The following is a 478,903-nucleotide window of genomic DNA, read 5'->3' on the forward strand; positions in this document are numbered from 1 at the left end:
GCAAAAGAATAACATTAATTGCCATCAATGGAGGCTACTATGAGGCCTGGGATTGCTACCGTGGAGGGGCGAGGGAGGTATGGCGGTGGGGGCAGATGTTATAGGCGAAGGGGATCGAGATATGGATATGCTCGTACCCCTTCCAATCTGCGCCCCATCCCGAGGGACGAGGGTAGGGTGAGCAAGGATTACTCACCTCCGTCACTGGTGTTGTGCAATGCCAGGTCTATAGGCAATAAAACCGCCACCCTGCGAGATTTCTTTATCTCGCAGGGGGTCGACCTGGCTTGTGTGACGGAGACCTGGGTGCGCGAAGGGGCAACAGTTACCTTACGAGAGATGGCGCCCCCAGACTTCTCCGTCCTCCACCAGTCGCGGACTGTGGGCCGGGGGGGAGGGGTGGCATGATTAATCTGGGAAGATTGTTCTTTCAGGGCTCTACCATCGCCATCGATCTCTGGCATTGAATGTGTTGGCCTAGTGTGGGGCTCCGAGGTGAGCTCGGCTGTCTGTCTGGCGTACCAGCCACCTAGCGCACCAGCAGCCACCCTGTCAGGCCTGCTGGAGGCGGTGGCCGGCTGGGCCTTGGAGTTCCCTAACCTATTGGTATTGGGGGACTTTAACATCCATGCTGATGCCACTCCCTCCTCACAGGCTCTGGACCTGGTGTCTTCCATGGCGACACTAGGGCTCTCCCAGTTTGTTTCGGGCCCCACACATCAAGCAGGCCACACGCTGGATTTGATCTTTGGCGTAGGTATAGATGTGATCCTGTCTCCTTCGATGAAGGTGCCATGGTCTGATCACTACGCTCTGAAAGCCAGGATTGACTTTCCACCCCCACCCTGCTTAGGTGGCGAGCCGATTTGGGCTCGCCCGCAGAGGCTGATGGACCCTGATAGATTCCGCCAAGCCTTGCGGGACCTTGCTCCCCCTGGCGACTCATTGACTGAGCTTGTTGAGGGCTGGAATACCCAGCTCCTGGCAGCCATCGATGAGATCGCACCTAAGCGCCCTCTGCGACCCCGCAGAAACCGGGCTCCCTGGTTTACCGAGGAGCTCCGGAAAATGAAACGGGGCCTCAGACGGCTAGAGCGAGTATGGCGGGGTGCCCGTGATGGAGCTTCAAGAACATCTTATAGGGCTTTTATGAAAACCTACGAGATGGCGGTGAAGGCTGCTAAGAAGTCATACTTCTCGGCCTCCATTGCATCCGCTAGCTCTCGCCCAGCGCAATTATTTAGTATAATCAGGTTTTTAACATCCCTTGAGGGACAGACAAATTTAAATAACAATTTGACACTTAGCTGTGAGGCATTTGCGAGCTTTTTTGCGGAGAAGGTCTTGTTGCTCCGCCATGACCTCCCTGCCAATTTGGATACAATAAAGGAACTGGAGGCCCCTCAACTGTCCTCGGGTCCAGTATTGGACCACTTCGACTGGATATCCCCAGCTGATGTGGACAGACTCCTCCGAGCTGGAAAGCCCACCACCTGTCCTCTCGACCCGTGCCCGTCTTGGCTGATTAGAGCGTGTCCAGACGAGGTGCGGGCCCTCCTGGGGGATATCATCAATTTGCCCCTTGGCACGGGGACATTCCCAGGGGAACTGAAGGAGGCAGTGGTGCGCCCGCTCTTAAAGAAAACATCATTAGATCCTTTAGATCTATCCAATTACCGCCCGGTTTCGAATCTTCCGTTCCTGGGTAAGGTGATTGAGAGAGCGGTTGCTGAACAGCTTGGTGGGTTTCTGGATGAAACATCGGCTCTGGATCCATTCCAGTCTGGCTTCCGCGCTGGTCATGGGACCGAGACGGCTCTGGTCGCCCTAACAGATGATCTTCGTAGACAGCTGGATCAAGGCGGGTCGGGGCTGCTGATTCTTCTAGATCTGTCAGCAGCTTTCGACATGGTCGATCACAAACTTCTGGACCACCGCCTTGCCGACGGGATCCAGGGCACAGTCCTTCAATGGCTGCGCTCGTTTCTCTCTGGTCGGGGACAGAGGGTGGCGCTTGGGGGGGAATTGTCATCGCGCCACTCCTTGGTGTGTGGAGTACCTCAGGGTGCGATACTCTCCCCGATGCTTTTCAACATCTTTATGCGCCCCCTCGCCCAGCTTGTTCGGAGTTTTGGGCTGGGTTGCCATCAGTATGCCGATGACACCCAACTCTATCTGTTGATGGATGGCCATCCTGACTCGGCCCCAGACACACTGACCAGATGTTTGGAAGCTGTGGCTGGATGGTTACGTGGGAGCCGGTTGAAGCTAAATCCTTCGAAGACAGAGGTCTTGTGGCTGGGACGGGGCGATATGGGATTGGGGGGGCAACTCCCATCTCTTGCGGGGGCGCAATTAGTGCCAGCTCCGTCCGTTAAGAGTCTGGGTGTAATCTTCGACACCTCCCTTTCCATGGAGGCGCAGATTGCAGCTATAACAAAGGCGGCATTTTTCCATCTCCGCCAAGCTAAGCAGTTGGCTCCTTACCTCTCTCGCCCGGACCTAGCCACTGTGATCCACGCGACGGTCACCTCCAGACTGGATTATTGTAACTCGCTCTACGTGGGGCTGCCCTTGAGACTGACCCAGAAACTCCAGCGGGTGCAGAATGCTGCAGCGAGACTCCTTACGGGGTCTTCGCTGGGAGATCACATTCACCCGGTGCTACACCAGCTGTACTGGCTCCCGGTGGAGTACAGGATCAGGTTTAAGGTGCTGCTTTTAACCTATAAAGCCCTATACGGCCATGGACCCTCGTACCTACGGGACCGCCTCTCCTGGTATGCCCCACAGAGAAACTTACGGTCTTCAAATAAAAACACCCTGAAGGTCCCAGGCCATAGAGAGGTTAGGCTGGCCTCAACCAGAGCCAGGGCTTTTTCGGCTGTGGCTCTGATCTGGTGGAACACTCTGTCACAAGAGACCAGGGCCCTGCGGGACTTGACATCTTTCCGCAGGGCCTGCAAGACAGAGCTGTTCCACCAGGCCTTTGGCCAGGGCACAGCCTGACTCCCTCCCTCGGCAATCTTCGCGGAGCTCTGGCCCAATGGTTGCCAGTGGCCTGAATTAATTAATTTTATAATGAATGATTTTAGAATGTTGTTTATGCTATACTTTTATACTGTTTTATTGTTGTTAGCCACCCTGAGCCCGGCTTCGGCTGGGGAGGGCGGGATATAAATAAAATTTATTATTATTATTATTATTATTATTATTATTATTATTATTATTATTATTATTATTATGTTTCCCCTACCAGATGTTCTACCCTAACACCCCAATATATAAATGTAATGAATAAAGAAACACATGCTTGGATATGTAATGAATATGCAATAAGCAGTCCTAGTATGGGAAGGCTCCTCCTCTCTCACTGGTAGTTAGAGCTCATTTTTTAGTCCTTTTTGGGGAAGGGCCATCCTGCCCTCTGGGGGGGGGGCTCCTGACTCGCAGCTGCCCTCCTCCCAGCGGGAGCCCTGCTTGCGCTTCCTCATGTAGCTGGAAAAGCACCAGGTACAGGAGAGGCCCCAGGATGAAGGAGATAAAGGCTTCCTTGCCCTTTGCCCACCAAGGCTCTCCCCACCCCCCACTGAAATCTCCACTCCTGTCAATCTTCCTGCACCCCTTGCAGGCAGATGAACATCAGCTCAGCCCGGCCTGTCACTTCCCATCAAGGTCAGCTTCACAGAGCAACTTCTGAACTGTGGGCAGGAGCCCAAAAGGGAGCTGGGCCTCACCACCTTCCTGGGCTGGCAGCTCAATAACATGCTCCATGTCGTTTCTCTCCGTGTCCCACGCCTCTTTTCCAGGGAAGAAGAAGCTGAGAGCAGCACCAAATGCTGCTTCTGAGGTGGCCAGCTTTCATGCTAAACCCTGCTCCTATGCCTCTCACCAGTAGCTTGATCTACACACATCATCTGGGGGCTTCTAGTGCTCACCTGCCTGCAGCGAAAAGCTTTGCCTGCATATTGAGCTGGTCTTAAAGGCAGAGGAGCAGCCCAGGCAAGGGTCCTCCTGACCATGGCCACAACTTCGACCCCTCCCGGGGGTCAACTTCTTCCAAAGCTTTACATAAGTCAGCCTTTTGGTTCCTTCTCCTTCACAGTCTCCCAACAAGGGCAGAAGGTCAAAGGTTCAGTCCTTGACATTTCCCATTGAAGAGGCCAGAGGGCAGACCTGGGACTCTGGAGAGCTACTGCCACTACAAAGAGGCATGACTGGCCTAGATGGATAGACATAGCTGTCTCCAAGATTTAAATCCCAACCAAGGGCTTCTTAATTCAGGCTCTATCAATGGGACCTGCAGGCCAAGACATCCAGAGAGTACCAGATTGGCAAAAGCTGCATTCATTTCATATCTGACGCTCACTAGAGCTCAGCCTGTTTAATCGGCATAGAATTCCAGGGCTCATCAAAGAGACATATAAAGTTCTAAGATGAAAGTGGCTCTGAATATACACATCTCAGCACAACTAGACACACTCCCGAGATTCTAGGATCCAAACACTTTTGTTTACAGAGGAAAGCTAAGGGAGTTTAAAATTCTACCTCAACTTGAATGGCGTGCAAAATGGAGAATCCTTTGCAGTCTCACTGACATTTTCCACAAAGCCCCACTTTGCCATGGTCTGCCACTGCCACCCAATACTCACCAGGTGAAGGCGCAACACTGAAACACACACGCTCTCCCTCTTGAAGGGTCGGCACTATACTGAAAAAAGGAGAATTTGGTGGCATGTTGAAATTCTTGACATGGAAATGCCAATGGGAAGAGATGGGGACAGCTTCACCCTTCCAAATTGCAACTCTCCAGCAGTTTCCAAATAATTTCCATTCAAATGGAGGTGATGCAGGGATTCCTGACTTGGAAGGGAACAGCCTGGGAAGCAGCCTTGAGCCTGAGCACATACTGTCTTAGGACGTGGCCCCTGCTTGGGTGGCCCATGACAACTGTTTGACAGCGATGTAAAACCTCCATGTCCAGTGACCAGGGGTGTTGCTATGTGACAAAAAGAACTAGCGTGCAGGCCCCTTGGCAAATATGCTCAGATTGCATGTGTGCATATGCAAATTTAGAATCTGAATATCACAGAAGGCAATTTAATCATTGACTGCCTATTGATTTCCCAATGGATCCTGCTCCAAATTGATGGATTTTTTTTTAATAACTCTGATTCACTAGATCATTTCTAGATAAATGGATTTTAAATTAATTTATTTACCTCTGCGTTTCAGAAGCCGGGGGAGCAGGCAAGAGCAGCAGGTAGGTGTCACTATCTTTTGCAACAGCCTGCTGACTGCATTCATAGGAAAGTTTATTCATAGAATCATAGAATCATAGAATCATAGAGTTGGAAGAGACCACAAGGGCCATCGAGTCCAACCCCCTGCCAAGCAGGAAACACCATCAGAGCACTCCTGACATATGGTTGTCAAGCCTCTGCTTAAAGACCTCCAAAGTAGGAGACTCCACCACACTCCTTGGCAGCAAATTCCACTGTCGAACAGCTCTTACTGTCAGGAAGTTCTTCCTAATGTTTAGGTGGAATCTTCTTTCTTGTAGTTTGGATCCATTGCTCCGTGTCCGCTTCTCTGGAGCAGCAGAAAACAACCTTTCTCCCTCCTCTATGTGACATCCTTTTATATATTTGAACATGGCTATCATATCACCCCTTAACCTCCTCTTCTCCAGGCTAAACATGCCCAGCTCCCTTAGCCGTTCCTCATAAGGCATCGTTTCCAGGCCTTTGACCATTTTGGTTGCCCTCCTCTGGACACGTTCCAGTTTGTCAGTGTCCTTCTTGAATTGTGGTGCCCAGAACTGGACACAGTACTCCAGGTGTGGTCTGACCAGAGCAGAATACAGTGGCACTATTACTTCCCTTGATCTAGATGCTATACTCCTATTGATGCAGCCCAGAATTGCATTGGCTTTTTTAGCTGCCGCGTCACACTGTTGGCTCATGTCAAGTTTGTGGTCAACCAAGACTCCTAGATCCTTTTCACATGTACTGCTCTCAAGCCAGGTGTCACCCATCTTGTATTTGTGCCTCTCATTTTTTTTGCCCAAGTGCAATACTTTACATTTCTCCCTGTTAAAATTCATCTTGTTTGTTTTGGCCCAGTTCTCTAATCTGTCAAGGTCGTTTTGAAGTGTGATCCTGTCCTCTGGGGTGTTAGCCACCCCTCCCAGTTTGGTGTCATCTGCAAATTTGATCAGGATGCCCTTGAGTCCATCATCCAAGTCGTTGATAAAGATGTTAAATAAGACCGGGCCCAAGACAGAACCCTGTGGCACCCCACTAGTCACTCTTCTCCAGGATGAAGAGGAACCATTGATGAGCACCCTTTGGGTTCGGTCAGTCAGCCAGTTACAAATCCACTGAGTGGTAGCAGAGTCAAGACCGCATTTTATCAGCTTCTTTACAAGAATATCATGGGGCACCTTGTCAAATGCCTTACTGAAATCAAGGTAGGCTATATCCACTGAGTTCCCTTCATCTACCAGGCTTGTAATTCTGTCAAAAAATGAGATCAGGTTAGTCTGACATGACTTATTTTTCAGAAATCCATGCTGACTATTGGTGATCACAGCATTCCTTTCTAGGTGCTCACAGACTGTTTGCTTAATGATCTGCTCCAGAATCTTCCCTGCTATTGATGTCAGACTGACTGGGCGGTAATTATTTGGGTCCTCTCTTTTCCCCTTTTTGAAAATAGGGACAACATTTGCCCTCCTCCAGTCTGCCGGGACTTCGCCTGTTCTCCAGGATTTCTCGAAGATGACTGCCAGTGGTTCTGAGATCACATCTGCCAGTTCTTTTAATACTCTTGGATGCAGTTCATCTGGCCCTGGAGACTTGAATACATCTAAACTAGCCAAATATTCTTGTACTGTCTCCTTAGTTATTCTGGGCTGTGTTTCCTTTGCTGAATCATTTGCTCCAAATTCTTCAGGTCGGGCATTGTTTTCTTTATCGGAGAAGACTGAGGCAAAGAAGGCATTGAGGAGTTCAGCCCTTTCTGTGTCCCCTGTTTGCATTTCACCATCTTCTCCTCTGAGTGACCCCACTGTTTCTTTGTTCTTCCTTTTGCTACGAACATACCCATAAAAGCCTTTTTTGTTGCTTTTAACCTCTCTAGCAAGCCTGAGTTCATTCTGTGCTTTAGCTTTTCTGACTTTGTGTCTACACGTGCTGGCTATTTGTTTGAATTCCTCTTTGGTGGTTTCCCCCCTTTTCCATTTTTTGTACACATCCTTTTTTAATCTTAATTCAGTTAAAAGTTCTTTAGATAGCCACCCTGGCTTCTTTAGGCACCTTCCATGTTTCCGTCTCATTGGTATTGCCTGACGTTGTGCTTTTACTATCTCCCTCTTAACAAACTCCCAGCCATCATGAACTCCCTTTCCTTTTAGTATTGCTGTCCATGGGATCTCACCCAGCACTTCCCTAAGTTTTATGAAGTCGGCTTTCTTAAAGTCAAGAAATTGAGTCCTAGTATGCTTGGCTGCTCCTTTCCGCTGTATAGTAAACTTCAGAAGAGCATGATCACTCGCGCCTAATGATCCTTCCGCTTCTACCCCACTAACCAGGTCATCAACATTGGTTAGGACCAGATCTAAAATGGCTGTTCCTCTTGTTGCTTCTCCCACTTTCTGGACAATGAAGTTGTCTGCAAGGCCAGTGAGGAATCTGTTTGACCTTATGCTCTTGGCTGAGTTTGACGCCCAACAAATATCTGGGTAATTGAAGTCCCCCATTACTACTATCTCCCTTCCTTTTGCATGCTTGGCCATCTGTTCCAGGAAGGCATCATCTATGTCCTCCATTTGGCTTGGGGATCTATAGTAAACTCCCACAATGAGGTCTCTGTTATTCTTCTCTCCCTTAATTTTGACCCAAATGCTCTCACATTGGCTTTGAGGTTCTAAATCTTGGATCTCTTCACAGGTATACACATCCCTGACATATAACGCCACTCCTCCTCCTTTCTTGTCTGGTCTGTTTCTCTGAAATAGATTGTATCCCCTCATTATTACATTCCAATCGTGGGACTCATCCCACCAGGTTTCAGTGATGCCTATTATGTCATATTTAGTTTGCTGTACCAAGAGCTCAAGCTCATCTTGTTTATTTCCCATGCTTTGCGCATTAGTGTACAGACATTGAAGTCCATTAATCATTCCCCCGTGTCTCTTATTTAAGGATTTTTTCCTCCCACCAGTAGGTCCGCATGCTGTTTGCCCCATTTGGTCTATGACATTTGGATGATCATCTTCATTAATTGATAGACTCCTACCTTCAGGAGCACTGTCTCCCTCCCCCACATTAGTCAGTTTAAAGCCCTCCTGATGAGGTTTCTGAGATTTTTGGCAAAAACATTCCTCCCAACCGTTGTGAGGTGCAGCCCATCACTTGCCAGAAGTCCATCTTCAAGAAACTGCAGTCCGTGATCTAAGAATCCAAACCGTTCCTGTTTACACCATTTGCGAAGCCAGCTGTTCACTTCCACTATTTTCCCCTCTCTCCCTGGGCCACGTCGTTCAACTGGGAGGACAGACGAGATGACAATTTGTGCATTTAGTTGCTTCAATTTCCTGCCGAGAGCCTCGTAGTCTCTTTTGATCTTCTGGAGGCTATTGCTTGCAGTGTCATTGGTTCCCACATGAACCAAGAGGAAGGGGTATTTGTCAGTGGGTTTTATGATTCCTTGCAGTCGTTCAGTTACATCTTGGATCTTAGCCCCGGGGAGACAGCACACTTCCCGAGACATCTTGTCAGGCCCACAGATCACTGCTTCTGTTCCCCTCAGTAGGGAATCCCCTATCACCACTACACGCCTCCTCTTGGGTTTGGTCGGGGTTCTTCCATGAGCTGTCCGTTCCAAGGTCGCCTGCACATTCCCTGAGGACTGACTTTGCTGCTCGTCTTCATATACCTGATCGACTGTAATGAGGGAGAGATCCTCAAATGGAGTCTGCTCTTCGTCTTCCATGCTAGGGGAGAGGACCTCAAAGCGATTGTGTATTTCTAAACAATCAGAGTGAACCCTGGGCCTCCTACTTCTTTGAGTCACGTTTCTCCATATATCTGGCTCCTGTGTTGATGAACTAGCCTCCTTCTCAGGGGAGTCCCCTGTCTCCTCCTTGGTGGGGACGGTGTGCTCTGTTGCTTCCAAGAAGAGCTCCAGCTCTCTAATTCTTTGGAGCGTAGCTACACGTTCCTCCAGTTGCTGGACTTTGTCTTTTAAAAGGGCAATCAACATGCAATTGCTGCAGGTGAAGCTGCCTGCAACCTTTGGCAAGATGGCAAACATTGCGCAGGAATCGCAGGCGACTGCAGCTGTTCCCTCCCCTTCCATCTTGAGATCGTGTTGTTGGGGGTGGCTACAGAGGTCCTCCATCATAAAAAGCTTGAAGACAGGACAAATAACTTCGCCCACAAAAAAAACCCTAGGTCTCCCCCAACAAACGTTTGAGACTAGCTCCCCTAAATCTAAAAGATGGATATAACTGCCCTACAAACTCTGATAAGCTCCTCCCACAGCTAATCCCCTGCCTCAACAGAAACCCTGCCCCCTCTGACCTTTACACAGGGAAAACAGCTAATCAGCCACAAGAAACACACACACACAAGAAAACCCTTTTTGCTCCTTCTTCAACTGCTGCCCTACAAACTCTATTCCATGTTCACAATGTTTCTCTAACTGTTAATTTCTGTGCTTTAATTGAGCTTTCACATGACATAAAAGCCACTGCTAGAAATGTTGTGGAATATAGTGCAATCTTAGCAAATGTGTTGTTTGCAAATGGATTTTTTCCTGGAAGCAAATAACACAGAAGCAAGCACTAAACTTATATTTCACTACATCTTTGGAAGAGACTTTTATGTGGAATGAAAACTCAGATTATAATACAGACCTGCAAAGCCCTAAATGGCCTCAGCTCTGTATACCTAAAGGAGTGTCTCCACCCCCATTGTTCAACCTGGGCACTGAGGTCCAGCGCCGAGGGCCTTCTGGTGGTTCCCTCATTGCGAGAAGTGAGGCTACAGGGAACCAGGCAGAGGACCTTCTCGGTAGTGGCACCCGCCCTGTGGAATGCCCTCCCACCAGATGTCAAAGAAATAAACAACTATCTGACTTTTAGAAGACATCTGAAGGCAGCCCTGTTCAGGGAAGTTTTTAATTGATGAATTATTGTATTTTAATATTTTGTTGGAAGCCACCCAGAGTGGCTGGGTAAACCCAGCCAGATGGGTGGGGTATGAAAAACAAACAAACAAATAAACAGTTCAGGAAATGCCCTGAAAATGTGATAGGTGCTGTGTAAAGGCAGACCTAGACAAACATTTTGTCTGATCTGGCAAAGCATTTGCTTATGTTCTTAGAACAAATGTTGAGCTATGAAGCCTCCATGTTCAGAGGCAGGTCTACCTCCAGAGACCAGATGCTGGAAATTAAGGAACTGGAGAAGACACACTGCCTGGATGGCTGCTCAAGGGCTCCGAAGAGGCATCTCTCTGGCGCCTGTTGGGAAAAGAATACTGATTTGGCTGGGGCAGGACCTGTGGCCCAACAGATCTTGTTGAACCCAAACTTCCATCTGCCCAAGCCACCAAGGGTTTGAGATTGCAGGTGTTGGGGTTCCACCAACATCTGAAGGGCCACCTCCTGGTCTCGGCTTCAAAAATACTATCCAAATTCTGCAGCCTGAAGACGTTCTGCAAGTTCTTTTAAGAACATAATAAAATATGACGTGCCTGCTGGATCAGGCCCATGGCCCGTCTAGTCCCGCATCTTCTTCTCCTGGTGGCCAAGCAGATGCCTCTGGGAGACCCACAAGCAGGATACAAGCAAGCAGGAGAGCAACTCTCTCCTCTGGCATTCAGAAGTACCTGCTGTCTCCAGCTGTGGAGGCAGAGCAGAGCCATTGTGGCTAGTAGTAACCGATAGCCCTCTTCTCTCTAATCCTCTTTTTAAGCCATCCAAGCTGGTGGGAAAGACCCTGATGTTGGGAAAGATTGAGGGCACAAGGAGAAGGGGACGACAGAGGATGAGATGGTGGGACAGTGTTCTCGAAGCTACCAGCATGAGTTTGACCAAACTGCGGGAGGCAGTGGAAGACAGGAGGGCCTGGCGTGCTCTGGTCCAGGGGGTCACGAAGGGTCGGACACGACTAAACAACAACAAGCTGGGGGTGATCACTGCCTCCTGTGGGAGTGAGTTCCAGAGTTCAACTGTGCTTGTCCCCAGAGGCCCACTGGGAAGCTGCACCTCAGTGCAACAACATTCTCTGCACTTGTGATTCCCAGCAACTGGCATTCAGGAGCCTACCCACCATGGCTGGTGGTAGCCACTGGTAGTCTTATCTTCCTGTTTCCAAGCATTGCCAGTGGGCTTCTGCAGGAGAAGCTCTCAATGGATCAGACTATTTGTCTATACCTCTCTGCAGCTTGTGCCACTTACTCAGCACTGCCATTCAGCCTGATCCTCTTTGCCATGATTTTAAATTTCCAGTGTTGACCTTTCGCTAACCTGATCTTGGGGGGGGGGGGGAGGGGACCTGAGGCCAATATGCCTGGAGGCAGAAGATGCTTTAGCCCAGCCTGCGGGTGGCCCACAATAGCATGCCTGACTGGTTCAGTGCTCATGAGGGCCTGGTCTCTCGCTCCGAGTTCTCCACCTCCACCTTGCAAATTATTTTGCTCCTTTGATTGACAACCTAGAGCCAAAGATGACAGGAGATGTGAACATCACACTGACAGAACATATAGGGAACTAAAGAGACTACGCTTCCCTGGCTGAGTTTCTGAGACCAGCACCACTGAGCAGAAGAGAATGCTGTGCGCATGCCAGTCTCCGATTGGCAAGACTGTGGTGCCTTTAGGAGATGTTGAGTTATTTGCACATAGATGCAACCTGAGCACAGGATACAGGGCTCACAGCATGGACCCCCGAGCACAACAAGAACCAGTCCTTGTAGGGACTGGGCCTGAGCTGGTCTCCATCCCACCAGGGCTCCTTGTGGACTTGCCCTGGTTGGCCCTCATTATGCCTCCTGTGTTCCTTACTTCCAGGCTCAGGTGCCTTCCCACATATGCCAGAAGTACATCTGTGCTGCTGTCCCTCAGATATCAGTCTCTTGGAGTATCGCTGACGGCAGAGTTGCCATACTTCAGGAATTTCCTGGACATATATGGAATACTGCAATCAGCAACCCAGTGTCGGCAGTGTCATTTCCCCCCTGATTTTCCATAAAAGTAGATTAAAAACAGCATTTTTGAAATTTTGCAAAAAAACAACTTTTCTGCCAGGATTTTCATTGTTTGAAATATGACAACCCCAGCTTCCAGTGTAACAACCCACTTTCGGTCTTGACTATGCTACCGCTCAGTGGATTTGTAACTGGCTGACTGACCGAACCCAAAGGGTGCTCATCAACGGTTCCTCTTCATCCTGGAGAAGAGTGACTAGTGGGGTGCCACAGGGTTCTGTCTTGGGCCCGGTCTTATTCAACATCTTTAGCAACGACTTGGATGATGGACTCAAGGGCATCCTGATCAAATTTGCAGATGACACCAAACTGGGAGGGGTGGCTAACACCCCAGAGGACAGGATCACACTTCAAAACGACCTTGACAGATTAGAGAACTGGGCAAAAACAAACAAGATGAACTTTAACAGGGAGAAATGTAAAGTATTGCACTTGGGCAAAAAAAAAATGAGAGGCACAAATACAAGATGGGTGACACCTGGCTTGAGAGCAGTACATGTGAAAAGGATCTAGGAGTCTTGGTTGACCACAAACTTGACATGAGCCAACAGTGTGACGCGGCAGCTAAAAAAGCCAATGCAATTCTGGGCTGCATCAATAGGAGTATAGCATCTAGATCAAGGGAAGTAATAGTGCCACTGTATTCTGCTCTGGTCAGACCACACCTGGAGTACTGTGTCCAGTTCTGGGCACCACAGTTCAAGAAGGACACTGACAAACTGGAACGTGTCCAGAGGAGGGCAACCAAAATGGTCAAAGGCCTGGAAACGATGCCTTATGAGGAACGGCTAAGGGAGCTGGGCATGTTTAGCCTGGAGAAGAGGAGGTTAAGGGGTGATATGATAGCCATGTTCAAATATATAAAAGGATGTCACATAGAGGAGGGAGAAAGGTTGTTTTCTGCTGCTCCAGAGAAGCGGACACGGAGCAATGGATCCAAACTACAAGAAAGAAGATTCCACCTAAACATTAGGAAGAACTTCCTGACAGTAAGAGCTGTTCGACAGTGGAATTTGCTGCCAAGGAGTGTGGTGGAGTCCCCTACTTTGGAGGTCTTTAAGCAGAGGCTTGACAACCATATGTCAGGAATGCTCTGATGGTGTTTCCTGCTTGGCAGGGGGTTGGACTCGATGGCCCTTGTGGTCTCTTCCAACTCTATGATTCTATGATTCTGTGGGAGCAAAGAGCCCCTCAGAATCAGGGGGCTGGTCTGCGCTAAAGAGGCAGACCACAGCAAATGAAGGAAGGAAAGCACATCACAAAAGGAAAAGGATTTGGGAGGAAGGAGGAAAAAGGAAAACCTCAGTCACTCTTTCTTATTTGCAGGGTTATTGCAATTACTGATGGAATGGAAATATTTCAAGGAGAGAAGGTGTCCTGAGTCGCTGGTCTCTCAGTAGGGTGGACGGAGGGGCCCCACAATCCAGTCCCTGTGCAAGAAGAACCTCACAAAGTTCAACAGGACTTCATCCCAGGTTGAAGGAGTGTGGAAGATTCCAGGGTATGTCCCTGGTTGCAACTCACAGCAGCCATTCGCTGGGACCATCCTCCCACGTCACAGATTGCGACTCCCTGGTAGGCCAGAGGCCCAGAACCTTTGCGTTAAGGTCTGCCTGGAAGAAAGGGAGGCGGGAGAGCAGAGCGCCCTGCTTCTGCCACCAGGACACTTGCAATGCCAATTTCCTCTCATTCTCCGGTAATCACTAAAATTCTTAGCTGGGTCAGAAACTTTGCACACACAGCAATTCCTGCACAACATCCAGCAATTCCTTCCCTGCAGATAAAGGTTGAGGCTATGGGGCTGGGTTTGGATTGGAGAGGCAGTGCCATCTCTCAGCCTGACCTACCTCACAGGAATGTTGTGAGGGCAAGATGGGGAGGAGGAGAATTGTGAATGCTGCCTTGAGCTCCTTGTAGAGAAGGGAGGAGGGGATATAAATGCAATAATAATAAGGAGAAATGGTGTGGCAGCGGCACCTAGGGCCTCAGAGGGAGTCTGCGGTGCAGGCACAGTTTGGGCTGGGGCTTCCTCTTTGCCACTGAAGCCACACCAGCTCTTGTGGCCACGGACGTGCCTCCTTTGATAGGCGGCTCCTGCCTTCCTTTGATCCACCGCATCTCTTCCCAGTGGCTGCTCTGTGGCAGGTGGGGGGGTGCCCACCCCATCTGGCCCTCCCCTTCTGGGGTCTGCCTTCCCCTTCACCAACTTCTTCAGCTGAAATCCTGCAGGGGCGTTCAGGAGACGCAGCAGGAGGATGTCTGCTCCTCCAGCTGAGTTCCTCATCACCGGGCGTGCTGCTCTGGCAAACCCTAGCCCAGCACCCCTCCTCACCCAGGCAGACTCCAGGGACAAGTGGAGGAAAAAGATGGATTTCCTTTTGTCAGTGATAGGATTTGCCGTGGATCTGGGCAACGTCTGGAGGTTCCCTTATATCTGCTACCAGAATGGAGGTGGTAAGGAGACGGGGTGTGATTTTGGGCTCTCTCCTACCCCATCCCCTTCTAAACAGTTAACTGCTTTCCACTTTAATTGAGGGAGTCTTATTAATGCCTTGCCTGGGATCCCACATTTTCTGTTTCTAACTAGGTTTCAATACTTGTCTTAACTTTGCAGAATCCTTCTTCATTCCCCATCATTTTTTTCATCCTTTCCTGCTTGACAGCTTCTTTCCCCATCAATGCAACTCCTGGCTGAATCAGAAGTTTCGGGTTTCTGAATGTGGAAGGAACCGCTCTTAAGGAGCCGGGTGCAGCATTAAAAAAACCCTCTTACAAAAAAAAGGGTATAAAATCTGCCCCAGGAGTTCTTTTCATTGCATAGTTTACATTGAAGTAGCCCCTCTAGGATTGTGTCAGTTACATGTTTCTAAGCCAACTTCCCTAATTTCAGCCACTTACCCTTTATAACTTTTTTCTTCTTTGAAAAGTGTTTGAAAAAGGTACTGTGACATTCCATGATAATAAAACTGGTTCAGGGAAGGAGATTGATGCGTCCATGTCAAAGACCATATCTGAGAGCCAGTGTGGTATGATAGATAGAGTGTCAGACTAGGACCTGGGAGAGACCAGGGTTCAAATCCCCACTTGGCCAAGCCGAGCCCACCTTACAGGGCTGTTGTGAAGATTAAATGCAGAGAAGGAGGACCATGTATGCAACCTTGAGCTCCTTGGAAAAAGGTAAGTGACCTTCAGACATGGCATACATGGCTTTGTTTGGAACATTCAGATGCACAAAGAATACACTAGTTTGGTTGACAGATAGGGATAGTTTTTGTTGAAAATGGTGTTAAAACAGAGGCACTGAAAAGCAGCCAATTTTTCTCCTTTTATTGCAAAATCTGAGGCTTTGTCTTTTGGAGGGCTCCAAATGCCACATTCTTCCTGGCTCTGCAGCTGTTCTACAGGTTAATATAATGTAGGAGATTAGTTTGTTTTTTAAAGAAATGTGTGGTTTTTTTAAAAAATCCAAGGAGATGTCCGTGGTATTGGGCATTCCTGGAATAACTAGCACACAAGAATGTAGAAAGCTGTGTTGGCTAATAAGAAAAATAATCCAAAATCTACAGTCTGGTGACACCTTTATCAGAGCCAACACAAATGTTGCAAGATAGTGAGCAAACCTGCTCATGACTCAGCGACATTTTATGCTTAATACATGGTATTCTCATGCTACAGATCTTGCAATAAAGAACATGCTCTCTCTTCTTATCCCTCTAATTTTAATATGAACTATTAATGCCTCCTAGCATGGCTTCCATTTTTTATGCAATCAAGCTATTTAAAATACAAAAAAAATAAAAATGGAACTGAGTCGGGGGGAGGGAATCAACATGATCTGGTCAGCAAACCTTGGGAAGGACCAAGACTCAGTGGCAGAGCATCCGCAATGCAGGCAGACAGTCCTGAGTTCAATCCCCAACAGCATCTCTAGGAAAGACTGGCAGAGACTCCCTCTCTGAAACCCTGGGGAGCCTCTGCCAGTCAGCGTTGACACTACTGAGCTCGATGGATGGTGGTCTGACTCAGTATGAGGTGGTATGTTTCAAGGGCTATCACATGGAAGATGGAGGAAGCTTGTTTTCTCCAGCTTACAAGGAAGGAGATTCCAATTAAACATCAGGAACAACTTTCTGACAGTAAGAGCTGCTTGACCATGGAACTGTCTCCCTTGGAAGGTGGTGGATTCTCCTTCCTTGGAGATTTCTAAGCAGAGTTGGATGGCCGTCTTTTAACATTTGGTTGAGTTCTCCAGGCACCTTTAAAGCCCTTTACCCTGGCAGAGATGTAGATAAGTGACACCCATCCCAACACATGCACAGCCGACTTGCCCATGACAGTCACACCTAATGGTGCTTCCTCTGGGTGCATCCATCAACTATCCCCAGTGTTGGGGGGTGTGCATTTCTCCCCAGCACAACAGGTATGTCTTTCTACACAAGCACTGGTGTACCAACAATGCAGTGAATGTTGCTCATTAGGACTGCAGTCTCAGAGTGATCCACCCTTTATAGGGAAGAGGAGGCTTTATCACAGGGGACCCACTGCCCACCCCGGGCCTTTTATTCAGACCATTAATTATTCATATCACTGGGAGGGGGCAAAGCATATTCATGAAACTCTCTCTCCTCTCAGCTGTCCCTCCATCCCCACTGGGCTGCAGGGATTCTTGCCTGGGGTGCTGGCTGCCTTGCACCCACTCACAAGATTTTTATAATTTCACCCAGTCCACAGCTGACTTGACTGTCTCACAGCCAAGACCTTTTTGCTTGCGGGGAGATGGAGGCCAGATCTTTCCTGGTGGCCCTGGATCCAGCAGCACAGGAGGAAAAACCTGTTACGGCCCTGCCCTGCCCAGACCCCCTCAAACAGTCTGAATGTGCAGGCAGGATAATGGAGGCCTTTCTGTTCTCTTCTCACAGGAGCTTTTCTCATCCCGTACATCTTGATGGCCGTTTTCGGAGGAGTGCCCCTCTTTTACATGGAGCTGGCTCTCGGACAATTTCATCGGGTAGGAGCTATACCCATTTGGAAGCACATCTGCCCCATCTTTAAAGGTAAAAACCAGCCAAACAAGCAAGGATGAAAATTATAAGATTCTATGAGCTATGGGCTTGCTTTTTTTCTCCTCCCTCCCTTCCCTCTTTCATTGTGTGCCGTGTCTTTTAGATTGTAATGATGAGGGTAATACTGTCACCCTTATTTACTACTAATGTTTTTGGAAGCTGCCCTGGGAGCCTTTTTGGCTAAAGAGTGGGGTAAAAAAATGCTTTAAGTTTTAAAATTAAAATCTATGTCTCAAGAAAGGAGCCATCTGTCTCCCTCAACTCACCCAATGTTTATGTCTCTAGACTTAGGACATCTTAAAAGAATCTAGCTTTCAATATTCAGAGGCTACTTTTACTCAAAACAGTAAAAAGGTTAATTTCTTAAAAACAAAAAGATGTTAAGCTTTAAGTGCTTCCCTAGAATGTCGGGCCCAACCTGCAGGAGGCACAAGAAAAGAAATTTCCATTTGCGGGATCATTAGGAATGAGATTAAAAATAAATCAGACATTATCATGTCTCCTTGCAGCTGTTCAGCATGACAGCACTTGGAATAGTGTGTTCAGTTCTGATCCACTGCTTCAGAATAGGATATTGTTGAGCTGGAAAAGGGTAACCAAAATGATCAGTGGGTTGGAGCAACTTACCTAGAAGGGACACGACAAAAGTATGTGGAATGATGCATATCCTGGAAAGAACAGAGCAAAAAGTTTTCCTTCCTCTCTCATGGCACTAGAAGTTTCAGACATCAATTGAAGCTGAATGCTGGAAGATTCAGGACAGACAAAAGAAAGCTCTTCTTTGGACAGCACATGGTTAAACTATGGAACTCGCTGCAACAGGAGGCAGTGATGTCCACCAGCTTGAATGGCTTTCAAAGAGGATTGGGCAAATCCCTGGAGGAGGAGGGGGCTATGGAAGGCTGCTAGCCAGGATGGCTCTGTTCTGGTTCCACTGTTGGGGGGGGGGCAGTAAGTGCTTTGGGATAGCAGTTGCTGGAAACTGCAGGAGGAGAGGGAGCTCTTGACCTTCGGTCCCAGAGGAAAGTGGTTAGCCACTCATCTTAGTCATAATAAATAACAAGATGAAAGATGAAAAAATCTGTTTTAATCATTCCAGTGGCACCTTAAAGATCATCTAAATATAAGCTTTCAAGGTATGAGCTTTCGTGTGTAATACGTTCACTCATCTTAGATTCACATCACACCCAATCCCCATGGGGGGGTGGATGGTGTGGGATTCAAGTCATTCAAGTTTTTTATACCCTGTCCAGCTTCCAACACATATAAAATCATAATAAAATATCAAAGGTTTAAAACCTCCTGATACAGGGCTGCCTTCAGATGTCTTCTAAAAGTTCTATAGCTATTTATCTCCTTAACATCTGATGGGCACCACCACCAGAAGACCCTTGGAGCTGGACCTCAGTGTCCAAGCTGAATGACAATGTCATTTAGGACTTTAAAGCACCAACATTGTCATAGTAGAGCTCAGTGGAGGGAAAAACCAGCCAACCAGCCATATCTCAGGGGAGTACTTGCCTGGAGGCAGAGTCCATATGCGAGGTTCAGTTCAGCCCTAAGGTCAGGAATATCTCAGTTTACATAGTCAGACAATCCGGGGGTCAAGAAAGTCGAGGGTCCAAGGTCTTGAGAAGCAAGAAGCAGCAAGATATGGCCAAGAAGTCAAATGTTGTTTCCAGCAAATGACTGAGACTAGAAACCATGCTTAAGAAAGCTGGAGCGAGCTAGTTCTCATCAGGAGCAAGAGGGATGATCAGCAGCAGGTGGAGTCACTTTGCCTTCTGCTCCTTTAGGCTGCTACTTAGCAGGTGAAGCCGACTGGCCCATGACACACATTTTGAATTGTACTTGGAAATGTACTGGGAGCCAGTGAAGATCTTTTAGGACCAGTGTTATATGGTCTCAGTGGCTGCTCCCAGTCACCAGTCTAGCTGCCACATTCTGCATTAGTTGTAGTTTCCAGGTCACCTTCAAAGGTAGCCCCACGTAGAGTGTATTGCAGTAGTCCAAGCGGGAGATAACCAGAGCATGCACCACTCTGGCCAGACAGTCTGCGGGCAGGTAGGGTCTCATCTTGAATACCAGATGGAGCTGGTAGACAGCTGCCCTGGACACAGAATAGACTTGCGCCTCCATGGACAGCTGTGAGTCCAGAATGACCCCCAGGCTGCACACTTGGTCCTTCAGGGGCACAGTTACCCCGTTCAGAACCAGGGAGTCCCCCCAATCCCTGCCCTCCAAGGTGCTGTTTTGCTCTCCACGCAGGTATCGGTTTTGCCATCTGCATCATTGGCCTTTATGTCTCATTCTACTACAACACCATCATTGCCTGGGCCCTGTATTACTTCTATTCATCATTCACCCACACCTTGCCCTGGACCAGCTGTGACAACCCCTGGAATACGCCCAACTGCACCAGCTATTTTGGGAAGAGCAACGTCACCTGGACCAACCACTCCAAGTCGCCAGCCGAGGAGTTTTACGTGTAAGTTTGTGTCATCTCCTGCATTTATGTGGTTTTGTCAACATTTGCAAATTCTGCCTGAACCCTCTCCCTCCCTCACTTCCTATCTCTCGTTCACTAGTTTTTCCTGCTTTTATTAACTGTTATTTTGTCTTTTCAGTGGTTAGAAATGTTGCAAAGGTACAATAATAGTAGCACGCTTCTCTTGTTTCCTCTCCATGACCCTTCAAAATATCCTCTGCAGGGCTATTAAAGGCACCGTAGGCACAGTAGCCTGCCCTCTCTTGCATCTCTCAAGCTTGTGGCCTTGCAGGTATCAATGGACCACAGTTCCTATCATCCCTGACCATCTTAGACTGGCGCAAGGGACTGATGGGAGCTGGAATCTAACAACACAGAACCATAGCATTGTCGAGTCAAAGAGGACCCTAAGGGTCATCTGTTCCAATGCCCTGCAGTGCAAGAATCAGAGTTACATGGAACCCACGGGGTGGAAAGCCACCGGTGGGGAGAGGACTCTTGGGCTCAGGTCCTGCTTGTCCATTTCCCTTGAAGGCATCTGACTGGCCACCCTGAGAACAGGATGCTGGGCTAGGTGGGCCATTGGCCTGATCCAACAGGCTCCTCTGATGCTCTTAAGATCTGGAGGGCCACCCACCAGGGTTCCCAGTTCCTCCTTCAGAGCCTCTGCAACCATGTTTGCTCTGAGCTAAGTCCCATTGTTTTCAGTGGCGCTTACAATTGCACCCTTGACCATTTGTGTGTACAAAGAGAGCCTGCTCTGGTGACAAGTGAGGTGCTCAGGGTGACGGCACTCTGGTTTTTCCACTTGTTTCTATCTTTCACTGACCCAAGGGTTTCTGTCTGCCTCAGGAGGAAGGTTCTGGAGCTCCAGAACTCGCAGGGCCTGTCCAACGTGGGAGGCATCCGTTGGCAGCTGCTCCTCTGCCTCTTCCTCATCTTCACCATTGTCTACTTCAGCCTTTGGAAAGGGGTAAAGACCTCTGGGAAGGTAACAGATGCTTTGACTCCCTTCTGTCCAGGCTCTGCCCAGGAGGTGGGCAGATCAAGGAGGGGAAAATGTCTCAGCTATACATTCTGCACTGGCCCCTCAAGGGACATTGTCCTACCTGCAAGTAGCACCCCCCCCATGGCAGCAAATATTTGACCCCCCCCCAGCTGAGCTGCACCACTTCTGAGGTGTTTCTCCAGCCCCCTGTGGCTGACAGCAGTGGTGGGAGAGGTGAGGATTAGAGAGGGGTAATGTGTCAAGTGGGAACAGGAGCAGCTAGCAGCAAAGCCTTCATGGTGCTCACGGCTCCCAAACTCTGGGACCTTCCACTTCCTGAGGTGACAAGACCTCACCATCAGCTGAGATTTAGGAGTTAGTGCAAACTTTTCCTCCTCTTCTACCCCAACCATCAAGCTTTTGAATCAATTTTGCTTTGTTCTCTGGCTAGTTTCCTTTCTTAGAATCATAGAATCATAGAGTTGGAAGAGACCACAAGGGCCATCGAGTCCAACCCCCTGCCAAGCAGGAAACACCATCAGAGCACTCCTGACATATGGTTGTCAAGCCTCTGCTTAAAGACCTCCAAAGTAGGAGACTCCACCACACTCCTTGGCAGCAAATTCCACTGTCGAACAGCTCTTACTGTCAGGAAGTTCTTCCTAATGTTTAGGTGGAATCTTCTTTCTTGTAGTTTGGATCCATTGCTCCGTGTCCGCTTCTCTGGAGCAGCAGAAAACAACCTTTCTCCCTCCTCTATGTGACATCCTTTTATATATTTGAACATGGCTATCATATCACCCCTTAACCTCCTCTTCTCCAGGCTAAACATGCCCAGCTCCCTTAGCCGTTCCTCATAAGGCATCGTTTCCAGGCCTTTGACCATTTTGGTTGCCCTCCTCTGGACACGTTCCAGTTTGTCAGTGTCCTTCTTGAACTGTGGTGCCCAGAACTGGACACAATACTCCAGGTGAGGTCTGACCAGAGCAGAATACAGTGGCACTATTACTTCCCTTGATCTAGATGCTATACTCCTATTGATGCAGCCCAGAATTGCATTGGCTTTTTTAGCTGCCGCGTCACACTGTTGGCTCATGTCAAGTTTGTGGTCAACCAAGACTCCTAGATCCTTTTCACATGTACTGCTCTCAAGCCAGGTGTCACCCATCTTGTATTTGTGCCTCTCATTTTTTTTTTGCCCAAGTGCAATACTTTACATTTCTCCCTGTTAAAATTCATCTTGTTTGTTTTGGCCCAGTTCTCTAATCTGTCAAGGTCGTTTTGAAGTGTGATCCTGTCCTCTGGGGTGTTAGCCACCCCTCCCAGTTTGGTGTCATCTGCAAATCTGATCAGGATGCCCTTGAGTCCATCATCCAAGTCGTTGATAAAGATGTTGAATAAGACCGGGCCCAAGACAGAACCCTGTGGCACCCCACTAGTCACTCTTCTCCAGGATGAAGAGGAACCATTGATGAGCACCCTTTGGGTTCGGTCAGTCAGCCAGTCACAAATCCACTGAGTGGTAGCATAGTCAAGACCGCATTTTACCAGCTTCTTTACAAGAATATCATGGGGCACCTTGTCAAATGCCTTGCTGAAATCAAGGTAGGCTACATCCACTGCGTTCCCTTCATCTACCAGGCTTGTAATTCTGTCAAAAAACGAGATCAGGTTAGTCTGACATGACTTATTTTTCAGAAATCCATGCTGACTATTGGTGATCACAGCATTCCTTTCTAGGTGCTCACAGACTGTTTGCTTAATGATCTGCTCCAGAATCTTCCCTGGTATTCATGTCAGACTGACTGGGCGATAATTATTTGGGCCCTCTCTTTTCCCCTTTTTGAAAATAGAGACAACATTTGCCCTCCTCCAGTCTGCCGGGACTTCGCCTGTTCTCCAGGAATTCTCAAAGATGACTGCCAGTGGTTCTGAGATCACATCTGCCAGTTCTTTTAATACTCTTGGATGCAGTTCGTCTGGCCCTGGAGACTTGAATACATCTAAACTAGCCAAGTATTCTTGTACTATCTCCTTAGTTATTCTGGGCTGTGTTTCCTCTGCTGAATCATTTGCTCCAAATTCTTCAGGTTGGGCATTGTTTTCTTTATCGGAGAAGACTGAGGCAAAGAAGGCATTGAGGAGTTCAGCCCTTTCTGTGTCCCCTGTTTGCATTTCACCATCTTCTCCTCTGAGTGACCCCACTGTTTCTTTGTTCTTCCTTTTGCTATGGACATACCCATAAAAACCTTTTTTGTTGCTTTTAACCTCTCTAGCAAGCCTGAGTTCATTCTGTGCTTTAGCTTTTCTGACTTTGTGTCTACACGTGCTGGCTATTTGTTTGAATTCCTCTTTGGTGGTTTCCCCCCTTTTCCATTTTTTGTACACATCCTTTTTTAATCTTAACTCAGTTAAAAGTTCTTTAGATAGCCACCCTGGCTTCTTTAGGTACCTTCCATGTTTCCATCTCATTGGTATTGCCTGACGTTGTGCTTTTACTATCTCCCTCTTAACAAACTCCCAGCCATCATGAACTCCCTTTCCTTTTAGTATTACTGACCATGGGATCTCACCCAGCACTTCCCTAAGTTTTATGAAGTCAGCTTTCTTAAAGTCAAGAAATTGAGTCCTAGTATGCTTGGCTGCTCCTTTCCGCTGTATAGTAAACTTCAGAAGAGCATGATCACTCACGCCTAATGATCATTCCACTTCTACCCCACTAACCAGATCATCAACATTGGTTAGGACCAGATCTAAAATGGCTGTTCCTCTTGTTGCTTCTCCCACTTTCTGGACAATGAAGTTGTCTGCAAGGCCAGTGAGGAATCTGTTTGACCTTATGCTCTTGGCTGAGTTTGACATCCAACAAATATCCGGGTAATTGAAGTCCCCCATTACTACTATCTCCCTTCCTTTTGCATTCTTGGCCATCTGTTCCAGGAAGGCATCATCTACGTCCTCCGTTTGGCTTGGGGATCTATAGTAAACTTCCACAGTGAGGTCACTGTTATTCTTCTCTCCCTTAATTTTGACCCAAATGCTCTCACTTTGGCTTTGAGGTTCTAAATCTTGGATCTCTTCACAGGTATACACATCCCTGACATATAACGCCACTCCTCCTCCTTTCTTGTCTGGTCTGTTTCTCTGAAATTGATTGTATCCCTCCATTATTACATTCCAATCGTGGGTCTTATCCCACCAGGTTTCAGTGATGCCTATTATGTCATATTTAGTTTGCTGTACCAAGAGCTCAAGCTCATCTTGTTTATTTCCCATGCTTTGCGCATTAGTGTACAGACATTGAAGTCCATTAATCATTCCCCCGTGTCTCTTATTTAAGGATTTTTTCCTCCCACCACTAGGTCTGCATGCTGTTTGCTCCATTTGGTCTATGACATTTGGTCTATGACTCCATTTGGTCTATGACATCTTGTTTTATGAGGAACTGTTTTGCTTTAAAAAAATTATAATAATCTTTTGTTTTATTTTTAATGATTTGCTCACTGCTCCAAGGATAATTACATGGGGCATGCAAAGAGAGGAGATTGGCTGGACAGATTTCAATAGATCTGCCTGAATCTGTGTGTTTCCTGCAATTCCACAGTGGGCGTGTGGGTACCAAAGTCTGCACTGTTAAGCATCTTCATTTTTGTTTTGAAAGCAAACAAATAGCTTCCTAGCCCTTAAGTTTGAGACATTTACAATAACCCCCGATGAAAGAGTCCAGAGCCCAAAGGAGAAGGGGCTGAGCAGGATCCCCAGGGAAGAGGGAGGGAGGCACTCAGGGCAGCCCTGCCTGTCTCCTGGATTGGCAGGAGGGATCCAAATAAATGATGCAAAACAAGCCAATTGGAATAATTTGACCAATTACAGCATTCAGTTGTGCTTGATCCAGGATGCCAAAAACCCCTTTTCAAAATAAAAACAATAGTTGCAATGATGATTATGATGATAAACATCCTACTGGGGAGATATGTAGGAATTACTCCAAGGGAGAGCTATGGTAATTTGACCACTCTGATGGATTGGCCATAAACCACAAGTGAGGGGGGGGAGCAGGAGATTCACTTAGAAAATCTGGGAACTTGACGTTTTGGGGGAACAAGGAAGGGATGCACAGCCCACCCAGGAGGGGAAGTGGATGGGGAGCTGTTGATCACAATGGCCCTGCCCACTGCAGCCCCTTTGCTGCCTTCCAGGTGGTGTGGGTGACAGCCACCCTGCCCTACGCTGTCTTGCTCATCCTGCTGATTCGTGGTGCGACTCTGCCAGGAGCCTGGAGAGGGATCGTCTTCTACCTGCGACCCAACTGGGAGAAGCTCACCAGCACAGCCGTAAGCCAGCATGATGGCTGCCTCATAAGGCCATGATACAAATTGATGGTGCAGCCACATTTGGAATACTGTGTCCAGTTCTGGTCACCTCACCTCCAAAGGGATGTTGTAGAGCTAGAAAAGGTTCAGAAAAGGGCAACTGACAGAGGTTTATAAAATTAGGCAAAACATGGAGAAAAGGTTTTCTCCCAATCTCAGAGCACTAGAACCAGGGTCCTCCAATGAAGCTGAATGCTGGAAGATTGGGGAGAGATAAAAGGCAATGGATGGCACTGTGGTCTAAACCACTGAGCCTAGGGCTTGCCGATTGGAAGGTCAGTTGTTCGAATCCCCATGACGATGGGGTGAGCTCCTGTTGCTCGGTCCCTGCTCCTGCCAACCTAGCAGTTCGAAAGCACATCAAAGTGCAAGTAGATAAATAGGTACCACTCCAGAGGGAAGGTAAACGCTGTTTCCGTGTGCTGCTCTGGTTTTGCCAGAAGCGGCTTAGTCATGCTAGCCACACGACCCGGAAAAACTGTCTTTGGACAAATGTTGGCTCTCTCGGCCAGTAAAGCAAGATGAGCGCCGCAACCCCAGAGTCGTTCATGACTGGACTTAACTGTCAGGGGTCCTTTACTACCTTTTTTTACTTCATGTAGTGCAGAGTTAAACTATGGAACTCCCTGCCACAGAAGACCATGATGGCCACCAACCTGCTTGACTTAAAAGAGGATTAGACAAATTCATGGAGGAGGAGAGGGCTATTGATGGCTACTAGCCAGAATGACTGTGCTCTGTCCTCATGGTTTGTGGCAGCAATGCTTCTGAATCCCAGTTGCTAGAAGCCACAGGAGGGGAGAAGGCTCTTGTGCTCCCACTTGCTGGTTTCCCACAGGCACTTGAGAACTGGATGCTTGACTAGATGCGCCCCTTTGCGCCTGATCCAGCCGGCTCTTCTTATGGTCTTATGCCTCCTGCACAACATAGCAAAGGCTGCCACTTTTGTTCGCTGGCTGGGCTCCTGTGCCTTGACCAGATGTGCGTCAGGTCGGCCATCAGCAAGAAGCAGCAAAGTGCCTTCGTATGCAGAGGTGGCCCCTGGCAGTCCACCTGATGCAGCGCTGAAGCTCCTTGGGGCCTTAAGGCAGCTTTCCAAGATGTGTTCCTCCCACCCCAGACCAAGCACCAGGAAAATGGCATAGAGGTTTCTCTCAGCCTGTTCTAGGCATGATTGGGCCTGAGACCTTTCCTTTAAATAACCAGAAGCAAGTTGCAAATGAGCTACTATGGCAGCCCCAAGGGGCACCTTGCACTACCAGGCCAGCTGCCCTGCCCGAGCCTCTGAGCAAGCTGGCTGCAGGCGTACCATCTGCCATTTCAAAGCCAGCCTTAAGTATTCCATACTGATATGAGAGCATTGCATAATGCAGTGTTATGTTAATGATTACCAGAATGTGACAACACCAAGGCTGGTCCCTTTCCCAGGTTGCATCTGATGCTCTAGCAGCACACCTACCCAAGTGGGCAGAGACACTCCCACCCCATGGAGCAACAGGGAGGAGAGGCTTGTAGTGGACAGAATCAGGGGAGAGGTTGGGGGAGCACAGTGGCAGGCTCTCTTTAAAGCCTAGCTGTGGGGTTTCTGACCATCCCTCCACCTGGCTTTGCGCTCCAGAGAAGATCAGAGGATGGATTGTCAGGAGGGAGAGTATTAGGTTGATTATTGTTTCAGAAAGCAATAATCAAAAGCAGCCCTTGGAAATGTAAATCACTAATTGAATCACTCATCTCATTTGCATCTGCTGGGGATTTAGTTGACCAGCTTCCCTCTCACTGTCTTTGCAAAGCAGGACTGACAATACACTTCCTGCCTGTAATTACCGCTGAGTTGCCCTGGCGAATTTTGATTAAAGCTAATCAGGTGGAGAGGAGAAAAAGCAAAGGAATCAGAACCAAGAAGTGGTGCTGCCTTTATAGTCTCTCCCCCCCCCACACCTTTATAGTCACACACATTCCCCTTGTGGGAATCCAGGTGGGCGTGGGGGGGGGGTTGGCCCCTACAGACAGGTGGGCCAAGACTTCCGTTCTCCTGATCTGAGGAACTAATAAGGACCAGGATCTGGCCAAAGACTCCCCCAGCCCAACAATCTGTTTGCCAAACGCTTCACCTGTGGTCACTGCCCCCATCACCACCTGCCAGCCACGAGGGCAACCACCTAGGGGCACTGCAGGGAGCAAGGAGAGAGGGAGAGCCTCAAGCCCTTTCCTGGGTGCCCCCAAGTGCTTCTAGCTGGGTAATAAATTATGGGGGGAACTGAAGACAGAGGTGATCTTGGCTTCTGGGCACAATATTAATGTCAGGAAAGAAGGAAAGGCCCAACAATTTCACCTAGTGGTGTGTCAGGAGTAATGAATGGGGATAATTGAAGAGAAATTGAATTGATATGGAGCAAGATCTGTTGGGAAGGTAACTGAGGGCAAATTAATTGGAAAGAAAATTATTTGGGGGGACTTAAGGTGGGGCACACATTCATTGAAGGACTTATTTGGGGTGATTTGGAGTGGGAGATGAGTTGGCTTCCTTTCTGTGACATTGAAGTCCAAACATACATCTCCACATATAAAATTTCATTTGCAAATTTGTCTCTACGGCCCCACATGCCGTCTTTTCAGTCCCTCACCATGTATCCTGGCAACAGCTCTTCCCAAACATTAGACAGCTTGACTACCCCCACAACTGGAGTCTTTGCTCCTTCCTGAGGAGCAACATGGTGTGACTCAACTGAACAAGAGGACTTGGGATTCCTTCCTGTGGTGGAGGGGATGATTCTGGATGTTTCGCCTCTGTCTGGGTTCTGTTTTGTTCCTCTGAACCAGAGGCCTGTTGTATTTGGGTCTGTGCAGGTTTGGGTCGATGCTGCCGCCCAGATCTTCTTCTCCCTGGGGCCAGGATTTGGCGTCCTCCTCGCTCTGTCCAGTTACAATCCATTCCACAACAATTGCTACCGGTAAGGGCCTGAGGCCAAATCCAAATTCTCCCTTTGCCCCCTCCCCCCAGGCCTCCACTGCAGATGAGTGAGACAGGGCTAACAACCTTCTCTCTGCAGCACCATGATTTGAATGGCTTTCCCTGCACCATGTCCTTGAGTGAGGACTGGCCAAGCTTGGCTGACGCCTTGCTGGTGTGCCAGTAAGCTGTAACTGCCATTCCTCCTGTGGGAAGGAGTGAGTATGCCTTTGGTAACCCTACAGTCTTCCCTCATTTCAAGGCTTAATGTGGGCTGACCATATAGACTTGGTTTTTGTTTGGTGGAACAGGTCACAGGGTTGGCCTCTCCAGAAGGCCTTGTGCACATGCAGGCATTGCTCTCCTTTGATGGCGCATGCTGGTGCCACCACTGGTGCACTGCAGCATTTATTTGAGCTTGCAGGGAGGATGCCATCCCCAGGCAGAGCAGCGAGCAGAGAGGGTGAGTGCGGGAGGCCCTACCAGGATGGCTACCCTGAGGAGAGGAGAGGCACACCATCACATTGTCATGGTAGAATTAAGATTCAGCTGCCAGCCCAGTGGGCTTCTGGAGGTTGTCCTTTTGCTGCAGGGAGCAAAATGTCTTCCTCTAGCCCTGAGTTGGTGCTGCAGAACCAGGCTGTTGCTGCATCCTCTCAATGACAGTCAAGGTCACCTTGTTGTGAGGCCTGTGGCCTGTCCAGAGACTCATTTATTTTGCCTTCCAGGGATGCCATCATCACCAGCGTGGTCAACTGCCTCACCAGCTTCCTGTCAGGATTCGTCATTTTCACCGTCTTGGGATACATGGCAGAAATGAGGGATGTGGAAGTCGAGGATGTGGCAAGAGATAAAGGTTTGTGTTCTGCGTGTCATGTGCGTCAAAACTGCAGTGCTAAAAATTCTTCCACGTGGTGCATCTGATTGTGGCCTCATGCTCCACACTCCATAACACAGAACCCTAGCATTGTAGAGTTGGAAGGGACCCCCAAGGGTCCAATCACCTGCAATGCAGGAATCACAACTGAAGAATCCCTAACGGGTGGCCCTCCAACCTCTGCTTAAAAACCCCTAAGGAAGGAGAGTCTGCCATGGAGTTCACCCAGTCCTTAAACTCCCTCCGTTAGTCTGTGACACCTGAGATGTGGACAACCCTCCATACCCTGCTTGGTGCTTATGTCCCTGCCACATCCAGTTAGAGGAGGTTTCTGCCCATGCGATATTGAACACAAGGGCAAGCTGTAGCCATGCAGGCGTAGAAAGTACACTTGATTTACACACTCTTTGAATGTGGCATTTTGGCCTTTACAAAGCTCAGGGGTTCCATATAGTGAAACTCTGAGATAACATCTTCATGTATATTTAGGCAAGAGTCCCCAAGATGTTTAAAATGCTGTGAGTTGCTCTTAGGCTTATAATCCCAAATCTGCAGACCCACAAGAGAGGAATAATAATAATAATAATAATAATAATAATAATAATAATAATAATAATAATAATAATTTATTATTTATACCCCGCCCATCTGGCTAAGTTTCCCCAGCCAATCTGGGCAGCTCCCAGTCGAGTGTTAAAAACATACAGCATTAAATATTAAAAACTTCCCTGAACAGGGCTGCCTTCAGATGTCTTCTAAATGTCAGCTAGTTGCCAGTTGACATCTGGTGGGAGGGCATTCCACAGGGCGGGCGCCACTACCAAGAAGGCCCTCCGTCTGGTTCCCTGTAACTTTGCTTCTCGCAATGAGGGAACCGCCAGAAGGCCCTCGGCGCTGGATCTCAGTGTCCAGGCAGAACGATGGGAGTGGAGACGCTCCTTCAGGTATACTGGGCCAAGGCCGTTTAGTGCTTTCAAGGTCAGCACCAACACTTTGAATTGTGCTCGGAAACGTCCTGGGAGCCAATGTAGGTCTTTCAAGACTGGTGTTATATGGTCTCGGCGGCCGCTCCCAGTCACCAGTCTAGCTGCCGCATTCTGGATTAGTTGCAGTTTCTGGGTCACCTTCAAAGGTAGCCCCACGTAGAGCGCATTGCAGTAGTCCAGGCGGGAGATAATCAGAGCATGCACCACTCTGGCGAGACAGTCTGCGGGCAGGGAGGGTCTCAGCCTGCATACCAGATGGAGCTGGTGGACAGCTGCCTGGGACACAGAGTTTACCTGCGCCTTCATGGACAGTTGTGAGTCCAAAATGACTCCCAGGCTGCACACCTGGTCCTTCAGGGGCACAGTTACTCCATTCAGGACCAGGGAGTCCCCCACACCTGCCCGCCCCGTCCCCCAAAAACAGTACTTCAGTCTTGTCAGAATTCAACCTCAATCTGTTAGCCGCCAGCCATCCTCCAATCTTTGCAGCAGTCCCATCCCAAGGCCTTGCCCTTCCATTTGCCCTTGGCCTTTGGAAATGCTTGGCCATTCATGGTATGCTAGGAAGCTGCCTTATTCTGAGCCCGGCTATTGGTCCATCTGGCTCAGTATTGCCTACGCTGACTGCCAGCAATGGCTCTCTGAGGTTTCAGACAAGAGTCTCTCCCAGCCCCACCTGGTGATGCTGCAGGGATGGAACCTGGGACAGGTGCTCTCCCCACAGAGCCACAGCTCTTTGGCATATTCTCTTCTTTAGGGCCCAGCCTCCTCTTCATCACTTACCCTGAAGCCATCGCCAACATGGTCGGCTCCACTTTCTTTGCCATAATCTTCTTCCTCATGATGATAACACTGGGACTGGACAGCACGGTAGGGAGAACTCTGCCTTATACCCCAAATCATGCATTGCTAGATTTTAAAAGCCTCAGGGCATAGCTCTCCACCAACCTGGGCAAACTTTGTCTGTGCTAACATAGATGCAGGGTGAGGCAGGGAAACTGCTATGGAAATGTACATATAACTGGAGCAGGGGATCCAGGGCCCTGGGGCTCAGGCCCCCTAAGCCACCCCTAACAGTGACCCTGCTTTGTGGTCAGGCAATAGGGAAGATTATGGGATTCTTTTCACCATGTTTTTAGTTTGATTTCACCCGCAAGAGGACGCTCCTCCAATATAGCACATCATTCCTTTTTTATTTGTTTCTTTGATAAAAAGGCTACTGCGAATTGAAATATTTCCAAATTCTGAAAGTGTGCACCTTCAGAGAAGAGCCTGGCTGGATCAGGCCAAAGGGGCTCCTCTAGTCCACACTTCCAGGCCCACTGGCTTGGCCCCAGGACTGTGGGTGCCCAAGGCCGCACACAGCATGGGCACACGTGTGTCTGATGTCACACGCACAAGTCAGTGGGTGTGCTGACATTGCACGCACATGCTGATGTACCTGCTGACATTGGGCACACATGCCCCTGGTGCAAAATCTGTGGGCGCCTTCATGGGGAATGTTGTGGGGGCTGGAGTATCCCAGGCAGCCGGCACTTAACCTGCGCTTCTGAGGCATCAGTCCGAGTGGTTTGCCCCCTGCCCTGCTCCTTTCCCAGGGAAAACCTTAGCTCTAAATCAGAGCAAACATCAACCCAAATTGCTGTTTGCTCCGACGGAGTGCCAAAGAGTGGTTTTCCTCAGGGAAAAGCAGTGGACAAGAACAAATGAGGATACGCTGCAGTGGCCCCCAGATGCCCCCAAGGGAAGCCCTCCAAGCAGGATTTCAGCACAGGAGCAACACTCTCTGCTCCTGTGGCTTCCAGCAACTGGCATTCAGAAGCATTGCTGCACCACCATAGTGCCATGTGGAAGAATTATCCCATATTTTGACTGAGCCTTCCACATAACTCTCTCTGTCTGTCTCTGTCTCTGTCTCTGTCTCTGTCTCTGTCACACACACACACACACACACACACACACACACACACACACGTGTCCTTTTGCTGACTCAGGCTGACAACTCTTTTGGGGGGGTGTATTTGCAGTTTGGGGGCCTGGAGGCTATGATCACAGCAATAATGGACGAGTACCCCCACCTCCTGGCCAAGCAACGGGAGCTGTTTGTCCTGGGGCTCATCACAACCTGCTTCCTGGGCTCTGTAGCCACTCTGACCAGTGTGAGTTGCCAAAAAGTGGAGCCATATGCGGGGGGGGGGGAGGGGGTTTGGTTGTCTCTTGCTTGTTGACAGCCTTCAGACTTAGAATAACAGAATCCTAGAACAGTAGAGTTGGAAGGGATCCCAAGGGTCATCTTGTCCAACAGCCTACAACAAGCGGACTTTTCAGGATCCACTTCATTTTCTGCTAGAATCTTGAGGTAGGTGCAAAATATAGGTGTCTAGAATCAAAATGTTGAGAAAAGGGGCAGAGCCTGTTGCCCCCAAGGGCATCAGCTGGAAGGGTTTTCGTATACAACAACAAATCTACATCAGAGCCCCAACAAACTGGCCAACAGAGCTCAGTAAAGACCTGGTCAAAGGGATCTTGTTAATACCCTGGTTTACAAGTGTGGAGACACAAGACTGAGAGAGAAGCAAGTAACAGAAGAATAGCCAGGACAAAGAGTTGTGGTTTGGGGTTTTTTTAACCAGCATTTTTAATAGAATCATAGATGCAGGAGGCCAACTAGTCCACCCCCTGATCAGAACACAGGACCTTGCAACTACTTCATCTGTGAATGAAGCCCATTCAGACTTGGCTTAAATATCTCCAGAAGGGGGTGCCTGCTGTCCTCTGAGGCAGAGTGCCAAGCCACCCTTCCCATTGGGACATCTCTCCTCCTGTTTAGCCAGAAACTGCTTCCCAGCCATTTCCCCCCATTGGTGGGACTGGCACATAAGAACATAAGAAGAGCTTGCTGGATCAGGCCCAAAGGGACCCATCTAGTCCAGCATCCTGTGCTCGCAGTGGCCAACTAGATGGGAAGCCAGTAAGCAGGACCTGGTATGGAGAAGCCTTGCTGCCTCTGATTGGGAAGTCATGACTAGCCCTCTCCTCCTCTATGGATTTGTCTAATTGCCTTTCAAAGCCATCCAGGTTGGTGGGCAACTCTGCCTCCTTTGAGAGTGGGTTCCATGAATCTTCCAACATCCAGCTTTGTTGGATATTCTCAAATTTGAGGGTTATGAGAGAGGGAGAAAAACTTCTCTCTCCGCTTCTCTCTCCATGCCATGCATAATTTAATCAGCTTCTGTCATGTCTCCTCTTACTCACCTTTTATCTAAAACCAAAAAGCCTTTCCTGATAGGAAATAGTCACTCCATCCCAGTGAGCATTTTGCTTGCCCTTTCCTGAACAAACCTGCCCTGACTTCTGTGTGATGGTCCTTTCGATTTTTTGAAGACGGCTATCATGTCTCCTCTTCTTCTTCTCTTTCCCCAGCAAAACATACTCAATTCTTTCAACTGTTCCCACAGACATTGTTAAACCACTGGCATGGTTTAACATATGGCTGGCATAGTTACAGGTAGGTAGCCATGTTGGTCTGCCATAGTCGAAACAAAATTTAAAAAATCCTTCCAGTAGCACCTTAGAGACCAGCTATGGCTGGCATGTTAAACCAGTCATAGTAGCAATAATGGTAACATGACCAAGATCTCAACAGAGAAGCATTGGCCATATCTGTCACCCCAGCTGAAAAGCTACTAAGCTTGGGTCTTCCCATTTTAGGGCGGGTCATACATCGTGAAACTCTTGGAAGAGTTTGGTGCCGGCTGCTCCATCTTAGCAGTGGTGTTCCTGGAGTCCATTGCAGTCTCCTGGTTTTACGGTAAGGAGAGAAACACCATGTCCCAGTTACTAGGTTTACTATGAGCCCCGGAGAGATTCTCAGCCTTCCCTGCCTTCTGAAACAACCCCCTGTACATGCTATTGCCTAGAAGTCGGGGGGGGGTTGTGTCCAGTGGGTTTCCATAGGGAAAGGACTCTATAGAGGTGGGGCCACACCTCAGAAGGCCTTGCTTCCAACAGCCATTGCACCACAGCTGCTCTGGATGTTTCATCATTATCCTTATGTGCCAAATGTTCCTGTGCCATTCATCCATTGTTGTGGGGGCTGTGGGGAGTTTTTTTTTTTAATTAGACTATTTATTTTAAAATATTTATATGCCACTTGTCATGCAAGCATCTCCAGGCAATGTACAACAGCAATACAAAATATGATATGAAATGTTATAATGCAAATACAATATGCAATACAATTATAATCCAAATGAATTAGTAGTTTAAACAAAGTCAAACTCATAAGAATTGACATCAGGAAAGATCAAAGTGAATACAAAGGTCTTGAGCTGCAGCAACACTGTGACACAAATGGCACTTCTGCACCTGCTGAGAGGGATCACACACTTACTGTGGCTGAAATTTTTGTGGTGCAGATCCCACAACTGCCACAGCCGCATGAACAGGAGCTCCACCCTCCTTGGCCCCCTTCTTTTCTTTCCAGGGATCCAGCAGTTTTGCAATGATGTGAAGGCAATGCTGGGGTTTGCTCCAGGAATCTATTGGCAGGTTTGCTGGGCTGCTGTCAGTCCAGCCTTTCTAGCAGTAAGTACTAATCTTCATCATCCTCATTCACCCCCAATGTCCAGCTCAGGAAAAGAGACACTTCCCTGCTTCCAGGAATGCCGACCATGTGCTTGAGACCACAGAGGAAGCAGAAGGGAAAGAGAGGCCAAGCTAATAAGGGATGGATGTGGTTGTTGCAGCATATAGAGCCCACCGTTCCTCTAAGTGGCTCCAGGTGGCTTACATAGTTCTCCTCCTCTCCATCTGATCTTCACAACAACCCTGTGAGATTGGGCTGCGATACTGCTACTGGCCCAAGGTCACCCAGTGAGCTTTGTGGCTGAGTGGGGCTTTGCACTCTGGTCTCCCAGATTCTAGTCCAACACTCTAACCACTACACCTGCTGGCTCTCAAAATGCTGGCCACTGGGGAATTGAGATGAGGCTGAGGGGCTTTCTCAGGCCCCTTCCCTTGAGAGCAAGGGTTGCCACTTGGTGCAAGCATGTATGCTTTGCTGGCAAAAGGTTCTCAGTTCCATCCTGGGCATCTCCAGTTAAAAACACCTCTGGTGAGTGACCAAAGAACATGGCATGCCAGAGATGGAGGAGGAGGAGGCGTTGATTGGCAAGACATCTTCTTCTGCTCCAGGACCATCCAGGCAGGGGACATGGCTTTCCTTGTCTCCTCAGACTCAGAGGAAAAGCTCTCTCCTCTGGTCCAGCAAGTCTGCACCCATCAGCCTCCAGAAGGCCCCTGTGTGCTGCTGTGACCCCTTTCTCCTTGGGGGAGCTCCAGATTGGGCTACCTGCTGCAGGGATTTGTCTGTGGTCCTGAAGAGACTGGCCTTCCTGCTGTGATTCTGCACAGCCTTCTTTGGCTTGGCCCTCCCAGATGTGATTCTCCAACCCTCTCAGCCAAGGCAATTGCTTCAATCCCCCCTCCCCATGGATCCTCAAATAAAACTAGGACAGGGCAAGCAGGGGGTTGAACTAGATGACCCTTGGGGTTCCTTCCAACTCTTCAGTTCTATAATTCTCAGTAGCAAGTTACATGGAAGCCCTTTCTTTGCCCGAGACTGGAGGTCTGATACCACTTAGTGTAGAACAGCCTCTGCCAACCTAGCACCCTGCAGATGTTTTGGACTATGGCTCCCAGCGTCATATGGCTGTCCCAGACATCTGGAAGCTGAGTTTGAGGCGGGTGGTGGGGCAGCATGCTTGCCTTCCATCTTGCACAGATGCATGTGTGCAGGCATGTGCTGCGTATGTGTGCTTGTGTGTACACAGCAACCTCATTTCTGGTACCTGTCACTCAATGGCTGCCCCTGGCAGTGTTGTGTGAGGAGACAAGGTGGGGCTGGAACCCCCTGCCCTCCTGCCTGCCCTTGCTGCTCTGCCAGCTGATCTCCAAGCTGCTTCTCCCACCTGGGAAGCACCCAGCTGGCTGGAGCACGTGGCACTCCTTGCCTGTGCCAATCAGGGCACACAGGTTGCCTTGGCCCAATTGCTGGTCACACACACTAAGCCACTGGTGATGGGTGTCCCAGCTAGCTCAGGGCAGGGCTCTCCATGCTGGTTCTTGGCACCCAGACTTTGCCCGTCTCCTCTTGTCAGTTCATCATTGCCAGCTCCCTCCTGGACCAGCCTCCCCTCACTCTCTTCGACTACCAGTACCCAGACTGGAGCATCTTGGTGGGTTACCTCATCGGAGCCTCATCCTTCATTTGCATCCCAGTCTACATGGTATACAAGCTGGTCTGGACCCCGGGATCTCTTAAGCAGGTCAGGGAGCTAGACTCCTCTCTACTCTGTGGTTGTCTGGATGCCTGTGTCTGGGCGGGGGTTCAAGAAAGGGAGTTTCTCTCAGCAGTGGTGGAATTCTAGGTCTTCTCAGGGGCACTAAGGCTGCCATTCTGAGCTTACCTGACTCCATGGAACCTGTGAACCTGCTGTGCAACTCAGGGAGTCTGATGGCGAAGAGGCTAAGCTATGAACCAGTCACACGCATTGTTGGGAACCACTCCCCCCAAAATATACTTTTTCTTAGTGTTTCTTTGTGAGTAATATATTCAAAGGAAATTGAACTGGGGGTGATGACGTCATGATGTATATACAGTGTTTGCTTGTGATGGTACTCAGCAATAGAAGAGCTTCTTATGGCCTGCTGGATGAGAGAGGCAGTGAGCTTCACGGCTGAGGGGGAGGATTCGAACCCTGGTCTCTCCCAGGTCCTAGCCCAGCACTCTAACCACTACAGCGCCACTGGCATCAGCTCCCCCTCTCTCCTTTGCAAGATATATTCCCCAGGCAGCTGTAACTGGGACCCATGTTTTGTACGTTAACCTGGTTTTTATTTTATGCATTGTTTTTATGGCAAATTGCTTAGACAAGTCAGTTTAAACTGGTAAAAGAACCATATAAAATAAAGATGGAATAGGAAATGTCTGTAATCAAGTAAAATCCATCACTTGAGTGGTGTTTTCCAGGCTTGTCCCTCTCACTGTCTGTCTCTCTGCCTTGGTCATCCAGCGCCTGGCAGTCTGCCTTCGGCCAGAGAGGAGAGCTCAAGAGCAGCCCATGGAGCCTGGGCTCACGCTACCGGCCCCCTAATCCACGGCACGGACAGCCCCCCGAAGGGAGAGGCCAGCAGGACAGAGGGGACCAACTCCAGAGCAACCGGGAGCCCCAAGCTGCCCTTGGCTGCTCAGGCAGCTGCACCACTTGCTTCACCTCCCCAGGAGAGCGAGAGGCCCCCTGCTTGTCCAGCACCAGCTGCAGGGGCACCAAAGTGCATTTCCATCAACACTGGACAACTCCCAAGTCACACCTTTCTTGCTCCTCCTCTCCACTCCTCTATCTGCTGTATTCATACAATAATAGAGTTGGAATGGGCCCCAAGGGTCCAACCCCCTGCGGTGCAGGAATCACAGCTAGTGAATCAATTTCTACTTAAAAACCTCTGGCGAAGGAGAGTCCACCTCCTTCTGAGGGAGTCCGCTCCGCTGTTGAACAGCTGCTACTGGCAATAAGTTATTCCTGATGTTTAGCTGGGATCTCCTGTCTTGCAATTTGAATGCATTGGTTTGAATGCTGGCCTCTGGAGCAGGAAAAACAAGCTTCCTCCCTTGAGGTACCGTATTTTTTGCTCTATAAGACTCACTTTTTCCCTCCTAAAAAGTAAGGGGGAATGTGTGTGCGTCTTATGGAGCGAATGCAGGCTGTGCAGCTAGCCCAGAAGCCAGAACAGCAAGAGGGATTGCTGCTTTCACTGTGCAGCGATCCCTCTTGCTGTTCTGGCTTCTGAGATTCAGAATATTTTTTTTCTTGTTTTCCTCCTCCAAAAACTAGGTGCGTCTTGTGGTCTGGTGCGTCTTATAGAGCAAAAAATACAGTATTTGAAGTGGCTGTCCTCTCAGCTCTCCACCTTTTCTTCTCCAGGCTAAACATATCCAGGTCCTTCAACCATTCCTCATATGTCTTGGTTCCCAGGGTCTTTACCATTTTGGATGCCCTGCTTTTCCCACACTTAATTGTTCCAGGTGTGTCTGGCCAGACGATGTGGCTAGAAGAGTTTAAGAGAAGCTGCCAAGAGAGATTTTGGAAGTGTGCATGTCTGCAACCAGCATAGTTCCCCCTGCAATCCTTTTCATAGAAGAAGGCAAAGAGGAGGAGGAGGGGGCTCTTCCTCTTCCACAGGATGTCAAAGCCCTCAGCACAGCCCTGCAGTGCAGCTCTCTCTGCCCACGTGTGGCTCCAATACCTACCTAGCTGCTGATCCATATAGTTCAGCATCTTGTTCCCACGGAGACCAACCAGACATCCCCATGGGAAGCCCCTGAGCACCATGTGAGTGCAACACCAGCCACTCTCCTCACTTGTGCAGTAAAGGGTGGGCATTGAGTACAATAGGCTCGCCCTTTGGGGAAAGAGGGGCTCTACCCTACCATCTCCCCTCTGTCTGCCCCACCTGTCTGTCTCTCCACTTACAACTAGTCCAGGTGGGAGGGAGAACACCTCCATAGAACCAGGAGGAGGGGGACAAATGCAGGGTGAGCTGGCTCTGGCGCCACCTACTGGTGGGCTCCCTGCCCAATGAGTAACCATTGGTGGGAGAGGAGACAGACACTCAGTGTGTGTGTGTGTGTGTGTGTGTATGAGAGAGAGAGAGAGAGAGAGAGAGAGAGAGAGAGAGAGAGAGAGAGAGAGATCATGTTAGGTATTAGACAAGACTTGCTTTTAGTCCGTAATCAGGCAGATTGGGACAGGGGCAGGGAGAGGCAGCGAGAACTAATCTGCACAAAATGTACTGAGTCCAGAAACTCCAGTTGGTACCCTGACATCCTGTTGTGAAGAGGAAGCGCTAACTGTAAGTTTGTTTTCTGTCCTCTGAAATTTGTCTTGAATTTATATGGAAATTAGCATATGCAAGTTTGTGTCATTGGCCTGTGAGAAGAGTCTTGTCAATACCTGCCCATGGTACAAAGAGAAAAGCTACCTGTTCAGTTTGGCTAATGGGAGTTGCTGTCGCTCTACAGTTGCAGCCCTCAACACCTTTCATCTTCACAGCATCTTCACAACATCTTCACACAGCTTGGCTAGGCTGTCTTTTTTAAAAAAAATAATATTTATTGAGAATTTTAAGATTACAAAGAAACAAAGTGAGAGAAAAAGAAGGAAAAAACAAGTAACATTTAAAAAAATACGAATCAATAAAAAAGGTCAAAAAGAGAAAAACAAAACAAAACACATAATACATCAAAAGCAAAAAGCAAAAATAGACAAAAAATTTAAAAACAAATCCAATATTCCCAAATCATTAACTGTCATTACCTTGTTTCATCGACCTCCTCACACCTCCCTTTTTTGTATTCTAGTTGTTAATTATCTCAGCAAATCCTTTCCATCTTTCATAATATTCTGTCATTAAATTACCTTAATCTAAAAGGGGAAAAGAGAGGACCCAAATAATTATCGCCCAGTCAGTCTGACATCAATACCAGGGAAGATTCTGGAGCAGATCATTAAGCAAACAGTCTGTGAGCACCTAGAAAGGAATGCTGTGATCACCAATAGTCAGCATGGATTTCTGAAAAATAAGTCATGTCAGACTAACCTGATCTCATTTTTTGACAGAATTACAAGCCTGGTAGATGAAGGGAACTCAGTGGATATAGCCTACCTTGATTTCAGTAAGGCATTTGACAAGGTGCCCCATGATATTCTTGTAAAGAAGCTGGTAAAATGCGGTCTTGACTCTGCTACCACTCAGTGGATTTGTAACTGGCTGACTGACCGAACCCAAAGGGTGCTCATCAATGGTTCCTCTTCATCCTGGAGAAGAGTGACTAGTGGGGTGCCACAGGGTTCTGTCTTGGGCCCGGTCTTATTTAACATCTTTATCAACGACTTGGATGATGGACTCAAGGGCATCCTGATCAAATTTGCAGATGACACCAAACTGGGAGGGGTGGCTAACACCCCAGAGGACAGGATCACACTTCAAAACGACCTTGACAGATTAGAGGACTGGGCAAAAACAAACAAAATGAATTTTAACAGGGAGAAATGTAAAGTATTGCACTTGGGCAAAAAAAATGAGAGGCACAAATACAAGATGGGTGACACCTGGCTTGAGAGCAGTACATGTGAAAAGGATCTAGGAGTCTTGGTTGACCACAAACTTGACATGAGCCAACAGTGTGACGCGGCAGCTAAAAAAGCCAATGCAATTCTGGGCTGCATCAATAGGAGTATAGCATCTAGATCAAGGGAAGTAATAGTGCCACTGTATTCTGCTCTGGTCAGACCACACCTGGAGTACTGTGTCCAGTTCTGGGCACCACAATTCAAGAAGGACACTGACAAACTGGAACGTGTCCAGAGGAGGGCAACCAAAATGGTCAAAGGCCTGGAAACGATGCCTTATGAGGAACGGCTAAGGGAGCTGGGCATGTTTAGCCTGGAGAAGAGGAGGTTAAGGGGTGATATGATAGCCATGTTCAAATATATAAAAGGATGTCACATAGAGGAGGGAGAAAGGTTGTTTTCTGCTGCTCCAGAGAAGCGGACACGGAGCAATGGATCCAAACTACAAGAAAGAAGATTCCACCTAAACATTAGGAAGAACTTCCTGACAGTAAGAGCTGTTCGACAGTGGAATTTGCTGCCAAGGAGTGTGGTGGAGTCTCCTACTTTGGAGGTCTTTAAGCAGAGGCTTGACAACCATATGTCAGGAGTGCTCTGATGGTGTTTCCTGCTTGGCAGGGGGTTGGACTTGATGGCCCTTGTGGTCTCTTCCAACTCTATGATTCTATGATTCTATGATTCTATGATTCTATGATTTTAACCTTATCTTACCATAAAAGGCCCTAAAACTTAAAATTTAAATCTTATTTATACCAAATTCTCTTAACCATGACATATTCTTACATAATTCTTTTTAACATTTCTGCTAAAGCTAAATAATTTCATTCCAACATTTTTCTAATACTCTTTACTTTTACAAGATTTTCCTAAATAAATTATTTAAAACTTTCTTCCAATCTTCATCCAACGTCTCTTTCTCCTGGTCTCGGGTTTTGTCAGTCCTTTCTATCCCATCCATCTAGTCCATCAACCTGGTAACCTTATATCCGAGGCCCTTGGATCTCTTCCATGTCCCATCCGCAGATCTTCTTCATATTTATACCTGTGCTTTACTTTGTCTTCTGTTCCTTTCACTCAGGGAGACTCCAGCTTGACAATGTTTTTGTCCCTTCTCGACAGATCAGCCCCTTTTCCAAAGTCAACACTGAACTCCATGTGGTATTTAAAAGCATGTTTCAAAGTCCCTCCCAAGTTAAGGGCCCGCACAACTCCGAACGCCTCCCGGCCCAAAGCCAGACTTGAAAGGTCAAAACATCCCTGCATAGGGGGGTCTATCCAGCCCCCCATCTCCAAACCAAACAGAACTGTCTCTCCAAATCTGGCTTTCTCCAGGTTCATTCGTCAAGTCCAACAACTCATGTTCCTGCTGGGCCACAGTTCCCTCCATCTCTGCCTCACTAGGTCCAGCAACAACCTCCTCCCTCATCTGATCTGTCAAAGCACACTCCTGAGTTAATTCCTGAGTGGGTTCTATATAAGTGCCCACTGCCTGTCCAAACTTTTCGATCCCAACAGTCATCAAATCCATCTTCTCATGTAACTGTTCCAATAAAGCACTTGTCTTACAAAAGGCCAACACCAGAGCCTCCGAGTACATTGTTGTTGAAGGTCAGAGTCTGTTCCCACGATCTTAATCTATTGCAGCTGCAAAGCTCCCCAGTTCAAATTTAATAACAGTTTCACAAGCTCCCTCTAGGGGGAAAAGCTTCTATTTGTATCCATCTCTCTCTCTCTCTTTTTAAAACAAATCTAACAACAAAGTTTCCTTTTTCAGATATTTTGTCAATATTTTCTTCCTTTTAGATGCGATGGGGAACAATGGAATCAATATGTTTCTCTTCTTTTAACTATCTGTCAAAGACGTTTGTCTGTAGTCAATGAACTTCCCGAAGACGTCTGTCCTGACACCCTGCTCCCAGGTTCAGGACGGTGGAGAATTGCTTTTCTTTGCTTGTCTTCTGCAAGTTTAATCAGTCCAGAAAAAGTTCCCCCCTCTTCTCCTGCTTCCAAGGGGGGTTCAGTAATTTTAAATGATGAAAATTGATCCTTTACGAACGATTTTCTAAGCTCTAGCTTGCCGTGTCTTTGCTTCAATCTATTTACAAAAAGCGGAAGGCAGACTTCCTGTTTAGACCTTCCCGCTTCAGTGCCAAATTAAAAGAAATTTCTTATTCTAATTTTCCGTTCTACTCACGGACTAGGCTGTCTTACCCGGAGGGCAGTGCCAGATTTACGTATAAGCTAAACAAACTTTGACTTAGGGCCCCACTCTCTCCCAAAAAAATTTAAAGGAAAAAACAACTGGATGTACATTTTCAAAATATAAGATTAAAAACAAATAAAATAAAACTTACATACAGCAACAGTTTTTGTGTTGTGTAGGCTCCTATGACGTAAGTAATGGGCCCTGCCTGCTATATATAGGGCCCCATTACCTACAGTAACTTAGGGCCTCATCAAACCTAAATCCAGCCCTGCCGGAGGGCCACATTTGTCCTTGGCTAACCCTCTGGGGGGGACGCGGGTGGCGCTGTGGGTTAAACCACTTGCTGATCAGAAGGTCGGCAGTTCGAATCCCCGCGACAGGGTGAGCTCCCGTTGTTCGGTCCCTGCTCCTGCCAACCTCGCAGTTCGAAAGCACGTCAATTGCAAGTAGATAAATAGGTACCGCTCCAGCGGGAAGGTAAACGGCGTTTCCGTGCGCTGCTCTGGTTCACCAGAAGCGGCTTAGTCATGCTGGCCACATGACCCAGCAGCTGTACGCCAGCTCCCTTGGCCAATAAAGCGAGATGAGCGCCGCAGCCCCAGAGTCGGTCACGACTGGACCTAATGGTCAGGGGTCCCTTTACCTTAACCCTCTGGGGGCCACACTCCAGCAGTGGGTGTGGCCAAAACTGGGTGCAGCCAACACACCCCTCTCATATGCACACCAACACAGACCTCCTCTCCGCTCATGATCTCCACTCATCCAGTGATTGATCTGCTGACTGGGGAGAGGGTGGTGTGCCTCACAACCAGGATGCACGGCTCCCGCACCCTAGTCCTAGGGCTAAGTATTTTCTTGTTGCAGACAATACCAGAATCCGTGGAGTGGGGAGTGGCAGAAAAATGTGTTTAGGAAGTTTGCAGCCCTGTTTTAAAGGAACAGGAGCCTCTGTTGTGTAATTTTCCACGAGGCTATCTCCTCTAGACCCAATTCTAGGCTGTCAAATCATTTCCACCACATATTCCTGACTTGGATCATCTTCAAAGGCTCTTGCTGCTTTCTCCCTGATAAAGAGCTCTGCCTTACTTTCTTTTGACTTGGGGAAAATAAGCTGTTCTTAGAGTGGAGAGAATCACCCTTAATTAGATCTCTGTCTACAGGTTCAGGTATCAGAAAATACAGTACTGTAATCAAAAGTTGGCAACCCTACATTTGTTCTATGATAAATGTATTTCAAATATCTGGATGTCACCAGTGTCCTTTGACTTGGAGACCATCTTATTTTATTGTACGCAGCTGGAAGCACTGTGGATTTTAATTCTCTTGTATTTAATACCCTCTTGTATCCCCCAATTTACCAATTTATTTGTTTTGGGGAGGTGACGTGAGGAAGGGGTTACTCTGAGAATGTATTTGCACTGTGGTTCCTTTCAGAGAGATGCTGGGTCACAACTGTGTCCTGTGAAGTCCACAAAACATTTATGCCGTGGTAATAAATTTGTTAGCCTTTGAGGTGCCACAAGACTGTCGTTTTTGCTGTAAGGGACTGGTGTGGCTACTAGCCCTCTGGAAATGGAAATGGCTGGGTGCCAACTCCATTCAGAAAGTGCTGTCGGAAAAGAAAGGAAACTTTTGCAAAATGCACAGACTTGTAGACTATCTGGTTATAAACAAAAACAGCTAGGAAATGAGTGAGATTTAAACCTATGAAAATCAGAATTCTTCAAAGCTGGGGACTGTTTCGTTCTCGTTTTATTTCTAGGAAAGATCTGTAGCTTGCTGCCTTTTCCAAGGCAAGGAGGTAACGGGTGAAACGAGATAACATTGATTAAAATGCAATAAAAAGAGCAGGAGATTAAAAGCCGCATTGACTGACCCATGGTTTTGAAGCCTGCTTAGGTTATTTGCATTTAGGCTACAGTCCTATGCACACTTGGGAGTAACTCCCATTGAATTCAGTGGGTTTCCTTCCGAGCAGGGACGCCGGGAATCGCGCGGTCCAGTTTCCACTTTCCTCCCTCCTTGTGCCCGGACGCCTCTCCAGCGGCATCCGAGAATGGAGACTACCACTCCCAGCATGCAATGCTAGGGAGGGGAGCTGGAGGGGACCCCGGGGGCCTAAAGACCACGTGTCCACGCGCAACCTTTCGTTGGGCCGCTTGGCAGCCCCCTCCCTGCGCTGGGCAGAGCAGAGCGTGGCATTGCGGGGCCCGCCGGCCAGGCTGCCGTTCGAAGCACCTTGGGCTAAGACGTGCTGGCAACTTGGCCGCATCCACACGTGCAGAAGACACGTGCAGGAGCTCCGGGGATTTGGCGGGCGGGGCTGCTCTGCGGCTTGGCCCCGAGGAGGGCGAAGGAAGGGCCGGGCGAGGATGGGCTGGCGGGCGGCGGGGCTGCTGCTGCTGCTGCGGGACCAGGCCGAGGCGGCCCCGCCAGGGAACAGCCGGCCCTACGCCGTGCTCCAGACGCAGAACCTGGGTGAGGAGGCCGGACGCCTGGGTCCCCGAGGGAGAGAGGGCACCCTCCTCGGACGCCTGGGTCCCACGGCCCTGCACCCGCCTTCCACCCCCCAGTCCTCCGCCTCCCTCGCCTGTCCCAAGCCCATCACTCCGCGCCCGCCGCTTGCAGGTTCGCCCCCCCCCCCGGAAAGGGAGCCCCGGAACTTGGGGGGGGGGCTTTGGCTCCCTCCCCACTTCCACCCCTGTGATTCCTGGCTCAGTTCTCCTTGCAGGGCCAAAGACCTTCTCTAGCCAAGGGCTGGCAGGATGAACTGGTTTGCCCCTAGCAGCCGGGGCCAGGGAAGGAGGAGGTAGCCCCTGCCTGGGGTAGACTAGATGGCCTCTGGGACACCCTGCCTGTGCTGCGGGGGGGGGTGTGTGTGTGAAAAGCCATGGACAGACTCTGTGGACCCTGCATGTCTTTTTTTTAATACCAGAGGAGCCTGCTGGATCAGGCCAGTGACCCATCCAGTCCAGCGTCCTGTTCTCACAGGGGGAAAGTGGCAAGAGCCCTTTTCTCTCCTCCTGGCAACTGGCATTCAGAGGCCTTGGTGCCTCCTGGGCTGGCTCTCAGCATTGAGCTTCCTTTCTTGAATTGTTTTGCCTCCCAGGCCAATTGTGTGACTTAAATGTGCTGAGATTTACACCTCACTGTCAGAAAGTTGCATCAGTAATAAGTTGTACTATTCCTCCTATCCTGTGAAGAAGACTTCCAAATGTGTTCCTCGTTATGCTTCTGAGAATCCCCACAATCAGGTTGCTGGTCATTTGGCTGTTTCTTTTCCCAGCCAAGCTGGGGCTCCCAGCACTTTCTCCTCACCCTGCCAGGCAGTTCCTGGCCCAGCTGCATTTGCTTGCAGCCAGGATGGGGCCAGCAAGGATTGCAGACTGGAATTTCCCCATTGACAGCCCCTGGCAGAGTCCAACAGAATCTGGAGGGCTACAGGTTTCCTGTTTCTGCTCTAGCAGATGCTCAGTAGGAGCTCTGGTTCTTGTTGTGCCCAAGGATGAGAGCAAGAGGCCAAGGAATTCTGAAAATGGGAGGAATTGGTAGCGAGGGTTGGAAGGCACTGTGAGTGATTGGCCTTTGAGGGCTCCTAGGTGCTGTGGTCTACTCTAAACCACAGAGCCTAGGGCTTGCCGATCAGAAGGTTGACGGTTTGAATCCCCACGACGGGGTGAGCTCCCGTTGCTCGGTCCCTGCTCCTGCCAACCTAGCAGTTCGAAAGCACATCAAAGTGCAAGTAGATAAATAGGTACAGTGGTGCCTCGCAAGACGAAAAGAATCCGTTCTGTGATTCTCTTGGTCTAGCGGTTTTTTCATCTTGCGAAGCAAGCCCGTTGACGGATTAGCGCTATTAGCGGCTTTTAGCGGCTTATCTGCTGATCGGATCAGCTGATAAGCGGCTTAGCAGCTTAGAAAAAGGGGGGGAGGATAAAAAAATCAGCAGGAACTCGCAAGACATTGTCGTCTTGCGAAGCAAGCCCATAGGAAATTCGTTTTGCGAAGCACCTCCAAAACGGAAAACTCTTTTGTCTAGCGAGTTTTCCGTCTTGCGAGGGCACCACTGTACCGCTCCGGCGGGAAGGTAAACAGCGTTTCAATGCGCTGCTCTGGTTCGCCAGAAGCAGCTTAGTCATGCTGGCCACATGACCCGGAAGCTGTACGCTGGCTCCCTTGGCCAATAAAGCGAGATGAGCGCCGCAACCCCAGAGTCATCTGCGACTGGACTTAACGGTCAGGGGTCCCTTTACCTTTAGGGAGCTTCACGGTCGAGTGGAGATTTGAACCCTGGTTTCTCCCAAGTCCTATTCCCAGCCTGTAACTGCACCCTGTGTCTCCCAGCTCCTGCTCTTGAAGAGAGAGCAGCGTGCCCTGTAGACAGAATCAGTCCCTGGCTGCCCTCCTCCATGCCTTATCAGCCAGGCTCTCGCTCTTCCTTTCTCTTGTAGTTCTGATGGGAAGTGTCTTTGGCATCCTGCTCGTCGCCATGATCCTGCTGTCTGTGTGTGTGTACAAGCCCATTCGCCGGCGGTAGCCCAGGAGCAGCATCTTCAGGAGGGCTGGAGGCTGGTAGCTGGTAGCTGGAGGGGAGACCCAGCTCCCAACACCAACGTGGGCCATGTGCTCTGATATACACTTCATCTTCATGCCCGACCAGCTTCTGGGCACGCTGAAGGGGGCTGTGCTTCCTTCCATCTTCCATGTAAAAGTTGTTTTGCTCTTGGTCTGATTGCTCCAGTTGCTGTTCCGTGTGTGTGTGTGTGTGTTTGCATGCATTTGTGCCACAGGGATTTGTGACTTAACAGAGCATTAAAAAAACCACCCTGGTTGTTTTCAGTTGGGCACTCCTGGACTTTCAAAAATGCAGAGCATATTTTGAACTGGGAAAGAAAGGCAGCATTTTATGAAAATTGTTTCTTTGTGTGTATGAACCAGAGGCTCCCACCACCCCAAACTGTTGTCTGTAATATTCTTGCTGACAAAACATTGTGAACTCCTCCCCACTATTTCTATTTTCCATCACTATTTGCACTTCTTCAGGTGTGTGGGAAGACTGCATCTCTCAGATGCACTTGAAACATGTTAGTTGCACTGTGGGGCATTGAAGTCACTCTCTACTTTGTTGAGGGAGCTTCTCAAACAGGGATGGGGAACCTAGCCCAGCCAGCAGGACCAATGATTGGGGAGGCTAGGAATTGTAGCCCAATAACATCTGGAGAAGGACTGATTCCCCACCCCAGTCCCTTTCTGGTTGGCCAGCACAGAGGGCTCGTCTTGTATCATTTTGCAGAAAGGTTCTACTTACCAATAACACAACTTAATCCATTCTAGTTTGAGTGATCCATTAGTCATTACAGGGGTCTTCAGAAGCTGTCACTGTCCTAAGCCTCTGGGAAGAGGTCTAGCTTAGTCACATGGTATTTGCTTATGCATGCAAAAGGTCCCAGCCAGGTGCAAACCCCACCTCCTCAGGTAGGGCTGGGAATTGCCCCCTGCCAGAAACCCTGGGAGCCTCTGCCAGTCAGTGCAGACAGTCCAGAACTAGATGGACCGTTGGGCCATGGCATAAAGGCAGCTTCCTGGGCTTCCAGGTTTCAATCTGTTAGCATCACTTCTCTGCATCAGAAAACACAGAGCTTAAATCTGTAAAGCTTAAGCTTAAACTGGTAAATCACCCATCTCCTACAACCCTTCTGAGAAAACCTCCACCCCACCCTCCCACTATATAGAAGGGTCTGGTGACTTCTGTTTCAGTGTATCTGAAGAAGTGTGCATGCACACGAAAGCTTATACCAAGAACAAACTTAGTTGTTCTCTAAGGTGCTACTGGACAATTTTTTAATTTTTTTATATATTTTGACTGCATCAAACCAACACAGCTACCTACCTGAACTAAGCTAGTAGCAAATTAAACTTCAGCAAGACCCATTTAAGTTGTTTTGGAGTACAAATAAGGAGCAGCAAACAGGCTAGGTCCCAAAATTATCTGGCCTGTTTTTAGGAAACAGGCTCTATAGGGTAGCAAGCAAAGGCTTCAGTTTTCATGGAGTTGTAGTGCTGGAAGTCTAATTTCCTGAAATGCAGGAATCACAGTTAAAGAAGCACTGGCAGTTGGCCATCCAACCTCTGCTTAAAATCATCTAAAGAAGGAGAGTCTACCACCTTCCGGGAGTCTGTTCCACTGCCAAACATCTTTTACCACCAGAAAGTTCTTCCTGTTTTCTTCTGCCACATGATGGGACTGGTGTGACTTAAAAGAAAGAGAATTGTGAAATCTTAAGAGTAGTGATGTGAGGTGAGAATATTCTCCACAAACTGTAAACTAATGTAAGAACCAGTTTTACAACCCACATTAAAATTTGTAAATAAATAGTAAGTCAAGCTGTGATGTTGCCAGTGTACATAATGAATAATGATTTTTTTTGATCCAGTTACATTGTGTCATTCACCATTGGCAGTTCTGAAATGTGAGCTACAGAAACATTAAATTTTTTTAGTTTAAAAATAACTAATTTAATTGGATGAACATAGGGGCGTGATTGTATGTCCCTCTCCAGTCATGCCTGTGTACATAAGTGTGTGTGTCTTTTTGGTAGTACAAATCTTGTTGCAAAAGGGAGGTCATGGTGCTAAGATCCCTGTATTTCAGTGGGTTGGACTGGATGACCCCAGGGTCCCTTCCAACCATACAAATCGATGGCTATGTGGAAGAGTAGTTCAGTGGTGGATTGTATGTTGTGTGTAATGTGAAGGTGCTAGAGGTAATTAGAAGGAAGGATAAGGAATGTGTCTGCAAGCATTGGAGAGTGAAGTTAGGGTTGGGTGGGGTGATGGGCTAAAATTCAGCTGAGCTTTGCTCTTTGGTATAGAAAGATGGAGGGATTGGTTTTCAGAGTTTGGAATAGTTTTAAGAAGTGGGAGGTGAAAGTGGTGATGTTTTGAAGCAGAGCTGGTGATACCAAGCATTTGAGTGCGTATCTAGGGGTTTTCACCATTTTAACTGTTATTTAAATCAGACTTCAAATATGCTAGAGTCCAGCCAAAGTTTAAAGCACGTAAGGTAAAGGTAAAGGGATCCCTGACCATTAGGTCCAGTCATGACCGACTCTGGGGTTGCGGCGCTCATCTTGCTTTATTGGTCGAGGGAGCCGGCGTACAGCTTCCGGGTCATGTGGCCAGCATGACTAAGCCAGAGAAGAGGAGGTTAAGGGGTGATATGATAGCCATGTTCAAATATATAAAAGGATGTCATATAGAGGAGGGAGAAATGTTGTTTTCTGCTGCTCCAGAGAAGTGGACACGGAGCAATGGATCCAAACTACAAGAAAGAAGATTCCACCTAAACATTAGGAAGAACTTCCTGACAGTAAGAGCTGTTCGACAGTGGAATTTGCTGCCAAGGAGTGTGGTGGAGTCTCCTACTTTGGAGGTCTTTAAGCAGAGGCTTGACAACCATATGTCAGGAGTGCTCTGATGGTGTTTCCTGCTTGGCAGGGGGTTGGACTCGATGGCCCTTGTGGTCTCTTCCAACTCTATGATTCTATGATCATTTATAGGCTGCCCATCTGACTAGGTTGCCCCAGCCACTCTGAGTAGCTTTTTCATTCATGGTGTAAAATGCTGGCACATGCATCTGTGCATGATAACTCACAGTAGAAGTTATCCTACTGTCTGGAGAAAATGGAGCAAGCAAAGTAGCCTTTCATTCAGTGCATAATGTGTAGTAAGAGAGGCTTGTATCTCACTGGGATCCCGTTGGGGAGCAAGAGCACTTTCCTGAGGAATTTGTTTTGCACTATTTCTAAGGCTTTGTTAGCCTTTGGGTCCATGCCCCATATCGCTATTCCATAGAGCATCTGGGAAACCACTTCGCTGGCAAAGATTTTCAACACAGGTTCTAGTAACTGGCCACCCACCGTAAAATAGAATTTCATTAATGCCCCCACAAGCTTTCTGCGCTTTGAGTTTCGTAGCCTCAACGTGCCCCTTCCATGACAGCATCTCAGTGAAGAGAACTCCCAGATATCTGAAGGAGCATGTTTGCTCCAGATTCTGCTGATCCATTTTCCATTTGGATCTGGGACTACGCTTCCCAAAGACCATAATTTTGGTCTTGGAGTAATCATTATCATTATATGATAATATATTTCAGTATGTCAATCTCTGGTAAATGGCACCTTGTACCTTTGAATAGCACTGCAAAAACCAGTTACTGGCACTAAATAAAAATATAGAAGCGTCAACTGTTTAAATCAAGGCCACCTCACATGCTGTTAAACATAATTGTATAGACCTAGGTACTTTAAGTGTAAAGTATTAAAGCTACTTTCTGTAAAAATAAATAAATCACTGTGTGGCCATGGGTATAGAATTGCTAAGAATAAGGTCACACCAAAATAGAAAAAAAGGCTATTACATATAGTTGAAATACATACGAAAATTTGCAGGTTAGATTAAAATCTGGGAACCTTTTTTCTATTGTTGATAGCTGTTAATGGTTCTGTACTTAACTATTGTTAAGTTTCTTCGTAAGTAGCCCCTGGGGCAAAGATTTAGGGCAACTTACATTTTTACACAAAGCCCACAAAGGGGTAGTTCTCACTGCAGTTTCCTCAATGGCTCCCAATTTTACCTAAAGAAATTTGAATAAAGTTCCATGTGCAGGGCATAGCTTTGTCACCTCTTGGTTTAAACCTCCTTTTTCTTTTCTTTTCAGCTAACATAGCCTCTGTACATGCACAGGGTTCATGATTCATGACAACCATATGTCAGGAGTGCTCTGATGGTGTTTCCTGCTTGGCAGGGGGTTGGACTCGATGGCCCTTGTGGTCTCTTCCAACTCTATGATTCTATGATTCAGCAATCTATTATACCATTTAAAGTGTTACATCCCCTGGCTAAATTACCATTGGAATAAAGCCATGATTGGCTTTTCTTACTAGGGACTCAAGGAAGGGGTAGATGTAAGAGACCAAATTCCCAAGGGCCGAAAACTTGTTTAGTCAGTTTAAAATCCATTTTCCCAGTTTGATGTCCTAAGACATTTCTGATACATATGCTTTCCTGTTTCTTGCTGCTTAGGAAGCAGGCTTATAAATCTTAAACTTTACACAGATCAGAATTTCACCATTCAGACAACCCAACAACTCAACTTTTCCACCGAAAGCCAGTAATAAAAGTTAGAATCAAGTAGTCAAGCCTCTGCTTAAAGACCTCCAAAGAAGGAGACTCCACCACACTCCTTGGCAGCAAATTCCACTGTCGGACATCATGATGATGATGATGATGATGATGTGAAGAGTAGGGAACACCTGTTGATGTACTGGCTTCTCCATACATCACAAGGGAGTAGATTGAACTGTGCACACAGTTGTGTATGTGGGCAAGGTCCCTTTAACCAGAGAAACTGGTAAGGCTGCAAGTGCGAACTCCCCCTGTCTGTCCTAGCAAATGCACAAAACAGCATTAACGGAGAACAGCAGTCATGATCCAGCTTCCATGCTGAGCATGCAGAGTCACACACTCTGCCATGGAGACACATCCAAACCTTTGGACTTTCCTTTGCAAGCAAAGTGCAGATCTGCCTTAGCACAACCATTTCTTCAAGGAGTCAAGAGGTTGGAAGATGCAATGGAATAAGCTAGTTGAGGGTGTTCACACTGAAAAAAAATGCACACTTAAGTTTTTGTTGGTGCAGATGTGGTTTCGTTTTTTGTTTTACATACAAACTTGATTTTTCTGGTGTATATATTTTATACTTAACAAAGGGTTAATTTTGCCACTGTATTTATTTTTGTTTAACTGATTTGAACCTAAATGTCACTTTCAAAATGAGAATTCTGCCTCCGTCTCTTTCCCTTCATTGTGACTATGAGCCTGCAGCTGTAGTTCAGGTACTTCTGAGCTGGAAATGTAACTTCAATTGCTTCACTGTGCAGTAAAAAAAATTGTGGCTTCACACAACAAATTCCTGACTATTGTGGTTCACATATTTTCTAGACTGATTGTGATGTAAAGGGCTTGGCCTTTTGCAATCCTTGCATCTTTCAAGGCAGTCACTGCTGTTTCTATTAATTGGGCAGCACAGGATCATAGCTGAGAGATAATGAGGTTCTGTCAGCCATGATATTGCCCAAATATTTTCAAGCATCCCTGCATGATCCCCAAAATGGAACATATTATGTAGCTAATAAGATGCTATTCAGATTATGCTGTATTAAAGCAGCCTGCTCAAGACATTTCTTTATGAAAGCTGCTTTGCAAGGGCTTATTAATGCATTATATTACAAGCACATGCAAACAAAGTGCTGAATGTGAAAGTGGCTTGTCTCTCTAGACCCAACTAAGTGCCACACTGCATCAAAAGAGCGAAGGATCCACTGACTTGCTAAATGTCACAGAATGTCTACACCGCTTAAGGTGCCTCTGTTCTGGAGGGCCAGCTGACATTGTAGGTTTAGCAGCGTGAAGCTACTCAAATGTCAGGCTTATTCCTGCAGACTTTTATCTGTCTTTGATAAGCACAGAGTGACTGAAGGGTGTCTTGTGCCCCTTCCTTTGGGGTTGCAAGAAGATGCAAGGATCAAACAAGGAATTAGGAGCATTGATTTTGGTTTAAACTTCGGGATAGACAAGAAAACTATTCTAAAGGTGGAGGTCTGTTATACTTACAGGTGCCTGCTGAGCAAGATAAGTTGCTTTTAAGCCTGCAGTGGTATTAAGAAGCAATACTCTATGAACAAAGGTTTAAATAAAGACCATCTTTTTCTAGGAAGCCTCTCATGTATTGCAGTCTCCTGCCTTTGAAGCTCTATAAAAGGGCAAGATCTGAATTACTAAAAGGGGTAAGCTAACATTCCTGCCAATTGGTGTGTTTTTACTTTGGCCATCAGCTCAACAACAGCAAGCTAACTTTCTGAGAGCTGCAAGAAGGGCTCTGGCGAGGAGATAATTTACATTATCCTGGACTCAATGGGCCACTGGCACAATGACACAGAGAGGACAGTCCGCTTGCCACAAATGTCCCAGAGCAAAAACAAGAAAAGGCTTCCTTGTAGCAAGAGGGCTGATTCCCAGTTACCTCCTTGCAAGCACTGAAAGAATCCACAATACCCAACAAGGCCCTCTTCAAAAGGATTCCTTTTATTTTCATGTGAAACTTAGCTGCATATTTCTGGCCTGGTTACAACGACAATCCCAGAGTTGTCAACCCACCCCCCGGCTTGCCCCGTCATAGCACACCCAGAAATTGCAACTACCTTTCTTCTGGAGTGCTTTATAGAGATTCCCTTCCCTTCGGGGCCTTGAGACAGATTCAGTTAAGAGTGAAGATTAAATAAAGTCAGGCAAAACTTGCAACTGGTACATTTGGAGAGGCTGCCCCCCCCCCCCAGGGGAGGTGAGCAAAGATTAGCCCTGCAGCTGGTCTGAGGCACCTGAAAGTCCAGGGACGTGTCTGCCAACCAACACAAGGCAGCCTTCCCCAGCCTGTGCCCTCCAATGTTTTGGATGACCCCCCCATTAGCCAAAGCATCCCACAGCTCTGCTGGCTAGCCCCCCACTCCCCACCCAGAAGTGGTACTACCAAATAGTTGGACGGCACCGCCTTGGCAAAGGCTGCTGCTCTGAGGGACTTCCTGTGGTGTGGCTTCACATTTGCTTCCCTCCTGCCAGTTTCCGAAACAACGTTTGAAGGAGGTGGAGCCAGCTCACCTCTTTGCTTGCTACCCAGCCCCTGTGCCTCTGGAGAGGGAGGAGGTGGTGGCACTGCTGCCTCGCCCTGACCCCCAGCCCCCTCCCCTGTGTTTATTGCTAGCTAAGGCAACATGGTCTGCAGGCAACAGAAAAACAGGCAAAATTTACTCCTATGCTGCTCCTATTCCCCATGGCACCTGCTTTAAGAACTGTACTAATCTTAAAACAGACAAAAAATGCACTTTCTAGAGGAAAGGGAGATAATATGCACTATAAGAAGGCAACATGAGTTTCCCTTTTGGTCTAGAGAACCTGCTTTACAGCAGTCCCTTTCTCCCTTTTAATATGGGGAATTGGGTACTGAGTTAAGTTTCCCTCAATTCCCTTTTTTTCTTTTTTTAAAAAACCCAAACACTCCTATACACACAAAAACCCTTATAAAGCACTTGTATGGGACAGAAGGTCTTGTGCCCACTGGAGTAGCAAACAGCTGGGGTTGAGATAGTGTCAAAGGCTGGAAGGAAACAGGGCATTATGCCTAGAGCATGCTTCCCCATACCTGGAGGGTGCCAGGTTAAGGTAAGGATGCTCATGGCACTGTCCCCAACAGACAGTGGCTGCTGTTCGCTGGATTCAAAGACAACCTGGAGGACTTGCTGCGTCTTTGACCGGCAATGAAATGATGCTCACACAAACCTTCCTCAAACAGGGCAAGTTCCCTGCAGTGCTGGACACTAGCCAAAGTGCCCCCCCTTTCAGAAAAAAGTTGAAGGCAGCCCAAGGAGTTCGTCTTTTAAGTCCAAAGTTCAGAGCACACAAAAGAAGAATGAAGCTTGAGAGGTGGGGACAGCTCCTGTAGATCTGCCGCAAATTGTCCCCACAAAGGACATTTGTAGCCTGGCGCAAGGTGCAGCCAGCCCTGCGCAGCTGAGCCCATGTGCTTCTCAAGCACTGAGAAAGGATTAGGCTCTTCCTTTTGCTTTGAGAGACAGAGAGAGAGGGTTGCGGGAGCTCTGCCTGCCTGCCTATTTGTCAAGGAGGGAGCGCTGGAGAGCTCGCTGCAGCTCTGCCTCCTCCTCCTCCTGCCGCTGCCGCTCCAGGTCCTGCTGCTCACGAACGGAAAGCTCCATAGCCAGGCGCAGGTCCCGATCGAAACTGGAAGATTCCTGCAGAGAGGTGGAGGCTGGAGTAGCCAAGAAGCTTTCCTGCAAAGCCCTGGGGGAGAGGAAGAGAGATGGATTGAAACACTTTTAACCAGCTGCCCAACACAGAGCCTACTTCCCTAACACCCTCTGGCTTTCTGGGGCAAAGCCCCCCACCCCCCCAATGCATGGAGAGCAACGCTCCCGAGCAGAGGCATCAAGGACCTGCTGGAACAGCTGTGAGAGCTAGAGCCACAACAAGGAAATCATAGAAACATAGAATAGAATCATAGAATCATAGAGTTGGAAGAGACCACAAGGGCCATCGAGTCCAACCCCCTGCCAAGCAGGAAACACCATCAGAGCACTCCTGACATATGGTTGTCAAGCCTCTGCTTAAAGACCTCCAAAGTAGGAGACTCCACCACACTCCTTGGCAGCAAATTCCACTGTCAAACAGCTCTTACTGTCAGGAAGTTCTTCCTAATGTTTAGGTGGAATCTTCTTTCTTGTAGTTTGGATCCATTGCTCCGTGTCCGCTTCTCTGGAGCAGCAGAAAACAACCTTTCTCCCTCCTCTATGTGACATCCTTTTATATATTTGAACATGGCTATCATATCACCCCTTAACCTCCTCTTCTCCAGGCTAAACATGCCCAGCTCCCTTAGCCGTTCCTCATAAGGCATCGTTTCCAGGCCTTTGACCATTTTGGTTGCCCTCCTCTGGACACGTTCCAGTTTGTCAGTGTCCTTCTTGAACTGTGGTGCCCAGAACTGGACACAGTACTCCAGGTGAGGTCTGACCAGAGCAGAATACAGTGGCACTATTACTTCCCTTGATCTAGATGCTATACTCCTATTGATGCAGCCCAGAATTGCATTGGCTTTTTTAGCTGCCGCGTCACACTGTTGGCTCATGTCAAGTTTGTGGTCAACCAAGACTCCTAGATCCTTTTCACATGTACTGCTCTCAAGCCAGGTGTCACCCATCTTGTATTTGTGCCTCTCATTTTTTTTGCCCAAGTGCAATACTTTACATTTCTCCCTGTTAAAATTCATCTTGTTTGTTTTGGCCCAGTTTTCTAATCTGTCAAGGTCGTTTTGAAGTGTGATCCTGTACTCTGGGGTGTTAGCCACCCCTCCCAGTTTGGTGTCATCTGCAAATTTGATCAGGATGCCCTTGAGTCCATCATCCAAGTCGTTGATAAAGATGTTGAATAAGACCGGGCCCAAGACAGAACCCTGTGGCACCCCACTAGTCACTCTTCTCCAGGATGAAGAGGAACCATTGATGAGCACCCTTTGGGTTCGGTCAGTCAGCCATGCCTGGGTCTTGCCAGGAAGCCGCTATGCCTCCACACCCCCTCCCAGGTCAATGTTTGCAGGGAACTTAACTGGACCAGCCGAATGATGCGCAGGTGCTTAGGATGTATATTCATCCTCCCTACCGCCCTTTGTGGGCGACTTTTGTGTTTCTCACTCTCACATACTCAATTTTCATGGAAGGAAAGGAGGCTGGAATGGCTTTAAACAAGGGTTAGAAGGCTATCGGCCGCCACTGGCCAGGATGGCTCTGCTCTGCCACCACGGCTGGAGGTGAGGCAGCTACACTTCTGAACACCAGTTGCTGGAAGCCACAAGAGGGAGAGGTGCCCTGCTCTTTGGTTCAGGTCCTGCTGGCTGGTTTCCCGCAGGCACCTGGTTGGCCACCCTGAGGACAGGGCGCTGGGCTAGATGGGTCCCCCTTGGCTTGATCCAGCAGGCGCTTCGGGTGGTCATAAAAGTCTCCCATCCACAACCAGAAAAGGCAGAAGATGCTGCAGAAGCTACACAGAAAAGGAGTGATGACAGGCTCAGCCTGAACGAAGACCCCTCCTCTACGTGGTCCCTCCGAGGCCTGGAAAGGGGGGGGGGGAATCAACTAATGATGGGCAGGTGGTGAATGAGAGAGAGAGAGAATGGGTGGATGCTTTGGGTCCACTCAGGGTTGTTGATATGTGGCCTCTGATCACCTTCCCACAAGGGAATGTGGTCCCCAACTTCGAAAGGGCCACCCACCCCTGCTATGAGCAGCTGCAGCAGAGTTGGTGAAAAGCACTTAGCAGCCCTGCTCTACTCCTGCACTTTCCACGTATTCCATCCCTCTCCCACCAGAAACCCCTGGGAGATGGGAGCTCCTGCATGGGAAGGCCAGGCAAGGGAGCATGAGATACTGTCACTAGCAACAGATGCTCCAAGCCAGGGCTGGGGAACACCTGGAGCTCTCCAGCTGTTGCTGGGAATCCAACTCCTATCAGATCCAGTCAGGACGACGTGGTCAGGGATGATGGGAGCTGGAGTTTAATAACAGATTCCTCTGGTTCCTCCTCCCTGCTCTACAGTAAACCCTGGATGGGGCTCAGCTTCCTAGCACCTGGTGGTGAGTAACTCCTCATGTTTAGCAAGAAGGAACATTACCTTTGATACTGAAGGTTGAGGTCCTGTGAGTAAGAGACAGCCCCATTCAAGTCTGGTCCCAAAGCCTCCTGAGAAAGACACCAGAGCAGTTAATACCAGTGACAATTTGAGACACACACTCACACATCATGCAGAAGTGGCTGGTGCTGGGGGTTTAATACCATTGATATCTTTTCTAACCCACTTTTCTATTGGATGCATTAAAGTGACTTACAAAAACTCAGAACAAACCAATCTAAAAAACTAAACACTAGCATTAAACTAGCATGTTAATTCAGAAGCCAAACAATCCTTAAAAGTAGCAACATTAAACACGAAAGCCTCAGTGGTTTTGCTGTGGGTTTTTTAAAGTCTCCAGTGGTTGCCAAAAAGCAAACACATGAAGGAGCTTGGTGAATCTCTCCTAAAATGGAGATCTAATACTGCCCTCAGCTCAGTGGCAGAGCTCATATTTGACATGCAGAGGGTTCTGGGTTTTATCCCTGACATCGCAGACAGGGCTGGGGAAGGAGACCTGACTGAAACCAGAGCGGCTGCCAGTCAGTGTAGGCCAATGATGAGGAACCTGTGGCCCACCAGAAACTGTTGAATGCCAGGTCCCATCATCCACCGCTAGCAGTGGTCCTGCAACATCCAGAGGGCCACAGGTTCTCCATCTCCAGGAGAGACCAGTGGTCACAGAATAAAGCAGCTTCTTGAGTTCTTTTTGACATGCATTGTTGCATTCCCAGGATGCAACAGACTCCCTCAGAAAGTGGGGGACTCTCCTTCCTTGGAGGTTGGGGAACATGGTTCACATGCATCGTCTGAAGACCCCATTTGCCAGATCCCCTGGCCTTTCCTGTGCTCTGATTATTTCACACAAGAATTCTCCCCTTATGCTGCTGTCCCAACTCTGCCTCCTCAGGTGGCCCCTTCTGCAGCGTGAGAAAAGAGCAGGGGCAAAGCTCAGCAAGGCCGTCCAAGCTCATGAGAAGTTGGCCAGGGGTGTGAGGTAAGGGAATGGGAAAAGATCCCTGAGCAAGAGGGGCTCACTCTGTTCTGGCCAGACTCCATCAGGCTCTGCTGGATAGCAAACTGCATGATCTCGTTGTCTTCATCCTGCACCTGGACATTCCTGCCATCGTCCTGAATGTGATAGGATTTAGGGATCTCAAAGACGGACTGGTCGACCACAAAGGCAGAGGCTGGAGTAGCCATGTGGGGGGGGAAAAGGACACCAAGCATTAACCCCAGGGATTGGCAGAGAGCCCATAAAGCAGAAAGCAGAGGTGTAGCAGTATTATTTCATTTGGCTTGCTGGCTTAAGGATGTAATTCTCTCTTAGGGTGAAAAATGGTTTAGCCCAAGGGTGAAGATGCTGACGATGGGCCCACAGCTCAGGCGGAGCACCTGCTTGGCACAAAGGATGCCCCAGGGTCACTCCTGGGTGTCCCCCATTAAAAGGGTACGGACTAACATGCCACAGTCTTTGCTCCTCCTCCAACCCTGGATGGAATCAGCCTTGGTTGCCCTGGTGGATGGCCCATGTCAGGAGAGGGACCGTTCCTTGATCTCTCAGCGACCTTCAATACCGCTGACTGCGGCATCTTCCTAGATAGCTTCTGTGGCATGGATATCAAGGGGAGTGGACGACTGCAGAAGGTGCAGAAACGCTGGAGGAGTGCTCTTCAACTCCACAGGGCACTATTTGGTATCCACTGCTATCCAGTATCTATATGAAGCTCCTGGGAATGGCCATTAGGAGTTTGGGAGCACGGCACCATCAGTATGCAAAGCTCCAGGGCTCTGGACATATCTTGAACGAAAAATAGGGAAAGCAGGGAACACCTTTTCACCTCTATCATGGCAACCAGGTGAGCATACAATGTCCACTGCTCTATTTAACAGTAGTGCAGAATCAAATAATAGGGCCACTGAACTGGTCTATCCAGTGGTACACCCCATGAGAAATCAGAAAATAGGGGGACTTCTGGGGTGGCGCCATCGGCAATGGCAGACTCCCTCTGAACCAGAGGGACCAGCTCAGCGCGAAACGGGTCTTTTCCGCTGCAGCGAAGCGGGGACCCTTTCAGAAATCACAGGCGGATGAAGCCTGTGACCGTGGGACTCGGCGGGCACCTTTAGCGCCCCCCCAACCAGCAAAGGAACCCACTAACGGGCTCCGAAGCGAAGAGGGGGAAGTGGTGCGGTGCTGTGAGTCAACTGCTATTTCCATGGAGCGAAGCCGCACAGCCGTTGCCGGAGAGCGCTGCCTTTTTCCTGGGACAATTTGGCATCTAAAGTAATCACCCGTGAGTACTCAAACATTGAACAATTGGACTTCAAATAAGAACTGGCGACTGGGTATGTCCCACAGAGAAATCTACAGTCTGCAAATAAAAACACCCTAAAGATCCCAGGCCACAGAGAGGTTAGGTTGGCCTCAACTAGAGCCAGGGCTTTCTCGGCCGCGGCGCCAATCTGGTGGAACGCTCTGTCACAAGAGACTAGGGCCCTGCAGGACCTGACATCCTTCCGCAGGGCCTGCAAGACAGAGCTGTTCCACCAGGCCTTTTGTCAGGGCGCAGCCTGGCCCCCTCCTCTGGCAATCTGCACAAAATTTTGCTTGATGGTTGCCTTTAATTTGATTTTAATTTGGTTGCCATTAATTTGATTTTAATTTGATTTAATTAATTTTATAATGAATGTTTTAGAATGTTGGACTATTTTGATTGTTGTTAGCCGCCCTGAGCCCAGCTTTGGCTGGGGAGGGCGGGATATAACTAAAATTTATTATTATTATTATTATTATTATTATTATTATTATTATTAGAAAGGAATTGGACTTAAAAAATTATCTTAATTTGGCACTGAAACGGGAAGGTCTAAACAGGAAGTCAGCCTTCCGTTTCCTTGTAGTTAGAAGAAAGCAAAGACAACGTAAACTAGAGCCTAGAAAATTACTTTTAAAGGATTGGTTTTCACCATTTAAAACCGTTGAACCCCCCCTTCGGTAGCAGGAGAAGAAGGGGGATCCTTTTTGGACTGTTTAAACCTGCAGAAGTGAGTTTAAAGTAAAGTAACTTTCCACCGTCCTGACCCTGGAGCGGGGTGTCAGAATTGACGTTTTGAAGCTCATTGACCAGAGACAAATGCTTTTGACAGATAGTTAAAAAGAAGAGTAACATTGTGATTCCATTGTTTCCTTTCACATTTTAAAGGAACTAATATTGACAAAATATCTTTAAAAAAAGAAACTTTGTTGCTATTGTCCTTAAAAGAAAGAACAACCAGAAGTTCCCCCCTAGAGGGGGACTGTGAAATTGTAACCAATTCTAGGGAGCTTGCAGCTGCCACAGATTACAACCGTGGGAAAGGACTTGTGACCTTGCAGGACAATGTTATCAGAAGAACTGTTGGGTGCTTTCTGTAAAATAAATGCCCTATTGGATCAGTTAAGTCAGAAGACAGATTTGATGACTAATGCGGCCAGAACATTTGAACAGGTAGTGGGAAATTATATGGAGCCCACCCAGGAACATAAAACAGGAGTGTGTCCTGACAGAGCAGATGATAGAAGAGGATGTTGCAGAATCTTGGGCGCCAGAGATGGAGGGACCTTTGGCCCAGCAGGAAAATGAGCCTTTGGATTTGATAAATGAACTTGGAAAAAACCAGATTTGGAAAGACAAAGTTTGGATTGATTTGGAAATGGGGGTTGGACTGACCCCCCCTATGCAGGGATGTTTGGACTTTCCGAGTCTGGCAATGGGCCGTCAAAGTTTGGAGGTGTTGGGACTTTCAATCTTGGAGAGAATTTGAAACATGTCTTAAAATACCACATGGAGTCTAGTCTGGACTATGGGAAAGGGGCTGATTTGTTGAAAAGGGTCAAAAACACTACCAAGCTGGAGTTCCCACGAGTGAAAGGAAAATATGAAGAAGAGCTGCGGAAGGGACATGGAAGAGATTTGAAGGCCTCGGATATAAGATCACCAGGTTAATGTGCCAGATTAATGGGATAAAAAGGACTGACAATCCCGGGACTGGGGGGAGGGGACGCTGGAAGAAGATTGGATTGTTTTTATTCTCTCTTTTTTATCATCAGAAATGTTTTATGAACGTTGGAAAAATGTTGAAATGAAATTACTTGGCTCTTGTAAAAATGTTTAAAGAATTAGGTAAAAAGGTAATGGTTATGAGAAGCTGGTAAAAATAAGATTTAAGTCTTAAGTTTAAAGGTTTTTTATAAGATAAGATGAAAATAGAGTAAGGTAATGTAATGACAGAATATTATGAATTATGGAAAGGATTTGCTGTGACAATTATCAATCAAGATACAAGAGATGGGAGGAGGAGGAGGTCATGGAAAGAAGGTAAAGAAAGTGGAGAATTTGAAAGTGATGGTTTTGTTTTTTCTTTTTTTTCTGTTTTTGTCTTTTTTCTTTGTAATTTTGTCTTTTTTCTTTGTAATTTTAAAAAATTCTTTTTTCAATAAATATCATTATAAAAAAAAAAGAAATCAGAAAATAGGAGAGACGTCCGCAACATGGTGGCTCTCCAGATGTTGCTGGACTCTTGCCATCTCTGACTGCTGGCCATATTGGCTGGGGCTGATGGAAGGTGGAGTTTGCAACCAGTTTGTGAAGGATGCGTTATTGCGTTGAGCATTTTAATTTGTTGTGCAGTGAACATAATAAGGGATCCATAAACACCTAGAGGACCACACATTGGGGAAGATGGCACTATCTATCCCTCTGCTGCACAATGCTTTGGGAGATGATCTCGGGTGAAAAGTGGATTTTAAATATATAAAAATGAAGGAGATATCTTGCATAATTCAGCCTGTGTGAAGGCGCAACCAGGAGCAAAGAGGTCCACACAGAATAGGTCAAAGAGGTTCAGCCCTGTTCAGGGAAGTTTTTAATATGTAATGCTGTACTGTTTTTAACACTGATTGGGAGCCGCCCAGAGTGGCAGGGGAAACTCAGCCAGATGGGCGGGGTATAAATAATAAATTATTATTATTATTATTATTATTATTATTATTATTATTATTATCATCATCATCATCATCACATTTTGTCCACTTAAATCTGACTGCCACAGAGTCTCCCAGAGGAATATCCCAATCTGGAAACCAAAGGGTTCCTCTTACTTGAGTTCCTCCCTCAAACCCTGGAGCAGCTCTCTCACCAGATGGCTGCTGTGCCCCATCTGAAGCCTGGGGAGACGCCTCTTCTGCTGTGCTGCAGCCGTTCACATTCCCAAAAGTAATGCGAGCATTGAGGATGTGGAACAATGGGATCTCTGCAGTTTGGGGGAAGGGAAGAGGGACAGGAGAGGTTGAGTAAGGTCACCAGTTATCCACCAGTTTGCTTTGAAGGTGCCCCAAGACAAGAAGCACCATTCAAGGGGGGAGGGGGTTGATGTCTTGAACATGGTGGCAGGTGGGGGGCAGGAAGAGGGAACCACCAGCACAAAAAGGGTCATACCGATTTTAACTGGAAATCCAGGAGGAAAGTCCAAGGTGATGAAGTCTTTGAGTTGAGCAAAATGTGCACTGGTTCTGGCCATCAAGTCCACAATGGGGGTGACCTGCTCCACAAGGGAGAGGGGAAACTGTTCGGACATCCACAAGTTGGCTTTAAACCTACCAGAGATGAAAGTGTCATAAACACATCTGCCCCAAGTAGAGAAATACAGCATGAGTCAGTAAGCAGTCCTCCTCCCCCTCTCTCTGACACAGAATGCAATGTTGATAAGGAGCTAGCAGAGAGTGGGAGGGTGAGAAGTCAGCTCGCTCAAGATGCGCAGGCTGTGTCGTACTACAGCTCCCAGATGGGCGCAGAGAATCAGTGCACACCCTCATAGATTCGGGAGCATCCACAGACTTAGACTCGGTGGAGAGGTTGGGGTTGGCCACGCAGAGTTTGGAGCTCCCTCTAGAAGTGCAGACCATCGATGGGCGCCCCTTATTGTCGGGGAGCATCTCAGACACCACGATGCCAATAGGCCTCGAGTTGCCGGGCCACCAAGAGACAATATCGTTCTTAAGCTCATCTCAAAGAGGGGGGGAATGCCAAGCCAGTAACTTAAAACATGGACCAAGTGAATGTTGTCTCTTGACTCAAGCCTTGACAAAAGCAAGCATCGTTAATGCTTCTGCACCGGGGGAAATGACATCCTTACACAAAGCAAGCAAGATTTTGGGGAGATGTTGGGCTTCTAATGGAGGCCCCCAGCTGCAGTTGGTGGAGCATTTCTAAAATAAAAGGTGATGTGGCTTGAGTTATCCTGGAAGACTTCTCTGACTCCTAGGTTCCTGGGGACCATGCTGTGAAGGGCTCTCTCACTGAATGGGTGCTGGGTCTCAGCGCAGGCTCAAATCAAGTGCTGTGAGGCTGCTCCAGCAACAACTCATGGTCCAGCAGGGAGTGGGCCTGACTTCTGCAGGGAGCATCTGTTCCTCCAGAGAGAAACAGAGTGCAGGATTTGCAAGCTGGGGCGCAAGAGAAAGGGAGGGGAAACTGAACCAAAGATAACAGGACGTTCAACAGAGTAGTAGCTTTACTTCTGAGTCCGGATGGTCACTTCTTTGGGTCTCCCGATATCTCTGTCTTTCAGGTCAAACTGAGGGTTGAAATATTCCTCAGGAGTGATGGCTGTAGGGTTGTTGGTTGTGGCATATTCTGTCGTGAGGTCCTGGGGGAAAGAGAAGAGCACAAGGTGGGTGACCAGCAAGGCTTGGCAGAAACTCTTGGCTATCTGTCCAGGTTGCCTCAAAAGCCAATGGTGTCCCCAAAACAGAAGCCCAGGAGATCAGTCGCAGTGGGCCAAGGCTTCCCAACTCAGCAGGTCAGCTGCTCAGAGGGAGAGAGGGGGATTTGGCCTCAAAGTGAGTTGGCTCATCAGGCAAAAACAGAGGGCAGGATCGGCACAGGGAAACATGAAGGTATCTGAAGGAAGACAGTCAGTGGGGGTGCAGTAGACCGTGTTAGACTAGGACCTGGGAGACCAGGGTTCAAATCCTCAGACCGGTCACTCACCCTCAGCTTCACCTACCTCACGGGGTTGTTGTGAGGAGAAAATGAGGAGAACTATGTGCATCACCTTTAGCACCATGGGAGAAAGGTGGAATATAAATGAAATAAAGTGCTGGCCTTTCACCAGAGGACTTCCAACATTTATTTGCTTTACATTTACACAAATTTATATTTTGAGGAGTTGAAGGCAGAACATCTTGGTCGGTCCCCTTGCTTGCTCCGATTACTCCGATTAGTAAGGCGTGGGGCACCTCCAGCCCTGAGGCCAAATGAGGCCTGTCAGGCTTCTGCCTTCCGCCCTACATGGCTGGGCCAAAAGGGGTCTTCCAATGCAAAGCCCCCAGCTTCCAAGTGCAGGCCTCTCAGCTGATCAGCATTACAGGGAGCCCATCTTCAAATGAGGCTTCTCCTTTGAAGTTTGGCAGGCATTAACCACCTAACGTAATTACATAATGATGTCATTATGACATCAGCTGATTGACATACAGGTGGTCCTGCCCACCTATCAAAGTTGCTCAGATCCCTTTCTCCACCCCTGGCCTAACCGTGAGAAAATAACACAAGCTGCTGGGAAGGAGCTCAGGCCAACTCCTGCTTTTAAGTCCATGTTTATTACCGTATTTTTCGCTCTATAAGACGCACCAGACCACAAGGCGCACCTAGTTTTTGGAGGAGGAAAATAAGAAAAAAAAAATATTCTGAATCTCAGATGCCAGAACAGCAAGAGGGATCGCTGCACAGTGAAAGCAGTAATCCCTCTTGCTGTTCTGGCTTCTGGGATAGCTGTGCAGCCTGCATTCGCTCCATAAGACGCACACATTTCCCCTTACTTTTTAGGAGGGAAAAAGTGAGTCTTATAGAGCAAAAAATACGGTATTTATTTTTAAATCAGCAACATACTGTGCTGTTTTATTCTTGCATTTTTTAATGCTAGCCAGTTGAGGAACCAGGAGGTTGAAATGTGGGACAGTGAGTAAATAATAGAGGAGGGGTCCTCTTTTGCTGAAGAGATCAGCCTCAAAATACATTTTGCTCCTATCTCTGTGGTATAAAAACAGGAGTTCCTTGGCTGTTGCAGAAAAAAATAACACTTCATGGTTCCAGAGGGGTAGAGGATCCAGAACACTTCTAGGCTGCCTAGAGGGACTTCCCCTCATGTTTCAAACCCAGATGCACAAACCTCTTCTCTTGGACGACATCATGAAATATAAAATTCTCTCATAAGAAATTTGTTTTGTATTAAATTTGCAGCATGAACCCTACTTTGCTCCCTTACTTTTATTCATTTTCCTTTGTCTTTCTTTATGTATTTTCAATTGTACTGTTAGCAGTTTTCCAGTAAAAGACTTAAAACCATAAAAAAGGAAAAAAAGACAATGCATTTTGCTCACCTGTTGTGCCCCGTACTCATGCTCGATGGTTCCCAAAAAGGATTCAAGGGGGTTTCTGTCAGCTGGAGGAAAGGGCGGGGGAGGAAGCACAACTGCAGTGTTATCTCTGTCAGCCCCCCATGTCATGCTAAAACCTTCCCACTGGGAAGCATGAACAAGGCTGGCCTTTCAAAAGGCACTCTCCCCACAGCCCCAATGCAAGAGCTGAGGACGCCCCCATTGGATCTCCTGGATCTACTCCTGGAGGGCAGGACTGGAAAATGGAGAGGAATCTCACATCCTTTCCAGTGTGCAAGGATCATGAGAAAATGACTCTCCCTCTACCTTAAATATGCACAGTAAACTGGTTTGTGATGGAATCTAACATACATGGAAGCTGTAACAAATGATTCTGTCACTTTAACACATGACTTGAGCTGAAGAGCCACTTCTTGTGGCAGCTCAGAAATCTTGGGTGCAAAGTGGGTCTTAACGCAGTCGTTGTCAACCTGGTGCCCTCCACGCTTTTTGGATTATTATTGACAGCCATGCCGACTGGGGTTGGTGGAAGCTGTAGCCCCAAACAACTGGAGGGCTCTAGGTTGGCAAAGCCTGCCTTAAAGGATCCAAAATAAAATGTCAGGAAGCAAGGGGCAAAATTGGCAGTTGCAATTCTGCAAAACAGCCAGCAACAGATTGCCTCCACCACTTGTGCCAGGCTGGTAAGAGCATAAGGAAATACAAAGCGCCTGCTGGATCTGGCCAGTGGCTCCCCAGGCAGAGAGGCGTCCTCTTCTCACAGGGGCCAGCCAGATGCCCAACATGGGAAGCCAGCCACTAGGATTCGAGCAGAAGAGCCGCCTTCTCCCCTCTTGCGATTTCCAGCAACTGCTATGGAGAAGCACTGTGGCCTCCGACGGTGGAGGTGAGACAGCCATCGTGGCTGGTAGCCCTCACTGGCCCTCTCCTCCTCCATGAATTTGCCTAATCCTCTTTTACAGCTATCCAAGGTGACCATCGCTGCCTCCTGTGGGAGCGAGTTCCACAGTTTAACTATGCACTGTGGGAAGGAGGACTTTCTTTTCTCTGTCCTGAATCATTGACATCCCGGAGTTCTAGTGTTAGGAGACAGGTAGAAATAAATTTCTCTATCCACTTTCTGCATGCCATGCATACTTTTATAAACTCTTGACTCGCCTTTTCTCTAAGCTAAGAAGTCCCAAATACTGCAGTCTTTCCTCACAGGGGAATTGCGCCATCCTCTTGACCATTTGGGTGGCCCTTTTCTAAACCGTTTACAACTCAAGATATCCTTAGAGGATACACACACTGTTCTGACTTCCAGCTCACCCCAAAGTCGCATGAAACAGCAGCAGGCCCTGCTTAAAACAGAGCCCCAAAACAGACCAGCTGCTCTTCCCACAGCCCTCCCAGCCTCCTGAATTATAGAGCAGCAGCAGCATGCCTGTGAACACATTTCATTTTGCAGGGGACTGAATTTTGGCCAAGCCGTCACCAAGGAATTGGGTTGTAATGTCTGGGCTCAGAATCAAATATGCCTTGCCTGCAGGAGGGTGATCAACCTCGGCCCTCTCCTCCCACAGGACCAAGTTACCTCTGTATCTCCTCTTCTCTTCTTCTGTCAAGTGCTCTGTTCTGATCTTGGTCACAACATTCACGTTGTTGGCCGTATAGACCTTGAGGGAAACAAGGAGGAGGAGGGAGAGATGTAGAGAGCCCAGCTAGTTCTGGAAGCCCCCATAGAAGTGGCTATGGGGTAACTGACAAGGAGGGTCCCACCCATCCTCATCCTACCCCAATTCCCAACACAAAGGTGCCAAAGCACCATCTGTTGGCCAGCTAAAGCATCTCATTAGGGCTCCTCTTGTGGAAGGGTCATAGAATCATAGAGTTGGAAGAGACCACAAGGGCCATTGAGTCGAGGCTCACCTGGTGCCTTCCTCACATAAAGCCTTCCTCTTCCCTATCGCCTTTGGCTTATTAAACTATCTGTGGCCGTTTAAACTCTGAGGGGGAGGACTGTTTTTGTTTGCTACCATGGGATGCATTTTTGTAAACTGCCCTGTTATCCACAGTATAGAAATTTTAATAATAACAACAACATCTCAATATATAATATGCACAGTAAGCTCTTTGGAGGGTACAGCTAGCCTGTGTCATTTGGAGTGTCTGTAATTCTGGTAGGGAAAAAAGGAAAATTGCATAAGAACCTCCACAGCCGTACCAAAGGCCCCCTGCGTCCTTTGAAAGCAGCAGGCCAAAACACCTCTCATTAAGTTCTCAAGCAGAACTTCATAGTGAAAGAGGAACACTTGATGCCTCTCAGAGACATCCCATCACCAAAACCACCTAAGAGCATAACAGCCCTGCTGGGTCAGGCCAACCGGGGCCCACCCAGGGCAGCCTCCTGTTCTCACAGTGGTCAGCCAGGCGCCTCGAGGGGAAGCCCACAGCGCAGGACGCAAGCCATGAGCCCCCTCCCCTCCTGTGGCTTCCAGCAACTGGCATTCAGAAGCATTTACTGCCTCCAAATGAACGTCATTGATAGCCTTCTCCTTTGTGAACTTGCCCAATCTATTTAGAGCCTCTTGACATGGAGGCTGCATTTCTCTGGAATGTTGCCTAAAGCTGCCAATGGACATTTCTTCTTAAAGCCACTGAAACTGGTCCCAGAGAGTTCCAGAGGCTCATTTCACCCTGTCTTTTGCTTGTCATGAGTACACTGCCAATCCATGTTTTTGTCAGATAGCTGTACATGCTTACACTGTGAGACAATGAAGCCCATTATTTGGTGTTTGCTTTTCCCAGACCATCTGAGGCCTTGTGAACCTCATTCATGCCACTCTTCCGAATCAGAAGCAAAGGTTTTCAGGCTGCATGCACTTTTCATCAGGTGTCAAGTCCTCATGGCTGCAAATTAAAGCTCTGTGGAAGGGGGAGATTTGTGGGCAACGCCTGGAGAAATCTTAAAATGCTGAGCAAGGCTCCTAGCTGTCAGGGAAAAGGGACATCAGTACAAGAGCAACAACTGACCTTTGCATCATAATCGCTCACCAATTCACTCTTCTCAGTTCTCCAGACCCAGAAGCCGGACGTATTTCTGCAAGAGACAGGAAGCTATCAAAGAATCTGTGCTTCTGCCTTTACAAACTGGCTGTTGGAAGTGCAACAGCAAGGACCATTGGGTTTGTAACTCAAGAACTGACTCTGTTAGTGTTAACTAGCCAAGAGGGTGCCAAGTGGAGGTGTTGCATGATGTACATGGAGGTAGCATGTACATGGAGGAGAACCATGGACTTGAGCACCTTGGGAGAAAAAGCAGCATATAAATGTGAAAGATAGTTAGCTAGCTAGCTAGCTAGCTAGATAGATAGATAGATGATAGATAGATAAATACATACATACATTCACTACCCACCTCTTTAAGGAAAGAACCAGGAAGGGAATCAAACTCCCACCAGCCCCCCGTGCACCTAGGGGAGCCCATTACCACTCCATGGTGGCCTTGGCATAGTTTCTTAGCAGGATGAGGGAGAGAGAGAGAGAGAGAGAGAAGAGAAGAGGGGAAGGCTTCCTCCACCTCCTCAGAGGCTTTGGATATGGGGACAGACAGGGGTTGGGGAGCTCTGGATGCCTCCTCTCCCTGTGCCAGACTCTGAAACTGGGGCTATGTGAGATCTAGGGCAGGGGTAGCCAACCAGGCAGCCTTACTTATGGGGGTGCCATTGCAGTTCAAAATGTCTGGAGGGCACCAGCCTGGGCAAGGCTGCTTGGGGAAGGCTGCTTGGGGAACAGCTGCTGGAGACCCAAACTTGAGCCTTGTCCCTCCCTCTTAAAGGCAAAGGAGAGCCTGAGAGCTCTGGCCTCCTCCTCCTCCTCACCTTTCAAAGGCAATGTTCCTCGTGTCCAGGGAAGTGCTGATGATGGGAGAGGTGAGCCGCCTCTCCACCTCCTTGGTCTTCGGGGTCATGGAGTCCAAGGTCAGGCGCTTGATTTGCTGGGTGATCTCAAAGCGCTCTGTGGCAACCACCTTCTCATCGTGGTTCACCTCGATCAGCTCTGCCCAGTTCCCAGTATCTGGAGAGAGGAGGAAGATGCCTTTCTGGGCTCCTGGCCAGCACATGCACACAAAGGCCCTTACTTGGGAGTAAGAGAGTGATCTTTATTTGGGCAAGTAACATGACAGGCTCAGCAACAGACAGAGGGCTCAGGAGTCACAACTGAGGAGTTCAGGTGCAGAGCAAAAAGTTGAAAACTGGACGAAAGAGACAGAGAAGTTCCTGTGAGTTCCCTCGCCCACCTGACGAGCTTTTAGGGACAAGGCATGGCCTGCTCACTCACTCACCTTGTGGGGACATCAGGATTGATATCCACTGGGGGAAGAGCAGCTACTCCCAAGTGTGAAGGCAGCACCTGGTTTTTAAACTGATTGCTGGGTTTAAAATGGTATAAGGTTGATGTTTTCCTTTATACTTTTGGATTATTATTTTTTCAACAAAATAATATTACTGTGCATCACTTTGAGTGTGTCTTTTTTTTGGCAGAGAGCCAGTGTGGAATGGAGGTTAGAGTGTCTGACTAGGCCCTGGGACAAGCCAGGGTTCAAATTCCCACTCAGCCATGAAGCTCTCTACATTAACTTGGGCCATTCCTTGCCTCTCAGACTAATCTACCTTACAGGGTTGTTGTGAGGACTAAATGAGGAAGGGGAGAACCATGTACACCACCTGGAGCTCCTTGGAGGAAAAGGTGGCATATAAATGCAACAAATAAATGAATACATAAAAAACATTATGAACTGTTTAACCCAACAGCTTGGGGAAGCTGAAGCATTGCAAGGCACATTCTGCTTACTCCTCTGTAGACCAATAACAATAACCAAGGACAGTGATAGCCAACAATGGGTGCCCAAAGGATAGTAAAGGCCTAATGTGGTCAGGTGACATTAATGGAGCCAACTCAGGTAGGTGAAGGGCTCTGCAAGTTTCTGAATTTTGCAGAGCCCTTCTTCAAGTGGAATGAAAACACCATTTCCTGGGCTTTGTAAACAAACAAAGGCAAAGGTTTTCAGTTAGGCCTTTTTGCTTTACTGAGCAAGAGGCATCACCTGGGTGTCAATCCAGAAATGCATGTTGCACTCTTAGCCTTTGGGGGGAAAACCCAAACATTATCAAGGAGGCCATGTACTCCACCTCTACCTGCCCCACTGCAGAGAGACTGTCTTCCTGCACAACTCACAGCACAATCCTAACTATGTTTACTCAGGAGTAAGCCCTATTGAACTCAGTGGGGTTATTAGGATTGCAGCCTTACTTTCTGCCTCCAACAGACTGCTGGGTTCACTGTTGGTCATGCCTCTGACTGATGGAAATGCCCCACCTCTTGCCCTCCAGGGCCCTGCAACCCCAGCCTGCAAGCCCTGTCGCCCTCTCTGCCTACCTTCTTCCCCCCTGAAGATCAGACTGCGCTTCCCTCGTTCCCAGCTCATGTTCTCAAATCCCAACAGTGTGATGTCAACTCGCAGCTTTGCACCGCTCTTCCAGATGCGGCAAACATCGCTGGGGCAAACTCTGGAAACCAGCGGAACTGTTGGTTGTTGGAGAAAGGGAGAGAAAAGAAAAGGACCTTTTGCAAAAGAAGACACCAATGCCCAAGGTCCCCTGTGAGGTCAAACCCGTGGCCCACAGAGTCTGGCCTTCTGCTTCCAGGACTGGCCTCCTGGAGAGTTCCAGGAATCCCACCTGCAGCACGGCACTGGGAGAGCAAGGCTTCAGGAACATCATGACAAGCTGCTGCATGTCAAAATTTACCACTATACGCGTAACCCAGTAGCTAGCTGTCTTACAGCATCCAATTCCAAACAATAAATCTGCATTTTGCAGACTTTTCTCTCACCTGTCCAGAATCTCCTCCCTATCAGTTTCATTGGAGGACCCCACCCCAAGTTCTAATATTACAAGGGAGGAAAATCTCTCAGCACCGCCCATGAACTCACAAACATCTGGCAGGCCCCTTTCCAATCATGCTTTTTCCTAAACTGGGTGGCGGCAGGTGAGGACCCTGCAGTCCCTCCAGATGCTGCTGGACTCCCAACTCCCACCACCAGCAGCCAGCCTTGGCAAGGGCCAGGTGAACAGGAGATGTAGCCCAACAGGGTGTGCAGAGCAGCATGTTCCTCATCCCTGATATAGCATTTCCTTGTAGGGAAGATGCTCTCACCTCTTGTGGTTCACTATCTAGCATGTGGTTTGTATATGTGCACTCAGGTTAAACACAGACCCTTTGGGGGCTCTTAGGGAGTTTTGGCAGGACAGACACATAGACATAGTGCAACATAACTGAAAACAAGCAAGTCCCAGTAAGAGTGAGCTGAACAGAAAAGGAAATACACAGCCTCAAAGAAAAGAGAAGGAAATTTAATTCGAACGTACCCCAACTGGTGAATTCCCATTTCATTTCCACATAAAAATCTGGTGTCTGTTGGAGGAGAGAAAAGAGCACAGTTGTGATGTGTGATTCAGACTGGGGTAGGGCCTATAAAATCCAATGTGTTACTTTAAAATGAAATGAATGCAATATTGCACAAATGGCATGGAACTTGAAGCCTGCAGGCCTCATGATGATGAAGTGGCCACATCATTAAGTGGTTTCATAAAGAGAACTTGATCAACACACAGATGAACAGCAGGCGGCTGGCTGTTCTGGGTGCTCTTTAAGCTCTTACCACCCGCTGATCTTTGAGGCTTGCAAAAAGCCCTGTGATTTGAAGCTTCAACAATCAGCCAATAGCTGAGGCGTCAAAGCGCTTTCTCCAGCCATGACTTTATAAGACCCACAACTGATCTCATATATGGCAGCAGGTGGGTATGGCTTGGCCAAGTGGAGAGGTCAGGAGGGCCCAGTAAGGCCAGTGACCGAAGGTTCCCTGCTGCTGTTGCATTAAGACATTAGACAGAAGTATTAGGCATCTGCTGTTCTTTTCACTGTGTTCCTCCAATGACCACAACACCCCACTTCATATCCTTCAGCACAATTTTATGTACATCTACTCAGAAGTCCCCTTCATGGATCACTGCCTTGCCGTGGCGAAGGGGCTTGAATAACTCAGAGAAGCTATAAACTATGCCGTGCAGGGCACCCAAGATGGACAGGTCATAGTGGAGAGTTTTGACCAAACGTGATCCACCTGGAGCAGGAACCGGCAAGGCACTCCAGTATCCCTGCCAAGAAAACTCCATGGACAAAGACAACAGGCATATAAAAGTTATGACACTGGAAGATGAGCCCCTCAGGTCGGAAGGCGTCCCACATGTTACTGAGGAAGAGCGGAGGACAAGTACAAGTAGATTCAGAGCTGATGAAGCGGCTGGGCCAAAGCCGAAAGGATGCTCAGTTGTGGTTATGCCTGGAAGCGAAAGGAAAGTCCAATGCTGTAAAGAAAAATATTGCATAGGAAACTGGAATGTAAGAACCATGAACCAAGGTAAGTTGGATGTGGTTAAAAATGAGATGGCAAGAATAAATATTGACATCCTGGGCATCAGTGAACTAAAATGGATGGGAATGGGCAAATTCAGTTCGGATGACCATCATATCTACTACTGTGGGCAAGAAACCCGTAAAAGAAATGGAGTGGCCCTCATAGTCAACAAAAGAGTGGAGAAAGCTGTACTGGGATGCAATCTCAAAAATGACAGAATCCAAGGCAGACCGTTTAACATCACAGTAATCCAAGTTTATGCACCAACTACTGCTGCTGAAGAAACTGAAATTGACCAATTCTATGAAGCCTTACAACACCTTCTAGAAATGACACCAAAGTGAGAAATTTTTGATAGTAGGAATATATGCACCAAATGAGGGGAAATCAGAATTTTATAAGAAATTGCATGAGACAATGTTGGACTTTATGGACTTAAACATTATTATGCTTGGAGATATGAATGGAGTGGTGTCGACAAATATGGATAAGTCAGAAAGACAAGTGGTGACAAAAGATGGATGACTACCGAAAACTTTTTTTGAACTGACGGACAATATGGACTTAATTGACATTTGGAGAACTAAGAACCCCCTAGATAAAGAAGGGACATTCTTTTCTGAAGCCCAAAAGACATGGACAAGGATTGACCAAATCTGGATAACCAGAGGAATGGCTCCCAAGATTCGAAAAGTAGAAATCTGCCCAAAAACTTGCTCCGACCACAACCCTGTGAAGATGGAAATGAAACAAATATCGACCGGATCCTTCAGATGGAGGATGAATGACGCCTTGTTTAGAGATCCAGAAATTATTAAGAAGGCCCAAAAAACAATAAAAGACTACTTCGAGATAAATTTGAAGACTACAGTGGAAAAAAGAACAATTTGGGACGCAAGCAAAGCTGTAATGAGAGGGTTTTTGATACAACAAAATTCAATAAAAAGGAAAATCCAAAATGAGAAAAAAGAGAAGATTTTGGAGAAAATAAGAGAAGGAGAGAAAAAATTGAGAGTTAAACCAAAATCTCAAGAGATCCTGAGAGAAATCAAGTTATACCAAGTTCAATATATGAAAATGATAAATCAGGATATTGAATGGAAAGTCAAACAGATGAAACAAAAGACCTTCGAATCAGCTAATAAATGTGGAAAGTTGCTAGCATGGCAGTTGAAGAAGAGACAAAAACTTAATACAGTCACTAATCTTGAAGTGGATGGAAAAAACATCCAGAAGCCACAGGAGATTACAGTGTTTTCGGAGATTTTTTAAAGAACTTTATACACAAGGGCCGCAGATGCGAGTCGAAAATTGACCAATTTTTGAATACCAATGGATTACAAAAAATTTCTCAAGAAAACAAAGACTTATTGAATCATAAAATATCTGAACAAGAAGTGGAAGGCGCAATTCAAGACATGCAATTGGGTAAATCTCCAGGACCTGATGGACTAACCTCCAAGTATTATAGAACTCTGAAAGATTGTCTAATTCAACCCTTGATGGAGGTTTGTAATGAAATTATGGAAGGGAAAAAGGCACCGGAGACGTGGAAAGAAGCATACATCACACTTATACCGAAAACTGAGTCTGAAAAGACACAACTAAAGAACTACCGCCCTATATCCCTACTTAATGTGGATTACAAAATATTTGCAGACATTTTGGCCAAAAGATTGAAAAAAGTTTTGGCAGAAGTGATACATAAAGACCAGGCTGGCTTTCTTCCAGGAAGACACTTATGGGACAATACGAGGAATGTAATTGACATTCTAGAAAAACTGCAGGTGAACATTAACACAAAAGCAGTCTTGATTTTTGTAGATGCGGAGAAAGCCTTTGACAATATATCCTGGAGTTTTATGAAGAAAAATCTTCAAGGGATGGGGGTTGGTCAGAACTTTGAAAATGGTATAGGTGCGATATACTCAGAACAGAAAGCCAAACTGATAGTGAACAATATGGTTACAGAAGAGTTTAAAATAGAGAAAGGGACACGACAAGGTTGCCCAATTTTCCCATTGCTTTTTATTTCAGTCCTGGAGGTTCTCTTAAACATGATCAGAAGGGACCAACTGATTCAGGGTATCCAGGTCGGAGTTAAACAATATAAACTTAAAGTTTTTGCAGATGACCTCGTTATGACATTACAGGAGCCGATATCCAGTACTAAGAGGGCCTTAGAAGTAATCCAGGATTTTGGTCAAGTGGCAGGTTTTAAATTGAACAAACTGAAAACCAAGGTTTTGGAGAAAAATTTGACACCGATAGAGAAAGAGAGGTTTCAGAAAGAGACAGACTTAACATTAGTGAAGAAGGTAAAATACCTGGGGGTGAATATGACATCTAAGAATGCGAACTTATTTAAAGATAACTATGAGAAATGCTGGTCAGAGGTGAAAAAAGATCTAGAAATTTGGACGAATCTGAAGCTTTCCTTGCTGGGTCGAATTGCTGTCATTAAGATGAATGTATTGCCAAGAATGTTATTTTTATTCCAATCACTGCAAATTATTGACAAGATGGATTGTTTCAAGAAGTGGCAAAGAGATATATCTAGATTTGTCTGGCAGGGCAAAAAGCCCAGAATAAAATTTAAAATTCTTACAGATGCTAAAGACGGGGGGGGGGGGGTTGCCCTGCCAGACCTAAAACTTTATTACGAGTCAGCAGCCTTCTGCTGGCTGAAGGAATGGCTGCTTCTTGAGAACACAGATGTGTTGGATCTTGAAGGGTATGATAATGTATTTGGGTGGCATGCATATCTTTGGTATGGCAAGGTTAAAGCTCATAAGGCATTTAGAAACCATATTGTCAGGAAATCACTGTTTAATGTCTGGATAAGGTATAAAGACTTTTTGGAGACCAAAACTCCAAGGTGGCTATCACCTATGGAGGCGAAAGCCTTGAAAAAACTTAATATGGAAGCCAAATGGCCAAAATACTGGGAAATTCTAGAACAGGAAGGTGACAAATTGAAACTGCAGAGTTATGACAAACTTAAGGAAAAGGTGCGAGACTGGTTACACTATTTTCAAATAAGAGAGGTTTACAACTTGGATAAAAAAATTGGTTTCCAGGTGGAAAAATCAAAGTTAGAAACAGAATTGTTAGAACCCAATGTAAAGACACTTTCGAGAATGTATAATCTGCTGTTGAAATGGAATACTGAGGAAGAAACTGTAAAATCGTCAATGATAAAATGGGCACAAGACATAGGCCATAACATTATGTTCGCTGACTGGCAGAAGTTGTGGACCACCGGAATTAAATTTACGGCATGTAATGCCTTAAGAGAGAATATTATGAAAATGATGTATAGGTGGTACATGACCCCAGTTAAGCTTGGAAAAATCTATCATTTGCCCGATAATAAATGTTGGAAGTGCAAAGAAATTGAAGGTACATTCTTTCACCTTTGGTGGACGTGCCCAAGGATCAAGGTTTTCTGGGAAATGATATATAATGAACTAAAAAAGGTATTTAAATATACTTTCCCGAAGAAACCAGAGGCCTTCCTCCTGGGCATAGTGGACCAAATGGTGTTAAAGAGGGACAGAACTTTCTTTATGTATGCTACAGCAGCAGCAAGAATTCTTATTGCAAAGCATTGGAAGACACAAGACCTACCCACCTTGGAAGACTGGCAGATGCAACTAATAGACTATATGGAGATGGCGGAATTGACTGGCAGAATCCGAGACCAGGGGGAAGAGTCAGTGGAAGAAGATTGGAGAAAATTTAAAATTTATTTGCAGAAACACTGTAAAATTTATGAATGTTAAAGACATTGAAATGATTTCAGGGGCTTTAGCAACAAAGTAAAATGTAAGATTGAAATAATAATAGACAAATTGTTAGAATATTAAATTGCTGAATAAATTTCTAAAAAGGGATACAAGAACGGGAGACGTGAGGAAGTCGGGAAAATAAGTTAATAGAAGATGAAAATTAAGAAAGAGGGAATTTTTGTTCTTTTATCTTTTATCTTTTATCTTTTTTCTTCTTTTGCTGTGTTTAATGTTTGTATTTTTGTATTGTATTTTGTGACTTTGTATTTTTCTTGTTTTTGTATTTTTCTTGAAATTTCTTTTATTGTTAAAACTTAATAAAATATTTATATATATAAAAAAAAATAGAAATGACACCAAAGAAGGATGTTCTTCTCATTATAGGGGATTGTAGGGAGTCAAGAGATAAAAGGAACAACTGGCAAGTTTGGCCTTGGAGTTCAAAACAAAGCAGGGCAAAGGCTAATAGAGTTCTGCCAAGAGAACAAGCTGGTCATCACAAACAGTCTTTTCCAACAACACAAGAGACGACTCTACACATGGACATCACCAGATGGGCAGCATCGAAATCAGATTGATTATATTCTCTGCAGCCAAAGATGGAGAAGCTCTATACAGTCAGCAAAAACAAGACCTGGAGCTGACTGTTGCTCAGATCATCAGCTTCTTTAAATATTTAATATTTTATTAAGGATTTTCTTGTTTTACAGAAGTAAGTGTAATGCCTCGTATTTATTTCCCCCCCCCCCCATGTAACATTTTTACAAATCCGTTTCATTTGTTGAGGCATTAGGGGGAGAAGAAAAAAAGAGAAAAAGAAAGGGGGGTGGAGAGAGGGAAGATGGATGGGGGTGGGGTCGGGTGGCAGTGTTTCTATTATGTTTAATGTATGTAGAGTTTGGTGTCAGCGTTGCTTGTGTTGTTCACTTGTGTTCCTTTGGTGGTGAGAGAGGTTGGGGTTGGCCTAGGGTGTGATTGTTTGCTTGTGATTGGCTGTGGTGATCTTTGTTTTTGTGAAGGGTTTCAGAACTTACAGGGTTAACAGTTCTGAGTGACGTTCTGAATGACGTCTCACATCATGAGGTGTGGCTAAGTTCACATACGGGAATCTTACCGTGTGTTAGTTCTCTTTCTGTTCTGTTCGGAGGAGGAGGAAAGATGTGTGCGTTGTCACCGGGTGTTTGAAGCGGAATTTACGATGTTATGCTACACGATTAAAGACTGTTGGAGATAAGAGCACAGTCTGCGTGTGTCTTGATTTATTACCCACACTCTGCAATTGCTTCTGACCGCTGTGTTCACTCTGCTAAACCGGCCAAAGAGGCAGGAGGACGTTTTCGATCGGCACAGGCAGCCTGCAGACGCAGCGAAAGTGTGCCGGGCTCCATTTTGGCCCTCTTGGCCGCCATAGGTTATGGGCAGCTAGCCAAAGCTTTGAAGCCGTTAATGCAGAGACGTCCCTGCGTGTGGGGGAAGCCAGCTGAGAAGACACTGGAGCCAGCTGGAGCTTTGCTTTCTTTTGAGGCTGAAGGAGCTCGCTGGGAGGAGCGGTCTGCTAGAGCCGGGAGCCGGAAGGAGCTGCTGTTCCGTGAGTACGCTTAGCACCGGGGGAGGAGATGGCAGACAGCCATGAATCATATAGCGTCCCGTTCGAAAAGTTAAACGGACAAAACTGACAGGAATGGAGCCGGAAGCTGAAGGCCTGGCTGGTAGCCAAGAGGCTGTGGGAGGCGACCCAGGGGCCCCCGTTGCAGGCTGCAGCAGGCGCAGCGGCAGCAGAAGTAGCAGCTGCTCAAGCCTCGCAAAGGCGCAATGAGAAAGCCTTGGGAGCTATAGTGCTCAGTTTGGAGGGTTCACAGCTACCTTTGGTCGAAGGTCTTGACACTGCTCAGGAAGCTTATGCAGCGTTAGAGAGAGTGCACCACAGAACCACGGCTGGTGCAAAGATCCACACCACTAGACGCTTGTTTGAGATGAAGTTGCGTCCAGGTGGCAACATCAGACAGCATGTTACTGAGATGCTCTCTGTTTTCAACGAGTTGAGGCTGTTGCAAGTCAATTTTTCAGAGGAGCTGAAAGTTTATATTTTGCTCAGCTCTTTGGAGAAAAGTTATGACAATTTGTGTCTAACTTTGGAATCGATGAGACCCGCAGAACTTACTCTGGAGTATGTGACAGGACGTTTGGCTGACGAACAGGAACGCCGTGTCAAAGAGGGCCGAGCTGGCACAGGGAGCCCATCCGGTTGCAGGGGGGCCAAGCCAGATGAAAGCTCTGTTCAGGCTTTTTCCACTCGTCAATGTTATGTCTGTGGTTCCAACAGCCATTTGAAAAGATCCTGTCCGCAGAGGCACAGAGGCCGGGCAGGATGTCTCCAAGGTCGTTTCCCATGGGAGCCAGTCCAGGAGAGGAGGCCAGCGTGGGAACGCGAAGGGAGGACGTGCCTCAGAAAGTGGAGACAGTCCTTATCATCTTACTGCTTCTATGGCAACGCTAAGGAACAACTCCAGTGAGGGCAGGGTGATGCAATGGGTAGTTGACTCAGGAGCGAGTCATCACCTGATAACGGCGCCACCTGCTGGCGGGCTGCGGAACTGCAGGGCTGTTTCAGCTGGGACAATTGTTGAATTTGCTGATGGGTCACAAAGGCCATTGTCTAACGTGACTAATGTTTATGTTCCCTTTTTACAGGCGGAGCTGGAAGTCTACGTTGTGCCAGAGATGCATTGTTGTCTGTTATCTGTACCTGCTCTTGTAAAGGAAGGGTACAAGGTTTGCTTTGAAAATGATGTCTGTTCCATTTCCAGGGGTGGGAGACAACTTGTCAACGTGGAATGCAAGAACAATCTCTTTGTTCTAGAGACACCTCTGGAGGGTGGGGGGAATGCCAAGATGGCACAGGCGCAGTGTGCTAGTGTTCCCAGTCATGAGTCTTGTGTTCATTTGTGGCACAAGAGAATGTCGTTCCACAGCAGTTTGGAAGATGTTCAGAAGTTGCCCAGGTGCACGAAGGGTTGCAAACTCAAAGCATGTGGGAAGTCCCTAGAGTGCAAGGCATGCAGAAGGGCAAAGGTAAAAGGGTGCAGTTATCCCAGGGTGGAGAGGGTAACCACAAAACCTTTTGAGCTTGTGCACACAGACCTTGCAGGACCCATGGAGTGTTCGAGTCTGGGTGGGGCCAGGTTTGTGCTGACGCTGACAGATGATTTTAGTCAGAACGGCTGGTCTTTCTCGCTGAAGACGCAGAGCGAGGCAGCGCAACTGCTTAAAGATTGGGTTGCGGAGGTGGAACTGAGGTTCTCCACCAAGGTGCAAGGGTTCAAGAGCGACCGTGGGTCAAAGTTCACTGGGTCTGCTCTGAAGGAGTTTTTCAAGCAGAAGGGAATATGTCACCAGGTGACGGGTGCTGAGTCTCCTCAGGAGAGAGGCGTGGCAGAGCACAAGAGTAAAACACTGGCTGAAGCTGTCAGGGTTCTACTGTGTGACTCTGGGTTGCCTCAGAGCTTTTGGAGTGAAGCTTGGAAAATTGCCAGCTTTACGATTAATAGGTCCTATAACCCAGTTATAGGTGACGCACCGTTTTTCCTGTTGCAACGGAAAAAGCCACAGGTGCATTTCTTCCGTGTGTTTGGTTCCAGAGCTTGGGTGCCTATACCAACGGCTCAACGGAAGGAAGGTGGTCCGAGGTACCAGAAAATGATCTTCTGTGGGTATGAACCTGCGACAAAGGGGTGGAAGTTTGCATATCCAGAAGGTGATCAGACCAAGCTTCTGATCAGTAAACATGCTGAGTTCTGTGAGCAGGATGGTTGGTCAAGATTCAATGAGGGTCCTGACGTTCTCTCAGAGTGTCTGTCTGATTCTGAGGAAGGGGAGGCAGAGGCGGAGCCTGTTGCTGAGGACCAAGTCTCTGATGAGGGTCAAGAACAGGGTTGGGTTTCTCCACAGGTGGTTAAAAGAGAGCCCAAGAGTGAGCCTTCGTCTCCTGTTAGCAAAGTGCAGAAGGCCCAAAGACGCAGCAAGTCAGAGGGGGAGTCTTCTGATGTAGAGGACACGCTTGCTGACCCCAGTGGGTCAGGAGGAGCACCTGAGTTTGTGCTCAGACGGTCAACACACGCCACAAAGGGGGTTCCACCTGAGAGGTTTCAGGTGACCAGTGCGTGGGTTGGTTTCGCACAGTGCGATTCTGGGAGGTCTGAAGGGGTTCAACAGTTGCCTGGGACAGATGCCAGAGGGAGGCAAAAGGCAATGGGAGGTGAGTTGAACTCAAAGAGGTTTGTAAATGGGTGTTCACAGTCTCCCTCAGGATGCGAGACGAGAGGGGGTGTGAAGGGTTTCAGAACTTACAGGGTTAACAGTTCTGAGTGACGTTCTGAATGACATCTCACATCATGAGGTGTGGCTAAGTTCACATACGGGAATCTTACCGTGTGTTAGTTCTCTTTCTGTTCTGTTCGGAGGAGGAGGAAAGATGTGTGCGTTGTCACCGGGTGTTTGAAGCGGAATTTACGATGTTATGCTACACGATTAAAGACTGTTGGAGATAAGAGCACAGTCTGCGTGTGTCTTGATTTATTACCCACACTCTGCAATTGCTTCTGACCGCTGTGTTCACTCTGCTAAACCGGCCAAAGAGGCAGGAGGACGTTTTCGATCGGCACAGGCAGCCTGCAGATGCAGCGAAAGTGTGCCGGGCTCCATTTTGGCCCTCTTGGCCGCCATAGTTTTCGTGTGTGAGTCAGGTGGGTGGGTGTTTTGGATCAGGTTAGCCATATTGATTTGTATGCTGTTGGCGGATTATTGTCATTGCCCTGTTGGGCTGTGTATGTGATAAAGGGGAGCCATACCGGCGTCTTCTTCTGTTTGTCCCCGTGTCAGTTTCAGTTTATTAGTTAATTTTTCTAGTAGGGCTGTTTCCCATACTATTTGGTACCATTGGTCCATGTTTACTCCTGACAGGTCTCTCCAGTGTCTGGTTATGGTGTTTCTGGCTGCTGAAAGTAGGTGGGTTATGAGTTCTTTGTGGTGTAAATGGGCATTGTTGTCTTGGAAGATGTTTAGTAGGGCCAATTCTGGGGTGGTGTCTATTACTTGCTTAGTTATTTTACATATTTCTTGTATGGCTGTTGTCCAGAATAGTTGGATTTTGGGACACTCCCACCACATGTGGAGGTATGTGCCTGTGGAGGTGCATCCTCTCCAGCATTTTGGTGAGGTTCCTGGGTGTATTAGCGCTCGTTTCCTTGGTGTTAGGTACCACCTGTAGGTGAGTTTCAGAGTGAGTTCTTTTCTTTTCGTTGATATGGATTTAAAGGGGGGTTTAGACCACATTCTGGTCCATTGAGTGGGGTTAATTTCATAGCCTATGTCATTGTTTTTTGATTGCGTCTAGGGGGTTTGCGGGATTTTGGAGTAGTATTTTGTATATTGCGGATACCGTCCCTTTACCGTTTCCCTTTGTTGTTAGGAGGAGGTTTTCGAAGGTTGTCAGGGGCCTAGTTGCTGCTGCTTTTACTGTTGGGTTGTTTAAGAGGGCATGTAGTTGGTGTTGTGTTAACCAGAGCATTTGGGTGTCTTCTAGTTTGTCTTGTATTTCTTGTGTTGACAAGGGTTTGTTATTTTTATAAAAGTCTGTTAGGCGATATAAGCCTTTGGTTTGCCAGGTTTTTATATGGAGGTTTTTGTGCTGCATCTTCTAGTATATATGGGATTATATGGCGTATTTGGTTGGTATTGTAATATGCTTCTATGTTGGGGATTCCCCTTCTGAGGTGGGGAGGTGCAGGTATTTGAGGCTTATTCTTGGTTTTTTATGTGAGAAGATGAAAGAGTGTAGTTTTCTCTGCCAACTGCGAAGTTGGGTTGAGGGGATCCAGATTGGGAGGGTTTGGAATAGGTAGGTTAGTTTTGGGGGTGTGATCATTTTGATCATGGCTATTTTGTCTGAGAGAGTGAAATTCATGTTATTCCATCTCTTTAGGTCTTTGTTAATTTGTCGCCACAGGGGCTTGTAGTTGTGGAGGTACAATTTATTGAGGTTTTTGGTTATTTGTACCCCTAGGTATCTGAACTTGGTATGGCAAAGTTTTATTTTGGTGACCTTCGTGAGTTCTTTTTGGGTGTGAGGAGGGGTGTTGAAGCACATAGCTTCTGACTTTGTAAAATTTACCTGTAGGCCCGCCACCATTGCAAATGTGTTGAGTTCTCTGATTAGGGAGGTTGCTGTGCTTATGGGGTCTGGTGTTGTGACCATTAAGTCATCTGCAAAGAGCCCTAATTTATAGGTTCTGCCTTTTATTTCCACTCCCTTGATGTCTGTGGCTGCTCGGATGCGGATTGCTAAGGGTTCCAGGGCCAGGATAAACAAGAAGGGAGACAGTGGGCATCCTGGTTTCGTGCCTTTTTGGATAGCTATAGTGTTAGAATCCATATTGTTAGTTCTGCATTTTGCTGAGGCTTGGGAGTATATTTGTTTGAGGATTTGTAGGAAGTTGGGGCCAAATTTCATGTTAGTTAGTACTGCTAATATGTATTTCCACTCTAAGCAATCAAAGGCTTTGAGGATGTCTAGGGACATAATTGTCAATGGGAGTTTGGTTGCCTTGCTGTGTTCGATCAGGTTCAGTAGTTTCCTGATGGGGTCTGTTATATTGCGGCCAGGGACAAAGCCAGTCTGGTCTGGGGCTATTAACTTGTGTAGGAAGATTTTTAGGTGGTTGGCAAAGATTGATGTGAATATTTTGTAGTCTTGGTTTATTAATGAGATTGGGCGGTATGATTCTACTTTGAGGCTGTCTTTTAGTGGTTTTGGGATGGAGACTATTTTGGAGTGGGTCCAGGTTTTGGGGATGGGGCCCCCTTTTATGATGTTGTTGAATAGGCGGGTCATGTAGGGCATCAAGGGTTCTTTGAATTTCCTATAGAATTCTGCTGTGAAGCCGTCTGGGCCTGGGGCTTTGTGTGGTTTCAGGTTTTTGAGGACCGCATCTATTTCCTCTGGGGTGATAGGGCTGTCCATGAATTCCTGTTCCTCATCAGTTAGGGTAGGCATGGACAGTCCTGCTAGAAATTTTCTGATTTCCTTCTCTGGTGGGTTATGGGAGGTGTATAGGTTGGAGTAGAATTCTGCAAATTCTGAGGTTATTTCTTTGGGGGAGAATGTTATGTTGCTGTCTTTTTTGGTGATGCAGTGTATTCTTGTTTTGAGTGCTTTTTTCCTACATCTATTTGCTAGTAATCTGGAGTTTTTCCCTCCATATTCGTAGAAACGTTGTTTAGAGTATAGAATGTTGATCATTGTTTTGTTAATTTCTAGGGAGTCTAGTTCTCTCCTTTTTTGTTCTATAAGTTTGAGGAGTTTTTTAGATCCTGTTTGTTTGTAGCGTGCTGAGAGGGCTGTGATGTCTTGTTCTGTTTTGCTAATTTTTTGAGGAGGTTTGTTTTTTAAGGAATGTTTTCTCTTTTATGCAAGCTCCTCTGGTGACCGCTTTCATTGCGTCCCGTAGGAGGGGGGTTGTTATATTGTTTACATCGTTTTCCTTGAAGTAGTTTTGGAGGGTTTTTGTGAGACGCTCTCTAATTTGTTTGTTTGTAGTTAGGATGGGACTGAAGGACCATGATGGGGTGGTTTGTGTTCCTTCTCCTATTATAACAATGACTTCTACTGGGGTGTGATCTGTGATTTTAATGTTACCTATGTTTGTTGATTCCACTGAGGGGATCAGACCCTGTGTGAGCAGAATGCTGTCCAGTCTGGACACTGTATCATGGCGTCCCGATTGGAATGTATGGCTGATGTCTCCCGGGTTTTGCTCACCCCAAATGTCGTAGAGACCCGTTTTTTAGCATTTTTAGTAACTTGTAAGGGTTCCTAGTTGTTGGGGGTTTCCTTCGGAGGAAGGTTGCCCATGGGGTTGTAGGGTGGATATCTTTCAGGGATATACCTTTCATATTTAGATTGAGGTCCCCTCCTAGGATTGCTTCCCCTTCAGAGAAGAAGAGGAATTTGTTTAGTGTCTTCTGGAAGAATTCTAATTGTTTCGTGTTTGGGGCATATATGGAGCCGATTGTCAGTTTGATTTTGCCATCTAGTGTCCCTTTAGCGAAAATGAATCTGCCTTTTTTGCCCTTGAGGACTGTTGTGGCAGTGAAGTTCAGGTCTCTACTGAGTATTATGGCTACACCACGAGCTTTCCCTGAGCCTCATGCGACCCACTGTTGACTGAAGCGGGGGTCGCTCAGGAGTTTGCTGCCTTTGGGTGGGTTGTGTATTTCTTGTAGGAAGGTGATATGTGGTTTCATGGTGTTTATGTATGAGGTGATGCGTTTCCTTTTGATGGGGTTTCCCAGCCCCCTCACATTTAATGCAATTGCTTTTAGGTTAGCCATCTTGCTTATCTATTATGTGGGGCGATTCCCTGCCAACCCGTTTGGGTTGTCTTGTATCTCTCTCTTCGTGTTGTTTAAAGTACCAGTGGGAAAAAAGCTTTGAAATAATTTATCTTTTCTTCTTTTCTTTTCTTGTTGTTCTTGTTTCTATGTATATCTGACTGTGTAATTCTATCTGGAAAAAATGCAATAAAAAATATTATAAAAAAATAAAGTACCAGCGGGGTTGTGCTGACCTAGGGTGTGGTGGGTGGGGGCTAGTGGGATTAGAGTGAGATTTGGGTTAAAGAGTAGGGGGTAAGTTGTAGGGAGTTTCCTATATGTAGTCATATAGGTGTTTGGGGTATTTTGGGCCATCTGGCATTTAGCCAGTTGGTCCTAGGTTTCAGCTGGTGTGGAAGGCCATGTTCAAGGACAGGCCATCCCCCCTGTTGTTTGCGATAGGGGGTGATCAGCGAGACAGTGTGAAGTGACTTTGTAACATCGCTGTCAGGTATAAGGTTCATAAGCAATGTTGCCAATCTTATGAGCAACATTGTTGGTGTGTTGGTGTGAGGATGTGGGTGCTGGTACGCTCTGGTGCCACCATAGTGCTGGTTGGGTATCAGATTTTAGCCTGATTGTGGGTTGTGTTATTAAGGTTGGAGGAGTTGTTTTTTCTTAGTATGGAGTATGGGGATGGTTGAGGTCGTCTGGACTGGTGTTGGGGTTGGGATTTCTGTGGGGGTGCGGGGCTGGGGGGGGATGTTGATGGTGTTAACTAAATCTATGTTAAACATTAGGAAGAACTTCCCGACAGTAAGAGCTGCTCGACAGTGGAATTTGCTGCCAAGGAGTGTGGTGGAGTCTCCTTCTTTGGAGGTCTTTAAGCAGAGGCTTGACAACCATATGTCAGGAGTGCTCTGATGGTGTTTCCTGCTTGGCAGGGGGTTGGACTCGATGGCCCTTGTGGTCTATTCCAACTCTATGATTCTGATTCTATGATTCTAGTATGTGGACCGAGAACTCCCAGAAGTGCAAGCTGGATTTTGAAGGGGCAGGCAGAAGAACCAGAGACCAAATTGCAAACATGCGCTGGATTATGGAGAAAGCTAGAGAGTTCCAGAAAGACATCTACTTCTGCTTCATTGACTATGCAAAAGCCTTTGACTGTGTCGACCACAGCAAACTATGGCAAGTTCTTAATGAAATTGGAGTGCCTGATCACCTCATCTGTCTCCTGAGAAATCTCTATGTGGGACAAGAAGCTATAGTTAGAACTGGATATGGAACAACTGATTGGTTCAAAATTGGGAAAGTAGTACGACAAGGCTGTATACTGTCTCCCTGCTTATTTAACTTATATGCAGAATTCATCATGCGAAAGGCTGGGCTGGATGAATCCCAAACCGGAATTAAGATTGCCAGAAGAAATATCAACAACCTCAGATATGCAGATGACACAACCTTGATGGCAGAAAGTGAGGAGGAATTAAAGAACCTTTTAATGAGGGTAAAAGAGGAGAGCGCAAAATATGGGTTGAAGCTCAACATCAAAAAAACAAAGATCATGGCCACTAGGCCGATCACCTCCTGGCAAATAGAAGGGGAAGAAATGGAGGCAGTGAGAGATTTTACTTTCTTGGGATCCATGATCACTGCAGATGGTGACAGCAGTCACGAAATTAAAAGATGCCTGTTTCTTGGGAGAAAAGCGATGATAAACCTAGACAGCATCTTAAAAAGCACAGATATCACCTTGCCAACAAAGGCTCGTATAGTAAAAGCTATGGTTTCCCCCGTAGTGATGTATGGAAGTGAGAGCTGTACCATAAAAAAGGCTGATCGCCAAATAATTGATGCTTTTGAATTCTGGTGCTGGAGGAGACTCTTGAGAGTCCCATGGACTGCAAGAAGATCAAACCTATCCATTCTTAAAGAAATCAGCTCTGAGTGCTCACTGGATGGACAGATCGTGAAGCTGAGGCTCCAATACTTTGGCCACCTCACGAGAAGCGAAGACTCCCTGGAAAAGACCCTGATGTTGGGAAAGATGGAGGGCACAAGGAGAAGGGGACGACAGAGGACGAGATGGTTGGACAGTGTTCTTGAGTCTGACCAAGCTGAGGGAGGCAGTGGAAGACAGGAGTGCCTGGCGTAGTCTGGTCCATGGGGTCACGAAGAGTCGGACACGACTAAATGACTAAACAACAACAACTCAGAAGTCAATCTCCCAGTCATCTGTATTAAGTAGCAATCTAAAACACTCATACCATCGAGGTTGCAACCCTGCATGCACTTATTGCGAGCATCCTCAACTAAAGAATGGGTAGCTTCCCCCCAGAGTTTTCTCAGAAATTTTACATTTCTCGTCTATAACTGAGCTGAGGCCTATCTATGGCTTTTAAAATGAAGGTTATGGAATTAAAAAGAACTGGCAAGCTAAATAGGCATCATTCATGCCTCTCTATTTACCTCATTAATTTTTTGGAGCAATTCTGGGACCCCACCAAGAGTGGTGGACGCCTGGTGGTAATCCCTATGTTGCAGGATCATGTGGACCATCTCGGGATCCCCTGTGCTGACAGCTTCATGCAAGACTGGAAAAAAGACAAACAGAGGGAGGCTAAGAGAGAGGGAAAGGGATTCACGTCATGCTGGATACTTGGCAACTAGTGAGCCAGTTTAAACAAGAACATGAACTTTCACATCTGCTTTTCTGGAACTTTCTTAGCTCCCTGGACAGCCATCCTCAGAAGCTCCAGGGCCTGCCTACACCTTCTGCTGAAAGCATAGAAACATCTAGGCTTAGAATAGACATGCTTTAGCCTGGTCAGATCTACTTTTCCTTTTGTTACTGGAGTCCCCAAATTTATCAAACAGAGTCACGTGCAAAAGACGTAACACTAGAATGAAAGAGCAGAGTGCCTCTGAGCTGTTTTCAGTACCAGAACTGAACTGGAGCTCATAAACCTGTCCTACAAAAGTTCACGCCTGCTTAACCCAAGCTTTCTTTGTTTCAAAAGTCTAATTTAAAGGGTGGTGGGAACTGTGTTGTTGGTGACCTATTTAAACAAGTGGGAATTGGAATTCCTTGCCCAGGAATCCAAGTCGGTGGTTCCTTGAAGCACCAAATCAATGAGCGATTGACTAACTTTACCTTCTGCCCAACACTGGTCTAGGCCCTGCCTGAAGTTCTTCCTCTGTTCTCCTCCCTTTTGCTGCAAACATGCCTTGCTGCAACCCCTTACCTGTCCATCCCTGTGCATTTTCTTTGGTGACATCTGCTTTATGCCGCAGGAGGACTCTGACAGACTCGATGTATCCCAAAGAAACAGCAAGATGCAATGAGGTCCGGCCACGAGGATCCCGCTGGTCCACATCCTGCTAAAAAGCCAATAGGCAGACCTCTTCTAAGGCCTCTGCTATAGTCAACACAAGTCATCAAGGATGTACAGAGCTAAATATGAAAGCTGACAATGCTTCATGGAGTCTATGCTGACAGCTTCAATGCTGTTGGTGTTGCTTATAAGGACACATAGGCAGGCAAGCTTAAAATGAGACAGCAATCCCAAGAGAAATCAAACTGATCATCCTTTATATAGAGATAAGTAAAACACCCTATGCAATGAAATTATGAAGAGACAAGGAAGAATTTCTGGTCTCAAACTGCAGCTCATGTGGGGCACCCCACCAGCGGTCTGTGAAACAGACAGATTTTGCTTCCTTCAATGTTTTGCAATTAAGCATAAAACATTTTTCTCTTGGTAGGTTCCACCAGCATCCAACTCAAGCAGCAATCTTATACTGAGTCAGATCATTGGTCCCTTTAACACAATATTGTTTACTTTCCCCAAACTTGTGCTCTCCAGATATTCTGGATACAACTCCCCTCTGCCTTAGGGCCATTTTGGACTGCAATTCCCATCAGCCACAGCAAGAATGGCAGGAGGCATCTGGGTAGTGACAGGCTGGGGAAGGCTGGTCTACCCAAGAGTGGTGGCAGCTCTCCCAGATGGCAACTGGCCTTCCTATGTGAGATCATTTGGCTAGAGATGCTGAGCACTGAACCTGGGGCATTTGGTGGGCAGAGTTCAACCCCTGAGCTAGGATCTCCCCTGCAATAATCACGAAAGCACTTGTGGGAAGAGGTTCCTCCTTTCTTTTTCAAACTGGAGCTCCACAAGAACTGTGTCAGCAAGTTCCTCCAGGCTCTTACAATTTCCCAGCTCTTTGTGAGTGGGCTTTGGGAGCCAACGGGGAAGCCTAGTCTGCTGGGACTTTATCTCACCGTCGTGCCTCCCCTCTTCACCAGCCCAGATTTCTCCTACAGGAGGGGTGAGGAATCTGTTGCTGGGCTCCAACTCCTATCATCCCTGACCATGGATTGGCTATGCCAGCTGGGAGGTGGGAATCCAACAACCCACAGGTAAGCAGCGTTCTTCAACCTTGGGTCCCCATATGCTGTTGAATGACAAAACCCACCATCCGCAGCCAGCTTAGCCTATGGTCAGGGATGGTAGGAGTTGCGGTCCAACAACATCTGGGGACCCAAGGCTGAAGAACACTGCAGGATCCTCTCCCACTGAGTATCCTGCAGGATGAGGCCTTCCTGCACAAGTGTTGGCCCAATAGGGTGAAGCCATCTTCTCTCCAGCACTTGCAAATGGAGACACTCACATTCTTCTGTGAATGTCCTAAGAGGCCTGGGACTGAGAGGGACTTCTGTGTACAAAGTCTATGTCCTCCCACTGTGTTATTCCCCCTCTTGTCCCCCCCCCGAAAGCTGAAAAGAAGCTTTTGCCCCCCCCTAAAAGAAGAATCTGGCCTCTGATTTTCTGTACCAGGAATTGCTGTCATCCTATTCAGCTACGAGAGGATGCTATGGCAAAATGCCTGCTGATGCATATACCAGGCAATAACCTTTACAAAGCAAACTTTGTAAAATGACTGGTGATGTTATGGAAACAGATGGTCACTGGGATTGGACCCCCACTTGGGGGACGGACACGGTCACACACACACACACGACAATGAGCGCTCTTGACAGACCACTACAAAATGCAAACCACACAAGGCAGAGAAAGAGCCACTAGCATGCAAACAGCGACACACACTTGCGCCTTACCTAGGTCTTTCACTACTAGCTTTAGAAATCTGAAACAGAAGAGCATCTATAACTAAGGGGGAAAAGTAAAAATCAACAGTGAGCCAAAGAGGAAAGGTCATGATCATTTTCAGTACTGCTGGTGGGAGTTCTATTGTGCAATCAGTGCTGTACACAGCACTGCTTAGGGCAGCTTTCCCCAACCTGATGCCCTCCAGAGCGGTCCCAGCCAGCCATATTCCCAACACACCACACATCAGTTTGTGCTGGTTGAGGCTGATGGGAGCCGTAGTCTGAATTTTCTGGAGACACTAGGTTGGCAATAGTGAGTTTAGGGCCACGTGGGCCAACATACACAAACACACAAGTTACACTGAAGTTGTAAAGTTAGGCCCAACAACAGATAACCAGGTTTTTCACTGGCCAATGTCCCGCATTTCGGATGATTTAGCAATTAAGATCCAACCTATCTGCAGATTACCAAAACCTCACCAGCAATAAAATTGTATGTCTGCTGACTGCAGATGGGCTAACTTCTGTGTGAAGATGCATAAGGCTGCAGGGAAGATATCAAAGGATCCTGAGTTCGGTTCTGGCCATATGTAGATTATTTAAGCTTAACTGATAAACAAATCTTCTTTAAATCACAGGTTCAGGCACAATCCCTATGCACACTTTCATGGGATTAATTTAGTGAAATTTAGTTCCACAGTAAAAGAACTGCTAGTCCTTGTAAGAAGGAAAGACCGTATGTGATATTTTCCTTACCATTCAGAATTTCAGCTATACACCAGGACCTCTAAGTGACAATTGGCACCTGCTGCCAATTGCAAGTTGCAAGTTCCTTGGGGAAGGGGCCTGAGGTTTTGGGTGTATGTGTGTGTACGGAGACACTTAATAACCACAACTGCGATAACAGATACATTTAAAACCAAGTTTAGCATTATGGGCCTAAGGGGTTATGGGGCAGGTTGGTCTATCTGAACACAGCAGTCCGCAAATTCCCAACTCAGCTCTAAGCCTGCGGGAAGCTCCCCCTGCCTTCAGAACTTGCCTAACACTGCACACAAATCACTCCTTCTGACTGGGCAGAGAAGGAAGTGAACAAGTTGACCAACTTCTCCAAAAAGAAATCAGATTTTTGGAGGGGTGGAGAAGAGCAATTCTCTGCTTTACCAACAACAGTAAAGAGTGGTTCAGCTTAGCAAAGTCCCAGGTTTCCTTGTGGTCTTCTTCCATCTAGGCTAGCAAGCATGCTCATCCTCCTAGTGGCCTTGCTTCTTGGCCCCACTTGGACAGTTTCCAACATTTCCCAGACACCAACAACACTGTTTGTGGACCACTGTAAGCTTCAGTTCGAAGCCAGCTGGTCTTAAGAAAACCAGGCTGTTGTACAGTTGCTTTGGAGAACAGCCAGCATAGCAAGAAAAGAACGGGTGGCAAAGATGGAGCAGGGGGAACATAACCAGAGAGCTCTGGGTTCAAATCCCCCCATCATGATGCTCACCAGGTGACCTTGGAACAGTCACTCAGCCCAGCCTCTCTCATAGGGGATGGATGCTCCTTAGAGGAAATGCAGAAAAACACACTTCCTGCTGTGATGCCCAAGTGAAAGAGAAAAACAAGGAAGATGCTCCCTTTAGAAAACCCCTTTTGCCTCAATGTATCAGCTACAGAGCCCTAGACATCAAACGCATCATTGCACTGCAGAAAAATTCATAACAGGTTCTGAAGCACAAGCTCAGTTGACCAGGACACTGACCTGGCGTGTAGATCACCTGAGCAAGCCGAGATGGTGCCTTAGAGCTTCCTAGAAGGGTTGCAACTGCCATTTCCACTCTCTCATTTTGAAACCATTTGCTAGAGTGGGCAGGATTCTACCAGTGGCATGGTGGGCTGCAAGCTCAAATATTGGCCATTTCTGTGTTCTTTTGTGTCTGCCAAATGAAGGGACCCCTACTACTTCCTTTGCCCCTTCTCATAACTCATTCTTTCCTATGAAGCTTTAGCTGCTGATGGCTTCTCTCATCCCTTTTCCTTTTATATATCTACCTATAGGCCTGAACAGAGGCAGAGATTCCATATGGCCTCTCTGCTCTTATTTTGCATATCACAGGGATTAACTCTTCCAAATCAGATTCATTCCCCCTCCCACTCATTTAGGGAGCCCTCAGCAGCACAGCCTGAGAATAAAGCATACTTTGTGCAGGTTTTTAATTGCTCCTGCTTTTTCACAGATCTCAGGTTGGCCTGACAAATCTGGTTTCTCTTTCCCGTAACTCCACATTTTTTTTAAAAAAGGAAACAGCCAGCAGTACCTAAAAATAGTATGTAATTGCTTTAAGGCTTTTAGAAAACCTGCAAGCCCAGAAATAACCAGGACAGCCTTCACCAACCTGGTGCCCACCAGATGTTTTGGACAACTCCCATCATCCCCAACCGGCAAGTGGTAGTCCAAAAGGGATGGAGGGCACCAGGTTAGAGAAGAATGAATTAGGATATGGAGGAGTCCACTGTAGGACCCCCGTTCTCCACCACCCTAAAAGCTTTGCTCTACTGAAAACATGGGTACACCCCCTGCCATGATGAATGTGTCCATCAACCCCTCTTGAGCCCCTCCAGCCCTGAGCCAACAGAGCGAGCCCTGGCTCCAGAGAAGACAGCGGCAGGAGCACTTGAGAATGGGGGCCACTGGCCCTCTCTCAGCCTAGCCTCCCTCACAGGGTTGTCATGAGGATGTTCTCATGCACATCCTACTGAAGCTCTTGGGAAGAAAGGAAAGACACGAAGGTGATCCACAGGTGCAACTGCTCAGAATCCACACAAACACCTGTGGAAGTCTTAAGAGCCCAGGTGTCCCCTCCAACGCCACATGCCCGCCTTCCTCTTTCTTACCTTGTTCTTCAGCGCTTCTTCCAGCTTCTGGAAGTCATTATTCCAGACTAAGCCGTGCAAAGGGAACTTGCTGTCGGCGTCCCTCGAAGAGCTCATCCTGGGCCGACGGGCCCCTTCTCCCCCCGCGTCAGGGCCCGGAGGGGGCACAACGCCTTGACACAGGCAGCCCACTCCTCTCAGGTCATGCCCTCCGCTGCCCCCAATGCAGGCTGGGGAGCACCTCTCCGCCCCCCACGGTCGGGGCTGCCTCCCCCACCCCTCTTTGGGTGCCCAGCGAAGCCCCTCACCCCTCTCGGAATCTGTGGGAGGTCCTCGTCAGCCCCCCGCTTATGGGCTCCCCCTAACCTTTCCCCTTTCCCCCCCCACCCCACCGCTCCTACGCTGCTCCTCCTTCCTCGCCCCCCGCTCGGCCCCGCGCCCGCTTGTGGGGACCAGGAAGGAGGCCCCGGGAGGAGGGAGGAGGAGGAGGAAGAAGAACCGCGGCCCCCTCCCCTCGCGGGCGGGACGGCCTTCGGAGGCGGTGCCGGGAGGGGGGATCGCTCAGGGCAACCGCCCGCCTTCCCTCGTCCGCTCCCTTGAAGCCGCGGGCGCCATGCTGCGTGCGGGCAAAAGCGTCAGCCCCGCCCCCCGACACACCCACGCTTCCTGCGCTGCCCGCCATGATGTCTGAGGGCGGCCAACAGTCTCCTGCTACTCCGGCGGCCATCTTGGAAGAAGGCAACTGGTATTGTCTCTCTCTGCTTCGCTCGCGCTTCCCTCCGACCACCATGGTGACTAAGGGCGCCGTTGCCGCCGACGTAGATCAGGCGGCCATGTTTGGAGAGGGCGACGTATCATAGAACCATGGAACTGTGGAATTGGAAGGGACCCCTGAGGGCCATCTAGTCCAGCCCCCTGCCATGCAGGAATCAAAGCTACGGCATCCTTGACAGATGGGCACCTGACTTCTGTTTAAATACTTCCAGTGAAGGAGAGTCCACCACCTTCCCAGGGCGTCCATTCCACTGCCAAACGGTTCTTGCCATCAGAAAGCTTTTTGTGAGGTTTGATCAGAATTTCCTTTCTTAAGAATCCCTTGGGAAGAGAGGGAACTTTCTTTTCTGAAGCCAAGATGACATGCACTAGAATCGACCAAATATGGGTAACTAGAGGAATGGCACCAAAGACAAGAAAAGTGGAAATCTGCCCAAAAACCTGCTCCGACCATAATGCTGTTAAGATGGAAATGAAACCAACACCAACTGGCTCCTTTAGATGGAGGATGAATGACACCTTATTTAGAGATGAAGAAGTGCTTAAGAAGGCCCAAAAAACCTTGAGAGATTATTTTGAGATAAATATGAGCACCAATGTGGAAAAAAGAGTAATCTGGGACGCAAGCAAAGCGGGGTTCTTGATACAACAGAATGCAATAAAGAAGAGAAGCCAAAATGAGAAGTAAGATAAAATTTTGGGGAAAATAAAAGAAAGTGAGAAGAAATTGAGAGTAAAACCAAAGTCGCAGGAGATTTTGAGAGAAATAAAGTTATACCAAGTACAATATATGGAAATGATGAATCAGGAAATAGAATGGAAAATTAAACAAATAAGACAAAAAACATTTGAATCAGCTAATAAATGTGGGAAATTGCTGGCCTGGCAAATGAAGAAAAAGACAAAAATTAAATACTATCACAAATTTAGAAGTGGAAGGAAAGAACATACACAACCCAACTGAGATTAGAAACTGTTTCCAGAGGTATTTTAAACAACTATACACACAAGGGCCACAGAAAGAAATGGACATAGACCGATTTCTGAAGACAAATGGATTACAAAAAATCTCTCAAGAAAGTAAACTAATGTTGAATTATAAAATAACTGAACAGGAAGTAGAAGGTGCCATCCAAAACATGCAATTGGGCAAATTTCCAGGACCGGATAGGCTGACTTCTAGATATTATAGATCCTTGAAAGAGTGGTTAATACAGCCTTTAAAGGAAGTTTGCAATGAAATATTGGAAGGGAAAAGGGCACCAGAGTCCTGGAAAGAGGCGTACATTACACTTATACTGAAAACAGAGACTGAAAAGACTCAGCTTAAGAACTACCGCCCCATATCATTACTTAATGTTGATTACAAAATTTTTGCAGACATTTTGGCCAAGAGATTGAAAAAAGTGTTGATGGAGGAGATTCATAAAGACCGAGCGGGCTTTCTCCCGGGAAGACACTTGTCTGACAATTTGAGGAATATAATTGATATTCTGGAAAAACTAGAAGTGAACATAAATACTAAAGCAGTTTTGATATTTATGGATGCGGAGAAAGCTGTTGATAATATCTCTTGGAGTTTTATGAAGAAGAATCCACAGGGGATGGGGGTAGGCCAAGGTTTTGAAAACGGTATAAGTGCAATTTATTCGGAACAAAAGGCTAAACTAATTGTAAATAATGTGGTGACGGAAGAATTTAAGATAGAAAAAGGGACAAGACAAGGTTGCCCAATTTCCCCATTGCTTTTTATATCGGTCCTGGAGGTTTTGCTGAACATGATTAGAAGGGACCAGCGGGTTAAAGGTATACAGGTCGGAACTAAACAGTACAAATTAAGAGCATTCACAGATGACTTAGTATTGATGCTACAGGAGCCAGAATCTAGTACTAAAAGGGTTTTATAATTAATTCAAGAATTTGGTCAGGTGGCAGGATTTAAATTGAATAAGTTAAAAACCAAGGTTTTAGAGAAAAATTTAACACCGATTGAGAGAGAGAGGTTTCAGAATGAGACAGGCTTGACAGTGGTTAAGAAAGTGAAATACCTGGGGGGTTAATATGACAGCTAAAAATGGGAACTTATTTATTTGTTCAGTTTAAAACCTGCCACTTGACCAAATTCCTGGATTACTTCTAAGGCCCTCTTAGTACTAGGCATCGGCTCCTGTAATGTCATAACAAGATCATCTGCAAAGGCTTTAAGTTTGTATTATTTAACTCCGACCTGAATACACTTAATCAGCTGGTCCCTTCTGATCATGTTTAAGAGAACCTCCAGGACTGAAATAAAAAGCAATGGGAAAATTGGGCAACCTTGTCGTGTCCCTTTCTCTATTTTAAACTCTTCAGTAACCATATTGTTAACTATCAATTTGGCTTTTTGTTCAGAGTATATTGCACCTATACCATTTCCAAAATTCTGTCCAACCCCCATCCCCTGAAGATTTTTCTTCATAAAACTCCAAGAAATGTTGTCAAAGGCTTTCTCCGCATCTACAAAAATCAAAACTGCTTTAGTATTGATGTTCAGCTGCAACTTTTCTAGAATATTAATAATATTCCTCGTGTTGTCCAATAAGTGCCTTCCAGGGAGAAAGCCAGCCTGGTCTTTATGTGTTATCTCGGCCAAAACTTTTTTTCAATCTTCTGGCCAAAATATCAGCAAAAATTTTGTAATCCACATTGAGCAGGGATATGGGGCGGTAGTTCTTAAGTTGTGTCTTCTCAGACTCAATTTTCGGTATAAGTGTGATATAAGCTTCTTTCCACGTCTCAGGTGCCTTTTTCTCTTCCATAATTTCATTACAAACCTCCTTCAAAGGTTGAATTAGCCAGTCTTTCAAAGTTCTATAGTATTTGGAGGTAAGTCCATCAGGTCCTGGAGATTTACCCAGTTGCATATTTTGAATTGCGCCTTCCACCTCTTGTTCAGATATTTTATGATTCAGAAAGTCTTTATTTTCTTGAAAACCAAGGTTTTGGAGAAAAACTTAACACAGATAGAAAGAGAAAGGTTTCAGAATGAGACAGATTTAACAATAGTAAAGAAGGTAAAATACTTGGGGGTGAACATGACATCTAAGAATGTAAATCTTTTTAAAGATAATTATGAAAAATGCTGGTCAGAGGTGAAAAAAGACTTGGAAATTTGGACGAACTTGAAGCTTTCCTTGCTGGGTCGAATTGCTGTTATTAAGATGAATGTATTGCCTAGAATGTTATTTTTATTCCAATCATTGCAAATCATTGATAAGATGGACTGTTTCAAGAGGTGGCAAAGAGACATATCTAGATTTCTCTGGCAGGGCAAAAAGCCCAGAATAAAATTTAAAATTCTTACTGATGCTAAAGACAGAGGGGGGTTTGCCCTGCCAGACTTAAAACTTTATTATGAGGCCGCAGCTTTCTGCTGGCTGAATGAATGGCTACTTCTGGAAAATACAGATGTTTTGGATCTTGAAGGAAGTGATAATGTATTTGGGTGGCATGCATATCTTTGGTACGGCAAGGTAAAAGCGCATAAGGCATTTAAAAACCATATTGTCAGGAAAGCACTGTTTAATGTCTGGATAAGGTATAAAGACTTTTTGGAGAATAAAACTCCAAGGTGGCTATCACCTATGGAGGCGAAAGCCTTGAAAAAACTTAACATGGAAGACAAATGGCCAAAATATTGGGAAATTTTAGAACAGGAGGGTGACAAACTGAAATTGCAGAGTTATGACAAGCTTAAGGAGAAGGTGCGGGACTGGCTACATTATTTTCAAATAAGAGAGGTCTATAACTTGGATAAAAAAATTGGTTTCCAGGTGGAAAAATCAAAGTTGGAAACAGAACTGCTAGAACCCAATGTAAAGATACTTTCGAGAATGTATAATCTGCTGCTGAAATGGAATACTGAGGAAGAAACTGTAAAATCGGCAATGATAAAATGGGCACAAGACATAGGTCATAACATCATGTTTGCTGACTGGGAGAAGTTGTGGACCACCGGGATTAAATTTACGGCATGTAATGCCTTAAGAGAGAATATAATGAAAATGATGTATAGGTGGTACATGACCCCAGTCATTGCAAAAATATATCATTTGCCCGATAACAAATGTTGGAAATGTAAAGAGAAGGTACATTCTTTCACCTTTGGTGGACGTGCCCAAGGATCAAGGCCTTCTGGGAAATGATATATAATGAACTGAAAAAGGTATTTAAATATACTTTCCCGAAGAAACCAGAGGCCTTCCTCCTGGGCATAGTGGACCAATCGGTGTTAAAGAAGGATAGAACTTTTTTAATGTATGCTACAGCAGCAGCAAGAATTCTCATCGCAAAGCATTGGAAGACACAAGATCTACCCACCTTGGAAGATTGGCAGATGCAACTAATGGACTATATGGAGATGGCGGAAATGACTGGCAGAATCCGAGACCAGGGAGAGGAGACGGTGGAGGAAGATTGGAAGAAATTTAAAATTTATTTGCAGAAATACTGTAAAATTTATGAATGTTAAGGACATTGAAATGAATCGCAGGGGCTTTAGCAACAAAGTAAAATGGAAGATTGGACTAACAACAGATAAATTAATAGGATATGAATTTGCTGAATTAATTTTTTAAAAAAGGGATACAAGAACGGGAGACGTGAGGAAGTCGGGAAAATAAGCTAATTGAAGATGAGAAATTAAGAAAGAGGGGATTTTTGTTTTTTGTTACTATATGTGTTTTTATTTTATTTTTATTTTTCCTTTGATGTGTTTAATGTTTGTATTTTTGTATTGTATTGTTTTTTGTGATTTTGTATTTTCTTTGTCTACGTATGCTTTTTATTGTGAAAACTTAATAAAATATTTATAAAAAAATGGGAACTTATTTAAAGACAAATATGAAAAATGTTGGACGGAAGTGAAAAAAGACTTAGAAATTTGGTCAAATTTGAAGCTTTCACTGCTAGGCCGTATTGCTGCAATAAAAATGAATGTATTGCCTAGAATGTTGTTTTTGTTTCAAACATTGCAAATTGTGGACAAGATGGACTGTTTCAAGAAGTGGCAGAGAGATATTTCTAGATTTGTCTGGCAGGGCAAGAAGCCCAGAATAAAATTTAAGATATTAACTGATGCAAAGGAAAGGGGTGGATTTGCCCTGCCAGACTTTAAACTTTACTATGAATCAGCAGCTTTCTGCTGGTTGAAAGAATGGCTACTTCTTGAAAATACAGACATTTTGGATTTAGAAGGTTTTAACAACGTATTTGGATGGCATGCATATCTGTGGTATGATAAGGTCAAAGCACATAAAGCATTTAAAAATCATATTGTCAGGAAAGCACTGTTTAATGTTTGGATAAGATACAAGGACTTATTGGAAAATAAAACCCCAAGGTGGCTGTCACCGATGGAAGCAAAAGCTCAAAAAAAGCTCAATATGGAGGTCAAACGGCCGAAATATTAGGAAATTTTGGAACAAGATGGAGATAGACTGAAATTGCAGAGTTTTGAGAAACTAAAAAACAAAGTGCGAGACTGGCTTCATTATTATCAGATAATGGAGGCATACAAGTTGGACAAGAAAATTGGCTTTCAGGTGGAAAAATCAAAATTGGAAACAGAACTGTTAGAACCCAAAACTAAGAATTTGTCAAGAATGTATAACTTGCTGTTGAAATGGAATACTCAGGATGAAACGGTGAAATCTGCTATGATTAAATGGGCACAGGATGTTGGACATAACATAATGATGGCTGACTGGGAACAGTTATGGACCACAGGTATGAAGTTTACGGCATGCAATGCCTTAAGAGAGAATATTATGAAAATGGTATACAGGTAGTACATGACCCCAGTCAAGCTTGCAAAAATCTATCACTTGCCCGATGATAAATGTTGGAAATGTAAAGAAACTGAAGGTACATTCTTTCACCTTTGGTGGACGTGCCCAAGGATTAAGGCTTTCTGGGAGATGATATATAATGAAATGAAAAAGGTATTTAAATATACCTTCTTGAAGAAACCAGAGGCCTTTCTCCTGGGCATAGTTGGCCAATTGGTGCCAAAGAAGGACAGAACTTTTTTATGTATGCCACAACAGCAACAAGAAGACACAAGAGCTACCCACTCTGGAAGAATGGCAGATGAAGGTGATGGACTATATGGAACTGGCGGAAATGACTGGCAGAATCCGAGACTAGGGAGAAGAGTCGGTGGAAGAAGATTGGAAGAAATTTAAAGACTATCTACAGAAATATTGTAAAATTGATGAATGTTAGAATGATGTTGGATAGAAATTAAGCGGTTTTCAGCTGTAATATAAGGGAATATGAAAAATGGATTATTTAGATAAAAACTTAATGTCATAATATTTTAAAATTAAAGACTAGGATAAACAAAGAGGGTAGGGATTTGCTGAACCAACAAACTGAATTGGAATACAAAAAAGGGAGGCGTGAGGAGGTCCGGGAAATAAGCTAATGAAAAATAAGTAATGGAAAGATGGAGTTGATTTTAACCTTTTTTATTTTGTATTTTTTTTCTTTTTTCCTTTTTTTGTAATACTTTGAAAATCTTAATAAATATCTATAAAAAAAAGAATTTCCTTTCTTAGCAAATCTACTGGTTTGGGTCCTACCCTCCGAAGCAGGAGAAACAAAAGCTCACTCCACCCTCTGGATGACAGCTCTCATACCCTGTACGTCTGGCCATCCTGTCCCCTCGCAGTCTCCTCTTTGCAGGCTCAACATCCCTGACTCCACCAACTAGACCTTGGAACATCTTGGCTGCCCTCCTCTGCACACCTTCCAGCTTGTCAATATCCGGTCTTAAACTGTGGCGCCCAGAACTGGACATCCCAGGTGGGATCTGACCAAGTCAGAACGAGCAAAGCCCAACCCAGATGCCTGACCAAAGGCTGGTTGTTTTGGGTTCCCCGCTTCCCTCAGGGAAAGCCCAAGCCGGTGCCTCAGCCATGAGACCTGGAACAGACGCAGGACCCCAGAGCGAGCCTAGCTGCGTTGAGGTGCCACTTCTGGTGGGCTCAGCCATGGCTTAATTTCTACCCGAGAGAGGTGCCATGGCCTCCCATGCTTCCTGGGAGGCTCCAAATCCCACCTAAATTGGGGGGGGGGGTACTTTTATTCAGGCAAATGGGAAGTGTACTGGTCCAAGGCAGAACCATGGCAGTTTGCCACTTTGTTTTTCAAAATTAACCTCCAAGGGAGAAGCAGTTCATCTCTTCTATCCCAACGGTTCATAGAAGAACTGTGACTTTAAGAACACCTGCCTGAGCTTGTTGTTTTCCTCCTCCCTCCCAATCTCTTTTTCCTTGTGGGTTGTGTATTTTAAATTGCAGAGCTAAGGGAAAAACCGTCTACTAGTTTTTGTAAGCTGCTTCGCCGCAGGGCTGTGTGTGGCTGAATAGTGAGACAGAAATGTTTTAGAATGATAGATGAAGGGGGAAGGCATGCCCGGGCACAGCAGGGGAAACTTGGAAAGGGGGGGGGGGCTTTTACATACAAATCTGAAAAGCAGCTGCCTGGTCTCCCCAGTTCCTCCTCAGACGGGGGACTCATTGGCATTCAAGATACATCCGCTTGTCTGTCTGGGAGCAGGAAACAGCAAATTTTCTTGGCACATCATTCATCACAGCCAGTGACATGCCAGGGGGCTTCAGCTTAAATAGCCACCCAAGGTGCCTCTTGGACAGGCTGTGGCTGTGCCAGCAAAGAGGACAGAGGGGAACTTGGCCTCTCCTTCGCTGGTTTGGAGGCTGCAGGGCTACAGAGCAGGGAGGGGCTCAAAAGAGGATCACCAGATTGAGGAAGTGCTCTCATTGGGCAAGTAATATTTGCATGGGGTGCAGATGGAACCCTGGTTAACTCTGCTATCAGCACATGACTGGGGTGGGATGGTGGCTTAGGCCTGCCTAGAGCTGTACAATCCCAAATAGATAGATATCTAGTTGGCCACTGAGAATAGAAGGATGGACAAGATGGGTCCCCTTTGGTCATCCATTAGCCTCCACTTACCGTATGTCCTATTCTGATTTCACTGATTTCACAATGGGGCAAGGTCAGTAATTGCAGCACTGTGGAGAGCTCCAGGTGAGCTTTTATGAGGGCTTTATAGATGATCACCTTCCAGGCTCTGCCCCTTCCTTGGATCAAAGGGTTTGAAGAGGCAGGTCTCTGGCTTGGGATTGAATCACAGAATCATAGAATCGTAGAGTTGGAAGGGAATCCAAGGCTCATCTACTCCAACGTCCTAAAATGCAGGAAACTCAACTAAAGCATCCATGACAGAGGGCCATCCAACCTCAGCTTAAAAACCTCCAAGGAAGGAGAGTCCACAACCTCTGGAGGGAGACCTTCCACTGTTGAATGGCTCTTCCTGTCAGAAAGTTTTTTCTGATGTTTAGTCGGAATCTCCTTTCTTGTAACTTGAAGCCATGGGTTTGAGTCCTACTCTCCAGAGCAGGAGAAAACAAGCTTGCTTCATCTTCCATGGGACAGCCCTTCAGATTTTTTAAGAGGTCTATCATATTAATTTTCTTCCCTAATTTTTCCTGGAGTGTCAATTTTATAAAAACAGTAGCACTAATAATGGACCACCTTTACCCGCAACAAATATGGTCGCCGCATGCCTCGCCTTCCCGGCGGCAAGATGGCCGCCCGAGGCCCCGCCCCAGCTTCTCTCGTCACGGACCCTCCGCGCGGCGATGGTGAGGTGCGCACTTGGCGCAAGCGGCTTGGCGAATGCCTCGGCTCGCGCGAAGAGGTGCGCTGGTGGCGCGCGCACGCGCAGGACGCCTTCCCCGTGACTGGCGGGGCTGAGAGGGACCCGTTAGCGGGAGCGGCGGCCCCCCGAGCGGCTCCACCCGGCCCGGCTAGGCCATGTCCAAGCGGCTGCGGAGCAGCGACGTGTGCGCCGATTGCAGCGCTCCCGGTAAGCGCCGCGGGAGACCAGGGGCGGACGACGGACGGGCGGGGGGGGGCACCGCGGAGCTCGAAGGACCCAGGCGTCCGAGGGACCCAGGCACCCCAAGGCTGGTCTCTCGTCACGGGGCTGCCGCGGGAGAGGCCGCCGGGGAAAGGGAGGGCTGCGATCCTGCTGAGGGGAGGCCCGTCTGGGGGTGTGCAGGGGGCCTCTGGGCATGTGCAGAGGGCCTCCCCTCGCAAGCGGGTGGGGGAAGGAGCAGGTGCCGAGGGGGGAGCTGTCGGGGGAGCCCGGCACCTCTCTGCTCTGGGCTTGGGGTGTCTGTGAAAGAGGGAGGGAGGGGTTTAAAGAGGGGCCCCCCATCTCCCCTTTGCACATGGGTTTCCCTTGCCCGCCCGGGAACAAGAGGCTTTGCTGGATGGGCCCCACTAGCCTCCTGCAGGCTCTGCTCGGGTCCTTGCAAGGCGGGCTTCCCAAAGGCTTCCCCCGGCCCCGTGGGATGCAGGATGCTAGGCTAGAAAGGCCTTGGGCCTGATCCATCCACAGGTGGTTATGTTTTCCAAAATCACCAGCACCCAGCTTGGGGGCAGTTTGTGGGACACACCCTCTTCCCCCAGGGCCTTTGATGGAGATGACATTCTGGGCCCCAAACAGGAAACCAGCTGCGGAAATTGCGCGTCCTGCCTTGAGTTAATTGCAGGTGGCAAGAGAAAGCAGCAGCCAGTTCTCAGAAACCCAGCCGGCTCTGCTTGTGGTGGCACAAGGGGCCCGAGCCTTTCCCCTGTACCTTGGATGAACGAGCCAGAATTGCCCCTGACATCAGAGCCTCGTGTGGCTACCAATGGTTGCCCCGTGGGCTGTTGTTGTGGATCTTCCTGCCACAGCGAATCTCAGGTCTGCCTCGTGGTCTGGGCACAATTCAAGGTACCAGCTCTGGACGATTTCTTCCTCCCCATTGCACCATCACGAAAGTACTACTTCAGCTCTGCCATTTGTGGGCTGAGTTCACACAGCCGAGGGCACTTGGGCATACACCACAACTGTGGCAGTCACTTCCCCCAGATCAGACAGAGGCAACTTTGGTAATCTGTGCTCCCAACTCAAAAACCCATGAGTTGTCCTTCTGTAAGTAAGTTGCCAACTTGTACTAGTTGGGGAGCCTGCCTAGCATCAAGTACAAAATATGTATACTGGCATACTGCACATAAATCCCAAATGAGAGCTCTGAGGTTAAGCGTAGATGCTCTTCTTTCTTGCAGCTTGCAATTCCACTTTGCTGCATTGTAAGTAAGTAGTTTTTAGGGTGGAGGCTGAGTTGCCGGGCTCTTGAAATGCACAGGGGACCCTAATAATTTATGTGGAAATGGGAATGGCTGGCTGTTTCAGCAGTCTTGCCCCATATCTTCCCCCACACTTAAACAAGTATGCAAGCATTTCTTCATTGTGTGCGTTTTTCAGCTCTTTCAGGGAGAACTGACAATTTCCCTCTGCTGTTCTTACAACTTCTCTAATAATGATGCACCTTTGCAGTAAAGAGAGTAGTGCAACAGATCTTCTATTCAGCTTCAGTTCAAGAGATCTCATGCTTTGCCAGGCACCTTCCCGTTCTGCTCCGTTTCACCAGACAGCTTGGCTTGTGACTCAAAGCCAAATCTGGCTTGATGCTTGTCATGCTTCCTGTTTTGCATGACCCTGGCATGTTCTTTGCAGCTTGTTTTAGCTCATAGAATCATAGAGTTGGAAGAGACCACAAGGGCCATCGAGTCCAACCCCCTGCCAAGCAGGAAACACCATCAGAGCACTCCTGACATATGGTTGTCAAGCCTCTGCTTAAAGACCTCCAAAGTAGGAGACTCCACCACACTCCTTGGCAGCAAATTCCACTGTCAAACAGCTCTTACTGTCAGGAAGTTCTTCCTAATGTTTAGGTGGAATCTTCTTTCTTGTAGTTTGGATCCATTGCTCCGTGTCCGCTTCTCTGGAGCAGCAGAAAACAACCTTTCTCCCTCCTCTATGTGACATCCTTTTATATATTTGAACATGGCTATCATATCACCCCTTAACCTCCTCTTCTCCAGGCTAAACATGCCCAGCTCCCTTAGCCGTTCCTCATAAGGCATCGTTTCCAGGCCTTTGACCATTTTGGTTGCCCTCCTCTGGACACGTTCCAGTTTGTCAGTGTCCTTCTTGAACTGTGGTGCCCAGAACTGGACACAGTACTCCAGGTGAGGTCTGACAAGAGCAGAATACAGTGGCACTATTACTTCCCTTGATCTAGATGCTATACTCCTATTGATGCAGCCCAGAATTGCATTGGCTTTTTTAGCTGCCGCGTCACACTGTTGGCTCATGTCAAGTTTGTGGTCAACCAAGACTCCTAGATCCTTTTCACATGTACTGCTCCCAAGCCAGGTGTCACCCATCTTGTATTTGTGCCTCTCATTGTTTTTGCCCAAGTGCAATACTTTACATTTCTCCCTGTTAAAATTCATCTTGTTTGTTTTTGCCCAGTTCTCTAATCTGTCAAGGTCGTTTTGAAGTGTGATCCTGTCCTCTGGGGTGTTAGCCACCCCTCCCAGTTTGGTGTCATCTGCAAATTTGATCAGGATGCCCTTGAGTCCATCATCCAAGTCGTTGATAAAGATGTTGAATAAGACCGGGCCCAAGACAGAACCCTGTGGCACCCCACTAGTCACTCTTCTCCAGGATGAAGAGGAACCATTGATGAGCACCCTTTGGGTTCGGTCAGTCAGCCAGTCATCCCTGGGTGCCTTCTCTGAGCTCAGTACAAATCCAGATTTCCTTCCTTGTTTGGTGATGCACAAAGTAGAGTAGTTTTTAAAATATAAAAACTGGACCTGAGAAACCCAAGCACTACCTGTGGCTGAAGTGGACAGTAGTGGAATTTCTTTGCAACCAAACTCTTGCCTCTCTCTCTTCCTATGCTAAATGTGCCACTGTTTTTCTTTCAGACCCATGTTGGGCATCAGTTAACAGAGGAGTTCTGATTTGTGATGAATGCTGCAGTGTTCATAGGAGCCTGGGCCGGCACATCTCCCAAGTCAGGCACCTGAAACACACACCGTGGCCCACAACGCTGCTTCAGGTAACACACACTGGGCTCATCATGCCATTGAGCCTCGCTGCTGCCCATGCAAATGACCACCCCTCCTGCCTAACAGCTTCCCATAGTAGTCGTGTGTGGCCCAAAGGTGGACGGGGCAGAGGAAGAGCTCGCTTGTGAAGAGCTTGAAGAGAAGAGAAGAGAAGAGCTTGCAGGGCAGCAGCTGAAGAAGGAGCAAAAAGGGTTTTCTTGTGTGTGTGTTTCTTTGTGGCTGATTAGCTGCTCTCCCTGTGCAAAGGTCAGAGGGGGCAGGGTTTCTGTTGAGGCAGGTGCTTAGCTGTGGGAGGAGCTTATCAGAGCTAGCAGGGCAGCGGCGCGCGCCTGGCGGCGCTCGCAGTTTGATCCATCTTTTAGATTTAGGGGGGCTAGTCTCAAACGTTTGTTGGGGGAGACCTAGGTTTTTTTGGGGGGAGTTATTTGTCCTGTCTTCGCGCTTTTTATGATGGAGGACTGCTGTAGCCACCCCCAACGACACGTTCTCAAGATGGAGAGGGAGGGAACAGCTGCAGTCACCTGCGGTTCCTGCACAGTGTTTGCCATCTTGCCAAAGGTTGCAGGCAGCTTTACCTGCAGCCATTGCATGTTGATTGCCCTCTTAGAAGACAAAGTCCAGCAACTGGAGGAACGTGTAGCTACGCTCCAAAGAATTAGAGAGCTGGAGCTCTTCTTGGAAGCAACAGAGAACACCGTCTCCACCAAGGAGGAGACAGGGGACTCCCCTGAGAAGGAGGCTAGTTCACCAACACAGGAGCCAGATATATGGAGAAACGTGACTCAAAGAAGTAGGAGGCCCAGGGTTCGCTCTGATTGTTTAGAAATACACAATCGCTTTGAGGTCCTCTCCCCTAGCATGGAAGACAAAGAGCAGACTCCATTTGAGGATCTCTCCCTCATTACAGTCAATCAGGTATATGAAGACGAGCAGCAAAGTCAGTCCTCAGGGAATGTGCAGGTGACCTTGGAACGGACAGCTCACAGAAGAACCCCGACCAAACCTAAGAGGAGGCGTGTAGTGGTGATAGGGGATTCCCTACTGAGGGGAACAGAAGCAGTGATCTGTGGGCCTGACAAGATGTCTCAGGAAGTGTGCTGTCTCCCCGGGGCTAAGATCCAAGATGTAACTGAACGACTGCAAGGAATCATAAAACCCACTGACAAATACTCCTTCCTCTTGGTTCATGTGGGAACCAATGACACTGCAAGCAATAGCCTCCAGAAGATCAAAAGAGACTACGAGGCTCTCGGCAGGAAATTGAAGCAACTAAATGCACAAATTGTCATCTCATCTGTCCTCCCAGTTGAACGACGTGGCCCAGGGAGAGAGGGAAAAATAGTGGAAGTGAACAGCTGGCTTCGCAAATGGTGTAAACAGGAACGGTTTGGATTCTTAGATCACGGACTGCAGTTTCTTGAAGATGGACTTCTGTCAAGCGATGGGCTGCACCTCACAACGGTTGGGAGGAATGTTTTTGCCAAAAATCTCAGAAACCTCATCAGGAGGGCTTTAAACTGACTAATGTGGGGGAGGGAGACAGTGCTCCTGAAGGTAGGAGTCTATCAATTGATGAAGATGATCATCCAAATGTCATAGACCAAATGGAGCAAGCAGCACGCAGACCTAGTGGTGGGAGGAAAAAATCCTTAAATAAGAGACACGGGGGAATGATTAATGGACTTCAATGTCTGTACACTAATGCGCAAAGCATGGGAAATAAACAAGATGAGCTTGAGCTCTTGGTACAGCAAACTAAATATGACATAATAGGCATCACTGAAACCTGGTGGGATAAGACCCACGATTGGAATGTAATAATGGGGGGATACAATCTATTTCAGAGAAACAGACGAGACAAGAAAGGAGGAGGAGTGGCGTTATATGTCAGGGATGTGTATACCTGTGAAGAGATCCAAGATTTAGAACCTCAAAGCCAAAGTGAGAGCATTTGGGTCAAAATTAAGGGAGAGAAGAATAACAGAGATCTCATTGTGGGAGTTTACTATAGATCCCCAAGCCAAACGGAGGACATAGATGATGCCTTCCTGGAACAGATGTCCAAGCATGCAAAAGGAAGGGAGATAGTAGTAATGGGGGACTTCAATTACCCGGATATTTGTTGGATGTCAAACTCAGCCAAGAGCATAAGGTCAAACAGATTCCTCACTGGCCTTGCAGACAACTTCATTGTCCAGAAAGTGGGAGAAGCAACAAGAGGAACAGCCATTTTAGATCTGGTCCTAACCAATGTTGATGACCTGGTTAGTGGGGTAGAAGTGGAAGGATCATTAGGCGCGAGTGATCATGCTCTTCTGAAGTTTACTATACAGCGGAAAGGAGCAGCCAAGCATACTAGGACTCAATTTCTTGACTTTAAGAAAGCCGACTTCATAAAACTTAGGGAATTGCTGGGTGAGATCCCATGGACAGTAAATCTAAAAGGAAAGGGAGTTCATGATGGCTGAGAGTTTGTTAAGAGGGAGATAGTAAAAGCACAACTTCAGGCAATACCAATGAGACGGAAACATGGAAGGTGCCTAAAGAAGCCAGGGTGGCTATCTAAAGAACTTTTAACTGAGTTAAGATTAAAAAAGGATGTGTACAAAAAATGGAAAAGGGGGGAAACCACCAAAGAGGAATTCAAACAAATAGCCAGCACGTGTAGACACAAAGTCAGAAAAGCTAAAGCACAGAATGAACTCAGGCTTGCTAGAGAGGTTAAAAGCAACAAAAAAGGCTTTTATGGGTATGTCTGTAGCAAAAGGAAGAACAAAGAAACAGTGGGGTCACTCAGAGGAGAAGATGGTGAAATGCAAACAGGGGACACAGAAAGGGCTGAACTCCTCAATGCCTTCTTTGCCTCAGTCTTCTCCGATAAAGAAAACAATGCCCGACCTGAAGAATTTGGAGCAAATGATTCAGCAGAGGAAACACAGCCCAGAATAACTAAGGAGATAGTACAAGAATACTTGGCTAGTTTAGATGTATTCAAGTCTCCAGGGCCAGACGAACTGCATCCAAGAGTATTAAAAGAACTGGCAGATGTGATCTCAGAACCACTGGCAGTCATCTTTGAGAATTCCTGGAGAACAGGCGAAGTCCCGGCAGACTGGAAGAGGGCAAATGTTGTCCCTATTTTCAAAAAGGGGGAAAGAGAGGACCCAAATAATTATCGCCCAGTCAGTCTGACATCAATACCAGGGAAGATTCTGGAGCAGATCATTAAGCAAACAGTCTGTGAGCACCTAGAAAGGAATGCTGTGATCACCAATAGTCAGCATGGATTTCTGAAAAATAAGTCATGTCAGACTAACCTGATCTCGTTTTTTGACAGAATTACAAGCCTGGTAGATGAAGGGAACGCAGTGGATGTAGCCTGCCTTGATTTCAGCAAGGCATTCGACAAGGTGCCCCATGATATTCTTGTAAAGAAGCTGGTAAAATGCGGTCTTGACTATGCTACCACTGAGTGGATTTGTAACTGGCTGACTGACCGAACCCAAAGGGTGCTCATCAATGGTTCCTCTTCATCCTGGAGAAGAGTGACTAGTGGGGTGCCACAGGGTTCTGTCTTGGGCCCGGTCTTATTCAACATTTTTATCAACGACTTGGATGATGGACCCAAGGGCATCCTGATCAAATTTGCAGATGACACTAAACTGGGAGGGGTGGCTAACACCCCAGAGGACAGGATCACACTTCAAAACGACCTTGACAGATTAGAGAACTGGGCCAAAACAAACAAGATGAATTTTAACAGGGAGAAATGCAAAGTATTGCACTTGGGCAAAAAAAATGAGAGGCACAAATACAAGATGGTTGACACCTGGCTTGAGAGCAGTGCATGTGAAAAGGATCTAGGAGTCTTGGTTGACCACAAACTTGACATGAGCCAACAGTGTGACGCTGCAGCTAAAAAAGCCAATGCAATTCTGGGCTGCATCAATAGGAGTATAGCATCTAGATCAAGGGAAGTAATAGTGCCACTGTATTCTGCTCTAGTCTACCTCACCTGGAGTACTGTGTCCAGTTCTGGGCACCACAGTTCAAGAAGGACACTGACAAACTGGAACGTGTCCAGAGGAGGGCAACCAAAATGGTCAAAGGCCTGGAAACGATGCCTTAAGAGGAACGGCTAAGGGAGCTGGGCATGTTTAGCCTGGAGAAGAGGAGGTTAAGGGGTGATATGATAGCCATGTTCAAATATATAAAAGGATGTCACATAGAGGAGGGAGAAAGGTTGTTTTCTGCTGCTCCAGAGAAGCGGACATGGAGCAATGGATCCAAACTACAAGAAAGAAGATTCCACCTAAACATTAGGAAGAACTTCCTGACAGTAAGAGCTGTTCGACAGTGGAATTTGCTGCCAAGGAGTGTGGTGGAGTCTCCTACTTTGGAGGTCTTTAAGCAGAGGCTTGACAACCATATGTCAGGAGTGCTCTGATGGTGTTTCCTGCTTGGCAGGGGGTTGGACTCGATGGCCCTTGTGGTCTCTTCCAACTCTATGAGTCTATGATTCTATGTTTGTCAACATTCCCTAACCTTTTGCTTTTGGTGCTTTTTAATGTTTTATATTGTAACTGCAGTTGTATGGGGGGAGTGGGGGGATGCCTGCAAGAAAGGCTGTTTTCCCCCTTATACAGCTGGCAATATAAAATCAGAAGGCTTCTGGTTGTTTCTTTAAAAAGTATCCTGCCAAGTGTTTTGGGGCCACATAAAACAGTAGCTAATTAGACATAGGTTCCTTTACTGAAAATAGTTTAGCAGGCAAAGAAGGAAAAAAACTCCAGGAAACATCTTGAGCTTATCGGTTATTTCATTTATGGTTTGATTGATTCTGGTGTTGTGTGTTAAAACAGCTCTGGGTTTAGTTTTTTTTAACAATCAAGCATTATGTAAATTTTAATAAATAAAATAAATTTTTGAAGAAGTAATTAAATGAGACACAAATGGCAAAAAGACAGAATATTGTGGATCAGTGCACATTGCTGAATGTGTCCAGAGATTGACTATGCAGCAGACTTCAAAACTGGTCTGGGGCATTTTGAAATGCTGAAGTGGATGTTTTTTGCGCATTAAACCCAATACTCTAACCCTTAACTTTATTCTAAAGGTCAACAAAACTTTGAGCAGAGCGTTGAGAAGGGCTGTTTCTGTTATAAAATTTTTGCAGACATTTTGGCTAAAAGACTAAAAAAAGTGTTAATGGAAGAGATTCATAAAGACCAAGCAGGCTTTCTCCCGGGTAGACATTTGTCTGATAATGTGAGAAACATAATCAATATTTTGGAAAAATTACAAGTGAACATAAATACTAAAGCAGTTTTGATATTTGTGGACGTGGAGAAAGCTTTTGACAACATTTCTTGGAGTTTTATGAAGAAGAACCTACAGGGGATGGGGGTAGGCCAAGGCTTTGAAAACAGTATAAGTGCAATTTATTCAGAACAAAAGGCTAAATTAATTGTAAATCACATGGTGACGGAGGAATTTAAGATAGAAAAAGGGACAAGACAAGGTTGCCCAATCTCCCCATTGCTTTTTATATCGGTCCTGGAGGTTCTGCTGAATATGATTAGAAGGGACCAATTGGTTAAAGGTGTACAAGTCGGAGCTAAACAGTACAAATTGAGAGCATTTGCAGATGACTTAGTATTGACATTACAGGAGCCAGAGTCTAGTACTAAAAGGGTTTTGGAACTGATTCAAGAATTTGGTCAGGTTGCAGGATTTAAACTGAATAAATTAAAAACAAAGGTCTTAGAGAAAAACTTAACAGTGACTGAGAGAGAGAAGTTTCAGAATGAGACAGGTTTAACAGTGGTTAAGAAAGTGAAATACCTGGGGATTAACATGACAGCTAAAAATGGGAATCTATTTAAAGACAATTATGAAAAATGCTGGGCTGAAGTGAAAAAAGATTTAGAAATTTGGTCAAATTTGAAGCTTTCACTGCTAGGCCGTATTGCTGCAATAAAAATGAATGTATTGCCTAGAATGTTGTTTCTGTTTCAAACATTGCAAATTTTGGACAAAATGGATTGCTTCAAGAAGTGGCAGAGAGATATCTCTAGATTTGTCTGGCAGGGCAAGAAGCCTAGAATAAAATTTAAAATACTAACGGACGCAAAGGAAAGAGGTGGATTTGCCCTGCCAGACCTTAAACTTTACTATGAATCAGCAGCTTTTTGCTGGCTGAAAGAATGGCTGCTTCTTGAAAACACAGACATTTTGCATTTAGAAGGTTTTAATAATATATTTGGATGGCATGCATATTTGTGGTATGATAAGGTCAAAGCACACAAAGCATTTAAAAATCACATTGTCAGGAAAGCATTGTTTAATGTCTGGATAAGATATAAGGATTTATTGGAAAACAAAACCCCAAGGTGGCTGTCACCGATGGAAGCGAAAGCTCAGAAAAAGCTCAATATGGAGGCCAAATGGCCGAAATATTGGGAAATTCTGGAACAAGAGGGAGATAGAATGAAACTGCAGAGTTTTGAGAAACTAAAAAATAAAGTGCGAGACTGGCTTCATTATTATCAGATAATGGAGGCATACAATTTGGACAAGAAAATTGGCTTCCAGGTGGAAAAATCAAAATTAGAAACAGAACTGTTAGAACCTAAAACTAAGATTTTGTCAAAGATGTATAACTTGCTGTTGAAATGGAATACTCAGGATGAAACGGTCAAATCTGTTATGATTAAATGGGCACAAGATGTTGGACATAACATAATGATGGCTGACTGGGAACAGTTATGGACCACAGGTATGAAATTTACGGCATGTAATGCCTTAAGAGAGAATATTATGAAAATGATATACAGGTGGTACATGACACCAGTCAAGCTTGCAAAAATCTATCATTTGCCTGATAATAAATGTTGGAAATGTAAAGAAACTGAAGGTACATTCTTTCACCTTTGGTGGACATGCCCAAGGATTAAGGCTTTCTGGGAGATGATCTATAATGAAATGAAAAAAGTATATAAATATACCTTCCTGAAGAAACCAGAGTCCTTTCTCCTGGGCATGGTCGGCCAATTGGTGCCAAAGAAGGACAGAACTTTTTTATGTATGCCACAACAGCAGCAAGAATACTTATTGCAAAGTATTGGAAGACACAAGATTTACCCACTCTGGAAGAATGGCAGATGAAGGTGATGGACTATATGGAATTGGCGGAAATGACTGGCAGAATCCGAGACCAGGGAGAAGAGTCGGTGGAAGAAGATTGGAAGAAATTTAAAGACTATTTACAGAAATATTGCAAAATTAATGAAAGTTAGATTGATGTCTGAATGAAGTTAAAGTGGTTTTAGCAGCAATGTTATTAAGGTGTATGTAAAAGTGGATTGTTAACAGATGAAAATTCAAAGTTATAATTTATTAAGTTAAAGGATTAAGATAAAAACAAAGAGGGAAAGGAATTGCTGAATTAATTAATAGAACTGGAATACAAAAAAGGGAGGTGTGAGGAGGTCAGGGAAGTAAGGAAATGAAATGTAAGGTACGGAAAGATTGATGTGTTTTTTTTAAAAAAAATGTTTATTATCTTTTTTCTGTATTTTGTGTTTTTTTTATTTCTTTTCTCTTTTTCTCTTTTTGTTTATGTAATCTTTTCTTTGAAACATTAATAAATATATTAAAAAAAAGAGAGAGAAGGGCTTTTTCTGTAATAAATGCTGGTGCATTATAGAACGTTTGCAGAGTACAGTGGTGCCTCGCAAGACGAAAATAATCCGTTCCGCGAGTCTCTTCGTCTAGCGGTTTTTTCGTCTTGCGAAGCAACCCTATTAGCGGATTAGCGCTATTAGCAGTTTAGCGGCTATTAGCGGCTTAGCGGCTTAGAAAAAGGGGGGGAGCGGGGAAAAATCGGAACACTCGCAAGACGTTTTCGTCTTGCAAAGCAAGCCCATAGGGAAATTCGTCTTGCGAAGCAGCTCAAAAACGGAAGACCCTTTCGTCTAGCGGGTTTTCCGTCTTGCGAGGCATTCGTCTTGCGGGGCACCACTGTACATCTGCAGAGCTCCATGCCAGCAACAGGACAACTGTCACCTAGCGTCTAAGTTGCTCTGGACAAGAGGAAGACACCAACTCCATGCTTTGTATTCTGCTTTGTTTTTTGCAGATGTTGGAAACCTTGTACAGTAATGGGGCTAACTCCATCTGGGAACATTCATTGCTGGATCCTGCATCTGTCATGAGCGGAAGGCGCAAAGCAAACCCCCAGGACAAAGTTCAGTAAGTTGGATCGGGGCAGGGGTGGGGAGCAACGCCTCTATCTTCCCTAGAGGGCCAAAGGGGCAAACCTACGGCAGCCTCCAGCAAACCATGGCCAGGGCTGGAGCCGATGTGAGCCAATCCTGATCCTGCCTCCCACATTGCCCAAGCAGAGGAAAACACTCTTGGTGGCAGATGTGACTAAAATGGAGAAAGCCTCTTTATTCAGAGAGCTATTTGGGGGTGGGCGTTGGAGGAGCACACCGGATCAAAATGTCAGAAGTGTGGCTGAGTCCATGGCCTCCTGCTGCTGGAGGAGCACGATTGGGATGCTTGTTTCAAATCAGCATGTGAAATTCAGACCACCTCTGTGGTCTCCTGGGCCATGGCATCTCTTGCATGGCATGCTTCCTCTCCCCATCAAATGGAATTTTTTCTCGCCATCCTTCGCCAATGGGGACATTGAGTATTTTTATAGAAAGTGAATTATTATTATTTAAATATTATTGCATTGTTGTTGTATCTCACCCATCTGACGGGTTTCCCCAGCCACTCTGGGCAGCTTCCAGCATATATAAAAACATAATAAAACATTACACATTAAAAGGCTTCCCTATTCAGGGCTGCCTTCAGATGTCTTCTAAAGGTTATATAGTTACTCATCTTCTTGACATCTGATGGGAGGGTGCTACTACTGAGAAGGCTCTCTGCAAGTGTTCATCTTACCCACAGGATTACGGCCTTAGTTTCAAGCTAAAGGTGCTTAATTAGGGATCACAGGCGCAACTACTGAGTAAAAAGGCATTGGGAGCAAGACTTTGTCAAAAGCCCTACTGAAATAAAAATACATTACATCCACAACCTTCCCCTGTTCCACCAAGCTTGTAACTATCCAAAAGTAGATCTCACTCATGAGACGTTTTAATGCTCTTCGGTGGTGTAGTTCCTTTTCCTTTTGACTCACTTGTAGCCCCAATAAAGCGGAATTCATCAGAGCAAAGTATCAGATGCTGGCCTTTGTTCATCGCTTACCATGTCGGGATGATGACAGTGTGACTGCCAAAGACCTTAGTAAGGTAAGATTCCCTCTCATGAAGACCTCTGAGTTTGGATCAGGCTGAAGGCCCATCTAGTCCAACATGCTGTACTCACTAGATGCCCACTTTATGGGTAGGTAGCTGATCAGGATGTGTTCCATCCACAATATTTAGCTGCCACCCTGACACTTTGGGGGGAAAAGGTATGATTGAGTCCTAAATGCTTCAGAGGCCACTCTGTGTCAAAATCCAAATTCTGATTCAGAAAAAAGAAACTTAATATTTCCTTTTTTTACTAATGAGGAATTGAAAAAATAACTTCATTTTTTACAGAATTGGATGAAATTTACAGGCACAGTAGCCCCTCCTGATTGGATAAAGGACTACCAAATTAGACACAAAAAGGTTTAGGATTCCTCCCTCCGCCACTGGGCTCATCTGTAAAATTCATCCCTTCTACCCACAAAAAGGGAACCATCAATACTTAAAAAAAGAAAAAAGAAAATGTTTCTGCAGAAATGGACTAACTTTTCAGGCAGGGTAGCCCCTTTTGTGTGTTTACAGTTTGGGGGTAGTTAAAAATGATTCATTTAATTGTTTTATAAACAACTTGTATTAAAAATGGGTACATCAAAGGTGAGAAATTTGCCAAATAACAGACAAATCAGCCCAGGGATTTTAGTGCTTGGTGTCTTTGAAGTTGATTTTGAGCAGGTGGAGAACTAGAAAGGATTTGCTTCCTTCCCTGTGATATATTGTGGGCAACAGTTCCATTATGAAATCTTAGAGGTGTCCCTCAGAACATAACCTGCAAAATTTTGGAAGGTAAGATGTAGGGGCCAGAGGGTTACAATGAATGAAAACTAAGAAACACAGCTTCAGGCTTGTATTCTGCTCAGTGACATCAGTTAAATCTTAAGTGTGAAGCTGATCTGAGTGGATGTTTTTATGAGAGACAGAGAAACATCTGTTACTCCCTCCACACCAGCCTTCCCCAGCAGAGAGCCCTCCAGGTGTTTTGGGCTGCAGCTGGGATGGGCGGGTGTTGGGGGCCCCAGGTCACCTGGAGAGCTGCAGGTCAGGGGAGGTTGCTCCACTCCGTCTGCCATTTGATAAACCTTTTTCATGTCTCCACACCTTATTTGTCGGTTGTAGTTGGCAGGTGGCTAGAGGCCAGCCTCGGCATCCCCCAAAGCAAGCCCCTTTGGGAATCCCTGGAAGGAGTTTCTGGGACTGTCAGCACAGGTTTCTCAGCTGCGGTGAGGCAAGAGAAAATTCTCTGCTGACCTCTCTCTCTCCCTTTCAGCAACTCCACTCGAGCGTCAGGACGGGGAACCTGGAGACCTGTTTGCGGCTTCTCTCTCTGGGCGCCCAGGCCAACTTCTTCCATCCAGTAAGAGAAGGCCTTTCCATGAGCTTGGCCATCATTGCTTTGGGCTGGTCTGCAGCAGCTTCTCAGCAAATGCCTGTTAACTCCCCTTTGCAGGAGAAAGGGAACACCCCGCTGCACGTAGCTGCCAAGACGGGTCAGATTTTACAAGCGGAGCTGTTGGCGGTGTATGGGGCTGATCCTGGCACACAGGACTCCAGTGGGAAGACGCCTATTGACTATGCAAAGTGAGCCATTTCAAGCTTGGGGTGGGGGTATTGTTGGCAGGAAAAAAACTAAGAGCAAGTTCCCAAATCCCTTTTGGAGTGGGTGGGAGATGGACCAAACCTCCTTACTATTGAATTTTGCTGTTTAGTGACATGAAAAACTTTCTCACCATATCCCTTCCTCTGTTTCTGAGGCAACGGAGGATCTCTGCAGCTAGGTTAGAAGGAGGAGCTCTATGTGCTGTGGGATTCTTTCACCCAGTTAAAATAAGGCATGGTGGCTTTCAGTGCCTTATTTTAGACAGCAAACCTGTGCAGTACAGTGGTACCTTGGGTTAAGAACTTAATTCATTCCGGAGGTCCGTTCTTAACCTGAAACTGTTCTTAACCTGAAGCACCACTTTAGCTAATGGGCCTCCTGCTGCTGCTGCGCTGCCGTCATGCGATTTCTGTTCTTAACCCGAGGTACTATTTCTGGGTTAGCAGAGTCTGTAACCTGAAGTGTCTGTAACCCGAGGTACTACTGCAGTATATTTCACTCACTCTGTGAGTAGGATTGCAGCCTCAGAAGTCACCTGCAACAGATTTTTATTTTTGTTCTTACTGATGTTTTCAACTCAACAGTAGTGATTTCTGAATGAATCTCCCACCCACCTTTTGCCCAATAGGCAAGGAGGGCACCATGAGCTGGCAGAACGCCTTGCGGAAATCCAGTACGAGCTCACGGACAGGCTGGCATTCTATCTTTGTGGCAGAAAACCTGGTAAGGGTCTGACTAGGTTTATTTCATGTTATTGTGGTTATTTCATTTCCCCCCATAAAATTTGTATATCGGTTGATTGCTAAAAATAAACAAACTTCAGAGTAGTGTCTCATACCCTCCAACATTTCTCTGATGAAAATAGGGATGTCCCATTCCATAATGATAATTTTACTCTTTATATCCCAGCACATCTGACTAAGTTGCTGCAGCCACTCTGGGCAGCTTCCAACATCTATAAAAACATAATAAAACATTAAACATTATAAGAAAAAACCCTTCCCTATAAGGATTGCCTTCAGACGGCTCCGGGGTCGGATAACTTCATACTCACCACCATTTCCCCAATGAAAATAGGGACGTCCTTAGGAAATGTGGGGCATTCTGGGATCAAATCAGAAACCAGAAGAACTTCTCTAAATCAGGGACACCCCTGGAAAATAGGGACACTTGGAGGGTGTTTGTAGAATAAGAGTAAGAGTAAAAAAGAAAAAGACAATAAAATGATCAGTAAAAACAGTTCAAAAAAGCTGTTAAAACATCCAAAAACTTAAAAGTCAGCGATAAGCTAAAAATGGATTAAAACCCATGTCAACATTCTCCATATCTGAGAAGGCTTGTCAAAGCCAAAATGTTTTTAGCAGGTGCCAAAAAGAGTGCAGTGGAGGTGCCTGCCCGATGTCAACAGGCAGGGAGTTCCAAAGTGTAGGTGCTGCCACACTAAAAGATTTCTTGCTAAGGCAGAACAATAATTAGGTGGCCCCTGTAACTGTGCTGGTTTTGTCAATGGAATCAGTTGTGGGGCAGATCTGGGGTCACTTTATGTACTGTTAGTAACACCTTGAAGATGGCTCACTAGCAAGTGGGCAGCTTCTATAAGTCCCTCAGCAGAGGTAGTCTTATTTCTATCCTGCTTTGCTTCTAGAGAGCTCAGAGTGGAGTCCATGGCTCATGCATCCCCCTGCATCTACTTGTTTGAGAAGTGGTCCAGCAGGAATGGGGGGGGCACATATGTTCATCCTGGGTCGCCATTATCTTTTAACCCCACATGGACTGACATGACTGCTGTAGCTCAAGGGAGGAGAGACTTTAGACTTGCAGGAACTACTTGACTTTTTCCTAGAACTGCAGTCTGGTATAAAATACCGTATTTTTCGCTCTATTGGACGCACCGGACCATAGGACGCATAGGAGGGGGAGAACAGGGAAATTTTTTTTTCTTGTTCTCCCCCTCTAAAACAAGGTGCGTTCAAGGTACATTCACCAGAGCTTGTGGGGCTGGCGGTGGGGGGAAGCGCTGCTTTCCCCCACCGCCAGCCTCAAAGATCCCTGAAGCCTTTGGAGCGCAGAGCCCCGCTGCCCTGCAGAGGTTTGCGCACAGCCGTCCCCAAGCTAGAGCAGCGAGACGGAGCCCTCCGTCTCGCTGTCCTGGCTTGGGAACAGCCTTGCTAGCTTCTGCAGGACAGCGGGGTGAAGGCATCGTCCCCAAGCTAGAGCAGCGAGACGGAGCGCTCTGCAGTGCTCCGTCTTCCTGTTCTGGCTTTGGGCTTAGCGGCGCAGCCTGCATTCGCTCTATAGGACGCACACACATTTCCCTTTAATTTTTGGAGAGGGAAATGTGCGTCCTATAGAACGAAAAATACGGTATGTATTCTGATCCCAGGAATTTGTTTGGAGTACCAGAACTGAGGTGAGCTCACATTCCTTTCACACAGAAATCCACACCTGGTGACACCCAAGCTTCATTCACTTCTGCAGTCTAGTTTGGGTGTGGGAGGGGTCATTCTGTTGCTGCTATAAACAGATGGGAGTCAGAAACCCTTACCAATCTACTGCAGGAGATCCAGATCTGCTTCTGCCTGTCCTAGCCCTGCCAGAATGCAGCCCTCAGACCTCTCCAGTTTATGCAGGCACTGAAAAGGCTGCTCAGCTGAATCAAGTTGTGGCTTGTGGAGAACTGTGGGTTGAGATGATGACATGATCCTTTCTCGCACCTAATGCTCTTTTGAAACTTCATTTTCAGATCACAAAAGTGGACAACATTTTATTATACCTCAAATGGCAGACAGGTAAGAATGCAGACTAAGCACTAATAATATGTGGTAATAGTATTGTTGGCCAAATCAAATGACAGTCGTAGATTCGTTTGATTGTCAAGAGTGATGTGCGCTCAAGCTTTGCTTTTTGTCTTCCTTCTTGCAACCTCTCCTTGTCTTCTGTTAATTGATTGAGGTGCCTAAAGTCTTTTCTGATTGGTGGGGCAGATGTTGATAAATAAGGCAATAACATTAATAAATTTAATTGATATTTTTTCTCCTGCTGCGGTCCCTTGGGGATTAAGACGGCTGTAAGTAGTTCAGTAGTTTAATTTACCAATTAACTCTGCTATGTGAGGGTTGAAAAGTAGGTACTTATCACAAAGCACACTGATAACTCAGCTGTGCACTAGAAAGTGTGGACAATAAGTGTGGGTTGGTTGTTTCATTTCTGCGTATTATGTGACCTATTTTTGCAGAAGTTGTTAAACTGAGGGTCTGTGTTCTGGCCAGCGCACCCTGAGCCTTTCATCTCAGAAAGATTTATCTCAAAAGATTACTCAGGACAGGGCTTTGAGTGTGGCTGCCCCTGTTCTGTGGAATAACATCCTGCCCACTATCTGGACCCTCCAGAAAGAGTTGAAGACATTTTTGTTCCAACATACCTTCCTAGCTGGACAATTGGGTCTTTGCCATGAATGTCTAGTCTGTATGGTTTTAGGTTTGTTTTAAGTGTATCTGGGTGTTTTTGGGTTGGGGAGGTTGTGTGTGTGTGTTTAATTGTTTTTTCCTGCTCCCCTCCCTCTGTTTTTTTATTGTACATCACCTTGAGATGATTCTGTTGAAGGTGATCAATACATTTAGATGGTGACTGATAATATATCCAGTGCTTTGGGGGGGCGCAGGGGTACACATACCCCTAAACCTTTTGTGAATCTTTGTACTTTTGTCCATTTACTGTATTTATTTTCCCTGATTTGAACTATAAAATGGTGATTTTCTTGAGTTAAAATGAGAGTACCCCTAAACATTTTTTTAGGGGGGAAAGCCCTGAATATACCTTTAGGTTATCTCTCAGGGCGTGTGTAATTAAGTTTATATCAGTCTATAGGCTGACATTCTAGCAGAAACTGTCCACAAACCTGCCTGCTATGAGAAGCAGATAGATAGATAGATGATAGATAGATAGATGATAGATAGATAGATAGATAGATAGATAGATAGATAGATAGATAGATAGATGATCGATAGATGATATAAAAGCATCAAGCAGCACTTCACACAAGCTTTCTCTGGATCCCTTTTAGAATTCGGTTAATCACTTAAATAACATACGTGTTACTGTGATTAACAAAACAGGTTTTATATTTATGTGGCAAACCATTTCCCCTTCCTTCTTCATTAGCTGCTGTGATAAAAAATGAAATGATGCAGTAAAAAGCAAGAGGACTAAACTACAACTGTGTCTGCATTCTTGGTCAAGGAATGACAGGCGCGTAACTTTAATTTTCACCCCTCTTTGTTTATTCCTTGCCTAGTGGTGCTTCCAAGGTTCAGGTGTCAATAAATACAGTGATGACTTCTTTCTTTCATAGCAGTTTAGATTTGTCAGAACTGGCCAAAGCAGCCAAGAGGAAGCTTCAGTCGGTGAGTAACATTTTCTCTCTGCTTCCCCGCTCTCAGCTTTGGCTTTTCAGGGAGGAGGATTGGACCCTGGGTGGGACTGGGGAGGGTGCAGAGGGTGGGTTGGATACAGAGGGAGTACAGCTTACCAGGAGTCTTGAGTGTGGAAAGCAACAGGGACAAAGGAACAAGCCTTAGGGGCTTTTTAAGATTTTTATATCCTTCACTTTAAAGAGTGCGTTGCTGGTGTTAAACTCCTGGGAGTAGCCAGCAGCAACTCGAGGAGCATTTGGCCCTTGCTGAGGTGCCAATGGATTGACTGCTGGAAGTCGGCAGCCCTTGCTGGCTGAGTGGAGATGGTGCCACACTGAGTTTGTACCACATTGTCCCTCATCTGCCCCACTGCCCGTTTGCATGCTCTAAAGAGCCGCCATCCTGCCACGGACTTGATGTCAATAGAATTGCCCCAGGCACCCATTGGCTTCCCCTTGTTTGAGTGGGGCAGGGCCTCCCCATTCCACCCCAGAGCCCACCAAGCCCAGCTTTGAAGGGGCTGGTGCCAGAAGAGCAGAATGTGTGTTTCAGTGCTGGGGGCGGCGGCAATGGTGGGGAAATGCTGGGGGCTTCATGAGGAGGGTTTCCTGGTGGGGCATCTGGTGGCTGCTGTGAGAGGCCTGGCTAGATAGATGGAATTTAAGCTGATCCACCGGCCGGCAGGCAAGCAGGGGCCCTTTAGGTTCTGAATGTTGGGAAAATAAAAAGCACACCTTTGCCACTCACTCCCAGGAGGGGGCTTTCCCATAGAGAGTCGTGCTTAACTTTCCCTCCCCTCCTCTCCAGCTGAGCAATCACTTGTTTGAAGAGCTCGCCATGGATGTCTATGACGAGGTGGACAGGCGGGAGACGGACGCAGGTGACCTTCTGTTGCGGGACTTTGGGGTGCTGGAGGGCGGCTGGGTGGGTGGGTGCCATGCCGCAGCACAGGGGCCCCGCGTGAGGCCAGAATGAGCCTCCTCAGCAAAGCGCTGCATTGCAGCAAAGGGCTCCTGCCCCTGGAAGGTGCCAAGTCCTCTCTACTCTTCTTGCCCCGTACTGCAATTTCCCCTCCTGAGTAGCTCTACGTCACAGGGATGTGGTGGCCTGGGGTGTCAGCCTTGGCAGCTGCTGTGGGCCTTCCCTAGTCTGGGGCCCTGCAGGTGCTTGGGGAGTTGTAGTCCAAGGGCTGGACAAGGCTGATTATAGCCCACAACCCCCAAGCCTTGGTTTTTGCTTTAGAGTGAAATTGTGTTTGACCCAGAAACTACAACTAATCCAGAATGCGGCAGCCAGACTGGGGACTGGGAGCGGCCGCCGAGACCATATAACACCAGTCTTGCAAGACCTACACTGGCTCTCAGTACGTTTCCGAGCACAATTCAAAGTGTTGGTGCTGACCTTTAAAGCCCTTGGTCCAGTATACCTGAAGGAGCGTCTCCACCTCCATCGTTCTGCCCAGACACTGAGGTCCAGCGCCGAGGGCCTTCTGGTGGTTCCCTCGCTACGAGAAGCCAAGTTACAGGGAACCAGGCAGAGGGCATTCTTGGTAGTGGCGCCTGCCCTGTGGAATGCCCTCCCACCAGATGTCAAAGAGAAAAATGACTACCAAACTTTTAAATGACATCTGAAGGCAGCCCTGTTTAGGGAAGCTTTTAATGTTTAACAGGTTATTGTATTTTAGTGTTTTGTTGGAAGCCACCCAGAGTGGCTGGGGAAACCCAGCCAGATGGGTGGGGTATAAATAATAAATATTATTATTATTATTGAAATTTGTGTGTCTTAGTATGGGGGGAAAGCTCATTTGCCCAGAGGGCTTCATTTGGGACAAGGACTGGGCTCTAGGACATGTGTCCAATGCTTTGACTTCAGGTGTGGGAGGTTTATGAGGGAGGGAGCCCCCATTGTCTGCCACTGATTCCCAGCCAATGCCCAAGCATGGAGAGACTGTGGGCCTCCAGGTGTTGTTGGGCTTCAACTCTCAGCAATCTGCATGGCTGACGGTCCGGGATTATGGGTCTGGAGGCCAGCAATACCTGGAGAGCCACAACAAGTCACTCATCTTTTATGTAGAAACCTAAGCAAAGCTAACCCTGGCTTTCCTCTCTCTGTCCCTTGAAATAGTGTGGCTTGCCACTCAGAACCACAGCACGCTGGTCACCGAGACAACGGTGGTCCCTTTTCTCCCCGTCAATCCCGAGTATTCCTCAACAAGGAACCAGGTATGTTACTCATGCCATTTCTCTGTCATCTGAGGAGGAAACTTATTCCCAAGCCCTAAACACAGGCAGAGGATTTTCCATCTACAGTGGTGCCTCGCAAGACGAAATTAATTCGTTCCGCAAGTCTCTTCGTCTTGCGAGTTTTTCGTCTTGCGATGCACGGTTTCCCATAGGAATGCATTGAAAATCAATTAATGCGTTCCTAGGGAAACCGACTTCAGACCAGGTCCGGGGACAGTCTGTCCCCGGACCTCTTCTGAAGGCTGGGGGGGGGGGGACAAGGGCTTTTCTTCCCACCCCCAGCATTTTAAAAAACCCTGGGACAGCGGAGGACTTCTCCGCTGTGCGGGGCTATCTTAAAATGCTGGCGGGCGGCATTTTAAAATCGCTCCGGACAGCGGAGGACTTCTCCGCTGTCCGGGGCGATTTAAAAGCCCCTGGGAAGGCAGGCAGGGGGGACAAAGACTTTCGCCCCCTGCCCGCCTTCAGAAGGTGTTCCCGCCCCCCGCCCCACTTCGGAACAGCTTTCCGAAGTGGGGCGGATGGGGCAGGTGTCCCCGCCCCGCCCCCCCGCCCCACTTCGGAACAGCTTTCCGAAGTGGGGCAGCGGGGCCAGGTGTTCCCGCCCCCCCTCCCCACTTCGGAAGAGCTTTCCGAAGTGGGGCGGCGGGGCCAGGTGTTCCCGCCCCCCCTCCCCACTTCGGAAGAGCTTTCCGAAGTGGGGCGGCGGAGCCAGGTGTTCCCGCCCCCCCTCCCCACTTCGGAAGAGCTTTCCGAAGTGGGGCGGCGGGGCCAGGTGTCCCAGCCCCCCCGCCCCACTTCGGAACAGCTTTCCGAAGTGGGGCGGCGGGGCCAGGTGTTCCCGCCCCCCCTCCCCACTTCGGAAGAGCTTTCCGAAGTGGGGCGGCGGGGCCAGGTGTCCCCGCCCCCCCTCCCCACTTCGGAAGAGCTTTCCGAAGTGGGGCGGCGGGGCCAGGTGTCCCCGCCCCCCCGCCCCACTTCGGAACAGCTTTCCGAAGTGGGGCGGCGGGGCCAGGTGTTCCCGCCCCCCCTCCCCACTTCGGAACAGCTTTCCGAAGTGGGGCGGCGGGGCCAGGTGTCCCCGCCCCCCCGCCCCACTTCGGAACAGCTTTCCGAAGTGGGGCGGCGGGGCCAGGTGTCCCCGCCCCACTTCGGAACAGCTTTCCGAAGTGGGGCGGCGGGGCCAGGTGTCCCCGCCCCCCCTCCCCACTTCGGAAGAGCTTTCCGAAGTGGGGCGGCGGGGCCAGGTGTTCCCGCCCCCCCCTCCCCACTTCGGAAGAGCTTTCCGAAGTCGGGCGGCGGGGGCAGGTGTCCCCGCCCCCACTCCCCACTTCGGAACAGCGTTTTAAAATGCTGGGGGTCGGGAGCGAAGCGCTGCCGACCCCCAGCATTTTAAAATCTCCCTGTGTCCCGGGGAGGTTTTAAAATGCTGGGGGTCGGCAGCGCTTCGCTCCCGACCCCCAGCATTTTAAAATCTTCCCAGGACACGGGGAGATTTTAAAATGCTGGGGGTCTGCAGCGCTTCGCTCCCGACCCCCAGCATTTTAAAATCTTCCCAGGACACGGGGAGATTTTAAAATGCTGGGGGTCTGCAGCGCTTCGCTCCCGACCCCCAGCATTTTAAAATCTTCCCAGGACACGGGGAGATTTTAAAATGCTGGGGGTCTGCAGCGCTTCGCTCCCGACCCCCAGCATTTTAAAATCTTCCCAGGACACGGGGAGATTTTAAAATGCTGGGGGTCGGCAGCGAACGCTTCGCTCCCGCCCGCCAGCATTTTAAGATCGCCCGGGGCAGGCGGGGGGGGAGGCAGGCGGGGGGGGGGACAAAGACTTTTGCCCCCCGCCGGCCTTCAGAAGAGGTCCTCTTCTGAAGGCCGGCTGTGGGCGAAAGTCTTTGCTCCTGACCGCCAGCATTTCCCTATGGGCTTTCGTCTTGCAATGCAAGCCCATAGGGAAATTCGTCTTGCGAAGCGCCTCCAAAACAGAAAACCCTTTCGTCTTGCGGGTTTTCCGTCTTGCGAGGCATTCGTCTTGCGGGGTACCACTGTATCAGATTCCTACCTTTGTGGACAAATTCAGAAATGGATTGCTGGAATTCACCGTATGTGGAATCTCCTGCTGGTGCAGAATGCGATTGGCAAACTACTGAGCAGGGAGCTTCCGGTCAAGAACATGGAGCACCAGGGTTAAAGCAGCTTCACTGGCAGCCCATCTGCTTCCGAGCCAGGTTCAAGGTTCTGGCCCTGATTTGCAAAGCCCCATATAACTTTGGCCCAGGAAACCTCAGGGATGGCCTGAACCCTTGTATCCCAGCTTAGTCGCTGAAATCCTCTGCAGCAGCAAATGTTGATTGTTCCCTGAGTTGGTGAGGCTCATTTGACAACAGTGAGAAAATGAGCCTGAGGAACCCTCTGCCACTAGAGATTCACCAGGTGCCTTCTGTGCCAACTTTTAAATGCCTGCTGAAAATTGTTCTGTTCTGCCAGGACTATGCAGGCAGTTAACTATACATCCTTCCACAATGGTTAACTGTTGTCTGGTTTGGGGTTTTTTGTACATAATTATTATTCATTTTCCAATTAAAAAACATTCATATTAGTAACAAACCAAATCTTTCCACATTCAAAAACAAAAAACAATATAGCCAATTATATAATCTAAATTAATTAATTTCAATGGGACTTCCCGTGTTCTGGATTTCAAAAGTCAAATATCCATCCTTTATCTTTCAGCTATCTTCTCTATTACTTCACAGTTTTCCAATCCTGATATTAACAATCTCCTCTCTCTCTCAGTCAGTTGCTGGTATAACTCACTGTCTTGTTTTATTTGACCACTCATTATTTCTGTAATCACGCAGGGGGCTTTTTCCACATTGTTCTTAGTTTTAATATTTTGAAGCACAGTCCACTTTGATGGGCCCTTCTTTTTCTGCTGATTGTTGTTCTAATAGGCTCTGGGCTTCCATCCAAGGTTGAAATTAATTAGCGACTTCTCACTGTCTTTGATCTTTGATGTTTCAAATGTACTGTAGAGGTGTACTTGGCAATCAGTAAGTCACACAAAGATTGTTTCGGTTTCCTCATAAAAACACACACCAGCTCTCTGGGGCCCTTGGACAGCTGGCAGGCATCCAGAGTTCACCGCCACTCTTTTCTCAAACTGTAATGTTCCATGTAAGCAAATGTGTCCTCTGTAAAGTACACCCCTTTTGCAATTCCAATAAAAAAAATCTCCAATCTCCCGCCATTGAAGGAGGTTTTTTCTGATCATATCCTTTTTCTTACTGCATCAGAGCTTTTACCATTGCCATCTTCCTCCTTAGCCCAAGCTGTTCTGATCATATCTGATCTTGCTCTGCCAATTTCGATCAGGGCTCTCTTCCAAGGACTGCGATGAGTCAATAAGTCCAATTATTTTACTACTCCTGCGTTTCCTTTGGGTGATTAATTATTTCTTGGTGGGGTTTGCCAAATCATGAAATAGTAAATATAACAAATACAAAAGTACGGCAGCCGCTCACCTCATTCATCAAAACGACAAGAAAGGAGTCTTTTTGAAGTCCGAAACTTGACCTCCAATGACTGTGCAGTTTAGCAGATTTTTCTTTTAACTCTTTCCATCTAGAACATGCCTGTTTTTTGCCAAATCTTTTAATTGTTAGGAAACAGGGACTCCCAGCTGACAAGACTGACTTTGGAGAGTTGCCAAATTCGTGCCTTGGACATCACCCAGGGTCCCTGCCTCCGCATCTTGTTGTGGGGCGCAGATAACGGACTATCTGCAGGTGGCACAGCTCCCCCCTTACCTGGGGGGGGGTGGCCAGGGTTAATTACCCTCATTTAACCCCGAATTACTGACATGACTGGCTGTCCGATCTCTTGGGAGGCCACCATATCTGTTTTTAGCCTTTTAAAGGTTTTTCTTACATGATTTTATTGCTGTAAGCCATGTATGTGTTGTGTGTGTGTGTGTGTGTGTGTGTGTGTGTGTGTGTGCGCGCCCATGCCCACACATATCTGTGATACAGCTGTATACAAATATCTGTATGAATAAATAAACAAACTGTGCATCTTGGCTCTGAATACTGAACCTGTTGCTGATCTTATCTTGGGAACAAGGAGATGCCAAGAGCTCTGAGCTTTCCTTCTGCTGGAAATGGATTTTTCCAGAAAGCCTGGGAAGGCATGAATCTGTAAAGGAGGCGAAGGATCTGCTTTCTCTTCCTGCTTCTCTGGCTGCTTTCTTCTATTGCCTTGGAAGCTCCTCCAGCTCCTCTGAGGCCTTGTCTTGCCTCTTGTCTTTCAGGGAAGGCAAAAGCTGGCTCGCTTTAACGCCCATGAATTTGCAACACTTGTCATAGACATTCTTGGGGATGCCAAGCGAAGGCAGCAAGGGAACCCTGTCCCAAGTTCCAGAGGTGAGTCCCTGCTTGGACGACTGGCTGACTTGAGTTTTCAGGACAGATAAAGGGACATCCTTCTTCATGCAGCACATAGTTAAACTATGGGACTCACTTCCACAGGAGGCAGTGATGGCCTCCAGCTTGGATGGCTTTTAGAAAGGGTTGGACAAACTCCTGGAGGAGATCAGGGCTATTGATGGCTACTAACCCTAATGCCTCTGCTCTGCCGCCACAGTCAGAGGCAGCAGTGCTTCTGAATACCAGCTGATGAAGCCACAGGAGGGAGGAGGGCTCTTGCGCTCAGATGCCACTCACTTGTGGGTTTGACCCAACAGGATGCTGGACTAGATGGGCCAAGGGCCTGATTCAGCAGGTTCTGCTCGTGTGCTTAGGACCGCAGTGCAGGCAAAAGTACAAAGGGATCCTGGTGAAGGCTTCAGCTGACTCCTTCCTGCTGCCTGTTTCCCTTTCGTTCTGGTTCATGGAGCTGCATTCTCTAGGCTGGTCATTTTGAGGAATGCCACATTCTGCACACATTCCCTAAACATCAGGCATTTGGTTGCTGCTTTTGCAGAAAATGTAGAGCTGATCCTGAAGTCTGTCAACAGCCAGCACAGTACAGAGTGTCAGGATAATGACCAGCCTGACTACGACAGCGTTGCCTCTGACGAAGAAGTGGATCTGGAAACAAGCTCAGTCAAGGCACCCCGGCAGAAGGTGAGCCTGTGCAGAGATATCTAGAGGGCGGCAGCATGTTGGAAGGGGCTGTGCAAAAAGGCTGCTCCTCACGAAGCGCTCGCCTCAGGCCCATCACTGCTGCTAAAAGGTGAACAGTCCTTTGCAGAGTGAGCCTTGTCCCTGCTTATTTGAGCAGCTGGGCCTCCATCCCCAGCACTCTTGGTTCATTTGAAAAGAGATTTGTAAGGCTGCTTGGTTCCCCTTCCAGGTCTGGAAGGAGACTTACGGCCTCTCCTGACTTTAAAGGAGAGAGAGAGAGATGGTACTTCAAAATCCTTGAGGTGTTTGGGGACACCTGCCTTTGGACCAGCATAAACCCTTTGATGCTAATTTTGAGAGCCTATCTCACTTTTGACTTCTGAGTTGAAAACTTCTAGTTATATTGATTCATTTGCGAATTGCCTTTGGAGTTGTTTGTTTGATGTTTGTTTCTGATGTGCAGTATATAAGTGGCACTGAATTCTGCATCATGCCATAGTATTCTCAGAAGCTTCATTGTTTATTATTTAACATGTCTCTTTTGACTTTGGTCCTTAAAGTGAGAGGAAACAGCTGTGTCTAAATGAGCAACACATCATTGTGTGTTGCGTTTTGCAGAGCCTAGATTCAGACTTGTCGGATGGACCCATCACAACCCAGGAATATCTGCAGGTTAAAAACGCCCTGGTGGCTTCGGAGATGAAAATCCAGCAGTTAATGAAGGTGAACGTCAACTTGAGCGATGAGCTGAGGATCATGCAGAAGAAGGTAGCATGAGAGTGAACGAGAGAGGGTTTAGTTTAGTGCGCCTTGAGTAAAAACCCCACATGCATGAAAAGGGCAGAATGTTGAAAGCTCAAAAAAAAAAAAAAAGGACTGCAGAGCCTTCTGCAACCTGAGACCCTCCCACTGGCTGTTGGGTTCCAACTCCCATCATCCCTTACCACTCTGGTCAGTGGCCAGGGATCATGGGAGCTGGAGTCCTGCAGGGTAGCAGGTTGGTGAAGCATGGTCTAGCATCAACTTCCTGATTGATGGTGCTCAACCGTACTCAGCCGGGGCTCAAAGGGAGGGGAGCCACTTGGCTCCCCACTCCCATGAGCTGCAGGGTGTCCAATCCTGCACAAAGTTGTCCCTCACTGTTCACTGTGAAAGAAAAGGAAATGGAAGCCTTCTGTTCCTGTTAATTCCTCTTGGGATGGCTCAGGCTTGGACCCCCATAGATCAAATATTCATCACTTGCATCCCTAGACCACAGCCCTGGTCACCTTAATTCATAGTTTTCCCCTCCCCCCACCCGCTGATCTCAGTCGCCCCATTAAGGAATGGCATGACTGCAAATGGTTTACGGTGGGTCTGTACAGCCATTTATGGATTCTCCCGTGTGGTGAGATTTTAAATCCATGAATTTCTTGAGTGGTCAAGGGCAATGCTTTGTCTACGCTGTGTCAATAAAGTGAAAGAGTTTGCCTTTATTTTATATTTTTCTGTGCTGTCTTCTGCATAGCATGAAAAAGGAGAATGATAAACAAAATTATCCTGTTCTTTCTTTGAGAAGCTCAGGATGGGATACACTGTGTGGGCCTCTTGTCTTCACTGCAGCCCTGTGGGGTAGGCTAAGCCGGGGGAGACCGAGGAGTCCAAAGCCCTCCCAGTGAGCTTCATGGCAAATCAGGGATGTAAGCCCCGGTCTCCCTCATCATAGTCCAGTGCTCAAACCACAGCACTACCTGTTCTCAGCTCACAGTTTCCACCATGGCCGTGATCTACTGTGTGAGAGCAAACCCAGTGATCATAGCAAAATGTTTTGCAAAATATGAGCAATGGGGATCATAGAATCCCAGAATTGTAGAGTTGGAAGGGGCCGCAGGAGTCATCTAGTCCAACCTCTGACAACGCAGGAATCTTTTGCTCAACTTGGGGCTTGAACCCACAAACCTGAGATGAAGCGTCTCCTGCTCCACCAACTGAGCCCTTTCAGTTCTCAGTTCTATGTCACTAGACTTGTGAGCCTTGCTAAAATTATAATGGGCTTCTGGGAATGTGTGTAGGACTTTGAGTGCAAACTGTAGCTCCCCCCACCTACTTCTTCATCTCCCCCAAAGATTTTCAGCAAGGAGCAGCAGCTGACCACAAAGCCCCTCTTGCTACTGCAGGCAGTGGGGAGGTAGTGTGAGAAATATGTTGCAGCTTAGAGTAAGAAGGAAGAGGAGGGGCTGAGGAAGGGTATCCACAGGCCTTCAGGGGTGGGAGAGAGAACTAACTTCCAAAGGCAGCGAAAGGGTTTTTTCTTTCTCTTTTCAAGATCTCTCTGACCCAATACTGCAATTGCATGGCTTAGCGTCTCAGTGCTATGTAAAGTTCCTGCCCCTCCCCTTTATGATGGATGTAGCAATTCATGAGCCGCCGGGGTGTGTGGGCAACTTCCTCCTTTTATATCTATTTGCGGGGGGGGGGGGAGAAAGCAGGAGCGCCAGCTGCTTTAAACTGCGCAGAAAACTGCAGAAGGGCCACCAGATGTTTTGTGGCTCTTCCTCCTGATTAATTGTGCCCTTAGCTGACTTGAGGACATTGTTGGGAATCTCTTGTGATGGGGCTCCTGTTCTGATCCCCCTTGTTGTGTTTCCATTCCAGTGGCCTTGCCCCTCTCTCTTGTGCAAATAGGTTTGAGTCTCGTTTCGTCTTCCACTTCCTGCGGTGACATTGCCATTTCCCCAGTTCCCTCTTTTCTCTGATTTGACTGTTGGGCGCTTGGCCTGAGTCAGCCACTTTTAAAGAATGTTGCTAAAGCCGCTGTCTGCGTTGCTCAGAAACTTGGCCTAGCTTGGGTTCACGTTGCTAGATGTTGGAGCTCCTCTTGACACACACAACCCCACCTGAAATTTGGGGGCTCCCAAAGCTTTGAGAATGTAACTGATTTGGCAGACGTTTCCTATAAAAGGAAAAGACTGCCTTTAAAAACAGAAAGACAAGCAAAACCTGGCTAGCTGGTGACAGTTTTCAAGCATGAGGATGCACCGACCGTGCTGCCCCCCTCCCCCAATTCTTGCTTTGCTGTGCTGTGGGGACATCCAAGCCCCCACTCTGAAATGTTTTATTCCAGCTTCAGACGCTACAGAGTGAGAACACGAGTCTCCGGCGGCAGGCCACAACAAACGCCTCCCTGACTCCCGCTGGCTCTGAGTACCCAGACGCCAGCAGCCACTCTTCCTTGATCTGGCGGCCCTCTGTGCGCAGCAGCCGGCCCATGTCCATGTACGAGACAGGATCAGCCCAGAAGCCCTACTTGCCATTGGCCGAGGTCTCCTACCCAGAGGAGCACATCACGTCGCGGCTGCAGCCGTTCCCTCCCCACGTAAGTAAGACCACCAACCTGCTGCCTCTTTGGGGGGGGGGGCTGCTTGGGCTTGCCTCACTCAGCCTGCCTCCAATCTGGGGTTCCCCAGGTGTTGCGCAAGGCAGGCCATGTCCCTGGGAGAAGTGCCCCTCTCTGCGGACAGAGCATCTCTGCCTAGCTGTCTGGGGCTGTAGCATTTCTGCTGTGCAGACTGGAGCTTTGGCCTTCCGCTTGCCCTCTTCATTTCACCTTTCGCCAACCTGGTGCCCGTCATATGAGGACGGACTGCTATTGCTCAGTGGGGAGAGAAAGCTGCTCTATGCATGCTCAAGGAACCTTAAGCATACACTACGACTGCTTGTCAGTTTCTCTGATGAAGAGGGGCGATCAAATATGAAAGAGGGGTGGTGGTCAGTTAGCACCTTGAAAGATGTGGGACCCCAGCAGGGGGGGCAGGGGGATCCATAGGGGGCTTCTTCCCATGGGCTTCTCCATTACTTCAAAGCCAGAGTTTGCTCACGCCAACGTCCAAGCACCCTGAGCTCCTTGCAGTGGTGTGTCTTTGTCTTTCCTCACTCAGTTCTTTTGCACCTTTGACTTGCTGATGCTGATGCTTGCCTCTTTGTGTCTTGCTGGATTTCAGAGATGTTGCTCTTGCACCCATTACCCACTCTTGGGACATTCTATTGTGCGTTTATTGATCTAAATCAAATCCCTTATGAATACACAGTGGAAGTGAGGAACAGGTTTAAGGATTTAGATTGGCTGGACAGAGTGCCTGAAGAACTATGGATGGAGGCTCGCAACATTATACAGGAGGCAGCTGGATGATATTCCAGCTGAACTATTCAAAATTTTAAAAGATGGTGCTGTTAAGGTGCTACACTCAATATGCCAGCAAATTTGGAAAACTCAGCAGTGGCCAGAGGATTGCAGAAGATCAGTCTACATCCCAATCCCAAAGAAGGGCAGTGTCAAAGAATGCTCCAACTACCGCACAGTTGCACTCATTTCACACGCTAGCAAGGTTATGCTTAAAATTCTACAAGGCAGGCTCAAGCAGTATGTGGACCGAGAACTCCCAGAAGTGCAAGCTGGATTTCGAAGGGGCATAAGAACCAGAGGCCAAATTGCAAACATGCACTGGATTATGGAGAAAGCTAGAGAGTTCCAGAAAGACATCTACTTCTGCTTCATTGACTATGCAAAAGCCTTTGACTGTGTCGACCACAGCAAACTATGGCAAGTTCTTAAAGAAATGGGAGTGCCTGATCACCTCATCTGTCTCCTGAGAAATCTCTGTGGGACAAGAAGCTACAGTTAGAACTGGATATGGAACAACTGACTGGTTCAAAATTGGGAAAGGAGTACGACAAGGCTGTATATTGTCTCCCTGCTTATTTAACTTATATGCAGAATTCATCATGCGAAAGGCTGGGCTAGATGAATCCCTAGCCGGAATTAAGATTGCCAGAAGACCCCTGGCAGACATTAAACTTTACTATGAATCAGCAGCATTTTGCTGGTTGAAAGAATGGCTGCTTCTTGAGAACACAGACATTTTGGATTTGGAAGGATTTAACAATGTTTTTGGGTGGCATGCATACTTGTGGTATGACAAGGTTAAAGCACATAAAGCATTTAAAAACCATATTGTCAGAAGAGCATTGTTTAATGTTTGGACAAGATATAAAGACTTACTTGAAAACAAAACCCCAAGGTGGCTATCACCAATGGAGGGGAAGGCTCAGAAAAAACTCAATATGGAGGCTAAATGGCCAAAATATTGGGAAATTTTGGAACAAGAAGGAGACAAATTGAAATTGCAGAGTTTTGAGAAATTAAAAGATAAAGTGCGAGACTGGCTTCATTACTATCAGATAATGGAGGCATATAATTTGGACAAGAAAATTGGCTTCCAGGTGGAAAAATCAAAACTAGAAACAGAACTGTTAGAACCTAAAACTAAGATTTTGTCAAAGATGTATAACTTGCTGTTGAAATGGAATACTCAGGATGAAACGGTCAAATCTGCTATGATTAAATGGGCACAAGATGTTGGACATAACATTATGTTTGCTGACTGGGAACAGTTGTGGACCACAGGTATGAAATTTATGGCATGTAATGCCCTAAGAGAGAATATTATGAAAATGATATACAGGTGGTACATGACACCAGTCAAGCTTGCAAAAATCTATCATTTGCCCGATAATAAATGTTGGAAATGTAAAAAAACTGAAGGTACACTCTTTCACCTTTGGTGGACATGCCCAAGGATTAAGGCTTTCTGGGAGATGATATATAATGAAATGAAAAAGGTATTTAAATATACCTTCCTGAAGAAACCAGAGGTCTTTCTCCTGGGCATTGTCAGCCAATTGGTGCCAAAGAAGGATAGAACTTTCTTTATGTACGCTACAACAGCAGCAAGAATACTTATTGCAAAGTATTGGAAGACACAAGATCTACCCACTTTGGAAGAATGGCAGATGGAGGTGATGGACTATATGGAATTGGCAGAAATGACTGGCAGAATCCGAGACCAGGGAGAAGAGTCGGTGGAAGCAGATTGGAAGAAATTTAAAGATTATCTACAGAAATATTGTAAAATTAATGAATGTTAGTATGATGTTGGATAGAAAATAAGTGGTCTTTAGCTGTAATGTTACAAGGGAATAAGTGATAATGGTTATTAATAGGTAAAAATTTAATGTCACAATATTTTAAAATTGAAGTCTAAGATGAATAAAGAGGGGAGGGATTTGTTGAACTAACAATTTGAACTGGAATACAGAAAAGGGAGGCGTGAGGAGGTCCGGGAAATAAGCAAATGAAAAATATGTGACGGAAAGATTGAATTGTTTTTAACCATTTTTATTTTGTATTTTTCTTTTTTCTTTTTTTGTAATTTTTTGAAAATTTTAATAAATATTTTATTTTTAAAAAAAAGATTGCCAGAAGAAATATCAACAACCTCAGATATGCAGATGACACAACCTTGATGGCAGAAAGTGAGGAGGAATTAAATAACCTTTTATTGAGGGTGAAAGAGGAGAGCACAAAATATGGTTTGAAGCTCAACATCAAAAAAACAAAGATCATAGCCACTGGTCCCCTCACCTCCTGGCAAATAGAAGGGAAAGAAATGGAGGCAGTGAGAGATTTTACTTTTTTGGGCTCCATGATCACTGCAGATGGTGACAGCAGTCATGAAATTAAAAGACGCCTGCTTCTTGGGAGAAAGGCGATGACAAACCTAGACAGCATCTTAAAAAGCATAAAGCCATGGTTTTCCCAGTAGTGATGTATGGAAGTGAGAGCTGGACCATAAAGAAGGCTGATCGCTGAAGAATTGATGCTTTTGAATTCTGGTGCTGGAGGAGACTCTTGAGAGTCCCATGGACTGCAAGAAGATCCAACCTCTCCATTCTGAAGGAAATCAGCCCTGAGTGCTCACTGGAAGGACAGATCCTGAAGCTGAGGCTCCAGTACTTTGGCCACCTCATGAGAAGAGAAGACCCTGATGTTGGGGAAAATGAAGGGCACAAGGAGAAGGGGATGACAGAGAATGAGATGGTTGGACAGTGTTCTCGAAGCTACCAGCATGAGTCTGACCAAACTGCGGGAGGCAGTGGAAGACAGGAGTGCCTGGCATGCTCTGGTCCATGGGGTCACGAAGAGTCGGACACGAGTCGGGACATGACTAAACGACTAAACAACAACATTGTGGGTTTCTTTCTTTTTTTATAAGAACCTGCTTTTATACTGTGCACATGTGCCTGCGCGTGCATGTGTGTATCTTTCTTTCCCTTATTTTTAGGCAGGGAGGAATGGGCTGGTGACCAGCTATTCTTCTTCCTCCATGCCTTTTTTCTCCATTCTCTCCTGGTTGGCATACAGAAACACACAAAGGGTTGTGTACAGTACATCTTCCCTGGAAAAGCCCCCACTTCTGCTAGCAGAGCTGTTCCTTCTCCTTCTTCTGCAGGAGGGTCACTTCTTATCCACCCCTCAGATTTTACCATGCCTGAGCTTCTGGCACTGTGGATCCACCATGCCTGTGCCTCCCCCCGCCTCCCCTTATTTCTATCTCAGCTGCTTGAACTGCGAAGCTGCCTGGCAGATCAAGCTGGAGCGCTGGCTGAGACTGAGAGGTGGCCACAGCCGCCTGAGAAGGTTTAACTGTTCTGCGTTGGGGGAGGGGCTGCTGTGCCAGCTGGACCAGAAATTGGGGGAGGCTGTAATGCTTGCAAGGCAGTCCCCAGAATCTCTTGCTCAATCTGCTGGTGGTTTTGCTGGCCACCTGGGCAAAGAAGCCCTGGAGGGCTTGGCAATCCGAGAGGGAGAAAGGCAGCTGGGCAGGGGCCTGTGGTGACAGCTGGGAGGTGGGCGCAGCTGAGAAGTCACAGCAGGGAATAAAGCTCTTGGGGGGTGTCGGGGGCTGTTCCACTTAAGGAGCAACGTAGTAAAGCCAGGGGGAGGGGAGTCCAGAAGAGGAGCCAAGCAGGATGGGGGGGGGGGCAGACCACAGATGGATTTGCACAGGATGCAGTCGACAAGAATCACAGGATCATCAAGTTGGAAGGGACCCTGAGGGTCACCTAGTCCAACCCCCCTGCAATGTAGAAATCACAACTAAAGCATCCAAGACAGATGGCCATCCACCTCTGTTTAGGGTGTGAGCAGAGATACGGCAAGTTTTAAGAGTGAGGACTCCTGGCTTCCAGCAGACGTGCCCCTTCAGTGATATCAGAGCAGCTCAGCCAATGGCAGCCAGAGAATCACCTGTCATTAAAGTGGCACCGCAGGGTCAGAATTTAGCTTGTGCCACCAAGAGGGATGAAGCAAGAAGGAAAAGGAAAAGGGGGGAGGCAGTTGGAGGGCGGAGAAGGCAATGGGGGAGATCCGTCCTCTTCCTAGGGGTTCTTTCTCCTGGTGGTGCAGAACCATGGAAAAGCAAGATGACAAAAGTGTGCTTTTGATACCATCTGTGCAAGGAGATGCCTGTTCCTTATATTTCTGTCCTTTAGCCTTCCAGAATTTAATTTCTGAATCTGATAATCTATTTATTCTGGTCTCCCTGGATTTTGCTCTGCTCTTAAATTGCCCTCAAAGTGTTCTGTAGGTATTGGAGAAACGGGTGTTGGGTCTTCCCATCCACCCACATGTAAACCCCTCCCTTAATGAGCTGATACCCAGATCACTTTTACTCCATGGTGTGCTGTCCACTTCATAGGTAATTAGTTCAAAAATCCTTCAGGCAGAGGGCAAAACAGGGAAGAGGGTAATTGCAGCTTTGTAGGGGTGGAGCTCCCCAAACAAGAAATTTCCCAGCACTTTAAAGCATCAGCAGTGGCCAAAATCTAGCAGGGTTTTCAGTTACCATGATTATCTTAAACAGAGCACAACAACAAACATAAGACAAGCGCTGCAGGATCAGGCCAAAGACCATCACGTCCAATTTCCTGTTCTCACAGCAGCCAACCAGACACCTCAATGGGAAACTTGCAATCTGGACCCAAACGCAAGAGTGACACTCTCCCCATTTGCGATTCCTGGCAACGGTTATTTGTAGGAGCAGCTGCTTCTGACGGAGGTGGAACATAGCCTGGGGGGCTAGTTGCCATCCATAGCCCTCTCCTCCAGGAATTTGTCCAATCCTCTTAGAGCCAGCTAGGTTGGCACCTCCCTGCCTCTTGTGGGAGAGAGTGCCATAGTTTTAACTGTGCAGGGTGCAAAGAAGGACTTTCTTTTGTCTGTCCATTGGCTGACCCCAGTGCATTCAAGTTGGAGGGTGAATGTATCACTTTGTCCATGCAGTACATGGAAGCCCAGAGGGCTGGCATAGCCTTATGCTGAGAAACGCTGGTGTTTTTGGAATGAGGACAGTGGTTATCCTCTCCAGTTAAAAGGTTTGGACAGCAGTAGCAGTGGGGGCAACGGACCCTCTGCTTGAGAGCAGTGAGAGTAAGTAGCCCTGGGTTAGGCAGAGCAAAGGTCTGGCTAGAAGAGCATCTTGTCTGGCTGTATCTATGAATCTGGTGGCGCTCATCTTGCTTCCTGGCCTTTCTCTTCCAGGCATCCAAACTGGAAAAGCAGAGCAGCCTGCCTGAAGGGGATTATGACAATGCCGTTCCTGCGCTGGAGCCCGACGAGACAGGGTAGGCATCAGGAGAGCATGGGCTGTGTATGAGTATTACTGTTGATTAGTATTTATTACCCACACTTCATCGTAAGGGCCCAGAGCAGGTTGCAGCATCAAAACACCATATGAAAAGCCAATTTAAGCAACTTACAAGCATAAAAGCAAGGTGGGCTCTACAAACTTTGTCTCAGGTGACAAAGGCCAGGGTCAAGAGGAGCCTTTTCAGCCTTTGCAGGCTCCAGTGTGAGGGGGGAGGTCCCTAGGTCAGAACCCAAGAAGGTCTTTCCTGGGTTTGAGGTGTATATGTGGGTTGGAGCTTTGGACACCCAATGTGCTCACCTTGAATTGGGACAGGTAAGGAGCTGGCAACCAGTGTGGCTGTTTTAAAACGGGGCTTATATGAAATCTAAATGGGTGGGAAACCCATGACGACTTCCAGAGGTTTCTGGACTCCAGCCTCCCGTCATCCCTGAGCATTGCCCATGCTGGCTGCAGGGGCTGCTGGGAGTTGGAGTCCTGTGGCCTCTGGAGGGTCCCCCACAAGCAGTGTTGTCCCTGTCCTCCTGGTTTGTAGCTGGGCTCACACACAGCCTCCTCTGCCAGCTGGAGGCCCTCCACCTCTTGCAGGACTCCAACTCCCAGCAGCCAGGGATTGTGGGACCTGAAGTCCAGCAGCGGCCAAAAGTCCACAGATAACACAGGGTCCCTTCAGTTCCTTTCAAAGCGCAACATGACAACCCTCAAGACTGGGCAGGAAGTTTTGCTGAGCACATGCCTCAGTAGGACTCCTGTAATCGAGCCAGGCTGCATTTTCACAAGTGAGTGAAGAAAAGCCCCCCCCCCCCCCCGCCTCCCCGATTCTCTCCCCAAATGGCCCTGGGTAAAGCTGTAGGCAGTGAGCCAGAGCCTCCAGGAAGCAGATCTTTTCTGGGCCTTGTTCATGACTGCCTACAAGTGGAGGATGAATCTTAGGGTGAAGGAGGTTGCCTTTTCTTTACCTGACAGCCAAGCCCAGCTGGCTAGGGACTTGGGGTGGAGAGCAAAGAGCACCGTTGGCAGCCTTGCAGATGTCCCCCCACCCCCAGTTTCTTTAGTGGCTTGTTTCATATCAGTCTTCAAAGGGAGAGGAAAACAGTTATCCTCTGGAAATTCTCTCTTGGCCACTTGGCAGAGATTCTGATTTGCCAGTCAGGCAAGTGGCCCTCTGAAACGCTTGCGCGCGCGTGTGTGTGTGTGTTGGCAGAATCAGCAGGAAGGCCAGGCAGCGAAGCACCTTCCGACAGGGAGAAGGGCCCCCCTCCGAGGCCAAGGACCCAGATGCCAGCCCCAGCCTCCCCAGCACAGAGGACGTAATTCGGAAAACAGAGCAGATCACCAAGAACATCCAGGAGCTTCTGCGGGCAGCTCAGGAGAACAAACACGACAGGTGAGGAGGCCAGGAAGTCAGAGCGGAGGTCCCTGGAAGAAGCGCTTGAGTACCCTGGTCTGCGTTGAGCAAAAGTGCTCTTCCCCCATCAGGAGGGATCCTGGAATCAATTAGATGAGGCAGCATGCAGAGCGATGATGATGCGTGTGTGTCTTGCAAGTGTGGGTTGACGTCCTTCATTCTTTAAAGAAAGAGAGGCCCAAATTATTGTGCACCTGGCTGGCTTTGCTACCTTTTCCATCCAAGGCAACTGGCAGCTTTTATTTTCATCCTTCTGGACCTCCTAACAGGCCAGGATCTGGTGCTTATAATCATGCCTTCCTCCTCTTTAGCTGGGAAAGGGTAGTGTCTACAAGAGGAGTCCTGAGCTACACAAGTATCTGATGGTATCCTGGGTTTTCCCACGCCCCTTCCTGCTCGCCCCATTTGGGGTTGGAGGGGTGTCAAGAGGCAGAAGTGACCCTGGGAGTTTGGGAGGGGAGAAGCTTGAGTCACATGTGTGTCCTCTTGAGCAAAAGTGTAGGTTATGACAGCTTTATGCGCTCCTTGGTTCTGCAAGCGCTCCGTTGGACTGTGAGGTGCTCCTGTGCTGAGTTAACTGCAGAAAAACCTCTCTCTCTCTCTCTCTCTCTCTCTCTCTCTCTCTGGTTTTCCTGCTTGGGGTGCCCAGGCCATTCAGGCACAGCAGCGCCCCCAAGCTTAGGCACAGCCTGGGCTGTTTCAGTCCCCTGGTTCCATGGGCCGAGCGAGCTTCTCTGCAGCCTCTGACCCTCCGGCAGCCTGACCCTCCCACCACCTGGTATTCTGGCCTCTGTCCCTGCCTCCCAGGCACAGTGTCCTTTTTCTTTCTTTGGGGTCCTCCCCTCCCAAGCATGGGGTCTTTAGCGGTTATGCAAGAAAGGCTGCAGAACACCCTGGCCCAGCCTCTCAGCCCCATTTGGGAGAGGAGCTGGGGTTTGATGGGAGCGCAGTTTGGGGCCAGCAAGCGGGGGGAGGGTTCCTTCATCCAGCCTGGCATTTTTTGTCTGCTCCGTCCCTGGTACCCTAATGTGCAGCAGTGAAAGGGGAAACCTTCTTTGACCATCCACAGGGGTGTCACCTGCTCAGCTGGCACCCTGTGTTTCATCACAGGTTGTACTTGCCTTGTGGGACTTTCTGAGCTCACTTGAGGGCAGAAAACAGAAGCGCAGGCAGCTGATGTCTGAAAGAGAGACCTAAATCCAGATGAAGAATCCTGTACCTCTGAGAAGCCCCACAAGAGCTAAAGGAAAAGGTTGAGGCCCTGGTATTTGGTGATGGGACACCCCCTCCTCAACCATGGAGAAAGATGGCCTGGGAACAGGATGAGTGCGAAGAGGCAGGGACTGGGAGGGTGCAAGGGAGCTTTAGGAAGGTCCTGGCTGCTCTTGGAGCACAGTAGGAGCTCTCTGCTGATCCTAGGTGGGCTGGCTGAAATGGGCTTTTCATTTTCTTGTTCAGGTGAGGGACGTGTGTCCCTCCCACACACAGTTGAACTCCAACTCCCAGCATGGTCCTATAGTCCAATGGCATCTAGAGGGCTGCACAAGTTGTCCAGCCCTCTTGTACATGTTAAACTGGAACTCACTGCCACAGGAGGCAGGGATGGCCACTGGCTTGGATGGCTTTAAAAGGGCATTGGACAAATACAGGGAGGAGAATAAGGCTCTTAGCCGTGATGACTCTGCTCCCTGGGTCCCATCACCATCCTCCTGGGGTCTGGCGGCAACTGTTTGGGCTCCACATCTGTCTCCACCTCTGGTGGGCTTTAGATGAGATCTTCCTTGCCTCAAGCAACTTTCCTGCATAATCGTCCATGACTGACCCAGCTCCCCATCTCACCTGTCTGCCTGTCTCTCTGTGGCTTGAGTTTGGGGAGGAGCATGGAGGTTGGGCATGCAGCTGGTAGCAAGGAGGTTTGTGTGTGTGTGTGTGTGTGTTGACTGGGGGACTAATGCACACATGGCTGGGCCACAATCCCTGGCTAACAGTTCTGCGTGCACCAGTTGGATCTTGTGGGCTGTGTGGGTCTTGGCACTTCAGGCACACAGGCTCCAAGCCCTGCTTGCCTGTAACTCCATCACGTCACTTTTTGGGGAGCAATTTTGGACACTATGACAAACGTTTTGCCCCTCCTCCCCGCTGCCACCACAGAGGAGAAGGCTGTTGGTGCCTCCTATCCACGATGGCTCTGCTCTGCCTCTACAGTTGGGGGAAGCAGTGCTTCTGAATCCCAGTTGCTGGAAACTGCAGGAGGGGAGAGGGCTCTGGTGCTTGGATCCTGCTTGCGGGTTTCCCACTGGGGCATCTGTTTGGCCCCTGTAAGTACAGAAAACTGGACTCGGTGGGCCCTTGGCTTGATCCAGCAGCCTCTTCTTAAGTTCTTAGGACCACTGCTCTCTGAAAGGGACAGTTTGCATCTCCTCTGCTCTCTCCCAGCACAATGAGACGCTTTTCTTTGAGACAACTTAAAGCTTTTCTTCTGGCTACTATTTTTATTTTAAAGTCTCCACATCCAGCATCTGTACGTCTTGTGTGGCCACTTGCCAAGGGGCAGGAGGTGGGCCTGGATGTGTGGACACCCTTGTTTTTAACGGCTTTGCCTCTGCAGCAACTAATGTCACCTTTTGTGGCCCTGGGGGTGGGGGAACTTGCTTCCCTTAGAATGACCTGCCCCCTCTCTCCCCTTGCAGCTACATCCCCTGCTCAGAAAGGATCCGCGTGGCAGTGACGGAGATGGCTGCCCTCTTTCCAAAAGTGAGTAGCCCTGCAGAGGTCAGAGGGGGGCTCTGAATGCGGCAGGGACTCCCTTGTGGTGGCCAGCCTGTGGAAAGGACCAGAGGACTTATTTCATTTCACCTTTATCTCCAAGGAGCTCAAGGGAGCCTACATGGTTCTTCCCACTCCTCATTTAATCCCCACAACAGCTGTGTGAGGTACCGTAGGTTAGGCTGAGAGAGGCAGTGACTAGAGACCAAGGTCACACCCAGTGAGCTTCCTGCCCAAGTGGGGATTTGAACCCTGGCCTCTCTGAGGTCTTAGCCCGGCACTCTAACCAGGCTCTCTTGGGAGAACTCTTACCAGCCACAGGAAGTGGTCTTAGGCCAGACACACCAGGGGTCCCTCTAGCTCGGCACCGGCTGTCTCCATGGATGGGTGGCAGATCTGTAGGGTTTTGGACAAAGGGTCTGCATGCAGAGTGGGCTCCTTTGCCAGCCGTGAAGCTCTCTATTCCCATCCCGTCCTTATTAGTTTCTTTAAATGCAATATTTCATTGTGAGTTTTGTAAATAATAAAATATATTATAGTTATGTAAATCATCTTAATGTCCAGAGACTGGTAACATCTAACCAGATCTAAAGAGAAAGGGAATTCTGACACAATCATTTTGTATACAGAGATGTAAAACCTTATGCCATAAATTCCGCTGCTCACACCTGAATCTCTGGCTGAGCGACACAGCGAGAAATAATCCAGGTTTGCTCACACTGAGTGAATAGTCAAAGGACAAGAAGGAGAGTCTGACTAAACAGCAGGAAAAGTTATCTGACAGTAAGGGAGTCTCTCAGAAGGTGGTGGGCTCCCTTTCACTGGAGGTTTTCAAACAAAGGTTGTATGGCTGCCTGTCAGGGATTCTTTAGCTGTGATTCCTGCGTTGTAGTGGGTTGGACCAGATGACCCCTGGGGGTCCCTTCCAGTGCTACAGTTCTGATTCTAGGACACTGGAGCCAGTCTCAGCTCCCTGGATGAAGCCTTTCTCCAGGCCTAACCGTAAATCCTCTTAGGTCAGCGCTGGTGAACCTATGGCACGCGTGCCAGAGTGGGCACGCTGAGCCCTCACTGCTGGCACACATGCCATCGACCCATCCGCGCTGTTGTTTTGTTGTTTTTTCCATTTGTGCTCCTGCTCCTCCCCGTGCTACTGCGTGCATCCACTGCTTAAACCCGGAACTTTTCTTTTTCTTTTTTGCTGGTAGCCAGCGATTGTGTTCGGCGATTGGTCTGTTTTTCAATTGGCTACAGCAGTGTTTCTGATTGGACCTAACAGTGTTTGTTATTTGACCCTCGTGATTTTTTTCCTGCACTTTTCCCTGTGCTGGGTGGTAGTTCCCAGCTCCCCCCTCCAAGCCAGGCCTCACCCATTCCCTTCTGCACCCCCCACTCCAATCCTCTGCAGGCTCCTCGTCTCCCTTGGGCTTGACCTGCCTGGGCTAGGAGAGCACCTGTGCCTGCCACCTATCTGCGTGCCTGGCCCAACCCAGCCTCACCCCTTTGCCGTTGCCGGAGGGAAGGAGGGAGGGAGGAAGATGGGGAAGACCACACAGGGATCGCGGGCAGGTAGCAGGCAGGCAGGCAGGCACGGCTGTTGGGCTGGCTGGCTGGGGTGGGGGCTCTCGCTCTCCCTCTCTTCCTGTCCGCCGCTCACCTGGCCCCAGGGGTGCTCCGTCCTCCCCATCGCATCAGCCTGAGAACGAGCCAGCCAGCTAGCCGGGGAGCGCGCCCAGCGCATCTGGTGGGAGGGGAGAAGACGGAGGGAGATGGCGAGAACCGCGGCAATTTTTCTGTTCTGTCTCTCCCCCAGAAAGCTCAAAAACTTTGGGCACTTTGCAATAAATAAGTGGGTTTTGGTTTGCAGTTTGGGCACTTGGTCTCTAAAAGGTTCACCACCACTGTCTTAGGTGCACACAACGGAAGCAACTGCTGATACATTTTTGCAGTGGAAAGAAAATATTTGGCACTTTGACCTATCTTCCTCTCTGCATGCTCCTTTAGCCCCCTGCCTCTGATGTTCATGCAGAAGTGCTGCTCTAGCCGGGTGGTGCCTGCCCCCCTGTGTCATGCTTTCCCCCCTTTTCCTCTGTCCTCCCCAGAAGCCCAAGTCTGAGCTGGTGCGCACCTCTCTGCGGCTGCTGACCTCCAGTGCCTTCCGACTGCATTCCGAGTGCACAAAGGCCCTTCCGCCAGAGTCCTGCCCCCTGGCCGACATCCAGCTGGTCACTCAGCAGGTCATTCAGTGCGCCTATGACATCGCCAAAGCTGCCAAGCAGCTGGTCACCATCACAACCAAGGAGAACACCAACTGAGGCCGCCGTGTCCTCCCACCTCCGCAGCAGGCCTCCTGCAAAGGGTCGGCTTGGAAGCGGAACATTTTCATGTTTTTTACAGGAATATTTAAGGTGGTGCATTACTTCTTTTTAAAAAAGGAATCTCAGTATTAAAGGGGTTTTGCATGTTTCCCCCCCTCAAAAGGACCCCCCCCCCCGAATTAATGTAACCCACTGCCTTATTTTATGCCAGTGTAAAGAGGGTGTCAGTGTATGGAACGTCATGAGCCAATCTTTGCATCAACCGCTCTCAAAGGGATGTGTGTGTGTATCTGGGGCAGGGAGTGGCAGGGAGGGTCGCACTCTGCACCATTTGTGAACTGAAATGCACATATCAGGATACAGGGCACATATCCCCAAGTCTTGTTATGCAGCTGTTTGACACACCTGAACCACTATGTTGCACGTACCACTAACCTCTGAAGAGCAGGGGTAGGTAAGGACACCCCCCCCAACATGATCCCTGCCCGTCAGTCCCCACCCCTTGCGAAATACCAGGCCATCAAAGGCTTGCTACAAAATGGTAAGACTAGCCTCCCGACCCCTTTTAATATTTTAGTCTCCTGGGACTCTTCTTTGCTTTCCACGGTGGAAGCAGATGGGAGTGTCTCAGATTTTTTTTGGCCCCAGTTCATATGGATCTTTGAGAAAGTGCTATTCATGACATAACTGCACCACAAAGCTTTCCTAGGGCAGAAAATGATTTTTTGCTTGTCCTGTTTCTGCTCACCCGCCCCCACTCCTCCTTTGGGGTATCTGCATTCCTGGGAGGATGGCTTGCTGGTGGTGGCTGTGCCGGGAGCGGTGCACTGCAGGGAGTGTTTAGTTGCAGGTGGGACTGAAGGTCCATCTTGGGTGGCAAAGGTACAGTGGAAACCTGCCTGGATTTGGGAAGGAGTGAGAGACTGATTGTCTTGTGTTTTTTTGGTGGGGGGGAAGAGAACTGCTGGTGTTGAGAGCTGGGCTTGGTGTCCTGTCCCATTTGAGCCCCGACAACCTTGCTTCTTGAGAGCCACTGTGCCTGTGTTCACCAAGGCAGCAGGGCAGGGTGACATTAAGAAAGGGGGCAGCTGTGCAGGGTGGCTAAGAAAGCCTCTGCTTTGCTGTTGGGTGTCCAAGTGGTCCAGTGGATGCCATGGTTTGCAGACAAGATGCCGTGAAGCAGAGTGGCCCAGAGTGGCAGGCTGAATGTGCCTGCTGGTGAAAGGATCATAGTAATTCCTGCAAGGTTGGCAATTTGGCTGGTGCTTCATGGAACGAAACCGGTACCATTGATGGGCATGCATGAGAGAGGTTCCTACACTAGAGCACATTGGTTGCATGGAAGCCCTGCTGCCATCGCTAGGCCTTGAGGGAGCGGTGACAGGTTTGTCTTGTTGGGTTTGGTGGGTCTTAAATGGCCCTCTATGGCGAGAACTAGGTCTGGGTCAGGAGCCTCTCTCCCCCCTTATGCCCAGTTGCCCAGTCTGATCCTCAGTGCTTCAGAACATCCTTTGTGCCACTTGAGGGGAGTCTTCCCTGGGGAAGGCAGTTCGGGGGGCCAGTCTGCATTGTGTGTGTCTGGGGGAGAGATTTCTGGGATGGTCCCAACAGCATGCAGCATGCTGTGTAGTGATTTCTGGCAGGGGTCCTTTAACAAACAGCTGATTTTGTCCAGCGACAGCCCCACTCCCTCCCTCCATCTTGGTGCGTCTGGGCCACCCCACTAGTAAATTCTGCTGAATTGCTGAATGGAGAAAGAGTCTTGGGCTACAGCCGGCCTGTGAGAGTTTGGTGCTCAAGGTGGAAAACCCAAAGGGCAGCCTGTGGGCACATCATGCCCAATTCTGTGCACACCTGTCTCATAACAAGCAAGAGCTGTGTGCAAGGGTGCCTTGTGGTGCTCTGGGTTCATCTCCCACTCATTCCACTGCAGCCTTCCACCCCAGCAGGACAAGACCCACTTAGCTCCTCTTCTCTTAAGAGGCTGGCCAAAATGTACGCACAAAACCGAGAGGGTCTCGGGTCTGGGGAAATAGGAAGCTTGACGCTAGCTGGGCCTGAGCAAGCAAGTCAACCTTCCTCCTGCCCTGCCTAGTGCTCCCCCCGGCAGGCTTTGCCACGGCCCGTGAAGTTGCCAGCTCACTGCAGGGTACTGCTTCTGTACAAGGCAGAGGAAGCGATCTGCCCACCTGCATGCCACTCATAGGAAATGGGCAGACAGGCTGTCTGCTCCAGGGATGCTTGGCTGGCGGTGGAGAGGTTTCTGGGTTTAGAAGCAGCAGTCCAACTTGAGGGGTGTGTGTGAGAGTGTGTGTGTGTTTTACCCTGTTGGTATTTATATATTAAAAGAAACCAAACCAAGTGCCATAATAATGTTGGATGCTGATGTTACCTTGTAATTAACTACCTTTTTAAAAAGTATTGTACTATTTTTGGGTTTAAAGAAACAAACAAACAAACAAACAAACAAACAAGGTAGAACAGGTATCTTGCTTTTTCTATTCTTGTCTCCTGGTTTTGTCTTCTTGCAAACAGTGTTGACTGGCATGAAATGTTGGCTGAGCATAGCTGTCAACTTTTCCCTTTTCTTGCGAGGAATCCTATTCGGAATAAGGGAATTTCCCTTAAAAAAGGGAAACATTGACAGCTATGTGGCTGAGACCGATTTGGGTGTCTTTGCCCTTGTTGGGCCTGTGGGCCCATTGCAGGCAGAGAAACTGTTTTGGGCAGCAAGCGCGCACTCCTCCCTGCCAGGAAGTAGGCTCAGGAAAGGGAAAGCACCTGACCGCTGGGTTGTAGGTCCTTCTCTCTCACGGACAAAGCAAAGGAGCAACACCAACTTGCATTAAGAGAGTTAAAAAGCTTTATTGAACCTTTGGACATCCCTGTCAGAGCCTGAATGGGAAGTGCTTGGAGCCTCCCACCCTCTTCTTCCTTGCACTGCTTTGCCAACAGCAATAATAGGTAGCTGCTACTTCCACATCCAAGTTTGGGGAAGGTGAAGGCTTGCAAGGACAGTGTGTGGTTGAGCTGCTGCCTGCTGGCTAAGTCTGTCCACCACCATCCCATATCTCCCCCAAGTGCCTTGAAGGATCAGCAATCTCCGCCTGCAGAGCCTCTTAGAGCCACAGCTGTGCCTGGCCTCCAGGAAGGGCCAAAGCCTTCAGCAGGAGAGGGCTGCTGTGCGGGGGGGGGGGGCGGCTGCAACCCTCCAGCCTCTCTCCTTTTTAATCTATACAAATACTCCCACAGCACCCCCAGCAGGATGCAGCCAGGAAGCTGCTCCCACATTGAGGATTTTAATCTACTGAAACTGGAAAGCAAGCCCCCTCTCGCTTCTTTAGGTCCAGGCTGCTTTGGGATAGCTGTAGCTCTGGAAAAGAACAGAGAAGGAGAAAGGCTTTCAGTTCTTGCAGGGAACACTTTGCCTTCAACCCCTGGCAGATCCCTGAATGAAACTGCTGGGATGGGAGGCAGCTGCATGTGTAAATAAGAGGTGGTGAAGGCTGCCTTGCTGTGCCCCAAATATGTTGGTCCAGGCACAAAACCCCAAACAGTTTGGAAATGCCTGACTCCCTTGTCCAGGACCCATGTGCTAGGAAGCCAGACAGACAGGCTGGCTCCTCCCCCATATAGAGGGCTTGGCTCATCCACAAGAGGCATTTCAGAAACACCCGGGGGACAGAATCACTCTTCTCTTGCCCACAGGATGGGGAAATTCCCTGTTGACTGGCATGAGGCACCAGTTCTGATAGGCTGCTGCCCCCCTCACCTTGTTGCGATAGCCGAGCTCCATCATGCGCCTGGCGGCCAGTTGCTCCAACTCTGCGTTGCGCTGCTCCTGCTGCTTGGCCTCAGCCGCTTCCTCCCACTGGCACTGCAGCTCCTCCTGCTCCTGCCGATGCCGCTCCGTGAGCTGAAAAAGCAATAGGGAAAGGAGAGGGAGAAACCCAGCAAGGTGGGTACATCGTCACAGCCCATGTGAACTATTAGAGCTCACACAGTTAGCAGTCCTCTCTGGACAGCCCACCTACCCTCCTGCTCCCCCCTGTGAGCCTGTGCCTTCCAAGTCCCTCTTCTTAAGCACAGCTTGCCTTGAACTTTGAGCATCATTTTGTCATCACCTGTTGCATGAGGTCTTGTGCCCCAGCCCTTGATCAGTCCTTCACTTCTCGCTCCCGTCTCTGCCTGACTACTTCCCTTTTGTGTGGAAAAACAGTCCCATTCCTGACTGGGGAGAGGAACCACAAAGCAGCATGATGAAGCAGACCATCTTGTAGCTGACGTGAGGATAACTGCCCTGTATTGTCTAGACTTTGGGGAAACCCACCCAGACACCAAAGGTCTGGACTTCTCCTGCTTTTGGTTTTTGATGGCAGAAAGGAGGAATTAAAGAACCTTTTAATGAGGGTGAAAGAAGAAAGTGCAAAACATGGTCTGAAGCTCAACATAAAAAAAACAAAGATCATGGCCACTGGGCCCATCACCTCCTGGCAAATAGAAGGGAAAGAAATGGAGGCAGTGATTTTACTTTTTTGGGCTCCATGATCACTGCAGATGGTGACAGCAGTCATGAAATTAAAAGACGCCTGCTTCTTGGGAGAAAGGCGATGACAAACCTAGACAGCATCTTAAAAAGCATAAAGCCATGGTTTTCCCAGTAGTGATGTATGGAAGTGAGAGCTGGACCATAAAGAAGGCTGATCGCCAAAGAATTGATGCTTTTGAATTCTGGTGCTGGAGGAGACTCTTGAGAGTCCCATGGACTGCAAGAAGATCAAACCTCTCCATTCTGAAGGAATTCAGCCCTGAGTGCTCACTGGAAGGACTGAGGCTCCAAGACTTTGGCCACCTCATGAGAAGAGAAGACTCCCTGGAAAAGACCCTGATGTTGGGAAAGATGGAGGGCGCAAGAAGAAGGGGACACCAGAGGACGAGATGGTGGGACAGTGTTCTCGAAGCTACCAGCATGAGTTTGACCAAGCTGAGGGAGGCAGTGGAAGACAGGAGGGCCTGGCGTGCTCTGGTCCAGGGGGTCACGAAGAGTCGGACACGACTAAAGGACTCAAAGTCCTACAGGGGCTGCCCAGCTGGCTCCTGAGCAAGACCTACCTGCGCTTCCAACTCTCGTCTGCGCTCAGTTTTCAGCGCAGCCTCCTTTTCCTTCTCCCGGTGCGTCAGCTGCTTGGCCACTTCAAGCTCCTGGATCAGCTGCTCCCGGGACTTCACCGATTCCTGCTGCGCCTGCCTGTTCCTCTCCATCCTCTCTTGGATCTGGCGCTCCCTCTCCGCCAGGACCTGTTTCAACCAAGAGGTGAGCGGGAGGGAGAAGCCCAGGCAACCTGCCCAGATTCTTTCTGCCCCAGGTGCAGAGAGCTCACCTCAGCCATGAGTCTGTCCCGGGCCTTGCGTTCCTTCTCCCACTCTTGTTCTCGCTTCTCCCACACTTGCTTGGCTTCCTCCCTTTGGTGGGGTGGGAGAGAAAGGAGGGAGTGACTTTGAGTGCCAGAGAGGTGTCATGGAGGACAATGGCCTTTCTCCATACAAGTAGGGGACCCCACAGCTGCTTTGAGAACAGAAGAGCACTGACCCAAAGAAATCATAGAACTACAGAGTTAGGAGGGGTCCTAAGGGTCATCTAGTCCAACCCCCTGCAATGCAGGAATCACAGTTACGAGATTCCTCCAAGCTCATCTCAGATCCCCTGCAAGATCCTAGGAGCCCTCTCCACCCACAAATGGACCACTGGCTATGCTGGCTGGAGCTGATGCAAAACCTGGAGGGCACTAGGTGGGGTGGGGCGGGGGGGGGGAGGCTGGGCTGGCGGCCGCTCTTCTCCAGCTGTCTCCCCACCATTGCAACCACAACAGCTAAGCCACTTTTGCAGGGTGAGGTTTGTCAGCTACAGGGAAGCAATTGCTCCTCTTCCCAGCAGCCTTTGCTTCAGCCACACCGTCGAAGGGAACGCTGGCAGCAGCTAGCTCCACAGCCCACCCTCCACCCCGTTCTCCCACCTCACCTGAAGACGGTCTCCAGCTCTGCCTCCCGTGCTTTTTCCAGCTGGAGCTGCTCCTCAATGACCTCCTTCATCCAGGCCACGACAGCCACCGCTTGCTCCCGCTGGGCAGACTTCAGGCGCTGGTCCTCATCCTCCTGTTCCATCAGCGCCAGGAGAATCTGCCTGTCCTTCTCCTGCAGGGCAGACCAGGAGAAGCTTCCGTGGGCCAGCAGAGCTCCAGGGCCTCAAGCCAACAAGAGCCCTTCCCAGTCCCTTGGAGTCAGAGCTGCTGGGGACAGAGCCCAGGACCGTCTGTGTGCAAAGGGCGTACTCTGGCTTCCTTAAGGCAGGGCCAAGGTGGCTGGAAGAGATGGGAGGTAGCAAAGGCCTAGCAAACCAAAGAGGATGATCAGGCTGCCAACAGTAGAACAGCCGCCAAAAAAGCAGGAATACCACAGGGAAGGCGTCTCCAGCATTGTTGGCTTTACAAAAAATGTTGAGATTTGGCAGCAGGCTGTGATGCAATCAAGGCAAGTGCCACTGACCATGGGCAGGGTGCAGCTCCTTGTACTCCAGAACTGAAGGGGTATGGGACAGCCATCTTACCAGCCTTCAGTTGTGCTCTGGGCCTGAAGCACAAAGCATTCCAGTGGCACCAACTTACCAGCTCCTCCTGGATCCACTGGGCCCGCCTCTTCAGTTGGGCTTGATACTGGTGCCTCAGAAAGCACCTGAGAAGAGAGAAGAGGAGAGCCAGACTTTGTAATTCACAGGAAGAGCCAGAGAAAACAAGCAGGGGGGCTTCAGAACTGCCCCAGCTTGTTAAGTTCTCAAGCGCAGCTAAAAGTACATTTCAGCTACACAAAAATGTAAACAGCACCCCTGAGCATGTGCAAACTGCCTCACTTTCACCACAAGTAAAGGCACCCACAGGGTCACTTTTGGCAAGGTGGAAGTTGCAGCTGCCTAATATATCTTGTTTGAGAAATTAAGTACTGGCGCTGACCCATCCCGTAGCCACGGATAGGAACCCTGCACCCCTAAGCCTAATTTCAAGCAGGTGTCCTGGGAGGAAGATACAGTGGGAATGAGGGGAAAGAAGGAATGAGATACAAGGGGGATGTCCCTACTTATGGCTCTGGCACTGCCAGGAATCCACCCAACAGATTTCTCCTCAGCCAAATAAAGGTTCCCCCATCCCTGCCCTCCTCTCTCACCACCACCACCTCCCAAATCCTTACTTAGCTAGGGAGGGAACTAAATAGCAGCTCTCGGGGCAGCCAGGTGCCCTCTGCCAACCCCCTCATGCCCTCTGCTCTCCAACAGCCGTACCCAAGTTCAATCTTCTTCCTCTCCTGCTCCTGGCACTTCCGCTTGGCCTCCAGGGCTTCCAGCTCCCAGTGCTGCCTGAGCAGGTTCTCCTCTTCCCTCTTCAGCTTTGTGGCCTGAGAAGAAGAACGACCCAGAATCCTTCATCTCCAGGCTCACCTCCCTTTCCCAGCAGGAAAGCAGGGGGGGTGGGGGACAGAAGCTGCTAGGGAAAGGAGGGGCTGGAGCTGCCCCTACAGCAGAGGCTGCGCACTCAGCATCCCAGGTGCAGATGACCAGGAGCTGCTCAGCTCTTGCACCTCCTTGCCGCTTGCCCCCACAAGAGCCAACCAATTGCGGGCATGTGCAGCTGGGCACCCAACACTCCTCCTGGCAGGGCACATCTTCCTCAGCTCCAAAAGCCCTGGAGCAGCCACGTGGAAGCGTGGGTTGCACTGACACCAAAGCTGGGTCGATTTATAACAGATGCCTTCAGTTCATAGCCCCCAAAGGCCACCCTGCCCCTAAACCCCACTTTCTGTGGTGGTCACATATGGGAAGAAGCAGAAGAGGGAGAGAGGCTTGGTTCAGGGATCTGCACCTGCACCACTACAGAGTTACTGTCTCTCTTCCCTCAGCCCCCCCCCCCCAATCTCATCTCTGACTTTTCTTCCAGGGGACTGCCACAAAGAGAAGCAAGACAAGACAGATGGCGGGTGGGGGGTGGGGACTGGCGCTTGCAATCCTCCACCAGCTCCCTTTCTAGCACCATCCCCTCAATGCCAGGCCCCAGCATGTACCTCCACCTCCCGCAGCTGCAGCTCCTTCATCTGCTGCTGCAGGAACTCTGCCTGCTTCCTTTCTTCCTGCTTCCGCCTCTCCTCCTCCTCCTTCATCCTCTCCAGGGCTTCCCTCCGGGCTGCCTCGTATTTGTTTTCTGCACGGATCTTCTCTTCCCGCTCAGTGGCTTCTCGCTGGATCGGGGTCAAATGGAAGCGTGAGCATCCTGTCCGCCTGCTGCCTTCTCGAGGCTGAAGGAGCAGGGAGAAGGGGAGACACGGGGCACCAGGCCCAGGAAGCCTGCAAAGAGGCACACTGTGGCTCCTACCTGTTGCTTCTGAGTCAGCTGATCTCCCCAGGCCTCCACCACGTGATCCCTGTGCAGTTTGGACCCAACCTGGTGGGAAGGGACAGAAAGCAGGAGCTCAGCTGTCTCAATGAACTGCTACCCGTCCCCCATCCTTTGAGCTGCAGAACTTGCTTTAGAGGGGAGCAACAGCATTGCTTCCCATTCCAAGGTCTGAGCTGGAGGAAAAGGGCAGGAGCACCCTGATACAAAGAAGCAGGGAGCCAGGGTTGGCCTTGGCACCCAGCATCCTTGGGCAGGATACAGGACACACTGCCGACACCTGCCCTGCTGCCACCTTTTTATCAGAAAGGTTTCCCAGCCAGATATTCCCACCAGCACAAAGCAGCAAGAGTCTAGTGACAATGCTCATACCCCACAATGCCCCAGAGTGACCCAACACCAGGGGGCTCACCCCAGCCATGTTGCTCAGAGTGCTGCTGGTGCCCCCCTTGCTAGGAAGCCTACCAGGGCCTGAGGAAAGGCACTCTGCCTTGGAGCTGGTCCAGCCTGGATCCTGCCCCAAGAGGAGACTGTCCTACTCTGTCCCCCTGACAGAGCTGCATTCTGTTCTAATGCACACACACCCCAGGATTCCTTGGGGCAAAATGATGCTGGATTGTGCCCTTGTCTCTCACCTCTCGGAGCTTAGCGCTGTTGTTCTTCCAGCACTCGTACAGACAATCCTCTGCAATCTGTTAAAAAAGCAGAAATCAGAATCCCTCATGCAGGCGGCACCAGAGCCTCACCCGCTTGCCAGTTTACTTCTGTTCTCAGACAGTACAGTACACAACAGTACAGGAATGTAAGCATGGATATCATGTTACATCAGCAATGGGAAATGAAATTACTGACACCGCTTGGGGATGCACCTGCAGTGGCAAAAGAATGCTGCTGGGAAAGGATGCCTTTGGCAAGACCTGGAAGCATCACTAGGCAACATGAAGGTGGCTTTGACCACCAAAGCTGTTGCAAGTCAAGCTTTGGCTCCTGCAGGTGCCTCTGGGAAGCCTGCAAACGCAGCAGCACTTATGGACAATGGGGCAGTCACAAAGTAGACTTGTAGAGGAACCAGACTTGCCAGCAGATACACAGCCTTCCCTTCCTCATCCTGGGAAATTCTTACACTCAGCTGGTGTGTGCCCCACCCCCGCACCCCCCAGATGGTTTAGAAGAGCAGACCAACATTTCCCATGGCAGAGATCACCTCCTGACAATTCTCTCAGCCCTCCCAGTGCTTCTGTGAATGCTTCTGAATGTCATCCTATGAGGAAGAGCCCTCACGACTCTCTGATTTAAGACCCTGACAAAGGATGTGTCTCTCTATTGTAACCGAAGGAAAGTTGCAGCGGGTTGGACTAGATGACCCTTGGGATCCCTTTCAACTCTGATTCTATGAGAAATAGTCTTCCTTTCAGACTGACTTGTTTTCTCCGCTCCTCTCTGGCTGACTTCAGCTCGTCATGTCTCCGCCTCTTTTCACTCAGGTCTGCATCCTTGTTCAGCTGCAGTTCCTGCAGCTCTGCTGCCAGCATCTCACGCTCCTCAAAGAGCAGCTTCTGGAGCTGCCTGCGTCTCTGCTCCAGGCTGAGACACTTCTCTTCCTTAAGCTTCTCACGGTGATAGGCGGTCATGCTAGCAAAGGTTTGAAAAAAGAAAAGTGAAGATGAAAATGGTAATATTCTGCTGGTCCCAACTTTGATCCATTTTTCAAGTTTAGCTTCTAAAAACAGCCCTGACTTCCCTAACCTTCTTTAAGGATGTCCTATTCTCTTTACTGGGACGCGGGTGGCGCTGCGGGTTAAACCACAGAGCCTAGGACTTGCCGATCAGAAGGTTGGCAGTTCGAATCACCGCGACGGCGTGAGTCGCCGTTGCTCGGTCCCTGCTCCTGCCAACCAAGCAGTTCAAAAGCACATCGAAGTACAAGTAGATAAATAGGTACCACTCCGGCGGGAAGGTAAACGGCGTTTCCGTGTGCTGCTCTGGTTCGCCAGAAGCAGTTTAGTCCTGCTAGCCACATGACCCGGAAGCTGTACGCCGGCTCCCTCGGCCAATAAAGTGAGATGAGCGCCACAACCCCAGAGTCGGCCACGACTGGACCTAATCGTCAGGGGTCCCTTTACCTTTATTCTCTTTGTTGTGGCACAACACTGATGCTGGTGCTCCCAGTTTGCTGCAAGCTTGCAGAGAGCGGTCCTTTCTTTCCTGAAGAAGTGTAAAAAGTCTGACCCTCTCTCAGATTCTAGTGCTTGTTTACACTTCAGCTATTTTACTTACATTTCAGCTGCCGAGGACAGCTAACAGGGCTGTGGAGGAGGGGCCAGGGCCTTTGCCAGTGCTGCTCTTTCCCTTTCTTGTGTTTGGACAGAGTTAACAGCAAATGCAGCCAAAAATTCTACCCAGGCATTATTCAAGTTGCTGCTTCTCCCTACCCTGCTATGGGTCCCCACTGCCCTAGCCTTGCCTTTGCTCGTAGGAGTGGCGTGAACTCCACTGGGCCTGCTTTGAGCTGTAGACCCCAGACTGTTGAAAATAGCGGCTGTTCAGCTCCCACAGTTTCCGGAAATGGGCTTCTTGCTCACGGTGGTGCACAATCTGCTGCTCAAGGGCTCTGCTGCGGTTGCTCCAAAACGAAGGGATTGTAGGCAACGCCATCTGGGCAACTCTGGAATAAACACCTCGTTCCTGAAGGACGAGAGAAGTATTAGTTTTAACAGGTGCATGAACCATCAGCCCACCAAGCTCCACTCCCCATGCAGGCCAGCCGGCCCAAGCCCCCAGGCACTCGGCATTCCATGGCTCAGAGCCTCCCCAACACACACTCTGCAGCACAGACCTGGAAGAGATGGAGAGGAGTGTGTTTTCCCAGCTGCCTAGATATATTACGGCTGCAATGTTTAGTCCATTCTGTGACTTAGATTAACTAAAAAATTGGATCAAATATAGGAAGTATCTGTTGGTTGATTGGGTAGCAGACTATTTTAAAAGTTATTCACATAAGTAAGTGGGAGCTGCAAGGAGTTTACTGCCGGCCTGCCAGGCCACTCTGCTCCAGGGGCCTGCTGCCCTGGGACTGGAGGACAGATGGGCAGCCCACTCTGGCCTTTGCCACTGGGGAGCAGCACCTGCTGCCTCTCAGGGAGGGTGGCTGGGAGATGCATGACTATTAAAAGGGGTTAGGCAAACGCATGGCAGGTAGAGCTAGCAGTAGCTACTGTAGCTGTGCGCCACCTCCACTGCCAGAGATGGCAGGCCTCTTAGCAAGAGGCGCTGGGGCCCACAAGCAGGGAGAGTGCTGGGGCACTCGCGTCCAGCTTGCAGGCATCTGACTCCGGTGAGAACTCAATTTTGCAACGGGGGGACCTTGCATCTGATCCACCTTCAGAACTCGGAAGGGGGCAGAGGAACCAACTAGTGCCGTCCATCAGCTGATGGGCTGCATTGTGCACTTTGCCCTCGGCTATATTTCGATCCTGCAGGCAGGAACTACCTTGTCTGTTCAAATCTGCACTGCAGCTAGAAGACTTAAGTGCTTTGCGCGTGTTAATTGTGTGCGTACCAAGCATCGCCCTAGGACCTGCGAGAGCCTCCCTATTGCCTCGCCCCAGCAGAAAAAAGCCCCTTCCGAAATGGCAATGCTCTGACGCGCGAGCGCACCAGGAAAGAGCAGGCCGCGGTTTTCGCAGGCTCCTCAGCGCCTGACGGGCCCGGGCAAGGCCATGAAGCCCCCGGGGTGTGAGGCGGGGGGGGGGGCGCCGCTGCTGCCTCCCGGCCCAGCCTGCCTCGCATCCGCCCCTCGAGATCCCTGGATAGAAAAGGGGGAAGGAAAGGGAGATATGATCCATTCAGTCCTCAGTCAGGGGGCCCTCGCCGCGAAAGAGCCTCCGACGTCACACAGTCGACGCCGTGACGTCAAAAGGCGAACCGTTTTCACATCGACGCGACGCGCTTCTATGCGCAACACGGCGGAAGCTGTTAAAAGAAAAGGTAAATCCTGTATTTAAATATGTAACAACCACAGGGCAACAGCCAACTACCGCCACCCACCTGGGGCCCCAGACGACCCGCCGCCGCCGCCTCCGCGACTCCTAACGGCGGAGCTCCTTCCGGTGCCGCCAGGCGGCTCCATGGCAACACTTCCGGGCCGGGCTACGGGGGCCGCCGAGGGATACGCCTCTTCCGAGCGCCGCGCGATTCCCGTCCCGCCTTTCGAGGCCGCCGCAGAGATCGAGACTCCTCCTTGCGAAGTCTGCGCTCGTTTCTTTGACCAGGTCAGCTGAGGCTGGTGGAGGTTGTAGTCCATCTACTGAAGGCATTCAAAGACCTTGAACCAGGGCTGCCCAACCTTGTGACGCCCACTGCTGGTGGACTACAACGCCCATCATCCCTAGCTGCCAGTACCAGTGGTCGGGGTGATGGGAACTGTAGTCCAAAAACAGCCGGCGAGGCGACCCAAGTTTGGGCAACCCCCTTTGAAACAGTCCTGGGCTTCGCCCAAAGAATCCTGGGAACTGTAGTTTGGGGGGGTGAGAGTTCGGAGGAGACCTTCCCTGCTCTCCTGGCAGAGCGGCAGTGCCTCTTCCCGGAGGAGGAGAAGCGGGGAATCCCCTGCTGTTGCTCCGCCCCGTAAGCCCCGGGCCTCCGAGCGCAGTCCTGGGCCGAGATGCCAAGTGTCCTGGAAAGCGGGGGGCCTGGAAGCGAGACAGCCCTTCGCATGCACTCTTTTTCTGGAGCTTTTGGCTGGAGGTACTGTCGTCTCCTGCTGCGCGTCCTGCTTTCTGCTCGGATTCTATTCCTTGTCTCTGGCTGTTGCCCTCCTCGCTTCTGTCTGCATTTCATGTCCTTAATGCACTGGACCCCCGAGGTCGCAGAGGGTGTGGGGCTTGACATTTCTTTCAGAATCTGCAAAAATAAAGGGACCCCCCTTCTCTTGCCTCTGCTCCCTTTCTGCCCCTTCATCTTTTTTCTTTTCTTTTTCTGTTGCCAAGGTGACTTTGGTAAGTGAGTAGAGGACTTGAATGGGCCCAAATGAGATTATCAGATTAGAAAAATTATGTAGAAGAAATGCTTGTGGCCAGGATGTAGAGATATGGGAATAGTTCAATATGTATGTTGAATCCTATGATCACAGAATCTGAATGTTTGAAACCCCCATTGTTCTAGGCACATTTTGCAACAGGGAATTTCATTAGCACAAGCAGTTTCTGAGCTCTGGGAGCAGGACTGCACCTAAAATTTCAGATTAAAGCTGCAGAGTGGAAGGAAAGGAGGACCCTTTTCTGCCTCCAATTTAAGAATATTAGGGGGGTGGGCAGGGAAAGGACTAGACCATGTGAAAAATGAACATAATATTTTAGCTGCAGTTCATTTTCAGCTTTGTATTTTTCTTATTAAAAAAGTGCACCTAGACATTCTGTTGTTGTGCCCATAACCAGCTCCTAGCTTCCATATCTCAGTTTCTAACACTGCAGAATCTATAAGTTTAAAAATTATATTGGTTCTGCTCCTGTGCTGTACAAGCCATAGGTTCTTACAACTAAATCTCACATACTCCATTTATATGCTACACTTTATAATCTCCAATCAGTTTACCTAATAAAACTGTAAAATAAGGTTTCAATCCCAGGAGAGTAAATTGCAAAAGCACTTTTTCTGCTGAGTTGCTTTACAAATTGACATTCCTTGTGATTTTTTTGAAAGTCACTTTCTACTCAAATGCAAAACAAGGCTTCAAAATCTTGAATTTAATTAAACATGGGGGGGAGCATTGCTATGGTTCCTGTTTTTCATCCTTTTGGGAGGCTATTTTTGCTCCTGTAAATGCTGGAGTTGAGAGAGCAACTTGAACACAACAGCAGCTGCAACATTCCCAAATTTTTCTCCCTCCTCCCCCCCAATTATTTTAACACCACCATGGAATCAGGGGTTGGGAAAACTGCAAAAGCTTGCTCCCTCTTTGGTGGCTGTTTTGGCTGGTCCTGATTGGGTGGTTTTGCCTTGTGGTGGATTTGGGAGTTCATTGCTTTGGCCTCCTGTGTTATTTGTAAAAAGCAGCTCATGGAACAAGAGTATAGTCTACAGTCAGCATGGCAGACACCTGATAGTTTGTGTGGAAGTCCTGACACCTTCGGCTTATGCAGAATATAGACTCTAGTCTTCAAACAGAATTTAAAAGTACCTTCTGAGCGTGTTTACCAGGAAGTAACCCGTTCAATGGTGTTTACTCCCAGGTAAGTGTGCATAGGGTTGAAGCCTAAACCTGCAATCCCAAACACATTTATGGGGGAGCAAGTGCAGCTGAACACAGTGGATCTTACTTCTGAGTAGGCATATACGACTGTGCTGTAAGACTGCGATCTTGGGAGTAAGTTCCTTTTAGCTCAAGCTGAATTTCTGTAGGGATTCAAGACCAAATGTTTATGGGGTTTCTGTATCACTGTAACCTGTTCCGGGAATGAAAGCAGGAGTGTCATAGATACAGAAAATCATTGTCATTATTAAAAATTAAAATTAGAATTATTATAGAGGGCAGGATTCCACACCTTCTGAGATTCATGTATTTCTACTGTGGCCACACCTAGACTTTAAAAATGTATCCAGATTAATAAAGCATTTCGGTTTACTTGTTGGGCATGAAAATATTGACAATATTAAAATTGTTTGCAGTTTGTCTTGGGAGGAGCACTAAACTTAGCCACATCATAATTCAATCTCTTTGCCAGTAGCTGATCCATCTTCACAAGGGACAAAATGTGTGGCTGGTGCAGTTTTTATGGCCATCTGGCAGCTGGTGACATTTGGGAGGTGTACATGTTGTTCGAAAACAGTTGTCAACCTTTGTCCCACTTGCATCCCAGCCGTCCCACTTGGAGAGCAGCAGATGGCTTTGGGGTGCAGCCAAGCAGAGGATTGTCCCTCCTGGCATCAGCTTCCTCGACCTTTCAGCCCCCAAAGATGTTTCCACGCAAAGTGAAAAACAGATATTCCAAGATGAACATCCAAAGGTGCAGCTTTGGAAAATCCTTGCAGTAGTATTTCAAATGGCATGAAGACATCAGTTGGTTTAAAATAGGCTTAAAATAGTTAAATTCCCTAAGAAGTGTGCACCAAATTGGGAAATCCCTGGAAAAGTTATTTGCTAGTATTTATATCATCCTTCCCCTGCCCACTTCTAAATGTGATGTCCAAAGTGGCTTAGTATAAACACAGTGCAAAGTTTAAAAGCAACATGTTGGCCATTTTTGAGATATTAAAACAATGATATTATTAAAACTATACCAAAGCACAGTGATGAAGCAGAAAAAGTAATAGCTAACAGGGAAAGCAAGTGAAGACAAAAGAACCAAAGGCTGTTATCTAATACCCTCTTAGCTGGGAGTAAACCCTTTGAATTTGATGGGGCTTACCTTTGAATAGGCACACACAACAGAAAAATCATGAGCTCGCAGTTTGACAGAAGTTCCTAATAGTGATAACCTGAACTAATGTGGCAGGGAATTCCGCATGCCAGTTCTACATATAGGCAAGGTTCTGTGTGTACCTAATTTGTGCTCCTGTACAAGTTGCCTTTGTTCATGTTTCAAGTTGGTAAAAACAGAAACTGCATTCTTTGCTAGGATGACAATTCTGTGGCAAGAGGCTAAGCATTCCATAACTCACATAAATTTAAGATTTGCTGTCCTTATTTTGCAGTATTTATTTCATTACCTTTGAGTTCTATTAGCTTGGAGCACAGAGCAGGCGTGATGACATCATCTGCAGTGATGCTAAGCTGATTGACACTCATTGTTCTGCCTAGTGCATGAGGTGATAAGGAGGCTTTCAAGTTCTACTATTGTGTGCAACAGAGTAACAAAGCAAAAGTTGGAGAAGGAAGGAAATAATCAGAGGCTTGCTCCTTCATTCCTTTTCTTTGATGAGGTTCCTACTTCATGCAAGCAACTTCAGCAATTGGCTTTAAGGGTCATCACAACGAGCTGCTGTCTTCAACATTTTACCACTACCCTCCCGCTGAGGCCTTAAAGGCTAGGAACTTACGCTCTCACTTTTAAAAGAAATAAATCAGAGACAGAGGAGCCATGGGGGAGAGGAACCTGTGCTGGGTTCTAACTCTCACTCCCCATAACCAGTTGGCAGTTCTGGCTGATGGGAAGGAGTCCAGCAACATTTGCCAGGCTGCAGATGCTTCCCATCCCTAGTTCAGTGGGTTGAAAAAGGACCTGTTTCTGTTCTGTACGTCTTCCAAACTTTATTGATGCAGGAATACAGATAGATGTTTCGGGGGACACCCCCCCCCCAGTCAGTGGTTACTTCTTGATGTATTGCCTGGTCAAAGGAGGTGGCCGATGCTATAATGAGCCACTCTTTCCCTGCCCCCCTCCCGCTGCAAACTATCATCATGTTACCTTGCAAATGAGGGGGGTTGTTTTGACTCCTTTTTTGGGCCTGGCTCAGGACCAAGCGAATCTGAAGTTTACGTTCTTCACAGCAACAGCTGCCAAGCTCCTTCTCAGACTACAGTGGCTGCGCCTGGATGGGTGCGGTGATTCTCTAGTTCTTGGGAATGAAGAAAGGAGGTTTGTAGATTGGGCCGCTTGGTGGTGAGGGGGCTCCTTGGCTCAGAGAGGCTGGTAAGTGGCAAAAACCAAAGGAAGCTCGTATTTCTGCTAATGGTTATTTGTTTGTTTATGGTGCAGAGCAACTTCTACAGTCACCATAGAAATATGTCTAGAGTTGAAATTGGCAGGGGGTGGAGAAGAAAGTGCCCTCCATGTCTCAGAGACCCCTGTGAAGAGGGGCTGGTTGTTAAGCCACTCTGGGAATTGTAGCTCTGGGAGGGGAATAGCAGTCTCCTAACAACTCTCAGCAAACTACAGCTCCCAAAATTCTCTGGGAGAACCCATGACTGTTTAAAGCACTTTAAAAGTATGAGGTGAAGGTGGCCTTACTTAGGAGTAAGTCTTATTGAATTCAGTGGGATTTTTCATATAAACATCATTTTTTCCCCTCTATGCTGTTTAACATCTACATGAAACCACTGGGTGGGGTTATCCGGAGGTTTGGAGTACGTTGTCAGCAATATGCTGATGACACTCAGCTCTATTTCTCCTTTACATCTGCAGTGGAAGTGCTGGACTGGATGAGAGCCAACAAAGTGAAGCTCAATCCAGATAAGATGGAGGCACTGTTAGTGGGTGGTTCCCTAGACCAGATGGGTGGGAGATCACTTGCTCTTGATGGGGTTACACTTACTCTGAAGGAGCAGGTTCGTAGCTTGGGGGTCCTCCTGGATCCTCGAGGCTCAGGTGGCCTCAGTGGCCCGGAGTGCCTTCCATCAGCTTCGGCTGGTGGCCCAGCTACGCCCCTATCTGGACAGGGATAGCCCAACTACTGTTCTCTATGTTCTGGTAACCTCTAGGTTAGATTACTGAAATGTGTTATGAGTGTGTTATGCCTCTGAAGACGGTTCGGAAACTTCAGCTGGTGCAGAATTTAGTGGCCAGGTTGCTCACCAGAGGAAGACGGTTTGAGCATCTTACACTGATCCTGGTCCAACTGCACTGGCTACCAATTAGTTTCCAGGTCCAATTCAAAGTGCTGGTTTTGACCTATAAATCCTTGAGCGGCTCAGGACTGCAAGACCTCAAGGACCGTCTCTCTCCATATAACCGACCTGGACCCTGAGATCTTCCTCCTCCACAAGAGGTCCGGAGGGTGGCAACATGAGAACAGGACCTTTTCTGCAGTGGCTCCCCATCTGTGGAATGCTCTCCCCAGGAAGGTTCAGCTGGTGCCTTCATTATACACCTTTAGGCGCCAGACAAAAATGTTCCTCTTCAACCAGGCCTTTGGCCAATTAATATTCTACAGCCTTTTAAATGTGCTTGTGGGAATGGTGGGGGTATCTGTTTGGTTTGTTCTTAGTGTTCTTATGTATTTTGTGTTTTTTATATTGTAATTTTATGTTGTGAACTGCCTTGAGATCTACAGATGAAGGGTAGTTTACAGATTTAATAAACAAAAATAATAAAAATAATAAATGTTAAAAGCAAATGAACCCCCAAAAAGAATCTCCACCTTGAATTGGCTACCTGTAGTAAGCTGACACCCCCATGGACCAGCGCCTAGGATTGTGCTGGACATGACATTGATCTCGTGGGAGGCAGGATTTGGGGGGGGGGGCAAGGTAGAGGAGAGGGCTAGGCCTGCGTCCTAAAGTGACACGTCGGGGTCGGTGCCCCTGAGACATTTTGTTGTCAGGGGCCAAAGTGGAGACATTATGCTCCCCTCTGCAATTCCATATACTTACGCGGGGCTTAGGTTCTGGGGCCCTGCACACATAAGTGAAATTGAGTAAAGTGGGGATTGCAAAGTAAGGACACACACAGAGAGAGAGACTCCCTCTAGAAATTGTTGGGGGCCGCTGCCCGGCCCGTTCCAAGCCTCCCCTCAGTTGGGCTAATATCCAGCGCGCCTTCCCTTGCTCACTTCCCGGCAGCAGCCCTGAGCAAGGGAAGGCCAATTTATTTCTCCATTTATTTCTCAGCAACCTGTGTAATGCACGTAAGGGGGAGGGGGTGCCTGTTCCAAAGCTGAGCAGATTGCTTCCACCCTGGCGATGGGGCGGCAGCATCTCCCGCACAGCCAAAGGGATCCGTCCTCTTGCTGCCCCTCAGAATCTGCCCCCGAGGTGGCTGCCTACCTCCACCTGACACGAAGGCTGTCCCTTTCTGTGCCTGCCAACAAGGTCACTTTCCCCAGGCTACACGCAAGTCCAGGAGTGCAGAAGCGCACAGCTGGAGCCCCAGGCTCCCAAGTGCAGCTCCCACCCAGGAGCGTGATCCATCCAATGCCCTTGAAAAGAGTGGTGGCCATGCAGTTTGCTCCGCTTTACTTGGCTGGAGGGGGACAGTTGCCTCCTGGCCTTTGCACCTGCCCCCGTCCTTCCAGGGATGACCGGTGTCTCTGTGCGGAAGCTCTTGCTCCAGGATAGCCATGTTCAAATATATAATAGGATGTCACATAGAGGAGGGAGAAAGGTTGTTTTCTGCTGCTCCAGAGAAGCGGACACGGAGCAATGGATCCAAACTACAAGAAAGAAGATTCCACCTAAACATTAGGAAGAACTTCCTGACAGTAAGAGCTGTTTGACAGTGGAATTTGCTGCCAAGGAGTGTGGTGGAGTCTCCTCCTTTGGAGGTCTTTAAGCAGAGGCTTGACAACCATATGTCAGGAGTGCTCTGATGGTGTTTCCTGCTTGGCAGGGGGTTGGACTCGATGGCCCTTGGGGTCTCTTCCAACTCTAGGATTCTATGAGGCGAGATGTTGCCTTATGCTCAGGCCATGGCACAGGAGAACAGGCAGACTTTGCCAAGGGGCTGCTTTTGGAGAATGAAAATTGTTATGTACTGAAGTTCTCACCCTGGGCCAGCAGGGGGGATACTGTAGATAGTTTTCACTCAGGTCCACATATGCAAATAAGGGATTGAAAGTGACGTTCAGTGATTGGATAGTTACAGAAAGTGTTACAGTTGCGTTCTAGTGGAGCTCTATATAAGCAGGCTGGCTGAACCCTTCAGTTCAGTTCTGTTCTGGCCTGTGAATAAACAAGTGCTGTCTGAAGAATCGCTGTGTCGTCTGATATGTTCACCCACAACTTAACAAAAATAGCTCATGTTTCAAGAGCCCCTTTGGCTCAGCCGCAGCAGCTGGCCGCAGAGAGATAGATCAGCGAAGAGATTCCATTGGCTGCAATATAAAATACTGTAAGAGGTGGATCTTTCCTGGAGCAAAGGCCTGTTGTGTGTTGTCGTGTCTCTTTTTAAGTGAAGGTCTTGGGGCAGCAGTTCTACAGTGTGGTGGATGCTGTTGTTGTCTGTGTTTGTGCATGAATCTGGCCCGTATGGTCCTTGGAATTCCTCTTAACTTGATCATGGGGTCAGAGCTGAGGAAAGCTCTTTTTCAGTTTTGAGGGGCCCAGTATCAATTTGTGTAGCTACCCAAACAATTTGTGTGTTTATAATTCTGTGGTGAGAGCTTGCATTTAATAAAAGCTTGTGGGGGAGGCAGTTGATGCAGCAGCAGCAGAACAGATTTTTTAAAATGCAAAATTATCCATTTTGCTGCTGGCTTTTCAATGCTGACGGGGGCTTTAGTTTGTCTGGAGAGCACCAGGTTGCCAAAGGTGACCTTAGGTTAACTTTCAGAACTCTGAAAGTGTGTGTGTGTGTGTGGTTTTTCCTACTACCACCCCTAAATATTCTTCTCTCTTTCCACCCCCATCCAGGATTTCTGAATGGTCCTGCTAGCTTTTTTCTCTTTGCTGACTTTGGCCTGGTTAGTTTGGACCAAAATGGCAAACTACCCAAGGAAACTGGTCGTGGAAGGGCCTGCCCCAAACCAGCCACTTCCTTCCGAAACTCTGGATCTTCCCACCAATGGATCCCCCCTCCAACTCTCCAAAGCTTGTGGGTCGCAGCCCCCGCTGATGGGGCCCAGCCAGGACTCCGAAGACGCCTCACAGCAGTGCCCTCCTCTAAGCACGCAGGCCTCTGGGGGTGCCCCTAAGCAGCCAGAACACCCCTCCTGCCCCTGCAAGCCCCCAATTCCCCAGTCTGCCTCAGGTCATTCGGCCCAGGGCTCCCCAGCCACGGAGTCGGGGAGGCCTCTCAGCCGGGTCATCGTCCCTTCCTCAGGCCAGTCGCTGAGGCAAATGGGGTCCCTCTCAGGAGAGGAACCAGAGAGCAGCCAGGCCCAAGTGAGGCGCCAAGCAATGACCAAGTTTGTGCTGGGCTCTTTCGAAGACAACTCTTCTGATGACGAGCTGGTGGCTGGATCCTTAAAAATGGCGGGCAGGAGGAGGAGCAGCTTGGCCAGCGTCGGGTCCTCGTCCTCTGTGGATTCCTCGCCGCTGATCTCCCTGTCGGAGACCAGTGGGGTGATGAGGTAAGCATCATGGCAGCCGGAGAGCCTGCTGGCAGCTGGGCCAGGCAAAAGCTTCTTTGAGCATGGCATGTGAAACGGGCACAATATGAGATCCTGCGTTCTTTGTCTTTCCTAACTTATGCCAAAGCTCCCTCTCCTTCTGATTCACAGCAGTCGATTCCTCCTTTGCAGCTGAATGCCTATGACCTTAAGCAGCTTCCCCAACCCCATACCTTCAATAAGTTTTGGCTTACAGCTCATGTCCACCCAGCCAGCATGGCCATGTTCCCCCCCAAAGGATGCTTCGTCCTTCTGGGGCTGATAAGAGCTGGAGGGCACCAGGTTGGGGAAGGCTGAGCTTTAAAGGATGGGATGAGGAGCTTGTGACCTCCGGATGTGGCTGGACTCCAACGCCCATGAGCCCCAGCCAGCGAGGCCAAGTGGCCCAGGATGATGGGAGTGGGAGTCTCAAAAACAGGACTGCCAGCCATGTTCTGCTTTGACGGGGGGTGGGGCGTCTTCTTGGTGGTGGCACATCCTGGGCTCCTTTGAGAGGAAGGGAAGGATACAAATGGAGTAAATAAACATATGAAGGAACCAAATGGCAGGGAAGAAGCTCCTGGCTCCTCCTTTGTTCAGTTCAAGATACAGGCCAAGAGATTTCTCTGTGCCTTTACCCTCTTCTTTTATTTTTTGGCAAACTGATTTTTTATTTGCTATGCTCCTTGCTTGTTACTCCAACTGTTGAAGTTGTGGCTTAAAAAAATGTCTTTCATTTTGAGATGCTGAGGTCTCTTTCATTGTATGTCAGTTTAGAAATGTTTGATTTATGCTTGACTACTGCAATGCGCTCTACATGGGGCTACCTACGTAGGGGGATACAATCTATTTCAGAGAAACAGACCAGACAAGAAAGGAGGAGGAGTGGCGTTATATGTCAGGGATGTGTATACCTGTGAAGAGATCCAAGATTTAGAACCTCAAAGCCAAAGTGAGAGCATTTGGGTCAAAATAAAGGGAGAGAAGAATAACAGAGACCTCATTGTGGGAGTTTACTATAGATCCCCAAGCCAAACGGAGGACATAGATGATGCCTTCCTGGAACAGATGGCCAAGCATGCAAAAGGAAGGGAGATAGTAGTAATGGGGGATACCCGGATATTTGTTGGATGTCAAACTCAGCCAAGAGCATAAGGTCAAACAGATTCCTCACTGGCCTTGCAGACAACTTCATTGTCCAGAAAGTGGGAGAAGCAACAAGAGGAACAGCCATTTTAGATCTGGTCCTAACCAATGTTGATGACCTGGTTAGTGGGGTAGAAGTGGAAGGATCATTAGGCGCGAGTGATCATGCTCTTCTGAAGTTTACTATACAGCGGAAAGGAGCAGCCAAGCATACTAGGACTCAATTTCTTGACTTTAAGAAAGCCGACTTCATAAAACTTAGGGAAGTGCTGGGTGAGATCCCATGGACAGAAATACTAAAAGGAAAGGGAGTTCATGATGGCTGGGAGTTTGTTAAGAGGGAGATAGTAAAAGCACAACGTCAGGCAATACCAATGAGACAGAAACATGGAAGGTGACTAAAGAAGCCAGGGTGGCTATCTAAAGAACTTTTAACTGAGTTAAGATTAAAAAAGGATGTGTACAAAAAATGGAAAAGGGGGGAAACCACCAAAGAGGAATTCAAACAAATAGCTAGCACGTGTAGACACAAAGTCAGAAAAGCTAAAGCACAGAATGAACTCAGGCTTGCTAGAGAGGTTAAAAGCAACAAAAAAGGCTTTTATGGGTATGTTTGTAGCAAAAGGAAGAACAAAGAAACAGTGGGGTCACTCAGAGGAGAAGATGGTGAAATGCAAACAGGGGACACAGAAAGGGCTGAACTCCTCAATGCCTTCTTTGCCTCAGTCTTCTCCGATAAAGAAAACAATGCCCGACCTGAAGAATTTGGAGCAAATGATTCAGCAAAGGAAACACAGCCCAGAATAACTAAGGAGATAGTACAAGAATACTTGGCTAGTTTAGATGTATTCAAGTCTCCAGGGCCAGATGAACTGCATCCAAGAGTATTAAAAGAACTGGCAGATGTGATCTCAGAACCACTGGCAGTCATCTTTGAGAATTCCTGGAGAACAGGCGAACTCCCGGCAGACTGGAGGAGGGCAAATGTTGTCCCTATTTTCAAAAAGGGGGAAAGAGAGGACCCAAATAATTATCGCCCAGTCAGTCTGACATCAATACCAGGGAAGATTCTGGAGCAGATCATTAAGCAAACAGTCTGTGAGCACCTAGAAAGGAATGCTGTGATCACCAATAGTCAGCATGGATTTCTGAAAAATAAGTCATGTCAGACTAACCTGATTTCGTTTTTTGACAGAATTACAAGCCTGGTAGATGAAGGGAACACAGTGGATGTAGCCTACCTTGATTTCAGCAAGGCATTTGACAAGGTGCCCCATGATATTCTTGTAAAGAAGCTGGTAAAATGCGGTCTTGACTATGCTACCACTCAGTGGATTTGTAACTGGCTGACTGACCGAACCCAAAGGGTGCTCATCAATGGTTCCTCTTCATCCTGGAGAAGAGTGACTAGTGGGGTGCCACAGGGTTCTGTCTTGGGCCCGGTCTTATTCAACATCTTTATCAACGACTTGGATGATGGACTCAAGGGCATCCTGATCAAATTTGCAGATGACACCAAACTGGGAGGTGTGGCTAACACCCCAGAGGACAGGATCACACTTCAAAACGACCTTGACAGATTAGAGAACTGGGCCAAAACAAACAAGATGAATTTTAACAGGGAGAAATGTATAGTATTGCACTTGGGCAAAAAAAATGAGAGGCACAAATACAAGATGGGTGACACCTGGCTTGAGAACAGTACATGTGAAAAGGATCTAGGAGTCTTGGTTGACCACAAACTTGACATGAGCCAACAGTGTGACGCGGCAGCTAAAAAAGCCAATGCAATTCTGGGCCTCATCAATAGGAGTATAGCATCTAGATCAAGGGAAGTAATAGTGCCACTGTATTCTGCTCTGGTCAGACCTCACCTGGAGTACTGTGTCCAGTTCTGGGCACCACAGTTCAAGACGGACACTGACAAACTGGAACGTGTCCAGAGGAGGGCAACCAAAATGGTCAAAGTCCTGGAAACGATGCCTTATGAGGAACGGCTAAGGGAGCTGGCCATGTTTAGCCTGGAGAAGAGGAGGTTAAGGGGTGATATGATAGCCATGCTCAAATATATAAAAGGATGTCATATAGAGGAGGGAGAAAGGTTGTTTCTTGCTGCTCCAGAGAAGCGGACACGGAGCAATGGATCCAAACTACAAGAAAGAAGATTCCACCTAAACATTAGGAAGAACTTCCTGACAGTAAGAGCTGTTCGACAGTGGAATTTGCTGCCAAGGAGTGTGGTGGAGTCTCCTACTTTGGAGGTTTTTAAGCAGAGGCTTGACAACCATATGTCAGGAGTGCTCTGATGGTGTTTCCTGCTTGGCAGGGGGTTGGACTCGATGGCCCTTGTGGTCTCTTCCAACTCTATGATTCTATGATTCTATGACCTTTGAAGGTGACCTGGAAACTATAACTAATCCAGAATGCAGCAGCTAGACTGGTGACTGGGAGCAGCCGCCGAGACCACATAACACCGGTCTTGAAAGACCTACATTGGTTCCCAGTACGTTTCTGAGCACAATTCAAAGTGTTGGTGCTAACCTTTAAAGCCCTAAACGGCCTCGGTCCAGTATTCCCAAAGGAGCGTCTCCACCCCCATTGTCCAGCCCAGACACTCAGGTCCAGCTCCAAGGGCCTTCTGGCGGTTCCCTCACTGTGAGAAGCAAAGCTACAGGGAACCAGGCAGAGGACCTTCTCGGTAGTGGCCCCTGCCCTGTGGAACGCCCTCCCACCAGATGTCAAAGAGAACAACAACTACCTGACATTTAGAAGACACCTGAAGGCTGTTCTGGGAAGTTTTTAATGTGTGACATTTTAATGTATTTTTAATCTTTGTTGGAAGCTGCCCAGAGTGGCTGGGGAAACCCCAGCCAGATGGGCGGGGTGCAAATAAATTATTATTATGGTTGTTATTATTGTTATTTTATTGATTTAAAATTTAGACGTGGTTTCTGAAAGACGAAAATAGGTGATATGAAGAGGTAGCAATCTCCAGAGTAGCTCAGCTTCATGGTAGCTCAGCATCCAGCCAAAGCCAGAACTTTTCTGTTTAAGAAATCCAGCACTACCACTAATGACCCCCTTCTTAGTTCAGCCGGGGTCTTGGCCTGCAGCCAGTGATTTTAGATTGTGGACTTAAGGTTCTTTGGGGTCCCTTCTTGGGCATTGATGATTCTAGTGGGGGGCGGCTGAAGGGCGGCAGCCCTCTCCAGATAATAATGTATGCCTCACTCACTACAAATGGCCTTATGGGGTGGGGGCATTAAAAGGCCATGTGCATTGCTCACCAACCTGCATTGAGCATACAGCATTTTTTGGCTCAAGGCTCCAAGGGCAGGGACTCATCCACATTTCTGTTTGCCCCATGATTTCCATTCACAGGTCCAAGAGGTTTTCGTTTTGTGCTGCCGCTTTTCCTGGGAAAACCTGAATGTCAATCTGCAGAAAACCCAACTGGAATTTGTTCCAATTCAGCAGTAAGCAGTGGGTTTTCCAGGAAAGTGGCAGGACAAAAGATGAACCTCTCTGACCCTTGAATAGAAATCACAGGAGTAACAGAAATGTGGAGGAGCCCTTGCCTGTACCAGCTGCATAGCGGAAAAGGCAGGCACAGCTCCCTGCTTCATGTTAGTAAAAGTGAACTGTTAAAGCACCCGACATTTCCTAACAGCAAGGAGTGGTGAGTGAAAAGAGAGAGGAGCAGTGAGTTCAGATCTTGAAGCTGATGGAACTGTGTAGATGGGGCAGAGGGAATGACCTGTTTGTTTGTTTTTCAGACGAGAAATTATCGTTGCTTATTTATTGAATTTATATCCCTCCCTTCCTCCCCAAAGAGCCCAGGGTAGCAAACAGATGGGCCATTTAAAACAAAAGCAAGTTAAACGTTTTAAAACGGGTTAAAACAGTCTAAAAAGAACTACAATTGAAAACATCTAAAATCAGTTACAGTTAAGAACATTCCAAAAGCAGTTAACCAAAAAGATAAATACATTCTTCCACCCAGTGATCTTAGGGTTGCCTGGAACAGTGAGAGCCAGTGTGGTGCCACTGTTTGGAGTGCTGCTCCAGGAGCTGGAAGACCAGGGTTCGAATCCCCACTCAGCCATGAAGCTCCCTGGCTGACCTTGGGCCTGTCACTCAGCCCACGCCACCCCACAGGGCTGTTGTGAGGGTGAAAGGGGGGAGGGGAGCATTATGTACACCCCCTTGAGCTCCTTGGAGAGAAAAAAGGTGGAATATAAAGGACATCAATTAATAATCGCAATTCTTTAGTCACCAAATGCCTGGCCAAGCAGGAAAGTTTAAAAATTGCTCCTGAAAATAAATAATGATGGACGCAGACGCACCTGACTAGGGAGGGCATCACTGAAAGGGCTCCCTCACGGGCTGGTGAGAATCGGAGGGCCTCTGGTGGAGCCACCACCAACCAGTCAACCAATTGTAGGGTCCGAGATGGTTGGTAATGTATTCCAGATACCCATAGTCTATTTATTATCTGGTGTTTCAAAGATCTATATCCTGCTTCTAATTTTTTTTATATAGAGAACCTCTTCTGAAGCAGTGTCACACAATAAGCCTTAATGTCCACAAGGGCACATTTTATTTTTAAACGCAGGCAAACACATTAGCTACAAGTTGTTCCCAAAGCCTTCCAGGGTTGCTGATAAGCGGAGGACAAAAGGCCTGATTAGGACAAAGGACTGTTTCTGGGGGGGGGGGCAGGCCCCTTGCCTCCCTCTTGCTGCTGCTCTCCTGTTGCAATGGGGGGGGGGACTATGTAGAAATGGTGAAGGGGCTTTGCAGCCCTGGGGGTCCCTTGCGCAGGGGACTTGGCAACGAGGAAAGCGACAACTTGGATTTCAGTGAGAAGCAAACCCCGCATGCCTTCCGTGAGTCTGTCAAGCCAGTGGTGGCGTCCAGCGAAAGTGTCCCATCTGTCAGGCGATGAGCTTTCTGGAGGTGCCTGGCTGGTCCCTATCAGAGAGCAGGTTTCTACCCCACGTTTTTCTCCCAGAAGCTCAAGGTGGCCCGCATGGTTCCACCTCTCCTCACCACAGCCCTGCCAGGTAGGCTCGGCCGAGGGGCCCTGACCTGCCCAAGGGAGCTTTGAACCCTGGGCTCTCCGGGGTACTAATCCGACACTCATCGGACTCTTCTAAGTCCTTTTTTCGCTGCTGCCCACAAGACCTGGGGGCTCTTTGGCTTCGCCCCCCCCTTTAAAAAAGCACCTGCCTAGGAAAGGGTTGCTTGTGTGTCTTTGGGAGAGGAGAAGCGCCCCGACTCCGGCCCGGGGCTTCCTTCTCTGCCGCCTCTCGGGGCCGCTTGGTGCTGCTCGAGAGTTTGCTGGCGCTTTGCCCAAAGGGGAGCAGCCGGCGGCAGCAATGGAGCAGCGGGAGGCGGCGGAGGACGAGGCTGCCTCGGGGGCCCCCGCCCTCCGCCCTTCTGGGGGGCTCCCGGGCGGGATGGCAGAGGAAGGCGGCGGAGCCGGTCGGAGCTGCTCCGGGGGCCTTTGGAGGTCAGTCCGGGGGGCGGGCAGGGGACTTGGTCCCCGGGAGAGGGCCGAGACTTGGCGGCTTCGGGCAGGCGGAGAGGAGGGGCTCTTGGACCCCCTTGGGCGTGGCGGAGGCGGCAGCTGCCCTGCTCGGACGGGCAAGTCCTTTCCCCCGGCTTAAGAGGGTTTCTCAGGCACCTGCATGTCAGAAGGGCGACTGGCTTTCTGCACTCGATGTTTCCCGCGTGGGGTTTCCAGAAGTGCCAGAGGTCAGGTGGGGGCTTGCAGAAGCCCTTTCGTCTGCTTTATTGCCCCCCTGGGTGTTTTGGAGCCTCCCGTGCATTTGGGGAGTGGATTCTCCAGATTCTTCCGCTTCTTCGTTTTCGTCAGCAAAGATTGTGCCCGTGTGTGTTTCGAAAACTGCTGTGGCCGGAAAAGCTCCTAGATGGAGTTTCCCATTTCCAAAACAAAATCCACGTTTCTTGTGTGACGTCACTGTGTGTCCACCCTTGACCCTTGCTTGCCTCTTCCATTTTAAATCTTTCTTGCCCTCTTCCCTCCCTGCCCGCACCGCGTTTTTCTTTTAAACATCCAGTTTAGAAAGGGGGGGGGGACTAACTTCACAGCATCTTGTCAGGTTAGTTGATCTTCCTTTCCCCCTGCTTTCCCTGCCTTGTCATCTAAAAATTGGGTTAAGTTTTTGCTAAAAGCAGAAATAAGCAAAATTGTGTGCACGCCTTGGGAGTACATGGGAGACACTGATCCCAGTATAATTTACCCCGATTTATTTTTATTAATGAAGGTTTTGATTTACTTCAATAAACATATCAATATAGTAAAAATAACATAAGTGCAACAAAGCAGCATAGTATAGAATCATAGAATTGTAGAGTTGGAAGGGATCCTGATGGTAATCTAGTCCAGCTCCCTGCAATGCAGAGATCATCTAGATCATGAATGACAGAGGGCCATCCAACCTCTGCCTAAAAACCTCCAAGGTTATTTCTGGGGGAGACTTAATATTAGGTTGGTAAAGTACTTAAGACCATTATGAAAACCAAATTTCACATGGTGCTGTGGAGAGGGAGTCCTTTGTATCAGTATTTCTGCTGTATATAAGGGAATTCAGGGTCCTCCTGAATTCTTTTTGGCACCACACCATTTATGAGTCCCCCCCCCAATTTGCATATTTTTATAGCAAAACAAAAGTTGTAAATTCTGATTTATAAGGCTTTGAGTGTGAGTTGTTTAAATGTGTCATGCATTGCATATTGCGTGAAGCAGTTGGAAAGGTGGCTTTAAAATAAATTAATTCCCTAAATATATGTTATTAAGATTATTTTCTCTTCCCTCCCCCCTCCCCCACCCCACAAAATGCACCACTCAAAATGTGGGTCCCACAGCGCAGCCGTGTTTCCCCAGCCAGAGGGTGGCATGGCCGGACGTTTGCCCAGGCCCCTGTCTCTTGATGAGAAGACCCTCTGACCAAGCAGGGCTTCCATTTCCTCTTGCACAGATTATCTGAGAAGGTCAAGTGCAGTGGAAGAGAGCTCACACTTTCCATGTCCCAACTCTGGGGAGGAGCTTTTGAGGGAGGGCCAGGCCCCAGGGCCCCAGGATCCTGCAGTCTGCATTAGAGAGGGACTAGACTGCCTGCCTCTGTGAGAAGAGATTTCAAAGGGTTTACCCTCTAGGAGTCCATGCATGCCAACAAAATTATGGCCTGACCAACTTGACTAAATGACTGAGTGGGGTGGAGATACATTTTTCATATTGCTTTGCGACTGCTTATACTTTCTTTTTGAAATGCCAGGTTCAGATTTGTATATCACCCCTTCCCCCATCCCCCAAAGGCTGAGGTCACTGCAAGATGACCATCAAGAGAAATTTGCTAAAGTTACTGGAGATCTGCCTGTTTCTTGAAGACTGAAGAGTTCTGAGAGTGTGGGGTGTTTGTGTATGGAAATATATACCCTAGTGGAGTGCTCATGTTCATGAGCCTGTCATTCTTTCCAAGAGGGGATTTCCACTCCTCCTTTTTCTCTCTCTTCCCCCTTCCATTTTTCATTCTTCTTTTCCAGCTGGCACTCAAATGTTCTGTGGCTTCTGGACTGCTCAGCATTCATGGGGGGAGCCAGCGGTGGGAGGAGTTTCCTCTTGTCTTAACTCACCACCTGTGTTTCCTATCGGAAGGAGTGATTATTAATTTTTATTTTGATGATTAGGCTAAATTCCCAGTCAAAACTGCCTCACTCACTTTTTGTCCTTTGCTCCGGAGGGTGTTTGTTGCCCCCCTCCCTGGCCTAATCTTGCCCGGCAGCTGCATTTCTGGGAGGACTGAGGCCAGCCCTGCAAGGACTTGGCGAGAGAGCAAGGAGATAGCAGCAAGGAGCAGAAGCTGAGTGGCAAGCTGCCCTCCTTTGCCTCTCCTTAGTTAGGAGGGCATACGGAAGGTGAGAATTTGGGTAAGGATTGCCTGGGTCAGGCCAAGTCTTGCTTAACCCAGCCTTCTGTTTCCAGCTCACCAGCAGCAGCAGCCCTCCTCTCCTTGTGCCCAGCATCTGGCATTATTTGGTGGTATGATGTGCTTGCACATGGAGGCTCTCTCTAAGATCTCACTTCCCTTTGTCAGCTTTTAAAGCCACCATGTAAGCTAGTCATCATCACTGCGTCCTAGGGGGGGTGAATTCTGCCACTAGGTTGCAGGTTGTGTCCTGAATAGGCCACCAATTTGTTTCACTGTGGTGACATTTCATTCACATAGAGACAGAGCGAAGGGAGTCTTCCTGGTCTCAAACCAGCAGCCTTGAGGCTGGTGACTCTTTGCTCTTGGCACTGCATTGGGAGAAGACCTGCTGGGTGTCCTTGTGGTCGGACACAGACAATTTCTTCTGCAGCTTTCAGATCACAAACACATTTCTGAGCCAGCCTACACTTGGTGAGTCATTTTGGTCTGAAAAGAGGAGAAAAACAACAAGAAGAAATGTGGAATTATTCAGTACGTGCCACCTGGAGGGCAATTCTGGTTCGCCCTTGATAACCAGAGGAGTGGTGGTTTGAAAGCTTGCTCCTCCTTGAGCTGCCCTTCTGGTTCCAAGGAGTCGCTGCCTGTGACTCCTGCTTCCTATCAGTGCTACCAGGTCAGCCTCCACTCTTAATTTCCCTCCGTCTTCTCACCCCTTCCAGACCCAGCATGTCGGGGATGCACCTGACCAAGAAGGGGCGTGAGCAAAGGAAGCTAGACTTGCACAGGGACTTCACGGTGGCCTCGCCTGCGGAGTTTGTGACTCGTTTTGGAGGAAACCGTGTCATTGAAAAGGTAGCATTCCCAGAGAAGGGTAGCACATCAGGGGGGTTGCAATCATGGCTGGGTTTCTTGTGGGCTTCTAAAAGATATCTCCGGGAGGGTATGCATAGTCGCCCTCTTTTGGCATAAGGTGCAGAGCTCAAATGCTCAAATTTTTCATAGAATCACAGAGTTGCAGAATTGGAGGGGACGCCAAGGGTCATCTAACCTAGCCCCCTGCAGTGCAGGAATCACTGCTAAAGAATCCTTGACAGATGGCCAGCCAACCTTTGTTTAAAAACCTCCACGGAAGGTTGAGTCCACCACCATATTTGTATCACTTTTCATTCATTTTTCTTTCCATTTTTAAGAAGACCAAGACACTCTTTTGCACAGAGCTTTGGGTTTGGAGGATGAGGTTAGACTATCACTCTCTCCCCCCCACCCCAATTTAATATCCGTGCATTACATGGTTTCATTGTACTAAGCTTTATGGAACCCACCCTGGAACCCCATGGTGAAGGGTGGGCTTAATAAATACTTAAGGGTATATAGTAAGTAGGTCATCATCAGGGGCACCAACTCCTAGAGCAGGGGTCAGCAAACTTTTTCAGCCGTGGGCCAGTCCACCATCCCTCAGACCATGTGGGGGACCGACTATATTTTGGAAAAAAATTAGATGAACGAATTCCTATGCCCCAGAGATGCATTTTAAATAAAAGCACACATTCTACTCATGTAAAAACACGCTGATTCCTGGACTGTCCGCAGACCGGATTTAGAAGGCGATTGGGCCGCATCTGGCCCACGGTCCTTAGGTTGCCTACCCCTGTCCTAGAGGCTGAGCTCTTTTAGGCCCCTTCCAAATTTTTTTTTTTGGGGGGGGGCGGCCCTCCACCAATCTTCAGTGCAGCCCGAGGTTGAGAACGGCTGCTTTAAAGTGTAGGGTGTGAATGTGGCCCACGCTTCTCTTGTAGTCTTTGGAGGAGGGATTGGGGTGCTCTCCATTCTCCAGCTGGAAATCTTTCCAGGATTAGCTGCTTAGATGCTTCAGTTGAGATTCTTGCATCGCAGGGGGTAGGACTAGATGACCCTCAGGGTCCCTTACAACTCTGTGATTCCATGATTCTAACAACAATCAGTAACAAACATTACCTGTGTGTGGTTTCTTCACAGGTCCTTATTGCCAACAATGGCATTGCTGCCGTGAAGTGCATGCGCTCCATCCGCCGCTGGGCCTATGAGATGTTCCGCAATGAACGGGCCATTAGATTCGTGGTCATGGTGACACCCGAAGACCTCAAAGCAAATGCAGGTAAGCAGCGAGAGTGTGGCTGCTCTGTCTCTGAATGCACATTCAGCGCTGCAAATAATTCTACCATTACGATTTTTCAGAGTATATAAAAATGGCCGACCAGTATGTGCCAGTCCCCGGAGGAACGAATAATAACAATTATGCCAACGTAGAATTAATTGTGGATATTTCAAAAAGGATTCCAGTGCAGGTAAGGTCTGAAATGCTCTATCGGCCTCTTTCCTGTTCCGGAGAACAAGACAACAGAACAGTTTTGGTTTGGCGGCTTTGAGGATCAGTTGTTTACAACAGGTTTGTAGCTCTTGAGCTTGCTTCCTTGGAGTGCTTTCCGCAGCCTTTTGTGTTTGGATCCTCCGTCTGTCTGCCATGAAACCTCCATGCAATGCAAAGGATTCCTGGGGACAGATAGAGAGACTCTGCTGGCTCAGGCAGCAGGTGCTCTGGGTGGGGAATGGCAATAAGGTGGCTCTGTGACCCTCTGCACTCTCAACCAGTTTCCCTCCTCGGAATTAAAGCCCTTGGAAAGCCCTTGGAAAGCAATTTAAGCAGTATTCTGGGAACTGTAGTTTGCTAAGGGTGCTGAGAGTTGTCAGGAGACCCCTGTTCTCCTTCCAGAGCTGCAGTTTCTAGAGTGGTTTAATAGTCAATCCCGCTTCACAGAGAACTCGGGATTTGTAGCTCCGGGAGAGAATGCACCCATAACAAACTACATCTCCCAGACTTCTTTGGGGGAAGCCAGGACTGTTTAGAGTGGTATCCCGCTGCTTTAAATGCATGGTGTGAAGGTGGCCGAAGCTCCTCTACTCCCCTTAGGGAGTTCTCTGCTATACGCCTCTCTTGTAGTCTTTGGGCTCTGTAGGGCAGATCTTGAGTCCAAGCAGCTGTTTATGGATCTGAAGTCTGTTTCTTAAATGCTTTCGTTGCAGGCTGTTTGGGCTGGTTGGGGACACGCATCGGAAAATCCAAAACTTCCAGAATTTCTTCACAAACACGGCATTGCTTTCCTAGGTAGGCATTCTTTCGTGCAGGGGTCCCTACTATTTTGACAGTGGGCACAACAGCGTCTCCTAAGATTCGTTTGGAGGAAAAATGGGGGTGGGGTGGCTTTTGAAGGTACAATCTTTTTTGCCGGGTGTATTTGGGGACAGGGTAGGTGTTTTGCTTGTTTTATGAGATGTGTTTTTGCCAATTTCTCCTCCTGTGAATTGATATTTTGTGGTGTGCATGGCAGAATATTAGATTTCCAAAACACTGACATGGGGAGCTGGCTCAGTGTCTTTGAAATGCACGCTGCTGTGTACCTGTTAATACGGCTGATTTCAAGGTTGTTTATGCACTGAGAGATTGCTCTGTGTGTGTCCACATGGATACCAAAATAGACAATTGTCTGCTGTGGTAAATTGCAAAACCGGGGCCACAAGACGAGCACCGGCTCCTCCTGTGTTATATCCTGTATAGCACTACAGACTGTAAGCTGCCTGGGGCAGGGACCTGTCCTCTTGCATGTTGGTGGCACTGTTAAATGGGCAGATGCAGGATGAGTCGTGTGCCAACCTGCCTGTTGGAACAGGAGCACTGATGGAGTTTCTGTGGTGCAGAAACTAAAAACAAGCAGCGTGCGGAGCAGGTGTAAGCAAGGGAGCTCTGCTGAGCTTCTTGTGGGGCCTCTCCTGGCTGCTTCCTTACGCTCTTCCAATCCTGCCTACAAACGGACGGGCTCTCATGCTGTTGTGCGAGGGGACCATCCGTCCCGTTGGGCCTTGCCCAAGTAAGTACAGTTCTTGGTGGTTTCTTCCTGCACTTACCCCAGGACGACTTGTTCTGTTTTGCCAGGCCCGCCCAGTGAAGCCATGTGGGCTCTGGGGGACAAAGTGGCTTCCACCATTGTGGCCCAGACGGTCCATATCCCCACATTGCCTTGGAGTGGAAGTGGTAAGAGAACGTGTGCGCTCTGACCCTGCCTAGCTCAGGCTTCTGGTTGGTGCTCCCCAACAATTGCAGGCCTCCCCTGATCCCAGCTTCACTCTACACATGCCCAGAGGGGATGGGACAGAGTGGAGGCTCAGGGCTCAAGGAGCACGGCAGAAACCAAGGCCTGTTTTTGTGAAATGGAGCCTCTCTCACATTTTGTCGCCCTCCTACCTACCTCTGCAGTGTTTGACATGAGCTGAGGAAGATTAAGTCTCCATTTGTATCTTGTCCAGCATTCTGTTCTCACACTGGCCAACCAGATACAACAACAACAACAACAACAACAACAACAACAACAACAACAACAACAACAACAACAACAACAACACCACTTCACCCATCTGGCTGGGTTTCCCCAGCCATTCTCAATGGAAAACCAACAAGCAGAACCCAAACACAAGAGCAACTCTCCTGTGGTTTCAGCAGCCATGAATTTGTCCAATTTCCTGGGCTGGTGACCATCTCACTGCCTCCTGCGGGAGTGAGTTCCATAGTTCAACTCTGCGCTGCATGAAGAGGTCATTTCTTTGGTCCTCTCCCAATCTTTCAACATTCAGCTTCGCTGGACATCCATGAGTTCCAGTGCTTGGAAAGAGGGAGAGAATACTCCTCATGATCGCTATGTGTTACTTCCAGGACTCGAAGCCTCTGAATTCCAGCGGCTGGGGAGCAACCAAGGGAGAGGGCTGCTCCTGGGCTCAGGTTCTGCTTCTGGGCTTCGCTGGGGCATCTAGTTGGCAAGGATGAGATCAGGATGCTGGGCTTGATGCCCCCCCCCCAGCCTGATCCAGCAGGGCTTTGCTTACATGCGCTGCCTGGAGGTGATGGACAGGCCCCTGTGGGATGCCGGTCCGGATAGGCCTCTGGTCGGATCCAGCCCGGCTGTTCTTACATCCCTGTGGCCATCACTCTGAGGCTTCTTGATGTGAATGTTTCCAGGTTTGGTTGCTGAGTGGATAGAGGACGAGAAGGAGCAGCCAAGAACCATCACTGTCCCCCTGGAGACCTTTTGGCAGGGCTGCGTCAGGGATCAGGATGAAGGCCTGGAGGTAACACAGGTTCAGAGGGGACTTTGGACTTCAGAGCAGGGGTGGCTGACCTGTGGCCCTGCCAGGGCCAGACTAGGACAGAAAATGCCACCCAACTCCTCCTCACTCTGCCACCACCTAAGGCAACTTGAGGCAGCCGGGGGAAGCCCTGAGGGTGGCGGGGGAGGGAGCAGGGGGGTGGCGACTGTGGAGGAAGAGGCGCAGGAGGCAGCAAGCGGCTCTGGAGGTCAGATCTGCTGCTCCTCCAGCAAGCAAGCCCTGAGCCCAGCGGATGCTGCCTGACTGGGAATCACCCCCTGAAATTGATGGACGGTGGATTCAGGAGAGTCCAAAGAAAGGCCTGAGCAAAACCCCCAGCAGAATTTCCTCCCAAGGCACATTCCAGCTGCAAAAGGGGGGTTTTCCTCAGGGCCACAACACACCTGGAAAGGGTTGCATTCTCCACACACAGCTTCCTTCTCAAAAAGAAACATTATCAGCCTTGAAGAAATCCTGTGCAATTTAACAGCCACATTGCAGGAAGAATTTGCAACCAAGGCTTTTCCCATCAGCCCTTACTAAGTGAGAGAAGCTGAGACAACCAAGTTTCTCCCTTTCCCACCAAATTTTTAAGCCTTGGGGTTCAGGGCTGAATTTTGATCTGCAGTTCAACCCTGAAACATGACACATTGAGGAGGAGTGGGGCAGCATTTGTATCGGGCAAAGGTGGTAACTCCCTGGGGGGCAGCCAGCGGCCTTGTTACTTAAGGAGCCCATAGCTCTGTGTGTGTGTAGCTGGGCACTTTTCATGGGGTGAATCAGCCACCATTTTGTACTGAGGGAAGTCTAGGCTGTCCACACTTAGCCTGAGAGAAGCACAGGCCTTGGCCTCCCAGAGAAGATGGTTCGCTCCGTAGTCCGGGGCTGCGATTAGTGGAGAATGGTCCTTTAGCTCTTTGCCATCTGACTCTTATTTTCCTTTCCTTTTTCTGAAATTTCCTTTCTCTCAGGCTTCCGAGAGAATTGGCTACCCTGTGATGATCAAGGCTTCAGAGGGAGGGGGTGGCAAAGGAATCCGGATAGTGGAAGCAGCAGAAGAGTTTCCCACCCGCTTCAGACAGGTGAAAGCTGCCGTGGTGGATTTATTATTAATTTACCCCGCCCTTTTCTCCACTTAACAATTAAATGTTTAATTGTTTGTTTACGGTTAACTCGTTATGTTAATGTGGCATTTCTGTATTAATTAATTTAATTTCATAGAATGTATACGCCACTTGATTGTAAAACAAACAAACAAACAAACCATCAAATCAGTTTGCAAAGAGAGTTAATAAAATTATAAGTAAAAACAATTCTTTGATGTTCAAAAGATAAAATCAGCAATAAACTGCAATAAATGAATAAAAAATACATCAACATTCCACATATCTAGGTAGGCTTGTCTAAACAATAATGTTTTTAGCTGGTGCCAAAAAGAGTGCCTGGTGTAAATAGGCAGGGGGTTCCAGAGTGCAGGTGCTGCCACACTAAAATTTCCATTTTATAATCTTATAATCCATGCAAGTGCCACTTCAGAACATTTGCAACTATCTGAGGTTTTGCTTCATGTATGAAAAGTTTCCATAGCCAAGGACAAAGTATATTGACTGCTAGGCTTCCTTTTGGAAGTTGAGGCCGGGGTATGTTTCAAATACACTAAAATGAAATTCAGATGCTGCTCTTTGCCGCGGGTGCAGAGAACCTCAAGTCTAGGAGCTGAATATGGCTCTACATTGAGTCCTCTCTGCCTGGCCCTCGGGACTCCCCCCAAGTCTCATTTCTCCACTCCCTCCTTGAGGGCTTTGGCTGGGTGTATCCTGGAACCATGACAGTGCCTCTTGAGGAGAGCTGTGTGGCGCTTGTGTGGCTTGCAGGTAGTCCACTGTGCAATGGGAAAAGCCCCCCCCCAAGGCTCCACCCACTCTGGCCTCCTGCCCCGCCCACAGCTGGTATGTGGCCCTCAGAAAGTTCTGTTCATGAGGGAATGCGGCCCTCAAGCTGAAAAAGGTTTTCCGGCCCTGCCTCCCAAAAGCTGCACAACAGAGAATCCTTAAACCTTTGGCTTCTTCAGAATATCTGAAAATGTGTTCACATTTATTAAAATTGGCAGATCTGTACTTTGGGCTTTCCTGTGGGGAAAAAATGGGCTTTTTCTCCCAATGCTGAATCCAGATTAAACACATGGGTTGTTTTAATGTGTTCATAACAAACAGCACAAATGTTGCTTCCAGCATTGCCGCCTGCCGTGGAGTTTGCCCTTGGAGAGGCATAAATCATTAACAGATGTGAATCAGTCTGTGACGTCTGCATTCCTTTAAGGCAGGAGTTTTCAGTAGGGTGCAACTTTGACGATTTGAAAAACCACTTTGGTTGACTAAAAAACGCCTCTGATAAACTGAGCAGCATTTATTGTGTTTGTTATTAACATGAACATGGCTTAGAAAGGACGCTCCCTGTTCACTGCTGCACAGGGCGGGTGCCGCTCCTAAGCTGCTGCAGTATATATGTTGCAACAATTTATTTCTTAGTGTTTGGGTTTTATCACATGCACATTCAACTCACTGGCCTCATACAACTACCTGGTGTATATGCAGTCCTATGCATATTTACTCAGAAGTAAATTCCATTAAATTCAGTGGAGCTTACTCCCAAGCAAGCACCCTGGAAATGGTTTGTTCAGGTGACGACTCACATTATCAGGCCAGCTCTCCAGGGTGAAATCTCTGTTGTGAAACCCCTGTGCCCAGCAGAAGCATCCTGGCATCTGTCTGTACAGTGTGCTTTTGCGCCTCTGTGTTCTTTGAGTTTTGCTCCCTCCCCTGCCCTTTCATGATCTTCCTTACCTTATGGCCCACACAATTCAGCACCAGTAAACTGTCTCCAGAAGCCTCCCCCCCCCCCCCATTGAAGCTTCGAAACACCAAACTTTGGGTGTCTCATAGGCTTGTCCTGTCCTCCGCTCACATCCTTCCCCAGTCCCAACCTTGAGTAATGCTGCTCTGGAATGTACCAGGAAGGCCATAGCCAACATGACTTGGCCGCTGTGCTCCATGCTCTGGTAACTTCCAGACTGGCTTGTTGTAATGCATGCATCACTTTCTACAATTCAGAAACTCCCAACTGGCCCCAAAGGCAATGACCAGGTTATGGACTGCTTTGGATTGCTTTGTGTTAATTGGTGGGTTTTTTGTCACCCAGACCAATCTCACCTTCCCTCCTATCCAGCTGGTGTGGATTGTGTAGCATTGATTCCTGCACTGCGGGGCCTTGGACCAGATGACCCCTGAGGGTCCCTTCCAGCTCCACAATTCTATGATTCTGTGATTCTAGGTGCAGAGTGAGGCTCCAGGCTCTCCGATCTTTGTGATGAAGTTGTTGCAGCACGCCCGTCACCTTGAGGTCCAAGTCTTAGCAGATCAGTATGGGAACGCGGTTTCGTTGTTTAGCCGGGACTGCTCCATCCAAAGGAGGCACCAAAAGATTATTGAAGAAGCTCCAGCAACTGTAGCAGCAACGTCTGTGTTTGAATACATGGAACAGGTACACACACCTGAGTTTTCCAACAGGGTCATAGCTCTGTGGTAGACCACCTGCCTTGCATGCAGAAGGTCCCATGTTCCACCCCCAAGGATTCCCAGGTAGGGCTGAGAGAGACTCCCAGTCCGTGTCGACAGCACTAAGCTGGCTTGGGCCAATGTTCTGATATGGTAAAAGGCAGCTTTCTCTATTCTTATTTAAACTAGCCCTTTATCTGGGACCACAATAACTGGATTCTTATTCTACAGTAGCAGAGAGTGTCTGGTGCTTCTCAGGATTTTTTAGAAATAAAAGATGTTTTTTATAAAATGGATGGTGTAATTCATGAGTTTGGACCCATCATGCCAAAAACCAGGCAAAGTCACAGCAAACTCACATTTTGGTCTGCCATTCTGATTCAAAATGGCACCTGGCACCCAAGCGTTGACAGAGACCCCTGTCCCCATCTCCTTGTTTGCACGCACCAAAACAATAAGCAAACTGAACTGCAGCCACCATTCGCAAATCATGTTTTTCTGAGTTTTGCAATGCAGGTATACAGGCAACCCCTCATTTACATAGGTTCAATATGTGCGTGACTGTGCACACATGGATTGGGCAGAGGCAGAACAAGGTGTTTGCAGGCTTTTTCAGTGGTGTTTCAGATATGTGCAATTTCACTGACACATGTGGTTCCTTAGAACGTAACCCCCGTGTAAATGGCCTACGTATATTGCCTATATTGGGGAAAAATGCACATAGAAAATAACAAAGAAAAAGTTGATGCATTAGGGGAACTTGCTTGGGAAATTGTGCAGAGATGACATAACAAAAATTTATATACTGGGTGGAATGTGCACTAAAATGCATATATATTTTTTGTGGTGACTTCCCTTTCCCACAGGCCCACATCCCTGTTTTTCATTTTATTATTTATTTCCCTTGATAGACTGCCTCTTCTCCAAAGACCTCCTCATGGTTCCCTTTGGCCCTCTTCCTCCTCCCCCTCCTTCCTTCACACTCACAACCACCCTGTGCTGTAGATCAGGCTGAGACCAGGGCCACCCATAGTACTTTGGGGGTGAGTGTGGATTTGAACTTGTGTCTTCCTAGTCCCTGCCCCAACACTCCAATTGCAGCACCACACTGGTCCTTGTCCCGTGTTCAAATCTCACCTTCACCGCAAACTATTTTGTTTCTTTACTTGCTGAATATATTCCTTATTCTTCAAAATTCAGTTATCCAAAGCAGCCAATATATCAGAATGCAAGAAAAATTAAAGTCAAAGTTTCAGATAATGTAGAAGCGTGCACTTCTCTGAATGAATTGTTCCTGTCACTCTCCCAAGGCATTGCGTGTTTTATGGAGGCTTATTTTGCATGGCTGCTTTTTTCCACAGTGCGCTGTACGACTTGCCAAAATAGTGGGATACGTGAGTGCGGGAACGGTGGAATACCTCTACAGTGAAGATGGCAGCTTCCACTTCCTGGAGCTGAATCCACGCCTGCAGGTGGAACACCCTTGCACCGAGATGATTGCTGATGTTAACTTGCCTGCTGCCCAGCTTCAGGTAATTCAGATACTACTAAATGGGGTTTTTGTCCCGTGGCCCTCCCCAGCCAGCATGGCCAGTGGTCAGGAATGATGGGTGTTGTAGTTCCAGCAACATCTGGAGGACCACAGGGGACCCATCCCTGTTCTCTAGGACTAGTGGGAAGCAGGCTCTTTGCAGGGACCTAGAAATTTCTACACCTGGTGTTGTTCTCATACCACCAAAAGTCAGTCTCTTTAAGGTCTTTTTCATTGTAGTAATTTATTTATTGCATTTTTATCCTATCTTTTCCTCCATGGTGCTCCAGGGTGCAATATGTTCTCCCTCTTCACGTTTATTCCCCCAAACAACCCTCCTTTACCTATCCAGTGAAGTAGGTGAGGCAGAGAGGCAGTGATTCAGTGACTGGCACAAGGTCACACCCAGTGAGCCTCATGGGCAAGGAGGGTCCAGCACGCCAGCCACACTGGCTCTCCAGTTGCAGTAAAGAATGTAGGAAGAGCCCTGCTGGATCCGGCCAAGCGCCCATCTAATCCAGCAACCTCCTTCCCACAGTGACTGGCCAGGTGCCTGCATTTAGCTCTTCTCCATAAAAATGTAGCAGAGAAAATAACCGGAGACTGAAGTGAGCTTGCAGACCCTGGTTAAGAGGGGAACCTGATTAGTGCTAAACATGATTAAGACCTGGCGCACATGTACTCTTCAACTGTGGATGAGCGCATGGGAGCCTGTAAGAGAGAGAAAAAAGGAGTATGGGATTTTTACAAGCCGCTACTAATCTCTTAGCTGCGGTTGAGACTATGGGTTCATCCACACTCCCACTTGCTTTCTAGGCACAGGTCCGAGCAGTTACCCCCTTTCCCTGCTCCTTTCCCATGGAAAACCCATTCTTTAGTGCTAAATTAGAGCAAACATCAATCTGGAGAAAACCCGAATTTCACTTTGCTCTGATTGAGCACCAAAAAGCAGTTTTCTCTGGGGGGAAGCAGAGGGAAAAGAGGAAATGTGAATAAGCCTTTAAGGGTTATCTGCATTCACTTGGCAGTTTATTTCATTTTCCTGTTGTTTCCCTAATTGTTAAGTTCTGGTTTATATTTGAGCTTTCACGTGATGTAAAAAACACTTCCTGAAATATAGTGGAATATAGCACAAGTTTAGCACTTGTTTCCATGTTATTTGCAAATAGATTTATTTTCTGGAAGCAAATATCATGGAAATGAGTGCTAAATGTACACCATATTACCAGAAGTAGTTTTATGTTATCTGAAAACTCAAATAGAATGCAGAAATTAACAGTCAGGGAAATGTCAAGAAAACAGAATAAACTGCCATGGAATGCAGCCAATATCTTGCCATGTGTTCTGATGCAAAGAAGATAACTGCATCCCATGAAATAAAATGTTTGTAAAAGCATCTGGAAAGGACCCTGAAAGGTCCAAGGAATTCTGTTTCCTTTTGCCCCTTCTTTTCTCTTCCTCCTCTCAGATTGCCATGGGTGTTCCTTTGCACAGACTGAAGGACATCCGAGCCCTCTATGGAGAACCCCCCTGGGGGGATTCTCCCATTGCCTTTGAGAGCCCCAGCAATGTGCCCGTCCCCAGGGGCCACGTGATTGCAGCACGGATCACCAGTGAAAATCCTGATGAGGTCAGTCATGGAGACTCAAACTGTCCTTACCTGTAAGGAGAGGGAGAGGGGATGCAGAGAGAGCTTGGGTCCACATTGCAAGCGTGTGGGATGTGATCAGATGCTTGGAAGCTGTGGCTGGATGGTTACGTGGGAGCTGGTTGAAGTTAAATCCTTCGAAGACAGAGGTTCTCTGGCTGGGACGGAGCGATATGGGATTGAGGGGGCAACTCCCATCTCTTGCGGGGGTGCAATTAGTGCCAGCACCGTCCGTTAAGAGTTTGGGTGTAATCTTCGATACCTCCCTCTCCATGGAGGCGCAGATTGCAGCTATAACAAAGGTGGCATTTTTTCATCTCCGCCAAGCTAAGCAGTTGGCTCCTTACCTCTCTCGCCCTGACCTAGCCACTCTGATCCATGCGACGGTCACCTCCAGACTGGATTATTGTAACTCGCTCTACGTGGGGCTGCCCTTGAGACTGACCCAGAAACTCCAGCGGGTGCAGAATGCCGCAGCGAGACTCCTTACGGGGTCTTCGCTGCGGGATCACATTCATCCGGTGCTATACCAGCTGCACTGGCTACCGGTGGAGTACAGGATCAGGTTTAAGGAGCTGGTTTTAACCTTTAAAGCCCTATACGGCCTAGGACCCTCGTACCTACGGGACCGCCTCTCCTGGTATGCCCCACAGAGAAACTTACGGTCCTCAAATAAAAACATCTTGAAGGTCCCAGGCCACAGAGAGGTTAGGCTGGCCTCAACTAGAGCCAGGGCTTTTTCGGCTGAGGCTCCAACCTGGTGGAACGCTCTGTCACAAGAGACTAGGGCCCTGCAGGACTTGACATCTTTCCGCAGGGCCTGCAAGACAGAGCTGTTCCACCAGGCCTTTGGTCAGGGCGCAGCCTGACTCCCTCCTTTGGCAATCTTTACAATACTTTAGTTTATGGTTGCCATCAATTTTGATTTTAATTAATTCTTATGATGTTTTTATAATGTTGCACTATTTTAGTGTTGTTAGCCGCCCTGAGCCTGGCTTCGGCTGGGGAGGGCGGGATATAAATAAAATTATTATTATTATTATTATTATTATTATTATTATTATTATTATTATTATCATCAAGCAGTGTCAAACTTCTGTGCAACAGGAGTTCACAAATTGCCTATTGTTTATTTATTTAATTTTTTTGGACCCCAGCTTTCCACCTAAGGTTCTGTTATGCTGCTTACAATCTAAAAATGAAATAAAAGCACAATCCAGCAACCATTAAATATGAACATATAACAATGAAGTTTATTATTACCGTAAATATTATTATTCAAGATGAAGCAGCAAGGACTAGCAGCCGCAATAAAACACAATTAAGTCCAGGATTGCTTGGAGAAGATCTTGCAGGAACTCAGATGACCCTGCAAGAGCGCCCCCCCCTTAATGAGGGCACTGCCTGGGCCTTGCCCCTTCAAGCAAGATGGGGAGCATCAAAGTGGACACAAAAAGAGCTTTTAAGCTTTCCACCTTGCTTGGATTTAACTTGTGGAATTTCAATCATGTTCTACCACATATGGTTGAAATAATTCAAGTTAAGAGTGCCTATGATACGATCACACTGTAGTAAAGACCTGGGGACATGTAGTAAAGACCTGGGGCTTTAGCCCACATCCGGTTTTTCTTAGTACCGGTCAGGTAACACCATCTATGCTTTTCAGTGACTCTGCTGTCTCATGTTTACCATTTTTGTGGCAAGCTGCCTTTTGAGACCTCACTTAAAAGTCGGCGGGGAAATAAGGCAAAAGTGTAAACGCACGTTCTCCCCCCCCCCCCACTTTCCTGCTCCCCATGTCTCTCTTTTGCACCTTGCAGGGCTTCAAGCCAAGCTCTGGCACCGTGCAGGAGCTGAATTTCCGCAGCAACAAGAATGTCTGGGGGTACTTCAGTGTGGCAGCCACTGGCGGCTTGCATGAATTTGCTGACTCTCAGTTTGGACACTGTTTCTCCTGGGGAGAGAACCGAGAGGAAGCCATCTCGTGAGTATTTCACTGTCATCAACCTTAGTGGCCTTAAGGAGTTGGGAGCAGGTTACCTGCGAGATCACCTTGCCCTGCATATGCTCACTTGACTGCTTTGAGCTTCAGAATGGGCACCCTTGGAGGTGCCACATAACATTTGTTCCACATTGTGGCCGCACCACACTTTGGAACTCCCTGCCTATAGATACCACTGTGAATCTATGCAGTGAATAGATATTCACTGTATTCTTTTTCACACCTGCGAGAACCACTTTTGTTTAGGCAAGCCTGCCCAGATACACTGAATGTTGGCATGTTGTTTTAATCTGATTTTAGCTTATCACTGAGGTTAATTATTATTTGAATGTTTTAAATAGCCAGTGGCGTAGCGTGGGGGGTGCAGGGGCGGCCGGCCGCACCAGGCGCAACATCTGGGGGTTAGGGTTAGGGGGCGCAAATCCACAGGTTAGGGGGTGCAAATCCACGGGTTAGGGGGCGCAAATTACTTGCCTTGCCCCGGGTGCTGACAACCCACGCTACGCCACTGTAAATAGCTGCTTTTAACTGTTGCTGAACTACAACTCCCATCATCCCTGGCCTTTGGCCATGCTTGCTTGGGCTGATGGGAGTTGTAGTTCAGCAACATCTGGAGGGCCAAAGCTACCCCACCCCTGCAGTAAGTTAAAACAAGAGCCATGATGTTGGGCTGTGAGCTTTCCCCCTCAAATGGCAGTCACCAAAGTGTATCTTGAGGATAAGGAATGTGATGGTAAACTTTTTAGATGATCAGACTGCAATCCTATCCACATCTGTTTGGGAGTAATCCCAACTGAGTGAATGCAAAGGGTTGCCCTGCAGATGTTATTAGGGAGAGGAGAGAAGGAGATGCAAGACTGCCTCTTTTCATACCAGCATTTCCAGTAACATCTACCGTAATTCCAAGCTGTGATTGGATGATACTTCAGAAAGGGCCTTGCTTCACCCCCTGATAAATCAAATTTCCAGCTATCTTTTTGAGAAAAGCAAATTTATTGTTGTATGCAGAGTCTAGATAAAAAATAAAAATAAAATCTCCTGAGGCAGATCTGTACCTTATTAAGAAGGGTTATCTTCTCAGAAACTTAGTAGTAGCTCTGAAGGAGCTGTCCATCCGTGGGGACTTCAGGACAACAGTCGAGTACCTGGTCAAGCTGCTGGAAACAGAGAGTTTCCAGGCCAACGAGACTGACACCAGCTGGCTAGATCACCTGATTGCAGAGAAAGTGCAGGTGAGCCGAGCTCCGGGTGCCAGTCATTTATACCATGCTTCTGAATATATACTGCATATTTTTTATTAACCTTTTGGGATTCAAAGATGTGAGCACCTTGGTCTGAATTCTTTCTTCTTATGAAGAAGTTGTCTGTCTATCAGTCTGCCTACATTATTTTCCCTTCAGGCAGAGAAGCCAGACACTATTCTGGGCGTGGTCTGTGGTGCTCTCAACGTGGCGGATGCTCTGTTCAGGACCTCTATGGATGACTTCCTGCATTCGCTTGAAAGGTAAAGCGCCACCTCAAGGAGTGTTGGGGTGTTACACCACTCAGCCGCATTTGAGAAACTCTTCCTACTCACCTGGGCTTTGGTCCTGACTTGCAGTCGCAAATTATGTTGCAGGGAGTGGCAGCATAGCTAAAGAGCAGCTGTCCGAGCATAGCAGCAAAGTATGTGTGTGTGGAATGCTTAGAGTATTCTAAAGGTGCTCTGCAGATCTGTCTTCAAAAGATTGTTCTGAAGAGTAACTGAAGGGCGGTGGAGAGGGCAGGAAGAGGATTGTAGGGCAATTTTTGTGCTAAGATGGGATTGTCTTCCAGGGGCCAAGTCCTACCAGCAGCCTCACTTTTGAACATTGTTGACGTTGAGCTTATTTACGAAGGCATGAAATACTCACTCAAGGTAATGCTTGCGAAAGGTTGATCCAAAGGGGAAGGCTCAGAGAGCCAGTTGATTGTCCCAGGCTCAGTCCGCAAAGACTACTCCAGTTAGGCTGGGGAAAGACTCCTGTCTGAAGCCCTGGAGAGCCCCTGCCAGCCAGTGCAGGCAACACTGGGCTACATGGACTTGACACAAGGCGGCTTCCCACCGGGAGTCTTGGTATGCAGGGTGCGGTTTGGGAACTTGATTGGAGAGCAGACTGTACCTGTTGCTTAGGGAGTAAGAAGATAATGAAGTTATTCATCATGGGACATACCGCATTTTTCGTCCCATAGGACGCTCCGTCCCATAGGACGCACCTAGTTTTTTTTTGGGGGGGGAAATAAAGGGGGGAAAATTTCCTTTATTTCCCCCCCAAAACCAGGTCGGGGAAACCAAACCAGGTCGGGGAACAGCAGCATGGGGGCGCTCCCCCTCCCCGCTGTCCCCCGAGCTTGTGGGGCTGGCCGATGTCTGCCCGAAGCGCAGGGCGCTCTGTTTCAGCACGCCCCGCGCTCTGTGCAGCAGGCTGCTATCCGCAGCCTAGGGAGCCCTGCGGGAACTCCCCCGGGCTCTCCAGGCTTGCTGATAGCTTCCTGAAGCCTGGAGAGCGAGAGGGGTCAGTGCGCACCGACCCCTCTCGCTCTCCAAGCTTCAGTGAAAGCCTGTATTCGTCCCATAGGATGCACACAGATTTCCCCTTCATTTTTGGAGGGGAAAAAGTGCATCCTATAGGGCAAAAAATACGGTAAATACAGGTGCCACTACCTGAACATAATCAGTCCTCAGGAAATGGTTTGTCATGAGAGTGTTTGTGTAACAAGTCAACATTTTCTATTGATTCCTAGGGGGAAATGTATAATGCTTTTCTGACCACGCAATTTTGTCCCCAAAATGACGAAAAGACCCAGGAAACCCCTCTGAAACCTTGCAAAAAGCAAACAAGGAAGGGAAAAGTGCTCTTATTTGCCCCATCTCTCCCCCTTCACCCCCACCATGGTTTCGGCAGAACAGCTGCTGCAGGCCAGCCAAACATGAACAGCAAGGCTTCCTTGAGGCAGCTGATCTACACGCAGGTCTGGCTGTTTGAATATCTGGATCTGCAGTGTGTATTGTGAGGTTGGAAGTGGGCAGGGTGATAGATGGGGTAACTTGGGGGTTTCCTTCCCACTCTGAGGGGAAGATGGGTAAAAAGGCTCCCGTTTTCTTTTTCTGGCGCTTGGGCAGGTTGCTCGCCAGTCGCTGTCTACCTACGTGATCATAATGAACAACACCCACATAGAGATCGACGTCCACAGGTTGAATGACGGGGGGCTCCTGCTCTCCTACGATGGCAACAGTTATACCACGTACATGAAGGAAGAAACAGACCGGTAAGTGGATTTCTGAGTGGCTGCTTCTTGCTCCTTTTGGAATCCAGTTCAAGGCTTAGCAAGGGAGAGAAGCTTTTCCAGGCAGCGGCTTTGTCTGGCCACACGTGCAGCAGCCGTTTGCTCACAATTAGGTCGCAGTTGCCTGTGATGGCATGGCTAGCAGCTTAGGCTGGGAGCTGCAGGCCAGGGCTGTGCATTTCACTTTGGCTGTCAGGTCCTGCAGTCAATTCCCAGACCAGATAAGACAAACCTTTAGAAGAGGGAGGAAAGATTAGCATAAAAGCAATAACAGCTCACATAGAAAAAGGGGGGAACTCTAAAGAAAAGCATAACAACTAGAGCTGCAGTGTTAAAGTTATAAGTAGCTAGATTAATCAACTAAATGGTGCCTCAATTAATTGGGCCGCAGATTTTATTTTTTTTACATGTGCAAATACTATTTTTAATACAACTATTTATTAAAACTGCTTATATGGTTGGCAGGTGGCAGTGATCTGTTTTAATCTGGTTTTTTGTCATAGCATAAATCTGAAGCAGAAAAAGCATGAGAGTTGGAAGGGACCCCCAGGGGTCATCTAGCCCAACCCCCGCAATGCAGGAATCACACCTAAAGAATCACTCACAGGTGGCCATCCAACCTCTGTTTCAAAACCTCCAAGGAAGGGAGAATCCTCCACCTTCTGAGCTTGGGAACTATTCTGTACATTCATTGGCAAATTAATCCCCCCCCCATTAAATTAGTTTAAATATTTAAAATGAATATATAACTTAAGATTTCTTGGACACAGCAACTGATGGAAAGACGCAATGGTAAAGGGACACCCTTCTCTCTGCAATGGGTAGCAGTTAACACCCTAAAAGCTAACCCCCCCCCGTCTCTTTTCGGCTCCAGATACCGCATCACCATTGGCAATAAAACCTGCAACTTTGAAAAGGAGAACGACCCAACCTTGCTCCGTTCTCCCTCTGCTGGGAAGCTCCTGCAGTACACGGTGGATGACGGGGGACACGTCTGTGTGGGCCACAGCTATGCGGAAATCGAGGTAGCCCTGGCCTTTGGCTGGCTGGGAAGCATTTCTGAGAATGCTCTGGAGCTGGCCTTCACAGCCACCGCATGGCAGGGGCAAACGGGAGCGTATTGGGCGCAATGAACTTTCAGCTGCAGAGTGGGTGGGGATGAGTGGATCATTTCTGGGGTGCCCCCTTTCCCTGGATGCCCCAAGCGCACACTTATTTTGCTTAAGGGCTAATCCAGCCCTGCGTGAATCCAGCTTTTATCCGAGGCCTGTCAGCAAGGGTGAGGAAGCCTCCTGTCACTCTCCAAACAGGTGATGAAGATGGTGGTGACCTTGGCAGTGGAGGAATCGGGCCTCATCCATTACGTGAAGCGGCCAGGTACATTGCTGGAGACGGGCTGCGTTGTGGCGAGGCTTGAGCTGGACAACCCCACCAAAGTCCACCTGGTAAGTGAGCCGAGGCTGATTGGGAAAGGAAGGTGTGTCTGGCTGGGCTCTCCTCCGCCTCTGCTCCGGCCTTCTGGATTCTAAAAGGATTTTCTCTGCTTTCTTCCTTCTTGTGCTGCCCTCCCCAATGTCTCCCCATCCCCACCTCCAGGCCCAGTTGTACACCGGGGGGCTGCCCACTCAACAGCCCCTGCCCATCCTCGGTGAGAAATTGCACCAGGTCTTCCACAACGTGCTGGAGAGCCTGATGAACGTCATGAATGGATATTGTTTGCCAGAGCCGTATTTCAGCACCAAAGTAAGGGGGTGGTGGTCTCCTTGTGTGCAAAGACCCTAGCTGGTTTTGCATGTGTGAGCTTTTGTAATATGATTTTTATTAAGATTAATCTAAAACAATACAAACAACAGATCTATCAGTCAAAGCCAAGTCCCACCCTCTCATGCCACTTGTCCTGCACAGAAAGCAAGGAGGTTGTGGGTTGCCCTAGAGGCCAACAAAGTCCCACAGGGACAGGAAGCCTTCTTCTAATCTCCTTCCTGCTGGGAGGAGCTAGGGGGTGGCAGGGCCGAGCGGAATAGGGCTCAACAGTTCCTGGCAGGAACAAGCCAGGGATCTTCCACAAGCAAAGCAAGTGGGGCCTCTTCTTTGTGCTTGGGAGATTCCCAGGCAAAGCTGGCTTTCATTGCGCCAGACAGTTTTCTCAGATGTGCAGAACTTCTCTTAATACAGTCATACCTCGGGATAAATACACTTCAGGTTGAGCGCTTTCGGGTTGTGCTCCGTGGCGACCCGGAAGTAACGGAGTGCGTTACTTCCGGGTTTCACCGCTCGTGCATGCACAGACGGTCAAAATGACGTCACTCGCAGGCGTGGAAGCGGCGAAACGCGACCCGTGCACGCGCAGACGCACTGTCGCGTCTTACGTTCTGTTCAGGATGCGAACGGGGCTCCAGAACGGATCCCGTTCACATCCCGAGGTACCACTGTACTTCCCTTGGGTTCCTTGGCAGTCCCCATACCAGTAGAGCCCCTCAGCACAAACTGCCGATGCCCCTGAACTTGCCTTTTCCCAAACTGAATCTGTGTCTTATTTGGGAGGTCCTTGTGTCCCTGATAATTTACTCCTTTTTGATGTTGTTGTTCAGCTCAAAGAATGGGTCTTCAAGCTGATGAAGACCCTCCGAGACCCCTCTCTTCCTCTCCTGGAGCTGCAGGAGATCATGACAAGCATTTCGGGCCGCATCCCGCCATCTGTGGAGAAGTCAATCCGGAAAGTGATGGCCCAGTATGCCAGCAACATCACCTCAGTGCTGTGCCAGTTCCCCAGCCAGCAAGTGAGGCCTGCAGTGGGGGGAGGGCAGGTGATGCCAGGAGGACTGGGGGTGGGCTGCCTTCAAAGAAATGCTGGGGAGGCCCAGGGGGGATCCTGAGAGAACTGGGGGTGTTCTTGAGCTTTGTGCAGAGTTTCCCCTCCCCTCCCTAGGTCTGTGTAACTGAAGTTACTGCTCTTCTCCAGTTGGCATGCAGGGGTCCTCCAGATTGTGATGTGTTAATATGCGACAGCAAAGGGGTCTAATGCAACCCTGGGCTGCATCCACAGAAGTCTAGTGTCCAGCTCAAGTCATTGTACAGCTCTATTCTGCCTTTGTCAGGCCCCACCTGGAATCTTTGTCCAGTTCTGGGTGTCACAATTTAAGACGGTTATGGACAAGCTGGAAGGTGTGCAGAGGAGGGCGACCAAGATGATCCAGGGTCTGGAAACCCAGCCTGATGAGGAACGGTTGAAGGAGCTGGGGATGTTTAGCCTGGGAAAGAGGAGACTGAGAGGGGACTTGGCCTTACTCTCAGTATAGGAGGGCGCTCATACAGAGGATAGAGTGAGCTTGATTTCTGCTGCTCTAGAGGGTAGGACATGAACCAATGGATTCAACTTTCTGATGGTAAGAGCTGTTCAGTAGTGGAGTGGACTCCCCAGAAGGCTCTCCTTCACTGGAGGTTGTTAAACAGAGGCTGGATGGCCATGTGTTGGGGGTTATTTTGCTGTGATTCCTGCATTGTTGGGAGTTGGACTGGATGACCCTTGAGGTCCCTTCCAGTCCTACAGTTCTTTGATTCTGTGAACATCCTCTGCTGCTCTGGAGAAAGAAGCATGGGCACAGAACTGAAGGTGCAGAAACAGGCAGCTCCCAAGTCATCTCCTCTAGTTTTTCTCCTTGCCCTCTCTTTCGTTCCTCTAAAAGACATGCTAGGGTCCATAAGCAGCTTCAGGGGAGAGGGCTCTTGCAGATGTCGTACAGGCATCTGCTTGGCCCCTGTGAGAACAGGAGGCTGGACTAGATGGGCCACTGGCTGGATCCAGCAGCCAGGCTCTTCGGATGTTCTTTTGCCTCCCAGATTGCCAGCATTCTGGACAGCCATGCAGCCACCCTGCAGCGGAAAGCTGACCGGGAGGTCTTCTTCCTCAACACCCAGAGCATCGTGCAGCTAGTTCAGAGGCAAGTTCAGGGGATGGGCACCCCGCCTTTCTCTTCACTTACATGCAGCATACATTCCCTACACCCAATGTGTGTGCTGGGTGTATAGTTTTTTTTCTGCTTTCCTAGCTGGGGCTGATTTGAGTTGTAGTCAAAAACATCTAGACAGCACCAGGTTGAGGAAGGCTGGTTTAATGAATATGCTGTGGCCTTGCCTAGAAGAAGGAGAGTTGCAGCAAACAGCCCATTGGGGCCTTTTCCTACATTATATATTTGAAAGTTGTTTCTTTCTTTAAGATTTCATAACTAAATTTTACATGGTGGCTCCTCAGTTCAAGAATCGGATTTTCATTTACATTGGGATACAGTCGGATACCATTTTGAATCAAGATTTGGTTTCTTAGAATTCCAGAGCAACACAGGGGACAAGGCTGTTAGTGATGGATATATATATATATAGAGAGAGAGAAAAGTTTTAAATCTCCAGTTCAACTTGCTCTAACCTGATACATAAATTATGTGCTTCCTTTTTTTAAAAAAAGTAAAACCTTCATACTTTTTCATCTACTCTATTCGAACAGCTGTGCTTCACAATTAAATTCCTCAAGCTAGTGACATGATATTTTTAGCTGAGAGCTGAAAGTACTTTACAAGAGGTGGCGTTGCTCATCCTACCAATGCCTGTTGTAAACATTAGAAACCTGCAAAGCCTATTTAACCAAAATCAGTGGGACAAAGCTATGTAGGTGCCCACCACGAGAAGCAAAGCCCCTCTGAACCCACCTTCAGCTCTCCAAAAGCTCTTGTCAACCCCAGCAAGAGAGGAATACATCTGTTCCCCTCGTTTAGGTATCGCAGTGGCATCCGAGGCCACATGAAATCAGTCGTGTTGGATCTCCTAAGGTGTTATTTGCAGGTGGAGACCCAGTTCCAGCAAGGTAGGCTCAACAACAGGTATGCCGCTCTTCGGTCATCACGGGAGTGAAAGAGGGAGACCAGATCTGACAAGCATCCCTTTTTATTTTCCCTTTTTGTCTCAGCTCACTATGACAAATGTGTGATCCACCTACGCGAGCAATACCTGCCCGACATGACCCCGGTTCTGGAATGCATTTTCTCCCATGCGCAGGTGGCAAAGAAGAATCTCCTGGTGACGATGTTGATTGTGAGTAGCAGGAGGAAGCTAAGAGCCAGGAGTCCTCTCAGAACAAGGAAGGGGCTTCCTGGGGAGCCACAGGTTTTTCTGTGTGTATCTGTGCAGCAGGTCTGTGGCCCCCAGGCCTGGTTGGACGGCAGCGTCCATCTTCCCTGGCCATCGGTCATTCTGACTGGGGCTGGTGGGAGTTGTTGATTGGCCACCTCTGGAGCAGCCCCCAGATTCACCATTCATTCAAAATTTTATTTGTATGATGCTTTTCCACAAAAATGAATCTTGCTCAAAGCAGCTTGCAACAAAGAAAACAGGAAGGCATTTAGAAATCAGCCACTGCAAGAGCAATTTCATTTCCCAATAGCATAACAGCAAATGTAACAGCATACAAAAGCGCCAACATTTCAATACCAATATAATAAGATTACACTAACAACATTGTGCCTCTTGGCAATAGCAAAAATAGCAAGGGAGCTGCTGGAAACCCCTCTTCCGAGATGTTGTTCCCCCTTCTGCTTTCAGCTTCAGAAGCCAGGCTCCCTATCCGCTGCTGGTTCCTTTCTACATTGGTTCAGGAAGAGACCATACAGTCTGGCATTTTTTACCTCCAGGATCACCTTTGTGGCCGAGACCACACCCTGACCGATGAGCTGATGGCCATTCTGAATGAGCTGACTCAGCTTAGCAAAACAGAGCACTCCAAAGTGGCCTTGAGGGCCAGGCAGGTCAGTGGGACTCCCGTGTTCTTCCTTCATTCCTGGAACTGCAGGCATTTTGTGCCAAGGCTTTGTGTTGCTGCCTAAGGGGAGAAGGTTCCAAACGGCCCCATGTCAAGCTTTGCATGCCCTGGAGGAGGGTTTGGGTTTCTCAAGGAATCTGAGGAGACCTTCCAGAGCACATGGCATGAATGGGAAGAGTGTGGCTCTCTGGATGTTGTTGGGCACCCAGCAGCCAGCATGGCCAGTTGTCTCAGGATGATGGATGTTGTAGCTCAGCGACATCTGGAGGGCTACAGATGTTCCTTCTGCTTAGCATTGACTCTGTGTTTGACAGAAAGAGGATGATCCTGATATGTCCAGGTGGTAACTCTTCAGATTCCAGCAACAATGCATTTTGTAATATGGCCAACCTGGTTCTGTTGGTTTTTTGTTCTGTTCTGTTTTGTTTTTTTACAAATTTACTCAGCATTTTAAACTGTAATGCTTCTGCTTATTGTGATGTGTTGCTGTTGTGCTTTATTTCTGATGTTTTGTTTTCCTGCTGTATTCTATATTTTGCATTTATTATTTTTATGTTTAAGGTGTTGTCTGTGAATGACAACAAGATTAACAGTTTGATTTATACTTTGGGGTTAAAACAGATGGTGCTCTAGTTTTTGTATGTGTCAGCATGGAAAGACCATTTGAGAATGTCTGGTCTTTGAAATCTCAGAAGAGATAGGGGCACTTTCAGTGTCTTTCCCCACTAACATTTACATCTCCATTCTCGCCTGATCTTTTGCTCCCACGCTTTTCAGATCGTTTGAAATCCTCTGCCTTGGAGGCAGAATAAATGGCACAAAAGTTAGCAATTGTGCACCAGTCTTGCTTTTCCCTTGTATGTTTCAAAAGGTTTGCTGGGGCCTTGAAAGGTCCCCCCCTGTGATTCCTCTCTCCTTGCTTCCCTTCAAGCCCCTTTTTGTTCTCAGGTGCTGATTGCCTCCCACCTCCCTTCCTACGAACTGAGGCACAACCAGGTGGAATCCATTTTCCTCTCGGCCATAGACATGTACGGACACCAGTTCTGCCCTGAAAACCTAAAGGTGACCTGGATTGCTTGTTGGGTCTGGCTCTTGCAACTGACAGCATCTGTTCACACTAAAGAGCCATTGTCGTGTCTTGGCAAGAGTGCTGGACTAGGACCCAGGAGAGACCAGGGTTCAAATCCCCACTTGGCCATGAAGCTCCCTGGGGGTCCTTGGGCAGTCACTCATGCTCAGCCAAACCTGCCTCACAGGGTCATTTTGAGGATAAAATGGGGAGGAAGAGAATTGTGTGTGCCACCGTGAGCTCCTAGGAGAGAAAAACAGGTCGGATACGAATACATGACATAAACGTGAGTCACGCTTTAGCCAAGAAGTACTCAGGGGTGGAGCTGGTCCTTTGCCCAGAGTCAGCCTATCAAATCCCTCATTTTTAAAAAAGTAAATAAACTTAGCTGAGACAGACCCCTGCATGCTTATCAGAGAAGACAGCATTTTCAAACTATAGTTTTTATTCATTCCTTATATGACTCTGTTCTTCCTTCTCCTTGTGAGTATTATGCCCTGTGGGCAGATCCATACTTTAGGGATGTAGATGGGTATAGAGAGAAGAACTCTAAGCAGCAGCGTCAAAATGCCACAAACCAGTAAGGATGCTGCCTCCTGATGCTTTTTGTCGAAACCTCAGCTGTGTGCACGACACAAACACAGTGATTGTTGGTGATAACTCCATCTTCTTACCTTTGCTACAGTAATATAAAGCTTGCAGTGGGGGAGAGGGCCTTGGTCTCACTTGAGGCCTGAGTGATTCTAATCAAACTTCCTCATGGAAGCATGAGAGGTGGCGGATTCCCCTTCCTTGGTGGTTTTAAGAAGAGGTTGGATGGCCCCCTGCCATGGATTGCCTAGCTGAAATCTTGCAGGGGTTGGACTGGATACCCGTGGAATCCCTTCCAACCCTAAAATCCTATTATTCTAAATTCTAAACCTGCGTGATTCTAAAAATGTATTGTGTTCTCCAACGGCAGGCCTGTTTGTTCATTCGCTGCTCCTCCCTTCCTTTCTAGAAACTGATCCTTTCTGAAACCACCATCTTTGATGTCCTGCCTACTTTCTTCTATCACTCCAACCAGGTGGTCCGCATGGCAGCCCTTGAGGTAAAAGGGAGGATGGCAAAGGCTAGAGTAGGGTAGTGCTTGAATGGACACAGTGACATTTTTCCCCCTTCCAAAAAAGGGAGGGTGCTCTTGTAGCATTGATGGCAGCTGCATAGTTTGGGGCAACTGCTGGCAGGCTGGGGGTGAATGCATGCAGCATTCATGATCTGAAGGGTGGGTTGTCATTCATAGAACAGTAGGGCTGGAAGAGAGGGACCCAAAGGGTCGCCTAGCCCAAACCCCTGCCATTCACAGATGCGTTACAGCACTCACACGACGTCATTGACATCCACTTCCAACCTGCATTTCCCCACCCCCCCTCCAGATGTGCCCTTTCTGGGGGAAATCCAAGAAGCAAAACCACCACCACCCCAACCTGTGGCCAGCACCCCCGTTTGGGGAGGAAAAGATTATAGCAGTATGCTGCTCTTCACCTGTCGTTGGAATTTCCTTCTTTCCTCCCCAGGTGTACGTGAGAAGAGCCTACATCGCCTATGAGCTGAACAGCCTCCAGCATCGCCAGCTCACGGACGGCACCTGCGTGGTGGAATTCCAGTTCATGCTGCCATCGTCCCATCCAAACAGGTGGGCTTAGCCAAAAGCCAGAGACCGACGGTCTTGCACTGGCTCCCTGGGGCTCTTCAACATGTGTGCATGGGAGGACCTTTGGTGCAGAAGGAAACTGGACAAGGAAAGGAGGTGTGGGCATGGGGGCAGAGCTCCCGGAAGGTCCCAGGTTCAGTCCCTGGCCTCTCCACCTGAGACCTTGGATAGCCGCTGCTGATTGGAGCAGGTGGCTCAGTGGCTGGGCATGAGGTGTAAGGAAGCTTTGTGTGTCTTCTTTCAGAGGCAGCAGCCCCGCCCTGAGCAGGTAGAGTGTCTGGTTCTTTACACTGTGCAGCATGAGTGGCAATGTAAAAAGAATAACCTGGCTGCAAGTGCGTGTACGACTCCTTGCCTACCTTTCCCTGGTTCTTTCATTCATTCTCGGCTTGCTAACTAATTTGCTTTTTGGTAAGCATGTGAAAGAGGTCTTTCTTCCGGGATCATGGGATTATGATTATTTTTTTATGTGTTTTTGGTCCCTGCTATGAAGCTTAGAAGTGAGTGGAAATAAGAAGCCAGCATTTGTGGCCTCAGGGCCACACTGGGAGCAAGGACTTTCAAGGGCTGAGATGAGCTGTGCGCAGCCACCTCCTGTGACCTGTCCTGGGTCAGCCTTCTGTCCATGCTGGGAGTTGTGGGATCATCATCATCATGAGCTGTGAAATCTCCAAGGCGGCAGGAGTGAGGGCTGCCCTGGGGGATCCGTGGTGCTGCTGCAGCACTCCTGAGTCACCCAAGAGTCCTGTCTCCATGACTCTGGGGCTCTGCTGTGCCTGATTCTTCCCTTCCTTTGCGTGTAGGATGTCTGTGCCCATAAGCATCTCCAACCCCGACTTAGCCCGACACAGCACTGAACTCTTCATGGACAGCGGCTTTTCTCCTCTTTGCCAGCGGATGGGGGCCATGGTGGCTTTTGACAGATTTGGAGACTTCACCAGGTAGCTGAACAGCCATGTTTTTGGAGAAATGTATTGTGACCCTGGCCTTCTGAATGTCACCAAACAGCTAGACCCCATTCACACCGTACCTATGACGTGCTTACGATGCCACTTTAAATAGTTATGATGTCTCCCAAAGTATTCTGAGAGCTGCTGTTTGTTCAGGGTGCTGAGAGCTGTTGGGAGGCCCCTGATCCCTTCCCAGCTACAATTCCCAGAACTCCTTTGGAGAAGGATTGATTGCTAAACCGCTCTGTGAATTGTAGCTCTCTTCCAAATTCTCCTGTGTGCAGCATCCTGGGGACAGCACAAAAGTCTTTATTAACCACCAGTCATTCCCAGGAAAGAATGTAGTTCTAGCCATTCTGTTCAAGAGAACTGTAATCTTCAAAGACGCTTTGGAGGGTTTCTGTTTAAGACCAGGTCTATTTGTATACCCACCATGTTGCATACAGTTTGTCTGATTCTGCCCCCATTCCTTTTATGCTCTGAGTTATTTTCTCAACGACTGTCACTTGCCAGACATTTTTATACCGTAAGTCAAGCGACAGCCCTTGTAAGGACTTCCAGGTTTAGATAGCCAAGCGGCCACTGCAAAAACAGCCAGTCAGTCCTTATTCTTCACATCGGCATTTAGGCCCTCTCATTCCTGCTTTGATTCTTCTGCTCCCTGTTTTCTCTTTTGTGCCAGAAACTTTGATGAGGTCATTTCCTGTTTTGCCGACCCCAACCCTTCCGAGAGCCCCTTGTTCACTGAGGTGAGGGCCACGCTGTACGATGAAGAAGACAGCAAGGTGAGCGACTTGTGGGCCTCCAAGGAGCTCAAGGTGGCATACAAGGTTTCTCCCTTCCTCATTTAATCCCCACAACAGCCCTGTGAGGTAGGTTAGGCTGAGAGGCAGTGACTGCCAGTCAGCTTCATGCCCAAGTGGGGATTTGAACCCAGGTCCTAGTCCAACACTCCACGCTGGCGCGCCAATAAGTGGGGAAGGCAGAATGCCCAAGACAGCCTCTGCCACCCTGTTCCTAGTCCAACTGCAACACAACAGTCCTGCAGTGCTGCCAATGGATCTTACTCTCCAGTAGTTGCTGCCACCATCCTCCTGTGAAGAAAGGGTCTGCTACAGGAGAGTAATACCCATGGGCAGCACTGCAGGGCTGTTGTGTTGCAGTTGGGCAACAAATGGGGTGGGAGAGCCTCTGTGGGGCTTCACCCCTTTGCCACCCTCCCACTTACTCTTGCAGCCCAGATGGGAGGGAACCTGGGAGGCACTAAAGCACTTACTTTTAGGAAGGCTCCAAGCCATGGCACCATGGCATTTGTTCAGCCTGCACAGACATTTCTGGGGAAAGCAGAGCTAACTTCCAGCTGCTTTATCCTAATCCAAGACCAAAGCAGCTTGCCTGTTTCCCTGGCAGACACCTCCCACCACTTCCTAAGCCCCAGCAACTTTGAGGCCAGTACACCCTGCGTCTCCCAGACAGTTACTATGGTTGTCACTGTAACTGACCGTGTGGCTTTGCCGTTTCCAGAACCTCCGAGAGGAGCCCATCCATATCCTGAATGTTGCAATTCGGTGGGCAGAGCACCATGAAGATGAGGAGCTGGTGCCCGTCTTCAGAGCCTTCGCTCAGTCCAAGGTTTTGTGCCTTCCACTTCACTCTGGGGACTGGCAGGAAAAACAGAATGGGTCTTGGGCTTCATTGGAAACACATTTGAGTCACGTGACTTCCTCCAAAGAATCCTGGGAAATGTAGTTTGTTAAAGCTGCTGTGAGGGGGTTCCTAGCAGCTCCCAGCCCCCTTAACAAACAGAGTGTGTGTGTCAGGTTCTTCATTGAGGCGAAGGAGATGCGTTGTGCCCCAACAGCCGTGCATTAGGCAGCTAGCCCCCTTGTTTTTAGCAGCTTGCTTTCCATTTTTGGGCTGCGAACTCTTGCCATGTTTGTGCAGGGAGGTGGGGGCGCAGCTGCACACATCCCATTTGTTCCCCGCAAAAAAATGCATTTGTTGAGCTGGTTTTTGGACTCAAGGGTGCACATTGAATGATGAACCCGACTACATCACCAGCTGCAGATCCTCAAGGCCAACGCTGGCTCCTGCTCAAGGCAAAGCCATGCCTACATTGATGCTGTCTGAGCCGATGGTTTGTGTTGCTGTTCCCTGAAAGATCAACTATTTTGCCCTTGGGGGGTGTCACGTCTGTGGGACGTTTCTCCTAGGCTCACTCACACCTTTGCCTCTGTTCTCTTCTTGGTCTGTTCTCCATACAGAACAACATCCTTGTTGAATGTGGGCTCCGAAGAATCACATTTTTGATAACACAGCAGGTCAGTGAAAGTGATGGAATTTCATTTTGGGGTTTTTAGGATTGGTGGGTTATTTTTTTAAAAAAGAAGACAAGGCACTAAAGGAATGTTGCTATCGGTTGTTCTTGTATCCCACTTTTCTTCCCGAAGGAGCCCAGTTCTCTGTAGTGGAGGGAGGGGGCTTCTCCTTCTCCTTGTTTATGACTTTTGCTTTCTGTTGCAGAGGGAATTTCCCAAGTTCTTCACATTCCGGGCACGAGATAAGGTGAGTTGGCCCAGGTGGTTTTGTATGTGGAAGTTAGCTTAGCTTGCGCACTGCCAAGACCAACAGGTGCTTCTCCCACTTTCCTGGCAGTTTGCCGAAGACCGCATCTACCGCCACTTGGAGCCGGCGTTGGCCTTCCAGCTGGAGCTGAACCGCATGCGCAACTTTGACCTGACAGCAGTGCCTTGCGCCAACCACAAGATGCACCTTTACCTGGGTGCTGCCAAGGTGGAGGAAGGCGCTGAAGTCACAGACTATAGGTTTTTTGTCCGTGCCATTGTCAGACACTCGGACCTGATCACCAAGGTAAGCCTCAGGGCTGAGCCAAGGGAAGCTGTCGGGGGGGGGTGTGTGTGCAAGAAGTGGGAGGGGGGCCAGGAGCGAAGCGTCTGCTGAGGTCAGCTCAGCCCAAAAGCAGGCATTTTAACCAGGCTCCCGCCCGGCTCCTTATAGCACTGTGAAGCCTCTTCTTTTCTGCTTTGAGGGTCTTTCCTTTCTCTCTCTGATGTGGCACTTCCTCTGCCTTCTCTCTCGGACAGGAAGCCTCGTTTGAATACTTGCAGAACGAGGGTGAGCGGCTGCTCCTGGAGGCCATGGATGAGCTGGAAGTGGCCTTCAGCAACACGAGTGTCCGCACCGACTGCAACCACATCTTCCTCAACTTCGTCCCCACCGTCGTCATGGACCCCTCCAAGGTCTGAGCCTTGCTTGCTTCCCTTTCTGGTAAACACCTGAGAAGGGCTCTTGCAGATGAGGCAGACCAAAGGGGGCTCATCTCATCCGGCGCCCTGCTGCTCACAGTAGCCAACCAGATGGCTCTTCCAGGAAGCCCACCACCAGCAGCAGTCTTCCGACACACCTTGGTGTTTGTGTGTTATTAGTTAAAGTACCGTGGTACCTCGGTTCTTGAAGAAAATCCATTCTGGAAGCTCATTCAGCTTCCAAAACGTTTGAAAACCGAGGCGTGACTTCCCATTGGTTGCAAGAGCTTCTTGCACTCAGCGGAAGCCGCGTCGTACGCTTGGGTTCTGAAAAATGTTCGAAAACGGAAGCGTTCACTTCTGGGTCTTTGGTGTTCAAGAATTGAACTGTACGACAATGGAGGCACTTGGGAACCGAAGTTCCACTGTATTTTCTAATCTGCAATGCTGGAAACTGCAGGAGGGGAGCGGGCTGCTCTTGTTCTTGGATCCTGCTTGCTCCTTTCCCATTGGGGCATCTGGCTGGCCCCTGTGAGAGCAGGATGCTCGACCAGATGGGCCGTGGGCCTGATCCAGCAGCCTCTCCCTGCATTCTTAACATTCTTAAAATAGTGTTATCAGTCTGATTATGTTGGTGGCACCCCCAGATTGAGGAATCGGTGCGCTCCATGGTGATGCGCTATGGGAGCCGTCTATGGAAACTCCGGGTCCTGCAAGCCGAAGTGAAGATCAACATCCGCCTGACGCCAACTGCCCAGGCCATCCCCATCCGCCTCTTTCTCACAGACGAGTCGGGCTACTACCTGGATATCAGCCTCTACAAGGAGCTCAACGACCCCAGCACGGGAAATGTAGGTTTCTTGCACGTGCCGGAGATGATGGAATGTTTGTGTGCGCTACTCCTTTGTTCCTGCATTTTTGTTCTCTGCACCAGTCATGACCACATAGTATAAAGTAGGATATCTCCCTCCATTGCTCTGTTAGCTGAGTGGCAGAGCAGCTGCTTTGCATGCCAAGGGCTCCTGGTTCAGTCCCCTGACTGAACCCCTGGAGAACTGCTGCTCTTCAGAGGAGGCCAGGGATGGAGGACATTGGTGGCTCTCCAGAGGTTGTTGGACTCAACTCCCATCTGCCTTGGGCAACCAATAGTCAGGGAGAGCGGGAGTCATTGCCCAGCACCACCTGAATGGCCACAGGTGCTCCTACTGGGCCTTATAGACACTGGCTGCCTTCGGTGATGTCTCCTGCAGCCCCCAAAGAATTTGCGCTTGCAAATGTTGGAACGGAATGTGAGAGGACAGAGGAGCCGCTGCTCCCTTGCTATCCTTGCCGGCCCCGTCTTCAGTCTCCTCCTACTCTAAGTGCCTCTCAGCATTTCACAGCCTTTTCTTTGCCTGAAGGAAATGTTGCCTTGTTAAGAAAAGTAACTTTGGCGAGGGAAGTGAATAGGTACATGGTCAGTGCTCCCTTTTCTATCCCCCAGCTGTTTCCTGTTTGAGTTGTAGGTTAGTTAAAAAATGGGAATTTCAGAAATCAGAACACAAGGGCCACCTCCGCAGCAGACCTTTAAAGTGCTATGATAAAAAGACATGGCTTCCCCCAAAGAATTCTAGGAACTGTGGGTGCTGAGAGTTGTTAGGAGACTCCTGTTCCCCTCAAAGAGCTACCATTTGCAGAGTGGTTTAACAATCCCTCTTCCCAGAGCACTCTGGGAAATTGTGGCTCCGTGGAGAGAATGGGGGATCTCCTGGCAGCCAGGGGTGTTTCAAGTGGCATCATAGCACTTTAAATGTATGGAGCGAATGTGGCCAAGTTCTGCCCCTCACAAACTCTGTTGCCAGGTTTGGAACAGCTTTGATTTCACAAGTGTAGAAGTCTGCGGGGAAGAGTGAGGAGGAGGCGGCCTGACGCTGTGCTTTGCCTCCTGGACTAGATCATGTTCCACTCCTATGGAGACAAGCAAGGGCCTCTGCACGGAATGCTCATCAACACTCCGTACGTCACCAAAGACCTGCTTCAATCCAAGCGCTTTCAGGCCCAGTCGCTTGGCACCACCTACGTCTACGACTTCCTTGAGATGTTCCGGCAGGTGAGCTGAGGACAAGGCCTCCACATCTCCTTCTGTTGGATCAGGGAAATGCTTTGTAAGTGGGAAGAGCAGACTCCAGTTCAGCCCAGAGGCTTCACAAAGCAGAAGAGGGATTGTGCACACTGCTGCACACACAGCCCCCATCCCACAGTTAGCTCTGGCCAGAAAGGTGTTTGAGGTTTACATTACTTATTTTTTAAAACCCTCTAGTCCCTGTTTCTCCAGAACTGATAGTGAGACACAACTGCGGGAGTACATGGGGGGGGGGGGAGGGAGGCAGCGCTGCTTTGGTCTAACTGCAGCCCTTAGAGCAGCAGTGGGGAGTCCGTCGCCTCCAGGCTTCCAGACGGCTTCTCCCCTCTTCCTTGGTCCTTCTGGCTGGGAAGGCGAGTCAAAGCTGGAAAGCCACTGGATTCTCACCCCACTGCAGAAGCTGGGCCAGGGATCCTTGACACACTGGATCTTCTGGAGTAAGAAAGAGTGGCACTCTATTGTTTTTCTCATGGCTCCTTGTTTTCAAAAAAGACTCTCCTGTTGGTTCCTCTTTAGGCTCTGTTCAAATTGTGGGGTTCCACGGAAGCAGACCCTGCAGATGTCCTGAGCTACACAGAATTAGTGCTGGATTCTCAGGGGCAGCTGGTACAGATGAACAGGCTGCCTGGAGGAAATGAGGTAGGGCCATGGAAAAGGCAAATCCCCCGCTAGGAAACGAAATGAAAACTGCCAACATCATAATGCCATTGGATTGATTGATTACTTTTATATTCCACCTTTTCCTCCAAGGAGCTCAAGGTGACAAACCTGGTTCTTTCCCTCATTTTATCCCCACAACAGTCCTATGAGGTAGGTTGGGTTGAGAGGCAGAGACGGGCCCAAGGTCACCCTGAGTGGAGATTTGAACCCTAGTCTCACCCTGTTACCACTACAACAATAGGTGGTGCAAGAGCATTTGGAATGTTGTGTGCAGCTCTGATCACTTCCCCTCAAAGAGAACATTGTAGAGTTAGAAAAGGTTCAGAAAAGGACAACCAATGTGATCAAGGAGTTGGAGCAATTCCCGTGTGAGGAAAGGTATAGAGAAAATGTGAGTGAGAGGCAGCGTGAGAGAAGCTATGGAACAAACTCCCACCAGAGGCAGAGATGCCACTGGGTAAATTCCTGGGGGAGGGGGCTATCAAGGCCTACTAGCCACAAGGGCTATTATCTGCCTCCAGGGTCCCAGGTGCTGGAAGCCACAGGAGGGAAGAGAGCTCTGGCGCTCAGGTCCTGCTTGCAGGGTTTCCCTTGGGGTGGTCTGGTTGGCCCCTGTGAGAACAAAAAGGCTTCTATGGGAATGTCCGTCGCAAAAGGAAGAGCAAAGAAACAGTGGGGTCACTCAGAGGAGAAGATGGTGAAATGCAAACAGGGGACACAGAAAGGGCTGAACTCTTCAATGCCTTCTTTGCCTCAGTCTTCTCCGATAAAGAAAACAATGCCCGACCTGAAGAATTTGGAGCAAATGATTCAGCAGAGGAAACACAGCCCAGAATAGCTAAGGAGATAGTACAAGAATACTTGGCTAGTTTAGATGTATTCAAGTCTCCAGGGCCAGATGAACTGCATCCAAGAGTATTAAAAGAACTGGCAGATGTGATCTCAGAACCACTGGCAGTCATCTTTGAGAATTCCTGGAGAACAGGCGAAGTCCCGGCAGACTGGAGGAGGGCAAATGTTGTCCCCATTTTCAAAAAGAGGAAAAGAGAGGACCCAAATAATTACCGCCCAGTCAGTCTGACATCAATACCAGGGAAGATTCTGGAGCAGATCATTAAGCAAACAGTCTGTGAGCACCTAGAAAGGAATGCTGTGATCACCAATAGTCAGCATGGATTTCTGAAAAATAAGTCATGTCAGACTAACCTGATTTCGTTTTTTGACAGAATTACAAGCCTGGTAGATGAAGGGAACGCAGTGGATGTAGCCTACCTTGATTTCAGCAAGGCATTTGACAAGGTGCCCCATGATATTCTTGTAAAGAAGCTGGTAAAATGCGGTCTTGACTATGCTACCACTCAGTGGATTTGTAACTGGCTGACTGACCGAACCCAAAGGGTGCTCATCAATGGTTCCTCTTCATCCTGGAGAAGAGTGACTAGTGGGGTGCCACAGGGTTCTGTCTTGGGCCCGGTCTTATTCAACATCTTTATCAACGACTTGGATGATGGACTCAAGGGCATCCTGATCAAATTTGCAGATGACACCAAACTGGGAGGGGTGGCTAACACCCCAGAGGACAGGATCACACTTCAAAACGACCTTGACAGATTAGAGAACTGGGCAAAAACAAACAAGATGAATTTTAACAGGGAGAAATGTAAAGTATTGCACTTGGGCAAAAAAAATGAGAGGCACAAATACAAGATGGGTGACACCTGGCTTGAGAGCAGTACATGTGAAAAGGATCTAGGAGTCTTGGTTGACCATAAACTTGACATGAGCCAACAGTGTGACGCGGCAGCTAAAAAAGCCAATGCAATTCTGGGCTGCATCAATAGGAGTATAGCATCTAGATCAAGGGAAGTAATAGTGCCACTGTATTCTGCTCTGGTCAGACCTCACCTGGAGTACTGTGTCCAGTTCTGGGCACCACAATTCAAGAAGGACACTGACAAACTGGAACGTGTCCAGAGGAGGGCAACCAAAATGGTCAAAGGCCTGGAAACGATGCCTTAAGAGGAACGGCTAAGGGAGCTGGGCATGTTTAGCCTGGAGAAGAGGAGGTTAAGGGGTGATATGATAGCCATGTTCCAATATATAAAAGGATGTCACATAGAGGAGGGAGAAAGGTTGTTTTCTGCTGCTCCAGAGAAGCGGACACGGAGCAATGGATCCAAACTACAAGAAAGAAGATTCCACCTAAACATTAGGAAGAACTTCCTGACAGTAAGAGCTGTTTGACAGTGGAATTTGCTGCCAAGGAGTGTGGTGGAGTCTCCTACTTTGGAGGTCTTTAAGCAGAGGCTTGACATCCATATGTCAGGAGTGCTCTGATGGTGTTTCCTGCTTGGCAGGGGGTTGGACTCGATGGCCCTTGTGGTCTATTCCAACTCTATGATTCTATGATTCTATGAACAGGAGGCTGGACTAGATGGATGGGCTGCTTTGGCCTTATCCAGCTTACTATGTTCTTATGGCAAAGGCGCAGGCAGAGAAGCTGGCTCTTGGCTCTCTAGATCTAGTATTTTCGCTGCTGAGGTGGGGCTGTTGCTAAACCCTCAAGGGCTATATATAGGAGGCCCACTGAGGAGAGATGGGGAAGCTGGATAATGCTCTCAGACAAATGACCTCATTGGCTTTTGCTGTTCACTAAACCATAACCATAACACTTGCTATTCTTTGAAAGCAATCAGTGTCAGCTTTGTGGACAAAACCTCCAGAACATACAGATGGTAATTTCTTCACCTCTCCTTCTTCCTCAATATCCTTCCAGATTGGGATGGTGGCCTTCAAGATGAAGATGAAGACCCCTGAGTACCCTCGAGGCCGTGACATTGTGGTCATTAGCAATGACATCACCTACAAGATCGGGTCGTTTGGGCCGGAGGAAGACCTCCTCTTCCTGCGCGCTTCAGAGCTGGCGCGTAGCGAAGGCATCCCCAGGATCTACATTGCAGCCAACAGTGGGGCCCGCATTGGGTTTGCCGATGAGATCAAGCACAAGTTCCAGGTGGGCTGGGTGGACCCTGCAGAGCCATACAAGGTATGTGGCTTCCTGGCAGATCCCCCCTCCCCCCCAAAAGAGAGTTTCACTAGGGTAGAATCCCGAGACATTTTGTTGGGGGGGGGGTGGATAGGTACAGTTCTCAATGAGATCCACTTGTCTCCTGGAGCTTCCCTGAGTGTGTGCAGAGCCCTGTGGGAGGGTCTCCTCCTCAAGCGACAGCAGCCTCTCCTCTGGGCTGCAATCCCATCTCCACCTTGTAGAAAGCAGCCATTGGAAGTGGAAGCTAGGACCCACAGGAAGCCACATAGTTAAAGGATGGAATTCTTTTGCATAGGAGATCATGAGGGCACCCACCTGGATGACTTTAAAGGAGGTTGGACAAATGCATGGAGGAGGAGGAGGAGGAGGAAGAAGAAGAGGAGAAGGCCATTGACCGCTTTGAGCCTCAATATGCTCTGCCTCAGGCACTGCAACAGCCTCCCCAGGATCATGCCCTTAATCCATGAGACTTCCAGAGGGGCAACCATGTTAGTCTCTTGCAAGAAAGGCACCTTAAAGCCTAACAGATTTATCATGGCATCCACTTCATTGGATGTTCAGCTGACACTGTGGGTTCGAGTCTGCCAAAAAAAAAGAGAAAAGCTTATGCCTTAATAAATTTCCTTCCTAATACATAATTTAAAATCTCATGATTTCAAATAAAAACCCTGCCAGTTTCAAGTCTAAGGTTGTGCTGAAGTGGAGTGGGGTGCAAGAGCTTCTTGGCACTTCAGTCCATTTCAAAAGCCCGCCCCCCTTTGCAAGTTTTCAGGGAGGTCTGCCAAAGCATTACGGGGCAAATAGTTATCTGCTCTCAACTGGTGCTTTGCTTTCTGTAAGGGCATCTAGCGCAGTGGCCTCATTTTTCACCTGGTTTGTGCTCCGGCTCATCTGTCGCACTGATTTCAAAGTGGTGCCCCCAGTTTCCCCAACTGATGTTGCTCCACCATCTTTTTCCAAAGGGCTTCAAGTATCTGTACCTGACCCCGCAGGATTACACCAGGATCAGCTCCACAAACTCTGTTCACTGTGAGCACGTGGAGGAAGCCGGCGAATCGAGGTGAGTCAATGGTGTCCCCCCGTCTTGGCTTGCCTGCAGAAGGTCCCGTGTTCAACCCCCAAGGGTATTTCCAGGTGAGACAGGGGGAAACAACAACCGTGTCTACAATCCCAGAGAGCCTCTACTAGTCATGGAAAGGCAGCCAAGTGCCAGGCTAGATGGACCAGTGCTTTGCCTCACTGTCAGGCAGCTTCCCTCGTTCCTGGGAGGAGGAACTCTTGGTGTCCTGCCCTGCCTGGCTCCATCTTTCAGCCGCCTTGGCCTCCTGCAGGTACATCATCACCGATATCATTGGCAAAGAAGAAGGCTTTGGTGTGGAGAACTTAAGAGCGTCGGGCACCATAGCTGGGGAGTCTTCTCTTGCCTATGATGAAATTGTCACCATCAGCATGGTATGTATGTATGTATGTATGTATGTATGTATGTATGTATGTCCTGCTTTCCCCCAGACTGGGACTCAAAGCAGCCCTGGGCTCTTTCTGTCTCCTGCAGGTGACCTGCCGTGCCATCGGAATCGGGGCTTACCTGGTGAGGCTGGGCCAGCGGGTGATCCAGGTGGAGAATTCCCACATCATTCTGACCGGAGCTGGAGCTCTGAATAAGGTAGTGAGCAGGCGGCGTTCCCTAAGCTTCCTCCATGTTCCATTGCGCAGATCCTTCTTGGCACTCCATTTCCTTTTGCTTGTTCCCATGCAGCACTAAAGAGCTCCCTGGAGCTCTCTTCATCTTCTCAGCTGGATGGCTCTCCTTTTGCCACGTCTGCCTCTCGGCCAAGGAGTCACCCGCTCCCAGACCATCTCAGCTGCATGCAGCTGCGGTGTGGGAAAGGACGGAACAATTTCTCTCTCTGCCCATGAAATATTTTGGGGATGTAAAAAGAAAGTCACTGCATCTCCCTAAGTGATTTGCATCACAGTCCTACACGTGTTGCAGCATTTGGGACCTTTTAGTTTAGAGAGATGGCGAGTGAGAGGCGACACAATGGAAGTTTACAGAAATATGCCTGGCCTGGGGAAAGTGAAGAGAGAAAAGTCCTTCTCTCCCTCTCACACTCCCCGTTGTCCTGCTGCTTCCCCTGGAGGAAGCCAGTTGCTGGCCAGTGGGGCAGGCGGGGAGGGGCAGCCCCTGGGCTCCGGTCCTGCTTGCTGGCTGGCCCCCGTGAGAGCAGGAGGCTGGGGCAAATGGGTCACCATTGGCCTGATCCGGTAGGGTTCCTCTTACGTTCTTCTTGGATTGGGGTTGTGTTTTTGGACCAGGTCTTGGGCCGTGAAGTGTACACTTCAAACAACCAGCTTGGAGGGGTGCAGATCATGCACAATAATGGCGTTTCCCACGTAACAGTTCCAGACGATTTTGAAGGCGTCTACACTATTCTGCAGTGGCTTACATTTATGCCAAAGGTAGGTTGAGGGCAACAGAGCTTTGACAATCCTCACAATTCCTCTCTAGTCATCCCGCCTCATAATTATCATTTATCCTAATAGGGGTGATAAACACCAGGGGTGCAATGTTTGTTTCATTTATTTATTTGTTTGTTTATTTATTATTGTCATGTTCTTGTTTTCTTCCTTGTGAAAACAAAACCTATCCATAAATAAATTCTTACAATAAAGTATCTTAATTGACTGAAAAAGTTTCCCCCTATCTTAACTGGGCAGCAGACGTAAAATAAAAAAATAATGATTTAATTTTTTTTAAAAAAGGGAATTACCAATAAATAAATAAAAATCCAGTACAGTCATACCTCAGAAATCAAACACCTTGTGAGTCAAACATTTTGGCTCCCGAATGCCACAAACCCGGAAATGAGGATTCTGGTTTGCGAACATTCTTTGGAACCCGAATGTCTGAGGTGGGTTCCGCAGGTTCCGATTGGCTGCAGGTTTGATTTCCGAACGTTTTGGAAGTCGAATGGACTTCCGGAACGGATTCCATTCGACTTCCGAGGTATGACTGTGGTTGATGGCCACCATCTTAGAATTCTCTGTCCTGCTTCTCTCATAAACCGGAGGGCAGATTTATGTAGGTTTAATTGATGGGTTGAGGATGCGACCCTATGATTCCAGGAAGGGCATTCACTGGGGCCATGGGATATTGCTGACCACCCTCTCCGTGGGCACAGATGGCCTGCCCCCTCCCCAAGGCCCCCTTTGCCATCCCCTTTGAGGGAGAAAGAGGGTCCCTTCCGACAATTTTATGAGGCTTTGATTATATAAGATGCTGTTCACGTTCTCAGAGCTAAGCAGCCCTAATTTCTTCCTTTCTTGATCATCTTCTCAGGGCTCTCGTTTTGTTTAAAGCTCGTTTAAGAGAAGTTTCTTCTTGTAGGACAATCGTAGCCCTTTGCCTATCACCACCACAAGTGACCCCATTGACAGAGAAATTGACTTTGCCCCTTCCAAAGCCCCTTATGATCCCCGGTGGATGCTGGCAGGGAGACCTCATCCCAGTAAGTACAGGCACTAACCCAGCTGCAAGAATTCTGCAATGCTTTTGGAGGTATGGAACTGAAAGGGGAGGGGTTGCAATGTAATAGCAGGGGAATTGTTTCTGACCTGGAATTTTCTTCATTGACATTTCCTCCTGGTCAGTGTCATCAAGGCAAATCTACAATTTGTTTGCCAGACTTCCAGGGCTGACCTGAAGTCTCTAGGTTTGTGTGGCCCTTTCCAAGTGACAGAGGGAGGTTGCCCATTGTTGTTGTTGTCATTACTAATAATAATAGGCTATGCTTGAAGCTTACGAGCTTCAGTCTGGCAGGAGCTGGTTGCAGGTTATTGCATAGACTCTCTGGAAGATCTGCCCCCCTTCCCCCCCTCCCAAATAACCTCCAAAACACAGGTCTGAGTGGTTTTCCATTTGACCTGCTGCTTACCCCAGGCAAACCTTCCCTTCGCGACTGAGTCAGAGCAAATGTCAGTCCATGGAAAACCCCACTGATAATTGCTCTGTTTCAGCTGTAAAGACTGAAGTTCTTCCCAGGGGGAAATGGCAGGACAAGCAAAAAACTGCATGAACACACTGTGTGGGGAGGAATTTCCATCCAGTGACGTATTTGTTCATTTGTAGACGTCATGTTTTTTATTTGGACGACATGCTCTTGGCGACTATGCTTAATGCTTAATGTGTCATGCCTAAGGGCACCACTGGGCTCCAGCCCCCAATGATATCGCCAGAGGCTGCCCAAGGTCTCAGGATTGGGCCCTGGGCTCTCAGGATCTGACAGCCCAAAATACAGTATAAAACCAAAAGCATTGTGAATTGCATAATTATAAGATGTGGATCAAATATGTGGAGTAAAAATGCAACGGAAAGCAAAAGATCATAAACTCCACTGTGAAAGTTTTTTAAAAAGGGGAAAAAAAGCTGAAAATGGAGGTGAGCTGCTGCTACGACATTTCCCCAGCTTTGCATATAATGAATGCAGCATATATGAAAAGGTTGTGGCTTTGGAAGGTCACAGTCAGACTTTTCTCAGTCTCCCCCCCCCCCCCGTTCCTTTATTGTGCAGCTGTGAAGGGATCCTGGCAAAGCGGTTTCTTTGACCACGGCTCTTTCATGGAGATAATGCAGCCCTGGGCCCAGACGGTGGTGGTTGGCAGAGCCAGGTATTGGCTGAATCTTCCCTCTTACTAGAGGCAGTTGGGGAGAGGAGGGGGCTGGCACATTCTTAAAGGTGCCCCCCAATGGCTGCCTGATCAGTTACTGGGGTGGGCTACACTCCTGCCCTTGTCACGGCACCCAGGCCATTTAATGCCTGGTGCAGAATTCATCAGAATGAAAATCTCTGCTTTCTGCCTTTTGCATAAATAGGATTCCTAGTCCTTATGATCATTGAAATGCTCTTGGAGTCTTTAAATAGTTTTCCATTTGTTTTGCATGGAGTCCACATGAAGCTCTTTTCCCTCCTTCGGATTCTTTGCAGGCTGGGAGGGATCCCGGTGGGTGTGATCGCAGTGGAGACCCGAACAGTGGAGTTGGCGGTGCCAGCTGATCCAGCAAACCCAGAATCAGAAGCGAAGGTTGGGAGCACTAGAGTCATTTGCATTCCTGTCCCATTGCTGATTTTATCTTTTCCATGAACCTGTATTGTTCTTCTCAAGCTGCCTTGTTGTTTTGGTGACCTCTACATTCCTTGCGTAAAAAGTCCGCAGACCACATGGCTCCTCTTCTGCTGTGACACATCCCTTGAAACATGGGCACTGTGTCGGGGGGGGGGGAGCTTTGGCCCGAATGTTCGTTTGAAAATGGCAAAACAACAACAAACTTTTGGTAACCCCCCATTAGCCCCTGGCCCCTCAACCTCCTGGCTGCTGTCACCAGGATCTGAAATTTTTACCTGCTTTCCTTTTTACTAAGTTTTTGGTTTTGAAGGGTCCCCCCCCCCCACAACCTCTTCTGTTCCCTCCTTCCTAGATAATCCAGCAAGCTGGACAGGTTTGGTTTCCGGATTCAGCCTTTAAAACAGCCCAGGCTATCAGAGACTTTGACCGTGAACGCCTTCCACTTTTGATTTTTGCCAACTGGAGAGGATTCTCTGGTGGGATGAAAGGTAACTTACGCACATCTCCTTGTATAAGCTGACCATAGGAGGACAGGAAGGCAGCAACCTGAGAACGGGGCCTTTTCAGTGGTGTCCCCCCGCTTGTGAAATGCTCTTCCCAGGGAGGCTTCCTTGGCACCTTCATTATATACCTTTAGGCACCAGGCAGAAACATTTCTTTTCTGCCAAGCCTTTGGCTGTTAATCACCCATGGCCTCGTTTAGTGGGTGGGATCTTTTAATCCTGCCTTTTAAAATAGCCACGTGTTTTAGATTTCTCTGCCTTGTTTTATGCTGGTTTTAATGTAAATGTTCTTTAATTATTGTTGTTGATCGTTTCAAGTTACTTTGCTTAAAAGAGTGGCAAATAAGTTTAATTTTAAAAAATCACCCAGTGATGTTACTTGCTCCCTCGGCCCTGGAGCTGGCCTTGACTCCTGCCCTCCTTGCAGACATGTATGATCAGGTGCTGAAGTTTGGGGCGTATATTGTGGACAGCCTTCGGCAATTCAAGCAGCCGGCCCTCGTCTACATCCCCCCCCATGCCGAGCTCCGCGGGGGCTCCTGGGTGGTGATTGATCCAACTATCAATCCTCTTCACATGGAGCTGTATGCAGACAAAGAGAGCAGGTGGGTGCTGAGGGAGGCGCTCTCCCGCTAGACAGTCTTGTCGTCAAAACATCCGAAGAGCCCTGCCGCTGGGTCAGGCCAAGGGCCCGTCCAGGCCAGCATCCTGTTCTCACAGGGGCCAGGCAGAGGCCCCAAGCACCCAAGTGAAAGAGCCCCCCTCTCCCCCAGGACGGCTTCAAGAAACTGGCATTCAGAAGCTTCTTCCAGCCATGGAGGCAAATAATAGCCACTGAGTAGCCACTGACAGTCCTCTCCTCTGTGAATTTGTCCAGCCCTCTTTTAAAGCAATCCAAGTTGGTGGCCATCATTGCCTCCTGTGGCAGGGAGTTCCATAGTCTAATCATGTGCTGTGTGAGGCAGCCATGCTTCTGAATGCCAGTTGCTGGAAACTGCAAGAGGGGAGGGTTGCTCTTGCGGGTTTCCCATCTTGGGCTTATGGTTGGCCCCTGTGAGAACAGCATGCTGGACTGAACCAGCAGACTCTTCTTGGGTTCTTATGGTCTTAACATCTGGAGCCTCCCCAAAGGGCCCAGTCTCTGATCCAAAGTGATCACGTCCATGGAGCCTGGCTGAACATCTCCACCAGCGTGTACTTAAAAGCCGCAAGGATGTCTGGCTGGAAAGAGTGCAAGAGCCCTAATTTGGGCAGCTCCTGTCAGCCTCTGGTCTCTGTTTCTGCAAGATGGCTTTGCTTTCCAGGGGGGGCATCTTAGAAGCTGAAGGCACCGTGGAAATCAAATTCCGGAGGAAGGAGCTGCTGAAGACCATGAGGAGGATTGATGCCACCTATGCCAGGATTGCTGAGCAGCTGGGTAAGAAAAGAGAGAAGGGCTGTGGGGCTGTTTCCTGCCTCCCTACCCCCCCCCCCCACCTTCCCCTTGGAAGCTTGGCCTTGGAATAAGGTTTCTACCCATTTTCAAAGGCCGTATTTGATCCAGGGTGGGGAGGTGGGGGAGAGCAAATATTCTTGATGTGCTCTTTTGGGCATGTTTTGCTAGAGCAGACTGCGCCACCCTGGCGCCCTCCATCGGCCCCATCCAGCACAGCTGCAGGATGACAGAACCATGGCCCTGATGGATGGGCTTGAAGGAAGATGCCGTCCCAAACATCTGGAGGGCACCAGGTTGGCAAAGGCTCCTCTGGTGAACCTGGAAGTCAGAAGAGAGGAAGCTGCTTTCTGCAGAGTCCGACTAGCGGTCTCTCGAGCTCAGCATTATCCACACCAGTTCTTTGGGGTTTCAGGCAGGGAGTCCTTTCCAAGACTCCTCCGGACACCCCAGGGGAGATGGCGCCTGGGACCTTCTGCTTGCAAGGCAGATGCCCTGACCACTGAACTCTATAGTCCTTCCCTGCACACCAGGGAACATTTTCCTCCCTGCCACGGATCAGCCGCTTTTTCTGGTGTCTACAGATTTTGTCTTCTCCTACAAAGACTTCTTGTATTCTGGGATTAACAGGTTCCCTGAGGCTCTCTGCAGAGGAGCACAAGGAGCTGGAGAAGCAGCTGAAGGCCCGCGAGGATTACCTCCTCCCCATCTTCCACCAGGTGGCAGTGCAGTTTGCTGACCTCCACGACACGCCAGGGAGGATGCAGGAGAAAGGAGTCGTTACAGTTAAGCCATGGGTTTTTTCTTCTCACTCCCAAATTCTCTGTTCTTCCAGCCTCTGGAGTCTGATCATCCCTCATGCCTGAGAAGGTGTAGGAACTGTTTTTCATTTCATTCAAGTTGGAAAAACAAGGGCTGGAATCCTTGTTCCACTCTAATGCTTGCCACATCTCCCTTGTGCTCCATCTCACACTAACCTCTCTCACAGGGTTGTCATGAAGATAAAAGGCAGGGAAGGGTCTTTGTCTGCTGGGCAGAGTGTCTTGGAGAAAGCGTGGAATGAAAATATAACCATACGCTTGTGGGCTCATGAACCTGCTCAGCTTCTGAGCCATACTTGCCCAACCTGCTGCCCCCCAGATGTGTTTGCCTCCCACTCTCATGGTTGGCCCCAGACTTGCTAAGACCTCCTGTCTTGTCACAGCAGAGTTGACGGAGAGCATCATTCAGGCTGCCTAAGGGGGGTTAAGTATGTCTACAACACTGGATAATGTGAATATCCTGATAAGCTTCCTCCGGCCAGTGCAATAATTTATTAATATTCCCATAAAAAAATTAACTAGCAACGACCTTATTTGCTCCCTTTTAGGACATTCTCCAGTGGAAAAATGCCCGGGCGTTCTTCTACTGGCGTTTGCGGCGCCTCCTGCTGGAGGAAGTCGTGAAGGCAGAGATCCTAGAGGCTCACAGCGAGTTAAGCAACAGCCACATCCAGTCCATGCTGCGACGATGGTTCCTGGAAACGGAGGGGGCCGTGAAGGTGCTTGGCTTGGCTCTCTTGCAAGGATGGGGTAGCCTCTGTTCCCTCCACAGAGGCTGGACTCCAGCCCAAGCCAGCATACTCGGGGGGGGGTGGGTGTTCTCCCTCTTTCCACCTCAGCTGCTGGCCGCGCAGCGCCTCCAAGGGTTTGGAGATACAGTGGTGCCTCGCAAGACGAAATTAATCCGTTCCGCGAGTCTCTTCGTCTAGCGGTTTTTTCGTCTTGCAAAGCAACCCTATTAGCGGATTAGCGCTATTAACGGTTTAGCGGCTATTAAAGGCTTAGCGGATTAGCGGCTAAAAGGCTATTAGCGGCTTAGCGGCTTAGAAAAAGGGGGGGGCAAAAAAATCGCAAGACTCGCAAGACTTTTTCGTTTTGCGAAGCAAGCCCATAGGGAAATTCGTCTTGCGAAGCGCATCGAAAAACGGAAAACCCTTTCGTCTAGCGGGTTTTCCGTCTTGCGAGGCATTCGTCTTGCGGGGCACCACTGTACACCATTTGTATGTGTACATGGAGCCCTTGCAGCCAAACCCCTGTGTGCAATCTACCTGTAGATATAAGACGCCTTAATAATACAAAGCATGGGTAAAATTGTGGCGTTTTCAGAGTGGAAGGCAAGTTTACAGAGAGAAGGGGGCTTAAAGCCTGTGCATTTCATTCCATTCTCACCTCTGGTTAAATGGGTTTGGCAAGCTTTTGTGTGATTTTCAAAAACCTTCAAGGCCTGCTTGGTTGGAAGTGAGGGTGAGGGGTGCATGCTGCGTGAAGGACCCATACCCCACTCTGACCTCTCTTCAAAGCCAGTCTGAGTTTCCACTCCTCCTCCTCTAGGGCTACCTCTGGGACAACAACCAAGTGGTGGTGGAATGGCTTGAGAAGCACCTGCAAGAGGAAGACGGGGCCAAGTCTGCCATCCAGGAGAACATCAAGTACCTGAAGAGGGATTATGCCCTCAAGCACATCCGAAAGTGAGTGTAAAGTGAGACAGCAGGGGGGCTGCTTGAGGAAGCTCAGCTTGTTTGCTGCAGGGGTGCATCTTGGCTATTTCTGGGTTGGAAAGAGTTGCATAGCAGGGATCTGGAGGGAGGACCGTCCAGTGCTTGGTGCCTGATTCACATTGCAATCGCCATTGCAAGTTGAAAGTGCAGCATGGGGCTTCTGAATGCCAGTGGCTAGAAGCCACGAGGGGAGGGGGGACCACTCTGGTGCTTGGCTCCCACTTGTGGGTTTTCCTTAATGGGCACCTGGCCAGCCGCTGTGAGAGCAGGATGCTGGGCTGGGTGGCCTCCCATGGGCCTGATCCAGCAGCCTGCATTCTTAAATGACCCCCTTCCTTCTCCCTCATAACACCCCCCTTTGCAGCTTAGTTCAAGCAAACCCCGAAGTTGCCATGGACTGCATCATTCACATGACCCAACACATCACTCGTGCTCAGAGGGCCCAGATCTCTCACCTCCTGGCAACAATGGACAACCCTTCCTCCTCGTGACTAGGGCATAGCCGCAGCAGGAACACCATCAGCCCCACCATCAGCCTCCTTCAGACCTGACAGCCTCGTGGCCAAGCGGCGCAGCGCAGAATGCATCTTCAGCGCAGGGCTCAACCAGCAGTTCCTAGAGCACAGCCACGTGGCAGGCGCAGTGGAACGGGCCTTTGGAGGACAGCTGTCTGTCGTGCACCTGAGGACAAAATTATCCCCAGCTGTTGGGCTGGCTATCAACCGAAGGTGTACAAGACAAGTCTCGCCAGGTGTTTTCACATCAAAATGTATTGTCTTTATAAAATAACAGTACCAGTTTTCAGTGACTTTTTTTTTTAAAAAAAGTCTGTGATAGAATTGTGCATTAGGGAACAATGCCAGTAACCACTTCCAAACCAGTCTCCAAGGCCTTGGGCAAAATGTTGTGTCACACAGACTGCACTGCAGCCATGCTACACCACAGAACACATTGCAGAAATTCCTACAAAAAATGTTGCTGCTTCTTGGTTGCAGATGACATTTTTAGCCCCATTTGCCTGATGTAGGAAGTTTTGTCAATTTTCCTAATGAAAGGGATTATTCCGTCTCCCTCCATCATCCTTCCCAACTGCATCCCTCGAGCGCAAGGCAATTCTGCCAGGGTCTGCCCACCTCAAAAGCAAAGCAGCATCTCCACCTTCAGTTGGAAACATTTGCCCATTTCCTGGTGGTGCCTAAGGCTGTGCCTCCATCGCCAACCTAGTGGTTCCATCAAAGGTTGGCCTAATGGGATTAAGTGGACACCATGGCCGTTGGAGGCATTGGGTAGGTTGTTGGAATAGGCTGCAACCTGGGAATTCACAGTACATTTCAAAGGTGTAAATACCTGGCAGGTGGAATGTATTGTAATCTGCATAATGTTGAACATTGTAAGTCCCCCCGCCAAGAAAACTTATATAAGTGTGTAAAGGGCAAAGGTGGCAACCGAAGGGAAGTTTATGTTGCTAATCCTATCCACTGTTGAGTGTTGCATATCCTGACAGTCGCACTAACGTTCCAGTGTCCAAACCAGGCTGCCATGGACTATTCAAGCCCAGGTGGGTGTTGAGGAACATGTTGTGTTGAGTTCAGTGACAGGTGGGAGTTTTTTCTAAAAGAAAAAGAGAGTTCTGGTTTCTTCCTTCAAGGAAGGAAGCACCAAGTTCAAAAAAGTTGCTCTTTCTCCTAGCAAATATATTAATTTATGTGCACATTGTCATTGGGGGGGTCCTCTACTGTTCAAGCGTCTAATAAAAACTGCAATGTTTACTAGAAATGATCCTCTCTGGATTTTATTTACAGATGCCACATGCATTTTGTCTGTTACCATGTCAGAGACTCACAAAACAGGTCTTTTTAATTCTCTGAGCATCTCCAACTAGATTTGTTCTTGGCCATAAAGCTATTTCCTCTTCATTGCTCTTGTTCTGAACTGCAATCTTGATTTATTTTTGGACATATGTCTCTTCCATTACTGCCTCTAGCATTAATCCTTCTTTATTGTGAATTTTTTAAAAAAAATCATAAGGCCAACAGTAGTAAATTATTGGATGGCAAGTCATGTCATGTAAGCAGAACTGACATTACATTTTCCAAGGGAGGTTTCCTTAAACAATAAAAATTCTGTTAGTGACACCTGCCTTGATCAACGTTCTCAGACTTGTGGTTGTGTAAACAAGCCCAAGAGGAAGGAACTTTCCCATTCAATATTTCCACAGTCTATAAAGAAGAGCAAATATTTTGTTCCAGATTTGAAAAAGACTTTATAAAAATTCTATCCAACCAGTGTTTAGTAAAACATTATTAAAAATATAAATATTACATCAAGGTTATACTGGCATCAGCAGACTAAACGTTAAATTGTAAGTTTTCAAATTTTAAAACCAGTTTCCAGTTTTTCCTCCTGTTGGTGGACCTATTCATTTATTTACCTTGTGACCTAATGCTGCAGCCCTGGAAACACTCACCTGGGAGCAGTAAGCCCCACTGAAGAGGGTGGGGTGCACTTCAAAGAAAAGATCCACAGGAATGAATTGCAAAAAAAGAGCCACAGTCCTTTTTCAGCTGTAGAAAAGCCCTATCGGTTAAACATAAAAAACAGTGTTGGGTCTGGCAGATGTGCCATTTTATCTCTATCCAAAGTACTCCTTTTAAAGTTCAGGTAAAAAAAGGGAAAGAACCTGACATAAAAGTTTTGCAGTATTCTGCTGTGCTTCTGAATAATTTAAGGTTTGTGTTTTGTTTTCCTGTCACTACAACATTAAAAAAAAATTTGATGCTGAATACACAATTCCTTTTTGTTTTCATAAAAATAAATTATAAATAAAATTTACAACAGTAATACTGCCTAGTACAATAATTAGGAAATACTATACACAAGTCTAGAATATAAATCCTAAATTGTTTCTCCTTTGTTTTAAAAGCCTAAGGTAATGTTTTATCCAGTGTAAAGTTCCTTACAGCCTTTGCCAAGCCGACGCTCCCCAGCTGTTTTTGGCCACGGGTCCCATCCATCCTGGCTCACACAGATGTGCAGGTGGGGCTGAGGCTGGAGGGCACAGATTTTGGTGAGGGCTGAGCTGAGACTTTCTCTACCAGGGAACATGGGCCATCCTCCCTCGAGAGGCAGAGCCTTCCTGGCACCGCGGAAGACTCTGCTGCCCATGGCCTGGACTAGACTGAGACTATCTGGCAGCTGCTCAGGGGCTTCCCAGAAGGGATGGCTGAAACAGGAGCCTGCAGGAAGGGAGAGTAGCTGGATGGTGTGGCTTGAGATGGACAGAGGGGAGGGGAGATTCGCCCCCTTTTGCCTGAAGAGAAGAGAGGCTGGTCAAGAGGCAGGGGGATCACTAATGGAAGTGAAGCCTCTGGGAACTGGGGAAGAAGGTCTGGGGAGGAACCACCAGCAGGCCCCAGAGTGGAGCTGGGGGCACACAGTTGCAACTAGTGATAGAAAGCTCAGCCAGTTGCGGCTTAGACTGTCACAAATGACAGAGCAACCCTAATGGGCTTCAGAACAGCCCAAGCATCGGCGGGTTGGGGGGGCTTTGCTGAAATTTTGCAGCTTGCCTTGGAGCACACCAGAATCCCTTCACTTCAGTTAGTGTCTTCAAGACTATGCATCTCACCAAAATCTCTTGCTTGGGATGCTTGAAGGAGCAGCAAGGCATGTTCTCCTCCCCAATTTAGATAATTTTGCAGGCTCAAAGCACCCACAGAAGGAACTGGGCTTCTCTGTTTCTCAGTCAGGCTCAAGGGACGGGAATGGCTCTTTCAGAGAAGGGCGATAGGCTTGTTTCCTTGGGCGCTGATGTACTGAGTGGCAGAGATGGGGTCCAGCGTTGTGTATGTTGTGTAGAGGCCTGTCACTTGCAAGTCTGAAAAGGAGGGGTGGTCAGTGTTGTTGCTGGAGGCAGGGGTGAGGCCAGCGGGGGCCAGGTCGCAGTCAGAGAGGGCCAGAGAAGAGTTGCTGAAAGCACCCAGGCTCTCCAAGTTGAAGCTCTCGTCTTTCATCTCTTCCCAGATGTTACCTTTTCATAATAGGGACAACAACAGAGTAGTGAACATTGGTGACAGTTCAGCTTTGAGAAGGTGCAAGAGAGGAGGACCGCGAAGCACACATTGACTCTAGTGAGAAGAGGCCCATCTCCCTCCATGATGAAACCAGCCAGCTGTCCTAAGGAAGCCCATGAGCGATCCCCATCTCAAACCTCATGATCCCCCCACTTGGACCAGTATCAACCCCTCCACAGCTGAGTTCAAATCCCACATTAAAGAATGATAGAGCTGGAAGGACCCCAAGGCTCACCTAGTCCAGCCCTCTGCAAGGCAGGAATCACAGCTGGAGAATCCCTGCCATCCAGCAGTCATCTCCACCCCCCAACTCTTCCCCTTACCTTGTAGTGCAAAGTCCATGATGCTGGGATCAAGGGCATCCACCTCTGCGTTCATGTCGGTCATCATGCTGAGGAAATCTGGGGCACGGCTCATCGGATGCTGAGGAAGGGGACTCTGGCTAAGACCATGCAGTGGGTGCAAGGGAGGGGTCTGCGCAGGAGCAGGCGAACCTGGGGTCATGCACGCTTGCGTCTGGATCTGGTGGTGCAGCGGGAGGGACTGCAGGGCGAGTGTCATGACCGGCTGGGGCTGCAACTGTGAGATGCGCCCTGCGGCTGCCGCCATGTGGCTCCGCGTGGAACCGTCCCCCTCAGACTGCTTGCTCACCCGCCTGCAGCTCTCGGGTCGGTCTGTGATGAGCTTGTCCAGCTCCTCTGCAAGGGGAGATTGCCATTGATGCGTGGGGAGTAAAGTCCCTCAGAAGGGGCCCACAGCTCAAGAAAATATAGAAATTATATCCTTTCACAGCACTAAGGCCACATTCATGCAATGCACTTAAAGCGCTGAAAGTCGGCATATAAATAGATACCAACATAGCATAAAATTGGGAGCCCTGTGCATGGCCTCAAGTGCCTGGGAGGAAAAGCAGACATAAGCCTTAAAATAAGAGACCAGCTAAACGAGTTGCTGTCTGTGTGGAGGGGGCAGCCTCCATGCCCGTGGGCATCACCCTCCGCGCATCTCCTGCCCTGCAGGGGTGCGGCAGCCACATCCAGTGATTTTGCCGTTTCTCCCTGCCAGAGAACTATTGGCAGGCAGGGCCCCCAGGAGCCTCCTAGCCAGGTGCCGGCCTGCTGCTCACCTGGGTTGGCCATGCTCCGGAGAATGGCTGCCAGGTCTTTCCTCTTCCACTTCTGCATCTCCTCCTCCATCTTGTCTATCTTGGCGGGGTTGAGGGCCCACAGGCAGCCTTTGCGGGACGTGCCGCTCATCTTATTCTCCACCTTCTCAAAGCATTTGTTGAGGGACAGGTTGTGGCGGACGGAGTTCTTCCACCCATCGGGCGCTGTCTGCAAAAGGGAGCAAGGCCACTTCCTCAGGTCATTTAAGAAGAAAAAAAGCCCTGTGTCCAGGGGTGGGATTGTGCCCTTCAAAGGCAAAGCACCAGCGAGCACTTCCATGAGGCAACATCATTGCTATGGGACCCAAATGGGTCCTACGTGAACAAAGGTTGCAGCAAGGACCTTTTAGTTTAGAGAAAAGGTGAGTAAGAATGATAGAAGTTTATAAAATTATGCGTGGTGTTGAGAAAGCTGACAGAGAAAAAGTTTTTGCCCCCTCTCGTAAGACTAGAATTCATGGACACCCTATGAAGTTAAATACTGGGAGACTGAAGACAGATCAAATAAAGGACTTTATCATGGAGGCAGTTAGACTGTGGAACTCCCTCCCACAGGAGGCAGTGATAGTGACCACCTCGGATGCTTTACAAGAGGATGGGGCAAATTCAATGCCTATCAGCCAGGATGGCTCTGCTCTGTCTCTGCAGTTCTCCATGTCAGCTGCAAGGCAAGCCCTGCCTCCCTCACCTTGAAATAGGGGAAGTGCTCCTTCATGAAGCTGTAGATCTCGCTGACGGGGAGGCTGCCCGTCTTGCTGTTTTTCAGGGCCATGGCAATCAAGCAGCTGCAAGGAAGAGGAGAAGTCAGAGTTTCCTCCCTGCCTTCCTGTTCTTGTTGCTGCTTCCATTTACATTCCACCTTCTAACCCAAGGAGCAAAAAGGTTGGAGTAGATGGTTCTCTCCTCTTCACTTTAACCTCACAACCACCTAGTGAGGTGGGCTTACACTGAGAGACAGTGAGTGGCCCCAAGGTCACCCAATGAGCTTCGTGGCTGAGGGGGGAAACTTGAACCTTGGCCTCCCAGGTCTTAGCCCAGCACTCTTGTTCTGGTGGTGCAGAACACCCCCCACCCCCCTTTTGCAGACCGTTCCTCAGAGTGATCTCTCCCCATTTCAGTAACCCCAGGGCACAGTAAGCCCCCTCCCATGAGTCATCCCTTCTGCATTTACAGGACTTAGGTCCAGTTAAGGATTGTTTTGCAATTTTTTCACAGCGTAAAGTTCTTTTCTCATTTATGATGGAGAAGTGAGAATGACAGAGGATGTTTACTGTGGGATGGGTGCTGTTTGCGGATGCTGCAGTTCTGCAACACCCACACAACCCGGCTGGCATCAGCATGTGGGGCTTGTTTGCTGTTTGTTTCTCTTTAGCTGGATTGATCCTTAGTGGGGAAAATCCAGTAAGAGAAAGAGGAAAGAGAAACTCTGTCACTAATTACAGTACAGTTGCACCTTACATTAATTTAACTGGTGCAGTTTCAACCTTGCGCTGTTAAAGGCTGGCCTGTTGGGACTATGCAAATTAAAGACACATGAGGTTTAAGTGTGTTCATTCCCAAATTAAGCCCCACACCTGGAAGCCCTTCGGAACAGCAACTCACTTCAGCTGCAGTTGCTGAGTTTGGGGCAGAGACTTCTCTGGGGATAAGACGGGCAGGTGTGCCTGGGCAAAGTGTGGTCCTTCTCACCTGTAGGAGTAGATAGGCTTGGGGTAAGGCTTCGCCTGCTGTTCCTGGGTGCTGTGAGGAGCCAGGCGGGGGGGCTGTGAGTATTGAGGCTGCGTCCCGTAAGAGGTGCTGTAGATGGTCGTTGGAGGGCACTGGGGTGGGGAAGAGGGGAGGGGAGAGAAAGGGGGGAAAGTTTCAGCTCTCTCAGCAGTTAAATAGAGACTTTAAAGACCTTTTCCTTCATCATAAGGGGTGGGGAGAGGAGGATACCAAGACACAGATATAACTTATAACATTACATGTTAGCCTGGACTGAGAGGTGACATGATAGCCAAAATTCTGGATTTATATTTGGATTTAAATCTAGGCCTCCTTCTCCAAAGCCAAATCTTTAGATTAAATCTCTGGATTTAAACCTGGGCCTCTTGCTCCAAAATCAAGGCCTGAACCCCACTTTCTTTCGACCCATATTTTGACCATATTGTGTACAAATTGCTCTCCTGGGTCCGAGGGCTTTTCTCATTGTTCTGCTCCTGTGCCTTGTGAAAATCCAATCTTACCCACTGAATCTGAATTTATCAGATGTGCTGGAAATCCAAAGAGAGATTGAGTTTGACTGAGCTTCACTTCAGTGGGTAAGACTGAATTTTTGCAAGGCACAGCAGCCAAACAACGAGAAATGCCCTCAGACCCAGGGGAAATAATCAGGACACAATATGATCAAAATACGGGTCAAGTGAAAGTGTGGATGAGCCCTACCTCTGCATTAAATTGGGATTAAATATCTGGATTGCAATCTGAGCCTCTTGCTGTGAATCCAAACACATGCTGCTTCCTCTACCAACCCCCCACTGTGGCCCCCTGCCATGCTTTCAAATAAAGGCAAATAAACCCGCAGCAGCTCACTTGGGTCACTTGCCCTTGACTTGGCTGCACTTCTTTGTTAAAGTTGTTTTACATCCCCTTAAAGCTCTGTGCCTCAACATACGCACAGCCTTGGGAGCAGGAGATGGTACCTGTTGCGTGTGTTGAGCGATGGTGAACACCTGCTGGACATGGCGGGGCAGAGGAGGGAAGAGGGGGGCTGCCTGCGCTTGCAGACTGGGAGACAGCTGCCCCCCAACCATGTACTGGCTTATCTGCTGCCAAAGGAAAGAGAAGAGGAACGTCAGTTGAACCAGGTCAGAAACGCCTCCTTGGCCAGGAATGGGGAGGGAAAGGAAGTGCTTACATTGGCACCGTGAGATGAAACGGCGTTCAGTCCTCCCAGAATGCCTTGAGGCAGGCTGGCCTGGATGTGGATCATTGCTCCAGGAGTCCCTGCGGTGGCGTGAAGATTCCCTGGCAGAGACCCTGCTGGGCAACGGGAGAGACACGGGGCGTTGTGAGTCTTCCAGGGTGTGTGCAGACAAAACCACGCCACTCGCACGCACAAGAGAAGTGCCAGCACATGTCCGTTTAGCACCCGAGGCACGCACAGAGGCCAAAACAAATGAATAAATCTGCAGGGCGGTAGAAATAAGGAGGGGAAAACACTCCCCACCCCACCCCCTGAAAGGGCTCCCATAGCAGTTGATGGAGCAACTCAACATCCCCGCAAGAGACCTACCTGTCGGCTGCAGCACAGCATTCTGGGAGCTGAGTCCAAAGTCCATCCTTTCGCTGGCCATTTGTTGCAGCCGAGGGACGTCCACGGAAGTCAGCCAGGACAGGGACTGTAAGTCACCGGGGAGGTCGTCTTCACCCAGTTGTGAAGGGTCAGAAGCCAAGAGTCTACAGAGCAGAGAAACAAGACGCGCAGGTGAGAGACTTGGGATGGGCTTTCCCCCAATAGTCTTGAGGTTGGACACAAATCCCTGCTGAGTGTCAGCCACTGCAACCCGGCCCCAATTCACACAGCATGGGCCCACGACTGGGAGTCTGAGAAACCGTTGTGGACACCACAAAGCACCCTAATTTTATGAAATAAATAAATAAATAAATAAAGTTTAGAAAGCTTTAACCTGTACTTAGTCTATTTCTAACTTTCTGAAAGTGTTTAATTATTGTTGCTAATTCTTATTACTGATCAGTTCATTGTTTTATCTTTATTGCAAACCACTTTGAGGTTGTTGTTTTAACAATCAAGTGGTGTGTACTTAAAAAAATAAAAATAATAATTCTCAGATAAGAGGCTGGCAATGGTCAGAACCCCCACTCCTCCCCCCCCCAGACAACAGGCAAGAGCATTCAGAAGTTATAACCATCTGGGGTGGGGTGGGGAATCAGAATTAAAACACAGGTAACAAAGAAAACAAAAAACAGGCAACCTCTCCCAATACCAAATAAAAAAGTAAAAAGAAAATATTGGGAGGAGCAAAGGGTCTGGGTGGGCATGAAGGGGGTGTCTGAGGGCTCATGGTGCCCACGGGCACCACATTGGGGACCCTGGTCATACAGTGTTCAATATTATTTCACTCCCAAGTACATTAATGAAAGTAAAAATCCCATTTCACCTGGGTGCACAAAAGTACTGAAACCTAGAACCACAGTGTTCTAGCAGAACTTGCCACACTTGGCTTATTGCAGATTGAGCGTCAAAAATTTTCCTGTTATCTAAAATAATATTATAGATGCTTTTTCTGATAGACATATGCATCATTGGCTGAAGACACTGAGCTTACGCCCTAAAATAAATCTGGCATTTGCACTTGCTCCCTTTGCACTTTTCAAGAGTTTAATAATGCAACTGTTGCAGCCAAGTTAATTCACAGAGCTTTGTGCTCACATTTCTCAAGAGTTTTGCCGTTTTCCTCTGCCAACCTCAAAGCAAAACTTAGCTCGTTTTTCTCTTTTTAAGGCCAAGGGTGATTGCAGGAAGCAAAGGTGACGCCCCTGCTAGGACCCTCCTGGCTCCCCCCCCCCCCCGCTCTCTTCTTCCTCAGTATTAGTCCTTGCCTGCAAGATGGAATAACCCGCCTTGCCAGGCAGGGCTGGGAAAGAGCATCAGGTGGTCTCCCCTTCCTCCTCCGCCATTGGCCAGGCTGTGAGTAAACAGGAGCACCAAATGGTTTAAAAAGTGGGGAAGGCCCCTGTCGTTGGCAACAGTTGGCCCTGGGCATTGTAAGGCGAGGAGGCATTGTGCTCCAGCGACTGTTGGCCAGGCCACGTGGCTGCCTTTTGTTTTGGGGATTCTTGCTTAATTGTTTTCTCCCCCTTTTTACAAACTTCCCATTAATCTGGCTGAAAGACAGCAGACACACAACCCCGTGCCATCTGGCACTCCGGGGCCCCTGGCAACCCTCAGCCCCCCCCCACAACAAATAAATGGGGTCAGGTGGGCGGGGAGGGTCAAGACCCACTGCACACGCCTCCTGTCAGCAAGCGCATGGCCCGCCCCCGCAGCACATGGCTGGGTGGGAGACCATCTCCTTCTCCAGCTGATCTTCCCTGGAGAACAAGCTGCTTTCTATGGCAGATCTAAGGGATCCCTGTTCATTCTTCTCCCTAATAAACACTTCCTTGTAAATCCGCCTTGTGTGGAGGAGAAGGGAAGGCGCCTGCCCCTTTTTTGTACCAAAGGGCACCATCTTTGCACAACTAGCCTACAGGGTAGACCTCCCCCCCCTTTCCTGTGTCCCCACCCTGTATGAAGACAGGGGTTGGCACAGAGTTAGAGGGAAATAGAGCTTTGAGAACACGCACTCAAAACCCTTTTAAACTTCTTGAACTGAATGTTATGAACCACCAGCCAAGGCTAAAGCCAGCTGCCACTGGCTAGACAGTCTAGAATCACAGAACTGCACAGCTGGAAGGGACCCCAAGGGCCATCTAGTCCAACGCCCTGCAGTGCAGGACCGGCAAGATGGTTGTGTAAATCTCTGTCATGTAAAAGGGGCTGAAGGGAAAACAATGGCACAGGAATAAAGCCTGCATTTCTAGCCATTGGATGTTTTGGATTTAGGTAGCTTTTCCATCTGAAACAGGCTTTGGTTCTGCACACCGTGAAAAACAAGCAGGGTGGCTCCGTCTGCCAACCACTCTCCCCTCAAGAGCGCAGTCGCCAAGCACTCACTCCAGGCACTTGGTTCTGTGAGCCCCCCCCCCCCGTCCCCGACTTGGCCTAATACCAGCTCAGGCCACTGGTCCATCACGCTTGGTTTTGTCAGCCTGGGCACATGAGCTGCCTAGTGTGGGCGTGCACAGCCAGGGACGGGCATCCTTCCCTGGAGGGTTTTAAGCAGAGGTTGGGAGGCCTCCTGTCCTGGATGCTGCAGCTGAGGTCCCTGCACTGCAGGGGGTTGGACTAGAGGACCCTCGGAGGTCCCTCCCAGCTCTACCATTCTCTGATTCCACGATGAGCTCTGCAGGGCTTCAGGTGGGTGCTTTCCCCAGCCCTGGCATAAAAGACCACCAGTTGAACACAGACTTCCCTCACTGTGTTTGATTTGTTGTCCTTTCAAAAGGCAGAGTAAAAATGCCACATGGAGCAATGCTCAGATAATTTTTCTCCCCCCACTGCCACCCCCATAACTCCCATTCCTGTGGCTGTTTTCATCTTAATCCACCAGTGACTCCAGAGGAGAGGAAGCAGCTGCACGGGCACCCCCTGCCCCCCATGCTGCTGGACCACAGCACCCATCAGCCCCTGCAGTCAGCCCAGCCAAGTGGCCAGGGATGCTGGGAGATGTAGTCTTAGAATCATAGAATCATAGAATCATAGAGTTGGAAGAGACCACCAGGGCCATCGAGTCCAACCCCCTGCCAAGCAGGAAACACCATCAGAGCACTCCTGACATATGGTTGTCAAGCCTCTGCTTAAAGACCTCCAAAGTAGGAGACTCCACCACACTCCTTGGCAGCAAATTCCACTGTCAAACAGCTCTTACTGTCAGGAAGTTCTTCCTAATGTTTAGGTGGAATCTTCTTTCTTGTAGTTTGGATCCATTGCTCCGTGTTCGCTTCTCTGGAGCAGCAGAAAACAACCTTTCTCCCTCCTCTATGTGACATCCTTTTATATATTTGAACATGGCTATCATATCACCCCTTAACCTCCTCTTCTCCAGGCTAAACATGCCCAGCTCCCTTAGCCGTTCCTCTTAAGGCATCGTTTCCAGGCCTTTGACCATTTTGGTTGCCCTCCTCTGGACACGTTCCAGTTTGTCAGTGTCCTTCTTGAACTGTGGTGCCCAGAACTGGACACAGTACTCCAGGTGAGGTCTGACCAGAGCAGAATACAGTGGCACTATTACTTCCCTTGATCTAGATGCTATACTCCTATTGATGCAGCCCAGGATTGCATTGGCTTTTTCAGCTGCCGCGTCACACTGTTTGCTCATGTCAAGTTTGTGGTCAACCAAGACTCCTAGATCCTTTTCACATGTACTGCTCTCAAGCCAGGTGTCCCCCATCTTGTATTTGTGCCTCTCATTTTTTTTGCCCAAGTGCAATACTTTACATTTCTCCCTGTTAATATTCATCTTGTTTGTTTTTGCCCAGTTCTCTAATCTGTCAAGGTCGTTTTGAAGTGTGATCCTGTCCTCTGGGGTGTTAGCCACCCCTCCCAGTTTGGTGTCATCTGCAAATTTGATCAGGATGCCCTTGAGTCCATCATCCAAGTCGTTGATAAAGATGTTGAATAAGACCGGGCCCAAGACAGAACCCTGTGGCACCCCACTAGTCACTCTTCTCCAGGATGAAGAGGAACCATTGATGAGCACCCTTTGGGTTCGGTCAGTCAGCCAGTTACAAATCCACTGAGTGGTAGCATAGTCAAGACCGCATTTTACCAGCTTCTTTACAAGAATATCATGGGGCACCTTGTCAAATGCCTTGCTGAAATCAAGTAGGCTACATCCACTGCGTTCCCTTCATCTACGAGGCTTGTAATTCTGTCAAAAAACGAGATCAGGTTAGTCTGACATGACTTATTTTTCAGAAATCCATGCTGACTATTGGTGATCACAGCATTCCTTTCTAGGTGCTCACAGACTGTTTGCTTAATGATCTGCTCCAGAATCTTCCCTGGTATTGATGTCAGACTGACTGGGCGGTAATTATTTGGGTCCTCTCTTTCCCCCTTTTTGAAAATAGGGACAACATTTGCCCTCTTCCAGTCTGCCGGGACTTCGCCTGTTCTCCAGGAATTCTCAAAGATGACTGCCAGTGGTTCTGAGATCACATCTGCCAGTTCTTTTAATACTCTTGGATGCAGTTCATCTGGCCCTGGAGACTTGAATACATCTAAACTAGCCAAGTATTCTTGTACTATCTCCTTAGTTATTCTGGGCTGTGTTTCCTTTGCTGAATCATTTGCTCCAAATTCTTCAGGTCGGGCATTGTTTTCTTTATCGGAGAAGACTGAGGCAAAGAAGGCATTGAGGAGTTCAGCCCTTTCTGTGTCCCCTGTTTGCATTTCACCATCTTCTCCTCTGAGTGACCCCACTGTTTCTTTGTTCTTCCTTTTGCTACGGACATTCCCATAAAAGCCTTTTTTGTTGCTTTTAACCTCTCTAGCAAGCCTGAGTTCATTCTGTGCTTTAGGTTTTCTGACTTTGTGTCTACACGTGCTGGCTATTTGTTTGAATTCCTCTTTGGTGGTTTCCCCCCTTTTCCATTTTTTGTATACATCCTTTTTTAATCTTAACTCAGTTAAAAGTTCTTTAGATAGCCACCCTGGCTTCTTTAGGCACCTTCCATGTTTCCGTCTCATTGGTATTGCCTGACGTTGTGCTTTTACTATCTCCCTCTTAACAAACTCCCAGCCATCATGAACTCCCTTTCCTTTTAGTATTCCTGTCCATGGGATCTCACCCAGCACTTCCCTAAGTTTTATGAAGTCAGCTTTCTTAAAGTCAAGAAATTGAGTCCTAGTATGCTTGGCTGCTCCTTTCCGCTGTATAGTAAACTTCAGAAGAGCATGATCACTCGCGCCTAATGATCCTTCCACTTCTACCCCACTAACCAGGTCATCAACATTGGTTAGGACCAGATCTAAAATGGCTGTTCCTCTTGTTGCTTCTCCCACTTTCTGGACAATGAAGTTGTCTGCAAGGCCAGTGAGGAATCTGTTTGACTTTATGCTCTTGGCTGAGTTTGACATCCAACAAATATCTGGGTAATTGAAGTCCCCCATTACTACTATCTCCCTTCCTTTTGCATGCTTGGCCATCTGTTCCAGGAAGGCATCATCTATGTCCTCCGTTTGGCTTGGGGATCTATAGTAAACTCCCACAATGAGGTCTCTGTTATTCTTCTCTCCCTTAATTTTGACCCAAATGCTCTCACTTTGGCTTTGAGGTTCTAAATCTTGGATCTCTTCACAGGTATACACATCCCTGACATATAACACCACTCCTCCTCCTTTCTTGTCCTTTCTTTAGCAAGATGGCAAACATTGCGCAGGAAGCGCAGGCGACTGCAGCTGTTCCCTCCCCCTCCATCTTGAGAACGTGTCGTTGGGGGTGGCTACAGTGGTCCTCCATCATAAAAAGTGTGAAGACAGGACAAATAACTCCCCCCACATAAAAAACCTAGGTCTCCCCCAACAAACGTTTGAGACTAGCTCCCCTAAATCTAAAAGATGGATCAAGCTCTGATAAGCTCCTCCCACAGCTAATCACCTGACTCAACAGAAACCCTGCCCCCTCTGACCTTTGCACAGGGAGAGCAGCTAATCAGCCACAAAGAAACACACACACACACAAGTCCTCAGGCGGGAGCCCTATTTACTGAGACACACAAGCGCACGAGTGCGGCAGCCCTGGGTGCCATCTGGGGGCTGCACATCTAGTGGTTAGAGTGTCAGACTAGCACTCGGGAGGCCAGCGCTAGAGCCCCACTCAGCTATGAAGCCCCCTGGGCTCTGAGCCCAACCTACCTCACAGGGTTGCTGTGGGGATTAAGTGAGGAGGGGGAGAACCATGTGACCGTTTTGAGCTCCTGGGGGGGAGGGGAGGGGATATAAACACAATTAATTATAAGATGAGATGAGATGTCATCGTGGGCCTGGCCATGCTTGTGTCTGTGCAGCACTCTCCCTTGCCAGACCACAATCAGGTGTGCGCATTGTAGCCCTTGGGACAAAGGCTAGTTCTTAACATTTAAGCATCACAGCATCTATCAAGCCAGGCAACAGGGAGCAGTGTCTGCACAAAGGTTTGATGGTCAGAGAACTGAAGGCCTCTCAGATCAGTCTTTCAAAACTGCGACTCTCTTCCTTCGTTCCTTTTCATTCCCCTCCCCGCCCCCTCCTTTAAAATACTGTATTGGAAACCGGGTCTCTTCTAAGTTCCGCAGCCCAATGGAAACATTTCAAGGGAGAGAGCGGAGTCTTCTCAGCACAATCTCAGCCTCCCGCTCACTAATTGGGGGCCAATTCCCATTTTGTGGAGTCTTCATGTGCCCCCCCCCCATGGAGAACTCAGGGCTGCAGGTTCCAGTCGCGGCTGCAGTGACAGCAAGAGAGTAAACAGACCTGATAGAATCTGACAGGTCCATTCTCTTCTTAAAATCAGTCAGTCTGAAAGATGTTCTTTTACATAATCCAATGTGCTTTCTCATGAAGTAGAACAAATGCTACCATGCACTTTGGGGTACAATCTAGGGTTTTTTAAATACACTTTTACTGCTTTTAAATGGGGTTGGGCAAATTAGTTTAGAATACATAATAATAAATTACAGCATTATGTTTTACAAACTTTGGGAACTCAGTTTGTACCGGGGGGAAAGTTCCAATAATAGCATGTATGCCTGCTTTTTTTTTTTAAGGTATTATGTTCAGCATGATCGCTTGGAAATAAGTTCCATTTCAGTTTGTGGAAGGCTTGTATCTACAAATGAAAATGATACTTATTTTCTTTCTTTTTTTTAAATGAAAATGATACTTATTTTCCTTCTGTCTTGAATTCAAAATGATCTCACCCACTCAAAAACAATAACGTTATCTGCAAAACCTACTAGCAAGGCATATATAGGTTACCTACAACTTTTATTTAGCAATGAAATCCATCCTTTACAAATGCCAGGATATGTCAAGAGTCCACCAGACGAAAGAGCAACATAAGGTGTTCCATGAACCTTTTCCCCATGGAGCTTCAGAGAATGTTAGCAAGTTGCTTTGTTGAGCAATGAAAGGCTAGAGCAGGAATGTTTGCCGTGGGAAAGAGTGTCTGAAAGTAGTAGCTGCCCAAAGCAAAAGGGTAGAAGACCCTTCAGCAGAGAGGGAAGGGGGCTTCTGAGTCGCCCATTCCAAATGCACAAAAGTTGAGGAGTTTTAAAAAGTGCTTTTGAGTAGTTTACCTGATGGTAGATTAATTGGTAGGCGCTTCATAGGTAAAGCTAAAGGTACCCCTGACCGTTAGGTCCAGTCGCAGACGACACTGGGGTTGCAGCGCTCATCCCGCTCTATAGGCCAAGGGAGCCGGCGTTTGTCCGCAGTCAGCTTCCAGGTCATGTGGCCAGCATGACTAAGCTGCTTCTGGCGAACCAGAGCAGCGCACGGAAACGCCGTTTACCTTCCTGCCAGAGCGGTACCTATTTATCTACTTGGACTTTGATGTGCTTTTGGACTGCTAGGTGGGCAGGAGCTGGGACTGAACAACGGGAACTCACCCCATCGCGGGGATTCAAACTGCAGACCTTCCAATTGGCAAGCCCTAGGCTCTGTGGTTTAGACCACAGCGCCACCCGCGTCCAGCCAGGAGCTTCATACCACAGTATAAAATGTAGCCCAGTTTAACCCAAAGTACAGCAAGGCAACAACTGGGGGGCGTGGCTGTTTTTGTTTTTGTTGGTGGTGGTGTGGGTGGGTGTGGGAGAGAGAGAGAGAGAGAGAGAGAGAGAGAGAGAGAGAGAGAGAGTGTACATATAGCAGTTATTCTGCCTCCTTTCACATGGTAGGATGCAATAACATTTTAGAAAGCTGCAGTGCTTTGTTTTCCTGTAAATAACTTCAGAGGGTGGCAGGAAAGCAGGACACAATAAGAAGTTTCTAAAATTCTGAACTATGTGGAGAGAGAGGAAACCTTTTCCGCCTCTTTTGTGATACTAGAACTTTGGGTCACCCATTCAAGCTTTTAGGCTGCAGTTTTACAGCAGACAAAAATTACAAAAACCGCATGTAATTTAACTTAGGGAATTTGGTGTACAGTGGTGGGAAGTTCCACCGGTTACAATGTGGTGATTGGCCACCAACTGACATGGCTGCAAAGGGAAGTCAATAAGTTTCCAGAGAAGGAGTCTCTCAGTGCCAACTGGGCATGATAGCTAAGTGGAACCTTGATATTCAGAGGAAAGATCCAAGATGGTAGGCGCAGATTCCCTGAAGGCGAGAGCCCAAAGGCATCTGCCCAACTGGCCACGCTGTACTGTGCGGTGTACTCATGTGGATGCAAGGCTGATTTCAAGCCTGAGTGCTGTTGGAGCAGGGCCAGATGGAGACCCCGCCTCCCTGCTCAGGGCGCATCTGGACTGAGGGAGACAGGGAGGGAGATTCCTTTCCCCTGGACTATGGCTTGATTCAGCAAGACAATCCTTAGACGCTCAATATTCAAAGCGTACGGATGGCTGGCATTAACTTCCAAACTGCCATAGCTCATGCTGGATAAAGTATGGGGTTTAAACTAAAGAAACACACACACACACACACACACACACACGAAAAAAGAAATTTTTTAAAAATGGGTTTTATAAACAAGAATAATGTTATACCAATAAGTATACCAAGTTTTCTCATGTCATTTGTATGAACACATGAGTCTTTGGTAAAACAGACGGAGGCCAGAATGTGTCTGTGATTTTGCTACGTGTCAAAGACACCAAATTTCTTATGCACGCAGAACCCATCATTCATTTCAGTGGAAGGGCTGAACCATGTTTGCACACCAAGGAGTGTACAGATGTTCTACCTGGCATTTACACACCTCCAGAAGCCATTTGAGGGGGACAGAAATCCCCAGTAGCACCTACTAAAATGCTCTGCCAGGTTCCCAAGGGAAGGGCCCAGGAAGAAAGGGAAGAGATAAATAATTATTAACCCTTAGTTACTGAGCACATCCTAAGATGCAAGAAATTGCCAGGCTGGAGAGCTAATTGAAAAGCAAAGGGCAAATGACACTCAGAGCACCGTTTCACAGGACAGCCGGGAGAAATACAAATTCATTAAGAAAGAAAGAAAATGCTCACCTATATTCTTGTGGAGAAGGGTGGTGGCTTTGCCCTGAATTTCGAATGAGGCCAGACATGACTGAGGTGATATCACTTTCTATCATTTCCTACATGGAAAGAAGGAGAGAGGGACCACATAGGTATGACAGAACTACCCAGTATTTCAACAAATAAAGAACTAGCCTCTTGATTGTTTAAAATGCTATATATGATGACACCCAAATCTTACATATTTTGCTTCAGAAGATTTCCTTGGATATTTTTTTAAAAAAACTTTGTTGATGCTTAATGAGCAAACACTAGTATATAATGAGGGGAAAATCCACCATTATCAAGTGGATAAATTTGGGATAAACAACATTTTGCAGTCTTATGTGCAAGTCCAAATTCAGCAAGATTTACACAGGACCGACTTTCCAGGCATTTTTGCTGTGAGTGTCCTCATCTAGAGAGAGAGCAGCCTGACCTTACACATTTACTCAGAAACGCAGCCCACTAGACTCAAGGTGGACTTAGCCGCATTTTCAAAAGTACAACCCATTGAAGTGAAATAATTGCTCAAAAGAAAACAAATAAAGAAAGAAAGAAGCCCGCTGATTGCAGAAGTGGGTGAAAATAAACGAAGTCATAGCAACTGACAAGTTTCACTCCAGCATCTTTTATCCCAAGACCACCTTGTTTTCACGGGGAGGAAGGCGAAGCTGCTCCAAGACCCCCTTATGCCCCCCCGGGTCCCGGCCTCCCCACCTGCGGGATCTCTTCGGGGGCCCTGCGCTTTTGCACCCTGGGCGGGGGGGGGGCAGGTACCTGCACCACGGCGGCTCCCTTCGCCCGGCGGGCTGCGCTCTCCTCGCTTCCTCCCTCGCTCGCCAAACCGTTTTTAAATTTCCCTCTCGGGGAGCTGTCCAGCCTGGAGCATGCGCAGAAGGGGCGGGCCGGCGGCGGGGGGGGGGCAGCGGCGGGGCAGCTCCGGGCAGGCGGCGCGGCGGCGGCGCCCTCCTCTCTCTCTCTCTCTCTCTCTCTCTGGCCCGGCGGAGCAGCCTGGGCGCCCCCCCCCCCCAAGAGCCCGGAGGCAGCGCGCGGAGCCGGGTCTCGGCCGCGAGGAGCTCCCAGTCGCCCCGGAGGGCGGGCCGGCCTCCCCTTTGGCGCCGCGGCGCCCGCGCCTCCAGCAGCGGGAAAGGGCCCGCGAGGAGGAAGCGGGGAGAGAAGGGGCTGCGAGGAGCCCGGGCGGGAGAGGCCCGTCAGGCTGCCGCAGAGCAGAGCGGAACTGTGGAACTCCCTGCCGCCCCGGGCAGAGCCAGGATGTCTCTTAGGCAGTGGCGTCGCGTGGGGGGTGCAGGGGGGCCGGCCGCACCGGGCGCAACATCTGGGGGTTAGGGTTAGAGGGCGCAAATTACTTGCCTTGCCCCGGGTGCTGACAACCCAGCTAGGCCACTTCTCTTAGGAGGGGCAGAACCTCAGGGGGGAGCTCCCCCCCCCCACCAACCTGGATGGTTTGGAAAGAAGATTGGACAAATTAGTGGAGGAGGAGAGAGCTCTCGATGCAGAGGAGCCAACTCCTAGCAGCCAAGGCCCCCAATTAAATATTTGAGGGGCTGCTCCTTCCAAGTTGATGGGCATTGCTGTTCAAATGGTGTGTGCGCGCCATGTCATGCGACTGATTATGCAGGGCAGGGCTTACTTGCAGCCCCCCCCCCCAATATTTTATTCAAGTTGGCTCCCCGGTTGGAGGCATCAATACTTCTGAATCCCAGTTGTTGGAAACCAGAGATCTTGCGCTCAGATCCTGCTTGCAGGTTTCCAGCAGGCCTTGGGGAGCCCCTGTGGAAACGGTTTGTGGGACCAGAGGGGCCCCTCTTGGCCTGACCCAGCAGGGTTCTTCCAATGTTCTGATGTTTTCCGCCCATTCCAGGTCTCCCTGGGGCTTTCACAGAGCAACATTAAGCTATGCCAGTTCTTACCAGAAACAGAAAACCTCTGAGCACATGCAGATTCCCTTTTGATTGCTTCCAGATGACCTGTTTATTCAGCAATCCTCCTCATTCATTCGCACAAAGTTTGTAAGATTTAAGATTTTATTAATTGCAAGTGGTATATAAATGCTGTGGAAAAAGTACAAATAATAAATGTGCAATTGTGTTTCATTTTTGCTTTATAAATTATAGTACGGTTACACCATGTGTTGTGATGTAAGTTGTCCTGCGCTTCTATTTGGAGGAAGGTTGGGGTCTAAAAGCAGTTCAATAAATAAACAAACTAGGGTGCCACCGATGGACATAGGAAGCGTCTGCTGGATCAGGCCATTGGCCCAACTGGGCCAGCATCCTGTTCTTACCCTTGCCAGCCAGGGCCCCCCCATTATGAGAAGCCCACAAGAGCAACTGTCATTCGGAGGCATCGCTGCCTCTGACTGTGGAGGCAGAGCATTGAGTAAGCCTTCTCTTGAATTTACAAAATGCATAACCTGTGTGCAGCAACCCTGAGCCAACCTTCCTCTTCCTTCTTCCAGGTAAATTAAAGTAGACATGGTATATCAATAAGGAGTGTTCATCCGGTCTCTACTAGGGGATCATTCAGAATGTGTTTCTGCTACGACACACTGGCTAGCAAGTTCCAGTACTCTGCAACAAACACAGCGATTTGCTTGACAGAAATAGAGCAAAGGGCTGATCCACGCATGACCATGTGCACCAAAATGGGACAGAAGAAGCGAAAAACAGCACTAGGAAAGTCTAGACACACACAATTAAATTATAGTGAATAACTGCTTTTAAACAAGCAACTTATTTCCTCAGAACACTTAATGCCTCTTTTAATTTACCAGAGCATTTAATTCCCCCCTCCACTTGTGTTACAAATCCTCTTTGTATTTCTTGTAGATTGATATTTAAACTGAAATAGACATAAACCAGAGCAATAGGTGCTCCATTTTACAAGGCCAGGCCTCCCCACCCCCCATGGGTGAAATTTGCTTGTAATACTTTCTGTCAGTGTAACAAATTGTAGTTAAAATCATTTAGTGTGAAATTGCCCATTAATCCCACCAGCAAAAGGCATTTAGCAAAAGTCTAGTCACTTGAGAGCATACAGATGGTGCATCGGAGTTGTACAATAGAACCAACCACTGATTATATGCAGGGATGTAACGGACAAAAAGGTCTTCCTGAAAACCAGGAGAAGTGAGGGTGGTCCTAGTGCCTGACTGGTTCAAATAGAAGGCAGTCTTTACAGTATCAGCAATAAGCAAAATGCTCACCTCCAGCAGTTTCCAGCAAGTGGTCTTCAGAAGCATTGTTGCCTCTATTAACCTTAAATCTGCCTTGTAGGAATCCTTAGCAGATGACTGCAGTGCCTGGAGACAGTCAGGTCATGCATCCACAACAATGCTCAGAGGAGGAATGACTGCTGGGAAAAGCGCAGAGAGGAAAAACGCCCTGGTGCATCTGCAGCAACACAACCGGATGCCTTCCTCTGCCGCAACTGCAACAAAACATGTCTCTCCCCTATCAGTCTCTACAGCCACAGCAGGCGCTGTAACTCGCCAACCTTTGGACTTCATCCCTGAAAGCACACTCCTCCAGTGTCTCCCAAGACAGATGGATACCAACTGTCTCCAGCTGTGGAGGCAAAGCAAAACAATCGTGGCTAGCAGCCATTGATAGCCTTCTCCATGAATTTGTCCAATCCTCTTTTAAAGGCCATCCCTGCCTCCTGTGGCAGCGAGTTCCATAGTTCAACCAATCTGCTGCGTGAATAAGTGCTTTCTTTTATCACTTGTGAATGTTCTGACATTGAGCTTCATTGGATGCCTGTGACTTGCTAGTGTTATGAAAGAGGGAGGGGGGGGAATTCTTTCTCAACTTTCTCCATGTCATGTCATGGGGGTTCAAAACATCTGGAAAGCCCCATCCTGTTGTCCCAGCTGCCCTGTTGCCCCAGCTGTTGGTGATGTTTCTTCTAGCACAAGATCTCAAATTGTTTTAGGTCTTCTGTGCTTCCGGTTACAGACAGACCTACAAGGACATGCCAGCACTGTTGTTTCTCCCTATTTATTTTGTTGAGATAGCGATGAGCTGCTGGCATCTACTTTGGGGTATTGTCAGGACATGAAGTTGGTGTAAAAAGCCAGTCCCTTTGCAATGTGAGCTGTGTCGTCAATGTTTCATCCCCGTTTGTCCTTTCCAGATTCTACATGGACCAGGGTGAGACTTTTCTACACACGTCTCCTTGACAGGCATTAATCAAATTGGAACAATCGAGGCAGGGGTGTTATTTTTATCCAGGGGCACTTTACCCTGATGGATCCACCCACCCTCCGCAAACGTCTCTGTCCCAAATCCTGCCACCGCTTCTTAGGTTGCTTCTGCTCAATTTTGACATGACTCGGAAATCCAATTAAACCGTTTTTTCACCTTCCCAGTCCCCAAATCCAACATTTCAGTAATTAGTAGAAACAAGCCACTCTCGCACTTGCTCCTTTTTGTAGTCCAGGGGGCTGTGTCCCATGATTTAAAACTAACATTTTCAAAAGCACTTCATGGTTTTGGGGAATGGTCAATTAACCTTCTGTTTCCTGTGGGGAACCCTGTGAAGAACTGTCAACAGTTGGGTTTGCAGAGATTTGCCCAGTGACCTATGAGGCCAGGAGGTTCACAGATGCATGTAACTGTGTCATCATAGATTTGTTTCCTGGGTGACAATATCACAAGAGAATGAGCCAACTGCTTGTCGGTTTTTGGCTTCTTCTGTAGCACACGGGTGACCAGCTGAATCGATCACGATGTGCTCTCCTCCCAGCTGGTGTTATGGGGTGTACTAATGGGGAACACAAGGACAAAAGGGGATTTCTGGTATCTTTCAGACATTTCCCCTTCCTCTTTCCCTACATAATCTTTTCTTATTGATACTAATAACTCTGTAGACCAGAGAAAAAATTCACAAGCTACCTGCTGAGTTTTGTGTGCATTTTTATACTATATATATAACTTGAGAGTAGCTATTCTAGTTGTCAACTATAGAGAAAAAAAGCAACATGCAGAGCAATCCTATACCCATAATTTATGCTGATGCAGTTGGGGGGGAGGAGGAGGGGAGGAATGTTGTAACTGCATCATCAGAACAGCTGCTGTATCCAATATTCACTTATCCTGGGACACACACACAAAACACAGGAAATGGTGCAAAAAGGCAGACACACATCCCCGGCTACCTACGTGCTCTTGTAGTGATGTGGGAAAGCTTAAAAAATTGCTCCCAATGATGTCAGGATAGCTGCAAAGTTCTGCCACCAAAAGAGGTCTGGAGGAGAATAGGTGATGGTGCCATTGTGCTGCTCCCCTGGAAGGGGGCATGTCCACCCCCCATGGCTGTGCCCTCAAAACAGCTTTGGGCATGTCTCACGTTCTTCCCATGTAATAGAACTTCATCAGCCAGCCTAATTTAGATTGCTCCAATATACACTTTTCTAATAGGATACAATCTGCGGCTAAGAACATAAGAAGAGTTGCTGGATCAGGCCAGTGGCCCATCCAGTCCAGGATCCATGTTCTCACATTGTCCAACCAGATGTGTTCAGGAAACCCGCAAAGCGCAAGAGCCCTTCCCCCTCCTGCAATGCCCAGCAATGGGCATTCAGAAGCACATGGAGGCAGAGCAGAGCCATCTTGGCTAGTAGCTCTGAATTTCTCCATTCCTCTTTTAAAGCCACCCAGGCTGGTGGCCATCACTCCCGTGGGAGCAAGCTCCATGGTTCACGGTAGCTATGCACTGGTCTATTCAAGCCCAAATACACAGAATCCACATTGTTATTAGCTCTGCAATGGATGTAACACAAACTCCCACCATAAACTGTTTATGCTGCGCAATCTCGTCCGAAGGAATGGGTGCTGGACTATTGGAGGATGGATTGCGTCCCTTTAAGGCATTTGCTGGCTGCTGTTTGCAGTGGCTCAAGGTGGGTGGAGAACGCAGGAAAGGCTGTTCTCGCCTCTCTCAGGAACATCATTAGACACAGAGAAGGATGTTAGTGGGGTTTTTTAAAAAAATTCTCGTGGCCAAGAGAGATGGGAGGTGGTGCGCAGCTTGCACCGTGGTCACCTACTAACAAGTGTCAAAGTCACCCACTGCTGACAGTGGAGGTGCCAGGGCTGAATTGCTGCCAATAAGTTAAGCATCCCATCCTGGAGTGTGTGTGTGTGTGTTTAAAGAGCTGCTGACAGATAGTGATTGCCCTTCTCCGTGACTGAAGGGGGAAGCAATGTGTTGCCTCGCCTCTGCACTCAGGATGGATTACTCATTCAAAATGACAGGTCCTGTCCAGCTTCTCCAAGTTTGGAGTGCTCTCACCGCACAGATACTTAAGGTTAATTCAAGAACCAGTCATGTCAGATGGCCAAGTTCAAATCCCCCCTCCTCTCTCTCACACACAAAATAGTATGTTTTGAAAGGCCTGAGCCAATAATAAACACCATCCACTGGGCTTGCTTCCTCCCATGTGGCTCTCATTTAGGACATATCCCCAGCACACTGTCTCCATTGACGGGTAAATATATATGTGTGTTTTTTAATGCCTCAAGAGGGAGCTGAATGATAAAAGAAACCTGGTGCATTAACTAAAAGCTCTGTGATTTTATATTGATCTCGCCATGCAGATGTCAGCACTTCTAATAATTCTTTCAGTTAAACCCAAACACGATCAAGTTCAGGTTTTCGTAATACAATTAGGCTTGTATGGTGGTTCTGGGACAGGGCAGGAAATACTGACCTTTCCACAACTCCTCAATGTGGACCAGAATCGCATTGCTTGTTTTCTTTGTCCCTGGATGTGTGATGTCAAATGGATCCCTCTCCTCATCTGTCCACAGTCAGTGGATTTTTCCCATTGGCCTTAAAGAGAGGGAATAATCTGATGAATAGCCAAACAGTAAAATGCAGCTGAAACGGAGAGGGGGGGGTATTTGATTTACTTCCTACTTCCTTATTTAATCACTGGGTTCCTAAAGGCCCCCTTGGGTGCGAATGACCCATGTTTTGTTGCTAGGGATGTGCCACTGACCCAAGCCAAGACCCCTGCCCTAGTTCACCTATCAGACAAAAATGAATATATTCCAGGAGCTATCAGCTTCCATTATCACTAACTGAGCCTGGCAGGTGGAGACGGGCCTCATTATTTTTAATTGGGTCCTATAGTTCTGCAGTTAAATAAAACACAATGGGCTTAGTCATTCAGGAAGATCTGCAGAAGACCTTCTGAGGAATAGGAGCCCTCCAGGAGAATCCCGGCTTCCCCCTCCACGTCTACCGGACTTTGGCAGGAAAGGACTGCACAGTGGATGGTGCCCAGCACAATCCTGCTCTTTTGTCTGCTTTGGAGTCAGGAGAAAACCAATTCTGCTCCTTTTATTGTTTTTGGCCATTTTCAAAACAATACACACTCTCTTAGGCGAAGGGGCCGTAGCTCCGTGGCACAACATCTGCCTTGCAAGGAGAAAACATTGAGCTAGGTGGAGCCAGGATCTGACGTAGTATAAGGAAATCTTTAATAATGATGATGATAGTTTACAGTCAATCAATGAAGTTACTCAATCCACTATGAAATGTCTGTGAAGTGCTCATAGAATCATAGAGTTGGAATAGACCACAAGGGCCATTGAGTCCAACCCCCTGCCAAGCAGGAAACACCATCAGAGCACTCCTGACATATGGTTGTCAAGCCTCTGCTTAAAGACCTCCAAAGTAGGAGACTCCACCACACTCCTTGGCAGCAAATTCCACTGTTGAACAGCTCTTACTGTCAGGAAGTTCTTCCTCATGATGAGAGCATTCTTAGCGGCAGCCCCACAACGGTGGAATGTGATTACGTGAGATGTCAGAGTCTGACCAGGCCGGCCCATCCATTTGGCCACTGGGAGAAGAGGGTGGGCCATTGGCTGGATATAGCCGGCTCTTCTTAGGTTGTTATCTTCATTCTCTTGCAGCCTTCAAGACGTTCCACCTTTTCCCACCACCTTTAGCAACTTGTTTGATCTGAGCTGCATAACTTTCCAATGTTTACCTGATTTTGATAATTTTACATTATGCTGGATTAGCGTTGGTCCTCTTGGCTTTTTAGAAACATTTTGAAATATTGTTTTAAGATTTTGGCAGTGCTTTGCAGTCTTAAATTGTATTTTATTGCTTATCTGATATGTCATTTGTAAACATATTTTGGATGATTTTTTCCCTTGAAAAGTGGTATGCAATTTATTAAATAATCAATTACACCTCATTCCTCTTTGCTGCTTTGTGTGTGTGTGTAATCTGAGAGCTGAAAAATAAAAATATACTCGGTTTGCCATAAATGCTTCCATTGTAATTCAAGGTGGATGGCAGGGATGGTTAGATCTGTCAATTTACATTTCTCTAAATTTTTCATTTTCCAGTATTTCCAGTCCAACACATTTCCACATTCATTTGTGTTAAATATCTATATATGTTGAACTTTTAAACATTAAAACTCTCTTCCTCCTAATAAACACACCTTTGCATGTGATTTTGCCTAATATAACACATTTTAAAAAGAATTTCCCCCAAATATAATACAGTTTAAATGTTATTTTAGCTTTTAATAATAAAGAAAAAATTAAATTGTCCCATAAATATGCATGTTTGAACACATTTTTCTGCATTGTAAAATCTGGAGAGGTGCAAATTTTAAAGGCAAGCTGCACTCTGGTTTGCATATTGTTCTGAGAATGAGACCAGTCCACATTAAAATGCAAACCAAACCAAATTTCTACCCCACCTCTGGTGAATGTTAAGATCTGAAGAAGTCCCAGAACATTTTCTGATCTCATGCATGCTTCAGTTTCACAAGGCCCTGTGATTTCCATTCCCATTTGCAATGAGCGCCAAAAACAGCCCCTTCCCCTGGACAGTCCTAGGCTGAGAGGCTTGGCAGTTCAGGCAGCCCAAGAGCAAATGCTTGCTGAGAAGACCTCTGTTTTTGCAAAGCTTTTGTTACACCCCAGCTCTAAATGATAGTCTTTAAAAAAACCCTGAAAGATGAGAAGTACCGTATTTTTCGCCCTATAAGACGCACTTTTTCCCCTCCAAAAATGAAGGGGAAATGTGGGTGCGTCCTATGGGGTGAATGCAGGCTTTCGCTGAAGCCTGGAGAGCGAGAGCGGTAGGTGCGCACCAACCCCTCTCGCTCTCCAGGCTTCGCGGACCTCTCCTCAAGCAGCGGGAATGCTCCCGCTGCTTGGGGAGAGTTGCTGGCATCCCGAAGCCTGCGCGTGCTGATCTCAGCGCGTCCAGGCTTCGCGGATCTCTCCCCAAGCAGCGGGAACGCTCCCGCTGCTTGGGGAGAGTTGCCGGCATCCCGAAGCCTGCGCGCGCTGATCTCAGCGCGTCCAGGCTTCGCGGATCTCTCCTCAAGCAGCGGGAGCCACCGCTGGGCTCCGACGGCTTGCAGAGAGCTGCCTGTTTGGGGGCTGGGTTCGGGGGAAGCTCGGGCTGCCCCAGCCCCGCGCCTGGGGGGGAAATAATTTTCCCCCCTTTATTTCCCCCCCCCAAAAAACTAGGTGCGTCTTATGGGACGGTGCGTCCTATAGGGCGAAAAATACGGTATTCACAAAAGTAAGAGTGAAGGTATAGCAGCCCCGCAGAGGGCTTAATCTCTGTTGTCACCTCTGTCGTTGTCCCCCCACCAAAAAAGCAATCCAGGAAAGAGAGTTGGAGATTATGACCAGAATAACAGGGGCAACAATGAGCTCATTCAGACCTCAGCTGATGTTGGGCTGCCACATTCTTCAGGAGGGGCATGTCAGAAGGGAGGCAGAAAGGGAGAGAGTCCTGATCTGGAACAGATGCTGCAAGCAGACACAAGCCAAAGGAACAGGACTGCGTGACGTTACATCTCTTTCTGCTCTTCCTCTCCAGAGTCCCTCCAAGGCGATTCGCAGGACACAGGGGCTTCTCCTCAGCCCCCAAGGATGCTCTCCCACAGCAAAGGCCAGCTTGGGTGACTCTGATGAAATCCTCTCCAGATGTGTGCTCATTTCTGTGCATGAGTATTGGAAAGCAGGGTCCCCTCTCCGCAAAGCGTGTTAAGAATTGCAACATTAAAAACCCTAAATGGGAAGTCTAGGCTCTGGTTTCCCACAATCGCAGGTTGTAACATAAGCTGTCTCTTCTAAGTATATTTGAGGAGTATATTTGGGGGGGGGGTCAATGTAAAGAGCTAATCGTACCCCTCCTTACAGCAGGACCAGTGATGATAACTGGATTCGTTTACAATTTCTCCAGAAAATCAAAGACCAGTTCCAACAGTTTATACTGAAATAAAAAAATAATATATATAATAAATGTTCATAAATGTACCAAGCAAACACGTACATAAATATATGAACCACATGTCTGAAGCAGCACAGGAAAACAGCCTGGAAACCATTTTGACTCCCAAACTGACCAAATGATTTCTCTGCAAGATCAAGGAAAATGGAAAAGCCTCCCCATTGTCTTTTCCTTCACAAATCCTGTCTTAAGGGTATGTCTGTGTATGAATAGGGTGAGCCTGTGACCTGTCTCAGGAACTAAGTATTTATCATTACAAAAGACTGGCCAGGCTCCCCAGGGTATCCAATCAAGTGAGCATTAACAGGTAACCTGCCAGACAGGAGGTAAACAACGAACTCAGATTTCTCTTGAGCTACACCCTTTCTGTGATGTAGGTATGATGTTTCTGAGGGTGGTCTTGGACGCCAGGGCAGGCAATTAAAAATGTCTATATAAGGGTGGGCACACCTTTGTTTGGGGTCCTCCTCCTTTCCTGTGTGTGAGGGGAGCATCCTATTGCAACAGTTCAATAAAGATCAGGCTTTTCAGCTGCTTTGCTTCTCAATATTATCTGGTTGGGCTGTTATTTTCTCCGACCGATGGAGAACCTGCAAAAGACTCTATAAGGGCTCTTGTTCCCCCATAAGGGAATAAGGGTAGATTTTCATTTATTACAATACTAACTTGCAGACTTGATAAGATTTAATGTGCTTGTTGAATTAGTATTTAGGAAAGCCAGCATTCTAGCACGGAGGGGGGTGTTTGTGGTGGACATTGTCTTCTGAGGATGCTCTCTTGTGTCACTAAGTCAGTCTTGTGTATACCTTGCAGGCCCCCCATCAGCAGAGGACAGGGCTCAGACTAACAGATAGTCAGGAAAAATGCACAAGGCAGCCGACCTCATAAAGATGAAAACACCGTAAGTAAAGATTTCCCCTCTTACCCATGGGACCTCTGTGTGTTTATTTACTCTTTTAAGCAATGCTAGTGATAATAGAATCATAGAATTGTAGAGGTGGAAGGGACCCTGAGCTCCATTTAGTGCAGCTAGTGCTTTTTTCCTGGGGGTACACAGACCCCCTAAATATTTTGTGAATCTTTTTACTTTTGTCCATTTACTGTATTTATTTTTTCCGATTTGAACAATAAAATGGTGATCTTCTTGAGTCAAAATGAGAGTACCAACTATGATTCTATGATTCTACCCCTCAACATTTTTTTCTAAGAAAAAAGCACTGAGTGCAACCCCCTGCAATGCAGGAATCTCAACTGAAGCATTCATGACAGACGGCCATCCAACTTCTTCTTAAAAAACTCCAAGGAAGGAGAGCCCACAACCTGCTGAAGGAAACAGTTCCACCGTCAAACCAATCTTACTGGCAGAAAGTTTTTCCTGATGTTTAGTCGGAATCTCCTTTCTTGTAACTTGAAGCCATGGGTTTGAGTCCTACTCTCCAGAGCAGGAGAAAACAAGTTTGCTCCATCTTCTGTGTAACAGCCTTTGAGATATTTGAAGATGGCCATCGCATCTCCTCTCAGTCTCCTCTTCTCCAGACTCCAGGCTAAACATCCTCAGCTCCCTCAGCTGCTCCTCTTAAGGCTTGGAACTCAGCTATACAGCTGCAAATAAAATGTTTTAAGTGTGACACTGGATGGTGATGGTGAGCCTTATGGAAAATTCAATGTATTTTTAAAAAACGGTTTTAAAAAAGCATTTTCAGAACGCTTTTTATATGTGTGTAGATTACACCTTGGTTTCCAAACCCTGGATCATCCTGATTGCCATCTACACACCTTCCAGATTGCCAATGCCTTCCTTGAACTGAACACAGTGTTGTTCTAGGTGGGGTCTGACCAAGGCAGAAGAGAGAGATACTATTATTTCCCTTGATCTGGACATTATATTCTTCTGTTGTTGCACTCTAGAAGAGCTTTCATTTCTCTCTTTTTTGCTGCTGCATCACACTGTTGACTAGATTGGTAACTAGCTCTCTGTAAAATAAATATCCATTTCCCATCTCTCATGAGCTGCAGCAGGCTAAATCCTTTCCAGGCTTGATGACTGATCAAATATGCAGGATTAAAATGCAACAAGCAGGTGCATTTATCTGCCTGAATCCTTAACGGTGCAATAACACCCCACTTATTACTTGTAATATTTAGAATTAATGAATGCGGCCTTGAATAATTGATGGCTGTTTTAGCACAAGCAAGAATTCAATTAAATTCGAACAAGAGACATCCAGGCATGTGGTAAGGAATTCCTCTTTCCATTTTGTCTGACTGCAAACAATGCCGTTCGGATCTGGTCATTTAAGACAACTGGCAATGGAATGGGTGTGCAAGACGGAGGGGCACGGCACGTATCAGATTGCTCAAAAGTCATTCATCATGTCAGAGCAAGGCAGGAATCTGAACTCCTGGAAAGAATAACGGGTCGGAGATCTCTCTGCATGGAGGTAGGATGGCATGGAGCTGAATGCAGGCTGTAAAACGCAATAGGAATAATTAGAGCATTTGCCAGAAAAATGCTGCAGGTTCCAGAGTGGCGCTTGGCCCATTGCCCTAAAGGGAGCATGGCAGAAAAGAGGATGAGGCGTGGGGTCTGAAGCACTTTCCTTAGGCATCTGGCTTCTAAGAACCCCACCTCCCAAGAGCAAAAGTACAACCAGCAAAGCCTTAGAATGGGGGCTCTGTGTCCTGGCGAGGGGCTGGGAGAGAGGCAGCTATAGGCACTTGTGGTGGGCATGTCCGAGGGTGGCAGATTGGGGGGAACAAGTGTTTAATGAGCAAGTGTTTAAAGTGTCAACAAGTATTTTACTCAGGGTTTAATGAAATAGAGCTAGTGCTGTGTAGCGGTTAGACTAGAGTGTCAGACTAAAACCTGGCAGGGACCAGGGTTCAAATCCTCACTTGGCCATGAAGCTCACTGGGTAGCCTTGGGGGCCAGTCACTGCTTCTAAGCCTGACCTACCTTGCAGGGTTGTTGTGGGGATTAAATTGAGGAAAGGGGAAGCCATCTAGATAGTAATGAATTAAGTAAAATTACTCAACAGCATGTCGCAAAGTCTGCAGCCCTTGCATTACTGAATCTGTATTTAAATGAGAATCAGGACTAGGAGGATAAACCACTAACTGGGATTTCTCTTAGTGGCAGCATAAATGGTTATAGCTGCATTCCGGAATGACTTAAAAGGTGCAACCCTGAATCCCTGGTACAAAAGAGGATAGCCTCTTGCCCTTATGGGAAGATTGATCCACAAGTTAAGACCAGCTAGAGGAACACAGCACAAAGGGACACCTTGGCGGGAGAAAGGGGGAGCTTTATTTTGTTCAGAAATTCTCCAGAAAACCAAAGACCAGTCCCAAAGGTTTACATTAACTTGTGGATCACTTAATAAGAATGTGTTTTACAGATGTATACTGCTGTTAGTTCTTTATGTGTGGGAATACAGGTTTTCATAATGTCTTTTGGGGGCCTCCAGGAAAATAAAAATCAAATACATAAAAAACAGGGGTTCCCAACATGTGCCCATGGGCACTGCAAATCTCTGAGAAATCATCCCCCCTGGAGCCCAACAAGGCACCCTGCCTCTTCCACTTATTTTTTTAAATTTCTCTTTTAAAAAACAATTTGGGGTCATTGTTGAGGTGTTGCTGTTGTATGATTTATGGGGGGTTGTTTGCAGGTAGGGGTTCTCTTTTGAGGGAAACCCTCCTCAGCTTCTCATTTGTGTAGTCATCTGTTTAGTTCTCCACATTGGTTTGCAAATGTTTTAAAAAAATATTCCTCATGAAATTCACTAGCACTTTAGTGCAGTTTTCTCCTGCAATTTAGCCTACTATACACATCTTTGCAAAACAGTTCCTCCTCCTATAATTTTTTTATGTTATCTTCACTTATATATGCATTTACACCATGTGTGCCCTTTACACTGGCTTACTAGCAGTACATGTGGAAAGAATATTGGGGTCTTAGTGGACCACAAGCTGAACATGAGTCAACCATGTGAGGAAGCAGCAAAAAAGGCTAATGCTATTCTAGGCTGCAGCAACAGAAGTCTAGTGTCTAGACCAAGGGAAGTCATAGTCCCACTCTATTCCAGACCACACCTGGAACGCTGTGTCCAGTTCTGGGCACCACAATGTAAGAAGGATGTTGGCAAGCAAGAGGATCAAGGGATCAACCAAGCCTTATGAGTAGCAGTGGAGCAAGCCAATCAGGTGCCTGGGGCGGTGTGCGTGCCCTGTGCCTGAAGGCGGGACCAGCTGGCTCCGTGGGGCCTCCGAGGAGTCTGCCTGCCTCCTCCCATTCAGCCACCCTACAGCTGGGGCGGGGGGAGGCAGCGGGTGGACCATTTGGGCACCCAAGCCACCACATCTCGCTCAGGAGAGATGCATAGCTCAGGCATGGGTGCAAGCCCCACGGCGAGTGCCGCCCGGCATTTTGTCACACCCCTCAGTGGTGACACCTGGGGCGGCCCGCCCCCACCACCCCCTCTTCCTCTGCCCCTGCTTATGAGGAGTGCTTGAAGGAGCTGGGTATGTTTAGCCTGGAAAAGAAGAGACTGAGAGGAGATTTGATAGCCATCTTCAAATATCTCAAGGGCTGTCTCGTGGAGGAGGGAGCATGCTTGTTTTCTCCTGCTCTGGAGGGTAGGACTCGACCCAATGGCTTCAAGTTGCAAGAAAGGAAATCCCAACTAAGCATCAGGGAAAACTTTCTGACAGTAAGAGCTGTTTGGTAGTGGAACAGACTCCCATGAGAGTTTGTGGGCTCTCCTTCCTTGGAGGTTTTTAAACAGAGGTTGGATGGCCATCTGTCGTGGATGCTTTAGCTGAGATTTCTGCATTGCAGGGGGTTGGACTAGATGACCCTTGGGGTCCCTTCCAACTCTAAGATTCTATGTAAATTCTGGTACACTTTACTTGCCTGAGAAGAAAACTAATTTCTTTCTTTGGTGGAATCACAAGCTTGGTGGATCTGGGGAATGCTGTGGATGTAGTATATCTTGATTTCAGCAAGGCTTTTGACAAAATTCCCCATGATATTCTTGTGATGAAGCTGGTAAAATGTGGATTGAATGAGGTAACAGGTGGATTTGTAGCAGGTTGACTGACCAAACCCAAAGAGTCCTCATTATTGGTTCCTCATCATCCAGGAAAAAAGTAATAAATGGGGTGATGCAGGGCTCTGTTTTGGGCCCACTGTTGTTCAACGACTTTATAAACGACTTGGATAAAGGAATTGAGGGGAAGTTTATCCAATTTGCAGATGACACCAAACTGGGAGGGGGAGCTAATGCCACAGAAGACAGATTCCAAATTCAAAATCACCTCAACAAATTGGAGAACTGGGCGCAAACTAACAAAATGAATTTCAATAGGGACAAATGTCAGGTTCTGCACTTAGGCAGGAAGAACCAGATAAACAAATATAGGATGTGGTACACCTGGCTTACTAGCAGTACATATGAAAAAGATCCGGAGGTCTTGGTGGACCACAAGCTTAACATGAGTCAACAGTGTGATGCAGATGCAGAAAAAGCTAATGCTATTCTCGGCTGCATCAACAGAAGTCTAGTGTCCAGATGAAGAGAAGTAATAGAACCCCTCTCTTCTGCCTTGGTCGGACCACACCTGGAATACTGTGTCCAATTCTGGGCATGGGCATAGCCAAGGAAGGGTAGGGGGCAGCTGCCCCCCCTAAATCAATACAAATCAATACAAATCTGAGGTTCTGCACCCCCCCCAAACAAAAGCCTGCCCCCTAACAAAAATCTTGGCTATACCCATGATTCTAGGCACCACAATTTAAGAAAGATGTTGATAAGCTGGAAGGTGTGCAGAGGATCAGTTGAAGTAGCTGCTGATGTTTATCCTAGAAAAGAGGAGACTGAGAAGAGATATGATAGCCATCTTCAGATATCTCAAGAGCTGTCACATGGAAGATGGAACAAGCTTGTTTTCTCCTGCTCTGGAGGTTAGGACTCAACGCATGGCTTCAAGTTACAAGAAAGGAGATTCAGACTAAACACCAGGAAGAACTTTCTGACAGTAAGAGCTGTTTGACAGTTTTCTGAATCAAAATTGGACTCCCTCTGTACTATTTACACCTGAAAATTTGTAGAGTCATAGAATTGTAGAATCATAGAAAATTTGTAGACTCATAGAGTTGGAAGGGATCCTGATTGAGATCAAGTCCAATCCCTGCAATGCAAGGAAGGAGAGTCTACAACCTCTTGAAGGAGACCATTCCACTCTTACCACAAGTAAGATCTTCCTGATGTTTAGTTGGAATCACGTTTCTTGCCATTTTAACAATAACAATAACAACAATTTATTCATATGTTGCCCCAGCCACTCTGGGCGCCTTCCAACAAAATAAAACATGAAACATCCCTTGGTCCCCATCCTGCCCTCTGGAGCAGGAAAAGACCAGCTTGCTCCATCTTCCATTTAACAGCTTTCAGGTATTACACCCATTTTAACTAAATTCCTAGGCAGATCAGATAATTTTACCGCTGTCCTTTTGTCAGGTGCTGTAAACAAATCACTACTAAAGTGGCAAAATTCAGGGCATCAGCAAGCATTACTAGGAACTGGAATATTAAATCTCTTTACCAAGCACGCTAGCAATGCAGCAATCCACTGAATGTGTGACAAAGCACATGCCTATCTTAGTCCTTTGCTGTGCTGATAGTTCCTAATAGTCTTCTACTGGTCTGTAAATTGCAAATTGCATTTGTAATTGCCTGTAACTTAGAGGCTGGTCTGTGTCCATGATAATACAAATTGGATTGGGCATCATCTGAGTTTAAGAGTGAAAAAAGATTTGCAGACATTCCTTTTGTAAATTCACTTCCCCAGGTGAGAAGCGGGAGTCAGAATTATCATGTCTTGTGAGTTATTGAGCACATTAAACATTAACTTCTTGGTCTTGTTGTTAGCCCAGTTCTCTGCACTTTTAATTTTTAAGCACCGCCTGCCTTGGACCCAACTTGGCAAGAGATCCTGTGACTTTGCTCACCAGCTATGCATTATTCACCATGAAGGCTGTGGCTTAGTTGGGCTTCCTTGGCTTCTGAGCTCCAAAAAGCACACTGGCCTCCGTTGGTTCCAGTGATTTGGGGTGGTGGGCAATGGGAGGGAGGGGGTGTCACAAGGGAAGAGTGACATTTTCAGCTCGATCCCTTTTGTGATCTCTGGCTTATTTCCATGCTCAGCCTGTAATGTACCTGTGGCTAATCAAAGATCAGCAGTGGCTGCAATATAATCTCTAGGAAGGTCCGGTTTCTCACTCTTATCTGGAGAAGCAGCCAATACTCACCTCCCTGGGACTCGAAGGGCAAAGCCACCGACATGCAGCATGAATTATTGAGCTTTCTCCACTGGGACGGAAGAGCCGCTTCTCATAACTCACGGCATCGTGTTGAGGCTACGCTGGATGGATCCTAAGCAACTCGCCAAGCGAGCTCTGAATGGCTTAGCTGGAACCATTGTTTGAAACGGCCTTCGGGATGGCTGCCCAGGTAATCTTAGCAATGGGGCAAGGTTGTCGTGGTGGAGAACTGTCCAGACCTAGGCTGGGCTTGCTTCGCTTCTCGGCAGCCGCGCAGCTCCATGGCTGCAGATGGAGTCTCCCGCTGCCTCGACTGTGGGTGCACTATGTGACCTTGGGCAGGCCACGCTCTCAGCGCCTCCTCTGCATTTGCTCCTGTTTACCTGAGACAGTTCTGGCACCCTGAAACCCCTGGTTTTGCCACCTTCTTTTTCTTGTTGGCAGGAGCTGCTGGAGTTCATTTTCTAAGTGAGGGGGTGGACTGCATCTTGCCTGTGGTGCGCATGTGCCCAGATTCCAGCCCATGAACAATAAGGCACCAAGAGGTTGCCATATTCCATGTTGCAGCTATGGAGGCATCTTTTGAACAACTGAGAACAAAGTGCATTAGGAAAAGAGTATTTGCCTTCTGCTCTGCCTTTCACCCAGAGAGAAAGGCAGCCCTTGCCTTTTAAAGCAACAGACAACAGGCTATGGCAGAGTCAATAAGCAGATAGGATGTTGCCTCCATTAACGTCTCCCGCTGGCTGCAGGAAACAATATCTTGATATTATGGATGTTACAGCTGGTGGGTTCTGTTTCCATCCGATAACTGCTGGAGGTGGGTGTGCACCTGTAAAAGGGAACTTAACAGCCAGCTATCTCACAGAGTTGATGGAGAAAGGGCATCATCCATAAGGCTCCAGCATCCACCCCAAGTGTTGTGATGTGCTACTGGCATTCAAGCAACCAAGTCCAAGAAAGCCAGGGATCACAGCTCTGAAACTCTTCCATCCCAGTTCGGCCTCCCCTTCCTGTTTTCTCCCTGGAGTGTAGGGTTGCCTTTCCTGGTCTGTCTCCAGGTTGCCTGGCCCCCTCCAGGTGGCAGGTGGAGGAGAGAATGCCTTTAGTGATCATGGTAAAAATGATTAAGAGCGCTGTGCATGCAGCTTGCAAGCTTCAGCCCAGCAACTGCAAATTACAGTACAGACACTCTGAAGGAATTTGCTGTCCTCTGCTCCCCTCTCCCAATTACTTTCCATCTCTGGGGCCTGCCCCTGTGATGTCACCAGGGGGGTCGGCCCTGGGTCTCAAGCCTGGGCCCTGAAAATTCAAAGTCTGGGATGGTCCTGACCTGCAACCTGGGTAGAATTTTAGCTCCGCAGAATTTGAGCTCCATGGGGCAGAAACCTAGAATCTCATTCCTTGTGTAGCACCATATACTCTGGTGGCATTATAAGACTACAGTACGAGCAACAGCAACACGTTTGTATGGAGCTGGTCCAGCCTGCTGCAGGATCCCCAGCTGGGCAGGTCATCTCTCAGCACCTGCCACTCTGGAACAGCTGCAGACACCCCAGCACCCACCTTCTCCCTGGGCCACAAACTGGCAGCTGGCCATTTTAATTCATCACAGTATCCCAGACATAGCATGGCTCTGGAGCATTGTGGGAAATGAAAGTGGATGTGTCGGGGGTGGGTGGGCACCAGAACCAGGAAGGAGGCCCACCAAAGGATTCCCTTCAAACCAGCTTTGCAACCAGGGAGTAGAACCTTGCCATTCCTGACAAGGAGCTCCTGGCTTTGCCTTTCAACTTATTTGGGGGAAGTTTCTTCTTTTGAAGTCAAATGTGACTGTATTGGATTTTCTTGGCAACTGGCCATTTGCATGTTTGTTTCATTTCATAGCACTTTGGTCACTGCTCCCAACAGGCTCAACAACACTCACCTCTCGCACCAGGTCCTGGGTGCCACTCAAGATCAGGCCCAGGGGCGGACTTCTGGGGAGGAACCATGGCAGGCTAGATATCGGCTGCTGGTACTCCTGCCAACAGACATAATTATCATAGGCGCCGACTCCATGGGGCTTGAGGGGGCCCGAGCCCCCTCAAAAATTTGTTTGGGGGGGCTCTGCCCCCCCAATAATCTCCGGCGCCCCTCCAGCAGAGCGCCATCGCCGCCCCTCCCCCAGCCCAAAATGTACAGGGTCGGGCTGCATGCCTCCTGCCCTCCCTCCCGAGCAAAAGTTCCACCCAATTTCCGCTCCGGAGCTGATTAATAGGCACAGCACGCTCTCCCCTATTTGCTCACGAGGAGGCGGCGCCACTTTATTTGCATATTCATGAGCTTATTTATTATTCATGAGCTGTCCCGGGCCCCCCCAATATTTTTTATAAGTCCGCGTCCCTGATAATTATGCAGTGACAAGAGATAATCAAGACATAAATCCAGATTGCCAAATTCCTTTTGAAATAAGGAAGGACAGCAGTAGAGCCTTGCATGCTCAGAAGAAAACATTCATCATGTTGGGGGAATGTCTGTCTTCAGGGGTGGAGAGTGAGGGAAAGCCCTTGGCCAACACACTTCCTAGTAAAGGTAAAGGGACCCCTGACCATTAGGTCCAGTCGTGGCCGACTCTGGGGTTGCAGCTTCAGGTCTGCAAACTTCCTTCTTTTAAAAGCCAGGTGTTCTAGGGCAGAGTCATTTAGTGCATCCAGAAATGTGACCTTTGTCATGAGAAAGGAGAGACTTGGAGTGTGGCCTTTGTGGCCAGGAGACCTGGCCTTGGCCAGAACTAGCTTCTGACCAGAGCTCTAGTTACTGGGGTGAAGAGCACAGAACTAAAGGAGGCCATGCTTGGGACCCCTTTAATATGGCCAAATTACTTAGGCTGCACTCCAACGCATGCTTACCTGGGGGTAAGTCCCATTGTGCTCAGTGGGGGTTATCTCTGAATAGACATATATAGGACTGCATTGTTAAAGTTCCATTATATTTAAATTTCCCAACCCACTGTGAGGTGTGGGTGCCCAGCCCGCTTATTAAAACTCCACCACTCCCAAAGCTCATTCTCCTTCCTGCTTCTCCACAGCCAAACAGGCCTTATAATAATCATGACAGGGAAGATGCGGCAGTAAATCTAACTAGGGTTGGGTCATTTGTTTGCTTCCAGCCAGGCCGTTATAAAAATCTCATTTCCTAATGCAGTCAGCCATGAAGTGGCAGCGGCGGTGGACAGAACCTGTTCGTTCACTTATTTATTACACGAGGCATCGCTGTTGTGGTTGCTTGTCTGGTAAAAGCAATGTTTGCATTAAGTGGTTCTCTAGAGCCTTTTACACCACAACAACATTATTGAAAGGGGGGGGGGGAGAAAGTAAGAAAGTGAAAGTCCTGCGCAGGGATGCCATTCATTCAAATAAAGTAGACCTGCTCATTCCCCTTTAACATTATACACTAGGAGGTTTGCTTGGCACAGAGTTAAGTGACAGATAAAGCTTCACCTCTTTAATTGCTGCCTAGCTGGTTGCTGAAAAAAGCACAGGCTCAGTCAAATACAGGAGGGGGGAGGAGGTACCACCCAACTGGTGATGCTTCTGTGATTTCACAGGACACCCGCAAACTGTTTTCTTGTCTTTAACAAGTCAGAGCCCCTGAATCTAAGGTCTATGTTCTCTCATCCCCCAACTGTAAAGCAGTTCAGAGTGTGATCCGGTGCTTGTCTACTCAGAAGGAAGCCCCGTTTCTAATGGAAATTGCAACCCAAGCGCTTATGAAATGGAATGACAATTCTTCCTCGTGCCATGAAGCCCCGTTGGCTCACTGTGCTCCACCGGGTGTCCTTATCTGAAGGGGCCCCGTCTCCTAAACACAAGAGGGCCCAGCGCACCTGCCCCAGCAGCACCCTTGGGACCGAGCCCATTGGCACGCCACCCATCTCAAGCGCCAGGCGGGCCTTCCTCCAAAGGTTTCTGGGAGCTGTAGTTTGTGGCGGGCGCGGAGAGTTCCCTTCCCAGAGCTGCAGTTCGCAGTCTCCTCCTCTCAGCACCCCACAAACTACAACTCCCAGAGCCCTTTGGGGGAAGCTGCGCCTTTAAAGGGACGGCGGGGCTGGGGCCCCAGAACAGCCCCGCCAAGGAGCCCCGCGCAAAATGGCGCTGCTGGTGGCTGCTCCTTGGAGGAGGGGCAGCATGCCGGAGGCGGAGGAGGTAAGCGGAGCTCCGGGAGAAAAGTATGGGCAGGGAAGGGAAGAGGACTTCCCTCTGTCCTGGACTTTCTCATCCCCTTCAGTACAAGAAAGAGGCCCGTCTGAGAGGCGGCTAAAATGAAACGGGGGGAGGCAGCAGGGAGACTTGGGAGCGCTGTTTTAAAGAAACCAAGGGCTATTTATTGATTTGCTCTCTCGTCCGCCCCGGAGCTGAAGGGGCCACGCCAGGCTTTCCTGTTCCCCTCCGTCCCTCCCAGGGAGCTTTGTCGGCTGCCTCAGGGGAGAGGCGCTGGGGGGCATCGGGGGGGGGGGGCTCCCGAGCTGCCGCCCCCCCCCATAAGCTCCCCACTGCCGAGAAGGAGGATTCGGACGCCCCAGGGACTGGACAGAGGGGGAGCCACCTTAGCCATCGCTTCGGCCAATAAAACGGGGCAACACAGGAAACACTTCTCTCCAGCCAAGCTCTTCTGCATTTCTTGTGATGCTGAAGTAATAAAACTCTTCCCCTCCCCGCCCCATGAAAGAGTCCCGTTATGCAAACTCCTTAATTTTAGCTAATCAAACAAAGTGAGGCCTACAAAATGGTCGCATTGCATAGAAGGCAGCTCCCTAGTCAGGCATTTGCTCCTGCGTTGAACGAGGTGCCCCGCGGGGGTGGCCGCCTGGTTAACTTTCCTGCTGGAGGGTGTTGATTCACTGCCCCCAATGCACCTAGGCTTGAAGTTGGGCAACTGAGAAAATGAGGGGCCGGGTGTAGCTAGGGCATTTGTCAGTGCTGCTGAATGCCCCTTATACAGTGGTACCTCTGGCTACCAACGCTTCAGGTTACGAGCTCCACTAGCCCGGAAGTAGCTGCTCCTGGTTGCAAGCTTTGCCCCAGGATGTGAATGGAATTCACGTGCCAGAGGCCCCATTAGCAAAAGCGTGCCTCAGGATAAGAACGGTTTCAGCTTAAGAACGGACCTCCAGAACAAATTAAGTTCGTAACTAGAGGTACCACTGTATTAGGCTTATATTTGGGGCTTTTTTCAGATGGAACTCAGGTCTGGCACCTCTCAGGTGGGTGCCATTGCACCTATTTTTCTAGAAAAATAGCCCTGGCTATATTTTGCCTTTTGGCTACAAGAGCCCACACAATAGCTTATCATGCAAGAAAATACGGAACTGAGGGGTTACAAGAACTGGGGCAACAGGAAACCTATTTGTAGCAGCGGGGTTCAAAAAGTAAAGCACTAAATAGCCCTCTTCAGGTTTGCTTGAGGGCTAGAAGAGAGGGAGCCCACTGGGGCTGTCCCTAAGAAGGCCTTGTCCCATCACATGTCAACTAACTTCATTCTCCTGCTATGAGGTGCACTTTAGTTGGTTGGTCTTCCTGGGAAAGGCGCAGTGTCTGGCCAGCAGCTCACAGGGGCAGAAGGGCAGAACGAGGCGGGCAGGGGAAGGTGGCCCAAGCTCTGCACTGGAATGAAGCTATGGAAGATGGGGGAGCATCCAGAGTGTCTCTACCCAACACACTCATAGGGAAGCCTTTTTGATTGCCCACCAAGAATCTTGGGCGCTGTTTGGTTGAGGGGCTGAGAACGTTGTATGGATTTGTTTATTTATTAACCTGATCTTCCTCCCAAAGGAGCCCAGGGCAGCAAATTACAAGTGATGAAACAGAACTCCATTTCTCAGAGTTTGCTAGTAGGGGAGGGTGCCCACTAACTTCTCACTCCAAGATGTGTGCATCATGTGTGTCTGTGTCTCCTGTGACCTCCCAGGGGTTGGATTCCAAGTCCCTCCATTCCCAACTTCTTGCCAGGTCTGATGAGACCTGAAGCCCAACAGCACCTGGGGGGCTGCAGGGTCTCAGACCCAGATTTAATCCAAGCTGAACACACCATGCATTTAAAGCTCATCAAAAGTGCATATTCCCCCTCCCAAGAATCTTGGGAACTGTAGCTTATCCTTCACAGTGCTAAACTTCCCAGTGCCCTTAACAAGGCACACCTCTAGGGATTATTTGGCAAGAGTCGTGGGCTTTGAAAGTCTGCTGTGTGTGGAACCTGAGTGTCCAGGCTGCATTTGGTGCCCTGGTGCCTTTGCTTTCCTATGTCCTAAGTCCTTCCTTTGGGTTTGTTTCGCTGGTTCGACTTTGCAACTGCTCAGCTCACAATCGACTCCAGGGAAGTTGCTGTTATGTTGAGGGTCACTGCATTGCTCTCTGATACTGGATTTGAGAGCGAGGCTTGGGCAGGTCAAAAAGGCTGATGTCACAATTGCTTGCGAACGTGCAGAGTGATACTTTGTAAAATTTCTGCTGAAATGCATTTCCTCCTCTCGGCCCTTCAGATGCGCCGTTGTCTTTTTGACAGGTAGTCTCTTGACAACATTGTCCTGGGGTTAAAGTGAGTGCAGCACTTTTGGAACCAGGAGAGCATGCAAAGTACGGCAAGTCCCTTTCCTGCCCCCCCCCCACTATCTGTTAAGTTGAGAATCAGCAATGGGCTGCCAACTCAGCACACATTTAACCCACAAGGTAATGCTGGAATCTGGCAGTTCAGTATCCTACCGTCCTGGTGCTGGAACCAGAATCTAGGTCCTAGATGAACTTTGGTCTTGGCTGCAAACCCGACATCTGACCCCACAAGCATCTGGACTGCTGCAGGGGTAAGTTAAAGTTGCAGGTGTTCTGTGCAATTGCTCTGGGGACAGTGTAGATTTTGGCTAAGTTTGAATTGAGCTTGAATTGAGTTGCAGCTGAGAAAGGTTTAATGGGATGATTTAGTCACGAAATGCAAAAGTGGATCTGTTTTGTTGTCCTGCTGTTTCTCTAAGATGTAGGATAAATAAACAGACAAATGTCAGCTTTCTCAACTTGCCTCGATGCCTGGCTGGGATTTATGATGGTTTCCCCTGCCTGCAATTAGACTAGAATGCCTGGGCTTGTTTTCTGCCAGGACTCGGGGACATCTGTTCTCTTCTACTTGATGGGAGATGTTAAGCCCCTGCTCAGCTCCACGTCAGTAAACTTCCATTGCAGGGCCTGGGACCTCTTGGTGATGGAGGGTCTCTTGGAGGGGGGGGGCGCTTCTCTTCATGACCAGACCTTTGATACAGGGTTGGCATGTGATGGTTGGTCCAGTATTGTCCAGTAATAAAAGTAATTGCAGCATCAGTTTTTTAGAACTGTATAGTGTGCTGATTACAAAGAGCATCTTGCCTTATCCCCAGAGTGCAGCACCTCCGAAAGCTTTGTTGATAAATCTGTATTTATGAGCAAGACTTGAGGGTTAATTCTGAATCAGTTAAGCCAAGCAAAATTTCCAGTTGTGGGGCAGGGAAAGGGGGCATCACTCTCTTGCCTTTTATTCACCAGTAGTTTTGATTTAATTCTTTATAAGAGGGATGGGAACCCCCTTTTTCTGTTGAGGGCCACGTTCCCGAAGGTGGAATCTGCCAGAGGCCTCGTGCCAACTGGGTGTACAGCTGAAGCCCATGGTAGGCAGGGCTGGATACAAAGTGGGGAGCGCAACCTCCTCTCTCTCTCCGGCTTCCTCTCTGCCCAGCCAGATGCAGCAGATCACAGGTCACTCTTGGAGGCACTTATTAGTTTGGGGGTCACACGTGGCCTCAAGGCCAACCTTTCTAATTTTAATCTGCTGTTTTACTTTGTTATGTTCCACTGCTGAATTAGCTGTTGAATTATAACAAAAGGCAGCTGTTCTTATTTTATTTTTTTAGTCCAGCTGTTTTTATTATTGTACACTGATTTATGCTTTAAACAAAATATTGATTTGATTCTTATTTACTGTGTGTTTGCTATTTTTTAACTGTGTCATCTGCCACTTTGGAAAGTGGTGGTACAGAAATGGAAGGTACAAATTTTGGAAAGAAATTTTGCTTCCTCTCCTTCTCAAATCTGGTTTGCAGAACCAGATTAAATTATGTATAAGCAGCAACTGCATACAGATATACGGTACTTGGCTTGCATTATAGATACAGATTGCAGAAATAGTGTGGGGTTTTTTTGTTTTTTTTAAAGTGTGTACAAAGTCCTGGTGATAACTCCAGTGATGTATACTATTATACCATTTACGCATGCAGGTGATGTCCTATGCGCTGTAACCTCAGAACTTAGAAATAGCCAGCCTGTGCAATCCAGGCTAATTTTTGCAACAAGTAAAAAGCAGGGATGCTACTCTGTTTCTCCAAACCTGACCTGATACCGCTCTTGCACTTTATGCCAAGACATCCTCGCTGCAGAACTTGGGAACATCCTGCAGAGGTGATGCCAAGCCCCTCCCCTCCCCAATGAGCTTCAGTTTAGTCTCTTGGCTGCTACACAAGCTCAAAGCCTGTTGCTGCTGCTCCTGACCCTTAACAGGTGAATCTCCAGTTTGTAGCTACTGTGCCATTGGAAGCTGCTTTTTCTCAAAGTCAGGGCCTTGATCTGCTTGGCTCAGCATTGCGTACGTGGACTGGCAACACCTCTTTCAGAAGGGGAATATTCCCACCCTACTACAGATGTTGGGGGGGTCAAACCTGGGACCTTCTGCAAGTAAAGCAGGGGCTGTGGCTCTGAGCCAAGACCCTCCTTGTACCTGCGGCCCCTTTTGACCCCCACAAGATTCTCTCTCTGCTGCTGACCAGTCCACAGATAGGGAATTGCATACCCCCTTAACTTTCTGAAGCCCAAGAGACCCACTTTTTTTGTTGGTTTCCCTGCTTGAAATTTGAATGGCCCCTGGCTCCTGGCTTGGCCTATTGTTTCTGCACCCCAAATGAGCAGGAGTTGCACCGTCTCCCTGAGATGACAGCGACTGGAGGGTTCTGTGGGAGGTGGGCAGGGGAGACCGAAAAAAATATGCCTTGATTCCCTCCCACCCATCACAAAGCCCACACTGTTTCAAAGCATCAGGATTCCTGTCCCAAAGAAGGTTCTCTTGACCTGGCCCACCTTGCCATAGCATCCACAGAGCGGACGTGTTCTGCCTGGGGCTCCCCTTCTCTCTCTCTCTCTCAACCTGTGCATTCTTCACCTGTCGCATTGAGTTGGGGGGGGGAGAGGCCCCAGAGGAAGAGGCCTGACATGGCAGGTCTAACGGAACCCCGCCCGCCCCCGGCCCTGAGCTAGAGGACGGCCGAGCCGGTCGGTCCTCGGCTTAGTGGCTGTAGACCTGCCTGAGCCTGACAAGAAAGAGTTGCCAGGAACAAATCTCTATTGTTCGCTGTCATCTTTAAATGAGTGTCAAAGTAGGCAGGGGGGCTTTGACCGTTAACTGCACAATTTGGCGGGGGCCCTTGTGTCCAGCCTGGCCAGCCCAGGCGCCCCCCTCCCGTTTCTCAGATTAGCAGAGGCGGCCTCCAGCCTCTCTCCTAAATGGGCCATCGTTGGCCCTTTGTCCACAGACTGCCCGGTGTGAAATTTGCAGTGACGTTAAATGTTTTCTAATGAATAATTATTGAAAGGAAATGGTGGGATGTGTGTGTAATGGATTGTAGCACATTAAAACGTTTTATTCGGGGACACAAAAATGTTGTCCTTCATAAGCGCTTTCGGAGAAGGGCTTTCTTCCCTCTCCCCACCCCCGGGAGAGAGGTTTTTAAAAAAATTCTCAGAGGATTACCATCAAACTCTTATAACAGAGTGTCTCTTTCTCTCTCTCTCCCCTCCACCCTGATAGAAATGGAAAGAGGCCCCCTGGCCATCAAATCTTTTTCAAGATGGCAGCCGTGAAGCCTGCGGAACTGTTGGAAGCTTTGGGGTTTTAAAGGAATGTTTTTGAACTGTCTTTTGCTTTGGGAGAAGAGGTTGGGTTCCCCTCTCAACCTCTGTGCTTTTCACGGAGAAAGACGATCTAAGGCTGCTGTGCCAAAGTTACAGGCAAGGATTTGTCTGTTGACAAGGAACCGTGGAATAATCCTGTCCCCCTCATGCCAATGACGATTAACCTTAAAAGCTTGCATTTTCTGTTCTCTGGAATATATTGCCATGTAAGTGTTTTGCTGTGGGTATAATCAAGTTTAGAACATTATTATATCATCTTTAAAAAACTGGACAGGGGTGTCTGCCAAGTTTTGTCTTTTTCCCAAGCAGACAGCTGGTCACCACATTTATATTTAATGCTGGCTTTTCAGTGAGATTAGTAAGCTTACAGATGTGGTAGATTTTCTTAAAAAGAACTTGGAATGCCCTTTATAAATGATATTATGAAGAGATAGAATGGAAGATAAAATGGTTGAGACATAGAAATTTTGAGTTTGCAAATAAACCTGGCAAACTTCTGGCCTGGCAATTAAAGAAGAAAAAGGAAGATAGAATTATCAATAAAATTAAAATTGAAGACAAATGGATTCAAGAACCGAAGGAAATTAGTAAAATCTTTGCTAGTTTTTTCGGAAAACTATATAAAGAAGGTCCAGAAACTCTAGAAAAAATAATTGATTATTTGGGCAAAAATAAACTACCAATAATACCTAAGGAAAAAACTGAAATCTTGAACTCACCAATAACAGCTATGGAGGTGCAACAAGCTATACAGAGATCAAAATTAGGAAAGACACCGGGCCCAGATGGTCTCCCAGCTAATTACTATAAAAAGTTAGAACAAGCATTATTTCTTCCCATGAAGGACCTAATGAATAATATTCTGGCAAATGGAAAGCTTCCGAAAACCTGGAAGGACAGCTTTATTACTCTTATCCATAAACAGGGAACAGATGCCTCAAACATGGCCAATTACAGACCCATTGCACTGCTAAATAACGATTACAAGATATTCGCATTCTTGCAAATAGATTAAAAATGGTGCTGAAAGAGATAATTCATAAAGATCAAACCGGATTTCTTCCCGGACGATTTATGCAATCCAATATTAGATGTGTGGTTTCCCTTTATAAATGATATTCTGTGCATGCACCACAAGAGTGACCATCCCCACTTCCTGTGGCGTTCTGGGGGTGTTTTGCTGGTTGCTAAGGGGCAGCTGAGTTCGAAAGCACGTCATAGTGCAAGTAGATAAATAGGTACTGCTCCGGCGGGAAGGTAAATGGCATTTCCGTGTGTTGCTCTGGTTCGCCAGAAGCAGCGTAGTCATGCTGGCCACATGACTCGGAAGATGTACACAGGCTCCCTCGGCCAATAAAGCGAGATGAGCGCCGCAACCCCAGAGTTGGTCATGACTGGAGCTAATGGTCAGGGGTCCCTTTACCTTTAAGGAGCAGCTGGTTCCAGGGCAGCAGGTGTCCCTCTGCCCTTTATATTTTGACCTAGTGGAAATAATTTGATTATATAATTCAGTCCCACAAGATGTGGCAAAGGTTTTATGTGGCTTTTGAAAAAAGTTAAGTTCATGGAGAAGGAGAAGCCTGTGAACTGCTCTAAACCTAAAGGAAATCTCCATCTTCAGAAGCAGTTTACCTTTTGTGCCCTACAGGCTGGGGACAGGTGGGATGGAGGTTGCCGCCTTGCCCTGCCCTGCCTCTGAGCTTTCCAGAGAGTCTGAATGGCCGCTGCATGGGACTGGTGCAATCTATTTTGCCACTTGAGGCAAAGGACAAGATGGCAACCCCACTCCACATTCAGCAAACCATCCAGGCTGGAAGTTGATGCTGATGGTTGGACAGCCTCCTCCTCCCCCGTGGCCAATGACAGCAGGCTAGCTCATGAGATGCCAGCTGGCCCCTTGCTCTGCCCCACATCCTTCGGCAGCTGTCTCCTGAGATCGGCACTGCCACTCTCTGCCCAACGAGAGGGACGGCTCTGCAGGAAATGGGACCCTGGGCAAGGCAAGGCAGGGCTCCTTGGGGAATTCAGCAATACCAGATCTACATGTCAACAATTGCCAATTGACTGGTTGGTTTTCAAGGAGGGATAGACAGTTTCACAGAGGAGAAGTGTGCCAGAAGCTGCTTTATGCCAGGTCAGACTCTTAATTGTTCACCAGTATGTATTTTATTTTATGTTAGAATATTTCTTTTAATGTTTGTGATTGTAATGCAGAAAAGATCCCTGCATTGCAGGGGGTTGGACTAGATGACCCTTGGGGGTCCCTTCCAACTTTACAATTCTATGATTCTAAGTACCACTTCTATTTTGTTCTGTATTTACCCCTCTCTCCAAGCAGGGAGAGACTCTGGGGGCCCTGCGCTTTGCCAGGTTCGGTTTCCTTGGAATGAGGGTCAGCCGAGGCCTTCAGGGTGTACTGTTTTATTTACACCTATTGTCAGGGCTGCCACTCAGTCCCAGCTCACATAGGACCACGTTAGCCAGCATTCAGGTTAAAAGAGTCTTTATTGGATTACAGGTTCCATTTCCAAACTGCAACGTGCAGCCCTACTTCTTCTAGGTCAGACCGGCGAAGACCCGTCTGAGTCTCCGCCTCTAGCACACCAGCTTAATACCCTAGCCTTGCTCCACCTCCTGCGCCTTTCCCTCCGTCTCTGGGTCCTTCTGCCCCCCGGGGTCTCCTTTTTCCTACTCTCTTCTGACGCGGACCCCCCTGACCCTTCCGCCTCCTTGCGGCGGGCTTTGGGACCTGGCTCACTCTCTGGGCTGCTTACTGCGCCAGCTTCCGCTACATTTGAACTTGGCGCGCGCGCCCAACTCTCAACCTTCCTCTTGATCGTTTCGTCGCTCCCCGAGGTGGGCGTGACTACTCCTGACTCATGCCCTCCCTCCTTCTGAAAGCCTCCGGAACCCGATATCTGGTCCCCTTCCTCCCCGCTGCTCCCGGCTGGGTACGTGGGTCCCGATCTCCAACTGCTGCTCTCTGATCCCTCTCTGGACCCTTCTTCCTGGGGTGTCCCCCTGTTTTCCCCCCTTGCTCTGACCGCTGGCGCTCCCTTCTGGGAATCCTCGGACTCACTGGATAAGCTCGGCGATCTCGGTTCGTCATCCCCACTCATCTTTCCTTCGTATTCCTCCCCCTCGCTCTCTGTCTCCTCCCTTCTCTGCGTCTCTGCTCCTGAACCCCTGACACCTATGTAGAGCCTGGGCATAAGATGGAGGGGCTCACAACATTCATCAGTATTTCAATGCAAACTTTAAATTTGCAGTTTAGCCCAGCACACATTTGAACAAAGCAATCTTCCCTAAGACATTTGTGTATGTTGCTTTCACTAATAGATGCATTATAATGCACATTTTACCCCAATGCCTGCATTTTTGTGCACTTTACGTGGCCAGAGAACTGCACTGCAGAATTTGTAGAAGTGCAAATAGTGAAGGATGGCTGTGTTTCAGTTTTCATATTTCAGAGGCAGGCTAGCCTTTAAATGTGAAAGGAAGTTAATTTCTCCCCATCCCTCTGCTTGACCAATGCTGTCTCCATTTCTGTAATCTTAAGTGCTTGGCTGCCCTTCCTTGGTGGCGAGAGAGTGGCACTCTGCACATGCTTGGTCAGAGTCACAGAAGGGGAGAGTTGCTCTTGTGCGCGGCTCCTGCTTGCAGGTTTCCCATGGGGGCATCTGGCTGGCCCCTGTGAGAAAAGGAGGCTGGACTGGGTGGGCCTGACTCAGCAGAACTCTTCTTACGTTTCAGTGCTTCTGTGTCACGTATGGCTTGGTCCTGTGCTGAGCTCAGCGCTGGTGCTGTGCTGTGGAGAGGCCTGGGCCAAAGAAAGCTGTGCACCGCAGCGCAGGGATAAGAAACATACAATGGTACCTCGGGTTAAGAACTTAATTCGTTCTGGAGGTCCGTTCTTAACCTGAGGTACCACTTTAGCTAATGGAGCCTCCTGCTGCCGCCGCGCGATTTCTGTTCTCATCCTGAAGCAAAGTTCTTAACCCGAGGTACTATTTCTGGGTTAGCGGAGTCAGTAACCTGAAGCGTCTATAACCCGAGGCACCACTGTATTTGCAAGAAGACTACCTTCCCAAAAGCAGGTGAACTCTGCAAGCGCTTGATGGCTCTTGTTTGTCCAGAGCCTGTCGGAAAGGGTAGGATCTACCTAGGCAGAAGTAGCCGGCCCAGAATTATACAGGCCCCAGTCACCTCCAGGTTTGACTACTGCAATCTGTTGGTATGTCGAGCTGCCCTTGAGGACGAGGTTCTGTGAAAAAAAATCCGGTTCCAGCTGCAGCAGCTGCTGACTGGCTCATCTTATAGGATGTAAGTAAATAAGATAATATTGTACTAGCCAGAGAGGCCATGACAAAACCATACAAACCCTGTCAGAAAGAGTGTGTTTGTGCCTCTGCCTAAGACATAAGCAAGGCTGCAATTGGGGCGCCTCCAGGACTGCATGCAATGCATTTCTGTTTAGACCTCTGAATCTCCCTTACAAGTCACTGCAATTTTCTCTACTTCCTCCTCCTTGATTTTTCTTGCCACCAGCGCAAAGAGGGCTCAGCAGCCTAGAACTTCTCTGCCAAGGAGAGACTGCTTTCTTGGAACAAACAGGGGATTCAGAAAGTGCCTCCTAGGTTCTGTGTATAGTGGGCCATGTCACAAAGAACGGTGAATGTCTTCTACATGCACTTGCCCACAAATACAGAGTCTCTCTATCTGCATATGGGACCTAGTTGCTCGTCCAGCACAGCTGAGGGCATTGCTTGGAAACGCAGCCCAATAGAGACAGATCTTAATAGAGCTGGCCAGAGTTTAGACAAACAAGTGGCTCTAAAATTTACTCAGGTGCTTAAATTCAGTATCTTAACTTTTTCTTCTTTTTTATGTTGCTTACACTGGACTTAAAAAAAAAATCTTCATCAGCTTCTGTTATCATGTGTCTGTATTTTATGCACTCACCTTGGGCAGAATATAAATCCATCAAGTAAGAATGAATTAAATCAATTGATAAGACAAATTAATAAACTTTCTGCCCACTTTGTGTTGTGATCAGCAGAGGGACTGTTAAGGATTTAATTTTAAAGAAGGTTTTAGGGTGACCTCTTGTGGGAGAAAACAGGACGTACGTCTTCTGAAAATGTGAAGAAGTCACTTGTCATTTCTGTAACCACAGTGCCCTCTTCTCCTCAGACATTTTTTTTTTTTTAAAAAAACAAAACAGGTGCCTTGTTGGGCCAAAATCCAACAGGGGGCTCAGGATACTTAACCTGTTGAATTTCCTCTTGCTGTTCAGCTGGGAAAAGCAGCTCAGCCCTGTTAGAGGAGGGAGGTGAATAAGGACTTCTGCAGGCAGGAATTTTAGATGCAAGGATGGTTGTGGGAGTTTAACCTGTTGGATTTCTGCTGATGTGCAACTCATGGCTTTAGGACATTAATAATTGGATCTCCTGCCTTTTCGCTCCTGCCACCCAAAGATTTTTTTCTTATATTTTGCTCATAGGGCAGCTGAGTGCATTGCAAAATGAAGGGTTGGTGAGTCCTCTGCCATCTTAATTTGCCCAGTGCAGGGATTTCAAAGGCCGTAGATAGGTAGATGACTTGGCTACAGCACTCCATGCTCTGGCAACTTCCAGATTGTATTATTGCCATGTGTGCGCTGTGGTCTATGTGGGGCTGTGCTTGAAGACAGCTGAGAAACTCCAGCTTCTCCAAAATTACTAGCTGGTTTGGCTTTAGATCACATATGACCTCTGTTCTAAAACTGGCTGCCAGTTTTGTTTTGTTTTTTTAAGGCCCAATTCAAGATGCTCACATTAGTGTTCAAAGCCCTAGCTAGGGTTGTCCTATCTCCTTTTTTTCCAGGACACATCCTCTTTTTCATGGGTATGTAAAATGAGAGTTGTCATAGTGATCCATAGCTAAAAGTAGAAGTCGGCAAATATGTCCTCTTTTTTTGCTGTTCAAAATATGGCAACCCTACAAACATTGCAGGCCTCAAACACCTGAAATGCGTAGGTTATCAGAGGCTTGGGGTGGTGGCAGCCCAGAGCAGGGCCTTCTCTGTGGCAGCCCTTCAGCTGTGGAGGTCCCTCTACACAGAGGTGCACCTGCCTTTTTCACTGAACAGCTTTGGGCAAATGTTGAAGATGTACCTCTTCAGCACTCCTTCCTTGGAGGTTTTTAAGCAGAGATTGGATGGCCATCTATAATGGATGCTTTAGCTGAGTTTCCTGTGTTGCAGGGGGTTGGTCTAGATGACCGTTGGGTCCCTTCTAACTCTACAATTCTATGATTCTATGTGTGTTTTCAGGACCCACCTATTATTGCAAATGCAATATGCTTTAACTGCTTTGAATTCTGAATGTTGAGTTGGTGTAACCCAGCCTGGGGCCTGCTGGTGAAGGCTTGGTAACATAATTATTATTGTTTGTTGTTAATGTAATATAATTTAGCTTATATAGATTTGTGTCACATGAGCCCTGCACCCTGGGTCCTTTCAGTATTGACCAACTTGGGGCAGGTGCTTTCCTTGAGCAGGCATTTCTGGTGCCTGCTTGGCCTCCGTGAGACGCTTGAGCCAGGGTCCCTGGCTGCAGGAAGGCAGCCGTCCTTGAGACAATGCTGTTTTGGATGGCAGAGAAAATGATGAGAATCTCCCTGCCCCCCCCTGCCCTTAATGGGATGGCTTCTAACTGCAGTCAGTGGAAATGTTTCAGTGGGAACTGAGCACTTCCTTGTGCAGCTGTGGCAGTCCAAGGATGGCAGGAAGGGAAGCAATTTGCCCGAGGGGTAATTCCGTGAAAAGAAATAGGTGAGAGAAATCTGATCCAGTAGGCAGCTCCTGGGATTTCAAAGGCCACTCACTCCTTTCTCTCTCTGGTCTCAGAGAAGGTAAGTGCAGAGCAGTGTGTTGGTCTTCATACTGTCAGTGCCCCTTGAGAGGGGCTGGCCGAGCCTCCTGGTCAGCCAGGCCTGGTCTCAGAGAAGGTAAGTGCAGAGCAGTGTGTTGGTCTTCATACTCTCAGTGCCCCTTGAGAGGGGCTGGCCGAGCCTCCTGGTCAGCCAGGCCTGGTCTCAGAGAAGGTAAGTGCAGAGCAGTGTGTTGGCCTTCATACTGTCAGTGCCCCTTGAGAGGGGCTGGCCGAGCCTCCTGGTCAGCCAGGCCTGGTCTCAGAGAAGGTAAGTGCAGAGCAGTGTGTTGGCCTTCATACTGTCAGTGCCCCTTGAGAGGGGCTGGCCGAGCCTCCTGGTCAGCCAGGCCTGGTCTCAGAGAAGGTAAGTGCAGAGCAGTGTGTTGGTCTTCATACTCTCAGTGCCCCTTGAGAGGGGCTGGCCGAGCCTCCTGGTCAGCCAGGCCTGGTCTCAGAGAGGGTAAGTGCAGAGCAGTGTGTTGGTCTTCATACTCTCAGTGCCCCTTGAGAGGGGCTGGCCGAGCCTCCTGGTCAGCCAGGCCTGGGACCTTCGGGAAAGAAGCAGTTATTTCCTAGGAGGAAAAGGGGAAAGGCTGAAGCTGCCACAATGTCGAATGAGAAGCCTTGGCTGTTCTAACCCTAGATGTGGACAGGATTGAAAGAGTTGTACAGTGGAGAGAGCAACTCTGCACATGGTCAGAGGCACTTTAGTCTCTTATTTTGTGTTCCTCTCTCCACCCTTACCCCAGGCTGTGTCAGCATAGGAACAAAGGAAGCTGCCTTCTAGCGAGTCAGTCCATTGGACCACCCAGTTCAGTACTGCCTGCACTGGCTGGCAGCAGCTCTCCAGGGCTTCTGGCTGGGCTCTCTTTGGGGATTGAACCTGGGACCTTCTGCATGCAAGAACAGGTGCAGTCTTGCTTCACCGGAAGCCCTGGGAAGCAGCCCTGGAGAGTATTCACGCAGCAGATTTAGGAAGGCAGAGAGTGACGTTTTCAGAAGGCCAGTGAGTTAGTGAAGATTCCAGTCTGCTGTTGGGTAGAGCTTTCTGACAGGAAGAGCTGTTTGACAATGAAGCCGACTCCCTGGGAAGGTGGTGGGCTCTTCTTTGTTGGAGGGGTTTAAACAGAGGCTGGACGACCATCTGCCAGGGATTCCTGAGCTGCGATTCCTCCACTGCAGGGGGTTGGCCCTTGGGGTCCCTTCCAGCTCTGCAGTTCTGTGATTCTCTGCTCATAGTTTCTCTGCGGGAAAAGGCAGCGCGAGATGCAGGAAAGCAGGAGGGTGGGTGGCACAGCATCCCCATGAGGATTGGGAGCACACGTGTTTTCTATTGCCTTCTGGATATTTTGGACTACAACTCCCATCATCTCTGAAAGTTGGCCCTGCTGGCTTCTGGGCCCCAGGTTGGGGAAGTCTGCTGCAGGCCCTTCCCCATGCAGGTGGGGCTTGGCATGTGGGGAAGGCACCTGCAGGATGCTGCCTTCGCAGGGTGTGCTTGTGGGTGAGATTTTGAGGGGGAGGAGGAGCTACTAAATGAGCGCGCAAGGTGGGCTCAGCCAGGCAAAAGTGAAAAGCAGCAGCAGCAGCAGACTCCCAAACTGCTTCACAGATAAATTGAGCAAATGGCCTGTCATGATGGGGTGCATGTAAAGCAGCCCCAAATTCTGTCACTTAGACATTCTCCCCGACAGTAGAGCCAGGTGAATCTGTCAATATCTGCTTTCTTTCAGTTTCTCAGTTTCCAACCTTAAATTCAGCTGGCTACATTTCTGCATCAGTGACCTTTTGAAAAAATAATCTGCATGAAAATAAATATGATTTTTTGTGTACATTTATCCCAATATATGTAATTTTTGCAAGGAATTTTCACCAGTTTACACATATCTTTGCACACTTTTTGGCCAAAGAACAGCATTAAAAAATTTGGAGAAATGCAGATTTTGATAGATGGCTGTGTCCCAGTTCGCTTACTGGTTTGGGATGTGTAAATTAGGTAAAATGTGAATTGAATGGATTTCTTCTCCCACCCCCATCCCTGCTTGACAGATAACTTCCTAGGTGTGTGTTCAGGGCTGAATTAGTTTTCTGGAACCTGTGAAAGAGTCTTTACAGCACCTGAAAAGGCTGGCCATGTCCCTGTGATCTGTTCAGCAAGCCTTTCTCTGCTGCAGGTGCAGATGAGCAAGATCTGTTTCTAAGAGCCACTCGGAATCTCTCTCTCTCTCTCCTCCAAGGTGATGAAAAATATATTTTGCTCATCTCATGACCCTGTGGTGGCCAGCAAGCTCCGATAAAAACCTTGCACAGAAAGACGCCCTGTCCAATTCACTGCCTTCCAACCATGGCCATGAGTTCCCATTGGCGGAACAGCATCCCCAGTCAGGGCAGAGATTGCAACAATATGTTTAAAGTCCAGCTGGCTCACTTTAGAAAGGGCTGCGTTGCGGAACAGGCAGAGGAGAATCGCAGGAGGGAGCCGAGGCCTGCCAGGTAAGGGAACGCGGGGGAGGCTGAAGCCCCAGCAGACGCCCCCCTGGAACACAGCTGTGCCCAGCTAGATCCTTAAAAGACCTTGTGGCACAGCCTGTGTCTGAAATTCCCATTAAAAATGGCAAGTGCCCATGAATCTGCATGGGGCAAATTTTGGCAGACCTGCAAGCAAATCTTTAAAAGTGTATTTTGGGGGGCAGGAGTTCCAGGCCTCCGTGCAAATAATCTGGGGGCCCTGATCCTCATCATCACCACCACCACCTCTCTCCTTTGGCAGAGCACATCTGTTCAACTTGTGGAGAACTCAGGTGGATTCCTGAATTAACTTAAGAGGACAGCAGTGTCTTAGGACAGCCTTCCCAACCTTGTGCTGCTTGGACTACAACTCCCATAAGTCCTAGTTGGCCCAAAACAGCCAGAGGGGAGCCAGGCTGGAGAAACCTGCCATCGAGCAAGTGGCAGTGGAAGCAAGGAATCCTGGCCAAATACTGCTGTGAAACTATTAAGCTGCAAAGCGGCCAAGAAAATGAGCTACAAACCAGAATATTTACAAATGGTTAGCCTTGGACCAAGGCAGTGGCAGGCGCCAGGGTTTTTGTGAGATCACTTTTTGTTTTTGTTTTAAGTAGTACCTTGAGGTGCAAAATAGTGTTTCAGTGGGCAGAATGACGATTAAGAGGGGAACCAATTGCTTCCCGACGGTGAACTTCTAGACCAAATTGCGGTGTCTCCAAATTTACAGCTGCAGGGACTCTGGTGCGCTCCGTGCTACTTATGGTTTAAACTGCAGTGTGATGGTAATACTGATTCTGCCTTGCAGACATCTTGCTGGTGGCCTCGTTCCAAATTCCAAATAATTTCTTGGCAATTAAGGGAGACGGATGAAAAGTGTGCATAGAAGAGAAGAGGAGACGGAGATTCCAACAGATTCAAATGACAAGAAAGGAGATTTTGATTAAACATTAGGAAAAACTTCCTTGTTGCTTGTAGTATGCATGAGGCAGGAGAACTTTGCAAAAAGGTTTTTCTCTAGTTCTGATTATTGTAGTTTTAAGTGCAAATAAGTGAGTAAATAGGCTGAATCGGATGGATTTTGTTTCATTGCTTTTCCAAAGGGTTTACAATTTATTAATCTTGCTCCAGTTAGAAAAATTGTCATCACTCCCAAATTTTGCAGCCTTGAGAAGAAACGTTGTGTTTTCTTCTCAATGCAGACTCTAAATGAATTTTGGAAACCATAAAAGAGAATAAAAAAGTTGTGTTTGTGCAGCTTTGCAGGTCAAGTAAATGCTGGTTTCTGGAAGACACAAGGCTGCTTCCAGGATAATTCACAAGCCTGGCTGACATCCAAATAAAAGTATAATGGGATGATTGTGTCAAATTATTTCTAGAGGGACAGCAGCAAAAATAAAAATAAAAATAAAAATGAGGTAAAAAAGTATGTTGTGGCTACTAACAAATATACCATAGTCCTTTATGAAGTCAAGTTTTTGCCGGCAGACGTGAGAGACAGCGGGATGCAGCCATGAGAGTGTTGGACTAGGACCGGGAGATCAGGGTTCTGATCCCAACTTGGTCGTGGAGAGGAAAGGGGGATAGAAACGCGGTAAATATATAAATAGTAATTTTATATATACCTATATTGTCCAGAGTCTTTGAAAAAGGGGTTGACATGTAAGAAATGTATTTATTATTTATTTGTTACATTTGTATGCCACCTCCCGTGCCACCAGAGCTCAAGGTGATGTGCATTGTTTTCCCCCTCCCCATTTTATCATTGCAGCAACCCTGTGAGATAGGTGAGGCTGAGAGGCATTGGCTGGCCCCTCAAGGTCACCCTGAGGGAGGGATTTGAACCCTGGTCTCTTGGGGTCCTAGTCCAGCACTCTAACCATTCTCCTACACTCATCGGTTCTCTTCCATCTCTGAAAACTAGCAGGTGGTGTCAAAGATGCCCTGCCGGAAGTTGCTTTGTACTTTAATCCCCCTCTTGTACCCAAATTCTCTTGGAGAAATTGTGCTGTTCTAGCTATCCTTGATTCAATTCCCCCCCCCCTTGCCCCTTGCAGATTGAAGCAGCGTGGAGGAAGCCCTACAAGCTGAACATGGAAGGGGCTCTCGTGGCCCGGGACAGAGTTGGGATTCAAGATTTCGTCCTTCTGGATTCTCACACGAGTGAAAATGCCTTCTTGGACAACCTTCGCAAGCGATATCAGGAGAACCTCATCTATGTAATTGCACTCTGAGCTGCTTTAGGGATGCTCCAGTTGGTCATGAGCTGTCTTATGAAGAAAGGGGTGGTGATGGGTGGTTATTATGGGATGCCTGCTGTTCTGTTAGATTGGTGTCTCTTCCAGATGTGGAGAGGAAATGTGGAACTAGAACAGGAGTGTTGGGCCTCCTGGGGTAGCTTCAAAAGAGGATCAGACCAATTCATGGAGGACAAGGCTAGCAGTGGCCATGGGCCACGATGGCAGGGCCGTGGGCCTTGGACCTTCTGCATGGGCTCTGCCCCTTCCTGGCTTTTGCCTGGCTCGAGCATAACACAAAGCCAGCATTTGTTTCTCTGACCATGCCTTGTTCCAAAGGCATTCAGACAAACCATTCTTTGTTTTATTTCCCACGTGCTCTTCCCTCATGCCTGTTGATGGGCATCGGTGGTGGGACATACCAGGATGTACTCTTTACAAAATGTTGCTTTACAAAAATGTTTATGAATTAGGCAAAATTGCACACAAATTGCGTTGCAAAATGGTGTGTAAAAGTGGAGAGCTTGCACTTAAGGCTGGAAAACTGAGAAACGGAGATAACCTGCAATGGACAGACCCCCTCATCCCTGTGGCTGTTTGGGTCCTTATTTGTGGCGTTTGTTCCTTACCCCTCAGACGTACATTGGCACTCTCCTGGTGTCTGTGAATCCCTACAAAGAGCTGGGCATCTACACGGTGAAGCAGATGGAGCAATACAAAGGGGTGAACTTCTTTGAGCTGCCACCACACATGTAAGCACGTTGCCAACTTTCTTAGGTGTCTGCTTGCGCAAGTCTCCTCCCACCCAGATTTTAAAGAACCAAATTAGATTTTAAATGGCAAAATCCTTATATTGCTATGGTTCTAAGTTACTGCTTGTAGTTGAGTAGGTGTGGAGCCTGTTGCACCTTCCAAAAAGTTTACGCTAATTTGTGGACAGTGTAACAAAAGACTCGTTTTTAAATACCTGGCATAAAAAAAATGCTACCACTGTAAGGGAGTAAGTAGCATCACACAGGGCTGACTCCAGAAACATAGTTAATAGAGCTGTTGGGAAATAACAATGCAGAATATTGGGGGGGGGGAGGAAAGGAAATTGTTGTGTAAAACGTGGCTGGAGGAGAATTTTACTTTATCCACATTTTTAAGTAGCAGCACCAAATTTGCAGCTCCCAGACTAATATGTGAAGTGGAATGTTATTGTCAGGGCTTTCACCCAGCCTTCGTTCCAGCACCATTTCCCCCTAGAAAAATAGCACTGGTAATTAACCTTCAGATTTCACACTTCTCCAAATCTTGCCATTTAAACTATTGTCTCAAAAATGTACCAAAATGTATGTTTTAAAAAGTGTGCATTTTAGGATTACATTTGAGTAATCCTAAGTAAGAGTTTAAGTATGAATCTAAATACAGATTTTTATACATTTTTTAATGTGTCTGTAAAATTAATGAGGAAATTGAACAGAAAGGACATGTGCAATTGGCTGGTGATAGACTGATTCAGCCAGTATGGTGTTGTGGTTAGAGCACTGAACTCTGACCTGGGAGACCAGGGTTCAAATCCCAGTTCAGCCATGATGCTCCCTGGGTGTTCTTGGACCAGTCACTGGCATCTCTCAGCCTAACCCGCCTCACAGGGTTGTTGTGATGATCAAATGAAAAGGAGAACTGTGTACGCCACCTTGAGATCCTTGGAGGAAAGGTGGAATATAAATGTAATTTTAAAAATAAAAATAGAATCCACCTGCCTAAGTGACGAAGGATGCTTTGAAACCTTCTAGCTTCTGAAGGTGCCTGGCATTGTTTTACTTAACTCTGAGAAGGCTGTCACTGTGACCAGTGTGTGTGTTTGGTCCTTTTCCAGTTATGCCATAGCCGACAATGCCTACCGGGTCATGTGTACAGAGTACAACAATCACTTCATCCTGATTTCGGGGGAGAGCGGTGCTGGGAAAACAGAAGCTTCCAAGAAGATCCTTCAGTATTTTGCCATGACCTGCCCTACCACAGAGCAACTGCAGGTCGTCCGAGACAGGCTCCTGCTCTCCAACCCTGTTCTGGAGGTAAGCAGGAAATGCACCTTGCTCCCACATCAGAGGCGAGAGCAGCAAGATTTTGTCCGCTGCCTACCCAGCAGAGTTCTCTAGGAGGTTTACATAAACAGTAAAATGCATGATACAAATTACATTATTATTATTATCATCCAGGCTTTTCCCTTACACAAATTTTAAAAATACAGCTAAAATATAATAAGTTAAAATCATATAAAAGATAATCATCAAAAAGTAACTGAATTCTTAATAGAATAAATACAATATAAAACAAATCTATTACAAGACAAATAGTAAAAACAGCACAGCACTGTTAAAGCCCTTTCCTTAAAAAAAGCTTGTTGGGATAAAAACAGTCTTCACCTGCTGGCAGAAGGATAACAAAGAGGGAGCCCGTCTAGCGTCTTTAGTTCCAAAGTTGTTTGGGAGCAGCCACCACCTAGAAGGCCCTCTCCCGCGTCCCCACCAAGCGGTGACGGTGGGGGGACCGAGAGAAGCCCCCTCCAAGATCTCAGAGGTTAATCTAGGAGAATAGGGTCTTTCATCTGCTGGGCCTAAGCCATAGAAAAAAGCATTAAAACCAAGATGGGCTCCTTGCTGTCAGGATGTATTTATCCTAACTGAAATCTGAGTAAAACACAGCCGCTGAAACAGTTGGAGTGGGTTTTTGGCACCTGTGGAAACCTCCCTGGTGTTTAGGGACCCTTGAGGTGTGGTGAGTGCCCTGGTTGCAGTTTATTCATCTTTCTGTCTTTCATGCGGTTGCTTCATGATGAGGCATTGCATTTTTAATCTGGAACCCTGTCTGAAATTGTTTGCAATGAGGAGTGGGATAGAAAAGCTTTAATAAACAAATGAAATTTTGAAAAAGAGTGGGGAAATGCTGGAATGCAAGGGGGGGGAGAAAAGGGGAAGGGGTGATGTGGGTGGCACTGAATGATCAGCGCAACTAACAAGAACAACTCAAGGACTGAACAAGGCGAGGAGGAAGAGAGGGGAGGGGAACACCAAAAGACCTCCTTTTTTGTTTGTGCTAATCTGTAGGCTTTTGGAAATGCAAAAACTTTACGGAATGATAATTCAAGCAGGTTTGGAAAGTACATGGACATCCAGTTTGACTTTAAGGTAAAGCATCTTTCTTTCTTTCTTTCACTTGGAATAGGGGGATTTGCAGTGGTCTGCTATAAGAGCCACTTATGCGCCACTCCCCCTGAAGAAACCAAATGTCGTTCTCCTCCCACATTTTATCCTCACGCTGACACTGTTGGCTGACAGAGTGACTGACCTAGCATTTCCCAGAGAGCTTCATGGCTCAGCAGGGATTTGAACTTGGATCTCCCCCTGCCAAGCCAGACACTCCTCCACACTGGCTCACATCAGGGTTGACTGTTTGCTTAAGTGAAGGTGACTTCTTAGTGCCATGAGATGCTTCCATGTGACTTGAGACAATTCAGCCATCCCTTCTTCATTTCTCTGTCCATTTTTGAGGTGCAGTGGAACCAGAACTCTACACAGGGGATAGTCATCGTCTAGGTTTTACTCAGTAGACCCTCTGAAATTTATGTTCAGACACAGAGCTTTTAAGTGTGCACCTGTGCCTGGAAAGAGCCAGGCAAAAGGTACGTGTGGAGAAGCTCTTTCTATGCTCTGCCTCCACTTTAGGTTGCCCACTTGTGAGAACAGGATGCTGGACCAGATGGGCTCCATTGGCTCTTCATTTGTTATCACATTCTCTCTCTTTCCTTTTGTTTTTTTTGTTCTTTTCTTCCCAGGGAGCTCCTGTTGGTGGGCATATCCTCAGCTACCTGATAGAGAAGTCCCGTGTTGTCTACCAAAATCCTGGGGAACGGAACTTCCACATCTTCTACCAGTTGCTGGAAGGCGGGGAAGAGGATTTGCTCCATGACCTCGGCCTGGAACGCAACCCTCAGAAGTACATGTACCTAATTCAGGTTGTGGGGGGCTCTTTGTGTGCCCCCTTCTTAACAGCTCTGTTCTCTATGCCCAGCTTTCTCCGGTAACTACTGAAACATGCAGTTTCAACCCAATAACAGAGGCACACCTTACTCTTTAGAACCCCAAAAGGCTTGGATTCCCAGCCATCAGAGGAGCACACCCAACCCGTGGTGGGTTCTGCAAGAGTTGCTGATCTGAGCAGGCTTCCTGATTTGGGAGGGACCAAACCCAGAACAGTGTCTTTGGTAGACAGAGTGAAAACAGGCCCTACTGTGGATGGGTAAATCTTTTTGCACTCTGCAAAGGAAATAATCCAGTGTCTCAGTCACACTCACACCAGATGATGCAGGAAGGTGTCAGGCACACAGCAGGAGAGAGGATGGGACTGCAATTTATTGTTTTGGTCCTTGCTTCTCCCAGAAGCACACCAGAAATCCTCCTTTGGTTAGGTGCTTTGAGCTCATGGCAGCCACTCGTCTATTTCTCAGGGTGCAATAAAAGTTATTCCATGCCCCGCTGTTTAGCAAGTGCTTGCAGTAGGTCAGGCTGTGTGTGCCACTCAGCACAAACTCAGCATTTGCTTCAGGAAAGAGGACCCCAAGGACCTCAAGCAGTGGGCCTTGATTTAGAAAAGGGAGAAAGGAATATTCCCATTCTATTTTATTTGTAAACTGTTATTCTGCTGCTTCAAAGGAATGCTCAGTTTTTAAAATATTGTATGTGTAGTGTATATGATCCCGAGCAGACCAAGAACAAAAATACAACTGAGCATCAACACAGACAGAATTAAGGGTGGATGAGTCTATCAGCTTTGGTTTCTCCATTTTCCCATTCTTAAATTCAGTTTATCAAAACTTCTGCCTCACTGTTAAAAAAAACACGTTAATTTTTTTGTCAGAATTTTAGTGTGAATCTCCTCATTACACATTTTTGCAAGCAATTTCCTGGAATAAAATTATTTGTTCTACATTGCTATCACTAAAATATGTATCCTTATGCTCACATAGCCCTAATATCCTCATTATTCTCTGCACCACAAAATTTAGAAAAGCGTGGTTTTCCAAAGATATTTGTATTTTGGTCTGCATCTTGTTTGAGGATGTGCGAAATAAGTGGGCACTCCTTGAAATGTGCACCACCTGCGTTTTGTTCTCATACCTGCATTCGTGTGGGCTGCATTGCTCTCATGTTTTGCCTCTGGTCACCCACTGTGTGAAAGAGGAGCCGGGACTCAGCTGGCCTCCTGCCCAGTCCAGCAGCCGGGCTCTTCCTATGCTCTGGCCGGACTGTATCTCCAAGCTGCCAAATGGAAGGCAACCAAATGTACTGTATGCATGTGTGGTCTTTGTATCTAGCCTTTCCTCCAAAGAGCTCAGGAAGGCACTTGGAAGGCGCTCCCCACCCTCATTTTATCCTCACCCCGTAAGCTTTGGCTTTTCTACACTTGCCTTTCCTCCACGCTTTCCAGGTGCTTGAAAGCTCAGTATTCAAGCGCTTCCCCCCCCCCCTTTTTTTCTCCAGAGCTTTCCCTGTGAAAACCTGCCCTTTAATGCTGAATTGGAGCAAATGGCTTTCCCTGGAAAACCCAAATTGCCGTTTGTTGTGCTCCAGTTTTAAAGAATGGATTTTTCATGGGTGAAATAAAGAGCACTTGGACTCTGAGCTTTCAAGCGCAGACCTGTGCCTTGAAAGAGCTGGGCAAAAGGATAGGGTGGCTCAGCCCTTTGTGTCTCTGTGTGGGTTAAACCTCCAGCCTCACCCACTTCAATCCCAGACCCCGCCATGCTCCTTGCCTGTGCAGAAGTTTCTCATGCCACCCCCCTCTCCCCACAACAGGGGCACTGTGCCAAAGTGTCTTCTATCAACGACAGGAGTGACTGGAGGACGGTGCACAAAGCTTTCACTGTCATTGACTTCAAAGCGAGAGACCTTGAGGTACAGACAAAGGGGGGGGGGCAGGTGAAGGGGGCGTTGCTTGGAAGTGGGCCCCTGCTTAGTGATGGAAGGAAACTGGAATCCCTGTAGAAGCCAGCAAGCTTTTTTTTGGTCAAGAGCTGAGTGGAGCATAGGGAGCTGCCTTGCAGGGCAACAGGCCACTGGCCAGCTGAGCTCACTAGTGCCTGCAAACTGGCAGCTGCTCTTCAGGGTTTTGGGCAGGGTCTCTCCCTGGAGATGCTGAGCACTAAGCCAGGGACTTTCTACCGGAGCCAGGAAGCCATGCTACTTCCCCTGCATGTAAAATGAGATTCCGCTCCTCACACTTCTAAGTTGGATATGGCTTGCTCATGAGCAAGATGGCTGCGTAGCCCTGAGGTCTTTGTCCCTGAAAAACTAAATAACTAATGAAACAATAACATTTATGGGCATTAAAGTACCAGTTGACCTGGAACAAACGGGGAATGAAGCAGGAGGCTGAAACATGCCTGGCGGGCCATCCAGTGGTTCTGAACACTAGCAAAGAAGAAGCGGGCAGGGAGTACGGTGGGGCTCACAGCAACGAGGTCATGAAGTTCCAAAGTTATCTGTCCCGGGAGGGAGCCTGAGTAACACAGTTCAGTCTCTTGTAAAAAGCATTAGCAGATGGCAGACGACCCTTTGAGTCCCTTCCAACTCTTCCATTCTAGGATTCTGTCCCCAAATGAACAGAACTCTAAATGAAGTTCATGCACAAATCAAAGAGCAAGTGAGAAAGGAAGAATCAAACTGTGGTTGGAAGGTTGGAAGTGGTGACAAAGGAACTCTGTGTAAAGAGGAAGGAGCAGCTGAGCAAGGGCAGTGGGCCAACATTTGGGTGAGGGGACCTCTGAATTAGAAGAAGGGACTAAGAAGTCCAGATGGAGGGCGCTTAAGGGAACTTACTCTCTAGTTTTAAAAATGCACTGTTGAAGAAACCATATACCTGGTGTTGAGAAACCTATAGGAGCTGATCCAAATTCCCCTATCAAACCTATCACAGACACACTAGGAAAAGTGGGCGTGCACCCACATCACTGTAAGAAACAAAGTAAGAAGGCAGGCTGAAAGAGAGCGGACATGGATCAACAGCAATGCAACCAAGTAGGAGCAAGAGCTCGTTGCTCTGAGAGAGCAGGGGGCTGGACTGGACAGGGCATTGGCCTGATCCAGGAGGGCTCTTCTGTTTTGCTGCTGTGAAGGTGGTGTTCTGCAGCCTGGCAGGTGCAGAGCATAAATTGGAAGCGAAATGCCGTTTCTGAGGTTATCTGGTATGTGCAGACTGGAGTAATACCCACTTCAGCCTCTGAAGAGGCAGGTGGTCTGCAAGGGCTCTGCCAGCCATGCAGAGTTTGTTCTTCTGCTGGTCACCCTTTCTTGTGCTCACCTGACTCTTTGTGTCCGCAGAACCTCTTTGGAGTAATTGCCAGTGTCCTGCATCTGGGAAACATCCAGTTTGAGGAGGATAGCAATGGCCATGCCATCATCACTACTGGTTCCCAGATCAAGTGGATCTCAAAGGTACCTTCATGGTGGGGGTGGCAGGTGGGAGCAGCCGCTTCTAGTGGAGTCCCTCCTAGGTTCTGGCTATTCATTTGCATCCACATGATGCCAAATCATCAAAATGCCATTCTGTATTCCTCCCCCATTTAATCCAGCTTTAATCCACTTCAGATGGTGAAGGAACCCACAGGGAGATCTCTGGTAGGCTCACCTGCATTGAACCTCCTTTTCTGCCAGCTGCCTGGTAATTTAGGAAGCAGCAAAAACATACTACCAGAAGAATATGTTTTTCTGTCACTTCAACATGGCATTTACATTTCAGGAGTTGCGTCCCCTCCAACCGCTAGGTGGTACTTGCCATTTGGCTTCAGTTGATTGCCCTTACCATGTAAAAAGGTAAAGGGGACCCCTGACCATTAGGTCCAGTTGTGACCGACTCTGGGGTTGCAGCGCTCATCTCACTTTACTGGCCGAGGGAGCTGGCGTGCAGCTTCCAGGTCATGTGGCCAGCATGACTAAACAGCTTCTGGTAAACCAGAGCAGCACACAGAAATGCCGTTTACCTTCCTGCCGGAGCAGTACCTATTTATCTACTTGCACTTCATGCTTTCAAACTGCTAGGTTGGCAGGAGCAGGGACTGAGCAACGGGAGCTCACCCTGTCGCAGGGATTGGAACCGCTGACCTTCTTATCAGCAAGCCCTAGGCTCTGTGGTTTAACCCACAGTGCCACCCACGTCCCCTTACCATGTAGACCACCATAATTAAATCTCTGGCTTCACTTATGTAAGGAAAACATCAGAGTCTGTATTTGTGTTCTCTGCTTAACTGTGTTTCACTTGAGGCATCAAGACAGATTTGGGTAACACAACCAGATTTTGTGTTTGCAAAAATGGAGCAGCCATTGTTGCTTCATCCCAGAATCCTACCTAGGTATAGCCTAATACAGTCTGCATTCTCCATCTTCAGATGATACTGAGCAGAATTGGCCCAGGACATTTTGCTGCTTGAGGCAGAATTCCCAGCTGCCCCCCTGCCTCCTCCTCCTCTGCCCCCACCACCTGGGGAAAAGAAAAGAGAAATGGAGGCTGGAGAGAAGCAGTGGCCTCAGGTGGCAGATCCAGGTCCAAGGAGCACTTCCTGTCTCACCTGAAAAGAATTATGGAGAACGCTAAAGCTTGTACAAAATCTTGGTTGCTCCTAATGAAAGGCACTGCTAGACTTTGAAATTTAAGGTCCATTTCCCCCCTCTCTTTCTTTCTAGCTTTTGGGGGTCCACTTATCAATTCTGCAAGAGGCCCTAACTCACAGAAAAATTGAAGCCCGGTTTGAAGAGGTATGCTAACAAGCTTTTCCTGATTTGCTTGCAAAGAACTGAAGTAGCCAATTCACTAGGTGACCCCACCATTGTGCTCTTCCTCCCCAAAGGTTTTAAGTCCACTGGATGTTGACCTGGCCTTTTACGCTCGAGATGCAGTGGCAAAGGCCATTTATGGGCGGACATTTACTTGGCTGGTCAACAAAATCAACAGCTCTTTAGCAAACAAGGTGAGTCTCTTGTTGTAGCTAATACAACGTGACCCTTTGAAACATTTTTTTAAAACCATGTTTGCAGTTGGCAATCCAGCAGTCGTTCCAAGATAACTGTTCCTCCTTGGAGCCAGTCTGTGAGAGACGGGCCACATCCCCCTCTCTGGGTCCCGTGCTGACTGGGGAAGGGAGGCCTGGCCAGAACAGAGTGTATTCTTCTGCATAGCCCACCTTTCCCCCTTAAACAATGGATAAAGGGGCAGCCAGATAGGAAAAGTCCTTTTATTTACTTATTTATCCATCTATAGGCCACTTAGTAAAGGTAAAGGTACCCCTGCCCGTACGGGCCAGTCTTGACAGACTCTAGGGTTGTGCGCTCATCTCACTCTAGAGGCTGGGAGCCAGCGCTGTCCGCAGACACTTCCGGGTCACGTGGCCAGCATGACTAGCTGCATCTGGCGAGCCAGCGCAGCACACACGGAACGCCGTTTACCTTCCCACTGGTAAGCGGTCCCTATTTATCTACTTGCACCCGGAGGTGCTTTCAAACTGCTAGGTTGGCAGGCGCTGGGACCGAACGACGGGAGCGCACCCCGCCGCGGGGATTCGAACCGCCGACCATGTGAGCGGCAAGTCCTAGGCGCTGAGGTTTTCCCCACAGCGCCACCCGCGTCCCCTATAGGCCACTTAACTTATTACAAAAAATCCCTCTTTGAGCAACTCACAATAAAAAGATAAAAGCTCTGAAACATACATTAACACAAAAATATATCTACAAATATCAAAAATATCAAAATTACTGAGCACTGTAATCCAGAGTTGTAACTGAGTTTTATAACTCTGGATCATAGTGCTCAATAAGCCAATATTCTGATAACTTATTCTTTATTATAAATTGATTTTTATAGAAATTTTCTTAGACAAATAAGAAATACATAATAGTAAACACAACATATATAACAAAACTTTACTCTGAACTTAGTCCCAGTACTACCTGTTGATAAAGAGAATAAGAAAATTGATGCAACCAGGGACATAATAATAATAATTTATTTACTGTATATTACAAAATGAGGTAATATGTAGAAACAGTAATCTGGAATGTCAAAGGAAGTCATTTATATGTTTTTAAGCAAAGGCCCAAAGTGTTTAGGTATACTACCTGCCCATAATGGACTCAGAAGATCCGCGGAGGGTGAGGAGGACTGCTCCCTGTAGGCTTAAAAATATATAGAGAAAATTTGACAAATGGAAACCAAGTAACTGAAAATGATGTTTTGGATTTAATCCCCCTAAGTTGTTGTTGTTGTTGTTTGCTTTGCTTGGCAGGATCTCACCAGGAAAACTGTGATTGGGCTGCTTGATATTTATGGCTTTGAGGTTTTTGAGACAAACAGGTAAGTTACTCTTGCTCTGGTCACTTCCAGGCTTGATTAGTGCAATGTGCTTTATGTGGGTCTGCCTGGAAACTTTGGGCTGGTCCCCATGTGCTTCTGGTCACAGCATTTACAAAAAAATGCTGACTTATGAGTATTGAGACCTAAAGGAGGAGAACATCTTTTGCAAGCTCTTCCACTTCCAATTGCTCAGGGTGGTTTTCCTTAAGGGCCCTTGGTGAAAAAGTAAAAATGAAATAAATTTAAAATCCCTGTACATGGAAATCTTGCATATCAGTGGTGGTGGACTGCCCTTCGTTGGAGGTTCTTAAAGAGAGATTGGGTGGCCATCTGTCAGGAACTCTCTAGCTGTGATTCCTGCCTTTCAGGGGGTTGGACTAGATGACCCTTGGGGTCCCTTCCAGCTCTACAGTTCTTGGATTCTCTGACATTGGACTCCTTGTCCCTGACATGGCAGGTGGGGTGGGGGGAGGATTAGAAGAGTTGTCAGTCCTATGAGACCCTACCCCCCACCCAGCAGTATTAAAGCAGCTGCAGTGCAGAAACGGGTTTACCCTCGTTAGCTCCTGTTTGAGAATTAAATGCCCATATTTTTCAAATGACTTTTCTGCACTTGGAATTTCCTCTCAAGTTTTGAGCAATTCTGTATCAACTACTGCAATGAGAAGCTACAGCAACTGCTGATAGAGATGACCCTGAAGGCTGAGCAGGAGGAGTATGAACTGGAGGGCATTGAGGTAAAGGCCGCAAACCCCCCCCCCCCAAAAAGAGATTCCTTATTGCCTTCCTGGTCTGCCGTCAGATCCTTCCTTAAGATAAAACACATATTTAAGTACATGTGGATTGAATGAAATTTCAAATAAACACAGGTGAAGTTGACTTAAGATGATCTGGTCATTCGTGATCTGTCCATCACTGGCCTTCCAGATGTTGGAAGATTTCAGCTCCCTACCATTGCTGGAAATTGGTCAGGACACAGGTTCCCCATACCCCAAACAGCGAAAGCAGGTGTTGCCAGTTTTCAAAGCAATATCCAAACCTGCTGAATGTGTCTGCCAGAGGGGGAAGTGGGATGGGCACATCACAAGCAGAGACCCCACTTTAGTTTTCTGAAGAGCCTCTTGCTCCTGTTTCTGCCAATCCTTGCATAACCCAAATAGGACATGGAGATGGGGGGCATTGGTTTTGGGAGACTCTCAAGGTTTGCAGAAGCAGAAAAGAAAATCTTCAAGGTAGGCACCTCCCCCCCGAAGCAACTAATGAGGTTTGAGGGTGCCCAGTGTGGCCATGGAATGCCAAGGTAAGGGGGCTTTAGCGGGGTGTATGTGGAAAACAAGGTAGGAGGGGGTAACATGGAATGAAGCGCTTGGAAACCCAAACAGGAGTGCCTCATACGGCAACATTTTGCTGCAGCTCACCCCTTGTTAATCTTTTCCAGCCCAGAGGGAGTTTAATTCCTTGTTTGAATTCTCTGAACAAATCTCACCTCAGATCTTCAGCCTCAGATTGTCCCAAGGACTCCTGTCCCCAAAATAGCCCATCCCTACACACCTGGATCTCAGAGATGCTTTTGCTGATGGAAAACTTATGTGCATCAGGTGTGACTTTTTAATTTTGCAGGAAGCCCTTTTGAGTCTCTGTTTTTGCTTCTCATTCCAGTGGGAGCCAATCCCATACTTCAACAACAAGATCATATGTGACCTCGTGGAAGAGAAACACAAGGGGATCATTTCCATACTGGTAAGAGAGAAGATTCATGTTTAAAAGTCATGGCTTCCTGCCAAAAGTATACTGGGAATGGCTAGGGAGTTTCTCATAGAGAATTAGTCGCACACCCTTCCAAAACTACAGCCCCAAAGTTTCTTTCTGAGTTGGGTGCAGCAGTTAAACCGATTCCAGTCATGCTTTAGTTTGGTGGTGTCAACACCCCAGGGATGCCTGACTGCCTGGGATCGACATCTTCTTTCTAGTCATGTTAGCTCAGTTGGTAGAGCATGAGGAAAGAGCCCTCGAGGGCATTTCCTGCATCTTCCAGCTTCAGGAGCGCAACTGCCTCCAATGGTGGGCATTAGCCATTCTCTTGCTCCTCCTCCTCTTCCTCCTTCTCCATGGACGAAGGACTTGTACTCTCACCCCCAGGAAACCACCAAAGTGGTGAGTTTTCTGGGATAAAAGGAGTTATTCAAGAATGGATAACTTTTCGCATGCCTCCTTGCCTGCTGACAGAGAAATGGAGCCAAATGATTTATAGATGGGCAACCTGAGGCCAGGACTCTCATTAGTGGAAACTTCATCAGACTTGGCAGTGGCCCAGGGAGGCATTTCAATCTGTCCTTCTCAGAAGCACTTGTGGGATTTTGCATCCTGGGGAACTGGACTTGAGGGGAATAGAGGTCAGCTCTGAGCCCCCTTCCAAACCCCAGCTCCCAGAATCCTTTGGGGGAACCCCTGACTGTTTGAAATGGTGTCATGGTGATTTAAATGTGTGGGGAGAATGTGCCCACCCCCCCGCTGAAGAAATCCAGTTTTGGCTAGCTGAAGAATAGGCAAGACTTCTCATATTCCTTCCTGTGTCAGGATGAAGAATGCCTGCGGCCCGGAGAAGCGACAGACCTGAGCTTTCTGGAAAAGTTGGAAGAGAAAGTAGGAGACCATGCCCACTTCGTGACGTATGCACCTACGCTCCGTAACCTCCCCCAGAGGAGACCTGCTTCCCACATGCCCTTCCCTTCCTAGGAGAGCCCTTCTGCGTTCAGAGCACCCCCTAGCCCTACCCAGCCCACCTGGCTCTTCTCTTTGACCCTGAGGGAGGTGCAAATGCGTCTGGAACGGAAAGGTTTTGACCTCTTCTCTTTCTGTCTCCAGGCGTAAGCTTGCTGACCAGAAGACGCGGAAATCCATTGACTGGGTGGACTTCCGCCTTCTTCACTATGCCGGCGAGGTGACCTATTGCACTGTCGGTGAGAAAGCAAGAGCCCCGCCTCTGCTGGCTTGGAGGTGCCATGTTGGCGGTGGCACCAGACCAGGTTAAAGAGTGTCGGAACTAATCCCTAGTGACATCCCATGAAACGGAATGTTGGAAGATTCAGGACATGTAAAAAGAAGCACTTCTTCACGCAACACGTAGTTAAACTATGAAACTCCCTCCCATAAGAGACGGGGATGGCCACCAACTTGGGTGGCTTTCAAAAAGCGTTGGGCGAATTTGGAGCAGGAGGTTTTGGATGGCTTCTAGCTACAATAACTATTCTCTGCCTCCACATTCAGAGCCAGGCATGCCGGGTTCTGCCCAACATTGTGGGTGCCAGACGGATCCCATTGCAGCCACAGCAGGCCTCGCTGGGCTTTTTGGAGGGCGTAGCAGGCCCCATTGGGCTTCCTTCCGTTATGTGGGCTGCAGAATATTGAGGGGGCCTGGCCCCCTCACGGAAAATTTTTTTGGGAGCTCAGCCCCCACAGCCCCACAGATATGGCTCCCCTGGTCAGAGGCAGTGTTGCTTCCAAACGCTGCTTGCTGGTTTCCCACAGGCATCTGAGTGGCCCCTGTGAGAACAGGATGCTGGGCTAGAGGGCCCCCCCCCCCCGGCCTGATCAGGAGGCTCTTCTGATGTTCTGACATTAACTAGCTACATCTAGCACACGACGTTTAATCCTCGGGCTAAATTTCCAGTAACTCTTTTGGGCTGCTGGAGTGAAGAAAGGAGGAGTTCAGTCCCACAAGATGTGGGGTGGGCATCAGTTTGGGATTTGCTTCACAGAGAAGACAGCTATCAATAGCTCCTAGCCACTATGATTCTATTATTTTTTGTGTTTTAATTCACTTTGATTTCCCCACCCCACCCCAATTCCAGGATTCTTGGAGAAAAATAATGACTTGCTGTACCGGAACCTTAAAGAGGTAAACCCATCTTTTAATTATGTTAATTTGTTTGGGCTTCTATCCTGTCTTATTTATGAGACATCAATGGCTAATTTAAATAGCAACATGGGCACATGTTCTTACATATACAGTGGTACCTCGGTTTTTGAACGTCTCGGAAATCGAACGTGCCATGCGTCTTCCGTATTGAGTTTTACGGAAGTAAGTGCTTCTGGAAGTAAATGTTCGGTTTTCGAACATTTTGGAACTTCAACGGTCTTCTGGAATGGATTACGTTTGAAAACTGAGGTACCACTGGATATTTAAATACACAAACCCAGTACATAAATAATACACAAATTATTTCATGTAAAACAAAGGATGTTTTAGGGGTCTGATGTCTGGTCTGGCAACAACAGATAAAACTACCTGATTGGAGATAAGTAGAGAGAGTTTGGGGGTGAGACAGGGCTCCTGAGTCCCTGGGGTTTTTTTACTGACCGCCCCCCCCCGATCTCTCCCCCCCCCCCGGTTATAGGGTAGCTAGATTTACTGTGTACTGCAGCACTGGTGGTGGACCCCCTCCCCTCTCTCCTCTCCAGCAATCTTACATTGCCCAAAAGCAAATTTGAAACATGAGCCATGGTCTGGAGAGGAGATCCTTGGAAGCCCCAAGTTAGCCCCTGTTGCGAATCTGCCCTTGCATTCCTCCTCTCTCCAGGCTCAACAGCCAGCCAGTCTGCATTTTGTGGTCACAGAAGACCCCAGTCCTCTTTGGAGACTGTTTTGGGATTCTCCCCCCCCCCACCCCATGCCTTTCTTTTGAAAAAAAGATTTGCAAGCCTCAGGGATTTCCCTCCACCCAAGCTGCTGGGTGCTGCTGTTTTGCCTGCCTAAACAATGGCACTCACAACCGCTCTCAACGTGTGATAATTCTGGCGACTTGAAAGGAGAATCCACGATGTTCTGATGGGAATCCTCTTGTTTTCTAAAGTCAAAGCTTGGGTTATGATTCGTTTTAACAGCAAGATCTGACTTGGGATTTGCAAATTTTCCATGCCCCCCCCCCCCAAATGTCCATGATTTTTAAAGGAGGTGTATTTTCTCCAGCTTCCTGTGCCCCATGCACGTCTAGAAATTTTGCATCATTTCCCTCCCCCAGCAAATTTTGAATAGGCCACCCGTGCTCTGATCTTCCCAGTGACTTTGCTTTATTTTCATTTGATCCCAGGTGCTGTGCAGGTCAAAAAATGGGATCCTCAGAGAATGTTTCCACCTGACGGAGCTGGACAACCGAAGGAGGCCTGAGACTGTGAGTTTATCCCAGGCATAGGCAACCTAAGGCCCATGGGCTGGAAGTTGCCCATGGGGGTCATTTAACCCGCCCATGGACCCCCACCTCCCACTCGGTTGGCTCCTGTGTGCTGCACTAAACTGGCATGGAGCAGAGCGGGGACCACCTTCCGCGACACTGGGCGGCTTCCCATTGGCTGCAAGAAGCTCCTCAAGCCAATGGGAAGCTGCGTACGCCTCCTCCGCGTCACAAGGAGCGCTGGAAATGGTGTCTGCAGGATCGCAAACCGGCCCATGCCCCAAAAGTGTTGCCGACCCCTGGTTTATCCCATACATGTGGGCCTAGATGTCAGGGCTGAGCTTGATGCAAGCTTCAAGTGACGTAGCTTGAAACTTCCACAGTTTTGTGGAAAGTGGTGGGGAGGGGGGGCCTTAATTTAAAAAAAAAACCTTTATTGCCTTTGCTAACAACTGAAAAGTGCAGTACCATATGCAATGCAAACAGACAATAAATACTAAGGGAAAGACATACCAATATAAACTGAGACATCCGTATTTCCCAAGGTGGCATGGATGGTGAATGCGGGGGCATTTGAGTCTGAAGCACAGGAAATAAAATCCATCCAGATGGCATGAAAGTGCTCTGGACCCTCCACCTCCCTGGAGGCACGCAGCTTATGTGTAATTTTTTCCTACAATAGCCTGAGTCCCTAAGTTCTTATACCACAAGGACAAATGTAGATTCCCCCCCCCCCGGGGGGGTGTTAATTGCTGTGCTTTTGAAATGCCAGCGGCATCTAACATCCACGTCAAAAGCTCTTTTGGGAGACAAGCTTACATGCTGTTTCGGAATATGTGGAGAGATGACAGTTGTGGGGAAGCCAGAGCACATGGTTTAAGATATTTCTTTGTATGCTTGAGATCAAAATATAGTGGTTCCTCGGGTTAAGAACTTAATTTGTTCCGGAGGTCTGTTCTTAACCTGAAGCACCACTTTAGCTAATGGGGCCTCCTGCTGCTCCTGCGCCGCCGGAGCACGATTTCTGTTCTCATCCTGAAGCAAAGTTCTTAACTCAAGGTATTATTTCTGGGTTAGCGGAGTCTGTAACCTGAAGCGTATGTAACCCGAGGTACACTGTAATGAAACCTGAGGGCGTTCCCACCACAGATGGAAGGATGTCCCCAGAACTCACAGTCCCACCAGCAATCCTGTATTAATTGGAGGGGGACACTTTTATTTTTACATTTTTATGATTTGTTCTTGCAACTGTACTTCCTAGGTGACATTCTGTGTAACTGTTTTGAATGAGTCTTTTCTGTTTGCTCAGGTGGCAACTCAGTTCAAAAACAGCCTGGCTAGTTTGATAGACATCCTCATGTCGAAAGAACCTTCCTACATTCGATGCATTAAACCCAATGATGACAAAGCGGCTGGTAAGGTTGTCTCTGGGAACTCAGCAGAAGGGTGCATTATGTTGTTAATAATAATAATAATAATAATAATATAATATGCAAATCTCTTTGCTCTGGCTGGCAGAGATCTCCGGTGATGGGGACCTGTTCTAGACCTACTAACCAGAAAACCTTTTAGCTTTAGATGCAATCATAGGGTCAAGCTTCCCTTCCTCTTCAACGTCTATCCTTCCCCACAAAATGCCCAATACTATAATTGGAATAAGGAAAGGCGCGCGGGCGGGGGGGGGGGGGCTTTTAAAAGAAGTAAGAAATGCAGTTCCTCCTTGGCACAACTGAGTGCATGTCTGGGTTTTCCCACCGAGAGGATGGATCTCTGGGAGAATATATATTCTTATTGGGTTGAGGGGTTGTTTTGGATGATTTCTTTGGGTCCCAACCAACCCTGTGGTTTTGTGCCTGCAAGACTGTAGTTTGTAGGGACTGCTGCAATGATTAGCCCAGATGGTGGCTGTAGCCAGGCCAGCAAACACTCCATTTACATGTCTAAAGAGCAGGTGAAGGACAGATGTGTTGCTACGGACACAATCAGATTGCAATGCTCTTTCAGAAATGGCGTAGGGCTCCACCTCCGTCATCTGGCTGGATGCCACATCATCCTGGGGTGGGAGAAGAACAAGCCAAGGAGCTAGTCTTTCTTTTTATCCTGGACTGAAGCTGGAAGCTGGAAAGGAGAGGCTTCACTTGCTCTGTGTGCAGAAGCCAAAGCTATGGCTTGAGAGGGGGCACCCCCTAGAAACCTAACAGGGATGTGAGATCTGTTGGGGTATTCATGCTGTGAGTCTCTTGGTTTTATGTTCGGGTTGTATATATGTGTGTGAATAAAACCATATATCCTAAAGACAGCACAGTCTCTAGTAACCTCCATTCCAAGGAAACTGAACCCTGGGCAACTATAGGCACCATCCCAGTCTCCAAGTGGTGAGAATCTAGCGGTTTCCAGCCACTTGCCCAGTTTTGGTTTCCTGGGAATGGGGGCAGCAGACTCACAGCTTTGGATCCAGCACAGAGCAGGCAAATCTCTGCATCTCTGTGTCCCCAGCTTCCAGCCTGCTTCCAGCGCAGCTGACACACACAACTCTGGCTGTTGTTCTGCTACCTAGCAGCTAGATGAGGGGAGGGGGGGTGAAGGAAAGCATCTGGAGGGCACTGTCGCTTTGTTCAGTCTCAGTCTCAGTCAGTTTTATTGCACATAGCCAAAGGCTGCCGCAATGTACACAGAATTATTTGACAATTAAAAGAAAATATACTGAATTGGTAAAAAAAGACCTCCAACAACCATATGTATTTTAATGGTGTAAAAGGAGAAGGGAGCTCGTGGCTTGGCCAGTCTCTTCCCTTGGTCAGTTGCCTGCTCTCTCTCTCTCTCTCTCTCTCTCTCTCTCTTAACTTAAAAGTTTGCACACAGCGGCGGAGGAAGCCGCTCGGGTGCCTGGGGCAACGCGCCCAGGGCGGGGTGCACGGCAGGGCCTCTAGAGTCTGCCTGCCTCCTCCCACTCAGCCGCCCTACAACTGGGGGGGGGGCAGCGGGCGGACTGTTTGGGCAGCGTGGAGCCTGTCCATGTTCGCCCAAGTCACCGTGTCTCTCCCAGGAGAGACGTGTGGCTCAGGCCCCGCAGCGAGTGCCGCCCGGCATTTTGTCACCTGGGGCAGACTGCACCCACCACACCCCCTTCCTCCGCCCCTGTTTGCACATGTGCCCTCATCCAGCTGGTAGCAACAACCTCTTGTCCTTGGTGTGGGTTTTGTCTTTTGCAGACAAATTTGATGACTCCTTGATAAGGCACCAGGTGAAGTACCTGGGCCTGATGGAGCACCTGCGAGTGAGGCGAGCCGGCTTCGCTTACCGTCGGAAGTATGAGCACTTTCTGCAAAGGTGAGGCCCACAGCTCTCCCCCCAGAAGCATCACTGCCTCTGACTCTGGAGGCTGGTTGGAGGCAGCAAGGCTTCGGAACGCCAGTTGCTGGAGAGTTGCTCCTGTGCTCCAGTCCCGCTTGGGGCTTCCTGCAGAGGCCTGTGGTTGGCCTCTGTGAGAAGAGGATCCTGGTCTAGGTAGGACATTGGCCTGATCCAGCAGGCTTTGGTTACATTCTTACTTTCACTGCACCAACTGCCCTATTGGCAAAGCAAAGGGAGGTTTCATGGACTGGTTGGTCGCAGAGTTGTGGTGGGAGGAACCAGCTGGGGACCCCCAAGGGAAGAAGGTTTGGGGCCTGGGGAGTGGGGGTGGGACGACACTGAGGGGTCAGAGGGAGCAGACTGGCAGGAGGGGGTGCTGGAAGAGGCCACAGGGTTTGGTGAGCAGGAAGAGTCTGTGGCGGAGAGCGGTCCAGGCTCAGAGGCAGGAGAGGACGGGGCCCAGGAGACAGCGTTGAGAAGAAGCCAGGGAGTCTCCCCCTCTTGCTGCGACCAGTTTCCCTTCGCCGTGGTCTAGAACACGCCGAGGAAAGAGAGAGAAGCAGACAGAGCCTTAAGCTGCTGGGGAAGGAACTGGGTGAAGAGCCTTAGAGAGCGGTGGGAAAGAGGGACCTTCAGCCCTTGCAAATGCCTCATGGGGGCAAGGGCTGCTGTCACCACTAGGCCTGCGCTGCTTTGCTTCTTTGAACAAAGAGTTAACTTCACTGATACAGTGTTTTGCTTTGAGTACACTTGACTCCAGCTCCTGAGAGGGGGGTTAGAAGTGGCTCAGGAGATTTGCTTGGAACACACTTTCCTTTAGTCCCTGAATTTATTTATAATTTTGTTTTTAGGTACAAGTCCCTGTGTCCGGATACCTGGCCTTACTGGCAAGGGACGGCTGCCAAAGGAGTTGAGAAGCTAATCAAGCATATTGGCTACAAGCCAGAAGAGTACAAAATGGGAAAGTAAGAGCAACATACAAATAGGCATTAGGATAAATTGCTTGCAAAAATGTGTACATTGGGCAAAATATTACAGAAGAATGTCTGTTAGGAGAAATGTGTGCTAAAAATCTGGAAGTGTTTTCATGAGGACTGCAAATGGATGTGGAAATGTGGTGAACTGAACTTAAAAGTGGGAAATGGGGAGAAACTGAAATGGACAGATTTTGCTCATCTCTTCCTGGAAGTGCTTAAATTTGGTGAGACCACCCTCAGAGCAAATGATAGATTTTTGGGTGCCTGCATCTCATTGGATGATTTTCTCTTGTTTAGGACCAAAATATTCATCCGTTTCCCAAGAACTCTGTTTGCCACAGAAGATGCCTTTGAATTCAGAAAAAATCGGCTAGGTATGTAATTTGCCCACTTTTAATCTTGCAAATCCCCAAAAGTCATTTTTAACTGAATATTTTGATGCCACCTTGTTTCTGTGAGGGTTTGCCCTAAGCGGCATCTGAGAAGATGCCTTGCAGTTCACATGGCCTGCAGGAAATTTAGGATTTTGCAACTAGGAATGGAGGAGAATTTTATTTGGTCTGCAGTTTTACATGAGCTGATTTAATTTGCACAGATCAGAATGTAAACATCCTCCAGATTTTGCACTTCTTTGGATTTTTCAGTACAGCTCTTGGCTAAAGATATAAACAAAAATCCACTTAAAATGCATTTTTTAGGATAAAGTGTGTTTAGAAATACATGCCTTGACATACAATCCTTGTTTAGATAGGTATTTTGCAATGGAATATGTAAATTGATTTTTTGTGCAGATTTTTTAGAAAGGAAATTTGTAGATTACTGCAGAAATTTATGGGGGTGTCTGTTCAAATCAGAGGCAGCAGCAGTGGAAGAGATGGGACCTTCATGGAGTCTAATGCTTTGAACACCTCCATCATAGGCTCAGGTTGCGTATATGTGTAAATTAACCATATATCATAAAGACAGCACAGTCTCTACTGGGACTCATTGTCCAAAACGAAACGCAGCCCCGGCTAAGTGCCTGGAACTCCCTGGCATCCTGCTCTGCTGTGGAAATTGGAGGTGGTGTGTGACAATCTTCGTCTATCTACCAACTAATTGTTTTGTTCACCTCCTCAGCCTTGCATCGGCACAGCCAACCTTGTGCCCGCCAGAAGCATTTTAGCCTTCTGTCCTTCAAGGGTGGGGAACGAGTGGCTGGACTCCTGCTCTCATCCTGCCCCTGACCATTGTCTGCGCTGGCTGCCAGGGCGGAGGGGAGATGGGAGCCCAGCAGCACCTGAGCGGCCGTAGCAAGTTGCCTGTCCCAGGTTTAAAGCTAGACTTGGAATGTGGACTTTCACCTCACAAATATATTTTCAGGGAAATTTAAGCTCTGGATTCCTGCGGAAGGTGGCAGACTCTCCTTCCTTGGAGGACGGCCAATGGATGGCCATCTGTGATGGATTCTTTAGCTGAGGTTCCTGCATTGCAGGGGGTTGGACTAGATGACTCTTGGGGATCCCTTCCAACTCTACCATTCTCTAATTCCCAGCTGCTTTTCCTTTTCAGTTTCCAGAATACAAGCCAAATACAAAGGATGCTTAGGGAAGCGTGAGTTCCAAAAGATGAGGGAAGCAGGTAAGTAGCAGATCTTGGCTGCAAAAACCCCAGGGGGACCTTGCTTGGTTTTGTACTAATTCAGGATTTTTAAATAAAAAATGCATTATTTGGAATTGAGACCCAAAACGTCTTTATTTCAAATGCTGGTTTCTAACATTCAGCTTCTTGCTGCAATTCTGAATGTTACTAACGAACATTAATTTGCTGCATACTTATTGATTTGATGTAAACAATGGTTAGCCCCCTCTTCAGCTGGAAAGTGTCCCAGACTGCAGAGGCGTAGCAAGGTCAAGTGGTGCCCAGCGTGGAATTTTTTTTATCACGCCCCTCCCCCATTGATGGGTCGGGGTAGGCTTGGGCGTTGTGGGTGGGTGGCACACTGAGAGTCACCCCCCTCAGCGATGACACCCAGGGGGTCCGCCTCCCATGCCCCCTTCCTACGCCTCTGCTAGAATGTAGCAGAAACAAGGTGGTCCCTGCTCTCAGGCTTACAGTTTAATAAAATAAAACTTGGGCCTCTGTTCTTAGTTACAAGTTCTTTTAGTGCCTAGATGGAGTGGAAACGGGTCAAGGAGGTGGTGGGTAACTTTTCTTTCCTTTACAGATTCCCATTTCAGCTGGGACATGAGCACTGGAGAACATACTTGAGGTCTATTCTCCTGAATTAATTTCTTTGTTCAGCTTCTCTGTCTCCTAGATTTCAGAATAGTGCAGCTGAACAAAGAAATTAATTCAGTGTTTACTTGGGTCTTCAGCAAGAACAGCACATTGTTGCCCTCTGCTGTCTGTTCTCTGCCACAATTATGTGACCTTATTATTCATTGATATAACTTACAAGCAGCTTCACAATAAAATATTTAAAACTCTATAAAATAATTTATGTTGAAGTGGGAAGGGAGGAACCTTTGGCCCTCCAGGCAGTGGCATAGGAAGGGGGGTGGGGTGGGGGTGGGCTGCCCCAGGTTTCATCACTGAGGCGGGTGACAAAATGGCAAAAATATGTGTTTCTAAAATAAATAAAATTTGGGCTCCCAACACTTTTTTTTTTGAAAAAATAACTCCTGCACCCCACTTCCTATTCCACTGGTAGCCAGGTGAGGCGGGGGCACTGGGCTTCCTACCACGGGGCCTGCAGCGTGCCTGAGCCAGGCATCTCTCCTGAGGGGGAGGTGGTGGGCGGACTACCTGCAATCTGCGCGCTGCTTTTTCGAGCAGCATGGGGCTTGCGTCTGCCCACCACCTCAGCGCCCTACAGCTGAGGGGGAGGCTGCGGAGAGGCTCCACGCAGCGCACCCTCCCTTGGCTTGCCCCACCCCCATGGGCAGCTTGCCCTGCCCCTGGCTGCAGGATGCGTGCATGGCACCGGGCACCCGAGCAGCTAAGCTATGCTGCTGCCTCCAGGGGTTTCTGACCCTCCCAGCATGGGGATTCCAAAACCCTGATGTTGGCCCTTGCACATACTTCAGAAAACTTTATTTTTTAGAAAAGATAGGGGGAAAGAAGGCAGAAGGTTGAAGTGGACCTCACAATGAACCAGAGCACTGTGGCTCTAAAGCTGGACTAAACGTAGCCTATTTGCCACACTGTGGTTGTTTGGTTTACTTACAAGTAGTCAACAAGGATGGTCAGTTTTATAGAAAGTCCAGTCTGGATCCCTGATGGTGGGAAGGCAGCTCAGCCTTTTAAAGTCTCTCTCCTGGGAGGGAGTGACTTCTGTCCCTTCCTGACCCGTGAGAACCAGAGTCAGTTGCTCAGGTCCCTCCGTCTCTCAGGTACTTATGACCCCTCTTTGGCTTGGGATGAGGAAAAAAGGATCGTATTTTTCTGTTTTTAAGGCTATGGTTTTTTAATTGGAAATATATGTTAAAAATGGGGGGTCGTCTTACACACGGATAGTGCAGAAGGGAGATGGGTGATTGTTGGCAGCTGTGAGCCGCAAGGCCTGCTGTTGATTGGCTGCTGCAGCAATTGGGCGGTCATTTGGTGTTTGCTGGCGGCGAGAGGACAGATGATTGGTGGGTTCGGCAAGGCATGCGATTGGCAGTGGCGTTCAGGAGGGTGAGCAACTGTCGGCAATCCCCCCCACAAAACTCAACAACTCCCCTCCACAAAGCTTAACCATTCTGGGCAATCTCCCCCCATTTCCTTAATTTGGAGTCCCCAAAAATAGTGGTCGTGGCAGCTTGACTTGGAGGAATGGTGGGGCAGGTCAGGGCTTTCGCACCCCTCTTGGCAGCCCCTCTTTCTTCTTGCTCTGCCCTTGTGCCAAAGGGTCCTCTTCCCCTCCATGGTGACGCTCTCTGTTTCGCAGCCATTAAACTGGAGTCCTGCTGGAGAGGAGTCCTGGCCCGGAAGCTGGCCAAAAAGAGGATGTGGGCAGCCCAGACCATCCGGAAGTAAGCTGGCTTGTTTGTTTGTTTGTTTCATTCAATTTACATTGGATTGCTGAATTGTAAAGCAAAGCAAAACCTCAGAGTGGTTTACAAGAAGACTAAAACAGTGAAATTATCAGTAAAATGGACCACTCCTGTAGGTACATCAGAGGCTTCATCCACCGGAAGCAACCCTTGAACCGCAATAACAAGGACTTTGTGAGGCTTGTGCAGTACACCTACCTTATGAAACTCAGAGATCACGTCCCAAAGAACGTCCTGGACAAAAGCTGGCTTAAGCCTCCAGAGATCATGCAAGAGGTGAGAGCTGTTAGAACCTCCGTGTTCAGAGCTACTGTACCTGTGAATGCCGGTTGCTGGGGAACAAGAGTGGGAGGGGGGCAGCTGCCTTTCAAGCCCTGCTTGCAGGTGTCCTGCAGTGCCTGGCTGGCCACTCTGAGGTGCTGGGCAAGAGGGGCCTTTGGTCTGATCCAGCCCTTCTCGTGTTAGCTGAGGGCACTGATGAAGGGCAGGAATTTGAACCAAAGCTCAGCTGTCCTTTGGAATCCGCACTCCAGCCAAGGCACATGTAGGGAAATAGGCATATGCTAAAGTTTGGTGTACACAAAGATGCCTCTATCACTGAAAATAGCACCCCATATTATGTTAGATGTGTATGTGTGTATTTATATATATTTAACAGAAAACATGATAGGTACATATTTTGGCCTAACTGCTTGTATATGTTGGGAGAAATTTGCACTAAAATGCCGAGGGATTGTCACAAGGACTTTCCTGGAAGGAATGTCACATGCTGAGGAGGGAAAGAGGAGAGTGGCTGGGAAAACGCAAAACAGAGAAGCCAAGATTGGCAGATTTGCCCATTCCCAGGGCAGGCTGAGCCCAAGCTGCAGGGGCCTTGCGGAGCTGAAATTCAGTGCTCTTTGCAGTCCCAATATGGCATGGAAGGTCACAGGTCCCCCATCACTGCTAAAAGCTTGCCTTATCCCCATCTTGCCTGGTGCCACCTGCTCTGACTGGCAGCTGCTCTCTCAAGCTGAAGTCTTCACTAGCCAGAAACCGGGACTCGAACCTGAAGCCTTCTGCATGCTGCGTTAAGGCCCCTTCCCAAACATTCACCTTGTCCCACTTCAAATGACAGATTACACTCCCCCCCCTCTCAACCTAGACATCTGAGTTCCTGAGAAAGATCTGCACAAGAAACCTTGTCCGGAAATATTGCCGTGGCATCACAGCACAGAAGAAGGCACAGGTAAAGTCTGGGCTTTTGAGTTTTTGTGGAGCTCAATTCTTAAAATGAACGGTGTTGGGAGCTGGAATCTGCCCTGGGTACGTCCCCCTGGCTCCTAGTTGCATCTACTGTTGTTGTGCTGACAGTGCACTCTGCAAAGGCTCAGAGGTCCGGAGGCTTGGGAGCTCTCAGAAGGGCCAAAGACCTCTACTGCAGCTCTCTCACATCATCATCATCATCATCATCATCATCATCATCATCATCATAATTTATTTATACATACATACATACAAACATACATACCCATCTGGCTGGGTTTACCCAGCCATTCTGGGTGGCTTCCAACAAAATATTAAAAATACAATACAACATCAGACATTAAAAACTTCCCTCAACAGGGCTTCCTTCAGGTATCTTCTAAAAGTCAGATAGTCGTTTATTTCCTTGACATCTGATGGGAGGGCGTCCCACAGTGCGGGCACTACTACCGAAAAGGCCCTCTGCTTGGTTCCGTGTAACTTACCGTATTTTTCGCCCTATAAGACACACTTTTCCCCCTCCAAAAATGAAGGGGAAATGTGTGTGCGTCTTAGGGGGCGAATGCAGGCTTTCGCTGAAGCCTGGAGAGCGAGGGGGGTCCGTACGCACCGACCCCTCTCGCTCTCCAGGCTTCAGGAAGCTATCCGCTAGCTGTGGGAGACCCAGCTCTCCCAGGGCTAGCGGAGAGCTTGCCCTGCACCCAGAAGCTTGGGGCGCACTGAGCTCCGCACGCCCCAAGCTTCTGGTGTAGCGCAGCAATCCGCTAGCCCTGGGAGAGCCCCGCGGCTCTCCCAGGGCTAGCGGACTGCTTGCCGGCACCCAGAAGCTTGGGGCGCGCTGAGCTCCGCACGCCCCAAGCTTCGGGATTAGCGCAGCACACCTGGGGGGGAAATAAAAATTTTTTTCCTTTATTTCCCCCCCAAAAAACTAGGTGCGTCTTATGGGGCGAAAAATACGGTAGCTTCTCACAGTGAGGGAACCACCAGAAGGCGAAGGGACTGGTTGTTAAAGCACTCTGGGAATTGTGAGGGGGAATAGGGCTTACTTCATGCCTCTCAACACCCTTGACAAACTACAGCTCCCAGAATCCTTTGTGGGAAGCCATGGCTGTTTAAAGTGGTATCGTGGTGCTTTAAATGTATAGTGCCAAGGTGGCCCCCCTTCAACAGACGATGCATGACAGACATGGCGGTTGCATCCTGCCGCTTGCAGTGGATGCCCTTGTGAGGTGGCACCACCATGCACCTGGCCTCCATTGGCCAAAGCAGCAACGAGGTCGGTGTTGTACAAATTGCAACCAATCAGCAAGCAGAACTGACGCCTTATGGGTGTCTAAAGAACTTCTATTAAAAGTAGCAAAACCAGAGATCCTGCCGAGAACCATTTCTCATCATAAGTCAGTCATGTTAACGCTAAGAGGAGAGATTAAAAAAACCCAAGATGGAGTCTCAACGAAAACTTATTGAATGATGAAGAAATTTTACAGAAAGCAAAAAAGACATTGAGAGAATTTTTAAAGTTTAATATGAATCAAGGTACAGATATTAAAGTAGTGTGGGACGCTGGAAAAGCGGTGGTTAGGGGATTCTTTTTTCAACAAAATATGTTTCAAAAAAGAATGAGGGAGAAGAGAAAAACAGAAATTTTAGAAGAGATAACAAAAAAAAGAACTCCTAAAGAATCCAGGAAGCGAACAATTAAACAGAGTATTAAATTGTTACAAATGCAATTTGCAACGATCATTGACCAAGAAATTGATTGGAAAATCAAAGTATTAAAACAGAAATTTTGAATTTGCAAATGAGCCCGGAAAACTACTAGTGTGGCAACTCAAGGAAAACAGAGTGAAAGAGTCGTTAAGAGGCTGAGAATAGGAGAGAGAACAATAGATGATCCAAATGAGATTGTGAAAGCTTGGTAAAATACTAGAGATTTATACCAAAAACGAGAGGCAAACCATGAAAAGATAGAAGAATTTTTAAAACATACCAATCTACCAAAAATATCAAGTGAAAAAACGAACATGCTTAATTCACCAATTACGATCTTTGAAATTCAATCTGCAATTAAAAAAGCAAAAGTAGGAAAACCCCCAGGTTCGGACTTACTTTCGGCCGGTTATTATAAAAAATTGGAAGATCTTATATTGTTCCCACTAAAAGACATGATGGATGATATTTTAGCTAATGGGAAAACACCAGTTTCATGGTCAGAGGCCTATATAACGCTCATTCCTAAGCAAGGGATGGATTTACAGCAGGGGTCAGCAAACCTTTTTTGGAGGGGGCTGGTTCACCGTCCCCCTGACTTAGTGGTGGGCCGGAGTGCGCGCACGCGGCGGAGGGGGCTTCTCTCTCTCCCCTGCCCTGCCTACCCCCTCTGCTGCTCTGCCTGCGGTTGGAGGCCGGCGGCAGCAGCACCTCTCCTTTTCGGGCCAGCTTTCCCGGGCGCCAGGCTTCTTATTAAAGCCCAGCCCCCTTCCTCCCCAGGACGGGGAGAAGCCAGGAAGAGGGAGGGAGGAGGGAGGCCACCATAGTGAGGGAGGGAGGGCAAAAAAATGGCGCCCAATTTTTTTTTGGAAAAAAAATGGTGATCGTGTCCATCCAAGCTGTGATTGCAGAACCGTTCACGGGCCAGATTCAGAGGGCAATTGGGCCGAATCTGGCCCGTGGACCTTAGTTTGCCGACGCCTGATTTACAACTTTCCGCCAATTTCATTACTTAATAGCAACTACAAGATCATTGTGGATATCTTAGCAGAAAGACTAAAAAAGATTCTGAAGGAAATAATACACGAAGATCAGGCTGGTTTTTTACCGGGATGCCAAATGCAAAGTTATATAAGAAACATCATTAACATCTTAGAATACTTGCAATCCAGAAACAATAGGCAAGCAGCATTAATGCTGGTTGACACAGAAAAGGCGTTCAATAATATTTCCTGGAGGTCAATGGATTTTGGAGAAACCTTTGTCAGGGGAATACTGTAGAGGCAGTATATTCTGGAAAACAGTCCAGACTTATAATAAACAGAAGGGAACTAGACAAGGGTTTCCTTTTTAAAAAAAAATAATATATTTATTACTTTTATAGATTACAAAAAGGGAAAAGAAAAACAGAAAAGAAGACAAAGGAAGAAAAAAACGGGGGGAAACCAATACAATACAGTATATAGACAATGCAAAACACAACCTAAACTCAAGACTAAACACATTAAACTAAACTAAACAAACCCCACTCCCTAACCTTAACCCTAAATAAAACAAAACAAAAGCAATTTAAAAACATACATCATCCCTTTTCCATACTCTATCTTTCATTCCCTTGTTTCCTCGACCTCCTCTCACCTCCCTTTTTGTATTCCATTTCTATTAATTGTTTCAGCAAATCCTTACCATCTTTCTCCATTTTCTATCATATTGTAAATAACGTATTTTTTAACCTTATTTTCCATTAAAACTAAAATACTTATATATGCTTAACTCCTTATAACATTTCTGCTAAAAAAAATCATTCCACCATTTTTCTATCACTCATTAGTTTTACCATATGTCTATATATAAACTTTAAATTTTCCAATCTTCTTCCACCATCTCCTCTCCCTGGTTTCGGATTCTGCCAGTCCTTTCCGTCAACTCCATAAAGTCCATCAACCTGGTGATCTTATGTCCGAGGCTCTTAACTCTTTTCCAAGTCCCTTCTGCAGGTCTTCTTCATTTTCTTTAATGCTAAAGAGCAAATCTCGGGGAAACTCCAACCTATCAATACTTTTCTTCCTTCTGAACAGATCAGCCAAATTTCCATAGTTGAAGCTACAGTCCATAAAGTATTTCAGGGCATATTTCAAAATTCCTCCAAATCCAAAGGCCCCCAAAACTTCAATCTCCTCCAAGTCCATGTCCCAAAAGTCAGTTAATCCCTGCATAGAGGGATCTTTCCAACTTTCCTTCTTTAGTCCAAGCCGGGATCCATTCCTCAAAGTCTGATTTTCCTAGATTCAATCATAAAAGGCCTCAACTTATAGTCCTCAATTTGCTTCTGTAAAGCCACGGATCCCGCTTGTATTACTTTATGTTCAACAACAGCAGCTTTCTCCTCCTCCTCCTTCTCCTCCACCATTTGTCCTGCAAAAATGGATTCCTGTACCAAGTCCTGAATTATTTCTGTGTTGGTGTTCGCTTTTTGACTCAAATTAGTCACTTTCTGTTACAAATTATCAACTTTAAAAGTCATGTCATCCATCTTCTTGTGAAGCTGTCCCAGCGAACAGCTTATCTTACATAAAACAAGTCACAATGGCCTCTCCTGTCAACATTTTTAAATGGTCCAAGGTCAATCTCTGGTTCTCAGAATCCTTATCTGCAGCTGGAAATCCCCCAGTTACACTCCTGTAACAGTTTCAAAAGCTCCCTCTAGAGGGAAACAGTCTCCACTTGTATCAGTTCTTTCAGGCACAACTCAAGGATTAAAGATATTTTCAATTTTCAGTTACTTTTCCTCCTTTATAAACGCAGAAGAGGACAATGGAAACAGTATCTTTCTCTTATTTAGCTAGCTGTCAAATCCGTTCTGTCAATGCACTCTCTCCAAACGTCATCTGGCAGCCTGTTCCCAGGTTCAGAGCAGTGGTAATTTGATTTTTCACTCTCTCCTGCAGGCTCACTAGGTCCAAAATTTCCCCTTTTCTCCTGCTTCCAAGGGGGGTTTTGTATTTTAAACTGATGGAAATTTAATCCTTTGCCAAGAGCTTTCAAAGACTTTAGCTTGTAACGTCTTTGCTTCAGTCTATTTACAAAGCAGAAGGCGGACTTCCTGTTTATGACCTTCCCGCTTCAGTGCCAAATTAAGGTATTTAAAAATCCAATTTTCCGTTCTACTCACGGGTAGTTGTTTAAAACCCAATTGTCCACAGGAAAAAGTCAGTGCTCTCCGGCAACAGCAATGCGGCTTCACTCCGTGAAAGAAGCAGTTGATTCAAAGCACCACACCACTCACCCCACGTCGCTCCGGATCCCCAAAACAGGGGTTTCCCACGAGTAGGGGAGGCGCAAAAGGTGCCAGCCGAATCCCAGGTTCACAAGCTTCTCCCGCTTGTGATTTCAATGGGTCTCCACCTTCGCCGTGGCGGTCAGACCCTGTTTTTCACAGAGCAAGTTCCTCCCGAACGGAGGAGCTCCGCCATTGCCGGAGGCGCCAACCCGGAAGTCCCTAGACAAGGGTTTCCTCTATCCCCATGACTATGTATCTTGGTGTTGGAAATTCTGAACAGGAAAATAAGGAATGATGTAGGTATAAGAGGTATAGTATTGGGAGGAAAATCTTACAAATTGAGAGCCTATGCTGATGACCCTATCGTTACTACGGAAAATCCCAAAGAAAGTTTTCCGAAAGTGATTGAAGTTGATAAAAGAATTTGGACAGGTGGCTGGTTTTAAAATTAACTGTAAAAAAACAAATTTGTTAGTTAAAAATATGGAGTTACAGGGAAAAAAATGAAATTTAAAAAATCACTGGATTAGAGGTGAAGAAGAAAGTCAAGTGCTTAGGGATTTGGCTAACGGCAAAGAATATCAACCTATATGAGGGAAATTACATAAAGACTTGGAATGAGATAAAAAGAAATTTGGGATAGACTACAAATTTCTTTTTGGGGAAAGGAGAAGTGATACCCACCAAATTAGACTGGCAGGTGAAGATGACAGAATGTATAGAACTAGCCAAAATGACTGGCAGCTTAAGAGCTGATTCAAAACAGAGCTTAAAGAATGGAATGTCTTTAAACAATATTGTCAGGTGGTGGTGTGGTTGCTCGAGAGCAAACAGGCAAGACTCCAACCCTTCTTTTCCAGGCTTTATTATTAATACAAACTATTTACAGTGCAGAGCGTCGCAAGTCCATGTATCTCCCCCAGCATAACAGTTGTGTGACCCCCATCCTTCTCCTCCCCTCTCTGCGCCCAAACCTACTGCGCAGAGGACTTCCGGGTTAGCGCCTCCGGCAATGGCGGATTTCCTCTGATCGGGAGGAATCCGCTTCGTGGAAATTAGGGTCTGGACCGCCACGGCGAGGTGGAGACCCATCAAAAACCACAGGCGGGAGAAGCCTGTGGACGTGGGATTCGGCAGGCACCTTTTGCGCCTCCCCTACTCTCGGGGAAACCTGGTTTCGGGGATCCGGAGCAACGTGGGGTGAGCGGCGCGGTGCTTCGAATCGACTGCTCTTCTCACGGAGTGAAGCCGCATTGCTGTTGCCGGAGAGCGCTGACTTTTTCCTGTGGACAGTTGGACTTTAATCAACTACCCGTGAGTAGAACGGAAAATTGGACTATGAAATATCTTAATTTGGCACCGAAGCGGGAAGGCTCTAAACAGGAAGCCCGCCTTTTGCTTTTGTAAATAGATTGAAGCAAAGACATTGCAAGCTAAAGTCTGGAAAGACTTTTGTAAATAACTAAATCTCCATCGGCTGAAACTACTAAACCCCCCTTGGAAGCAGGAGAAGAGGGGGGAAATCTTAGATTGTTCAAGCCTGCAGGAGAGAGAGTAAAGAAAGATAAATTTCCACCGCCTTGAACCTGGGAACGGGTTGCTAGGAAGACAGACCTTTTGGGACGTCCATTGACTGTGAATAAAACGTTTACTGATAGATAGTTTAAAAAGAGAAACATATTGATTCCAATGTTTCCTTTTGCATTTAAAAGGAACAAAATATTTGAAAAACGAAAGTAATTTTGTTGCTGGATCTGCTTTTAAAAGGACGCATACAAACAGAAATTGTTTCCCCTAGAGGGAGCTTTGAAAACTGTTGTTGGAGTCGATCTGGGGAATTCTCCAGCTGTAGAGATTAAAGATTGTGAGAACCAGACATTGTAGATTGGAGTCTCCCCGAGATCTACTCCTCAGCGATAAAGGAAGGAAACTAAGAACAAGATCAGCAGAAGACAAAGTAAGGTGCAGGTATAAATATGAAGAAGACCTGCAGAAGGGACATGGAAAAGAGTTAAGAGCCTCGGATAGAAGATCACCAGGTTGATGGACTAAATGGAATGGATAGAAAGGACTGACAGAACCCGAGACCAGGAAGAAGAGATGGTGGATGAAGATTGGAAGAAAGTTTAAAAATTCATTTAGAGAAATATTGTAAAATTAATGAGTGTTAGAAAAAATGTTGGAATGAAACTATTTGGCTTTAGTAGAAATGCTATAAGGAGTTATGTACAAATAAGTTTTAAGCTTTGGGGCTTTTTATGGCAAGATAAGGTTAAAATAAATTAAGATAATTTAATGACAGAACATAGTGAAAGATGGAAAGGATTTGCTGAGATAATTAATAACTAGAATACAAAAAAGGGAGGTGTGAGGAGGTCGATGAAACAAGATAACGAAAGATAAAGATTTGGGAATATTGGATTTGTTTTTAATTTTTTGTTTGCCTTTGTTTTTGGCTCTGATGTATTGTGTGTTTTGCTCTCTTTTTCCTTTTTATTGACTTGTATTGTTTAATTTCTTTTTTTCCTTTTTTCTTTTTCTTTTTTTTCTCTGTAATTTTAAATTCTCAATAAATATAATTAAAACAAAAACAAAAACAAACCTACTGCGCAGAAGGGGCGCTGGCAAAGGGGGACTTGCCTCCCCTCCGCTTGGCTTAGGCTCGGTGTTGGGGCTTTCCCTAGCATCTCCTGGTCCCTGCACCCCCTCCCACTGGAGGCGGGGCTTTCCTCCTCGCCAGAGGAGGAACTGCTTCGCCAGATCTTCGGAGGCTCCCTGTAACACAACTGCCCTTCCACCTCTCGCCTCTGAGCTGATGGTAGTTCCCTGACAAATATTTACAGCTACATTGTAAAAATGCTTTGACGAGCCTAGGCTGAACCTTGCTGGACAATATGAAACATGAATAAATTAAGTGATAATTAAAATTAAGTGATAATACAAAGTGTGAAATCGAAAGGGAAGCCTAGAAAACATAGTGGGATGAATGGAGTCAAAGGAATATGTGATGCTTTTTCTTGTTTGTTTGTTCTTTAGTGTTGTTACTGTAGTGTTTTGTGGTTTGTTTTTAAAGTATTGTTTCAATAAAGTATTAAAACAACAACAACAACAAACAAATGAATGCATCACCTGGAGTGCTGGATAGCTTCCTGCCGGTGCGTTTGCACCACGCTGGTCTTTGCATCCCCTTGCCTACAACGGGAAGTCAGTGGTGCCGGTGATACTGTGGACTTAGGTCAGCTACCTGAGAGACCCCGTTCCTCATGCAAACCTGCCTGGGCTCAGATCTTTGGGGGAGGCCCTTCTCTCAGTCCTGCCCCCCTGACAGCCCCGCTGGGTGGATGGAGGTGTGGGAGAGGGTCTTCTCTGGGGGGGCTGCTCCCAGACTCTGGAACGCCTCCCTGGAGAAGCCAGAATGGCTTCCTCCTGGCTGTCCTTTTGACAGCTGGTGAAGAACTGGATGTTTTTGAGGAAAGGGCTGGTGCTGTGATTTGTTGTTGTGATAATTATCTGTATTTTTAATAGATCTTTTATATTATTTTAAATCTATTTGTGTTTAATTGCATCTTAATGATTTTATTTTCTGCTTTTAGCTTGTTCAATATATCTGTGTAAGTCACCTTGAGGCAGGATATTGTTGTTGTTGTTGTTATTAACAACAACAACAACAGCAACAAATACATGAATGAATGAATAAAACTGAGCCCATGGCTTGCAGGAGGGATCTTATGCCTCTTAGTAACATAAGTACAACTCCCCACATCAGCCTGAAGTAAGAGTTTTAATGTGGTTTCCTTCTTGCAAAATACTGGCCTAGTCTCTTTCTTTTGCTCCAAAACAGATGGAGGAAAAAGTGATTGCTAGTGGCATCTTCTGCGGTAAGAAGGCTGGCTATGCCCAGAGCCTGAATGAACCGTTTCTTGAGACCAGGCTAAGTGAGTAGACCAGAAAGGGCAAGGCTGGTTGAGGATTTGGTTCACAGGAGGCACAAGGCCTGACACACACATTGTGGGCTCCTCCTTTGCAAGGAAATGCAAATATGTAAGGCTACACAAGCAGAGGAGAATGAAAGCTTAAAAGCCTGATTTCCCAACCAAACTTTTGCATAGCTAAGGCATCTCTTAGGAAGAGTCGCCCTGGAAACAGAAGAGAACTTGGAGCTAGCCTACCTGAGCAGACAAACCCCAAAGCACACACTTACCAAGGAGACGACGATATGGCTGTACAATATCTGAGCAGGGAGGTAATTCAGGGGTTCCAGGCATTTTCCCAGGGTCCAGGGTCCTTGGAATGAAGGTTGGCAGAGACTGGTGTCTTTAGGCTATATGGTTTTATTTGCCCATATATACAACCTGATCAGAGGATGGAGGGGCTCCCAGCATTAACACCCTAACAGATCTTGCTTCCCCATTAGTCACAGCTTGGGGTCCAGCACAGAGCAAGCAGGTCACTGTGTCTCCAAACGGCTTTCGGCTCTCCCACACAACTCTGCCTTTTGTTCTCCTCCCTAGCAGTTTGTGGGGCAGAGGAAAGACCCACCCATTTGTTTGATGGCACGGAGCAACTTATTTGGTTGTGCTTCACATTTTCTTCACATGTAGTCAGCCACAATCACTGCCTAGGCAGAGGGACTGGTTTAGCAGGCTTGCTCTTATACCTTCTACCCCCACAGATACAGAACCCAAAACATCAGTCTAGCTGGGTTACAGATATTTAACTTTAACTGGTACATAATTAAAGTGTTTGATACATATTTTAAAAGCTTTATATGTACAGTGGTACTTAATTCGTTCCGGAGGTCCGTTCTTAACCTGAAACTGTTCTTAACCTGAAGCACCACTTTAGCTAATGGGGCCTCCTGCTGCCGCTGCACAATTTCTGTTCTCATCCTGAAGCAAAGTTCTTAACCCGAAGTAATATTTCTGGGTTAGCGGAGTCTGTAACCTGAAGCGTCTGTAACCTGAAGCATATGTAACCCGAGGTACCACTGTAATAAGATTAATGTAACAAAGAATATCACAAGCATAAATGTGTCAACAATCATTGACTTAATAGGTTTGTGGGCTCTTGTATTTCAGCCCCTTACTTGAACCGTGCATTTTAATTGTGCCAGGGGAGGGTTGAGGGGATGCTGAGTTCAGAGATGGAGCAGCTGATCAAGGCGCAAGTTGTTTTGTCACTGAGGCAAAAATTAATCCCAGAAGCACCTCTCCTTCCTGCCTTCAGCAGTATAAATATTACAATATGTAAATAAATAGCAATTTCTGCCCTTCCATAACAATCAAGATCAACAGCCTCCTCACTTTGCCTAATGGTAGAGCTGGTTCTGACTGGGATATGTGTTTTGTTGTGCCAGAGGCAGCCTAAAATCTCTCCCCAAGATCAGTTTCCTTTTGTGCATGTCTTCTTGTGGCTCCCCACTCTTGTGTCGGGATGTGACCCTTGCTCTTTCCTGTGTTCCTAGATGAGAGCGAGTTGAGCCCCAAAGTCCTGCAGCTGATCCGCCACGAGAGAGTGAAGGTGAGGGCTGGGGTGCGTGGGGCAAGGGCAGGCCAACCTGCCCAGTGGTCCTTGAATGGTGTGTGGCTAAAGCTGCGACTCTCAGGTGAAGCTGCTTCTAAGACTCGCCTCGTGGTTGGTTTTCAGTATGTGACGCCGGTGGTGAAGTACGACCGGAATGGCTTCAAGCCCCGAGAGCGGCTGCTGGTTCTGACGCGTGTGGCCGCTTATGTGGTGGAGATGGCCAAGATCAAGCAGAGGATTGAGTACGCCACCCTCAGAGGTAACATCCCTGCTGTCCTTGGGCAACCCTTTCCCTTCCCAGGCATCCAGCCAAGTGAGATGGGGAGAGACCCGCCCATTTGCCTCCTTGGCAACAGAGCAACCTGTTTGGATAGCCTAAATGGCCTGGTCAGCCAAGGCCATCCCTCTGGCAAAGGAACTGGTTGGGCTGGTTCAGCAGTCTCTTCTAGCCTGAAAGGGACCCAGGTTGACCGCCCCTCCCCCACCTCATAACAGTCCTTTCTTGCAGTCTGTCAAATGGCCCATGTGAGGGAGAGGAAGCAGTAAAGTATGAAACTCAGTTCTGCAACCAAGCACACAATAAAATCTACCTGCCAGGCTTCTTTGCAGCTTGGCAAAGAAAGGCAGTCCTTCCAAATTTTTCTAGCAAGTGACTTTGTTTTGCATTCTTTTTCCAAGGCCTTTCTGCCAGCAGCTTGGGCGACCATATCTTAGTCATCCATGTTTCAGAAGACAGCAAACAAGAGAAGGTAGCAGTTTCCCTTTACCCGCCCATGATGTGTGTTTGCGTGTGTGAAATGCATGGAAATAAAACAAGCTAAGGAGCAAATGGAACGCCTTACTTTCAGACAATGGATGCCTGTGATACAGCTAATCATTATCAGAAGAGAAAGGCATGACTTTGAATAAGTGTGGGGAGAGCACTCGCCTCTTGCTCTTATTATTATCAGGGGGCCACTGTGAAAACAAGATGCTGGGCTAGAGGGGGCCCCTTTGGCCTAATTCAGCCCAGGCCTCCTCTTCTGTACTCGTGAAAAGTTAGCTTACCAGTTTTTATTTTCCTTAGTGGTAGGATATGGGGCTGCACAGCAAACCCCATGAGATTAATGAATTGTTTAAGACAGCTAGGAAAAATGGCTTTGCAGAACAAAAGTATGTTTTCCAAAGTCCTATTAGATACAAATATAAAAGTATTATAAAAAATGTACAAACTGCTGTTGGAGCGAGAAACTAAAGAGGAATTTGTGAAATCGAGCATGATTAAATGGACCCAAGATGTGGGTCACAGTATTGATTATGAATTATGGGGAAAGTTGTGGAAAATAAATATGAATTTTATGGCATGTTATGTGCTAAAAGAAAATGTGATGAAAATGTCCCACAGATGGTATTTAACACCCATCAGATTGGCAGAACTGTCTAAAAAAGAAGAAGGTATTGTTGAAGTGTAATGAAATTGAGGGATCTTTTTTCACATGTGGTGGTCCTGTATGTAAAATAATTAAAGAATATTGGGGAACTATGTAATGAATTTAAAAAGATACTTAAAAAACTTTTCCCCAAACACCTGAGATTTTCCTCTTGAGGATGGTAAAAAAACCACAAGAGAGTTTACTACTCTACACGACGGCTGCAGCTAGAACCTTATTGGCACAAAGGGGGAGAGCAAGTCTAGTACCCACTACGGAAGAAGATGTTTGAATGTGCTGAACTGGTTGGTCTGACAAACAGGATAAGAGAAAACAAAGATCAGGAATAGAAGGAGGAACGGATAAAGTTTATTGAGTATTTCAAAAACCAGTATAGAGACAAATGCATAGTTTGCAGGTCTCTAGTAAATCCAGCAGATTTGAAATAGAGTATTTGACAGATAACAAATTGGATGATTAAAAATATGTGGATTACACGGAGTAGTAGAAAAGCAAAAGGAACCAGGAAAAGTGTGGAAGAGAAGTCATATGGTATATGTATAAATGTGGTATTTAGTACGAAGTTGTAAGTGGGACGGGGGGCGGGGCGGCGTTAAATATGCTCTATGTTCCTGTTTTAGAAAATGCAAAAAATAAAAATAAAATAAAATAATTTTCCTGCCACACCCTTTGAGAACCACTGGTATAGAGACATTTAATATTTTGCTTTTGAAAAGTGTTATTAACCTCTTTGTATTCAATTTTCAAATGCAGCTGTCTGATCATAACATAGTGGTGAAAAGGGTGTTTCTCCGTGAATGGAGAGCCCTGCCTGACTCCGTTTCTTGCTTCCAGGGAGACGCCATTCTGCAGTGTGAGCACTTTTTTGAGACGGCCACAAAACTCTGCATTCTGGCCCACAAGAAGAATGTCTCGGTGGTCCAGGGAAGGTGGGTCCCTCACTCTTCTGAGGCCTTTGCATTTGCAAATGAATGAAATCATGGGATTGATCGTTCTTAAGCATCACCCACATCTGATGACATAGGAAGCACAGGCCTGCTTATCAGCCTGAATTTCTCACTCCATGTATTTAAAGCAAAAACCCAGGGGACTATTTTGAAGAGGCTGTTCTGATGCCACATTGGGAAGGATACACCACTGAATTAGGAAGGGCAGGAGAGGCCTGGCGCCTTCACAGCCTGTAAGTGGGCTTCTGGGAAACATCTGAACAGCCACTGGGGGGATTCTGGCCTGATGCCTCTGACATCCTTGTCCCAGTGCAGTTGGCTCAGAAAAACCACTTGGGTCCCAAATGAAATATCTGAGACTGCCTCCTTCCCTCGAGGCCCTTTCGGGTCCCTCTTGGTAGTTCTGCTGCCCTCAGAACTGCAAGGGAGGGGGGTTGTAACCCCAGGAGGGGGCCTTTTCTGTGTCAGCCTCCAAACTGCAGAACTCCCATCCCATTGAAGTGCAACTGGTCCCTTAATTGTACAGCTTTCCATGACTGTTGAAGACACACCTGTGTTTTTGGGACGCACTTCAATTCCTGTGGCTGTCATTTCTTTTAACTGTTTTTTAATACTGAACTTTGAATTGCTGTGACCTGCCTGAGATCTGCTGCTGAAGGACAGGTAATGAGTTTAATAACAAAAGCAACAACCACCACCACCATCATCATCACCTAGGAACAGTCCAATTGCAACCAGTGAGCAGGTGTGATTTCATCTTTATGCACTTGAAGTCTGGCCAGCTGAAATGACACAAATCAAATGTGCAGAAGGTGGAAAGCTTAAAAGCTCTTTTTGCTCAGGGTTTTCCTGGCATCAAAAGAGCTTTTAAGCTCTCACTTGCTTACTGGGCTCTGGGAGCCTCTTGCAGGAACACTGACAGCCACACGAGAGCCTGGAAAGCACAGTGGACAGCTTAGAAACACTCTGCTTTGCCTGGGGTGGGGGTAGGATCTGGTGGGCTTGCTGGCTTCAGAAGGTAAGATTGCTCGCATGAGGATGGTTCAACTATATACATTTTTGCATATATGTGCCATTCCAGGAATGTAACCCCCAGGTGGTTGCTTCCAGCCAACTAAGACACATGTTGGTGCTGGTATTGAAATGCCTCCCAAAGCCTGAGTGAAGGGCCAGGGATTCAACTGGCTTGTAAAGGTTTAAAAGAGTTGGCAACATCTCCCTCAGGGATTGGAGTTCCTAAACTGGGGCACTATTATTCATTTATTATTGGTCTGTCCAACTGGCAGTGGTTCTCCAGGGACTTCACTATCAGCCTTATTATTTCTGCATGGAGAGCAGGTCTTCTTTCCCTGAGTTCCCGGACCCTTCCCTGGAGGCCAGGGTGGTGGTTTTGCACCTAAGCCTGGTGGGCTTGTGAATGTCATTGCTGGTGTTTCTTTTTGTAGCCTCCAGTTCCAAATCAGTTCAGGGAAAGAAGGAACAATGGTTTTCACCACTGGGCAGGATGCTCAGGTCTACAAAGCCAAAAATGGACAACTGACGGTGGTAAGTCCTTTGCAGTGACTGTGGCCCTTTTTCTACAGGCAAAGAACTGGATGCTGAAGGAATGACTGGCAGAGAAGATTTAGGGGCCTAAATGTTGTAGCTGGAGTGAGGTTTTTGCAGGTAACTTGGGGTGGTGAGCAGACCAGTGTAGGAACATTGCAAGTGAGTGTCTAGATAACCAAGAGGAATCCAATTAAACCCAGGTATAGTGTCAGACCAGACTATCATGAAGCCAAGCAAACTTTCAAAAGTCCCTTGGGTATGTTTAAGTTGGCCTTGCTTGAATAATTGCATGTGAAGCTGCCCCTAGGCCAGATGGTGAGGCTGCTTGTCTACCTAGCCTAGGCAACAAGGGCTGGAAATGTCAGGTGCTGAGCCTTCTACCTCCCAGGCAGGTGTGCTGCCCCCTTATTTCTCTATATTGATAATCTGTTTGTGATTTTCCATGCTGATAAGCTGTAACCTTTGTGCCCATCCCTCTCTGGAGTCTGAGGCTCAAACTACAGCTTCTTCCCTTGAAGAAGGGAACAGCTTCTCTTTCTCTCACCCCACTGTTTTGCTGGACATCCAGCAAAGCTGAATGTTGGAAGATTTAGGAGACAGTTAAAAGAAAGGACTTCTACATGCAGCACATAGTTAGACTGGGTCAAATTCTTGGAGTAGAGGGCTATCAATAGCCATGAATCATGATGTCTGCGCACTATGTCCAGAATCAGAGGGGACAGTCCTCTGAATGCCAGTTGCTGGGGGTCGTCAGTGGGGAGGAGGCTGCTATTGCCTTCCCGTCCTGCTTGGGGGCTTCTTTCCTTTGGGGCAGCTGGTTGAGCCCTCTGAGAGCAGGAAGCTGGGTAAAATGGGCCACCTGATCTAGCAGGCTCTTAGATTTTCCTTCCTCATCGTGCGACACAGTGGATGATTTATAATAGGCAACATTGTCAAAACATGCTTTTATTTCAAGGCAGGTGCTTTCTAAAGAGAAACATCAACAATAGATCAATCAGATCAAAGGTCCAGCCCAGCCCAGCCCCCTGTTGCTCGTAAAGAAGTTTTTTAAAATTAATTTTCATCTTTAAACTGTTTAATATGCTTGTATTGAGATATATATCTGCTTACATTAGAACATATGACATGCAACAATTATATAATGTTAAATATTAAATATTAAAAATAAAACTGCAATAAACACTTGGATAAATGTTTCTGAATATAATAACAAAGCTGTGTCAAAGTGTCTATACCAAAATTATTACAGATATGATGTATAGCAGTACGTATTGCTTTGATTGGTGACCATAAGTAAAATGTACCGGTATTTTGTATCAACAACAATTAGAATTTATAGGAATTTATAGGGCATGAATTTCCTTTTAAAAAGCCGGATCCCTTAGTTGCCTGTCAGCTCCCCTTTGACCTTTTGGTGGGAATCACAGAATTGTAGAGTTGAAGGGGACCCTGAGGATCATCTGGTCTTAACATCTTGCAGTGCAGGCCTCTCAAGTAACAATGCTTCTGTTTAGGCAGGGGCTGCAAAATGAGAAGAGAGGCATCTAAATTTTTTTTTAAAAAAATCTTTCTATGTTTAAATCCAACAGGTATCACCCAGAATAACATCCTGATGGAAGCACATGTTCCACCTTTGGCTGTTAACTGCTGATGTTCAAAAGAGAAAGTAGCCCAAACTCCTCTGTGGAGAGGAGCAGAGCCCATATTATAATTCTGATGCTTACAAAGAGTGTTTTGATGCCATAGGACTGTTGCAGATCCCATGACTGACTGTATGAATACTACCAATAACTGGCTATATTTTTGTGATAACTTGCCTCTAATCTAAGTCAACAGTTACAGATTTCCTTAGATTTCCTTAATAGGTCCAAGTGGGGAAAGCCTCAGAAAAAAATTGCACCTTAGAAGTGAAGGAGGAACTTCTACACTCTGGAAAAAGTATTCTTCCCATTACAGGGCTGGAAGCGTAATGGCAATCTGTAAAGCTGAATCCTGTAAAGCCTGGAGAAATGCGAGGCAGGCAGCTGTTGTCCCTTAGGGTTTTGGAACACAACTCTCCTCATTTTTCTCTGGCACTGTTTTTTGGGGGAACCTTGAGAACCCCGCTGCTGCTTGGGCAGCCACAGGCCCACCGAAGGGAGATGGGGTGGGGTGGGGGGAAGGTTCTGCAGTCGAAATCGTGCCTCCGTGTTCCTCTCTATACTAGCAACATGTGACTGTAAGTGGCAATGTGAATTAAAAAGACTAGAGAAACATGGCTTTGAAATGATCTTGTAGGGTTTTGTCCCCCCCCCCAAAAAATAATAATAATAGAACTAGTTCCTGACTGGTTTTAAAGTCTCCTTCTAGCTCTGTCTGAAAGCCAAGTATGGTGGCCAGCTGAGGCTTCTTCTGGACCAGTCAGCTTTTTGTTACATGTGGAGCAGGAATGGGGAGAAAGGCACACTTGCCAAATTTGCAGCTCCTAAACCAGTATGTAAACTGAAACCCTCTTTGCCTTTGAAATCCACACTTCCCTGAATGTTGATCTGCAGTTCTTCAATCAATCAAGGAATGTGTATAAAAATGCATATTGGTGAAATTAACGTACAAAATGCATTCTGTAAGGGGAAATTGCTTGCAAAGCTGCATGCAAATGGTGTATTAGGGGAACAATGCACAAAAGTGTGCATTAATTTTAATGTGTCTTTTTAAAAAATGCAAATGTTTGTGGAAATGAGGCAAACTGAACTTAAGAGCAGGAAAATGAGAAACAGAATAAATCCAGAATCCATTTGTCCAGCTCTGCTGAGGAAGCCCTAGAAGATCCTCAGGGGTGACTTCCGGGTTAGCGCCTCTGGTAATGGCTGAATTCCTCTGATCGGGAGGAATTTGCTTCGTGGAAATTAGCGTCTGGCCGCCACGGCGGGGACCCACAAAAAATCACAGGTGGGAGAAGCCTGTGAACGTGGGATTCGGCTGGCACCTTTTGCGCCTCCCCTACTCGAGGGGAAACCCGGTTTCGGGGATCCGGAGCGACGTGGGGTGAGTGGCGCGGTGCTTCGAATTGACTGCTTCTTTCACGGAGTGAAGCCGCATTGCTGTTGCCGGAGAGCGCTGACTTTTTCCTGTGGACAATTTGATCTTAAAACAACTACCCGTGAGTAGAACGGAAAATTGGATTTTTTAAACGTCTTAATTTGGCACCGAAACGGGGCGGTTTCAAACAGGAAGTCCGCCTTCCCCTTTTGTAAATAGACTGAAGCAAAGAGGCTGCAAGCTAAAGTCTTGGAAAGCTTTTCATAAAGGATTAAACTTCCATCGGCTAAAATCATCAAACCCCCCTTGGAAGCAGGAGAAGAGGGGGGAAATTTTAGACCACGTAAGCCTGTAGGAGAGAGTGAAGAAAGTCAAATTACCACCGCTCTGAACCTGGAAACGGGCTGCTAGTAAGACTGAAGTTTTGGATATGCTCATTGACTGTGAATAGATCGTTTGTTGACAGTAAGTTAAAGAAGAGAAATACATTGTTTCCATTGTCTCCTTCTGCGTTTAAAAAGGAGTAAAAGTAATTGAAAATTGAAACTAACTTTATTGCTTGAACTGTGCTTAAAAGGATTGATACAAATAGAAATTGTTTCCCCCTAGAGGAAGCCTTTGAAATTGTTACATGAGCTGAGCTGGGGGAATTTCCAGCTGCAAGATAAGACTGAGAGAATCTGGGATTGACCTTGGACCGTTAAGAATGTTGACAGAAGAAGCCTTAGTGGTTGCATTATGTAAGATTAATGACTCACTGGAACAGCTCCATAAGAAGACGGATGTGATGATTATAAAAATTGATAACTTGGAACAAAAAGTGACTAATTTGGGACAAAAAGTGAATATTAATACAGAAACTATTCAGGAATCGATACAGGGATCTTCTTTGACATGGCAAATTGAGGAGAAGGCGGGGGAGAAAGTTGTTGTTGTGGAACCTAAAGTAGCACAAGTGGAGAGGGAGAGAGCCCCAGCCTCACAGATGCAATTTGATGACTATAAGTTGATGCCTTTTATGACTGAATTTAGAGAGAGTCAGACTTTGAGGATTGGAGCCCCGCTTGGACTGGAGAAGGAAAGTTGGATAGATCCCTTCATGCAGGGACTTATTGACCTTTGGGACATGGACTTGGGTGAGGAGACTGGAGTTGTGGGGACCGCCAGACTTGGAGGAACTTTGAAATATGACTAGAAATATCTTTTGAATTTTAGTTTTAACTATGGAGATTTGGCTGACTTGTCAAGAAGGAATAAAAACATTGCTAGGTGGGAATTTCCCCGAGATCTACTTTTCAGCATCAAAGGAAGGAAAATAAGAACAAGATCAGGAGAAGACAAAGTAAAGTGCATGTATAAATATGAAGACCTGCAGAAGGGACTTGGAAAAGAGTTAAGAGCCTCGGACAGAAGATCACCAGGTTGATGGACTATATGGAATTGACGGAAATGACTGGCAGAATCCAAGACCAGGGAGAAGAGACGGTGGAAGAATATTGGAAAAAGTTTAAAATCTATATATGGAAATAATGTAAAATTAATGAGTGTTAGGAAAATGTTGGAAGGGAATTATACGGCTTTAGTAGAAATGTTTTAAGGAATTAAGCATAAATATTATAGTATTAATGGAAAATAAGGTTAAAATATGTTAAGATAATCATATGACAGAAAATAGAGAAAGATGGAAAGGATTTGCTGAAATAATAGAAATGGAATACAAAAAGGGAGGTGAGAGGAGGTCGATGAAAGAAGGGAATGAAAGGGAGGATATTGAGATGGTATGATGTGTGGTTTTTTGAACTGTTTTTGTTTTTGTTTTGTTTAATGTGTTAATGTTGTGTTGTGTATTGTTTATATATTGTACTGTATTGTTTCTTTTGTTTTTTTGTTTTTTCTTTTCTTCTCTCCTTTTTGTAAGGTTTAAAAGTAATAAATATTATTTAAAAAAATAAATAGAAGATCCTCAGGGGTTCAGCAATGACAGGCTGGTTGCTCTGATTGGCAAAGGCGAAGCACACCTTCCCCGCCAGCAGCCAGCCGCTGCCACAAGTGGGGATTCCCTTGTATCCCCCAGGGCTTGGTCACAGGAGACATGGGCTCAAAAATTTTGAAAACCACTGCCCTAGTGACTGCAGTTACCAAATGGAGACTTCAGTGTGTGAATGTTGCAAGTTCAGCTGCTGAACGGAGTCTTGCATCTCCCAGCCACAAAGCTCTCCCAATGCTACCCAGATTCCGATGGATTGAACCAGCAGGTGTGGAGCAGCCCTGAATTGGAATGGTCTTCTGGTGCTATCTGCCAAAAAATTAGGGCCTGCTTGTGTAACTGCATTTGAGTCGTCTCTCAAGTGTGTGCTTGCTTGCTTCTTGCATGGGCGGGAAATCTCCCCACCTCCTGGCACGTCTGGCAAACTTTGGCCCAGCAGCCCAAACCATTTTTGATCCGCCTTCCTGCAAAAAGTATTGGGCTACATTTGTTAGCTGCCTGCAAGAGAAACAAAGGAACAGCCAACAAGTTGGAAACTGGCAAAACACCTATTTATTTTGCATATTTTCAGACCTGCATAAAATACATACATACAGACTTGTTCAAATATAGCCATGTTCCAATATATAAAAGGATGTCACCTAGAGGAGGGAGAAAGGTTGTTTTCTGCTGCTCCAGAGAAGCGGACACGGAGCAATGGAGCCAAACTACAAGAAAGAAGATTCCACCTAAACATTAGGAAGAACTTCCTGACAGTAAGAGCTGTTTGACAGTGGAATTTGCTGCCAAGGAGTGTGGTGGAGTCTCCTACTTTGGAGGTCTTTAAGCAGAGGCTTGACAACCATATGTCAGGAGTGCTCTGATGGTGTTTCCTGCTTGGCAGGGGGTTGGACTCGATGGCCCTTGTGGTCTCTTCCAACTCTATGATTCTATGACTTAAATATAGAAACTTTGCTCTGCAAATATTACCTTGTAGCATTGGAATGAAGGCTGTGAAACTGAAGCTGTGGGGGAGAATTTCTGCTGCTGCTGCTCACAGAGGAAGGGTCCACTGTTGCTCTTAAAAGTGTTTGTCACTGGATGCAGCTGGCAAATTGTTCCCGCAGCCAGGGGGGGAGGAAGGGGGGTTGCAGTGGGTGTGGAGCGCCCCCGGGTGTCACCACTGAGGGGGGTGACAAAATGCTGGGCGGCACTCTCTGCAGGGCCTGGGAGAGACACGGTGGCTTGGGTGCGTGCGGGCTCTGTGCTGTCCTAATGGTCTGCCCGCTGCCTCCCTCCCCAAGTTGTAGGGCAGCAGAGTGGGAGGGGGCAGGTAGACTCCGGAGGCCCTGTGGTGCACCCTGCCCCTATGGACGGCTCGCCCCACTCCTGGGCACACTGCCCCAGGTGCCCGAGCGGCTTCCTCCACCGCTGTCAGTCATGGCCTCTAACCTCGCTGCAGGAGACTGCTTCCCCACACAGATGTGCACTTGAATGCCCCTTCGCCACACTCGTCAACCACAGCAAGGCTTCATTTCAGGACACAAAATCCATTGCTCAGGCAGCTGAAGTGTTTCACGTAAGGTACAGCCACCCATTCTGCTGCCCCTTCACCTTCCACTTATATCTTCGGAAGGGTGGATGGTGTGGAAGGAGGGCCTTTACGGCTGCACATGACTTGGGGGCAGCTGGGCTACTTTTTCCTTGCACCTCTAGCTCATGCTCTATAGTTTGTGTCTGGAAGTTAACACCCTGCTGGCACGGTTATAGGAATCTGCCTTGTGCCGAGTCAGGCCATCAGCCCACCTCCATATGTCTACACTGACTGGTGGCAGCTCTCCAGGGTCCCAGACGTGGACATTCCCAGCGATACCTGGAGATACTGCAGGGACTGACCCTGGGGCCTTGTGCTCTGCAACTGAGCTGCAGCCCTTCCCCAAGATCTCATTCTGAAAGCAGTAAAAGTAGCAAGACTGTCAGGCTTCTACTTTAAAGGAAACAAGTCTGCAGGATTGTCAGGATGCTTCCTGGTTGCAGGTGGGAGAATGAAAAAAGCGCCTCTCACTGTGCCCCCACATGGGAACAATCAAGGAGAAGGGACCACCTTTGGCCTACAGGGAACTTGGGGCAGCAAATGCTACAGCTAGGTTTAACCACCTAAACCAGGGGTCTGCAACCTTTAAGACAAAAAGAGCCACTTGGACCCGTTTCTGAAGGAAAAAAAACCTGGGAGCCGCAAAACCATTGCGACATTTAAAACAAATATATCTCTGGAGCCGCGATCTGACAGCGGGCGGGAAGGTGACGCCGGGACGGTGCATGACTAACGCACGCACCGCCCCCATGCGACGTCACAGCCAGTACAGCGCCTGCCACAGTGGGGAGTGTCGGGGCGCACAATGCGCCTCCTCCCCTTGCTAGTATCCGCCCCGGAGCCGCGGCAAAGGTGTAAAAGAGCCACATGCGGCTCCAGAGCCGCGGGTTGCAGACCCCTGACCTAAACCTTCCATGGCCACAGGTGTCTTGTTTGTACCAAGGAGAAGTACCTTATTCCTTGTTATGATACTGAACAGTGCAGAATTCATTGGCAGCTGATGTGCAGCCTCCCTTCTTCACTGATCCCACCTTTTCCTGAAAACAAAGTCTCACCAAAGAAATGGATTATCTTGAAAGATGCACTCAGCCCCAGGACATTGAAACAAAGAGCACTTCCCTCTATTGAAGAGCATTTTTTTTAAAGGCTCAGAGAACTGAACAGGGAGAGGAAGGCAACTGCACCCCACCCCTTCCTCTGGCTCCAGGAAGCTAAAACCACTGGCACTCACTTGCTTATTTCCAAACCTTCAAACTAAAAGACGGGCAAGGAAAGGTGATCCAGAGCACCATCATGACACACCATTTTGTTCCGCAACGTTTTATGCTGCACAAGTGACAGGCATGAAATGGGATAAATAAGATCACCAACCAGTGCCTTTCTTTTCTCCTGCAAAGGGAGACAGTTGCAGCTGAGGGGCTGCATCAACTGCGGGAGGATGAGACAGAGACCCAAACACACAAAAAGTAATGAGCCAAATGAGACTTTTAATACGCTGAATATCATACTTCAGCCTTCTCTGGCCTGGCACCCTCCAAATGGGTTTGACTACAACTCCCATAAGTCCCAACCAGGATAGCCATGTGATCCTGGGGCTGATGGGAGTTGTGGTCCACCCCTCTGGAGGGTGCCAGGCCAGGGAGGGCTCCTCTAAGCTTCAGCGAACAGCTTGATGCTTTGGCTTTCCTGCTACTTCAGTCCCAAACACAACATTACAGGTTTCTGGTTAATCTGCTTCCTAATGGAAGTAAAAGAGAAATTGTGCAGAGGTAGATTAAAAAGGGGTGATAATCGTGCATCCTGCCTCAACACACACAGAATGTATTCTCATATGTGGAAAGTGCTCCTCTAAACTGCCTCCCACCTCCCGAGTAGTAAGACTGAGGCTTTACATATGCACATGAGCCTACATGACCTGGGAGAAAATCTGGTGGGGTATGGCTTTTGCAAAAGCTGCATCTGATATTTTGGGGCTGGGGCTGGGGCTGGAGGGATACGTAGGACAGCCCCTTGCTCTCCCCACCCTGTGCTGTAGGTTCTCTCACTTTTGAGACATGCCTTGGGTTACAAAAGAAGCAAGCAGGGCACAGCAAAGACAGTGGCATGGCAAGTTCACATTTTTGTTTCTGTCCCACCTACAAAACAGGCAAGAGCAACTTACACACCCAAGATGGGACGGATGGAAGGAGAAACAGATGCGCTCCCAAAATCAGCAGGGTTTGTCTGCATGGAAGTGGGTGGGAAAACGAGAATTGTAAAAGCCTGTCTAAAATGGGAAGAGGCATTGCTTGGACTTTTGTTGTGGAAAAACTGTCACAGCATGAAAAAACAAACAAACACCAAATGTTAACTTGGGAAGAGGCAAGACAACACTTTGGCCCTGGTGCAGGTGCATTTCCCTAAAGAGTGGCCAAGAGAGGACCACCTCTCCTCTGCCCATGTCCAAAAAGAAAGAGGGAAGCGGAAGGATTATCCTTCCATCCTAGAAGTATGTTGTGTCCTTTTCCTCATACAAAGTGCCCCTGTCTCTGTTCACAGACAAGTTACACCTGCACTTAGGAAATTAGCAACCTGGTGCCAAAACAAGCAAAGAGGTTTCTACTGTAGATTTTGTCACAGTGCATGAATTGAGAGGCAGCTCATCTCTCCCGTTTTAACTTTCAGGAAGAGAAAGTGGGAGGTGTGTGGAAGTTGAGCTGCCTTTCTTGAACCCTGGACTTGAGTGAGATGGAGAAGGCAGGCAACATCTTTGTTTTGCTAGCACAGCCATCCCCAGCAACATAGTCCTTTCCGAAGGGCTTTGGACTACAACTCCATTAGGATGGGAGCTGTGAGTCCAAAGCTCCCAGACAGCACCAGGTGGGGGGAGGCTGCCTTTGCAAAATGCCCCTGCAGAAGGAAGATTCCTCAAGGCACGAGAGCAGGAACAAGAAGTGCTGGATAAACCAAGACAGGCATTGATTCCCAGAGGCTGGAGCGAGTCTACAGGATTGCTGTGAAGCTGGACACCTCGTGGATTTTCATGATAAAACTACTGTGTTCCATTCCAAAAATACTCTAACTTGTTTATAAAATAATAGTTTATAGACCGCATGGAATATAAGTTAGGTGCCTGGCAGGCACTGGAGTGAGCCTGGGCGGAGATTTTGCCCCAACAGGACTGTGGGCTGAAGCTGGCTTCTCTGTCTCTCTCTCACTGGTGCAGGTGAGTGCGGTCGTCCGGGCGCTTGATGTGGATCCTGCGGACCCGCTCAATGCGCTCCCGCTCCTCGTCCTCCTCCAGGTGGTGCGAGCGGCCGGCTGCCCCTCCAGTCGCTTCCAGCAGCGCGTTGTCAGGGCCTCGTCCATCTTGGGCTTCATAAAGCAGAATGTTTAATGTCTCCTCGTAGATCCGGGCTTCTGGAAATTCAACCTGGACACCCCAAGCAGAGGGAGGTTAAGAGGAATTCCTTTCTCCCAAGCTGGAATTCAGGGCAACTTACATTTTAAAACATCATTATAAAATACAAAGGAAAACAAATTAGTTAAAAACCAACAGTTAAAATACACCAGACCGTTTAGAGCCAGCAGTTAAACTACAGTTTGCCCTGACATCTGCCCAGCCTGAGCCCCGCCCGCACCTCCATTTCCAGAGGCCCGTTGGAACAGGAAGCTCTGAGCCTGCCAGTGGAAGGATGACAAAGAAGGAGCCCATCTAGCCTCTTTGGGGAGGGAATCCTGCAATATGGGAGCAGCCACTCCTGGGTCACCACCAGTGTGCCTGTGATGGAGATGGGACCAAGAGAAGGTGCTCACCTGAGGATCTTAGCACTTGGGTGTGTTCACAGAGAGAGAGATGATATTTCAGGTAGCCTGGGCCCAACCATAGAGGGCTTTATAAGTTATCACCAGCACCGTATTGTGCCTAGAAATAGACTAGTGACGTTGTTTTAACTGTGGCCCAACATGTTCCCTGAAACCATCCTCAACAGGACAGTCTGGCAGGAAGCTTCTTCCCCCGGGCCCTCTTGCCTAGGCATGGAAGAACTTTGCAACCCGGCTATGTTGGGGGTGGGGGTGGGGCAGAGGGGAGAGAAGAAGAGGGTTGCAGGGACAAGCTCAAATACTTGCTTCTACATATCATTTTGGGGAGTGGATGGGTGTTGTCAAGGAAGCAACAGCAACAAGACTCACCTTGGTCTGTTTCTTTTCCGTGGCGTACACAATGGACGTGCAGCAGACTTCCGCTATCTTGCGCCCCTGTCCATAGAAAGACCAGCAGCAAATCTCGTCCCCAATGACATCCTTGATGAAGAGGACCCTCCCATTGAAGCGCAGCGAAAGCTTGTCAAACAGCTCAATGTTCTTCAGCATGTTGTCATCGGAGTTGCTGAGCCAACAGGACAGGAATGAGGGCACCTTCCAGTTTCCAGGGGCCTCTTTTAAACCCCTGCCCCCCTAACTCTACTTTTAGTCAAAACTCCATTCCCCGCCTCCTCACTTTGTTTCATCAGCTCCCACGGGGCGTTGAAAACGGCCTTATAAACCTTCCCTGGGTGCAGAAGGTGAAAGCTTTTACCTGGTGTAGGAGTACTTGTTGTTACTTCTGTTGTACAGCAATTTTACCGCTGGCTGTGGGGAAAGCACAAACAGGTAGGGATAAATGTCACAGTTTGATGCTTTTGTTATAGAGCTCACCTTGAAAAGGGAACTCTCCCTTCAGCTGTCAACTGGGGGAAGCCATTCCAGGTGGGACTGGAGAGATAGGAAGCCCAGCTCCATCTGGTGCCTCCTGTCCCTGAACTGTGCATTCTAAAGAATGACTCTTTAGAAACTGGCACCTAAGTTTTACTTTTCCTCTTCCCTCCCTGTCTCTTTTCCCTTGCGTATCCTGTTTTTTTTAGACTGTAAGCTTGCAGGTAGAGACTGTCTTGTTTTGACTATATGCCAGTCTCTTTGGCTGAACAGTGGGGTACAAATTCAATCAATCAATCAGTCATAAACTTTGCAGGATGCAGAGTGGGAGGGCAAAGCCACGGTGGAGGGTTAAGACTCGGAACTGCCTCCTGCACATGAGCTCTGGTACAGAATGCAGCTGCTTTAGAATATCAGAAGAGCCCTGCAGGAGCATCAGATCAAAGCTCCATCTAGTCTGGCATTGTGTTTCTCACCAAGGCCCTCTTCCCTTTGTTGCCAGCAAGTGATATCCACAGGTAGACTGCCTGTTCCATTCATGGCCATGTACAACCATGAACAGACCTGCCCATTATGATAGGTCCATCTTTCTGTCAAGGGATGGCTGAGCTGTGTCCCTCCAGTTATTACTGGACTACAACTCCCATCTTCCCCGATCACGAAGTCATGCAGGCTGGGGCTGATGGGAGTTGGGATCCCAACATCCAGAGGGTCACAGTTAGCCACCCCTTTGCTATGTTTCTACTGAAGTGTTTATATTCTGGCCCCATATAAATGTCAGGGTGCTGTAATATGATCCTGCCCTTGCAGGTTTAACAATCTAAGTTTCAAAGACAGAATACAGGTGAAGATAAAGGTCTGGTGGGAAGCAGTGAGGAGAAAGAAAGAGGCAGGTAATTCTCCACTGCACCCCCAACCCAGTTCCTAAGGGAAGGCAGAGATGCCCAACACTTAATCACAGAGGTGGAAGGGACCTAAAGGTCATCTAGTGCAACCCTAAGCAATACAGGAATCACAGCCAAATTGTACAGGTATTGAAGTGAAAACCAGGCGGGAATGTGTAGTTTGTGAACATGCCAAGCTTAAAACACAGCTCTTCTCATCCAAAGAGCTGCTCACCTTGTTTGATGTGGCTATAAGTTTCTGCTCTTCTTTGGAGGATGTGATGATGGGCACCTTGCAGAAGGGCTCGTAGACCTCTTTGTTCTGCTGAAACGAGAGACCCAATCAGAACGCAAGCAAGAGGTGGAAGAGAAGTCAGGTGCTCACCGGGAAGAACCTACTAGCCCAGCTGAAGACCCACCAGGAACTGAGGTACACCAGGCAGTGACTCAAGACAGGGCCTTTTCTGTGATGGCACCCTCACTATGGGATTTGCATTGCACAAGTTTTGACGCCAACTGAAGACACCTCTCTTCACCAAGGCAAACAACAAAAGGGCTTTTGTAGCCACTGTGGGTTCTCAAGTGCCTGATGCATGGCCTGCTTACCTGTAGGGCAGCCTGGCACTCATCCACCAGACCTTGGACCAAATAATATTTGGCTTCTGCCAGCAGCTCTTCTATCTCCCGCCGGCTCTCTGGAAGGGGTACAGCACCGTCACGCAGGTAGTTTAAGATGGTCCCAAAATGTTTACCGCAGCGGTCAATCAAAATCCAGCCTGAGGCAACAGCAGATGAAAATTAATGGCGGAAGAGGCAAAGGAGGAGAGCAGAACAAAACCACTGTCTCCCTGTTACCAGTGAGAGGACCACCAACAGGCCAAGGTTTGGGGTGCCTAAATACCTTGCAGCGGAGATGGGGAACATCTGTGGCCAAGCAGATTCCCACTGGGAGGCTAGTCTGCAATCCTGGGGCCGCCACAAAAAGGGTCACCTCTTGCACCTGCTTATAGGATCTCGTGTAACGACAGGGCAGAGAATAGAGCCTCTTGGGCTGATCTCAAGTCCCAAGCAGGATTTTGGGTGTGGGCAATGGAAGATCTATAAAGCTTTAGAAAAGGAGGTGCCCTGTGAACATTTTGGAATGCTAATGCAAGTTTACTACTTGACTGGACCAAATAGGAATCAGCTGCAGGAAACCGGGAAAGGAAGCCCCTCCCCACTCATTCCAGGTTCACTGAAGTGCCATGATCAGCAGCCAAGAAATAAACACCCGTCAGTTTAGTAAAAATATTTGTGGGTTGTCATTTTGGATGGCTCATTTGCAATGCTGGGCTTACATGCCCCCAAGTGGCCTCCTGGTTACCTTGAGCAAGTGACCCAACAAAATAACAGATTCATAGAATCATAGAGTTGGAAGGGACCTGAAGGGCCGTGGAGCTCCACTCCTTGCTATGTTCAACCCCCCTGCAAGGCAGGAATCACAGGTAAAGAATCCCTGAAAGCTAGCGAATCATTTCTCTAATCCCCCCTAATATTAAAGAAAGGGGCAAAAGGGCCAGCTAAGGGCATCTAGGAGGTAAGAGGGCTCCCTAGAAAATCTCCTGCTGCCAGCATATTCTGTTTATTAGGGTGCGATCAGTGAAAATGAAAAAGCAGTGAAATGGAACAGGGTGCCTCCTCTTTCTTCCCCCCTCAGCTCCCTCTCCTAGCCCTTGACTGAACACAGCCAGAGAAGCAGTTTCTCAGAGGAAAGCTTCCTGCGCAATCGTCAGCAAGGCACAGCCAGCCATAAACAGACCAAAGGCTTTGGTTTATGGGCAGAGAGACAAGAATGCATTTGAGGAGGGTGGCGGGGGGGGGGAGCTTATGCAGGACAGACGTTTGCCTTCAACAAATAAGGGCAATGCAGGCCAAAGGATTTGATGGGTGCCTTGAATTAATGGCCTTACAGTGAAAATCTGATTATGCTCTTAGTTCTCCAAGCCACAAGTTTTACATAACAGCTCCAAATGGAACAAGGGACAGTCTTTCTTTCCAGCCCTGCTATCTTGCTCTACTTTGCCCTTACGGTGATTAAACCGGCAAGTTTTCTTAAAATCAGGGTGCAAAAGTCTGTATTGCTCTTACTCGCTCCCACAGGAGGCCGGGATGGCCACCAACTTGCATAAGAAGAAGAAGAAATAATAATTTTATTATTTATACCCCACCCATTTGTCTGGGTCTCCCTAGCCACTCTGGGTGGCTGGATGGCCTTAAGAGAGGATGGAACAAATTCCTAGAGGATCAAGGCTATTAGCCATGGGGATGGGGCTTTGCCTGGCAATCAAAAGCAGCCATGCTTCTGAATGCTGGAAGCTGCCGGAGGGGAGGGGGCTCTGGGGTCGGATCCTGCCTGTGGGCTTCCCTTGGGGGCATCTGGTTCCCTGTGAGAACAGGAGGCTGGACTAGACAGAGCAGCTTCCATGATAGACCTCATCTATCCCATTGTTTGGTTCCTCCCTGACCAACCTTCAGAGACTCTTAGGAAAGCTTTGCTTCAAGTCAATTATTGTTATGTTGTTAGTTAGTGTTTGCTGTGTTTTTTGTGTGTATTGTTTTCTTTGTTTTTGTTTGGTTAATTGAAATTAATAAAAAGAATTTTAAAAAAAGGAAAGCTTTGCTTCAGGGCTCCGACAAGTCCATCACAGAACAAGTGGCAAATTTTTTGATTATCATCATCATCATCATCAGACTATGAACTGCCTGATACGTTTGAGTCTAGCGTTATAATTCTATTTTTCCCAGTTGTCAGCATGTAAGTGGAGCCTGCTGCATCTCAGTGGCCTCTTTTGGGAAACCCGCAAGCCAGAACTGAGGACAAGAGCCCTCTTCTCCCCTCCTGTGGTTTCCAGGAACTGGGATTCAGAAGCATTGCTGCCTCTGACCAGAGAGGCAGAGAATAGCCATCATGCCTGGTAGCCATCGACAGCCCTTCCTCCATGGATTTGTCCAATCTTATTTTGAAGCCATCTGAGTTAGTGGCTACCCACTGCCTCCTGTGGCAGGGAGTTCCATAGTTTAACCATGTGCTGCATAGTGCATTTTTGTTAATGCAAAGAGACTGAGTGAGGCTAACGGGAGCCTCAAACGGCCACCTGCCCATCTTGGCCCTGCCGTCCCTCCATTACCTTCGCTGTCGGTGAGGACCTCCATCCGACCACTGAACATGGCCTTGAGCATGGTGTCCTGCTTGGTCAGTGTCTGCATGGTGGTGTAGTACAGGCCCCCGCCGATGTTCAGCTTCACATACTTGGAGCTGGGGCTGGCGCCTTTGAAGGACATGGTGCGGGTTGCGGCTGCTGGCACTGCAGTGCTCACCACCGTTTCTCCAGACATCTCTTCCTGCAAGAGCAAAGGAGCCTTCTGTGAGGACCCTCATGCCCCTCTGGTTACCTGTGCATCCTAAACAGGAGCCCAGCTGGACTGGAGCCAAGGCCCTTTGGGTCCAGCTTCCTGCTGCTCAGGGGCCATCTCTGGCCTCAGGCACTGGACACAGAGGCAGCAGCCCACCTGGGCTGGGAAGAACGTAAGCAGAGTCTGGCACTGACAAACAGCCACCTCCAGATGCCTGCCTGCCTGCAGGCTGGGCTTCATAGGGGGCCCAGTGAAGAAGCAAACGGGGTGGCGCCAAGTTGTGGAAGGGGAGTCGAGGCATGGGGGCCAGCGGTTAGTGTTGGACTAGGCCCTGGGAGACCAGGGTTCAAATCCCCACTTGGTGACTTTGGGTGCCAGCCACAGTCTCTCAGCCTAACCTACCTCACAGGGTTGTCATGGGGATTAAATGAGGGAGGGAACAGTGTATGTCACCCTTAAGAGAAAAGGCTGGGAGTTGCAAGAAAGGTTCAGAAAAGGGCGACCAAACGATAAAGGGGATGTAGAAATGCCCCTAGGCGGAAAGGGTGCAGCATTTGGGACTTTGTAGTATAGAGAAAAGGCAAGTAGGAGGCAACAGGATAGCTTTATTGAATGATACCTGGCATGGAGAAAGTGGGTCGAGAAGTGTTTCTCTCTCTCAGAACATTAGAACTCATGGGCACCCAATGATGCTCAACGCTGGAAGACTCCAGAGGTACTTCTTCAAGCAGTGCATAGGAGGCAGGGATAGCCACTAACTTAGATGGCTTCAAAAGAAGCACCTGGTTAGCCACCGTGGGAACAGAATGAGGGACCACTGGCCTGATCCAGCAGGCTCTTCTTATGCTGTTGCTAGTTATGGGGCTCTCACATGGGTGCAGTGTGGGTACACAGTGCAAGGCAGCAGGAAGCGTCTTGGCAAAACTCAATAAGGAAACTAGCGTCAGGACTTCTCAGAGAAACGTCAGGATTTTTGCATAATTTCATCACTCAGTTGCTCTCATTGGCCTTTTGAAATACTTTTGAGAGTGTGTAAGAACTGAATTGCAAGCCAAAGATGAGCTGCTTCAGGCTGGGGGGGGGGGGGGAGGTTGATGATTCACCTCCAGCTAGTGTCCTGGTCAGGTTATGTGTGTGCTTATCATCTTTGTGGCTGATTCCTGAGTGACTCCCTCCCCACCAAAGCCAGTTCACAACGCTGCCTTTCTCTGCAGTAAGGGCTTGGCTTATTTTGAATTCAGCCAAGGAATTTCAGCTTCAGTCCCAAGAAGCTCTTCGGTCAGCTTTTCCACAGTGCAAGCAGTACAGACAATGGAGCAATCTCTTTTGTTCTTCCTACCTGCCCCTCCTTTCCCTAAACATCAGCCAGAGAGTTATTCTACAAACAGACGCCTTCTCACCCTCCTGCATTTAAGACTGTCAAAAGGATTCCAACCTCAAGTGACACAGCCCTGGTGTTAGATAAAGTTCTTCTTAATAGCTGCCAACTTGTGGTCTACAAGAGCCTAAGCTTGGGGTCCCCAACAGCACCCTTCCATGGCCCTTGCCAAGTCCTCCGCTCTGTTTTTTAAAATTGCTTGGGGAGGGAGTTGTTTGGTTGGAGGGGTCACATATTTTGGGGAGGGGGTTCCTTTGTCTATTGGGGTGGGTGGGTGTAGGTTTTTCCAGCCATTTTGGAAATGGGTGGAGTTCCGAGAACTGCTGGTTTATTTTCTGTGGAATTGGCATTTTGTGGTCCCCTTTATCGTTTTTTTCCAAAGGTGCCCCGTAAGCTTCTGAATAAGCCCAGAATAAGCAGTATGAAAACGGCTGTGCTACAGCCCACCCCACCCATTGTGAGTGAGAGCCTATCAAAACAAACACATGAGGTCTTTAGAGGTACCACAAAACAGCAAAGTTATCCCTCTGCAATGGACAAAGCAGGCATGAGTCACTAGCTAGGAGGAGCCCTTCTCTGACCTTATCAAGGGGCTGCATTGGAGACCTATCAGGTTTGGAAATCTCCTGGGGCAGTGACAAATGGCAGAAAGGTTCTTTTTCACTTTATCAGGCCTGGCCAGGCTTCTGTGCTAACAATAAACTTAGATCATCAGCCACCTCAGAACAATGAGTTTATCAGGGCCTCAAGCTTTGCACAGAGGGGAAATTAAAGTCCCACTCACCATCACAAAGCCAAAGAAAGAGCTTTGTCAGAGGGGAGAGCTTTAAGGCCATGGTTAAATTAATAGGCTGCCTGAAGGCAGGGGAGGAAGTCAATTAATATTGAAACAGAGTGCTGAATGTTTCATGCAGCATCTTGTTACCAGTCAAGGGGAGCTCCAATTCCCACCTTATCTCAGGGACGCATTAGATAAAACCTGACAAGTCAGGATTGAAAACAACCCAGCTAGGAAAGGAAGAGCCAAGAGGAAAAAGGATAGCAACATTTCTGTGGCTGGGGGAGAATCTGACTTACCGGTACTTAGATATTCCTGGTGCACTTCTGGGGTGAGCTGAGCAGGCACTGTGCTTAACAGCAGCCCAAAGGCTAATTCAAGTAAATTCCAAGTGAACAAGACTGACTTAATAATACATGTTGTGCTGCTGCTGCAATGTCTAAGCTTACCGAGATGGTATGATTAAGAGAAGAGAGACAGAGCAGAGAGAACCCAGTTGCCCTTTATGGAGTAGGTAAAACACAAGTATAATTTGGAACCATTTAAAGACTTTTCGCAGCCGATATAAAGGCGAGACATTAGTTGAATTATGCTTGGATAGTTTATGACACGATGGATTTGTAAGTGAAAGGTCTTACCTTCCATCTTGTTGCGATCCTTAACGGAGCACAAGTAAATCAGTTCATATGTTTATAATAAGATGAAATAAAGAGAAGGGATGGGTGGGGGGTTTGAAAGACTTTCCTCATATCTTCATGCCCTTCAGAGGATCCCTAAGTGGCTCACGATAACACAAATTTACTACAAAACACACATCCGTCTAAAAATACAAACCGGAAGCAGAGCAGTCAGATAGAATCATAGAATTGTACATTGGAAGGGACGCCAAGGCTCATGTAGTCCAACACCCTGCAGTGCAGATCAACACTCTAATACACTCTATGTCAAACTGGCACTCTTCAGATATCTTGGGACTACAAATCCCATGGTTGTGCTGGTTAAGGCTGGCAGGAGTTGTCGTCCAAAGCCCCTGGAGAGCACTAAGGTATGGGAAAGGCTGTTCTAATAGAGCACCCTAAACTGATCCCCTATTCTCAAAAACCTGGTGGGAGAGAATGGTCTTGACTGGTTTTCTAAAGACTCCAGTGCAGAATGTTTGGTGGACTTTCCCTACAGAGGGAGAGTCCCCATGCAAAGTGTCCACATGGAACAAACTAAAATATTCAACAGTCCACCCGCTTCTTAAACCTTTCTTGTATGCCCCATCTTTGCCTGGCCTCCCCCAATTCCTCCTTCTCACCTTCCCAGAACCCTCACGACCCATTAACAGCAATTCCCACATCTTCTTGCAGTGAGTTCCACAGGACAATGGTGTGTTGAGTGAAGAAGTCCTTCTTTTGGTCCAACAGTTTCATCTGATGAATTCACTCCCTGCCTCACGTATGCACTCCCTGTTGGTGACCCACAAGACCGTCTCATGGCATCCCATTTGCTATCCTCTCCCCTGCCCCCAGGGGCCATCCAAGGTGTGGATCACTTCTGAGTAAACCTGCATAGGATCTGCACTGAAAGAACAGTCTGTCTCCCTCCAGATGACTTGGGACTACTTAAGAAGACACCTGAAGGCTTATAGGAGGTTTTCAATGTTTAGTGTTCTGTTCTGTTTTAGTATATGTTGGAAGCTGTCCAGAGTTGCTGGGACAACCCAGTCAAGTGGGCGGGGTACGAAAAAATATTATTACAACTCCCAAGTTGTGCTGATGAGAACTGATGGGCGTTGTCATCTGGAGGGCACCAGGTTGGAGAAGGGGGGGGCTGGGCATTTAATGCCCAGTTTATCCCTTCCTAAGCCCCGCCTCCCTTCCGGGCCCCGCAGAACAGATCTTCATCATCATCGGAACTGATTTTATTGATGTTGGGTTTCATCCTCATGCTCACCGGGGGGGGGGAGGCCGGGGGGGGGTGGGACCCACTCGGAACTTCTCCCCGCTGAAGGACACGGGGTCTCGGAAGCCGGAGAGGAGGAGGAGGAGGAGAAGAAGAAGAGGCCGCCCCTTCCCCTGGGCTCTGCCCCAAAGGGCCCCAAGAGCCCCCCCCCGCCCCAAGGGCTCCCTCCCCAGACCCCCCAGGTCCCCCCTCCTTCTCCCCCCCCCTTGCTCACCATGAACAGCCCCTCGCGAGGCCTCCCTCAGCCAACCAGGTCCCGAGGCGAAGACGAGGAAGAAGCAGCGGGTGACGCGCGCGAGGAAGGGGCGGGGCGACCCCCCAAAAACTTTTCTGCCGAGCCCCACCCCGATTCTACCCATGCTCCTTTGCGTTCCTCTCCGGCTTTTTCCACAAGGAGGGGGGCGGAACCCAAATCCCAAGGACCTGAGTTTCCGGACGGAGGAATGAAAGCGACGGGCAGGGCCAGCTCCTGGGATCGCCGGTCGCGACTGGGCAAGTCTAGCCCTCCTTCCATCTCGATGCCTCTTGCGCTCCGGCTGCGGGAGGAGAGGCGGGACTTCCGGGCCAGCGGCCGGTTTCTTCCCAAGGGCCGGAAGCGCCGGTGTTTTCCTTGACTCTATGGTCCGTTTCTGGCGGTCCTCCTTGGAGTTCTTTGGGGGGGGGAAGGGGGGGAGGCGGCTGTTATCGAGGCGACGGAGGAGGAGGAGGAGGAGGAGGAAGGGCAAAGGCAAAGCCGAACAGCGCCTAACAACTAGCGGGTCATACATACATAAACACACACTCACTCTCCCGACGACCCTGGCAGGGAGGACGCGGCGTTGGCGCGGAGCCGGAGGGTCGTGAGGCGAGATTCCAGTGGCTGACCTCCTGCCTCTCCCCGCAGAGCCCCGGAGGGCCTCCTCGACTCCCGAATGCCGCAGCCGCTGCGCACGGAAGCGGCCCGAGAGCTCCTCTGCCTCGGCTAGAGAGAGAGAGAGAGGTAGGTGAGGAGGGAAGCCCTGGGTGGGGCGGGGGAGACCGGGCAGGAGGAGCGCCCTAGATCCGTTTGGGAGCCCCGCTTTGCGGTCTGCTAGCCGTAAGCCTTTGCCTGGGTCTCTGAATGCGGCGCGCTCGAGCCTCATGCCAGCCAGCCACTTCCGCTTCATCCCAAAGACCTCACCTGTCCAGGTAGGGAAAGGCTGAGGGAGATCGTTTTCATTCAATGTTCGGGAAAGTGCTCCGTGTAGTTGTGAAGGAGCAGCTCTCTGCCTAAAAGCTCACCATCAAAACATGAACAGAGAAGGTTCAAGGGTTCAAGGGAGTGAAAGGCGGGATATCAAATCCAAACTCTTCTTCTTCTTCTTCTTCTTCTTCTTCTTCTTCAATTTGCAGGATGCTGGGCTAGATGGACCCTTTCCTTTTGGAAAAACAGAACTCCGGGTGATGCTAGAAAAGGGGTGCCCAAAATAAAGGATGCCTGTTCAGCCTGACGGTCTCGGCGGAACCCAAGAGGAGTTCTGTTCCATATTGTGGTAGTGTTGTAGGCAATGCAAGCAGGTGTGGCACAGCTTTCCCAGCTTGTCCTTCCCCTCTCCTCCTGTTGCCAGAGACCTCCAAAATGTTCAGCGCAGCCCAGTTGTCTAAGGCCCAGTTCCTTGACAAGGCGCGCCAGGCGCGTGAGGAGCGCCGGGAGCTGAAGGAGCGCGAGCGAGCGGCAGTGCAGATCCAGGCCCTTGTCCGAAGGTTCTTGTGCCGCTGTCGTTTGCAGCGGGAAATCAGGTGCGTGCAATGCGTGTGCAGGTGCTGGGTGGATTTGGCTTTTGGCCTCTGGGACTGAAGCCTTTTGCCAGTGGCTATGCCAGTGCTGGCTCCCAGGGTCCCTTGTCTTCAATGAGGGGGGTGCTGCAAGATCCAAATCCTCTCCTGCTGCCTTTGAACTTTTTGGATCCTCTGAGCAAAGTGAGCGTGGCATTGCTCTTGGGGCATTGGTGGGCCCTTTGACTCTCTAGGGCGCTGGCAAATTCCTGAACCTCCTACCCAGTGTAGCAAGGGAAATATCTTAAGTCAGTCATTGTGTGTGGGCATCTTGGCCTGTTCTGCCATGTGTGCTCTGAGCCGATTTGTAGCTCCTTCTGCTGCCTCTATCCAGAGGAAAGACCTGAACAGTGTCACCATTTGTCATGGAAGGGGGGGGCACCTACCTCACCTGCACGCACCAGCCTTTCTCAAATTACATTGTACCTTTTCTTTTGGACTTTCCTTTGTGCTCCCCAGGAGAGAAGTGGATGACTTTTTTGATGCAAACGGGCCTGGCAAGAAGACAGCACTTTCGATCTTCAAAATATCCCGGAAGCTGCTCTTTGTTTTCAGGTGCCAAGATGACAAAGAGGTACTACTGCTTTGCTGAAGGTCTCCTCGTTGCATGCTATTTATTCTTGATGCTAGGGGTGGGGCAGCTGCTGTGTTGGAAGTATCAGGGTGGCTGTTACAGTCACAGAATGGGGAGGGAGAATTTTCTGGAACAATGTGAGCTTGGACAGAAACTACTTACTGCAGCAGCAGATTCTGCCTACTTCCAGAATTCTGAAAATGATCTTGAGCCCCAGAGTCTCTGCAGGGGCGAATATGAGTTCCATAGAACTGTTGCATTTTTCAAGAGGTAAGCTGAGCCCAAAAACACATATCCATAGAAAGACTGCTCCTGTCCCTTTGTGTGAGTTTTGCCACTTGGGATGTATCTCCTTTTGTAGGAGTCCTGGGCCATTCTGCTATGTTTTTATGTTCCAAATGGTTGAGTGAACCAACTGACACAATGCAGAATGCCCTATCCTTGGAGCAGGGATGTCCCCACCTGTGATCCCCCAGAGGCTGCTGGACTCCCAGCTCCCATAATTCCTGACCATCAGCCATGCTGGTGGGGCTGGTGGGAGTTGGAGTCCAGCAACATCTTGAGGGCCACAGATTCCCCATCCCTAATCTAGAGGGAGGATGCTGCTCTGAAAGAGTAACTGCACTGGAGACCAGTCAGTGCATGAGCCTCATGCTCTGCTTAGGGACTGTACAGCAGCTTTAGACTGGCCATGAGGAGAAGAGGATGCCGGACTGGGTGGGCCATTGGCCTCCATCCAGCAGGGCTGCTCTTACCATCTTGAGCAAAAGACAACCTTGGATTGTAAGAGTGAAGTCTGTTTACTGGAAATAATGGAAAGCACTGCTTTGCAGGAACCATTGGATTGAGGCAACAAAATGATTATGATTTCGTATTGACTCACCTGCTTTTCATTACAGAGATTTGAAAAGTTGTGCCGCTGTATCCTTAACAGTATGGATGCTGAAAATGACCCTAAGGTGAGCTAAAGTCACTTTTCATAGACTTTAACATGAGAGTATGTGCATATTTTCCCCCATAAAATATCCCCAAGAGCAGGTGGATAATTTTTTTAATTCCATAAGCATATGCTGGAGCATTGCAGGCCAGTGTTTCCTGAGAAACATGAATATTTGTGGTTGTTCTAAAACAACCTGCCACATACACACTGCAGCTCTGAATTATGGGGTGACAGTGCTTTGTTCTGCATTTTCCCAGTACAGTGACTGAATGATGGCGTCTCCCTCCCCTCCCGCAGTTATCATGGTCTTCTGTCACTTCCCCACAGGTGTGGTATGTGTCCCTTGCACTTTCGAAGGAGCTCACGCTTATGTGGATTAAGCAGGTCAAGGATGTGCTGTGGCTTTGCTGTGAGTTTCTGAAGCTGCTTAAGGTATGGACTGACTTGGCTGTCTGTTTTGTGTGTGTTTTCACTGGTCTGTGACCATTCCAGACTTCCATTTCATGACTCTGGCGGTTCTTTCCCCCAGCCAGACATATTGCAAGACTCTAAGCTGGTGAATCTGCACCTCACAATGCTGGTGACATTTACGGACACTTCCACTTGGAGAATCCTGAGGGGGAAAGGTAGGTGTGTCGAGTTCCATTTTTCTAGGGCTTTCTACTAGCCAAAATGACAAGGCTTTTTTATACTTGCTGTGGAATCTTGCCAGCTTCTCAAAGATGAGTGATGGATGGCCCGGTTTCTGCCTTGCCTGCAGAAGAAAGTGCCTGCTCAGCATCTGTTTTGTTCACAAAGTTTATAGTACAGAGATAGAGATACTTGAAGTAACTTCCAAGGTTTTGGGCTTTAAGGTTGGCATCAGATGCCCACTTAATTTTGAATTATAAGACCAGCCCGTTCTCTGGAGAGCAGTTTGCCCCATAGTGTACGATTTAGCCGCAATTGCCAGCTGTCTCCTTCTGTGGTCTTCCTCTTGCAGGAGAAAGTCTACGGCCTGCCATGAACCACATCTGTGCAAATATCATGGGACACCTGAATCAAAAGGGATTTTATTCCGTGCTCCAGGTTTGTTGTGCTTGGTGTAGGGGGTCTTAGTTTTTGTGTGAGATTATGTATATTTGTATCTGCTCAAAGAGAAAATAGATGATGGTTAACAGTGTATATGTTTTGTTTTAATATTCACCTCAGCTTGTGAAGCTATGTTCTATAAAACGAGTTCTGTTTGCTACTCCCCTAGTTGCCTTTTTAAGTAATTCTGAGAGCTCATGGTAGATCATGGCATGGCGTCTCCAACAACAGCTCCTACCTGGGCTGAGAGAGGTGAATGTCTCTAAAACCTCAGGGCTGAGCCAAAGTTTTAACCTGTGTGCTCCCCATCCAGTGCCTGCTGTGTCTGCAGCGCTGTCCTGGCTCTGCGTGCTCCACAGTAGGCTTTGAAACGGATGCTGCTCATTGGTGAAGGGCAAGAACAGCTCATAATCTTTGTGCGCTGATCTGTGAGTTTGCTCCATAAACATTTTTTTCTGAGAAAGCGTTCAGTACAATTCTCCACTTGGTGACAGTGATGTGCTTTATCCTGCTTTCTAGAGTAGCTCTTTTAACTCACATAGTTGGTCTCCAGGCAAAGCGATCCCAGTGGCTCCATTGGGGCTGAGCTCTGTCTGCCATGTTTTTATTAGTTACGTTAGGGTATCATCTTCAGGGGACTGTTGGAGAGCCATAAGCTACTCGTGTCAGAAGTCTGGAATCTGAGTTGTGCTTTCTAACAGTTGCCCCTCATATAGACACCTATATGGAGCTCCCTCCCGCAGGAGGCAGTGATTGCCAGCAGCTTGGCTTTAAAAAGGATTAACAGATTCATGGAGGAGAGGGCTATCGATGGCTCCTGGCCACAGTGGCTAAGCTCTGCCTCTACAGCTGGAGGCAGCAATGCTTCTGAATCCCAGTTTCTGGAAACAGTAGGAGGGGAGAGGACTCTTTGGCTTGGGTCCTGTTTCCCATAATGAAGATATGCTTGGCCACTGTGAGAACAGGATGCTGGTCTAGATTTACCTCTCTTTCAAATCAGAACCAGTGAAGGTCCTGTGTGAGTGTCTGGAGGGAGTTGGAGGAGGGATGGTGGCTAACAGATTGAGGCTGAATCCTGACAAGACAGAAGTACTGTTTTGGGGGGACGGGGCGGGTGGGTGGGGGGGACTCCCTGGTCCTGAATGGGGTAACTGTGCCCCTGAAGGACCAGGTGCGCAGCCTGGGAGTCATTTTGGACTCACAGCTGTCCATGGAAGTGCAGGTCAATTCTGTGTCCAGGGCAGCTGTCTACCAACTCCATCTGGTATGCAGGCTGAGACCCTCCCTGCCCCCAGACTGTCTTGCCAGAGTGTTGCATGCTCTGGTTATCTCTCACTTGGATTACTTCAATGTGCTCTACATGGGGCTACCTTTGAAGGTGACCCGGAAACAACAACTAATCCAGAATGCGGCAGCTAGACTGGTGACCGGGAGCGGCCACCAAGACCATATAACACCTACATATAAGACCTACATTGGCTCCCAGTACAGTTCCGAGCACAATTCAAAGTGTTGGTGCTGACCTTTAAAGCCCTAATTGGTCTCATCCCAGTATACTTGAAGGAGCGTCTCCACTCCCCTCATCCACCCTGGACATTGAGGTCCATTTCTGAGGGCCTTCTGGTGGTTCCCTCACTGCAAGAAGTGAAGCTACAGGGAACCAGGCAGAGGGCCTTCTCGGTAGTGGCCTGTGGAATGCTCTCCCATCAGATGTCAAGAAAATAAACAACCAGCTGACTTTTAGAAGACATCTGAAGGCAGCCCTGTTTAGGAAAGCTTTTAATGTTTAACAGACCACTGAATTTTAATATTTTGTTGGAAGCTGCCCAGAGTGGCTGGGGAAACCCAGCCAGATGGGCGGGGTATAAATAAATTATTATTATTATTATTATTATTATTATTATTATTATTATTATTATTATTAGATGAGGAATTGGCCTGATCCAACAGACTTTTTGTATGTTGTTGAATCTTGGCTGCACCTTCTGACTTCCGGAGCTTTTGGCAGGGTTGGGGTTGGAGATAAATGACAACCAACACCAGCAACTTATAAGGGAGGCTCTTCTCTCTCTGTCTCCTTCTCCCTCTCTCCCCCTCTCCCCTAACATACAGTGGTACCTTGGTTGTCAAACTTAATCAGTTCTGGAAGTCTGTTCCAAAACCAAAGCATTCCAAAACCAAGGCGCACTTTCCCATAGAAAGTAATTCAAAATGGATTAATCCGTTCCAGACAATTAAAAACAACTCCTAGAACTGCAATTTTACATGAATTTTACTATCTAATGTGACCATTGATCCATAAAATGAAAGCAATAGACTCGGCTGCAATCTACTACCCTGTATAAAAAACTGGCAGTGATCTACCCATTGTCATTGGAGGGATGAGCGTGCGGGGTGCGTGAAGAGGGAGTTCAAGTGGGGGGAAAGGAAAGGGAGGCAAAAGTTCTCTCTCTGAGGAGCAAGGTGACTTCTCCCCCCCCCAGGTTTTGGGGATCCCTTCCCCCCCCACACCCAGTGCCCCTTCCTCACCTTCTTCAGGGCTGGCACAAGCAGCCCCCGCCACTTGGGCGTGTTTTCCTCACTGAAGAACTCTCACTGCAGCAGTAGCACCTGCATCCTGCCCGCCAGGCTGTCCCGCGCCCAGTGAGGGGATGCTGTGGCAGTCACTTCTGGGGCCGAGCCGCTTGGCATTCCCTAACTCAGTGCCGGCTGCAGCAGCAAAATCCGGAAGCCGAGGGGGTCGTTGATGTGGCGGCCCCCTTCTCGGCTTCCAGATTTTGCTGCCGTGGCTGGCGCTGAATTAGGGAAGACCGTGCCAAGCAGGCAAGTGATGTCGCTGCCTCCCCGTGCCGCTGGGTCCCTCTGCCGTCGCTGCAGCACCAGCCCCCCCATCCTCCGGTACTAGGTGTCGCCAGTGGCCGGCGCTGAGTAAGGGAAGCACAGGTCGGGCAGCAAGTGAGCGGGCAGCGGAAGTGTGGCACTCAGGACAGAAGTGCACCCCCAAACTGAGTACGTTCAGGTTCCAAAAAAAGTTCAAAAACCGGAACACTCATTTCTGGTTTTGAAGCATTCAGGTTCCAAATAGTTTGTGAAGTAAGCTGTTTGAAAACTGAGGTACCACTGTGTTGCAGCACACTGACAATTCTTAACAATCCTTTCAGCTTCTTCGTTCTTCTTTTTCAGATTTTGCTGACAAATGGCTTGGCGAGGTCAAGACCTTCCCTCTCCAAAGGCACTTTAACGGCAGTCTTTTCTCTTGCGTTGCGGTAAGTCAATAGGCCAAGTTATTACTCTTCAGTAAAGCAGCTTTAAATAAATGCATGTGTGGGTTTATTTCTTCCCCATTTCATCACCCTGAATTTACAAGTGAGTAGTCCCTTCCTCTGGATTTTATTTTTATTATGGCAGTCAGGGAGGCATTATTTCTTCAATTCTGTTGTAAACCCACAACTTTCCCCATTTCAAGAAAGACTTGAATAACTGCCAGTGCAAGAGTAACTTGCTAAGCAGTGAGCTGGTTCCAAGGTGAACTTGTTCTTTGGAACATGCCAGCAATCTGGAGTTAAAAATTAAATTCATAAAATATGTTGAGAGAGAAAAATGAAGCACACATTTGAGTCATCAGAAGAGCCCTGCAGCAGGATCAAGCCAAAGGGGGCTAGTCTACCATTTTCTTCCCCACAGTGGCCAGCCGATGCCTCTTTGGGGAAGTCCACAAACACCCCCCAAAAGGTATTTCCAGAGTCGTTGTCTTTCTTGCCAAGACTTTGCTTTCCTTACTACAGGAGTAGCTGTTCTTGTCTCCGTGTGCAGAAAACGTATGCTTCCTCTTCTCTCCTCCCTTACGGTATTTTTCTCTCCCCAGCCCTGTGGTTGCGGCTCAGTTTTCTGACAATCTCTTACGATCCTTTTTGATCCACATCATATCCGTGCCTGCTATAGTCACCCATCTTGCTACACTTACTCCTGAGGTAGGCGATCCCTCAAATGGCGCGAGTGAGAGACAGACTATTGGAGGGGACACATTTGTTTTGCTTTGCTAGGATCTCGCAGTGCTGCTGTGCTAGACGGGGAGGAGGTGTCCAATTTAGGCAGAGGGTCAGTAGACCATTGAAAGTGGCTTTGTGAGCCAGAATTGGCCCACCGGCCACAGATTCATCTATCCTTGATTTCTATTACCTCTGTCATTCTTACAACGTACCTGTAACATGAGGCCAATATTATTATTATCCTGTTTAGATGGAGGTGCTGAGGATGGCAGAATATTATAGTGTAGTGTTGGTGGGAAAATGGGTACTTTGCTGTGGAGAGAAAATAGAACTTTATTTGCCTCTTCCTAACTTGGGCATAGGTGAAACTACTTGCGTGCATCACAACACTGTTTTACTGACCGAATCAAAGCAAAGATGCTTTGGGAACTGTGTTTGACTGATAAGCCGAGGTACAAGTGTATTTAAATAAAGGAAGCTATAAAAAGTTTGCTTTCCTTTCAGCGTTTGGCAGTGATAGAATCGCAGGACCTCCTGCGCAAATTCATACTGTTCTTGAGCCGCGAAGAGCTGTGCAGGGACGTCTGTGTGTGTCTAGAAGGGAGCCACACGCTCTGCCTTCTAGGTAAGCAAAGTTGCTTCCTATCTCAGTGCTGCCCCTGGCCAAGGATATGTGAATAAAGCTGTGTGGCTAGAGCGTCTCTGTGGGGGAGGCCACACAGAAGGATGCACCTGACCTCTGCAGTGTTGGCACAAGGCCACCTGAAATGTGGCTGTAAAATGATGCTTCCTGAGAATTTTCAAAAATATTTTTAGAAATCAAATTTCTGTTCCTTTATGGCAGTGAAGATATGCCATGTGGGCAATGTGTTGGTGAGCTATCAAAAGCTAGAGGTGTAGCTCCAAAGGTACTGCCACGGTCAGAGGGCAGAGGAGTAATGACAATTTTATTTGCTCAGATGTGAGCCATAAAAGACAGTCAAATGTGAGCCACAAATCTGGCTTTTAATTTCCAGCATCCAATGCAAATAAAGAAACAGGCCAGGGAAAATAGTTTTTCTTATCCTCCAAACTCACATGATGTAACAAAACTTTCCATGTGGCTAAACTCGGGTACATTTTTTCCACGAGGATCTTTATAGAGAGAACCCTGGGGAGCATAGTGAACAACGTCCTCTGTGACCTTTTTACACAGAGGCACTTGGCATAGCACGAAGAAGAACAAAACATGCAAATTTGTTTAGAAATTACAGAAACAAGAGTCACTGGCAACCAGCTATTCCCTGTTAAGGATTCCAGCCACTTCATTTGATTCTCCCCCCCCCCCCCGCCTGCCCCCCTCCCGTTTGTCAGCATTCGATGGTCACTGAGTATCCTCTGTCCTTCCTGGGTTGTTTGGAGTTGTCTCCCAGCTCTTGAGGCTCCCCTGCCTTGCTATTCCCCTCTTCCATCAGTTCAAGCGCTGCTGCTGCTGCTCTTTTCCAGGCAACCTTGTCTACTTGGGCTCCTTGAATGACAAGGTGTTGGAGGAGGAGACAGCCCATTTTGTGAGCGTCCTGATTCAGATGCTCTCCTACTGCCAGAAGTACGTTTCTCAGAAGAAGTCCAACCTCACACACTGGCACCCTGTGCTTGGCTGGTTCTCCCAGACAGTGGATTACGGGTAAGCGTCACTCTTGGTGGGCAGGGGCAGGGGGGGGGAAGAGGGTCTGTAGATCAATGGGAGGAGACCCACCCTATGCACCAGTTCCCCTACAGCAAAGGATCACACCACAGCTGATAGGAAAGATCTCTCTCTGCCTGAAATCCCCAGCCCAGACAGTTCTGCTTGCTGGTCACCTAGACCATGAAGCCCTCCCTGCCGTGTGTCCTGTGCCTCATTTCCGTGGTCTGCCCTCCCCTGTCCTAGCTTGAACGAGTCGATGCCTCTCCTCACAAAGCAGCTGCAGCACCTCTGGGGCGCCCACCTGATCCGCATCCTCTTCAGTGACGTCCTGAGCAAGAAGCTTCCGGAGAACCAGGACGCAGCTCGCCTGCCAGGGCCGACCACATCTCCGCAAAACAGCCTGCCCATGAAGAGTGAGTGGCTGCAGAGCCCAGCGGCCCTCTCAGGCTTCCATCCTGGAGAAAGTTGGGCGGGGGGTTTTATTTTTTGCCCCATTTGATTTTAGTTTTGCATCTAGAATAGTTTAGAAAAGCCTCTGACCCTGGGGAGGCCTAGCAGACCTCTGGCTCCTGCTGAGGGCCTTTTCCTCTGCTACACCCAACCAGCAGGGTTTCCCCAGTGAAGAGAAGGTTGTCTTTTTGCACAGGCCTCTCTGGGTCAGGGAACCACTTCCCAGAGGAGCCCTATGGGTGAGAGCTGCGCCTCACTGTTCTCATGGAATCCTGGAATTGCATGTAGAGTTGGAAGGGACCCAAGGAGTCTTCTAGTCCAACTAGTCCTGCATTGCAGGAGTTCCTGACAGATGGCCGTCCTGTTTAAAGGAGAGCAAGCCACCTTCTGAGGGAGTCTGTTCCAGTGTCAAACAGCTCTTACCCACAGAAAGTTATTTCTAATGTTTAGTTGGAATTTCCTTTCTTGCAGTTTGAATCCATTGGTTCTGGGCCTCCCCTCTGGAGCAGCAGAAAGCAAACTTGCTCCATCTTCCATGTGACTGTCCTTCTGGTACTGGAATACGGGCATTGTATCCCCTCTCAGTTTTGGGACAAGGCTGTGCCCACAACACAACAGTGCAGAAGCGTAGGACAAAAATAGTTCCCTTCCTGCCATCACTTGCATATGGGAGCCTATCTTTTTCCTTTTTCTTTTTACCTATTTCCCTCTCTCCCTTCAAACAGTTCCTAGAGGTGATTCAGAGTAAAATAGAAAAACAATAAAATCAACTCAGAATAAAAATCAAGCATAAAACAATAGAAAAAAGAGCAATTTTAAAAGCATATGATTAAAAAAACAATTTAAGCACAGAACTGGTTTTAAAAGCCTGGTGCAAAAAAAATGTAAGTCAGTGAGGAAAGGGCCAGGCAAGCCTCTCTAGGCACAGAATTCCATAGATCTGAGCTCTGGAAAATTTGGAGCTACAGGTGGAAAGATGCTTGTGAAGGAGGTCTTTACTTCACAACATTTATACGCTGTTTAATAGTAATAAAGCCTCCAAGTAGTTTGCTATATATTCATAAAGGTTTATATACTGCTTAACAGTAAAGAAAAACCTCAAAGTCAGTTTTTTTTAAAAAATAAAACAAAAGAATTTGTCAGAAAAGACAGTTGAAAAAAGCTATTAAAAAATATTCAAATAATAATTAAAATCAGCCATAAGCTGAAGACATATTAAAACAGTGTTCCACATACCTGGGTAAGCTTGTCTAAACAGTAATGCTTTTAGCAGGTATCAAAAAGAGTACCCTGAAGGCAGCTGCCTGATGGCAGGGAGTTTCAGAGTGCGGGGGCACACAGTAAAAGTTCGACTTCTTGCCAAGGCAGAAGGAGCATTATGTCATTATGTGGCACCTCCAACAGTGGGCATATGTGGGATGAGGCAAGCTACATCCATAGAGAGAGAGGTTTTGAGGGAGAGGTTAAAGATGAGAACATTGTCTATGCTTGCCTGCCCCAAGCTGCTGTGCTCCAGATGTTGCTGGACTCCAACTCACATCAGCCACCACAACATGAGGGCCAGGGATCAAGGGCAGTTATTGTCTGACAACATCGGGCAGGTGGCTGGTCCTAGATTGAGGTAAATCTCAGGATGCCTTTCAGTAGTTTAGGAAGGGCTTCCAATTCCTCATCATTTAATAGCAGCAGCAGCAGCAGCAGCAGCAGCAGCAGCAGCAAAAGGACCTTTGCCCCGGTGATGCTCTTAAGCATGGATCAAAGTCACAGGTGTAGATTTGTGCTTGTATGTACAGGGAACCCCTGGCTCTGCTAGTGGAGCCGCCGTTTTGCATTTGGCTTCACTCCCACTCTGGCCTCTTTAATATATATATATTAAAAATCCCTGGATCCCACAAGCCTTTAAAGTTTGCCCTCCCCCCATTCTAGTAGGTGTGATGCGTTTGACCATTTTGGGATCTTTCCAGCATGAAAATTGTTTGCAGTGTTAGAGGTCCCCTTCAACACGGTTCCTTGGGGTGCCTCCGTCTGACTGTCACCCTCTCCATTTCCCATTAGACCTTTTCAAGCGTGCCTTCCAGAAATCCGCATCTGTCCGCAACATCCTTAAGCCTGTCGGGGGCAAGAGGGTGGATTCGGCAGAGGTGCAGAAGGTCTGCAGCATCTGTGTCCTGTATCAGATGGCCCTCACCACCCTGACGCAGATCCGGCTGCAGATTCTCACAGGTTGGTTGAGGGGGCAATGGAGGGGATGAGGAAGCAGGGAGAGTTTGGGGGTTCCTGACGGAAGTGGGGACCTGGTCGTCAGGTAAAGCTAATTTGAAAGAGTCCTCCCTGCTAAGGCTGGCTTTACTAGGACCAGTGTTCCCCAACCTGGCGCCCTCCAGATGTCTGGGGGCACAACTCCATCAGCCCCAGCCAGCGCAGCCTGTTGAGTGCCCCTTCTCCCCTGTCCACCCTGCTTTTTTATAGTTAAATTGAACCAAGCGTCCAGTCCTAATCATGCTGAACATTAATGTTGAACATTAATCTCATCACAGTCAATACAGCTCACTTCAGAGCAAACATAGAATCGTGGAATTGTAGAGTTGGAAGGGGCCCTGAGGGTCATCTAGTCCAACCCCCTGCAATGCAGGGATCCCAGTTAAGGAATCTTTGATGGGCAGCCATCTGACACTACCTCCCAAGAGGGTCCATTCCACTGTCTTAACGGCTTTTAGCTTCAGAAAGTTCTTCCTAATCTTTAGTTGGAACCTCCTTGTCCTTTGAATCCACTGGCTCGAGTCCTACCCTCTGGAGATCACCTTGGCCTGTTTAGGATGGGAATGTTCTGAAATATACAGTCCTCTCTCTCTTTCAGATACCTGGTGTGGGACAAATTCCCACCCCCATCTGCTTTTTCTCCTGGTGCAAGTTCTAGAAGAGCAGATAATGGCACCTTGAACTTTGCTAGGCAGCGGCTGAAACTGCCATGGTGGGCAGGGTCAGAAGGCCAGAGGAAAGGCACAGGTCCCCTTTCGGCCTTACCTGCTGTACCTGCCTGCTTCCCGCCCTCTCCCCACATCCTCCTCATGGTTGATTTTCTACTAGGCTTCCCCAGAGCCTTGAGGACTAGAAGCTTGTGTTTCATTGCCGCTCTGTGTGTGTGTGTGTGTTTAATGAGAGATATTGTTTATAATAATAAACAATTAATGGAGAACTGTTTGGCCTCCTGGGGCCGGTTCCCTTGTGGATTTCCCCTCTCCTAGGCTTGACCTACCTGGACGACCTGCTGCCCAAGCTGTGGGCCTTTATCTGTGAGCTGGGCCCCCAGGGGGGCTTGAAACTCTTCCTGGAGTGCTTGAGCAACGACACCGAGGAGTCCAAGCGGCTGCTGGCCATGCTGATGCTTTTCTGCGACTGCTCCCGGCATCTCATCACGTAGGCTATTTTATAGCTCAGATTTCCTGCAGACGGCAAAGGCAGAAGGCAGGCAGAAGGGGCCTAAGAAGGTTCCACGTGAGGATTTTCTTGGGCTCTGCCTGCCTGCTTGCCTGTGCCTTTGAGAAAGCCTCCACCCTCCCCCAGCAGTTTTTGCAAGCTGGAGAAGGATGGGGGCCACCTCAGCTGAGCAGTGGGAGGCTTCCCACCCCCCCAGCTCAGCAGTTTAAGGAAGCCCCAATGCTCCTCTGGCTCACACAAGCCAGAGAGGCATGGGAGCATGGACTGGGCGAAGTGTCTTGGCTGCTTCTTCCTCCCCTCCTCCACGGTGAGACAAAGGAAAACTGTTCCTTTTCTCCCCCTCTCCCACTTCTAGAATTCTTGACGACATTGAAGTCTACGAAGAGCAGATCTCTTTCAAACTGGAAGAGCTGATCACAATCTCATCTTTCCTGAATTCTTTTGTGTTTAAGATGATTTGGGATGGAATTGTGGGTAAGTGATTTTGGTTAACTACCTATTCCTTGAGATTTTCTAGGCTTTCATCTATCTATTAAGACAGACCCAAAGATGATTAAGACCCAAAGAGTACTCATTAATGGTTCCTTGTCATCCTGGGGAAAAGCGACAAGTGGGGTTCTGCAGGGTTCTGTCCTGGGTCTGTTCAATGTCTTTATAAATGACTTGAATGAAGGAATTGAGGGGTTGCTCATGCAATTTGCAGATGACACCAAACTGGGAGGGGGAGCTAATGCTGCAGAATACAGACTTCAGAATGACCTTAACAGATTGGAGAACTGGGCGCAAGCTAACAAAATGAATTCTATAAGACCATCAGAAATCAAACTATTTGGAATCAGTTCCTTTGGCTCCACATAGAATTGCTTTCACAGAACAAAAACTTGGTGTTATGCCCTCTGCCTTTCTGCTCTAAGAAATTGCTTTTGGAACAGCATTTCTGTGTGTTTTGTAAAATCAGGCCCTCCATATGTTTTTGAGACTACAATTCCCATCATCCCTGACCACTGGTCCTGTTAGCTAGGGATGATGGGAATTGTAGTTCCAAAACATCTGGAGGGCCGGAGTTTGCCTATGCCTAGTAAAATGGTTATAGAGGATGTTACAGTGTCTGTATAAAGATCATCATGAAAATCATCTGTCTGAGTTTAGCTGCAGGGGAAATTTTCTTTATATCAAGTGAGGTTGTGTGGTTTCACTGTTGGACAAAGAAAATAATGTAACCTTGCGTATTTCTTTTTTTGTGCTTGCTGCCGAGAAATTAAGAGCCAAATTCGTGGCTCTGCTCTGAATGTTGTATTCTCTTTGTTGTGGCATGTAGCTATACAAATACAATGATTACTACAAAAATGTTTTAGTGCCAGTCAGAGGCAGGGGCCAGTTTTCATTTGCTCGGGGCGAGGGGCGGACTTGTGGCCCTCTAGATGTTGCTGGTCTCGCCTTCCTCCCTGCTCATTGGACATGCTGGCTGCCTTGTAACATCTGGAGGGCCACAGCTGTCCCGCTTTCTATTGTTGAGTTTTCCGCTGTGGGTTGCAATGTTTTCGGCTTTATTGCAGGGTATGTTTTCTCTCCCCCTCCTTGTTACAGAGAGTGCCAAAGGAGAGACCCTGGAGCTCTTCCATTCGGTGCACGGTTGGTTGATGGTCTTGTACGAACGAGACTGCCGCCGGCGTTTTGCTCCAGATGACCACTGGCTGCGCAAGTAAGCACCTGCTTCCTAATGGAGTAATCCAGATTCCTACCCACCCTGTCATAATCTGAGTCAAGGGTGTTTGGTGCCTTTTTCTGGTCTGTTTGCCCTTACAACATTTTTTCAAGTTTACTGTTATGCCTCCCCCTTTTAAAAACACTTTTGGGACTGCAAGTGACTTGACCAAGGCAGGCAAGTGAGTCCTTGGCAGAGGTATGAGCAGAACCAGCTCAGCCTAGCTCTGTGCTGGCACTGGGCCTTGGTCTCCTGCAGGATGGATTCTGCCAAGAGCTGTCCTGTTAGAAGTTGCCCACTTCACAACTGGCTGGTCCTGTTTCTTTCAGGACTTTCAAACCTCCTGTCACATTTATGTTTGTTTTATTTTTTTAGGGACCTTAAACCGAGTTTGCTCTTCCAGGAGCTTGATAAAGACCGGAAACGGGCCCAGCTGGTCCTGCAGTATATTCCCCACATCATCCCGCACAAAAATGTGAGTGGAGACTGAGCCCGGAGCCTGGAAAGGAGGAGCTTGCTGAATTGTGGGAATGATGCTCCAAGGCAGTATTGTGTGGCCCCGTTTTAGAATCAAAATATGAATGAAGCACAGGTCTTCTCACCCAGATGCTCTTCTCTTGCGAATTCATAGAAGCACAGGATTGTAAGGGGTGGAAGGTACCCTAAGGGTCATCTAGTCCCACCCCCTGTAATGCAGGAATCGCAACTGAAGAATCCCTGACAGGTGGCCACGCAACCTCCGTTTAAAGGCCTCCTGTGCAGGAGAGTCCACCACCTTCCAAAGGAGTCCGTTCCCCTGTCCAGCAGATCTGACCACCAGGAAGTTATTACTATAGTCTAGTCAGAACCTTTCTTTTCCTTTGAATTCATGCACACCCATCTGGTTTGATGGTTCTGTTTGTTGCACAGAACTGCAGCCCACCTTCTCCATAACCTGGCCTGGTTTTGTCTGCCCTCTGGCCTTTCTCTCTGGGGTCTTGGGAAGAGGGAGGGTCTTTCTCATCACCCTGCAGAGCAGGTCCTGTGGACCACTGAGCTACAGACCGTCCCCAAGTACACTAGTGGCCAAAAGTGTGGAAACCTTTTGGAGAAAGTGTATTTCTGAGGTTTGATGGATTATAACACCCCCCCCCCTTTTAGTAATACCTTAAAATTATACATCAATGGAAAGATAATTTAATAAATGAAGAATGTAATGCAATAACTTTTATAAAGGATTATTTATTACAACATAAATAAGGAGGAGATTTGTCAGTGTGTTGTGTGATTGCTATCAAGTTGGTTGGGTTGTTGGTTTTTTTGTTCTTTCATTTAGTGAGCTTGTAAAAAGTAATAAAATTAAAGAAATGGTGCAAAGAGTTGACTGGTCTCCCAGAAAGTGAAGTAAAATTGTACTATTAAGTGAACAAGGCTACAGTTATGAAGAAATTAGAAGAAAAATTGATGGAAACTTAACAAAAGGTGGCATTTCTAAATTTTTGAAGAAGCAGGTAAAGGCAGGAAAAGTGATGATAGAAGAATTGAGAGACTGTGCCTGCGTGACAGAATAAAATCATCTGGGTGTATAAAAGATGACATGGTGCATTGTATTGTGAAGTTGAGTGCAAGGACTGTTTGGTGCTGTAATGGTTCTAGGGGTTGCTCGTGCGTAAGCCAGTGCTTATCTCCCCGGCTGGGTGCAAACACCTGGCTGGGTTGCCTAAGTGAACCTTTTCTGTCCGGACAGCCACTTACCCGTGGCTGACTCAATCGCTGGCAGAATCCGTCAGTGGGCGTTTCTTAAACTTCTTCCAGCAAAGAAGCTCTTTGACGCCTAGTCTCCTCCTACTCTCTCTGCGCGAAAGCCTTCTGCGCAAGGAGGGCGTGGGCAACGGAGGACTCCTACTCTCCCCGCTGGTCCCAGGCAAGGAGTCATGGGACCGCCTCGCCGCTTCCCCCATCTGCCCCCCTTCTCCACTTGTGCTACGCTGATTCTCTTCCCCAGAAGATGGGCTGCTTCTCCCGATCCCTGGATGCTCTCTGGAATCCCTCTGGCTTTTGCTCTCTCCCTCCGGCACGGATGGCAGTTCCCTGACAGGTGCAGACTGCAGGAATATGGTCTAAATGTTAGAATTCCAAAGAAAAAGCCATTGTTATCTCTCAAACAAAGGATAAAAAGGTTAAACATGTCTAAAACCCATGTTAACAGGACAGCGGAACAATGGGACAGTGTTATTTGGAGTGATGAGACCAAAATCCCCTTGCTTGGTAGTGATGGCATGAAATAGGTGAGGAGGAGTATCGGAGAAGATTTACATCCTACTTGTGAAACACCCAGTTAGTGTTATGATTTGGAGTTGTATGACAGCAAAAGGCGTGGGCAGAATTTGTGTCATTAATGGGAATGTACCATACTTTTCTGTGTATAAGACTAGGGTTTTTTTTACTCTAAAATAATGTTTAAAAGGGGGGGGTCGTCAGATGGGGGGGACGACAGGTGATTTGGTTGCAGCCGTGAGCAGGAACGGCCATTTTGTTGGTGATTGGTGGCTGTGTCAAGTGCTGTTTCGGATTGGCTGCTGCTGCGTTTGTCATTTGGGTTAGTGATCCCCCCCCCCCGAAAAAACCCAACAACCTTGTGCAATCCCCGCTAAAAAAGCTCAACAACTCTGGGCAATCCTCCCCAAAACAATGCTCAACAACTCTGGGTCATCTCCCCCCATTTTCTTAAATTTGAGTCCTCAAAAATAGGGGGCACCTTATACATGGGGGCGTGTACATAGCCCAGACCTTAACCCAATTGAAAATTTATGGAGCCGACTAAAGAAACATGTTAGTCAGAAGCAACCCAGCAATAAAACCAAATTAATAGAGGCAATAATTCAATCTTGGTTGCATGATATTACAGCTACAAAACTAAAAAACTTGGCTCAGTTCATGGGAAGGCTAAAGGTTACCCTACTAAGTATTAACTGACGTGAGAATTTTTGTATATCTTATTTTTTCACGTTTCTTCTTTAGATTGCTGTTGTAATAAATAAGACTTCATAAAAGTTATTGCATTACATTCTTCATTAAATTATCTTTACATTGATATATAATTTTATGATACTCCTCCCAAAAAAAGTGGCATTATGAGCCATCATTGCCAGAACAAGATGGCACCTGATTGGCTCTCTAAACACTCCTTTTTCTGGTTATTTGGCTATCACTTTTGATGGAATACAGATAATTGAACAAACATGGTAGCAGTGCATTCTTCATTAAATTATATTTCCATTGATACATAATTTTATGGTATTACTAAAAAAATGGGGGCTGTTATGAGCCATCAAACCTCAGAAATACACTTTCTCCAAAAGGTTTCCACAATTTTGGCCACTAGTGTAGTGTGTTCCCCTTGGGCCTGCCCAGTGTGGCCTAGTGATTAGAGTGGCAGGCCAGGACCTGCGTGACCAGGTGGTGCCAGCTTAAGCCCTGTGGAGGCCCCTATGCAGTCGAAATCTTGGGGACTCCTTGTAAATCTTTCAAGATCAAATCAATATTATTTTGATCCATTGTCACGGGGCCCCTGAAAGGCATGGGGCCCTTAGGCCAGCGCCCACTCTGCCTATTTGGTCATCCAGCGCTGAGACCAGGGTTCAACTCCCCACTCGGCCATGAAGCTCCCAGGGTGACCTTGGGGGCCAGTCACTGCCTCTCAGCCTGACCTACCTCATAGGGTTGTTGTGAGGAGGGGCAGAATAGTGTATGTATGACACCTTTTGCTCCCTGTAGGAACAGTGGGATATAAATGTAATAAAGTGGTTGAGATGAAATGTGTTCAAATCCGCCTTGCTCAATCTGTTGCCCTCAGGATGTTGCTGAACTCCAGCTCCTCTTATTCTTGACTACAAGCCAGTGGGACTGAAGCAGTAAAACAGCATTTGGAGGGCACTAGGTTGGGGAAGGCTTGTTGAAACACTATCTGTAATGAAGTAAAAAAAACTGCAGCAGCTGCTATTTTGTTATCAAAACATATATATCCTGCGTCTCTTTAGCATCTTTGAGGTGGGTTGCAATGCAGAAATAACAATAAAGCAGGGCCCTGTGACCCTACAGGGAAAGAACGGCTGCAGGGAAAAGCAGTAGCTGAATGTTGACCCAAGGAAGAGGCTCCTGAGCATCTGCCCTCGAGGCTCAGGCTGGCGTTCTGGTGACCCTCCAGGGAAGGAGAATCCTCCCTCTGGCCCTGCAGCTGTTTCCCTTCCAGATGTTGCTGGGACTCCCACCTGACAGCAGTGGGCCTGGCCAGTGGCCAAGGATGACGTCTCTTGAGGGGGGAACTGCAGGTTTCCCCAGGTGGGGGAAGGCTGACCTTGCACTTAGGCAACATGGCTTTTGAACAAGCGCCTTCTTTTGGAACATTTTCAGAGGGCTCTTCTCTTCCGGAACATGGTGACAAAAGAGAAGGAGAAGCTGGGGCTGGTGGAGACCAGCTCCGCGTCGCCTCATGTCACGCACATCACCATCCGCCGGTCACGCATGCTGGAGGTGAGTGGCGTAGCTTCTTCTAGAAGGTGGTGCAAAGAAAACCACCTCTTTCTCTGCTAGCCTTTCTGTGAAGCCTCTTGATTGCCTCTTCCTGAAAACAAGGTTCAGGATTCTTGGCCTTGACTGGCCTTAGCTCCCCAGGGTTTGAGACAAGTGGCTCCCAGCCCTGTTTGGACTGGGGCAGCTAATGAAGCCTTCTCATGCCCACATTTCACTTTGAGCCAGCCTAGTTGCAAACTATCGCAGGTTTCAAAGGGAGTTCTGCCACAGTCTGTACCAATGAACTGTTCTCCCACCCACACCTGTTAGGAGCCAGAGTCTGGAGCAGGCCTAGTGGTCACAGCAACTCTTCCCAGTAGGTCTTGCCCCAGTGAGGCAGTTGCAAGGCCCTGCCTTCCCAGTGCCCTCTAAGGCTCCTCCCCGGGTCCTTCTCCAGCAACCTGAGGCTTCTTTGCCTTGTCTTTCTTTGCTCTGCCCTATTCATTCCTTTCTGTGTTCTGGGAGACTCGAGGGAGGGGAGCTGCTCACAGCAGGGTGGAGGGAACTCCTTGGCTTCTTCTGCAGTTGCCCCCCCTCCTCTTCAGCCTCTGAACCTGGACTGCCCTCTGACACAGCCTCTTCCTGCTCACCAAACCTGTTACCGTCTCTGCTTCCAAGACTTCCTCCCCATGGTTTTCTCCCTCTGACCCCCATTGTCGTGCAACCCCCACTCCCCGGGCTCTAAGCCTTCTTCCTTTGAGGGCTCCCCAGCTGGTGCCCCCCCCACTCCTCTGCATCCAGCCAGTCCATAACACCACCTTTCTGGCCTTGTGGCACTTGCCACCTCTCCCCAGGATGGGTATGAACAGTTGCGCCAGCTGTCTCAGAACGCCATGAAGGGAGTCATCCGGGTGAAGTTCGTGAATGACCTGGGAGTGGATGAGGCCGGCATTGACCAGGACGGCGTCTTCAAGGAGTTCCTCGAGGAAATAATCAAGAAGGTCTTTGACCCTGCGCTCAACCTCTTTAAGGTGCCAGAACCCTGTCCCAAGCCCTGTCTTGTCAGACAGCCCCAGCTGGCCATGCAGGCAGCCATAGGCTTATGTTGCTCTCTCTTGTCTCTGCTGCTACGTGCCGGGTAGACCACCAGCGGCGATGAGAGGCTGTATCCCTCCCCAACGTCCTACATCCATGAGAACTATCTCCAGCTCTTTGAGTTTGTTGGGAAGATGCTTGGAAAAGCCGTCTATGAGGTAGGAGGGGCGTGGCAGCTGCCTTTGGCACAACCAGTGCCAGCCCTCTGTGGGTGGTTTGGCTCTTGTGCGGGACCCCAAGCATCTTTCCTAAAGAGAAACGTTTTTGCCCATTGGGTCGGGGGTGGGGAGGCAGGGAGCTGGAATAATGGAGCCAACTAATTCTTGTTTTATCCTCCTCCTCCCTCCTGAGTTTGACAGGAATAAAGCTGAGACTCAGGAGGAAGATGCAGGAAGACCGTGTTGCCACACACTAGACTGGAGGCAAATAACAAGGGGGGGGGGCGCTGCCTGAGGGCAGGCTGGGTCTGGTGGGGCAGTGCCCCCTTCTCCCAATGGACCATCCAGGATTTTTGTTATGGGATATAGATCGCCTCTTCCAGGGTTCAGGCTCTGATTACTTGCTGGCTGGTGATGGTGAAATGCAGCGCTCTCTGAGCCGTTTGCCTTCCCCCCCTTTGCAGGGGATTGTGGTGGATGTTCCTTTTGCATCTTTCTTCCTGAGTCAGCTGCTGGGACATCATCACAGCATCTTCTACAGCTCTGTGGATGAACTTCCCTCACTGGATTCAGAGTTCTATAAAAACCTGACCTCCATCAAGGTTCGTTTGCCATCCTTTTGGCTTTCTCTAAGTCTCCTGCTGGGTGCCCGGCCACTTGTCTGTCCTTATCTTCCTTTAATTATAGCCAGCACAAGGGGATTTGGGCTTGCAACTGATTGCCCTAAATGCAGTTCTGATAACTGAGTGAGACGTCTGCCATTGTGTTTCTCCCAGTTATTGACTAGGCCCAATCTCCTTGCGCTTGGCCCAGGGAGCAGAAACTAACTGCTAAACCAACAGTGTGTCAGGCTGTCTCCTTCTGCAGTCAGACATTGTAAGCACACGTTAAGCAACATGTATTAACATTAAATTGAATGAAAAATTCAGCATCTAGAGAAGATTGGGTTTTGCTTTTTTAATGAAATTGTGAATGCCAGAGAAGTTTCTAGACTCTGTGAATGTCTAGTGGGAGTTGACAGTGAGTGGCTGATGCCTATTGCAGTGTTGGAAGTAAGAGGAATTGGTGAGTCAGAGCTGCCAGTGGTGGCTGGGATTCTGCGTAGCCAGACTCATCACATACAGCGTTGCACATTAATGTATTTGGCTGAGCTTAATTTGGACAGGTGCAGCAGAATTCTGAGAGAGTGCTAGGAAGTGAAGCCCAGCCAGTTAGGGTGGAAGCTGAGCAGCCTCAGCACTTAAACTCTCCCCTTCTTTCTTTCTCCCCCTTCTCAGCGTTACGATGGAGATATCAGTGACTTGGGCCTGACGCTTTCCTATGACGAAGACGTGATGGGCCAGGTGGGGCTCCCTCCCAGTCTCCCCATCTTTTTTTGTCACATTTTCTGCTTTTCCGGGTCCTGTAGGGAGTGACACCCCCTTGGGACTCTGAGTCCAGCTCTCTTGGCCAAATGCTCCATGAATTGCCCTGTGCCAGGCAGGGCTGAGACTTCCCATTTTTCCACTCAGACTTTTTTGCTCGCTGTCTCCTAAAAAGCTTAGCTCTTCATTCTTTATTGATTTGAATCCTTCCCCCATCCCCCTCAGCACCCACAGTTCTGCCACACACATAAAGTATACACTCAACATGAACATGTAGAAACCTTCCCACAGGAGCTGGCCCACCTCTGCCCTCCTCAAAAAGAACAACTCAGCCACCCACCTGTGATGGGGGGGGGCTGGGCCTCTGTGTCATAGGGCCATTCTCTCTAGAAGGTGTGACACCCCCAGCCGCCCCACCCCTCCTGGCCTGAACTTCCCATGGTATATTACAAGCAATAAGTAATGTCTCTCTCTCCCTCCCAACCCCACCGTTTTTCTAGCTTGTTTGCCACGAACTTATTCCAGGAGGGAAAACCATCCCTGTAACCAACGAAAACAAGTAAGTGAGCACTTGTCAGCCCTGATCCCCCGGGGGCTGCATTCTGTCCCCTTCCCAAAGGGTGGCTGACTTCAACATGTTGAGGCGGAAAGGGTACCCCAGTGCCCAAGTGACTCCCACACCAGGCAAGACGTTGGAACGAGGTGCTTGTGTCACCCTAGGTATCTAGATTGCCAGAAGAACTTTTGGAAATGGAATATTTCCAGGATGTGGTGGGAGTTTTACCTGCTAGCACTTTGACCTACTAACATTTGTAACTCAGGAGGTGGAAACCTTGACTTTTTGTTAGATATAAAAAATTCAAAGCAGTGTTCCAACCTTTCTTTTTAAATATCAGGTTGTGGGAGTTCCATTGCCCCATCACACGCTTGAATCAGCCCTGGTGGGTGGGATTCCCTGCAGCAGCTGCCTTGTGCTTGCACCTAATGGCCCTGTTGTATGTGACTGGAAGGATCCTGCGCTCCTTGTGCTGCAGTTGGACTGCTGCCATTTTTCACAGGAAGCCGTCCTTGGGAAGCATAAGCTGCGGCAGCATCCAGAGCGCTGCATTTGCTTTGCCCCAAGTGCTTCTGTGTGGCCCGTGGGATCTTCCTTTTGACCTTGTGGCTCAGCTGATCTCAAACTCCTTTGGAAACTGTTTCAAAAGTGGCACACTCTGAGAGGAGAACTTGGAGGCAGAAGTTTGACTTCCAGTCCTTGTTGGGGAAAGTTGCTCACTGGGAGCTCCCCATGGTCTGTCTTGCCACATGGGCTGCTCTCTGGAATGAGAACAGGATGGGGAATCCTCTTGAGCCTTTCTGAACTAACCCTAACCGCTCTGCCCTGCGATGAGGGGGCCATTCCTCCCCCACTCCTAGGATGGGAATGGTGTGCTAGCCATGTCCACCCTCTCTCTGAAATGCACACCAGGGACTGCCACCCTGACCACATTGCTCACCAACACCCCCACAAACCTCCACTCCATTTACCAGTCCCCCACCCCATTCCTTTTCACCTCATCCAAACCCCGTCTTGCAGCTTCTCTGTGTCCCTTCGTCCCTGCGTTATTTAAACCTAAACCTGCCATTCTGAAACCTGCTTTCTCTACTGCTACCTTCCTGTGACCTGACTTCATGCCAATACAGGATTGGGATGAGGCACTGCAGGTCCTCTTATGGGGGCTGCGTGATGACAGCCTTACATTTTATGTATATAGGGATGGAAGGATGGATGGATGGATGGATGGATGGATGGATGGATGGATGGATAGATAGATATGGGTGCCTTTCTGTCCCCCACGCCAGGATCAGCTACATCCACCTTATGGCCCACTTCCGGATGCACACGCAGATCAAAAGCCAGGCGGCCGCCTTCATCAGCGGCTTCCGCTCAATCATCAAGCCCGAGTGGATCCGTGTCTTCTCTGCCCCTGAGTTGCAAAGGCTGATATCGGGTGACAACGCTGAGATAGACCTCGAAGACTTGAAGTAAGGGAGGAGGAGGAGGGGGGGTGTCTCTTTCCACATTCTGCTTCATTGGATGTCCACAAGTTCTATTATTAAGAAAGAGGGAGGCACACGTTTCTCTCTCCCCTCTGTCCATGCCATGTGTAAGTTCATAAAGCCCAAAAACTTTGAGGAGGGATTTGAAAAGGCTGGAGAGGAGAGGGAGTGTGTGTGTCTCCATCCTCCCATCCATGCAGGGTGGGGCAGCCCCACACATCAGGGGCAGCAAAGGGCAAGTCCTTTCAGGTTTATCTGCGGCAGAGTGTCCGGTTTTGGCCATGGGTGTGGGGCACATTTGGAAGAGGTAATCATGGGAATATCAAAGCTCATTAGGGTGCTGAAGGTTAACGCTGACCTCCTTCTCTTCTGGCTTGAGTCACCATACAGTGAAGTTTCAGTGTTTCCAGTTGAAAGTAGTCATTGGTGGGTGGGTGTCCCATGGGAAGTGAGCAAGGGGGGGGGGACCCCCTCTGCAATTCACCTTCCTTATTTGCATAATGGTCCCACCAGCAGCTTTCATGTGGCAACAGGAAGTTGGGGCAGAGCTATAGTCCTTCCTTTGATCTAGTGACTTCAGTGACCTATGAACTCCACTTGATTTTTTGTCTCTTCTTCCTTAGGAAGCACACTGTGTACTACGGGGGCTTCCATGGCAGTCACCGAGTCATCATTTGGCTTTGGGATATCCTAGCCAATGATTTTAACCCTGATGAAAGAGCCATGTTTCTTAAGGTAAGCTGTGTGTGTGTGTGTGTGTGTGTGTGTGTGTGTGTGTGTGTGTGCACATGCATGTAAAACAAGAGTGACCAACCAGGCCTGGGGCCCTCCAGACGTTGGGCTTCTAGCTCCCACTGGCCTCAGCCAGCATGACCAATAGTCATGGATAACGGGAGTTGGGAGTCCACCAGGTTGGTCATTCATGGACCTTAGTCACTTGTGTACATGTGGACAGCTCAGTCAGTAGAGCAGGAGACTCTTAATCTCAGGGTTGTGGGTTTGAGCCCCATCTTGGGTGAAATATTCCTGCCTTGCAGGGGGTTTGGACTAGATGGTCCTTGTGGTCCCTTCCAACTCTGATTCCCGCAAGGGTAGTTTCTTGCTGGTCTTCTGAGTGCTTCTGATATGCACTGTGGTCTTTCCCCTAAAGAGAAAGCAAGATTTTGGTCTTCATGATCCACCATAAAGGGCTGCTGTAACATTGGAGCTGCCTTATACTGAGGTCTGCTCTTCTTACGTAGCTCTGTGTTGCCTGCACTGACTGGCAGTGGCTCGCCAGGTTTCAAAGTAGACTCTTTCCTACCCCCATCTGGGAATGCTGAGGATTGAACCCAGGAACGTAGGCACCCAAAGGCCTTGCTCTGGTACAAACTGGGGTCCCAGCTTGTTTAAATGCAGGCACATAAAGGCTGCTTCGGACAAAGAAAGGACTTTGATCAATCTAGACCAGGAATCCATTCCTCACTTGGACATGAAGCTCACTAGGTGACCTTGGCCCACTCTCACTCTCAGCCATACCTACCTCGCAGGGTTGTTGTGGGGCTCCAATGACGAGAGGGAGAACCATGGACATGCTGCCTTGAGCTCCTGGGGGGGGAGGGAGGTTGGATTTAAATACAATAAAGTAATAATAATAAATGTGGGGCAGCCCCTCAACGCCACCCATGAGAATGGTGCTGCACCCCAGTTGAAGAGCCAGCCTGATCCAGTACATGTCTCCCCCTTCCCCTTGCTCTTTTTCCTCTCCTGTGCCAGTTTGTTACCAGCTGTTCTCGGCCGCCACTGCTGGGCTTTGCCTACCTCAAGCCCCCCTTCTCCATCCGCTGCGTGGAAGTATCCGATGACCAGGTGTGTGCATGAGCCAAGCTGGCGAGCCTTGACCTCCTGTGTTCCCTGCAGGTGCCATGGTCTCCTTCCTGGGAGGGAAGTGTCTGCTGGCTCCACCCTCCCTTAAAGGAGTCACAGCTCACGGAATTAGACAAATTCTTGGAGAAGAGAGCTATCAGGGCCTACTAGGCACACCAGATACTTCCGAGCGCCATGAGGTGGTGGAGGCAAGTGCTCTTGCGCATGGGTCCTGCTTGAGGGTTTCACATGGCGACATCTGGTTGGCCCCTGTGAGAAGAGGAGGCTCGACTGCAGGAGCCACTGAAAGGAACACAGCCCCCCCCCCCCCCCACGGAGGACCCCAGCCCTGGAACCTTGAGGAGGAATGTTGGGGAGGAGGATGGAGGGAGATCTTTCTCCCAATTCAGCTCCCCACCCCTCACCCCTCACCCCGGTTCAGGTTGGAAGCCCTTTTAGATTTACTTAACCGGATCATGTGTTTTGCGGAGAAATCAGCTGTGTGGGAGGAATCCAGGGTCTCAACAGTGAGGCTAGTGGCAGAAGTGGAGGGACAGCCAAGGGCCAGGCAGCAACTGGGGAGTTTAAGGCCAGTTTAGGTGTTACTAGGGTAACACTTTAAACAGTCATGGCTTCCCCAAAATAATTATGGGGGTTACAATTTGTTCAGGGTGCCAGGAATTGATAGGAGACTCCCTATTCCCCTCACGGAGTTTCCGAGTTCCCTGTGAAGAGGGATGGATTGATCTATAGACTGCTCTAAGAACTGTAGCTCTTTGTGGGCAATAGGGGCCTCCTCACAGCTCCACAGCACCCATCACAAACTACGGCTCCCAGAATTCCTGGGGGTGGAGAGCCATGACTGCAAAGTGGTGTGAATGTGACCTAGGCCACCAGCAGGCCTGTCTCAGCCATGATGCTCTGTAACCACCAAACACCAAAGGTGATGCAAAGCAGCTCCCAGCTGAATCACGTACCATAAGGCAGGCCTGTCCTTTGGGGTTGGTCCCCTCGCTCTGCTCTAGAGAGAGCAGTTATTCTCTGATGTGGAAATAGTGAGGACCCTGCCTGGAACAGGCTGCTCTGTTGGGGTCCCAAGGGCCTTCTGGGCAGAGAGACCCAGATCTCATGCAAGATGCTTTGTTCAGCCTGCAGCGCTCGCCAGGCGCGTGTCTTTGTGGCACCCCAAGCCCTCTGTTTCTCTCCCCAGGACACGGGGGACACCCTGGGCAGCGTCCTGCGGGGCTTCTTCACCATCCGGAAGAAAGAGCCGGGCGGGCGACTGCCCACCTCCTCGACCTGCTTCAACCTCCTCAAGTTGCCCAACTACAGCAAGAAGAGCGTTCTGCGGGAGAAGCTGCGCTATGCCATCAGCATGAACACAGGCTTTGAGCTCTCCTAGCCCACGCTCTCAAGAGCTGGATGGGCTCTCAGGGTTATACCTTGGTAAATGGCCACCTGAGCAGGCTGCAGCTCTGGCCTGGGGTCCGGCATCGCTCTGATGCCGCTGGATGCAACTCTGCAAGGAGGACCTCCTTGGAAACACAGCTGGCCTGCCATTAAATGTAGCATCAAGAGCCAAGCCTGTGCATTGTCCTTGGAGGGGAGCCATGCCTAATGCACACAGGGCAGGCCAGCCCCACTCACAAACTACTCATGGGCCCAGGGGTGTGTGCCCTGTGGATAATTTTTATCTTGGTCTTGGGCAAATAGTTGGACCTTGCTGTGGGCCAGGCCAGGTCAGACTCTGGCAAAACGCTGTGGAACGAAGGTCGGGAGCTGGCTTTTCCCTCCCACTTTGGCTTCTGGAAAACAGGCTTGAGGCTGCTCACCTCAGGAGCCCCATGAGATTGCAGGAGCTTTCTCTTCATGTTTTTTGTGTTCCTCTCTCTGTGCCCAGGTTTTGTCGCCTGCGACTTTCCCACAGCTTGCCAAACTGCTTTGCATTGACTCTCGGTCTGAATACACGTTTGCCTGCAGGCCCCCAAATGAGCTTCTCGCTATGTGGGGAGCACAGGTTTGTGATGTGGAATTCCTCCCCCGTGGCAGATTTTTGCTAGTTGTGGGCCTGCAGCTTGTCAGATGTCAGAGAGCAGCCTTCACCAACCTGGTGCCCTCCTTTCTGACCATCGGCTGGGGATGGTGAAACTGGGAGGATGGGCCAAGGGCCCATTGGCTGGGAACTCCTCTTAGGGCCTCAGTTGGCAGAGCCCGCTGAAACATTTAGTGGCTGAGCTAATCTGCAGAGGCTCCTGTGCAGCTGAGAGCAGTTCCCTGCTCTAACCTCTCAGGGACTTTGCTATGCTGAATAGCTTCTCAATTTCCGTTCAGCAACTCCATTAAACTCTGTAATTGCAAAGGAGTTTATGCTGAGGTTGCTCGTTATTCATTGCTTGCTCTGTATTCACATTCATTTGTGCACTTGTCCTTCCCAAGCTCCCCTTCTTTGACATCTCCCACAATCCCAGATGTGCCCAAAGGGAAGAGAAAAATGACCCCACAAGGTGATATTTCTCCCCAGGGATCCACCTTTTGCTGAATCTGATTGGACCATGTGCAAAGCATAGGGCATCTTTCAGGGACTGGACTTGTCCTGGTCCTGGTCTCTGCTTTGCCACAAATGGGTGAATGTCTTTGGAATGAATAAACGCCAGGAAGCAAGGGAGAAAGGTCACCTTGTGCAGGGTCTTCCTTCTCTCCAAGTAGATTTGTGATCAGCTCAGTCTCCCACCCAAGGAATCCTGGGGATCTGAATACGAGTGGGAAGGAAGGGATTGAACTGTAATCAAATGCAAAATATTTTAAGAATGTTGGGTTTTACTGGTTTTATTGTTTTTCTTTTTGCAGAAGCCCCGTTTAATGCTTTCTAACCTTGATTATTCCACCACTGCGAATCTTTAGCCTTGAGGTGTAAAATAGTTGCTTGTTTTTTAAAATAATTCTAGTGAAGGGCTGGGCCCAGAGAACACTCTCAAGCATGACTGAAAACCCAAATCCCCACCTTTTCTTGATTTTACTTTGAATGTTGCAGAAGAATGTGTGTCTCATGTTTTAAATGCTAGACATTAAGCATTCTCTTAATGGATTTGGCAGTATTGCACTACAGAAGTTGCAGGATACTCTATGGCAACCTTCTGGATGTTTTGGACGACAGTTCCCAACAGCCCAGATCTCTGCTGGTTGGGGCCCATGGGAGCTATAGTGCAAAACATCTAGAGGATGCCAGTTGGTGAAGGAATGTTGGGGTGGCATGGGGCAAGCTCTCCAGTAGAATCTCTCCAATAGAGTAGGAATGGGGGGTGACACTATACAGCACCCCCTCCCAGTGGTCTCCTTGACCCTCTGATGAACTGCTTCCTCCATGTATACATTTTCAGAACAGATGTGCAAATTGTGATTGTGTACTAAATATGTTGAAAGAGTTTGGCTGTTCTAGCCCACAACAGTTGGGCATGGTGTGGCTTTCCCAAACAAGGAAGGCTATGCAAGCTGTCAGGGGTCTAACATCACCCCCACCCCCAGCCTTGCATGTCTGTGTCATGAGGTGGGGAGAGGAAAGTTTGCCATAGGAGATTAATAAAATATTTTATCTTGGCCCTCCTGTATCCTAGCATTTTACAGCATATTCTCCATGTTGGAAATAAACTTAACAGATTGGTTCAATATAGTCATAGGGAGGTGGGTTTCTCCCTCCCCACTTCGTAAAAATTGGCTTCTGTTTCAAAGAAACCTACAGCAGTGTGAGGAAACGTACAACAGAGACTCCCATGACTGAAGCGGAGGTATGTCTCTGAACAGTTCAACAGACCCTGAAGAGGAAGGGCCGGGTATGTTAAATGGCAGCCACTGAGAGGCAAATGAAAAATTGGGAGTCCTGCTGACAAAAGGAAAAAAGCAGAAGCCCTCTGGCAGCTGAGCTGCACCCCAGAGCTCCAATCTGGTGATGCCCACTGCTGCCTCCCACCTCTCAACAGCCGTTTCCGGGATCTCTCTGCACAAAGGTTACAATAGCAGAACTTTGCTGTGCTTGAGATGCTGCGTCTCCTGCCAATGTGTTGATGGATTCAACGATGACCGCAAAAAGAAAAAGAGGACAAGGAAGTGTAACAGAGGCTGTGGTCTGCAAGTCCGTCTGAGCCAAAGCGCCAAGTGCCTCTGGCAACAGAACACCTCTTGCGGAGAAGGGCTCTGCAACACATCAGGCGGGGCATGTGCTTCTCCCCTCTCCTTTTATCAGCACATGTCAATAAATGCAGCTGAAGTCTATTCAAAGTGAACGCTCCAGGTTCTCTTAGCAAGCTGGTCTCAAAAGGGAGCAAGACTGGAGCCGCAAGCTTTAAATAAGCTTTCAGGAGTAGATTTCAAGAGCGCAGTTTGAAACTGCAAGCAATCTTCCATCTTGTCCAGTCCTCTGTCTGAAAGCCTGGCAGTCCACCTCTTGCATCAGAGGGCCTCTGCTCCCTACTCCGTTCTGGTGTAGATCTTCTCCTGCTTCCCTTCCTTCACTGCAGCATAGCGGGCAAGAACAAATAAGTAGTCGCTCAGTCTAAGGAACGGGAGAAAAAAGCTGTTGTCCATCTCTGTACAGGATAAGAGCTTGTAATGGGCATGTCTACCCTAAGGGTGGGGCAGCATCTAGGGCTGGAAGGCGGAAGATGTCCCTGCGCATGTAGCCAATCAAAAAGGCGGAGGAATGGATGTGCTCCCCCTCCCCCAACTGGATGTCCTCCAGGTGCTTCAGACTAAAATCTAAGGTAGCCAGTTGGGGAAGGCTGACTTAGGCAGTTGCCAGGTACCAAAGTAAAATCCAGCCCCCGTGAGGCCTGCAATTTCAGTGGAGGAGGCAGGCACTGAACGAGAACCAGCATCTATAGCAATGGGATATGGCAGAAGGCCACGTTTAGCCATGATAATCTGGCTGCTGCACAACCCCCTCCCCAAAACAGGGAGAACAGGAGTCAGACAGGCTGTGAGAAGTTACCTGTGCATGCTCCATGATGACACTACCTGCCTTAAAATGGGGCAGAGTATTTGTTCTTTCCAACTGGTTGCAGCAGCTCTCTGCCAGAGAAGGGTCCCTTCCCCATCACCTGCCAACAGCCCCTTTTACCTGAAGATGCCAGGGGCGAAACTTTGGACCTTCTGCATGTCAAGCCTACAGCCCTTCCCAAAACACCTTCCGTATGTGCAGCAGGGAAGCGCTAGCAATTTGGGTATGCCTACAGGGTGCACACCTAGAGAAAGGACATCTCTTCCCCACTATCCTCTCTCAAAGACCAGCAGACTCCAGATGTCTCCTTCCACTGCCCCAAATCTCAGCTTCCACGCTTCCTCCTCTCCACTTCCCAGCTTAAGCACAAAGTGATCCAGGTGGAGCCTTCTAGACGTCCTTTGACTACGATTCCCATCACCCCCCCATCAGTGGCCATGCTGGCTGAGAATGCTGGGAGCTGGAGTTCAACAACATGGACAGGGCATCATTTTGGCTACCCCTGCACTAATCTCCCACTCCCTTTCCTCCAAGTTGTTGGAAGAGAAAAGACAAGACTGTTTGGTCTCCGCAGGACAGTCAGCAAGGTCCATGTGAGTGCCCCAAGGTAGACCAGTAGTTCCCAAACTGGCATAAAATGACTATCAGACTCTGAAAAGCTGGTACCACTGGATCAAATTCATCAGTTGTGTTGAATTAATTAAACTAAATAGTTTCAACTGGATTTTGAATAAAGGGGCAATTAGTTGTTACTGTTTTGAATCTTAGTGTTATCTTCTTTAGTGGGTTATGCAAACTGCTATTTTGAATAGTGCTTTCTATAGGGTTGGGGGGCACTAGGAACCAAGGGGCACTGTGGAACCAAAGGGGCAGGGCTCCCAAAATAGATACAAAAAGGACTCTCATCCCATCCCCCTGTCTCAGTAGGAGATATCCAGCAAGAAGTACCCAGGGAAGAGCAGCCTTCCCCATCCTGCTCTCCACTAGATCAGCCCCAGAAACCAGCAGGGCCAGGGGCCAGGAAAGGAGGTGCAGAGAAGCCCTTATCTGGTGCCTTGACTGGGTGACCCACTAGAGTCTAGACGCATTCCCCCTGCCTCCCCCATCCCAGCTTTGTCAAAAGGAACAGTTCCAAGTTACCTGTTCAAAAACTTGGCCACGTCTGCATCTGCTTCTCCCATTTTCACCAAAGGAATCACACTGCAGAAGAGAAAAGGAAGACAGTCATCACTACAGCTGATATAATTGGATCCAAAACCACCTTTCATGCCCCCCATCGGCATGAGTAAATTTTGCCTTGTTCTGCCAGATCCTAAGGTGCCAAAAACATTATTTGCTAAATGCACCAAATTCTCTGCTCCAAACCAACTGTGCATTTAAAGCGGGGGGGGGGGGAGTACCCACAATTAGTTTGCACTGGCCATTAACGGCTCCTGCAGAACTCGGGATCTCTTTCGGCAAACACTTCCTTGTCTTGCTGCACAGTACAAACTCTGATCCGTGCCCTCCCCCAGCATTGCTGGGGAGCACCTGTGGTCGTTTCCAAACAATTTTCATGCAAGCCTTACAGGGTTGACATGCCAGCGAAGACTGAACAAGAGAGGTTGAAAGCCCAGACAGCTCACTCAGGGCAGCAGGGGGTTCTCATGGCTTTGTCAGTGCAGTTGCTCACTTACCACCTCTCGGCTCGGCGGCAGATGGCTCTGGAGAGATGGAGAGCAGTGCTGCTTTTGCCGCCAGACTGAAATGACATTAAACAAAACATCCAGATCTGCCTTATGCCAGGGTCAGGCCCATCCAACTGTTGGAAAACAAGCCCCCTCGGGAGAGGCTGGCCCCCCTTCTCTGCTCTCGGAGCTGACATCCCGGACAGACCAGGCAGATTTTGATAGGCGACATTTCCCAGCGTGGAAAATGCACACCCCCTCCCTCCTTGCATATCAGCAAGAGAAAGGAGATAGTCAGAAATCTATTTACATCCTTTTATTTCTGACTTTACAGCACTACAGAAAACATGTCCGATCAGTTCAGACTTCATCTAGCAAGTGGCTAAGACTTCCTGTACATACGCAAGAGGAAGGTCTCATATTACACACTACACAAAGACTTTTCAAGCCTGTGAACTTCCGGGAAAATTCTTTCCCACAGCTAGTCACATCATGTGATGTAAACAAGCTACCAGTTTGCAGCTGCGTTGCTCTCATATCGTAACCGTCCATCTGCTCTGACTGATGAGAGCGCCCTGGGGTCCTCAGCAGAGAGCAGTCTTTCCCTGATACATTTGAGACAGGGCAGGCTGGGGACTGAACCTGAGACCTGTGGAGCTGCAAGCCCTCGCCTGAAGCAGGAACAGGAGCGTTTGCAGCCAATGCAACCATTTTGGCTACCTTCCCACAGAAGTCAGGAGGAGTGTCTGTGAACATGCCCTAAGGAAAGTGCTGTGAACTAGCTGTTAGCTGTGATTCCTGCCCAGCAGGGGGTTGGATTAGATTATCTTTGGGATCCCCGCCAGCTCCACAATTCTATAATTCTGTGTGAGCCTGAGGGGAGCGATTAGCCCAGGGCCTTACAGCAAGCTTGGGATTTAGGTAGCAGTTAAATCAAAGTGGTTTGTGATGGCCCCCAACTTAGATTGCTGTAAAAAAAGAACTACAGAAACTCACGGGTGTCCACAAGTTCTAGCATCATGAGAGAGGGAGGAATACTTTTCTCTGGTGCAAAAGGGGAGGAATCTTGCTTGGTCTGGCTGCATCAAAGTGTTCCCTGGCACACCCAGGGGCGAGCAGGATCATTCTCCCTTTGCATCAGCTGGTGTGTGTATTGGGGGGCAGGATCCATGCACCCGAACCCAGAACTAAGCAGCCTGATCTATGGCTCAGAGCTTCCCAAAGGCCCCAGCAGTATGCTTGCCAAGCAGGAACTCTGCACAAGAATCTGGGTGGCTGAGCCACCTGTCACTCACAGCCCTGTGACACTGTTCCTGATGGGAATCTGGCCAGTGGAAGCCAAGAGTTGTCTGCCCCCCACCTTCTGTGCTGAAAGGCCTCTGCTTTGTGACCTCCTCACAGACGGAGCACAACGGAACACGCAAAATACCTACGGGTAAAATGAAAGCTGTGAGTGGTGGAAGCTGCTCAGAGTAGTGATCAATCCAGGCCTCCAGCTCCAGAATGGGCTTTTCACTGAACGACGTTCGCTCTGCAGAAGAGACATGGCTGAGTGGACCAGCCAACCAAGGAGTCGCCCACAAAGCGAAGCCCTGGCTTCTTCATTCCCCTGCTTAAGTCGCAGGATAGGGACTGTCAGCACATGACGCATCAACCTTGCTAAAATGAAGGAGGCTTGCGCCTGGGTCTTGGGGCCTGTGTGGGTTCCAGTGCTGAGTCCTGGAATACCTCAAGCACCTCTGAGCATGCACAGAGCATTTCCCCCCAAAATGGTTAAAATGCCATCTTGCATTTTAAAACAGGGTTTAAGTAAGTGGGCAGCCCTAACAAGCAGAAGCACTATGGCCAACTTGTGCATTTGGCAACCTAGCAAGTCAACGTTTATTAGAGACATTTATGCCTGGGATATATTCATATGCAATGCTTTTAAGGCATGCATCAAAATCTTTGCGGAAAAAGCATTCCCCCCCCACTAAGAAACCACAATGGAGGCTTGTGTTTTTCTGTTCCAGGGCATGGTCTGAGGGAGCTTGACATGGCTGAAGCTTGGCAGGTCTGGGTCCAGTCAGACCCTTGCCTAGGGCCCTGCCAGTAAGAAAGAAAGGAATGGGGTGTAAATGCAATAAAAAAAGCAATTTAAATAAGCCACATAAACAAAGGTTTCATGGTCAGAGTACTTCCTTCAGTTGTCCAGCAAAACTGATCCCCAAAAGCAATGGCAGCAAAACCATTTCAAAAAGGGCAGCAGTTGGCTTATTTTTAAAAATGAAGATCTATACTAGGTTCCAATTACTTAAATGTGACTCCCTGGCTGAGGATATGGGAGTTGCCACATTGGAGCCGGCATCCTGCAGCACACACTGGACCTGCAGAAACAAAACAGAGCAAAGGTGTTTGGGATGAGCACTATTTTTGCACAGATGGCGAGACATTCAGAAAGCAGTTTTAATTCTCGGTCTGGCCCGCCTTCATGTCTCTGAAGGTGCCAAAGAATGGGCAGAGTTCTCTGACCTAAATCGGAAGAGGCTTTGGAACGCCCACCACCACTGGCTCCATCAGGGGGTGGGAAACTGTGGTGGTCCTCCTCTGGCAGATGAAGCTGCACTCCAGCTCCTATCAGCCCGACCAGCATGGCCAATGGGCAGGGATGGTGGGAGGTGGGATCCAGCCACATCTGCAAGAGGACAACAACTGCTGGCTCCCTGCCCTTGCCTTAACTTACACAAGCAGATGGACAAGAGTTAGGCCAACAGCTCTTAGGCAGAACACCTCCGCACAAGATGCTCAGTGATAGGATCTCCCCAATGACCGAATGCTAGCAACTGTTGCCAGCCATCTCAATTTACTGAATTTATCGCTCCCATAGGAAGCATTGATGGCCCCCAACTTGGAGGGCTTTAAGAGAGGATAGGACAAATTTAGGGAGGAGAGGCTATCTGTGCTCTGCCTCTTCATTCAGTGAGCCTTCCAAATACCGGCTGTGGGACACCTCAGGCAGGGAGGGGGAGGAGAGCACTTGTGGTTGGATTCTGCTTGAGAGTTTCCTACAAGCGACTGGTTGGCAACTGTGAGAACAGAATGCTGGCTGAGATGGGCCATTGGCAGGGCTCTTCTTCAATAAAAATCTACTAGCAGAGTAGCAAATATATAAATTAAGCAACACACAGTAACAATACAACAACAACAACTTACAGTCATACCTCGGGTTAAATACGCTTCGAGTTGAGCGCGTTCGAGTTGTGCTCCTCAGCAACCCGGAAGTAACGGAGTGCGTTACTTCCGGGTTTCACCGCTTGCACATGCGCAGATGCTCAAAATGACGTCATGCGCATGCGCAGAAGCGGCGAAAAGCGACTGGAATGGATCCCGTTCGTATCTAGAGGTACCACTGTATTATTTATACCCCGCCCATACTGTATATAAAAAGAACACAAATGAAAAGTTTTAAAGTTTCTCTTGCTGTCTACTCTTAGCCCAAGAGTTGAACAAGAGGGTCCTTTGGTCTGATCCAGGAAGGCAGTCCTTGTATGCGGATGCTGTCAGTGACGGGGATGCAGCTATTTCTTACCTGGTGAAGTTCCTGCACGAACGAGTGGCCTCCTTCACTGCCAAATTCAGCACTTAGCCTGCAGCAAAATAGGAGAGATTTTTACCCTGAGATATAGGTAACTGATGCTGTTCGTATGAGAGATTTACCTCTTGTGGAGGCACTACAAACAAGCCTGAAACCAGTTGAATTGTCAAGTTCCCCCAAAGAACTATTGTGATGTGAGAGCAAGAACATTTCTTCATGAGAGGTGCATGGCCTTCTCATGTTCAGGCAGACAGGAAATTGGTTCAGGGCAGACACAATCTGTTCCTGGCTCTTCATATGAGATGAGACCTGCAGGATTAGACCAGAACATCTGGTCTAGCATTGCTTTCCCTTAAGTGGCCAACCAAATGCTTCCAAGACGCACAGAAGCAGAACAGGAAGGCAACAGCCACGCCCATTATTGCTCTCCAGCATGTGGAATTACTGAGGTAGACTGCCTCCCAACTTGAAGGTTCCATAGAGCCACCCTTGTCTAGCAGCCACTGAAAAAGACCCCCCCCCCAAAAAATTGTCCAATGTGGGGGTGAGGGAACATCTCTGACCCTCCAGATGTGGTTGAACTGCAACTCTCCACAGCTGGAATCCAACATCTAGAAAACTACCAGAGATTCCCTCTGGGAAAGCTCATTCCAGAGATGGGGTTTTTTGGGGGGGTGTGGAATAACCTCCTCCAACATCTGGCAAAAGACTGCAGCACTCTTGCAGGGCGAGATGATGTCCCCTGGAGCCATGAGCTTCAGCCTGTGGGCAGGGCGGCAGGGCCAGGCACAGCCTGCTCCTCTGCCATCACCAAGGCAGGACACAAATGGCCAGTTAGGGCTGTGGGCAGCTGTCACAGGGCAAGGCCTCTACTCCAGTTCCAAGAGGCCCCTGTCACTCCCCTCTCCACCCTGGACCATGCTGCCTGGCAGGTTTCATTTCACTTAATAAAAGGTTTTGAAACTGCTCTTTGTTAATCAGGTAACAGGGTGGGGCTCAGAATAAGGTTATGCCAGGGAATAAGGTTGTGCAAGGAAATATGCTGCCCGCTGCCAACCAGCAAGAACAGCTGCTGGGGGAAATGAGAGGCTTTCCTTGCTTCCCATGACAGAACTGCTTTCTTTCATATCAAATTACCACTATTAAATTTTTTTATTACCCACCTTTCACCAGCAAGGCCCAGGGTGAAATTCAACAATTTAAAAATTCAGAGTTAAAAAGGTTAAAGCTTATTAATGTCACAGTAATTGGGTGGGTCCTAAAAACCATGTCTCAGGTGCCAAAGGTCCAAAGCCATAAAGTGAAGGTGCCAGACGCACCTGTGGGGAGGGAATTCAACAGCGGAGGGGCTGCCCGAGAAGGCCCTCTCCTCCTGGGCCACCACCAACATCCCAAGTGCCTGTGGATCTTAATATACGGAAGGGTTCTGAAAGGAGGGGGTCTTTCAGGAATCTGGGGCCCGAGTTGTTTAGGGCTTTGAACACAAATGTGATTACTTTGAATCAGACCCAGAAACAAACTGGCAGTCTATTATTCTCTGAAACATTCTTATAAATTGAAGAAATAATTTACAGTCTTTTGGTTACCCTATGGCTGAACTTAGTTCATCGAGTGTTCCCAGGGCATCAAAGATCTGGTCATCTTTTGCTCTCCTCTCTCCAGTGAATGTGCTGGAAAACCCTTTTGAAAACCATGCAAGATGATAACAGTGAGAAAAATATGAAGCGGCTCACACCCAAGTGCCCAAAGCCCTGTTCACACGTGCATGTGCAACAATTGATTTCTGTAGCCCCAATGACTGGCAGCTGAATGTGGCAACTGACTCCAATGAAAGACCACGGAATTTCTCTGCAGTGACTCATTCGCCCAGGCAAGGAATCACTTGGGACAGTAGGCTTCACAGTATTTGCACTAATACAGTAAAGGTAAAGGGACCCCTGACCATTAGGTCCAGTTGTGACCGACTCTGGGGTTGTGGCGCTCATCTCGCTTTACTGGCCGAGGGAACCGGTGTACAGCTTCTGGGTCATGTGGCCAGCATGACTAAGCCGCTTCTGGCGAACCAGAGCAGAGCAGTGCACGGAAACGCCATTTACCTTCCCGCCGGAGCGGTACCTATTTATCTACTTGCACTTTGACGTGCTTTCGAACTGCTAGGTTGGCAGGAGCAGGGACTGAGCAACGGGAGCTCACAATGTCACGGGGATTCGAACTGCCGACCTTCTGATTGGAAAGTCCTAGGCTCTGCGGTTTAACCCACAGCACCACCCGCGTCCCTTACTAATACAGTATCCCCACTCAAATGTATTATTATTATTAAAAAAGAATCCGAGCAAAGCATGTCATATTTTACAATCTCTTGTGTTTTCTTTTGTTAACATGTCACAGGTACATTATAAAATATTTTCCATTTGTTTCTGTGTGTAGATATATATTTGAAGCAGAGACAAGCAGCCGATTCCAGCAGTCATTCTAAGGCTGTCAAAAACGCTCCTTGTGGCACCATGGTGCTCTCATGGGCCAAGGATTAGCCTCCGCGGGCAGGATGCTGCTACCTTGGTCTCCTGTTTTCGTGTATAACTTGGGGATTTGGGTTGTTTTCCTGGGCTTGGCATCCATACTGCAGAGGAAGAGGAGAGGGAAACGGTCCTTTACATTCATTCCCTTTGCATATTCACATGAACTATTTAGTTAACAAAAATTAAGACACAACACATGATGCAATCGACTTTCAAACGAGGATCAATGCAACGTCCACCACGGGCGCCTTTTAAAAGCCAACCCTTAACGTTTCTGGTTTTAGAAGTAACAGAGGCGCCTCCCCGAATCACGCTTTTCTTCGCGTGCCTCGCCCCCCCCGTCCCACGGCGCTTCCTCCCGGCTAAGCAAGGAAACGGGCCGCTTCACACGTGACGCTGCAACCCGTGCAAACCTGGGCGCCTCTCCGGCCCCGCTCTGCTCCCGGCTCAGGCGCCTCGCGCTCCCGCCCAGGGGCCAGGCCGCCCCCGCCGCCCGCCGCACAGCGCGCCCCAAGACCAGGCCCGCCGCCATGGCGCCGCCGCCGCCGCCGCGCCTCCCCCCGCCCCGCCCCCGGAGGATGAGGGCGGCGCTTCCGTGGGGCGGGGCCAGGCCGCGCCTCCCTCCCCCGCCCCCCGCCCCCGGAGGATGAGGGCGGCGCTTCCGTGGGGCGGGGCCAGGCCGCGCCTCCCTCCCCCGCCCCCCGCCCCCGGAGGATGAGGGCGGCGCTTCCGTGGGGCGGGGCCAGGCCGCGCCTCCCTCCCCCGCCCCCCGCCCCCGGAGGATGAGGGCGGCGCTTCCGTGGGGCGGGGCCAGGCCGCGACGCTGCCGGGACTCCTGGTCGCTGGCTGCTCCGGAGGGGCTGCGGGGCCCCGGCCGGGAGGAGATGCGCCCCTGCGTGGTCTCTGCTCCGGGGAAGGTGATCCTGCACGGGGAGCACGCCGTCGTCCACGGCAAGGTGAGCGCGGGGGGGGGGGCCCTCGCGAGGGGGCGAGGCAGACCAGGCGGCGGGAGGAGCGCGCCTCCCTCCCTCGGGCAGATGCTGCAGCCTGAGTGCTGACCTCGCCAGCCTGGACCACGTTCAAGGCCTTTCTATTATCATCTCGGGCCCGGTTTCCCCGCCGGATCGCCTTCTGGCCCCGAAGGTGGCCCTCGGCTTCTCCCCCCCCCCCGGCCCTCCCCGCCTGCTCTTTCCCTGTCTTCCCTGCGCTCTTTTCGAGGTCTGCTAAAAACATTTTTTGTGGGACAGCCCTGCGCAGATATGTAGAATGTTGGTGTGTGTTTTCACTTATCACTGATTTTAGCTATTTTTGAATGTTTTAAATAGTTGTTTTAAACTCTTTTTACTGATGATAATTCTATTTCTCTTTCCTTTTATAAACTGCTTTATTTTTATTTTTTACAAACAAGTGGTATATAAATTTTATGAAATAAATAAAAAGTAAGCAATGGCTATATTGCAAAGCCTAATTTGGCTTGGGACCTCAGTTAGCTGCCGGAACTCCTCTGCTGACCTCAGTCTCCCTGGACTCCAAAGTCTTCATCCCAGGCCCTGCTTTCAAGAGGAAGTTTCGGGGGGGGGGCAACAGGGGGGAAGCGGTTGCAGGCCCCCATCTTTGCAGCACCCTCCCAAGCAAGGTCTGCTGGCACTGACTCTCCTACCTTTTTGGCAGCAGGTTCAGACTTCCTCTATTCCCAGGCATTTGGTGGGCTATTGATTTTTGCCATTTTTGCAACCGGCTCTTTGTGTTGTTGATTTTTCAGGGCTTTGTGAGGGTTTAAGTATTGGACAGTCTAAGTTTTATTTTGTGTATGTTTTTATACTACTTATAAATTCTGAAACTGCATTGTAGGAGGCATTTTAATATAACAAATAATACAAACAGTGCACAGAATAAAAGCAATCCCAGAGGAGTGATGTGTAAAAACAGCATAACATGATTGGATGGGGATGAATTCAGATGCCCATCAGAACCCCATCCACTAGAGAGGAAGCCCCATTGAATTAAATAGGATTTACTTCTGAGAAGATGTAGTTAGAATTGCCCAACAGAAAACCTGAAAAACAAGAAGGCCTTTGCCCAGTGCTGAAAAGACATGGAAGGAGGCGTGAGCCAAGCCTCTCCAGGGAATATGACGCACTCCACAAACAGCCTCAGATGAAGATCTTCAACTCCATTTCCCAACATGTTATGATGATTGATAATTATTATTTAATGAATGTCTACCCCGCCCTTCCTCCCCAAGGAGTCCAGGGCGACAAACAGGAACACAATTTAAAAACGAAAAGCAGAAACATTCTAAAAATATATTTTAAAAATTACAATAAAGAATGCCTAAAAGCAGTTACAGTTTATTTATTTCATAACATTTACATGCCATTTGCTTATTGAAAGAAAAAAATCTCAAACCAGTTAAAATCAGAATTGTAGAGTTGGAAGGGATCCCTAAGGGTCATCTAGTCCACCCCCCTGCAATGCAGGAATCTCGACTAAAGCATCCATGACAGATGGCCAGCCAACCCCTGTTTAAAAACCTCCAAGGAAGGAGAGTCCAGCACCTTCCTTCATGCTTCCGTCCAAAGATCTCGAGAATTCTTCAGCCATCAAATGCCCAAGTAAAGAAAAATGTTTCCAAATTCCTCCTTAAAGCTAATAATGGTGGGCATTCCACAGTTGGGGAGCCACCACTGGAAAGGCCCTGTAAAAACGAAGAAGCTTATTATGGCACCAGCTTTTCTGGACTACAGTCCACTTCATCAGAGGCATGGAGTGTTTTCCTGAGCTGCAGGGGTATGTTTGTGTGTAGATTAGTGAAGCTGGGAGGAAATAAAATGCAGAAAAGTGCAGACAGTGATAATTAGGCTATTAACATTCACAAGACCACGGTGATAACGTATTGGTAGGTCAGTTAACACACCTTAGAGTTGGTGAGGTGGACCTTAGTCCACAAAAACTTCTGCCATAGCAAATCTGCTTGTTTTTAAGGCACCACAAGACACATTTATTTCTCCTGTGCAAGTCTAGCATGACTACCCCACTGGGAATTGTAACATTGTGGGGAACGTTAATATTCATTTTTTTGCAAGAGTTAAATCCATATTGAGAGTGGTTCTTTCTTTTTCTCCCTGTACCCGCAAAATGCACTTGGCAATGTTTCCTCTCAGGGCGGCGGAGGGGGGGGGAGAGAACCTTTGTCAGCCACAGGTGCAGGCTCCCTTCTAGGCAGGCTAGTCCCCTGTCCCCTAACCCAGGCAGGCTTCCTGGGGCCAGTGGTGGGCGGAGCCAGAGGAAAATGGGTGGAGCAACGCTGCCTAGATTCCACACACACATCCTCCCCGGGGTCAAGCAAGGGGCCAAGTTGGTCTGAGTTCAGAGACCCATTCCAGCCTGGAAGACACACTCAAGGAAGAGTGCAAACCAGGCCTGGTAAGGGTTGTGTCCTGGGGAGAGTCCCAAGGAGCAGGGGGGCGGGATCTGGAGGGCACCTGAAGTTCTCTGTGCTGGGGTTTTAGAAAAAGGCCTCCCCATGCCGATCTCTGTGTGTGGTGTGTGTGACTCCTGCATAGCAGGGGGTTGGACTAGATGACCCTCAGAGCCCCTTCCAACTCCACAATTCTGCAATTCTAGCTTGCCCTGGCCGTGGCTTTGAACCTGAGGACATTCCTTCAGATGACCCTTCGGAATGATGGGAAGGTCTTGATACATCTGCCAAATATTGGGACCAGGTTACACTGGGAAACATCTGAGCTGGAGCCCTTACTGGCAGCGTTCCCTGGTGAGCACTCTGGATGCTTGGGTGTGTGTTGGGGGGGGGGCTCCTGTTCTTTGCTTCAATCTGCAGAGAGCCACAGCTGCTTTGGGAGATCCGTTCCGGGGAGGCCTGAGATGAGGGTCCCACTGCCTAATCTCCAGGCATCCTGTGTGGGCTGCCTGGGGCTGTGAAGCACAGCAGAGGGGCAGGAGCGCAATGGCAGAGCGGTGACTTTGCATGCAGAAGGTACCAGGCCGAATCTCCAGGTCAGGCTGGGAATGTCCCCTGCCCGAAACGCCGTTGCCAGTCCTGCCAGCCCTGAGCTCGATGGAGCAAGGCTCTGACTTGGGATGAGATAGCTTCCTGGGTTCCTGTGGTTGGCCTAGTAAAGGCGTTTCTCTGATGTCCATCCTGGAATAAAGCAAAACGTGTCTGGTGGGTCCGTCATGGACCATTAAGATGCCTTCCTCTCCATTGGCTCTTTCTCCAGCTGGCCTGATTGACTCTCAGCCCCCCAGCCCAGAACAAGTGGAGAAGCTGAAGGAGTTTGTGGGGGCTGCAGAGGGGGGAGCGGCTGCAGCCACACACAGCCTGGCCGTCGTGGCCTTCCTCTACTTGTACTTGTCCGTTGCGTCCAAATGCGGGTAAGGCTCTTGGGCACCTCCCCCCACTTGTCGCTGCTTCACCTGTGATTTAATGCATTGATATTTCTCTCCCAGAGAGCCCTGTAGTGGGAATTATAGTGTGTGCCTTGACTGAAGGGCCTAAAAGAGAAGAGATGCAAAGCAAGAGTGCCTGAAATGATATGGTTAGGAGAAACTGCTCACGCAGACTGTGTTAAGAATGTGTCAAGGAAAAGCTCACATTGAGCAAGTCCTGTAAAGAGTAGGCATCCTGATCTTCTTGCAGAATCAGGCCTCCAGCTGTTAAAGCAGGCGTGCTTTTCATCAGAGAATGGGACATAATTTGTACGCATGTGGGTGGGTTCCCCAGTGGGGGCCATTCTGCCCGAGTAAAGTTCCCTTAAACACCACAATGCTGTGTCTTTTGAAGAACTCCACCGCAACCCTTTAGTGGTGTGGCTCTCTCAATTCTGAATCCTGGCTCTCTGCAGTGAAGTGTATGCTGTAAACTGCCCTGTGATTTTCAGGTGAAGGGTAGTACTGTATACACATTCAATAATAATAATAAAATAGTTGGAAGCTGTAGCTCATTTGGGGGTGAGGTGGGGAGCCGCTGACCCACAGACCAAATTGGGACCCAGCACAGGTCCCAGTTTGGCCTAGGAGGCTGTTTTCCCCAAACCACACTCCCTGCCCCCCCCCACCTAGCATCATAGTTGACATAAGGTGTGAGTTGTAGATAGAGACAGGGCTGGATCTATTGCAAAACCTGCCAAAAGCCATCTGGAAGTCACCGCTCCCCAGATTGTTGGCAGTGACCAGCTCTCCTGGAGCAGCCAATACCTGCAGAAAGCAGCTTTGAAGTACCTATGCTCAGCACTTGGTATAGGGTTGGCAAACTTGTGATGATGCCTGATGATGGACAGGTGGTAAAGCAGCTGGTTTATCATCTGACATCATAAGGTCCAGTAATGGCCTGGTTGGTTATCCTTGCAAGGTGAACCCCTTGCTTCAGGAGCTGCTGAAGGGTCATGGCTCAGTGGGATAGCATCTGCGCTACATTCAGAAGGCCCCAGGTTCCATCCCCTGCAGCATCCTGGATACAGCTGTTGCTGCCAGTCCTTGTAGACAATACTAGGCTAGATGGACCCAAGGGTCTGGCTCAGTACCAGCAAGCCTCCTCTGTTCCCAGCTTCCTATGATCACCAGAGCCAGAGCAAACAGATTTGCTCTGTTGTCTGTGTGACAGGATAATGCAACTCATTCCAGTTCTTCCTTGTTGGTCCTGCTCAGTAAATGATGGAATGACAGGTGGTTTACTTTTTATTTTTGTAATGTTGTGTCTTTCAGGGTCCTTCCAAGCATGGACATCCTGGTGTGGTCTGAGCTGCCCACAGGTGCTGGGTTAGGTTCCAGCGCTGCTTATTCCGTCTGCCTCGCAGGGGCTTTGCTTTCTGGGTGTGGGATCATCAGCTACCCTCTGGGCGAGGGCCAGTCTGTAGCCAGGTAGGAGCCCCAGAGAGCTGGGCATCGTAGAATCACAGAGCTGTAGAGGCGGAAGGGTCATCTGGTTCAACTACCTGCAGTGCAAGCATCTCGTCTGAGAGATGGCCATCCAACCAATGGGGGGGGGGGCGTGAAATGCTGATGGATTCACTTCTACCTCATTCAGCTATTTTATCTGTTCAGTTATCTGTCGCAAACAGAAACAAATAGATATCAATAGATATTTTTCTTTGCCTAAGTATAAGAACCTGGAAGAACTGCTTCCAAATACAACCAGCCAACATTATTATTTATTAAATTTATATCACACCTTTCCTCCAAGGAGCTCAAGGTCCTCTCCCTCCCCTCACAGCAACCCTGCGAGGTAGGTCAGGCTGAGAGGCAGTGACCGGCCCCCAAGGTCAGCTTCGTGGCTGAGTGGGGATTTGAACCCCATCGTCCCAGGCCACCACTTAACAACCACAATAGGCAATACTGGTCTGCATGGACAGACTCTCTGGCATGGTGTGAGGCTGTTTTCTGCCTTCCAGGTGGGCTGAGGATGAGCTGGACTTAATCAACAGGTGGGCCTTCCGAGGAGAGCAGGTGATCCATGGGAACCCCTCTGGAGTGGATAACGCCGTGGGGACCTGGGGTAAGTGCTTTCTCTCTCTGATTTAACATGAGAAGAGGCTTCTGGATCAGGCCTAAGGCGGGGCATGTAGTCCAGCAACCTGTTCTCACAGCGCCAGCCAGAGGCCCCAAGTGGGACTGCCTGCAGGACCTGAGCCCAAGAGCCTCGCTGTATTCAGAAGCTTTGCTGCCTGCAGCTGAGGAGGCAGATGGCAGAGCCACCATGCCTAGGAGCCATCTCTAGCCTGCTCCATGAATTTGTCTGGTCCTCTTTTAAAGCTTCCAAGTTTGTGACCATCACTGCCTCCTGTGGGAGCGAGTTCCGTAGTTGAGCTACGCGCTGTGTAAGTCATAGAATCACAGAGTTGGAAGGTACCCTGAGGGTCATCCAGCCCAACCCCCTGCAATGCAGGGATCTCAAATAAAGCATCCATGACATTTAATATTTCCCCCCAGCTCAGTTCACAAGTGACAGCATTGAATGGCTTGCTGGATTTTAATTCCACTGGTATCACCACAGTCTCCATCTGCTACGCTTCTAGAAGCCATGGGGGGGGGGGCGTGTATCCTGCATCACACGCTGGGGTCTCCCTCACGTCCTAGATGAAGCTGCCCCTTTGGAACTATCTGTAGTTATCTTTCTTCAAATATTCAGAATTCCTTTCCTTCTCTCCCTTGCTTCATGACAAAGGAGTGACTCAATGTTGCTCTGTATTGTTCATTGTGAATTGAGTTCTTTGTGCCAGATCATGGAAAACAAGACATCTTCTGAAACAGTGTTCCAGTGTTAAGACTCTTCTTCTCCCCCTCCGTGGAAACTTTTAGGTGGAGCTTTGAGATACCAGTCAGGAAAAATCTTGCCGTTAAAAAGGTAAAAGTTCACTCTGAGCGTTAATGTTTATGCTGCATAAAAACTACTTTTAGTGTGATGAATGTGGTTAATAAGCTGCTCTGTGGGAAGGCTGATGGGTTTCAGACTATATTTGCCGTGGGTGAGGAGGTCTTCACACAGATGCCGGACAAGCCACCTCCTGGGGGTTGCTCTACCCCTGGGCTGTCTGCATGGGGTGGGGTGAGAGACGCGGTGAACTTACAGGGACACTCCACCCCCCACCCCCACCAGCTCTTTGAAATAAATAGTTGAAAGCTCTTCGCGATGGCCTCCGCATGAGATGGCTGCAAAAGAGAAATTCATGCAGGAGGAGGAAAGGCTCTCGGGGGCTCCTGGCCACGATGGCTGTGTTCACCCTCCACCTTCGAAGGTGTTACACCTCTGATTCCCGGCCGGGCAGGGCAGGTGAGCAGAGTCCTGTGGCCTTCAGGTGCTGCTTGCAGACTCCCAACAGGCTTCTGGCTGCCCATTATGAGAGCAGGAGAGGGGACAAGGGGGCCCCACTGGCCAGACCCAGCAGCCGGGCTCTTCTGGGGCCTTGATGTTTGATGATTCTGCTTTCACCCCCTTTTTGTGGGGAGGGACAGTGAATAAGGTGATGCAGCTCTAGTGATGTTAAATTCGAGAATAATCTTTTGGAGAATATTCTCAAGAATATTCTTGGTTAATGAGAATATTAGAGAATTCCCATTTACAATAGGAGAATATTCATTTCCGTGCATTGCATATATCATTAGTTAATATACATGTTTATTCATGGGTAAACTTGTTCAGATGGTAACCAAAAACTACAGAAAACTTTCTTATTGGTCAGCATTGTTGACATATAGGGAAACTTGTTGTTTGGCAAAGGAGCCACAGTGAAAATATGTAAGCACAAGCCTACTTGTCACTTGCAAGTATCAAATTAAAAAGTAAAACATGTTTTATAGTTAAAGTTGAAGCATTCTAAGGTGATGGCACCAGTAATTGTCATGTTAAGGTTTGGTATATAGAAACTCGGTAGTTAAATCATATTTTATTCTTCCAACAGAACATGTACATGTTATAGGACAAGTCAAAAAAATACAATTGGCATGTTAAGGTTTGATACAAGTAATTTCAGTAATAGGCTGTCTTGTGCTGCTAATAGCTCTAACACTTAATAACTGTTTTGGTGACTAAAACACAACTTGATAAACAAAACTATATGCATACATATAAAAAAGAAGCCATTAACATTAAATATATTATCATTATATGATAATATATTTTAGTATATCAATCTCTGGTAAATGGCACCTTGTACCTTTGAATAGCACTGCAAAAACCAGTTACTGGCACTAAATAAAACTATAAAAATGTCAACTGTTTAAATCAAGGCCACCTCACATGCTGTAACACATAATTGTATAGGCCTAGGTACTTTAAGTGTATTAAAGGTACATTAAAGCTACTTTCTGTAAAAAAAATAAATCACACTGTATGGCCAAGGGTATAGAATTGCTAAGAATAAGGTCACACCAAAATAGAAAAAAGGCTATTATATAGTTGAAATACATACGAATTCAAATGTTCATCAAATTAAATGATGAAACTTTAAAAAAACAAAAAGTTTTCTGTAGCTCACATTTCAGAACTCCCAATGGTGAATGACGCAATGCCCAGTAATGTAACGATCAAAAAAAACATTATTAATTACTTAAACTGACAATTTCACAGCTTGACTGATTATTTACTAGATTTTTGAAATGTGGGTTGTAAAACTGGTTCTTACATTAGAATTTACAGTTTGTGGAGAATATTCTCTGGAGAATTTTCTAGCAGAGAATATTCTGGAGAATATTCTCACCTCACATCACTATGCAGCTCTGAGTTCGTTTCCCTCTCTGGCACCTAAAAAACCTCCAGACACAAAGGATCAATATTAATTCCTCAGCCTTGCCAGATGCTTATAGATGCTCTGACTTTTTGCAAACAAGTGGCATTTAAGGAATAACTTGCTTGCTTAAAATTACAAAGGGTTTGAGGACAGAATGCAAGGGGTTTCTTTTTCAGCCCTTGGCCACCCGGATCCCTTCTGCCAATGAACCATAATCAGACGCCATTAAAATCTTTCGTGGGGCGTGAAATTGCTCTATTAGACGCTAACATCAGGCGCTGGTTCATTATCGCAGATGGTATTAGAAAGCAAAGTTATTTTGGTTCACAAGACACAGGCCTTTTGTCAGGCAGCTAAATGGCCTCTGGCGGCAGGCTGAGGTAATTCTAACCACACCGTGGCTCCTAATGACGTTTAAGCTTTTGGGTCGAGGTCCCTGGTTTGTGTGAAGTCCTTAATGGCTGCGCAATGGTCATATGAACAAAAGTGACTGGCATCGGGGGAGGGGGCTGGTCCTGGCTCTGAGCCTGCAGAAGGGGCTCAGTCCGTTGGTGGGGCTGCAGGGACCCCTCCTTCCTTGAGAGGCACTGCCTGGCAGGATACACCCCACCAGACTCAGAAGAGGATGCTCCAGTAGCTCAGCTACAAACCTTTAAGGCAGAGTTGTAACGGGGGAAGCTGCCTGATTTGGTTGACCTAGCTCAGTGATGTCTGCACTGATTGGCAGCGGCTCTCTGGGGTTTCAGGCAGAGAGTCTCTCCCAGCCCTGTTTGGGGATAAAGTCAGGGATTGGGCCTGAGAGCTTCTTGCCAGGCAGATGCCCTCCCTACCCCTGAGCTCAGGCCTTTCCCCTCTTTCTACCCTGGGATCTTGGAGGGAGAGCCTAGGAATACCCTAGAGAAGATGGGCAACCTAATAATAATAATAATAATAATAATAATAATAATAATAATAATAATAATAATACTTAATATAATGGTGTTATTTCTACCCTACCCATCTGGCTTGGTGGCCCCAGCCACTCTATAAGAACAGAAGGGTCTGCTGGATCCGGCCCATGGCCCACCCAGTCCAGCCTCCTGCTCTCACCCTGGCCAACCAGAGGCCCAACATGGGAAGCCCACAAGGGGGGTCTGGGCCCAAGAGCATCTTTCCCCTCCAGAGGTTCCCAGCAACTGGGATTCAGAAACATGGCTGCCTCCGATGGGGGGGGGGAGGGCAGAGCACAGCCCCCGGGGCTGGGAACCACCCATAGTTCCTGCTCCTTCACAACATTTGGCGTCTCCTTCACTTGCGAAGGATTAAAGTGAAGTGGAAAAACATGGAGTGAATTGGCTTGCTTGCCCACGTTGGAGAGGAGACAACATTTTTTGACTCTGTTCTCCTTTTTTTCTTAGAGTCCCCACTCTACGGATTTTATTGACCAACACCAAGGTCCCTCGGAGCACCAAGGTCCTGGTTGCAGGGGTTAAAGACAAGGTGCTGAAGGTATTGCTTCTGATACAAAACCAGTATGGCCTAGTTGTTAGAGTGTTGGATTACTAGGCCTGGGAGACCAGGGTTCAAGTCCCACTTGGCCATGACCTTGGGCCAGTCACTGCCTCTCAGCCCAACCTACCTTGCAGGGTTGTTGTGGACGGCTAGAAATGAGGGGAAGATCTATCTATTGGGTGCTCCTTGATGGAAGAAAGTTGGGATATAAATACAATAAATAAAATAACTGCCCTTCCATTAATTGAGTCCCCCCATGATATTTTGGCTGGAAAACTGGTTAAATGCCGGCTGCATGAGAAAACTGAACTCCAAAGTGTGGTTGTCAGTTAAACTGGAGGGAGGTTTGGAGTGGTATGCCATTCTTAGGTGGAGGAAATCCCTTTTTTCCTCCTGCAGTTTCCTGCCATAATGGAGCCGGTGCTGGCTTCGATTGACGCCATTTCCCAGGAGTGCGAAGATGTCCTCAAAGCAATGGCTGATCATCCATCTCAGGAGCACTACCTTGTGCTGGAGGTGAGGAGCCCTTTGTTTCCTCCTCTTTGAAACCAGCCAGGAGAGGCAGGACATCACTGGGAAGAGGCAAAAGCAGATGGGGCAGTTCCAGCTTGCTAAATCCAGTGCGTGTGACTACAGAGTGAGGCTGCAGGTGCAGAGCGGTCGCAGCGAAGCAACCCGAGCCAGCTGCGTCTTCCCCGTGTCCTAATGTCCCTTCAGGTAGCCTGCCACCCTCCCTTGGGTGCAGTGGGCAAGGGTGGTGCCCCAGCCCGGGAGTCAGATTCAGCCACTCGTCTGGTCAGCTTCTGAGCATGGGCTGTTGGCAAGGGTGTCACCATCTTGGGTTCCACCTCTGGCTGTGCCATGTTTGGGGCTGGCCCCGTGGCTGGGATCTTGCTGTTGGCCAAATCCTGTCCCCTCCCACTTCCCATGTTAATGTAAGGCCAGAAGAAGATCCTACTGGATCAGCCCAGGGGGCCATGTAGCCCAGCCTACTGTTCTTACAGTCGCCAGCCAGATGCTCTGAAGGGAAGCCCACAAGCAGAACTCTCCCTTTCTGTGGCCTCGAGAAACGGATCTGCAGAAGCACTGCTGCCTCTGACTGCGGAGGCAGAGCATAGACCTCATGTGAATTTGTCCATTCCTCTTTTAAAGCTATTCATGTTGGTGGCCATCCCTGCCTCCTGTGGCAGCAAGTTCCACAGGTCAACAATGTGCTGGTCTCTTTCTCCTTCTGAACAGGAACTCATTGACATTAACCAGCACCACCTGGATGTGATTGGAGTTGGCCATTCCTCCCTGGACAGAGTCTGCCAAGTCACCGCCTCTCACGGGCTGCACAGCAAGCTGACGGGCGCAGGGGGAGGCGGCTGCGCCATCACTTTGCTACGGCCAGGTCAGGAGATGCTGCGCATCCTGGGGACACTCTTATTTATTTGCTTACAAACTTTCATCTGGGGAGTGCATAAGCCCGAGGGTGGGCCAGGGAGTCTTGCCCTCGGTTGTGGAGTCACAAGGCTGCCCTTAGGGATGACCCTCATGCTGTTTTCTCATCTGTTACATGGGGATAACCACAGTGGCCTACTTTACAGGGGTGGTGTCCTTGATGCAGCTTCATTATAATAATAATAATAATAAATTTTATTTATATCCCGCCCTCCCCAGCCGAAGCTGGGCTCAGGGCGTCTAACAACAATCAAAACAGTTCAACATTCTAAATGTGCACAGCGCTTTCCAGAGTGAGATAAGTGAAGAAAGCAAGTCTTTAATAAGGACTCCTGTGCTGAGTGGTGGAAGTTCTGCTTTGCTGGTCCAAAGTCCACTACCAGCTATCTCTCGCCCTGACCTTTTACTGGTTGAGGCTCTGGAGAGCTGCTGCCAGTCAGAGTCGACAACACTGGCCTGAGTTCCTCCCAGCTGTACAGTCCTCTGATTTTGTGTCTCTAGCCCAGTCATAAAGCCTGATTCTGTGCCTTTTCTTGGCAGACACTCCTCCTACAATAGTGGCAGCCGCCACCCAAGACCTGGACGCCTGTGGGTTCGAGTGCTGGGAGACGGACATTGGGGCCCCGGGGGTGTGTGTGCACTCGCCCTCCTCCCTGAAAGCAGAAGTGCAGGCGGTTCTTAGCGGGGTTTAAAGGCGATGGCAGAGGCTCCTCTTCCTGCTGAGAATTGGTTCCTGGTGCCGCGAGTTCATCACCCTCAGCCGTTGCTCAGATTTGACCGCAGAGGCCTCGCTCAAAATTGTGGGACCCCTGGAGATTTTGGGTTTACTTGGCCTATTGGACCCTGGAGAATGCAGTGCAAGGATTCTGACAGGGCCTGTTTGCTGGAAGCGGTGGTGTCCCCACAAGTTGCTTTGCTGGGTCTGGTTACGCAGCTTGGAAGGGCTGTCACTGGGTGCTAAGGGTGCTGGGTGCTGGCTGTCTTCTGCTTGACTCTCTTCTGTCCTCCTAACTTCAGCAGGGAAGTCCTTTTCCACCCTGTTGAGACTTTGCCAGGGCACGGCTGCTTTGCTCCCCTGTGCGGATAAGGTGGAGCTTCTCTCATATTCCCTTGCAGGGTGGCTGGAACTACATGCGCTCAGGCATATGTGGAGTTGGGGAAGCACTTGTTTGTAAAGCGGGTGGGGAGGGGGTTGATTTTGTTCTGTCTTTTTGCAAGGGACAAGTGACAACTTTTGGGGAGGCTCAATCCATCACTCCCCCCCCCCCGCAGCCCCCTTCCTAGCTGTTCTCCCGCCCCCCAAAATGCAGTTGATATGTGCACTGGGACCTCAGTTGGCAGAAGAAGGCTCAAACTCCACTCGCCCCAAATCGCAGCTTTGCAGCTCTTCTGAGGAAGGGGATTTGGGGGCCCAACTGTGAATGCCTTGCGGGACCAAAAGGAGCCAGCATTCTCTCCTCCGGACTTGTCGGCACTACTTCTGTCTTCCATTGGTTTCAGCATTTCCCATAACTTTTCCAGACTTTGGCTCAATTTCCCAGCCTTACTTGGCATTGGGAGATCTGATTGCCTGGTCTCTGGAAGAGTCGGCTGTCTCAGGTAGACAGCCCTGTGGACTCCCAACTCCCGGCAGCCAGCAGGACCCTGCACACTCAGGGATGCTGAGAGTTGGGAGTCCAGCAAGGCCTCAAGGAGGCCCACAGGTCCCCCCACCTTGGTCCTAGGCACAGAAGCTTGATGGGTGGGGTGGAGGAGGAGGAGGTGCCCTTGTTCCTAACAAAATGTCCGGCAGTTTGAAATGGAATTGGGGTGGGGGGAGTGACCTCCTTAGTCTGTTGGTTCTATATTGCTTCCTAATGATGTGTACACACAGAAAGAGAAAGAGAGAGGTAAATTGCAACTTACACAGATTTACCATGTGCGATTTCAACTTTATGTGGTTAAAGGCTGGCCAGTTGAAATTGCAACAATTAAAGTCACGGAAGAGAGAGAGGTTAAAAGTTCTTTTTGCACAGGGTTTTCCTGGCCCGAAAATAGCTTTTAAGTTCTCTGCCTTGTTCTGGGAGGCTCTTGTGAGATTTCATGGTACCATCCGAGACCTCACAAGACCTTCCCAGAGTCTGGTGAGCAAGGCAGAGAGCTTAAAAGCCCTGCTTGGAGGAGACAACCTGTTTGGTGCACAGGGGCAGTTCAAGGGGCTGGTTTGAGAATGTGCTTTTTTGCAAATATCCACCATCCCAGAAATGTAGCCCCCGTGCAAGACGCAAGTTACCTGTGGGCGTGTATTCATATGTGTGTGTGAACACTCACCAGGGCTGCAAGTTTTGATCTGGGGAGCCTGTGGTGAGTTTTCTTCAAATATTGCTGGACTACAACTCTCATTAACATCCCTGTCCATTGGCCGTGCATGCTGCAGAGGATGATGGGAAATTGATTCCAGTGACACCTGAAGGGGTTGCCCCCCTCCTTTAATGAATAGATTAATCAACTCATATATGGTTCTTTTTGAAGGGAGGGGAGACTCTGCAAGTTGAGGGCACACTTTGAAAAGACGGTTTTGATTCTGGTATGTTCCTGCAGTGGAGAATGAAAAATAAAACACTGCAGAGCTATCCATTGTAATTTGAAATGGTGACTATTTTGTTAGTTTGTGGGTTGTTTGTATTGGGGGGGGGATAGCCTGCCTAGCAAAAAACAATGGGGAGGAAACAAACACCATCCAGACAGGGATCTGCAGCAGGTGGGCTCTGCCCTGCTGCCCCATAGCTTTTTGCCCAGATAAAGAGACGGGTCTGTGACAGGTTACACTCACTTCCCAGAAGATGGAAGAAGCCCCCCGGGGGTCCTCTGTCTTGGACCCGGTCCTCGCCCACAGAGAGGAACCGATCCATGAAGTGGAAGTCCTGGGAAGCTTGGAAGGAAGTGATCATGTCCTCCTGGGTTTCATGATAGAGAGGCAAGGGAAAGCTGATTGTAGTCAGACATGCACTCACTCCGGACTTTAAGAAGGCCAATTTCAAAAACTTAAGGAGCTACAGGGTGAGATCCCACGGTCAGAAATACTCAGAAGGGAGTCCAAGATGGATGGGAGTTTCTAAAAGGAGAAATAGTGGGTGTCCAAATGCAGGCAATTCCAGCGAGAAAGAAAAGTGCATTTAAGGAAACCGGTGTGGCTGCCTAAGGAGCTTACAGATGAGCTGAGATTGTGGAGAATCACAAAGGAGGAGTATACACAAGTAGCCAACAGCTGCAGGACGAATGTCAGGCGGGCTGAAGCTCAGAATGAGCACAGCCTTGCAAGAGAGCCAAATAAACTTCTTATTTTTAACCTATGTTCAAAGCAAGAAGAGGAGCAAACAAGTGGTGGGTCCTCTTCGTGGAGAAGACTGAGATATGCTGTTGGGTGACAGAGAAGGCGGAACTGCTCAACACCTGCTTTGCCTCTGTCTTCACCGAAAAGGAGAGCAATGCCCAACCTGGGGATAAGAGAATAATTGACGTAAGGAAGGAGCTGCAGCCCAAGATAGGAAGAGAGCTGGTCAGGGAACACCTAACTACTTGAAATGAATTCAGATCTCCAGGGCCTGATGAGTTGATGAGGGACTAAGGGAGCTTGTAGATCTCAAAGCCTCTGCCAATAATCTCTGATAATTCTTGGAGAACAAGTGAGGTTTTTGCAGATGGGAGGCAGGCAAATGTTGCCGCCATCTTGAAAAAGGGAGGAGAAGACCCAGGGAACTGTTGACCGGTGAACTTGACATCGATACCAGGAAAGGTCCTGGAACAGATATGTTAACAGTTGGTCTGTGAGTACTTAGAATAGGAAGCTGTAATTTGAGCATGGGTTCCTCAAAAAACAAGGCATGCCAGATAAATCTCATTTCTTTTTTTGATTTCAGTACGGCTTTTGACAAAGCCCCCCATGGTATTATTGCGAGGAAGCCGGTAAAATGTGGGCTGGATGAGGTGGATTTGTTGGGTGGATTTGTGGCTGGTTGACTACTAGCCAGGCTTGCTCTGCTCTGCCTCCAGTGTGGGAGGCAGCCGTGCCTCTGAATGCCAGAGGAGGGGAGGCTGTTCTTGTCCGCAGGTTCTGCTTCTGGGCATCCCCTGGTCCACCATGCTGAGAGCAGGATGTTGGCCAGGTGGGCCCCCTTTGGTCTGATACAGCAGGCACTTCTTATGTTTCTTAAGAGTTAACTTGCCCTTCAATGGTGCACAAAGGCTCCAATGCACAAACTGGGCTTTGATCCGCACACAGATTGTTTTCCAGCAGTGGTAAGTCCAGGCATTGGCACAGGCAGCTGTAATAATCTCCCCTCCCTGCCCTCACCGTTCATCTGTGGCCACATCTGCTCCATACCTTTTAAGCGCTATGATGTCTCTTTAAGCAGCCATGGCTTCCCCCAGTGAATTCTGGGAGCTGCAGTTTGTTAAGGGCTTTGCCAGTTCTTGAGATCCCCTTTTCCCCTCAGCTGCAACTCCCAGAGTTCCCTGTGAGCGCAGCATTGGGAACTGTTGCTCTGTGAGGGGAATTGGGGTGGGGGGTCTCCTAGCGGCTCTCACAGCCTTGGCAAAGTGCATCTCCAAGGAGTCTTTGGGAGACTGCTTCAAGGGGTCTGATACTGCTTTAAAGGCCCGAGTCAGGTCAGATGCCTTGGTCTGGCCCTGGCTGGACACCAGAGGGCGGCAGGGACCCACCTTTCGGAAGAAGTCCCCTGAAATCTTAAAGAGGCTGAGAAATCCCTGCCCACCTTTTTGCCCTGACGTGAGCACTCCTGCAGATGGTGGGGGTGACAGAAGTCGGCAACCTATTTCTTCCCTTGTAGCTAGAATCTGCCATTACCTGTTTGCTTTCAAATACTGCTATCAATGTACATTGGTGCTTACATAATTTATTTATTGCATTTCTGTCCTACCTTTTCCTCTGTGCATGGTTCTCCCCCACCTCATTTAACCCCCACAACAACCCTGTGAGGTAGGGGAGGCTGAGAGGCAGGGACCAGTCCAAGGTCACCCAGGGAGCTTCATCACTGAGTGGGGTTTTGAACCCTGGTCTCCCAGGTCCTAACCTGACACTCTGACTCTTACAGCATGCTGACTCTCCGGTTAAGCAACGTAGGCAGGCCCCTGCCCCATGGAGCTTACAGTATCAGTTTTGACAGAGTGAGGAGAGAAGGAAAGGTGAAGGAGAGGTGAACTTGTTTATTGAAAGGGATTCTAGAGAGCGCAGGAGGGGAGGCTGCTCTCGCACTCGTGTCTTGCTCAGGGGTTTCCCATTGAGGCATCCCATGGGCCATTGAAATAGCAGGTTTGTGCACTGGATGGGCCCTCGTGGACCTGATCCAGCAGGCTTTTGGGATGTTCTTACACTCCAGCAGCCTCGTTCAGACAGTGACGTGCTGTCCCTCGTTGGTCCAGGCAGCAGTGGAAGCTGCCGCTGTCCATTAAAGCACGCAGCATTTTGCAGAATAAGAAGCCAAAGAGACAGACCCCTGCCGCATCTGTCGCCCATCACTTTTCTTTCGTGACCTTCCCAAAAGGGGCAGCCCCCTTGGAGAACAGAGCATCTACCTCTGGACCCATCCTCTGTGGGTGTAGATTTTGCCTACATCCATTGTCAGCTGTGTGGATTTCATCTGCCCCTTTGCAGAGAAGCCGCAAACAGGCCTGGGAGGAGCTTTTCCTACTAATGCTCAGCCCAAACATGGCAGATAAATGACCTTTCGCTGCCACTTCTCTTCTTGTAATTATGGCGCACTTTCTTCTACCTCTTGCCCAATTAGCCCTGTTTCATGCACTCTAGCGGCCCACGTGGGGGCTTCCTGCCTTGCACGGGAGAGGGAAGGTCTGTAGCTCAGGGATGGAGCCAGCTGCTTGGCACACAGAAGGGCTCACCTAAAAAGTTTTAAAGGAAAGAGGACCTCTCCTGTTGAGACCCCAAGGGAGCAGATGTTTGGGGCTTCCTCTGCACCACACTCTAAAAGCACTACGATTCTGCTTTCGAAACAACATATCCACACTACAGATTTAAGGCACTTACAATGCATATTTACAACACATGTCTTGCCCCTAAAGAATTCTGGGAATTGTGATTCGCAGAGTCTTGGGAACTGTAGCACTGCAGGGTGAAACTACAGCTCTTTGGGTGAAGTCAGGTGATTTAAATGTGTGTTGGATGTGTGGTGTGGATCTGCCCCCTACAAGCACCCCCCAGCACACACCAAGAAGGCACCAAAAAGAGTCCTTGTTCCAGTAGCACATTGAAAGTGCCATGGTGCCCCTTTAAGAAGCCATGGTTTCCCCCAAAAGCATTCTGGGAGCTGTAGTTTCTTCAAGGCACTGAGAGTTGTTGAGCATGGCCTCCATCTTGGCTAGGAGCCACCAATAGCCTCCTCCTCTTCTGTGAACTGGTCAGATCCACTTTTAAAGCCACCCAAGTGGGTGCCTGTCACTGCCTCTTGTGGAAGGGAGTTCCACAGTTCAACTATGTGCATGCAGAGAATTCTGTGCTGGTGTGGAATCGCAGGATGCCCCCTCAGCTTGGCGCTGTCGTTCTCTGGGCTGCCCCTCTTCCCCCGCCCGCCCGCCCTTGGTGCAAAAAACTCCCCCTCTGGATTGTGCTGGCACAGAGGCAAGGAAGGCAGGAGGGGCATCGCCCTCCCCCAACTCCCGTTCCTGAGCCTTTCTTGGCTTCCAGGCCGTGATTTTATAGATGTGCATTAATGGAGCCACCGATTTCCACTGAAGGATTGGACTGGTAATTTGGCTAATTTTTCTTAAGCTTCATTTTTCACATTATGAGCATCACGGAGAGAAGACGAATGATCTTCCACGTTGCCTCTTAATGACCGGAGGAGGAGGAGGGTGCCTGGCTGAGAGGCACCAACAAAGGTTCAAGATCTTTTGGAAGGCAAAGAACGTGTCTGGCTTTGGGGCTGGATCCTGCGGAGCCCTTTGGAGCAGAGCGGCCTTGAACTGGCAGAGTGCGATGGGGGTGGGAACAACAACCCCCTGTTCTTCTCCCACTCACCAGAACTCTTGGACATCCCATGAATCAGAAGGTTGGGTGATCCAGGACAGAGAAAGGAAGGGCTTTCTGTTGGCGTAATAATAGAGTATTGGACTAGGACCTGGGAGACCAGGGTTCAAATCCCCACTTGGCCATGAAGCGCATTGGGTGACATCCTATGCCCTTTTAAAATGTGTTGGGGTGGTGGTATTGGGTGGCTGTTTTTATTTTGATGGTGTACTTTATGGTTTTATATTCCGACTTCATCCTGTGAACCACCCTAAGGTCTGTGGGTATAGGTCGGTACATAAGTTATAATAATATTAATTATTATTATTATTATTATTATTATTATTATTATTATTATTATTATTATTATTTGGGGCCTGTGACGGCCTCTCAACCTCACAGGGTTGTTTTGAGCATAACACGGGGAGTTGGAGAACCATGTACAGCACCTTGAGCTTCTTTGAGGGAAAAGGTGGTATAGAAATGTAAGAATTCCAGCTTCTGGAAGCGGCTGGAGGGGAGGGCTCTTGCCGTCTGGCCCTGCACCCAGTGGGCTGGGTGGGCCATTGGCAGGGTCTTTTCACGCTCCTTTAGCCAACGCCAGCCAAAGCCAGAGAGCAAGAATAGTGCATGGCCATAAACCAGGGCAAGGGACAGATTTCTGGCATGGGGACTCCAGTTGGGGGCAGAGTGGAAGGTGACATTTCTCGTTGGGGTCCGTGGGAGCCATGCTTCAGGAGAACGTGAGCCCACCGCCAGAACGTTCTCCAGTGTTCCCCACCGCCATGCTTCACATCCCGATTCCTTGGTTCAGCAGGGCCAAGGCAGCACGCTTGCAGGAAAGGACGGGTATTAGAGAAAGGCCCCAAAGGCTTCCATGGCTGCTGCCCTGGAGGCAGGGAACAAAGAGGGGATTAAATGACCTGAAGGGGAAATCAAGCCCTTTAACCTGCTTGAGAAGGTATCCTTATTTCTAACACTGGCAGCATTAAGATAAATTCAGCGGTGTAAATAAGTTTTCATGGATGTAATAATGGAATATTGAATGATTTGCAGGGATTTATGTTATGCAAAATGAACCATAGAAAGAGAAGGGAAGTCATTCATATCGTAAGGATGTGAAAATGAGTACTTTAAATTGTAAAACAGAAAATTTAATTTTGTGTGTGTATATATATAATATATATATTATATATAATATATAAAAAATAATGCAGAAAGCCCCAGGTTCATCTTTGTTTGATGGCTGACAAGAAAACCGTGAAATATCTCATTGCACACCAAACTGGGAGAGGTGAGCTGATTCTGGTGTCCTTTGCGACCTGCACCAGCCTTGCTGTTTTCCTGCCTAACCTTGATAGGAAGTTAAAAATAAATAAAAAACCCTTTTCCGGCTTTCCTATGGAAATGGCAGGTGCAAGGAGAGATGGGGGATTTGAGATAAGAAGGCAGCAGTGTCGACTGTGAGGGCGCTTGCTTCCCCCACCCACCCTCTGCTGCCCAAGGCACAGATGGGGATGGATATTTTATATATATATATAAAATCAATGTCTGCAGTAGCTTCTTTCTGCTCTGATGAATAGATTCTAAAGAGGCAGTGACATTATTTGAGATAAGAGAGGAGAGAAAAAGGGTCAGTGATAGAAAATGTCAGAGCGCAGAGATGAAACGCAGCGGCAAGATGGGGGGGCACGGGGGGGGTGTTGGGCCTTGCACTCCCTATCCCACACACATCCCCTTGGAGGAGGAAGGGAGAGAGAGAAGGGGTTTGAAAACTTTGAAATTCTAATATAGTTGAGGGGAATCAAGTCACCATACTGAGCCCCCCCCCAAAATGAATCCCCTCTGCCTCCAATTGTTCCTCAGGTTGAAGGCTTGTTTCTGTGTTGTTTGCATCACCCCCCAAATTGTTTACAAATAATAACATGGAAATGAGTGCTAAACTTGTCTTACATTCCACTATATTTCTGAAAGTGACTTTTATGTTGTGTGAAACCTCAAATCCAATTTGGAAATTAAAAGGAAAACATTGGGAAAACAGAATAAATGGTTCTTTTTTTTAACATATTTATTAAAGTTTAAGTATTACAAAAAGAAGAGAAAAAAGAAATACGTACAATGAACAGCTACAAAGCCTCAAAGACAAAGGAAAATACAATAAAACAAAACATCAACAGTACATCAAAACATTAAGAAGAAAAAAAGATGATAAAAAAGCAAAAAGGAAACCCCGTATTTTCATATCCATCTCTTTCATTTGCTTATTTCCTCGACTTCCTCACACCTCCTTTTTTGTATTCTAGTTCAATTAATTGTTCCAGCAAGTCCTTTCCCTCTTTCTCAAATTTATCTTAACGCAATTTAGCCTTAAATTTACACCTTTACCCAATGTCAATCTATTCATACTTAATTCTTTATATTTCTACTAAAGTCATATAACTTCTTTCCAGCATCCTTCTAACATTCATTAATTTTACAATATTTCTGTAAATATACTTTAAATTTTTTCCAATCTTCTTCCACCGACTCTTCTCCCTGGTCTCGGATTCTGCCAGTCATTTCCGCCAATTCCATATAATCCATCAGCTTCATCTGCCATTCTTCCCTGGTAGGTAGATCTTGTGTCTTCCAGTGCTTTGTGAGAAGTATTCTTGCTGCTGTTGTGGCATACATGAAAAAAACTCTGTCCTTCTTTGGCACCAATTGGCCCACCATGCCCAGGAGAAAGGCCTCTGGTTTCTTTAGAAAGGTATATTTAAATACCTTTTTCATTTCATTATAGATCATCTCCCAGAATGCCTTAAATTGACCAAATCTGGATAACTAGAGGACTGGCACCTAAGACTCGAAAAGTGGAAATTTGCCCTAAAACTTGCTCCGACCATAATGCTGTGAAAATGGAGATGAAACTAACACCTGCCGGTTCCTTCAGATGGAGGATGAATGACACCTTGTTTAGAGATCAAGAAGTTACTAAGAAGGCCCAAAAAACCTTGAGAGACTATATTGAGATAAACATGAACACGACCATTGAAAAAAGAGTAATCTGGGATGCAAGTAAAGCAGTTATGAGGGGGTTTCTCTTCTAATCATATTTAACAGAACCTCCAGGGCCAAAATAAAAAGCAATGGAGAGATTGGGCAGCCTTGTCGTGTCAGCGCCAGCGTCCGGGGTCAGCGCCAGCGGCTAATGGCGGAGCTCCTCTAAGCAGAGGAACTGGCTCCGTGAAAACTGGGTCGCCCGCCACGGCGAGGGTGGGGACCCGCTAGAAATCTCAGGTGGAGAAAGCCTGGGAACGTGGGGGTTCAGCAGGGCACCTGGAGCGCCCCCTACTCGCGGGGAATCCCTTTTAAGGGCTCCGGAGCGAAGTGGGGTGAGTGGCGCGGTACTGCGAACTGACTGCTACTTTCACGGAGTGAAGCCGCACAGCCATTGCCAGGGAGCGCTGACTTTTTTCCTGTGGACATTCAGATCTAAAGTAATTACCTGTGAGTAAATTGAAGAAATTGGACTTTCAAAAAGTTGAATTTGGCTACGAACGGGGGAGGCGCAAAACAGGAAGTCCGCCTTCCTCTTTTTGTAAATAGTTGGAAGCAAAGAGGTTTAAACTAAAGCCTGAAAGACTGCTTTTGACATCTAAATCTCCAGTATAAAAATAGCGAACCCCCCCCCTTGGCTGCAGGGGAAAAGGGGGAGGACTTTTAGACATTATTTGCCTGCAGAAAAAGAGGGTAAAGCTAACTTTTCACCACTCGGAACCTGGGAACGGCAGCCATTAAAATCGCTGCATTGTGGAGCTCTGCAGTGGCTGTGAATAGACTATTTGACTGTCAGTGAGTGAAACATTGTTTCAACTATTTTCTCTTGGCTTAAAAGTTTCAACTATGTTTCTGAACTAAAGTTAAGGCTTGACACTAATTATATTGGCGTAACTTGCTATAGTAATTTTTAAAAAGAAAAACAAAAAGAAAAAGGATACTTTGGATTAATACAAGATAAACAATAACTACTTCCCTCTAGAGGAGGATTTTGAAACTGTTACAAGGAGTGGAATTTTCCAGTTTTAAAGATAAAACTCTGGGACTGTACCTGACCTTGAGGGCCTTGAGTGTTATGGCAGATGGGAAATAAAAAATAGACTCATTACAAGAAAAGACAACTAGATCTGGGAGGACTTTTCGGAGACCTTCTACATCTGGCCCTCCTGCTCCCTCTGCAGCTGTGTTAATGTATACTAAACCAAAAGGAGGAATGCCCTCGGAAGAAGATTGGGCTCTTGTTTTAAGTAAAATTAACAACTCTTTGGAACAAATGAATAAAAAATTGGACCAAAATTCACAAAAATTGGACCAAAATTGTAATGTGTATGGGTTGCTCGTGCGTAAGTTGCCGCCTCTCCAGGCTTTGTTGCCTTGCTAAACCTTTCAGCCTGGGCAACCCTTCACTTCGTGGCTGCCTCAGTCGCTAGCAGAATCCGTCAGTGGGCGTTTCTTAAATCTTTTCCAACATAAAAGTTGTTAGACACCCAGTCTCCTCCTACTCTCTGCGCGGAAGTCTTCTGCGCAGGGTGGCATGGGTAGCAGAGGACCTGTGCTCTCCCCGCTGGTGTCTGGTGAAGAGTCCTGGAGCCCTCTCGCCGATTCCCCCATCTGCCCCCCTTTATCCCTGGTGTTGCGCTGATTTGCTTCCCCATCTGCGGAGCTGCCCCTCTCCCTGCTGGGCCCTTCTCCAGCATCATTTGAGAGCCTTCCCTCCGCCTCTAGCTCCGATGTCAGTTCCCTGACATCCACCTCCCCCCCCAGGACCCCCTCCACCCCCGGCCCGACCTGTTGACCCAACTTCGTCCCTTTCTTCGGCCGACGATGCGGGGAACCCCCGGAAGGAGCTGTCGCCATCCTCTGAGGATTCAAAACCCGCTTCCCACCCGCTCTGATCCCTTCCCGCCGGGTGGGCCTCCCAGTCTGATTCTTCTTCCTACGAAACCTCTTCTCCCTCCCCTTCGGAGACAGAAAACCCCACAAAATCCTCTTCATCGTCTATGGTTCCAAATTGCTCCTCCCAGAATCTCGCTAGTGGTTTGGGTTTGTCCGGGAACAGGCAGTGGAATTCCTCCACCAGATACCAGTCAGTGATTGCCTCCGCGGGAACCCACGTGTTTTCCGACCCGGGTTCTCCCTCTCAAGCCACCAAGTACTCCACCTGGCGCCCTCGCCACCTTGAATCAAGTATTTCCGTGACCAAGTTGTGGTGCTCCCTCTCTTCTACCTGCGGGTGTGTGGTGACTTCTCCCTCTCGCCCCGGGAATCCCCTTCCTTCCCTGTACGGCGAGAGTAGGGACCTATGGAACACCGGGTGTATCTTCATGCTGTCTGGCAATTTGAGCTTGAATGCAACGGGGTTCACCTGCTGTGTTACCTCAAACGGTCCCAGCCGCCTGGGTTGCAACTTCTTGCACCCCCCCTTAAAAGGTAACCCTTGGGTTGACAACCACACCCGATCTCCCACCCGTATGGTCTCCCCTTCCCTACGGCGCTTGTCTGCCTGCCTCTTGTAAATTTCCTTGGCCCGCTCCAAGTTCATCTTAAGTTGCTGGTGCAGGGCTTCCATTTCTTCCACAAACTGCTCTGCTGCCGGTACACTCCAACCTTACTCCCCGGGAAGACCCTGGGGTGACACCCATAATTGGCCATGAACGGGCTCATTCCCGTTGACACATGTTCAGCGTTATTGTACGCAAATTCAGCCAGCGCTAGTTTTTCGACCCAATCGTTCTGCCTCTTGCTGACGTAGCAGCGTAGGTATTGCTGGAGAATACTGTTCGCTCTTTCTGCTTGCCCGTTGGTTTTCGGGTGTCTCGCCGTTGAGAAGCCCACTTTGACCTGCAGCAAGCTCATGAGCTTCCTCCAGAAACGGGAAGTAAATTGTTTCCCGCGGTCGGAGATGACCCTCGAAGGAGCCCCATGCAACCGGAAGATGTGATCTACAAACAACCTGGCTGTTTCCTCTGCCGTGACCGCATGTGAGCAAGCTATAAAATGGCACATTTTTGTTAGTAGATCGACCACTACCATGACCGCTGTCTTCCCCCGGGACTTGGGCAAATCGGTCATAAAATCAATGGATACCACCTCCCAAGTTTTCCCCGGCGTGGGTAAGGGTTGAAGTAATCCTGCTGGGGTTGTCCGCTCCCCCTTTGCCCTTTGGCAGTCGTCGCAACCCCGTACATATTCCCGTACATCCTCCCTCACCCTGGGCCACCAGAACTGCCTGGTGACGAGCATCATGGTTTTGTGCTGTCCAAAGTGCCCCGCTGTGGGGTTGTCGTGGAGTTGTTTGCGTACCTTACCCTGTAGGGTCTCCCCCGGTACATACAGCGCCCCCTTATAGTACAGCACCCCTTCCTTCTCCTCAAACCCTCCTTGGGTCTCTCTTCTGTCTCGGAGTTCCCGGATTTTAGTTTGTGCGAACACGTCGTTTCTAGTAAGTCCAGCCAGTTCTCGTTGCCCCACCAAGGTTCCCCTACACACCCATCGGTCCTCGGGGATCACGTGTCGTATCTCTGGTGGCCCCTCTCCTTCCAAGTAACGTTGTCATGGTAACGTTGCTCTCTCCCTTCCCGCTTCTCCTGGGCCCGCGCTTCCTGCCTTAACCAATCGCAAGCACTGCCTTAGTCAGCTGATCCATCGACTGCGGGCGGGGTGCACGGGAAAGCTCATCCTTCACCGTTGGGGACAACCCCTCCTCGAACAGCATTTGAATGGGTTCCGAGTCCAAATTCCACCCGAGCCAGTGGACTAACATGGCAAAACGTGACCAGTAGTCAAGTATTTCCGTGACCAAGTTGTGGTGCTCCCTCTAACTACGACTAGTCTCTAACTGACTGGTTCCCCTGTTTGCAACCCATCAGTTCCCGCCAATTCACACTTTGCTGTACATCACTGGAATACATCGCATCCATCGCCTGGAAGAATTTCCTCAGGTCTTTCAAGGCGGCATTCTGCCTTGCCATTAGGGGCTTAATCCAATCTCTGGCCCCATCCTGCAGATGTCCAACAATATAGGCAACCCTCTCCCCATCGTCTGCAAAATCATTCTGTTGCAGTTCCAAAGCGTACTCTATTTCCGTTCGGAACACACTGTAGTCCTGGGGTTTCCCTCCAAACTTGTGTACCAGTCCCAGTACCTTCCTTGCTACGGGGGTGGGTCTGACATGAGCATCCTGAGACCGCCTTTCGTCCAGCCGCGCCGTCAGCAGAGCCACATGCTGTTCCAAATCCCGGTTCCTCCACCAGATTTTGCCCTCCAGCTGCTCCCTCTGTGGCGCCAGCTTCTCCGGTTTTGCTCATGATGCTGCCTGCCTGTCGCTGTGCACGAGCGACGTCAGGGACTGACGGATTGCTGTAATGTGTATGGGTTGCTCGTGCGTAAGTTGCTGCCTCTCCAGGCTTTGTTGCCTTGCTAAACCTTTCATTATTTTTTTTAATGATATTTATTGAAATTTTACAGACAATAAAAGGTTACAAGATTAAAAATAAGAAATAAAAAAGAATAACAACAATAAAAGAAAAAGAGATACAAAAATACAAAGACAAAACACATAAAAGTAAGAATTTTTTTTTAAAAAAATCAATATTTTCATGTCTTATATTTCATTTACTTGTTTCCTGACCTCACACCACCCTTTTTGTATTCCAGTTCACATAGTTAATTCAGCAAATCCTTACCCTCTATCATTTATCTTTACTCAATATCTTAACCTATTATAACTATATATTTTAAACCATTGTCAATCCGTATTCACATATTCTTGTTAATCTTTTTACCAATAGCGCTTATTTTCAGGAATGATGAATTCATTAAAAAGGCCCAAAAAACTTTGAAAGATTATTTTGAGATAAAAAAGAGTAGTCTGGGCCGCAAGTAAAGCCGTAATGAGAGGTTTCTTGATACAACAGAACGCAATTAAGAAGAGAATGCAAAATGAGAAAAAAGATAAGATTTTGGAAAAAATAAAGGAAGGAGAGAAAAAACTGAGGGCGAAACCAAAGTCTCAGGAAATTTTAAAAGAAATAAAGCTATATCAAGTACAATATATGAAAATGATGAATCAGGAAATAGAATGGAAAATTAAACAGATGAGACAAAAGACATTTGAATCGGCAAATAAGTGTGGGAAATTGCTGGCTTGGCAATTGAAAAAAAGACAAAAATTAAATACTATTACGAATCTGGAAGTGGAAGGAAAGAATATACAGAATCCAGTTGAAATTAGAAAGTGCTTCCAGAGGTATTTCAAACAATTATATACACAAGAAAAGCAGAATGAAATGGACATTGATAATTTTTTGGAAACAAATGGATTACAAAAAATTTCCCAAGAAAAATTAATGCTCGATTACAAAATAACGGATCAGGAAGTAGAAGGGGTCCTCTCTTTTCCCCTTTTTGAAAATAGGGACAACATTTGCCCTCCTCCAGTCTGCCGGGACTTCGCCTGTTCTCCAGGAATTCTCAAAGATGACTGCCAGTGGTTCTGAGATCACATCTGCCAGTTCTTTTAATACTCTTGGATGCAGTTCATCTGGCCCTGGAGACTTGAATACATCTAAACTAGCCAAGTATTCTTGTACTATCTCCTTAGTTATTCTGGGCTGTGTTTCCTCTGCTGAATCATTTGCTCCAAATTCTTCAGGTCGGGTATTGTTTTCTTTATCGGAGAAGACTGAGGCAAGGAAGGCATTGAGGAGTTCAGCCCTTTCTGTGTCCCCTGTTTGCATTTCACCATCTTCTCCTCTGAGTTGACCCCACTGTTTCTTTGTTCTTCCTTTTGCTACGGACATACCCATAAAAGCCTTTTTTGTTGCTTTTAACCTCTCTAGCCAGCCTGAGTTCATTCTGTGCTTTAGCTTTTCTGACTATGTGTCTACAGGTGCTGGCTATTTGTTTGAATTCCTCTTTGGTGGTTTCCCCCCTTTTCCATTTTTTGTACACATCCTTTTTTAATCTTAACTCAGTTAAAAGTTCTTTAGATAGCCACCCTGGCTTCTTTAGGCACCTTCCATGTTTCCGTCTCATTGGTATTGCCTGACGTTGTGCTTTTACTATCTCCCTCTTAACAAACTCCCAGCCATCATGAACTCCCTTTCCTTTTAGTATTCCTGTCCATGGGATCTCACCCAGCACTTCCCTAAGTTTTATGAAGTCGGCTTTCTTAAAGTCAAGAAATTGAGTCCTAGTATGCTTGGCTGCTCCTTTCCGCTGTATAGTAAACTTCAGAAGAGCATGATCACTCGCGCCTAATGATCCTTCCACTTCTACCCCACTAACCAGGTCATCAACATTGGTTAGGACCAGATCTAAAATGGCTGTTCCTCTTGTTGCTTCTCCCACTTTCTGGACAATGAAGTTGTCTGCAAGGCCAGTGAGGAATCTGTTTGACCTTATGCTCTTGGCTGAGTTTGACATCCAACAAATATCCAGGTAATTGAAGTCCCCCATTGCTACTATCTCCCTTCCTTTTGCATGCTTGGCCATCTGTTCCAGGAAGGCATCATCTATGTCCTCCGTTTGGCTTGGGGATCTATAGTAAACTTCCACAGTGAGGTCACTGTTATTCTTCTCTCCCTTAATTTTGACCCAAATGCTCTCACTTTGGCTTTGAGGTTCTAAATCTTGGATCTCTTCACAGGTATACACATCCCTGACATATAACGCCACTCCTCCTCCTTTCTTGTCTGGTCTGTTTCTCTGAAATAGATTGTATCCCCCCATTTTTACATTCCAATCGTGGGACTTATCCCACCAGGTTTCAGTGATGCCTATTATGTCATATTTAGTTTGCTGTACCAAACTGGAGTTTTATGAAGAAGAATTTATCGGGGATGGGGGTTGGTAAAGGTTTTGGAAATGGCATAGGTGCAATTTACTCAGAACAAAAGGCTAAATTAATTGTGAATAATGTAGTGACGGAAGAATTCAAGATTGATAAAGGAACAGAATAAATGGTTCTGTGGATGCAGCCTCTCTTCCAACAAATTAACTACCACAGCATTTATTCAGGATGTTCTTTCTGGTTTTCAGAGCTAGCAAACTAAACTTGTGCCAGTTGCTGGAGACGTCAGGAGGGAAGAGAGGCCTGGCGCTCAGGTCCGGCTTGCAGGTTTTGCATGGAGGTGCCTGGGTGTCCCTGTGAGGACAGGAGGCTGGCCACTTCTCTCCCCAACAAACGCACGCTGTCATAGGGTCTGATGTTATGCACACACCTGTGAGGATGGCCCCGTGTCCAGTCTTGCCCTGCTTTGGCTTGGCAGCTCTGCCCCCTGTCCCTGCTCTGGGTCCTTCATGGGTGGGTGGAGGTGAGAGGGCAGTTCACAGGATGGCAGGAGAGACAGAGCTGTGCCCAGGACGGAGGGGCACCTGAGAGAGCAGTGCTGGACATGACTGCAAGTGAGTGGCAAGGCTGAGGAAAAGCAGACATGGGGTCTCACAACCCTCCCGGGTGCAGTCCCTTGAAAATGGAAGGTCACAGTTCATCACCCTGAGCAACCAAGGAGCGTTTTCCTGAACTCCTCCTCTTCAATGGCTCTGGTCACACCACCTCCCCCCTGGCAGCACCATCCCCGAAGGGCAGCATTTGGGCGCAGTTCTTGCTCACCTCACCTCAGGGAGGATACTGTACAGTTAGAAAAGGATCAGAAAGGGGCATCCAAAATGATTAAGGGGGTGGAGCGACTCCCCTGTGAGGAAATGACATTTGGGAATTTTTAGTTTAGAGAAAAGGCAAGGAACAGGAGACATAACAGAAGGTTTATTATTTTTGATTAAATTTCCACAAAAAAATCCAATACTTATACATGACAGAAGTTTATGGCTAGAGTAAAGTAATTCTCTCAAAATGCTTGAACTTGTGGACATCCAGTGAACATTGGAAGATTCAGGACAGAGAAAAGAAAGTCCTCCAAGCAGCACCTAGTCAAACTATGGAACTCCCTCCCACAGGAGGCAGGGAGGGCCACCAAAGTGAGCGTTCCAGGCCTTGTCTTTAAGGTGGGACGTAAAAAGTTGTTGGGACAGCTTGCTTGCTTCCTTTCTGTTCTGGACTTCTTGCCCTGCTTCTGAACCCCCGGACCAGGACTCCTGAGCCTTGGGCCTGAGGGAAGAACTCTCTCTTACTTACAAGTAGGAGCCTCTTCTTGAGTGCTTCGGAGTGGAAGTCGGGACCGTTTCATTGTGTTAGGCGGAATCATCTTGCCAAACTTTGCCTGCCTGCCTGATGCAGGATAAGCAACGACAGGTTCCTGGGCAGATTGCTGCCCAGCCCCCGCTTTGCCAAGGACTTATTCATATGCCTGCCAGCTTTCACCGATTTTGGTCATGGTTAGTCTGTTAGGTGCCACAAGACTCTTGGTTCCTTTTGCCGCAACAGACTTAACTTGGCTTCTCTCTTGGAAATTGTGCCATACTAATTTCACATGGTGACAAGAACTGACGTTTCTGTGCCAGAGAAACAGATAGAGCTAAGAATGCAAGAGCTGCTTTGCAGGATCTGGCTAAAATCCACCCACCATCATTCAGCTGCCGTCAGGATGTCCTGGGCAGCTGTCACGAAGGGGCAGCTAGTCCATGTTGACTGTCTCCACATCTACCACTCTCAGGTATACAAGAAAGGAGATTCCGGCTAAATATTAGGAAGGATTTTCTGACAGTAACAGCTGCCTGGCAGTAGAATGGACTCTTTGGAAGGTGACGGACTCTCCTTCATTTGTGGTTGGAAGGCCATAAAGCCATGATTCCTACATTTCGGGGTGGACTAGAAGACCCTTTGGGTGCCCTTCCAATTCTACAATTCTTCTAATCTACTGCCTTTGCACACAACAGTTCCACTTTGCTAGCACAGCTGCTGGATGCCAGTGGTCCTCCGTGAATCCGTCTATAAACCTTTTTCAAATCCTTATTACCACTAGGCTCTGTTTCCACATCCTTTCCACTTGAGGGGAGTGAGAACTGTGAACCCTAGATGCTCATTGAAGGATTTAAGGCGTGAAATCCTCCCCCCCCCCCGCACCTCATGGCACAGTGAAGGTTTTGAAAGTTAAGTATTACTGTCGGGCTTTGTTGTTGCCTAACTGCGACAGACAAATTGAGAACTAGTTGTCAAAATGTCAGAGCACAACAAATCAACATTCAAAATGAGTCTCTGTGCAATGTGGTGTATAATTAAAAAAAAATCCTTTTTAGAAATTTCAGCAAGCGTTGGCTTGGCTTTATATTTGTCTGCGTGATTAATAAAGGCAGCTAATTTTCAGACTTTAAAAACAGCTAGAAAATAGCTCCTAATTACATATTAGGCCCCTAACGTCCCCCGCTGAGCTCGGCTGGTATTGGTGGGCCACGGATTTTGGCAGGGGTTTAATTACATTCTGAGCTTCATCTAATTTTAGTTAAATGTAATGTAATCAGCAGCAGATGTCTTGAAATAAAATATGAATTATGAATATGAGGATATTTCTTTAAATAATTCTTTAAAAAACGATTTGCTGTTTCGTTCCCTGAAGCAGCACAGCACTCATTAGGAAACAGGTATCAGGCTGCATTGAGAAAAGGAGTTTGGGAAAAGAAAGGAAGTTCTCCTGGAGCAGCTTTCAAAGGGCAATCAGAATACTACAAAAGCAAGACAAATCATCGTTTCAGGTGAAGGTATCAAATAGAGCTTAAGTGTGTTTGCTCTACAAGGTCAGCTGGATTTTGAAACTGGATATTAGGGTTGGATTTCCCTTGCTGAAATGTGAATGCTGATGCCTGCACTCCTTGCAGCATCCATCCAGAGAATTATTGACCCTTCCAAATGGCTTGGGGCGGGGGGGGGGCTGCATCCCTCAGGGACCAGCTCCTTCCCTCTGACTCTTCAACACCCCTGGATTGGCTCTTGCAAAAGACACTTAGATTATGGTTTATATTACCCACATTGATGTGCTGACCAGCTTGCCCCCTTCCCAGAGCCAGAGGAGCGGTGATAGGCTGCACAAGGACATAGTCTCTGATGGCTTCGGGAAAGCCCTGGAGAGGAGGAGACTTAGATGGCTGTGGGGAGGCAGGGACTTTCAGTCTTGGCAAGTGATTCATGGGGCCAGACCTCTTGGGGCTAAGCTGCTGTGCTCACTAGGCCTGACACCAAGTCTGTGGAGATCCTGCTTTTGCTAATAAAGAGTTAACTCCAACTTTGAACAGTGTGATTTACTGCCAGCTCCCTCTGTGACACCACTACACACACACACAATTTTGGTGTATGAGAGGCCGTGAAAGTAAGCCTATGGAAGATGCTGTTACTCAGACTCAGTGGCGGAGCTTCATGCTCTGGCACTGGGGGGGGGGGGCGGAGAGCAGGCAGGGGAGTGGCTGGCGTGCGTCCTGGGGGAGGCATGCCACCTGCAGGGGCATGGGGGGGGAGCTGCGATGGCAACCTACCAGGATCGCGCTGCCAGGGGCGCTGCGCTCCCCCCGCACTCCTCTTCCTCCGCCAGTGCTCAGACTATAATGGTGGCTGACCAATCATGTGTGTCTTTAATAGGATTGGTGCTGAGAACCGGGGTAGAGTACTGGATTGACTGTGCAATCTAGACTGTGGATTTAGATGGCCTTTTCTGCCTTGAAGCTCACCTTTGGTAAATCATGGCCCCACTGCCTAGCCTACCTCACAGGCTGGTTGTGAAGATAAAATGGAATAATCTCCATGTATGCTATCAGAACTGCTCAGGGGAAAGCTGCTCGATTCCTCTTCCTGCCAAGGTCCTTTTCCTTTTGTGCCATATCTTTTAGATTTATTTATTTATTTCATAGAATCATAGAATCATAGAGTTGGAAGAGACCACAAGGGCCATCAAGTCCAACCCCCTGCCAAGCAGGAAACACCATCAGAGCACTCCTGACATATGGTTGTCAAGCCTCTGCTTAAAGACCTCCAAAGTAGGAGACTCCACCACACTCCTTGGCAGCAAATTCCACTGTCGAACAGCTCTTACTGTCAGGAAGTTCTTCCTAATGTTTAGGTGGAATCTTCTTTCTTGTAGTTTGGATCCATTGCTCCGTGTCCGCTTCTCTGGAGCAGCAGAAAACAACCTTTCTCCCTCCTCTATGTGACATCCTTTTATATATTTGAACATGGCTATCATATCACCCCTTAACCTCCTCTTCTCCAGGCTAAACATGCCCAGCTCCCTTAGCCGTTCCTCATAAGGCATCGTTTCCAGGCCTTTGACCATTTTGGTTGCCCTCCTCTGGACACGTTCCAGTTTGTCAGTGTCCTTCTTGAATTGTGGTGCCCAGAACTGGACACAGTACTCCAGGTGTGGTCTGACCAGAGCAGAATACAGTGGCACTATTACTTCCCTTGATCTAGATGCTATACTCCTATTGATGCAGCCCAGAATTGCATTGGCTTTTTTAGCTGCCACGTCACACTGTTGGCTCATGTCAAGTTTGTGGTCAACCAAGACTCCTAGATCCTTTTCACATGTACTGCTCTCAAGCCAGGTGTCACCCATCTTGTATTTGTGCCTCTCATTTTTTTTGCCCAAGTGCAATACTTTACATTTCTCCCTGTTAAAATTCATTTTGTTTGTTTTTGCCCAGTTTCTTCATATTTATATACCACTTGATTATAAAAAGCCTCAAAGCAGTTTGCAAAAATAATTTTAAGGCAGGAACCATCATTTTGTAAGCTACTCAAGGAGTGCCTTTAGACTAAAAGCAGGATAAAAGTATTTGAAACAAAGGTGGTGACGCATCTCCATGTTCATGGTAAACCATGCAGATGAAATATTGTACAGCTCTTACTCACTTCTGTTTTCATGGCATCACAACCATTGTCAGAGGAGCGTGTCTGAAAGAACACATGCGTATCCTGCCAAGCCTGTGATCTTCCAGGCAGAGGGGGATTTGAATTTGGGTTTCCCAGGACCAAATCCAGCGCTCTGTCTGCTGTCTCACTGGCCCTTTGGGCAGTTGGTTGCCCTCCAGGTGTTAGACTACAACTCCCATCATCGCGGACCAGTGACCTAGCTGGCTGAGAACTGGAGCCCAACAGGGCGGCAAGGAAGGCCGTGGCAGCCTAGCCACCCTTGCTTTAGAGAGAGTCGTTTTTTGTGCTTTGTTATGTCACAAGGATACCTGCCTCTGGGAATGTGTGGGAAATTGCCTTGCATTTCAGTGTCAAACCTGCTTAATGTCCACATTCCAAAACAAGGCGCAAAATGAATGTTGTTCAAAGGATGCCTGCTCCTCACTCTCAATATACTCTGGACTATGGACCTTCTGAATTATCTCTTCATCTTGATACCCAGTAAAGAAAACCCTGTGAAGAAAATATAAAGGTGGAATAAAGTATTAAGATTATTGGTATGTATAGTTATTGAGTTTAATAAATAATTTTAAAAATCAACCCCAAACTGAACTTCAGTTCTTCTTCCAAACCTTTATGAATTTTGTGATACAATTCTTCAACCCAAAAAATGCAAATATTATGGGAAAGTGTTGCACACCAAGCAAATATAGTGAATAAAACTTATAAAAATATGTCATGTAAGGTGAGATTACTTGCAAAATGTGTGGATTAGGCAAAAGGTCCATGAAAGCTAATACAAAAATTCTGATGGATTGTTGTGAGGACTTTTTTTTTTAAACTGATGCAGAAATGTGAACCAACCCAGACCCTGTGATCATAATCATATCACTTCTCCATGTGCCTCTTCCACGTGGGGCCCAGAGAGTGGCAACACAAGAATGGGGCCTTTCCAGTGGTGGCTCCCTGTTTGCGGAATGCTCTCCCTAGGGAGACTCACCTGGCGCCTCTCATTACACATCTTTAGGTGCCAGGCAAAAAACATTTCTTCTCTTCCAGGCTTTGACTTCTGATTATCTGTCGTTTCTTTTAGCAGGTGGGATGTTTTAATCCTACCTTTTAAAAATATGAATGTGCTTTAGATTTTTCCCTCTGTTTTGTTTTACTCTGTTTTTAATGTGAATGTTATTGTAAGTCACTTTGAGTTTCCTTTTTTTAAAAGTGACCAATAAGTTTAATAAAAATAATAACAATTTTTAAGAATAGTTTGTTTAATTTGAGCCAGTGTGGTGTAGTAGTTAAAGTGTCGGACTTGGACCTGGAAGACCAGAGTTCAAATCCGCACTTTGCTATGAAGTTCACTTGGTGTGACCTCTGGCCAATCACAGCCTCTTAGCCTGGCCTACCTCACAGGGTGATGTGGGAATGAAATGAGGAAGGGAAGAACAGTGCATCCCATATTGAGCTCCTTGGAGAAGAAGCTGAGATATAAATGCGGTTGTTGATTATGATGATGATGATGATAATGATAATGGGGCAACGGAAGCTGAGAGAAATGTGTAGATCTGCCCCTTCCTCGCCCTTTGCCAGCCCCCAGCCCCCGCAGCTTCAGCTGGGCTGCCTCGCTAGCCAAGGACAGCCCCCCCCCACCGGCTTCTCTTCCTCTTCCACCCCCCTGACACTTTGGTATATTTTAATCGGGTTTCGCCTGGATCCCCCGCCCCCCACAGCTACAGAGACACGCTTCCCTGCCTGGGTTAGCAGCCCTCGCTGTTCAATTCATCAAGGGAGTGACAGCTAAAATTCATTTGAAGATGAAGAAAGTGCAGCCTAATCCTTTCTGGGAGACATTGATAGACTAGCAACCAAGGAAGAATTGCAGAGCAGTAATGAAATTAGGCTAAAACTGCTGGCGGATAGCAGATAATTGCCCTTGTCTGTCACTAGGAATAACATCTCCCCAAATCCAACACAATGATTGGGGAAACTTGGAGGAATTGTATTTATTTATTTTATCCCCCCTTCTACCACCTTCCTTTTCTAGAAGAGACCCCCCCCCCCGGCTGCCACAATTGGGATTAGCTGTGCAGTTCTCTCTGCCGGATTCTCAGCTGCACAAAGATCACTCTCCCTGACATTTCTGATCCTATCAAACAGAAGGAATTGGCGCTTAGATAGGAATCTAACAAACCACAAGGTGAACAGAGAAGGTTAGTACAATTGTGTGTCGTCCCCCCCCGCTCTGCTTGTTAATGGGTTTAAACCAGGGGGGAGGGTTATGCCCCAAGTCCACATCCCCCCATAATCCAGCCTTTGTCGGCTTGGTGCCTTCACAGAACTCCATGTGTCCCTGCCATGTTGATAGCAGCTGCAGCCTGGGGCAATAGGTTGGCGCAACCTGCCACAATCTGCCATTTCATACACGCAAGGAAGGCTGCCGGTTCCAGAGCAAGCGAATAATGGTTGTGGGCCTTTGTTGCTGCTGCTGTTGCTGAGATTAACACTGCTCAGATAGACTGCTCCTGCTCCAACACCGTTGCATAAGAAACTTGGCTGGCAGGGACTGTTGTCCAGGGTGACGTATCTCTGACGTCCTGCTCGCTTGTCAGGAGTAACTCAGTGGGTGAATGTGCATTTGCCCAGGTAAGGCTGCAGTCACAACATGAGGATGCCAGAAGGGTGCCACTCTGCCTAGCCAGCTGTCCCGACTAAGCCTCTAAGCAAAACAACGTCTGCCTTTTTCATATACTATCTTGAAGGCTAGGGTGGCCAAGTCAGAAGCATCCCAGACCATCAGATTTTAGCGCCCAAACTTGAGACCTAGGGGCAGACCCTGGCAGTGTTTCAGGAGTGCCCCCTGGCAATTCTTCCTCTACGCTCCCTCCCACCACTCAGCCCTGGAGACAGAGGTTAATTGGAAAGGGGGAGGAGGGCAGACCCCACCCCAAGAGTCTTTTAATTTTTGTAACTTAAAGTAAGTTCATCATGTTGGAGGGGTGAAGGTCAGGATGACCAATGGAGAGCCAGGCTAAGAACCTCTGAAGCCATATTATAGGGCCATCTAAAAGCTAAAAGCACAAAGCCATTTTAGAAAGCTAAAGACTATTTCTCTTTCTCCTGTTTGCCACCTTTTGCAGAGGCAGCTAGCTTGCAAGGATATGGTTAGGGTAGCTTGCACCGGCAGGAAGTTTGCCAGTTGAGGTTAAGCCATTTCTGAGAAACGACCCCTGACAAAGGCAAGTAGCAGGATGTTTGCTGACCGCCAGGCTCCAGATATAACTCTTAGGTGTGAAGTTGCTAAACCACAAGGACATTTCTGGGAAGCAGGGGGTTCAGGGGTATTTCCTGGAATTAGTAAAGAGGTTAAGTAGTTTATAAGCCAGTAGCGCCACCTAGTGGAATAGGCAACTTGGAACTGAAAGGACACACCAATTTATTCATTGGTTGAGCTTTAATGAATATGCATCAATGACCATAGGAAATTGTCAATCATTGGGTAAAGGGATGCCAAGGGGCTGAACTGTGCTTTGCAAAAAGGTATATAAGTTAGCTGCCCCTAAGGAGGGGTGGGCATTTTCTCATTTTCTGAAATGCACCCTTTGCTTTTGTCTGACAAAATCAAATAAAAACTTTTTCTTTAAGAAACTTTGCTGCCTGGTTTTTACATTCCTGGTCTACATACCGAAGTCCCTTTCATTTCTGGTGCCAAAGTGACTCGGATCAGAAGGACTTTAAGTGTCCTCAGAGACCAGGAGGCAGCTCCCTTGCCCTCTGGGCAGGGACGGCGGAGGGCCAACGGACCTCCTGGCTTCCAAGTGCACACCGAACCTTTTCTTCGGAGGGGGGCAGAAGGCAACTTGACCCTCTTGCTGTATCCTGGGACAGAGGACAACGGATTTGAAGAGCCGAGGTTGGGAGGACAGGGCAGAGAACAGCCGGCTGGGGTGAGTACATGGCAATAAGCCCTGAGGGGATAGGAAATCCTCCTTTTAATTAAGGAGAAGGGAGATACTGATCACATCTCCAGCGTGGATAGTGGCATTAAGTAGAAGGGTTGACCCCTGACAACCACCCACGCTTTGGTATTAGGAAGGAGAGAAAGGGGGGGCACAGGATAATTAGTGTATCGTGCAAGCGTCCAACGAAAGAGGCATTTTGTGCATGTATGTGTGTTACCCCAGGGCATTCCCCTGGGGTCGTAGCAATAAGTACTCCGTTTCCCAGTCGGGCGACCGCACCTGGGCGAGAAAAGTTGCAAAATGAATGTGTGAGTGTTTGGTGTGGGGACGCTGTACAGGGCCATACTGAAAATGGGAGGGGGAGGCTCGAAAGGTCCAGTAATCCCCCTTCAATGCATGTTAAACAACTTCAAGAAAGGATTCAACGGAGACTATGGCATAGACCAGGTGGGACATCCTGACCAAATTCCCTATATAGACAGTTGGCTGAGTGTGATAGATGACAACCCCCCCTGGTTGAAGAAATGCAGGACTGAACATTGCAAAGTCATGGCCCTTAGGGCTGAAATTAGAGGAGGGCAGGCAGGAAGATGTCTCAAGAAGCCCATTTATCAGGGACCCGAGGCAGAAGTCCTGGCCCCAGCCCCATATGTTCCACAGGCCGTGGTGGTCCCCTTGGGAGAACAGGGACAGCTCCCTCATGTCAGGTTTTGGAGAGGGAAGACGTCCAGAAGAAGTGCAGTGTTTATGGAGAAGAGTGTACAGAACAGTAAGCAGTTATTATTGCATTAACAGAGGAAAAAATAAATAAATACCCACTTTCGAGAAAAGACCATGAAACAGGATGCTGCTATAAAATTAATGTAACAGGATCTTGAACAGACAAATGAAGGACTTAATAGATTAAACACAAGTCATTTAGAAGAGAGGTCTCAACTAATTCAAGACCTCCAGAGGCATGGAAGAGAATTTGACAACCTCAGAGAGGTTTTAGCTGAGAAAGACAAAGAAATTTCTGCTATTATTTCAAATATAAATGTGTATTCTGAGCAGATTAATATTCTGAAATGTCAGATCAAGTGCAAAGAGGATGAAATGCAAGACAGGGAAGAAGTGTTGTCTAAGGCTGAAAGGGAAGTCCAGTTGCTGAAAGATGTACAAACCAAAGGTGTGAACAGTGGAGGCAGAAAGCTTTCAGAACTTTCTGAGCAGTTAAATGCAATAAAATCAGAACTGGCTGAGGGAAAAATTGAAAACGCTAGTAAAACAAAAGAGAATGAAGAATTTGTTAGGCAAATCAAAGAGACTAGCCAAACAGTTAAAGATCTTCGTTCTGCAATCAAGACTTGTGATGTTACTTACAACAACAAAATCATGGAGTGTGAGTCACAAATTAAATTGCTTAAAGAACAAATAAGTAAATCATCTTAAAAAAAATTGCAAGAAACAGAAATAGAATGTAAGGAGGAAACAGACCATCTTAGATCCCAGGTCGATGAACATATCTCTGCAAAGGAGAAATTGAATAAGTTACTAAAATTAAAAGAAAAACAAAGAACAAAGTTTTGTGAATGAGCTGAAATCAGTGAAAGATTCACACAACCAGCTCACTTTACAAAATGCAAAAAAAAGGGGATGAAGATTTAGCTAATTTATCCAGACAACTTGCTGAACATACTGACCATCTAGAAATTGTCAAAAGGTCACTGCAAGAAAAGGCAGAGATTGTGATATCCCTAAAAGACAAGCTTAAAGTTGTGGAGCAGCAGGCTTTTGCAGAATCGGGATCCCAGGCTTCAGTATTTTAGCAAAACCTCTAAATAAGATTACCAGAGGAAGAGAAAGAGACCCCTTTGAGTGGGGACCGGCCCAACAAGAAGTCTTTGAGACTATCAAGCAATGTCTAATGGCCACACCTGCCCTGGGTTTGCCAAATCCCGGGAAACCGTTCCAATTATATGTGCATGAACAAAACGGCGTGGCAGCCGGAGTCCTAACTCAGAGGCTAGGGAGTTGGAATAGCCCAGTCGCCTACCTCTCCAAACAATTCGATTCCACAGCGAAAGGCTGGCCACCCTGTCTGCGGGCTGCCGCTGCCACCGCCACACTAGTGGAAGAAGCAGGCAAGTTCATGTTTGGCCAGGAGATGCATGTGAATGTGCCCCATTCGGTTCTCACCCTTATGGAATATAAGGGGTATACAGGTTGAAACAGGCTTTGCCCAACCCATTGAGAAGTCTGCAGGCGCAGTGGAAGCTTGTGAAGCAGACGTGCCTGATGCTCTAGAGAGACCAAAGGGTCCTAGCCATTTTAAGGGCCAGCCTTGATTCTTGGCTGTTGCCAATATTCCAAGGGAGGAAGCCCTGGGTCGCGTGGCAGGAACTGAAGACGGCATGTCAGGCCACAGTGGCAGCCAGACCAGAGGGGGCTGGCCTGTAGGATGCCCAGAAAGCCCAGAGGGGTCTAGAGGATGCCCAGAAAAAGTACCAAGTCCAGAGGGGGCTGAGGCTGTTTTGGGAAGCTGTTTCTACGCTTCAATAAATCTGTGTGATGGACTGTGGGCTGGAGAGAGGCTGAGACCTGGGAAGAGGAAGGCAGTTACAAGTTGTTCCTCAGGCAGCAGAGCACCCAGAAGTGGGGGTGCAAGCCAGGCAAGCCAGGCAAGCCGTTCCAAGAGCTCTAAGAAAGCCAAAGTCTCCAAGAGTTGTTTGTGCTCTGAGGCGAAGTCCAACAGCAAAAGGCATTGCTCTGCAATTGGCAGCTGGATGCAAGGCTAATGTCCAGAAGTTGAGACGTTACTGGAAGCAGTATGGGGTCCCGAAGAGATTGCCGTGATGCACTGCAAAGGCCATGGGAGAGGCCGGGACATGGTCACTGGGGCAACTGGAAGGCAGACAACGCAGCTCGTGAAGCACCTTTGAAACCTCCACCAGCACTCAACGCAGCCCTCATCCCACAACTCACTCCAGACGATGTGGAACCACGCTACACACCGGAGGAGCAACAGTGGGCACGCCAGGAAGGAGCAACACTCCAGGAGGGATGGTTCCGTCTACCAGAAAACCGTGTTTTTGTGCCCCAACATCTGGCTACCGTGATTGTGAAGAATTACCACGAGTCCACTCATCTAGGGGGTCCAGCGGCCAGAGCACACCTTGGGAGACTTTTCTATATCACTAACCTTTCTCAACTAGTTGCTGCTATATCCCAGAGGTGTGTCCTGTGCGCCAAGAACACCCCCAGACAAGGCCACCTTCCCCCACCGGGTGTACAACACGTGGGCTTTACCCCTATGGAAAGCCTGATTGTGGACTTCACTGAATTGCCTCCAGCTAGGGGTATCAAATACCTGCTTGTGTTTGTCTTCACGCTGACGGGCTGGACAGAGGCGTACCCCACTAGGACAGAGAAGGCCCGTGAGGTGACCAAGAAACTCTTGTATGAATTCATACCCCGATTTGGCCTCCCCAGAAGTATTGGCAGTGACCATGCCCCTGCCTTCATTGATAAAGTTGTGCAAGAGTGCAAGGCGCTGCAGATAAACTGAAGGCTACATACAGCCTACAGACCCCAGAGTTTGGGAAAACCTAGAATCATAGAATCATAGAATCATAGAATCATAGAGTTGGAAGAGACCACAAGGGCCATCAAGTCCAACCCCCTGCCAAGCAGGAAACACCATCAGAGCACTCCTGACATATGGTTGTCAAGCCTCTGCTTAAAGACCTCCAAAGTAGGAGACTCCACCACACTCCTTGGCAGCAAATTCCACTGTCGAACAGCTCTTACTGTCAGGAAGTTCTTCCTAATGTTTAGGTGGAATCTTCTTTCTTGTAGTTTGGATCCATTGCTCCGTGTCCGCTTCTCTGGAGCAGCAGAAAACAACCTTTCTCCCTCCTCTATGTGACATCCTTTTATATATTTGAACATGGCTATCATATCACCCCTTAACCTCCTCTTCTCCAGGCTAAACATGCCCAGCTCCCTTAGCCGTTCCTCATAAGGCATCGTTTCCAGGCCTTTGACCATTTTGGTTGCCCTCCTCTGGACACGTTCCAGTTTGTCAGTGTCCTTCTTGAACTGTGGTGCCCAGAACTGGACACAGTACTCCAGGTGTGGTCTGACCAGAGCAGAATACAGTGGCACTATTACTTCCCTTGATCTAGATGCTATACTCCTATTGATGCAGCCCAGAATTGCATTGGCTTTTTTAGCTGCCGCGTCACACTGTTGGCTCATGTCAAGTTTGTGGTCAACCAAGACTCCTAGATCCTTTTCACATGTACTGCTCTCAAGCCAGGTGTCACCCATCTTGTATTTGTGCCTCTCATTTTTTTGGCCCAAGTGCAATACTTTACATTTCTCCCTGTTAAAATTCATTTTGTTTGTTTTTGCCCAGTTCTCTAATCTGTCAAGGTCATTTTGAAGTGTGATCCTGTCCTCTGGGGTGTTAGCCACCCCTCCCAGTTTGGTGTCATCTGCAAATTTGATCAGGATGCCCTTGAGTCCATCATCCAAGTCGTTGATAAAGATGTTAAATAAGACCGGGCCCAAGACAGAACCCTGTGGCACCCCACTAGTCACTCTTCTCCAGGATGAAGAGGAACCATTGATGAGCACCGTTTGGGTTCGGTCAGTCAGCCAGTTACAAATCCACTGAGTGGTAGCAGAGTCAAGACCGCATTTTACCAGCTTCTTTACAAGAATATCATGGGGCACCTTGTCAAATGCCTTACTGAAATCAAGGTAGGCTATATCCACTGAGTTCCCTTCATCTACCAGGCTTGTAATTCTGTCAAAAAATGAGATCAGGTTAGTCTGACATGACTTATTTTTCAGAAATCCATGCTGACTATTGGTGATCACAGCATTCCTTTCTAGGTGCTCACAGACTGTTTGCTTAATGATCTGCTCCAGAATCTTCCCTGCTATTGATGTCAGACTGACTGGGCGGTAATTATTTGGGTCCTCTCTTTTCCCCTTTTTGAAAATAGGGACAACATTTGCCCTCCTCCAGTCTGCCGGGACTTCGCCTGTTCTCCAGGATTTCTCGAAGATGACTGCCAGTGGTTCTGAGATCACATCTGCCAGTTCTTTTAATACTCTTGGATGCAGTTCATCTGGCCCTGGAGACTTGAATACATCTAAACTAGCCAAATATTCTTGTACTGTCTCCTTAGTTATTCTGGGCTATGTTTCCTTTGCTGAATCATTTGCTCCAAATTCTTCAGGTCGGGCATTGTTTTCTTTATCGGAGAAGACTGAGGCAAAGAAGGCATTGAGGAGTTCAGCCCTTTCTGTGTCCCCTGTTTGCATTTCACCATCTTCTCCTCTGAGTGACCCCACTGTTTCTTTGTTCTTCCTTTTGCTACGAACATACCCATAAAAGCCTTTTTTGTTGCTTTTAACCTCTCTAGCAAGCCTGAGTTCATTCTGTGCTTTAGCTTTTCTGACTTTGTGTCTACACGTGCTGGCTATTTGTTTGAATTCCTCTTTGGTGGTTTCCCCCCTTTTCCATTTTTTGTACACATCCTTTTTAAATCTTAATTCAGTTAAAAGTTCTTTAGATAGCCACCCTGGCTTCTTTAGGCACCTTCCATGTTTCCGTCTCATTGGTATTGCCTGACGTTGTGCTTTTACTATCTCCCTCTTAACTATCTCCCAGCCATCATGAACTCCCTTTCCTTTTAGTATTGCTGTCCATGGGATCTCACCCAGCACTTCCCTAAGTTTTATGAAGTCGGCTTTCTTAAAGTCAAGAAATTGAGTCCTAGTATGCTTGGCTGCTCCTTTCCGCTGTATAGTAAACTTCAGAAGAGCATGATCACTCGCGCCTAATGATCCTTCCACTTCTACCCCACTAACCAGGTCATCAACATTGGTTAGGACCAGATCTAAAATGGCTGTTCCTCTTGTTGCTTCTCCCACTTTCTGGACAATGAAGTTGTCTGCAAGGCCAGTGAGGAATCTGTTTGACCTTATGCTCTTGGCTGAGTTTGACGTCCAACAAATATCCGGGTAATTGAAGTCCCCCATTACTACTATCTCCCTTCCTTTTGCATGCTTGGCCATCTGTTCCAGGAAGGCATCATCTATGTCCTCCGTTTGGCTTGGGGTTCTATAGTAAACTCCCACAATGAGGTCTCTGTTATTCTTCTCTCCCTTAATTTTGACCCAAATGCTCTCACATTGGCTTTGAGGTTCTAAATCTTGGATCTCTTCACAGGTATACACATCCCTGACATATAACGCCACTCTTCCTCCTTTCTTGTCTGGTCTGTTTCTCTGAAATAGATTGTATCCCCCCATTATTACATTCCAATCGTGGGACTTATCCCACCAGGTTTCAGTGATGCCTATTATGTCATATTTAGTTTGCTGTACCAAGAGCTCAAGCTCATCTTGTTTATTTCCCATGCTTTGCGCATTAGTGTACAGACATTGAAGTCCATTAATCATTCCCCCGTGTCTCTTATTTAAGGATTTTTTCCTCCCACCACTAGGTCCGCGTGCTGTTTGCTCCATTTGGTCTATGACATTTGGATGATCATCTTCATTAATTGATAGACTCCTACCTTCAGGAGCACTGTCTCCCTCCCCCACATTAGTCAGTTTAAAGCCCTCCTGATGAGGTTTCTGAGATTTTTGGCAAAAACATTCCTCCCAACCGTTGTGAGGTGCAGCCCATCACTTGCCAGAAGTCCATCTTCAAGAAACTGCAGTCCGTGATCTAAGAATCCAAACCGTTCCTGTTTACACCATTTGCGAAGCCAGCTGTTCACTTCCACTATTTTCCCCTCTCTCCCTGGGCCACGTCGTTCAACTGGGAGGACAGACGAGAGCGTATGAATACCTGAGCGTATGAATCGCACCTTGAAGACCCACTTGGCCAAGCTGACCCAGGAGACGGGACTACACTGGATAGATGTCCTGCCGATTGCCTTGTTTCGGATTCGGAGCGCTCCAACCAAGAGACTGAGACTATCACCCTTTGAACTTTTGTATGGCAGGCCACCCCCTTTCGTCCGAGACATCCCCGCCAGTTTGGGGCAGGTGGGAGATCACATCACTCAGGAACAAGTGCAATTCCTGTCCCCGTGTGTGTTTGCTTCCCTTTCCAGGTACTATCTCGAGCCTACACCGTGCAGTCTCGCTGAGCCGGTCCACCAGTTCCAGCCAGGTGACAGCGTGGAAGCGCAACCCCCTCATCCCTAAGTGGCGAGGCCCGTATACCGTCCTCCTCTCCATCCCAACTGCGGTGAGAGTAGCCGACGTGATTCCCTGGGTGCATCACACGCGTCTGATCATCACCTTGTGTCTGACGCTACCGGGAACGCGTTGGGCCACGGGCAACGAGACCCTGCGACTGATCATCACCCCTGCGTCCGACGCCACCGGGAGTGCGTTGGGCCACGGGCAACGAGATCCTGCGACTGATCATCACAAGGACTTTCACAAGGACTTTCCCCTTTTCTCTATTATGTTGTGTATTGATTTGCTCTATGTCCTACTGCCCTTTTTGCTCTATGTCCTATTGCCCTGACCCCACCGAGCCATACCGACCCTATTGGCCTGCGGACCTCTGCTACGACTGGTTCGTCTTGCCAGTGGTAAGAAACGGCGTGCTCATTGGCTATTGGGAACAGGGCTTTGATGAGGTTGCTGTATTGAAACATCCCACTACCCCACTGTGGCTTCTCTTCCACACCACTGTCCAGCACACATGGGTACTGCTCCTACGGGAAGTTGCAGAGACGGTCGAAATCTATCGAGTTCTGGACCGCTCTTGCTGTTCTGGGGGGGGGGTAACCAACTGTCACTCGGGGGGGTAGAGCACTGTACCAACCCCATCTGGTAGACCAGGTCCTAATCTTAATCCAGGTGTTGCATGGGACGGAGCCTATCTTAATGCAAATATTGCAGGGGAGGGAGCCTGAACCAGGTGCACATTGAAATTGCTGAACAAGTGCCAGTAAATCCTGCAGCCCCACCTGTGGTTGTCGTGGTGGCTCGAGCCTCCCAAAAATCCCAGAATACTGCCTGAACTACTGGGCCTGGTAACTCCACATCTAATACCCTTGAATGTGGTAGGGTATTCTTGTGGCTGCATAAGGGTTGCCACCCCAGGCTTCAGCCTCCATAGGCCCTGGTCAGAGACCACGTAGGTGACCTCCACCCAGTAGGACCAGCCTTTGAACTTTACAGAGTCTATTGCCATCCCTATAGCTCCCGAGGCCTAACAGTGTATCAGTGCCAGGCGGCCACTTTTCCCTGTGTAGAGTGGGAACGTTTTGTGTGTAGACGCTGTTCACGCCTCAGTAGGGCCAGGAGTTAGAGGCCCACATGACCTGGCCTTCGTGGGCCACCATCCCTTTGGCCTGCGGTATTACCCTTTTTGTGGTATTTCTGTGTTGGTGGTACAGTTCTTTGTTATGGGGCACCGAACATCCCTCGAATCAGGAGGTGGATCATACCCTGCCTCCTGATGGTTCTCACCTCTCAGATGGCCATCGGGTAGAGGGAGAACACCTTCCTGAACATGACCACGGCTGTGGCCAAGAGCCTGAACAGGTCTGAGTGCTGGGTATGCGTGCGAGGTCAAGATTCTGAACACCACCTACGTGGTTCCCCAGCACCATATTTGAAGACTTGACAGGGTCATAGAGGGAGGCCTGTGTATCCACAGGAGTGTACATTTCCTGGCTCTCTATGATATTGTACCTATAGGTCCATCAAGCGAAAATGGAGAACCGTGACCGGTCAGCATTTTCGTGATGGAAAGGGGGGAATGGAGGGGTGAAGGTCAGGATGACCAATGGAGAGCCAGGCTAAGAACCTCTGAAGCCATATTATAGGGCCATCTAAAAGCTAAAAGCACAAAGCCATTTTAGAAAGCTAAAGACTATTTCTCTTTCTCCTGTTTGCCACCTTTTGCAGAGGCAGCTAGCTTGCAAGGATATGGTTAGGGCAGCTTTATTCAGTTTCGGTTTCAGTTTCTGTTAATTGGTTCTCGTGGGAAACTTGCAGATTCTAGCTTCACCAATTAACTCAAGCTGGTGTCAATTTACTCTTGGCAGAAAGCCCAGGTCTGCTTGACCTAGAAACTACTCACTCTGATTGGTTAATGAGCAGCACTCAACTCTGTTATCTAGGGATTGCTAGCACAGTTTGATGTGAGGTGTGTTAGGAGTTAGAAGTGCTGTGTATGGTTATGAGAGAGAGAGAGAAAGGAAGAGAGGGTTTATTTTGCTTTTATTTGTATGCAGAAACTCTGCTGGTTTTATTTTTCCTTTTAATAAATCCTGTAAATAGTTATTCTGAGTCTAGCTGACTAGTCATTACTGCCGCAACTAGCTTCTTCGCTGTGCAGGAAAACTCTGCTACGTTTGGGCTAAAGCCAATAGGGCTATGCCTGACACTCCAAAGTTCCATGAGGTTATGGGCATTGTGCTGCCAGCCTGAGTTGCGGTGGTGTCAGCAGCAACGGCGTTGGTTCCAGTAGTTCCAGAAGTTGTTGTTCTCTGGCTGGTTCCTGACCGTGGTGAGCTGGTGACGCAGCGGACGCAAGGACAACAGCTGCAGCGTGTGAGTGCTGGGTGCTGTGGTTCCTGTTTTCTCTCTCGGTGGCCGTGAGTAGCTGGTTCCGGGTTCCAGGGACATCGCTCTCAAGATGGCCTCACAACCAGTTCAGATGGCTTTTGAGCGTCTGAATGACTCCAATTACTTGCTGTGGTCGGAACGCATGCAGGCAGTGCTGCAGAGGGATCGTCTCTGGCAAGTGGTGAGTAAGTTTCCTGCAAAGCCTGATGATGAAGACCTCGATAAAGACCAAAGAGCAAGGGCCACAATTGTCTTGGGGCTGGAAGATTCCCAGTTGCCGTATGTGAGGGGAATCAAGACAGCTAGAGGTGTGTGGCAAGCACTTAAAGAACTCCATGTGCGTGAGACAGCGGTTTCCAAGCTGTTCATTCGCAAGGCATTGTACAAGGCAATGTTACAGCCTGGGGTTACAATGCAGGAACACCTACACAGTTTACAGTTAAAGTTTTCTGCGCTACAGGAAAGAGACTGTGCATTAGACCAGCAGGAGAAGGTGGCTATTATTTTGAGTTCTCTCCCGGAAAGCTGGGATAATTTAGTTTTGTCTCTAGAAGGCATGCAGGAGCATGATTTATCAGTCAGTTACGTTACTGGGCGTTTGATTGAAGAATGGCAGAAGAGGCAAGAAAGGTCGTTGGCTGCAGAGGCTTCTACTGGTGGGCGGTTTGGAAGGAGTTCTCATGCCGTGCCAGAGGTGAAGCAAAAGCAGCGTACTGGTGAGGAGTCAGCGTTTGCTGTTAGGCGTTGTTTCCGGTGTGGGTCTTCAGCGCATCTAAAACGACAATGTCCGGAGTTGGTCAAGTCTCAGTTGCCGGTGCAGGAGCAGAGACGAGATCAGCAGCAGCAGCAGCGTAAAAAGAAATTCTTCAAACGAAAACAGTCGGCTCAGCTGGTGACCGGCGAGGTCAAGATTGCTGATGAGAAACAAGCGGTCTGGGTGGTCGATTCGGGAGCGTCTCGCCACATCGTGAATTCAGATGAATTGTTTGTTTCCAAGAACTCAGCACAGCGCAGCCAGGTGGCTCTAGCAGACGGAAGTACATCCGAAGTGATTTCGGGGGGTGCAGTTTTTGTTCCTTGTCTTCGTGAATGCCTGCAAAATGTACTTTGTGTGCCGTCATTAAGGAGCAATCTGATGTCTGTAGATTGTTTGCTAAAAGCTGGGTTTAAAGTGCATTTTGAAGGAGACAGTTGCATTATTAAGAAGGCTGGTGAGATTTTAGGCACTGCTAAGTCAGAGGGAGGCTTGTTTTGGCTTAAAGCAGGATCTCAAGTTGCAGCAGTAGTCAGTAAATCTCAGCCTGCAGTGAGTAACAAAGCTATACATGACAACTGTGTGCACTTATTGCATAGGAAAATGGGGCATGCTTGCTGGAAAAGTGTACTAAAAATGTCTGAATTGGCTGATGGGGGTAATTTAAAGAGTTGTAACAAGTACCTTGATTGTAATGTCTGTAAAAAGGTTAAAACCCACAGAGTCTCTTACCCCAGAAGTGACAGAGTTAGTGAGTCACCGCTACAGCTGGTTCACATGGACGTAATTGGTCCATTTGCTGTAAGCAGGGGTGGATCGCGTTTTTCACTAACAATTGTGGATGACGCCACGCGTTATTCTTGGGTTTTTCCCATGAAGAATAAGGGTGACGTGTTCACCAAGTTTAAAGGCTGGGTGGCATCTGTGGAAAGATTTCTGTCCATTAAACTCAAAAGGATTCAGACGGACAGAGGTGGCGAATTTATGTCAAATGCCTTTAGAGATTGGTTACAAAAGCGTGGCATTGGGCATAGAAAAACGAACGTTTTTTCCCCTGAGGAGAATGGCGTCGCAGAGCGAAAAAACAGATCTTTACAAGATATGATGTTTGCCATGCTTGATGATGCTGATTTGCCCATGTCTTATTGGGGGGAGAGCATGCTCACCGCGTGTTATCTCCAAAACAGGCTCTTTCATCAAACAATAGGTACAACTCCGTACTTTAAATTGTTTCAGAAAAAACCTAAAATTGACCATTTGCATGTGTTTGGATCAAAAGCCTGGGTATTAATTCCGAAACAAATGAGGAAAAAGGGAGATCCTAAGACCAAACAGCTAGTGTTTGTGGGTTACCAGGAGCTGGGAAAAGGTTTCCGCTTTGCTGAAGGGACAAATGGCATTGTGATCTCCAGGAATGCCAGTTTTTGTGAACATAGTGGCTGGGAGAGACTACATGCCAATACTGAGGTTTGGTTTGAACCTTCCCAGGAGCTCCTTGACTCTGAAGGTAGACACAGAGGATCAGAGTCTGAGGGGGAGGAAAGTTCAGATAAGAGCTCTCAAGAAAGTGGAAGACCAGTTGCTAAGCAACAAAAGAGAGGTCATAGTTCTGAGGAGGAAAGTGGGTCAGAAGAAAAATTTTCTCCCAGAAGATCTAAAAGACCAAACAAAGGAGTGCCTCCAGTGCGTTTTTCTCCAGATACTGCAAATGTGTTTAGTGTAAGTGCAGAACCCAAGAGTTTTCAGGAGGTGTTAAAGTTACCAAAAGAGGAGGCAGAGCGCTGGAAACAGGCAATGGAGGAAGAGATGTCCTCTCTGATTGAGCACAAGGTTTTTACACCAGTAGCAGCGCCTGAGGGGGCAAAGATTGTAGGCTGCAGGTGGGTGTACAAAAGACTTAGGCCCGGTTAGGACATATCTAGGGTTGGAAGTGTGCTGGGCCCAAGATGGCAGCTGCCTAATTAGTCAGCAGAACAAAGTTAAACAACTACTGACTACGTACAGGATGCAGGATTGCAAAGGGGCAGCGGTGCCTATGGATCCAGGTTTCATAAAAACACTTCACATAGATGAGAGTCCTGAATTTGAACATCCTGATGTATATCACTCTGTAATTGGAAGTTTATTGTATATAGCACAGTGGTCCAGACCTGATATTAGCTATGCAGTAGGCATATTAAGTAGATTGGTCTCAAAACCCACACTAAATGCCCGGAAAGGGGTAAAACAAGTTCTGAGGTATCTCAAACAGACAATTGGCTATATGTTACAATTAAATTCTTCAGAGGATGAAATGTTGAGTTGCTACTGTGATAGTGACTGGGGAAATTTGCCAGATAGAAAATCTGTCACAGGACTAGTTATAATGGTCGGTGGAGCTTTAATCAGCTGGCGGTCACGCAAGCAAGACGTTGTAAGTGTGTCATCAACGGAATCAGAGTATGCTGCATTGAGTGAATTGTGCAACGAGGTGATTTATTTCAAGCATTTGATGGCAGATTTAAATGTAAATTGTGGAGAACCAGTACAAGTTTACATTGATAATCAAGCTTGTATAACATTAAGTAAAACAGAGGGTTTCAAATCGCGTTCCAAACATATCTCTGTAAAATACCAAAATGTACGTTGCTGTGTACAAGACAATGTAATCACCTGTACTTATGTGTCAAGTGAAGAAAATGTAGCAGATGTGTTAACTAAACCATTGGCAAAGATAAAGAACAAGCGAATGTGCAAGGGTTTAGGTTTGCTGGAAAAATAATCTCCTACATAGGTGTATTTGGTGTTAATTGTTCAGCAGAATCTGTGAGGGGGTGTTCAGTTTCGGTTTCAGTTTCTGTTAATTGGTTCTCGTGGGAAACTTGCAGATTCTAGCTTCACCAATTAACTCAAGCTGGTGTCAATTTACTCTTGGCAGAAAGCCCAGGTCTGCTTGACCTAGAAACTACTCACTCTGATTGGTTAACGAGCAGCACTCAACTCTGTTATCTAGGGATTGCTAGCACAGTTTGATGTGAGGTGTGTTAGGAGTTAGAAGTGCTGTGTATGGTTATGAGAGAGAGAGAGAAAGGAAGAGAGGGTTTATTTTGCTTTTATTTGTATGCAGAAACTCTGCTGGTTTTATTTTTCCTTTTAATAAATCCTGTAAATAGTTATTCTGAGTCTAGCTGACTAGTCATTACTGCCGCAACTAGCTTCTTCGCTGTGCAGGAAAACTCTGCTACGTTTGGGCTAAAGCCAATAGGGCTATGCCTGACACTCCAAAGTTCCATGAAGCTTGCACCGGCAGGAAGTTTGCCAGTTGAGGTTAAGCCATTTCTGAGAAACGACCCCTGACAAAGGCAAGTAGCAGGATGTTTGCTGACCGCCAGGCTCCAGATATAACTCTTAGGTGTGAAGTTGCTATACCACAAGGACATTTCTGGGAAGCAGGGGGTTCAGGGGTATTTCCTGGAATTAGTAAAGAGGTTAAGTAGTTTATAAGCCAGTAGCGCCACCTAGTGGAATAGGCAACTTGGAACCGAAAGGACACACCAATTTATTCATTGGTTGAGCTTTAATGAATATGCATCAATGACCATAGGAAATTGTCAATCATTGGCTAAAGGGATGCCAAGGAGCTGAACTGTGCTTTGCAAAAAGGTATATAAGTTAGCTGCCCCTAAGGAGGGGTGGGCATTTTCTCATTTTCTGAAATGCACCCTTTGCTTTTGTCTGACAAAATCAAATAAAAACTTTTTCTTTAAGAAACTTTGCTGCCTGGTTTTTACATTCCTGGTCTACATACCGAAGTCCCTTTCAATGTGACATATCATATTAAGGCCCATGATGTTCTGAAGAGATTTGTGTTTCTAGTTTTGACATATATTGATTCTGAGCTGAGGTTTTAAGATTTTTGTGTAGTCTGGCAAGACCAATTATTTATGTTTAAATTTCAAACCCTCATAACTAAAAAACGGGAGGAGATAAAAAATTAATATTTTAGATTTAAACTTAGTTTTGATCATTCAACAAGTGTGCAAAATATTAAGAACATTGGATGATATGAGGTAAAAAAATTGTCTCACTTGATTTGGAATGACAGCACTGCAGAAGTCTCGTGTGCGATGGCAGATGGTGGTGATCTTGTGAACCACCTGAGATCTTCAGATGAAGAGCGGTATATAAATTTAATAAATAATAATGATAATGATACTAACGATGATAATAATAATCTGGACAATCAGGGGCAGCCCATTCCATTTCATTGCCTGAGGCCTCTCCTGTGGGGCTTCCTGCCCCAGATGCGCCCCCCTGGCTGCAATGGCAGGGGCAGGAAGGAGGCCTGTGGGGATGAGGCCCCACTGGGTTCCACCACCCGAGGCAGCTGCTTCCGTCTGCCTCGGGGCAGGTGGCACCTTGGACACCCCTTGCACTCCAGCGTCTCTTTGCAACCCTGGCCAGTTCCCTTTCTCCCTCGGATCTGGCGGAGAGTCCCAGCAGGTTCCACGATGGCTTCTCTGTAGGTCCAGACACTTTGCTCCTTGGACCAGGCAGGGACATGAGCACCACTGGGTCACCCAGCAGGCAGGCGAAGCCTTAGGGCACCAGCACAGCAGGGGTACCAAACGAAAGAGAACTAAAAGAGAAAAGCACAGAAATAGTACTCAGGGGAGGAATCAGAACTTAGTTAGACTTCCTTTCTCTCCACTCAACCCTCCATTCTTATTACTTACCCTCACCTAAATTGGGGTGGGGGGTGATAGTCCTACTAATATAAATCAAAATAATGCTAGGAAGTCAGATTCCATCACGTGCCACAAAAAACTGTTTTATTTTGTTTTTAAAAGTACAGTAGGTGGAGAAGGCTTTTATTTGTACAGATCTTTATTATTTGTAAAGGGACCCTTTCCTTTTATTATACCTCTGAAGCTGCTCTGTCCTCCCAGGCTGCGGCACTTTATGGTTTACATCTTTAACATCTTCCTTTTCTTTGTTTTTGTTGTTTGTACTTTCGTTTTGCTTTGTTAACCAATCAATTATACGTGTTTGTATGTGTATAGGAGACAATGGACCTTTGAGGGTGAAATCAAACTGTTGGATGGAAATATATATTTAAATATATAGGATTTTATTTTCTGGTTTAGTATTGTTTTGATTTTGAACCACATGTATGGGGGTGTGGGGGACACACCACAAGCCCTTTCATATTCCTGGCCTGGATGTGAGCAATCGGAAGAGAGTCCTGGGGAAATTCCTACTTCTCAGGAGCTTCCCACTGTTTCCCCCCTGCACCCAAAGATGCTGCCATGTCAGGCTCAGAGCAGTTGGGGAGCTGGCTCCTTCTCTGCCCCCCACCAAGGCCTGAAGGGTCCCTGGGCCCTGATTTACCCCCCTCTCCACCTCAGGGCCCATTGCGAGAATGGAAGCTTCCTCCAGGAGGCCGTAAATTTGGCCGGATCTCTCTCAGCTACAGAGGTGAATGACCAGCCGTTTGCTTGGGGATTTATGGCCAAGGAGGTTGGCAGGCCAGGCGAGGGAGAAGACCGGCCAAAGGAATGGTTTATGTGCTGCTGCCACCGGCTGGAGCCCCCATAATTTACTGGGGCCGAGATGGGGAATATTTCATCCTCTCTTCCCAATGAAGATGGCTTGTGTTTGAAACCGCCTCAGTACACACAGTCAATTCCACTTAAGCGTCGGCTGAGAAGAGGCAGAGGGGAACGGAGGACACTGCCTTATCCCAGCTAGCTGAGTCTTGCCTGCACGGACTGGCAGCAGTGGCTGCAGGGATTCAGGCCAGGGATGGAAGCTGGGGCCTTCTGCATTCAGGACAGGTGTTCTGCCACTGAACTGTGTGGGCAGTCCCCTAAATGGAAGTTAGGGTTCTAGTCCTCATGAATAAAGGGCTAAATACAAACAGAGGCAGGTCATGACCTCCAACATTTCTCCAATGGAAATAGGGACGTCCTAAGGAAAACGGGACGTTCCATGATCAAACCAGAAACCAGAATGGCTTCTGGTCCGTTTTCCAGGGACGTCCCTGGAAAACACTTGGAGGGTCTGGAAGCTGTGCCTACTAAGCCTAACCCCCTGTAATTCTAACCCTAACTCTACTCCCATGGGTAGGCAAACTAAGGCTGGGGGCTGGATCCGGCCCAATCGCCTTCTCAATCCGGCCTGCGGACGGTCTGGGAATCAGCGTGTTTTTACATGAGTAGAATGTGTGCTTTTATTTAAAATGCATCTCTGGGTTATTTGTTCATAGGAATTTGTTTGCCCCCCCCCCATATAATCTGGCCCCCTACAAGGTCTGAGGGATGGTGGACCGGCCCCCTGCTGAAAAAGTTTGCTGACCTCTGCTCTACTCCTACTCACTACCTGGCAGCTGCTCTCCAAGGCTTCACCTCTCTCTCCCTGGAGAGACCAAGAGTGATTGAGCCTGGTGCCTTCTGCCTGTGCTATGGTCCTTCCCCATAAATCACCCGGGACCCACATGCCCAACAACTCTTCCATTCCTGACTCTGGCATACAGCAGGCCGGGGTGGGCGTGGGAAAGGCAGCAACAGGCTCCACACTGAGCAAAGGATGCTACGCCTCATACACACCATGTGCAATTATCTTTTGTTTTATTGCTGGTTCAAGGCTGTGTTCATAATTCTCCCCCCCTTCTCATTTCATCCCCTCAGCAACCCTGCGAGGTAGGGACTGAGAGGCAGGGACTGGCCCAAGGCCCCCCAGGGAGCTTCTTGGCCGAGTGGGGATTTGCAGAAGGCCCTGGGTTCAGTCCCTGACAGCATCTCCGGGGGGGGGCAGTGTAGACGCAATGAGCTATAAATGGTCTGTCTTGGTAGAAGGCAGAAATCCCTAAGCAGTTTACATAAAAGCACAACACAGTGGTACCCCGCAAGACGAATGCCTCGCAAGACGGAAAACCCGCAAGACGAAAGGGTTTTCTGTTTTGGAGGCGCTTCGCAAGACGAATTTCCCTATGGGCTTGCATCGCAAGACGAAAGCCCATAGGGAAATGCTGGCGGTCGGGAGCAAAGACTTTCGCCCACAGCCGGCCTTCAGAAGAGGACCTCTTCTGAAGGCCGGCGGGGGGCAAAAGTCTTTGCTCCCCCCCCGCCTGCCTTCCCCCCGCCTGCCCCGGCGATCTTAAAATGCTGGCGGGCGGGAGCGAAGCGTTCGCTGCCGACCCCCAGCATTTTAAAATCTCCCCCTGTCCCGGGGAGATCTTAAAATGCTGGGGGTCGGGAGCGAAGCGCTGCCGACCCCCAGCATTTTAAAATCTCCCCCTGTCCCGGGGAGATCTTAAAATGCTGGGGGTCGGGAGCGAAGCGCTGCCGACCCCCAGCATTTTAAAATCTCCCCCTGTCCCGGGGAGATTTTAAAATGCTGGGGGTCGGGAGCGTTCGCTGCCGACCCCCAGCATTTTAAAACGCTGTTCCGAAGCGGGGGGCGGGAACATCTGCCCCAGCCGCCCCACTTCGGAACGCTGTTCCGAAGGGGGGAGGGGGGCGGGGACACCTGGCCCCGCCGCCCCACTTCGGAAAGCTGTTCCGAAGTGGGGAGGGGGGGCGGGGACACCTGGCCCCGCCGCCCCACTTCGGAAAGCTGTTCCGAAGTGGGGCGGGGGCGGGAACACCTTCTGAAGGCGGGCAGGGGGCGAAAGTCTTTGTCCCCCCTGCCTGCCTTCCCAGGGGCTTTTAAATCGCCCCGGACAGCGGAGAAGTCCTCCGCTGTCCCAGGGTTTTTTAAAATGCTGGGGGTGGGAAGAAAAGCCCTTGTCCCCCCCCCAGCCTTCAGAAGAGGTCCGGGGACAGACTGTCCCCGGACCTGGCCTGAAGGTGGTTTCCCTAGGAACGCATTAATTGATTTTCAATGCATTCCTATGGGAAACCGTGCATCGCAAGACGAAAAAACCGCAAGACGAAGAGACTTGCGGGACGAATTAATTTCGTCTTGCGAGGCACCACTGTATCATTTTTTAAAAAATCTATATTCAGCCATACCACTAAAAATAAAAATAAATGCATCTAATAACAGAGAACCCATCCATAAAACATTTAGGAAGATATCAATAAATAATGAAACAGAGCTGGACGATGGATCTGATGAGCCAGGGAAAGCCTTCCTAACTAGAAGCGTTTAAAGCCTGCCGCTGTTTCTGCCTGAGCTCCGTCTCTGGGTGCTCTGGCGAGTGGGTGTCCTCCCCGAAAAGGCCCACTTTTGAGATGCCATAAGGCGCCACTTTGCCCACTTAGCCTTATGACATTTGTGTGCTGCCTACACCAAAATCACTACTAAATAGGAAATAGTGTGTTAAAACAGTTAAAACCCATTCTGTATATAAAAACAGTGAAATAATTCCAATACAGATGCAAAACAAGCGTGCCTCTGAGCATGCTCTGAGCGGAAGGATTTGTTTTCAGTGCACAAATGGAACTGAGCTCCCTGTCCTTTCACACAAGAGTGCAATCCTGCTTAGATGTCCTCATTTCAGCCAACTAATTTTAGTAGGGGAATGATTTTGTTGTTCCTACTGTTAAACAATTGAGAATTAGGAAGCTTGTCAATCTATTGCAATCCCCCAAGAGATCTAACAGTAGATTCACCACCAGAGTGTGTGTCTCCTTACTTGTGTTTTATCGCAATATCTATCCCTTTTACAATTTTGGTTTACACATATGAACAAAACATTCACTTATTTTATGTGGTTTTTAATTCATGTAATAACTATTTTCTCCTCCCTGAACTATTGTGGGCAGGACAGTTTAAAAACCGAAATGAATACATTCATATACTTTTCGGAATCATGAGATCTAGCAACTTGCTTCCCTGCCCTTGCTCCTAAGGCAGATTGCAGTTGGGAAAATCCCCCAATTCCGCGACTTTAATGTCCAGTTTTGTCAACTTGAGCCTGTGCACGCTGGTCAAATTGTTTCTCCCTTTTGCTGCCCCTGGCCCCCCCCCCCCATCCACCTGGCTAGATTCAGGGGATCTGGCTGCACCTTTTAATGACATTTAATCCGACAGGGTGAGGTGCTCTGTGACATTTTGGATAAAGACACGGGGAAAGGTCAAAGAGCGTGAAAGGTCGCGAGAGGTCGGATGAAAAGCCACGCTCTTTTCGCTTCTCCGCGCTGCTTCCCGTAAGAGCCTCTGACAGCTTTGAGTGGCTCTGGTTGGCCCAGGCATCCTGCTATAGCCAGCTGATATCTCAGCTTTGAAAGCTTTTTCTCAGCTGAAATAATAAAACCCTTGCATTTAAAAGAAACATTTTTGTTTACTATGGCAATATTTATAGCCTTAAAAACGGGTTGTTCTGGGAAATGGGGGCAGGTTTGGATGTCGGCTGCAACCCCATCCGGCCGCCAAGGAGGGTGGTCTTGCACGGATAATAGCTGGCAGGCAAAGGCTTCCCCTAGAGCTCTGCCCATCATCACCTTTGCTTCTTATTCCCACTGCTGTCTTCCCACATCCACCAGAGCTGCTGGCCTGACACTGCTGGCTTTCTGCCTGGGAAGTACCTGCAATAGTCTTGTCTGGGCTCCATGCTGAACCACAGGCAAGTACAGAAGGGGTGTTAAATTACACCCCCCAAAAAAAGTTTAATTCCCTGTGTTAAGGGGGGGGGGAGGAAATCTAGGGTGAGAGACTATTCAACAGCCCAGCTTGTCGGGGTGCAAGTCCCCCGCAGGACCATGCAGTCAGGAAAAGAAGGAAGTTCCAGCCAAGCAATTTGGAGCAAAACAGTAGACCATGATCTTTATTGTTGCACAACAGGTCCCCACAGGAGTAAGAACCCCGAGTAAGGGGTGACCTCCTCTTTTAAAACTTCCCTCTTTCCCCCAGAATACACTTTGAGCAGATGGGGTATACAAGGGTTACACAAGTTCAACATTAGGTCACTTTATCAGACACCTTGAAATATACTCAGAGTCGCAAAGTGATTTCATGCTCTTTATTCAGCTCATAGTGGTGAGGAGGAATGAAAGTCCCCTCAAAGTATCTGCTTTATATACCGTATTTTTCGCTCTATAGGACGCACTTTTTCCCCTCCAAAAATGAAGGGGAAATGTGTGTGCGTCCTATGGAGCGAATGCAGGCTTTCGCTGAAGCCTGGAGAGCGAGAGGGGTCGGTGCGCACCAACTCCTCTCACTCTCCAGGCTTCAGGGATAGCCACCTGAAGCCTCCGGAACACAGCGGGAGGCCCCGCTGTGCTCCGGAGGCTTCGGGTTCCTTTTGCTGAAGCCGGGAGAGCAAGACTCTCCTGGCTTCAGCAGAGAGGAAGAGCGAGAGAGGGGGAGGAGGAGGAGTGCCGTCCAGGTTCCCCGCGCAGCCATCTCGCCCCCTGCCTTGCCCCAGGCGGCAGCGTCCCGGTGCCTCTTTCCTCCGCTGTGGCAGCGGCGGTAGCGGGCTGGGGGGGGAGGAAGAGCGAGAGAGGGGAAGGGGGAGGAGCGCCGTCCAGGTTCCCCGCGCAGCCGTCTCGCCCCCTGCCTTGCCCCGGGCGGCAGCATCCCGGTGCCTCTTTCCTCCGCGGCAGCTCTGGCAGCGGCAGCAGCGCGGGCTACGGGGAGAAAGGAAGAGCGAGAGAGGGGGAGGGGAGGAGCGCCATCCAGGTTCCCCGCGCAGCTGTCTCTCCCCCTGCCTTGCCCCGGGCGGCAGCGTCCCGGTGCCTCTTTCCTCCGCTGTGGCAGCGGCGGTAGCGGGCTGGGGGGGGGGGAGGAAGAGCGAGAGAGGGGGAGGAGCGCCGTCCAGGTTCCCTGCGCAGCCGTCTCGCCCCCTGCCTTGCCCGGGCGGCAGCATCCCGGTGCCTCTTTCCTCCGCGGCAGCTCTGGCAGCGGCAGCAGCGCGGGCTATGGGGAGAAAGGAAGAGCGAGAGAGGGGGAGGGGGAGGAGCGCCGTCCAGGTTCCCCGCGCAGCTGTCTCGTCCCCTGCCTTGCCCCGGGCGGCAGCGTCCCGGTGCCTCTTTCCTCCGCGGCGGCCATAGCAGCGGCGGCGGGGTGGAGCGAGATGCACAGGCAGGACAGGCGGCGGCGGCCCGGGGAGTGCAGCGCGTCAGCCACCTCCCCTTTCTGGCCATTCATCGCTTCCTCCACGCTCCAGTTGAAAAGGTCACTTTTTAAAAAAACAAACAAACCACCTGCCACCGGGAGCCCAGTAGAAAGTTGTTCAAGCTGACATTCTCCGCCCGCCCCCGTCCAGGCTGGGTGAGGCGGGCAAGCGGCGCGTCTCTCCCCCCCTTTTCTGGAGCGCACGGCCAATTTGGGAGGGAAGGGGCGCTCTTCCGGGGTGGGGGATCCGCTCCTGGTTGCACCGCCATTGCATTGGGGGAGGATGCAAACCTGAACGAGGAAGCAGATCCTGTGCAGGGCTGCACCGAGGAAAGGCGCGTTGCGTCGAAGGTTCCTATTGAACTCAATGGCGCTCGCGCTTAGTTCGCGGGGCCAGAGGGCAAGCTTCTCTGGTCTACTCAGAAGCAAGTCTCAGCGATGCTGAGGGAATCTCACGCCCAAGATAAGTGTGCCGGCTGTTGCAGCCTCAGGCGCAGCAATCCAACTGTAGCTGCACTTGATGGCACACTTAGCTTACATGGGAACGAAACCAAAATCAGGGATGGCGAAGCTGTGACATTCCAGGTGTTGCTGGGCTACAAATCCCATCACCGCTGGCTGATGGAAGCTGGAGCCCAACAATATATGGAGGGCTACATCATCCCCACAACCTATATGTGTAAAAGAACTACGAAAAAGGGGGAGAGAGAGATACTAGGCTATCAGAGATCGCAAAGCTCTTGCAAACTATTTTTAGCTCAGCTGAGAACTGGTGGTATCAGGAAATCCTTAAACGTGCTCATAAACCATGCAAGCAGCTTTAAATTTCACTTCTGCTTTTTCTTGAAATAAAGAGATGCAGGACAAACTAAAAGGGAACTCTGCACTGGTGGGACATTTAAATGTTTTGCTTTAGCCCTTTTGCAAAGAGGAATTTAAAATGCAGCATAGGTTTTCTGGTGTTTTCTTTTTTTACCATCCTGGCATCTTTCATGTTTAATAAAAGTGTTCTTGGTGAAATATGGAAGAAGAAAAACGCAGAGATGGAGAGCTGCACAGTGCCTCTTCAGCCAAGTGGGAGGAGAAATGGAAGGGGCTCCATTTCCCCTGCCGCTTCGCTGAAGGGGCGCTGCGCAGAGAGGGGGAGATTTTTTTCCCCCTTGTTCTCCCCCTCTAAAACAAGGTGCGTCCTGTGGTCCGGAGCGTCCTATAGTGCGAAAAATACGGTACATTATTTACACAATGGGCTGCACGTTATTGGCTAATTCTGGACTTCTCCTGTAGGCCAATCAGGTTGTGGATTCACTTCTATCTGCAGCATGATTGGGTGGTTCCTGTCGACCAGTCATACTGCTGCATTGTTCTAGGACCAATCAGACTGCTGCATTCTGAATCCTATTGTTCTAGGACCAATCAGACTGCTGCAGTTTGGATCCTATTCAACTCAGTACATAACACCCCTCCCCTCTAAGTTCCAGTCCTGCCCGGGAGGTCGCATTCATAGTCCTCGAGGTACGCTGGCGGCCTACATGTGCGTTGCGGCCTGGGGTGTTCCTTGGTCCGGGGTTCAGGTTCTGGCTCGTGTTCCAAGGATGCTGGCTGTGATGGGGCTGTTTGGTCTGGTGCAACCGGCTCGCTCAGTCGTGGTTCTGGTTCCGGTGACCTTTCCGCCTCGCAGGTCCTCTCTGTATTTACTGATTCTGCCTCTCCTGCTGGCCCCTCCTGTTCTATGGGCCTCATTGCCCCACTGTTCAACATTACGTCACTTTATCAGACACCTTGAAATATACTCAGAGTCGCAAAGTGATTTCATGCTCTTTATTCAGCTCATAGTGGTGAGGAGGAATGAATGAAAGTCCCCTCAAAGTATCTGCTTTATATACATTATTTACACAATGGGCTGCATGTGATTGGCTAATTCCGGACTTCTCCTGTAAGCCAGTCAGGTTGTGGATTCACTTCTATCTGGAGCTGGATTGGGTGGCTCCTGCCGACCAATCAGACTGCTGCATTGTTGGCCGAAATATTGGGAAATTCTGGAACAAGATGGAGAGAGAATAAAATTGCAGAGCTTTGAAAAATTGAAAAACAAAGTGCGAGATTTGCTCCATTATTACCAAATAATGGAGGCATACAAATTGGACAAAAAGGTTGGTTTCCAGGTGGAAAAATCAAAATTGGAAACAGAATTGTTAGATCCAAAAACTAAGAATTTGTCAAGAATGTATAACTTGCTGTTGAAATGGAACACTCAGGATGAAACGGTGAAATCAGCTATGATTAAATGGGCACAAGATGTTGGACATAACATAATGATGGCTGACTGGGAACGGTTATGGACCACAGGTATGAAATTCACGGCATGTAATGCCCTAAGAGAAAATTTAATGAAAATGATTTACAGGTGGTACATGACACCAGTTAAGCTTGAAAAAATCTATCATTTGCCCGATAATAAATGTTGGAAATGTAATGAGACTGAAGGTACATTCTTTCACCTTTGGTGGACGTGCCCAAGGATTAAGACATTCTGGGAGATGATATATAATGAAATGAAAAAGGCATTTAAATATACATTCCTTAAGAAACCAGAGGCCTTTCTCCTGGGCATGGTCGGCCAATTGGTGTTAAAGAAGGATAGAACTTTTTTTATGTATGCAACAACAGCAGCAAGAATACTCATCACGAAATATTGGAAGACACAAGATTTACCCACCAAGGAAGAATGGCAGATGAAGTTGATGGACTACATGGAATTGGCGGAAATGACTGGCAGAATCTGAGACCAGGGGGAAGAGTCGGTAGAAGAAGACTGGAAAAAGTTTAAAGACTATTTACAGAAATACTGTAAAATTAATGAATGTTAGAAAAATGTTGGAATGAAGTTATATGGCTTTAGTAGAAATGCTATAAGGAATTAAGTATAAATAGATTAATAGAGCTTTAAAGGGAAAAATATGGTTAGAATGTGTTAAGACAATTATAGGATAGAAAACAGAGAAAGATGGAAAGGAATTGCTGAAACAATTAACAGAAGTGGAATACAAAAAGGGAGGTGTGAGGAGGTTGAGGAAATAAGGGAAAGAAAGATAAGATGTTGAAATTGGATTGTGTTCTAAATGGTTATTGTTTTGTTTTGTTTGTTTCTTTTATTTTGTATTGTATTGTATTGTATTGTATGTTTTTTCCTTTTTGGTTTTTTGTAGTGTTGTGTTTAATTTGTTGGAAAACTAATAAATATTACTTAAAAAAAAAACCAGACTGCTGCATTGTTCTAGGACCAATCAGACTGCTGCAGTTTGTATCCTATTTAAGTCAGTACATAGCACACCTCTTAATTCCCCACCACTGAAAGAACAATAAAACTCTTTACATCTCCTTGCCCTCAGGACTTGTCTGGAGATGGGCTTTCAGAACACACAACTTGTTCAACTGCCTCTGTGGGTGTCCATTGTTGCCCCCCTGGTCACTCCCAGGGTGGGGGGCCGTGTCTGTGCTCTCACGCTTGGGGAATTATGGCGGGATGCCCTGTTCCTGCTGCCTACGTGACTTCCTGCTTCTTGGTTCATGGAGGGAGGTGGAGCCCAAATTCACCTTTCTTTAAGGGTTAAAATGGCCATGGAGAGTTGGTTAAAGTATGGATTGTCTACGAATTTATAAAGCTAGGCACCTTCCCTGAGCTGTCAAAAGGATACACAGAGGCATAATATTTGTAACATTGTAACAACTTTAAAGATGTGCCTCCCCCGTCATTTCCATAACAGCTGGAATGTTAGGAGGGAGAATTATAGTATGCATATCTGTGTCCCCCCCGCCCCAATCATGTTTACGCTAGACGTACACCAACTCTATGGGGCTGAGGCCTCTACAGAGGGGGCAGAGGGGGCCTGGCGGGCAAATGTCTCATCAGGAGGAGGCCTGGTCAGCCTCTCCCCATATGACAATCATCACGTGTATGACACACTCGACATTACATGCATGCACATTGGGCACATGATGTCAGCCCCCCCCCCCCAATGTCAGGAGCAGCTCAGTGCCTGTGGTCCCAGTCAGTCTGACATCAATACCAGGGAAGATTCTGGAGCAGATCATTAAGCAAACAGTCTGTGAGCACCTAGAAAGGAATGCTGTGATTACCAATAGTCAGCATGGATTTCTGAAAAATAAGTCATGTCAGACTAACCTGATCTCGTTTTTTGACAGAATTACAAGCCTGGTAGATGAAGGGAACGCAGTGGATGTAGCCTACCTTGATTTCAGCAAGGCATTTGACAAGGTGCCCCATGATATTCTTGTAAAGAAGCTGGTAAAATGCGGTCTTGACTCTGCTACCACTCAGTGGATTTGTAACTGGCTGACTGACCGAACCCAAAGGGTGCTCATCAATGGTTCCTCTTCATCCTGGAGAAGAGTGACTAGTGGGGTGCCACAGGGTTCTGTCTTGGGCCCGGTCTTATTCAACATCTTTATCAACGACTTGGATGATGGACTCAAGGGCATCCTGATCAAATTTGCAGATGACACCAAACTGGGAGGGGTGGCTAACACCCCAGAGGACAGGATCACACTTCAAAACAACCTTGACAGATTAGAGAACTGGGCAAAAACAAACAAGATGAACTTTAACAGGGAGAAATGTAAAGTATTGCACTTGGGCAAAAAAAATGAGAGGCACAAATACAAGATGGGTGACACCTGGCTTGAGAGCAGTACATGTGAAAAGGATCTAGGAGTCTTGGTTGACCACAAACTTGACATGAGCCAACAGTGTGACGCGGCAGCTAAAAAAGCCAATGCAATTCTGGGCTGCATCAATAGGAGTATAGCATCTAGATCAAGGGAAGTAATAGTGCCACTGTATTCTGCTCTGGTCAGACCTCACCTGGAGTACTGTGTCCAGTTCTGGGCACCACAGTTCAAGAAGGACACTGACAAACTGGAACGTGTCCAGAGGAGGGCAACCAAAATGGTCCAAGGCCTGGAAACGATGCCTTATGAGGAACAGCTAAGGGAGCTGGGCATGTTTAGCCTGGAGAAGAGGAGGTTAAGGGGTGATATGATAGCCATGTTCAAATATATAAAAGGATGTCATATAGAGGAAGGAGAAAGGTTGTTTTCTGCTGCTCCAGAGAAGCGGACACGGAGCAATGGATCCAAACTACAAGAAAGAAGATTCCACCTAAACATTAGGAAGAACTTCCTGACAGTAAGAGCTGTTTGACAGTGGAATTTGCTGCCAAGGAGTGTGGTGGAGTCTCCTACTTTGGAGGTCTTTAAGCAGAGGCTTGACAACCATATGTCAGGAGTGCTCTGATGGTGTTTCCTGCTTGGCAGGGGGTTGGACTCGATGGCCCTTGTGGTCTCTTCCAACTCTATGATTCTATGATTCTATTCCATGGTACGCTAAATACTAATAATATATGCATTAACTTGGACTTTAAAGAGTGAGTGCATTCACATACACACTTAACACATACAATTATTCTCCAGTTTATTTATTATTATTTACTTGCAGGACGTGCCCAGCACTGCCCAGGAATCTTCAGATAGCAAGAAATATTCTTATTTCTAAATGGTTCAGTTTGTGAGTTTGGACCCATCATGTTAAAAATCAGGTGAAGTTGTGCACAAGTCATGTTTTTGTCCACCATCTTGATTCAAAATTGCACCCAGCTCCCAAACATTGATGAAGACTTGTGCCACCTTCTAGGGAACACTTGGGCCACGTTTGGCGATGGCATGTTGAGGAAGTGGCCAAAACCTGTGCCCCCAAATGTGCCAAGTCATGCCAAAGTCATGTTTCAGATAGACATCTTGCATCAAAATGGTGCCAGGTACCCAAACACCAATGAAGACGGCCACCCTCATCTCAGGAACCCTCATGCCACATTTGGTGGCGATATCTGGAGAGGGGCTGAACTTATGGCAGAAACCGTGAGAAGTCATGCCCAAGTGACAGGGTCACTTTTGAGTTGTCAACCTTGCTTGGAGGGCAAGGCTTGCTCACCACACCAGCCCTGGAAGGCTCAGGAAGGTCTCAGGAGAGCTTGAGGAACCTGTTCCACAAGATCTGTTCATTTGCTCTAATATTGTCATTGATATTTGCATGTTTTACTTCCATCATTGCAATGACTTTTGCTTCTACAATATGCAGGGTGAGGCTTCCTCTACACTAAAAAATAAACAGAGATTCTATGCCAGGAAAAATACAGAGTACAGCAACCTGCATAAATCTGAGCATACATTTGCACCAATAGTCTTGTTTTTACACCCTTGATCCTGCAGCGTTTGTCATTCCTGTGGGAGGGGCAACCACACATAAAAGGGGGGGGGGAGAGGCCTGTGGCTCATTGGTAGCATGATGCAGAAGGTGCTGCATCCAGTCCCAGCCATCCTCTCTCGTTCTTGTGCTGTTCATGGGCAGGATGGCACCCTCCTTCATCTCTGTGGGTCAATAGCACCAAAGCATTTCATTTTTGTCTTGCCCTGCGCTTTCCTAGCTGCCCCTCTCGACACCCCCGCCTGCCCCTCAAGAGGATGATAATATCATCAGCTCTCCTGCTACGAAGGACTCTCAGGCCGCTGGGGCAGTTGCTCTACTGGTGCGTCTCGGGGGATAAAGCCGTCCTTGTGTCGGGGACTGACACTTTGCTTCGGGAGACAAATGACACGGGAGGCACGGCCACCATCGAGCGCGCCCTTCCAAAACCAGAAGATTGCATTCTTCATAAGCAAGTTTATTTTTTGCTGAGCGCAGTGGAGTGGAGCAGATTACGGAATCGGGGAGCCAGGCTGGGTGGGGGATGCCCCACCCGTCTCCCCTTGGGCTCCTTGAATTTACTCTCAGAACCGTGAGAAGGTGCCACTGCCGGCCTTCAGCAGCTGCCCAGTTGGGGCAACTTCTGGCACCTGTCAAATATATATATACCAGTTGACTGTAAGCTCCCTATGCTTTGGGAGAGGGGATGGCCCTCTACGAGGCAGAGTGACCCCCACAGGGCAGCAGCAGAGGTGGGTGTTCCAAGTGCATCCACTAAGTCTTGCTGCCCTCAGGGACAGTGGAGGGTGCTGCTCCATTGCCAGGGTATAAGTCAGATTCAGCTGCCATTCTAGGGTGGAATCTACACACATACAGTATAAAAAACGCTGTGAAAATGCTTTTTAAAATGTTTTGAAAAATACATTGTATTTTGCATAGCTCACTGTTGCCATCTTGTGTCACATTTGTATATTGCACTTTACAACACATTTAAAACATTTTATTTGCAGCTGTGTAGCTGAGTCCTGTGTTTTAAGTGCAATATGGAAAATTCAGTGTATTTTTTAAAACACTCTTTAAAAATCATTTCAGAACTTTTTTATATGTTTGTAGATTCCACTCTAGTTGGTTTTTTAACATGGTGGAATAGAGTTTGGGACCCAGAAGAAGATTCCACCTAAACATTAGGAAGAGCTTCCTGACAGTAAGAGCTGTTCGACAGTGGAATTTGCTGCCAAGGAGTGTGGTGGAGTCTCCTTCTTTGGAGGTCTTTAAGCAGAGGCTTGACAACCATATGTCAGGAGTGCTCTGATGGTGTTTCCTGCTTGGCAGGGGGTTGGACTCGATGGCCCTTGTGGTCTCTTCCAACTCTATGATTCTGTGATTCTAATTCAGACTCTTGACGAAAGGGCTGTAAGGAGAAGGTGCGAGAATTGCCGTGCCGGATCAAACTGAGAGTCATTCCACTTCCAACAGGGACCCCGTGTGGGAGGACTTCCCCCCCTCACGTCATGTGGGGTATGTATTCTATGAAATAAATAATGCTGGCTGAAGGGCAGAGTGTTGCAGGCCATGTGCAGAGCTCTGGGGAAGGATCCCTCCTAAACATTTACTCTTCTCAGGAATCGAAGGGCAGCAGCAGTGTGGTGGCAGAGTGCTGCCTTTTCCTGCAGAAGACCCCAGCTTCAGTCCCCGACATCTGCACCCCTTTCCCCTCTGAAACCCTGGGAGCTGCTGCCAGTCAGTGCGCACAATGCCAACTTGGCATTGACTCTAAGGCAGCCTCCTGTCACTCTGGCATGCCTCTTCTGACTGAGAGAGCTGCTCTTACTATCCAATTCCCAATAGCGGCTAACCAAGTTGACTCTGAGAGTTTTCCAAGAAGGACTGTGAAAGCAACATCTGCGTCGCATGTCTTGTCCCTGGCATCTTTGAATCCAGAGGCATACTGCCATTGAACATGGAGGTTCAACTTTGCTCCAATGGCTAACAAAACCAGGGAATGCCTGTCAGGGAAATTTTTAAAAAAGAGCAACTTCAATGCATTCTTGTGTGTCGCTGGAAAACCCACACAGCCCTCCTTCGCTCGCTAGGCTCTGCCATGGGGGTCTCCCCCCCGCTGCCCCTCTCAAAACTCTGTGCGTGATTTTTATGGTGGTTGATTATATAAAGGAAAACTCCTGTTAGCACTCCGCCAAATGGCGCCAACATAAGAGCGGAACATTATGTAGTGGGTTGACAACTGTGCAGAGGAGGTGTGAAATATAATGTCCCTAATGTTGCAATTAGACAAGAACAAGTCTAATGCTCCTTGCTGTCTCTTTCATTCCCTGCCTTTTTTAATTAGCGGTAATAACCAAACGAGAATGAGCTTTAAGTGGAGAGAAGCGGCTTTCTGGTAGAGGACTAGGGCTCCATCCAGATGAACAGATGCTCAGCAGAAGCAGAGCAGCTTCCGAGAACTGGTACAAGGGGCCCTGTGTTGTCCAGCATCCTGTTCTCACATACAGCGGCCGGAAAGATGCTTATGGGGACCACGCAAGCAGGGCTGGAGTACGAGAGCCCCGTTCTCTCCAGGGCTTCCAGAAGCTGGGATCCAGAAGCATTGCTGTCTCCAACCGTGGAGGCAGAGCGGAGCTGCCCTGGCTAGGAGCCTCCCATGGCCCCCTCCTCTTCCTCCTCTTTTAAAGCCATCCGAGTTGCGGCAGTGAGTTCCACAGTTTCACTTTGCACTGCATGGTGAAGAAGTCCTTTTTTTATTACCTGTCCTGAATCTTCAGGTTTGTTGTTTGTCCATGAGAGAGACATGAAAAGCTTTCTCCATGCACTTTCTCCAGGCAATGTATCATTTTTATAAACATCTATAATGTTGCCCCTTACTTACCTTTTCTCTAAACTAAAAGGTAAAGGTAAAGGGACCCCTGACCGTTAGGTCCAATCATGACTGACTCTGGGGTTGCGACACTCTTCTCGCTTTACTGGCCAATGGAGCCGGCGTACAGCTTCTGGGTCATGTGGCCAGCATGACTGAGCCGCTTCTGGCGAACCAGAGCAGCGCACAGAAACGCCGTTTACCTTCCCGCCAGAGCCGTACCTATTTTTCTACTTGCACTTTTAATGTGCTTTCGTACTGCAAGGATGGCAGGAGCAGGGACCGAGCAACAGGAGCTCACCCTGTCGCAGGGATTCCAACCGCCGACCTTCTGATCGGCAAGTCCTAGGCTCTGTGGTTTAACCCACAGTGCCACCCGCATCCCTTTTCTCTAAACCAAAAAGCCTCAAATACTGCAACCTTTCCTCATAGGGGGATCAGAGAGTCATAGAACTGTACAGCTGGGACCCTGAGGGTCATCTAGTCCAACCCCCTGCAATGCAGAAATCTCAGCTAAAACATCCATGACAGACGGCCATCCAACCTCTGTTTAAAAACCCCAAGGAAGGAGAGTCCACCACCTTCCGTGGGAGACCGTTCCACTTTCGAATAGCTCTGACTGTCCAAAAGTTATTCCTGATGTTGAGTCGGAATGTCCTTTCTTGTAAATTGAAACCACTGGTTCTCCTCCCAGAGCAGGAGAAAACAAGCGTGCTCTGTCTTCCATGCAGCAACCCTTCAGATATTTGAAGATGACTGTCTTATCTCATTCTCTGTCTCCTTTTTTCCTCTGCACACTTCTTCCTGTATAACTCTAAGACGGCTCCTCCCGCAGAGGAAGAGAGACAGCTGCCGTTTACATCCCTCACTGATCATTTCCTCCACCTGCTCCCTCTGTAGCTGCTTGTCCCCCACCCCCTGGACCCCCCAAACCTGAACCCACCCCAGTCCATCCACCCTCCCCACGCACAAACCGACACGCCTGTTCCCTGCTCCCTCTTCCATGGTGGATTGGGGCCCAGGCTCCTTAAATATCAACCATGTCTTTTCTTTAAAAGAAAAGGAAAGGTAAGGGACCAACTGCTTGATGCGGCGAAGGTGGAAAAATGTCGCCTTGGCTGTTGCTGTGATTTGCGCCTCCGTGTTCCTAACACAGCTGCCTCATTGCAATAATCATGTTTTCTGAGGTGGAAAGAAGCACTTAAGTAAAATTAATGCCTCCATTAATATTGATGTGCACCACCATGATTGTGAAGCCTTTATAGGTATTAAGGAGGAAATTATTCCAAGGGAAGATGCTTCAGAGCAGCCTCCCCCAACCTGGTGCCCTCCGGATGGTTCAAGCTGCAAGAGCTGAAGTGCAGAACATCTGGCAGGCGCTGGGATGCAGGGAAGGCCAGCATTTAGCCTCCTTTCACTTACTTATTAAAATGCATATGCCACCTGGTTGTATGAAAACTTGTTGCTTACAAAAAATAAAAAAGCTCAATGAAATTATCAGCAAAAGCAATAAAAAACAATAATTAAAAACCTTTTTTAAAAAAGCCTGTACCAATAATCTTTATAGTTCCCCCCAACACAATTTGCCCTTAGAGCTGTGCACAGCTCCCCCTCCCACCCACCTTGTGGCCCTGATCCGTGGCCCCCAGATTGGGACGAATCACCCTGGAGACCACCCATCTCAGATCCGTCTCTGAAGCCATTTGGGGGTTGGAGCGAAGGGTTTTTAAAAAACCCTGTTTTGGCAGACAGTTAAAAGGGGGTTTAAAAATATGGTCAGGAGGGGGTGCACTGGCACCATGCAGGATTGGATCCTCTGGTTTACCAGCTGTTGAGTGAGTGGCTCTGATCCTGCGTGATGCTGTTTCAGGGGGCAGGAAGGAGCAGGGGCCTGGCAGGAAAGGCACACAAACTCCGCTTCTCCCACAAAGACACAGTCATCGCCTTTTATGTGAGTTCCTCCTTATACCTGCATTTCTGTACACAGTTTTACCCAATGTACACATTTATCCAACAAATTTCTCCAGTATAATGTAGCTTCTTAGGTTATTTAAAAATTGCTATGTGCACTTTTGGAGTTGGAGAACTGAATCAAAAAATTCAGAGAAACCTGTATATCATTAGAGAAACCAGCCATTTGCATTTAACCCAGCAGCATTTAACAAAGCAAAAAGAGAACTTTTCCATTTCTTCTCTAGTCCGGCTGGTCTCCTGCTCCCCAACATGCTCATATGCTTCTATGTACATTATTCTGTTATTACATGCTGACTTGTGTTCTAATCTGTTTTTAGCTTATTATTGCTTTTAAGTATTTTTTGTATGTTTTAAATAGCTGTTTTTAACATTTTTGCTGCTAATGTTATTGTTTTGTTCTCTTTGTAAACTGTTTCAAGTTTAAAAATAAATAAATTACAGCATTTGGAAAATTCAGGACAGATAAAAGGACTTCCTTCTACATGCAACACACAGCTGAAGTATGAAACTCGCTTCTGCAGGAGGCAGTGTTGAACACCAACTTGGATGGCTTTAAAAGCAGATTTGAGAAATTCATGGATGAGGAGAGGGCTCTCAGCGGCTACTAGCCAGGACGGGATGGGGGTGGCGCTGTGGTCTAAACCACTGAGCCTCTTGGACTTGCCGATTGGAGCACCCCAACCCCAGAGTCGCCTTCGCCTGGACCTTTACCAGTCTGGGGGCCCTTTACTGTTCATCTTTTTTTTACTAGCCAGAAGGCTATTCTCTGCCTCCACCATCTGAGGCAGCAGTGCATCTGAATGCCAGTCACTGGACTGCGAGGGGGGGGGGGAGGCTGCTCCTGTGCTTCCATCCTTCTGGTGGGTTTTCATTGCAGCCTCTGGTCAGCCTCCGTGAGAAGGGGACTAGATGGACCCCCCCTTGGCTTGGTCCAGCAGACAGGGTCTTCCTCAGTTCTTAATCAAGCGGTATATATGTTTTATGAAATACTGTAAATATTTGCAGTTACCGTGGTTGCATTGATTTTTGATTACTTTGGTTTTATATTGTTATGTTAAATGTTCATAGTTTGAGATATATAATAAAAATCTTTAGAAACCAAGTGAGGGGGAATAAATAATAATTTATTTCAGTTGGTTTGGGGAGTAGGAATCAGGTTGTATTGCACTGAAACAAAATTTGAGCGAATTTCTCCTGCATTCTGAATATTGGTTTGGTGCAGATAATTGCTCAGCAGCATGGACACCAAGGGAGGTGTGATCAAAACTGAGCATCTTCTTCTGTTCCTTGAGGTCTCTCCCCCCCTTCCCCCCTTTTAGTCTTAATCCTTGCCTTGTGGTTCATATGGAGCCCCGATGCTAATAGGTTTAGGATTACTGGGATATGCACAAATCCCAAGGCAAGCTATCACTCTCTCCTCTGTGTTAAGGTGATTTCATTAGGATTTGTGTTTATAGAGCAGAAACTTTCTCTTCTTCCTTTTGATATTATTTTTATTCAATTACATCAGCAATTCACAGATCTTCAAAGTTGTTCCATCAGCAACATCTTCAGTGCTTGGGAGATAGGGTTATTTAAAGCAGAAATGTGAATCTTAAAACACACGGGGGGGGGGGAGTCTTTAATAGAATGCCTCTATGTGCATTTCCCGTCCAGCAGAGGGACAAGATCCATAATCACATTTTAGCAGGTTTGACTGGTAGCTATGCCTGTGTTTAATATATATATATATATGTTGTTGTTGTTGTTGTTGTTGTTGTTGTTGTTGTTGTTGTTGTTGTTGTTGTTGTTGTTGTTGTTATCATCATTATCCTTAAGGGACCATTTCAATTCTTCTAATCCAGCAAGTAGAATTGAGCTGTCTCTTCTGGCACAGTTGCAAATGTTTACATTTCTAATGCATCTCAGTTGTCACAGGGATATTATTAAGGGTGACCTTAGGATTTGGCATTAAACATTTAGCAGGGTACTGGGTTTTAGAAACGAAATGAAAGCTGGAGCACAAAGCAAAGGGTTTAGGCTTTGCATGATGATGGGGGAAAGTGGGCCAGCCAGGGACAGGAACTGCGCTGTGCAGAGGGACAGAAGTCCCTGCTTTGTCCATTGTCCCAGAGCTCCTCTCTCAAGCCAAGCCCCCTGGCCTTGTCCCACTTTGCTGGGGTCCTCCCAGCACATTCAGACACCCACATCCAGCAAGGGCTTCAAAGGGGTTAATTAGCAGCTTAGCACCTTGAATTATTTAGGGCTCGCTTTTGATGTGTTTTCCTCCTAATTAGCCGTTATTAATGAAAGGTGACCCCCTATTCCTTTGGGTTACCTGCCTCTTGCGCCACAATCTGTCATCCACTTTGCGCTGCTAGGCAGCCCCAAAGAGGCTGAGCCGAGAGCTGAGAAGGGTCGAGGACTGGAGATGGCGGCTTGGGAACATCTGGCCCAGGAAGGGAAGCCCCTTATGAGTGGGAGAGGGAAGCATCCTCCTTCTGCTCCTGGGGGAAGAGGGAGGCCCGTTGGGAGATCGGCAAGAGCCGCTTGCCGAGAGGTGTTTGTCCCCCAGGAGGCACAGATCTGGTTCTCAAAACCAAGGAGCTGGTGATCAGGCCTGTCTCTGCATGCCGGATGTTTGGGATGGGGAGCAGCACAGGAGAAGCACTCTGCATATGCTTAAAGGCACACTGTCCGTTTGCATCATGTCACAAGTTGCACCTGTCATTTGTAAACGGGATTATACAGACAGGTAGGTGATGTTTTAGTTAGCTGTGGCTGCCTTGTTTTCCTATGTATCTTATTAGAATCACAGAATAAGTTTCCTTATTGCAAGCTCCCCTGGGGGAGCTGTGGACGTGTCTTTTGATGAATGGTGAGAAAGACATTTTTTAAAATAGAGCAAACTAAAGTTAGATCTTGGGCAGTGGCACCACTCCGGCAGCCTGCCCTGTAAAGAGACCCAGCTCTTCCCTTGCTGCTCTCCCCTACCTGAAAGTGCTTGTCCCATCGCTTCCCCCCAGGAAAATCCAGTCTATATTGCTGAATCAGAGCAAATGTCAACGGGGTCTTCTGACCATTGCGATTTGTTCCGATTCAGCACTAAAGAGCAGGTTTTCCCAGAGAAGAGGGTGGGGCACACACAAAGCTGCTCAGACCTGTGACTACAAAGCCCAGAACAAGCAGAAGTGAGGAGCAGCCCAAAGACTCTGACTTGGAGAGAGAGAGAGAGAGAGAGAGAGAGAGAGAGAGAGAGAGAGAGAGAGGAATTCATAGGGTCCTGACAGGCAGATATTAAGCTGGGGAAGCCTTGCCCACCACTGCTAGGAAAACGCTCACCTCCTTAATGTCGGAGGGCCATGCAGCTTGCTGAAAGCAGCAGAGAAGTAAAAAGGTGGCACAGCAAAAAGGAACTGTGCTCTTCGCCTACCCACCCACGACCTGCAGCCCTTAATGGCAGGTGTCAGGGGGGGCAGTCCATCCCCCACCCAGCCCTCGACTACCTTGCTCTGAAAGCCTGCTTGGAAATCACTTGAGGGGAATGTTCTTCCTCCTGGCTGGGCCCTTGCCGGTGTCCCCCCCCCCCCCCGATAATGGCTGTGTGCCCTGAATCAAAATCACAGTAAATAAATCCCATTAAGAAGGCCTTTTTACTCTGCTGTGCGCACTCATTACAGTGTGCCAGAACCTCTGGCTCCTGGGATCCCAACTCTAATGAGGCCAGGATGTATGTGTAGCTGGAAAATTAATGCTTATACAAGTTAATTTGTTTTTATTAGTCTGCATCATGCAAGCCGAGTGGCTGGCAGGAAGCGAGGAGGGGGCAAGGAGGAGCAGAGATTGGCAAAGGGGTTTTGGGGCTGGTGGGGAGCAGGGAGCCCCAAGGAGAGGATTGCTAACTCGGCACTGCGCTTCATCTGGCTTTGTGCTACTCCAGCCTCCGAGCGACTCCAGGGGAACGAAGGTGAGCGGAGACTGGGGTGTCTTCAGGGTGTGTGGTTTTATTTGCACTTCCTGAGCCGAGGATGGAGGGGGTGCCAGCATTAACATTCCCCATGAGCTTTCCAGGGAAGCCCCTAAGTCCAGCTTCCAGCACCAGCCAAATCTCACTCGCACAAACTCCTTTTGCGAGTGGGCGTTGCCTTGCAGGGTGGCACCGAGTGGGTGGGGTGCAGGCCTGCCCCAATGGGCCCAGTCTCAACCTGGGGAGTGGGGACCCCCACCCGCCGCCTGGCCTAGCCAAGCACACATCCAGCTGAACTAACAAGGCACGGAGGGGCTCCCACTGGAACGCCACGCCAGCCTCTCTGACGAGGGGTCATTGCTGCAGCCCCACAGGCCCCAGACGAGCCTCCCTCTTCCAAGGAGAGGAGCTGTCAAATTAATTCTGCTGGCGGTCTCGCTCACCTGTGATTTCATTAAAGGAAAGGTGAAAGGGGAGAGAGGCAATTCAAACAAGATAATTAAAAAACTCCGATTAGCAATTACCCACGAAGCCGTGGCCTAGGGAGCTGCTGCCGTGGCGTCACTTGCAGCCTCGGGGGGGGGGGGGGGCTGGGCAGTGAGGGAGGGAAGGAAGGACTGCTGGAGAGGTCACCGGGATGTCCTCTTGGCAAGTGAGCAGGCCCAGAACATTCCTCAGCCACAAGGTTGCGCCCACCCTTTCAGAGTGATTAAATGACGCTTTAATATAGCGCAACAATCCAGACACCTGTTGCCAGAGAGTAATTGCAAAACAGACACCCACCTCTCAACCCTGCACATCTGGAAGAAGGGATCATGGAGGGGAGCAATTTCATTCTTGCTGGCCTTCTGCCAGAGGAATCCTGTGCAAGGCAGAAGACTGCACAAGTTCCTGCCAGCCCAAATTGGTGCAAGGTCAAAACAGGCATCATCATCATCAGTTTTGCCTTGCTTATGTTCTGCATCTCAGGTGCCTCAGAGGGCAGGGGTGCCAACTTGAATAAAATATCGGGAAGGAGGCCAGGTAAGCCCCACCCCACAGAATAGATCACAAGATGCAGCACACACACTCCCTTTGAAGAGCTATGCCCAGCCACTTTAGGGAGGTCCACCCTCTCAAATATTTTACGGGGTGTGTGTGTGTGTGTGTGTGTGAATGGACCTTGGCCCCTAGGAGTTGGCGCCTATGTCATAGCGGCAAATGTCTTGCCTGTACCCTAGGGTGGCTCTCTATGCCTGCAGCAAACAAAACAGGAAAGGTCCCGAGAGACTTCCGGGTTGGCGCCATCGCCGAATGGCGGACTCCCTCCGAGCTCCGGAGGGAGTCTGCTCGGCAGGGGCTGGGTCCTACCGCGCCGGCGACGCGGGGACCCTCAAAAACCACGGGCACGGAGCCCGTGGACATGGGGACTCAGCTGGTACCGTCAGCGCCCTCCCGACTCGTGAAGGAGCCTTTTTAAAGGCTACGGATCGGGTGCCGGGGAGCGGCGTGGTACTGTGAGTCTATCGCTTCCCCTGCCAAGCGCAGCCGCATGCCATTCGTCGGAGAGCGCTGGCTTCTTCCATTGGAAATTCGGACATTTAACAACAACCCGTGAGTAATTGGGTAACCGGGTATAAAAGGAGAAAAAAAAGGATTTTTTTTCGGATTCGGCACGAGCGGGGGGGATCTAAAAAGGAAGTCAGTCCCCTCCCTGACTGTAAACATGCTAAAACAAGGACTGAGAAACCAAGATCGATTCAGAAGTTTATTGCTGACAAAAAATATCAATTCCACGATGGGATACTACAAGAATTGTGCTGGAGGAGAAAAGTCGAGGGTGAGAGGGAAAAGGCAACCCCCCCCCCTGGGAACCGGGGCGATTCGGAGAACCTGGCGGAGAGAGATGGAGAGTTTGACAGCTGTCAAAGTAGCTGTCAAATCTTGAGAATACAAAGAGGACTTTGTTACAAGTATTTTGCTGGTTAATTTTGTTACAATTGGATATAAATATGGATACAAAATGTCGGGGGGGGAAGAAACAACAACTTGACTTTTGGATTAGAGGACACAAAGTTACTGCAACCCCCCTAGAGGGGCTTTGGGACATTACAAGTGGCGTATGTGGAAAACTACTCCGGGATGTGTACTGGTCTTAGCTCCTGGGAAAGTAGCAAAACTGAAATATTGTTTTGTCTACAGAGGTGACAACACAATAGAATCTTTCTATTGAAGCAAGGTAGGAACTGGACGTAAGTTTTTGTTCCTGAATAACAAACCTCTGTAGAGATACTAGATTTCAGAAGAAGAATGGTTTTGCAGCTGAACAAGACAGAAACCTGAGAAAGTAAGAAACAAAAGAGCAAAGGACCAACTACGCCACGGAAAGAACAATGGGAGGAGCAACAATGACCAAGGGAAATTAAAGGCCTCTATTAGACTGGATTTTTGAAATTAAACATTATCAAAACAAGCAAATTCAAAGAAAACCGGCAAGATGGACTGAGGAAAATTTGGCTGTGGACTTGAGACCTCCAGGCCGACAACATACAGACTGATGGACATGGGGAATCCAAACCGGGGAAGGGAGGGGGAATTCTAGAATCCAAAGGCTATGTAACCAACTTTTGGAATCTTCTTCTATCTTCTATCTTTTATCTTTCTATATAACTTTGGTATTTTGATTTAACATGTTTTGGAAAAAAAAGGGGGAATTCGTGGAAGGAAACGGGGCAGATCTTGGGGGAAAAATTTTTGTTCTATTTTGTTAAAGATGAGGAGTGATGTTAAGATTGTAATTTAAATTGGCTAATAGGTACAACATATTAGGTTTAAATTGGGAATGAGAACTTGTGGAACCAACGTAGGGAAAGGGGAATACAGTCGGGAGGGGAAGGAGGGAGTCCCAGAAAGAAGGTTATGAAAATAAGGGTTTAAAATTGGTTTTTCTTTTTCTTTCTTTTCTTTATCTTTTCTATTTTTTCTATTCTGTTATTATTGGAAATTTTAATAAATATGATTATAAAAAAAAACAGGAAAGGTCCCTGCCCTGAGCCACTTACAGTCTGAATTTCACCAGCATGAGAGGCAACAGAGAGGAGGAGGAAGGGTAAGAAATGGAGGGAAGAGGAAGCAAGCAAAGACAAATGGCAACAAAGGCATATGCATGTCTGTAGAGTTAGACAAAGCCAAAGATGAGCCTTCTGGGCTTAGATCCAAGATCTGTCTGATCCACCACCTCTCCACCAGACTCTCCTTCTTCAGGGGGTGAGGCTGGAGATTCAGTGTGGCAGGGGGACCTGCTCTCAGGGTTCACTCCAAAGCACGTAACCAACCAGAAGCTCTTAGAATGGTAGAGTGGTCATCTGGTCCAACCCCCTGCAATGCCGGGATCTCAGTGAAAGCATCCCTGACGGACAGCTATCCAACCTCTGTTTAAAAACCTCCAAGGAAGGAGTGTCCGCCACCTCCCAAAGGAATTCCTGTTTAGTGGGAATCTTCTTTCTCATGCAGGAGGGCCTTGAGGGCCAGCTAGGATCCCTCCGCTGTGAGGACACTGAGCCTTGGAAACAGCAGGTGTGTCCCATGGGGGCATCGGTCCAGCCTTGTTAGTGAAGCTCCAGTGTCTCTGGTGTCTAGGAAGGCCTCTGGCCGGCTTTTGCTTCCGCACCAGCTTATATGACCCCTCCTGAGCAAGGATAGCTTGACGACACTGGTTCACACATGAGAACTTGATAACTGTAATGTTATTGTGGGTCCACCCTTGGATTTGGTCCAGGAGCACAAAACACAGCTGCATGGCTGCGGTTATGACTCCTGTGAAGACATGGTGGACGGTGGGATCCTGAGGAGGAATGGGGGGAGTTCAGGGCATTGGAGCTGGACAATTCTTGGAAGGGTCGTGGCAGGATGCGGGAGGCGAGGTCTGCATGGCAAGAAGTGTCCAGACATCGGGTTAAGATCCGTAGCCCAGCAGACAGAGAGTCAGGTTTCAAGGACGGACCAGAGGAGTGTCCCACCCCTGGGACTCTGGACACCACTGGCCAAATCCCTCCTGCTGTGGGGCTGCCCCCTCACCTCTGACTAGCCGATGAGGAGGAGCCTTCAGACAGAGGAGGAGGAGGTGGCAGCTGAGAGGAAACCGGAGGGCACTGAGCTGGCACCGACCCTGCCGCCATCTCCAAGGGCATGGCGGTGCCAGTGCAAGCAGACCTTGCATGCCCAACCCACTCGTAGGCATGCCTGCTTGCTAGCCCTGTGCTAAGTGTGGTGCCCGCCCTGGTCTGCAAAATAATCCAAGTCTTGCTCTTGCCTTGAAGGAAAGCTATCCTGATCGGCTTGGTGATGCTGAATTTGGAACAAGGACCAGGTGGCTAGACACCATCATTCAGATCTCTCAGCCCAGCTTCCCTCTGCCACACCATGAACACGATAATATGAGGCTACCTCACAGGATCGTTGTATGGCTGACTGAGATAACCTATGTGAAGCATTCTGAACACCCCAAAGATCTATATAAATGCTAGATAATAATTATCATCATCACCACACGAAGGAAAAGTGTGGCAAAGCCTAGGGATGAGAAAATCTATTTTGCTTTTGTCCTTGCTGACTTTCCTCTCTCCTCTCTCTCCCTCCTTCCTCTTTCTCTCCTTTCCTCCTCAACTTTTCATTTCCATTGTTATTCTCCTCCACTTGCATTCTTCATTAGCGAAGACTTCACATCCTCCTGTTTTTCATACTGAAAAGGCTAAATGATATACTGACACCTTAATTACACCCCTTTGTCACAATGTAGCGTGGAAATGGCATGAGTGATATGAGAAGAAAGGGCTGTGGCAGGCACGTCAAGAGCGCTTGATTTGCGGTGGCAGATTGGGAGTGACACCAGTGGGGGCTCAGAGGAGTCACACCCTGCCTTGTTGTCGGTACTCGCAATGCCCTGACAATAGGAGACGAGGACTCGGGAACGACAAAGCCACATGTTTGCAAAGGACATGGGTGGCCGGGATGCTGGAGAGGAGAGTGGATGGGAGAAACAACTTCATTCCTATAGTGTCAATGGCTGCATCAGCCAAGTATCTTACAACCTTAGCATTGTAGAGTTGGAAGGGACTCATGGGGGTCATCTAGTCCAACCCCCTGCAATACAGGGATCACAGCTCAAGAATTCCTGGCAGATGGCCACCCAACCTCTTCTTCAAAACCTCCAAGGAAGGAGAGTCCATTCACAGAACTGTAGTGTTGGGAGGCTGAGACTGTTGCCTTGTTCAGTGGAGCTACTGAATCATTTATTTATTGCTATATCTTAAACTCATTGAACCAATCACTTCAAGTTACAGGAAAGGAGAATCCGACTAAACATCAGGAATACCGGTAACTTTCTGACAGTAAGAGCTGTTTGAGAGTGGAACAGTCTCCCTCAGGAGGTGATGGACTCTCCCTCCTTGGAGGTTTCTAAGCAGAGGTTGGATGGCCGACTGTCATGGATTCCTGCATTGCCGGGGGGCTTGGCCTGCATGACCCCCGGGGTCCTTCCAGCTGTATGATTCTGTGATTCTATGCTTTGTGTCTGATCAGTTGGTGTTGTTTCAACACTGTGACTCCGCTGCCCCCGGCATCCTTAGGAAGTATTTACTGGTGGCAAGAGTCATTTGACAGTGAATGGACTCCCTCAGAAGGTGGTGGAGGTTGTAAAATAGAGGTTGGGTGGCCACTTGTCAGGGATTCTTCAGCTGTGATTCCTGCAGTCACAGGGTTGGACTAGATGACCCTTGGGGACCCTTCCAGCTCTACAATTCTATGATTCTATTTTCTCAAAGCAGATCATTTCACTCTTCTCTTTCTCCTGCCATTGCCCCTTCTTCTGTTTTTCTCTCTCTATCACTCTGCATGCCATGCCTAATCATCATCCTCAGTCCTCACTGAGACTGTTTTAGATACCCCCCCTTAAATTTTTGTAAAACGTTTTTTGTACTTCACAAACCTCTGATATCCCTCCCGTTTCTTTCTCAGCATATCCTCGTTTGGGCTACAATCCTGTCGACACTAATTGGTGGTCTGCACTCAGACCATCCTGCCCAGGGAGCGACCTAGCCGGCGAATTCTGCACCAGCTGCAGTTTCCAAACTGCCTTCAAAGGCTGCCCATGTGTAAAGCATTGCAGTCATTTAACCCAGAGGCTGGAACCCAGACCAGTTGACTCACCTGAGTTAGAGGAACTTGAGGTGGAGAATTTCAGTCCTTGCAATGCATTCCTTCTTGTCAATAAAGCATTGCAAAGGAGGAGAAAGTGGGTGGTGAGTAGGAATGCAACACAGTGTTAAAAATAACCTCCCTGCACACTCTTCTTCATCTCTGTCTGCTTCCTAAAGACAACCTTCTGTCACAAGTCTCAAGAGAGTCCATGTCTCACACTTCAAAATTCTCAGAGATTAATGTGTGTGGGTTCCTTGGAATGGGGAGAGGAGACAGAAAGTGTTCCCATGTGAATTGAGCATTGGGTTATAGAAGCAAAGGCTCATTTCTTAACCACCATGAAATGAACGTGTCTCCAAATTTTGGAGTAAGATTTTTGTTATTATCTCGACCCAGCATGAGTTTCTCAAAACAAGTCATGTCAGACAAATCTCATTTCTTTTTTTAATGGAGTTACAGGCTTGGTGGATCAGAGGAATGCTGTGGACATAGTGTATCTTGATTTCAGTAAGGCTTTTGACAAGGTCTCCCATGATATTCTTGTGAGGAAGCTGGTAAAATGTGAGTTGAATGAGGTAACTGTTAGGTGGATTTGTAGCTGGTTGATTGACTTAATCCAAAGAGTACTAATTAAGGGTTCCTCGTCATCCTGGAAATTAGTGACAAGTGGGGTGCCGCAGGGTTCTGTCCTGGGACTGTTGTTGCTCAATGTCTTTATAAATGACTTGGATGAAGGAATTGAGGGGATGCTCATCCAATTTGCCGATGACACCAAACTGGGAGGGAGAGCTAATGCCGCAGAAGACAGAACCAGAATTCAAAATGACCTTAATGGATAGGAGAACTGGGCACAAGCTAACAAAATGAATTTCAATAGGGAGAAATGTAAGATTCTGCACTTAGGCAGGAAGAACCAGATGCACAAATGTAAGATGACTTACTAGCAGTACATGTGAAAAGGATCCAGGAGTCTTCGTGGACCACAAGCTTAATATGAGTCAACACTTTGATGCAGTAGCAGCAGCAAAAAGAAAAAGCCAATGCTCTTCCAGGCTGCATCAACAGAAGTATAGTGTCCAGAACAAGGGAAGCAATAGTCCCAGGACTATTGATTGATTGGTAAAGAAAAAGCGTTGTATATGCGTTGTATATGCAATATAGCACTGTGGCACCAGATGGCGCTGTGGAGTCCCATCTTTCCCAACTGGGTTTCCCTATATGAGTTTACAGTGGTACTTCGTGTTAAGAACTTAATTCGTTCCGGAGGTCCATTCTTAACCTGAAACTGTTCTTAACCTGAAGCACCACTTTAGCTAATGGGGCCTCCCGCTGCCGCCGCGCTGCCAGAGCACGATTTCTGTTCTCATCCTGAAGCAATGTTCTTAACCCGAGGTACTATTTCTGGGTTAGCGGAGTGTGTAACCTGAAGCATCTGTAACCCGAGGTACCACTGTACAATGCATTTAACTGAACCACTTGTTTGACGTGTCTAGATCCAGCTACACTTTCTTCTCCCTTGGTCAGCCCACACCTGGAATAGTGTGTCCAATTCTGGGCACCACGGCTGCTGTTGCTGCTTCTGTGAGTGCTGGGAAGACCGCTCCCTCTCCAGCCAACTCTATCCGGCCTAGGGGGCGGGGCCTGCACTACCACTACAGTTTAGAGGCCTGAGCAGCTACCGGCAGCAATGGACAAAATGGTTTTAAATGTTTTAATTGCTTTTAATTTGCAGCACCTTAAATGGTGGTTGTTGTTTTTTTATAATATTATATTATTTCATTATTTTATTTTTGCTTGGGGTGGGATAAGCATTTAGTCAGCGCTATTGTTTCTTGCTTTCTTTTGTTCTGTTCTGTTCTGTTCTGTTTTATTATTATTATTATTATTCTGTTAAATTATTATATAGTTTGTATTTTGCTTTTTAAGGGGTAGGGTCATGGCTGCCTGGGAGTGGGCCTCAGCCAATAGATTGGGTGGGGCAGGTTCCACAGGGGGGGGTGTATTGGGACACCCAATCTCAGTGATCACGGGCAGGAGGAGGAGTTATGCTAAGACCAGACCATGTCATTACCAAGGAGGCAGGCTTAGTCGTTGTCTGAGGACTATCCCTGCCTCCAGGTCTGGTCCTGACCGGAAGGATACATTAATCAGCAAGGGAAACCCACATGACCTGAAAGTGTTGCTGTGCAATGCCAGGTCAATGATGACTTAGGGAAGTGCTGGGTGAGATCCCATGGACAGTAATACTAAAAGGAAAGGGAGTTTCCCATGATGGCTGGGAGTTTGTTAAGAGGGAGATAGTAAAAGCACAATGTCAGGCAATACCAATGAGACGGAAACATGGAAGGTGCCTAAAGAAGCCAGGGTGGCTATCTAAAGAACTTTTAACTGAGTTAAGATTTAAAAAGGATGTGTACAAAAAAAGGAAAAGAGGGAAAACCACCAAAGAGGAATTCAAACAAATAGCCAGCACGTGTAGACACAAAGTCAGAAAAGCTAAAGCACAGAATGAACTCAGGCTTGCTAGAGAGGTTAAAAGCAACAAAAAAAGGCTTTTATGGGTATGTCCATAGCAAAAGGAAGAACAAAGAAACAGTGGGGTCACTCAGAGGAGAAGATGGTGAAATGCAAACAGGGGACACAGAAAGGGCTGAACTCCTCAATGCCTTCTTTGCCTCAGTCTTCTCCGATAAAGAAAACAGTGCCCGACCTGAAGAATTTGGAGCAAATGATTCAGCAAAGGAAACACAGCCCAGAATAACTAAGGAGATAGTACAAGAATACTTGGCTACTTTAGATGTATTCAAGTCTCCAGGGCCAGATGAACTGCATCCAAGAGTATTAAAAGAACTGGCAGATGTGATCTCAGAACCACTGGCAGTCATCTTTGAGAATTCCTGGAGAACAGGCGAAGTCCCGGCAGACTGGAGGAGGGCAAATGTTGTCCCTATTTTCAAAAAGGGGAAAGAGAGGAGCCAAATAATTACCGCCCAGTCAGTCTGACATCAATACCAGGGAAGATTCTGGAGCAGATCATTAAGCAAACAATCTGTGAGCACCTAGAAAGGAATGCTGTGATCACCAATAGTCAGCATGGATTTCTGAAAAATAAGTCATGTCAGACTAACCTGATCTCGTTTTTTGACAGAATTACAAGCCTGGTAGATGAAGGGAACGCAGTGGATGTTGTTGTTGTTTAGTCGTTTAGTCGTGTCCGACTCTTCGTGACCCCATGGACCAGAGCACGCAAGGCACTTCTGTCCTCCACTGCCTCCCGCAGTTTGATCAAACTCATGCTGGTAGCTTCAAGAACACCATCCAACCATCTCATTCTCTGTCGTCCCCTTCTCCTTGTGCCCTCCATCTTTCCCAACATCAGGGTCTTTGCCAGGGAGTCTTCTCTTCTCATGAGGTGGCCAAAGTATTGGAGCCTCAACTTCACGATCTGTCCTTCCAGTGAGCGCTCAGGGCTGATTTCCTTCAGAATGGAGAGGTTTGATCTTCTTGCAGTCCATGGGACTCTCAAGAGTCTCCTCCAGCACCGTAGCCTACCTTGATTTCAGCAAGGCATTTGACAAGGTGCCCCATGATATTCTTGTAAAGAAGCTGGTAAAATGCGGTCTTGACCATGCTACCACTCAGTGGATTTGTAACTGGCTGACTGACCGAACCCAAAGGGTGCTCATCAATGGCTCCTCTTCATCCTGGAGAAGAGTGACTAGTGGGGTGCCACAGGGTTCTGTCTTGGGCCCAGTCTTATTCAACATCTTTATCAACGACTTGGATGATGGACTCAAGGGCATCCTGATCAAATTTGCAGATGACACCAAACTGGGAGGGGTGGCTAACACCCCAGAGGACAGGATCACACTTCAAAATGACCTTGACAGATTAGAGAACTGGGCCAAAACAAACAAGATGAATTTTAACAGGGAGAAATGTAAAGTATTGCACTTGGGCAAAAAAAATGAGAGGCACAAATACAAGATGGGTGAGCAGTACATGTGAAAAGGATCTAGGAGTCTTGGTTGACCACAAACTTGACATGAGCCAACAGTGTGACGCGGCAGCTAAAAAAGCCAATGCAATTCTGGGCCTCATCAATAGGAGTATAGCATCTAGATCAAGGGAAGTAATAGTGCCACTGTATTCTGCTCTGGTCAGACCACACCTGGAGTACTGTGTCCAGTTCTGGGCACCACAATTCAAGAAGGACACTGACAAACTGGAACGTGTCCAGAGGAGGGCAACCAAAATGGTCAAAGGCCTGGAAACGATGCCTTATGAGGAACGGCTAAGGGAGCTGGGCATGTTTAGCCTGGAGAAGAGGAGGTTAAGGGGTGATATGATAGCCATGTTCAAATATATAAAAGGATGTCACATAGAGGAGGGAGAAAGGTTGTTTTCTGCTGCTCCAGAGAAGCGGACACGGAGCAATGGATCCAAACTACAAGAAAGAAGATTCCACCTAAACATTAGGAAGAACTTCCTGACAGTAAGAGCTGTTTGACAGTGGAATTTGCTGCCAAGGAGTGTGGTGGAGTCTCCTACTTTGGAGGTCTTTAAGCAGAGGCTTGACATCCATATGTCAGGAGTGCTCTGATGGTGTTTCCTGCTTGGCAGGGGGTTGGACTCGATGGCCCTTGTGGTCTCTTCCAACTCTAGGATTCTATGATTCTATATTCTATGATTCTATGAATAAAACCACTGCCATCCATGACCTGATTGTGGATGCAGGATTTGACCTGGCATGTGTGACAGAGACCTGGTTGGATGAAGCAGATGGGCCTGTCCTTGCCGCTGCTTGCCCACCAGGTTTCTCTTACGCACAGCAACCCAGGTCATGTGGGCGGGGAGGGGGGGTTGCAGTGATTTTTAGGAAGTCATTAGTCTGCACCAGGCATCCTATTGGGAAGACCCAGTTTTCTGAGTGCATGTTCTGGAAGTTGGGCTACCTTTGAAGGTGACCCGGAAACTGCAATTAATCCAGAATGCGGCAGCTAGACTGGTGACTGGGAGTGGCCACCGGGACCACATAACACCAGTTCTGAGAGATCTGCATTGGCTCTCAGTACGTTTCCGAGCACAATTCAAAGTGTTGGTGCTGACCTTTAAAGCCCTAAACGGCCTCGGTCCTGTATACCTGAAGGAGCGTCTCCACCCCCATCGTTCAGCCCGCACACTGAGATCCAGCGCCGAGGGCCTTCTGGCGGTTCCCTCATTGCGAGAAGTGATGCTACAGGGAACCAGGCAGAGGGCCTTCTCGGTAGTGGCGCCCGCTCTGTGGAACGCCCTCCCACCAGATGTCAAAGAGATAAATAATTACCTGACATTCAGAAGACATCTTAAGGCAGCCCTGTTCAGGGAAGTTTTAAATATGTAATGCTGTACTGTTTTTAACACTTGATTGGGAGCCGCCCAGAGTGGCTGGGGAAACTCAGCCAGATGGGCAGGGTATAAATAAATTATTATTATTATTATTATTATTATTATTATTATTATTATTATTATTATTATTATTATTATTATTGGATGTTGACAAACTGGAACAAGTGCAGAGGAGGGCAAGCAAGATGATCAAGGGTCTGGAAACCAAGCCTGATGAGGAACGGTCGAAGGAGGTGGGTATGTTTAGCCTGGAGAAGAGACTGAGAGGAGATACGGGAGCTATCTTCAATAATTCAAGGCCTGTCACATTGAAGATAATTTATTTAATTTTTTTATTTATCACATAGTTATAGTACACGGGGGATGCGGGTGGCGCTGTGGGTTAAACCACAGAGCCTAGGACTTGCCGATCAGAAGGTTGGCAGTTCAAATCCCCACGATGGGTTGAGCTCCTGTTGCTCGGTTCCTGCTCCTGCCAACCTAGCAGTTCAAAAGCACGTCAAAGTGCAAGTAGATGAATAGGTACCGCTCTGGCGGGAAGGTAAACGGCGTTTCCGTGTGCTGCTCTGGCTTGCCAGAAGTGGCTTCGTCATGCTGGCTACATGACCTGTAGGGAGCTGTGCACCGGCTCCCTTGGCCAATAAAGCGAGATGAGCGCCGCAACCCCAGAGTTGGTCACAATTGGACCTAGCGGTCAGGGGTCCCTTTACCTTTACCTTATAGTACACCACCTTTCCCTTTTAGGAGCTCAAGGTGGTACACTGCCTCTCCCAAGGATTGCACTGCCAAATATTTTCAGTCACTATTAATTAATTATGAATAATGGCTAGTAAGTATGAAATAATACAACCCCATTGGCATACAATACAATTCTTAGCAAAGAGAAAGAGAGACAGAGACAGAGAGTTCCCTCTCTGCAAGGAGCTTACAATTTAAAACTGGCTGTGGCCATAATAAACGAAGAGAGCCCAGGTGAGGCTTCTTCCCCCCCCCCGCACCCTCATCCCCCCCCACCCCAAGGATGGGTGTCTGCCTGCCTGCCTGTCTCCAGGGCCTGCAAAAACAGATCGTCCTTTGCACTCTGCAGGTGGATGGAGCCAGACAACTTTGCTGCAAACTTATCCCTTGAAGGTTAATTGGCTGTTAACATTTCACCCCAGGAGGGGGGGGGCACATTGATCTCAGGCCTGACCCTGGCTCCTGCTGCAGCTGCATTCTAATTGGGAAGAAGGGGGAGGAGGCAAAAAGAGGGGGGAATCCAAAGAGGAGCTCTTTTTTCAGGGGATGAAGGCAGCTGCTCACAGCTCAGCTCCAGCCTCCTCAGGGCCAGAGCTTTGGGGCCAGACCAAAAGTCCACTGCATTCCTTAATCCCAGGCCGACTTCCCTTTCCTTACAAAAAAGCAAGGATGGGGGGGGGGGGGCTGCTACAAATATATGTGGAAGAAGGAGCCAGCTTGTTGTTTTTTCTGTTCTAGAGGGTAGGACCTGAACCAATGTAAGAAAGGAGATTTCAACTGAACATTAGGCAGAACTTTCTGTGGGCAAGAGCTGTTTGACGGTGGAACAGACTCCCTCAGAAGGTGCTGGACTCTCCTTCCTCGGAGGTTTTCCAACAGTGGTTGGTCCTTTGTTGGGGGTTCTAACTGAATTGCAGGGGGTTGGACTTGATGGTCCCTTGGTGTCCCTTCCAGCTGAACAATTCTATATCAAATAGCAGCTTTTTGGGGGGAGAGCAGGTGTTGAGTAGCTCCCAGTGCCAGAGTGAGGAATTGCCTAGGGGGGGGGGATCAACATTTCCAGCAATGTGGGAGGAACAAGACCGTTTGGGGTGTTCACATTTTGAACCTCTCCATTGTAGGCTCAGGTTGTCCTGGATGCTTGAGCTGAGATTCCTGCCTTGCAGGGGGTGGACTAGATGACCCTTGGGGTCCCTTCCCAGTCCACGATTCTAGGATAGGTGTAAATAAGCCACCTGTGTGCCTCATTCCAAAGGAAACATGAACCCTGGGGGAGCACCTGGAACCCTTGCGATTAGGGGGGCAGGGGACAGAACATTGCGTATAAACAGCAGAATGTAACTTTTGGTGTAACAAACCAGAAATGGAAGCTGGGGGAAGTCAACAGGGAGGGGGGAAACTAGAAAATGAATGCTAAGTGATGATATTGAATATTTGTTATGAGAAAAGAAAATCAATTTAAAAAAAAATCTTTAAAAAAGAGAGAGATTAGGGTGGCATGCAAGAGCTCCATAGGACTAGGTCGGGAGCAAGCGGGCAGGCAAATGATGCCAGCTCTGTAGCAGGATCTGTCCCCACAGACCACAGCAGCAGCATCCTTGCTGCAAGCCCACCACTATGCCAAGTTGTCCCGGGCCATTTCTCAGCTGTTTCACCCATCTCAAAATTGGTGAGCATTTTATCCCTGCTCTATTACCATGCAGAATGTGCCATTTAACAAATTGTTGCTTTGAATTTTGGGTTTCCCCAAAGAAGGGGGTTTTCAGGCAAATAAAAAGCTGGCGCTGCTTGTGGGCAAAGGGCAAACTGACCCCCTTCTGCTTGGCCTCATCACCCCTTCCACTCATCCTTGATTAATAAAGACATTTGCATGTAAATAGAACCTGGCTTCATTTCAGAGCTCATCTGCTCCTGGTGCTGTTTATTCCCACACTGAAGGTATAACTCTCCATTTGGCTGGCCGCGTAAAACTCTCATTTTCCGGTGCTGTGTCCTTGGAGTGCAGGAATCTGCCCGGAAGCTCTGGTCCATGGAGCTTATGCCAGGAGTTCTCCGTGAGATGCTAAGAGCCACTGACTAGGGAGTTATGGGGCTCTGGGCGTCCAGGAAAGGTCAGAGGGAAGTCTGCCGTAGCCCTGGTCCTCCAAACCCTACCTCTGGACATTCAGTTTTCATTCAAATAAAAAGGGGCAGGCATCAAGCTATTTATGGTGATATGGGGGTGCAGGCAAGATTCAGCCCAATTCCTCCATCAAAACTAGAGTTGTGCAAATAAGAAAGAAAAAGAAAGAAAAACTTTGGAGTTCTATTAGTTTTTGCTATTAGCAACTTTCTGCAAATTACATATTTGTTTTATTATTTCTCTGTAAAACAAACTGCATTCATTTTCCTCCGTCAGTTTCTCTCTCTCTCTCAGCCATTGTTTGCCCTTGTCTCTGCTGGTGTCACTAATGGCTCTCTCAGCAACTGCCTCCTGGCGGATGCCATTTTCTTTCCCAGTATGCTCTGGGTATTGCATCTTTCAGGGGCATTCTGTGGGGAATATGCTGCCCCTCCTTGCTGATTCTCCCCAGGCCTATGGGGCGCCAATCTTCAAACCACAGCTGTTTCCTTTGGGGCTGGAGAGGACAATCTTTTGCCATGAATGCCAGTTTGCAATTGCTTGACCACAACCCCTCTCCCCATGACCCACCCCAGGATGGCTGCTTTCTCCAGAGACTTCATTTGGTACGACAAATGCATTTGCATACCCTCCAACATTTCTCTGATGAAAACAGGGCTATTACTACTACTACTACTACTACTACTACTACTACTACTACTACTATTACTATTATCCCACCCATATGACTGGGTTGCTCCATCCACTATGGGCGGCTTCCATCATATATTAAAACTTTTTAAAATATTAAAAAACTTCCCTATCCAGGGGTTCCCTCAGATGTCTTCTAAAGTTGTATCTTATCTCCTTGGCTTGAGGGTCACAAATGCCGACAGGGGGGAGCAGAGCTCAGTTGTGCCCGTCTCAAAGGCAGCTCTTAGATAGAATCCTGGAACTGTAGAGTTGGAAGGGACCCAAAGGGTTACCCAGTCCAACCCTTAATGGAGAACATTTTTCTCTGGGGTTGTCTTCCTTCAGCCTCCCTTCTTTCCAGCTTGTTTCTTCCTTCCAAAACAGTAAAATGAAGATGGCAACACCAGCCACACAACACTGCTGACGCTTCACAGCACAGAGGAGTAGTGGAAGGTTGCTTGGAGCCACACCATGGAAACGTGGCCCATTGAGCTTGCTATTGTCTACACTGACTGGCAGCAGCCCTCCAGCACTTCAGACATGAGCCTCCCCCAGCCCTCCTCGGAGATGCCCTTGGGGATTGGACCTGGGACCTTCTCCAGGCCACACAGATGTCCTTCCACCCTCCAGCATCTGCCATCAACAGTGTCTGCTGTTCAGAGCTAGACTCTCTGGCTGCAAAGCTGGGACAGGCCCAGAAAACGGCCACAGAAATTATTAGGAAATTGTTTATAAATGGGTGGACAAGGGGGAGCCTGAGATTCTGTGTAATAGGAGGGAGATCTAGTTCTCCCTGCTGACTTACCCCACACTAGCCATAACGGTAAAAATCTCTAATCACATCTCCCCAAGTTACTCTTTTTTGAACCAAGCCAAACTATTTTGGAGGTTTTCAACCTTTCTGAGTCCACGTCTCCCTTGACCAACTACATTTTGCGGCTCCCAGTTACATTACCCCTTGCCTGCAGGGCTGGCAGCCTCTCACCCTTTTTTGAACACCCTCCCTTGTGGTGTGTTCCTTCAACCTCCTCTCCTCTTCCCTCTTCTTGGGAGTCCTCCGGGCAGCTGTTGCTGCCACCCCTGGTCTCTGCGCTGCCCCCCCCCCACTCCCAGAGGCACCATTTGTCTGGGGAGCTTGTAGCCAGGGCTGCTGCTGCAGCAAAGAGCCATGCAAGCCTTTGGGAGACATGAGAGGGCATCAGAGGAGGGAGAGAAGGACAGAGGCCCCCTGACCATCCTTCAAGGCACCCCAGGGTGTCACGGCACACTGGTTGAAAACCACTGCTTTATTTGTTTTATTTGTAAAATTATCTATAGGATTATGTTTATGGGGATAGCCCACCCAAAGGGGTCTTCACAGCATTATACAACTTTAAAATATACAAAACTAGCAGCATTAACAACCAGCATTTAAAAGAAAGGCCCAGTGAAAACAAAAGCTTAAACTTTTGCCTCCTCTAGTTACTCGCTGACCTAATAATGTTGGTTGTCCTCTTCTGTACTTTTTCCACCTCTAGAATGTCTTTCAGAGATGGAGTTTTCAAAATTGTACAATATTGTATTCCAAATGCATTTATATGGTAGATTTATACAAAGACATTCCCAAAGCTGGGATTTTTGGTTCCCAGTCCAACTCCATCACCCAATTTCTCAATAAATCTTGTTGAGGAATTCTCTTTGTTTTTCTGAGTTAATGTTTTCTTTGAGTTATCTGTAATGGTTCTAGGGGTTGCTTGTGCGTAAATCGGCGCCACACCTGGCTGGGTTGCCTGAGTGAACCCTTTCTGTCTGGACAGCCACTCGCCCGTGGCTGTCTCAATCGCTGGCAGAATCCGTCAGTGGGCATTTCTTGAACTTCTTCCAGCAAAGAAGCTCTTTGACGCCTAGTCTCCGCCTAGTCTCCCTGCGCGGAAGCCTTCTGCGCAAGGAGGGCGTGGGCAACGGAGGACCCGTGCTCTCCCCGCTGGTCCCTGGCGAGGAGTCCTGGAGCCACCTCGCCGATTCCCCCATCTGCCCCCCTTCTCCACTGGTGCTATGCTGATTTCCTTCCCCAGAAGATGTGCTGCTTCTCTGCCTCCCGGGACGCTCTCCGGAATCCCTCTGGAACCCTCCCTCTCCCTCTGGCTCCGATGGCAGTTCCCTGACATCCACCTCCTCCCCAGGACCCCCTCCACCCCCGGCGCGATTTTCCGATACAACCTTGTCTCTTTCCTTCGCCGACGATGTGGGGAATCCCCTGAAGGAGCTGTCATCATCCTCTGAGGATTCAAAACCAGCCTCCCACCCGCTCCGATCTCTCCCCGCAGGGTGGACCTCCCAGTCTGATTCTTCTCCCTCTGACACCTCTCTTCCTTCCTCTCCGGAAGCAGGAAAACCCACAAAGTCCCCTTTGTCGTCTGTGGTTCCAAATTCTTCCTCCCAGAATCTCGCTAGTGGTTTTGGCTTATCCGGGAACAAACTGTGGAATTCTTCCACCAGATACCCGTCATTGATTGACTCCGTGGGGACCCACGTGTTTTCTGACCTGGGTTCTCCCTCCCACGCTACCAAGTACTCCACCTGTCGCTCTCACCACCTTGAATTGAGTATTTCCGTGGCTTGGTTGCGGTGTTCCCTCTCCTCTACCCGTGGGTGGGTGGTGACTCCTCCCTCCCGCCCTGGAAATTCCCGCCCCTCCCTGTATGGTGTAATTAGGGACCTATGGAACACCGGATGTATCTTCATGCTGTCCGGCAACTTGAGTTTGAATGCCACTGGGTTCACCTGCTGTGTTACCTCAAAAGGCCCCAGCCGCCTCGGCTGCAACTTCTTGCACCCTCCCTTTAGGGGTAACCCTTGGGTTGACAACCACACCCGGTCTCCTACCAGTATGGCCTCCCCCTCCCGACGGTGCTTGTCCGCCTGCCTCTTGTAAACTTCCTTGGCCCACTCCAAGTTCATCTTGAGTAGCTGGTGCAAGGCCTCCATTTCTTCTACAAACTGCTCGGCCGCGGGTACACTCCATGCTTCCTCCTCCCTCCCTGGGAAGGCCCTGGGGTGACACCCGTAATTGGCCATGAACGGGCTCATTCCCGTGGACACATTTTCAGCGTTATTGTACGCAAATTCAGCCAAAGCTAGTTTCTCTACCCAATCGTTCTGTCTCTCGCTGACGTAGCAGCATAGGTATTGCTGGAGTATACTGTTCGCTCTCTCTACTTGTCCGTTGGTTTCTGGGTGTCTCGCCGTCGAGAAGCTCACCTCGACCTGTAGCAAGCTCATGAGCTTCCTCCAGAACCTGGAAATAAATTGTTTCCCGCGATCTGAGATTACCCTCGAGGGAGCCCCATGCAGTCTGAAAATGTGATTCACAAACAACCTGGCTGTCTCCTCTGCCATCACCGCGTGTGAGCAAGCTATGAAATGGCACATTTTTGTCAGTAGATCGACCAGCACCATGACTGCTGTCTTCCCCCTTGACTTGGGCAAATCTGTCATAAAATCAATGGACACCACCTCCCAGGGCCTCCCCAGTGTAGGTAAGGGTTCCAGTAACCCTGCGGGGGCAGCCCTCTCTCTCTTTGCCCTCTGGCATCGGTCGCACCCCCGTACATATTCCCGTACGTCTTCCCTCACCTTTGGCCACCAGTACTGCCTGGTGACGAGCAGCATGGTCTTGTGCTGTCCAAAGTGCCCCGCTGTTGGGTTGTCATGGAGTTGTTTAAGTACCTTCCCCCTCAAGGTCTCCCCCGGTACATACAGTGCCCCCTTATAGTACAGTAGCCCTTCCTTTTCCTCAAACCCTCCATGGTCTTCCCTTCCGTCCCGGAGTTCCCTGATTTTTGCTTGTGCGAACGCGTCGTCTCTAGTAAGCCCTGTCAGTTCTTGTTTCCCAACCAACGTTCCCCCACACACCCACCGGTCCTCGGGAAACACGTGTCGGATCTCTGGTGGTCCCTCTCCCTCCAGGTATTCCGGTTTCCGGGAGAGAGCATCTGCTCTTACGTTTTCCTCTCCAGGCATGTATCTGATCTCGAAGGAAAACTTGCCGAACTCCTGGGCCCATCGAATCTGTCTCTGGTTGAGCACTCGCGCGGTCCGCCAGTATTCCAAGTTCTTGTGATCAGTACAAACCTGGATCTTGTGCCGCGCCCCTATCAACAGATGTCTCCATTGCCGAAACGCCGCATAGATCGCAAGCAGTTCTTGGTCATACACTGTGTAGTTTTGCTCTGACTTGCTCAGCTTCCTTGAGAAAAAGGCACACGGCCTCCAGTCCTGCTTGGCCCCGGGCTGCAAAAGGACCGCTCCAACAGCTCGGTCGGACGCGTCCGTCTCCAGTCTCATGGGCTTCTCCAGATTGACGTGCAGGAGCTGCTCTTCTGAAGCGAACGCCTTCTTCAGCCTTTCAAAGGATTGCTGGGCACTTTCTGTCAATGCAAACTTCCTTTTGCTACTGAGACAATCTGTTATGGGCGCTGTCAAGTGAGCGAAGTTCTTTATGAACTTCCTGTAGAAGTTGCTGAACCCTAAGAACCTCTGCACATCTTTCCGGGTTTTGGGGGCTTTCCATTCCAGCACTGCCTTCACCTTGCCTGGGTCCATAGCTAGGCCTTTGTCTGACAACTTGTACCCCAGAAACTCGACCTCCCTGGCGTGAAATTGGCATTTTTCTAGCTTGACCCACAACTGATGCTTCTGCATTCTCTGTAGCACTTCCCTGATGTCTCTGACGTGTTGCTTCTCATTGTCTGAATAGATTAAGACGTCATCCAAAAAGGCTACACAATTCTTGTACAGCAGGGGCCCCAGCACGTGGTGCATGAATGCTTGAAAGCAGGCGGAGCCCGATCGTAATCCAAATGGCATGACTAAGTACTCGAAGGCCCCCAGGGGGGTGAACATGGTGGTTTTCCATTCGTCCCCCTCCCTTATCCTAATTAAATTGTATGCCCCTCTGAGGTCCAGCTTGGTAAAAATCTTCCCCTCCGAGACCTGGGAGAAGAGACAGTGGAAGAGGATTGGAAAAAGTTTATTATTTTTTTTATAAATTTTTTATTAGTTTTACAAAAAATTTTAACACAGTACAAACATATAAAAAAGACATACAAACACGTATAATTTTCATAACCTTTTTTTTCATAAACCTTGTTTCTCGGACTCCCCCATACCCCCCCTTTCTGCATCCCAATGTCCAAAGTTTTTCAGCAACTTTTAAATAGTTCTATCAGAAATATGTCTTCCTAATCTTTCCTTGAATCTAATCTTATATCGCTGTAACCCTTTCGTTCTCAAAACCTCGACATTTTAAGATTCATCAAGTTTATAATAGTCCTTAAGATAAATTTTAAATTTCTTCCAGTCTTCTTCCGCCGTCTCCTTCCCCCGATCACGGATTCTGCCGGTCATCTCAGCCAGTGTCATGTAGTCCATCACTTTCATCTGCCATTCTTCCAAGGATTGGAAAAAGTTTAGGGCTTCCGGGTTGGCGCCATCGCCGAATGGCGGACTCCCTCCGAGCTCCGGAGGGAGTCTGCTCGGCAGGGGCTGGGTCCTACCGCGCCGGCAACGCGGGGACCCTTAAAAACCACGGGCACGGAGCCCGTGGACATGGGTGACTCGGCTGGCACCGCTAGCGCCCTCCCGACTCGTGAAGGAGCCTTTTTAAAGGCTTCGGATCGGGTGCCGGGGAGTGGCGTGGTGCTTTGAGTCCTTTGCTTTCCCTGCCGAGCGCAGCCACATGCCATTCGACGGAGAGCGCTGACTTCTTCCATTGGAAATTCGGACTATTAACAACAACCCGTGAGTAATTGGGAAACCGGGTTCAAAAGGAGAAAAAAAGGAATTTTTTTCGGATTTGGCACGAGCGGGGGGGATCTAAAAAGGAAGTCAGTCCCCCCCCCCCAATTGTAGACATTCTAAAACAAGGACTGGGTAACCGAGATCGAAAGAGAAGCATATTGCTGATAAAAATCATTAATTCCACGAAGGGAAACTACAAGAACTGTGCTGGAGGAGAAGCGTGGAGGGTGAGAAGGAAAATGCAACCCCCCCTGGGAACCGGGGCGATTCGCAGAGACTGGTGAAGAGAGACGGAGACTTTGACAGCTGTCAAAGTAGCTGTCAAAGCTGGAGAACATAAAGAGGACTTTGTTACGAGGACTTTGCTGGCTAATTCTGTTACAATTTGCTACAATATGGATATAAACTGTCGGAAAATAAGGAACAACAATTTGACTGTTGGATTAGAGGATACAAAGTTATTACAATCCCCCTAGAGGGGTTTCGGGACATTACAAGAACGGTCGTACGTGGAAAAATACTCTGGGATTCACACAGGACTTATCTTCTGGGAAAGCTGCAAAACTGAAATAGTATTTTGTCTACAGAGGTGTTTACATTTAAAGGAGACAATAGAATTTTCTATTGAAGAAAGGAAGGGACTGGACGAAAGTTTTTGTTCCTGAACAACAAACCTCTGTAGAAATACCAGATTTCTGAATTAGAATGTTTTAGCAGCTGAACAGGACAAGAAACCTGAGAAAGTGAGGAATAAAAGGACTAACTACGACACGGAAAGAACAATGGGAGGAGCGGCAAAGACCAAGGAAATTAAAGGCCTCTGTTAGATTGGACTTTTGAAGTTAAACATCATTAAAATAAATAAATTAAAAGAAAACCGGCAAGGTGGAATTGGGGAGAAATTTGGCCATGGACTTGAGACCTCCAGGCTGATAACATACAGACTGATGGACATGGGGAATTCAAACCGGGGAAGGGGGGGGGGGAGATTTGGAATCCAAAGGCTGTGTAACCATTTTTTGAATCTTTTTGAATCTTTGATCTTCTATTTCTTTATATAACTTTTGTATATCATTGTATTTTGATTGGACATGTTTAAAAAAAGGAATTCGTGGAAGGAAATTGGGGTGGATCTTGGGGAAAAATCTTTTTTCTTTTTCTGTTAACTATGTGGGATGGTGGTAAGATTGTATAACTTAAATTGGATAGTGGGTTAAACAAATTAAGTTTTAAACTGGGAGTGAGAGCTTGTAGAACCAAATTAATGAAAGGGGAATACAGTTGGGAGGGGGAGGGGGGAGTCCTAGAAAGTAGGCAATGAAAATATGGTCTTAAGTATATTCTATCTTTTCTTTTCTTTTGTATTTCTATATTTCTGGAAACTTTAATAAATATGATTTTAAAAAAAACAAGGATTGGGAAAAGTTTAAGGACTATCTACAAAAATATTATAAACTGTATGAATGTTAAGAAGATGCAGGACAGAAAACAACATGGCATCAGCAATTTAGTTGAAAGAAATATGAGAATAAGTGATGTTTAAGAGAAAGATAAAATTTGGAGTAACACTATGTCTAAATTAAGTATTTAAGTATTTGATAAAAAAAATTTAAAGTCGGAGACATAATATTTGAAAATCATAAAATAAGAGTTGAAACAAGGTGATAAATTGCTGCTTATAATTTTATAATTGGGAACGCAGGAAAGGGAGATGTGAGGAAGTCCAAAAGGTTATTGAAATATGGTTTTTGGACATCTGTTTTTGCTCTATTTTTTCTATTTTATGTTAATCTTTTTGCTTTTGTTTCTGTTTTTCTTCATTTGCTGTATTCTGGTGATGGTATTTTATGTGTTTGGTGTTTTTATTGTTTAAAACCTTTAATAAATATCTTTTAAAAAAAATTAAAAAAAATCTTCCCCTGCCTCACCCAGGTTAAAATGTCGTCAATCCTTGGCATTGGGAAGGTCACGGGTTCTGACACCAGGTTCAAGGCCCTATAATCTACGACCAACCTGGGCTGATTAGTCTCCTTTTTGTCCACAAAGAACACCGGACTGCCCCCCACCGCCTTTGATTCCCTTATGAACCCCCTCTTCAGGTTCTTGTCAATAAACTGCCGCAACTCCTGCATCTCCCGGTCGGACATTGCATACAGCTTACCCACTGGCAACTGAGCCCCTGGGAGTAGGTTGATTTGGCAGTCAAAGGGCCTGTAGGGGGGGTAGTCTATCTGCCTCCCTCTCACTGAAGACCTCCTTCAGGTCAGCATATTGTGGTGGCACCTCCCCTTTTTGTTCCACGGCCAGCCCGGCCACCCTGGCCACCGTCATTCTTGGGTTCTCCCCTCCCAGACAGTGTTGTAGGCAGTAAGCTGACCCAAAGGTGACTGACCTCTGATGCCATGACACTACTGGATCATGCAGTGCCAGCCAGCTCATTCCCAGTATTATTGGGGGTCCTGCCAGTGTGGACACGTGAAAGGCAATGGTGTCCGTGTGCCTGGAAACCCTCATTCGCATTGGCGGGGTCTGGTGTGTCACTTCCCCTCCCAGAAGTTCCCTGCCATCGATGGTTGTCACCTGCAAGGGAAAATCTACAGGCAACAGATGGAATTGGTGCTCCAGAGCGAAGTCTCTGCTGAAGAAATTACACGAGCTGCCCGAATCCAGCAGTCCCTTAACTTTGACAGAGTGCCCATTCGGGAATTCTAGCACCACTTCTATGGCTATAGCTGCCTTGGGGGGGTCAGGCTGGGGCACTTCTATTGGTTGCTGGCCTGGCTGCTGCCCCTGCTGGTTGGCAGCCAGGCATTGTCGTTTCCCTGCGCCTGCCCTTCCTCCCCCTTCTCATCGTGGCCTGCAGCCCCCACCATCCCTTGCCAGGCTTTTTGTTGAGGGCAGACCTTAGCAAAATGTCCTGGTCATTGACAGAGGAAACACTTCTTGGTAGTTTTCCACTCCTTTCCTTCCCTTTTACGACCTTCACCGGAGTTTGAAACCTCGCGCGTGCCATCAATTTCCATTGGCTCCGCCGCCTGGGAAGGCTCCCTTGGTATGTCAGGAATGCAGTAGTCATGGAAACGTTCCCCTCTCATTTCCCGCTTCTCCTGAGCCCGCGCTTCTTGGCATACGCCTATCGCGAGCACAGCCTTGGTGAGCTCGTCCATCGACCATGGCTGGGGCGCTCGGGACAACTCGTCTTTCACTTCGGGGGATAGACCCGCCTCAAATAACATTTGTATTGGTTCAGAGTCCAGATCCCACCCGAGCCAGTGGACTAACATCGCAAAACGCGACCAGTAGTTTCTGACGGACTGGCTCCCCTGCTTGCACCCCATCAGTTCCCGCCGTGTCACGCTTTGCTCCACCTCGCTGGAGAACATCGCGTCCATTCCCTGAAGGAATTTCTTAAGGTCCTTCAAGGCATCATTTTGCATCGCCACTAGGGGCCTGATCCATTCGCGCGCCCCATCCTGCAGATGCCCCACAATGTAGGCCATCCTCTCCCCGTCATCAGCAAAGTCATTTTTCTGCAGCTCCAAAGCGTACTGCACTTCCGTTCGGAAAGCATTGTAGTCTTGGGGCCTTCCACCAAACTTGTGTACCAGCCCCGGTACCTTCCTTGCGATGGGGGTGGTTCTGACCTGTGCATCCTGAGCCCGTCTTTCCTCCAGCCGCGCCGTCAGGATAGCTACATGCATCTCCAAGTCTCAGTTCCTCTCGACCAGACTCCGCACCGCAGCTGGTTGTTCCGTCTCTCCGGCTGTTCCTGTTTGGCTCATCGTGCTGCCTCTCCAGGGCTGCGCACAAGCAACGTCAGTGACTGACGGATTGCTGTAATGGTTCTAGGGGTTGCTTGTGCGTAAATCGGGCGCCACACCTGGCTGGGTTGCCTGAGTGAACCCTTTCTGTCTGGACAGCCACTCGCCCGTGGCTGTCTCAATCGCTGGCAGAATCCGTCAGTGGGCATTTCTTGAACTTCTTCCAGCAAAGAAGCTCTTTGACGCCTAGTCTCCGCCTAGTCTCCCTGCGCGGAAGCCTTCTGCGCAAGGAGGGCGTGGGCAGCGGAGGACCTGTGCTCTCCCCGCTGGTCCCCGGCGAGGAGTCCTGGAGCCACCTCGCCGATTCCCCCATCTGCCCCCCTTCTCCACTGGTGCTACGCTGATTTCCTTCCCCAGAAGGAGGCTTCTCTGCCTCCTGGGACGCTCTCCGGAATCCCTCTGGAACCTTCCCTCTCCCTCTGGCTCCGATGGCAGTTTCCTGACATTATCCATCTTGACCCCAATATGTCTTCCCTGCCTATTCACTGCCACTTCAGGCCACATTGATTTATATGTTTGTCTCAAATGTTTGTCCCAAATGGGGAACCTTTTATGCTTACTTAGGCTGAGTCTCGTTTGCCATATTGTTGCCCATGTATCCAACTGGGAAAGTTCCTTTTTGCCCAGAGATTAGCAGTTTCACACCTGAATTCCTTAAGACTGCTTGAATGTGTTTCATCTGGACTTATTGATTTGTTAATTTTTAGTATTTGTCAACCAGCTCTACCGAAATTTAATCTGTTGTGTCACCTCTATTTGACGTAGCCTTCTAATGCCCTCCCTGGGAAGCAGCAACAGGTGAGGCCTAGGCACCTGTCCAACATCTTACAGAGTTAAGGTGTGTGCAGATATTCAGCTTCTCAACAATCTCCCGGTCATTTTTCAGCAACCTTCATCATCTTCTCCAGATATTGGGGGACCAAAAGGATCCCGTCGATCATCTTGCTCTTCCAGTAGCTTCCTGTGACAGACTGCTGGGCTCTGTGCAGGTTTGGCCTCAAGAGTTGGCAGGATCAGGCATCTGCCAAGGAGGGTGACCAAGACAATAAAGGTTTAGAAACCAAGCCTTGTGAGGAGTGGGTGAGAGACTTGAGGATGCTTAGCCTGGAAAAGAGGAGACTGAGAGGTGAGATGAGAGCCACCTTCAAATATCAGAAAGTTGTCGTATGGAAGACAGAGCAAGCTTGTTCACGCTCTCTCTCTTTCTCTCAACAAATAAGCAATTCAACAACATTTCAAATTTAGCAATCAATCATTCCATGTACGACTTCTCCTCCCTCCCTCCCTGGTTACCCCAAAGTTTCGATTTATGCTGCATAGTATAGTTATTCTACACCTTCACCTTATCACAAAAGAAAAACAAAAAGTTGACTCCCACAAATCCTATTTGTGTTTCAGCATATTTACACTGAGATTTTAAGTATTCTACAAACATTTTCCCATCTCTAATTTTATATGTCAAACTTGCCAATTCTACATATTCTCTCAATTTCAGCTGCTGTTCCTCTTGGCTAGGTGCCACCTCATTGTGACATTTTTTATTGTATAATATTCATGCTGCTGCTGTTGCTTAAAGAACTAGATTTATCTGCTTTTGGGGGATATCTGCTCCAGTTATCCCTAATGAAACAGCTTCTGGCCTTTTTGGGAAAGTTACCTTAAATACCCTTTTCTCTCTCCCCCCCCCCTTTTAAAACAATATTTATTAAGTTTTCCAATTTAACAATCCAATAAAGGCCACATTAAAAACATTCTGAATTATAAAATAATCAAGCAGTTCAAATATTAAGCCAAATCATAAATCTTCGTTTGACTTCCCATGCTCTGAGGTCGGAGGATTGCCATCACCTCACATTTGCACTGCTTTCTTAATTAGTCCAGGTCGTTCCCATAAATTAATCCAATGTTAATCCTTCATTCGTTTTCACAGCCTCTGAGTTCATCCAGCAAACAAGTTATGGTATATCAAAACAGTACGTTTCTGTGTGGGTGTTTATTTTCTTCCAAGTCTTTCACTTTCACTTCTTCTTGCCAGTAATTATCCAATATGAAATGTCCCAAAATGGAGGAAATCTGGCTTTGTGCCAGTTATTCCAGGCATATGTCCAAACCTTTCTGTTTTATCTCATACCAGAATGATAAGCCTGTACTTTGACTAGAAGCCTCAATTCCCATCTTCCGCTCTTAAAAGTCCATCAGAATTAACTGCAAGTTTGTATACCATATCTTTTCCACACAGTTAATAATTAGATCAAAATTATATCAATATTGCAATACAGTCCAGTCTCACTTGCCTACATAATCCACCGGTATTCAGACTTTCCAGGGGTTTTTGCCAAGTAAAATAGCAAATACGCAGTCTATCAAAAGGAAACAAAGGTGACTCCCGCCTCCTTTCCGTTCCGACATACCAGTTCCATAGTAAAGATAATACTCTTCCACTCAAATCCCTTATCTCCTCAGTGGCTGAATCAGTTGGCAGAGTAGTTTATCTCCCCTCACTCAGAGCATGCCCGTTAATTAAGTCGGAATTATCATCTTAAAAAACAGGAGTTTGTTCGCTCATGGCGGCAACTTTGGAGAGTTGCCAAAGAGATCCACAGTGTTTTCCACCCAGCGCCCCGTGCCCACTCATTCCTACCGGATTGGGGGCAGGTGTTGGGC

At 48.0% G+C, this 478,903-nt stretch overlaps 10 protein-coding genes, 2 long non-coding RNA genes and 1 pseudogene across 44 annotated transcripts; 8 read left to right on the top strand and 5 right to left on the bottom strand.

The window, feature by feature from the left end:
• The first annotated feature begins 14,532 nt into the window (after positions 1-14,532).
• On the top strand, positions 14,533-37,843 carry LOC308572457 (sodium-dependent serotonin transporter-like; annotated as a pseudogene). Its single transcript, XR_014013385.1, has 13 exons — positions 14,533-14,746; positions 17,197-17,331; positions 19,609-19,828; positions 20,681-20,819; positions 25,016-25,150; positions 28,037-28,140; positions 28,868-28,995; positions 30,760-30,872; positions 32,030-32,161; positions 33,714-33,813; positions 34,489-34,589; positions 36,164-36,331; positions 37,079-37,843. The product of XR_014013385.1 is annotated as a sodium-dependent serotonin transporter-like (transcript).
• A 6,954-nt stretch (positions 37,844-44,797) lies between these two features.
• LOC308572500 lies at positions 44,798-48,792 on the top strand. Its single transcript, XR_014001775.1, has 2 exons — positions 44,798-44,879; positions 46,853-48,792. It is a non-coding gene; the product is annotated as an uncharacterized lncRNA (long non-coding RNA).
• A 4,733-nt stretch (positions 48,793-53,525) lies between these two features.
• ANKRD13A (ankyrin repeat domain 13A) lies at positions 53,526-94,063 on the bottom strand. Of its 5 annotated transcripts, none has more exons than XM_081168531.1 (15): positions 93,756-94,063; positions 89,005-89,137; positions 88,229-88,353; positions 72,547-72,592; positions 71,555-71,701; positions 69,997-70,192; positions 69,149-69,215; positions 67,710-67,791; positions 66,116-66,177; positions 64,253-64,383; positions 63,174-63,331; positions 62,875-62,988; positions 58,732-58,883; positions 57,697-57,764; positions 53,526-55,313 (listed from the first exon to the last, which is right to left on the bottom strand). In XM_081168531.1, exons 1-15 carry the CDS (start codon positions 93,849-93,851, stop codon positions 55,124-55,126), a joined length of 1,767 nt encoding a protein of 588 aa, XP_081024657.1. In that variant the 5' UTR covers positions 93,852-94,063; the 3' UTR covers positions 53,526-55,123. The 5 variants fall into 5 exon arrangements, with proteins under 5 accessions (XP_081024657.1, XP_081024661.1, XP_081024658.1 ...); XM_081168535.1 differs by having other exon boundaries at positions 89,005-89,140; positions 93,756-94,041; XM_081168532.1 differs by lacking the exon at positions 58,732-58,883 and having other exon boundaries at positions 89,005-89,140; positions 93,756-94,061.
• A 9,230-nt stretch (positions 94,064-103,293) lies between these two features.
• GIT2 (GIT ArfGAP 2) lies at positions 103,294-145,592 on the top strand. Of its 5 annotated transcripts, none has more exons than XM_081168519.1 (20): positions 103,294-103,443; positions 106,407-106,540; positions 114,691-114,803; positions 115,753-115,858; positions 117,126-117,212; positions 117,306-117,436; positions 118,084-118,178; positions 120,199-120,244; positions 121,807-121,858; positions 122,675-122,747; positions 123,992-124,089; positions 128,419-128,530; positions 129,090-129,232; positions 129,851-130,000; positions 132,336-132,587; positions 138,651-138,733; positions 139,961-140,143; positions 140,814-140,942; positions 142,855-142,918; positions 145,033-145,592. In XM_081168519.1, exons 1-20 carry the CDS (start codon positions 103,392-103,394, stop codon positions 145,243-145,245), a joined length of 2,316 nt encoding a protein of 771 aa, XP_081024645.1. In that variant the 5' UTR covers positions 103,294-103,391; the 3' UTR covers positions 145,246-145,592. The 5 variants fall into 5 exon arrangements, with proteins under 5 accessions (XP_081024645.1, XP_081024647.1, XP_081024646.1 ...); XM_081168521.1 differs by having other exon boundaries at positions 129,851-129,955; XM_081168520.1 differs by having other exon boundaries at positions 121,810-121,858.
• Positions 145,593-148,088: 2,496 nt separating this feature from the next.
• Positions 148,089-157,738, bottom strand: TCHP (trichoplein keratin filament binding). Its single transcript, XM_081168636.1, has 12 exons — positions 156,148-157,738; positions 155,105-155,315; positions 154,319-154,375; positions 153,663-153,731; positions 153,355-153,528; positions 152,579-152,691; positions 151,911-151,977; positions 151,268-151,440; positions 150,630-150,711; positions 150,361-150,546; positions 149,021-149,164; positions 148,089-148,621 (listed from the first exon to the last, which is right to left on the bottom strand). Exons 1-12 carry the CDS (start codon positions 156,411-156,413, stop codon positions 148,589-148,591), a joined length of 1,575 nt encoding a protein of 524 aa, XP_081024762.1. The 5' UTR covers positions 156,414-157,738; the 3' UTR covers positions 148,089-148,588.
• A 644-nt stretch (positions 157,739-158,382) lies between these two features.
• Positions 158,383-221,990, top strand: ACACB (acetyl-CoA carboxylase beta). Of its 9 annotated transcripts, XM_081168468.1 has the most exons (54): positions 161,772-162,313; positions 165,970-166,628; positions 176,470-176,602; positions 177,746-177,884; positions 177,965-178,074; positions 178,811-178,892; positions 179,718-179,816; positions 180,795-180,904; positions 181,894-182,004; positions 184,253-184,462; positions 185,838-186,008; positions 187,476-187,637; positions 189,476-189,639; positions 190,739-190,889; positions 191,058-191,161; positions 191,473-191,554; positions 192,800-192,945; positions 193,838-193,988; positions 194,274-194,408; positions 194,560-194,706; positions 195,555-195,743; positions 196,804-196,904; positions 197,733-197,821; positions 197,924-198,048; positions 198,645-198,758; positions 199,721-199,834; positions 200,842-200,931; positions 201,398-201,516; positions 201,779-201,802; positions 202,338-202,475; positions 203,167-203,269; positions 204,009-204,116; positions 204,749-204,805; positions 205,008-205,049; positions 205,140-205,355; positions 205,589-205,744; positions 206,398-206,601; positions 207,684-207,839; positions 208,389-208,511; positions 211,309-211,578; positions 212,544-212,641; positions 212,913-213,033; positions 213,134-213,244; positions 213,898-214,041; positions 214,970-215,090; positions 216,153-216,249; positions 216,567-216,663; positions 217,058-217,193; positions 217,636-217,813; positions 218,513-218,625; positions 219,271-219,425; positions 220,010-220,180; positions 221,013-221,149; positions 221,544-221,990. In XM_081168468.1, exons 2-54 carry the CDS (start codon positions 165,979-165,981, stop codon positions 221,668-221,670), a joined length of 7,401 nt encoding a protein of 2,466 aa, XP_081024594.1. In that variant the 5' UTR covers positions 161,772-162,313; positions 165,970-165,978; the 3' UTR covers positions 221,671-221,990. The 9 variants fall into 9 exon arrangements, 7 of the variants coding, with proteins under 7 accessions (XP_081024598.1, XP_081024600.1, XP_081024599.1 ...); XM_081168472.1 differs by lacking the exons at positions 161,772-162,313; positions 165,970-166,628 and adding an exon at positions 158,383-158,429; XM_081168470.1 differs by lacking the exon at positions 204,009-204,116 and having other exon boundaries at positions 161,771-162,313.
• Positions 211,610-260,762, bottom strand: FOXN4 (forkhead box N4). 7 transcript variants are annotated; one of them, XM_081168542.1, is made up of 12 exons: positions 260,372-260,762; positions 258,817-258,912; positions 245,994-246,115; positions 239,249-239,337; positions 229,695-229,858; positions 229,317-229,441; positions 229,102-229,227; positions 228,107-228,237; positions 227,106-227,202; positions 226,379-226,586; positions 225,576-225,950; positions 211,610-212,162 (listed from the first exon to the last, which is right to left on the bottom strand). In XM_081168542.1, exons 2-12 carry the CDS (start codon positions 258,881-258,883, stop codon positions 212,128-212,130), a joined length of 1,539 nt encoding a protein of 512 aa, XP_081024668.1. In that variant the 5' UTR covers positions 258,884-258,912; positions 260,372-260,762; the 3' UTR covers positions 211,610-212,127. The 7 variants fall into 7 exon arrangements, with proteins under 7 accessions (XP_081024668.1, XP_081024663.1, XP_081024666.1 ...); XM_081168537.1 differs by lacking the exon at positions 211,610-212,162 and adding an exon at positions 224,418-225,209 and having other exon boundaries at positions 260,557-260,762; XM_081168540.1 differs by lacking the exon at positions 211,610-212,162 and adding an exon at positions 224,418-225,209 and having other exon boundaries at positions 229,102-229,224; positions 229,317-229,438.
• Positions 251,728-320,387, top strand: MYO1H (myosin IH). 4 transcript variants are annotated; one of them, XM_081168485.1, is made up of 33 exons: positions 261,019-261,076; positions 276,000-276,255; positions 278,325-278,486; positions 279,141-279,256; positions 280,369-280,567; positions 281,600-281,680; positions 282,328-282,507; positions 284,348-284,446; positions 285,872-285,985; positions 287,231-287,302; positions 287,395-287,514; positions 288,826-288,893; positions 289,525-289,630; positions 290,553-290,633; positions 291,471-291,562; positions 291,759-291,853; positions 292,745-292,791; positions 293,984-294,064; positions 295,374-295,479; positions 297,277-297,394; positions 298,270-298,383; positions 298,693-298,769; positions 299,947-300,015; positions 302,309-302,393; positions 302,531-302,690; positions 303,559-303,642; positions 312,491-312,584; positions 314,114-314,169; positions 314,296-314,431; positions 314,851-314,921; positions 316,437-316,531; positions 317,995-318,094; positions 319,687-320,387. In XM_081168485.1, the coding sequence occupies exons 3-33, from the start codon at positions 278,361-278,363 to the stop codon at positions 319,708-319,710; spliced, it is 3,066 nt and encodes a 1,021-aa protein (XP_081024611.1). In that variant the 5' UTR covers positions 261,019-261,076; positions 276,000-276,255; positions 278,325-278,360; the 3' UTR covers positions 319,711-320,387. The 4 variants fall into 4 exon arrangements, with proteins under 4 accessions (XP_081024608.1, XP_081024610.1, XP_081024609.1 ...); XM_081168482.1 differs by lacking the exons at positions 261,019-261,076; positions 276,000-276,255 and adding an exon at positions 251,728-252,006; XM_081168484.1 differs by lacking the exons at positions 261,019-261,076; positions 276,000-276,255 and adding an exon at positions 257,053-257,079.
• A 7,350-nt stretch (positions 320,388-327,737) lies between these two features.
• KCTD10 (potassium channel tetramerization domain containing 10) lies at positions 327,738-338,118 on the bottom strand. 4 transcript variants are annotated; one of them, XM_081168604.1, is made up of 8 exons: positions 337,944-338,118; positions 337,083-337,331; positions 333,401-333,614; positions 330,840-331,009; positions 330,469-330,558; positions 329,234-329,286; positions 328,849-329,044; positions 327,738-328,087 (listed from the first exon to the last, which is right to left on the bottom strand). In XM_081168604.1, exons 2-8 carry the CDS (start codon positions 337,122-337,124, stop codon positions 327,869-327,871), a joined length of 984 nt encoding a protein of 327 aa, XP_081024730.1. In that variant the 5' UTR covers positions 337,125-337,331; positions 337,944-338,118; the 3' UTR covers positions 327,738-327,868. The 4 variants fall into 4 exon arrangements, with proteins under 4 accessions (XP_081024730.1, XP_081024732.1, XP_081024731.1 ...); XM_081168606.1 differs by lacking the exon at positions 337,083-337,331 and having other exon boundaries at positions 337,944-338,114; XM_081168605.1 differs by lacking the exon at positions 337,944-338,118 and having other exon boundaries at positions 330,469-330,555.
• A 110-nt stretch (positions 338,119-338,228) lies between these two features.
• UBE3B (ubiquitin protein ligase E3B) lies at positions 338,229-367,868 on the top strand. Of its 3 annotated transcripts, none has more exons than XM_081168487.1 (27): positions 338,229-338,350; positions 339,316-339,487; positions 339,983-340,097; positions 340,997-341,056; positions 341,365-341,469; positions 341,567-341,663; positions 342,020-342,105; positions 345,292-345,374; positions 345,974-346,079; positions 346,602-346,722; positions 347,583-347,760; positions 348,007-348,176; positions 350,269-350,436; positions 351,459-351,630; positions 352,007-352,125; positions 353,239-353,353; positions 353,732-353,831; positions 357,749-357,868; positions 358,702-358,878; positions 358,990-359,100; positions 359,565-359,702; positions 360,378-360,443; positions 360,965-361,023; positions 362,307-362,489; positions 363,128-363,239; positions 364,260-364,352; positions 365,560-367,868. In XM_081168487.1, the coding sequence occupies exons 2-27, from the start codon at positions 339,327-339,329 to the stop codon at positions 365,749-365,751; spliced, it is 3,207 nt and encodes a 1,068-aa protein (XP_081024613.1). In that variant the 5' UTR covers positions 338,229-338,350; positions 339,316-339,326; the 3' UTR covers positions 365,752-367,868. The 3 variants fall into 3 exon arrangements, with proteins under 3 accessions (XP_081024613.1, XP_081024612.1, XP_081024614.1); XM_081168486.1 differs by lacking the exon at positions 338,229-338,350 and adding an exon at positions 338,568-338,896; XM_081168488.1 differs by lacking the exons at positions 338,229-338,350; positions 339,316-339,487; positions 339,983-340,097; positions 340,997-341,056 and having other exon boundaries at positions 341,366-341,469; positions 341,571-341,663.
• Positions 367,869-367,917: 49 nt separating this feature from the next.
• On the bottom strand, positions 367,918-377,637 carry MMAB (metabolism of cobalamin associated B). 2 transcript variants are annotated; one of them, XM_081168622.1, is made up of 9 exons: positions 377,513-377,637; positions 377,136-377,200; positions 376,167-376,260; positions 374,575-374,632; positions 373,300-373,372; positions 372,440-372,537; positions 371,016-371,080; positions 370,480-370,539; positions 367,918-368,895 (listed from the first exon to the last, which is right to left on the bottom strand). In XM_081168622.1, the coding sequence occupies exons 1-9, from the start codon at positions 377,629-377,631 to the stop codon at positions 368,811-368,813; spliced, it is 717 nt and encodes a 238-aa protein (XP_081024748.1). In that variant the 5' UTR covers positions 377,632-377,637; the 3' UTR covers positions 367,918-368,810. The 2 variants fall into 2 exon arrangements, with proteins under 2 accessions (XP_081024748.1, XP_081024747.1); XM_081168621.1 differs by lacking the exon at positions 371,016-371,080.
• Positions 377,638-377,944: 307 nt separating this feature from the next.
• MVK (mevalonate kinase) lies at positions 377,945-391,907 on the top strand. Its single transcript, XM_081168596.1, has 10 exons — positions 377,945-378,055; positions 380,727-380,874; positions 381,341-381,494; positions 382,824-382,979; positions 383,510-383,613; positions 384,417-384,462; positions 387,742-387,832; positions 388,235-388,351; positions 389,075-389,228; positions 389,819-391,907. Exons 1-10 carry the CDS (start codon positions 377,984-377,986, stop codon positions 389,968-389,970), a joined length of 1,194 nt encoding a protein of 397 aa, XP_081024722.1. The 5' UTR covers positions 377,945-377,983; the 3' UTR covers positions 389,971-391,907.
• A 2,318-nt stretch (positions 391,908-394,225) lies between these two features.
• LOC308572507 lies at positions 394,226-398,346 on the top strand. The gene is made up of 2 exons (XR_014001783.1): positions 394,226-397,397; positions 397,429-398,346. It is a non-coding gene; the product is annotated as an uncharacterized lncRNA (long non-coding RNA).
• The last annotated feature ends 80,557 nt before the right edge of the window (positions 398,347-478,903 follow it).

Source organism: Podarcis bocagei (assembly GCF_964188305.1).
Source record: "Podarcis bocagei genome assembly, chromosome: 13".
NCBI classification, from domain to species: Eukaryota; Metazoa; Chordata; class Lepidosauria; order Squamata; family Lacertidae; genus Podarcis; species Podarcis bocagei.

Excerpts from the sequence above, each read along its gene's own strand:
- MVK (XM_081168596.1), top strand. The coding sequence starts at position 377,984 with ATGCGCCCCTGCGTGGTCTCTGCTCCGGGGAAGGTGATCCTGCACGGG. Across the intron at positions 381,495-382,823 it reads TCCGTTGCGTCCAAATGCGG|GGTCCTTCCAAGCATGGACA; the intron begins GTAAGGCTCTTG and ends TGTGTCTTTCAG. Across the intron at positions 384,463-387,741 it reads AAAATCTTGCCGTTAAAAAG|AGTCCCCACTCTACGGATTT; the intron begins GTAAAAGTTCAC and ends TTTTTTTCTTAG.
- KCTD10 (XM_081168604.1), bottom strand. The coding sequence starts at position 337,124 with ATGTGGGAATTGCTGTTAATGGGTCGTGAGGGTTCTGGGAAG. Across the intron at positions 331,010-333,400 it reads GGTCCTCACCGACAGCGAAG|GCTGGATTTTGATTGACCGC; the intron begins GTAATGGAGGGA and ends CTGTTGCCTCAG. Across the intron at positions 330,559-330,839 it reads AGTGCCAGGCTGCCCTACAG|CAGAACAAAGAGGTCTACGA; the intron begins GTAAGCAGGCCA and ends CTCTCGTTTCAG.
- FOXN4 (XM_081168537.1), bottom strand. The coding sequence starts at position 258,883 with ATGGTTCCTCCCCAGAAGTCCGCCCCTGGGCCTGATCTTGAGTGGCAC. Across the intron at positions 229,442-229,694 it reads TGCTGTGCTGCAGCCGACAG|CAGGGTCTCTGCCAGGGAAT; the intron begins GTAGGTCTCTTG and ends CCCGTTGCCCAG. Across the intron at positions 225,210-225,575 it reads CATGGACTTTGCACTACAAG|GTAACATCTGGGAAGAGATG; the intron begins GTAAGGGGAAGA and ends TATTATGAAAAG.
- ACACB (XM_081168468.1), top strand. The coding sequence starts at position 165,979 with ATGGTCCTGCTAGCTTTTTTCTCTTTGCTGACTTTGGCCTGGTTAGTT. Across the intron at positions 207,840-208,388 it reads TCCTTGAGATGTTCCGGCAG|GCTCTGTTCAAATTGTGGGG; the intron begins GTGAGCTGAGGA and ends GTTCCTCTTTAG. Across the intron at positions 217,194-217,635 it reads ATTCTCTGGTGGGATGAAAG|ACATGTATGATCAGGTGCTG; the intron begins GTAACTTACGCA and ends CCCTCCTTGCAG.
- MYO1H (XM_081168482.1), top strand. The coding sequence starts at position 251,881 with ATGGGTGTGCAAGACGGAGGGGCACGGCACGTATCAGATTGCTCAAAA. Across the intron at positions 282,508-284,347 it reads AGTACATGTACCTAATTCAG|GGGCACTGTGCCAAAGTGTC; the intron begins GTTGTGGGGGGC and ends TCCCCACAACAG. Across the intron at positions 284,447-285,871 it reads TCAAAGCGAGAGACCTTGAG|AACCTCTTTGGAGTAATTGC; the intron begins GTACAGACAAAG and ends TTGTGTCCGCAG.
- MMAB (XM_081168621.1), bottom strand. The coding sequence starts at position 377,631 with ATGGCGGCGGGCCTGGTCTTGGGGCGCGCTGTGCGGCGGGCGGCGGGG. Across the intron at positions 377,201-377,512 it reads GGGGCCGGAGAGGCGCCCAG|TATGGATGCCAAGCCCAGGA; the intron begins GTTTGCACGGGT and ends CTTCCTCTGCAG. Across the intron at positions 373,373-374,574 it reads TCGTGCAGGAACTTCACCAG|GTCCAGTGTGTGCTGCAGGA; the intron begins GTAAGAAATAGC and ends TTGTTTCTGCAG.
- ANKRD13A (XM_081168535.1), bottom strand. The coding sequence starts at position 93,851 with ATGAGCTCTTCGAGGGACGCCGACAGCAAGTTCCCTTTGCACGGCTTA. Across the intron at positions 89,141-93,755 it reads AAGAAGCGCTGAAGAACAAG|CAGGATGTGGACCAGCGGGA; the intron begins GTAAGAAAGAGG and ends TTGGCTTTTTAG. Across the intron at positions 67,792-69,148 it reads TGAGCGATTATGATGCAAAG|GTCTATACGGCCAACAACGT; the intron begins GTCAGTTGTTGC and ends GTTTCCCTCAAG.
- TCHP (XM_081168636.1), bottom strand. The coding sequence starts at position 156,413 with ATGGTTCATGCACCTGTTAAAACTAATACTTCTCTCGTCCTTCAGGAA. Across the intron at positions 151,978-152,578 it reads AGGAAGAAGATTGAACTTGG|GTGCTTTCTGAGGCACCAGT; the intron begins GTACGGCTGTTG and ends CTCTCTTCTCAG. Across the intron at positions 149,165-150,360 it reads GACGAGAGTTGGAAGCGCAG|CTCACGGAGCGGCATCGGCA; the intron begins GTAGGTCTTGCT and ends TTGCTTTTTCAG.
- GIT2 (XM_081168519.1), top strand. The coding sequence starts at position 103,392 with ATGTCCAAGCGGCTGCGGAGCAGCGACGTGTGCGCCGATTGCAGCGCT. Across the intron at positions 114,804-115,752 it reads AACCCCCAGGACAAAGTTCA|CCCCAATAAAGCGGAATTCA; the intron begins GTAAGTTGGATC and ends ACTCACTTGTAG. Across the intron at positions 142,919-145,032 it reads TGGCTGCCCTCTTTCCAAAA|AAGCCCAAGTCTGAGCTGGT; the intron begins GTGAGTAGCCCT and ends TGTCCTCCCCAG.
- UBE3B (XM_081168487.1), top strand. The coding sequence starts at position 339,327 with ATGTTCAGCGCAGCCCAGTTGTCTAAGGCCCAGTTCCTTGACAAGGCG. Across the intron at positions 359,101-359,564 it reads TTGGAAAAGCCGTCTATGAG|GGGATTGTGGTGGATGTTCC; the intron begins GTAGGAGGGGCG and ends CCCCCTTTGCAG. Across the intron at positions 359,703-360,377 it reads AAAACCTGACCTCCATCAAG|CGTTACGATGGAGATATCAG; the intron begins GTTCGTTTGCCA and ends CCCCCTTCTCAG.